The sequence below is a fragment of the Lathamus discolor genome, chromosome 2 (genome assembly GCF_037157495.1).
Source record: "Lathamus discolor isolate bLatDis1 chromosome 2, bLatDis1.hap1, whole genome shotgun sequence".
NCBI lineage: Eukaryota > Metazoa > Chordata > Aves > Psittaciformes > Psittacidae > Lathamus > Lathamus discolor.
The window spans coordinates 107,652,526-108,224,065 of NC_088885.1; the positions used below are offsets into that span (position 1 = coordinate 107,652,526).

The window sequence follows — 571,540 nt, forward strand, 5'->3', positions numbered from 1 at the left end:
TTGTAACACAGGATTTCAGGAGACGGTGAAAACATTCAGGGGACTTAGATATAAAACTGGAGGGGAAGGAGTAATCAGGACTCTTGCAATGATAGGACTGAACCCACTATATTCCCCATGTGTTATAGAACATTACTTGTCTTGAAATCTAGTCTACTGATCCCCACCATACTGTGGTAAAATGAGTGGAAGGATCATGCAACCTCTTTCTATGTGCCATGGCTGTCAGAGTGTGTCTGGTGAGTCTAGTATCAGCCTGTTATTCAGTAATGGAACACTAAGGGGAAAAGAGCTCCATACATGTCTGGGAGATGGAAAACCCCCAGAAAAAAATCTATGCAAGTTTACAAAGAACAAATCATACCACCCAAGTTAGATTATTTTTTGATAGGATTACTAAATTAATGGATGATGGGAATGAAATCGATTAAGCAGTTCTGAGCTTAAGGTATTTGATATAGTGTGTCACAAAATCTGGTGTGAAAAATGAGTAGCCATCTGAGCTGCAAAGAAACTGCAGTGAGAGCTCAGGATTGAATCAAGGACTTAAGGGGAGGGAAAGAAAGTTCGAAAATTAATGACAATGACAAACCAGAATTAGGTATTTGCTCTGGGCTCTCTGAAATCCGGTGTTCATTTCACTGGTATTTCATGCCCTGTTAGGGAGCTGTTAGGAGAGGTGGAGGTGACAGTAAATTAGAAGATTCGACTGAGTTAGAAATATGAGCAGGAATTTGAAGGAAGATGAAATTCCCCTCAGCCTCAGATTAATTCAGCAACAACATCCTCTGTCCCTCTGGAACCCCTGACACCCCGTAAAAACCCAACCCAAACCTAATACACTCTGAAATGTGTGCCTGGAAGGAGTGGCATGGGGAGGCTGGCACAGACCTTGGTGCAGAGAATGAGAGGAGACCTCTTGACTGGCTGACTGCTGGTCCAACCCATCTTACTGTCCAGCTGGGGACCCTTCAGGCTGTGGGTGTTGCTCTTCTCTCACAGCTTGCTTTGACAGCTGTGCTCTGCTTGGGAGGCTGAGAAGCCAGCAGAGGCAGACCTGTGGAAATGGGAATTGAAGGGAAGAAAAAATAGCAATCTGACTCACATAGGACAGAAAAAGGGTATTCTAAGGAGTATGCAGAAATGTTTTATATCGTGTCACAGGAAGGTCCTGTCTGCAGAGTGCTGGTGAAATTGAGCTTCAAATACAGCATTGCTGTACTGACTTTTACTCCCATTTCTATGCCTCTTCAATAATACATAGCATCTTCTTCCCACCTCTCAGGTAAGCTACAGCTTTTGAAAGGGTTACTTTTTGAAAATAAGCAGACAGGTAACCCACATCCTCAGATGAGCCAGGCAGGGTAGCAGCACCCTGCTTGCTGCCAGGGGATGGGAGCAAGTAACAGTTTCTATGCCACACCACATGAAAGGTTGCTTTGCTTTGCCTTCTCCTATGTTCACTGCTGTTGAATTAAAGATATCTCATGGCTGTGCACATGACACCTGTACTAGCAGCTTCCAAGGAATTAATAAATAATAGGGTAGGTATGGTCTTCTTTTTCTTTGTGTCCCACAACTGGAGAAATGGGAGGTGACACAACCAAGCTGAAGGACCAGCGTGAGTCTGTGTCATAGCCCAGAACAGAGCCCTGAGCCCTTGAGGCCTTACAACTGAGTGCCAACATCAATATTTTTCTCACTTCTTATAACTACTTAATTCCCTCCCTCCCCTATAATATTTACATTTCCTCCCAAATGTGGTTGGCTGAAACCACCTGTAGACCTGGAAAATGCCTTTTATTCCTTTATACGCGTTGTAGCAATTTTTATCTTGAAGGTCCTGGACATTCAATGATTCATTTTTTCAGGTGATTTTAGATTTTTGAGCAAGTGCCGTAGCAACTGTGAGCAATAGTAAAACCTTGCCACACAGAGAGACTAATTTTCTTCTGTTACAGAGATTAATGTTATTCTTTTTGGAAACAAAAGAAATCTTCTGCCTGATGAACTTTGCTGTGACGCTGGGCGGGAATGGTTCCAGACTGTTATTCTCTCTCTTTCTCCAGAACTGCTTTGCTCAGCAGCTATTTGTAGGATACTGAATAAGCCAAGGAGCTGTGCCAGTTCCTGCTGAGAATCAGCTCTTGTGCTGGGGGAAGAGGCCTTAGGAGCTGAGCCTTTCTGAGGAAAAACTGCCTTGTTAAAGACCTGTCAGCAGCTGCCAAAACCAACAAGGCAAACAGCTTTCGTAGGCAGCCATGAACCCATGAGGTTTGGAGGTCTCTGCTGGTGCCACAGTCCACTGGGTGGAAACACCTGGGGTTTAAAGGAGCCAGTGGTCCTTTTTGAGTAACAGCCTCCTACAAAACACATTTTCATCTAATTTACCTCTTTTGGCTTTCAGATAAGCGAGCAACATCACACCTGCTAAGCAGCTAGAATTATGCAGGATCATAAATTAAAGTTTTTAATTTGCCAAGATTCTTGGCATACACCGTTTATCATTCAGAGCCATCCTTCAGAGAGGCAGATCTGTTTCCTGTATGGCTGCACACAAGAGGGGAATCTTTTCCCCTTGGCCCGCAGCACAGGATGAGGCACAGGTGGCAGTGGGCAATAGGTGCCAGCCAGCACCAGAAGCTCTCCAGGAAGATGCATCATTAGTGAAGTCATTAACCCGAGGACACTTGTGTGACAGTGCTGTGTTTTGCACCATGTACCCACTGCAGCTGCTTTAGGCTGAGCGGCTGGCGATGTCCTGATGTTTGGGTCCCCATGGCAGGAACCAAAGCCCCCTGCTGCACAGATGCTCCTGGGAAATGGGGTGGCATGGAGGAGCCAGTTGCTTTGCTGCTGTCAGATACTCTGGCGAGTTCTTACAAATGAGAGCATGATGCTCACATGAGTGATGCTGTTCGAGCTGAGTAGGCTGGCATCAACTACAAACACTGCCATACAGTGAGGGAAAGTGTCCTTATGAAGTTGGGTAGTTTTAACCTCCCTCTTCCTCTACCTTGACTCAGGGCTCAAAGCTACTTAACCCACAAGACAGCGAATCAGAGAAGAGGATACTTCTATAAATACATTTCACTGATGGAAGCTGGGCTTTGAAGATTGGTATCTCTTGAAAACTGTTTAGTACAGTGAATATCTTTTAGAAACAAATTGATGAGACCGGCTTTTGCATACAAGGTGGTGCTGCTGCTTAGCACAAACTTCCCGGAAGAGAAATCAGAAATGTAAGTTTGTCCCAGGTCTGGTAATTGCATTTTAAATGGGTTTTACCCCACTGCCTTTGCTTTCAGGCTAAATGCTGAGCCCTTCTCATTGTCTGGAGAGTGGTGGTGAGTTCTCCAAAAAGAGAAATAAAAACTTGTTCATGGTCTAGAATAGTTTGGGGTGGGACATGTAGAGTGGAAACATTATAGTGAAAAAATAGTTTCTTTTTGAAGAAAAATGAAATCACCACAACTTGTTTTTTGAACAAATCTATGAAGAGTCACCTAGGCAGGAAGTAATACAAACTACCCATAGGCAGTTGCCCTTTTCCATAAGCAAAAAATCCATATCTAAACAGATATAGCTATATGTGGATGAACTCGGGGTAAAAGATCTGCCTTTGAAGAACATAACCCCCACACAGTAGCACCACACAGTCTAATGTAACTGAGAAGATGAGGGCGATTTTGGGTAACTTTCAGAAAGAGACAGAATTTAATTTGTATGCTACCCCTCCTTTCTGCATAGCTGCTGGGAAAGTAAGTTAGGAAGGAGGCAAGAAGAACAGCAGTGATGGCATGAACCCCACAAAGGGAAAACAATGTCCAACACTGCATGCAGCGCAGCTTGGCTTTACCTCTCTGCTTTCCCTAGGCGAGAAGCGCAGCCTCGGGTCAGCAGGCAGAAAGTGGGTTTCATGTGCTGGCCTGGCTGCTAGAAGCGTACTCCTGTTAATATCTAACAGCCTCCAGAGGACCTGCAGCTTCTCTTGGCTTTTTGCTGCCCGTTTTATAGCACTGCTTTGCTGGCAGGCAACTGTGCCAGGGCAGCGACCCCAAGGCTTAGAGGAAATGCGTGTGGAGCAGCACACCATGTCCTCTGCGTGCTGTGTCTGAGCCTGCGGTGCAGGGCTGGCTGGTGCAAGGTCTGTCCTGTAATAAACTAACTCATAGCCAGATCTGTCTGCAAAGAGATCCTAAAAAGGCTGTGGTTCTTAATACTCCAGACAGCAACTTCAGCAAGACTGGAGGCATTGGTGAATTGCTGTTTCTACTGGCTTGCCTCTGTGTGTCCTGGACAGCCTTCTCCTAGTGGGAAACCGGGCTTGTCAAGGGGAGAGCAAAGGAGCCTTGAAGGCTCAGAGGTGCATGCACTTAACTCAAGGCACCAAAACTGCTCTTCAATCTCAAGCAAGCAATCAGGACAATGGAGGTTTTATCCTGTGGTCATTCCTAAGAGAACACTATCTCTTTAACGAAGTTAAACATCAGGGGGCTGGAGCACGTCCCTTATGAGGACACGCTGAGAAAGTTGGGGCTGTTCAGCCTGGAAAAGAGAAGGCTGCATGGAGACCTCATAGCAGCCTTCCAGTATCTGAAGGGGGCCTATAGGGATGCTGGGGAGGGACTCTTCCTCAGGGACTGTAGTGACAGGACAAGGGGTAACGGGTTAAAACTTAAACAGGGGACGTTTAGATTGGATATAAGGAGGAAATTCTTTACTGCGAGGGTGGTGAGGCACTGGAATGGGTTGCCCAGGAAAGTTGTGAATGCTCCATCCCTGGCGGTGTTCAAGGCTGGGCTGTATAGAGCTTTGGGTGACATGGTTGAGTGTGAGGCGTCCCTGCCCATAGCAGGGGCATAGAGCTAGATGATATTAAGGTCCTTTCCAACCCTAACTATTCTATGATTCTATGATTTTATGCACATTGCCCATGTGATACTGATAAAGGATCTTTTACTCTACATCCCTGCTGTTAGGGATATAAAAAGCCTTTGTTTAAATTAAAACTACATTATTGCTGTTCACATCTAAATTAAATTGTGGAGACCAAGTCTGGAGTCGTTATACATCTCTTGTCCTAAGGGACTTTTTGCTGTATTTATTCAGTGTAGGCATGAATGCAGGAGCGTTGAGGTCTGTAGGCATATTCATGGCTTGGATGTGTTTGCACTGCCATGCTTCTCTCAGTAATGAGGATGCACCACATGGGCAGCAGTGCTCAGTTTGATTCAGCCTTTTGCCAGGCCTGGAACAGCAATGCCACTAATTCCAAGTCCAGTGGTGGAACAATCTCATCTCCCTGGGTTGGTACTGTTAAACACCTTCTTGAAGCCAAATCAAATTGGATGCACATACCTCATCACCATGTGAAGTGTATTTAGAGCTTCACACCTGTGAGTTACAGTAAAAAATATGCTAACATATACAGCAATAAGGTGTGATTTGTGATGTTAATGACTTTCCCATCTATACATTTACTGACAAAATATATTGCATAATTTATGAAATTGCTTTAGCGCTTAGAGCATGAACAGTGCCTCCTGATTGGCTCAGTTCAGTGCCATATGTTGTATAGAAAATGTATTTATACTCCATGAAGATGTAAATTGTAAGGAGGCCTTGAGAACAATGATAAAATTATAAACACATTTTCTGCCTGTTGAACATAGAATTTATATTTGTAATCTTATCTTGGTTGTGTTGCAACAGTCAGCTTGGCTTTTGTTTTTGCCCCTGAAGGCTTTCTTCAAATATTCCCTTGCTAGAAGTGTTTTTTGGAGCTCTACAACCAGACAATTAAGTAGTGTACAAAGAGCACAATCTTACTTCACACAGCCAGTAGAGTGTCATGTGTGGCAAATCTTTCTTCCTTTTTATTTATTTGATCTAGTGATATGCTACACTGATAGATTGGTTTCCAAGTCCATATTCAACTTAGTTACCATCAGTTTTAAGAGAACATTACTGTTCAAAAAATACATTAAATAAACGTGAAAGCTGGAAAGAATTACATTGATTCAGGGATTTTTTTATTCTCATTTACTGATAAGAGCATTTCAAATTTAAACTCTCCTGCTATAATCATATATATACATAAACCTCAATTTCTCCAGTTGTTTATTATCATATAGCAAATTTGTTTAAATCTAACCAGCAGGTTCATTCTTCCCGAAAGGATTTAGGTGTAAAATATACAAGAGGAGAGGAGAGGTGATGGCGGCCCCTTGTTACCTGTACACCATCTACATCGGCCTGTGGAAACAGATGGACCCCTTCAAGGATGACTTACCCCATGGCCATCTCCGTCTTCATGGGAAAACAGTCTTGGGGTAGGCACACTCCTAGCAGGGTCCTTGGTCAGGGGGCCATGATTTAATGACTGAGTCAGAGCCTTGGCACGTGAGTTTCATTTGAAATACAGCTTTCTGACAATCCTGGTAGACGTTGGCCAAATTGGCTAAGTCAGCCAAGTCATTTTTTTCTTCCCCCATCCCCTTTTCCAGAGAGAAATGAAGATCTGCTTAACTGCTGCCAACTTTGTTAGGTGATGGATGGGTTTGCTGGCCTGGCCGAGCACTGCTCTGAAGGTTATGTTTCCTGTTAGCAGAAGGAAAATCCCCCCATGACCACTCTGGCACTTGTAGAACAAGCAGTTTGTCTGACTGGCTGCTGAATGTATTAATATTTGAAGTTAATTTGTCTGCTTGAATAATCTGGTGCCAAATCATGCAGCCATTTATCTGTTGTAATGGGAAGATGCTGCTCTTGCCTGACTGCCTCTGGAAGGTAACCACCATAACCTCGGTACATTTGACACAGCTGATTGTGGAAAATTGCATTGCAATATTGTTCTGTCTGCTTGGTTACAAAAAGTGTTTAGTGGCTTTATTTGCAAGGTTGGACTAAATTATATCTCTGTAGTCCAGATGAAGTGTAACAAATAAATTTGCAGTTGTACCAGCAGTATCAGTTAGGGAGGTTGTCTAATTCTTCCTAAGAGTCTCAGCTAAATGGAAACTTCATGCAACAAGTGCATGTATTGAAAGAGAGTGTTCTGAACAGGGGTTTTGGGATGGGGGGAGAAGGCTCTAAATAGTTAAAAACATGGAAAGTAAACAACACCCAAGACAATAAAACTCTGCCCACCTTCAGCAGACAATGCTCTGCCCCAGGCTGTGTGCTGACAGATGTGGTGGGATGGCAGACAGGAGCGCAATGCTGTCAGCATGAATGAGATCCTTCACTGGAGAAAATGCGTTTGGCAATGCCGCCTGTCAAAACAGACGCAGAATGACCACAAACTAATCCTTGAAGTGTAGTCAGAGATTCAGAATGTGGGTCAGTGTGATTTGGCAAGAGGGGATGTTGGCAGAGGGGAGGGAGGAGGGAAGGGAGGAGTGCCAACAGGAGAGGAAAGCTTGATTTGACCAGCAGGCTTTGTCATCTGATAGAAAGACAGTGCAGTTTAATATAGCAAAAGCTTTTATTCAAATCCATTACAACAGCACTGACTTACCGACCCTTTTGGCTGCCAGACTGAGGTGTAGCTCCACACTAGGCAGCCTAAGAAAGGCAGAAGGCAGGCTGATAGCAGTTGATTAATTTCTTGCCATTGAAAAAGGCAGAGATTTGTGCATGTGCTGTCTTCTTGCTAGGTATTGACAGGGACTAGTACAGGCAGGCTGGAAGTGCACAATAGGAAGAATGTCATGTTTGGGGGATAGCTTGTATTTTGCTCATACCCTACCAAGAGAAAGCCAACGCATACATGACTGAATATAATGAAGCAAGAATTGCAAGCCATCAGCAGATGTTTTTTTCAGCAGTGCTATCTCTGTGGATTTGCTCAGAAGCTGGTGTTTTCAGATGGAGACTGTCACCGTTCCAAAATACAAGGCCCCAGCCCACCAGCATGGCTGAATCTGTGCTGACCCCCTTTAACAGCAAAGCTACATTTTGTTATATGTGGCGTGTGTAATATTGATTAAATTCCTGTACATGACCAGCTAAGGTTACTCTCCTTAAGCCTGGCTGCATGAGAGTGTCACAGGCATTCCCAGTCAAACTACGTAAACTGGAGAACACAAAGACAGACAGATAATGAAGTCTTCAAGGACCAACATCAAATTTCATCACACTTTTCATGTGGCAAGGCAGTAACTATATTTCATTCTGACGACTTTTCATCCCCCAAACTCTCTATATTATAGGCTGATTTTTTATATACCATATAAATCAGAATTTCAAGGGGATGCAACAGCAGACGAATTCTCTGGGCATTCAGCTCAGCTTCTAAAGGTTACAAACACAGAGGGCTACAAGACTCGGTGCATCCCAGAGTCTTTTCAGAGGCTGCAATCTTTAACTTGATGTGTATGTAATATGAGCATTAAGTATGTGATCCAGCATGGTGCTCTGCCTTCTGAGGGAGCAACTCATCAGGGTGAAATGCCACCTCCTTGTAGAGCAACTACAGTTGTGCAGGTCTGGAAGCTCTCAGGCAGGGCTCTGCTGCTCCTGTAGCGTTCATTCGTGGCATAGCAAAAACAATTGCAGAATTTTGAGCTTTTTGGGTGTAGTATTTGCTGCTTATAGACAACACTTAAAACTGATTGAATTCAGATACAGAGAAGGCCAAGTATCTGCCCAAAATTTCCTGCAACACAGAATTCTGTGTTTTTATCAGTTTGAGTGAGTCAATCTGGCTGTGTCTATTAATTTTTTTATTATATTTATTTAAGCACCTAAGCAATCCTATTTATTTTATGACAAGTAAGCTCATATTTAAAATGTTTTGTTGAAGCATATTGTATATTGACAGCTGTAGACCTTAGGCTTCCAAACACTTCTATGCCATCTGTGGTGGACTGACCCCAGCCAGCAGCTAAATCTCAACACAGTGACTTACACACTCCCTCCACCTCCAGTAGGAAGGGAAGAGAATAGGAAGAACAAAAGCATGGAAATTTGTGTGTCAAGATAAAGACAGTTTAATCAATGAAGGAAAGAAGAAGAAGAGCGGAGGGGAAGAAAACCAACCAAACCACTAATGCAAAGGCATTCACCTGTCACCTCCCACAAGCAGACCAATGCTCAGCCAGTCTCCTAGACCTTCTTCCTCCTGCTCCACTCCCATTTTTCTGCTGAATATGCTATTGTATGGTATGGAATACCCCTTCTTGTTCAGTTGAGCTTAGCTGTCCCAGCTGTATCCTTTCACAACTTCTTGACCACCCCCAGCCTACTTGTTAGGGCAGAGGCAGAATGAGAAACAGAGAAGGCCTTGATTCAAACACTTGTCAGCAATAGCCAAATTGTTGTTGTACGATTGATCAGCACTGTTTTAGTCACAAATCCCCAAACTAGCACCCTATGAGCTGCTACGAAGAATATTCATTTCATCCCATTCTGACCAAATACTGCATCATGACATGTAGAAGGACTGATGAGCTCAGATGCAAAACGTGTGAATTGCATTGATTTTTTTTTTTGGTGCAAGTGGGAATAGACAAGAGGATATGAACGTAAATGTTTGTAGGGCTAGGAGTTCTGACTGCATTTACTTAGGCCTGACAGCAGTATTAACATATGTCTAGCATGAATGAGACTTATGCTTTAATTGTGGCACCTGAGCATATCTTCACAAAAAAACCCAATTACTACAAATATCACAACAGTAGAGACACAATTAGAAGTCTTCTAAGGTGCTACTGAAAACACATCAATAGAAGAGCTCCAGGAGTAAAAATACCATTGCTTTGAAAGACTGTCAGTGAACATGAGATATTAATCTTCTCCTGGTACATTCCCTCAGACAAGCTACAGCAAGCATTGCTTTCACTCTTCATTGTCAAAGCCCACTTCTTCTGTGCTTTTGTGCATTGAGTACTATCAACAATATTAAACAAAATCATGGCAGGGTATTTACAGACCCCAACCTCTTCCAGCCTCACATCTCCTTTGCATCTACCTCAAGTCATATTCCCAGAAAGAACATCATGGGCTGCATGAGATTTTGTTGGTTCCAAGTTGATAAAATAAGTGTAAACCAAATAATAAATGTAAAACAATTTGATGACAACTCCTTCTGTTACAGTGATCTGCACTACATAGCTTGCTGTTTCTGAAGGCAGATAGATGTGCAACTGCTTGGAGAAGTTATTCTGGGAAGCAGAACAACTGAATTACCTTTGAATCAGGAAACTAATGAGGCTGTAAAACCTCAAGTAAACAACTTTCACATCACTTACTTTCTTTAGTCGTCCTTGATTTGTGGGGGAAGACAGAATTACCACAAGCAAAAGGAGGCTTAGCAGCTGATCCTGCCATGAGTGATTTGGACTGTGCAATGCCAAGGGGCTTTAGGTTTGCTACTACCACTACACCCTCTCCAGGCTTCCCCAAGGGAAGCGGTCTGGAATAGCTGCCGCCGAAAGGGTTGATTTGTCTTCACTGCCACACCTCAAAGAAGGAAAACCTATCTATGTCTCTGCTACGTGTTATTAAAGAGCCAGTGGTGAGAAGGGGCATAGAGTTAGACCTGGGGGAGCACCCATATACAGTGAAACAAGAAGCAAATATTTCAGAGATATTAAAGATGAGCCCCAAGGCTCTGAAGGAGAAATCCGAAAGGATGGTGGTCTTGATGCTGCACAGCACTTCAGATTAAGTCTTTGTGGCACAGAGACCCTTTTGAGCCACACTGCAAACAGGTGGGTAGAAAATGTTCTATGGTTAATTTTTTTTTAGTCTTACTATATGTAGTACTTAAGCTTTGCATTAGTACTCTGTGAAGCTACCCTGCCAGTGACAGGCTCATTTTGCTGACAAAGAAGCCCAGGAAGCTGTCAGGAGCATTGCTGTTAAAAAGATAGAGATCACCTGCATGTGATCATGTCTCTCACCATCCCCATTCCTGTTATTGCAGAATAGCTTAGCAAAAATAATCTTCCTCAAGTCCCAGGGAGATGATGAGTTGGGTGATACATATGGCCTACTGTTTAAAGTATCTCTTTAATCATTTATGTACCTCTTGTATACTGGGGATTGAAGAAAACATCCCTTCCTCTCTTCCTCTTGAACTAGGACTGATGTCTCCATTAAGTTCTGCAGCTGTGCTGGGCTTGTAATTGTGTAACATTCTTCTGCAAAGGGAATTTAGTTTATGAACACTTAGAATGGCTGTCACTGCTGTTTTCTTTCTGTTGTGTCCTGTAAAATGCTGCACTCCAGGGCAACTTTCATAAGCTCAGTGCTGCTTCTTGAATACCTGCCCCCCACATTCATCTCTTCCTTCTGCTCCTGTCTTGATTTCTTACGCTTACTCTGAAGTCCTCATCTGTTTTTACTTCCTGCCAAAATATTGTTTTACCTAAGCCTGGATTTCTCTATCATTTGTATGGATTGATAGCTGTAGTATGAGAGTGAGGACACAGCTTCTTACTGTGCTTTCTTTAGCTGGCTCCAGTTGTAAGGCATTGTAGTTCACAGAATGCCTTTTGGGACAACATCACATGGACCCTGTAACACAGGTTTGACTGTGCCTGTGTTAGAAGAACAACAAACAAAAAGGTAGTATCAGTAAAACAACACGAAACACTGGAGAACTGTCTCCTTCTCATCTCCTTCTCCCCTTCATCCCTCAAGACCTACCTATGTAAAGTATGTCTGCAAGAGCACAGCAGCTGAAACAATGCCTGCCAGACACTGGCAATCTCTGTCCTTGGGGAGAGCGCCGTGATTCTTGCTGCATTTCAATAAATCTCATTCACGTTTGGGATCACATGGCCTTCATTACCTCCTGTGCTCGGGTTCCTTCAGCACTCTTGTCCGTCTTACTTACACCTCTTGAAAACATCAGAAAATATTGGACACATACATGCATATTTCAATAAATAGATCACGGAGCTCAACTTTTACAATTATTACAAAGAAGCGTGCCTGGGTGGCATTCCTGCTCTGTCAAACTGGTTGTGAGGAATAGGAGGTTTGGATTTTATTTCCTAACAGCAGTGTTTCCAATGTACAAGAGCATATTCTGCAACAGGCTGAAGTGCTAAAGGGTTTATCAAAGGACCATAATTCTCAGAACTGGGGTTGTTTTTCATCAGTTTTTGTGTACACCTGTGCAATTTATAGCAATGACTGATACTTGCCAGCTACATTTTAAAGCAGCTTTAAAAGAGATGCTTTCTAGCTGCAGAGGGAGCCTATCCTCATGTCTTCAGATCTGAAGCGGTTTTGAACTGGGAGTTGACAAACTGTGAGTCATTCTGTCCAAGCTGGATCTCTTTAGCGATTTAGAGGTTCTTGAAACATTTTGACTGATACATCTATATAGATACTGCCTCCATTCCAGATGGCTAGCACATGAAAGAATCTTTTTAAGAGCTGAGATACTCTGCAGTCTGCCTCTTCCTTGCACTAGGTTTCCCATATAGCTTTGGAAGGCTGCAGTATCACGCAGTTATGTCTGTTGTATCTCCTTGCCACTTCTGGGTGAGAGAAAGATCTGCAGCTCCAGTGTGATGGCTCATTCCCCCTTCTTCCTACTTTATTGCTGTGCTTCCTGCATCCGTGAACATGAGGCAATCCCAGCCTGTTCTGGCAATGTAAGTGCTTGGGAGAACTATCCAAACCACCATGGAAGTGCAGTACAGCCATTAGAAGGACAGGCAAGAGCTTTAATGGTATAAACCTGCCCACTGGCAGTACTGAGAACAGCACTAGTAACAGAGCAGTAGTTTTACTCACTTTTTAACACCCTCCCAGTCATTTCAGTATTGGTATTTTTACCACAAGGAATTACTTTCTCCTCACAGCAGTCATTCTTCCCCAGAACCAATGCACCATCATCCCTTTTGTAGCAGCAGATACAGAGTGAATGGCAGGGCATGCCCAGGGCTGCAGAGGAATGCTGTGGCAAGACTTGAGTACTGCAAGCCCAACATCACCTCTTCTTCATACAGCAGGGAAGTTTTCAGGTTCTGCATTTGTACATGTGCATTTTTAAACATACAATTCACCTCTTTTTATGTATTGGCATGGCACATCTTGCTATTGGCTGGATCAACACTGGCTCACACAATTAAATGTGCTATTGAGGTAGCTCAGTATTTACAAGAATTAATTTGAAAAGAGGCTTAGTTGAAGGCACTCAGATGCCAAGAGATATTAAATTAAACGAGATCTTATCATGTATGTAATTATTTATTGAGCTGAGAATCCATACAAGGTAAACAAATGTTTACACTATTGTACAGTAAGCATTTCCAGGGCTTAATAAAAATGATTGTCACTCACTGTGCTTCACAAAAAAATTCATTTTAATGAATAAATAATTTGATGAAATCAAAAAATATTTACAATATAAACAAATGAGAAAGCTTTGGATATATTAATCTGAGCATCCTGTATTTTGCATTTTCTAACTGTATTTCTATCAAGATTCTCTCTCTCTGAAATGGTACAAAGTGGATAGAAATTACAACTCAACAAAGTTAACATGATTTGGTACATGTCTTTCCATTAGTTCAGATAAGCTACATATGATTCATTTATTATGCACGTGTTAGAATACAAATATAACTAAAATCATATATTATCAAAATGCCAGACAGCATTCTCCACAGAACAGAAATATACACTAGGCTGTGACAATAACTGAGAATCACAGGCAACGAAATATAACAGAAAAGTACAAATTCCTTCATAAGAATATAATTGTGCTCTCTTATTTACCAGAGGACTATGCTGCTTCACCACATCAATGGCTAGGTATGAATACAGTGTTCAACAACTGCCACGTGGTTTGGTGTATGTTGGTATGGGTGTCAGGCAGCGGCATTATAGTGGAAAACGGGCAGTGCAAGCAGTTTTATAAACATCTTTCAGGGCTCTTAAAAAGAGCCAATTATACAAAGCAGTACAAGCATAACACTGAGAAGTCTTCATCTCATTTACACAGGTATCATGAAGCGACTTGCTTTGTTTGTGGTGCTGAAAGGAGGAACTTTGTGCTGTTTATGCAGTCAGCCAGAATTCAAGTATTCCAAAGCCACTTCATAGCAGAATTTGTATTGATCCTGAAAAATCAAAAGAAAACCACAAAGTGAGTTATCGAAGGGACTTAATTAAGGGAATCAATATTTCTCTTCTGTTAAAATTATTTACTATCAGTTGTTGTCAATGGGAACCAGTTTGCAAATTCGATTTATATTCAGATAAGAAAATCTTTATTTGAACCGGACAACAGACATTACACACAGTAACTTATGCTACTGCTCATATTAGATATGTATTTAGATGCTCTAATATACTTGTATGAGGAAAACTGACTGCACATAAGCAAATTGACTTGCACCCCTTCTGTTGCCTGTCAAAATACGTAGCACTTCACCAGAATCGAAGATATTGAAATTCCTCCCTGGAAGTGTTTATTTTAAAACAGACCCAGTGTCTACTACTTCCCAAATAGTAACTTTTAGTTTAATGTCATTCATACACTTGCTACCTTTCAGGGTAAGAGCTGGTTACTGTTCCTCCTCTACATGCAGCCCAAACCCATGCTGAAATACTGTTCTCTCCCAGTGTAACATGCCTGTGGGATCAGGCCTGAGCTAAATAAATTGGGTTCATTACGATTAGTTTTCAGCAATTAATGGTGATGGTTAGGTTACACTCTTAACAGCTCTTAAATGAAACAAAAAAGCTGAAAGAAATAATAGCTGTGGGTTCCCCAAATCCAAGAGCTCTGGCTACTGAAAATGCAGCTTGGAAATACCTGCCAGTTTTATGACTATGTCTGTCACTGAAATGCCTCCTTCTCTAAGGCACATTAGTCAATTAATAAAAGATCGCTAAGCATGTACTATCATATAGGAACAACAACAGACTTAGCTAGCAGACAGCACTCAGCCTTCACCTTCCCAGCATCACAAGTAGGAAGATTACAATTAAACTCATTTTCACCAAAGCAAGCATTTTAAAGGATTAACTCTTTTGGCCTGTACTTGTGGTTTTGGGTCACATTTTAGCTGAGAAGAGAGTCACATATAAGAGACAAAGTAATATTACAACCATCAAAAAGCCGTTAACATGGATGGACAATTTCCAAGTTTTTTTTTGTGGAGGGTGGTCACTTGAAAACAAAACAAACCTTAGGAGCATGTACCACCTAAGCTATGAATGAGTTGTATGTGAGGTTTAAATACCCTGCAGGGTTTCACAAACTGTGCCTTCTTTGGAATGGGAAAAGAATAAAAAAGAAAGGATAGAAAGGAGTATTATGTAAATTATTCCTTTTCCGCTTTATTGCCTATGTTTCTAAGTAAGTGAAAATCATGCTATAACTAAATAACAGATCAAAACAAGAGATCAGCCACTCATCCATTTCCATTTTTCCCATGCTCATTTTATGCTGATTTACTGATCCAGCAGAATAAGTCATTTTAGTAAACTGAATACCTGTCTTAAAAAGCAGTCATATATTATTTCCCACTGTGTTCACTCATGTATGCCCTTCATATGTATTTATTATTCACTTGGCGGTGGATATTAAAAGTCTCTTTATGTTAGCTAGCTTCAGAGAGGTATATGTATTTTTTTTGTCTGGGACACCTATTGGGAGGTCCAACAGCATTTATCACAAAATGCTTTGGGCACTCTGTAATAGACATTTTGTAATACCACGTCTTACTTTCCTACAATGGTTGAAGAATTTCACAGATGATAACCATACTGCATGGATGTGGCATTCTGATTTTCACACTTGCAGGAAAACCAAAAGTTTCAATGAAATTAAGGGATGAATCTCTAAGTATGGACTGTAAACACTGCCCTTCATCTAGTCAGAAAGCGCATAACAGGTATTGATAAAGCAGTCTTGAAACTGTTTTTGTGAAATACTCATAATTCTGAGTATTTCATCTTTTACCACAGAGTTTTACAAAGGTAGATGAATATTACTGTTCTCACTTTTCAGATAGGGAAACTGAGGAAAAGACATGTTAATATACGAAAGGTCATAAAGGATAAAGTCAGTAACAGATCAGGAAAAGAACTCAAGTGTCCTGATTCCCTTTCACCATGAAACAATCTACACGGAAATTGAAACCTTGCTAATTCAAATATTTGTTCTTACAAAGTAGCAGACCAAGACTGAAGAGATGTGGTTCTGACTCTGCTTTGTCAATGAATTACGTGCTAATGGTAAAAATCCTGATTATCCCCTACCATCTTTCCTCTGTCTGAAAAACAAGGAAAAAAATACCGATCTCCTTCACAAGTGCTTTGAAATCTTCCAACGAAAAGGCCTTATATGGCCTCTCAATGCCATCCAGACATTCTCAATACCATCCTTACTTTACTAAAAGCTATTTTTATATTCTAAAATAATACATTTAGCTTTTGATTAAAAAAATTCTCTGTTGAAAAATGGAGACTGCTGCCTGACAGATCTATACCTGGAGAACTGTCACAAATGGGAATTTATGGAGAGCATTTTTCTTCCACTGTACAGCTTCACACTGGTAATTTTCTTTTTATTTCTATAAAATAAATGAATAAGGGATCAGTGAGTTATGTGGACTTAAGCTCTGGGAGAAGGGAGAACAGCAGGCCTGCCAAGTCTCTATCCAAACTATACTATCTGAATGAAGAAGTAGGACATTTTTCTTAATATCTAGGAAGTGGAAATGTATGGTTCTCAGCATGATGATTCTCCTCCTAAGAATATAAACTAGAGGAAGAAGAGGAGCCAACTAAGCTGCTCCCTCCCACCATGGTGAAAGCTTGGTAGTTTCTCACTGATACAGTGTTCACAATTCCATATTGCTGGCTCATGGCCCTGACTGTAAACTCCCTCCTGGCTTTGCACAGCTGGCAACATCTGGGTCTTTTCATGAGCAGGACCTAGGGGAGGGTCTGGGACTTCACGTATGGGAGCACATCAATGGAAGATGTGGCAGGAGCTGTTCTTTGATGGTACAGATGAGGTGCAGTGATATGTGTGGTGGCAAAGTGGATATCTCTGCCCATCTACACATGAGCCTGAAAGCTTCATTCTTCCCAACAGAAATTCCTGCTTTCGGCCCATTTTCCAGTGTGCTTCACACCCAGATCTTAGTAGCTCATCTGAGAGAGAGGGATCTCTCCCAAAATTACGTGAGGTTGGACCAGCTGCGAGACACTTCCTGCCTCACCCTCGGCACCCTGTAATGTTCAAATATGACCCAAATTTGTTTAACCAGAGCTTGCCAAAGCAGCTCAAATTTGGTTAGCATCCCTGAAGCAGTGCAGATGCTGCCTCCTCCTGACTATGATGCCAAAGCAAATAAAGCTGCTTCCTAAGCAGTCACCTCTGCAGCAGGATGTTGTAAACCTGTGTCTTTTATAGCCCCCACTTCAGAATCAGGTATCATGCTCCACCCGCCTGCAAGTACAGAACTCCATGCTGGAGTGTAAGAACCTGCTGGTTTAAGCTGGTTCTGCAGCTTTTCTGGCATAGCAGCTGGCACTTGAGCAATGCTCCATTAAAAGAAAAAAAAAAAAACCCAGCTCATAAAACAACTCTCTAGGAAAATAATTGCACGTGGCCCCTTGTTCCTGAACTCCTTTAATCTTTCTGTGAGATAGAGCAACCATAATTAAATGCAATATTCTGGATGTCAAACTGAAATTCATAGCTTTGATAAATATTAGGTGATTAAGCTATTTATAAAATATATAATTTGAAAATCTGGCATTTCATTTTACATAACTATTATTTCTACCATGCAAGGGCTGCTCTCCACTTGGCTCAGCCTGCTAGAAAAGAAAATTAATAAGGATGTTCGGCTGAAAGTTTAAAACTCTTAAAAAATTCAAATGAACAGAGACAAAGTCTCCTTGGGAAGAAAGCAGTGTAAAAATACTCTTACAAGTGAAGTGACTTCATTATCCCCTTTGAAAATGACATGCTTGCTTTGTGAACAACTCCCACTGCAAATCCTGGAAATCTTACTGAGTCTTCTGAGAAAAAGGAACATCTTCTATTTAGCGATGCAGTTAAAAAGCTCATACCAGAAGGTCCACCATGTTAGGCTTATTATTCCTTAGTGTCTTCACAGCGTGGAATACGTCAACAGCCCTCTGATGTCGAAGCATTTCACAAACAATACTGATTGCACAAAATGTCCCACTGCGGCCACCTCCATTCCTACAATAAGAGAGATAAAACAGCTCAGTTACAATTGACTCCATATTACAAGTTTGTACATCACCACGGATGGCTAAAGAAGGCATGAGTTCTAGTAGGAAGAAAAAACAGAACATTCCTGTCCCTGAAAGCTACCAAACTCTGGGCAAAACACAATTTTTAATTGGAATTAATGGACTGAAAGACCTCAAAGCTATGATTCAGAATTCAACAGGCTGAAAGCCTAGTGGGAATACAATGGCTGAGTTTTGCACCAGCCTTCAGTGAACATTTGAGACAGCACAAAGAGGATGCTGAAATGATGACAAGGTACTTTTAGATTCAACGCCCCTTTGCACTGTAAACACACAAGGTTGCAATAAGCATCAGGCCTAGAAATATTAGAGATAAAGTGGATATTTGAGTTCTTTTACTCCAGATCCTTGTGCTTTCCTCCTGGACCAAAAGGCGTATTGAAGGCACAGCAGAAGTTCCAAAAGCCTCATTTGTAACCCCTCTTGTGGCTGCACATTTGGTAGGGTATCACGTGGTGCTGCCACCTTTCCCAGGCAGCAGGCAGAGTGGCCTGCTGCCTGGCAGTAACTGCTTTTAAAAGTGTATGCATTCCTCCTTTACCCACAGTATCAGAGGATGAGAACCTGAAGTGACTTGCTAACAAAGAAGCCAGGCAGAAATGTTCATATGCATGATCAAATACAGCATTTAATAATACTTTATCCCCAGTTATTTTTAATCTTCAAGAGAATCTTTTTCTTCCTGGAAACCCTATTATTTCTAAAGCTATTCGAGGCTTTAGGCTACAATCTTTAGGCTGTGCTTCACCGAAAAGAATAAACCTTAATAATTACCAGAGTGCAGACTAGTTAGGTAGCAGGTCTTTCAAACCAGCTTCGCAAATGGTTGATTTTCAAAGGAAGATACAACGTCGCACATCTGTCACATCCAGGCAGTATGAAAAGAATGCTCTCTGCTGCCAAAACATTGCCTGATATTGTGGGACTCTTTGAGAATTTTAATTAAAATAAAGTAATTTAAAAGGATTATATTAAAGCTTTTTCTTTCTTTACTGCCTGGAAGTGACGCATGTGTGATGTTGTACAACTATTTAATATCATCAGCCACCTCAGAGATAACAGTAATTTGCACTTCAAAAGGGTCTTTTCAGCTGAAGATCTCAAAACATTAATTAATCACACTGCACAATGCTTCTTTGATGAAAGTATTATTATCCCCATTCTACAGATGGGGAAACTGAAGAGCAATGACTTGTTCAAGGTCAGTGATAGTGGGAATTATTAATACACTCTTAGATTTTCCTCCATCTATCTAACATTGGGTCCCAACTTTAGAAAGTGTGTTAGCGTGTGCTTTTGCTGTCAGCATGCCCCTTTTCTAAAAGATAGTTAGAGGAAGAGAGATACAACTTCAAGCACTGAAGTCTCAATCTCAAAAGACTGGCTACTGCTGAAGGCAAACAGCACATACAAGTATTAAGCCGTATCAAAAGAAGGATGCTGGCAGAGTGGATGAGAGCCGGTGCCAGTGGAGCACAAAAGTCACAGGAGGACAAAAATGTACGCCATTATTATAGAATCATAAAATCAACTAGGCTGGAAAAGACCTTTAAGATCATCAAGTCCAACCGTTACCCCATGACTGCCAAGACCACCACTAAGCTATATCACTGAGGGCCTCATCTACACAGTTTTTGTATGCTTTCAGGGACAGTGATTCCATCACTTCCCTTGGAAGCCTGTTCCAATACTTAATTATCCTCTTTGTGAAGAATTTTTCCCTAATATCTAATCTAAACCTCCCCTGGTGCAAAATGTAAGGCAGTTACAGGATCATCATAACTGGTCAATCATGCCACATTTACTGCTGTACTTTACGTCTGGAAGAGGAATCACCCTTCTGTTTCCAGTACTTACAAGCAATGTACAACTGTGCGCCCCTCTCCCCCATTATATTCTTCTTGCCACTTCTCTACTTGGCGGATGAGCTTCAGGAAGGAGCGTTTAGAAACTGGAGTGTCTCTGTACATGGGCCATCCAAGGAACTGGAACTGCTGCACCATCCGATAGCCATCTTGGGGCTGCAGAGATTCAGGCAACAAGCAGGAAAAAGAAAAGCATTTTTTGGGTACATAATTGAGATATTTGCATCAGTGAGGGAGGTTGTTCAAGAAGATCACTGCTGACAAACTACTGATGTAATTTCAACTGCCCCTGAGGAGCTATAACTTTGAATTTCCAACAGAGTTATTAGAACAAGAGATTTTAAACAGAGTGCTACACAAATAGACTAGACTAGCACAATGTTACAGCTGCAGGATAAAGCAAGTAATTAATTAATATCATAGCAGAAACTTGGTAGTAAAGAGGAAGCTGCAACACAACTTCAATTATAGACTTTTTTTTTTATATGCTTCAGCATTTTGAAGAATGCTTGTGTGCTTCTGTCTTTTTATATAAGAAAGGTCAAAACTTCTCAAGATATTCTGAAGCAGGAAACATTTAAAATCCCAAATAAAACCTTCAGATGTTTCTGCTTATAAAAAATCTAACTACATTTTATTTTATTGTGTGCTGCTGCAGCAGTCAGAACCCCTCTGGTGAAATGCTACTGAACAGTTGCTTTATGGTGATTTAAAATAAGAAAGGAGCATAGAACAAGTGTCAGTGGCAGAAAATTACAGTCCCTTGAAAAGGGCATAATAAATACACACACGAAAACTGTTTTTTGTAGTCTAGGATTTGCCACTTTCACTTCTGTGCAAAGTGAGGGCATTTTAGTTCCACTTTAAAAATGAGCAACACACAGAAATGTTGACATTACAATGTTTTCTCTAGAGTGAGAGGCAATAGAGAGGATGCAATATTAACGAGATAAGGGAATAAACTAAAGTGGATGCAGCATTAGATATGTTTTTCAATGTGTTTTGTCTGCTTTATGTCAAAATTTGGAATCTACTGATTTCCTGTCCAGTTTCTTTCGGCTGACAGCCCCTCTTCCCAAAGCACATCAGCCAGACCCAGCTCCCGCTAAACTTCACATTAACACTGCTGGAGATCGTGTTTTTACATTGCCACAATTACTGTGAATGCCAGGCCTTCACAGTATTAAAGAAGTATCTTGAGGCTTACAGTCTGTTTCCCTGTTTGGATATTAGCATGGTTTTGGGTGTGGTTTTGGGGCCTTTCACTGTCCTGGGAGCTGCTGGATCTAGGGCAGTGCCGACTCTTTTCAGCCGGAAGTGCTGCTAATTCCTAGCTCTGGTTCTTTGGTGACTGATATCAGTCCATTGCAAAGGCTCCCTCCATCTGGATGGGAAGAGATGCCTGGTCTGTGGTGGAATCTTTTTTCCACTCAGCTTGGAAGACATGCCTTGTCTAGTCTTCCATCAATTTTGTGGGAGTGGTAAAGCTGGACATGAGAACATATTCGTCCCTCTGAAGTGCTCACATGTATTGCGAAGTGCGATTAGTGGGACAAAGTCTTTGCTAAAAGCCTGGGATTAGTACTGACAAAGATGCCTAGTATCGGTGCACAGCTTTCTTTGCATGGCACAGGATACAAATATGCAAGATGGCTAATTCCACACTGTTGAAAACAGCACTGATTTCGGCATTTCTTGGCTACCATACAATCTGAATACTGCATTTATTTCATTTGCATTTAGCACACTTGAGATATGCATTAAAATATTTTTTACTTTAATTGCACACAGAAGGCTTTTTTTTTCTCATTGATTACGGCGTGACTCAGTATTGCGCCATTGCTTCCAAATAAATATGCTATGAAATGAGAATGGTTTTATCTGAGTTTAACTTCCACTTTTGTGAGTTGAGTACGGTCAAGTCATCTACTGAGAGACAACTGTTTTGCAATTAATATCCTTACTCTGGCTGCATTATATATTCGGAATATCCGGCTGATTATGTCTTCTTCTAAATCAGCTGATACGAACTCCACCTGAATAGGACCGTGTCGGTGTACCCCATTTTCTGGCCAGTACTGAGGACACAGCTATAGAAGACCACAAACACAAAAGAACACAGTTAATCACTTTGAATTTCTCGCTGCCTCAATATACTTTTCTAGATTTTAATTTGCGCTACATTTATTACTGAAATTGTCACACAGTATCTTTATAAAATACACAGTGTACCATCTTCCACCACTTCAGAGCACTCTGCTTTTACTCGTGTGGAGCAAGTTTAATAAAATGCCTTTTCACTTAACTGAACATGCTACTGCTTGCCGCTATACTTGCCATTCTCTGGTATTTGGAGTAACACATCTGACACTCAACATCAATTCTTCAACACATTATGACAAGACAGGGGGGTGCTGTCAAATATTACTGTATCTCGAAGACAGTATGAAGCTGAAGGCTGGTATCGCCTTTCTGAAAAGTTGGTAATAAACACACATCAGAATGTGTGCTTTATACTATGAAGGGGGCAGCAGTTCTCAAATCTCAGGAGTTAACTTTCGCATCTGTTTCACCTGTGACTGGTGATACTGGCTAATACCAGAATTGCTTCAAATTCTGCAACAATAACTGCTCAGTATCATCTTACGAGTGCTACCTGAAAATAGTAATTAGGCTTTCTTTAGTGCTCAGAAGACATTACTTCTAGATATCTAAAGATCACAAAGTAATATTAACATTATCTTGCACAGTTTTAGTCTAATAATATCACGATGCCTTAATCCAGGAACCAATTATCATCTGTGTTAATACTTTAAAGACTAAATCACCACTTTGCAAGGAGGATTTTGAAGCCAGACTCTGCTTGTCTGTTTTTTAACACAAAAATCCTAATGATTTTTTTTTTTTTCCCAGGGATATTTAGAGCAGTTCAAGCATGGAGCTTTTGCAAACATTCACTAAAATTAAGTATGAACTCGTGAAATTTTGTTTGCTTGCAGAAGCATTGATGTCATATTTGGAACTTTATTTTATTGAATAAAACAGCTGTGGTTTTCATTCTGCTGCATTGCTGTTGGTGATCCAGAGCTGAGTTGACAAATCACATTTACTCCAGATGTTGTTTTGCATTTCTTCTAACACTTAGTCCTCAATAAAGATGTTTAGAAATGACTACATTTTAGGAAAACATAACCACTTACTACATCAGTTAAAAAGAGAACAGGGTCTGATTTGCAGGAGTTCACTTTAACAAGTAAAAGCCAGAAATTTTGAATAAGAAAATCTTTTTTCCTTTATTTTACCTGTCCTCCCCACCTCCTCCCCCCCTCCCTCCTTCCCCCCCCCAATTTGGTCTGCTGAGAAATTTATTTTCAAATATTGTCAAATATTACATACATTTTTATTATGAAATATGCTTGTGTATAGGGTAGCAACATGCAATGCATACAACTAATGCAAATGCCAGTGCTCAGATCATTTAATATGTGCACAATTTAGTACCCGTCTTTCAAATATATCGAAATACTGTTCAAACAGATCTTTGGAAAATGCTTAAAAGATAATAAGCAGAGCTGTTTGCTGGAGCTGGTTTAGGAAGCCACAATTTCAGGTTCTAAAGAAACTAAAAGCATTTAGGTCTGCGCATTTTGCATGCATGTGATGCTAGCGACACTCTTTAAGTCAGAGGCACTGTGAAGGGTTGAATTTAATTTCCCAAAAGAGCATAACAATCCACATAAATTGTAATACCTAAACAGAACTATAAACACTCCACATATACATAAATAATAATGATAATACCAATTATTAATAAATACGAACGTAAAGCGTGTTTTTAATAAGCTCTGCCCTCTCTCCGCTTCTGTTTGCTCTGAGGGTTTTGAGATTTATTCCTAATGAAAAGATTGTTACTCACATTAGAGGAAAAAGGTTTAACATACTGCGGAGGCAGGTGCATTAACTGCATATCCCAATAGCTTTTAAACCCCATGAGGCTAATAAATGCTTGAAATAGCCATGCACTATTGTCAATTCAAAACACAGCCCACAAATTAAAAAAAACTCCGTTCAGCAGTCCTTAACAGTCTGACTCCCTGGAGTCTTTCCTTATTCACTCAGAAAATAATCTGAGGCTCATGAATAGAAGTTTTGTCTTTCATTTATATATTTTTTTTTTTCCCTGTAGACAGTTAAGGGCTTGGAATCACAAATTCGGTCTTTAAAATAGTGTGTGGAATTCTTACGTATTCCTTTGAAAGACAAAATGGAAGATTACTGTGTTTTAAAAACAAATTCATGTTAAAAAGAAGTAAGAGGAAGCATTTTCCTAAGCGTATGCAATAATCAACAAAGCTAAAAAGATTGTTGATCATGTCAAAGAATAAAAAAGACATGTGGTCTGCTATAAAAAAATAACAATTGCTCTTAAACCAATAATTAGCAAATATTTACCTATTAAGACTCCAGATTACCACTGTGTTATTCCAGCAGATGGCTGGTGCAGTTTGTTGGAACCAAGGAAATTATATTTGTGTAAGAACTTAGAATTGCGCAGTTGTGAGCCAGGCTCTAGGACTCTCCGTGATTAATGCTAGCGATTAAATTGCCAAACCAGTAGGTACGGTTTTTCAATTTTCTAAAGAACATGTACAGCATGCACAACTCTTTTGTAAGGTAATTACATCCCCCCATACATTTCATTGCCCTGTTTTCTTTTCTGAAGGATTCAGTCCCCAGTCTTGTTTAGTTCCTATCTCCCTGCTAACAATATAATTTTCTGCCAAACATAACCGATTTTTACACTGGGAATACATATTCCCTGGTAAGCAGACCAAGGTCATTGACCTGTTTGAGGTGGGCTAATGAATTGGCTTCTGTTTACAATGTTTGGCTATTGTTAGTGTGTTTCAGACTTGGGTCAAAATTCCACAACCATCATTTCTGTTTTTTAACAGCTCTTCCTAAAGCATGTTCACTTATCAGAATGGATGATGGGTACATGCACTTAAGTGTGTGTGTGTTAACATTTTGGTAGAGAAGCTGCTGATTGTCTGATTTATTCCTCTTTCCTTATACGTATCCAGAAGCTACGAATCAACCTTTTAGTGTGTTAGTATTTAATGCTGTTTTATAAAACTAACTACATCCTAAAGCTGTTCTGAAATGCCAAGGCACTAGCACTCTTCTTTTGAATGGACCAGTTTTCTTGACTTACTTGTGCAGGATCCACATCATTAAGCATAACGAGTGAAGTGCAGTGATAATCTAGGACCAGTCTCCAGAAATCTTTGACAGTATTTGGTAAGGGATGCTGTGTAACTATAAAAGCTGACGGTTGCTTGTAGCTCTGCAAAGAAACATCGAGTTAGTGAGAGGAATGGTAAGAGGTAAAAACCCATTTATCCTGTCATAGCCCCAAAACTTTGGGACTGAAAGCATTATTTCTATTTTCTATGTAATTAATGCATTGTTTTCAGCTCTTTCCTGAGATTTTCTATGCTTCAAAGTTAATAAACTGTGTTTGGGCAGAATACAACTTCTGCAGATGTTATATTTCTGAAATTCATTTTATGCCACAGGCATAGAGTAAAATAATCATAAGTTTTTGCCTCCAATGCAACTCCTACAAATATCTGAGCAACAGTTTTATTTTGAGCTGTTAATGGACTGATTAATCTTGGCAGTCTGCATTTAGCTGTTAATTTGAATGATGCCTGTGAAAGGAAATATCTAGTTATTTTTCAGAAATACTGTTAAAATTCTGCTATGACAGCCATGAAGGTACCCAGGGGATAAATTTCAGTGCTCTTTGTTTTATTTAGTACCAGACTATGTTGTTGACTGAGGTGTTTGGTGAAACAATTCCATTGCGGATCTCATACTAGCATTTTCACTTACATTCTCCTGAGTGTTGAAGGCCAGTGTGGCTGTATTGGGGTAATTGCTGGAAGGGTTACTGTTGCCTCCGTTACGGAAGGCAGGGAAGCCTTCACATTCCTGGGACTGAAATATTTGGTACCACAACCAGAGGTAAAATCTCATCAGCTATTTGCATCTTTCTTTCAGAGACAGTCACTGTAGATACCACAGAAAATTAATCCAATGTGTTTTGGGGTACAGGTGAAGACTTGCAAGATTTCAGTTCTTTGTTTTGGTTTCAGCAAACTGCAACCAGCAGGTATCGATGCTGCTGGTACAGCAGTCAGCTGCTTTCTCTTACAGGTCTTTTCTTCCTGGAAGTTGCATGCAGATGACAGATGCTTGAAGGGCTCTCCATAACTTCCTTAGTTAGAAGCCCTCGCAGTTTTTTTTAGGGCTAACCATTCTCAAATTCATTCTGATACTGAATAATGAACATTATGCTTGCTACCCCTTTTGCTTGAAGTGTGCTGTAAAGGCTTACATGAGTTGAACAGACTGCATCTCAACTGATGCAAGTGAAGGTAAAATGCAACATCTTGCCTGCTGGAGAAGGAGTGCTGAGTTTTTAGAGAGAGGGACAAATGTCTGCTTCTGTTTGTCAGGGCAGGGACATTGCAGGAGCCTCGCTAGGGTGCTTCAGGTGGAAAGAAAACCAAACCACCTCCTCCCTCAGTGCCTTGTGCCAAGACACACTTTTAGATGCAGCTCATCGTTTCAATAGTGAAGAAGGGAAGCACTTTCAAAGCAAGTATTGAGGCACTATTCTTTCTGAGCAGTACTTAATTTACAGAACAAAACAGTACTGAACTCTCCAGGAAAGAAGACAATGTAATGGCAAAGTTGAAAAACTGCAGATCAAGGGAGCTCTGTTCTAATATGAAATGTTGTTGACCTACCGTGAGAACCTAGAGAGGTTGCTTAAACTTTTGTTCTCACTTTCTCTACATGGATAAACACAAAGATAATACAGCTACCTTTTCAGAGGAGTGTTTTGAACTTAGGCTTATTTTAGGAAAATGCTTTGAGAACTCGAAAGGAAAGAAATGAAAAAACTGCCATAAACTGTTATTACTCTAGCTTCACTTTTCAAAAAGGCCATTTGCAATGTGTTCATTCTTTGCTAACCTCAGGTTTCTTCTTGTTTATGTGTTTGACAACAGTAATTACTATAACTCTAAACTGTCAAAGATAGGCTATAAATATCTACAGACTGTAAAGGTGGTTTAAGTGTCTTTTTACTGATATTCTATTAGAAGGATTAGAATTACTACAGATGCATTAGAAACAATAATCCACATACACATGAAGAGGAATCATTCATTCAAACAGAAATAAATCGAAAGATTGAAGTAATGGCTTGTGTACTATCTTGTGCTGACAGAAAATAATTTTTTTTGTTAATTACTGTTTAAATTAGAAACAAAGGGAACTGAAATATCGCTGCAAACCTTATTATCCTATTTAACTGCCTTAGTATCTTAATAGGTAACTCTATTTTTCCTAGGCCAGATGGTTAAAAATTCAAGCACTAGGGAGAAATCCAGACACATATAATTTATCAAAACTCCCTGATTTGCTCTCAGAGCATGGCTTTGTACCTTGGCTATGACATAACTTATGTGGGATCCTAAATGTACTTGGGAGTTTAAAGATTTTGTGCCATGTTTTTGGAAAACAAGCTAGAAGGATTTCAGCTTTCTTATGCTGACTCCACTTTCTGGCATTGCTCAGTTTGGAGGGCTGCTTATTCCCTTTTTATTATTAATGATGTAGTAGAGACTTACATCCATCAGTGCAGCATTAATGTAGTTACTGCTCTCCCCATCTATCGTTATGAGGAAAGGCAGGCATCTGTCTGGAGGCAGAACATCCATACAGCGATTCTTTTCATGATTTCGTGGTAAAAGTGCTATGCTGCAGTCTTCTACACGCAGTGTCGGAGTCACCATATTTAAAGTCTTTCAGAAAGAGTAAACAATACAACAGAAAAATTAACACAGCAGTGAAAGCATCCCAAAATATTTAAGAATAGATCAGCTCAGCATTCAGTTTCAGTGGGAATCAATAAGCAAAGAAATGAAAACATCACAGTCAGCAGGGTTTAGAACCAAAAAATCCTGGAAGCATACAGATCTGAAAAATAACCTCAAAGACAGCTGCAGAATAACCTGCCTTCTGAAGAAAGAACAGTGGAAGGATCTGACATCCCTTGAGTAGAAAGAAGGTTTTACTACTTCCTCATTGCATTATTTTATGATTTAGCATAATTCAATAACAATTAGTGACATGTTATTTTCCCTTTTTTGCAGTCTTTCCCTCCCAGGCCTAGTCCAAAAATCATATGGTTATAAGCAAGCACTTAAGCAGAAGTCTTTAGTATACCTGAACTGCAGAGCTTCTAGGTAAGGCTAGCCACAACTTACCCTAAATTCCTCTTTGATTTGGCTGGAGTTAGTTTGAGGATCCAGTTTATTCATTTCATAGTAAGCAGACCTAACTTGAGAAGCTGGAATAGATGTGTCCCCACAAAGACAGGCTTCCAGGATAGCATCGTGGATGAATACATACTGTTCCTGGTAAAGCAATTCAAATACTTACTGACATAGAGTGCATATGATATCAGTATTTTGGTAAATAAACAATAACAACTATTATGGTTGCCACTAATTCTCTCTAACTTTAGCAGCGTGGAAGCAAGACCAGAAGGAACAGCAGTTCATAAAACTTTATTCCGCTCACTTATAACTAGTTTGAGTCAATCCCTCTATATTAATTTCTAAGTACAAACAGAAGTGCAGTAAAACTCCATAATAAAACTCAGAATGTTTCTGGTTTCTCCATTCCTCCGCACAGTTTTTTAGGTGCTATCGCATAACTGGGACTCAACAAGATGTACCCCAGAAAGAAAACACTCACGATTTTCCTTTATTTTTTAAAAAACCCCATTGTGAACCTTAAGTGCAGCATAACCGTGCACTTATTTGGCAGTGGCTCTTCAGGTCTGTGTGTGGATTTTTCTTCTGCATATGACTGAATAAACTACGTTCTGGGTGGTGGCAACCACAGAGGGGCTCCAGTTTTATGGGCCAGAAGAATACTTTTTCTTGCAAAGCATAAGGCACTATTCCAGTTGATTAACAATACCTCAGTCTGCACCATGTTAACTCTTCGAGATCGAAGCTCCCTCACGCAATTGTATATGTCTACAACACCTTCTCTTTCTGCCATATCTAGCATGATGTCAATAACAATGAAGCATCCAGTTCTGCCAGCACCCGCACTAAAGTAAAAGAAGAGCACAGTTAATGTTCAGCAGTGTACTGGAAAGTTTAAAGTGTAAGGATTCATGTTGCAGGTACTTGATCAGTGGGATGATTACTAAAATTGAGCCTTGCATTTGGGCATTTTCAGGACTTCAGACTCAGTTTTTCCATTCTTGTTTATATTTTAGGTATTAAGTTATTTTGCGTAGAGCTCCAGTGGCTTCAGCAACCTGTGTGGCGATTACACAGTACAGAAGAAGCAAAAATACATCTGGAGTTTAGTGAACAATATGATGGAGGGATTTCTGTTCTACCTACCTGCAGTGAACAACCAGAGGGCCAGCGTTTGGTGGGCTCTTGGATTTGACCTGCCGTACAAATCCCAGCAGGCCTGTCGCATGGTACGGTACACCGTGGTCTGGCCAGCCAGTGAAGTGAAACTGCCGAATTTCGCGAATCTCATGAGCACCTCTCTGTTGAAAAGACAAGGGTTGAAAAACAAATTGGAATGTGAAAGAAACTGGTGAGTGACTTTGTAAGAATGCAACTTCAAAAGCCTGAATCTTGCTGAAAAGCATCCACCCCCTACCAATACAATCTGTACAGACTGTTGGAGAGCTTTCTCAAAGCAGAAGAGCAAGTTCAAAGGTTACATATCAACTGGTTTCAAAGCCTTACAACAAAAATGAGTAATTTAGCACTAGATTGCTTAGAAACTTTTAGCAACAAGATAGATCTATGTCTCTACATTTAAGCACTAGGCTGCTTTGAAAACTGTGGCCTTAAGATGCAAGCCATGTTCACAGAACAGGTCAGCAGCAAGGCCATGAGCATACAGCACAGATGACATTTTTTCCCCACTGCTCTCCATGGGAGTTTTGCTGCTGACTTCAAGGAAGTACAGCTTCAGCATAATTCTCCTTATCATTTGTCTCCTCCATTGGTCTGAAAGAAATAGCAGAATAGGAAGAAAACCTCCAATCATAGTGTCTGTCTTTGTAGCCCTCCACATACTCTTCAAGTGATGTGCCACAGTCTAGAAGGATGTGGATATGGTGAGACAGGTAATTGAAAAGCTGATTAAGTAATTTCCGATATGACTTTCTGGAGCAGGCTGAATATTAGAGGTGTGTATGCCAAATCTGGGTTTCTTAATGTTTGTATTTCCTCTTCCCTGTCTAAAAAATGTAGCTGCCAATATTTTATTCTCATTAGAAATCCACAGACCAGAGTCCATCATACATACCTTGTACACAAACAGCAAAATTATGACATATCATGTCGAGGCTTGACTAAATGTCAGTGATATTAATAACTGCTGGTTTACAGGTTTCTTCTTAAAGATGTATTACCTGTCTTGAGCTAGTTTGCATATAAAAGGTCTAATTCTCTCTGCATAATGAAGCAATATAAACTTCCTAATTTATTGCTACTATGCAAGCTAAAAGAGTCTGGGATTTTCAACGGCTGTGAAGTTCTGGCCATGCTACATGACTGGAGTGGGCGTGATTTATCTTGGAGTCCTGATGTTCTGATAGCTCAGGCTGTGGGTCTGTGGAATCTGGGTATCTGCTCAGAGGAATACTCATCTCCCTTAGAAACTGTGATACAAAAAGGCAGGCAAGGGAGAAGATAAACAGTAGATGTGACACTGATGTGGACTGAGATCACACCCTTGCAACAGGAATGACCTTATGCTCTAAAATCCAATTTTAAAACATATTGAAACGCAGGAATAGGAAGAAGTAATTTGCATTTTAAGACAGTCTAGCAAACAACATTCAAATACAATTTGGTCTCTGTACTCTGGGGATTTCAGAGTGTGTTAGTTAACATGTCTTTTTGCTACTGAAAGCAAGGCCTCCAACTCCACAAATAACTGTGCGTAGGTGGGGTATCCATGTCCCAAACACTTTTATATTGCTCATAACAACTGCCCACAATTTCCCAAGAAACAAAGATCCCATGAAAAAAACCAATGTTGTGACTATACAAACTGAGGACTGAAACGAGTACCCCACACAAATTCTTCATGCTGTACACAGACTTGATTTTCAAGTGATTTACAAAAATCAAAGTGCCCCTCCAAAATAATGTGCCCCGCTGTTGCACGATATGTACACAGGATATGTCCTATATATCTTGTGCATTAGGTTTGAAAATGCTGTCATGCTGACTGCATTTTTGTCTATTGTTGGCAACACTCAGCTGCTTAGAAAAGTTATTGCATATAGGGTACTTTTATAATGATTTTGCTTATTATGCCTACAGAAGAATGATTTTCATGTCTGTAGCTTGCCTGCTGGTTTTGAGACCCAAAATAGCAACACAACTGCATGAATCATAAAAGCATATGCTCAGCTTGGAGACTGTATTTTTTACTTTTTCTTTCAGCTGAAACAAACAGAAAGCGGTATACAGTGCTAACAAACCCTAGGATGTTAATAAATACTACAAATACTTATGGTGCTGCTGTATCTAACTATCTGAGTAATTCATCTAAGTTAACTGTTGCACTGTAAAGGAACTGCTCCAAAGCAACTGCTTATGTACACAACATGAAGTGCATCTAGGAAGTGGCCTTCAGAATCAGAGTGTAATTTTGGGTTCAATTTTCTTAGCATTATCCCCCTACTCCTCTATAATTACCAAATAGCCATTAAAAAAAAAAAAAAAAAGTGATCAATTTCTCTCCAAATCAACTTCTAAATTGTACCTGAGGAGTAGGCATGAGATGTTCATCCACAAATAGAAAAGACGTTCAAAAGGGACTTCTGGAGGTCAATAGTCCAACCTCACACTCACAGTGGGTCTATGGCCAACATGAGATTTGCCTAGCTAAGCCTTGATGACCTCCAAAAATCACAAGTTGTGCAGATTCCACAACTTTTTCTGGGTAACCTGCTCCAGCACTGCACTACCCTCCTCCTGAAGGAATTTTCCATTGCAGGCCTTCCACGCTGCAACTTCTTGGCTGTTGCCACTTGTTTTGCTATCTACTACCATTGAGAAGAATGAGGAGACGAATTTGGTGCCCCTGATTTTCTAAACACCTTTGCAATAGTTGCAGATGAAATCAGATCTTCCTTACCTCTCCTCCTCATCTCTACCACACTGAAAAAGGCCAGTTCTTTTAATCTCCCTTTCAGTTTATATGTCCTACGTTCTTAATAATCTTGGATGTCACAGCCTGTAATGACACGTGGGGCTAGTCCACCAAAGGCACAGAACTTAGCATTTTCCCTTGTTGAATCACTGAAGTTTTTGTTGGCCAAATCTTCAAGTCCAAAGGAACTGAGGCTCCAATCTTCAGTGTTTCAACGCCATCTTTCACTTAGTATTATCTGCAGATTTGGTTAGGGTGCATTCTGTCTCATCATTCAGCTTGTCTTAGGCTGAAAAGCGTTAAGTTCCAGTAAATCAGAAACATAAAGTTAGGAGAATTATGGTGGAAGAGATGTAGAGACTTGACCTTCCAGTACCATTGTAAGAGTTAAAAAATATGGAAAATAAGGTAAAAACAACAGTACTCTACTTAAACTACACTGATGCTGCTTTTAGAGGCTTACTGAAAAAACTACCAACTATTAAAAAGCAGTGTCTAAATGAAATCTTTTCAGATGGAGATTTTTTTTAAGAAATAAAATGTTTAGTGCCTTTTATCTTTATCTGTTCTAATGCACTTATTCAAGACAGTTTGGTTATGCTTAACTGTAAAATCCTCTAGGTCTTTTTTTTTCCAGTCCCAGTTAAGGAGCAAAAAGCTAACATCAAAGAATGGGCTTAAAATTTGCAGAATAGAAATCAACCAATGTTTCATCTACTTCAAAGTGTAGCTACCATTTCTCATCTGTTTATTAAAAATATCTAAATGCATAGAAACAACAGGCTTGAATGAAACTGATGTACTGTATGTATAGTGGTAAACGTGATACAATATTTCTGTTCATTCAAACCACATAATTCTATTATCAGTACCCTTAGGTTGCTATACTGATGCATATTTTAGTATTAGATTGAAGAATAAAACAGGAAAAAAACCCCAATTCCTTTGTTACTGTGGATGTATGTACAGAGACCCTGTTGGGTTGTCTTCTTTTGGCAGTTTCATCTACCTGGGTGTAGGATGCTTTGATGCTAAAGATTATGTTCTTCAAACCTGCAACTGAATACTATTTCATCATTTGACAGAACCAGTATATCATAGGTACTGCACTTAAATCAAAAGGAGTTTTTTTCTTGGCTAATTAGTTGAAAATCTAATGTGATACTGAAAGAACAGCACTTCAGTGCTCCGTTAGGAATATGAAGTCTTCCAAAGCGTCTCTTTCCTTGTTGTTCTGAAACGTAAATGAGTCTTGATACATACAATTGAAACATTTCTGTCATTTAATGAAGTCTGAGTAAAAGCCATGAACTGACACAAAATGCACAACACACTTCAGCACTGACTGACCCTGCTTGTTCTTGCTTTCAGTAAGTACCTTATTTGTTAATTGCATGTTGTCCATATATAGTTAGCTGTTCTGGGAGAGCTATAAGATCTAGTAAGCATAGAACAAATTAATGTAATTATTCTAACTGTCAGTAATACAACGTGCTGATTTGAATTCTCCATATGAAGATGAGTCCACATGAAAAGTGAAATTGCATTGAGAAGAAAATTAGTCAGTTACAGCTTTGTCACTGCAGACCAGGAACACACTGTCCCAACAGATAACAGTATTCTCCAGCACAGACTTCTAAATAATGGTGCATGCAGCCCCTGGTACAGACAGAAATGATAGTAGGGAACATAAGATGGGAAAAGAACACGAATGTGTTTCTCAATTGATTGCTGGGAGGGAGGCTTCGATTTCTCCCAGGCAAGGAACATCACTTTTTCTAACTCAGGCAGGGGCCAACAGTGATGGAAAGCACAGAAAAGTTGATGCATTGAAAGAAAAAAGTTTACCATAAGAGGGCGGTAGTCGTATACCCAAAAAATAGCTATGAAACCAGGCTATCAGTCAGAAGATTAAAGTTTTCCATGTTGAATTCGTATATAAGTAACTTAGACAGATACCACTGTATTTAAGAAAACTGAATTTAGAATCTTACCTTTTCTACTGCAAATGTTCGAATCACATATTCAGCCAGGAGCTCTGTTTCTATTAGGGTAACTTTAATGTCTTTATATATCTCTGTGTCATCTGGCCAGTATTTGCAGCACTTGACCTTTAAAAAATACAAAAGAAATTAAGGGTCATTTATTTTAGAAGGTTCATGCTGAATCTATTCTGTTTTCTGTGAAATGATTTCGGTTTTAAAATTCAATCAGAGGCAAAGCAGTCACATTTTCTGCATGTGGAAATGATTAATGTTTAAGGGACATTGCCTCTTCTGTTCTTAAGACAGCTTTCAGAGTTGCAGGTGAGATTTGTGTTGCGGCTGGTGAAGTAAGGCAAATTTGTATGGAGCACAAGGGATATTTATACCCTGCACAACTCAGACTATCTACTCATTCCCTGTGCTTTCCAACGTAGGGTGTGCCCAGAGGGACAACTACCACCAGAAGGCTTTTCCCCCAACCTCTACTTGGTGACTCATCTCAAAAATATCTTCCTATCTTAAAAAATGAAAATGTGTTTTTCAGGCAGCAAGGATCTTCTCTACTGTTAGGAAGGCATGTTTTCTCAGATTAACTTTGCAAAGGAACTGATGAGAGGTCAAATGGCAAAACTCAACACTTGAAGTCAAGAGATGTGTTTTATGTCTGAGCTTTAACATCAGTTCACTAGATGACCCCAAACACTATGGGTAGGACTCATCTCACTTAGCTCAAACCAAGATGAGTAGCATTAATGCCTTCTAAAGGTGCCTTTATTTTTGTTAACTACGAAAAGAGTTCAGATGACTGCCTTTGCCTAGGTGTTTGGCTTCTTGATGGCTAAAGTTAGGTGAATTTGAACTCCCCTTTCCCTCCTAACTCATTTCAGTAAGCTTCTGGAGCTCTGCTCTTTTGGCAGATTTGTCCTGGGATATGGAGACAGAAAGAAGGTGGGTTTTGTGAACTGTATTTCAGATTTTCTGCGCCCTGATGTGGTCTAGATGGGACAGACTTTACACTATTTAATGCATTCAAACACACACTATTATTCTGTTATTTTTAAAGTAGGTGGTTGTGCGCTCTGTATATGATGATGTAGATAGCTGTCAGACTTAAGAACTTTCTCCTCCTTCCCATTTACGTGGACAAGGTGGTAGGTGGGGAACCTAACACATTACTTCTATACCTCTCTTTTATTCTGCTCTATCATGGTAATAGCTATGCTATCACCACTGCATCTGGCCATTGTCCAGTAGTGCAGTATGTGCTAGGAGTAACATCTGTTATACATCCGCTGCATGGAATGGTCTCTCTTTTTCCCTCACCAAAGGGAAAACTTAAAATGGGTATTTTAATATATGCAAATCTAGTGGTTTACTTAAATATACACTTAAGTGGGTTGGGTAAAAAACCCAAACATGTAAAATATTCAATGGAAAACTGATAGGAAAATAAAAAAATTAAACTTCACAATATGCAGAGTGTTTCACAAACCGATTTTCATGCCAAAATATTAGGATTATTATCATGTCTAGTTCTGAGCAAAAGGTAGAATTGCTGAATGTGTGTGTAAGCATACAGTGAAAACTGTAATGCATGATTCCAACGATATATTTATACAAACTCCAGGCTCAGTTTATAAAGGATTACACAGAGAGTAAAACCTTGTCCTGTCAGGCAGAAGAAAATACTTTCCTTCAAAATTTGTTTCAAGTAACATAGCTGATAATCATGTACAAGCCCTCTTTAGTGTCCGGACAGAACAGAGGTCTTGACACATCAAAGTAGTAACATGAGCTGATAAAATGTTTTTCCAGGCAGGGTCAGTAGCCCTTTCCCTTTCTCTGGGTTTAGCAGGCTAAATTTAAATCTGAACAGAACTGAGTTGAAGGGCTAGAAAAACACAGCCCGACACCAGGATCCTCTTCAGAGGAAAAAAAAGTAGCCTAGTTGTAAGCCCTGGCTCCCAGCCACAAAATTATACAAGCATCCTAACAGCTTATTCCTGCTTACACAGCTGATGGAAAGCTCCTAGAGCAGAGCTGAAGTTCAGGTATCCATAAGCAGGTTTTTATTTATTTCTTTGTTTGTCTTCAGACCTAGTAACTGCATTAGTACCGGCAAGGAAAAATTCTCTATCTTCTTCACATTTCATCTGGTAATAGGCATGTTTTTAGGACAACTGGCAGGTCATACGGCTCCCTTCCATAGTGAGAGGCTTGGAGCTGGGACACTGAATAGCCCTCACAGTGCTTAGCACTCCTGTAACAGGGGCAAGGGTGGAAAGATTTATCTCCCCAGCCATGTTCACCAGCCAGCAAGCTGACAGGGTGTCAGTGTGGATGAGGTTTCCACTAGCCAAGGGCCAAGCCAAGCGCCAGTCCCAGGGTACCTAAATGACAGGATCTCTGGCAAATGCGTATTCATCTCTAAAGTGTATCTATCAGCTGTTAGCAAAGAACAACCATTTCAAAAGCATTAAACGTTGCTGCAAGCAGTTTGGTAGTTGGTGCTGGTATCTACTGTTGCATCTGATTGGTATTTATTCCCATTTTATCTTTGGATGTACGTCCAAAAGTCCTCTGATAGGAGCTAAGAGAAAAACATTGAATGCTTATTGTTTTGCCTGTGTTGTTAAAATAACCCAGAATATTCATTTTGTTCAAATCCTTTAGACTAGCAAATTGACCCTTTTATTGTCATTGCTGGGAACCCTCTGAAACAGAGTTTTCCTTCCTATGGCTAGGATAATTTCTTGACTCTCCATGCAGAATAAGGGAATTCACACTGCCTCTAGACTGGAGCAGCACACTGACAACCCCACCTCCGGAGGTGATTCTCTTTTCCTGCCTGTTCATTCATCCTTTCCATAGGTGGAACCTGAACCACACGAAGTCAGTCAATGCATGTAGGAAGGGAGCTGCTGCAGCAGTGATCCTAGCCACAGCACTACCGATTAACATGTCTCTTTGTTGCTAACTTTAGCCTTGTTTCTTTCTGCTGGGTGCCTACCATCCTCAAAACAGCTTTAGTTTGGTAAAATAAACAATCAGGGGTAAAAAAAAAAAAAAAGAAACCTGGTTGAATTAAATTGCTTAGGCTTGAAGGAAAACATGCCTGTTTCTAACTTGGTAAGTCTAGACAGTCTGTATTATGACTAAGAACTAGGGACATTTGGAAAGACCAATTTAGAAGTGCACAGTACTATCTTCTTATGCCTCAACTGTTGGATGTGTTTCCATCCTTTTTTTAAACCTTATTTAAGATGATCCAGCGGAATAATTAGGGAAGCATCGGGGAATGCTGCACAGAAGTTAAAGCCTTTTGTGCCTCATGAAGCTCATGCTCACCGGAGATTTCTTACTCTGCTGCACAGGGGATTTTGGGCACGGAGCAGATTGGAGCTGAGCAGAAGGATCCATGACAACACAATTTCCTGAAAACCCTCCCAAGTGGAATAAGGGGCTGTAACAGCCATCGGAATGATGCCAGAGCCGCAGTCAGAGCCACAGACCAACACTAAATGATTCACTCACTGGGAGTGGAGGGGGGGGGGGGTATAAACTTCTCTTTTTTTTTTTTTTTTCTAAAATGAGTCTTTTTTCCTGCTTTTGACTCTTGTTCTGCAGTGCTGCTGCATGTGCTGAGCTCTAGACACGGGAACTCTGTGGATTCCTGATGAGCCAAAAGTTAAGTAAATGCTTCAAGACCAGTCTCCCATCTCCCCCAGGACCTCTAAAATAAATGCTAAGGTGTTTTAAAGAACAAACAGATTAAATAGTGAAAATCAAAATCACACTTAGAAATGTTTATTGGATCAGGGCCTTTATTTGCACAAGGAAAGACAATTGCAACAAAATAGAATATGGTTTCACTCATCAAAGATGAGAAACACTGCTGGTAACATATGTTCATTTCTTCTTTTTAGCACAGCTTTAGCTACTGCAACTTGACGAATCTCTTTCCTTTTTTATAAACATTTGGTACGTGTTTTACAAAAAACCCTGCTAACAGAAGGTTTAGCTAAATAATTGATACATGAATCCAGAACTGAATATTAAATGCATTAGGGTTTTGTGTTTTTTTCACGCAGTTGCTACCATAACAGTAAATATCGTCCACAAAGTAGAAAACATAATTTTGAAATCTCATCTGAGCGGAACTATAATTGAGAGTTTGTTCAGATACACCCCACATTTATATCCTAACAATGTGCCAAAAAATACAGATGTTCATCACAAGATGAGATGAAAGGGTGATTGCCAGAGACATAATGAAAATGCTCTGGTTTAATCTATTCATCCCAAGGTACACTGTCCAGTTGTTCCAAACATGTTTATTGTACCAATAATTGCAGAAATTTGGAGAATATGATTATCTACTTCCACCCCTTAGCTTCATCCCCCAGCAAAATAGTCTAATGTGAGAAACTAAGAATTAGAAATGAATGTGGAAAGTTGTTCCTACTTCTAAATATAACAAACAATGTAGGCAGTGGACAGCTAATGAACACAAATTGTGACTTCCGAAGCTGTGTATTTAGCCATTTGGCAATGTGACACATCTAGCTAAAGGCAGTATGAAAGCCAAGACAGTAACTCATCTACTTAGAGGTTTGGAATAGGAGGAATATTACAGAATTAATATGTGAGCTGGCTGTGAAATATACTTTGCAGTTCGTACAGAACAGTTTAAATAACACTTATTATTTAAAGTTTCCAATTCCCTTTGATTCTGAAATATTCTTATCTAAAAGGTGATATAACTTGCTATGCACTGCATGGATTGTGGTTAGTGAAGAGCAGTATTATACATTCTAATTTAAAATTAATCCTGAACTAAGTAATGACGATAAGTCAGGCATAAATTCTGAAGTGAAACCTCTATGATATAAAATGAAATAGCCAACCAAGCTCACCAGTGAAAATTTTTAACAGATTTCACAGATGTAGCTAGGATAACATCATATACTTTTATTTGGCTGACTTGAAGTAAAAGGACATCCAATAATTGAAACTATTTTTATTTAAATACTTTTCAAATAAAAAATGTATTGTGATTTAAGAACATTTTATAAGTTATAAACCAACCTTTGACAGATGATAAAAAAGTCTTTATTTTTTTTCATTTTCTTTGTTTGCTTTTGAGCAAATCAGTTAATTGATTTATACCTCATTTTACAGTTTTCTAAAGGAGATATGGAAGAGAAATACAACATTGAAGATACTGTTTGGCACCATTAGATTAATGGATCTGTATAAAGGCAGCCAGAAGTCTTTATATTGTTCACAGCTCCCAGAGGGGGAGAGATGTCTCCATGAATTTTACTAGCTCAGTCTAACTTCTTACAGTGACTCAGAGCTGACATAGTTCTTCACCTTTTGCTGCCTTATATTGCCCCAGCAGCACAATCGTAGGTTGCTTGGTGGATACACTCTCATTCAATTTCTGGCCAGAATAGCTGGTTTTCTGGACATTCCAGTTGTAGCCACACACACTGCTTTCTGAGGGAATGAGCATGATTTTTTTTCTTAAGAATACAGTATACTGGTAGCATGCCACCACCCCAGTGGCTTGGGTTAGATGAAATTAAGCTGATGGGCCAAACCCATGGTGTGGTGTTCCTTTGACCATAAAACTGAATCAAGTCTACAGGAATTGCTTTAGGGTAAAGGTAACCCAAGGTAAAACTGTTGTAGTGTTCCTGCCTCCATTGCTAATACGAACAGAAGAATATGGATTACCTCTATTTAATTTCTTATGTTTAGACAGTTTGGGTTCCCACTGGCCACTAAAATAGGCTGTAAATTACTTCACCTTAATCAAGCCCTGGAGAAAGAAAGGATGAGCACAGAAATGATAAGAAGGATAGTTCTATGCAAAGGTGAAGGATGGTTACAGGATTAGCTGGAGCTCCTCAAAGCTTGTCTTAATCCCTTACACAACTCTGAAAGTATGGGCATATTGCTTAGATCCTGTGCTCTGAGGACCTAATGTGCCTACATGGAGCAGAACAGCCTGTGCTCTGTTCCAAGACCAGAATCATTACATTAGTTGAGTTACAAAGCATCACCAGGCTAGCAGATTGCCTTCTGGCTCTAAACCTGATCATCTGATGTTAGGTTTGAAAGCTCTATATGTTACTCTACTGGGTAAGGTAAAACTGTGCCAGTGCCTCCAGGATATTTTTTGCTATAGGGAAAGACTGAGAGATTAATGAGACTGCTGAGGTGAGGAGACTTGCAGTGATGAAGCCATTTTGCTAGCCCCAATATTTCAAAGAAGAACTTGAAGCCCTCTTTGCAAGCTGCACTTACACTTGCAGCACTTCAGTGGCCAGTGCAAGAAGGGGGTCAAGGCATTCGTGTATCCTTAAACCTCTTTTATTTATTCCTCAAAGTGAATTATCTCAATTGGATTAGTGAGCATTAAGATATTAATCTCTGTTGATTAGAATTCTTTGAAACATAGCTTTTGCTGGCAACAAGAATGCATCAAAACACTAAGGACTGCAACTATGTCTGCTTTGAGTGACATGGGACACTTCTGAGCACTTGTAAATTGATGTCGTGTTTGATGATGATAACATTGCTAATCTGGGGACAACTTTATTAAACGATTGCAGAGTCCTTCCTTCTCTTTGCTGAAGAACTGCCAATTTCTTTTCCCTAAGGGCTCCTCCCCTGCTACACATAATAGAGTAATGTTAACTTGCTATTTCTTATTAGACGTCTAGAAAGCTGAAATCTGTTTTGCTGACTAGAAGGGTTCAGATTTGAATGACTAGCAGTAGTTTTAAGTTATAATGGTTTTCTTTTTTTCTCACTGATACTCTTGAAAGTATAAACTCTATCCAACAAGTGAAACTGGAATGACAGTGAAACCAAAAGTGTAATAGCAGAATACATAGTAACATATACGTACCATAAGCACAGGTCCCAGGTTTTCTGGGTAAATATGATTGAGAAAAAAATCTTCTCTAGCTGGTGAAGGACACTATACAGATAGGTTTTAAGAAGCTGAGATTAGAATTACCTAGAGGAAGGGAAGGGTTTCATATAGCAACCTTCTTCTCATTTATAAAATGTGGTTTCTTTCTTTCAGTAGAAAAGTTAAAATGAAATCTTAGTTACCAGTAAGCTTAGAAACTCTTTGGCACATCTAAGGAGCATTAATGACAGTATCCTGAATTAAAACCAATGTAAGTGATTTGGCTTATTATGTTTAGAGGCAGTTTCAATTAGATAGTGTTCTATTTATGCCAAATGCAAAAGTATTGTTTGTGTGACCTGTTAAAGAGTTACTGTGTTTCATCTCTGCAATATCTCTGTAATAGCTGATCTGAATCTTAAATACAATTTGAATTTACCTTTGTTTATTAGGCAGTTCTTCCACATGGAAGATTCTCAAAACTTGTAAATGCGTAAGTTCAAGCTTCATAACAGCTTTGTGTTGAAAAATCCCTTTATATTCTAAGAATAGCTGGCAAGTCCATTTGCAATTTTTCAGGTTTTATGTTGCTGGAATTTCATACAAAGTTTTCACTTAGTTCTTGCAACATACTTTCAGTTAGAAGTCTTTCAACAGGGCCTGAATTGGCAGCTTTTCTTGGATGTCTGTCTGTCTATAGCAGAAACAGACCATCAGGTGGATCTGAAGATGACCTGGTTCAACATAAAGACATCTGGGTTTTGTTTGTTTTGTTTGTTAAGGAAACATATTTGCATATGGTTTAGAAATGTCTCTTGAATTATGACCAAGACTGCACATCGTGAGCACCTAAGGCCCCAGAACATATGACTGTTTAGAGCAGGGTCTATATGGTCTATCCTGAGAAGAGCAACTCAGTTTTCTGACAGATGTTACAACAGGGAATGCTTTTAAGCCAGCTGACATCAAGGAGATATTCCCTCTCTGTCAGAAGACCACTGTACGGGTCTCTTCACTCTCCTGTGGACCCCAATACTCTTAAGCACGAGGAGTCAAACCCTCAACATTTCTGCAGCAAGGCAGATAAGAGTGCCATGTATGTAACATGTCAACCTCAGGTCCAGTAAAAAAGGCAATGGAAAAGCTAGGCCACCGTGTTCTTTCTTTTTCCCTATGCGGACACAGCCCTGTTGGCTCCAGGAAAAGTCACTTGGGAGGAGTATAAGATAGCTCTCAGGAAAGCACAACACAGTTGAGAGATCATACAGCAGTGAGAAGCTGTTTTGGTGACGCTAAGGCATGTGTTTAGGCATAGGGACTATTTACCAGTCTACAGCTGACCTTCATTTTCCTGTGTGTGTCACATCCATTCTGTTGTCATCAACCTTGCCTCCTTTCAAAAAAAGGGTCTTTTGTGTGCTTATTAACACTATTAGCACTGGCAGTTTTCTAATTCTGGATAATAATTGAGAAATTCTAATTACCGTAATTACTATGCTCCCGGGGTGAGGTTTTAGTTTTTGTAATTATTTCTAGTGATTTTGTTTGTAAATACTTTGTTATATTAAAAGCATGCTAGACAACCACGAGTCCTTGCAGCACATTTATGTATTAACCACCTCCACTGAATTTCATCAGTGCATTTCACCACTGATGAATCAGATATTAGGAAACTTCTCCTGCCTTAAGGAGAAAAAAAAGAGAAAAAAAAAAAGAAAAAAAAAAAAGAGTGGGAGAGACAGTGCCTACTGACAAATAACAAATGATGTGACATGCCAAGTTTGATTCTGCCAACCAAGTATTAGCACCAGCCCAACAAGAGCAAAGACGGAGGTGACAGCTAGCTGGCAAATTGAATACATTCTAAATCTTCCCAAAATAACTTTAAGGAGAAAAGAAATGTTCCAATGTGTGCAAACATTGAAACACTTCAAGAAGCAACCAGAGACTTTGGCCAGTACATAAAGACCTTGATCTAGTTCCCACTGCTTTTCACAGAAGGATCCAGGTCTGTCTTTTGAAGCCTGTACTCCAGAACAGACTCTTGGAGTAAGCAAGATGTTCTTTTGTGTCCATTTTATGATCACATCTACTCTGCTGGGATGAACAGTTTTGTCTAGAATAACCCAACAGAGAATGCTAAATCTCTCAGGAAGAGATTTTGTCTGAAATTACACTTCCATCTTCAGTTGCTTTACCACTTGCAAACCTTTTGCAATAATATAATCCCAAATATATTGCTTTGAAATAGCTTGGGGTCATACTGATATATTTTTATGAGTCTTGGTTTTGCTTTTTCACTCGTTAGGGTATGGTTTGGAGAATTACGATTCTTGCACTAAAATGTAGCTATATTATTCCATTAATTACTTGTCATTCCCTTATTGTGAACTTCATTGTCAGTGGAAAGTTGTTGATTCCAGCATGAAGATGACAGAGACTCTTTCTTTCAAAGGCTGCTTTGAGGTTTGCTTATTTGCTTGGTTTTTCCTGTAAAAGTTCTTATGTCAACCTAGGCCAATCTTAACTAAAAAACCATCATCACCCATTATCAAAGAACTGTTCATGCAACCCAGCAATGATTTTTCTAAATGACTGTGAGACCTCATTTAGATTTTTAATAAACAGTCACATTCTAATGAGGTCTTCCTAAAACTGACTAAATATGTTTAGAAATCATTAGCTTAAATTACCAGTACAAAAGTCTCCTGTGGGAGCCCTGCAGATTTTGTGATAAGACTTTTGGCAGATGGATTAGTATAACAGCACAAGTGAGCTCTGAATTTCCATACAAGCAGTGTAAATATGAGTGACTGGGTAACAGGCTACTAGATAAAGAGCTAAATGTCCCTCAGGTGAATTCATTAAAGAGAGAAAACAATAATAACACATTTCTGTGCCATTTAAATACCAGGTGCACAGCAGTCTGCAGGTGCCAGAAACTCTGACAAGGGTCCCTTGCTGGAACACACAAGAGCTTAAAGGGATGCATGGTTTTGACAAGCGTGCCTCAGATAATGACAGATATTGGCAGATGTACCCAGACCCTGCTGGAGGGTAATGTGGGGACTGAGTCATTTGCAGCAGGTGCTTGTATTAGGGACAGCCTCATGGTGATTCCTCCATCCGCAATTAGAACAGTCCTGATGCTTAATGCTCCAGGGCAAGAAGCAAGTTCCTAGCACTGATTTAATGACTATCCAGCCAGTGCTGGTAAACAAATACACATACACCCCCTTAATGATTAATTCATGAAGGATGTACGCTGTATGGCAAACATGTTAAATAGAAATTCCACTTCCCTGCAAATATAAAGAATTTTTTCCTCCTAAGCTTACAGTGGGCCAAGAGGGTTAAAAAATATGAATTATAAACCTCTATAAATCTTATACCAGCAATAGCAATTGAAATAGAAAACCTCAAGGTTGGGAAGGTTACAAGGTTTGCCCTGCAGGAATGCTACCAAAAGGTCCATTAAAATCATTACTAACCAAGGTGGCACAGAGTTTGTGTTAGGGGTTGCGGGACAGATGGTGTGTTTGTAATATGCCTCCCTGTTGCTGGTGTTTCCAGCTCTAGGAGCGGGAGAGAAGCACCGATGGAGGACTGGCTGCATTTTTCTGTGGCTCACATGATCTCATTTCCATTAAAAGCTCATTTCAATTTCTGCTCTCTGATCTCACCTGTGTTGGCCTCCAGAGAAAGTGAGAACAAAGTCGTTTTTACCACTGCCAGAAAAAACAAAACTGCAGACCTGTATCCCAATAGGATGCCTGCACCCTGAAGAAATCTCCATGGTGGCACAAACTGTTGCTTGCTGCTAAAGGAATGTGCTGCATACCTAAATGTTCTGGCTGCCAACACCGGCACCAAGACTGGTGTCTCCCTCGCTGATACCTGACAGTTCACTCTAATTGATGCTTTCTAATACTGACTTTAGGAAAACAATTTGTGGTTTCATGCAGTATACTATTTTTGTTCTAAGGCTCGTTTATCCATACCCTGGAAACATCCCTTTTTAAGTTGTATGCTTAGATACTTATGAATGCGTATGAAGCTTCAGCAAAGAGGTTTGCCTGAGAGCTTTTTATTCTTACAAATCAGTTTTGAATCAATATGTTACCATCCAACTATTTCTATCTTCCTCTTCATTCAAGGGACTGTACTTTTAAGACAGCTTCCATGACCCTTTTTTGTCTATGCAATTAGGTGTGTATATGCTTCTGCAGCAGCTGTTAACTGCAGTCACAAATCCCGTCTCTTTTATATCTAAAAATAATACATGCACCTGATCTGTTGTCAGGCTTGGGCACACAGTATCTAAAAACATCAGGATTTATATTAACAATTGACCAAGGACATAAGGAAGAATAAATTGAGATTGTTGAAACTGGACTTGCTAGGAAGCAGACAAGATCCATCACTTTGACTCACATCACATGAACAGTGCTCTTTCCTCATGCAAATGCCACAGGGCAGAGGGGTATCAGCCACTCCACCAGTGTGAAATTAAAAACATCTCTTAAAAACACGTGGCTCACACGTGTGCACTTGACTTCTTATCTCTACACTTATCTGATGTACAATAATTGCAGTAGTTGCAATAGAAGCAGTGGTTAGTTTTTTGGTGGTTTTTTTTTTTCATTCCAAATGAAAGCTTTATGCTCTGTTCCCAAGCAAACTTCCTTGAAAAATACCCATCCCAGATGAGGACTAAGACACCAGTGCATAGACAAAGCAGTAAATTAAAAGAATCAGTTACTGACAGTTATGAGGAACAAAACAGATCCTTTCAATACATGTTGAAAACAAAATTAGCCATAATGACTTGAGTAGGAGGCCTACTTTAGAAGTTTAGAAAGAAAAGTACACAGTATCAACACCAGGTAACTCAAGCTTTCCTTACTACTCAGCTCCCAAAGAAGACCTCCTGGTCCACAAATTTAGTGTACAAATAAGCAAAGCTAATTTTTTTCTGGTTTAGTCCAGGTGGCTTATAGGACCAAAACCCCAAATAAATCAGATTAATTTGGACTAATATACCATGGAGAAGGTGTGATTTCATAGTTTAACTACTTTCCTCAGAAATCTGTTTTCTCCCCCTCAGCCTCCCTTAAAAAAATGATGACCCCATACCTCATTGTGTAACTAGTTCCCTGGTTTCCTTTCATAGAAATGGTATGTCTGAGATATATACAAAGATATGACGCTTTCCCTGTTTGGCAGTCTTTGCAGGCTATGCTTTACAGAATGCAGCTTTATCAGTTACTTTTTCATTGTGCTAATGTTATCAAAGCCAAGCATCCCAGGAATGTTTAAAAATAATTGATAATGAACCTCTTAGCACAGGCAGTCATAAATATTTTACATGCTATTCTCAGAATATAAGCATCTTGTTGGTCTGCTATTTAATTTCCAAAAGCAAACACCTTGGAAGTCTTTCATATTTTTAAGTACAAAAATCACTTACCCTTCCCACTTCTACGAGATTAGTAACCATGATTATGCTGGCTGTGTTTTCATGCCATACCATTCTCCAAAAGTCATATATTGTCTCCTGCATTGGTCCTGAAACAATAAATCAAATGAAAGGTTACTATCTGAAAGTCTTATGATTGGAAGCTTGTCTCTGGGGAACTTTGAGAAACCGTGACTATACACATATATTCATATCACTATAATCATATTTTTTGTTTAGGGTCAATTTCTTTTCTGTCATCGCACCTATCTGCATTAAAGTCTTTTCCCCCTGAAACAGTGCTCTGAAAGAAAGTTAGTTCTCCAGCATTTAGGTATTTATCTCCGTAATACCCAGAGGTGGAATTATAAAAAATGGATAACATTACTCTTTCTCTTAACAACTGGATGATAACCTAGGGAAGGGGTGTTCGGAATGAAACGAGCCTCAAGAGACGATGTGGCTTCCTGGTTTCTAATATTTTTCTTAGTACATGCTATCCATCAAATTACCCCAGTTCCCAAATCGCACTTCCTGAAGCGAGGCAGAAGTTACAGTTTTTTGCAGCAGTATGTCACTGTGCAAAATCAGGGGGAAACTGGTATGCCATGGCAGCCATGTCCTCTGCAGTGCTTTCCCCAACAACCTGTGCCTTTGTAGACAAACACACAGGGCTTCCTCTAGCGCCATGCTCAAGCTGGGTACCAGCCCACAGGAAATGTTACAGAAACTTAAAATGTTGAGAACCACCACACCACTTTATGTATGCCTCATCCCATCCACTTCTACATGTCTTATTCATGGCATTCAATGTGCTACCCCAGTCTTAAACCACTACTTTAAAAACACTGAGCCAATAAAAACAAACAAGTGCAAAATACTATGAAGTACTATAAACTTAACTTCCATACTCAATCCACTACTGTACTGCCACACTGCAGTAAGCAATTAGTGGCTTACCTAGAGGAATGTCTTCAATCAGCTAACTGAAGGACAAATGGACAATGTATTGGCCTAAATGTTTTTCTAGTGAAGAAACCAACACTCTTAAAACATTACAAAACTACACATTGAAGATTTGGGCAGTTTGTCACCCACGTTTTGGTACTTTAAGCTCACTTCGAAAACAAAACTTTCATTCTAAAAGTCAAGTACTTAGTGAAAAATGTAGTAATATATTGTTACTATATTATCATGGCAGGGGGTTGGATAAGATGATCTTCAAAGGTCTCTTACAACCTAAATAATTCTGTGATTTTATGACTGTGATTCTATGGTATTACAGGCAAGTCAAAACCAACTCACTAGGCAAGTAACATTACAGTTACGACCTAACTTACTTGGAACTCAAGTGTAAGAAAAAGGATGGTAAGAGTCTAAAACTTCTGAATTTTCAGCAATTTCAAAGGATAATTTTATCATCCATAATTTGCATATACCAAAGATGTTATGTATTCTCTCCCTTATTTTCTCTGCTTTTAAGAATTCTGCATAAATAGCTAGTTTCACAGGTTTCCCTATAGTCTCACAACTTGTCTTTTTCTGGCTTTGGTTGTTCATGTAACAGGAGAAAAAGCCATTTAAAACAACAGGAACCTATGACTGTTAGAACACAAGAAACATCAGAAGGTCTCAGAGTAGAAATAACAGCAGAATCTAAACCTACAGTATTTGAAGTTACCAAATTCAAGATGATGTGGATGCAAAACTGGACACCTTTTTAATTATTTTTTTTCTTTTAATTTACAGCACAGAGCAGGTCATACTTTTGTGAGATTTCATTCTGAAGTGTGACAATTCCTAAATCACTCTCCACCATATGGAAATTTACAGTAACTATTTTACTTATAAGTGTCCTAGATACACAATACATGCATGGTCCAAGTGCCATATTGAATGTCACAGTAAGATAATTAATGTACATTATAGTGCAAGTTTAGCTTGCTTGTGTTTTAATATTGCAGGATTCAACATAGCTTTTTTTGGTAATTAAAGTACTTTAGAAAGGTTTTGGGTCAACCTCTCCTACTGGCAAAAGGAAGGATACTATTTTAGTCATTGTAGAAAAATACTAGTTCTCTCAAATCTTAAACAAATATTCAGCAAAATTGCTATTGCTACCATCTTTTAAGGAGCGTAGCTAAAAATAAGATTGTGGAAAGGCAGATTTTCACAGAGTAGTGACCTGGAAAGATTCTGCAAGTTCATGACACATTATTAAGATTATTTAAGCTTGATCAAGTACAAAAAATAACCACGCTATTGCTTCGAGAATTCTGATTCACAACTTAGTTTAATGGAGAAAATCTAAATGGCTCCACTGCATTCTGTCAGCACAGGATTATGTGATGTTTTGAGACTGTTCATCTGAATATGTTTTGGGTAAAGCTGCAGGAAAGGTGAGAAAAGATCCTCTGTCTATACAGCCCTCTTCCCCTTGTAAGATGCCACAATCTTTGAGAAACTGAGGGGCAATGTAGCCAGTTTCTTTATGTGTTATTTCACTTTTCTTACAGATACACTTGAGCTACAAGATGATTGGGCTCTGCTTTGTAACAGTCATTTCTTTTTGACAGCCCTGGGATAGCCTGTGACAATTTATTCCTGATTTTCTTTTTTTCTACAGACAGCACAATTCGTCTCATGATTTAAAGATTCCTACATCACAAAGTACAACTGGGGATAGATCCTAAACACTAATTTCTTCCTAAAGATTTTTAATTTGTCATTCTTTATAAAGAAAAAAAAAATATGAGAAAAATAAATCTTTAGAAAAAGTAATAGCACTTTTCAGGCCAGAGAAAGAGCTAAGCTCTGACAAGTCCTTCAAGCTTGATTCCAAATGTTCTCTTAGACAAAATGTCCTGTTCTTCAGTGCTGAGTACGCTTTTCCCAATCTTGCTATCCAAATGATAAGACAATCTAATTAAAAGTGCTTGACAGGATTTCCTGCTCTCCTCAAGTATTCTGAAGTGTTTTCTTGCTTTTCCCCTCCAGCCCTTACATGCAGACTCCAAACTGTTTTCACGTTCAGGACACTGAAAGGAAAAAAACCCAACCTAAAACCCTACCTTAAATTCTCAGAAAGTAATTCTTTTCTACTCCATTTTTCTTTTCTTCTTGACATTTTTCAAATTATTTTCTGACATATGAATAAATTATTACTTGTCTCCAGCTAGAATTGAAAAGCGTTAGAGGCTAGGTAGGGTTGAGGATTTATTGTCATGAAGAACTGAACAATTTGATTCCAGAGACCTGTGATAGGGAAAGAGCCTGCAATTGTTCTAAGCATCAACTTAACAGATGTGTGCACAATAGGCAGGAAGGTTATTCTCAGCAGTTGCCCCCTTGCAGGAGAAGAACGTCTGAAGAGAAGGAACTGTGCTACCTAACAGCAAGCCTGTGGCGTACCCCATTAGCGACACAATATAGTAGTTGGTATCAAAGATTTCTGCTGTGAAAAAAACAGATCAACAACATACTGACACCAGAAGATGAAAAGGGAAATCAACCCTCCAAACCCCAATCTAATTAAATGCATTACTGAAAAAACTCAACAGAAATGATCGGTTGTATATATCACAAGCATTAGTTGTATTACCAGTGTTGTTAGTTGCTGCTCTAGGAATGCAACCTTATTAGGAAATGGAAAATCACACAGCTTTTAAGGATGGTTTAAACTCTTAAGAAGCTGCTTCTATACACCAAGTTCTTTAGAGCCTTTATTTCTGCTTGTTATTGTGAGACCCAATTCTAACAACTGGTATTGCAAATAGGGTATGTGATCAATACAAATGTGATAAACTAGCCCACAATATAGGAAAAAAGTGTTCAGATGTAGGAAAGAAAGCAAATGCACCAAGAAACAAGTAAAACTGAATCCTGAAATGTCCCTGGCACTTACTGAGATGAACTTGTAAATCTATGGGTAATTTTTCAATTTCTAGAAAAGCTGGTGGCTTAAACAAGGAACAAATAGCTTTTTAAACCTTTTTTTAGTGTAGAATATCAAATCCAAAAGCTGATGTTTGGTCCACCTGAAATCAAATTCAATGACAGATATTAAAACTAGAACTGTGCAGAAAATCAACAGATGCCCTTAAGCTCCAAAGGCTCCCCAGGGACAGTGCATAGGTAGTTGTAGCCATTAGGGCTACATTAGGCATGTCTCGATAGCAGCAGTGGACTGACAAGATGCAAGACTTATATCTGCAGCAGTTAAATTCCATCTTGAAAAGAGTGCAATAAACCTTCTTCCAGTGAGCAGATGTGTCCACCCTGTGTGAGGAGGTGGTTATAAAATGGTGCCCTTGACTAACACCTACTCCAGTTTCTAGTAGCAATGATAACTGTCTTCACCTTTTACGGAAGTATTTTTGCTTTTGCTGCTTGCTGCTGTGGCTACCTATCACTTGACCATTCAAGGACAACTAGCTAATATACTTGCATAGAGGGAGTGGTGTTCTCAACTATGCATGATCCATCCAACATGAACTTAAGACATGGTAAATGCTTTCTTTCTTAACAGATACATGGCAAAAAAAGCCAAAAGCAATGATTCCCTTTGCAATTACACTGTCAAACCCTGTCCCGCCCCCCCCCCCCCCAACCCATTATGTAGCAGAAATTGCTTAAAATACACATGAAAGCATAAAACCAGAGATTAAATAAATAAATAAATAACCGGGAGAACAGGCTACGAGCTAACAGATTGAAAAGTTCAAGAATTCTCCTCTTTCTAATAAACCTCTTAAATGGGACAAGCTAGCTGTTAATAGGGTAATGAAAAGAGAATTTCACAGATGGCCATAGAAGCTGTGTCTGCTCCATCCCTGGCAGTGTCCAAGGCCAGGCTGGATGGGGCTTTGAGCAACCTGGTCTAGTGGAAGATGTCCCTGCCTGTGGAACTAGATGATCTTTAAGGTCTCTTCCAAGCCAAACCATTTGATTCTATGAAAACTACAGGGTGACTAATGCTCTCCCAGTCCAGTGATCTGATAATCCATAAATGCATGCTACTTGCTCTTTTAACCGTGCTAGAATTTGGAAGTAAGAATAAAATGCCCTTTCAAAAGTTATGTAAAAAACTGCAGTTAAATGCTGCTTTAAACTATAAATATCACTGACTGTAGGCAAGGGAACATCTCCCTTAACTGAAATACATTTTTTCCCTACTCAATAAGGCAATGGGCTCAGGATTTTAGCAACAGGAACCTGCAGGCGCATCATTAGGTGATCAGGTTTCCATGAATGTTCAGTTCCGTCAGCCTCCCAGAAATCTCATGGGAAGCTCACCAGTGGTCAGCAGCTCTGCAATCCTGGACACCTCTTTGCATGTTCAGATGTAGACTAAGGAGTTTAAGATTAGGTTCTGTTTTTTCATAGCAAAGTAAACAAAATTAAATGTCTTGATCTTTCTATCTAAAATAGTCACCATACTTAATGAAAAGTGACAGATCCCAGTTGTGCTGATGCAGTCAAATAGCAAGATTAACTGCTAGTTCATTGTTTTTTGTAATTGCATTGCCACTGCCCCAGAGCAGTAGAGCTGTATGCTGGCTCATCCCCGCCATCTCCAAATGAGGGGGTTTCTGAGTGGAAGACACTGTGAAGATCTGATCAGTTGCTGATAATCTGATTTCTGAAAAGCAGCCTTTACCATATGCTTGTTGAGTAGATATGGTAGCATACATTTAACTTTCACTCACATTTCCAGGAGTTCTTAAGGCTTTAGTGCCTCCATGGAGGCCAGTGAAGTGCAGAACAAAGCTTTGCTATAAAAGCTTAAAAAACTCGGGCAGTGATCATGCAGTCTTTCAGCTATAACTTCTCTCAAAATAGGTTTAGACATTTGTTTTCTACCACAACATATATACTTAAATTAACTTTAAAACTTGTACAAGAGTATGTTTTCATAGGCACAGTATGTATGCTCCTATAAATAATGTGAATAATTTTTAAGTCTGAGATAAAGCTGGTCAAGATATCACTAAACCATATGGGCCCTCCACTCACCAACAGCTATCCAAATGCATACAGATCAATCTTTTGTATTTTAAGGCATCAAGAAAATAATGATGAAAAAGAATCAGGTCATATAACCTGGATGCTTCTAATACTTTAATTGAAGTCCTCTCAAGACTGTTCCAGAAACTCAACCAGCATCAAGGGGAAAATGTACCCCAGTGCCATGCATCTGTTCACTTTTACTGGTCTCCTATAGCATTATCATTGTAAAAATTAGCATACCTAAAAGGCAAAAGATGTTTCCACTGCCAAAACTTGGCCATGAATACTTCAGTGTTATTTATTAATTGCTGGTTTCTAGCTGCCATACTTCAGTATTAATTATTATTTGTTGCTTCTGTATATCCCAGCCCCAGATATTCTGTGCATTAAGGAATCTCAATGAAATTAAACAAAACCCCTGTAATGAGCTGAAAACCCACATTCTTGCTTTTATCACTCTATTTCATTTGACTTATAGTGTTGACTGTGATGGCATTTGAAAAGCACTTTCTAATTTTAGCCTTACAAATATTAATTATTATGTAGACTTTAGCAGAGCTATACTGTAATTATAGAGCTATGCTGGCTATCCTGATAAGACTTCCTTGAAAATCTCTCTTGCCTTGGAAAAATGCAAACAAAGCAAGCTCTGGATAAAGTTCTGTTGAAGTTGGCTCCCTGTAAGTATGTTAAGCCAGGAGGCAGCCCAAGCAAGAAAGCCTGAGGCTATGGCTACTCTTGTGTGAGGTACGGAAAAAACTTCCCCCTGAGTTTTAAACGTTATTTTAACTGACTCCTCCATGGTAGTAGATTCACAGATGGCACAGAGAGGAGCCACTTCTTTGAAGAAGCAGTAATTAATTCAGAGTCAGGTAAGAAATGTCACCATTTTGTAAGCAAGAAGTCTACCACAACTTCATTCAGAAACAAATAAAAAATGTTTCTCCTAACATTAGTTTAAACCCAGGCTCCAGAATATATCACACATATCAATTATATGCAGAATCTGTATTTGAGTTGTAGCCAGTCCAGCATTTCTTTTCTGTCCTTTTTCAATGATACCACCTTACAATGCAAAAAGACAGAAAACAGTATGCAGCAACACTATTCCACAGCAAGTCATCTCAGCTACACTCAAGTGAGTTAATCAGAACTGAGCTATGAATTTAAAATGTGTTTTTCATTATTTCCTCATCTTAGATGGATTGTCAATAAGACACAGATCGGACTGAATCTTGTTAGCTTGACATCTCAGGAAAACACTGCTTATAAAGCAAGCTGAAATGCTTTATTGGGACAAATCCTGCCCAGTGCAGCTACTAGCACATAGAGGCTCTCTACTGTATCCTTTGCCCAGAGAAAAACAGAACTTTCTCTCATTATCAGCCAAGAGACAGCACAGTGAATTGTAATCAGCTGATTTTCAAGCACAAACTATATCCTACCTTCTCTGAGCTAGCCAGTCAGCAAGCCCTGCTGCCTGTGCACTGCTCTATGTGAAAACTGGCTTTCATAAAATGAAATTTTCAAAGTGCTTTCAAGTCCCATTAGCTTTCAATAAGGCTTAGATTACTAAGTGACTGAGGTGCATATAGAAATTTTATCTACAGCTCCCATGAGACTGACCCGTGCTTTGGCTGGCTTCCTATACCACCTCCTCCTATATTTAGAAAAGTCAGCAGAAGGCATTTCACAGGATGAAGCAAAGGAGGAGATTGACCTCGAAATTCTTCATCTCTTTCCAAATGTAAAATAATATAAAAACATTTGGCCTGTGACATGCTATTTAAAATGTACAGTAGTGATGAGCTACAGTCATATTGTTTTATGAAATATACACAAGCGTCTCACAGCTAGCTAAAAAGACCCCAAACCCTCCATTCTAAATTCCCAGTTTAATATAGAGATGCCTAAAACTGATATCCTTTGAGTAATGAGAAAACTGATTATTTCAATGATTTTTTTTCTCTGAAATTGTTCATTTCACAAAACAAGATAATCAGTTTGAAAACACTTATTCTATAAGTGTGTATACGCACACATCAACTATTGGCTAGAGCTGGATCATTTCTCTTGGTGGCATTTTCTCTGATCCTATTCTTTGGTGATTCTGTGGGTCGCCAGAAAGTTTCATAGGGATGTGGTATTTATTCTCTGGAATATCATACAGCATTTTCTTTTCTTTATTGATACAGATCTAACTAGGCTGGAACAGTGCACATCTTCATGCATTATTTTGTCTTCATTATGGTACCATCTAGAAATCCCAGTCTGAGACTGAAGCTCCACTGTTGCGGGAACTGTATTACATATTAAATGCCCATGAATACAAAAAAGTTGTTCATGCCCCTCACAGTCACAATCCAAACATACCCTGAGAGGCAACAGGAGGCAAGGTAGGGTCTGAATGAAATGAACAGGCTTGGTGTAATATAGAGCAGCTGTAATATGCCAGTTCCCCAGTAATTTCTGAATAATTTTACCTGTCCCTACTACATATTAGTATTTCCACCATGTTCACAAACAAGTCACTGTGGCACTTAAATATATTTGTAAGTCTGAGACCAGACTTTATTTGTGCAGTCTTGGCAGCTGCTATTTAAGGCATTTTTATAACACTACAGCTAATGCTACCAGTTAAGCTTCCATCTAATAAAGTGTTACGCACTTATTGATTGACATTTCTCCATGGCTAGATTTCCAATACTAGCTCAGTTTGTTCTGTATCAATAAAATGAAAATGCCATATGATTTCCCAAAGAATAAATAGCACATTCCCATAACACCTTTTGACTGCTCCCAGAAGTACTGCAGACTAGCAACAAAGGAACTGGCAGCAAAAGAAATGCTCCAAATTTAGCCAGTTAGCCTGAGATTAGGCCAAGCTGAAAGCAATAAAACCTGCATACATAGTACCACTATGCTATGCAAGAAAACTACTTTTTCTGATCTTAATGGCAGGAAATTAAAAAAACCTAATAAAACGATGTAGTTGTAGTGTGATGTAGATAACCTGGCATAACTGAAGAACTCTTACTTTCATAATGATTTGTTTGCCTCACGGTAGGGGTGTTAAATGGTCTGTTCCTCTCATTAACATTTCCTTACACTGGATAAATCATGTATCTTCCTAATTTTGCATTACATGTAGCACTCCCAGGAGTCAGAGATCCCCTAGTGAGGGTTATGTGGGATACTTGAACAAGGCCAAAGGCTTGAATATTTACCTCACACAGCTTTTAAGAGAGTACTGCTAGGCAATGGCTTGCAGCGACTGTGTTTCAGTTTTTTCTGCTACCCAACAGGAATACTTTGAATAACTGTAATTGTAACTAGAGGCCTTTATGTATTTTGCAATGGAGTGTACTAGCTACAGAGAAACAGAGTTGGTCTCACTTGCACATGGCCTCTCTTTCTCTCTATGCCCTACAGACATTTAATTGTTTAATTACAGTCAGGCATGTTGGGAGAACAATGGGTAACTCATTTGGGAAACTGAGATACAGGTCCAAATTAATGCAGATCAAATAGCAACATGAAGTACTGGCTCTCCCTGAGGTCACAGCTCTGACTGAAGGCTTATTCCAGGAGCCTTGAGACCACAGTTGGAACCTGAACTGTCTTTGTCAAAGCAGTCCAACAGAAAGTTTCAGTTCAGCTGAATCAATGTTTCCCAGTAAGAAAGCTGGTTTAGTTTTCAGTTTGTGCATTCTTCTTAGTAAGGGTGATTTGCACCATGGTAATATGAGTACCTACTAATCACTCATTCTAAATAACCTAGCTGAGCTTGGGAAGACTAACAAATACAGAATTTATTTTGCAAATCATGCTGCCTGTAGCATCTCCAACAAAAAAAAAAAAAAATCTCAGGTAGTTGACTTCTTGGACTGGATTCTTCTTATCAACTGGTAATGCAGAACCAATTTTGATGATGGATAAGAAGTTTAAGATCATTTCATCCCCTTCAGTAAAAGGCTCCTTAGGGAATAGACAAAAGAACCTAATTAGTCTTTCCCACTTCTACTTTCTATTTTCATGTTGAGTCAATCGTAAGCATCAGAATGTAATAAAATCATCACCATTCACAAACTTAAAAATATGAGTTCATTTTGGCTACTAGTTTCTTTTATTTTTCCCCAAGGACCTTACTGTGAAGGAATGTTGCTCATGCATGTGAGTAAGATATTCAGATACTGTATGTTTTAAACTTATGATGGGAGTTTAAGTGCATTAACACGAACTCTTTACCCAGATGAACAAAAAAGGCAATTTAGTCTACATTAAAGCATAAGTAAAAATGCTAGAAAAAACAAATTTGTCATAATTTATGAGTGAGCTGTATCTCTCACAATGTATTTTTCTATTTAAGGCTGGAGAACTTTGGTACATTTGTTTCTTCCTCAGTCATAGAAATAGAATGAAACAAACCTTAGATCAAGATACATGTGAAGGTATTAACAAATAAATGTGTGCTGGATGTTTTTCCTTTTGACTTCAAGACAACTATGATTAAAATCTGCATGACAACAAATTTTCTCGGCTCTATTATTTATTGTTATTTTTGGGAGCACATAGGTTATTTTCACTGTTTCAAGTAGGAAAGCGAAACACTAACCTTTTCAGTCCATTTTTTTGTTATATTTTCATGGGAGACTGCAGTATTCTATGTACAGTGTAAACAAGGAAAGCCACTCCGACATGCTGAGTGTATTTGTGCTTGGTACAGACACAGTAACAGGAGCATGCTTGCAACAGAATCAGATTTAGCAGCAGCACAGGGACTCTCCACAAAGTCTGCATCAGACTATGCAACTGTATGGAATAATACAGATGGGTAGGGAAAGAAATTAATCCGATAAGCCTGTATCTTTCTTTTTTTCAAAGGCAGTGCTTCAAAATCACCCAGACTGTTGTGTGCATTGGTGGCCATACCAATATAGAGATTTAAGTTACTACAAAAGGATAGAGAATAGAGAAAAGATGACACGTTTCAAATGTTTGGATACGGCGATAATACCAAAAAAAAAACCCAAACAAAAACCTGCCTTATTTGTTTCTTGTTACATGTGTTTCTGAAATATATCCAGTTCGCCAAATTGCTATACTCATTTTTATCAGCAAATGAGAAAACAAAAAGCCTTCTTACACATGGTACCAAGCTTCCTCCATGCTTCTGAAGTCCAGGTGGAAAATAAACTCCACAGAAAACCAAGATGCCTCCACTATGCAATTTTCCTGACAACCTGCATTTCTTTGCTCCTTCTGCTTTAGCATCAGGATTCACTAGAAGGCATGCTAACGGTACTCCATCAAAAGTACCACGTACCTTCCTCATGAAGTCCAATTTATGGCTGATTCTTTATCGAGGATGGACAACCTATCATCAAGCATCAGCTTTTAATAATTTGCATCCCCCAAAACCAGACATGTGAGATACATTTGTAATGCTGATGTATACACCTTCCTTGGACAAAAAAGTGAATTCTAGTGCATAATCTAGGTAACTAGGAGTCAGCAGCAAATATGCTAATAGATGGCCACCTCCATAATGTTCTTTTCTGAAAGCGTGTTTGGTTTATAAGGACAGTTTGCTCAGCTCTTGAGTTCCAGGAAGATCATAACTTCCTTGTCTGCACGACATATTACATAGTCACATTTTTGAAAGGAGAACAGCTACATTACTTTTCACACAATCTTCTATTTTTTTTCAATACGACCTTGAAACATTTCCTTGTACCTGATTCACCTCTGTCTACTTAATTATTGTAGTCTCTCATTTCTCTTGCTTCTTAATTCTGATATGCAGAAGTCTGTTGTAGCTATTCTAGATTGACTTCACAACAGACAAATCAAACCAGTATCTTGCCTTTGAGGCAGAGATCTGTATATGCTCTGAAGACCTTTATGTCTGATTTCCTGTTCAATCTTTGCAGGAAAGAGGACAGAAGGATTGCTTTTCTTCCTCTGTGGCTTTGACAATGGACTACAGAAAAATCATCAGTTTCTCAAACTTTTGTTTCACAAGCCACATTAACAAGTGAAAAAACAGCCTTCTCCTGGGTTCAGCAGTAGCAGTTAATGCAGTCCTGCTAAACCCAGGACAAGCCTGCATGGCATGTCAGGATTCATATTAGCAAATAAATATCAAATAATTATTTAACATAAATTCTAGAACTTGTTTGTTCTTACAAAGAATTTCCAAAGGTTTATTAAAGGCAGGCATGTATTTTATGCAAAATGTAGCTGCACATATGTAAAGAAGAATGTAAGTGGTTCTACCTAGCAATGGATTTGTCATCAGTTTTCCAACAATGCTCCTTTTTCTCTTGGTCTACACACAAAGATTCAGAGAAGTGACACACTTCAACAGAGCCTAAGCCAACTTTGTATTTTTTTATAAAACTATGCTAGCTCTGCATTTGCAGCTTTCTACAGGGGCATCTCGTTCCCTGTACAGACAAAACTAACACACAGCTGATTAAGACAGACAGAAAAATAATGGAATCATGAAAATGGTCGAACTGTTCTAATACAGTTATTGATAAAATGTCCTATTATAAACGAAGAGGCAGAGAGAAACTCTGGTATGCTCATGTACCATAATGTGGCAACTGTCAAAAAAAAAATAACTTTTATAGTTACCGTTTGTCATACACACTTTTTGTCCTCAAAACTAGTAAAAGTAACAATTTTCAAGAGGTGCTCAAATGTTGTAATTGTTATCATCAGCCTTTGGTGGGAAACAGTCATAAGAGAGCTCTCGTGAATTTGCCATATGGCTTCACAGTATAACCTGGAGATAACACAAAGGGTCTAGTACTTCTGTATGCATTTGGGTGTGGGAAGTAACTTTGCCATTTGTCACCAGTATTGCAATACAGGTGAAGGACATGTTTCAGAAAGCCTCAATATAGTGCTTAAGAATGGGTTTATCTCCTTCACTGAAGACAGACTGCTTCAACCACCTTTTTAAAGTTTTGATAATTAAAAAGTAAAGAATAGAATAAAACACAGTTGAATCTTTAGCATTAATACAGGTATATAGAATTCAATCTCTTTGTGTGCTATATATCAGGAAATCAGCCTGACTACCCTACATCATGCAAAAATGACAGCATATGTAACTCCGGAAAGTTGTGCAGAACTACCTTGCTTTGTTGTTTTTCAATTCTTCCTGAAGTAATTTCAAACATTAATTTTCATCTGGAGGCTAAAACCATGGCAGCAAAAGTTTCTTTGCAAAGAGAAGTGTGGGGCTTCCACACTGCTGTAGTTCTGATAACTTTTTGTAACATAAAACCAAAAAAACATGCCACGGAAGTTGAGTATTACTATTCAAAGCAGTACTTCTGCTTCAGATGTCTGAAAGGGAACTTTCAGTTTGAAAGAAAATGCATTTTTGTTTCTGAAAACCCTTATTAAAATGTTCACACAACATACACAGTTGTGTGTGGAAGACATATTTTGCAGAAAAGGGAAGGAATATGAATGGGGTTATTACAGTGGCAAGTTTATGCTGCTGCAGTGAAGAATGCAAACATTTTCACTGTAAATACTTTTTATCAGAAGTTTTTAAATCATACCCAAAGAACTCCTCCTGACTGAAACTTGATGTCTGTCTCCATATTCAGTGATACACAAAGTGAAATGGTTTAGCATCTGCTTTACAACTGGACACAGACAAAAAGGAATTTTAAAGGCTATGCTGCACTATTATATCTGAAGCTGCTTTATTCTCAAGAGCTTTTTACAGTCACTAAGAAATGCTCTGAAGTACTTCCACAAAATGTCTTAGATCTGGTTCATCTGCAAGCTGCAGCAAGCTGAGACCATCTGAACCATGAGGAATATTCAAAAGTGTGAGATGCACACCTGAATGCACTTCATATATAAAGACATGCAGCTTGCATGTGAGTGTTTGCTCTTTCACACATGATTGGTCTGCTCAAAAAACAGCCCTGGTGGAAATGGAAATGAGCAACACCGTAGAAATATGTTAACATTTGTTTGTCACTCACAATTTACAGTGTCTGGTGCAGTGGTAAAGGAAAAAGCATTACAAAACCTTTGACAGAGACTTGCTAAAAGAAGCTAAGTCTCATCTAAGCTAACTCTATGAACTCCAGGGGACAGAGAACAAGTAAATACAAAAAAGATTAATTTTTCCTGCTTAGTGATCATCTGAGACACACAAGATTAACAACAGTCATCCAATAGTAAGAACATCCAGTACTGTGTGTGAGAATAAGTACTGTAGAGATATTCAACCCAATGCTCTTACTAAAGGACCTGTTTAAAATTCATTGATTATCTAACTCCTGGAAAAAAACACAACCCTAGCAGCCAGTAAATTGAACAGATCATACAAGAGCTCAATATCCTGCTATAAAAAGAATCTAAAGAATTATATCCATGGGAACAAGCAATACATAAAACAAAATAGCGAGTTTTAAATTGCATCAGCTTTCTGGTTCTTCATGGCCCAATATGCTGGCTTGTGATATGGGATTTTTTTTAATCACAGTGACTCAGGTGCGGATCCCATCTGTTGATGCCAATTACAGCAGATCACCAGAAGTCTTTATTAGCTGTAAAGTCAGTATACCACTCACATTATAGCTATCACATAAAGAAAAATTGATATTAATTTTATAATTGAAATTGCACCCTCTGAATGTATTACTCTTAAAAATAGAAGCAAAATCTTTTTTTATTATTAGTTGAGAAAGCCTCCATTAGACAAGCCTGTTAAAGAATGTTTCTCCCCCTAACTCAAATTAGCAACAGGAAGCTACACATGCCAAGGTGGAAAGATACCAGTCTGTGTGTTAAACTCTGCTTAGTACAGAAGACAGTAACACTTTAATAAACGGGTGATTATGCAACTCCCAGCTCTGTTAAAAGCAGATTGGTAATCTATTACAAACTGATTAAATTTGCCACTTCTTCACTTCAAACAATTATATTTGCTTATTAACACTTGATATGTTGAATGCAGCCTAAGAATAACATAGGAAAATTAAGTATCAATCATTCTAACTCCTCAGAGATGTTAAACTGACTCACGTAATGATATTTTCCTTCAAAGAACAATAGGCATGTGCACCTGTGAAAGTTGCAGTGGAGGAGAAAAGGGAGAATGGGAAAAGTTATTTAAAGACTGATGTAAAGTAGACATCAAGGGAATTAAACACGCAGCTTAACTGTTGTACTGCAGTGATGTGTTTATACATATCTATATGAAAGCGTGTTCTGAAACAGTATAAACATCATCAGCTATATTGAAAGCCTTGCCTTGTGACAGGCTAACTACTACTAAGGAAGGCATACGAAGGCATAGTCTGTTTGACAAGTGAAACAAATGTCTTTCTTTTCTTAGTGAATATAGAGCCTTAAAGAAGTCCTATAGATTATATCCAGTAATCTTATCACCTTTGCAAAAGACAGAGACTGCATCTTACTGGAAGTGTTACTATTGTGCAAAGGCTTTGTCAGGAAACTGTCATACTGGGGAATCACACTAAACAGCCTTTACACAGCTGCATCTATCAGGACATTGCAGAAAACTATAAAAAGCAGGTGAGTGTTTTTAATTGTATTCTGCAGACAGGAAAGCTGAGACAGAGGAAGGAAAAGAAACTTTCTCATGATTCTTCATCAGGCCAGGGACAGAGCCAGAGCGAATTCATCAACCTCCTGAGATGAGTGGTATCAATGATCTTCATTCCTCCAAACTGGAGATACAAATCTGCTTCCCAACTGGCCTTAAAAATTAAGATGTTACAGATGTGATGCACCAAAAACTGACGGCCAGATTATTCTGAATTTGCTGTAAATTGTATGCCCATTTAAAAATGAATTTTGTATTCTTCAGAGAGCCAGTTTCTCACTCATTGCTTTGCAGGAAGGGTTAGACATCCCTGTGTCCACATAGCTGCACCTACACAGAAGAAACTGATGGGACCCGCCCCAAAGAATAACAGCTGAAACAGACATATCCTTTACATCTTGGAAGACGAATTGTTTCTATTTCTCTTATTATCCTTCTTGACACCATATCAGGAAACAAGTGTGGCAAAGAAACTATTGGGACTTGTTGGCAGATCTGGTACAGAGACTTTAAGTACATTATTCATACATTATTACATGGCTTTAAAAGCTGTAAGTACAAAAACCTCAAGCTTAACATTTGCTATTCAAGTATTATGATGAGTGATAAAGCTGCATTTAAACTTGCTTCAGGTAGGGATCTAATATGTCTATCAGAAAGCTGTCAGGGGGATCTCCCAGTGAACCTCCTGATGGAAACAAATGTATTACAAACTGAAAGAAAATGCCAACTGTGTAACTTCTTATTTTAAGGATAGAATTAAGGGTGAAAAGCAACAGCTTCATTAGCTAAAGGTTAAATGAAACAATCCATGTATTCTCAGAAGAGGAGGGTTCAAAAGCCCAAACAGAATTAAGCAAATGTTGTATTTTTGTCCTAGTTTTCCTGTCTGTCTCCTCTGTAGAAAGACTGCAGATTGAGGAATGCGGTGGGTGGCTAGCAGAAGTGGAAGAAGCATCACATTTAAATGGCTCATATTCTAAGATCACAAATTCTAATTATGGTCTAAAGTGTAATACTGACAGTAGTGAGGCGGTTCTAGAAATAAGACCAGTGTCTTGCCCCACCGTCATCTCACACAAAGTAGCACAAAGGGACTTTCGAGAGCTGGAGTACAGAAAGGCAGAGATATGAATCCTCCCACTGGCAGAAGTGGGGACTGGAGGCTGCGGACTGGGTTACTTAAGGGACAACTGAAATCACAGTAAGAGCTCTTATTTGACATGGCCAACATTTTCTCTGCTTTGATAAAAAGTCATTAAAAAGTATGCATAACCTTTAAATCCAACACATGGTAAGATTATTCTGAGTATTATACTCAGTAATCCATCTGGCTCTCTTAAAAGGTTGGGCATGTGTTGAAATAACGTATGTGGGCGTAGCTCAGCTTCTTCAGATCCATGGGCAAATGCAGGAAGCTTTGTCACAGAACACCTATTACAGAGAAGATTCCCTCCAAGCAGTGGAGGAACTATCAAATTTTCACCTGTATGCTATCCAAGCATAGGCAGGCGATTGGCATATTGTTCAATATTACGATGAAGCCGTCACAGAAGACTCATCCTTCCCACTTGTTCCAGCTCTAAACTTGACCAAAAATTAATTAAGAACTGCATCAGAATGAGCAAATTATGTCTTTGAAGACAAGTACAAATTGAAAATTAATTTGTGTGTTGTCAAAGGAATGCGCTCCTGTCCACAAGCAAGCTTTTAAATGATGGCCTGTAAAATTGTCTTTTAGATCCCTTTGAAGAATCCCCTTGCAAGCATAATATGTCTTTGGGTTCTCTAGTAAAACTTGCTAAGTGAAGTGCTTTCTATGACCTGAGGCCTAGTTATCATTGAACAATTAAGAGAACTTTCATTTTTATGACACCACTGTCTCTCTCAAAAGCTTACTGAATAGAATCATAGAATAGTTAGGGTTGGAAAGGGCCTTAAGATCATCTAGTTCCAACCCCCCTGCCATGGGCAGGGACACCTCACACTAAACCATGTCACCCAATGCTCTGTTCAACCTGGCCTTGAACACTGTCAGGGATGGAGTATTCACAACTTCCTTGGGCAACCCATTCCAGTGCCTCACCACCCTCACAGTATAGAGCTTTTTCCTTATATCCAATTAAACTAGCCCTGTTTAAGTTTTAACCCGTTACCCTTTGTCCTACCACTATACTCCCTAATGAAGAGTCCCTCCCCAGCATCCTTATAGGCCCCCCTTCAGATAAGGAAGGCTGCTATGAATATTTATACCATGACTTATGTCTTTTTTCACGAGTAACAACATGATGAGTAACTTCTACCCAAATGGGTTAATTTTGCTTTTCTACTCAAAACGTATTTGAACACAAAAGTAAAGGGTTGCTTACTTGACATACCTGAAAATTAGAAAATTAGGTAATAATTCAGTTTGCTAGCTTCTGCCTAAGTGATCGAGCCTACCCTGTCCTGGATATTGACTGTGGCAAGAATGCATGTTACAGCATAAACTGTAATCCAAATACCAAAACCTCTTAGTCTCACATGACCAACAAGAAAGGGTGATAAACTTACCTTGTGTAGCAATGTAGTGGTTTGGTCTATGATAACCCTAAAATAAATAGGGAAAAAAGAATAAGCAATATGCTCCGCTATGTTGCTGTGAGTGAAAATTCATTTAGAGTAGTATTCAGTAAAAGTCACAATACAGATAATGCATTAGATGCAAAAGTTCTTTCCAGTGGGGGAAGGGCAAGGGAGAATGTGTTTTCTGTAGGATACTTAAGTTGCAGCCTTGTACATTAAGGGACAGAAGTAATATGTTCTTTCAGTCCCCTGTTGACTTTGCTGAAAATAAGCAGCATGAAATCCTCTCTAGCACTTGCAGTTAATGGCATCAGATGCTCATGGAGGCTGAGATATACCTCCAAGCTATTGCTATTGAGTGCAAAGCCTATTCCTTTTTAACAGCTAAAGAACACTAGATTTGCATTTGGCCTGAGGAATGGTGGGGGGATGTTCACTCTGTCCACTGTGATTTGTTCATTTTCAGTCAACAGAAGGAAGAACTTAAAACTGTAGCTTGCATGCCACTGCAATTTCTTTGTAAAGAGCAAGGGGCATTGTGGTGATGCAAGGTGGGAAAGAACTCAAAACAGCTGAAGATACCTTGAATATGAGAGAACGAATAGCATGAATTACAGAATTGATTCCTTTACATGCCACTGAAGCAAAATCTGGAAGTCTGTGAACTGAGAAATGTTCAGACAGCTACAGAGGTGATTTTTTTTCTGCTATGTGTTATCTAATATCCCTAGTGGCTGGGATCAAACAATTCCATTTCCCAGTAAAAAAACCCATAGGAAAAAACACAGCATAACCATTGCCCCTCTCTTTTATCCAAGAAAATTTCATAGTGTCTGTGACAGTGCCATTCCCTTATTAGCATGTTTATTTTAACAACATGACAACTGTACTGACAAGCACATGCAAGAATAAAATTGCAGCTGCTTCTGTAGTAGAAAACCAAGCATTTCTAATGGAAACCTGCCTTACAAGATTATAAACAAAAAATGCTGTGTTTTGTGCTAGAGTTCTCTTTGGAAGATGTCTGCAGTCCTCCAAGCTCTGCAATGAAGCCATCTGCTGAAGATGAGGGAGATAATTTCTCGGTTCTCACCCACTGCTTCTTTTAGGGCCACGTTCTCTCTTGTGCTTCCATAAACAAAAAAAGTTGCTGTGCAGCTATCTTACCAGCATTTTAAATGAGACTGTATGGTCCAATTCCTCACATCTTTTAATATTTTTGAGTCAGATCAAAATCTGACACAAGAACATTCTAGTAGCCTAAAACGAGAACAATCCTGAATGTTATAGAAAGTGTATTCAGTTGAAATTGAATTCAGAGGTAGGCCCCCAATGTGAACTCTTTTCCTTTCAGGACAGAAAATTACTCCCTTCAGAGTTTAGTGAGATGTCTAACTAAATATATTACCATATGTGCCTTTAATTCTTGGTGTCTGTGCTATTCTTCTAAGCAGCAACGGACTGTGCAGAAATCTAAGCTGAAATTAATGGTTCTTGAACATTCTAATAACCATCACTAGAAAGAGGCATCTTCAGAAAGTTACAGTTTGAGGCTTCAAATTGTTAAAACTGAAGTACCTACTTTTCTGGTATAGCTCTAGTTTCTCCACTCTGAGAAAAACATCTGTTACATTTCTGTTTCATACTGGTGATGGGATTTGAACTGCAGGCTGTGACACCATTTTTCAAAGATGCCACTGCTGAACAAGACATCTTTAGCAGACAGTTTCCCATGAAGCAACACTTGTTTTACTTAGCGTAACATGCAGTACTCCATGTAAACAATAAAATTATTATCTTTGCTATCCATAGATTTATGTCTTTAGATACTATTGACTTTCTAATGATTTTCAATTCTACTCTTGAGTTCATTCTTTCAACTAAAACCACCTTGACTCTTAAAGAATTTATTCTAATGTAAAACATTAAGTTAACATGATGCAGAATAAACAAAGAAGCCACCTTCAATAATTAAACAGCCTACATATTTAATGAAATGTCTTGCTTGCATTAGAAGCACTGGTTAACAGCTGCAGAATATACTTTGAAGGCGACTTAAAAGTGCAGAAATGACAAGAGATTGCAAATCTCTGCATTAGGCATTACAGAGTTTTGTCACATTAATATGCAAACAGCTTTCTTTTAAATGTGGAATGATGCCAAGCTGTTGACAGGAAGTGAAAATAACATTTTGTTAGCCTCTATAAGCACCAGCAGGGTAAATAGCCATACAGTGTTTCTGGCAAGGTTTCAGTCTTGTGGCAGTTGGAGGAAATTACTCCTTTCATTTGATTATTGACAAAACCTTTGAGGCCTTTTTTTCCCCTTCAGTGTACACCTAGCTTCCAAAGATAGTACTTTGCAACAATGTTTAGCAGCTGTGATATCTATTACAAATTATGAATAACATGAGAATAATAAGAGCTCCCTCTTTGACTGAACACAACATTAAGTTTGTTGACTACATCAGTATACGCACATCAATATAATTTCCATTGATGTAATCAGAACTTGTTTCTCCTTCAATGGGCTGCAGTCTCACTCGAGAATGATCATCTGAAATGTGAACAATAGAGAGAGAGAAAAAAGTAATTAAAGACACATTCAGTAACAAACCCTTCATCAAAACTCCTTTAAAGTTAAACTAAAACCTCAGCATTTGCAAGTTCATGCTTGTTTTGTTGTCCATGAAAACTCACATCAGTCATTTATAAGGTTTTACAAATCCCCTCTGATTTTGAGTCTAAATGTCTTACACTGTGAAACCTGCTGCAATTATGTTTTTTCTTGCCTTGACAGCCACTCCTTTTGTCAATAAAATAAATAACATTAAGTTGACAAAGGTCTAGTAATTTCAAAATGCGTCTGCCAGTACTCAACATAAGCTAAAGTCATTCTACAAGACATACTGCCACCTCACAGTTTCTGAAGGAAACTCATTATGTTTTCAGTAAGGGAGAAAGCAAAATAAAGTAATGACACAAACCCCAAGCAGTCAGATAATGGCTTTGTCACTGGATTTTGCTCCACTGTGGCCATTTGTGTCTATTCAGAAATGTGCAAACAATTCCAACTCTATTTTCCATATTCCAGTCCAAAACACCATGGAATGAATTTGCTTCTTGTCAGCTGTCTCATTTTCCTTATGACACCACAGTAGTGACTAAGAAGTGCTAGACGCTAGATTCCCCCCTGCAAAAGGATCTTTGCATGCTGATATGGCTTTTTCTTCTCTGAGACTTCATATGCTCCTCTTGATTCTTTTGGTTCAAAAGCAACCAAACACAATCTCTTTTCTAAAATGCTGTGTGGCTTGATTATAAAACAATTTGAGGGTATGATCTCAAGAATGGAGAGATACTAAATAGCCACTTTCCTGATGCATTGTTTTCAAGTTACTCTTGCTAATTAGATACCTGTGTATAATTGTTTTGAATGCTGCTTGCTAGCTGAGCTGGTATTACTTGCAGCTGATGACAGACCTTCCTGTCATTATTTTGTTGTAAATGTACATAAGCATTAGAGCACCTGAAACTTGCCACTCATGTTCCGAACAGCTATTTTTTCAGCTTTAAAAATCCTAAAAGTTAACAAATGAATGAATGAAAGAACATGAAGTGGGTTAAAAATCCAGCTTCTTCATAAGTAGCATAATACTGGCTCACATTATGGGGGAGGAAGGAGAAGGCAATATTGTTCTTAAAATAACAGTGTGTTAGAATTACAAGTCAAAGAAATTTTCAAATGAATGAGTAGGAAAAGAAGAGGCAAATTCTTTATTTCATCTGCTTTTATGCTCTGAGTCTTTGGGACTAAAGATCTCAGAGCCTCATTTGCTTCTCTGGGACTCCCTTGGGAGAGAGAAAAGGCACAGTTTTAAACCAAATATTGGAAATCAGAATGAATTAAAATTCTAGCTCCAGGTTCTACACAGCTCTTATTTTGTTCTTTTATCGTGTTTATTTCACCCAGCAGCCTTCAAGAATGAGTTTTTCCAAACATGTTGTAATATTTAAAGCAGTTATGTTCATCAGGTCAGCCTTTTCAGCCTTATTCACTTTTCCATGACTAAAAATTTATAGAAATATGACTCTCTATTACATAACCCATGGTTGGTCTGGCTCTACCACGCCGCACATATTCAAATGTTGTGCTATTCTCTGCTTAATTAAGCTATTTATCAGCTTCTTCAGAACAGCTCTTCTTCTGTTCTACTTACAGGCCTGTAATTCTAAAAATCCATCTTACTTAAGAAAGATACTACATTAGGAATTACCTAAGCTCCAGACATGGCTGCTGCTTCTACAGTTTGGAGACCTCATTCATCTTCTGCTGAAGTCAGCAGACTCCAGAAGTTAAGACTCATGGTATGTTTTCATCCACATTTTCATAATTTCCTTCACCACTGCCTTAAAAGCATTCTCACCAGGACAAATCAGGCTCGTAAAAATCTACACTTTTGTAGTTCTTGAAGTACTTAGGGCACAGTCCAGTTGTCTAAGCAGAAGCACCTTCTGCCACTCTATATACCCAAGGATATACTGCCTAGCCTTCAGCTGCCACTATGGAATAACACTGTGTCACATTTGCTGGTCCTGCACAGACTAGTTGTCTGTGTTTAAGCCACTGAATCCCATCTTTGATGACACGCACACTAATGAATTCCATATTGGGCTAAACAAGCTCAAATTTCCCACTAAGGAACATCTTAAAAAAATAACTTCCTGTTATTTCTTTCAGACCGATTTATACGACTGAAAAAGAAGCAGTGCTACCTTCTTTGCACCTTTCCTGTTATTTTTTACTTTCCTTTATGTACTCCATTCTTTCCTTGCAATAACTCTTGCTTTGGATTGGCCAATACTAAGTAGTCATTTCATAACATCTTTGTACCATCGTTTTTTTTGCCTTTTTGCTTTTCAAGTGCATCCTTTCTAGTACTGCATTCTCAGTTAAGTTTCTGGGAATCCTGAGGTACTGGACTGTTCAATACCCATTTATTCGCAGTGGAGCTGGAGTGACTTGTTTTTTATTGCTCTGAAAACTCTAGTTAACTAGTTACTGCATGGCAACACTCCTTAATTTGAAAAAAAAAATCTTCAGTCAACAAAAAGAAATGTTACTGTGTCTCTGCCTGTGCTTATGTCTAGCAGATTTAAACCTAAGAGGTACCCAAGCCATACATTATTCCATCGTGTGTGCTGACTCTTAAATAGCCTCTAGCTTAACTGTGTAGATTTTTCAGAGTATTTTTTTTTCTTTAGACTTCACATACTCTTGACAATTTTTGTAGCTTTTAAATGTTCTCTTTTCCAGCTTATTGTTATTTTGATACCCTTCTATTAGGAGATCAAACTTGCATTGATCACTTAATCTTTCAAAATCATTTAAGTTAGAATCTATTTGACTTTGTAGAAAATGGTAATAGATAATGAATATTATTCTTGCTCCCCTCATGTTACCTACAACGTGTATATGCCAGGCTGCAGACTGTGACCTCTAACAAGCCCCTGGAGTAGCTGGCTGATTAGCATGTCTAGCCAATGACCCTTGCTTGGGACGTGCCTTGCTGATTCTTTGCAAGTCAAGCCTTTTATAAATGTCTCCCCTAAAATCTTTAGCTGCTTTTAAAAGCTGTGATCAATATTTTCTTCTCATTTAGTCAATATTGAGTTGGGTAAAAATAAATACAGAAGCCCTACCATGCCAAAATCACCTCAGGATCTCTCCTGAGGAAAAACCAGTAGATTTTACCAAAATCCATGCATAACCTACACAATTACAGCAGCAACCAAATTTTTCTTAGGTAAAAAAAAGTTTTATTTGGCAGATTCATGTCAGTTTTAGTCCCTAACGAGAAAACACAAAGCTTTTTGTGATCAGGAAAGAAGCAGCATGTTTTCTGTGAGTGACTGGACGGTGATCATGATTTAGCTTTTGATACAGTGGCTCACAAGGTGTACTCACTTTCATACAGTGTGTAGGATGTGATTGTAACCAATTAAATGCACATCACTTGGGCAATGTAAAGCATATTGCCATTTTGACAAGCTCCTGCAATGCTGGCTGCTTGATGCTATTGTTTTAACTCTCTCAGGGAACAATAATGATTATAAGCAATAATATGACAGTAGTATCTTGGGGAAAATTTAAACAAAGAGGATAAATGGATAAAAAACCCCCACCATTAAATACTTAACAGAAAAAAAAAATAATTATAATTATGTACCCATAGTCAATGGCATCTGAACCGATGTATTTTTAGCTCTTTAAACATAACACAAAAGGACAGTTTAGTAAAATGTTTTTCAGCTCAAGCAAATACTTTATACAACTATCTGGGAGAAATTTTAAAGAGTGGACTGCCAAAACTGTACTCGCAGACTCTGAGAATAGTGATCATTTACTCAGCAGAAAACCAGACAAAATAATTAAACAGTTAACTACCCCATTTGCATACATGTGTTTAACAAATGACTAACTGTGGACAGTTTCAGCCTCTCTTTTAAGATACTGCCTTTAACGCTAATGGATCTGAATTTTAACTTGTGTTATCTGTGTTTTCACAGCCACATAAATAGGAAGCATTATTGATAAAAACTCCATCCATTTCTTTCCCCTTGCTAAATACTGAGGACATTAAAGCTAAATTGAGATCTAAATGATCTGAGTTATACTTGCCCTCTCAGAAAGCCTTCAGTATCACTTGCAATTGCCATTGATTTGTGCATCTAATATCTTTTACTTGTTTTCCCTTGGCTACTCATCACTTCATTACCTCAGACATAGAGCACTAATAGTCTTCTGGTTTCTTCTGCCAAAGGGTGTCAGTCTGTAAGGTGATGCCTGACATGACATTAAAGAGGGGACTGACAACACTAAACTTGACTAAAAGAGAAGATCTATTGTCATAGGCTTGGACTGGAAATGAAAATTTCACAAAGGGAGGATAAGCATAAAACTTTTTGGTATTCTTTATGCCTTCAGTGTTTTTACTTAAATTATAAGTCATCTTATGTATTGCTACATTCTCCCAAAATAACAAGTTTGTTACACATTAAAGAGTGTTTGGGGGAAACACAAAAAACCACATCTAGCTAACTTAACTTCTTTTGCATATGCTGTAGCACATCATGATATTCACATTTCCCTAGAGGACTTCATTTCCTTTTTCAGTAAGTAGCACAGTATACACCCAAACCACACAGCAATACCATCAAGTCCATTCAAATTGATGTGGCATAGTAACTCTTGCTTAATTTGCCTCTGCCTCCACAAGCATTTCCTGTGGGTTCTCCTTCCACAGCAAGTTACAGAGCTGTTTTCTCTTTATAGACTGCTGCAGCCCACCTGCACCACAGTGCTATAACAGCTTATTCATACCACGTACTGTAGGTTACTGTCTTAGGAGCTGGTCTCTCTAGATTTGTCACTGCAGAGAGACCACCTGAGGAGGTGATACAGAGACATTCAAGAGGGCTTTTTGAATAGTTTCTCTAGAAGAGCTGCTCCTCTCTCTGTCAGGTCCCTACGGTTCACTGATAAGGAAACCTATATACATCTGTACCTAGACAAGCACCTAGATTAGATGTTGAAGTTAGTCAGTGTAAATATGCACTACATATTCCTACCATAGGACCTCCTAATGTTCAGAGAATCAGCACTATCTGTTCGTCTATGCTCTCCCATGTAGCCAGGGTTATACATGATTTCTAAACTCCAGCTGTATCATTAAATGATCTGTCCCTAAGGGCCATTATTTATTTTCATGCTTCCAAACCTTCTGATGTGCTGTGTCTGGTACTTCTCTGTTTATACCAGCTTCATGGTTATCTGTCTGGCTGGTAGTAGAAACACATCCACTACATATCTTCAACTTAGATTTTGAACAATCAGGGAAGGGATCATCTCCTACAAGGTCACTGGAAGTTACCCTTTAAGTGTAATACCACTTGTGTGTTCTTATCAAAACTGATATATTTTCTGTTCCCATGTTCATGTGCAGCATCTCTTTCCATAACATTTCTGATAATGCAAGGTTATGGGGTTGTTCACCAAAACATGCTATAATCTCCTCAAGTTATTTTGTTATTATAATATCTAATCTTTATCAAGCTTGGCATTTTTAAGTAAAACATACAGATTCTGGGTTTTTTTCTTAGTCTGTCTAGAATTAAGAGGGTAAGTCAGGATAGCTGTCACTGTTATTAAGGAATACTTAAGCAGCAGTATTGTCCACTCCTACAATATCCAGAACCCAATATCAAGATACCAATGCAATCATAGGTACTCCTTCACTAAGCTGCCAGGAGCAATTTAAGAGCTGTTAAGAGTTGAATACTGGTTAAAGGTGTCATTCTCCATTAGCCAAATGTTGATCACAGGAGGCTAGTTGACAAAATGCATTAAATCTGACAGCTTTCTTTAAACAAAATCAAAAATTCGAACAAAACCAACAAAAAGCCAACAATAAAACCAAGCAAAAAACATCTTCCCTCACTCTTCTCTCCTTAATTAGAGAAGATGAATATAAGCCTGATGTGAGCATGAGGCTGGTTGTCATTCTTATCCAGTTCTGAAGGGAAGTTAACACAGTGCACAACTGTAGTGTCAATACTTACATGCAATAATATTTCCGTATCTATTTTTCATTCTGTTCTCATCTTTCTTAGCTGAGTCCCAAGGCGCGGACTGTCCTTCAAAGAAACTCTAAAAAAGGAAAGAAAGTGACATTAAGGATAGTACGCAGCAACATTTACCTTACAGATAAACCAAGGAGAAAGGCAAACAGTACTTGTGGGTATTGCTCTTAAAGTGTCATTTAACTGATTCTTTTATTGAGCAAAAATAAGAGTCTCCTGATTAGGTGGTATTTACGCAAAGCTCCAGATGTTACCTAAAATTTTACACGAGATTCGATGCATAAAAGCAAGAAGAATTATTTGCACGTGAAGTGCTATTAAACCTTTCCAAAGTTGTACACTTGCAACATTAAGGGTTCTTCATCTGTGCTATCCAGATTCTCTGCACAGGTCTCGTACAAACACACAAAGCTGAAGGAGCTTCATCATCAGTGTTGGAGTTGCTCTAGTAGTTGCATGCAGAATTACACACTGTACTAACATGTCTTATTTTTTGACATATTTTAATGTTTTAGTTACTTCTAGTAAGTTTTAGTTACTTCTTGGCAGATGACCTCATGGATCAGAGGTCAGATATAGGCATTTAAAAAGTTTGGATTCAACTCGTATGTATGTATCTTTTTGTTTAAACACAATTTAGGACACCACTAAAATGATTATTTTGTCAGAGAATAAAAATAATGGGATTCTTTTAAGGACATAATGACATATTCACACAACCTCTGTGCTCTTGTTAATAAATATAATGTAAATAAGAAAGTTGAAGGTGCTAAAAAAGTATTTTACATTAAGAAAACACACAGGCTGCCGAAAGGGCAGCAAAGAAGTTATGTGCGTTCTGTGTTCCTAAAGGGCATTTGCACGATTTCTTAACTTACGCGCTGTAAGTCATATAATGTAGATGCATTTTATAATTTTTTATTGGAATAGTAATCTTGTATTAAAAATATTTAATTGCCAAGCAAACCAGTGGAATTCAGGACAATGGCCAGTCTTAAGTCATGTTATGATCTATTCATGGGAATGATAAGGAGATTAAATCAAGAGGGTCATCAAGGTACATGATTTACTTTTCTTGTAACAGCAGCCAAAAAGGGCTAAGTCCCAAACTAAACAGGGAAAACCTCTGGAAGCCTGTACCTCTCACAAGACCTCAACATGTTCTGAGCGATTTAAAATAGATAATGCCCATTAAAGGGACTACTGTTAGTGTCCTCTGCCCTCATACTTTAGATGCACTGTTGTTCAAATCCCAATGATTTCTGTTAGTAAAAAGTGTGAGAGTCAAACCCTTGACCTCTTGCTAAATTCAATGGAACACAAGCATTCATTGTCTGAAATGAGCTTTAATAAGTTCACTAGAATGCTGTTTTTGAACTTATTATATGGAAATTCCTGGAGATACATGGATTATTTCTGAAAAGTTTGTAAATAATAACTGAAGTAAAACAGAAGCCTTGTCAAAAGGCTTCAACTTGCTTGTCCTTCATCTTCCCTATAAAATTCTTAAAGCTTTGCAAGCTGAAATTATTAAAACCTACTAATACAAATAAATTTCTCCTTAATAATGGCATACCATCATTGGGTACAGCTCTGAGAAATGCTGACTGCTGCCAGAATAGAGAAGCGAAACCCTGTAAATCCTAAAATGTTTTACAGCTTTATGGCTGTTTGCAAAAAAGTTGCCAATCGCTACCCAATGGCATCTGAAACAAGCAAGCCCTCCCACTCCAGAGCACTCTCAAGTCGGGCTGGATGGAAAATACTTTTGTAATAAGCCAGACCAAACAGCATAAAGAATCGCTCTCCATGGGCAAAAACCTGTGTTGCAATTTCTTGCAAAGGTCACACTCTCAGACGTCTAACACTGGATGAAAGTTCCAAAAGCAGAAGAAACTAATCATTCATCCAGTCTAAAACTTGACCTGGTATCTTCCTCACGATTTTGCATTTCAGACAGCTAGACAGACTACAAAGAATTCTAGTTTTCTTACAGTCCTTCTGCTTGAGACTAGTTCATAGAACTGACCTGTAAGACACTACCCAGCAAGTGGTCTTGGGTTTAGTTCACTAAGCATTATGTGTGCTTTTACAGAGAAAGAGCCCTGCTGATAAGGTTCCAAGCCTACACCTTGAAATACAGAGGACCCAGATAGACTCCTAAGGAAACTTCGCTTCTCCCTGTCCCACTAATGAACTTCTACAGAATTGTTTTAAATCATTCAATGAAAGTAAATCTCTGGAGACAACTGGGAAAGATTTGTATGGTACTGAATTCAGGTAAGATATACAATAAGCAATGCACTTGTTTGGGCAGCTTGTCTGCATCTCATCTGCTGACATACAGGTTCGATTTCTTCCACCTGTTTGGAACTTTTGAAAACAATGATAAGCTTGATCAGCCTTACAGATAAAATATTTCCTAATAATGCATCTGCAACATAGATAATTCTATAATTTAGAATACATATATATCAAATCTCACACAATAACAAAACCAGGAGACAGATTTATGTTTCCAGCTACTTCACTTTCTTTATTAAAAATGTATTCTAGAAAAAGAATTCCAGATTCTTTTTACTTTGTGTTTTTATCAATAAATTAGTGAATGAAATAAACCCCATCACATAAGGAAAATAAATAGACGTAATTTATGTAGACCCATTGTTCTTTTTAATTCATTTTGGGATACACACAGGTATTTCAGTGAGAAGTGTACAGAAAAGATAACGTGAAGGAAGAGGTATTACAGTGAAAAAGCATAAAAAGAAACAGTTATTGTAAAAGACAGCTGGAGTGTCATTTCCTAAATTCCCGATGTGCTGCCATTACACAAACTGCACAGAACGATAATCCGCAATGAATTATAAGGAGAAATCCCATTTGTCCCAGAAGTAAAGAACAGAGCACCTACCTCATAACAGATGATCTGTCAAGATCTTTCCTTACTTGTGAGAAATATACATTTCATTACAGAAATTTTTTAATCTCTTTCCTGACATATCACTCTCCAGGGAGACTGCTGCACAGCAGCCCACACATTATCTTAGTGGCTATTCATTCTAATTCATCCTTAAAAGTTACTTAAAAATGTGGACTATTAGAAAGATATACGCCTCTGAACAGCTTCATTCCACCAAATGCTTGGCAAGGGCAATGGAGAACCGAAAATGAGTGTAGGACATTCTCAAATAATTTAAAATACGTATTTCTTTAACTCAAATCAGAGAAAACCTTGCCTACCCAGCCTCCACGATCTACTTGAAAAATGAAACACTTTTCAAGCCAGCTGTTGGTACAGCAGACATTTCAGTATGCAATGTCAACTGTCATTCGTTGTTAGAAAATATTTCAATAATCAGGATAAAACAGTTTCTGAAAAAAACACCCCAAACCTCAGAATTATACATAACTGCTGTATATGCAATATGGAACGGGTCAGTGATGCAGCAGTAGGATCATCTGAGTATGAATCACAGAATCATAGAATAGTTAGGGTTGGAAAGGACCTCAAGATCATCTAGTTCCAACCCCCCTGCCATAGGCAGGGACACCTCACACTAAACCATGCCACCCAAGGCCAACCTGGCCTTGAACACTGCCAGGGATGGAGCATTCACAGCTTCCTTGGGTAACCCATTCCAGTGCCTCACCACCCTTACAGTAAAGAACTTCTTCCTTATATCCAATCTAAACTTCCCCTGTTTAATATGAAGCTTTTGCTTGCTTTAAATCAATGCTGCAGTGGTCTCTATTAAAAATTAAATATTTGCTAAGGGCTAATTCACTGTGACCAGAAAATAACTGCAATATCTCAAATGAGAGGGGGAGATAATCATTGCAAATACAGAGTTTTTAAATTATCCCCTTTCCTCATTTAAAATTAATAAACCCAGAAAATATTGAAAGGGACCTATATAAAAGTACAATCTGAAGAGGCTGGAATGCACAGATCTTCAGGATACAATTTGCAGGTCTGTTGATTGTAATTTTTAGCAACACTTTCCATCCTAGATTTTCCTGCTTCCAATTAAGGACAGTAAAGATAATGCATCTTTCTAAGTACTTTAAGATCCACAAATGTAGTGTTGAGTGGAATTACTGTTTTTATTATTAAGCAGCAACTTTTTCAGAAAAATACTTCACAGTTGCTAGGTGACAACAGCGTAGTTTCCTAGGATGTTATTTACAAAATGCCAGCTCTTACAAGGGAAAAAAAGAGAAGTTAAGGACATCATAAACCTACTTTGCCTACTTAATAAGGAAGAATATTATTCACAGATACAAGGAAATATTTCACTGTATAACCATCTTACATTTGATCTGTGTATTTGCTTTCAAATGTATGACTCTATGATACCTGATTTTCCTGCTTGACCCTAGTTTCTCCACTGATAACATCAATTTCTCCATGCTATTTCTAGATAACCAGATTAAGACGCACTTTAGCAAAATGAGTAATTTGACCTATTCAGTTATGAATGCCTCTGAGGGGTTTTTTTAAGCTACATGCAGAGAGTTACGCACATTGTCTACCTTAGGCCAGACCAGACAACTAATGGTGGTCCTAATGGAAGTCCTTGTCTAAACTTAGGGAAGAAACTTATATTTCTACCATAGGTCCTGAGTTGCAGCTAAAATAGATACCTAAAATGCCCTGAATTAGATAGCGAAGAATCATCACTGTTTTACCTAAATATATCACCCTTTACTATTGCTATGTCTGCTTTATATGTGGAGATCGCAAACAGAAGAAAATGCATCCATTAAACTCTGAGTTAAATCCTAGTGTCACATTAGACTTGTATTTGTATTTACAAACCCTAGTAAACACACATTTTATTTTAAGCAAGTCCATAAACGTTTGGAGGACAAGGACCTTCAGGCTCACTTAATGAACAGTGCAAGATTTATGATTATAGAAAATTTGTCAGTTCATTGGTTGTTCAGTATTCAGAATCTGCAGAATATCAGGCATGTGAGGATGTTCTTGTTACTTAACAACATCTGTTTTTTAAATAGAAAACTGATATAATCTTATTCAGTTTGTTGAGGAATTAAGAAGGAAGAGTCATTGACAGTTATATTAAAGAAATCTGCAGAGAAGTCCAAGCTATGAAACAACACTGTTAATCTTCTAGTCACTTTGAGGAAAGATTTTGTCATTGAAAATGTATCACCTGCAAGTAATAGATCACCCCAAGTGCTTCAGAGCAGTGGTGAATGATTTCACTGATGGCAACCCAGCCTACGCAAGTAGCCCTTCATACTTCAATCACTGCTTTGGTCACTGAAAGCATTTGTGGATGACAGCGTGCCACTAGGGAATATATTCACCATCAGCTTTTTCTTTTCTGTCAGCTTCAATCACAGAGAATTATGTCCAGTTTTCAAATAATGGAATTTAAAAAAACATTTTACTATGCCTGCCCTTGAAAACTGTCTGTTGCAAGAGCCAATGTGAAAATCTATCTAATCAATGTAAACTGCCTTCAGCAGTTATAAAGCACTTACCAGTGTGTTATTGTAACCTAGGTCTGAACATGGAAGGAAAAAAACCAATAAAGACTTGCAAATAGTATATACTGATGTTATCACCCAAACCCCCTAGTTCTGCTTGGAATTTTCTCACAAAAATAGGCTTAAAGCTATTAAGCTTAAACTATATTAAACTTAATTTAAACTTAAACTATTAAACTTAATAGCTATTAAGCTTAAAAGCTTAAACTCTTAAAGCAGTTACAGTTCGACATACAGCAGCTCTCTAATATTGTTCCTGCTGCTCCTTTTTGTGCTTATGCCTCCTTTAATGATGCAGAAAACCCCACCAAAACATCTATTCAAGAAGGCTTGCATAGCCAGAGGCAGGAAACAGAGTTTTTTCTTTCTCAGGTGCATTTAGGTTAGTCTACATTACACATGAGAAGAAAAGTAGGAAAGCAAAGGTCCTCCTGGTCTTTTGAGACACTAAACATCATAGTCAGTGCCTACATTAAATGCTGAAATGGAACGGGAACCACTACCTCCTCCACTGACTAACTGCCACATGACTTGCCATTTGGAATTCAAAAAAAAGGGCTAAAACCACATGGTAAGACAAAATCTGGGACTAATACTGTCATTGGATTGGTGTGCTCATTTTTTTCAGCAGCAAGATGCTTTCAATTAGTGTATTTTCTAACACATTTGTATTTTTAAAGTCACAGACTTTGGTATTTCCTAGACACTCAGCCAGACTAGTCAAGCTATTGCTGCATAATGAAAATATATTAAAAGGACTGGACTGCTTTGGTGTGGTATCTTTAATGACATAAATACTTGTAGCAGTTAGCATGAGATAGCTCTAGTTGACCACAGGGTTAGCAGATGCCTATGAAATTTAGTTAACGCTACAGGATAACAGAGTAGCTCAGGTATAAGAATAGAGAAACGACTTGCCAGACACTGTGAAAGTTGTGAAGATGTTGCATGCCTTCAGAAATAGCAGATCATGAGTGGCAGCTATGGTGAAACCTAGTTTTCAGGTGCCAAGTGCATGTGCACAACATAACTGAGAATTAGGTATTCCTTTCTACCCAGCCCTACATCTGACAGTGGCCAGGGCCTCTCAGGGAGAGGACCCAGAGGACAGGGGAGGATGTTCCCTGAGAGACACTGTAGGAAATACACAGCACGGCTGGAACCAGCATGCAGACCCAGCCAACTTCACTCCTGGACCATGTCCTCTCTCCTGTGGAATAGGAAAGCATTGCAATTTATAAAATTGCATATATCTGTGATTGAAATATTTTGGTAGGTGAGTACATTTAGTCTCAAATGACCAATTGTCATTTGGTCTTAAACCATGACAATACCACAAAAGAGTGTCATGGAGTATTTCTAAGATAACTAACAAAGAATCACTTTCCATATATGCCAACCTGTTCATGCCATCTGTTAATGGCATTTATTATCTTGGTACCTAAAACTGCCATACCTGAAGGTCACTTGTAAGATTCAACAGCAGGAATAGAAATCATTGTGGATTCTGCAGAATGGTCTAAAAATTTGATAGATAACCTAGTTTCTACAGCCTTTCAGAGCCATTTCCATTTTACCCACTTAAGTTTTAAAAACTCCATTACTTTAATTTCTTTAAGATTCTTTAAGTCTTCTGTATAAGGAAAGATTTTAGAAATATGGTGAAATGTGAATTAGTAAGAGGACTGCAATAGAACATACAATTAAAATTCTAATTTAGAAACTTATTCCCTGGCATGCTAGACAGCAATAACTTAACCTCATTAATCTTCCTGATTTATCTCCAGCAGAAAAATATAGTACATTGATGGGATTTTATGATCCTTTTTTTATAGACAGAACCCTCTGGGTACAATATGCACACTTGCACTATAACTAATGTGCAGGATACGTTATTTTTAACTTGTGTGTAAAAAAAATTATCATTGGTCTCATGCAGTGCTTATTTCCTATTATGAAAATAGATTTTCTGCTTTTGGAGGATTTAAACAAATAGTTTTCATGGACAGCATGTGGGATTTTCATATCTCCCTATTCCTTTCCCACTTTTATCTCAGTATGTAATTAAAAAGTTTTGTCCTCAACTATTACACCTTGTGCATTTTCAAGAAGGCAGTGAATTTAAGCAACACACAACTATAATGTTTGTAAACATAAAGTGAATACGCATAGGCTACAGTGAATATAAACTACTTCTGTGTGTTGACAGGAAACCTCTTCTAAGGAAATACAGAAAGACACTGATCATCACACAGCCACTATCCATACTTTTGTAAACAAAATTATCCACTTCATTATTTAGTAACTCTGTTATCTCCTTGCTTCCTAACTATGTTGTTCCAAAGGATCCAATTATATGTGTTAATTGCATTGTTAAACACTACATGAGTAAAGGATGGTGCAGAGTTGTTTATTTCTTAATGAGAATTCCTACTAATAAAGACAAAGGTATTTCTTTTCTACAAGGGTGGTGAAGTGCTGGAATAGGTTGTCCAGACAAGCTGTGGCTGCCCTGTCCCTGTCAGTGTTCAAGGTCAGGTGGGATGGGGCTCTGAGCAATCTGGTCTAGTGGAAGGTGTCCATGGCAGGGAGGTTGGAACTGGACGATCGTTAAGGTCTCTTCCGATCCAAATTATTCTGTGATTCCATGATTCTATGATATTCTCTATGGATACAGATATTCTATGCATAGATATTCTACGCTCTAAAGGAGCAGGAATCAAGGTTGCGTACAATGCACTGAATGTGTGCATTTAGGATAAATTCCAAATTCACTCTTTTATACCATCTTTAGAAGGCTAACATGTATATACCTCAAATGATTTAGACAGAAGGAAAATATTCAGCCTGATAACTATGACATGGTTTGAATGTCATAGGCCAAAAAAGAGAGATAAGAATTGGACTGAAGGCAGAAACATCAACTCTGAGCTAATGCTGGTATCCAAGATACTGTTACAACCCTGGCAGTGTTCAAGGCCAGGCTGGAAAGAGCCTTGGGCAACATGGTTTAGGGTGAGGCATCCCTGCCCATGGCAGTGGTGTTGGAACTAGATTATCTTAAGGTCCTTTTCAACCCAAACCATTTTATGATTCTACGATTACAACCATCTTAACTGTGTGTCCTAACTATGACTTAATACAGGGAAGTTAACGTTATTATTATTATTATTATTATTATTACAAGTAGCCACAATGATAGACCTCTAGAAGTTCCAGACTGAGCAAACTGTAATATTGCTGATGTCTCTTCTTGGATTTTGTGTCCAATTTTTAATTAATAGACTCTTTTTCAAGTGCCTTTCTAACAAACAGAAGATTACTTCCACAATACTACTTAGAACTCAGAAGTACATCACTCCTAGACTTTCTCTGTTGAACTCAGAATATTAGCAGGCAGATGGATTCTACAAGGTGTTTTTAGTTACTTCAGAGCTTCCAGAATATTATTGGGGATTTTTTTGTGCACTTTAAATTTTAATTCAAAAAAATAACAGAAAACTTTTATTCTTCTGAGTCTGGCCCATTTTTCCTCCTAAATGTAAGCACTATGATATTTGATTTACTTTACAAATAATAAAAGCTTACCCCAGGGAATGGTTTGAATGAGCTAATGAAATGTTATTAAAGCAGAGCATAATGATACAATGTGCTATGGAAAAAGTAGGCAGGAACTACAGAATTTTTCCTATAGCAAGGAGAAGAGTTTACCATTGGTTTAAAATGTAACAAAAAAGGGAAAGAAAGAAAAAAAAAGAGAAATTGAAAAAATACAGAGAGAAAAAGAGAGAAGGGAGAAGATGACACTTTTTTTTTTTTTTTAAACATCAGAGGAAAAACAATGGTGTGCATTTTACTGAAGTAATAAGCTTTGTGTTGTAGTCATTAAAATATTCTGTTCACTCTTGTTTTATGTAGTGGTCAATGACAGCTATTCCACTCATTGCTTACATATACTAGGTAATGCACAAACTAAGGCTTAAGGATTCTAAGACAATGAAGTGGGAAATACTTTCCATAGAAAAATACTTTCTTTCCATGACTTGATTGACACTATAGGCTGGGATACTACTTTTTGAACAACTATATTATTTGAAGAGGTACTATTTATTTAATACTCATGCACTTTTTTTATCTGCTTGCTGAAGATTATTTCTATGAAAGTGATCAACATTGCACTGGTTGACACACACACACTCATAAGGAAGGTGAATTCTGACACATTTATAACTAATCTAGTAATAGTTTTGCCTGATTTTATCCGAATAAATTACTGTAATTGAGACAGGGCACCGAGCTCAGAATTCATAAGAACTGCCTGACTCCAAATTATCAGCTGACCTAAGCATAGAAAACCTGATAACATCTTCAAAGAACCTGTAAAAATTACCTATTTCTGGATGTAGAATCACACAGCTTGAAAAAACCTTGAATGTAATAAAGTTTACTGACGCAACAGAAAACAGCATGTGGAGAAATGAGACAAAGCAAACAAATGTTGAATCTGAGAAGTGAACAAAACCCCTCCTATCTTCATCCAAGCTGCAATGTACACACAGCTGATCTAACCTTTCAGGAGCGAAAAAGCACCTCTCAGATTTTGCTCACTAAATAAGCCTCAAGGGTTTTCATGAGTGTATCTAGGCCACTCTAGTTAATACAGTTCAGATAGAAGATAAGAAAGAAACAAAGCTCACATAATAAGATTTTAATTCTGCTACAGGACAACATTGACATTATATTAAACTGCGAGATAAAAGCCAGAGCACATTGGCGTGCACAGACGGAACGCAAATATTTTGCACAGTGTTGTTTTTCCCAGTGGATAAGGTAGTACTTTTCAAGGGAAGCAAGAGCAGTAGGGTAGCCTAAAATAGATAAGGGTCTACACGCAGTGCCCTTTCAAAGAAAGGATAGCACTTCATTCTGCTGGTTCATTACATTTTTTGATCTTCACAGGAAACTTTGGTGCCTCGATGTCTGCTTTGCTTGTTTGCAAATACACTATTTGCTAGCATATATAAAGACAATTATTCATTCTTCTTGGCTTGACTTTTAGTCCAGGATTTTCCTTGTTCTAAAGAAAAAGATCTCCTTCTATCTAAAGCTTCGTGTCTACTAACTCCTTTTCTTGGCTGGCATCCAGTCCCCAGGCCTATCATCTGCTACACTGTTCTGCTCAGGGGAAAGCAGTAATGGGTCACCACAGAGCTGCTGAGTGCTTCCACAGCAATGGGAGCTCCTGCTACTTCACTATTTAGAACTCCTGGCTCTGGCTTTTCAAAGTTATGCTTCCTTTTCCCAGACATACCTCTGCAGGCTCTCACTCTATAATTGCTTCCTGCCAATCATCTTCCCTTTGGACAACTACACACTTACTGGAAAAGAGTGGGCGGGTAAAATCTTTGAAAGAATATGTTGTTGGTCCTAGACAATCCTACAGCTCTCTGGGAAACTACTGAAAGAATAATACAAAGTATTTAAGAGCACATAGAGACAATCAGCGTCAAAATAGCAGTGATAGTAATGGGATTGACAATGATGACAAGTATTGCTGTCAGTTGTTACCTAATCATTTTTAGCAGGCTCATTGTATACTTACAGACAGCAGTGCTTCAATACAGCCCCAAGACTATTTGTTAGACCAAAGAGCATCTGGTTACGTGCACTAACAAAGAGCAGCAGCTCATGAACCTCAGTTGTCCTATTTTGATGTCTGAAATGTATACTCAGCACTTTCTGATTCCAAGAGAGGTAACCCTGCAGCAACTGATCAACCAGGCTTAAAACTAGACTTAAAACTATCTTATTCAAACATATAATACATGGGATCACAGGCTACGCAAATGATCCAGACTCAGCTAATGAATGAAGTGGAGTGGAAGTACTCTAGATTAAGAATAAGGGAGGGGCAAGAGGGGTTCCTGTCTCTAAACACTGTCACTTGAGGCCCAATTCCGTGTTATTAATTTAACATCAGATGTACAGTGCTAGTATTTTGTCAATGGGAAAGTACAAACGCAACATACACAACAGACTATGGCATATACCCACAGAAGCTTATCAATGGACATTTGGATTATCCTGCTCTGTTTCTATGTAATCAGCTAGTATATCCCTGATGTCTGGGAAAGAAACTTTCAAAAAGGTTTGAGAAGTCTTTTAAACTTCTACTGACCTTATGCAATACAGTGGAGATCTCTGAATGCCTCAGTGCAAATGTCTCTTCCTTCTGATTTATCACTCACAGGGCATACATTCAGGGAATATATTGTGCAAGTGAAATAAATATTGGACTAACTAACAGAAAATATCAGTCTCCAGCAATAACGATGGAGATGACAATTTGAGTGCCATCAGCTATTTACTAGGCAGATGTACAACAAGGATGCTTTTTCTACTCGAGTTTGGTAGTGCCTTACACTACAGCACAGTTTAGCAAAATAATAAAACTGGATGCAATACAGAAAACGGACCTTGTCAAAAAAAAAAAAAAAAGGAAGAAAAGTGCTATTTTTTGACAGGACAGTCTTTTTACAAAGGACAATACAGTGATGACATGAAAGTTAGTTGTTTACGGAGTAAGGGAGCTAACCAAAAAGTTACAAGGCCCATGTAACACAAATAGATTATGAAATAAGAAACTTAACAAACAAACAAAGGGTTAGTCAGAGAAAAAATAGCACAAAATACCATTTACATTCAGAGCTTTAAGGATAGAAAAGGAGTAATCATGGTTCTGCAGTTAGATCACACCCATGTCATTATTCTGTGGGTTTTTTCCTGATGTGCAGGACCCTTGTGAACATGTCACCTAGCTACTCCTTTGTTCGGATTCTGATCTTCCTGAGTATCAAAACAATTCTTCAGTAATGAAGACTGAGGTTTAACGACTTGATGTATAATTTTGTTTTTTTGCAATCTGCTTCTTCATTTTCTCTTTTGAATAAACTGAGCAAAATACAGCAATTTATCAGCTCTCCGTGGACATTTCAAGATTTATATACATTGCAGCTCTACATTTTTATTCTACTTTTCCTTTCACTAGAACACTGCACTCAAGCTAGATTAATTGAGGCAAGCCAACATTATAAAAGCTCTGTTGAATAGCAGCAGATGCCTTTATTCTCTGCATCCCTCCATAAAACAAAACTTTAAAAAAATTGTGGCTCTATATAAATATTTCCCTTACAAGACAATACAAAGATTCCAGGCATCTGTCTCTCATTAAACCAATTACTAGTTGTTTAAAATAATCCAATAAAGTCCACATTCATCAGATTTCTTATTAAAAGTTATTTCTTATTAGATTCTATGTACCAAATTCTGCCAAGGGAACCATATAAAATGATGAGTGAGCTAGATGGACAAGGGTGACTTGGCACTGAAGTGCTCCAGTCTTGACATTTAGTGAAAGTTCCAACTTTGAGACAAACATCCATTTAAACAACAGGGGAAGACTTATTGCAATGAAATTCGGAGACACAGCTCAGCAGGGACTAGGCTTTCCCACTGGAATACTACAGAAGACATATACTAGTATACAGCTGGAGTGTTAGGGAATTGAATCCTGTTTAACACCTTCGTTAATGACCTGGATGATGGGGCAGAGTGCACCCTCATGAATCATAGAGTTGTTTAGGTTGGAAAAGACTTTTAAGGTCATTGAGTCCAAATGTTAACCCAGCACTGCCAAGTCCACCACTAAACCATGTTCCTAAGTGTCAGATCTACACATCACTCAAATATCACCAGGCATGGCAACTTGTCCTGGGTTCAGCTGTAACATTTTTCTCCTTCTTAGTAGCTGGTGCACTGCTGTGTTTTTGACTTTCAGCCTGGGAACAATGCTGATAAAACCGATGTTTTAGTTGTTGTTCAATAATGCTTATTCTGATCAAGGACTTTTCAGTCTCTGCCACTGAGGAGGGGCATAAGAAGCTGTGAGGGAGCAGAGACAGGACACCTGAACCAAACTAGCCAAAGGGGTATTCCATACCAGAGCACATCATGCCTAGTATATAAACTGGGGGGAGTTACCTGGAAGGCCCAGATCACTGCTCGGGTCAGGCTGGGTTTAAACCATGACACAACTCCACCACTTCCCTGGGCAGGGCAGCCTGTTCCCATGTTTGACAACCTTTCTGGTGAAGAAATTTTTCCTAATATCCAATCTCAACCTCTCCTGGCACAACCTGGGCTGTTTCCTCTCATTACGTGCTACTTGGGAGAAGAGACTGATATGCACCTTGCTACAGGCTCCTTTCAGGTAGCTCTAGACAGAAGTAAGGTCTCCCCTGAGCATTCTCTTCAGCAGACTAAGCAACCCTAGTTGCTTCAGCTGAAGAGAAAGAAATGTCTCAATTTCTTTTAATGCTGGATACCAGAGTAATTTGACTGTGGTACTAAAATTTTACCTGACAGCTCAATGATTAGGATATGTTCCTAATACTTGCAATTTGCTGGACATGGGACATAATGTTCTTTAAAAGATTAGGTTTCAGCCAAAATTGCATTGCAAGTAGAAATATCCTGGAATTACCTAACAAGGTACAAGAAAAGATTTGTCTTCCAAAAAATAAAATAGGCTCCTGGGACATGGGGATGGTAAAAATAGTCAAGTTAGTAAAAGACAGTAAGATACTAAAAGACAGTAAAACTGACTCAGGCTCAGTGAACCTTAAATTATGGTTTTCTTCCACATGTGCAGTATTCTACTGCCAACCACATTTAAGGTTCCAGGAGAAACCTTTTGGTATCGGTAAGCTGCTTGGATTTAGTGCAAATCTGCCAATGTAACATGGTGGTCCCATGTCCCACTCTGGCACCCTGCTTAGCCCTGTGTCAGCCTATGTAAGATGAATCTTAGTTCCATGAGAATATATGTAAAAGTATATCTGAGACAACACCCTCCAGAAAAGTATGGTTTGCTTTTATTATTCTCAGTAACTTCACTATAGTCATAATAGCTGGTATCTAAACCTGACATATCAGTTAAAATGCAAACATGTGTATTAGTGTCATTAAAATTAGCCCTTTCTACAGGACTTTTTCTCCATGGAAATAGAGAGGAAAGAAGCCTTTTTTGCTTTTTTATGTTACTGCACTATGAAGCTTGAGCTCTCCAACACAGAGCTCCTCCATGCTAAAACTGTCATAGGGGTAGCACCGTTCAAATCTTTCACGACACCAAAAAAATCATGTTACTATTAAACTTCTAGATTAATCAGTCAGGTTTCCAGGGACTCTGGCTCTTCCTATTTTGCAAAACTGGGGAAATAAGTCACACAAACAGGTAACCTTTTCCTCCCTCAATCCCAGAGATGCAGAATCACTACCCTAGTACAACTCCTTCCTGCAGATGTTTCCACACTTTGGCCTCCCAGTCAGCATATCTTCTCCATGTTTTTTTTCTGTGTGAAAAAGAGGAGTGCTGCTAGCTGAAAGGAATAAATCAGGAATATAATCCACCTCCTGTTCCTCACTTTTCCTGGTGTTAGGGAGGAGGACCACCACCCATTGCCGTACCTGCTGGACTCAGGAGAAGAGGATGGCAATGGCAGGACCTGGGTGAGAGGTGCATGGTAGGTCTGGAATGGACCAAGTAGTGAAACACATAGCATAACTTACATATTGTTCAGCATCATTTCCACTGAAGGCAGAATCACTGTCCTACATTATTTCTATGCTTCAAATATCCCTCAATGGCTATGTGACTGTGACTGTTTCCACCTTGCCCTCCTGTGGCAGCTGGCAGGTGAGTTGTGAGGTCCCCACTTCTAGGGGAGAAGGTAGTGAAACGTAAAGCTTTATGTATGGGGAAGGGTCCTGGTAGCAGAAGGAGCACCTCTGGGGAATGAGTGTAAATATTGAGTAAGCACCAGCAGACCTCTGTGTCAGTGTGTAGCTAGACAGAAGTTTAGTAGTTCCACTCATTTCTTGGAACAAGGCTATTTTAAAAAGATCCAACCTGATACCTTATAAGGTATTCAAGGCAATTCCATTGTAGCATACTTGAGCTAAAGGAAAACATACTCTATGTTATGTCAACAGGAAAGACATTTGCTTCCCAACTAGGCTGTCCTTCTACCTCAGCAATGTTTAAAATCAATTGATGGCAGAATCATAGAGTTTAGAAAAAAAAGGAATCATAGAGTTTAGAATAAAATGTCAGCAAAAGAGCAACCAACATACAGTCTCAGTAACAAGAAATAAAAAGCAACCCACAAAACAGTTAAACTTTATAGAAGCTCTAAATGCTGGAGACAGCATGGCCTTTTTTTGCTTTCTTTGTGTGCCAGATACATGTGCTTAGTAAATATCAGTAAAATAAACACAAATGCTGTGCAAAGAACTGACAAAGGGAGGGAAAATATGTCAATCTCTAATCAGATCTACAATTAAACACATAAAAAGCATGAGCAATTTATGTGATTTTCCTTGGATTCAAACATTCTTGTATGTTCTAGCTACTGTCAGCTCTATAGACTTGATTCACAGTGCATCCATCAAAATGCAAGAATCAAGCTGGTGATGTAAAAGAAGAGCCAATTACAAAGTCAGTGATAAAACCGAAATGTGTATATAAATACTAAGAAAGCAGCAAGACACCAAATTTGTTTAGATTTGAAATGTTTTACCCAGTGCAAAACCAAAGCAGATGCTTTGGTGTGGTTTGGAAGCTCAATTTGTTTAATTTCAGAATTCATATAACTGTCCCCCTTTTGCTCTCCAAAAGGCAAGAAGTGGTTTACTTCCCATACTAGTTCCCATACTAGTTTAATTCCACTACTTCTACCTACTGTAAGTAGCATGACTCTCTTTAAAGGGCCTAATGAATGTAAATAGGGGGCTTTGCAGAATAACACTATCTAAAAGAAAGGCTCGAGGATTAGGCTTTAGCATAGCAGCTACATACGTTTTAAATAAGAACATTTTACAACCTTATTTCTTTTTTTTCTTCTTCCATTTACAGCATTTCACAGACCCACAGCAAGACAGTGGACCAGGAGGCCAGCTACTAAAATAAAAGAAGTAGAAACCATACAGAATGCTAGCTAACTTAAAGGGCTCTTTGTGTTCATTCTGAGGTGATGTTAGCTCTATAAAATTGACTACCAGTATGTAAAGAAAAAATAAAAGATTGTAATCTCACATCACATTGTTTGCTTTGTATATACAGAAGGACTGATTTATTTTCTTCTTCTTTATGTGTGTTAACAGACATACTGGGTCAAACCAGAGGTCCATACAACCCATTATTTTTTCTACAAAAGTACCAGTAGCAGATGTTTACAAAAGTGTATGAAGAATAGAGCAAATAAAGAGTGACTCTTTCCCCAGCATACCATCTTAACTTCTAGCAGTCAATGGCTTTCCTGAACAATCTCTTTCTCAGCCAGACAGTGCATATAACCATTGTGTTTAATAATGAATTTGTCTAGCCCATTTTTGAACCCACTTATAATTTTGGCTTCACAGTATCTTGAGGCAGTGACCTCCACGATGTAATTATGTGCTGTGTAAAAAATATTTCCTTTTGTTCATTTTAAACCTGCTGCTTAATAGATTTGTTGGGTGCTTCTGATTCCCTAGATTATAAGCAATAATGAATAATTGGTGTTAGCACTGCAGAAGTAACACTGTTCTCTGGCACAGCTGAGAATATCCTAAGGGAGTATTACAGCAGCCAGGAATGAGTGATATTTCACTATCCTGGAAACAAAGTAAAGACTTGATGGACTTAGTAGAGTCTGGAGCTGATAAAGTGGCTCTGTTCCACTTCAAGGATTCCCTTACTCCTAGGATCTTTGCGTTTTATTATGCCAGCCTTACAGAAGCTATGTCCAGCAGTGTTACACAGAGCATAAAAGCTGAAGTATGAATGTGTGCATGAGGAAATCTAGTAACTGAAAATACAGAGTTTTAATGTAGTTATTTCTCCAGCTTAACCAGAGGCACCTATAACAAATAAAAACAGGCATGGATAAAAATCAAGGCTAAGTGAACAAAAGCTCAGCTGATATCAGAGCCTAATGCAGAGGACAGTGCTGGGAAATACTCTTCAATCAAACCATACACTAAAGCATTCTGGTAATGGGTAATGGTACACAGAACTTGGAAGAGCAATACTCAATACAAAAGACTGAAAAATTGTTATATGCATCTTTCTCAAGATTAAAAACCGTATGTTTCAACTTGAGAGTCATGCTCACATTCAGAGGGTCATGGAATGACCTGAAAATCTAAAAAGAGCTTTGAACTATAAGCATTTCCCCATCTATTTAAGTAACCACATTTCTATCCTAACTATTCATGTAGGGTTGGAGATGGCTGCATTTACTGATCTTTCCTGAGTAGAGGATAGGATCTGGCCTACTTTTTTAACATTTGTTCTGTCATACTGTTGCTTTGTTATCATTCTTGGTAAGGAAAAGCACAGTGATTGCTCACATGTAGGTATTTACTGTAAACAGTCTGAAAGCTAATATTTTCTCATGTCAAAACTGTAAACTCTGTGATACAGCCAAGTATTTAAGCATCAAAGGCAAAGGAGTCCTGTTGCCTTCTCCCAGATTAATCAGACACTATAGCTTTATGAACTTTAGGTTTACTTCAGGAACCAGCACTTCACTGCATGGATGTTCCCACCATCCCAGAGCAAGCAGCAGCAGGCATTCCATACAGGAAGGAATCCTGTTGCTGTTTGGATAGGACAGAGACAAAAAATCTATGATCTTGCACCTTTACTACAGGCTACCTTTTTTAGCAGAAGGCAGCTACAGCTGTGTCTGCTTCCAAACAGCCCCAGCCTTACATCAAAGAAGGTCCTCACTTCTTTTGTCTTCCTCTGGTGTGCTGTGTATGAGTGGAGATAGACCACTCTCTTGTAGATATAAGAGCTTCTTTTCTACTATATATCAAGAGCAGTTATTGTTGCACAGGCAAGCACCTTAGACAGATAATAACTGAACTAAGCCAGTAGATGAATTTTAGCCTCACATAAACACATGCTAGCTATTTTTTCCACAGACCAAAGCAAAGCATTGTCAGTCTTGACTCTTTTAAAGAACTTAAAGGGAAGAAACTGCGCCAGTTGGGTTGACAAATATTCAAGGTTTTTCACCATTACATGAACATGTCTAAACTATTATGTGTCTGATGGCCCTGGTGTTTCTTCCACTTATGTGAATGGTAAAATGTAAAACAGGAAAGAATATGTATTAAAAGCAACTTTAAAAAAGTCCCTTACATCCCTTCAAAACTAAATTGTTTAAAACACATGCTTGAGGACTCCAAATCATGCTGTAAACCCAAATCTTTCAGCTCCTGTGTGTGGGTTTGTAGCGAGTGACTGGTCTGCAGCTTGTGTCTTATGAAGAAGAGTTATTATTACGAATTTTCATCAGTCCTGAACTGAGCTGCAAATCCAGTAACCCCAGCAATTTTACATAGCTGATGTCACCATTATGTAATTTCTGAAATACTGTCTCTTGCTGACATTATTTCACAAGTCCCAGAAGCCAGCCTGCTTTTCCTACTGCCCACCTCCTGGGCTGCTTTGTTTCCATGGGTACTCCAGTCTTCCCCTCAGTTTTGCCCTGGGGGTGCAATTTTATACCATAGTTGCCCTGCTCATCTTTGCCTGACTGAGATGCCTGGTATCTCCTCATGGCTGTTTGAAAGGCTATGTCCTCTTCACCTCCCAGATGACTTGCTGAGGACCCAGAGAGACCTAACTGCTAATTAATAAGACAGATACAGAGCCAAGCACTTAGAGAACAGCAGTAGCCCTATAAGAGTGTAGGCAGTGGCATCACTGAAGATTCCACATGATGGGTAACTGAGGGAACAGCTGTCACACAGAGACAGAGGCGATGGCAGGAAACCAGCAGGAGAGAAAAAAGGCTTGCCAACCCCCTGGTCTGCCCACTGGCAGTCCACAAGATTTTCAGTGGACTTCACGTTTCCCACAGACTCTTTTGTATGTTGTAACAGAAAGATCATTCCAGCTGGAAAATGATGATCATCTGTTCCATTGACAGAACAATTACTAAAGCACTATAGGAAATATGTAAGAAGTCTCATATTCCAGTTAAAAAACTTCCTAAAAGATACACTGAGCCACACGCTACATAAGAATACAAATTTTCATTTCTTGAAAAATTTATAATGGCTATTTTAACTTATTTAAAACAAACGCATTATAGAAAATAATGCATATTTTAGGTACGCTGTGGATAAATGTGCTGCTAAATGAAAACTCCTAATAGCTAAATTATGCTAATTTTATTAGAAAAGTGTTCCTCTCACTTTACAGCCAGTAAAAGTGCTCTGGTCATGAAATCAGCAATGGACTACAATCCTAATTATTTGTAGTGAATAAATACACTCGATAGGAAACACATAGGGTGTATACCTAATTACTGAAGAATAGATTATAATTGCATTTAACATCATTTGCATAATTTAAAATGGAATAACTACATGACTGATTTTTTATGTCTTTTTAAAGGGCACTAATAAAATATGAAGGAGGTATGGAGGCTTATAAGAGTAAGAAGTAATGAATAATGTCTTTCACATTAAAGAACAATATATTATTCTGTGCACATAAATTGGACTAACTCATTTTTGCAGGTGCAATGGGAAAAGTATGGTACATCAGCAGTTTTAAAAAGTAAAGAATTTGCTAACTGGAGAAGGGATTAGGGATTCTGATCAAATATTCAATGTCTTATTTGAATAATTAATAAGTAAGTCTGGTGCAAATATGCAGCATATAGCCTGCAATGATTCAAAAACTTTCTTTTCTTTCAGATCATACTTGTCACTAACATTTAGAAAGTTTAACCTATCACCTTATCGCTGTGAGCATTAAAGCCATTTTTGCAGATTTCCCCCTGGAAGCTCACGTTATGAGTGAAATTAAGTTCAGTGGCCTCATTTAGTTTCCTACCGTGGTGTTCGATAGCCCATAATGATGCACAAATTGGCTAAATCTGAAACGAAACCCTAATTTCAATGGATACAGAAAGCATAAATTTGATACTAGCCAAAGCATAGTAGCAAGATCCCTCAGCAAAAATGACTTGCCTAATGGATAATGAGAATGAAATATAATCTGAGAAGTCTGCTTAGTACAGTTTGACTGTTTCCCAACCTGTGGATGCTAAAAGGAAGAAAAAACAGACTGAAGAATAATAGTGCAACAGATTTCACATGCTAAAACAGTGGAGTGATGTATGAGTGTTAGTTACCAAAAGAGTAAGCATATACCTCTGTGTACATCCAACCATGAGGAAGCAGTAAGATGGAAAAAGTTAATTCTTCCCATTAAAATTATGTAACCCCTGTGTTAATTACTTGGACTTACCAGATGTGGATACTGGATTTCCAAAGGCCTGCTCAGTGCCAACTTGACAATAATCAGTGAAACTTGGAAGCTATTTCCTTTATTGCTCCAATTTGTCATTGCACATGCCCAAAAATCTTTCCAGCATAAATAGCAAAAGATTTTGCAATACCTTCAGAGAATAAAAGATCCTAATGAGGGAGTCATAGGTTAGGATCAAAATTAAAACAAGTTTTGAAAGATTGCTGTGGCAGCTGGACCTAAGATGGGGGAAAGCCCAGAACTTTCTAAAGCAGATTGAAACTTCATTGCTATGGATAATGAAGGACAAGACGCACAACCACACAACTGCATTCACAGCTAAAATGATTCCATTTTCAATGCTTAAATACACTCACTCAATAAGGATCAGGTATAACATCAGAGGTGCTTATCATGCTTTACATTACTTTTGGATTTTCAGTCCAGCTTTGCTGAAATATGAAATGAATGTCTGCTAAATATCTGAACATGGAAAAGATCATCAGGACCATGACAACTGAGAGGTTACAGCACTTTTTTAATTGCTGCTAGATTTTGCATTCATTCATATGTTTGCCACCACATAAACCAGGACTACCAGATTCAGTAGAGTCAGGGAATGGTTAGAATAGTTTCTACAGCTCCTACATCAGAACAATCTGCATTCAGTTCATCCATCCGATTGATCAGCTTATGCATCTATATCTCACAACTTTCAAGTGCACCAACACTGTTCTGAACGGATCAGTAACACCAGCCTCTGTTTTAACTGCTTAGAGGGATACAGTGGTCATGAAAGATGCACTTAAAAGCTACAAGGCTTTCCTTAGGACAGAGTCTAAACTTTACATACAGGACTGAGTCTGGCAAGCTCACATAGAGAGTGAGTTAGTGACAGTAAGTGGGGCTGAATAAGGCATCCTTGTCCTTGTTAGGCATCTTTGCTGCCTTAGATCTTATACAGTTCAGACTGTTCAGGTTACTAAGAAGAAGAAAACAGAAGGTTCACACCCAAATAAATCACAAGCTGATCAGTACCAAAAATAGCCGCGCCACAGCATGAGCAAACAGCTGCCTACACCCTACTGAGATCCTAAGGATATCGGAAGCTTTTTAATCTATACACCTCTGCAATTTTATTATTTAAATGGATAAACCTCAAAGCCTTTCTAATAAAGCTATAGTCTCCCTAAATCTATAATCTCTGAAAAGAATAAATTCTAATGAAACCTGCTTAGACAAAAACAAATTAACAAATTAGAAAGCTGTTTCTGCATATACATGCACTTTTATTTAAATTGTTCGAGAGGGCGTTTAGGAAGAGTGGAGAAGGAAACTGTGAGATTTATAAAGTCCCGGGACACCTTGATCACCAGGCAGTTATCCACACTGCAGCAATAGGGCAGTGTCATGTGAATGATATTAGGCACTGTGACAGCTTTTTTCATACATTTGAAATCTGTAAGAACAGAAATTCACAGCTATTAAGGAGAGCTTCAGAACTGCACAAAACTGGCTCACGCACCGACAGACATTCAGCAAACTAAGTGCCTCTCCTCTGAACTGAAAAAAAACCCAAACAAGCTCTTGTTAACTGCCAGCCAGCTAAAACTGTTGACAACTGATTCTTGCTGATCAACAACTGGAAGTCACCCATCTTGCTACAAGACTTATTTAAGAATTAAAGGCATATTGCATGCTCCGGGAGTTCTGTCACTAATAACATAGGCTGTTCAGTAGTGAATACACTTTCTGGTTTGGGATTACTTTATTTGAACAATTTGGTATTGATCTGGAGTACCTTAGGATTTCCAAACCAAAACATGCTTCATAGACATGGTAGCTGTTAATTTTTACTACTGCTTTTGACCTCCCTAGATATGATCTCTCCAGTGCTGAGGCTTCCAAGAATCTGGGATAACCCCAAAAAGGAACAAGTTACCTGGGAATGATGAAAGGCTGCTGCAGATCTCACAGCAATCTGAAGAAACTGGGTTTTTCTGAACACAGTCCTTTGATAAATGAGAAATACCTGTCTCATATAAAGGACGTTTATATCACCATTAGTTGTGGTTATCCTTTATGCATGGGAGAGAACGCTTACATAATATATGCCTATAATCAGATCACTCTATTAAAGTGGTATTTCCAGTATTAAAGATTAAAGATTCAACCAGGCATTCAGGTGATTGTTCTGAGCCACATCTGAACAGATGAAACTTCACAGAAAATAATAGCAATGATTTCTACAGATTAATATTTCCAACAATTTTCCACACCACTTTCCCAGGACAAATTCCTATTTTACTTCTGGTTTTATTTCTGTCATGTTCACAATGTCTAATAAGTTTTCTTATTATTACTGAAATAGAGACAACAGCTACCCGTTCTCAGTTCTGAAGGACGCAGATGCTGCCCTTAGTGTATTTACACTGTCGACTAATGCCCCCACTCCCACCCAGTGTTCCTGAATCTTTCTGCTTCTTTGTAATTTGTGTCTTGTGGGATAGAAAATAACCTGCACTGATTGTGGTATTGACTGTCTCAGCTGGTGCAGAATAGCAAATAAAATCAGAGAAAAAAGCATGATAAAAATGTACAGGTTGTAGGTGAGACAGACCGGTTGCAGTCACAAGGAATACATGCATCAACTGGGTCCTGCCAGTAGCTATATCAACATAACATCAATAAAATACTTCTTTTTTCTACTATACTCAAGGTATCAGAACAGGGGCCCAGAAGCACATGGCTTAGAAGGGTCATGTAGCAGCAGATTTGTCTTCCAGCTGGAACCAAAGAGAAAGAAAAGCTACAACTGGAGGACTGGGTTGGAGTGACAGGATTCTAGTCAGTTATGCCTTTTACGCCTTTGCAAGACAGCAGAAAATGGAAACTATATCAGACTTTTGCCCTAGGTCAGACATTTATCTAGCAGCAGTCTGGAGAAAACAAAACCTTAAGTGGGCATCTATGTGGTAAACTTCCTCTATAAAAAATTTCCTGCTTGCCTGCAATACTTTCTGCTCCCAAGAATCTGTATTTCTACTGTTTTTTTCCAGCGTTGTTTCTTCAAACCATTTTCTGTGTACCCCAGATATTTCACTGGCTAATAGTACATTGCATGAAAACCTTTGTTTTTCTCGGCTATCAGCACCTCTACCTGCATATCTTCTGAAGTTCCATTTCAAAAAATATATTGCTATGAAGACAGGATTTCTTTCTTACCTCAATTATTTTCAACACTCACCTCCAAATACTCTTGAATTATCAATTTTTTTATGATCTTCTTTGACCATAATCCCACAAGGTATAACTGAACCGTGACCACGACCAAATAACCTATTTTAAAATCCTTCTACCAATCTATAATAGGTGCTAAGAAATGCTAAACTGAAATGAATTGTTTAACATACATTAGATAATATATTTCATGTTCCTGACCTTGATAGGCCCTCTGAGCTTGTACCCATCTATTTAACTATGGTGATTTAGGGATTAATACAGCTACACTCGTGCAACCCCTCAGAGTGGAGACCATACAGCATAAAAGGGGCATAATCAGTACAGTTTATCTTGACAGTATATATAACTTCAGAGTGATAGGAATAGTATTGGTTTAATGATATTAATATAGAATCATTTCCTGACTAAACCAGTTGACTGCCACAACACCTTGAGAAGGTTCCTGTTCGACAGGAGGGGTGAAGAGGGAACACAAGAGAGACAGCTTGGGGAAAGGCCTTAAAGTTAAAGCTACATGGAGGAACTTTTTTTAAACTCTGCTATTGACACGGTCCTGTTACTGACAGTACGTGAGGCTGATCTGAGCAGGCTACCTTTTGCAAATCCTGGCTTTTCAAAGGAACCTCTGGTTCTGAGATAATAGAAGCTCACAACTCCCTGTCATGGAACATAATGTGAAATTGATTTTGTAAGGCTTTATCTACACGAAGTTGCACTGTTTTAATTAAAGGTGTGCTTTTAAATCAACTCTGTTAAACCAGTCCAAGCTCCTGTGTGGACACTCAGAAATCAATTTGAAACTGTCTTATGTCAACTAACCTTAATTTGGCAAAGAACCAATTTACACTGAACAGGCACCAATTTTTGCTGATCCAAAAACAGGATTAAAAATAAAATCTTATTTTAAATTATAAGATTTTGATGAATGTCTCTGTTTCTGCCCTAGCTATGCCAACCTATGCTGGCCTCCAGTAACCTAGTCCATCTGCATAGGAAGGAGATGAACTTCTTTCCACCTATGTATTTATGGCCTTTTGATAGACACGTCCTTGTGAAAGGAGAAAGTGCAAAGCACTGTTGAACTAGGGAGTCTAAAACCAAAAGAGGGCAGGTGTAAGGAGAAAGAAATTATGAATTGCAGAGACCATTTTCACCCTCCTTTTCTATTTATTTTGTTTCTGTAATGCAGAAAGGTGATAAGCAATGAGCCTCCTTCATGATCAGTAAAAGCACTCTCATGCTGTAGTATTGGGGAGCAGCTTAAATAACTCACAATTAGTGTAGGAGTGCATGTGGAATCATGCCAATGTTATCCTGTCAGTCTAACGTTGCTAGAACCAAGCTCAAATCTCTCCTTTTTTAAGGGTCTGGCAGGGGATAGAAGGGATTTTAAAGATCCACTGCAGACTAGCTGTGTGGAGATTTCCCCGAGTTTACGGATTTCTGTTCAATCCCTTCCAATCATTCACACTCCACTAGGCTGCAAATGAAGGTCTGCATTTGAGTCCACAGCTTACCAAAATCTGTCCATGTTATTTCCACACCTGAGAAACTCATGGGAAAATGGACAGTGAACTTGTTACCCATGTGCCACTAAGGACACAGTTGTATTTGCTCTCATTCCACAGGCACAGCTAGACAGAAAACCAGAACTGCACCACTGCATCCAAGAGGTAGGGCCTAATCCTGCTGTAGGGAATGGAAGCCTCTGCATATGTCATCACAGGAACAGGGCCAGGCTGTGAGATACTCCCCGGCTGACACTCAACCAAAGCATTTTCAGTGATGAGAGACAAAGTATCTCAGTTCATCACAGAAGGAGAACAAAAGGGCACAATCACGAAAAGTACAGCGGTCCTCCCAGCACCCGTATATTTGGAGCTAAAGATACTCAGGAACTGAAGTGGGTAATCCTAATGCAGAGTTGACCAATGAGTGACTAAGTACCAGCCTGACACTGCTTAAAGATAATTTTTCAACTTCTATCCTTTGAGTTAGTTATGGTATTCGAAAAACTCATGCATGAAACCAGTAGGACTTAAAAGTACGTAGATGTACTTACATTGTGAACTACAGCCCTAATTATTGAGAATAGTGGTCTAATATATTAAGCTTTATTTTAAAGCACTTAAAACTATGCATGACAGTAAGTATTCTGTACCCTTGCACTCCTCTGAAATGGTGTTAATGGGTAATATGCTCCTTTTCTTTCTGTTCAGTTCAACAGATTTATTTTCAGAGTGAATCCTGTGTGAATTTCTCCTGAATCAAACTCTTTCCCTGGTGAGACTACATAATCCTGCTGTCTTGTTAAAGCAAAAATCATCTATGAGACTTCATTCAAAACAAATCCCCTGCCAAACTATTTCTTCCTTTTCATTTAGACAGTTATCCTTCTGATAATTTATAAAGAAAAAGATTCTTGCGTTGTCTTGTTAAACTTTGTAAAGAGGACTGTATCAGTCTGACAGCAGCATAAACAGAGTTTTGCAGTCTCAGCAGTGCTGGAATATATTGGGCAGCTGGTTGTTGCATATGGAGGAAAACCAGCAACACTGCAGTAGTTCAGTGGAAAAAAAATAAATCAAAGATAAAGCTAGTTATGTTCATTCTGATTATAAACAATTTCCATATATAAGAGGACTTTCTCAAATGCAGATACAGTATTTTAAGTCTCCCATCCGTGCCACTATTTATAAACAGCACTCTAGTATATTGCATCTACTGGTATTAGTCATGACTGCACCTACTGTCTGTAATGGGATGCCATTCATCAGCATGGTAAGCTCAAAATCAAGTGATTTTCCTGGAAACTGTTTCTCAGCACCATGTGATCCACTGTAGTTAAAAAGCCATGTCATTGGTTGCATTATAAATTCCATTTTACAGTCTTTTTTTTTAATATAAATTAATTGTAGCTTTCCTCTAGGCTTAATGCTGGTATAAAAGGTTTTGGCTGATGAACAAATCTTTTCCAAAGACAGGAGTTTTCAATTCTATCATTTTTAAATAACGGTGGCATAAAAAACCACATAGGAACAAACTTGTTTAAGTCAGCTATACAAATGAAAGTTGACAAGTGATTAGCCCCTTCTGGGAATTAACTGTTTTCTACATTTTAGAGGAAAAAATGTCATCAGTGACTATGAAAGTGGCCTGAAGCATGGGCTTTGGAAGTCTAATACTATAAATACCAGTTTAAACAATTAAATATTTCAGCAATTTTTGTAACTCGGAGCTGGCATGACAAAGCACAAACTTCAAAAACCCCACCGTCTCTTGTAAAATGCAAACAGTATGCACATAATTGTATGAGTCATCCTGAAAGGTCTGCAACAGTGACTACACTAGTTCCTACCTTTAAAATTTAAGCATGGTATATTGAACCTCTAGGGCAGTGCATACTTGTGCATGCCCAGAAGATAAATTGTTGCTCGCCCTACGGGTGGAAGTAATTTAAATTACTTTTGCTGGGTGTCCTTCTCATTTCTCTTTCTATCAGATGAAAGAATGAGAAGGGATCTGTTTTTTGCTGGCTTCTGCTTTGAGAAGACAGAGCTAAAATTGAATTTGTTTCATTCTGCTTCTCACCAGCTATGTCAGAGTCACATTACAGTAAGACCCATTTACACCTGTTCCTCTGATTCTAGTTTCACATTCTAGTTTCCAAGAAAAAGAAATTTAGGACTGTGCACTGGGTTGGAGTCGCAGTGCAATTTGGACAGACTCCTCAAATGGACAAATGGATGGGACAGGTTCCTCAACTGGATAAAGGGACACTTTCACATACAGAGGCAGATACAGGCTTTGTTAGTGTAACCCACTCCTGGAAATGGTCGGGATGGGCTGCTGCTGATCATTTGCTTTCTAGACCACAAGGCAGGAAATATTTTTTTGGTAAATCTAATTACATCTTGGATCATAGTCCATATAACATACTAAAAGTCAACAGAGTCTTTCAGAGGTGACAGCTTCAAGTCTGCCTACAGATCAACAGATCAGTCCCTGCAAACTCTTACAAGTGAATCTTCCCGTTCAATAAAAATTATCTCATGAATTCTCATACACACCTATGTCAATTTTGACAATTTACAGGCCGACTCTGTGGATCAACTTAAGTATGTTTCCTTTGTGAAGTAATATATTCATACTACTTGTTTTTCAGGTTTAAACCCACTGAATTGTAATCTTGTGGGAAAATACTCACTGTAGACATGTTATCAGTCCATATTAGAGTGTTCCCATGAGAATAATCCAGAAGAATAAACCCCTTAAAATCTGAGCTAAAAGGCAAAAAAAAGTGGACAAAGGACATTTATTCTTACACCTTAACAATTAAAATACTTGTCCTAAAGTGACTTTAAAGGGCCTTGAATCCTCCCTCACATTAGACATGGAACCAAGGTTGATAAGGCTCTGCTCATTCAAATACACGATATGGATGAGGAGTAGTGCATTCTTGAAACTCTTCAGCAAAACTAAGCTTTTGAAGTCAGGAACAGTATTCCCTTTAATTTTGGGCATGAGAGCAAGTTCTGCTTGCTTTGCACTTTTTTCACTTAGAAAACTCATCTCACAAGGAAGACAGGATCTGCAGTACAAGGTGCTGCATTCCTACAGTATTTGCCAGGATGCAGTGGTCATGACATTTAAAATTCAGATGACAACAGGGAGGAACAGGTCACTCTAGCATGAAATAAAGAAACAGAAGTTGAATCAACAAAAAAGGAAAAAAAGAGAGGCTGTAAGTTCACATGAAAAATAACAAGGCTTAGAGGTAGCCTCCAGCTAGTGGCAACCATTTCGGGCACCGCAGAATAAATTTTATAGCCCTAGGGGGCACTCTGAAGATTTGCACACTTCTTCTCCATGACAAATACTATTACTCCAAGAAATACTGCTTGTAGAAGTTGATTACTAAGATAATATTGTGTTACAGGGCAACTGTGATTAGACAATCCGTGATGCAGAACTTTGGAAAAAGCCCTATTCTTCAGTAATAAAAGAACAACATGGGAAGTACTAGGATACTAGTGGATCCATTTCTTTGAATACAGAGCTTCATGCAATTATCAATCTCTTGTTTCACTTGTGGGAAAGGATAGCTTTTTAGACCCTGTCCCGCAGGGGAAAAAGGGTACTAGGACTGGCTCCCTGAAATGCCTGTACACCAATGCACGCAGCATGGGGAATAAACAGGAGGAGTTAGAAGTCTGTGTGCGGGCTAAAGGTTATGATCTAGTGGCGATTACAGAGACATGGTGGGACAGTTCACATGACTGGAATGTGGTCATGGATGGCTATGTCCTTTTTAGGAAAGATAGGTCAGCAAAGCGAGGTGGTGGAGTTGCTCTTTACGTGAGAGAGCAACTAGAATGTACTGAGTTCTGTCCGGGGTCGGATGAGGAGCAAGTGGAATGTCTGTGGGTACGAATCAAGGGGCTGACTGGCACGGGTGATACAGTTGTGGGGGTCTATTACAGACCTCCTGATCAGGACGAAGGAGTTGATGAGGCTTTCTACAGGCAACTGGAAGTAGCCTCGCGACTACATGCCTTAGTCGTCGTGGGGGACTTTAACTACCCCGATATTTGCTGTCATACAGCCAGTCATTCACAGTCTAGGAGGTTCCTCGAGTGCATTGATGATAATTTCTTAATGCAAATGGTGGACGTACCAACTAGGGGAGCAGCGCTGCTAGATTTAGTACTCGCCAACAAGGAGGGTTTGGTCGAAGTGGTGACGGTCAATGGCAGCCTTGGCTGCAGTGACCATGAGATGGTGGAGTTTAGGATCCTGTGTGGGAGGAATAGAATACCTAGCAAAGCCACAGTTCTGGATTTCCGAAGGGCCAACTTTGGCCTCTTCAGTCAACTGCTAAGGGAAGTCTCATGGGAAAGTGTACTAGGCGGTAAAGGGGCTCAAGATAGTTGGTTAGCATTCAAGGACCGCTTCTTCCAAGCTCAGGATCGGAGCGTCCCAATGAGTAGGAAGTCAAGTAAGGGATCTAGGAGACCGGCGTGGTTAAACAAGGAGCTGCTGGGCAAACTCAAGTGGAAAAGGAGAATCTATGGATTATGGAAGGAGGGGCTGGCCGCTTGGGAGGAATATCGGACAGTTGTTAGAGGATGTAGGGAGGCAATTAGGACAGCTAAGGCCTCCTTGGAACTCAATCTTGCTAGTCGGGTTAAAGACAATAGAAAGGGCTTCTTCAAACACATAGCAAATAAAACTAAAACAAGAGGCAATATAGGCCCACTGCTAAACGAAGTGGGTACCCTGGAGACAGAGGATATAAAGAAGGCAGAGGTGCTAAATGCCTTCTTTGCCTCTGTCTTTACTCCTGCAGACTCTCCCCGAGGGCCCCGGATTTCTATAGCCCCAGAAGGAGTCAGGACAAAGGAGGAGTTTGCTTTGGTAGATGAGGATTGGGTTAGGGATCAGCTATGCAAACTGGACATCTGTAAATCGATGGGTCCGGATGGAATGCACCCACGGGTGCTGAGGGAGCTGGCGGAGGTCATTGCTAGGCCACTTTCCATCATCTTTGGTAAGTCGTGGGAAACGGGCGAGGTGCCTGAGGATTGGCGGATGGCAAAGGTCACACCAGTCTATAAGAAGGGCAAGAAGGAGGACCCGGGTAATTATAGACCGGTCAGCCTTACCTCCATCCCTGGAAAGATGATGGAACAACTTATTCTTGACTCCATCACTAGGCATATCAAGGATGAGGGGGTCATTAAGAACAGCCAACATGGTTTTATGAGGGGGAAGTCATGTATGACCAACCTTATAGCCTTCTATGAGGAAGTGACTAGGTGGAGGGATGATGGTAGAGCGGTAGATGTAGTTTTTCTTGATTTCAGTAAGGCATTTGATACTGTCTCCCACAGCATCCTCATAGATAAGCTGAGGAAGTGTGGGCTTGACGATCAAGTAGTGAGGTGGATCGAGAACTGGTTGAAAGGAAGAAGGCAGAGAGTTGTGGTCAATGGCGCAGAATCTAGCTGGAGGTCTGTGACTAGTGGAGTCCCTCAGGGGTCGGTGCTGGGACCGGTGCTGTTTAATATTTTCATCAATGACCTGGATGAGGGAACTGAGTGCACCCTCAGCAAGTTTGCTGATGACACAAAACTGGGAGGAGTGGCTGACACACCAGAGGACTGTGCTGCCATTCAGCGAGACCTGGACAGGCTGGAGAGTTGGGCGGGGAGAAACTTGATGAAATTTAACAAGGGCAAGTGTAGAGTCTTGCATCTGGGGAAGAACAACCCCATGTACCAGTACAGGTTGGGGGTTGACCTGCTGGAAAGTAGTGAAGGGGAAAGGGACCTGGGGGTCCTGGTGGATAGGAGGATGACCATGAGCCAGCAACGTGCTCTTGTGGCCAAGAAGGCAAATGGCATCTTAGGGTGCATTAGAAAGGGAGTGGTTAGTAGGTCAAGAGAGGTTCTCCTCCCCCTCTACTCAGCCTTGGTGAGGCCGCATCTGGAATATTGCGTCCAGTTCTGGGCCCCTCTGTTCAAGAAGGACAGGGAATTGCTTGAAGGAGTCCAGCGCAGAGCCACAAAGATGATTAAGGGAGTGGAACATCTCCCTTATGAGGAGAGGCTGAGGGAGCTGGGTCTCTTTAGCTTGCAAAAGAGGAGACTGAGGGGTGACCTCATCAATGTTTACAAATATGTAAAGGGTAGGTGTCAGGATGATGGAGCTAGGCTTTTTTCAGTGATATCCAGTGATAGGACAAGGGGCAATGGGTGTAAACTGGAACATAGGAAGTTCCACGTTAACATCAGGAAGAACTTCTTTACTGTAAGAGTGACAGAGCACTGGAACAGGTTGCCCAGGGGGGTTGTGGAGTCTCCTACACTGGAGATATTCAAGGCCCGCCTGGACAAGTTCCTGTGTGATGTACTGTAGGTTACCCTGCTCTTGCAGGGGGGTTGGACTAGATGATCTTTTGAGGTCCCTTCCAACCCTTGGGATTCTGTGATTCTGTGATTCTGTGATTAGAATTAGGCAGAGATTTCCGAGAAAGGTTTTTATGTCTCACTCCTCATTCTGGCTGGTTACAATCAGAAGATTTCCTCACTACAGAGATGATCTTTCCCATCAGTATCTTCCCTCACACAGCAGCTGGATTACTTGGCTGAGTAATTATTTTTCCTGTTCTGTGGTGCAGGTAGCAGACAGAAAAGCCAACAGTGCAGAAGACACAATAATCAGATCATTAGACCTGACACTTACCTCATACTCCTCTTTGAATCCGTAGCCTTCTGCACATTTCATTTGGGTGATGTGCTGTAGCAAGTCAGCTACACGGATGGCTGGATGAAGCTGTCCAGTCTGGTAGGGAACATCCACTGGATCTCGCTTCTTGTAGGTATGGGACTGGACCAGGCTGCTTGTGTCACTGACCATCGTATGGGTTTCATCTAGAACAAGAGTAACTCATCATGTACTGGCTCATTTTCACTTATTAATAGATATATAACTTACACAGATTTCTAGAGGAATGACAGAAATCTGACACCATCAGTATTGTTTTTGTCTGTGAAGGCTACACCAGAAGAACAGTAAATCCATGGAGCAGTTTACACAGGGAAAATCGCAAGACTAATTGTAATGATGCAAAGTCCATTGAGCATTGCAGAGCAGTCCGAACTCTAATATTGTTTTAAATATCACTAGCTTATTACAAGCAGGTTTTAAATCAGGCATTTGGTTCTAAACTGCATAGAAGTTTCATTCTGAAACTTCAACAAGTCCCCATGAAATGAAATTGGACTTGTATTCTTTAATTACTGAAGTGCTATATTTCACACTGCGAATTTAGAGCAAATGTTTGGAGTGAGCAAAATAAAAAGATGCACAAAATGGTTTATGGTTTTATCAAGCTAGGACTGCAATGGAAATGTAGAACTGAGACAACATTTGGAGATGAACTGCAAGAGGACAAATGCAAAGGATCATCTGATAAGGAAAAATGTCTTGACTGGCTGCTGAACATGCTTTGGGACCATGGTATATCATGAGCTTTCACATTAGGCACGGAATGTTATATGTCAACTGACATGCAAGCCAACAAACAGGAGAACCCAGTGGGCTGGTTAAAATTTTTATGAGACACATACTCTCCCAACCCTCCACATCTCTTCCATGGGGCAAATGGGCAACTTACCATTGATTGGCACTTTTAAGAAGATACATATCAGGAGAAAAAAAGAGGAGGAGAAAAAGGAAACAGGGCATAAGCAACAGTACTACATTAGTAATTACAGGTAATTTTATGTTTGTAATTTAGTCTTTACAGAGTGGTTTCCTAAATGAGTCAGATTCTGATCTCAGTTTCACAGTATAAAATAAATCTAATGAAACCAAGTTATCTTACTATGGGTGAATTCACATAGATGCTACTGAGATCAAAATGTATACTTAGCAGTAAATAGACAGATGTGAAAGTGCACGCTACCAAAGGAAGCAATATGACTTTCTTCCTGCTTAGGTGGAACTTAAAAAAATTTGTTCAGACCCGACAAGAGAAAAAAAACAACCCCAATTCTAAGGTCCAAATATCATCATAAATATATTTTCTGTTTACCCAAATAATAATTTTATATATCTCAATGAATTTTTGATTTTTAGCTGAAATTTGAAAAGTGGTGCTTTGACTTATCCAAGCTATTCCTCAATGGCTGCACATTAAACACCGCAAGGGGTTTATTAAAATACTATACTTATTTAAAAATTAATACTCTGTAAAATATGCTGTATGGAAGGGAAGTATTAAAATACTATTTCTACATTCATAAGTTAGGCATTATAGCGGAAAGTTCTGCAGATACTCAGTATGAAAAGGTCCCAGGTTCTCATGTACATACAAAAAATACTACCTCACCTCATTAAAGGTACCTTTCTGGTCTTAGATAAACCACTGAAAATGGATGTTAAAGCCACAGAGCTCAAGAAAGCGTATTTCAAGGATGATTTTAGGCTCTCTCAATTCCCACTTATACTAAGACATATAAAAACTGTTCCTCGGTGAGCATACAGTCAATATGAACTATGCATTTAAAACCTAAACCAAAAATTACAAAGAAAAATTTATGGGTATTAGTATGGGAATTTCACTACCTTTCCTGTCAAGTTTGCTAACCTGATCGAATGCAGAGGAAAGTGATTCATCTTTTGCTGAAAGTTTGACAACTTTTTCTAATGTGTGATTAAATTTTACTGCAAAGCACCTTGGGATGCATGGTATGAAGCGTGGTATACAAGTGTAGGTACAATATGTTGCTGTTGAAATGGCACCTGAAAACTACAAGGTGGCTAAGACACAAAAGACAAAAAAAGTATAGGAAGTTGATAATGATTTTTTATGTGGCTTATTTCAAATTTAGAAACAGGCTAGAAAACTTGGGGATTTTTTTTGCAACCTACAGAATTCCTTGTAACACAGACTGTTAGTAACTAAGATGAAGGCATTTAACAGGGTCTTGTACTACGAAAACAGCAGTTTAATCTTTATGAATCTCTTTCCTATGAGCTCCTTTGTTTTAGACTGATTTTTCTCTCTCTATTACTTTACCTCCATTAATACTATTTTTTTTTCTCTTTGGGAGTGATGTTTTAAGATGTTTTAAATAAAGTGCTTTCAATCCTTGTTTTATATCATACATTAGGAGCCCCATAATTTTTGCTTTGCCTTTGAGCACTGTAGCGTGAGCCTTTCAGGCATAACAGTCCACTGTTTTTCACAGGGTGACCTCTTTCAGATGCAGCGATCAGATGCAACAGGAATTTTGTCCAGCTTAAATACTCCTACAGCTACAGTTGTTCTACTCTCCACTTACTCATTCTCATAGAGCTGTACAACACTTAGTAAATAATATATTTATTTACTAGTTATATGAACACATGGCATGGAAGGTAGCTGGAAACCCAGCCCAATATCTTTTCAGGGCTGAGACGCTCTCCAGTTTCTAGTTGATACTAGACAAATATGATCTACACTCATCTATAAATTCAGCCACCATTATCCAAAGCGTTTAAAGCTCCTTTAGTTTTAACTACAGCCTTGATTCCGTAGTCTAACACAATTTCTCTGGAGTTTGGAAGATAGCAAGAGCAGGTATTATTTGCAATTAAAACACAGCATATCTTGTTAATTTCTATATTCCTCTACTGACTCAAGCATAGCTAATTCGATTTACCTCAGATAAAACACTATTCCTATACAAGCAGTCATAAAAACATTCTGGGAGAATGGAACACCACTGGTCTGAATAGAACACCAGTTATAAAAGGGTACTAATTTTTTTACATGTAAGCTTACAAAAACATTAATTTTCCACGGTGAAATTATTGGCTGATTTTCTGAGATGAGTATGGACAGATTGCCGTAGCAGACCATAAAATACATATTTAACTAATCCCAGATTTTAAAGACCTAGTAAAAGCAAAGAATTTTATTTCTCAGTGTGTGTTTGTGTGATATTTGAATTACTCGCTTAGAGATTATTTCTTGTGGAGAAAAAAAAAAAAAAAAGCTAACAAATACGTTTACCATCTCTATTAAATTGCAAAGGATCACAAAAAAAATTTAAATCAGAGAAACCATTAACTAAAACCTAGTAATTGAGATAGGAAATCTCAGAGTTTTTCTCCTGATAATAGTACTTTTCTCCTTGCCCACGCACAAGGTCAGAAAGAACATCTACTGGATGAAGTGCTGAATGAATGCTAAAGCACACACGCAAAACCCCTAAAATCTCAGGCAGTTAAAAGTCACTGCAAATTTCATTTGCATGCAGATTATTACATTGTTACAGTCACTACCATTACCTTCTTCCAGATTTACATAATGTATAAAAACGCATAAGTTCCTTCTCCAAGTTATCACGCTGAAATGCACTGTGCTAAATATTATTTTGCAATAACAAATTTTCAAGATCACCTTCCTAAACTTCTTATATGCTTCATTCTACTTAAGCCTGTTTAACTTGCAATTTAAGAGCAGGAATCAGTTAAGAGGTCTAACATTTTTTACACTGATTTGAAGAAAAAGGAGGAGAAAGAAAAATATTTGTTGTAACCACATCAGCCGTTGTAAAAAGAGTAAAGAGGCTTAACATTGGAGTGTGAATTCTTGCTACAGTGCACTGTTACATTTTGACTTCTTACTTAAAAAAACCAAAATATCTCTCTGTTTAGTTTGAAGTTAGCATGGGAAGGAGGTGTAAATGAAGACAAGCCACAAAGCAGTTAAGAGTTATTTAAGCATTGGAAATGCAATAGCGCCTCATGCTTATTGTTTTATCACTGTGCAGAAACCTCTCTTTCTGACATTGGACAATTGCTGGTTTCCCTAGATTCCCCAGGTTTTCCTAGATTTCGTTCCCGTGACACCTGATGCATAATAAACTATATACTCTAAGTCTCATGTTATTTAGCTGTTCAAAATACCATCTCTCCTCTGAAACTTCATTTTGACAAGCATGTCAGAAACTGTGCGGTATTGTGAGAAGAAATGATAGCTGCTGGATGGACAAAAAGGTATTTTGTCTGATTTTCTGTATCATGAATAGTCTAATTAGGAAAAAATGTTATATTTAAGAAGTGACATCTTCAGTTCTGAGATAAAATGGAAAAAGAAAAAAAGAGGGAAACTGTATCAATTGCTGCAATAATCAAATTCTTTTGTATCACTCCAAATACATGCATAAACATTTCCTCGCAAATCCACTTGTTAGAAGTATTTCTCGTCTCCCCTGACTTGCACTACAACAGTAGTAATCAAGCCTGATAGTGTCCTTAGCATTCTCAGTGTAGCCAAGCCTACCACATCTCCCCTTAGTATAAAACTCCAGCTTTTTACATACTATTGTCTGTACCCCGAGAACTGTGACTTTCTAAATAACTTCAGCAATAAACTTGGATAAAGGGAAATGTTCTCACCTAAAATTGCAGTTGGCACAAATGGATCTGTCATACATCATAAGCAGGTCAATGCAGAAAAGGTAAAAAGAGAGAGAACAGTAAATGGTTGATAAGTGTTCCTGAGTTTTCTTTCAGAAAGCTACTGTAAGCAATCAGTATGTTGCTTATGTATGTATTAAATTTCTATGTCAAGAAGTATAAGAACATAATTGTATGTGCTTCTATTATGAAAAGGTCTATATGGGGTGGAAACCAAGAAAAAAATCAGTTACCTGGGTAATAAGAATTAGGCACTGTTGTGCTCAATGTGTTAGTTTTCATTGTAAATGAAGATGGTGAAGATACAGCTGCAAAGAGAAACAAAGGTGGTTAGTGGCAGCAAAGTGATACAGGGCTATTTAAGCTGAGTGATGCAGTGCATGTGATTGACTTGGTTGTTTAGAGTCTGTCCTGTTGTGTTTGTCGGGCTGGAATCAGGACCTGGGGAAAACCAGGTATGCCTAGTGAATAAAAAAGCTCACTGAATTTGATCAATTCTCTAAAAAGAAATGTCATCAGGGAAAGCATTTTGATCAGTGATAACAAATCTACTGCTTAAATCACAAGATGAGACTGAATAGCGATGCTACTGATACTACTGATACTATGATGACAGGTGTTTTTGACAGACGCTTTGATCTAATAAGTTTAATTAATAATAGGGTAAATACTATAAATACTGCAAATATTCCACTATCGTTCATTTTTTCTTCTCCCTTCTTTTTTTATTTGCTCAGACAGATGGATAATGTGTACACAGCTACTATTATGCTCTGAATATGCCTCTTTGTTTAACAATCACTTTCAAAGTTATACATAGATCAATGCTCACATTGGTATTTAATCATTTAACCATTTGTAAAACCTATGGGAAAGCTCAATGCAACAAATTAAGTTCAGTTTGTTCCCTGGCATGCAAAGACCATGTGAATTACTTTTGTAAAAACAGATACATTTAACAGGTGGGAGTTAATCACAACATTTTACAGGATGTTCAGCCAAAGAGTCAATAAAGGCTTTTAAGCAAAACTCATTGCAAATTCAGCCTCAGTTGCTTGTCTACACAGCTCAAAATCAGTGAATGTAAGCACATTCTGGATACCGATAAACAGACAAACAGTAATTTGTAAAACAAAACTTGAATTAAGGAAGACAGGATCTGCTGGATAAGGAGTGAGGTTACTCCTGCTGGCTTTCATCCGTTTTTTTTCCAGTTGATCTTCTATGGCATACAGTTGCCAGCCCTTGTTAAGATGGAGCTATCTGAAAAGCCGCTTAAATAATGCTGGCAGTTATCACTTGTCATATAAATGAATATATCTGAGACTACTTTCCTTTAATTATGTCTCCTGAATCACTGGATGGAAAAAATAGAGTGGGACTCCATTTGGGTCTGAATGCAGAGATCAGTTGAGGTCAGGGCTGCTGCAGCTAATAAGACTGGCTAGATTTGCAGAATGCAGCCAGACTGATAAACCTTACTAGGAAGCAGGAATGTTCTAAATCTCTTGAGTACAAGGCCTTACACAAAGTATTTCTAAAGACTGTCAGACTGCTTCTTCTGGTGACCACTTATCTTATGGGAAGTCTAACCCTCATGTGATACAAAATACTTATGCCAATAATTTCAAACTGGTTTAAGGTGGTTTATATAACTTGATTTACTCTCAGGAACTCTGCAGCTTGTTTGGTTGCTGGTGCTTATTCAGTAACACTACAGAAAAACTACGTCATGATGATGGAAGATGAAGTCAAACCTCTTGATATCTTCACAGAAGTAATCTCATTAACTGCAATGCTATATTCTCACTAGAAAGGCAAGCCAGATTTTAAAAGATCTCTTTCAAAGCAATTTCAAAAGTACAAATTTCAAACACAAATTAACATTGCAAATTCTAAGCCTAATGCTGCTGAGAGAAGTCTCACTGTATAAATCTCACAGTTTTTGTTCAATTGAGCTTGTCAAAGGTAAGTTCTTAAGCATATTATTAAAGAGTGAGATTTGGGCCTCATATACTGTTAGTACTTGAAACAAAATTCAATCTTTGAAAAATTCTGAAGATGTTCAAAACCAAAAGAAAAACTGAGGTTCCTTAAGAACTACAAAACCAACAGAGTTTTTCAAACATAGACATTCTTTCTTTTATTCTTTTTAACTATTATAAAAAACTACTGGTTTTCCTGGTCTTATCTTAGTGGTAACCCCAAGACATGAGTGAGTCCTTGACTAAAATTTAATACAGGAAATTTTATATCCCAAATTTTATTTCTTTTCAGGGTAGATCCAGGAATACCCAGGACATACAGAATTTCTTACGAAATTTCAGAACAGATAATTCCATTGAGTTCAGCCTTTGTGCAAGCAACAGAAAAAGCATCATCTAGAATTGGACATAATGAGACAATCAGATCACCATTATTAAGTTATGGCATTCAAAAATAAATTTCACCTACAAAAAAAAAAAAAAAAGAAGAAGAAGACGTGAGCAGGAGAAGCATTTGAAGGGCTTGGGACAGCAGGAATGATACAAAATTTTGAACATAATAGAGAATGGAGAAAGGAAAAAACAACAGCTGTTTCAGTAATGTCTTTGCTCTTCTGCAGAAGAAAAGGATGGACAGAAAAAAAGCTCAATTATCCCTGTTATTTTTAAAGGAGTCTGTTCTTGATGTCTGACTGTCTTGCTCATTCGAATACACACTGTTATGTGCTGCACAGTGGGAAACGCTGGGTCCCATGGATTTTCCATGACTGGGAAATGAGGAATATTTTAAAAACCATTTGCACCTTTCTTCTACCTTCCAAAAAAAAAAAAAAAAAAAAAAGAAAAAAGGACAAGAAAAGAAAAAACTTACATCTCCCATTTAAATTGTGTGTGTCCATGAAAGAGAAAGCTTCGTCACAGTTGGTGCCTTGCTCATTGTAGCTTTTATCCATTGAATTCACCATCACTGTCATTTCCTGCCGTGTACTACTCAATGTCTCTTTCCGCTTTTTAGCCAATTTTCTTGAGAAATGAATGTTGAGGAAAAAAAGAAAAGAAAACATTCAGTGAGCAGACATAATCTTCATGTTTCTCAGATCAGTACTGTAGTTTGTAACCATATTATTAAGTAACATTTAAAATTATTGCTGCATTTCTAGAAACTTAAATTGATTTCGCACTCACGTCTTTTGATGGCATCTGATAATCAAGCGATAGTCGCCAATGCCCTGACTTACGGTGAACAGCACTTTAATCCTCTGGGATGACCACTGAATTAAAGGGGACTACTTGGATACAAAGGTGGTGTGAGCTACTCTATCAGAGGCTATCTCAGTTCATATCCATAAATAAAAATCAGAGAAGATTTTGTTGGAATTGACAAATCAGTAATGATTTTCACTTCATGTGTAGAATTGTCTGGAGCTGTTTCATTGAGACATCATATAATACAGCTAACTGGCTTATAGCATACTGTACAGTTTGATTTCTCAACACACTTTCTACAAGTAAGTGGCATTTTAAATTGAATTGCATTTCCGAAGACTATTTTCTGTCACTCTTCATTTCAGGAGAATTAGTCACAATAGTTGTTTCTCAGCAGGCGTGGTCTGTCTGAGACAAGGTCTTGATTCTGATACTGTAATAGTGATTCATTAAGCTATAGAACTGCTTTAGATGCATGTATCTCTTTTTTCCACATCTATTTCTGTCTAAACTAAAATCTCACTCTGTCTCCCCCAGAGTTATGCTTAGCTACCATCACAAAATAACATGTTCAAAACTTGATTTTTATTTCGACATCTGTGAGATGCCTGTGATTCTGATGATGGTGGATCCCATGCCTATTTGTCTTGTATTCCTGACCTGTGGTTTTGTCTTAGACCAAGCCCTTCTCCTTGCTTGGTTTTGCAAGCAGCCTTCATTTTCCAGATTCCATCTGTATAGTATTTTCAAGGTATAGTTTCTATACAGAAGTAACAGCTCCATAGACTTTGATCTTCTCATATATGTTCATTCAATGACTTTTCCTCTGTGGAAAACATAATGAGCCAGCTCATATCCATCTGGCAAAGAGATGTTTTAGCTATCTTCAACTAGAACCTACAGGAGCTTATTATCTTGCGTTTCCTCCTTCTTCTAGAGGCCTACTGCATCAAGCATAACCAACTTTTGCTAACTCTCAAAGCCTTTCTCTTTGTTAACTAGATTTTCAAGCAGGCACATGCTTGAAATTCCCTCACATTGCATGGGAGAAGCTTTTCGTAAACCTTCTTACCAATAATTCACTGTTCTGTTTCAAATCTCTGCCTGCAGACGCACTTTGCAAAGTATTGATATTATTGCTCACTAAGCTGATCAGTATTGCCTTGAGTCTCCCCATGTTCCCCCTCTACCTGGCTGTTGTCTCTTATCTCATACTCACTAAGCCAGGAGACTGCAGTACACAGTGGTCTTCCCCTGCCCATCACTGGACTTGTGAGTACTATCTCTATTCACAAAACCTTTAATCGCTGTCAATGTCACAAGCTCAGCACTTTATCTAAGAACTCTTGCATGTCAACAATGTACTAATGAAGAGGTAACAAATCTTCCTAAACAGCTTTTTAAAGAAAAGTTACTAGGTGAATTGACCTGGGTAAAATTGTAGTGATACTGATCCATATCTGAAAATCCATGACATGGTAGAATATATGATACCAGTCCCTCAATGAGATTGCAGAAAAGACCCATGCTCTGTAAGGTGCACATCTCAAACATCTGCTGTTACATGTTTTATTTTACAGTAAAAATGGTATCCTTCGCAAAGAAAGCCAGAGTTCTTGCTTATTACATCAACAACACGAAGCTTGAATTTTATAAAAAGACAGCTAATTTTCTTAAAGAAATTACACTAACATTTTCTCATTTCCTTAATTTTGGGGTTTGGTCCCATAGTACAGCTATAGCAGATTGTTTTTATGACAGTAACAACTGTACAGTACTTCTCAATCTGAATCTAATTCCAGAAATAGGTCTTGTGGGAAAAGTTCAAACCTGAAACAACTGTTACAGGAAGAGAGCGATAGCAGCCAGACTTTCGTACTGTGAACAAAAACACCCAGTGGACTCAGTCAAGTAAATTTTAGCTGAATATAAAATTTTTTGCATCTGCAGTTTTCAGATATTGCTGGAAGTGTTGCAGTGCTGCAGTCTCTGAAAGTCATCCGTTCCTTGGATCTCTCAATCCCTGGGAGACTCCAAGCTATACAAGATTTAAGAAACGTGTAAAACCATAGTACTTCACATCACCATAACCCCTCATGCTCTTAGATTTGAAGTAAATTTGGAGGAAAAAAAGACTTAAATATTTGATCATCTTCACTCAGAGAAAAGACTGCTAGCTACTCTCTGATGTTTCCACCTTCTTAAAGGAAAAGAGATCTACAACCAGAGTTAAAAATAAAACAGATGGAAGCTCCCAGATGATTACCTAGGATGAAATTCTTTACGGAGGGAAAGCAAAATGCTTATCACCCAAATGCTGTTACCATCACTATCTGAAAAAAGAGAATATACTGTATTAGTCTCAGAAAAGAGAAGCCTGATATTCAGAACTATCTCGAGACTGGCTAGGAACTGTTGGTAGTTTAAGGCACAAGAAATGTCGAGAAGTGAGCTGGTCTAATGGTAAAAATACAGGAAAATACAGGGCAGAAAAACATATAGACTCCCCTCAAAAATGGCGTGAGATTTTGGGTATTGTTTACTCTGTTTTGTTACAAATATTAATAAAATCAGCCTAAGAAAATAGTAAGCTAGAGGCTTCATCACAATCTTTCCCCAGTTTTGTCTGCCAACATGAGACTCTTAAATGCTGCATCTTCGCCTGTGCAGTCCCTTCTAGTTGAAAGCATCACCTTATAAAGCTATTTCACACCTGACTCAATAACTTCATAAAAATCATCTTTCTCTGTGATTTCTCCCTCAAACTCTCCAACAGAACAAAGCCAATAACTAAGCTGCTGCTACATTATCAGCCTCTATTTGGTTCATTTCCCATCTGCTTACCTGTATACATTTTCTCTCTCCTGTCTTGACTTTAATAACAACCTCTTTGGGACCTAGCTTGCCTTTTACCTTCGTGTTTGTAAAGCACTAGGAATAAAGCACAAGGCACAATGGGATACTATCATAGTTAGAGGATGTAAATAGTAAAAATAAAAATAAAAAATAATAAATGGTGACTAGACTGATACCTGGAACCAACTAAGCTCTGAAAGGAATATGCCTTCCATTTTAATTTAGAAACAGTTAAGTAAAGCATAATTAGGAATTTGGTGAGAAAAGCATATTTATTTGAATCAGGCAAAAGCACTCACTTCCTTTTTCACAATTCCAAAATGAGTGGTACTTTCCTTTTTGTATCAGTATGCCTCCTTTCTTCCAAGCAAAGAAAGGAAAAACAAGATGCTGTTACTTTGCACAGCTCCTGAAACACATTAGCAGTGTGATATATAAACACAGTGAGATGAAATTTGTAATAGTATGGCTAAAGGGATTTCACTATTTTTTTCCTTTAATTAATTCTATGAACTATTTCACTTACTGTAACTTTAAATAAAATATCTTCTTCTTTCCTACATACATATTGTTTCAAATTTTACTTCTCTGTTTGTGAACACTTTCAGACGAAGAAAGGATTAGGGGCTTTAATGCAAGCCTCTGGTGTGGTACAGCTGTAGTTATGAAAGCTTTTAATATTTTGATCACCACATCCCTGAAAGAATATAAACTACAGTCACAATGATCCTTCATAAAATAATAGCTATTTAAAAAGATAAAAACCACCAAGGGTAGAACTAAATGATCCTCAACAGAGATACATTACTAGTGGGCATTCTACAAAAGTGCATGTTGGGATGTGTATTATTCGCCATGCACTGATCTAGGAAATGGCTGAACAACATTGCTGTCCACAATGTTTTTGTACAACAATTTTTAATTTATAGTAAAAAAAAAATAGAGTAAAAAAGTTACAAATTTATCTCATGACATAGAGTGACTGACGTGGAGTCTCTGTCTCTCTGATGACATTCAAAACCTACCTGGATGCATTCCTGTGTGACCTGCTCTGGATGGCCTGCCTTGGCAGGGGGTTGGACTGGATGATCTCCAGAGGTCCCTTCCAACCCTGATGATGATGTGATGATGTGATGTGATGTGACTGTATATTCACTTAAGAAGGAAAATCAGTGTTGACAGATATGAAGTAATGCATATGGGAAAAAGAAATTCTAACTATATGCACACAATACTAGGTCTATATGACTTTATAAACAATTAAGGAAAGAAATCTGGTAGTACTGTGTGCAGTTCTGGTGTCCTCAAGATAAGAAGGAAATGCAGCAGCTGGAGCAAGTCCAGAGGAGGGCCACGAGGATGATCAGGGGACCAGAGCACCTCCCGTATGAAGACAGGCTGAGAAAGTTGGGGCTGTTCAGCCTGGAGAAGAGAAGGCTGTGTGGAGACCTCATAGCAGCCTTCCAGTATCTGAAGAGGGCCCATAGGGATGCTGGAGAAGGGACTTCATAAGGGACTGTAGTGATAGGACAAGCGGTAATGGGTTCAAACTTGAACAGGGGAAGTTCAGGCTGGATATAAGGAAGAAGTTCTTTACTGTGAGGGCAGTGAGGCACTGCAACAGGTTGCCCAAAGAAGTGGTAAGTGCTCCATCCCTGGCAATGTTCAAGGCCAGGCTGGACAGAGCCTTGGGCAGCATGGTCTAGTGTGAGGCGTCCCTGCCCATGGCAGCAGGGGTGGAACTAGAAGATCTCAAGGTCCTTTCCAACCCAAACCATTCTGTGATTCTATCTGTATATCCAAAAAATGGTTTTCTGAAAGTAGAGAACATACACAGAGAGGTGACAGGAAGATCTAAGGAAAAGATCCTACAGAACAGTAGTAGTGCTCAATACAGATAAGGAGTTCCCAGTTTTAAAAAGAGGCAGTTGAACTGGGAATATAAAAAAGAAGCATGGGGAAAAGTAAGAAATTAAGAAAGAAGTACTATTTCTCAGCAATATAAGAACAAGAACCAGAAGGTATACAGAACTTTTTTAAATATGAAGGTAAATGCTTCCACACAAGCCAGATAATTACAGAACACATCACCACAGGACCCTACAGATACCAAAAGTAAATATCAGCAAAAGAATAATTGATTAAGGGTTGAGCAGAGGACAGTGAATACATTAACTTATCTTTGCTCTGTTCCTGTATTTATTTACAGGTTTGTCCCTGGCCGCAGTCAAAGACATGATGTTAAGTCTGGTGGACTTTTAATTCAAAATTTGATATAATTTTTTTATTATATTAACAATCCCTGCATAGATTATACAAGAAACAGGTAGTAAATACTTTATTTGCTTTTCTAACACTTAGAATTACTCACCATTATGCATTGCTTAGGCTACTATTGATATACCAGGCAGGATTAATTAATTTATTAATTAATTACTTTGGTGAAAATGCTATTGTCACCATTTTTTGGTGAAAATTATTTTGGTGAAAGTGCTTTTGTCTGAAATTATTTAATGAATATCACTGATTCAGTGACAATTAGTCTGAAGATGTAGCTTAATAAAAGCTCTCCACAAGAAGCACGTAAGAACATCTGTAACTAACTTAATCCCTGTTTATTGTGGTTTTATACGTTTTTCATACCTATGTTGTAATTATTTTGTCTTTAACAACATGCCACTCCTCGTCAATAACTGTGATTGTTTCAGTCTTCAGCAATGAGCCCTCTAGTCCAGGTTTCATCTACCACCTCTCTTTTGCAATAAGACACATTTGGTAACATTGGGTATTATTCTAGTTTGCATTAGAAAATTCAAAACACTGCTTTCTGGTTTTTAGGATATCCTTTTAGGGCATACCTTGAATCTGCAATGCCTCATCTGCATTATTCATTTTACTTTTCATTGATAAATAGTCTTCATATTAAACAAGTTTTAAACAAGTTTTAGGAACCTGAATATCAAATCCAATTGAACCAAAATGGGAAATTTCTTCAGGTGATATTAAATAACTATCATTATAATTAATTAATACTTTTATTATACTTTATATTTCTTATCAAAACAGCAACAGACTGCACTGAACCCTTTCTATCTTCCCTGAATGGAACGAGACACAAATATGAAGCAATTGAAATCAAGTGGGGAAGTGAAATAAACAAGGTATGGCATTAGTGATAGCAAACTTGTCATTCAATTTCATATTTATATGATTTATATTGAAATGTAATATGCTCAAGAATGCAATTTCACAGTGACACTAAACTGTGTACTGTCAACACTCTATCAGACAGAAATAAAGTTAGGAGAAGCATTTTTAAAGGCACTACATTTTGCAGCAAGGACTAGCAAACACTCAATAAAATGCTTTACAAGTTGTCCCTACTTCAGGAACTAGCAGTTCTAGAGAACAACAGGGAAAAGTAATTATCAAGAGAATTAAAAAAGAAAAATCTAGGCAGGATCCCACTGAATTGTGCTGTTCCTTGCTTAGGATCTCTTAGTATGTGAACCTGTATTAGATTATAAAACTACTCTTTGTCCTAAGATGTCCAACATGTATTTCATATTGACATCCCAACAAAGTAAAGCTACAACAGTATGGAAGAGCTTATGAATATTTGACTATCGCTAAGGGTGAGTACACCCTTTTACCTGACTTTATAAAGTGTTGGTTTATTGTTATTTCTTTTAGATGCCTTCTCTTTGTTTTAATTACGAACTGCCTGCTTCAGAGCAAGTACTCTTATTAATTTCATTTTTATCGTGCTCTTGGATTCTTTGATAAAGACAAAAGAATGAATTTAAAAAAAATGCTGTGATGCTGCTTGAATTTGAAAACAGTGTTCCTGATACCACAGGATTTCATTTCCCTGCTTTCATTCACTGTGTCTTTCATTTCTGCCACAGAGACTTTACAAGCACTTTCAGTAACACCAAAAGCAGTACTGGAGGACCAAGAAGGCATCCCACTGCTAGCAGGACTGGATAGAAAGGGAGAAGGAGAAAGGAATAAGAGTAAAAGGGGGAAAGGAAGATTCACTTAACACAATTACAAGAATTGACTTTAAAATCAGTAAAAACTTTTTAAATGAATGTGAAGGTTAATGAAAAATGGTTTTGATTTATATCAGCATAAACAAAACTAGCTTTGCTTTTCTGTGCTTTTTACTTGCCTTTTTACTCACTGCATATTAGAACTTCAATGGTCTTTTTTTGCACTTTATTGTTATTTATAGTAGGTTGATTCATTAGCATCACATGAGATGAAAGCAAAAAAAAAGTTATTTGGCTCCATCCTGTTCTCAAAATATCAGAAATAGCTCACAGTTAAAGTATAGCATAACTTAAGATAGAGTAGATCAGGAAAGAGATAGAAAATATGGAGGGAAATGGGAAATAAGGAAAGGATGATGGAGAAATACAGCATAGCTGCCATTACAGACACAGCTCACCTACCCTTACTGCTAAGTGTTATTTCTTGAATTTAGGTATTCGACACATGCTTTGAGGTTTGGTTATAGTGACACCATTTAAAACTCTGCCTATTTGTTTCTCAGCTTCTGCTTTACATGGACTCCATCAGGTTATCTGAGTTTCTGCAAGTGAGGCTTATAGCACCAAACACAAGAACATTCTAGGTCAAAAGAGGCATCACACTGAGAGATTTTCTTTGCTGATGCAAAGTGGCTGATGACTGACTGTCAGTGTGAAAAAAAAGGGAGCTACATGGTGTGTCAGATTGATGTAACAACGTTTATTTGAAACGGGCTGACTCTTGTCTTAAATTTGTGGTTACAGTTTAGTTCTTGTTTGTCCACCTGGGAAGGCCTCGGTGCATTTTACTATGATTGACAGGATCTTCAGGGAAGGCTTTAGGCTATGGCAGTAAAAAGGAATTTGAGAAGCTTTGGCAAAACTGTGTGTCTGCAAAGCTCCTGGCTGAGCTATTTCCGGCTCTTCAGAAAAATGCACTCACACACTTTAAAAAATAAAATCTAACATCCCCCTGCCTCTCCAACAGAAGAATAAACCAGTAACAAGATGTGAACAGCAATATTTTGCAAAATTTACTATTATCTAATCTTGACCACGACCTTGATTATAGTGAGTTAAGAAACAGGCAATAAAATGTCCCATGGTACTCAACTGAATTAAGAAAGGGAAAATTAAAAGCCACAAATTTTCTGAATTTGCTTCAAAAAAACTTCGCAATATTAATTTAAATTTGTGTTTTGATTCTTATGATCCCTAAATTAATCAAGAAATAATGAATGCAATCTTTAATTGACCTAGAGGTCCTCTGAATTGTAAGGGTGTATAGGAAAAATACACAGAATATTAACACTTTTTTTTTTCACCCCCAAATGAATTAAAAGGCAAATGCTTAAGAATCTGTTCAGTTCACTAAAGACTTAGCCAACTGATTTACTTAGATTAGAGCAGCCATGTGGAAGAAACTACTTGCAGGATGAGGATCAGGGTGGCACTTAGAACACAGGAGAGGCCAAAGTATGACAAAACCTTTACAAGAACTGGGAGGAACTCAGTAGCCTGCGTGGAACGCTTGAAGGCCAAAGATCACAGAGTGACAATAAACTGCCATGTGCTTGTCCTCTCTTTCAAGAAATAAAAGAGGACAGCTGGACAGTTAAGAGGTCTGTTATAGTGAGAACTGCAGGGATCCAGAACAGCTGGGAGTAGCGAAAACAGCATAGGGAGATGAGGGATGAAATGACTGCATTATACAAAAAAAATATCCCTAAAGTCCTTGACATAGGAGCAGACCAGCACCCAGGTCTCTCTCTCTCAGCTGACTAAACCAGAAAGTCAAACTCTGATCCGATCAGTCTTGAATTACTCTCTCCAAAACAGTGTATTTTTAAAAGCTTTGGAAAGTTCTTCCTATGAAAAACCACGTATGACCAACCAAGAGATTAAGACCTTCTGATAGGAAAGGAAATAGAATTTTAAATATTACCTGACTAAACAGGAAATTGAACCTGGATCTCTCTTGATTGACAGTCCTGACTGAGGAGATACTGAGAGAGCTGGGCTTGTTCAGCCTGGAGAAGAGGAGGCCATCAGAGGATCTTACTGCAGTTTTTAATTATCTAATGGAAAACTATAGAGACAGAACTAGACTCTACACACATGGTGAAAGGCTAAGACACGCTAGACACAAGTTGAAACTCAGGAAATCCCTATTAGATCTAAGTAAAATTTTGTCATCATCCGGGTAGTCAAAACAGTGGAGCAGGTGCTAAGAGAAGTGGGATCTCCATCTTCAGAGGTTCTCAAAACCCTGCTGAACAATGTCCTGAGTAACTTGATTTAGTTTAAATCTCCTTTATAGTGGGAGGTTAGAAAAGAAGATCTCTAATGGTCCCTTCTGATACAAATTATTCTAGGATTCCCATTAAATGTCCTGGTAATAGGTTTGTTGGTTTTGGGTTTGTTGGCTTTGTGATTTGGCTTTGGTTTGGGTTTTGGTTGGTTGTTTTTTCTTTTATAAAAGGAAGCTGCAGGGATTTAAAGGATTACAGATTTAGAACAAAATTCTCAACTGCGCCCCTTCTTTGGAATAGTAATGCATCTGAGAGGCACATTCAGAATCAATATAGTATAATACTAGCAAAATTACATACAGTCAAATAATTAAATACAATGAAAGATATAGATTCTTTTTATTTATTTATTTCATTTTTTAACCACCTTTTTCTGCCACGTGTACTAAACCACCTTTCTAACTTCAGGAGCAAAGCTTGCATATATATTTTTATCAATAAAGCTTTTTCACTACAGAGCTATTTATATTTAAGTTATATTCATACTGAAATGCATAATGAGAATGTGATAATTTTTAATGAAAAAAGGCAAATTCTATTTCATTTTTCTAATATGGTATTAATAATATACACATTCTCATTTTAATGAAGATGAAATGTTCCATTTGCCATTGTGTTTGATTTGTATTAATTTGTGGCACATTAATTGTACATAAACATAAAATGACATTACACTACTTTACATGCTTTCTATTGCCCTATTTCAACGTTATTGAAATGAAGCATTTGAAGTGTCTGAAGTGATCCTTTTCTGAAATGTATGGTCACAGGAAAATTCCACACCTGACCTTTCCTTTTGCCTGAGGATACTATTTTCCCCATAAAAAGAAATTTCATTTTCTCAGCTAACTCTATTAAGAACAGTAAATGAAATTTTATACAGAACTTCGATTTCTCTTTTGTTAGCATATATGCCATTTTACTTATCTATAGTTAACAAGAATATCGAGGTTCTTTTGTATGCAAATGAATATGCATACATGACTTCATTTTAAGCGATAAGACTTAAAAGAAACAATTCAGATGAATGAAAGATGTGTATGTCATATTGAGCTCACAGAGATATATATTCCCTTCATAGTATTGTCTAGATGGGTATTACAGTCTCTGCATATGGTACAAGAACACCGTATTTATAACATATTGTTTAAAAGATATATTTTGCATTTGACTTTGCAAGTCTTCTTCTCTGTCTCAACATCTTTTCTTTTTCTTTTCCCCCATTATATTATCATATGATCTGAATAAAGAATTAAACAGACAACACTGGGGCCTACTCAGGAGGAGGTAGCTGTGTGATGTGCAGTGCCAGACAACATGAATACGAAAGCTTTTCACAGGAATACATTCACAACAGATTTTGAAATTCTCTTCCTGAAACTAATTAACATTTTAGAAAAGGCTGGCTAATGATGAAAGAAAACACCTTCTTATCCCATAGCTGTCAGTTTTAAATAAAGCCTCAAACTCCAATGGGTGGTGTGCACCACAGGTGCCCAGAATCCCTCTGCTTTCACAAACCGAGACAAGAGGCAGTGTTAAATTGATGTAAATTTGTTCTGGGATGATTTCCCCACACCAAATTTTCCCCACATTTTCAGAGGTGTTCTCAGCATGAGAAATTACAGAACTGTATGGCAGATGTACCTATTATGTGGTAGTTTCATCCTCCTCTCTGCCCATTAGCCTCTCTCTGTGAGATTCACTATAATATTCTAAAGTCCTTAAGCCTGGCCAGGGAAATGTCTTTCCTTAAAAGTAAATCTGCCACATAAGCATTTCCTTCCACAAATAGAAAATCCCTAGCCCCACAGTGCATCAGTACCTGAGGTATGGGACAGGTATTTCCTGCATGAAATAACTTGTCACTTTCATTGAAAGTTTGTCTTGCAAGTCTCAGTGGAGGAAACAAACTCCCAGGTTTCTAATGAGTCTAACAGTTACTTATAGGATTGCATGGGCTCAAGTTAATAGAAAGCAATAGTAACCGTGGCAGTTTTAAATACAGGAAATATCTTCCCCTCAAGCCATTTAGGTCTTTGCATACATCTCTTTCTCACCGGACACAAACTAAGGCATTTGGCTTTATCAGTATAAGGGCATACAATACAGTAAAAATAAATTGTTTAAAGTTCTCCAAAATATTCCTTAAAGGAATCTTTAGCATATTTGCTATTTAAATATATGTAAATATGTTGTATGTATTGTATATATTATATACATACATGCATATATGTAAATACATAACTAAGTATATATAGTGGTGTAGTGCAGAACCAAAAGCAAAGGTTTTGTTAGGCTTAATCTAACACAACTCACCCATTGGCTTGCTGCTCCGCAGTAATAGAACACAGAACAGCAAAAGGCTTTTTGCTGTTGAAAAGTTCCACTGCATTGGTACAGATGTTTTGGTAGATGGATTAAGTATCTTGACCTATCTCCTGCAGAAGAGTCCTGCAGAAGAGTCCTGCAGTGGGAGGTACTTCTTCACAAGACAGCATTCCTTGCTCAAACTGACTTTCAAACCACAGTCCTACACTTTGTACTTAAATAGATAATTTTTGACTTTCTGCATCCCAGTACAGGCAGCAGCCTGTACAACATATTTCCTAGTGTTGGTACTGAGCATTCACAAACTCATATACAATTTTTTCTGCACTCCCTACACACCATCATGTGTCTTTCACTTTTTTGAGCAATTTTCTCCTTCAAGACACTTTGTAATATTCAATATACCTCAGCAGTTCAAAACAACTGCACAGGGTTTTTAATCAGCTTTTTAGAGGAGTCTATCTTCTTTTTCTTCCACAAGAACAACTCTGTCTCAACAAAAGTCACTGACTAAAAACTCAGAATAGGCAATACTCAGTCATGTAAGAAAGAAACTAATGTTTTCCTAAGGGGCTGCTGAAATTGGGCCATCCCCTTAAGGCAGATAGATAGAATAACTAGTGGGATGCACGAAGATACACCCGGAGCATAGTGTTCTTGGTAGCACACTAATTTAATAGCGTTCTGTGATCACTGAGGGAAGGAAGGCACTAAGCAGTGGTTCTTTAGCAGCATGCAGCTTGTAAACCATTCAAGTGCTCTCCCAAGCCCTGGGTATATCATCTAATTGGCAGTGGAAGTGCAGTGGCAGATGGGCTGCTGATAATCCAAAGCTGTGACTACAGGAGGATGCAGCCCAGCTGGGATCTTGTGAGGCTGATACTGTTTGGTCAGTTTAAGATGCAGCTGCACCCTCAATCCAATCTTATCCCACACAGAGGAATGCGGCTTCTGGGAGAAACTGTTATCTGTCCCCTTTATAAACAGAAGTTGTCCAGTCCCTACTTCTCTCTTAGCAGGTATGTGTATTGGGGTCTTATGTCCTATATTCAATGGCTCATTATGAACATGATAATATGAGACTTGTCTAGCAAGGGCTTATCTACTTAAGGGGCTCTTTACACCACTGTGGGAAGGGCAGCTGATACAGCTGCACACCATGTTGGCTTTAGATGAGAACATTTCAAATATATGTATTTAGATCCTTTCAATTCTAATTCTGACAAATTTGAACCTATTAACACCAAAGGCTTTCTTAGTTAAAAGATGTAGGAGAGGTGTGAAGGAAAGCTTCTCTAAATCTTTCTAATACAGTTTCATCTGGAAAAAAAATTAAAAAAAATCAGTGTTATAGCCACAATAACTTTAACATTTGAGAAGAATGTTAATTACTAATTGCACATAATATGGGATTTTCATCAAACTTTGGAATAAAAAGTTTTGCATGGAACCATGCTACCTTTGAGTCTACATCTCTCTCACAGAAAAACAAAGAGAAAATGAATGCCTTGCACTTTTTCCCAAATCTAATTTTAAATTTTGTGAAAATATTTTTTTAAAGACAGAAAGACACCATTTATCCTTGCAAAAGGAAAAATCTAAAACTTCTGAAGAGAGCTTGCATGACATAATTCTTTTTCAGAATACAAGCCACAAATGATGTCATAGTCCTTCCCCAGTGAAATCATCTATTATAAGAATGCTATATGTATTAACATGAGTTGCTAGACACTGTGTTGTTCTTCAGAAGGCAAGAACCTCAAAACACTAAAATACTACTACATCATTAAAAATGTCAGTCAGCTGAAATTTGCAATTTAACACAGATAATAACAGCTGCTGTTCTTAACAGTGCATAGTGCAGTACTTCAAATATATTGGAATATTACAGTTTGCAGTAGTGATGCAACACAGGAAGTATGCTGAGCTTTATAGAGATACACAGACCCATCTGAAATGTTGCAGGGAGATGGCAGTGCAGTCAGAAACAAAACTAACAGGCTCTTGCATTGAAAATAACAAACTATTTCTTTTAGTCAACAAAGAGTTTGTGGGTCAGCGTTAAAGGGAGAACAGCGATGGGAGACATTACTGTGGGGATCTGTTACAGACCGCCTGATCAAGAGGAATCTGTGGATGAAGCACCCTACAGATAGGAACAGCCTCACGCTTGTAGGCCCTTGTTCTCATGGGGGACTTCAACCACCCTGACATCTGTTGGAGGGACGGTACGGCCTGGCACAAGCAATCCAGGAGGTTCTTCAATTGTGTGGAAGACAACCTCCTTCTGCAAGTAATAGAGGAGCTGACAAGGAGAGGTGCCATGCTCGACCTCATGCTCACCAACAGGGAAGGGCTCTTTGGAAGTGTGATGCTCCAGGGCAGCCTTGGTTACAGCGATCATGAGATGGTCGAGTTTGAGATCCCCAGGACAGTGAGAAGAGCGTGCAGCAAGCTCACTGCCCTGGACTTCAAGAGAGCAGACTTTGGCTGAACGCGCACAAGTCCGTGGGACCTGATGGAATCCATCCGCGGGTCCTGAAGGAGCTGGTGAATGAAGTTGCTAAGCCACTGGCCATCGTATTTGAAAAATCATGGCAGTCAGGTGAAGTTCCTGACGACTGGAAAAAAGGAAATATAACCCCCATTTTTAAGAAGGGGAAAATGGAAGACCCGGGGAATTACAGACCAGTCAGTCTCACCTCTGTGCCTGGCAAAATCTTGGAGCACATTCTCCTGGAAGGCATGCTAAGGCACATGAAAAACAACAAGGTGCTTGGTGACAGCCAGCATGGTTTCACTAAAGGGAAATCCTGCCTGACCAATTTGGTGGCCTTCTATGATGGGGCTACGGAACTGATGGACAGGGGTAGAGCAGTTGATGTTAGCTACCTGCACATGTGCAAAGTGTTCGACGCCGTCCCACATGACATCCTTCTCTCTAAATTGGAGAGATATCAATTTGATGGATGGACCACTCGGTGGATAAAGAACTGGCTGGACGGCCGCACACAAAGAGTTGCGGTCAATGGCTCGATGTCTGGCTGGAGACCGGTAACGAGTGGTGTCCCTCAGGGATCGGTATTGGAACCGGTCTTCTTTAACATCTTTGTCAGTGACATGGACAGTGGGATTGAGTGCGCCCTCAGCAAGTTTGCCGATGACACCAAGCTGTGTGGTTCGGTTTATACGCTGGAGGGAAGGAATGCCATCCAGAGGGACCTTGACACGCTTGTGAGGTGGGCTGATGCCAACCTTATGAAGTTCAACCATGCCAAGTGCAAGGTCCTACACCTGGGTTGGAGCAATCCCAGGCACAGCTACAGGCTGGGCAGAGAAGAGATTCAGAGTGGCCCTGCAGAGAAGGACTTGGGGGTGCTGGTCAGTGAGAAAATGAACGTGAGCCAGGAGTGTGCGCTTGCAGCCCAGAAAGCCAACCATATCCTGGGCTGCATCAAAAGGAGCGTGACCAGCAGGTGGAAGGAGGTGATCCTGCCCCTCTAATCTGCTCTTGTGAGACCTCACTTGGAGTATTGTGTGCAGTTCTGGTGTCCTCAACATAAAAAGGACATGGAACTGTTGGAACAAGTCCAGAGGAGGGCCACGAGGATGATCAGGGGACTGGAGCACCTCCCGTGTGAAGACAGGCTGAGGAAGTTGGGGCTGTTCAGCCTGAAGAAGAGAAGGCTGCGTGGGGACCTCATAGCAGCCTTCCAGTATCTGAAGGGGGCCTATAGGGATGCTGGGGACGGGCTTTTCATTAGGGACTGCAGTGACAGGACAATGGGTAATGGGTTAAACAAGGGAAGTTTAGATTGGGTATAAGGAAGAAATTCTTTACTGTAAGGGTGGTGAGGCACTGGAATCGGTTGCCCAGGGAGGTTGTGAATACTCCATCCCTGGCAGTGTTCAAGGCCAGGTTGGAATGGGCCTTGGGTGGCATGATTTAGTGTGAGGCGTCCCTGCCCATGGCAGGGGGGTTGGAACTAGATAATCTTAAGGTCCTTTCCAACCCTAACTATTCTATGATTCTATGATTCTGCAGCCCTGAATAATTAAATGGTTAATAATACCCTTTCTATGAGTTTACTGAATAGTATAGCTAGGACAGGATTCTCTGTTAAACCTTTACAAAACCTGGGAGATGGTACTTGAGAAGGAGCATCTTAATGCCCGTAAGAAACTGCAGGTTAGGTCAGGAGATAGGTGTTGGTAGGAGTCCAGTTAACAGAAATTAGAGGGAGAGGTTAGCAGGATATTAACTTACAAGACATCACCACCAGGCAGTAACATTTGGGAATATGTGGAATATATTGAATACATATGAAAATAATGCTGAAACATTTTTCTGAACTTAAAAAAAAAATGCAGTGAGTAGAAACACTTCTGAAACGGTATTTACTGTGGAACAGGTTCTTTTAATGTTGTGGTATAAGTGTTGGCATATTTTCTACTGGATCAGGGTAAATAATCCATGATATATTAATTATAGCTATTTAACTGTACAAAACCACCTGAAAATACCTATGGTGCTGTGATTGTTTTCTAAAGCTATACATCACTTTCAGGAACTAGAACATGGCAGTTTCTTTTTAACATTCTGTTTGATTCTAGTTATAATAAATTTAAGATCAGATGTCAAATATTTTGATATTTCCTAGCCTATCTAGACAACTTGTTAAAAAGGTTTATCTTTCAAATGAAATTACAAGACTCCTTATAGTTGTCTTCAGTGGAGAATTAAATGAATGAGAACTTCAGAATGGTGCATTCCACTTCTGACCTTGGAGAAAGGAGTGCTGCCTCTTTCAAGGTGCTACTGTTTCCTAACATTTACTTGTGCAAGGCCCACTGTAAACCAGCAGCTTTAGTACATCCATTAAATTTGGTCTTTTAATAAACTTGGTAATGCAATCCTCTTAATGAAAAGATGACTCAAGTGCTGCACCACGGGTACTTACAAAGGCTTTATACTGAACCATAAGTCACTGCATGGAATGACATTATCCTTCATTATGGGGTAATTTTTAACAGCTGCTAGTAACCTTTAAGCTTACAAACGCTAGATAAAACCCAGTATTTTGCTAGTTTCTTCCATAGCAAGGAAACAAATAACTTGAAAACAGATGAGTTGACATCTGTGCAGTTCATTAAGGACATAAACAGTGTCTTCAAAAAACTGTAACACTATAAAAAAAATCCTGCAACTAAATACCAGTGGACAATGACATTGTAATCATATTTTGACATAGACCAGTTACAGGTAAGGAGACTCTAATTGACTTTAGATGAGATGTTATGATAACAAGAAGCTAGATAAAGAAGAGTTTTTCTCAAATCCAGACTCAGAAATGAAGGCTGAAGGAGATAACACACACCTGCTTTGGACACTTAGACACAGAAGTGGTTTGGGGCACAGAGATATAGGCAGACATATTAATTACATTTTTATTTTGGCACTCATCACAACACTTTTCCTTTAACTGCCAAATAAATTACCACGACTGGCTTAGGTGCACATGCCATACTATTGCTTCCCACCTACTGAAACAGGTCCTAAGAATCCAGTGGAGTAACTGCTGGTAATTGTATTCAAAGAACTATTTTGTGTGCATAGCCACATCTGAAATATTTTGATCTACTTCTTGGAAATAATGTGTTTTTTTACTTGCAGGTACTGCCAACACCACACAAGCCAAGCCATTAAGAAGCAGGAGGCAAAAATAAAAAAGAAGAAACTGTTCAGCTTCTTCTTCACTGTGTGCCATCAGCACACTGTCTTTCTACTGGTTTCAGAAAGAAAAAGAAGGGGTGTAATGGTTAATTTACTGTTTATTCAAAACCACCAACAGAAGTTAATAGACAGTTATAAACTAATTGAGTGCGTCTGTAGTGCTATCTCCTCATTCATCTCGCTTATTCGATTTAGCTCTGTTAGTGTTCCATATGGTACAGTGCCCCTGCTGCTAGGAACAGTCATTCATTGCAAAGAAACCCCTGTAACAACAGGAAGCTAATAGTTTAACTGTTCCTCTAAATTTGTTTGACAAAACTGACATTTAGTACGTCACGTCACGTTGTCAGTAATCTGCAATTTACCCTTAGGCAGGCAGTGGATGCTCATTTTATTTACCTCTCGTAGTTAAAAGCATAATTAATATTCCACTCTGAAACAAAGATTAGAGATTTGACAAACACTGCAATTTAAATTCTCCATTATAGCAAACATTAAAATCAAACATCTTTCACACACCCCATTGCATAAAGGACACGTGTAGCTGTAATTTAACTTTTTAGTTTTTAATACCACAAACTAATTTCTGCTGTCAGTTTAATGAGGTGGAAAACACAAATCTTGTTGCTCTCTGTGTGTGCAGGCTGGGACACAGACTGCAGAGAGTGTGAAGCAGTTTGCTTCCTGATGTTTCAGCCAAAATCCCCAGATTATTGTGCGTCTAAAAAATAACAACTCTAAAAAAAGAAAAGTCTTGGAGACTTTGTTTAACAAAAGGCTTCAATAAACAAAATGCTTCAGGAACAAAAACACTGTAATATCACAGTAGTTTTCTGAATCGCTGTGGCATTGCTGAAAAACTCCACAGCACTACCCATAACACAAAGCCCGGCTAAACTCCCCACAGATTGTGTAAGCAGGCCATGTTCCCCTTTTCAGTGTTTGACCTTCTTCATCCTGCTTTACACCCAGTCTAAGTTAGGCAGTCATTCAAATCATTTAATCATGGGCTTAAAGCAGAACCAATTTACAGGGATTCCTCACCTGGGTCAGCTGCCAGGCTGGAGGCAGGGGTTTGGCTGGCATTCTGTCTGCCACTTTCCCAGTCCCTTCAAGGCCAGGCTGGCATACTCCTCCTTCTCCTCATGCTCCTTCAACTTCCACTCAGTGCCCACAAATTTTACACATGTAGCAAACGCAGAAACAATTGCAGTGCTTTCTACTCAGAATAGCTAGGCTCTGTATAAACGTCCCATGGCAGGCTGCCCAGTGGCGTCTGTGTTGCAACTGATTTACTGTGCCAGATTCTGTGACAACAGGACATATTATCAAACTGGCAAAGTAGGGGGAGCTCTCAGAGAAATAAATGACTGCGGCTTTTACTCATGCTAATTTCAGTTGGAATTCTAGCTCCATAAATTCTGTGCGACTGATTAAAATTATTAACATGTAGAACACCTTTAGGCAGCCAGGCTGGCTCATTAAACATGGAAGCCCAGAATTATCTCCACTGTAACAAATGTGTGTGTGAATGTGTGTGTTTCAGAGACATACAGGAATTTTTAATTTTTTGGGTTTTTTTCTTAAATTTTCTTCACAGCAGCAGTGGTAATGCCAAAACAACCCCAAAACAAAACAGCATAAACTCAACAAAGAGGCTGCTGTTACTCTCTTCTCAATCCATCCTATGTAGTAACGCACTGACTCCTGACTCCTTCACAAGACTTCATTAGTCACTGCCAACTTCAATCTGCTTCAGTTATTTTGCATTCAGTTCCCAAAGGAAAAGCACTCTCCCCACTGATCACTGGCTAAACTAAAGATAAACTGGCTCATTTTATAACACATCAAGCTAACATGTTCTGAATCATACTAGCACCACAAACCAGGCTTCTCTGAATATATCTAACCCAATCACAATACTAAATAAGAGAGATGCATATTTCTAAAACTGGGTCTTCAAAGCAGGAGTTCAGGTTCTAGATGCAGGGAGGTTACTGTAAGTACATTATTTCTCTCCTAAATGTCAGAGGATACTTTTTCTTTAGTAATGAATGTCTGCATATAAAAGAATCTTACTAGCAGTATTATACTTTAAAAGAGTATTGTTGATGCACAACCTGAAATACTGCGAACAAATGATTTGAATGTCCCTGTTCAGAGCAAACATCTGAAAAGGTTATTTAGATTTTTGTTTTATTTAAAATGAGATGCAGGTTATGAAGATGTATAAATCAGGAGATAAGCAGCAGAACCATAAAGGTCAGAGTCTCATCTGTTGATAAGGGAAATCTCATTAATTATAAAATAAGAACTGCCATATTGGATTAGACCTGAACCCAACTGGTCTTATATCCTGTTTCTGTTAAGTTTTGGATGTTTTATATAAAGTATGAGATACCACAAAATGCAGATGTGGAAAAAACAGTTTCAAATTCTCTAATGGCAAGAAACTGCTCGAAGTTTTGAACTGTCAAGTTTTACATGCCTTCCAAAACACTTTTAAGCAGTATTTGCAACTGAAATTTAACTGAAATTTTACCTCTTAATTTTCTTCAAATCCACAGATACGTCCAGTTCACTTTTGAGTCTTACTATAACCTTAGCCCAAGCAGCATCTGGCGACTTTCATAATGTAATCATACAATCTATTAAAGATTTTGTTTATATTTTAAATGCAGGTGACCTTAAAAACCTGGTCCCTTTATGCTTGTATTAACTGACTTACGGAGAATAAAAATTCCTGGTATGATATCCAGTTTATTAATTTCTGTGCCTATTTTTATTGCTTTCCTTAAACGGTCAATGCCCAATCTTTCAGTCCCTGCTCATGTACCTTCTTCTGTGCCTGATTCTGACATTTCTCTCACCCTTCAATATTCTTTTTCAGATGAAGACTGACCAAAGTAAGAGTAGTTTAGAGTTATACAACACTAATGCACATATGCCCTTCTGGGTTAAACTATTTCACTACTTTATTCTATCTTGAACTCTTCCACTTTGTTATGATATTGATTGCAGTGCAGACTCTTAAGAAGCTGGCTGAAAGCCTTTCGTATTTCTGAACTGGTCTAACAACAAGGGCTGCATTTTGTAAGAGCAAATAATGAGACAAACTTGCACAACACGAGAATATATTCCTTTCCAAATTTTAAATAGCAATGCTTGACTCAACACTGTTAACTTTTCCTATTCCTGGTAAATGGAAAGTCAAGAAGGCCTTCAAGGAAAATCAAAAGGGCACAAGCACAGGCTGGTAGTCCTCGCATGTAATTAGTGTGCTCCACTGGCTCACCATGACCAGAGCAAGAAGAGGGAGTGAATTCTTCCCTTGGGAGGTTTAGAATGACATACAATCCATTCCATCCCTGGGGCACCAAATTGTTCATAGACAGAGGAAAATGCAAAAGCCAGACCTTCATTTGAAAAGGTAATAAACATAAAGGGAATGCTCATGATCTTCTTGTGTCAAAAGTGAGGTCCCTAAGTATAAGGGGCTTGTAAAAACCTGTTTTGTATCTGGTGTGGACATGGAGATCACATCATTTTCTGTAAACTAGTCAGAGCTGTTTTTATGTCATCTGAATCTGCCCCCAGGGTCAGTCTAGCAGACTTCAAACAAGAAGACTAACAATGTTCTCATTAGGGTCTTTGGAAATTTTGTTGTGAGGTTTGCTCTGTGATCGCAAAAATCACCTGCAATTATTTTGCATGGGCTTTGTATGGCTCCCCCTCTCCATAAACTTCCTCCTTTTGATCATGGTACAACAAGCTAGAGAAACTAACACTGGTTGTTTTATTCAGTCAGGACTTTTATGTATCTTCATGAGAAGAGGAGAAAAAACACAGATGCATGTACCAGATGTTTTTTTCTTCTTGTCCTACTTCTAAGAGAGAAACTAAATATACAATTGCTGTGGCAACGGAACAGCAATAATTAAATCCTTGGCATTTTCATGCTCTTCTAACTGACATGCTCTAATCGAGAGACCTTTAACTTCTGTGAGAATGGTCTTCAGAAGAGACAAAGGCAACTGTGAATAAAACATCCAGTTTGAAGGTTCCACTTGAAATGCTCCTATCCTTGAATGATGGCGAAGATTTATTCACTATGTGTGAACATTTGCACCCTAAATGATGAGATGAAATTTATGCGGAACAGTCTGGTGGATATTAACACAAATGTCTTTCTTTTTCCTTTTCTATTCTTTTTTTTTTTTTCTTTGCCTAATTTAAACAGCAACAACAAAAGTATGTCTTTTTTCCTGAGGCATTCAAGAAGTGCCACTCTTCTGAAGTACAATCAACAGAAATCACAGGAGTTCAAGAAATTATAGAATTCTTGGTGTCTTTTTAGCCTGGTCCTGGGAATCTACCATTAAGTCATTCAGCTTACCTTCTAGCTGTGATCCACTGCAAACGTTTTGCTAAAACTGACAAAACTAACCTAGATCTCTCATCTTTTTCTGTAAAGCTTCTTCTCAAAGAAATGCAATTTTCTCAACAAGGAAGATGTCACCTAATATAAACTCCACTTAGGAAACTGAAATTCATTATACACCTAAAATGAGACTGTATCATATTATGCAGAGTATGCCAACATTATGTCCACAGATGACTAGGTAGGCAATTAAGTATGAAAGTTAACTGAATAAACAAAGGAACTCATTTTTGGCAGTCTAGATCACAGCTAAAAATGCCCTTTTCTGATATGTCAAATTATTTTTGTATGTATGTATATCATACATCAGCATACATGCATCTTTCTGCATTACCAGGCTAAGGCTACATGGCGATACAATATAACAAGACTTTCTGTATTTATGTTATATGTCCTCTTAAAGAACCTTTTCCAACTATAAACTTACATTATATGCACATAGTTAACTGACTGTACCGTTATATATTTAATTTGAAGATGCTTAGGGCTTCTTTTTAAAATCTTTCCCACTAAACTAACTCATTCCATAAATGTGCTGGAATATTACTGTATACTAAATTTGGTTTTTTCCTTCAAAAAAGTCTATTAAGAAATTGTGAATCTGCTCTGCCATTGACATTTGGGCATAATGAGTGAAAATCTTGCATTGGTAACTGACTACATGAGTAGAAACGTGTGTAAATGCTTGACACATCCTGGGAGTCTGTACCTCAAATCCTTTATGAGAAAATTTGCCTTTATAATAGCTATAGTTTCTTGAACTTCCCTTACAATACTGAATTATTCATTCAGCCCACTTATCAATTCTTTTAGAATTTTCAGGAATTGAACAAAACTTTCCATACACTCTCTCATGCTCCTTTTAGAACAGATGATTTACAAACCTAAAATCTTGGTGTGGAATGCATAGAAAGCTCTGAAGGGAATGTTCATATTCCAGCAAGGCTAATTTAAACATTTATCACTGTAAGAGATAAGTTACAAGTACTTATTTGTTGTTTAGAAATGCTGGAAGCCCTATGATTTAATAGGTTGTATCTCAAAAGAATGGCAGAATCAGAGCCATGGCATTATTTTAACACTTTCAGGGCCGATTGTGCCAGTAGAGATGTAAACAAAAAATTCCTTTTGATTTGTTGTGAGTGTGCACTTGCACTGTACAGCCGTTCACTGCTTTATCCCAAGAATGATGTGGACTGAAGCTGTGCTGATTGTATCGGATATAGATCTGCTGTACAGAGTGACACACATGCAGTTTTTCATCAGAAGCATCCAGTGCGAACACATTTTTCTTTAATCTCTAGGTGTTTCTAAAGTTCCTGGGATTTTGTAGTTTTCTAAGGAGCCTGGTACTAAGTTGAAACCTGGAAAATTTGCAAAAAAAAAGCTCTTACCAGTAAAGCCCTATTCACTTGTGCAGCCTGCCGTGTATACACCGCGTGAATGCTTGTGTGTCTGTGACGGATGAATTGCCAGGTAGATAAAACTAATTGAACAGTATAGAGCACAATATAGTTGTGTTGGAAAATTTAATTTTGCCTGTTTCAGATAGTACCAAAACGTATTTCCTTGACAAATGACTATGACTGTGATGGTTTGGTACATAAAGCTCTTGCCACATTTCAGTCTTTCGTGGATGCTGTATAGCAGTTCTTGAATGCTACAACACTCTCAGCATCTGAAAACAGTCATTATATTATGCTCTTCTGGCTAGAATCCTTATCTAATTGACAAGCAAATTCAATAAACTGTAACATTTAACTGGGCAATATTTGGGTCAATAACAGCAGAGAAGCCACTCCATAAAAGCAGGAGTAAAGTTACAAACAGTACAGGTACAAGCAACCTCAAAACTTTATTATCTTTTGAAGTTTTCATATAATCTTTTTGAATACTGTGGCTATCTCCATTACTAGACCTGAGCATTACAGATCACAAAGGAAATTCAAACGAATAAAAGTAAGTTAGGATGAAACAATGTTGAAAAGAATAAATCAGCATACATGGAATAACAGATTGAAGATGATGCACAGGTATGGAACTTCTAATCCAATCACTGCTCCGAATCTGGTGCAAATACAGCTTTAGATGAGTTTTAAGGGAGCTACAGAAGTCTGACACTTCTTACCACAACACCTTCCATTTGTTGCACTTCAGTGGTGCAGATACTATGCTGCAAGCCATCTCCTTTCATTTCTGAATCTTCCTCTCCCTTCTTTCCTCCCTCCCCCACCCCTAGAAAATTTACTGACATCAAGGTATGCACATCCCTTTTTTCTACTGTTTTGTAGTCTGTAAGCAGCCATTGTGCTTTCAAAACTAATCTTCTTTCTATTTATATATCAATGGGAAAAAAAAAAAAAAAAAGGCCTAGACTGCAGCATTTCACTAAACAACTTCAGGGATTTGAAAAAGAAACAAGCCTATTTCACTTCAAAATGTCAAGATACAATTCACCCTACCACGCTATTCAGCATACACAAAGAAGGGATAAAATATATCCCAAAGTGTAGTGAGTGACTACCAATCAAAAAATGTTACATTTAGGTAGACAGCTAGTGATTGTGGGTACTAACAGCAATAATTTTACACTTACACACCCTGAAAGGGGGAGAAAAAAATGTGATAATTAAGACTGTAATCTGTGTATCTAGAAGAAATATTCACTGACACTAAAGCAACAGAAATGAGTTCAGTATTGTCCCTGTTAGGCATCCGCAACACAGCGACAGCATTTGTCTGTGTTCTGTTCCTACAAAAATAGCAATGGCAGTTTAAGTAAATAGAGAGACTTTTTGAAGATTTGTGAAGGGCTTTCTCCCCCCCCCTTTTCTTCCATCTTGGAAGAGTGTCTCTGTTCTAAAGAGATGATTGCAAAATAATCTGAGGAGGATACTTTCAACTTCAGTAGCAGCCGCTAGAATTCCTCTGTGTCTTTCTTTTTTTCTTCAATTTTCATGACAGCATGTTTACTAAAAACAAATTCATAGACATAAGCCAAGAAAGAACAAATCACTCATAGATATATAATGAAGGTTGGGCTTGAAAGCACAATTTTTAACAGTCTGCAAGGAACTAAATACGGAAGGAATGCTTTTCAGCCATTAAAGGTATGTTATACATAATTTGGAATATTTAATTAGCTGATTATTTGTCACATCAACAATGCTAGCAGCAACCTCCACTGCTTTAATGCAAAGATATTTTTTGATCACGCAACATGTTTTCAGTACACATACTGTGCCACTCAGGAACCTATTCTATTCTTGCTTGCATTGTGCTGTAATGACTTCAGGCGGTTCAAAGGGGTAATCCAAATACTGCAAATCATACACAGAGATGAACGATTATTTTCTGCTGTCAAAATATTGCCTTTTATTTAACTTCAGATTAGCACAAGATTGTATGTACAGCCAGGAGAAACAGAAGCGACTATCTGGAGGAATACTGACTGTCAGCTAAATTAACAAAGATGGCATCAGTGCGACCTGGTTCAGTGAACCAGTTATGCCTTATTTTCCTCATCACTATGAAATCTTGTCCAAGTAAAGACCCACAGCTGCATGATTATAGCCCCATGAGAAGCCAGGGATCAAAGGACAACACCTCCAACCAGCATACCATGCCACCTCTTGGTCTCCTAGCTAGCAGTTAACATGCATGCTATGCATTGCTTAAAGGGCACTGATTGTAACAGTGTTCTTTCTACTGTTAAACTCCACCATCACCTTTCCAGTGCTTTTCAAAGTCCCCATTTCACCCTCATTTCCCAGTCCTCAAACATATTTATAATGCTTGCTAACTCATCAGTAAACTTCATTAGCACACTTCTGTGTTTTTGTGACATGATGAGCAATGGCAAATGAGGAAAAAAAATCAGTCTTTAGACCAACACTTAAGAAGCTCCTAGGTCAAAAAAGAAGTTTTGCCATTAATATAACCAAGCATTGCCAGCTCTCCTTTGATCGCTTTCTTACATGTCCTACAATTTCTGTAGTAATTGCCATCTTACTTACCTTAACTAATACATATCCAAATGGCACTGCATTGTCCTACTAATTCCAGGCAGACTGACAAATGATGCCTGCTGTGTAGAAGAGCACTGATATTATACAAAAATATCTTCCTAATTTGGCAGTACCTACCTTGGTAAATCTATTTTCATATGAACCTATTGACATTTAATTTCATTTCAAGTTATTTTCTTCAAAAAATCTTCTAAAGCCTTGAATTAATGCAAGATTATCTGAGACAATAGTTGCCTGCCTAGATTTTTTTCTGAAAATGGGCAATACAGTAGATATTTTCAGTCATACAAAACCACTCTGACTCAACAGCTCTAGTAAAGATTTTTGCTAGTGGACCTCTCATTTCATCTGACAGTTCTTTTGGAATTTAAGAAGGTCCATCATTTGCTTTCTCCAGCTTGGGTGTATAGTTGAGTTTTGCTTCCACCTTACAGAGGAATTTCCATTTCTATGCCTTTATTCATGTCAGTCATTCTTCCTGACAAGCATTTACCCCACATTAACCATGATCATAGTATAAAACATTGTCTTAGTTCAAGAAACACCTTTCAGTATGGAGACAGGGAAGAAACAGCATTAGAAGCATAAATCAAGAACAGAGAACAGATAATAATGTCAATGGTTCAAATGATTAGCCTCACACCTTTGATGATTTGCTTGGTGAGTTGTATAATAACTGAACCTTATGGTATTACCCAGAGCTAACTCAGAGCTAAAGGAAGTTATTTTTGAAGAATACTAATTGTGTTGATTTTGTGGTTTCAAACATCCCTTGCAGTTTCAATCATACTGCTAAGAATAAAGAAAATATATTTCCAGTGGTGCTCTGATATAAAATACCATACTGTCATGTTCCAGAGAGGCACAGAAAACCTGACTTGTACCAGATCATGAAGAAAATCTTTGGCAGAACCAGAAATTTTAACACAGCCTTGGAATCCAATTTGAAAATAATCCTTCCTTCTTATTCTATGTTCTATAATTTGGTACAAAGTTACATACTTATTCCTAATGTTAGGAGTATCTAATAAAAGCTGAGAGCACATTAAATCTAAATGACACAGGAGGTAAAAGACCTGGGTGTATTATTTATCACAATATTGTTATAAGCCATCAATATAATGCAGCCTTAAAAAGGAAAATCCAATTTTCAGCTGTAAGAAGACAGAAATTTCCAGAGATATGGAAGTACTGATGCCAGGGCATGAGGCACTGGCATGACCTCATCTGGACTCTAGCTTGTGACTTAACATTTTATTCATTGTCAACAAGTCTTACAGCTGAATTAAATTAAAACTAGAAACTAAGTGAAGAATGTTTGGGTTAAATGGAGCTGTCCATCTTGATTAAGGGGAGTATCTTCATGAAGCAAGGGCAGATGCCACGCACAGTTCTACCCTGTTACTTGCCTTGTCTGATTTATTTCAAAAGTAAGACTTGCGATAAGGACTTAGTACAACCCTTTGGGAGAGATTTTAGCAGAAACATAGCCGATTTGTAGACAGACATGCAGTGCTAAACACAGTAGCGGGCATAAACAAGGTATGAGTGGAGCAATGCCAATCACAGAATCACAGAATCAATCCCATGTCAGGTTTGAATTTATTGCTTTTGTACAAAAAATCTTTCCCCTTCATTAAGTGCATAAGGCTGAGAACTGCAGATTTAGAATAATTTCAAACTTTCACTTAGTGAGAGTCATATGCCCTCAGCTCTCTTGCAATGCTGCTGCCTGAGATAGTGAGTGAAAGGAGTTTGGCGATTTAATAATACTGTAAAACGGAAAGCCAAAACTGAATCCAGCTGTAAAGGAACAGAGAGAAGCTCAAAAATGTGCTTACTAAAGCTGAATCTTTGGTGTTTGGTTCTACTTTCAGAGTGTTGTGTCTGTATTGAAGAGCTAAAGTGGATTTGGGATGTATACAAAGACGTGATTTAAGCATGCTATTTTTTTTTTCTTCCAGAAATCAAGGAGAAAGTTCTCTTCCTACATGTCAGGAGTAGACTGGGAGGATATCAGACACAGAACAGACTTGTATTTCCATTGCCTTTGCAGTGGACCAAGAGAACCACAACTAAGACTGCTTGTAAAGGCCTTACGCCCAAGATATCTCACTTAGAACAGCTGGATCAGTAGATTCTGACTGCATTTTTCTGATTTAGCAGTGAAAAATGGACATAAAATTGACTGAACTGGGTAGTTAAGTCTGGTTAATGGCTTATTTTTATCTCTAAAATATCCCAAAGCAGGTGGAGTGTGCTGGTGAATATGATCTTTGCAGTTATGTCTTTAATAGCAACATTCTGAGATTCTCCTAAGTTTAAAATATATTAATTTATTACCTCAAGCCTGTCTTAAAGTATTTTTTGGGAAATTTATGATGTTAAATTGGATTTTGAGATTAAAAAAAAACACAACAAAACCAAATAAAATTAAATTTATCCTATGAAGCCTGTTTCCACCAGTGAAGTCCAAATCTTAAACAGTTAATGTGTACACAAGGTATTTCAGTTTTTCAATTTATTGTTTTCATGTTTTCACCCCTTTACACCAACTGCAGTAGCAAGCAGCTATTTTTTCCACATTCCACAATTATACCAAGTTCTGGATTATGAAGTTTGGGGGCTCAGATATAAAACAGAAAATGGGTTCTCATATGTGTAATTAAAGAGGTGGTCAAAAATAACTCTCAACAGATTATTTATTTAAAAAGTTAGTTATGCATTTTATTTTAAATACTGCAGTTTTTAAAGGTCAGTGCACATTGGTCTTTAATATTATTGGTCTTTAAGCAACTAGGGGCAAACTGCTGAGGCAGGTCAAGATGCAGGAAATCTGCAGCATAGCCTGGTTGATGTGCTCTGAAAACATCTTGTGAGATTTCTGCTTACACAGTGTATTGCCATGCAAGGATCGTTTGAAAATTATAAGTATGAAAATGCTGATGCTACTCAAAACTCTATGAGCAGAATCACAAGACAGCATGCGGCCTGATTAATCTCATGGACTTGGCATTAACACATTACTAGATCACAATGTAGATTACACTTTTATGAGCACATCAATGTTCAATGCAGAGTAAAATATGCCCTGGAGCACCTTTGAGTGTAATTTTCATTTACAAATAAAAACAAGGGTTTCAGAGCAATAGCCACTAGCATCGTCAGGCGCAATAAGAAGTAGCGTAGTCATATTATTATCAATTGCCACAAATGGCTGCTTCAAAATTCTATCTCTGGTTAGTTTCAGATTAAGTCTGTTATTATGAAGTTTAAAAAAGAGAATGAATATACAAGGGCTTTTTTTGTTATATAATCCCCTCTTAAGACATATGGAATTCAACACCTATCATGTACAAGTGTTGCTACTGGAAGCAAGAATGAACACCCAGCTTTTATTTCTCTGTGCTGGTGGTATGCAGTTAAACACTGAAGGAAAGCATGCCAGTATCTACATATACTACTTAAACGGCTGTTATGCTTTAAAATAACCAAACAGTAAAACCATCCTGCCTCCATGGTTGAATTGTGTGATTTCTAATACTGCCTATGGGATTGTTACTGCCCAATATAATTTACTGACTTTACTGTGGGTGTAACTGAAATTTTCAAAAGATGGGTAACAGTATCAAATCAAAGTCTGATCAGGAACAGAATTTATGAGTCTGAGATCTCAGATCAATCTTGATATAATCTTAATGCAATGTTCCCTATACATCTCAATAAATGCAATAGATACAATAAATCTTTCTTGCTTCATTAATTCTGATAAAAGGATTTTCACTGTTTTCTGATTCAAAGAGACAGCCTCTGCGCACAACATATCTACTTTGGGAGTGGGTCACCGAAAAGTCAGCATTCAGCCTAACTCTGAGCATAGACCCACTTGAGCAGTTTTCATGCCCACAGCTACGAAAGGCTCTGAGATTTACCAGCAACATACAACAAGTCTGACAATGAACATGCCAAAGACACTGTGCCTTGCGTGCACAAACTAACTGTGATGCAGTAGACTTACTGGGTTGGGAACAATCACGCTCAGCACCTAGGCAGCCCAACTAACCATGAGATAAATTCACCAGTATCAGAGGGTTTGACACAGTGTAGAACTAGAAAGTTTTGTCTTGTCCTTACTTTAGTTTCTAGATGCATGTACAGTATTTATTAGGCACTTCCATCTAGACCTGACACCAACTACATACAGAAAAGGAGACTTGGAAACAGGTTCTGAGTCCCTACTCCTTGTGCATAGCTTGAAACTACACTGATTGCATCACTCTAATTCCTTTCAGCCTTTATGACCTTGTTTTCACGGAAAGGAAAACATGGAATGATCTGGGTCCAGGGCCCCACAGTGCATGCGTTTTCAAATCATTTTACATATTGCCAGTGTGGTTCATCCCGGAGGAGAGCACTGACTCAGGATACAGTCAGCCCAGAACTGTGGGAATGCAAAGGTGCTCTTTCCAGCACACTTTCATGACACCTTACCTGAACACCTACAGAGGGCTTGCTGCATAATCGCAACACAAATGATGATAGATTTTTCACATCTGATGTAGTGAAAAAGCTTCATGTAACTCAGCTGTAAGCTGATGAGACAGCTCACCAGCTAACAAACTAAACAGAAAAAGTAAAGGTTGAAGGTACTGCTTAGGGTGAAGTGGAGAGCTTAAAAAAAAAAAAAAAAAAAAAAAAAAAAAATTAAGGTAATTCAGAATGACAAAAAGTTGCTGAGGTTATTTTCTGCTTGCTTTATTTCCAAATATCTCAGGATTTTCTGCTTAGAAACTACATATTACAGCTGCTCCTACCTTCTGTATTCATGATTTACTGAGCGAGATTCTAAATGCTGTTGATATCAAAGGCATTGCTGAGCATACAGGACATTTTGCTAGAACAGACCCAGTGACTTGAATATGATGATCTGATGGGGGTCATCAGACCAGCTGCCCTCATGAGGTCCTTCAAACCTAAATTATTCTGTAAGTCTGTGTCTGCTTACCTACTGCTACTTCTGATGCCTGGAACAGAATCATAGACTCATAGAATATCAAATTTATGAAAGAAATGGATATAGGTAAATGAATTATAAAAAGGCTTATCAGGAGTTCCGTTGCTCCTCTCTAGAGGTCTGAATATATGGCAGGAATTTGTATATAGATGTATCTCAGTCCTGAGGCAGAAAGATACTCAGAAAAATATCAACTCACCTTTCTATTAACTACAAATACTGTATGAAGAAACTCTCTCTTGTTCTGACTGTGCTCAAGCCAAATATTCTTAATGTAACCAAAACCCAGCAAGAATTTTACTAAGGATTTCTTTTTTTATCTAATAAAATCAGGATCTTTGTCTACCAAGGTTGATAATGAACTCAAATACATGCAATACAAAAAACACAGACTTGGCAGAAAGAAGTAAACTGACTCTTGCTTTTAGCACCTTTGTCAAAATGAAATGCAGACTTGAAGAGAAGTAACAGCATGACCAGCCTGGAATCCTTTGTTGCTCAAATATTATAAATAACAAAAAACAAGTTGATTATAGTCACATTCTGCACTGTATCACTGGAAGTACATGCCATTAACACAGTGGAATGTAGGAAGAGACCTGTTTCTACAAAATAAACATTTTAAATAAACTACCCCAAGGTTCTGCCATGGTCTGAATCTCCACATTGACTCTCATCAGATAGAAGAGGTGGGTAGGTTTCAGCTGCAGCAGTCCTTCTTTCTTATACTATTTTCAGACTGTGTAGGCAAGAAACAACTCCTTGGCTACAATCACAGCAAATAAGCAAGGCCTAATAAATAACTACTGCTATTTTAGACAAGTCAAAGAGTTCTTGTTAGTAAAGCAGCTTCTGTACATTTTTTCCACCATATATGTCCTTGTAGTTCATAATAGAACAGATGGAAAGTATCCTGCTCTTTGCTTTTTACTTGCTAATAGGACAGGTGTTCACTGTGGTACTACATACATTTATGAAACATTGTAAATTGATTTATTTTGGAGTTCTCGTCTTTTTGTTATACATCTGCTGACATTCAACCCCACAATAAAATACTGTCTTAAAAATTCAGCCTCCACTTGGCTGATATAAAAATGCAAACATATTTGACGTGAAAATACCATTTGCACAATTGGTCTTCAAACAATTAAATGTTTTTCAAGCAACAGAAAAAATAACCTCTGTGAAAACATACTGCAGCCTTACCACATCGCCAAGTATTGTAAATGTCTGCAAAGTAAAGTAAGGCATTTAGCAAACAAAAGGGATATGAAATGAGGGCTAAGTATAGCTGGGAGATACAGCCACCTGACTTTGGAAATAGCCTTTTAAGTGCCAACTGTATAATAAAAGTAAATATCAGGTGAACATGAATTCACTGACAGTTACAGAGAGAAAAACAGTTGGTGTCAAAACAAACAGTCCTACAAAATTGCCATGGTAGGCTGCTTTTCTTAATAACTTGTTCTAGCTGGATTCAGCTTTTCTGCAATTTAACATGTCTCTTCAGAAAGAGGGTCTGTTTCTTTGCTAAAAGTAACCTACTGAATGCGAGGTTCGTTTGCAGTTCTGATTTGTTTGTCTTAGATCTGTTTGGCATAATTGCATATTGAGAGTAATCATTAAATGCCTGAAATAGTGCTTCATCCATTTGAATAGAGCAAAAAAGAAGAACCTTCATAAATAATAGTGAGGTACAGTATTGATAGTCAAGAATTCTCTGTCCCTGGAGTCAATACACTTATATTTGGATGAAGATTGAATATTGAATATAAGAACTGCAGCATGTGCAAGCCACACATACATTAAAAATGAACAGCTGAAGGCCGAGGGACACATTTGGCTCAAACACTTTTTTATGTGAATAGCAGACTGAGATGCAGAATGCTGCTTCTAGCTTTGCCTCTGATGTTCTTTGTGAAACGCCATTCTTTTTAAAATCCTCAATGGAATTTGTTCCGGAAATGCAAACTTTTATACTGCTACATCAAATTCTGGAAGCTGATTCATCTATCACACTTTTAACCTTATTACTATGTGTAACTAAGTAATGATATGAAAAATGCATTTTCTGAAAATGAACATCATCTTCAACTGCAGGATCACTGAAAGGACTACAGTACAGTGCTCTTTGCTTTCTTATGGCTGTACTGTTACTTATTTGGGAACTACTCATCCTTCTTGCTCCTCATTAAGTCATTTGCCACCTGAAAATGTCACAAGATGATTTTATACCATTACTGTTCCACGTCAACATGAAAATGTCATTTCCTTTAGCAGTCTCATACTGCCCAGAAATAAGAAAAAAGATTTAGAGGCCTGGTTCATATAGAGTATCAGTATTCACTGGCACATTTCTGGCAGAATTTGCTGCAAAATTATGGGTTGGTTTAATGCTATGGAATAGAAAAATGGCAGCTGCTGCTGCTACAATAAAGGGTAGCAAAAATTCCAGCTGTGGATATGCAGTCCCTCTTTCAATGTAATACAAAAAGTGATATTTCCTATGACTAAATGCAATGTGCAACTTTGGCTTGTTTCTCTCTAATCTCGTGTTTTCAGCTACTTAACTTTCTTCAGGATTGAAAAAACCAGATGCTCAATGCACCACTCCCACAAACAAAAGTATCCATGGAATAATTAATGAAAGCTGTGTAATTTCTTTTTTCTATTTGTGAATCAACCCATAATTTCAATCTCTTCTGATTTCTGTATAAACATTTATTTTTAGCTTCAGAGATGAAGAGCTGACAGGCTTGGTAAAGACACATTCAAAAGAAATAAGGCACAGGAAAATTTTAATAGCTATTAGATATAAGCGTAAAAATGCCATCTGTATATAAACTCCAAGATGCATATAGGAAATAAAAAATGCAGCTGACATGTTGAAATGTCTATATTTCACTGGCAAATTAGCTACTGTAGGGAATTTTCCAATATTCGTAATAAAAGCTGTGACACTGTCTTGTAGTGCAGTTGACTGGATGGTGTAGGAAACATGACATTGTCCCATTTCCTTAAGATATATAAAGGCAGAATGTAGTAACAGAATGACTTGTTGCATTATATTATGGACTAAACCACTGAGATCTGCAACTTCAAATTTGGGTCATCCTGAAGCTTCTGTGGACCTCTGCTTGCTGTGATACTTGCAGTAGCAAGCCACAACAGTGACAGTTCTCAAGTTCCTGCTGTTCCCACCTCCACTTCAGCAATAGAAGGGTGACTGCCTGGCACAGTGTTGTGACAAGCTGCATGGGTACCGGGTCAAAGAGAAGGATCCCAGTTACTTTTCTTCCCATAGCATACTTTTGCTGCTGTGTCACCGGCAATTTACAGTCCATGTGGTACCAGCTAATTATTTCTCTGGTCCAATGATACTTGTGGATGTTCCGTGAGGGAAATTTGTCAGCACTTGAAGCACCGTAGCTGAGGATTTTCAATGTTTTTCCTTATGCTGAAAGTACTGCCTCAGTCTCACAGCTGTTTTCCTTCTCTGTACTGACTTCCAGTATATTTGTTTTCCTTAGCTGTTCCTTTTTGGGGCACATTTCTTCCTTGATAAAGAATATAGCTGTCTCCCAGCTCATAGCCCAGGAGTGCTCATTAACCCTAGCAGCCAGGTGTACTCCAACTTCATCCTGACTCTCAGGAGACACCGAGAATGATCATCCCCATGCACAGGGGTTTGGTTTTCTAGCAGATCCAAGTTAACCAACATACTCAAGAAACTGGCACGTATGGTAGTGTCCACCTGTCCTGCAACGGAGTTCCTGCAGGAGGATGCACCAGCCTTCCAGGAGGTGTCAGGATGTCAGCAGGATGACATGGCCCATTGACTGTTACCAGTTCATAGCCACTTGCCTCATTACTTCCATCTGGTGCCTATGGCTGCTTTAGTTGTCTCCTGCAGTAAAGCTAGTAAGCTGTAAATGCCTTATGTCTTAAGACTTATAACAAGCAGAATTAAACCCTCTGATGCATCCCAGTCCAGGCTTCCAAATTATTTTTTTCTCAAAAAGTTGTGTTGCATTACAAGACAGCAATGTGAAGAGCTGAATGGCTTGCTTTGCTTTTTAAAGACCACCCATGCAGACACTGCCTGATCTAAAAGGAGTATGAACAAGAGGAAGGGGAAAGCTTGCTCAAAGATGAGGTCATAGCAAGCCATGTGCCCTTTTGCAGTAAAACTTTATAGCTTAAACCCACAAAAAGCCCATTTCACAATGGGAGAGTGAACATAACCCGCACAGCATTACTTCTGCAATAACCTGCAATAATGATGTTACTAGAGAAAGTCAGAAGACTATATTAACCCCCTTGATTTTGAAAGGTGGTGCACACAGATTATCCTCAAAATGTGGGCAACTAGATATTAGTCAGACTTCACACAAAAAAAATCTCAAATTCCCTTCTTCAAATCTTGATAAAAAGCCACAGCTCAAAATCAACAAAAGTAAAAGACTCAGAGGAGTCACTTACTTATTTACTAGTTCTTGGGACAATAAACTGAGGAGGTTTATTGTGTGGTGCACACGTACATGCACACCCACAGAGCTTCAGATTACAGCTAGCATAGAGGAAAGAGGTATGAAATACCTGACATTATTACTCTGGCACTTCATTTCCTTCACTTCAGATACATCCTCAGATGATATAAAAATAGGCTAGCATTACTTTCTGACATGACTAAGGATCTTCAGTTTTGATCTACATACAACTGCATTAATAATAGATTAAGGGTTGCTATCAAAGCATGATCACATGCTCCAGAAGGAAGAAACTACAAAGTACAGCTGTCAAATCACTCTTGCTAGCTAAAGCAAGGGCAAACTAAATGTATCCGAAGTTCTAGGGCATTTGCTTGTCTATCTTCAACATTTCATTCCGGAGTACTGACTTCCATGCCAATGAGACAAACTAGCATTCATTCCCCTTCTTACTGACCCTGGGCAGACAAGGAAAGAAAAGACTTTTTTCTTTAAAGGTGACAGTATCATTGTAGTACATAATGCAATAAAACAACAGCCTGCAGAGAGTATGAGGAACCATGGCATTAACATTTTATTAGTTGATACCTAAGAAGTAGTATGGGACATAGATTTATTATTTCAATCTGGTTTATCAAGGATTACTCAATACTGACTGGATGATGCCACTCCAAAATGGTGTAACTCTGAGGAAGGATTTAACTGTTTCTTGTTTCCTTGTAACTATAATATCCTCTTAAATATGCAGCCTAGTCTGTTTGGCCTGTAAATGCTTTTGTCCTGTAGCTATTTTGGTTTACTGTCTGGTAACCATCTGGCAGCAGAACAAGCAACAAAAAAAATCAAAACAAAACAAAACATCCCATCACCATCTTTCCTCAGAAAGACAAAGACATTCTACCACAGCATAGCGTAACATCCGCAAAGAAGACATTCCTCAACACCAAACAGAAACCAAAACACAGAAGTTACTAAAATGACAATTAATGGCTAATATGCATGGAAATCCTTTTTGTCAGAAACAGACAAGATCTGCAAGAGTATTTATGGAGAAGATCCCAAAAGGAAAATCCTAGATCACAGGTACTGAAATATGAAATACAGGAAAGATGAAGACAGGCCAATTTAGGTTTTAGCTTTTGGTGACTAATGCGTAGTATGAACCAGGACAGTGAACTTTCCTGCTGTGTTTTCACTCCTGGTTAGTCACTCCAATATATAAACCTTTCTGGGCTCCCAGGCAATGAAAGGCAGGGCAATTTTTCATTCACAGCAAATTCACAAGTACCAAATAACACCATTAACTTCTTACGGGATTTTACAACTTTTTGGACCACCATACTTCCTCACCCATATTAAAAGACTTTGAGAAAGAGAACTGATTTGACTGTAAAAGTCTAGATTCTCCATGATTAATCAAATGCAAGAAATATATTATGAAAATCCAACACTATAGATTTAGCACAGATTTTCATTAGACCCTGAGTCTGGCAAGATGCAGCAGGAAAAAACAGGCTCCCAAGAACATCCACAAAAGGAAAATAAACCCAATATTAAAAAGGAAGAATCATGTGACCTAAACTTTAACCTGTTGTCAATATTTTTAACCCAAGAGGCAATAATGTAGTGATTGGAAACACCTACAAGAGATTAAGCGATGCTCAAACAGCACTGCTCAGATGAACCTGTTTACAACAAAATATGAAAATACCGACAAATTTGATGGGATATTAATGGATGAGCACCTGAGGACTAGGACCACACTAGGCATTTCTTGTATTGCTAAAAAGCACTGTAAGTTAGAAAGAAAGGGAAAGTAAGTTTTAATATTTGGATCCCATATTAAGGATGTGCATTCCTCTCTAAATAATCAGAATGGCAGTTATATGCATAGCTGGAAGTGAAAGATGTGATTAACCAAGAGTAGCATATCTTGCAGTGCTCACAGTGGACAGTAACCTTTCATTTGTCGTTGAGGTTAATTTCCCTTTCTAAGGGTCACTAACCTGATCTTATTTGCTTGATTTAACTGTTGATCTTCTTTAATCACAGCAAAAAAACATTTCAAGTAACGCCTGTCTGAATGCAGCTAATTAAATCATATGACCTTTTCCATCTTATTTTCACCCTATGGCTACCTGACTTCTAATCAGACAGCAAAAGATTAGACTCTTAAGTGGTATAGTATGCTCAGTTATTTTATTTATGCATTTCTGAGAATGAAGAGATGCTAAATAATTGTATTATTCTGATTCACTGTTTCCATACCTTTATCCAGGGAACCTACTACTGCAGTATCTGGACTTTAACTAATGTCTTTGCTTTGTTTTATTTTGTTTTATTTGTTTTGTCAAAAGAGTAATTCACATGCCCAGGAGTTCAAGCAGTAAAGCTCTGATGCTGATTATTCCTACTGTGGGAAAGGAGGCGCAGCTCTGCAGCCACTGAAGTGTCAAAGCAGCTAGTGTCAGAGAAAACACTTTACACCTCCCCTGGTGCTTTTGCAGGGGCTACTCATAAGACAACATGTGTTTCTGCAAGTATATGTATGTGGCTAATTCTGCCTTAGCTGGTGATATCTCAGTCTCTGATTTTAAGGTACTAGTATTCCAACAACATGCATTTTCAGGCAGTGGTGGCTTTCTATTTAGAAACACAAAGATCAAATTTTCTCAAATACAAGTGATGATAAAGGAAGCATGAAGAACTCTGCCTCTGATTATCAGACTTCCAGCAGCCCTGAAACCACTGCTCTGTAGCAGTTAATGGCAATCAAAATTTAACTAATGTGAAGAATATGGCACCCAAAGGTTTAAGAACTTTCATCAGAAAGCTAGTGGCAGAAACCAGACCTCTTCATTCACACACTCTTGCCAGAACCTATTTGGAAGCTTACTTAAAAACCAATTCCTATTATTAGATTTTTATGCTAGGAAGATCCTACAAAAAAGAAGTGAACACAGGATTTCTGAAAGGATTATTTCAAAGAACTGTAAAGTTACTGTCCATTCTGGTATGAAAGGTTTCGGAGATGTATTAAAATTAAAAAACCTCCAGAAACTGTGGGGAAATTGTACCCATACAAAGACAGACTTTCACTGAATGGCCAAGTTTTTATCTGCCACCACAGCTCCATCACTCAGCAGCTAATTTCTCTTCTATTGCATAGCAATATTTAGAAGTAATTAAAACCTGCTTTAATCAGCTATTATTGAGATCTGAGAGAGGGTAATAACATTGCCTTGCCAGAACTATATCTCTCTTCAATAGCAAAATGTACAACTGGGCTACAGATAATTGTCAGAAGTCAGTATGCAGGACAAAAAAAATGACCCTTATGAAATCAAATCCACATTCTACACATGTCTGTCTTGCAGCTTTACATATTTACATGAAACACAGTAAACCAGCTAATTCATTACACAACACACGACAGTGATTTATTAATTGTGCTGTGAGAAGATCTGGAGACTCAAATTTTAGTCTCACGTAGTTAGGTTTTGCAGCATCCTAGCAATTCTGTCTAGTTGAAAACAGCATCTGACTCCATGCAGAACACATTCCTCTATTCATCAGGCAGAGAAAAGATGGATCCCTATTCTTTAACCTTTAATTAGTACTTAGCTACATTATGCACGCTGAGGGCAAGATTAGCCATAAATGCTTCCAGGGGTACTGTACACTTACTAGTAACCTTTGCACGTAGAAAGTATGTATTTCACCCAGAGTCAGCAAGTGGAAAAATATGTAGCAGAGGGGGTTGGACAGCATATAATTAAACTCACTTTGCATACTAGGTGAGCGACTGAAGTAGAAACCATTACTCTCTGTCTGCAAAGCAACTCCCAAGGTTGTTGCAGGCAGAACCACAGAGTACATGTCCTGCAATACCAGGTATACGCTGCACACGACAAGTGAAAAACAGGCTTTTTGTTATGGCAGGGTGAAGACATCCAAACACAGGACCAGATTCTGCGAGGTGCTGAAGTCAATGGGAATTGAGGGCATTCAGCACTTAAACGAATTCACACAGCAGGGTATCAGAATGGTCTTTGTTTTAGATGTTTTACACAATCAGATTTAAGTGTTTATGCTGTTTGTTTTACTCATTTGATGTTGGCATCATCATTCCAAGACGTTAAAGCACTGAAGTTTTCCACTATCTAGTCAAATTACCAGATGTACATATGACATTTTCTTTAAGGATATGATTTTAGGGAGCATACTGATTTCATTACATTATATGGTGAGAGAAAAATATATTTATAATCTTAAAAATCTCAAATTATACAAAGCAATCACCCCCCAAACAACTAAAGCAGTACGTTCTACTGAATCTTTCTGTGTTTTTTTTCATGGATATGTCAGCACTTTGTAAATCTGAATACATCTATGGACTCATACTATCTTGAGTTACAAATGTTTTTTGTGAACAGTGCTTTCTTCTTCTGGACTCCATGTAATTGAAGAGTCAGCTAATAACAATGCTTAGAAATTAATTTATTCCAGGTATGCTATAAAAACCATAATCAGCTATAAATCCTTTTGCCCTATTTGCATTTACCGAATTTGCCTTAATTATACTTCTGCCTAATTATGAATCTCAGACTAGAGGGGAACTTACAAGAAGCAGTGATGCAGAAAGCACAGGACAGTTTATTCCACTTCATGGATTTACAACTTTCTACTACTGCAAACTGTTTGGAACAGACTCTATTTGTGAGGTCATTAACATGTAAACAGTGTCACACTGAAGACGCATGACCATGACCTACCATGCTAATGAAAAGTGATATTGAGTTTACTAATTCAGATAAGGGTACACAGATTGCCTTTTCTCTAAAGCGCAAAGTCCTGTCACAGAAATAAATGCACAGTCCTTGTTGCAATTAATTTGAATCTTGTTCTTTTAAAGCTTTACTTGTAGATTTAATTAAAGCTTTCATGCAGCACACACTTTCAGAAAGTATCTATGTTTAATGGCTTTTTCTCCTAAATTAAAGAAGCAAGTGAAGGTTATGATTCAAAGAACAACAGGCAATCATAAAATGAAAAGCTATTCTTAATACAGTAAGCATTACCTTGTTTTGACATAAGTAAATACGCAGTTCTGTGGCTATTGAAGTACACTTCTTATGATTAATGTTATATAGCAACTTCCATGACGACATCATTTTCAGTCGCTTAAGATAAATTTTTTCTTCTTTGAATGTAAAATATTGCAGGCTAAATTTCAACATGGAGGTGAATATTTTTAAAGCCAAAATTTTTTATTAAAATTCTCTTTTTATAAGAAAAAATGAGAAAACCAGCAATCCCCTATGCAAAAAATTCTCATGCAGACATATAACTCAGTCTTTTCTTAATTTTACTGTGTTAAATGTTCCCACAGAGTAAGTCTATCTAAGAAATATCACTTTAGCAAATATCAAGAATAAAAAGAATTAGAAAAACAAAGGTTGTAGAGTAACACAAGGATATTGTGATGATCTCAGATTTGCCCTTCCTTCTCTTCTACAGGTTCTGAGGATAGAGATGGTAGAACGTGGAACAGAATCAATGGCTGGGCAGCCTGCCTAGTCCCAGGTGAAAAAGCAAAGTATAGAGAATGAAAATAGAGCAATTTTAAGGAAGTTGTTTTCAGGACAGGACAGACATATAGTAGCTGGGGGGGGGGGGGGGGGGTGGTGGGGTTGGGGGAGAAGGGGAGAAAAAGAGAAAAAGGGGCTAAAGGAAAGGAGAAGTAAGTAAAAGGAGGCGCAGAGCAAGAGCAAGGAAAAAGGAAATGGTCAGTAGGATAACAAGGCAGGCTTAAGAGCTGGACACACACATTACTGCTGAAAGAGAAAAAGAAACTAGAAGGAAGACATTAACAGCAGGATCAAAGTTGTAAGATAAAACCCTTTGTGGACCAAGAACTGCACAAGACACTTCTATGAATGTACAGTACTCCTGACTCAAAATAGGTTTACAGGGCTTTGGGTTCCAGCAAAGGGCAGCTGAAACTGCATTAACCTACTGAGCAAAATGAATAGATCAGCTTTTGCTGAGAGTCTGTATTAGGACTCAACATGCAAACAATGTACCTCATTTTTTAATGATTTTTTTAAAGCATACAGTCTACTAACATCCTTATGTGTTTCTCTTTTTTTCTTAGTTTAAAATATCTTCTCTAATCTTAATTCGGAAAATATAAAAATGCAGACATGACTCTTCCCTATTTGGTAAGCAGAAACTAAAGTTCTACTGCAAGTAACAACTGGATGTTACAGCTAAGGATCAGGGCCTTATACTATCATGTATCATGAACATTACAATCTTACCACAAAAACCTCAGTGAATTCAAAACCGTTGATATTTCATCTGCTTTTGTAAATACACTGTAAGCCATGAATCTAGTAGTCCCTTTGAACTGACACTTCCATAGGCAGTTACCAAATAGAACCATAAGCTTCAAGATATATTCCACTATGCCTCAAGCACAATCCAATACACGTCTTTAAGCAAACTATCTACCTAACACACCTAAATCAGTATTTGCTGCAGTCAACAGACACGCATTATCATACTCAATATGAACATGTTGGCCAATTCCATACTGGAAGACCTACTTTTCACTTCTGACATCACCATGCAGGAGGAAAGTACACTATCACTATACAATGGGCGATAAAGGAGTGGCATAATTGCTCTAAACCAGCTAATCCTCTAATTCATATACAACTGTGAAATGGTTAAGTGGATGCTTTGCTTTCCTTTTGCTTCAGACAAGCCAGAGATGCCCCTGGTAGCTCTTATATCTTCATGATCAGGGAATGAGAAAGGAGGAGAGAACCAGGTGAACTGAGCACAATTTAGTTACCCCTAGACATTTTGTTCAGTGTCTCACCAACGGATCTCAGATCAAATGGGTAAGTGGTCCTGTGCTCCAGCTGCTAGAAGACAAAAAACACATGTGCTTCTTTGTGTTCACCAGCTCAGTACTCACAGGAGCAAACAGTTCATGACACAAGCTCTACAAACTCTGCTCTGCTTCAACTTCTACCTCTTCATTTGGATCACTGCTGCTCTCTGGTTGGCACAGCAACTGACTTCTGACAGTCCACCAGATTTCTCTCTGTAGCATACACTAAAAGCTACAGCCTAATAATAATAACAACAATAATAAAATCTTTCTTGTACACTTGTAAGTGAAATAAACCCATGATTTTAATACCTATGATAAGCCTTCTAAAAGATTTTCTTCTGCAACAGGGTCTAATAAACAACAGGGCTAATAAAATGCCAGGCTTTGCAGGATTTATAAGCACACAACACTGTCTATTCTTCCGTTTCCTTGCTTGATTAGTTTTTGTGAGGCTCAATTTCACAGCTGATGCAATCTTCCTACCTACATTTTACATGTGGGCTATTGCTCTGAATTTTGGAGGAACCCTGATCAGATAGAATCCTTTCACAGACTCTCACAATGGAGGCAGAGGGCTTGAGTGACCGGGAGGGGCAGAAGAAAGCAACTGAGGAATGGTTCCTTATGCTCCCATGACAGAGTTAGATAATTAATAGCAGCAAAACAATGACCAAGAAAAATGACAGAAAGAAAATTTGGAAATGAATGATGATTTAGGTCAGCTAGACAATACAGAAAACAAATGGCCATTGTTCTTCTCTCCCGGGATCTGGCAGTCTAGACTTTAAGGGAGCTCAAGGAAAACTGCAGATAAGAACGGAAATGAAAAGGAGCTGAAAGAAAAGGAGCCAAGATTAGAACATTTTCATTGTGAAATTAAGAGTGAACACTGACAGATGTTACCTCGAGATGGATTATCATTAACCTGGCCATAAACCCTGCAGATAGGCTCAGCAAAAGCATTTCAGCTGATGCATCTCCCATGGGATTCAGGGGTCAGAGAAAAGATTACAGATAAGAAGCTCAAGCAAAACCATAATCAGTCAATAGAAGTTATTGCAATACTACTGACTACAACTCCTCAGTGCCCTCTCCTGACATCACTCAAGGGACACAAACATCTCTTTACAGTTCTTATCTGTATCACAGAAGTCATTAAGCCTGTGGTTTACTGGAGCAAAGACGTCTGGCTAAATTCTACCCATTTTTCTTCAAGAATTTTTTCTACTGCTTGTCCTCCTTGAGTCCAGGTGAAATACAATGCAACATTCACCTTATTCTTTGCAGTCCCAACTTTTACAGACATCTTCTGTCGATCAGTTCAATATTTCATTAAGCCATTTTGAAAACTATCACTTCAATCTTGTAGAAAAAATACAGGCCTTTACCAACATAAATTCTGAAGTGAGTTTTAGTCTTAATATGCAATATAAGTTCTTTACTGTTAACACAACTACAGTCACACGAAGTGTGATAGCAAGTCTGGGGTTTAGAGAAAATAAATTTCCAACACCATTACTCCTCCTGTACAATAAATACTAATACTAAAATAAGGAAAGGTTCTGTTTTCTATTTGAAGATTTAAAATCATAGAATCTGAAGTCAGTTTTCACCTATCCATGTATACAGAAATGCAACTTCAGAGTAAAAAACACATGAATTGCACCTTTTTCCTAAGGTAAAAGTCTTAAACAAAGTGACTGAAAATTATTACCTTACACCCTCTTTGAAACTATAATTCAACAATGATGGTAGATAACGGCAAAATCTCAGTGCCTAGAATGACTACTCTTGACAGTAAGCATGACTTATTTGGGAACAAAATTTTTTAGGAAGCTACAATGTCACAGGCTAACTGAGGAATAATTCAATTCACAATTTTATAGAGAAGACAGTCCACCCTGGTAAACTGCTAACATTAACTGAACACGACTCAATATAGGACAGAAATACTCAAATACAAAGGTAACTTCTTTTATACACATAACTACCCCTATGCTCTCTTCCCATCCCAAATGTATCTATTATGTCTTAGTGCTATATATAATAAAGGTAGGCTATCAGGCTTATCCTACAAGAGTATATGGAATCCATAATTTCTAAAAGCAATTTCAGTATCCAATTCAAATCCCTGAATATTAGTTTAGAAAAGCAAGACAAAGCTTTTATTAACATGGAAGGAATGAAGACCCCTCTAGATTGAATAAGTATTTATTTTTCCTACATTTACATTGGTTCCCACACAAAATGTCTGGTACCTTCACAAAACAAGCAGTGTAAACTGAAACTACCCCTTTAAGGACAGAAAAATCTCCAAATCCCAGCTCATTTGCAAACTTATTGCCTGACACTGAGGGACCAAGGACAGTAACTGAGTGTGATTGTGGGACCAGCATAGCAATCAACCACTTCTGATACTTCACCTCACTCTCACTGTAGTACCCATTTACTTTAAAAAGCCCAAACTTGTAGCACGTTACAGATTATGGTTTCTCACTCAACACACTGGGCTAATGTGGTTTTAAAAAGTCTGGGTAACTTCAGAAATTACCATGGGTCTTCTACATGTAGGTATTGTAAAAGTAACTTGGAGTGAGTAACTAAACATGCCCAGGAAAGATGAACTAAAGCAGAGCTATTTCTCCACATGAATGACCTGATCTCTGCTGCGCCTCAAGAAAGCTATTTCACAGAGTCAGATCACTGCCTTGGGGGACTCACACATGTCAGAAAGAGATAGTATAATAAAAATAATAATGAAATAATAATAAAAAAGTATTTATTTACTGGTGGTCTGAGTGTTCAGGATTATATACAGGTTTTTTTCCAACAGAGTAATGGGAATGTAAGTCTTAGCTGTAAAACAATGCAATCAGATCCAAAAGAATCAGAAGATCCAAAAGGAATCAGTGTATCAATGACTTCAGACATATTTTTTAAAATTACGTGGTGTATTTTAATTAAAAATAACATTCTAATTCTGAGATTGCTTTGTATCTCCACATGAAAGCTAGCTATTGTACCTCTGTACTAAAAGCATAAAGTACACAGCCCACAAATGCATTTTTCAGTCATGGCAATTTTGTAAAATACCCTCCTTGCTATTTTCAGCACTGCATATTATCCAAAGATTTCAATGTTGGCATTCTAGACTTTGCCAGATGCAACAAAACTCACGGGATAGCCCCAAATAATTTAAGTCTAGCTTACAAGACAATTACAGAAATTCACGTTTATTTTGTGTTACATGATTCTATGATACAAATCTATGTATCTATGCATATTTAAAGATTCGGAAGAGATCACAGGCATAGTCTAACAGATCAAACACATCAAACAGTTCAAACACACTCATGTTTTTCTGTTCAGTGCTCTCCTCCACCTGTAAGATGAAAACCAATGAGCTTTTTCTAGTTCCAGGGGCAGCTGCAGTTGAGCATACAAGATTGTTTTTCAGCTCTCTCACTGTTTTGAAATTAATACAGAAGTTTTAAACACAACGACCGTGTATTTCCTAGAATTATCCAGACATCACTGTTCAGAGTTTCGACACCAATGATGTTTTGGAAATTCTACTGACTTTGATTATTTGGGTCATTTTGCAGATTTGCTAACGTCTGCCTTCTGCCGTAAGTACTTGATCAGTCACAATGACACTGGAGAAATGAACCACAAATTAAGTTTCTGTACAGAGCTCTGGAAGCCAGCATCGAAAATCTGTTAGCAAAGCAACAGACACATAGATAACTAAACTGAGAACAGGCTCCCAGGCTCCTGAGCTCAAGTCAGATACAAAAGAGAAGTGTACTTCAACTGGGCCCCAAACTATCAAATTCTCATGAAAAAAGGGTACGTTTTTAATCACTTTTATATGAAAAAGCTTGATGTTTGTGGAATTAATTTTGTTATAGGAGGGATTTTTTCCACTTTTGAAGCATATGCAAAATACCAGGCAACAGGATCTCTAACCCTATACAGTCCATTTTAGTAATGTTTCAACATTGTATTAGGCTTCTGAATTGAGATTTCCATATTGACAACAAACCTGTGATGCACTTCTGTCATAAATCACCTAATTAGATAATTAGTATGGGACAGACAATATCAGATTTCATCTGATCTGTTAAGATCTCAACATCATTACTATTTTATCAGAATACTGGCAATATTTGTCTCCTATTTCCCCACTTCTGCTTTCACAAGTTGAAGTGACTTGTGAAAAGGCACAGAAATAGAATAACATTATGCACCTAACTGCTGCGCAGTACTATTGTTGCATAAGTATTTAATTTCAATAATAATCAGAACATACCATTTCAATATCAAGTTCAAATTGAGGGACAATATCGAAAGCTACCTTCACAACTTTGTATTTTAATTGGGTGTACACCCTACTCATAGCAATGTATTGTAGCCTTTTCTTCAAAGCAATATCTAATAGCTACAGTCTGTAACTATCTTCCCTAGAATTTGGGGTAAATTTAATTCCCCAAATTCTCCATCAGGTGCCAGTGTCTTGAGTAAACTCAGATGGTGCAAGCACTCATTTCGCTTCTCTGATGCTTGAATGTGCATGAATCTACCTGTTAGGTCCTGACTAATGACTGATGATTTCCAAGGGCAGAACCTTTCTCAAAATGAAAATCTCAAATACAAAAGTTAATGACCATCAGTCAGCATGGTGGTGCTCATTGTCACCTGAACAACAAGCTTATCTAGTTCATTTAACCATAATTACACAATAAACTAATAATGTACTTTTCCTTCTCTGGTCTTTGTCGAATGGGTTTTGCCCATCAGAAAACATGTCAGCAGAAAGCACTCATACCAGTGCTGGCTGCCATGCTGAGAACACCAGTCATCACAAGTGTCGCTAATGACACCATCTCTATTCTTAATTTTTCTCACCTGAAATTGACTGCAAAGTCAAAGGACCTGCTGCAGAGTTAATGAGCACTATTGCATTTGCTCTAATCTTAAGAACAAAAGAACTCACAGAGGACTAACTATGGCCAGACAGAAAAAAACCCCATAAAATCTGCTGCCTGACTGAGGTGAAAGGTAAAAAATGCGCCGGTTCTCAGGAAAGTAAGAGTGGGAGGAAAGATGCTGGCAAAGGCACTTAAGCTGATTAAAAAGAAGTATAATTCTCAACAGCAATGCTCAACTCCTTTTCTGTAATGTCTCTTGACTGGCTAACTGGTAAGCACAAGATAAAATGGAAATAAGTCTCTGCCAAATCTGCACAGCTGTAGGCTCACCTCTGGTGATTCATCAGCAGCTCTAGGAACTGCCAACTTTTTCTTTTTTAATTTTAATTTAGGATGGATCTAGAAGTGGCAGAGATAGCAGTCTACTAGGGAAAAGGAGCCCACAGCACGTAAGGAAAGCAGCACACAAGACAATAGTAACTATTTCAGTGCATAGATGCTTGCTTGGATGTTACAGCTTGCATTTACAATGACTAATCAGCAAATTTGAATATGATACTCAATATAGAAGTGGTAAATTAGCAGTGGCAGAGTACTTCAAATTATGTTTCTCAAAATATAGAACATTTTATAACTGGTACCAACTTCCTCAGCTAAAAATAAAACTGTAACAAATTCTGCATTCATCTAACATTTCCACCAATTTCAGTGAAATTGTGTGGTGCATAAACAGGTGGAGAATTTGGTCCAAAATATTTCCTCCTTGGGAGGGGGTGGGGGTGGCAACCTTGTCTGCTCTTTCCAGGGCTTGTTCTTCCCTTCTTTTGTCAGACAGGGAGCAAAACAATACAGAGTTAAGATCACACAATTTCTTTTGGAAGAGTTAATGTACCCAAACTACAAAGTCACACAATTTGCATCACAGTAACAAAAAGACAGATCTTTTCTTGAAGTCACTGTGAAAGTATCTCAAGTAATCAAGAGAAGCCCTACCCCATCAACTATTAACAGTCTCTATGGTTGCAAAACTCAAGACAAAACCTGTCTATAAAAACATTTCAAATCACGTATTTTCCATAGTGGGCGAAAATGAAAAAAAAAGATAGAATCCAATTTCTTTAAATAATGAAACAGTGTTTCATTTAATGTTCGGGGTTTTTTTAGCATTTTAATATTTTTAATATTAATTTAAGTATATTTCTTATTACAACTTACTACATTATACTCTTCTGACATTATAAAGAACTACATTTAAATGGTCCCAAATGGGTTATTTTTTTCCTTTTTAAGGCCTATTTCATGGAAATATGGTCTTTCCATCCTGGGAACATAAACACATTTTTGAAATACTGTATCTGTGGAAAAGAGAATATTTTTCTGACCTTCACATTAATACAGTGCTTTAAAGAACACTTAAAAAATTGCACTATAAGTGTCAAATAATGTAATATGAAATCTGAATTACTAAGTAAATGAGTAGTTTTAATGTATTCAGAAATCTTAGGGAATTTCAGCATAGAGGTTTAAATTTTAGTTGCTCTAATTCATTTCAAGCATGGCTCTGCTTACCAAGTTTTCAAGTTATAAAACATCTACTAATTTTCCATAAATTCTATAAATTAATGCTTGATGCTTTTCCAAAATATTAACTGAAAAATATTTTAAAGGTTTGAAGGGCAACTAGAAAGGAATAAAAAATTTACTGAAATTTGTTCAAGAGTATGGCATTACCATATATACCTGAAAACTTGTACTACAATTCATCTCATGCAAGTAACACCCCATCTTCTTTAAGTATATAAAAATATCTCCTAGTTTTCCACCACTTTTAAATCTGAGCTTTAAAAAACATAGGTATCTACTGGACGGCTGATTTTTCTAGTTGCCAACAAGACTAAGCTTAAATGAATCACATTTTGTGACTAAGACCCCTAATATTTTGCTAATCCAAAGCTATCATGTAGTTCCTTGTACCTGGAAAGTGAGAAAAGCCTCAGAAAGGGAATTGCTAAATTCACAGAAGAACCTGTCTCATTCATCACCTGCTGACAGCATGGAATGAAACAAAGGCTGTGGATAAATAAAGAATCATGTAACGGTATTACTAAGGACTGTATCAAAATGAATCGTTATTACTTACTGAAAGTTATGCTTCATCTTGCCCTCATTTTTTTAGTGCTCTCTCCTTTGAAATTCACTCCAGTAATGGCAACTCATAATGTTTATGAATGATCATTATTCATGAACAAGTAATAATATGTACACAGCAACAAATGGAAATGCTTGTACATGTCTAACCAGGGCTATATTTTTCACAGAACAGTTGAGAAAGAAAGCACTAAATATATTCTAAATATAGTTACTTAGGCATGAAAATTTCTCACAGACATGGTAGTGATATTTATACTTACTATGTTTTGATAAGGAAAAATAATTAAATAATGATATTCAAAGGACTCTAATGCACAGCAAGAGGCACAAAAAACTGCTATAAAGCTTAATATTTCATTACAATACTGACCATGTTGTTTTTGGTTTTGCTAAAACTTTTACGAAGTTTGTTTTTATAAAGGAACTTTCAAGATTTGCATTCACTACTTATGCATGAAACAACATGGCAGAAAGTGTGCGTCTGATGACAAAGAAATTACTTACAGGTAGTAAGTGTAGGAGTGATAGCTTCTTCTGCCATGATGGTGGAAGGATTAGGCAGTGGTGGGAAAGATGAAATGGAAGGAAAGAAAAGCCAAATATTAATGTATGAAAAATCAAGATGAAACTGAGACCAGAACTGGCGACACAAATGAAAGGTAGCAAGAATGCACATCTGAGCATATCATGCAGCGTCTGGAACAGACAGATGACATATCCAATCTCCATAAAACATTAAGCAATACAATACATAATGCATGTTCAAATCAAACCAATTTAAAGTAAACCTACTGTCTAAGTAATGTGATGTATTTAATGCTCATTTATCTCTGCATACAAACACTCCCAACTGAAGTGATAAAACACTTCCAGTTACATCTCAACAGGACCCCACCTGCAGTACTGTGATCAGCTCTGGGGCCTGCAGCACAAGGAGGTGGACCTGCTCAAGCGAGTACAGAGAAGGGCCACAAAGATGATCAGAGGGCTGGAGCACCTCTCGGTGCTGAGAGAGTTGGGCTTGTTCAGCCTGGAGAAGAGAAGACTCTGGGGACACCTAGCACCACATCTTGAAAAGTATGGACCCAGCCAGTCTCTCCTGCATCACCTCTTGCACAGCCTGATCCTCCACTCAGACCTGTTCTGTGTAAGCACAAAGTACAGAAGCTCTCAAGCTACACTATTCTGCTTTACCTCTCTCTCTCACTTACAAGCCCACTACAAGCAGAACTGCAACCCTCCAAAAGGGGCAAGTTCCAACCCAAATGAATTCCATATATTGACTGCAATTAAAAAGAGGCTGGAGATTTTAAAACATATCTGAGCATAATGTCAAGTAGCATTCACATGTTGGTAAGATAAAAGACTGAAAGTAATTTTGTAATTATTACAGCACATACACACCGCCCTTTGACTACAGAGGAAACATGTAAACAGGCCTTGCAAAGGACTATAACTAACGTTAACTTGCCTCTAGCTACATGCTTCAGGCATCTCTTTGAAAACTAGGCTTTCATCAAATTTTCTCTCTCATCTTCTTTGTGTGAAGATGCTGTTAGAAATATTTCCCAGTTTTTATTCCCATTTTTCTGGTGCAAACAGTATTGTTCAAACACAAGAGGCTAGATACTCAGTATTTAATCATGTGGCATATCTGCAAAAAGGCACACCTGTTAGGGTTGAGTTTTAAAAGATATCTAAGAACAGAGTAATGGGAAAGATGCAAAACAGTTATATGCTTCTTCTGCCAGCACATATATCCTATTGTCTTCAGTAAGGAGCAAAGAATCAGGTCCTATCAAAGCAGATCAACTTACCTGCTCTATTAGCAAGGGGTTGTTTTCTGGTTCAGTCATAATTATATCCCCCCTGCCATTCTTCTCAAAATAACTTGTTTTCTCACTTTCATTTATTATCTCATAACACTGCCAACATTGTTTCTTGCCATATGTTGAAATGACAGAGATTTAATGTAATTAGTACAAATGTTCTCATACTTCTAGAAGACGTGTAATAATTTGAGAAACAACAATAAATACAATTTATCAGTGGAGCACTGCTGGTACTTATATGCAGAATTCTGCCAAATATGTTATAGAGATAAACTATTCCTTATGAAAAAAAATGCTGAAAATCCAGGAGCTTTAATTTGTGTAAATGCCCCATTAAAAATTCGTATGCAATGAGTAAAATTAAGTCTCAAGATCCAGTTATTTTTATATTGTTACAGTTGTGAGATTTTCCATATGAAAGTCCTTGAAAAAGAGCACTGTGTTTTTGGACTCTCAAGAATACCTGACACCAAATAAAAAACAGGTAAAAAGAATAAATTAAAATCCTACAGAAACAGTAGGTTTCAGACTTCCAAGTCCTCAGGCCACATGCAAAAAGCACCATTCATAACTGAAAAAGATCTAACTTTTTTAAGAAATATGGACAAGTTCCATTTTACTTAATCCATAATGTATACAAACTTTCTCTCTATGTATGAAATGTCTTTTTCTCTTAAAGAGAGTGACCCAAAAATTCTGGACAATCTTTGCCAAATTTTCTTCTGTGCGTGGCTCTTCAGACACATCCCACTAGAAAGGTTGTCTTATGCCAATGAACTCTTTCTGTGTATAGGGATAATATAAAGCACTTTCATATCCTTCAGGATTGAAGACATAAATAAATTTCACAGCTATCATTTGTACAACAAGGCCCCACCATGAAATTTATCAAAACCAACCCAACTGGCTGCAGGAGGACTGTACCACTCAAAGCATAAACTTCCGGAACTGTGTAATTACTGCAGTGATTTCTTGCATTCTCTCTCTTTTGCAGTTAGACTAGAGGGAACAAGAGGTTCATAGGTAGCACTGGGAGAAGACTGTAGCTTTCCTTTAGCCCTGTTATCTCCAATTTCTATCCTAACTGCTTTAAATTGTTGGCAAAGGTGTATAACTGAACAGCTTGATTTGCAATCAGGGAATGGGACCAGTGTATTCCCAGACCAGCTCCACTGAGTGCAAAAGCCTACCTTATCCTTCTGAGAACTAGGGTCCCGGAGTTAAACAGATGCCACAATTACACATATTAGAATCTGGAAGGCTCAGACACAGAGACGGCTGAAAACAGAAACTAAAGATAGATAGGCAAAAGAAGAGAACCTTTTCTCATGGAGAAATGCAGTGATCAGAAGAGCTCTAGTCTACAACTGAAGCAGAAGCCAATATAATTAAATTTTAATAACTGCTTCCTTACTTCACTCCCACTGCAGCAGCAAGATGGTAGCCCTGAAAGGAACAGCTGCCTCAAAACAATAAATACTATTAAGCAAACCTTGGACCAACAAATCTAATTTCTCTAATTTCTGCACCACGGGCTGCAGGAGAATCTCTGCTCTAGCACCTGGAGCACCTCCTCCCCTCCTTCTTCACTGGCCTTGGTGTCTGCAGGGCTGTTTCTCTCACATATTCTCAATCCCCTCTCCTGGCTGCAGTTGCACAGGTTTTTTCCTCCTCCTTCGTAACTGTTATCACAGAGGTGCTGCCACCGTTACTGATGGGCTCACCCTTGCCAAGAAATCTAATTTCTCGACTTCTGCATATTTTTTAAATTTACCTGAAATAGAATATATGTATATAAAAAAAAAAAAAAAAAAGAGAGAGAGAAAAGTGTAAAGTAGTAAGGTTCTGATTTTTTCCAAGTCTTGATTTAATTGCTATTGCTTTTCCAAAGGTTTTGGGAACATTTTCACCCCTCTACTTTAAGTTGACCAAAAGGTGAACTTACTTGCTGTGTTTCATTTTTTTTTTTTATGCTTTATAAAGTCCTCTGCAGGTATATCAAAGACTGGCAGAGACCAAGGACCTTGCCTGACATTTAATATTCAGGATCAGATTTAAAATCCACTTTATCACGGAGCAATATTGTGGCAACACATGCATTGGTTTCCACTGATTTTGTGTGATCTCCTATGGGAGAGATTCAATATACGGCTGAGGAGAGGAAAGCCTACTGGCATTATTCTGACCACACAGAGAAGAATCACCTCATTGATATGACCATACTGGTATCAGGAATAGCTTGCAGGTTCCTAGTCTACATTACATGACATCTTTATGCAGGAATATGGCTGAATGGATAAAGAAAAGATAGAACAGAACAGATAAAGAACTCTGAACAACCAAGTGGTGAGAAAACTAGGAAAGCACTAATTACTAACAGTCTTCCACTAGCCTTCCACTGACCCAGGTGACAAGCATACAAATCTACTTTACTTTAGTCAAAGACTGAGTGTCCACACACAAAATGTTTTAGTGTACATTATGTTCCTACCCTCACTAGTGATTCCATACCATATACTGAGGCCACCTCTCTTTGTGACCCAACTTATAACTATTTCAGAATACCATTACATAGTGAAATTAATAACAATAATGACTATTGATTTGCAGAACTTCTCTACCCACTGCTCTGATAGTTGACCATATCCAAAGCATGTCCGTACTGCACTGAAAGCTCTGCTTTGAATGTTGGTCTTGTCTATTTGGCTACTGACTTAAAAGAGGCTAATCTGTGCAAACCTATGGTGCCTGGCATCAACCCTGCAAAGAGTGGCTGCTGGATGAAATGAGGTGCCTATTAAAGGATTATATTGGACAAAGTCATGGTTATCACATACAGCAAACCTGCTTTCCAAATCTCTTGACAACAGAAAGCAATGGTTTGAAATTAAGAATTAAGCACTGTGAAGCCCCAGAGACAGAATAAATTTAATCTACTGGTGAGATCTGGAGATCAGGTCTACAATTTCCATGAAAGAATGAGTAACAGACAGTATATGCCTTGGGATACGTCTTGGGATAGAGGAGTGTGAATGGTATATTATTGTAGCCAACTCCAAGCAAGAAAAGTTTCAGAACATGTAGACCCAGCACAGTGAAACCTTGCACCGCAGCCCAGGGAGTCTGCACATAATAATGGAGAGAGTAAAGTGGCTCCCAGGGGAAAGGTGCCACTGAATTATAAGGTGCTATTTTATTTTTCACTCTGATCTTTACTCCAGTAAAATGCCTGATAAAGTAAATGAAATAAAATGATCAAGTACAGTAGTCAAATGACACGCTAGCTTGATAAGACTGTTTCACAAAGTAGCACTTAAAGTACCATAAAACTGCAAAACCACTACAGTTATAATAAGCTTGGAGAATGATTTATACATTTTCTTCAAATCCATAATGTATACACTGTAACTGAACCAAGGTGAAACCATAGGGGCTCTCAGCAGCATAGTGAATAAATGCACCAATAACAAATGATTGAATAATTGGTTCATCTTTTGCTTAAGTCATGAGTATAATTGTATTCAGGACCTTCTATGCTACAGCATCTGCTTTAGAGGTCTGGGACACAATATAGCAACCTCCTGAAACACTCATTAAAGCCTAGTCACATCCTGTTACACAGATGAACCATCTTACTTTTTAATATTCATTTCAACTCATTTCAGTTTGTTTTGTTCAAGGCTGCAGCATCATTCTGGGATATGTTTAAGTTATTGGCACCATTCTTTTTGTACTATGCAATGAAAATGTTTGCATTTGGTAACAGAGTTCCTGGGCTTGTACTTTTAATAGTTTTATCTCCGTCAAAAGCAGATTATTTCAAACCTCAAAGAAGCTCACATAATGCACTTTTCTTCTAACAACAGAAATACTATGAATAATAATTACTGTGCTGTGTTAGACAGAAGGAATCAAGTATTCTTCAGCATTAACATTCAAACACGTAGGATGTGAGCCTTCCTGTGTCTAACAATTAGATTATCAAAGAGCTATTCCCTAGAGAATGAAGCAGGAGCTGGTATAGCATCCATTTAGCCAGAGACCCTGACACCTTATTAATTGTGAAACTTTTTGGATCATTTTACAATGCTTTCCCTTCAAAATTAAGAACTTGTTTCCCTCAGGTAAATACATTCTACCTCTGGTGCAAACACTTAGGGAGAGGCTCAGAGCTGGAAGAGAGAGAGGGATGAGTGCTGGCCAGGAATTATGAGAAGGATTGGGCAGACAATGTGAGAAGACTTCCTTCCTCCCTCCCTGCACGACAAATGCTGTGTCTGGCCCTAAGGAGGAGTCTGGGAGTTCAACTGTTAAAATTGAAGGTATGAATGACACAAGAAATCAGAAGTGGGAAGAAAAAAGTACTGCAAAGTCAGAACAGATTTTAACCCGGCTACACTGTACTTTATTGAGAAGATTTGGTTACCGGGTCAATTTCATTACCGCAGCCAGACTAACCCTGGGGCTTAAGACTCAATCTCTTCTGTATGGTAGCTTTTGACTGTTTTACCTGCCTCTTGTCATGACCTATCCCTCAGCCCTGGCCACAGCTCACCTTTCTCTGCAAAGAGCCCTTCTATCTCATGGCCCAGCTTCTTTCTTCAAGGAGAGTGAAAAGCAGCTACTTTTGTTGCCTGCCCGGAGGCACTGTCAGGCAGCTGCCTCCTTAGCTGTGCACCTCCTCTGTTCAAACTCTGGAAGAATTTCAGGCATCTCAGGGGTTTGGACTATCTCAGACCTGCCAAACTAGTTAACATACAGTTAAATCACATTTTGTTGGGATGAGCAAAATCAGACTGAGATTGCTAACAAAGGAAGAATAGGGGATAATACAGAGTGCATAGCAAAGAGGTGAGGGGTTAAGGGACACTAAGGCAGACATGGAAGGAGAATTTGTGACTCAGCCCCTTTAAACAGCCCTCACACATTCCCAAAACCTATCCCTACAGCTGCTCGGGAAACAACCAAAAAACTTAATTCTATTTGCTAATTAATTTCTTCCAATCTAGACTTAGCTCCTATGATCACATGGATTTTCTTCTTACCCAGGCCACCTTCCTAGCTATGAGGTATTTTTCCCTTTATTATTTTTCCTTTTACAGTGTTGAGGAAGGCAATCAGGTTTAGAAGCCTTACACTTCTAATGTACTAGTTTTCAAATGTTATTCAAAACAAAACAATCTCAGTCCATGTGTGTGTTGAGCAGCCTTGTAATGCTTTCATATTTTTTTCAGGGAATGACATTGATGCAGGAAATAGAGACCCCATTCTTAGCACAAATTACCTTGGAACTAGTTCCGGTTTGATTGAGGATTTCTTTTACATTCAAGAATGAAACTATATCTAATATTCTGTTGAACAGAGTGGAGACTCACATCTTCAGGATAGAGATACTGTTCTATTATTAGAGTCCATCATGCAGTACTAATGCATAAAGTGCTAGAACCATTAACCTTTGGCTGGTTTTCTTCTATAACAAAGCCACAAACATTAATTCACAGAAAATGCGGTGGGATGAAACAGATACTGTGGTTTTGTGAAAACTCAACAGAGCTTTGGGGTGGGAGGGAGCAGTACTTCCTAAACTCTGTGGCAAAGGGCATGAAGGTGGCTGGACACTTTTGCCGATATCAAACTGAGAACTGCTGCAGGAGATGCTGTGATATGAATACATACATAGAAAACATCTACTAATTGCTCACCTCTTCTTCATTACCAGCACGACCCCCAGAAAAATAATGACAAACAGCAAGATGCCTGCAATCACTCCAGCAATTTTAACGGTATGGTCAGTCTGCTTCTCAGGCTCTGGGTCCGGTTTTCGAGTGGCAGCCCCTATGGAATCAGTCAAAGGAAAAAGGAGATAGAAAAAGAATAAGGATGTTATTCTTTTGATGTTTATCATTTAACCTAACAATGTCATTAGTCTTATCCAGGGCCAACAGATATCAGTGTCTGGTCTTTTAATAAAAAAATGCTGCTTCCATATGTGTTTATAAGAATACCATTCTTCATATTGTTCCATTACATTTTGCAAGAGCACAACACAGGTGGGATACCTCTGCCAGCCCTGAATCTTTTATAAGAGCCTCTTCACAGATTCACAAATTTCTGTATTTTTATTATCTCTGCTGGCTCCCCTTTCTTTCTGCCATTTAGAAACTTGCTAACGACACAATAACCAGCCAAAGCCTTTATCCAAATTTGATTTGCTGGAACATTTTCCTCAATTATTTTTCATAAATGAAGCTGTAATTCCATAACATATTAGCTTAAACACCTGGAAAAGTGAGATAAGCTCATTTTCCACGCGCTTTACCCACAATTGTTTTTTACACAATAGACTTTTTTTTTTTTTGCCTTTGGAAATCTAAATCTAGGTCACATCTGGTAGGCAAAATGACTCCTTCTAAGCAATTTATTCACAAAGTGGGAAGCAGCTGATGATCACACCACTGGCACCTACATTTAATATCTGTTTAAATGCGATAACCAGTGCCTTACAGCAGCTACTGTCTTAGCTCTTCCAGCTTCTCCATTTTAAAAAAATAACATCGTTTGTACTGTTTACTGTATAATGTGATGGAACGTCAAAGCCACGTCTGATGAAACATCCATTTCCTTCTCTAAATGAGTTCAGGATGAAAAATGTTAAGGAAGCAACATTCAATTCACGAAACTGATTTTATTTTTTTATGGACTTCCATTTATTTTTTGTAATCAAAATGTGACAGCATTCATTATTTGAGGCACCATGTCATAAAGTGGACATAGGGATTATGGATCACTTTCCTGTTACACCTTTTTTGGAAAAGGAGAAGGAAGAGTAAAGCCTAAGTGAAGTGTAATATTTCAAGAACACATTCTACTCTCATTGTCTGGGTTTCACAGATGACTTTGATACCACCAATTATATTTCACTTGTTTCTTCACTTCCTTTTCTTGGAAAGTGTATTGGGTTTGCATGGCAAGGTTTTGTTAGTGGGAGGGAATACAGGGATGGCTTCTGTGAGGAGCTCCCGGATGCTTCCCCTGCGTCTGACAGAGCTAATGCCAGACGGCTCCAAGATGGACCTGCCGCTGGCAAGGATGAGCCCATCACTAATGGTGGCAGCACTTCTGTGATAACAGAGTTAAGAAGGAGGAGGAAAAAACCTGTGCAACTGCATCCAGGAGAGCGGATTGAGAATATGTGAGAGAAACAGCCCAGCAGACACAAAGGCCAGTGAAGAAGGAGGGGAGGAGGTGCTCCAGGTGCTGGAGCAGAAATTCCCCTGCAGCCCGTGGTGCAGCCCGTGGTGAGGGAGGCTGTGCCCCTGGAGCCCATGGAGGTCTGCAGTGGAGCAGATCTCCACCTGCAGCCTGTGGAGGACCCCACACCAGAGCAGGGGGACGCCTGAAGGAGGCTGTGGCTCTGTGGGAAGCCGCACTGGGGCAGGGTCCTGGCAGGATCTGTGGCCCTGTGGACAGAGGAGCCCACACCGGAGCAGGTTTGTTGCAGGACTTGTGACCCCACAGCGGACCCACGCTGGCGCAGTCTGCTCCTGAAGGGCTGCACCCCACAGAAGGGACCCCATACTGGAGCAAGGGAAGAGTGTGAGAAGTCCTCCCCTGAAAAGGAAGGTGTGACAGAGACAAGTGATGAACTGACCACAACCCTCATTCCCCATCCCTTTGCATCACTGGAGGTGAGGAGGGTTGAACTTGAGAGTGAAGAAGTATTTTTTAAGATTTGGTTTTATTTCTCATTATTTTACTCCAATTTGATTAGTAATGAGTTAATTTCTCCAAGTAAAGTCTGTTTTGCCCGTGACAGTAACTGGTGAGTGATCTCTCCCTGCCCTCATCTTGACCCACAAGCTTTTTGTTACTTTTTTTTCTCCCCTGTCCGTCTGAGGAGGGGAGTGATAGACCAGCTTTGCTGGGCACCTGAGGTCCAGCCAGGGTCAACCCATTACAGAGGGAAAGCAAATCAGTGATCAGTTTACATGCAGAGATATTTTCTGAAGAGTCCAATGAAAGCATTTCCAATGTTCCAATCTCAGTTGTAACCAGTTCTGTGATGTACTTCTGAGTACCCACAGTTACACTTTTGTGTAACTACATCTTCAAAACTCCTTACAAGGAGGAATGCCAGGAAAACCTGGCAATTCGTCTTGCTGCCAGGAAAGGTGATAACCTTAAATCGAAATATATCTAGAGCTAACTGCAGGAACCAGGTTCTTTGGAAAATTCTGGCCATGGTATTTTGTGTGAGTGCTAAGTCAGAGAAGATGATCGGCTGCTGGTCTCTGTACCTAGTCCCACCAGAATATTAGCTCAACAGCAATACACTGTATTGTTAATATACAACACAATTGTGAATTAGTAAAATTCTCACTTTGTACAAGTAAAGGTAACGGAGTCTATCTCCATTTTCTTCAATGCAGACGCATAAAATCCTGTTATAAACAGTTCTATTTTTATTTTCCTTGTGTCATATAAAAATAATTTCGTTAAACTGTACTGCTGTAATCTGCATGGCAAATTGTAGCAGATATTTAGAAGACATATAGAGTATCTTCGTGCTAAAGGCAGCTGTTGAATTAAACTTGGCAAACAGGAAACAGTGAATCAAGTATGTTACAAATAGCAAGACACCACAAGAACTTCACAGTCCTCTTTTTTATCTAAAATCCAGGCAAGGAAAAATGCAAAGTCAACAACAGGCAGTATCTTTCTAGATGTAATTTCTAAGACTGGTTCCTTCCAAAGTCTAGTCTTCATTATTTCTCTCAGGCTACCTCACCTTCCTGGAATACTCATTGGCAATTCTTTCTTTAAATCAAATTCTGCCTCATGGTTTTATTCCTTTCATTAAGACTCCTAATGCTAGTTTTGGGATCATGAATACTAAACATTAACAGTAAGTGAAGGCAGCCTTGCTACATTTTCACGCACAACTCTCAACTACCCAATGTGTTTTATCTGTGTCAAGTCTCTCTTTGACAGCACAGGGTCCTCACTTCAGTGGAACCACTCAGACTTACGCTAGGTAGAGGAGACAATATTGAAATCATTATCAGAGCACACACACTTTCTCTGTATCATGGAGCACAACTTTAATGAAATGCTTTCAATGGCACAAAGTATTACTCTCTTGGGAGTCAGGGACAAGCTGGGGAACCCACCACTACAGCAAATTCTCCAAAGAAAGCCTACACAAGAAGAGATATAAAGCCTAACATCAGGACTCTGAACTCACCATATTGCATTATCTATTGATTATTGAAGTAAGGGATCATCTCAAATTGTCTAAGAAAAGTGCATGTAATGCCACTCTGATTTAAAAATAGAATAAGGCTTCCCACTATGATGGACTCAGCCTAACTCGTAACAGATTGTCTTAAACTGGAAATGTGATGTTTGACATGCCTTTTATAAACTATCATTAATTATTTTTAAAAACCCAAGACTGGCATTACCTCAGTTCTCTTTTGGTTCCATTCAGCATCTCATTCATTCCCTGACTGACTGGTGCACCCTTCTTGGTATCAGTGGGCTCAAAAATCCATTTGGGTAAATTAACTAAATTTGCCACCTTTCACCTTTCTTGAGCAACCCTTGAGCCTTTCAGCGTTATAAATTCTGGATCAACTTTCTTAATTGTATTGAATACTGTTTATTCCTTTAACATACTTCAGTTTTGTACAACAGGATTTGTAAAAATTGTTGTGTTCCACCCCTTTCCTTATACCCATTTGCATTCTGTTTGGTTTTCTTTTGACATCATATGAACAGTGAACCAGTCACTGGTGTGCTGTTTACAGTGAAACCTGCATCCCTTTCTTCAGTGCAGTGTTCAATTTTGAAACCTGTATGAGTTAAAAGTAATTCAAATTTAAAGTAATTCAAACTTACCTCTGCTGAACATTACATAGCATTTATCAAGACTGAAATTTGAGTTGGCACTACCTCTTTATTCAGTTTGCTTTTTGTTCTGCTGAAATCCTTCAGCGTCCAGTTTGAGTTCTGGTAACCCACATCACTTAGCATCATACTCAAGAGTTGCTGCTTCAACACTCACTCTTCCATGTTACTTAACAAGCATACTGTACAGCATGTAATATTAAACTCTGAAGTGCATTTGCTATGACAAAAGCTGGCAGTTTACTTTTCTGTAGTTTCTGTCTAGAAGGTAGATTTTGGTCCAGAGTAATATTTGACTCTCACACCATAATTACTTCTTAACTCACTTTTAACCTATAGCTACACAGGCAATTGCACTGGCACCATGGAGAGAAAGGTGAACCATGTGCAAGGGGATTGAAGCAGCTAGGGCAGTAGTTCCGAAATTTGTTTTGTCACTTGATAAACTTCAATGTCAATCTGTGCTTTTAGTGTTGTTTGTATGTCTTCAAGGAAGATTTTAAAAAATTATACCTCGAATGTCTACAGAAACGATGCCGTGGTTTCACTTTTACTCTGCTGCATTGACACAACTGAAACAGTTAAGTGAACTGTAATCTTTATTTACAGAAATAATGTTAACTATACACTATTATTTTGAGTAATAATATTAACATACATATATTTGTATATATACGAATATATATGTATATATATGTACATATATATATGTACATATATATGTATATACTTCTATAGTTAACATAAATGATGCTAACTGTACAAGGCACAAGGCCACATGGGCTGAGGCTTTGAGCAACCTGGTCTAGTGAAAGGTGTCCCTGCCTATGGCACAGGGGTTGGAACTAGATTATCTTTAAGGATCCATCCAAACCAAACCATTCCATGATTCTGTGATCCTATTGTATCATGATATTATAGTCCTGGTGTTTTGTTCTCTTTATTATTGTTTCAACAAGTGTGTCTGACATAGCAATTTTTTATTTCCTTGATCACCCTAGTGCCTTGAAGAATATATAACTGCAAGACTAGTGGAGTTCTGTATCTCCATTAAAATACCTGGTTTTAATTAGAACAATGCATATTGTTGCCAGCAGCCAAGCCAAGTCCACTGTCCTTGTAACACTGGACGTAATGACTTACTTTGGGGGGGTTTGGTTCTGTCCTTGCACACAAGAAACCTGGCTTCAAACTTTGCACAATAACCTCACTTCTATTTTCTTACAGAGACTGTCAGGGCTAGTGTAGTTAGAAGAGTCAGTGTCAAACTGACACATACACTGTGGTCCAACTCTAGAAAGACAATAGGTCAGCAAACAGCAGTGAGCACTGGACAGATCAAGGCTGCTACTTAGAAAACGAAAGGACAAGGAAATGCTTCCTGCCAGTTTAAAAAGGATTAAGGTGCTGACTTTGAAAAGTCCTTACTTGAAGCAAACTAGAGTGCTTCCTGCCAGAAGTGAAAAACAGAGATACACTTATAGGTAAACCCCAAGGTGGCACAAAACCCAGTGAAGTATTTCCACAGTCTTTCTAAGCTGAATAGAGTGGAAGACAGTAACATTGTTTGGCTCCATTCCCTTAGTTATTTACTTTTCTAATTAATCTCTGTGATTTCAATTTCCCTCTTTCTTATTTATTGCCCATTCTTTGTGGCCTTCCCTACAGCAGCATTTTATATCTGAAGTTTTTTGTTGTTTTCCTTCACTTTGAAAAAAAATGGTATTCAGCTGGCCTGATTAATGACCTTCCCTCATGGTCCCATTTTGTTCAGTACTTTGCAAGATCCAGAGATAATATTTTTAAGTACTATCCATGAAACACCTAAGGATTTTATTTCACTTTTTTCCAACTCTCAGACCTAACCTATTACCTTTTTCTTAATATTAGAACCTCCTTTTCTGAAGTTTAGTGATTACTCAGCCACTTCTTGGCATCTTAAGTCCTCTTCAGATTGAGAACTGAATTATATTCTAGTTGCAAATATTTAGTGTCTGCCATACTGTGAATTCTTAAATTACTTCATGCAATGGAATTTATATTACTGTAACAAGGGTTAGAAGACCAGGTAAAAATTTTCCTGTCTCTGAAGAATTTCTAGTTCTCATTAGAGAATAAGGGTCTGGCATTAGTATTATAGGAATAATACTTTTCAGAAAAGGGTTCTGCCACTTTCTTGGCTGGAAAATTTGCCTTCTCTTTCTCACTCAGAAGGCACAAGTGTCGTATTATTGATCAACCCCAAAACTTCATAAGCAATAATCTCCTGTAGGTAGCTTATGGATAGAAAAGTTTGAGCTGAACTATTCCTCATTAAAATGGAAACTAAGATTAATCACTGAATGAAGTGCCAAGCAAAATATCATTCTTTTAACATAAATGCAAGGGTTACTTTGTTTTTCAAAACCAACAAAAATGTTCTTCCCTAAAAGAAATGGACTTCAACTAAATTGAACAAAACTTCTCCTTCTCTCTTTGTAAATGAAAAAGTTTGGACTTGCTTTTCAATGTTTATTAACCCCTTAAAAAAGTGTACTTAGAAATGACTGAGCATTTTACAGTAAAGAATGACCAATAAGGTAATCCTGGTTTAATAATCTAGGAGCTGGTAGTTATCCTTTTGAAAAAAAGGATTAAGATCAAAGCTGTTTGTTAGTACTAAAAACTAGCTATAGGTTGTTTTATCCAAAGTCATCTTTAAAAGATCCAGACATTTCTTCTAGTTGAGTCAACAAATAATCCCTTCCTTTAATTAACTAGACTGGTGTAATTTTATTTGTCTCACTCAGGGCTGACCATATCTGCCACCTTTTATACTTCCTTTCTGTAGCTTAAAAGGTTACTTGCTTGGTAAGTCACTTTTAAGACTTTACAACTGTATTTCATTCACAGGTGTTTTAGCGACTGATGTAATGCCTAACTTTACAAGGCCTTAAAGTAAGAATGAAGTTAGTTCCAATCATCCTTCTTTCCAGTCAAACTCAAAACTAACTTGTGTTAGTAACTAGACCATGATATTTTTATTGCCAGCAGTGTGATTCAACTCTCTCAGCTCCTACTTCTAATATACTTCGCAGAGTGAGTAGAAAAATGAAACATTATACCCCGTGTGACAGCTACACTGTGATTAGGTGGCAGAAATCATGCAAAATGTTACAAGGCAGAAAGGAGGAAGAGAGGTGTGATGCTTCTTTGGAATACCCATCACTAGGATCCTATTGTCCCTACCACAAAGTAAAAAGACTGAAAATATCAGAGAACTCGTTTTTAAAGTCTCTGCCCATGCTCTACAGAGACAACACAAATTACAAAGGCCATTATAATTATTACTCTCTACTATTTGTATGATAGTAGAATCTGGAAACTCCAAATCAGACTGGGAGGCCCACTGTGCTAAGAACAGTGCAAGCACACAGCTGAACAATCTTTGCCACTAAAAGCACCATCTAGCTGAGCTAGGCTGTAACAGGCAAGCACAGCAATCATAAGGGGGAGGGAAAGGCAAATATCCCTAAGAAAATGCATTTACAATACTCAAATAAATGAACACTTCTACCCTTCCTGCTCCTTTAGCTAGCTGGCATCACTTAGTATTTTCCAATTAGTAACACAGTAGAAACAGATCTTCAACAACGATTGAGGGACAGAATTTTTATGGATGATGATTGTTAGGGTGCTACAAGGCAGGAAGGAATGTAAAGGTAGGAAAAGCAGAGGTGCCAAAAGTACAGGACTGGGATAAAAGGCAGTATGACAAAAGAAGGTACACAAATATGTCTGTGCTACTGATATGAAAAGAGGTGCTCCACAGAGAAAGGTCCTTCTCATAAATGTCAAATGATCAACAGGAATTACAATCCTATGTCACAGACTGCAAAATACACCTGAATGGGGCAGTAGTGTAAAATATCCAGTTTCCTCCAGAAGTTTCCACAGCATTTCTATCCCCAAATTCCCTGCGACTGCAGGAAACTGTACCCCCATTTTTAAGTAGCAGCACTACTGGTGTTATGAAAAGGCAAGCCAATCCAACATGTTTTTTATTTGAGTTTCAAGTTCTTTCCAGATGCCAGGATTTGTGGCTGTCCTGGACAAGACCCAAAACACATACAGATTTGTAGATGAAATGAATTACCATGCTGGCTAGTCTGTTTATACTGTAAGTGACTGGCATTCAGTCCTCATCTGCTAGCCAGCATGTATTCCGCTAACAAAGTCTTTGTTTTACTCCTGGTAGAACTCCAACTTAGGGAGAAAGTTCTCCCTCCCCTTCCTCATTGTTAGCTTTCAAATCAGTGTTCCTAGTTCTCCTTCGAAACAGCACTGCTTTTTTGTCCAAATGGTAGAAGTTACAAGGTGGTGTTGGGCAGGGTATAATTTGTGACAGAAGGTGATTTTGATCAGTATTTTTTTCAGTTTTCTCTCCCTACTCCATGCCTTGAATATATTGGCTTTGTAAATGCCTTAAAGTAAGGTCTGCTTTACTTCACTTTTTACAGTATTTTTCCCTTTCTGTTCTTGGATTCTTTTGGAAATGTCCATGTATAAACTGCTTTTCCATGGGGTAGGGATTATGTTTTCTTTCTGTTTTGCTGAGCACAGGAGCCATTTAAATTGAAATTGATGTATCCTGATTCTCCCTCCTAAGACGTGTTAGTGCTCCTAAATTTATTTCTTGAATGTCTGGGAAAGATGGCAAATAGCATTTATATTTTAGCAGAAAAGTACCTTCTATGTAATTTATTATCACGTGTACAATACATATTGCTGTGTACAGATCTTCCTTGCCTAAAAAAGATATCTGTACTTCCATAAGACACCCATGCTGATTTTGTACATTGTTTATTTGGTGTTTAAATGCAGGAAAAAAACTAGCTTTGTTAAAAGATCTGTGCTAAGAAGGGACTATCAAAATAAGGCTCCACTGTGTAACAATAATTATGAATTATTAATTTTGTTTTTTATATTCTTTACAAAAATGTAAATATAAGCTACGAAGAACTACATGAAAAGAAATGCAAAGAACTACTCACTGATAAATATGACTCATTTAACTGACTATCAAATGAACTCTATCTCTCACTGGTAGATGATTCATGTTGGTGCATGAGAGCGAAAAGATTTTGGCTAAACATCTGTGTTTCTGGTTGTCAAGTATAATAACATTCTTTACAAAACATACCTAAACCAAATAAAGTTCCCAGTTTGACATCTTTTCATCTCATCACAATCTATTTTCTAAGAGGATTTTAATCCAGGCTCCTTAGACTGGATATTTCTGGCAACTGTGTTTTTTGAAAAAAGGACAGACAAGAAAACAAGCAAGCAAGCCTTGACAAACAGCTCATTTTCTCCTTTGCAACAAACCCACCAACCTTCCTGCTAGTTCCTTTTTTTTTCTCTTTTTTCTTACTCAAGGAAATTTAAATAATTAAAATACATAAAAATTTTCCTCTCCAGTGGGCACCCAAGGGCTTGGAAGCCCTCACTCATACTGGAAGAAAGAAAGTGTAAGTTCCTGCAGTTTAATAGCACTGAGATCATTAAGGGATGTTTAAAGCAGGCTCAACAGCCATGCCACTACCACTCTAGAATATACAGGCATGCTGGATATCCTTCTTGGAAATAAATAATTTCCTAAGTAAAAAGATATAAAGTTTTTGGTTACACATTTGTAAGTACTGGCCAAAGAAGCAGACACAATGGTGCACATCAGAGACCTCGGTGTCAACAAAGGGAAAAGTCATGGCAGTGTATTTGAAAGACAGTACCTGCCACTGAAATAAAAGATAAAATTCTCCTGACTGCTATAGAAAGAAGAAACCGGGCTTTTTTACCAAACTGGTCTCCGACTAACCAAACACAGCTAAGGTCAATATGACTTCATGAGATGCAAATTTCTGAACAAGAGGGTAGACCAAGGAGCAACAGGAACATACCTGGACCAAATTAACTTTATACATGTAGGTCTCATACTGAATAAGGAGGCCTAAGAAAGAGGCACCAACAAGGGCTGGAACTGCAGGTGTCTTAGTACTTTGAAATATAGGGCTCGCTACCAGCTGATGCTGTGTGGAAAAGGTACCACCTGCAACCATTAGAAGTGCAACATCATCTTATAAATCTGACTTCTGTGAACAAGAAGTCCTAAAGGTACAATGTGCAACAACGGGAGCTTTTAGCCCTGAAACATTTGATTTTGTGGTTCTCTAGATAACCTCAAGTCAACAGAACTCAGGGTAGAAGAGTGATGCAAATTAGTTCTAAGAAAATGAAAGCAGTCAGCCCAACTGATCATGTCCATATATACATTTTCTAAGCAACTTTCTAGCCACTCCATTAGCAAGACTGGATAATTTATCACCCTCACCAAAGACATTTATATTTCACCTATCACCAAAGGAGACCTCTGGTTGACTCTCATGCTTTCATCACCAGATCTACTACTGAAAGTATTCTGAAAAGTGTCAAGAAGTATCAGACATCCCTGAAAGTTTAGTATTTCAGCTATCTTCTGCAAACAGGAAAGGTGTGGATTTGTAGCCTGAAGATGACTCTGCCCCTCTTCAGGAGATGTAAAATGTGTTTTTCTAGTACTCAGTTGGCCTCCATCAGGCAAGGAAGATGTGAAGTCAGATCAGAGTAATGTTTCTGGAGCTGACCTACTCAGGCTGAAGTGTTCTTAGCATGTAAAAACACAACTGTTTTATTTTCCATCCATGAATACAAGGGATCACATCCAGCATGGGAACTGGGTAACCTGAAGCTAAGGGTAGGAAATAGTAGAGTAAGGTACTGCCTTCTGAACTTGCTGCCACCGAGGACTTATTTACAGGAACACTCATAAACGGTTCCAAATTGAAAGTCAGTGAAGACGTGATTACTTTGCCAGTGTGTGGGCAGAAGGACCATGTAGTATAGGAATCCCATTGCTAGGACTGCACATCCGTGCATTTTTTTGGTCTGTGCTGCCACTGGCTCTTAGATGAGGCTGACAGTCCTGTTGATTTCCACTACTAGCCTCCCTCTGCATTGTATCCCCTATGAAGGGCTCTTCGTAAATCCTTCACAATCACGCTCAGAATTTACTTATCATTACTCACTATCTACATATTTTCTTGGAGGAGAGCACAACATAGCTCATTCTACTCAAAGATAAATGGAACTATACATGCAATGATGCACGAAGAAATTAAAATATATATTTTTGATAAATTCATAAAAAGCAGGAAAAAACATATAAAACTGTTTTTTTAAAGCATTTCCAGAATCAACACTGTTTTGGGGTAGGAAGGATGGCTACAAGACCTGGAAAGAAGAATCAGCAGAAGGAAGGAAAAATAATTCCACAGAATTTTAACTCTGTGCCAATACAGTGTAGCAATTCTTTTGTTCACATTTGAGAAGCAATTACAGTATTGCCAAGAAAAAGCCTGTCCAAACCAAAGTAATGTTAGATGCACCAAATCTATTACAGGGAGAAGAATAGACTAGGCCTCCTCTGAATGGTCATCTCTGATCTACATTTCATTTATCATGTTTCCTGTAGGTTTTAGGGGTCACAGAAAAATCTCCATTTGCCCTATTTGATTAAGAATGCCTTAAATAGCCATTTTTCTCATCAGTTCTTTTCATATCACTTTTAATTATGAACACACATATAACCCGAAGCTAATTCCATTGAAGCATACTAAAACGTATAATATAATAATTTTGCCTAAAAAAGGTTTCATGAATATGTTGTTTGCTTCTGACCAGTGACAATTTACTATTTTTCCTGTTTCCCTTTGTATTTCTGATGTGCACTCAAAAGATGAAAACAACCTGAATCTGCTGTATTTCCTCCCTTGTCAGCTTGAAACCATGTAAGACAGCAACTTCCATTCACTTTTATGCAAAACTGTGATTCAACTTTCATTTGTATGGAAGTTTTCTACTTGCACCAAAACTTCTTAGTGGTCGGCAATAACAGAAAATCAGATTAAGAGAAGGAAATGAAAGTTCAAAGGTTTAGAAAATAAAGACTTGAAAATGCACACATATACTTGAATGTTTTTTTCCAGAGCTCTAAAATTATTTGCTTTGGCAGTCTAATTCCCATTAGAGCAGAAAAGGACATTTTGGTATAATGACTGGAGAAGCGAGTGTTAAAAACCCATCAGTAACTACAGTCACAGCTTGAACAGTGTTTTGAGTTTTTACTCGAAGCAGACAAATGCAGCTTAGATATTTATTAAGATTTCAGTTATTTCAAGGAATTCCTGAAACATGAGTTTGCCCAAGGTAGTATGCTCTGTGTCTTTTGATTAAAGCCAACAGTACTACTCTCCTCTTCACTGTACTACTCTATTTAACTGTAACACATTTTAATGTTCACCTATACATGAACAGAGGCAATCTATGTAATACTGCATTACACATTTGTTAACCTCTCCAGTGATACAAACACCAGATTTGCAGTTCCTAAGAACTACAGGATGTTTTACCCACAACTGATCCCACATTTTCTTTCAAATTAGAATTCTAATTGCTTAGCATTTTATGAATACAGTTCATAACTACAGATGGGAAACACTGAAATTCACAGGGTTTTTTTAGTCACTAATTATATCTCTGAATTTCTCTCTCTTCCCTTGTCTCCTTAATTTTTCATTGTGGTACATGCAAAATACGTTCTGCTTTGAATCTAAAAATCAGAGGCATATTTTCTTTTATACAAAAATGAAATAGCACACTATATGATGTGCTCTAAAATTTACCTGCATTTTCTGCTTCTCTGTGGATTGCTGCTGCTGAAGTATTTTGCATTAGACATGGCACTGATCAGTACTACACAGATGGCAGAGATTCCTTCAGTTCATTAAGAATTTATCCTGGTCAGTTCACTCATATTGACATTTCCATGACTGGGTTTTATGTTTCCATTCTCTGTAATGAGATTAAGGAGAGTGCCCTCCCCCAGTCCAAACTCAAACAATCTCAGAGATATCCTCATATTAAGATTACATATTACTGTGCAAATAGATTATTTTTTCAAGCTAGGATGAATTGAACAGACTCATCGTTAGTGATCTAAGTTATATTTTGTTTCACTTTCCTCATGAAAGGGGTATTTGACACTGACACTTGGAATTATATTCTTCTCTCAGTTATGGACTGGAACACTCAAGTCTCCACATCAGTTACGCACTTGAGGGATGTAACACAGCTCCTGCAACGACTGACTATTAACTCCGTGGCAAACAACTTTTTAACACCTCTGAATAAAAGCCAAACAGTTTCGACAATGCAAAACATATCTAATTAGGCCTCTTCTCCTTCCTAAAGGGTAGAGGAAGATTGATACTTTCTTTTAGGTCCTGGGATCTTCTCCAGCTGTTCCTGTCCCAGGTCTGTAAAACCACTGGCTATGGAGATACAGTGCCAGGGTGGTGATGAACCCATACATCCTTGGCCAACCCTTGGTCAGCACCCATGGCTGGAGCAGAACTGCTGATATAACCCTCTGCAGTTAATCCTCCCTAGTCTCCTACTTACGCAGGAGAGTTGCAAAGGTCCCACTGTCCCCAGCCCAACAGGTTCAGGGTGGGAGGAGCTGAGTGGAAGGAGTCCTGCCTCTAGCTTTTCTGTGATGATTTGAACACATTCAAAACTAAGGTTTCATTTTCAGAAAACCTTGTAGTAATCCTTATTATTGTAAAACATAACTGGAACATTTAGTATCTCTAAGAGAACCTAATTGGTAACTGACCTCATCAGCTCAGGTTCTCTACTGTCTACAGCTGAAAAGGGCTTGTATTTATATTATGGGTTATTTCAGCATTTGTGAATTGTTACCAGTATTATTTTTAGGTCCTCTTTGTCTAATTGTTTAGCTTCAGGTTTTTTTCTGGTTGGAAAATGTACTTCAGTTCAAAATCCTGGATGCTTTGGCAGCACTGTCTTAAAAACAGAAAACCTGACATTTGACTCTGTAATGTACTAGGAAAAAAAAAAAAAAATTGGAGAAAAGGCAACAGCAGTTCCCATGGCACTCCTGTATCCTCTTAACATTTTCTTGTAACTATACTGTTTTATAGATGAAACTGTCACTGCAAAAATGACAAATATAACACATGAAAGGACAAAAATGGGCAATAAATCACAAGTGACACTCCAGCCCACTGGAATGCATTCAACTGGTGCTGCAGAAAGTAGGAAGATTTCCTCTTGCTTTGCATTTTGCCCAGCTGAGCAAGAGGACTAGAATCCTCGAACAATCAGTGCAACAATTTCTGGAACCATCATGTAAAAAACAGGCTTAGAATTTCACTTTGGAGAGTCAGATCCATTCTCACTCTGCTTTTCTCATCACTTCGCCATGCAAAAGCATCATAATATGGCTTTGATATGACACCACCGTGGTGTCATATCAAAGGTGCTTGCTTTCCCCTGGATAACTATTGACAGCTTCCACTGATATAAATGCTGTACAGAAGAATCGAGAGAAGAATAAACTCATAAAATGCATTCAACCAGCAGACAAACAAATCGGCATATAGTTCTGTTACAGAAAGAACTGTAGTCTCAACTAGGAAATCATGACTTCTCCATTACACAAAATAGCACTTCAAGTTTCAACATGTCAGAACACATCTAAATCAGTGTTACATGGCTCAGGATGGAGACGAATGTGAATGTCTGTCCAGCCCATGCTGCTATACCTCAAATGCATCGTAAAGGACAAGAAACTAGGTAAACAGGAAAACATTCCTTCTCAAATTCTTGCTGTTCCTTTTTGTGTTAATAAACAAACTGTATTTTCAGTAATGCAGTATTAATCTGGAATAAATCCCTTGACATAAAGAAAATCCAATGAGGTTGCGATTTAATCAATCAATGATTTCAGCTGCTTTTTTCCCCTTTTACAGTGGAATGGCTAAGAGCGGAATCTGACCCAGACTACAGCAATAAATTTTGCTCTGTATTAAATATACTGTGTATTTTATTATGCTGCTATCTTCATAAGGGAGAAGACGATTTTAGATTATTTTATGTCACTTTTAACATGATTATAAAATATGCTGCTCATCTAGACCTTAATGTAGGTTAGGCAAAAAGAATTTAAGCTTTAAGATTGCCACTATCTTTTTTAAAAAAATAATTCTTCCCAATTCTTTAGTATCAGTCATTCTGCAAAATTTCTGACATATCTTGCTGTATCTGATTTGTACCAAGAATTTAATCTACAAAGAGTGTACATTACAGAACTCTCTCTTCCAGCTGCATGTGTAATTAACAATGGGTGGTAAAAAAGGGCATTCTATGGAAATCAGTCTTAATAATATCCAGTAAAGTAGTGGCTGCTCCACTAAATCACAAATGGAAATACTTTAATTTAAATATAAGTAGCTCAGACGTATTTCAACAATTAAGAAAATGCCTGAAAGAATGAACACCCTAATCATAATTCCAAGCATGCTATTTTATCAGAATGCAGACAGAACAAAACAGATGAGGGCCAAGTGAATACCAAATACGGACAATTTAAATCTAATACATGAAATGTCTCTTACAAAATAGTGAAGCACACTGCAAATGCTTTCAGGCTTTCTCAAAAACATGGATTTGTTACTAAACTTTAACGTCAAGATCATACAGTCACTTATGCATGTGCTAAGGTTTTTGTTAACCTTTACATGATTTCAACCACCCTGTTAAAGTGTATTTGTTTATGAAAACATGGAGATGGTATCATGAGGACTACTGTGCTTCATGTACAGTCTTTTCTCCTGGCTGACAGATGGTAGATAGATATTCTCCCTATATATTTGAGGATGGAGTCAACTGAGTGAATTTCAGATTAGTTACCTTTTGTAAGGTTAACACTGAAAGCTAAACACTATTCCCCGAAATTACCCAAATTTCAATTCCTTAGTTATTAAGTTAGTACATCAGTGATAACTTGCCTATTTTGTCTTGTAAGAATTAAAATCACACAGTTGCCTTTACAGCATGTTGTATTATACTAGAACTTAAGGACAACTGCATTGTAGGTATTTAAGTGCAACTGCAAGGAAAAGTTCCCTTTGCCATAGGCTGCAAAGGAGTATTGAAGGACTGGTTGTCAAGATACTTAAGGCAAACAGCAGGTAATCCTATAAAGGGAAATCATCTTATTTTTGTATGAAAAGGAAGGAGAAAATAAAAACAAATATGAACTAATAATGCACTGTTTGTAAACTGCACCCGTAAAGGCCAGGATGCGTTGATGACAAGGGTGGAGGAAATGAATGCCAGTAGAGTTGTTTTGAAAGCTGAGCTGTATTCTCATGATCTTTCTGAAGAAGATCTTTCAAAATTGGTAACAATATTTAGGAATGCAGCCATGCTTCCCCATGTCCAGTCCAGATCCTGTATAACTCCATTAGGAAAATCTCTGGGTTCCTCATGCATACTGCCAATACCTTTATTGCTATTGCTGTACTGCAATATTGTAGAAAAGCCTGCCTAATGTACCCTACACAGTATGTCACTGTAGAAAAACAATGAATTGCTGTTGCTGTCATTGGACCAACCATGTGGGCTGGGTGAGGTTTTTTCACTCCCTATTGCATTTGTGGCAACTTGAGGAAGAGTCTTTCAAGCATGAAAAGGTGTTGTGAAAATGATGAAAGGATTTCAGAGGCTTTTTAAATACATTTCACAGAGAGCCATAAATGCTGTTTGCACGTATCATTTGATACTTTTCTTTTTCAGTATAAAATTAGTTTCTGCTAGAACAGATTTATTTTCATTTGTATTTTTTTTTTTTTTTAAAGGAAACTAAAGTCACATATCTGACAGACAGCCACACAGTGCCAATGCTATGAGCCACTAGTGGCAAAGCAAACAAATACTTTGCTGGCTATCTTGTGCTAGCTGTATGTCTGTAAACTTATTTGAATCTTTCAATGAAGAAATCAAAACTCGTTGAAGTTCAAGGCTATGGAAGAGATGTTCTTTCTCTCTTCAAAGATTTATTTGTATTCTGAAGTAAAAAATAATCAAGCTATAAAAATGTATGTGGACTGAGCATTAAGAAGAACAAGCTAGCACTTCCTGGCATCATTTAAATATGTTATTTTGGTTAGAACACAAATATACATGCAACAATTATGTCTTGCCTGACGTGGCAACTTGACCATTATGGATCACTCAGCTTTGTTATTATAACACATAGCCCAGAATTAAAAGCTGTAGCAGACATGTCACTAATCCTGTTATTATATACTAAATCATTTAACTGTTTCTTATTGACTATGCCAGTATCCAGATTCTAAGCATCTGAACTCCTCTTTGACCCTTAGACATCCTGGTAGCAACATTTACATGCTTCTCAAGTAACTATGCCAGTGTTCCTGATAAAAGGTGATGATTTTATCATATGCTAAATGCTGATGGACTAGGTCTTAACTTCCTCTGTTACATACTCCATCAAACTCACCTCAGATTCTAGAGATTTAATGCTCTTTATGTTTGAAAATAAAGATTTCCAAATCTCTTAAAATGTTTATTCACATATTTTCTGATTAAATGAGTACTTTCCCCAAGTTCATAAAGATTTGCTGATACATTCTGAACCAGCCTTCAAGCCACACACAGACTAATAGCTGTCTCGCATACTGAGTTTATGTTGACAATTAGATTTAAAAACCTTACAGTCTCATTCATTCTCCTATGTGACCTGAAGGTTATTTTGTTTTAGTCCCAGAACTCATGTATGACATAATTAAAAGGGAATTAATTTTATTTCTTTATTTTGATTTTCTGCACATTGAAATGTTGCCAGAAAATATGATCTTCCCAACATTCTGCAGTAAAAAACCCCAACCCGTTAATGCAAGATCTTTGTCCTAACTTACACATGCAAATTTTGAGCCTAAATGATTTAGAAATTCTAGTGTCTGGATCTATTAAAAGAGAAAAAAATAAACAGGTGCACAGATATATATCTATATTTAAAATGTCATTTAATTTATGGATGGAGCAAGACTAGATTGCTTTACAACATCAGGCTTGAAGGAACATTCCACGGATCACACACACAATGGGCACATGCAGCGGAGTTGTAGATAGAGGGATGTGTGTGTAAGTTTTGGTGCCAACCACACCACTTAACTTAATGGAGCTGAAGAAAAACGTAAAAACAAAAAGAAACTTTTAACATTGGAAACTATTCATGAGCAGAGAATGAAGAAACCGTCAGGGAAAAGGAGCCAAAGAAAATGAGACAAAATGGGCATGATGACTTGTCTATACTTGAACATCTGACCTGTTAGTTGGTCGTCGCCTGCAGCAGGGGCGATGCGAATGTATGGTGTTGTAAGCTGAGTCACGATTATCGCAGCTAAGGCAAAGGAAGATTTCCAGGTCAGCATGCATGAGGGAAAAAAAAGCCAGACTGAAGCTAGGCCAGCACAAAGAATCTTGGACAATAGTTTATTGTCTGAACTTCTTACAAAGAAACTGAAAAAACTCCCACAAGTTCCTTTTTTATCTTCAGTTGTTAGTTTGGTTATTCTGCAAATTAATAAGCTTTCGTATGTGACTTTCATTCAGGAAGAGGACTAAGGCACATTACTTACATACAATGCATTTAAGGAACTGGAGACTCTTTGGCTCTGCTAGTCACAGCACTGGTCTTTCTAAATGAAATCTAAGTGCTTATTCATCTTACTCTAAGTATTAAGTTTTCCAAGTAATTTGAACTAGTTTCACTTCGTTTTTCTAGTTTGTAATAATACATTTTTCATAGAATTATTTTTAAGGCAATTTTCATGTAAAGTATTTTTGAGCTAGGTAACATTCATTTTTCTTGTACCCACTTGGGTCTTTGTTTTGAAAATGCACACACTGCATGTATACTTAACCTTCAGCATACAGAGAATAACCACTGAGAGTTGGCACGTTTTTAGCTAGGTATGTATGTAACTCTTTGGGGTCTGAATTTCAAGTTCATGTTTTGCCAACTAAGACAAGAAAACAGCTGAAAAACGTGAATTGTTTGTGTGCCTGAAGTATTCAGACTTTTCTGTCAGAGCTGTAACAATCATTAACTGGTATAGATTACTCTTACCATGGCTGACATTAACAAATTCTTGTATTCCTTTGTTTGCCAGCAGTTCTATGATTGCCTCTATGGTTAAGCACACTATGATACATATATATTAAGGAATATAAAAAAAATTAAAAGGTCAGATCCAACATGATGCAGCTGGAGAATGATGCAAAGAAAAAATATTGGAAAATTAAGGACAAAATTATATGAAAGATCACTCATTTACATAGAACAGCCTGGGTGCTATTAGAAATGTGGCAACGAGTGAGGAAAATAGATCATCTACCATCTGCAGACAATTAAATGCAAAACTGCTGCTGCATAATATTTTGAAATATCCCTCTGCAACACTGAAATGCAGTGTTGATAATAGCTGCTAGAGTACCGTTGCTATTGAATTTAAAATATCATAATATCCTTTTCTCTCTAATAATTAATAAAAGCCTTCCAATACTGCAAAATTAGAATAATGATGTCTCCCTCGAGAACTGGATTCCTTGGAGGTAACCAAGATGCTTCTATCCAGTGTTGTAAATCACATCAGGAAATATACCCTTAATATAAATCACAAACCACCACAAAGTTGATAGCAGTAGACTTGGAGTGGTTTTGGAATGTTTTCAACTTTGTCTGCTGAGATTTTACAGTCATTTAGCTTGAAGAAAGAGTAGGTATATGAAAGCCATATTTCAAGCAAAACACAACCTTTATTACCACTGGTACAAAAAATATCTTCCTGATTTTTGTTTGTTTGTTTGTTTAATTATCTTATATAATGTCAATGGAAACCCTGCAGTTTTCACATATATACACAAAATAGTCACAGAGGTCCTGGAAGCCTATGATCAGAAGACTCCGCAACACAAGAATATGCTGTCTGATCCTTCCCCTAGCAATGTTAGTGGCAAAGGTTCCCACTGACTTCAGCAGAAGCAAGAAGAGAACTTTAAGTTCTACAAACCCCAATATTCTGATCCTAAATTACACTTGCAATCATTGCAATCAGGATTTTTATATGATCTCTAAAAGAACCCATTTAACAGAGGTTTGATTTGTAAAAATGTCATGGTCATAAACCAAGAGCATTTTACAAAATGTTACATACTTGATGGAATTAAAAAGTATTATCCAGCTACACATGCATTTGACTCAGTAGAGTTAGGATGTGCTATTCTAACACAAAGCCTGTCAATATGGTAACATGCTATCTGGCACACTTTGGCTCTGATCCAACAACACAGTTTATTTTGTGCCAGTTGAGCACATACTTAACAGTAATCACGTGCATTATTCCTGTTGGCATCAACTGGAGTGAAAAGTGAAGTACATACTCAAGGGTTCTGCTGGACCAGGTAAAAAACTCTCTGATCTTTATATTACACTTATTCATTTTTAGTTTAACAAAAATATAGAAAAGCCACTGAATGGACACTTCAAAACTTGGAAATAAAACAGACTCTCTATGACGTTCAGAAGGTCTCAAGGGCACCAACAACTTGCAGATAATCTGGAGTTGGGATAATTAAAGAAAAGAGTTATCAAATGATACAGCTACACTCAGGTTCTGAACTCCCATATTGGTCCTGAGAACAGACTGCAAACAGGCTAAACACACATCATTAATACAGACAACCAAGCTCAGCTGGCTCAGTTGAGCAGTCTGAAGGTTGCCTTGGGTCACCTGGATCCCATGAAGGGCTGCGGATACTTTGGCAGGATTCCTTGGTGCAACCCTTAAATTCTACAGAAATGGAACATGCAAAAGCTTTTGAGAAACAAGCAGACAGTTGGCTGCATTGTCATGTTCTGTTTTACAGGGTATACTTTATGGCATAGGCCCTTTATCCAGTAAAATACATATATTTCTACTTTAAGACAGAATAGTTGCAATTATGATGAGATTATCCTTTGAGCTCAAAATTAGGTACATAGCTGACTTGATTAGAGCCTAAATTTCCCACATCCATATTAAATTCTAGAGTACCTCTGCAACTCCAGTGGCCTAAACAAGGCTGCAGTTATTTTCAGGATCAGACCTTAATTTAAATAAATGATTGTACCAGTTTTTTACACGAATGGCCTGAAGCACTCCCTTTTAGCTTTAAAACCCAGCAAACTTGAACTTTTAAATATGACAGATGCCCAGAATACAAAAATTTCAGAAATGTTATTAGTATATGAAAACTAGATGTTGCACTGGAGAGTGTTCGCTACCTTATTTGTTAAGAAGCACTGTAATAAATAGATGGACCCCTGATTGAATATTGTTACTAAGCTGTTAGGGGGGTGTGTACAAAAGGGGGAGCGTGAACAAGACAGAACAATTCTCTCACACCTACAGAGGTCACCGTTGTAGGCGTGGTGACTTCTGACCCACAGACATTCAGCATTTTCGCTGTTTCTTCTAGTCCTCATGTGGGAAGTCCAAAAGGGGCACAGAACTCTACTTTTCTCTCAAGTATCTGTTGTCTAAAGGAAAAAAAATCTGTACAGACAGCTATGATAATATCATACTGTGATATGCCATGGCCACCATTTTATTTTTTAAAATTAATATAATTTAAAATATAATACAGACATTCAGTGCTTTACAGAAGCCCCCCAAGAAAGTTTTGCAAGGGGGGACTACAAATGCCATAGAGGACACCTCCAGTTTCCAAGTCCTCAAAACAACCCCTCATATAATTTTACAGGCTTCATAAAGCTATTACAAAGTATTCTGAAACATGCTTCCAAAGCAGAAATGTATGGAGATTTGTTTAAAATAAAAGCTGCATTTCTCACATATCTATTGCCAAATGGGTGAGCTCAAAGTAGGTTGTTGCTATGGGAGCTATTCCAATCTATAAAGTTACCCTTGCTTCTCAAATGAGATAGTTAAGGTTTTCAGTCAGTCATGTTACTGAAATAGTTGAACATCTATTGGTGATTAGGAATGCAATACTCAAAATAATTTAAAACCCATTCATCTAATCACCTACTACAATTTCTAAGGTAATGTGTCCCACTCATAGTACCAGTGATCTACTGGAAAACAACAGCAAGGATTCCACTTGAATCTGTAATTAATCTCTCATCTATATTTTACTAGGTTTTAGTTTAGGTATTTGAAAGTTTTCTACGGTTTAATAAGCAATCAGTTAGTTAAATTAAAAGTAAAATTACTTCCTTTGGCTTGGAAAAACTACCAAACCAGGAACCATTTCAAAGAGCCATAAAAAAAAAAAATTTGTCACATTAGGGAGGATCCTGCCTTTCAACAGAGGCAACTGTATGCTAAGATTTCTGTTAAGCAATGTGATTCTCATCCATCCAATTAAGATTTAGTGATGGTGGTGGAACTGTGAAGTCTACATATAAAGGAAATCGTGCTGGCATCAATTACGTTAGGAATAGTCACTATGAGACATGCATGATCTCCCGCAAGGAACAGTGGTACGGGGTGAAGTAGTTTTTGCTTCATATTCTTACCAGGTGCCCAAATCACAGGGTGGTAGTACCTGTTCCTACTCCCAACAGAACTTTCTTTCCTTTTTCTCTATCACAAACTCCGAATAATCATATAATCATACTACCCCATCACTTTCTCAGGCTTTGTAGTTGCTACCAGCTAGATGTACTAAAAAAGTGACAATGCAAAGATAATCACTGGCAGATCGTAGCCTCCAAAGTTCAATATATCAGCAACATGTTTATCTTTCCCTGTTTGCTGATCAAACCTACAGTTAGCACTGTCTCAGTTCCACAAACTTGTCTCACAAATGGTAATATCATGTTGCTGACAGTTCGACAAATAGAGCTAATCTGCACCATGAAAATGAAGAACATGATTTCTCCACTTTTCTTTTATAAAACAATTAAGATAATTGCTTATGAGTAAAGGGTAATTTTTCAGTACAGATGTATAAGCAGCTAGTATGCACTCTGAAATTTGCAATTTTACAACTCCATTATATATAGAAAAGTCTACAATATTTATTGTGAGATCATATAAAAACCCACAGGATATATTTTAAAAACCTTGTGTTCAAGTAGACAACTAAAAGTGAGTAATAAGTTAATTATTAAAAACAAACAAACAAACAAACTTCCTAAATCTCAACAAGAGATGCAAATGAATCACTTAAAATTCTGTAATGGTTTCAGTGATGCCTTTTATGAAATAAACACTTCTGGAAGTTTGCAAAGACAGTGTGAAGGGAAGGTCAGCAAGCTGAAATATAGAATACATGACATAGTATGAACATACCTTTTGTGGCTACCCTCACACAGTCGATTTTGGTTTCCTGTGTCAAATAAAGAGGAAAAAAGGTCACATCATGTGTTTCTAAGAAAAGAAAGTAATCCATGATTCTATTCTTAAAAGTACTGATAAAATGTCAGAGGGCTGTTTATTTAATGTGCCTCATTATATATATAACTGCTTTTAAAGCAACTTCAATGTGCTTTCACGCTATGGACAAACACTGCCTGGGTATGGTACGTAAACGTTTCACTTAAGAATCCCTTAAGAATGAAACCTGTATAGTAGAATACATGAAAGATATTCACAAGAGCACAAGCAAGACTTCAGCTTTTTTACTTTGGCAACACAATGACCTTGGGAGATCTTTCTTTTTCTTACAGATAGTACAGTTTAAGGCATCATGCTGGACAATTTTAGAAAGAAAAAGTAATCAACGGTGTTTCACATTTCTGCACTGTCAGTACACTGTGAAAGAGGGACCATTATGGTTTCTGGCAGAAAACATTTCCAGGCTGTCAGCACAGACAGCCAAAGCTTATCAAGAATTGAAAGGCTCTGGGTGGGTCTGTCCAGGAAATAAAAAACAATTCCAGGAAGAATTAGTCTGATGAAACATGATCTGCAAAGCCCTTTTTACACACTTTTCATTTCAGTCCCATCTACTTATTTTCTTTTACTGTCTGAAGAAAGGGGCCAAAAGAGAGGCTTCTAATTCAGTCAAGGAACCAAATGAGAAAATGGGTGTTCAAGATGTTACAAACTAAGGTAATGGGACAGGATGCGCCAAGACAGATGTGCTAAAATTTACAATCAAGTCTGGCTTAAATTTCACAAAAGACACCACCACAACACTCTTCTCTTCAAAGCAATAGAACAAAAGGGAAAAAGAAAGAAAAACAACCTAACACAGTCATTGGATAGCTTTTAAATACTAAGATAGAATGGTAGTGCACTACTTTGCCTATTCACTACTGACAAAATCGGCTGTTTTCCCCTCCTCCTTCCTGTAACCTTTAATCATTAAGCAATATCGCGTTAGGAAAACTCATTTTTTTAAACTCAGTGTGTTAAATTTCATGGTTACTTCATTTTCTCATTAGCAACTAAAAAGGGTGTCTTAGTAGTTCACGCCAATCATCTGTTTACACACTGTGTAGAAAAGAACACCTGTCATAAGACTTACCCCATTGGCTCTGCTAGCAGCTTGAAAATAGATGCTGTAGCTTTTATGAGGAAGAAGAGGGGTGTTCCAGAAACCACTGTAGGTTTTGTTATCACCAATAGTAAAAGGCTGAGCAGCTTGTAAACCATTGGCTGGAAACTCTGCAGCAAAGTAGTACTGGGAATTCAAAAGTGAGGCATTCTGGAAATGAATGGGCACTGGGTAGCACTTCAGGATTTCAGTTGTCTTTTTGGTCCTCCGTGGGCGTTCTTCTTCAACAACTATTTGATAGACACTAAGAGTGTATAAAGGAACAAACAAAATAAACACCCAGGTTATTTTAAGTCTTGGGCAGTCGACTCATTCTCAAACCATATTAGCACACCGGTAGTTACGGAAAAAAAGAACGGTTAAAAGCAAAGGACACAGGAAGAAAATTTCATTTTGATATTCATAAATTTGTGGAATAGATTCATGCTTTCAAATAAATTAATTTTGTTTTGGAAAAACAAATCTAGCCACACACACTACAGCTTTTCATTCCAGCAAATGCACAGAACACTTTCTTATCCTAACTATTGCACAGAAAAAGCCTTCCTGGATTAGTGCTAAAATGTGAATTATATATTGTTTTGTTCACAGAAGTAAGTATAAAGCTATAGATTCCATTCTTTAACCTGTTTATCTTGTTTAAAGAAAATTGAGTTAGTAGTTAGTCAAAAATGAAGAAATAAATTACAGAGACAGGGAATAGTATTTGCTTAACTGTTGACACTATAATTACTTACAAAAGCACACAAAAGTACAGTTTTTTTAAATTTCAGTGGCATACTGATTGTTGCTGAGCAAGAATAAAACACTCTGATGGAAGTTATTTTCACTCAGCAAAGAACTTTTACACATCTGAAAGATAACCATATTTTTAAGTGTTTCTGCATTCTGCAAAGCAGTTTCCACTTGCATTCTTTGCTAGACTGGGACCTAAAGGGAGCAGTCCATCCTTCTTCATTGTAAAGGTGCTATGGACATTCAAGCAAGAACAAAGAAATTGTGATTTCTGCTGTATATGCAAACAGTGTAATCATTATACCCTTGCCGTTGCTGTAAAACCTGAGTCAGTGCTTTCAAATTTGTGAAGTGGGAAGTCCATGTCTCTAAAGAGGACTGGCTTGCAAGTTTATTGCTTCACTGGGGACCAGTGATTCTTAATCATTATTTGTCTCCTGGAATCTCGAAAAGCAAGTCAGCATAGGTAACTGACGTTAAAGTGGCAATGTGTCCACATTTTTTCACATCATCTATATCTAACAACTATTTCTGATGTTTCAGGCTGATAATTCACAAAAAGCAGAATTCTCTGCATATGGTATGTTTTTTAAAGTTGAAATATCCACACAGTCTCTGACATGTTGTTCCCACGCCATCATATGTAGGTACATGATTATGTTTATAGAAGGCTCTGCCCAAAGTACAGGGACATGTGGCAGGGGCCCCTGCAGGTCTCAGTCTGGACCTAACAGGGGTTACTGGCTTAGTCATACCACTGCACAGCTATGGCTATTCCCCTTCTGAAGGCAAATCTGGTTTAGAAATAAAAGGGATGACTTTTTGCAGTCACCAATCTGGCTCATAGCAAGTGAACTACACCTTCTGGGGCTTTTGTTAGACTCAAGCTGCTTTGAGTGCTGGCATACAGCTCTCTAGCTCTTGCACCCTCTGGAGCCTTACTGACTCAGTGCACAACCAGACTAACACACTGCACCTAGACTCAAGCTGCCTTTGCATGTTTAGATAATGCTGAGAGATTGAATAATGGCCTATCAGTGGAACTGCTCAAAGTCAGGCTGGAGAGGGCTTTCAGAAACCTGGTCTAGTGAAAGATGTCCCTGCCCACAGCGGTGCGTGTGTGTGTGTGGGGGGGGGGGGGGGGTGTTGCCTCGATTATCTTAAAAGGTCCCTTCCAACTGCAAACATTCTATGACTCTATCACAGCATGATGCTAGGTCTGCACAGCCTTCACAGCTAAGTATCAGCAAGAGGCAGAAGAAAGCCTATTCTCTTGGTCATCTTACTGCTTTTTTTTACCAGACCTACTGACCATGAGCAATAGTCCCTGTTCGCTATGTTTTTAAGATCTAGCATCTCCACTAGGAGATGCTGCACTTCCCATGTTCACAAAAAATGCCCAGAAAGTTAACACTGAGAATTCTTAATATCTCTTCTGTCTGATTTAGACTTTCACTATGGTGGCAATTTAGCCTAAAGTTAAGACACTTAAATTTTAGTGTCTTCATGAACATGTTTATACATCTGTAAACTCTTACTACAGTCACTGGAGACCTACTCAGCCCAGGCAACAGATCTTCAAGACCTGACCAGAGAGGATCTACTTTTGGGTTCAATTCATTGCTTTCTAAGCTCTACTTGACTATATTTAATAACTAAATACTCAGCCCACATGTAGACATCTACAAGTGGCCTATGTAAATTTAGAAGTTTAATCTATGCTGAACCCCAGGAAGAAATTTAACCATATTTATGTCTGGTATAGCCAGGAAGACAAACAAATGTCTCTAAGATCCACTTGAAGGCCACCCTCTGTATATTTTGCAGCTCTGTCAAACAAAGTCTACTCATCTAGCAGAAGGATTTTTATTAGTTGATTAATTTCATGCTGAGTAGTAAATGAAGGTCAATATATGGCAACTTTTCTTTGATCCTGTGAGAATTGATCTGTAAAAACTAGCCCTGAAATAACTACATTAAAATCTTATTTTTTGCTTTCCCAAATCAATGTTTGACACAATTTCAGCAATTAATTTTTTAGCCCAAAACACAGTTGCTTAGAATTGGGATTCTGAGCTACTTTGAGGACAGCGTGTTGCCTCCTCCAACAACTAATTTACAGTGAAACTACAATAAATACCATTTGCAAATTTAAAGGGAGTACTGGAAAAAAAGTAGGGTGCAGTGTTAACATCTCGAAAGGTAATGAAGTTGGATACACTTGCTAGTAGCACAGCAAACATAAGAATCCCTCAGTTTCACCAAAGTATGATGGATAGTGAACTAAGTTGTTTGGCTGTCACCTTCAGGGGAGTACTGTTACCATTTTTTTGCAACAGGACCAAATCTACGAGGGACCTCAGACCAGACAATGTATTTCACTATGTGTTGAAATGAGGATTCTTTTGATTTTTCACTCAGTGATTAAAGGTAAAGATTGTAGATATTTTAGAAACATTAAAATGCTACTTTTCCCCTGGGAAATTCATGTTAGTTATACTACATGCACTTCTCCTTGTATATTGCATTTTAAATGCCTACCATCTATTCATCTTCAGATACATTAAAGAAAGAACTAAGTTGACTGGAGCAATTTCAAACTCAAAATGTCTTTTCATCCTTACTCCATAAGCCAAATTAGATTTGCAAGCATCTAGACCTCAAATCTATTTGCTCTTTAATAATTTAAGCACTGAAAGGTCAAGCAGCTCTTTTCTGTTCCCCTCTATCAAAGTCCAAGTGCTAATGAAAAATAACTAAATCCTACCTGCTGCCCAATTTCCGCACACTGCTGTTTCTCTGATGTAAATTAACACATTATAAGTACCTGGGTCAATGGTAACCTGACAAAACTTTATATGTGATACGTTTTACATTTGTACAAATGAGACGATCTTCCTAATGAATCTTACAAAATTACCCCTATTACAATTATAATCCAAAAGCTTCCTCTAATTCTTACTATTAAATTTGCTTTCTTTAATACATAACAGCCGAATTGTCTACTTTGAAAAGAATTCAGGCTTAGTGAATTGAGCTAGCACTGCTCCAGGACTATATTACTCCTCTTAGGATTTTCTGCTTGCTTGAGGTTGTATTATCCCTTTTCCACACCTCTACATTTTAGAGAAAAAATTCCTCCTACCTGTAATCCAAACAATAAAAGCTGCACTACACTGAAAGGTGCCAAAAGCATTATTGGGTATTGGCAGAACTTAGATTGATCTTTCTGAAGGAAAGAAATGTAATTTAAGTTTAATTCATGTTACACAGCTCTCCTGTAGAATTCCAATGCCCCGAAAATTGAACACAAAATCAACTTTTATATAGACTGAAACTTACGTTGCATCACAAAAGGAACACATGGGAATTACTTTTAACCCAGGATTCAAATATTTCAAATTTGGGGATTAAAAAGATGCCTGGGAAAAAATTGATGTAATTTTAAAGTTAAATTTTATTTTAACAATTCTAAACCAATTCCTAATTTAAATGATTATGCAGAGATACAGATCTGAAAATAATTACTGTAATTTTCATTAGAAATTAGACATACAAGCCTTCTCAGATATTTACTGAAATCCCATTGCTTATATTAAAATAGCTGGTCAGTGTCTGCTAAATATACCAATTTTTTTCAGAGTGGAACAAGAGACGTGAAAGAAGAAAGAAAACACGTTGACACAGTAATCAAAGACGCTAAGAATATTTTGCAAATGAACCAGACAGTTCAAACAATTCTAAAGACTTAAGTGTATATGTATTCTTAAGTACATGAACTGATGAGCTTTAGTAACCAGATGAATCAAGACGCTAGTCCATATTACTGGAACACAGTAAATCAAATTTTAATTAATCAAAGTCTTATTCAAAGTTATAAAATAATTTTTCAATAAGGGCCTATTGGATACCAGCATGGACTCTCAGATTCCTAATTAAGAAGTCCTTAACATGAATGATCTAGGCATTTATTACATGAAACTTAAGAATTTATAATTATACCTCCACCAAAAGTAATTTTAAATCAAAAACAAAGGCAAGACAAGCTTGATGACTTCATTATTGAAATGCCAGTTTTACTTTTTCTCTCTTAAACAGTCTCGATGCTTCACTTACTGGAAGCCATAAAGAATTTTGTAAAAATTATTTTGCAGAGGAAAGATGGGCTAAGGACCTGAATATAGACTAAGATTATCTGAATTTATTTACTAATCTTAATACAATTGTTGTGTGTGATTCTAGGCAAGTCAATTATTTTGTGCCACAGTTCTCCTGCTGTGAAATGAGAATAGGAAAGTGTCTTACTCCCTCTAGCCTGCTTCAACTGTTCAAAACTGAAACCTCTTCAATATCTGCTTTTTGAATTATCCTTGAAAAATTAATTGGAACAAAGGCTGCAAAGTTGTTAAACTGCACTAACAGTGCCCTGATCAGCTGTGTAAACTCTTGGGTTATCTTTGCTGACTGTTATGGTGACACTATGAAGACTAATTTTAAGTTTTCTACTCATTCTAATAAGTCTGTTCTTAGTCTCATACTTTATTATAAACATATAAAACTGGTACTTACAGATCTGTTTCTGTATCATCTTGACTTGCCTGCTTGCTTTGTTTAAATGCTAAAACATCAAACAATAGAATAACCCTGAATCTGCATACTGAGCATTATTTCAGTTACTTATTCCCACGGCCCTAGTTTATGTATATGCTAGAATCAGTTTACTGCAATCTTCTGATAAAATACTCAAGTTCCAATAAAGGGTAAAATTAAGAGACCCCCAAACCACCTTGTTATCCCAGTTTTATATCCATTAATAACTTGATTGCCCAAATCTAGCAATCTATAGGGTTCCCACAATTTCACCAATGGTTATGTAGACAGTGAAAGTCCTATCACAGAATCATAGAATCACCTAGGTTGGAAAAGATCTTTAAGATCATCATCATACTGCCATTTAATTGTGTTTTAAAAATATCAGTTATTTCCTTCATGTTTTGCACCCACAGCTTCATATATCTTTGCTCATTGTATGTTATGTAACAAGATTATCATTTAACACTGCTTCTTTTAAAAAAGACAATCTTTGGATAATTTTTAATCTAATCTTCAACGCAACTTCCTCTTCATCTCTTCATGTCATTAGTTGTCTCTGACATGTTCACAACACATCTATATGGATTAAAATTGAAGATTTTGATCTATTTTTTCCTGCCCTTATATTGCACTATATTCTTGTAATTAACTTATAACTTATGATTTTATAGTACTGGGAATAATATGTAAACCATATCATGAAATGGAAGAGGGTAATTACTCTTTAAAGGACAGGAATTAATAATCCACAGATAGCAGGCAAATAGAAGAAGGCTACAAGAAACTGACACTAACTCGCCTGCTACTGAGCAAGAGTCTGTATATTTATTATAGGCGGCAGTAAAAAAATGTGATAATGACAATCCCCGATTTATCAGATGTCTCACCATCATAGGCTTTGCCACTACTTCTGGAGTTGTGGCAAAACATAATATATACTGAACAAAATATGTTCAGTGTTTTTCAATACAGATGTGAAGCCAGAGAACCTTGCAGGAACATAAGATTCAGATATGAGAATACAGAACTTACAGTAAACAAAACCAGACCAAACCAACCCTCTGAGTTAAGACTGCTGTACCAATGCCAGCAATGAGGCAAGCATTGTTAAAGTAATATACTAAGATGTAATTTATAAATGGGAAAAAAGGAGAAGTAGGCAACGTTACAAATAGTAGTGGCAACACAGAAGCAGACAGGATTCTTGCAAGTGTTCACATTTAAGTGCTTGACATGCCAGCATTAAAGGTTTATTGCTTTTTCTTTTTGTGAGTAAAGGGTTTTAAAATCCTGTAACATTCTGTTTGCATCTTTACTTGAAGTCAGGAGGTTTTATGCAAACAAAAGTTCTATAGTCTAGCAGATTTCTATGTCTGTAGGGCAGTTGGCGCTTCCAAAGTGTAAGAAAGGGACTAGGAAGTCCCTTTGTGAAAACAAAAATACTTTGTGCTGGTAGCTTGTTGAAACTTGAATGGAGTGATTCTTTCATACCTGGCTTTATTTACCGGCTTTGCAAGTCAAGAGATAAGTCTGGTTAGATCCTCCAAGGCATGGTCTGTCTTTGTTCTTGGGAAAAACTATAACTGGCACTCGAAATTTTCAGCCCATGGGAAAAATCGGACTGGAGAAAGACACAAATCTTTCTCAATCAGACCTGAAGTGAACATAAGAGGGTCAGATATTATACAGCACCTCCATTGTCATGCAAGGGCCCCTATTTCTCAATTAAATCAAAGCAGACATTCCTAAACAGCTGTAAAGGAGGAGATAAGACAGCTTAGGTTCAGCCCCTTGAGATACTGCCAAATGTAAACTCTCAGGTGTCCTAATAGGCTTTATCTTCACAGACCCAAGTCCATTGGGGAATGGTTTCTTGTTTTTCATATAAAATTCCTAAGCTGCTTTGTGACTGCCCAATTCTTTTGTATGGACAGTCTCCAAGACTTAAAAGTCAGTATTTACAAAGGGGATTTTCTGGCAAAAATACATCCAATCAAACCTCTCCTTAGCACTCCTATGGATTTATATAGGAAATCCTGAAGGTTCTTGTATGGGGATCATTATGTCACTGGAGGTTAAAGATACTTTGCCTGCTCTTTCCTTCAAGGACAGTCACCAGGGAAGGATATGACAATGAATTCAGTTCCCTCAAGCGGGAAACACTTACTACACAACATCATAATTGCAGAGGAGTCAGGTGAGCTCTGAAAGTGGTAAAGCAATGGCCACCATAAGTTCATCATGGATTTAAATACGTTTTCCAAACACAGAAGAACTGATAAGTCCCTCTTTTACATGTATAAACAAGGATTTAAAGGAGACATCAGAGTCTGGGCTCCAAAAATTCTTACAAGAAAAACTGCAAGAAAGGAAAAGGAGACAATGAGGCACACTTCTTCCACCTTCCATTGGCCAGTGGGTGCCACTTAGTCCTGATGACACAGTGTATTTAATTTTTTGCCTTATTTCCTGGTATATGGATTCACTGGTTTAGAGAATCTAAGCCCAGGGCCAGAGAATGTCCAGCAGATCTTCAGCTTTGTCATTGCAGGAAACCATGTACTATTCATGAAATGTTTCTGCCTTTGGATTCAATCATCATAAATGATGACTCAAAATATAACTTTGTTTTGTTAGTAAATAAATCAGAGAATGAGGGAGGACTAAAAAAATCTTTTAAGGATTTCAGTTTGTAGTATTTTTGCTTTAGCAGGATAATAAAAGATTATCAACATGTAAGAGGCAGTAGATAATCTGTATTCTGTTTGACAACATACAGTGTGCTGCTGGACTGCAGTTTTAACTTTGTCCCATCCATCCTTTGCAAAAATCAATAAATTCAATACACATGCTAATCTAGCCTTATTCAAAGCAAGTATTAGTTTACTACTAAAACAGCATGTTAAAATTGATAAGAACTACTTGATTAACATATTTGTAAGTGATGGTTAGACATAAAGCCAACAATAACAGTGGAACAAGAGACTGCTCTGCTATTAACTGAGGTTCTCTGACTGGCAAGGAATCAAGACTGTTCTCTTAACCCTCCCAACCCCCAAATCCTTGATAAATACTGATGTGGGGTTTTTTTGTTTTGGTTGGTTGGGTTTTTTTTGTGTTTGTTTGTTGGTTGGTTTTGTTGGGGGCTTTTTTTGTTTTTCTCCCTGGCTATACAGCCCCACCTGGTTAATTATTTCTAATTATTTAAATAGTAATGCCCCAAAAGGACATGGGATTGATACTATCATACTGGTATGCAAGTGTAAGAGACTGTCAGAAACAGTACAAACAGGAAGAAAAGGACACAACTATATCTCCACATATCTTTCTACACCTGAAATTCCTTAATCTTGAAATAAAGTTTCCCTACCCCCATTTTTCAAGGGGCTGACTATATTCTGTACTGATACAATCACTTCGATGAGGCACAATGTATTAGCAGCTCCATACTTCAAAATAACCACATAATTCTTCCCTTTCCTTTTCTTCTTTTATAAAGATAAGCATATATGTCCCTTTGTCATTTTGAAGATAAAGTTTTTCATTATTATTTCTTCTACAGGAAAAAAAAAAAAGCAGCTCTAAAATATTGAAGGCTACAAAATTCTATGATCAGAAATACCCTTCTTCTGAACCACTTAACAACTTCTCTGTGGCTTGTGTTTTCCATACTTTATATGGATTTATGCATTTGGCTTCTTTCTCTGCAAACTCACAAATGCCAAGAAAATACATAGTTTCTGTACATATTCTGTAGTCTTGCACAGAATAAAGTGAACGTAATAAAATTTAACCTGTTTATAATGGTACTGTTTCACACTGACTTCTACATCATTTTCTACAGGTGTAATTACTAAAAGGCAAGAGAATATTTGGCTCTTTAGAATTAAGAGACTGTAAGGAGACATTTAAATGGTTTTAATTTGTAGATAAGTAAATGTGTATGTGAAAAAAGAAATAAAAACTGAGAAAAATAATCCAAATAAAAATATTGAAATATTTAATGCAGAAGACTACACAGGGTAGGAATGCAGAGAAGGAGAGAAGAAGAAAATAACAGGAAAACAAAAGAACAGAAAATATACTGGAAACAGGTTGAGATGTACCTTTACCTTTGATAAACAAGAAGTGAAAGAAAAAGTAGTAGGAAGAAAGGTAAAATAAAAATGTAATTCTGTCTAATACAGATATACTTTAAATAAAACATGTTTTAACAGCTTACAGTCAGCTACTTTTTCATAAATAACATGAAATATGCTTGTAAAGGTGTTTGATTTCATAATTATATTATGAAACACCTTTTACAAAGGTACACATTAATAAAATTACTATATTTCTTATTTTAATTATGAAATCATATATACTCTCTTAAGATTCGGGGGTTGTTTATTCAAGAATGACTGCTACAAGATCTCTTTACACTCATGTTGATCTACTATTGTTTTATTTGTTCTATAAACTGATACTTGGCTGCTCCTATAACTAACTCCGGTATAGAAAAGCTGGCAGTCTTTCTAATAGGTATGTCACCATTATATTTTTGGCAAACATAAAACTTCTTCGCTGATATCTCTTCAACGTATATGTGATAAGAGCATCCCATTTATATTGATTCAGTACTGGGTTCTTTAAATGCCATTTGGAACAGAAGATACTTCAAAGCCTTATAAATAGACTAAGACGGTATGAATTTTACAGTAAGAAGTTGAGAATGCATGCCCAAGAACATGCTGTAGTCTTATCTATATTCCACACGCCGCCTGTGATACCCAGCTCCTACCCTCAATATGCTAAGCTCCTTTTAGTATCTCCCAAATATTGGCTGGAAAAGAGGCAACACATGCCGTGGCTGCTTCTGAGCTACATACGGGGTTGCTGGTACGTGAATTGCTGCTCTCTACTGATGGACCAAATGAAATGAACTAACTAGTTCATACCGTAACACAGCCTATCCTTCAGCAGATGTTAAAACTGCTAATGTCGGTCTTTCCTCTGTATCCAGAGATTCCAAAGTGTTGGAGAAACTTAATATTCATGCAACTTTTAATCTATTTCATACATGTCTGAAAACTTCTGAGAGGTCCAAAATTAATGAGGGAAGAAAGGAACATACAAGGTGAACAACATGATAAACAAGACTAATTTTATTGGTTTGCTTTTTGTGTTTTTTTGGTTTTTTTTTTGAAACCAGGATAAAATCAGGTATAAACTTTGTTACATTCCAGAAAGTTTAATTCTTATCTTGGATACGCTACATAGCGCACACAAGCCAAGAAGTACTTCTTTTCTTCATTTTAACAGTGAACAAGTTTTTATTCCTACTGAGTATAAGGGCTCAGTCCCTCCAGACACCAGATACTATTGATCTCACTCCACAAGGCTTTATGCTCTTAATTTACAGCCCAAGCAGCAGTATCACTCACTTAAATGATGCTGGTCTAAAGTGAACTAACCTGAGGCTTCAGATTCTCCAGGGCTTTTAGACTGACTTCACTACAGAGCAATATAAAATAGTGATGCATTCTACTTCTTTTGTAGTCTGCTCACAACACGGCTTTAAAATAAGTGGAAACCAGGAGTGGATTTTGAGGATAATTCCACAAAACACTGCACAAAGCCACTATTCTGAGATCTTCTGGTGGGCATCAGAGAATCATGGAATGGTTTGGGTTGGAAGGGACCTTAAAGGTCATCCAGTTCCAACCACCTTACCGTGGGCAGGACTTTCCACTAGGCTAGGTTGCATCATGGAAGAGGTGAGTAAAAAAAGTTTCTCTCCAGACAGTTAGCTACACATACAGCTGCTTATTATGATAGTCCTCACCATTGCCAAGCTGTTCAGAACCATACATACATTCTTCTCTTTTCCTTTACAGAGGAAAATGCTATTTCCATTTACTTTAATTTTAGAGATAGGAATGGAGAGAGTGTGGTATGTTGATTTGCAGAGCACTGCACAAGTTGTCCCTATGTGCACCAGAAATAAAAGAATGTTCAATCTGCATTGAGCTCCAGCACTGTATCTTCCAGACCACACTTTCTACCACAGTAAGGCTAAGGTTTTCAGTAACTGGAAACAGTTATTCCTCTCCTGGCCATCTGAAAAGGCTTAGCTCTTCTTCATCTCCATAACCCACCTGAGATGAGTTACTTATTACCTGGGTGACTTTGTTGTGTACAAACAAATAAAAATAATTAAAAAAAAAAAAATGCTGCAGAGATACATTTCAAGAGGCTATTTCTATTGATATCAAAGAATGAAAAAAGATTTCAAGTAAAGAGCTTCTTCTACACCATCCGGATGGTGACCTCTGTCTTGAGTATTTCTTTTTTCAGCAATCACCTGCTCCAAGCAGGGGTGGGAAAGAGGAGCAGGGTGAGAGGGACACAAGGGAAAAGAGGGAGAGCCACAGAGGGAGAGTCAGAGGGAGATTTCTGTAGAATTGGGCCAGGAACTGGAATGCCAGTTAGTCCCAAATTATGTGTGAGGCTTTTATAACGAAAACCACTAATCATCAGTTATCCAGGTGTAGCAAACATTTCTCTCCAATCTTGTTTACAGTTATTTATATGGTAGGACTGCCTCCATCTTTCAAAACTTGTATTAAAACCACCTTCTTTCCATCTGAATAGCTTAGAGTAACAAAGACCCCCCCAGTATGCAGTGCAGTGAAAGGAAGGCATTTTGGTTTACTCCAGTTTAAAGAACAAATAGTTTATCTTCAGTGCTCAGATTTTTACATCTGTCATGCTGTGGAGCTGTTCTTGCTTACAAAGCTCAGAAAACAATGTGTAACTCTTAGCACAAAAAGCGTATGACCTCAACAGCTCTTGCTCATTAAGTATAATAATGAAAACAGATAATAGCTGGTCTTGCACAGACAATTTTTGTTAGGTGCTATATGTTTGCTATAATAACACACTGTTGAATATTTCATTCTTGTAAGTTTAATTTCCCTTTGTCCTGGTGTGAAAAAGATAAGATCAGTCCTAAATTGCTTTCGAATATTAGGTGGGTACCATGAATAAATACATTCATGGTATTCTCTCAACCATAACTCACTACATGGAACTTGCCTGGCATCACTAAGTCACTATCACTTTTGTGTGTGTACGTGTGTGTGGGAGCATGTGTGTGGCTCAATACCCTGCTGCTCGGTTATTCAGTGATAAAATCTGATATAATAAAATATTAATTACATCTGAAAGGCTGGGTGAGAAATATGAACTCAATTACAGCCCCATCTTGTGAACAAAGGGCAGGGTGAAAAAATCCTTTAGTTATAGAGGTTTGGGATAATAAAAGAACAACCAGAACATTAAACTAAAGCTCCCTAAAAGGCCACCTGTTATTAATCTTCACGTCAGGCATAGAATTTCAAGTAAATTAGGCCAAGATGAAAGATTTTTGCTGTGTTTTTTTTTTACTTAACCAATTTAAGGATTTCTTTATCTGAGCAATTTTTTTTCTTTGATGTCATTGCAATTTAGTAATTAGAAATTTGTAACAAGGACAAGGACACAGCACTTATAATAAAAGGCTAGATAGCACACACAGTATGCAAAATGATCACCTTATTTGGTATAAAAAATTGAGAAGAACTAGCAGGTGATTCTAAAAGTGTTCGTTTCAGTCAGATTGGCAGTTTCTCAGCACCAAACTGTAGCAGATGTGGTCCTACCATCTTAGGAAGCCAAGGCTTTTTTAAAACAAAATACCAGCAATGAAATATAAATAATTCTAAGACTTCTTAATGAATACATTTCTCTTCATGTGCTCAATTTACCTGAGTGTAAGGTCAAGTGAAGTACCAAAGTCTTACTAGAACAAGACCAGATTGGGAAAAAGCACAACTGTAAGTTAGCCCAAAGCAAATAATATGACCTTGAAATCCTTTGTGTAGTAGTGAATCATAAGAACTGAGCAATCTTATCTATTATTGCAGGCTAAAATGCGCCATTATATCATAAAATAAGATTTTCATTGTCTGAAGAACTGTTTTTTATTAACAGTATTTTCTACTTCAACAAAATTTGCTCAGACTATGGCAATATATTTTGGTACCAAGCCAGAAAACATACTTTCAATGAATTTACATTTATGACATTTGGAACAATCCAAAGACCATTTCAAAGCTTCTTAATCAGCTTTATGTTCTTTACTTAATTTCTTTTTAAAAGGAACAGGAAAAAAAAAAAGCTAAGTTCATAAATACAAGATAAGAATATCTTGGTACAGCAAGCGAGGTACTTTATAAGCCAATATTACACCATTTAACTCACTATTTTTCAGGTTGCCAAGGCCAATTTATGAAACAACTAGAAAGAATGAAGAAAGGAGTAAAGGCTTGTCACAGATTAAAAGAAATTAAAGAAAGCAAAACTGTCTAAAATAATTTAGTCCAAAAAAGAATGAAGTTAGAGGGGATCTGAAGCAAATATTCAAAACTAAAAGCCATGGCAGAGCTGATTGATCCTTTCCTTTCAATCTGTCACAGAGAAAGAAAGTATTGATGCACAATGGCACTGACGTACAGAAATTCCAGAATTCTGAACATATGCAAACCGATACGCAACAACACGTGAGATCACACAGCCCATCCTATTGGAATCAGTAGTAGCCTTTCTGAAAATGTAAGCCTGACTCTGACATTCAAAGAAAGCTCATTACTGCATGCAAATTGTAGCTCTGCTTCTGACTAGAATGGAAAGATTGATTACAACACACTTCCAGCTCCACCAAAGTCACTGGCAGTAGCTGAACCATTAGATTCCACCTGGTTCCTTCCTGCTATATTAGTCAGGGTGCAAGGAAGAAACAAACTAATTATTTTTGTTACTACAGACATGACACAATGCTATCACCCAGTCTTCACAAAGTAGGTAGAGAACAGATCTAGCCAAGTCTAAATGACCGGCTCACCTGGAATCCCAAGAAAGCAAGGCGGCAGATTCCCACCTAACCAGGACATTCCTAGCTCTTTAAATCTACAGGTGCTGTGTGTGTCATGTCATCTTCACTAAACAATTTTGAGAATCAAATATTTTTTTAAGAAATACTATACTATGCTGTTATCATTCCACAGTGTTCAGACTTGCTGGATATGAGAAAATGCTGTGCTGGAATTAAAAGGAATGGAGTAACTGAAAAAGAGGCAAAATGCAAAAGCCTGCCTGCAGAATTTCTACTTTTAAAGGAATCCAGGGCCACTTGCAGATGCCAGGTCTCTTCCTCAGTGGCACTGAAGATCAGTAGCTGCACAAAAATGGAGTATAAGTGTAATGAAAAAAAAAATACTTTGAGAAATAGTGATTTTCTTAAAGAATAGAAAGATGACAAGATACACTATTGCTCATTCTCTTGTATTCAACTCCCAATTTATGTTTATTATATGAGATGCTGCATCCTGGGACAGTGGATTAAATTCTGTTCTCTGCAAATTCCTAGAGATACACAGTGTGCAAAAGGTAAGAAAAACAAACCTACAGCTTATATATTTAAAATAACAACAAAATTAGAAACAAATTAGAAACAAATCACTTCCACTAAGAAAAACTGATTACAAGTAAGCAATATTCTACGGCAAATCTTTCTAATAAACCATATACTCCTGCAATGCTGCGCCCTGCCTGTGACTGTGCCCTGGAGAATGTCCATGAGGTGTGGACACTATGCAAATGTAATAACTTTCGCGTGTGTAACCATGACAAGTTGCACTGCTCTTATGTATGAATTCAAAATAACATACACATATAAATTGATCAAGGAAATTGTATATTACATAGAAATGAAGAAGTAGGATGTAGAACAGGAGATCGGCTAATGGATTAATGACAATATTAACACTAAAATAAAGAGAACTTTCCATATTCTACAAAGCTGTGCACTGGAAACTCACTACTGAATTGGGCTGGGGACTTAAACAAAAAGACGTATTAAAATGAGCAATTTATAAGTAGAGGGAGAATGTTTATTTTCTCCCTTTTTCCAGGATGCTCTGCAACCTGCTGGTTTGTATGCAGCACAGAAAGAAAAATATTTGCTGAGGAAGCTGAATGAATACACAAGCCAATTTCAACAGGTTTTGGATTCAAAGCTTGAAAACTGTTTACTGCTCATTAAAGCACTCACAGAGGATATGAAGTTTTTAATCTATTCAGCTAGGGGATACAACATGGAGCACAGAGAGACTAGCTCCAGCACATCCCCTGCGGTGGTTTAAGATGTTGTCTCATTCGTCCATTTTCTCCTTCTGCCAGATGCTATGCTTTCACAGGAGACTTGGTGGAAAGCAGCACATGCCTGTGCTGTTGGAACAGAAAAGCCTAGCGTTATCACTTAAGCAGCCCAAGGCACAGATACATTTTCTCCTGCCAACTCTGCTGTGGGAGAGCAGGACCACAGCAAGAATATCCACAACAAAATTCTCAATGCTATCACTTCTTTCCACAACTTAAAACACAGTGGGGCCTGGTCCAGCAATTTGGAAATGGAGATTACTGTCTATGTTCATTTTCATCCTTTCTTCCCTACAAAAAGACTCCACAGGGCACTCTAATCAGCAGTGCAGAATGATGCAGGCAGATAAAGAAAACCAGTCAGCTTTTGTGGCATCATCCCCAGTTTCTCAGGACTTCTGTGGCTAAATAGAAAGCTGACCTTTTGTCAGTGAAGGTATAACTCTTCCTCTTTCCTGCTCTGGGAACAACTCTGGTAGGATTAGATGGCATAGAAACCTTGGCAGCATGATATTGTACAGCTCTTCCCACAGGAAATCTGGCTGTAGATAAAAGATTCTGCACAGTTCAGGATTAGCACAACTGTTTAATACAGATGAGATTTTGGTCTTGTGCTTCTACTACCCTATGAGACTAATCTTGAAAACAGCTTCAACTCTAGATGGGAGAACACAGTTAATTCACTCGCCCTCATCTGATTTCCCCATGGCAATTTCTCCCTAAATTTAACATTTTTATAATGCCTTAGACATCTATGCTACTGCTCTCTGTGACTGTTTCAGGCTGAGGCATTTATAGTGCTCCTGACTAAGAGCTGCTGCTTTCAGTTGCTGAGCCCAGTAAGTGACTCTAATGTTTCTTTATGTCACTTAATGTAATCCAGTTGAGCAGATTAGCTTTTACTTAGCAATGCTTTAGAGTCATGATTCTTGTTGTAAATGCCAGTGATTTCCTTTCCTACTTAAATGAACAGTGTAGCAGAAAGAAAGTTTTCATGTTAATGTTCAGTAAAATTAATACTCTTTCAGCATCCAGTACAGGAAAAGACAGTGCTGCACTCAGAGCACATCTATAGCTTTCCTTCCCTTTCCATGTAGCATTCCTCTTTATTCTGTGGTCTCCTTTAATAACACTTAACACCAAATAAAGTATTCACTTGTTTGTTTGCAATGCATGATCAAAATACTTTAGTACACACAGAATATGTCAGTCAAGTATTATTTATACTGAGTCAGGAATTCCCCCAAATTACTTTGTCTTGGAAACCACAATCCTCCTGCCATACATTCATATATTATTAACAGAATCTTTTTTAATGCATCTATTTAGTGTTTGCTGGTGAATAAAGGGCTCATACAAACTTATTCAAAAAACACAATACTGGAAGAAAAGCAGGGCCTTGGCACTGGAAGAAAAAATGCTAAGGTCAACAGCAGTATGAAAATGCACAATTGCCAAAAGATCTATGGAAAAGGCAATTAAAATGGTACAGCTTACTTCTGTGTTGTAACTGATGAGAAAAAGCCCTCTGCTGACAGTTGGCTCCTTGATGAACACAATCCTAGTTTGTGTGAGCTTCTTGACAAAAGCTTGTGCTTTTTGTGGTGTGTCATATACAGAAAACTGAAAAGGGACTTTTGGCACCGCAGTGCCATGTGACTAACTCTCACACAATACCGCACCTCATCATCACTTCTAGAAATTTAATCTAGCGCCACCTTCCTGACATTTATACCTGTACCTGTTACAGTGCTTCAATTCACCACTGGGAAGAGGCTATATATTTGAGGTGTTCATGCACATGCTTTCTAAACTGGAATTGTTCTTTTTCCACTCTGAAGTTTAGTCCTCTGATCTCTTTTTAGAAAACAACCGTGTCTTCTCTCGGCCTTAACTGGCTAGCTGAAACAAGTCCAGCTCTCCTGGTCCCTCCACACGTAACACAGGTTTGCCAGTTCCCTGATCATTTATGCTGTAATGCTCTGCTGCTGTGGTGGTGGTGAATTAGTACTTCTTGGTAGATCAGATTCAGGCACAGGAGTTCACATGAGGTCCTGCCAGTGTCTTGTACAATGGCTTTTATAGTTTGTCACCTTTGCTGGAAACCCCACCTGCTGTGTAAAGTCTATTTGACTGTTTCATAGTCATGACATGTTTTGATGATTCAATCATACCACAAGTCATCAATACACACTTTCTTTGTTATTTCCAGATATGAGGCTGTATCTTACAACATGCATCCCTGCTATTAGTTCATAAAAAAGCAAACTTTGCATCTCATCCTATTTGTAGGAGGTTAATCCTGAAGATTCTTTAGTATTTTTTGTGCAGCATTCCAATCCAGTGCTGCAGGCAGGATCTACTTTTGCTGCCAAATGGATTATAATGCATTGCATTTATGTTTGATATCTATAAACAAAACATTCAGAATGTTATCAGGTCACCTCTCAGTTGATAATTCAGTACTTCACAATACAGCACACTGAACATTTACTTACATAACGGCTGCTGGTTTAGAGCTCATGTGAGCCTCTTCAAAATACATAGTTAATTTAAATACTTATCAAAGAAAAGCAACTGAATCTCAAGAACAAAAAAAATTCAAGTATATGACACAGCTAAAGCATAGAAAGACTGTCTGCAACATTACCAAGGCTTCAGAACTAGAAGAACCCAAGCAGCTACGTTTTCCAGTATGACCTGCAAGACTGACTTTTGAGTGCATATTTAGCCAAATGGGTGAACAATCATTAAATGCAACTCCATTCTTTGCAGTAGCAACATCTCACACTGGGATCCAGCACTTGAGAGCAAAAATATCAATGAGATTCTAACCTCCATGAAAACAAAAGAACTGTAGTGAGATGATAAGCTAGAGTGGAAAATCTAATTTCACATTGACATTAAGGATATGAGAAGTGCACATGCATAATATACAGTAAGATCAACAGTGAAAGCTCCCAAAGACAGTAATGGGCTATATGTGCCCGGCAATTCCTAACAGTTTTACAGGAATTCAGAATGGGTCACTCACCACTATGGCTACAAACTAACATACAGCTACTGTGATACACATTGTCAGAAAATGACTTTAAAATGTTTCCAGAAAGTACATCCCCACACAATCCTGTACAACAGCCATTCAGGGAAATGTAGCTGACTCACATACTCCCCCTTCAATCCTCCCACAGCACACAGTAAAATGAAAACAAATCTCTGGCATACTTCGGTGAAAACAGGGCAACAGCATCGCTTTCTTACGTTTTCAAGGAGTGCTCTGGTTGTTCTGTGTTTGCACTCAGGTATGTATAAACCAAATACACTTTTAAAATCATGCAATGCAGTAATTACCAGCCATTTTTACTAATTTTTCATTATGGTCCCTAAGTTAACAGCTCTCTCTCTCCCTCTCTCAAGGCAACTGCCCAGAAATACACTTCAGTCCCCTACACACTCTGTGGGAGATAGAAACACGTCTCTTTACAACTACAGAGGCTACTTCTGAGATGAACGTGGTATTGTACCTCTCACACTGTCTCTAAGGGTGATCAATGTGCCCATAACTGAGGAACTACCTAAACACAGCCAGAAGAGGATGCTTACATTTAAAGACCCGAAACACACTTTATTTGTGGCTTTACTGTGTAGGTCTACACCTGCTTAGGATAAATGGCTGAGCTGTCTTAAGAGAGATGTGACAGTCATGCCAGCTTTTTCCACAATAACCTAACAACTTAAGCATGTTATCAGAAACTGGAGGCCAGGGTTCAATACTGTTTTCAGCCTGAGAGTCTTTCACCAAACTGCTCTCACCCCACAGCCATCTGAGCAGCATTACTGTGGTCTCCTGCTGAGGCTGGCCTCGTATGCAGAGAGAAATACAAGAATCACAGAAGTAGCAGAGCATTCATGAAGGAAACTGTCTAATCAAATGGAGACTCCCCTTACTCTCCTTGTCCATTATTTCCCTTTTAATTCAATGACCATCTAAAATATAACACATTTAAGGTCCCATGAGAAAGGAGCAAGAACTTCAGGTCTCTTGCTTGCCCAGGAGAAGCTTCAGAAACTATGCTCCTAGTTAGAGGTTTCTACTGGTTTACTGAGATACTCAAGTGGTAATTCAGAACGGGCTGGTGGCTCACTCTTGCTAACACTGGGCTGCCTTAAATGCATCTAAGCTATATGTCTAACAAGAGATTGAACACAGAAATGCAACACTGTCCTCCCTGTTAAATGGTTTGAAAGGTTCCCAGCACGGCTGTGGCACCAGCCAGCTACCAGAACCCCAAAATTTCTAGACATGATCAGGGCCCATTCTCAACTGGCAATCTAGAGGTGATCCTTGGGCCTGTGAGCTCTGCAGTATGTACACGGACTGTTTTTAGCCAGCTGGCCTCATGACCAGAGAATGGTACAGGGCATACAAAATTCACTAGTACATACGCACACCTAAAGTCTGAACTCAAGCAGGCTAAACTGAGTACTAAGTAGCCGTTCCATGGAAAGCAATCATTAAGAAATGACACTGTTTTGTTCCTTGCATACTGAGAGTCTGAGCTGTTCATTTCAGTAAGCACATTTAAGAAAAACATGTTTTATCAATTCTGACTGAAGCTGGCGGTCCAGAGACAGCAAAACAGGGTATGAGTTCCAAGAGTTTACGATTCACCAGTTGAATTGCTGATGGATCCAGTGGTCCAAAGGATGCTAGCAGAGAACTAGCCCAGCTGAACTGGACTATCATACTGCTAGCATGAGAGGTGAGCAACTCAGAGATGACTATCATTAGGAATTATGCAATGATATGGTCTCCTCTGCATCCTACTTAAGACCAACATGTAGAAGGACAGTAAAAAAACCACAACCAAATACCCAAAACTAAATAAAAAAGCAGAGCCTCATAACAGTCCAGCAAGTGTTTCAGTTGTTAATTATAACCGTAACCCACAAGAAATTATTGGTGAGATATGAAACTGAGAAATAATCTCTTCGGAGATATGGAATAATCTAGTCTCTCTTTTATTCTGGAATCACTATACCTTGCTTTATTTATAATAGATTCATTTTTATTAGTCATATTGCTAAATGACAGATAGCATTACATGCTAGGCCCTCAGTGACACGAATAATTACATGAAGAAATCAAGAACTGATGCTCCTTTTACCAAGGGACTATGTGAGAAATCACAGTAAAAGGATCATAGAAATTTCTGAATAAGCCAGCAGGACATGTGAAGCTGCACCAGGCATGCCCAGACAACATACACCATGAATTCTAACTCAAGTCCCAGTAACAACCCAAGGACAAGTTCTACTGCATAACAAAAAAGAATTACAGCATTTTTACAGCATAAGCAATTACTGTACTGTTCCCTCAATGAAACTGAAATTGACCCTTCTGCTGTAAATAATTACACTTGTTGCTATAAAGACGGACAATTATGGGTATTAATAAAACCCCATCCCTTCTGGATCACAGACATCCTCAAACAAGTTTACTGGCTGCCTTACAGGTTGTAAAACTATGATTTGAAAATACAATTTGCAGGCAAGAGCTGACCCTACAGCATACAATTCAAACCTTTATGTTTACAGACCCTTAAACAATAGAAAGGATGCTTGTGGCAAGCAAATTGAAGAATGGACAGTAAGTTCCCTCATGCTTTTGAGACCTGGTGGTCTCACACTATTTCTAAAGGCTATATTTTGAACATGACATTTCAGAATACTACTGAGTTAGTAATGCTACTTGAACATGTACAATAACATTATTTCAACATAACCATTCCTTTATCATAAATCCACCAAATATCTAGACTGTTTTATCAGTGAGCTCCTGAAAGGCCAAAGTTAATTTTTCATTTTACTGGGGAGCTTTCCAAGCTCCCGGTTAACGTACAGTCTTGATGTTTCTCTCCTCATCTGCATCTACATGAGGTTTTCTTTTTTTCCCATTACCCTATTATCATGCAATGTTACTGGGAATAGAAGGAAATTAAAATAACATGCTAGCACACTACATAATGTGCCAGGTAGGAACTGTGAGAGGATGGAGCTAAAAATACATATGTCACAATGCTTTTATTTGCATGTGCTGTTGCCATGTTTTTTTCCCCACACAGAACACTAACTAATCTCTTATTGTGCAAATCAGCATTCTCTCATTTCAAGACTCGTTTGTTCACTTACCCTGAACTTATAATCGTACTCAAGATGTCTGCCTCTATAATTCATGCATGGGAATTGATGCTGCACTCTATGCAACATATAAACTCAAGACTGAGATACCAGTACCTCTTCTCTGAGAAGTGGATTACAACATTAAGGCCCAGCCCTTTGACTGTCATGTACTTACAACAGCAATAAAAATGCCCCTTTGGTCTCTTCAAGGTTATAGAAAATATCCTGAAATTTTTGTATACAGAATGCTTGAAGCCCTGCTGCTTTTTTAGTTTCAGTGATACCTGCCATGGGTTTCTAAACAGCCTGGCTAGCTTGCTGGCTTTTGTTTGGACTTCTTGATTGCCAGCAAAACAATTTAATCCACTGATCTGCCAACCAGGTGAGTGTTTTTGTGAAGACAGCAGGTTTCAAGAATAAAGGTAGGTAATGACTTCTCTGGAAGGCTATCTGTAGGATTGGAGGGTCCTGCAAAAGCTCTGGGGCTTCAGATGACCCCATTTCTTTGCGTGGAAATGTCCAAACAGTATTGCATGCCCTAACTGATGTAGAACTAGGAGTAGAGTCCTGCTCTCAGACTATGAGAAAGAGAGCAGTCACAGTGACAAAACAGTCACTGAAAGCTGATTCTTATGGTACCTGTCATGCTGAAGGAAAGAGATGAGGCCCTTAGACATGACCTCCTACCTTGCAATGTGTGTGTGGCAGGGCTGGGAAGGCAGCTGTGACCTCTGCTTAGTGTGGAGAGTGTGGTGGTTCAAGTAGGGAACTGTTTTGTCACATACGAGTCTTTGCATCTCAGAGGTGACTGCCTCAGTTTAATTTACTCCTTCCTACCACTAGACAGTGTGTAGGAATTGGGTGTTCTCTGTCATTCATTTAAGAATCATTATACTATGAGTGTTGAAACGCCTAAGCCATCTACAGAATTAAGCCCTGGACTTGAGCTGACAAGGGTTTCTTTTCACCATACATCTTCCTTTAAATCATGCCGTTCCTATCCTAGGGACCGTGTGCAGATGGCCTTAATTCCACCTATGACAATGAATCCAAAATTTACCCGGTGCCTTTAAAGGTCTGCATTAGGCCAGTAAGAAATGTAAATCATCTATGGAATTCAAACAATCTGAACGGATCGTGAAGTGTTTATCTGATGAAGTAGTAGAAATGAGTGCTTATCACTTTAGATAACATGCAGTTTGAAATTTCTATTGTAGTTTTCAGCTGCACTTCAAAATACTTAATAACTTCATAAGGCCTTTTGGGATGAAATATAGTCTACATTACTTCTTCAGAAGAGAAGAGAGATTAAAAGTATGATTCAAAACTAAGCACTTCAAGTAAAGAGATGTTTGCTTTATTTTCCCAGTAGAGTTATTCTTATTTATGTATGTTGAAGATGGTTGGGCACATTGATGATAAAGGGCATGCATTGAAAGTACACAGACTGTCTTAACTCTAGCATGCTCTCAGCTTTCAACTCACATAATTTGAAGTTTATTTGCTTCCTTCTGCATATTTTCCTTAAGTTACTTTTAAATTATAGTACTTGGAAACTGCTGCAGTTCTCTCTCTCTTGTCTGGACTTTGCAGCCCCAGGAGGCACTGTGGTATCCTTAGTGTCAAGTATTGTATCCACAGGGCGTTGCTAACTGACACACTTGGCCCTCCTATTCTCTCACTTCAGATTGCAACAGAAGAGTACCAAGTGTCTATAGTGCCTATAAGAGCAGAAAGGATGTCTGAATGAGCCATTACCTCATTAGAAGGGGCAAATCCAGCTGAGCCAGTCAGTAATGTGAGAAAGACCAGCAGGCAGAGTAGAGCCTGGATGGTCTTGCCTTCTTTCTTATCCTTGCTCCTTTCCCCTGTCTGCTGCTCCCAGAGTGTCTGCCATGTCCAGGTCGTTCTGGTGTTATATGGGCAAAAGTCTATGGGATGTTTACTACTAAGGTTTTTTGAGGATGTAGCACAGAACAGCAGGAAGAGGATGGTGTGGCAACAGTATTTCGCTGATTATATAAGAGAGATAAAGGAAGTGGAAACACTCAACCTTTATTATGGCAAGACTAATTGGAAAACTATGTGACAAAGAAAACTTGCTTCTCCCTGCTGAAGCTAAAAGCTTGGAGGAAAACTTTTCCAGAGAAGGTCACAAGAACCTCTTATGGAATGTGGCAAACAAGTTAAAGCTCTTTCTAACATAGATAAATATATAAATAACATTAAATACATGCAGTCATCGAGCACCACATTTTTAATTTCTGTGTATGAGCCAGATCTTTGCGATAAATTAGTGTTCCTTAGCTGAAGTATAAGGACCTGACCATTCTACGAACCTGCAGACAATTCGGCCTCAGGGTCTTTCAAACTTTAGCCTAACTTGCCCTGAAGAAGTAAAAGATACAAATGACACTGCCTTAGAAAAGTTGAGTTCCTCAACAGATACTGAAGAATCTTCATAGAAAAAATACTTGCATTTCCATGCTTTTAATGAAAATTCTTTAGAACTTTACTGTAATATACACATCTTTGAAAAGAAGACAGAATATCCACAATAGAATCATAGAATCATAGAACAGTTAGGGTTGGAAAGGACCTTAAGATAATCAACTTCCAGCCCCCCTCCCATAGGCAGGGACACCTCACACTAAACCATCCCACCCAAGGCTTTGTCCAACCTGGCCTTGAACACTGCCAGGGATGGAGCATTCACAACTTCCCTGGGCAACCCATTCCAGTGCCTCACCACCATCACAGTAAAGAGCTCCTTTCTTATATCCAATCTAAACTTCCCCTGTTTAAGTTTGAACCCACTACCCCTTGTCCTATCACCACAGTCCCTAACGAAAAGTGCCACCCCCAGCATCCTTATAGGCCCCCTTCAGATACAGGAAGACATGCAATTCTACAGAGCCATCATCTTAGATATAAAAAAAAGCCTTGCAAATTACAATAATTCTAAAAATCAAAATAGCTTAGCCAGCTGTTAAAGAAGCACATAGACTCATCATTACTGAATGCCTTACTGCTTTAAACATATATAATTCCAAAATAATCTCCTTGAAATAAATACAACAGTCATAAAACATGATGGAAATTGAAGACAGAGCAAGCAGTATTTTTTGTATTAAAACTCTGACAAAATACATTTTAATCTTGTCCAGTCTTATGAATTCTAAAACAACCTGGAATGCTATTTGGCCTTCGTGATTAATGTGTACTTTATCATTGCAAACAGGGTTTCCTGAACATTCTATAAAGTCAGGTTTTTGAATCAACATCTAAACAATCAGCATTGCCCGTTCTCTCCTTTAATGTTGTAGTGGTTGTGTGCAGATTCTAAATAAGTTGTAAGATACCAGTATGTTTCATACCAAGTAGAGAAGAAGAATTTAATCACAGAAAAAAAGGCTGGAATTCTGAATAACCTCAGGTATTGCCTTTGTTGACTTGAACAGCAGAGTTTGTGCTCTCCTTATCCATCTCAGGAATTTAAAAGTTTTATGTGACATGGCTGATGTGTTGATCAATAAAACAACAACAATCATTTACACTGCAAGGTTAGTGCTGTTTCAAAAATCTGCATTAACCAAGCTGGTAGTTGTAGCAGAATCAATAGACAAGGCATCTTGCTTAGTGGTGTGCATAAATGAAGTATGACGAAACTTTTAACACCCAATGAATACAGATTAAGATGATAAAATCCATATGCAGGATGTGTTCTACAAGCTGTGCAATGACAGTGTGCTTGAGAATGTAATGCACGATAAAATGTTGTAGGTATTAAGAAATTCTTTAATTTTCACACTGCTTCATTCAGTATTTACATTGTAAGTTTGCAGTCAGCATTCATTTTAAGACCTATTGCAAAGGACCTTGGTAAATTTGCCACTCTGTGTTCATCTGTCAGTTCTACAGCTTCATGTTATATTAAATCTTCACTCCTGTTTTCCTAACCACTCAGCCCCTCATTTAGCATACTTTAATCTCCTAACTAGCTCCTTTCTACTGTCAGAAGTTTCTGATGTGTCACTACTGCTGTAGAAGTCAATCATCTTTATTTAAGGATGCAGATAAAAGGAATGAATCTTTTTTTATTATTATTATTATTAATGGTCTAATACGTTCGTGTTTAAACAACAACTTCAGCTGGTATTATTTTAATCCAGATGCTTGAATTTAGAATGACTACATTATAGCTTTGTGAAATAAAGTGAGACAAGTATCGTATCATTCTGTTTCTAATCTAACTTGCTAAATCAGTTTCATTAAACCTGCTTTAAATGCTTTCTGTTTTTTTTTTTTTTTTTTTTTTTGCTTTTTTTTTTTTTTTTTTTTTTTTTTTTGTTTCTCAGCTGGTAGTTACCCAAAGTCTCACATGTTCCTTTAAAAAAGTTTCCTTAATGACCAACAGAATGGCATTTCCTACATACCTAAGCCTACATACCCATAATACATAAGGCAGCAATAAATATGTTGCGTAGTAAAAAAAAGACCAAACCATTAATTACATGGAACATTGAATATTCTGAAGAAACCCAAAACACATTTATTTTCATTCATGCATATATGTATCTACCAGATCTATATTTCCCAAAGAGAAATTACCAAAGACCTTAGCATCACAATAAAAATAATTGACAATCATGCACTACAGATGGAGACTTCCTCCAGTAATAAAATCACCATTTTTGATGATACATGTTTAGCCAAAGGGAAACATCCTAAACCTCTGAAAAATCTATATTTCTCTTATCTGTATTTTCATATATTCACGGGACTGAGCTCATTACTGGTTCACATTCAAAATAATCTTATCATTCCTTTGCTTTCTTCAGCTAAAAGTAGGCATCTTTTATTCCAATCAATGAAGGACTTAGACAGTACTATGTTTCTGGCAGTGAAATAAACCTCTGCAAATTGGAAATTCATTAACAGGTACTATATAACACTAAAGAACATGAGCTACTGGTTTTCCAGGCTGTTTTTTTTTTCCCTATTTCTGCTATCATGGTCAATTAAATGTAAATCCTTTCTGAATGTTACAGCACATATTGTTTAAATGGGCTAACTTACTAAGAGTTTATCTTAAATCTGTGAAGTAAACAAGAAGACTGAATATTAAAGACAGTAGCTCAGCATAAAATATGTGATAGGCCCTTGAACTTATAACATTGCAGTAAGCAATTACCTTAAAGAAGCCACCCACACACCAGAACTATGGCTTTGTTCCTTATCTTCAAAGAACAAGCCACTTGCATCTGGATCAAATCCTTTAAACAATACACAAACACTCAACATCAAAGCACTTCATTTTCTTCAGTTATTTAATTTAATTAGAGCTAATAAAGACATGAATTTAGACACTGATTGCTGTGTAGAAAATCCCCAAAAAGCATGTTCAAGAAATTAATCAATTTGGTTTTAATTTCATGAAGATTTTCCCCCCAGTACCTGACAGGAGCGCCTCTACTCTGTGCAGGTTTCAGCAAGACTGTCACAGTGCTGTCAGTTTGATTCAAAGGTGTTTCAAGTTCATATGGCGGCATAGAGGGTGCTAGAATAAGAAAAGAGGCAGAAATGATAATTATTCCTGTATTTCTTCTTTCAAGAGCTGTATCTTTATTTGAATAGGTAATTTTAAAGACTTCTTCAAATATGAAGACCATATTATACGTCTAAGATGCTTTCCATTTACAACACACGTGTGAGAACATTGTTAAATAACTTCGGGGAGGTGGGGGAGAGAAAAAAAGAAAAAACAAACAAATTTCGTTTCGCTGCCAAGTTCAAGACAGGAAACAGACACTAGTAGGAGTAAGTTCACAGAAGGTATTGAGAATCCATGACTAGGATACAGAAAACTTATCTCAAGAAGAGCATCTGCGAATGCGCATGCTGAAGTGACTGTAGCTTTTGAAACTGAGCCCAGCTTTCTCAGTATGTCAGTTGTATTGGGATGCACTCTCAGAATTTGTCGTTCCTGGAATTTTAACTAGTGCTGCAACTGTCCTGGGCCCATTATCCACCACAGACATAATTTATAATAATGAATCAGGATTATCACCATAAGAGAGTATCTTCATTTGAAGCCATACTCAATGGCAGTTTTGCAAACTATGTCATCATTAAGGAACTACAGTTAGGATAAAACCAAACGATGCCTCAGTTATTGTCCTTTACTGTTGCTGCTTTTTCAGTGCTATCATCTAGTCACATTTTATCATTATATTGGATGGAAGGCTGCCTGCTTAATTGGTTGTTTAGCAGCCTGTTGTATCCTTAGACTCCAGTTGTTAATGATGATACACTATTAGCAGATTAAAAGACTACAGAAGCAAAAATCTGTCATTACAATGATCTTTTCTGACCGCAAGAATAATGCTGGGCAGAACTTCCCTAAACTAATTCATGCTGAAAAAGAAAACACATTTAGCAGGGGACAAGATCCTTTTTTTTTATCAGGTTCTTCTAATGGTTAATTATACTTCATATTGCATATATGGAGACCTATTTGGCATCTCAGTTTGCTTAGCCTAAACTTCCAGCTGCTGGACACTTCGTGTACCATGCTGAAGAAGTTACTCATAGTATGCTCCACATACACATAGCAACCTGTGGGCCCCTCTAGCAAATTAAATAGCTGCAACAACATGAGTCTTTCTTTCAAGTGTATTTTCCAGTCTTTTTCACCTTCCCAGTAGCAGCTGCATCTACTTGAAAGGCATATGAACTCTCTCCATTATTCATATTGCCTTACACATCCAAGTAAAGATTGCATTAACACTTTCATTCACAAGTCGTCAGTCTGCTGTGAAAACATTAACACTTTCATTGCTTTTCACTGATATTCACCAGTCTTGAAATGCTTTATAAATGTAAAAAATAGTGTTCAAAAACCTCCTTGTAAGGTGAGAAGGTTTTATTCTGTTTACAATCCTGGATATAAGGTACAAACATTTAAACTAATAATTTTAAGTAAATTGGGTACCCACTTTGAAAAGTCTAAAGGCATATTACAGTACTTTAAAGATTCAGACACAATTTTCACATATTTTAGTTTTGCGGTTTTGAATATCCAGAATTTGTTCACATAATGCCCTATTTTCAAGTTGTCCATCCTGAAGAAAACAAGGGAAGCACAGAGTAAGTTCATCTCCAAAAAGCTGTATGGACTTTCAATGTTTTTGGAACACTGCAAGTGTCATTTCTTGCCCTTGGTCTCCTGCCCACATTTTAACACGTCTTGTAATCTTCCTAACTTATGTGTCCTAGGTCCCTATGTGCACTCTAAACTAATCTTAGTGCCTCTCCACTACAACTGTCTTCCTGACCAGAGTATGAGTTGTGGTTCTACAAGTCCCACTTTCTAGTCCTGGCTATGTTTTTTCTTTTCACCACAGATACTTGGATATTATCTACTCTTCCATTTTTCTCCTGCCTAGGTTAGGAGTATTTCTCCTCCACACTGCTCACACGTAAAGAAGAAGATTATCAGTAAGCAGAGAACACAGGAGATATTTTTCCTCTCCACAGTTTTTGCAACTGCATGCGATTATGGAAGCAGAAAGCTCAGATGCACTAAAAGGTAATGCCCTTAGAGATTCTCTGTGGTGGGCCACACTGAGTTGATGAACACACAAGCAAGGCTCTCAAAGCCCAGAGAACTTAAATCTGTTCAGTAAGTATGGTATCTATGGTATTATTTGCTGCCCAATTCTGTCCACTTTCCATCATTTATGTGCAAACTGTAAAAATTACAAATTGCCCAAATCTGGACAGATTTTCAGAGTGATGGTCCAGGTTGATGTCTCTCTTCCTGCTAAATATTTAAATCCCAGTTTGGAAACACTTCAGTAATGTATCAGTCAGCAGAATTTTTCACAATGTCAGCCACGTTCCTCAGATGGATGAAATTCTTCTTAGTATGAAAGGCAGCATACAAAATTTCATCCCACACAGCTGACTTTTCACAAAGCTATATGGAGTAGAAAACAGTCTTCTAATAGAGTGCCCATCATCTCTGATAGCATGCACTGCTACCAGCTCTGCTTTTGGTAATACATATTTACATACAGATCACTTCATCTATCAGTGCCAATCACACTACTGTAGAATGAAACATACCAACTATTTACAGTACAGAACAGTACTCAAACACTTTAGACAGGAAATTTGAGTATCTTATTCAAATGAAAATGCAGTCTAGAGTTAGACAAAGTAAAATGCAATGACTCAATCCAGAAAATGGTCAGAACACACTGTTGCCACCTCATCTGTTCTAAAAACCAAAACCCTTTCATTCATAAATGTTCAGTGGTTTTGTTTCATGTATCTCCAAAATGGAGAGCACTGGCCACATCAAGAGCCTCAAAGCTTTACAGGAAGACAATGAGATCACAGGCCAACAGCACTGCAGAGGATACCATATTCAAAAGCTAAACTTTCAGTTGTGATTTTTCAACAAGACTAAGAAATATATGCCTTCTGCTTCTATTTTAAATTCTCAGGAGATTAAAGCTTGTCCATGGCTTTAACTACCCATGGACAAGTCATAAGCATTCCTTGTTAGTGCAGTAATTAACACAATGTAATGAGAGAGTGGGGTACAGACAAGATAGCTAGCAAAGCCTCATCACATGGTAGCCTGGAGGTTATTCTCATTCCCAAACATGCCTGAAATGCTTGTTCACATCACTGAGTTTTAGTTGGGGACATACCAAATTTAGAAAAGAAAATAATTTAAGATCCAGCACTATTCTCAGATGTCTGAATTCTCTTACATTCTCAATAGTCTTCTTCCTTCCTTCCTCATTCTAATAAGGGCTGATTCTGCTATCTTAAGTCCTATAGAGTCTTGATGTGTCAGAAATTGATTTCTGACAGAGAAAGATTTTGCTCAGTATAGAAAATGGGATGAAAAATGAATCCCATCTTTACTGATCACTGTTAATTATGTTAAGACTTCCTGTAAGGAATCATTTTGTAACTTGAAAATTGTCAACTAACTTCTGTATTGGCAATAATTTCCACCATGCAATAACCGCCCTTTCCTGTAATAACAAAAAAGAAATTGGTCTATTTATCTCTGATTAACACTTATTACTTGTTTTCATTCCAGTGAGGACAGAAAATGAGTGATGAGGACAATACATGGAATGAGAGCAAAAGAGAAACAAGATGTTGTACCCAAATGCATTCCTTTATCTTTTCTGAAAAACACAGTTGACCACAAATAGATAAGGCAATTTCCTATAAATATTACTAAGGGGCTATAGTTCAACTGTCAGTTTAATTCCCAAGAAGATTGCAGAGAACTGAAGAGTAAAGGGATTCCAACTGTAACTTTGCAAAACATTTTGTCATCAATTACATAGGCATTTTAGGGGATGCAATTGTATTGCATCCCATCAGCTAGAGAAATGAAGTGTTTCTTTGCCTCTGGGAGGGCTTTAAAACATTGTTCATGGATTTGCAGAAGTGACAAAGGCATGCTGCTGCTATTTGAAAACCACTAGTCCTGATGATCTTGTCTAATACAGTTTCATATCCACTTCAGTCCACATGCCTGCTAGGAACATACTCAGGCTGGCAGTTAGCTACACTTTCTAAGCGACTGCTAGACATACAGTATTTCTGCTCTACTCTCAATTGTTCATGGCTCATTGAAGAGATTTTCCAGCACCGTTACTGTACTAATTTAGAACCACGTCAAGGCTGACTAAGCTCTGAATGAAACCTTCATCCTCATGTCCAAAAAACCCTATGCTAAATGTTGCAACAGCAGCTGGCACTGACTGCAGGCACATAATTCATAGGGTTTCTTGGGTCATAAGTTACAGTTGTGAAGAGGAATTTCAAAGTACTAGCTGGTATTTAAGCACTTGGAAGTTTTTCAAATATGTTAATATATATCACTTTGACATTTTCAGGGATGAACATGTAGTTTATTTCTTCAATTTGCTGCTTGTTAAATCCTAAGGAGGAAGTAAACAACAAAAGAATTATGCATTATCATAAGCAAATTATAATCTTTAATCAAGTACCTGATATTTTAGTGGTGAACTGATTTGTAATTGGAGGTCCAAAGCCTTTAGCTGTGCTGGCTCTAATGGTGAAAGAGTAGGTAGTGCCAGGATACAGTCCAAAAAAGAGATAGTGCGTTTCATTTCCTAGCTTTGAGACTCGTCCGCTTTGATTGGATAAATCTATTTCTGGGTCAAAGGAACTGACTGCTTTGTAGGTGATCTGCAAAAGAATAAGAAAGTTATAAACTGCCTTGAACAGATGGACAGAGATTGCATCTTTATCCAGTAAACCCTCTGGATGTATGCACTGTCAGACATTTTATGATAAGCTATCTTACTCTCTTGTACTCTTCAAATATCAAATCCCATGAAGGGACACAGAAACTCAGCTGTAACTGGTATGAGTTATTACTTTTATAGATACAGAGACTTAGAGGCAGCTGGATTACAACTCTAAAGGATGGGCTAAGGCTTACATTAATTCTTTCAAGATGCTGGCTTTAACAGTGTCATTTTTTTTTAATTCATCTCACTGTTGGTTTCGATCAATAACAACAGGAAAACCAAAACAACCAGGTAAACAGATAAGCAAATAACAGAAGGTATAGCATCCAGTTCCAGCTGACTTCATTATAATTACACTTTGCTCTGAATAAGATTATCCATAAAAGATGATACGGGCAGCTTAAGGCAAATTTTTCAGGAAGTGGGTAAAGCTTCTATTTTAGTCTGAAGCTTAGCTATCGTAATTGCTAATTTGGACTTTTTCAGGTTATTATATTGTACCTACATCAGACTCGTTGGAGGAAAACAGAGATAAAATGTTAAGTAATATATGCAGAGTGTATATTGTATCCTCAGCTCTTTCTTTGATTTGAACAGTATTTTCAGTTTTCATTAGAAATGTTAATATAAGTTCACTGTAAAACTTGATCCAGATTTCTTCTATGAATTACTAATTTCTACGCTCTGTAATGAGAATTTAAAACTAAGAAATCCATTAAAAAAGTAAAAATGATTCATCCCTCCTTTTTAAAGTTTCATTTTTATGCAAATAATTCCAAACACTCTTATTATACAAAGTGATAACTGACACTCTTTTAACTATATTTATTCCATATCATTATACTTAATAAGACAGTACATAGAAACATCTAAGTGTTGGCATTACACACCTTAAACACTTGCAATTTCCTAGAACCTCTGACTTAACGAAAATTTTTATATGACCCATCTAACATAACACCAATAAAGTGCAGAAAATTGGTAATAAAAACTTTGATACCGCCTAGATAAACCCTGACATTATTTCAGTAGATACAGGCAGATCCTCTACAACTCCTCATCCATAAACTGAACTGGAAGTGCCCTAAAAATGGCTCAACTCACTCCCGTACTTATGACAGAAGAATATTGCATTACCAAATATCTGAACTTTTATCAGTAAAGAAATAAAGGTTACATATTGCCCAAAATAATCTCCCTTTCTGATGGTAACTGTTATGTCTGCTTGTGAGAGAGTGGGTCAGAACTTTTTTTGGATATTTTAAAAGACAGGCTGAACAACTGCATTACAATTACATTTTATACACAGTTGATCCTGTTTTGATGCAGATACGTGAACTAAATGATGTCTTGCTGCTCCCTTTAAACTCTGTTTTCTACATTTCTATGATTCTTAACTGGATTTTCCAAAATCTCATTCAAGTTCTATTCGAAATAATGCCAGGATATTGGAGACTCCACGTCTATATCAGATTTTTACAATTTTTTTGCAGCATTTAGTTATTAGATAGCTAAGAGCGGATGTTCCAGAATGATGGATGAAAAAAAAGGGCATGAGGGTCATTTTCTTACTGGATCCTGACTATTTTTATCAAATTTAGGCAGAACTTTGCCCAAAGGACTAATCCCTTTATTCCTCCAACTGTAGATCTGTACTGGTGATAGCGAAGCAAAATAGTATAATTCGTCATTATGTCATTTTTTTCATCTAAAAGCTTTTTTCTTTAAATATTGGTAAAATAATTGGATTTGCATGCAATTTCACAATAGCAATGAATAGTTTAATACTTGATACTTCAACACACTTCTAATATATGTGATATCCACACCTATTAAAAGACTCTCTCCTTCAGGCACTAAAAGCAAATGCCTGTCCCTGGGAAACAGGCTAAGTTATGGGATTTTTAACAACATGCAAAGTTAGGTACTCAGAGTAAGAAATGCTAGATGCAGAGGTGAGAAGATTGAGCTTCCTCACTGGCTGAAGGGATGCAGACTTAGGACTGCACATTAAGTTCATGTGTCTGCTGGGATCAAGACCCTGGGACCTGTTGCTGAAAGAATCACAGAATCATAGAATAGTTAGGGTTGGAAAGGACCTTAAGATCATCTAGTTCCAACCCCCCTGCCATGGGCAGGGACACCTCACACTAAACCATCCCACCCAAGGCTCTGTCCAACCTGGCCTTGAACACCGCCAGGGATGGAGCATTCACAACTTCCTTGGGCAACCCATTCCAGTGCCTACTGGTGTAGTTTTAAGGCTACCCCTATAAAAAACAGCTACCAGCTAACGAGCTTGCCCTGGAAAGAGCAACTTTATTTGTAGGTCTGACTCAGGCTTACATATTTGTAGTTTTGCCTCACCCAAGCTATGCCTCTTCAACTCCAGACTTAAGTATCCGGCACTCTCATAATTGCTTTCCTCCTGGCACTACAATTCTTTTACCCTTGGTTGTGTACAGCCCAGTGGCAGGTGACAGCTAAATGGAAGGACCATTTGCCCCTTGCTGCATGCCTCAGTCACTCCGCTGCAAGCATGTTATAATGAACTGGGGAATCCCTCAATCTGAAATGTCCCCTACCCTGGCCTTCTCCTTACTAGGTTAGTGCTCATCTGACAGACCATTCTCTGAATGATGAATGCCAAGGGTACCATAGTTTTCATGAACTTACCAAATACAGCACATGTTTGTGTAAGAGCAACTTTAATGGCTGTGCTTTTCATTATCAGAATATTTGATGTACACACAGCCAGGGCTTAGATGCCTCTTTTTCTAAGCCTTGGCTTGCAACAAGTTGTAGGCAGGAGTTAGACACCTCACTTCTCAAGCTTGGGTTGTTTGGAACTGTGCTGGATCCACTACCTTGACAGCACAATGATCAGCCAGAGAGGTGCCTACTGAGACATCATGAATAGTTTAAATCAATCTATAAACCATAGGTACATAAATTTCATCTAACTTGTCTGGATCTTACCCTGTGACCTGCTTCAGTTAGATAAAATATGCCTGAAGTATACTTTTATATTTCACCTCAAGTATAATTTTCAAATAGATGAAATGTCCCCATGATTCACTGTGTGTATCTGCTTGCCTCTGGGTAGTTTAGCAGTCATATTTATAAAAACTTTGTGATACATTTTAGGCTTATAAGCAAACATCAGGGCAGAAAAAGCATTGACAAATAAACCTTCGGCAACTAGGTGTCTGTACACATTTAGCTACCTGACTGGACTGAGTTGGCATCTTTAAAACCAGGGACAGTTTTTGTTGGTATCTTTTACTTAAAAAGTAACTAAATCAAGTTTATGACTTAACTGTTTGCCTTGCTCCCTCAGAGTCTGCTTTGAGGTGCGTTAGATAAACAGTATAAGGAGATACCAGCATTTACCTTTCAATATTGTGTTCACTGTTGGAATACTAGTTTCTTTTGACTTGCACAGTCCTGACTACCTTAGAAAGTCTGGCCATGCTATTCTTTTCCATCTCTGAATACATCTGCACATCTCCCATTGCAGACGATGGAGTTCTGTATGCATATACATTACAGAATGAACTGCATGTATACAGTGCATATACTCCTCAGCAATGTAATTAGACGCGCATGCGTGTTTGTAAGTAGAAAGATGGCTCATCATAGTGTGTGTCTATGTACATAAAGCCTAACATCAGTAAGAACATTAACATATTACCTAAAACATTCTGATCCCTGAAGATAGGCAACTGTTGAACTAACTGGAAAGTAGTTAGTTTAATAAAAAAAAATCAATTCATACTTTTTCATAACATTTTATCCTCTTACAATAGAGTAGTTTTCAAAACAGTATCAATAGGTTACCACTCAATTCAACTTTTCTTTTACACAGTATCTCATTTAGGTGGGTATTTTTTTAAACAAAGCATTTCAATACCAATTTTGTCGTAAGGTCAGGTAAGAAGCTTAACAGTGATTACTGTCTGACAGCTTAATCTGTGCAGTCTTTTGTCAATTTTTCTAAAAGGTATTCAGGCAAAGGTTCTACAAGAGGAAAAGCAGTGATTTTTAGACACCTAACAACATACAATTTTGGTTAATTTGCATTTAAAAAATGTTAGGGGATTTTTTTTTTTTTAATTATGCCTGCTTGTTTCTATTACAATAGGCTCCCTGCAATGAGTCTTATCTAAATGTGATGTTGACTGTCACCACTGAGTAATGCCTCCTATTTTTTAAAAAGTTCACTAAGATCTCTCTTTCAATCTTTGTAATATTTGATCCACATTAGTAGGTAGAATGCTGTATCACATGGTTCTAAAAATATCAGGTTTCTTAGAGCTGATAACCCAGGGACAGTTTGTTTCCTGCATAATTCACTCCTACATTATGTATGTGATTTTATTACTTTGTAACCGGTACTACCTTCAAAAAGAAGATTAATTTTACATACACTGTAAAAAATAAAAATATTTGTTACAAGTTATGCATTGCAAAAATCAAAACTAGACATAAAAATTTAAACATGGCAAAATGCTAGGTACCTCATACAGAGTGATTACACCATATGTTTGCGCTGGCTCTCTCCACTGAAGAAAAATCTTCTCTTCAAAGGTGCTCCCTTGAATGGATTCAAGTGGCACAGCACTCGGGACTAATGGATAAAAAGAGGAAAAAATGATCTTTTGAGAAAAATTTCAGAAGGAGACACTCTGCTTAATATTTGGGCTGTTGAGGCATAAAACCCGTCCCACTATTAATTCCCTAAGACTGAAGCAAAGGCCAGGGCAGTTCAGGAGAAGAATGATTAATTTAACAAAACTGTGCCATAAAGGAAACATGTCACCTTCAGTGTAAGAAGGAATTAGTGAGCATAACACTTATCCCATAAATACTACTAATGAAAGAAAAGGACAAGCCAGCATCTTATAAGGAATTAGGCAATATCTCAAATATAAATTCCTGCAAATAAGATCTACTTGAGGTACCTACTGATCAATAGTGTTAGTGTCCCACAGTGAAAAACATAGTAAACATTCATACACGAAAATGGACAAGTATTGAAGTAACAAGGTACAGCTTCAGCAGACTGAACTAGAATGGTTAGCTTGGAAAGATGAGCCACATGTTGAACAGAACAGCAATGCTCACTGGCATTAGACCTGAAGACCTACAACAGGGTGAATGTAAGGAAATTATGAAGCAGCCAAACCAAATATATAACATTATTAATTTTTCTTAAAAGTCTCTTAATTTATGAGAATGAGCTCTGAAGAGTCAGGGATGTCAGACCACTGTCAGACATCTATTTCTGTTTACTGCTTGTTCTGCAACAAATTTCCTTATCCCTCAGCCAATCTCAATGCAGTTTTCAGAGAAGAATATGTGTAAACAGCACATGAACATATATTTGCAATTTTATTTTTGGAACACTTGCAATGGAATGAGAAAAGAAAATCCTGAGAAATCCACACAGGACTGCCGTGAGGCAACAGGCATTGACGGGTCAGCACTTTTCCACAAACGGTATGTGAAAATACAGTAGAAAACGCTCTGAGCAAAAGGTTGGACTAAATGAGATCTGGCGGTCCCCTGCAATCTACATGATTGTGTGATTTGAAAAATTATGAGGGTTATTTGGGTCAGTATATTCTGTTGTGTTATATCCAGATTTATGTACCTTATTGGAGGTGTACAGTATACTAAAAAGTTGTAATTTTTGTTCAAGGTATTCTCTCAACTAGTGATGCTGGTTTTTAATAGGTCTTGGAATAATATAAAGTTCTAGAGGGCCAGGAATAAGAACATATTATGCAAAATTCTACAGAAAATACATGAAAAGACCAGATAACAATAAGGTCTTTAGCTTTGTCATCCTACAGTTGAACTGAATCAAAATTAGAGGATGACAGCAGAATTAATTCTAATTAAGCAATGCTTTGTTAGCTGTGCTTTGTCAGATCTTTTGCAATAGCAACTATACATTCCTAAATTGCTTAATACATTCCCTCATATATTTTGATTAGAAATTGGTAGTACACAAAACCAAGACAGCAGATGGTAAATGATTTAATAGGTTTAAATGACAGACTCCAAGTATTTGTTATAAGAGGAACTCATCATTGTTGATTTTCTTTTTCTAGAAATCTCTCCAACATGTTTGCTGTAAATCTATCACTGGTCTGGAAGAAAATGCAAAGCCATTCCTGTTCAGATCACAGATGATAAAACTGGGAGGAGGACAGATCTGTTATACAAAGCAATGCCAGTCATTTGATAAGGTTTCTTTGAACAGTATGCATTTTAAAACAGTTAAAAGCAAGGTCGAAAGACTCAGGTGCACTTGTAGAGTGCATCAAGGGGCTATATCTCAGTACAGAACGCTGTGGGAAGGTGAAACTGATTCTTGATGCATGACCAATTCAACAAGGAATCACATTTTAGTATCACAGCTAACAGAGTTCCAGTGAGCTCTCTGCAAGTATAATCACAGTATCACAATAATATCACAAAGGACTTAGGAGGACAGCATAACCTTTCCATGTAATATTATTAGAACATTACAGAGCCACATTAGCTAATTCTGTTGTCATGCTTTTTTGAAAAAACATTCATAAATTACATTATTGCTCAGAATTTAAAAAATGAGATCTGAAAACCCTCCTGTTAGCTGAAAATACTGAAAAGGAAGGGAATATATATATATTTCAATGTCAGTATATGGAATTTACTGATATTGTCTGAATAAGCAACTAACAGTGTCCAGCAGTTGGAAAGCCAAAGCTAGAGGAAAAAATTAAACCACAAATCAAGAACAAATATTTAATGCTGAGCACATCGTTCTATAGGAAAGCTTACACAAAGATACCGTGGACAATCACCTGAAATTTCTTCAAAATGATAACAGAACTTTTAATAGTCAGAACATAGCTCAAGCATAAGTTATTAGTTTAATGAAGAAATTATTAAATGATGTGTGATGTTTTAGGTTATGTAAAAACTCATTTTAACACTTCCAATGAAGTTTTTAATACCTTAAAATTGGTGAATTTGGTGGAAATTTGTTACAGATTTGAGGGAAAGTAGAACATGCATTCATACAGAAGTGTATTGACTATAAGAGAGTATGCATGTATAAGTATTTGTAAATATAAAACTCACCATCTTCATCAGTTTGTACGACAAGTTCCTGGCTTTCTTTTCGTCCTTCAGGATTCATTAGTACTAATTTGATGCTGACATTTGTATATGGTGATAAATTAGTAATTGTGTGCTGGGGATGTGAACTTTCTGTATCCCAGCTTACTTCTTCTCTCACTTGCTCTTGTCCTCCAGCCTGGTAACGGTAATGGACTGTGAGGTTGTATCGATGGCAGCGCGTGACATTATATCCAAATGGTTCCCAGCAAATGGTGATTTGTCTAGATTTGATCTCCACAACCTCTAGTTTTCGTGGCCCACGCATTGGATCTGCAAAATCACCAACATAATTCTAGTATGATTAATGTTACAGTAGTAAGTAACAGGAGTAGCAAGTTGTACATTTCCATGAATATGACGTATAAGCAGAAACAGAAATTCACTGCTCTATCTCTAATAGTGCAAATGACAATGAAATGAAAGCACAGATCTGAAAAATTAGGGAAAAAAAAACCCAAACAAAATGTGAGAAAGGGACAGAAAAGTCTTTGATGAAAAATGAAGAGCAAACAAAGTACCAGAAAGTTTTACATTTTAACTCAAAGTGCATGATACAGTTTAAATGATGCTTATCATTTTACCTATCTGCTGCCTGCAAAAAATAAATGCATACATTTTTTTTACAAATTAATCTGCGTTAACACTTTTAGAGCAAAAACCTTAACAAAACCAGCATCTAACAAGAAAAGTTAATTTAAGGGAAAACTTGCAAATACATGGTGATTTTCTCACAGGACTATTTATACAAAGAAAAAGTGTTAAGTGGTTCTTCAGCTATTTCTTATTCATTTGTTTTTAAGTTAGACTGAATGCAATTGCTCTATCTCTATTTGGCCAGGACATTTAGTTAATATTTCAATTCCTTTAAAATAGTCCATAGGGTTCTTTTCCCCTAAACATTATCTGGTAATAGTGTTGTTGTGTGTGTGTGTGTGTCCCCATCTAAAATAAACAGTACAAATACCTCAGTTTGTCATAGTCGTTTAGCAAAGAATAAAAAGAAACAGACGAGGCACATCAGCTGATATGCTAATGCACCTGTGTTTTCCTGGTGATCTCTCAGTTGATAACCAGCCATAGATCACATCTAACAGAATCATACCCAAGAACATGGCTACTTATACACAAGAACCAAAGATTGTCACTGATGTAGTTAAATTTTCATCATAGAATCACAGAATCAGCTAGGTTGTAAAAGACCTTTAAGATCATTCAAATCCAGCCTTAATCCCAGGACTGCCAAGTCCACCATAAACCATGCCACCAAGGGCCTTGTCTACATTCAGTCCTACTGGTCCCAGCGACTGAGACAGAAAAGTGAATCCAGACTTCCACTATATTACAACGAAACCACTGAGTTGACACCCCCCCTCCCTGCAAACATTTTCAAAACACTGTCATTAATAAAGCTATTATACATATTTAGCAATAATCTGGGTTTTTTTAATATTGGAGACCTCAACAAGATTAAAGACAATGTCTGGTTTTATCTACTGCTTCACTAGTTAAATACTTAGAAGAGTTTTAATGAGCTAGAAGCCTCTTACACATAAACAAATTAATATGCATCTTCCCTCTTTTATGTTTATTAATCAACATGTCTTCACCAAGAATGTTCTAAACAATTTACACAGGATTTCATCTTTTTACTTTTTAATAAAATCCCTGCATGCTTGAAATATTTGTTCAAAGATGCGATTCATCTTAACTCCTTGAAGAAAAGGTGTTAAGAAATTGCTTGTTCTCTCTAACATCTACAAAGCCCGGTATTTTTTACCCCTTTCAAATTCTCCAGATTCTTTTTTTTTCTCTCTTTTTCTTTTTTTTTTTTTTTTTTTAATTGCCACTACCCAACAGTGTTGATCACCAACACAGAATATTTGACAGTGGGTGACAAAATAGCAAAGTACAACAAATTCAATAAGAGATCTAATCCTGGTCTTCTTTCTAGTGACTGACTGGTAAAAATACACTCACCAAGGATAAACCACGATAGAGCCATTTACCTGCTTCCCCACACAGGTACCCCAGTTAAGAATACTGGTGTTTGGGACATTTTCTACAGCTACAACAATTTAGATTAATGAGGGCAAAGCTCAAAGATTAGTAAGTCCTAGAAGTTTAATGTCTTTAAGCATTTACTTCTGCATAAATCAGACAAAAATGTAATGAAAAAGTAGTTTTCTTCTATTTTTTATTTCTTTTTGTTTCCTATTAAGCATTTCTTCATGTAGGTGAGACTGTGAATAGCAAAGGATATTTGGTGGGTATTGTGTAAATGTACTGCTACCTGAATGGGCTTAACAGGACTAGAAAATCAACAAAATTGGGGTGACCCTGACATACAACAAAGCTCCTAGCTGCAAGAATATGGAACAGCCTGCTTAGCTCCATAGTAGGCACATCAGAGAATTCACACGGGAGCTGAGACATCATTTTATTAGAGATATAAAACTAATTCATAGCATTTTGAAACTGAAACTGTTTCAAAAAAAAAAAAAAAAAAAAAAAAAGTAAATGGATCAAAACCTATCCAAGATTTCTGCCCAGGAGGAAAATATTCTTATGTCATGTTACCTTAATAAAAAGTACGAGTTAGCCCTCTAGTTAAATCCTGAAGTCATTGCTATGAGAATGACAGATACATTTTCACTCCTAACAAAACAGAGCAGGGTAAAAAGAAATCTGATTGTAAAGATGGAGACAATACAGTTTTTGTTGATATTCACAGGATAAAGCTCATCGGATAAGGCAAACACCCTGGTTGCTTTGGTTCCTGTCATACTTCTGTAATCTGTAGTATCAGACAGCTACACAGCTCATACCTGTTTTATTTACCATTCATTAAGAGATTATGGAAATGATAGGGCCCTAATGATCCCTTCATGGGTAAGTGTAGAGTGTCAACAACTCAGTGACAGCATGTAGTGGAAAGAAAGGAAGAGTTATAATATAAAAAGAACCCTCTGGGACACAGCACAGGAAGACAGTAATGCAACATCTTGTATGAAGCACCAAGTGGTATAAATGCTGGTTTTGGGGGATGCCCACTGAGAAAGTGAGGTTGAATATTCCAAAGAGGTTTGTCCATGAAAAGGCCTCTGAAGATACAGGGCTGTACAATGAATTTACTCGCTTTGTGTCCTCAACATCACTTTTAAATTCTCAAAATGGACATGGTTAGCGGAAAAGATGATACTTTATTATTTCTTTTGTCAAATAAACCTAATTCCTGATGTACCACTATTTTATTCCATTGACTTTATTTTTCTTTCCAATACCATGCTTCTTTGATTTATCAGACGTGACTTCATTACAGATCTGAGGATATCAGTTCTCATCTGCTCTATATATTTGAGTTTTTAGTCAAATATAATTTTTGGTTAAGAACAGTTAATTAATACAATAAGCAGGAAAGAGATGAAGTGGAACATTTCTACTTTTAACCAGAAATAAAAGCTAATGTAACAATGGAATTTTTTGATTAAAACCCCACATGGCTCAAAACAGCCATGAAAAATAGCAGTTATTGCAACAAAAGATAGAAAAATAAGTTTCCATTTGATCAAGTTAGCACTGAACTTCTCTGGAGGTATCACTGTATACCCCAGAGAAAATATTTAATGTGACATGCTTCTGAGAGCATAGTAGATCACTTCCAATACCTGGAAAGTATATGTTCTTAATTAGAAAGGATGCAGGATACTTGGGGAAAGAAAAATACTACGCAACACAAAATGAATGACAGCTAATGAGTATGTTTTAAAAGTGGAAGCTGAATTAATTACCACAGCATACTGACTTAAATGATCTTATTTTATTCCCAAATTTAAGTGAAAAAATAAGCATTCGATAGAGATGCTGCTGTTGTGCTCAAGAGACTTGCCCTACCTATTCATGTGGTACTTGAAGACTGTCGTTCTAGCAAGGGACAGCTGTTGCTACCTTGCATCAAGTAAGGTAAGGAATAGCTACATAGACAATTGCAATTTCACAGCATTAATCACAGCTGAAATCACATTTTTAAGCACAGAAAATGGTAAGGAGATTAATATGCCACACCGTTTGTTATGCAACACATATACCTCATGCCACAACAGCTATTTGCCGAACCTTTGTTTCTTCCTCATTTGGGAAAGGCCCACCTTGCAGAGAGGTTATGCAGCCACACTTCTCAAATCACTTGGGAGTTCTATAGATGAACTGAGCCTCTGTCATTCCTCAGCATCCCAGCTATTTTCTTATGGCTCACTGGTAAAATCATGAGGCAAACGGGGAGAATAAGGCCTAACAATTCATAAGAGACGAGGCTTTCCTCCCAAAGGAGTGTACTGCCTGTCATGCCTGAAGCTTAGCCAGATAGTTCTTACTAATTCCCCTGCTGGCACCTGCAGCATTTTTCATACTGCTTGCCTTCTGCCAGTTTCAGCAGGGTATCCAGAGTGAATGCTGACAGTTGCAGCTCTGACCTGAGGGACCAGCAAGCCTGGTTCTAGCCCCTGGCACTTCAGCATCCCATTTAATTGGTGATCTTGCCTCCTTCTCTGCTCCACTCTGTTTTCCTGAGAATATGGAGCAGAGGCTGACAGACAGGATCAATTTCCATTGCAGCTGCAATTCACAGCTCATTTCTCTGGAACTTCACACTTTACCTCTTGCCACAAGTACAGTGCTTTTTCAGAAAGTCAATTTCAGAATCACAGAGATATTTAGGTGTATTTTTAGGATCCTGTCATTGATCATCAAAACTTGGGTTTCGAATGAAAACTCAGTCTGAGAAGTTTTGTCTTTTCACCACAGACTGCACAGACCTACTGAAATAAGAGATAAGAAAAGAACAGTGGTGTGGTGACTTTCTGACACTCCGTGCTACTCCAGTAGCTGCAAACATCTGGTGTGTGCTAGATACTATTCAAAGACATCTGAATACGAATGAAGAATTTATTTCTTGTCAAGGCAAACTATTAGTGTGGTTAGCTCTGTAACAGCTCTCATGATTTAAATTCCAGATTGGACTTGCGGTCCTTCCACAGTAAGTAAAGTATGAACAGAACAAGAAAATATACACATTTCAGATTAAAACTGAATCATTTGAGATTTAAGAAATTATCCACTACAGCTTTTTTAAACACAGAAGTTAACTTACTTTAATTGTATTAAACTACAATTAAATGTATCGACTTTGTCATAGATTGCCTTAGCAGTCTTGTTCAAATTGCTAAACATTTTTTCACATCAAGTACTCTGGGTAAAGTAATCTGAAGGCAGAGTACTCTAGCATCAGTATCAGAGGGTGCCGCAAGCAATTTCATGAATGCCTGCAACTTGCATACTACAGTGATTGAGACCAGAAGCACATACACACTTTAGATTTGATTCTACATACTAAATCAGGGCTACATCTGATTCAGGAGACAATTTAAGACATATGCTTTGTTTCAAAAAAGACTACTTGTGTTTTAAGTCAAACACATGCTTTAAGAGCTCACCAGCACAGGTAAAAGTTATCAGGCGGACAGTGCACTTTACTGAATCAGGAGTACCGTCCATGGAAGAACAAAACAGAACAGCTAAGGAGGTGACACAGAAAGTTCAATTCTCCATGCAGGAAAAATAAAACATTAAACAATTAACCAAAAATTAAAGAGATCACAACTTTAAATATATTTATGCACACCATACTTCATCCGTATTTTTCTTTACTTGGTAAAACTCCACTCTGCAGAGGTTTTAAAGCCAGACCTCTCTACTCACCCTACAGTTCTCCAGATAAACAAGATACTCTGCTGTTCCTCAGTAGTCCAGATATTATGTTATGCCTCAGGGGCACAGTTCATGAGGTAATGAAATAGAATTTCATCTATAGGGGAAGAGACTATATTCCTTCTAAGTCAGCTGCTATCAAAGTAACAATGTTTGGTTTGTTTTTAGAAAACAGATCTCAAGATTTGTATACATCTGTAGTTGACAACAAACAAGAAAGTAAGCAAAATATGTTAGTTGTTCGGCTTGTCCTTATTTGATTTGATATACATGAGTGCAAACAATCTGAAGCTGCCTGCAAACTTGGTCAGACAGTTTTGTAAAAGATCACATTAAACTGTGATGGAATGATTTTTATACTGTAATTATTCTTCGTCTGCATTCTTCAACAACAGATTGAAGTTCAACAAGAGCTCCTCTTTACTCAAAATACCACGTGATTTATCAGATCTGGTAACAGACCTGGGTTTTTCGAATTTCAATTTCAAAAAACCTGAAGGATGCTGTGAGGAAATATTCAATGGGCAAGGTTTCAGGTGGTGTAATTTTATTGTTTTTTAACACATTTTTAACACATTTTTATTTTGGTCAACAGAAGTTTTTATGCAGCTGCATCTCAAAGCCGAAGGAACGGTCAAATTTGTTACTATGAAGAACTGCTTTATAGTTAGGATTAAAAGAAGAAAAGGGCCACTTTACCCTTGTGATTTTTCATGCCACCCATTATTTGGGTTATAAAAGAAAGGAATCAAACAAAGAGAAACCAAGAAACAAAGGGACAAATGACTCGTGACCAAAATCAAAATCCTAGTATGATGTTGCTGATGTCATTGTCCTGCTGAGTCCCATCATTTTAAAGTTAAACCAGACTAAACTACCAGTGTGCACAAAGCTGCTGAAGATCCCAAAGTGAAGCGAAGAGAGGCACATTAGAGAGTGGTCATCTTCCTTATCTAAGAGCACAGCTTGTTTGGGCAGAAAGGAAACATATTAAAAGCACTAAAGATCAGTTATAAATTTGTAAAAAACTTGAAACATTGGTTTCATCTGGGGTATCTCTACTTCCTGGCATGGAGCAGCCATGGAAATTGATAGCAATAGTTACTAAGATTGCTCCGGTAAGAGTAACAGAAGATACAGAAGATGGCCAGACAGGCCACAAAAGATAGCCAGCATCTTCTGGAAAGGTTTCAAGCTATGGTATTTAAAATTCTCACGAATCTTTCACTGTTACTTCCGAATAGCATTTCCAAAAGAACGTGTGTCTTCTGCAAAAATAGATGCCTCCCACAGAAAAGCAGCACTTCCATAAGTCTTCTAAACATACTCTGTGACACTTTAAAAAATGCTGGGATGCAAGACCTGCAGAGCTTCAGTGCTAATGAGAAAGAACTATGAGACAGCAGAACTGAAATGATAGACATCTGCATCCCAAAAGAGGAATGACCAGGTTTATATATATATATATATATATATATATATATATATATATATATAAAAAGTACAATGAAAACTGGACTATGGACTATGCCTTGCTTTCTTTGAGCAAATTCTGCGGGGGAGGAGGGGGGAAGAGAAATTAGTTCTTTTTAATTAAAGTCATAAAAAAAATAATTATCTTCTTTTGAATTACATTCATCTTCCACAGTCAAAATGCCAGTGAAGGAAGATGAACACAAGGGTGCATGTACCCTAGAGTTATCAGGATGCTAACTTTGAGCAGTAGCCTGTGGGGATCCCTTCTGCACCCTTCAAAATGACTGCAGACTTTAGAGCATTAGAAGCGGACGTTTCCTGCACATTTTGCGCAGCGCCTTTACTAGGTTATCAGCATCCATTCTGTCACAGGGGAGGGGTGTCCATGACAAGACTTAAGTATAAAAAAACCTATCTCAGGGCAACCCAGCACAGGTAGTTTTGTATCTCTCAATAACCCACTTCAAGCATCTGAAAACTGCAAGATTCACGCTTACAGCATGTGGTTATACTCAGCCTTATTTTCCTGCCAGAGATGCCAGCAGGCTAATGGGCAAAAATGAAAAGCTAGCATCTTCCAAGGTATAATGCTGTTAGTCAGATTATAGCTAACATCACTCTTCTTCAGCAAGGAACTAGACACAAGACTGTGTTTCCACTGATTTTGTTCTAGCATATACTTCCAAAGTATTGCGTTATTAAAACTTACGCATCTGTATGAGGTACAATAATAGCATTTCTCCTAGTTTATAAACAAAGAAACTGAAGCTCAAAAGAAATTAATTATCTGCTAAAGTTTACAAGTCATCAGCAAAAGCTGTGGAATCCTAGTTCTCAGTCTTATTTCTAACTCACTACAGCACATCACAGCTCTCCACAGGTTTTTCTGTACTTTGTGGCCAGAATTGGTCAGTTCCACAATGTCTGAGCTCAGAAAACAACAAAACACATACTCACCACTCACAGCACTAAAATGAGCAGGCTAAGTTCTTAAAATGAGCCAGCTTGAATCTTCACTCCTCCACAAATTCAAATGTGAAACGCAGCAGCAGTCTACTTTTTTTCAGGAAGGATCATAAGTACTAATATTACCTTATGACTGGGAGATTTTTTTAATGGTATTTCTAGCTGAAACACAACCTAGAAGTATAGGAATTCTTGGAAGAGAATGATATTTCACCAATTATGGAAGATTTACTGAAAACAAATGCTAACAAGCATCTGAGACGTCACTGCTTACAAAAAATAAGTGTAGCTGTTGCTTGAAACCAGATGAGGTATTGGATTTAAGCTTTTAGTAATGTATTATTACAAGCACTGGATACCGAAACATGAATGATGTAATCCTACCTGAGATGGTTTCCTTAACTTTTTCATCTTTTATTCTCCATTCCATGGCTACACATATCCCATAAGGCCTACGCCTTCAGGCTGACATTCACAGTTGTGAAATATATTGGTCTAATCATCAACAACCTTTTAATCATCAAAAACACCCCTTTAAAGGTAGCATTTTTTATGTGTTAGTTTCTATACAGTATTCTCTTTTATGAGAGGTGATACTCAAACATTTCACTTTATTGTAAAATTTGAATCTCAACCAATGCAAATTGAATCTAATATTTCTTTATGTTGTCATTTTATAGGTATAGTCTGAATGGTGAGTCATTTAAATTCTAATACATTTAAATAACGAATGAAAGAAAAACATCAGTCGATATATTTTTGTCAAATTACCTACATTACATGATTACTCCTCCACAATCAAAATCGGATTTTAAGTATGAATGATACAAACAAGATTACATTCCGAATCTGCAACCAAGATTTTAGTTGCTTGTTTAAAATGACATACCTAGCTATTCAGTAATCACTTTATAATAACCCCTTTCATTTCTAAATCTACTTAGCCATCAGCCACCAGTGAGGAAAATGCTGGCAGTGGTTTTTACAACTACACATTAGTTTTACATTTCATGACAAGCTAATTCTAGAGACTTCGAAAGACAGACAAGCATGTGTTCTTAAGGTTTTCTTTCTTTTGCATGAAAGGAGTACACATCTAACTGAGAAATGAAAAATAAAGACCGCAGACATATACTTTTCACTTCACAGATATGGCAGTGACAATTTATCCCCACTTCACCCCAGGAACCTCCATGAATATGTAAATCAACAAGAAATAAAAGGTTGTGACAAATAATTCTCAGGAGAATTACTATGGTAATATGGCAAAAAAAAAGTGCCTATTTCTGGTAGATGCTACCTTTGCTAGAACCACCTTTTGTAGATTTGTGGATCAGAATGACCTTTGAGGAAAACTGAAGTCAAATGACCTATACTGTCCCTCCCGATTGAATCTATCAATCACAGGTGTTTAACCCTTTTTCTGAGTTGATCACATGGCTGGTTTACAGTATCGTTACTGTCCCTTCCTATCATGTCCATTGTATGCTAACGAAGCAGATGTAATTATCTCCTGATCTGACACAGAGCCACATTTAACCAGTTATGTACTCCACATCTGTGGCACCCTTCAGAAGCTGGTACAAGTAGCAGAGTTATTTATACAGTTTATACAGCGTGCAGCCCAGATGCTGCTCATACTGGAGAAGCTGCAAGCAACACAAAGGAACGTGAAGGCCTGAGGAATTGCTCGTGTGGCCACTAGACATAATTCCTTTACACAGTTACCACGCAACAGTATTGTCTTCACTGAACATGAAACCACCTGGTAATACAGGGTCACTTCAGAAACTTCCAGATATATAAAAGTTGGTGCAGGTGGCTGGCTCACAATCATACAGATGTAATTTGTCCAGACACCATAAACAGTGGAAACAGCGTTAATGTAACACACACTCTTCTTCTCAGTGGTCAAAAAATGGGAACCCAGGAGAGGAGTGTAAGTACTAGTGTGAGGGAAAAAACTTTTTTTTCTAGCCCATTTTCCTGGAAATGGCTAGAATACATCTATGACACTGTAGTATGGCAAACTGTTCTCTTTATACACCAAGACAGTACATGTATTTTTGTACAATAAGTGCCCCAATCACCTTCTAGTTGTGACTAATATTAATGGCAAAACATGTACCATTTGCCCTGTTGTGTGACAAATTAGCATGTTTGAACTCATTAAGTTTTACGGCGCAGCTGCTTGAGTTGGCCCTGAAGTCAGCTGAAGGAAAGATAAACTACTGTGCAAATTAGTGATTGTTTCAGCTGCTCAATATTTGCCCTGAAAGTAGAAACCCAGTGACTGTTTATTATGTTGTGCAAAAAAATAAATGGGCAATGCTGTTTCATAGGTCAGTCAGAATAAGATGTAGCAGTATGTTCAGATTATCACTGTGGCCTATTGCTACTGACAAATCACATTAATTCAGAGCTGTTATGTACAGTGGTGTTAGCTACATTGGGGATTGAAAACAGGTCTTTATTGAACCTAGATGACAGGACAACATGGTCTTATAAATCCACGTGAAAGAGAAAATGCCACCAATCGATGTTACTTGTCCAAAAAGAATATTTACCATTCTTTCTAATCTGACATGTGCAGTCAACCTTGACCAAATGATGTAGAATGAGATCAGTTTTGACAAGTAACTCTCAAATGCATAAACCTGATAAATGAATCAGATTCTCTGTAACAGCTGGTAAAAGAAACTTTGAACTTACATACATACATGTCAAAAGGGAAGAGAATATGTTGTCTTCCTACTACATTACTATGTGCTAACTACTATTAACGCATAAGCACAATATTAAATGAGAGGTAATTACTGTAAAGCTGAGAAGATCACCTGTTTAATATCTGACAAGACCCTTTACACAAGAGAACCTTCTACATAATTCCCAGTCAGTCTAGATACAGCCTTTAACTTTCCTCAGGTTAGGCCCATCCTCAGGACTTTTCCAGGAGCTTCACACAAGCCTGAGGAGTTACTAGCTACTGATGCTTCTTCACCCACCAATCTGAACTCCCATCTTTGCCTTTGTATACCTTCTGTCACTAATAACTTGGGCCTCAATATCAGTTTAACATTGAACTCTGATTCCTTTCTCAAGCTAGTAGAAACAAAACCAACGGTTTACTCAGGCTTTCTTAAAACTAAGGAAGTGTGGGCTTGACGATCAAGTAGTGAGGTGGATCGAGAACTGGTTGAAAGGAAGAAGGCAGAGAGTTGTGGTCAATGGCGCAGAATCTAGCTGGAGGTCTGTGACTAGTGGAGTTCCTCAGGGGTCGGTGCTGGGACCGGTGCTGTTTAATATTTTCATCAATGACCTGGATGAGGGAACTGAGTGCACCCTCAGCAAGTTTGCTGATGACACAAAACTGGGAGGAGTGGCTGACACACCAGAGGACTGTGCTGCCATTCAGCGAGACCTGGACAGGCTGGAGAGTTGGGCGGGGAGAAACTTGATGAAATTTAACAAGGGCAAGTGTAGAGTCTTGCATCTGGGGAAGAACAACCCCATGTACCAGTACAGGTTGGGGGTTGACCTGCTGGAAAGTAGTGAAGGGGAAAGGGACCTGGGGGTCCTGGTGGATAGGAGGATGACCATGAGCCAGCAATGTGCTCTTGTGGCCAAGAAGGCAAATGGCATCTTAGGGTGCATTAGAAAGGGAGTGGTTAGTAGGTCAAGAGAGGTTCTCCTCCCCCTCTACTCAGCCTTGGTGAGGCCGCATCTGGAATATTGTGTCCAGTTCTGGGCCCCTCAATTCAAGAAGGACAGGGAATTGCTTGAAGGAGTCCAGCGCAGAGCCACAAAGATGATTAAGGGAGTGGAACATCTCCCTTATGAGGAGAGGCTGAGGGAGCTGGGTCTCTTTAGCTTGGAGAAGAGGAGACTGAGGGGTGACCTCATCAATGTTTACAAATATGTAAAGGGTAGGTGTCAGGATGATGGAGCTAGGCTTTTTTCAGTGATATCCAGTGATAGGACAAGGGGCAATGGGTGTAAACTGGAGCATAGGAAGTTCCACGTTAACATCAGGAAGAACTTCTTTACTGTAAGAGTGACAGAGCACTGGAACAGGTTGCCCAGGGGGGTTGTGGAGTCTCCTACACTGGAGATATTCAAGGCCCGCCTGGACAAGTTCCTGTGTGATGTACTGTAGGTTACCCTGCTCTTGCAGGGGGGTTGGACTAGATGATCTTTTTAGGTCCCTTCCAACCCTTGGGATTCTGTGATTCTGTGATTCTGTGATTCCCCTACGCTATCTGGGTAACTTCAAGTTTGGGATGTTTTAATTTAGAATTATATAAGAACTTACATAAATTATGTAGGTAAAGTAATTTTTGTTTGCCTGTGTATCAGGCCACCTTGTATGAAAGGAACTTCTTGCTGATTATCTTCCTCACTCAGTAACTGTATATAGTGTCTTTATACATTGAAGTATTTGGAAAATACCTATAATACGAGCATACACTCTTGAATTTGCTGGTGGAACATAGTCAGCTTTTTTTCCTGGTACATCACAATATCTAGAAAATTTATTGAAGAACTCCCCCGGATTGCTCCCTTTCTGGCAGATTTGCTTGAATTTTCCTGTGACAGCTGAATTGCCACCAGCATTCTCTGCTATACCATTCCCTGTAAAAAGCAAACGTAAAAAAACATGCTTGCTCATGAAGGGAATTTATACTGTTAAACTATACTATTAAATACAGAATAAATCAGCCCATCCTTGCTTCTGACACATTTGTAACAACAAAATAAAATTCCAGCGGAGGAGGAAGGAAAAGAGCTGGGGAAAACAGGTGTAGTTGATAGTAAAGTGCTTCGAAGTTAATTCTCTTTTTCCTCATAAGATTTATCAGGATTCTAAGATTCCCACAAAAATGCATATAGCTGGGACTTTGATGGTGTGCCTCAGGTACAGAAATATATGATACTACCGACAAAAAGAGTAAACAAAGGAATACAGGCACAGAATAAAGAAGAAAATATGCTTTTGTGTAATTTGTTCCATAGGTTAGTGCTGTTTATTTCTTTTAAGCCATGCTTTATTTCCACACTTCATCTTGAGCCTGTGCCATTTCCTTTCTCTAGTCATAGAAATTAATCATTTATCAGGACTACACTTTCCTCTTTTGCCTGCAGCATCCCTGGCTTTAATTGCTACAGGTCACTTTGCATTTGGTTATGTCCTTTTGCTTCCTTCTCTCTTCTAAATTTGGTCCTGTCAAATGGATTAAAGAATGTGTGCATTTATGCCAGAACCATAACTGACATGGAAGAACACAAAGCAGCCATCAAATATTCAGGAAAGTGCAGGTTATGGGAGGTTGGTTGCTAAAGTACCTGCAAACCTGACCAAAGGAGAGAGCCCAGGGCTAGATTACAGTTTCACTGGTCCTAGACAGACAGTTGCTATCTGTTGAGTCACAGGCCAGCTCCACAGGTCACTAAGGAGCCCTGGATTGCAGTTTTACCACACACCTCATGGAAAACACATAAAAGATGACCGGTAAATGTCCACCAGAACTTAAGCTGGTATAAGAAATTATGGAACGGCATATGACAGCAATTGCATAAACTTGAAAACTATCTCTCACCAGTGACTCAGGATTCAAAGTCCATTAAGCATTTTTTTTTCCCCAATCAAACTGAACTAATGGAAAATAATTGCTACTCTGAAAAAGGTCATACACAATGCAGTAAAAAAGCAAGGGCTATACAGCCACTATTTATATTTGACTCTAACCTGAATTTATAAATTACTGACATATATTATAAATCATGCCATTTTCTTCCAAGCACTGAAGTATCTCATCGCAGGTTTTCCCCTGTCTCTATCATGATGATGAAACAAAAAAAAAAAAAAAGAAGATAACAGGTGTCCTGGTTTTGAGCAGCAGCAGTCATTTTTCTCCTTCTTAGGAGCTAGTACAGTGCTGTGTTTTGATCTTTTGGCCTTGGAGCAGTGGTGATAACGCCGATGTTTTCAGTTGCTGCTCGAATGTTTGGTGTGGCCAAGGACTTTCTGAGCCTCATGCTCTGCCAGGGAGGAGGGGAGGCTGGGAAGGAGCAGAGACAGGACACCTGACCCAAACTGACCAAAGAGGTATTCCATACCACAGCACGTCATGCCCAGGATGTAACTTAGAGGGACCCGGAAGGGGTAGGGGGACTGGAGGGTTGGAGAAGGTATCGGTCGGTGCTCGGCTGGGGGGAGTGGGGTGAGTTATTGGTCGGCTGGTGTTGAGGTGTTGTATTCTTTCCTCTTGTTATTTCCTTTAGCACTATTATTATTGGTGGTAGCAGTAGTGATTTGTGTTATACCTTAGTTACTAAACTGTTCTTATCTCAACCCGTGGGAGTTGCATTCTTTTTGATTCTCCTCTCCGTCCCTCCAGAAGCAGGGGGAGGGCAAGAAGGGGGGAAGTGAGCAAAAGAGGTTTGTGGTTGGGTTCAAACCACGACAACAGGTTACACAGTTTGTGAAGTCCTCAACAGGAGAGGCAGACAAAATAAGATGGAAAAGCTCATGGGTCAAGGTGAAGAGAGGAAGGTCACTTAACAGTTACTGTCACAGGCAGAACAGACTCAATTTGGGGAAAATAATTTATTACCAGTTGAAATAGATTTAAGTAGCGAGAAACAAAGGCAAACTGAAACAAGCAGATTCCCCCTCTTCACAGCTGTGCCCTGCAGTGAGTTGGCTGGAGCCCAGCACGCGGCAGACCTGGCCTCTCCTCACAGAGACCATGCTGCAGCCCGCGTTATTCTGCAGCATAACTAACTAAATGTTTAGTAGCGGTAAAAATGTCTGTGTCTTTAGTTATCACAAGAAAGGTGTTCTTTCTTGGGTATTTCCCTTTTATATATCTTGAGTGTTCTATTGTAATTTTTAAAATAATACTGTTTTAATTACCATGGCTACATGCTCCTAGCGATGATATATCTAAAGCTGCTTTCTGCTCCAGTACTTGATACATTATGAATTCATCAAAAATTAAACAAAAACATTTGTATAGTGCAAAATTTCTTGTCTATTTTAGTCTGCTAGTTACTGAGATCTTGTTACAGTATTCTTCATTCACGGAACACTCTCTTGTAACTGAATCTGACCTAAATATTCAAAATACCAAACCCATCTGTGGTGGGTTGACCTCCACTGGTTTTGGCTACTAGACACTTACCCAGTTACTCTCTCAAAAAAACAGAAACAAACAAACAAAAAAAAACCACCACCACCACCACCCAAAAAAACCCCAAATCAACCCAAACAAAAAACCAAACACAAAACCAAAACCAACCAACCAAACCAAAAAGAAAATAAAAAAGAAAACCAAAAGCAAAAAACAAAACAAAAAAAAAAAAAACCAAAGAAAAACAAAAACAAAACAAAACAAAGCAGCAAACCCATTAAAAAACCAGGCCAAATCAGAATCCATATCTGAAAGTACTGCCCAAGAATTTACATAAAATAAGGCAATATTTCTATCTACAGTTTCCAATGACATGAACAAATGACTCAAGATACAAACCTGTTGTTTATGACGTTGCTAGAATCTCTTGATAAAATCCAAGCCTAATGTTCATAACCATAGACACATTATTCTTTTCAGGATGTTGAGCAGACCATAGGATGGTCTGTACACATGACTTATGTTGTTGAAACAACTGTACTCTCAGCACAACCAAAAAGCTATTTAAAACTACAATGAATACAACTATTCGTTTCAGAAGAATCTCCAACTCATTTAAAATCTTAAAAAAAGAAATAGCTTTCCTGATCTTAATATAGCACCATCTCTTAAGTCAAGGGGGAAACACATGGACAACAAAACAAATATAGGAATGCTATGGAGACAAAAGAAACATGTGCATGAAGGCTGTCCTATATACACATGAAGATACTTTATTCTTGCCTAAGGCACGGATTGGAATGTCATGGAAGAAAATTACTAATAGTTGGTTTGAGCTTTCTTCATTTCCTTAACAAAAAATGAAGAAGAGCATTGGAAACATTATGAAGGCAAACTACCAAAACCACTGATTAATACAAAGCACCCGTAACACCCAATAATAGTTACAAAAATACTGTATATACGAAAATGCTATTATGAAAACATTATAAACAGGTGGGAAAAAGGCCAGACAGTATCACAAATATCACTGAAAATCCCGAGTTCCTTCACTTGGTTACAAAAATTAAAGAATTCTATTATGTCTCAAAAAAAGCTACAGAAATGCACAAATAATCCTGGTATCAATCTGAGTGATCTTGTGGTTATCTTGTGCATGCCTTTAGCATTACATTTAGAGGTAGGTATAGCTGTTTGTCTTATCAGGAGAGGAATTTAGCCGTGGCCTGCAGATATCTCACTCCCATGTAAATTTATTTTTACATGCATTTAAGTCTGGCAGTCCATATGGCAATACTAGTGATTGCTGTTTCAATTTAAAATACATTTACATATCCAAAACCTAAGTAACACAATGTCAGGACATTAATTTTCATCTTGAACTCTAATGCTAACTAATATAAACAGCCATATTTAAAAATTTAGTATCATTGACTACTTTCTTGAAAATAGAGAAAACAGCTCTTGAGAAAGAGAACTGGATCATTCTAGAAGTTATGTAAAGAAAGTAAAGAAAAATCACAAACTGCATGAAGATACAAACTGAAGAAGAGCAAAGAAGGAGTACTATCAGGACTTAGGTTAACCCAGCAAAACTTTCTTTTTATTAAAAGGAGAATTTCGCAAAGTAAAGGATTTGGGTTCCTGACTCCCATCAAGTCTATAGCTGCAATGTCATATGAGATACTTATTGATAAGCATGATTGTTGAAAAAAAATGGGCTATTCATGTGACATCTGATCTTCGGAACTGTCCTATGCCACTGCAGACTGCAGATCGCTGCCAGCTTGGTGGTCTAGGTATGATTGTTCAAATTAGCTGCAACGGCAGGAAGAGACATTCCCAAACACTGGGGAGCAAAGGGTGGCTTATACCACATTGAGCACTTACAGGTGAGCACCCTTGAACAGAATTTTACACTGGAGATATTCAAGGCCCGCCTGGACAAGTTCCTGTGTGATGTACTGTAGGTTACCCTGCTCTTGCAGGGGGGTTGGACTAGATGATCTTTTTAGGTCCCTTCCAACCCTTGGGATTCTGTGATTCTGTGATTCTGTGAAACTAAAGGAACAGAAGCTGCTGGCCAGATTGCAGAGGAGAAAAAAGCAACATCATCTATACAGGACAATTGAAAAGAAGAAACAGGATAGAAAAAAGCCCTCCAACTTTAATTACCAATTTTATTTAGCAATTATTCCAATTAGGGAAGTATATGTATACCACAATCTGTATACTTGTTATGCTGTGAATAGTCAACTGCTTTTTTGAGTTTATTTCTGTAAATATTTTTTTTAGTAATATTGTAGAAATAACTTTTATAATATAATATCTGAGGTTGAAGAAGAAAAGAAGTCCTTCATATAAATCAAACATTTATAGCTGGAGGTATATGGTAAAGCTGATAATTCATAAGGTTATCTCCTTTTTCAACTTCCATTTCCTTTTGGAACTGACTCTACTTTCTAAAATGTGTTTGTCTCACTTGCATCTAAAATAAAACCAACTTCATCAGATGGCAAATAGCTCACCTTGTGACCACAGGCTAACATCTCAATCTTGTACTATAGTAAAACACTGCCCATAGGAAAACACACTCTGTCATTTTGGTTCAGGCAACCTGATACCTAATGTACACACCCAGGGGCAGAATTTGGCCATGTGAGTGCAAAGAAATAAATCTATCCTTTCAACAAAAAGACAAATTACAACATTACAAAGCTAAGCCAACCATATTGCCTACAGTATCTGCAAAGTGCCTACAAACTGTTCACCTACTAGTTGTAAAGTAAGAAGGCAAAAGACTAGAGTCCCTTCTATCTATAGCTGACCTGAGGCCCTTGAATCTTCAAAAAAGCAGTACATTTAAAACATTTTTCAACTCATTTCTCTTTTTTGTTAAGTGCACATTTTCACGTAATGGTTTTCCCTTACTCTATATGATGGTTCTTTAATCTTTCATACCAATTTCTAGCATGATTAAACACAGTCAGCATCCACTTTCATTAAATATTTGATGATTACTTAGTTCTCACAAGGTGAAACATTTCTATGATTTTTATTGTAGGTTTTGGATGTTCTGCAGAATCCTGAAAGTACACCAAGAAGTGTTTATGCCTTAAAACCTAGCTAGGTATACACTGTGATACAGCACAGTCTGCATTTTAAGTGAGAAATTCTTTCATTCACAATAATGCATAAACATTTAACAGGGGGTGACCAAAAACTTGAGCATGCACTTTTGTTTTTATCCATTCATTTCAATGTCTTCAGGAGTAACACAAATTGTCTAAGCTATTACACATCATTGGTTTATTTTATTAACAGAATTTATGAAGGTATTGCCTAACAAATGAAAGCATTTACAATATCTAGGAATATGGCAATATGGAATAGCTAGGAGTAGTGAGAAGCCTCCATCAATCTACTTTCCCATTACTTATAGAATAATGTTGGCAATTGATTTTGTCTGTAAACTCAATCTGGAGACATCTTGTGCTTGGAAAACATTCTCTCCAGTCTTCGCAAGCTTTGCTGTCTTTGCTTCATTCGCAACATAGCCCTGCAAGTTTGTAATTGCTAGCAAATGGATTTGTAATTAGGCTTGGTGCTAATAATATTTCTGTTTTGTATATGCTTTCATATACAAAATGTATGTAATGTTTTGATAAGTTCTTCAAGAAAGCACTGTATCCCTAGGCTTTGGAATGGGTGCAGCACACACCTCAAAAGTCCATGTGACAACTAGATTGTTGTGATCGTCAAGCGATAAGGCTGTCCTACCGGACTGATTACAAATTTAGTCTTGCAATCTGTCAGGACATTTTCCTAGAGCAACCCAATTTCTGTGAACAAGCCAGTTTTGCTTGGTCATTTTCCTGCAAGGTAGAGGGCTGGCAACTCATGAGCACATTTGTTCAGCTCTTAATATCCAATCTGAGATGAAATATCAGATCCGTATTTATCCACTGGGCAAAAGATTTAATCTACCTGATTCATATGGCTTCCACATGTGATAAAAGACAAGACATTAAGTTAACAGATCACCCTACTGGAAAATGAAACAGCAATGAACAAAGACTGTTGAAGCCTGAGATTTCATGATGAAAGTCAATGTTCTCTAGGGAGTCTAAGACCCTAACGAAAGTATCGAAAGCACATTATTACTGCTTGAAGCTAATACCATAAAGCCACAATAAATGCTGTATTCATTTCCTATATGCAATCTTTGCTTTGCAGGCCTACAGATATATCAGGAAAACACCATTTCTGGAACACACTGATTTCTCTTACTAAAAGGCATGGAAATAGAAGCATGTTCCCTCTTCTCAATTCACTGTAAAGTTTCTTTCAGCAGTCCACTGACTAGCTGATGATACCTACAAATATAAGGTGAGAATTGCTTAAAAGCCTCATGGCTCTGTTTTCAGATGTTGAAGGTACTATTGTGAAATCAGGTGAACTGGGTATCTAACTGGAGGCGGGTACCAAGGATATGGCATCTTTAGCAAAAGCTCCTCATTTATTAGCAGCTTTGATAAGGAAGGCAGGAAATTGTTTAAGGTTTATTTAAAAGACAGGCATACTGTAACTCTTTGTCCCATGCCATGTCTTCTTCTCAGGTGATGTGGTGTCTCAGCGAGAAAGCAGCTCTGCACATGCTTCATGTCTTGCTTTGCTTTTGCAAAGAAGAATTGTGCTAGAATATCCAGACTTTGTGATTTATGCAGTACAAAAGTATAATTAGAATTAAAGGTCAAGTACATCTCCTGCAGAGCACTGCAAATGTACAGATGTCAGCTGGGAGCCACCAAGGGAGCCCCAAGTCCTCATCAGGACTTGCCCAGGATAGGGCAGCTCTGCTGACGCAAGTAAATGACTCAATGGGTGGCACTAACCCTGAACACTGTCCTTGGGAGCGCAAGTCACCAGGAGCATGGTGTGGCAGTCTGCACGGGCAGGGTGAGTGCAAAGGGCCCAGTAGCCCGGTAGGCGTCAGAGGTGGGCTCCGCTGGCGGTCATTGAGAAGGTGCTCAAGGATGGCATCCTCTTGACAGAAAGCAAAGAAAACTAAGTCCCTTCTGCTGGCCAGGAAGGACATGTCAGCGTCAGAATTTGGGGGGTTTTGACCATGGGTCAGTCTATACAACACCAGGGCTGCTGGTGGCAGTTGGGGCACACCTGTCCTAAAGGGGGAAAAGGATTCTAGCCCAGGAGCTAGCAGGGCTTATACAGAAAGCTTTAAACAAGGTTTGAAGGGGGAAGGGGATAACACTAGGCCCACTAGACATTAGCCATGGGGTAGTGTGCCACTGTTGGAGTCCAGATCCACAGGGCAACTTAAATGCATCTATGCCAGTGCCTGCAGCATGGGCAACAAACAGGAGGACCTGGAAGCCACTGCGTAGAAGGGAAATCATGACATAATCACTATCACAGAAACGTGGTGGAATGATTCGCATGATTGGAGTGCTGCAGTGGATGGCTACAGGCTCTTCAGAAGGGAAAAAGAGGTAGCAGGGTTGCACTGTATGTCAGGGTGTACATCGACTGCCTTGAACTCAATGTTGTGAGTGAGAAGGCTGAACATTTGTGGGTGAAGATCAGAGGGAAGGCCAATCAAGCTGATATTCTGGTAGGAGTCTGTTACAGATCACTGAGCCAAGCTGAAGCTATAGATGGAGTGTTCTTCAAACAAGTGGGAGAAGTTTCATGACTGCATGCCCTTGTTCTCATGGGGGACTTCAATCTAAAGAGATGTCTGCTGGAAGTACAACACAGCAGAGAAGAAACAATTCAGGAGGTTCTTGGAGGGTGTGGAAGATAATTTCCCAACCCAGTTGGCTAGTGAGCCAGTTAGGGGAGATGCCTGCCTGGATTTGCTGTTGTTCTCAAACAGAGAAGGACTTGAGGCAGTGTGACGGTTGGAGGTCGTCTTGGGCAAAGTGATCATGAAATGACTGAATTTTCAATCCTTGGAGAAGTCAGGAAGAAGGTCAGCAAAACCTCCCCCTTAGATTTCTGTAGGGCTGACTTTGGCCTGTTTAGGATGCTGGTTGGCAGAATATCTTGGGAAAGAAGGACAAAAGGGTCCAGGAAGGGCGGACACTTTCCAAGAATGAAATCCTTAAGGCGCAGGAACAGGCGGTCCCTATGTGCCAAAAATCAAACCGATGGGGAAAAGACCAGCCTGGCTGAACAGGGAGATACTGCTTGAACTCAGGGAAAAAACACAGAATCTATCACCTGTGGAAGAAGGGACAGTCACCCCACGAAGTACAAGGATGTTGCTATGTTACGTAGAGAGAAAGTTAGAAAGGCAAAGGCACAGATGGAACTAAATTTGGCCACTGCCATAGAAGATAATAAAAAAGTACTTTTTCAAATATATTAACAGTAAAAGAAGGGTCATGGAGAACCTCCATCCTCTGCTGGATACTAGGAGAAAGCTAGTGACTGAGGGTGAGGAGAAAGACTGAGGTACTTAATGCTGCTTTTGCCTCAGTCTTTAATAGTCACACCCGCCATCTTCTGGGTACTCAGTTCCTTGAGTCGGATGGCAGAAATGGAGAGCTGATTGAAGTTCGCATAATTCAGGAAGAAATGGTTAGAGACCTCCTGCTCCACTTACACATACACAAGGTCTGTGGGTTACAACGAAGAGTGCTGAAGGAGCTGGCAGAGGAGCTCACTAAGCAACTCTCCATCATCCATCAGCAGTTCTGATCCAGTGGGCAGGTCCCTGGCGACTGGAGATTGGCCAATGTGACACCTTTCTACAGAAAGGGCAGGAAGGAAGAACCTGGTAATTACAAGCCTGTCAGCCTGAGCTCAGTGCTGGGGAAGGTCATGGAGCAGATGATCCTCAGTGACATCATAAAGCACGTGTGGGCAAGGGGAGGGATTAGGCTCAGTCAGCATGGGGTCATGAAGGGCAGGTCCTCCTTGACCATCCTCATCTCCTTCTATGGTATGGTGACCAGCCTGGCTGATGAAGGAAAGGCTGTGGACATTGTGTATTTGGATTTAAGTAAAGCATTTGACACTGTCTCCACAGCATACTCCTGGAGAAATTGACTGCTCACAGCCTGGATAGGTGGGTTCTTCGACAGGTTGGAAACTGTCTGGATTGCCAAGCCTAAAGAGTGGTGGTAAATGGCATCACATCTAGTTGACAACCAGTCACTAGTGGTGTCCCACAGGGCTCGGTGTTAGGGCCAGTGTTGTTTAATATGAAGATATTAAACTGATGATCTGGATGAGGGGATTGAGTTACCCTCAGTAAATTTGTGGACACCACCAGGTTGGCTGGGAGTGTTGATCTGCTGAAGGATAGGAAAGCTCTGCAGAGGGACCTGGACAGACTGGATCAATGGGCTGTGGACAGTGGTAGGAGGATCAACAAGGCTCACTGCTAGTTCCTGCACTTGGGCCACGGCAACTCCATGCAATGCTCCAGGCTTGGGGAAGAGTGGCTGGAAAGCTGCCAGTGGAAAAGGACCTCGGGGTGCTGATTGCTGGCTGGCTGAACATGAGCAGATTGTGCCCAGGCAGCCAAGAAGGCCAGCGGCATCCTGGCTTGTATCAGAAATAGCATAGCCAGCAGGGCCAAAGCAGTGATTATACCCCTGTACTCAGCACTGGTGAGGCTGCACCTTGAATCCTGTGTTCAGTTCTGGGTCCCTCACTACAAGAGAGACATTGAGGTGCTGGAGCAGGTTCAGAGAAGGACAATGAAGCTGGTGAAGGGTCTGAAGAATAAGTCTTATGAGGAACAGCTGAGGTTGTTTAGCCTGGAGAAGAGAAGGCACAGGGGGGACGTTATTGCTCTCTGCAACTACCTGAGAGGTGGTTGTGGTGAGGTGGTGGTTGTTCTCTCCTCCTAAGTAACAAGTCATAGGACAAGAGGTAATGCAAGCTGCATGAGGGGAGGTTTAGACTGAATATTAGGAAACATTTCTTCACAGAGAGGGTGCTCAGGCATTGGAACAGGCTGCCCAGGGAAGTGGTGGAATCACTATCCCTGGAACTGTTCAAAAACCGTGTAGATGAGGCCCTTAGTGATACGGTTTAGTGGTGGACTTGGCAGACCTGGGGTAACGGTTGGACTTGATCTTAAAGGTCTTTTCTAACCTAGTTAATTCTATGATTCTATGTCTGACATTTTCTTAATGTTCATAAAGAAAGAGCACAGTATCATACTTGTTGATATTTCTCACAATTTGTAAATGAGAGTTTTAGCAGCTGATGATGCATTTGGCAATACTGGGAGTTGATAGTGATAGAGTGGCTAGGATACCTCCTGTTATCATAAGAGGAGTGAGGAAGCAGGACTTGTCAAGTGATGAAAAGATAGTTCCAAAGATGAGCAACTCCCAGCATAACGACAGCAGCTTATCTAAAATTATCACTATTCCCTGATGCCAGACCTGAACTCTCTGCACTACTAGAGCTGCAAAGTCCTACAGAGTTTGGAGACACCCCGTTCCTGAATAATGCCATTACTTCTTTGTTAGCATAACTATGAACAGTATTTTTCATCAAAAAAATAAAACCAGTGTGTACTCAGCACATCATCTGAAGTGTTTCCTAAGATTATAAAGTGTAACTAATAGCAAAGACATGTTCTATTCAGTCTCTTCTGTTAAAATGCTTCCTGATAGATGGGTAAAACTGAACTACTATAAGAAAACAGACTGCAAAATCAGAGCTTTCTGACACAATGGAGAAAAGCTCCTATTTTTAGTTTTAATACAGCACTTGGTTTTATCTTTCATCACAAATCACATTTTTTTAATTTTTATTTTTGTGTAAGCATTTGTGGATGTGATGAAGAAATGTGTTTACATTTACCATCTCTAAGTTCTCTTTCTCTGGCCTCAATGTTTTTTTAATCTTTTAACATCTGCTTAGAGTTTGCATGACCACATAGAGTCACGCACACAGAGATATGCATAGAGTTTGCATGTTCCACTCTTCTGAGCAGGAACTGTTAGAAACGCTGACATACACTGCACCTCTTTCCTCATGCCATAATTGAACAAAACCAGGCAGAGAACATATATTTTGTATTATGAATTTCAACTTGAAAGAAAAGAGAGCTAGAAGTGATGTGTCCTGGGTTTACCAGGAGCCGTTTTGCTCCTTCTTAGTAACTGGTGCAAGCTCTGTGTTTTGACTTCCAGCCTGGGCAGAGAGCTGATAATACCGATTGTTTTTAATTGTTGCTAGGTAATGTTTATTCTGGCCAAGGACTCTGTGAGTCTCATGCTCTGCTGGGGACGAGGGAGGCCGGGAGGAAGCAGAGACAGGACACCTGACCCGAACTAGCCAAGGAGGTATTCCATACCATAGCACGTCATGCCTGGAGGGGGAACTGGAAGTTACCCGGTAGGGGCAGGCTCTGGCTCTTCGGGGGGGGGTCGAACTCGTTCGGCGGTGGTATCGTATTCTCTTGTTATTTTCTCTTATCAATATTATCATTTGTGGTAGCAGCAGTGGTTTGTGTTATACCTTAGTTACTGGGCTGTTCTTATCTCAACCCGTGGGAGTTACATTCTCCTGATTTTCCTCCCCATCCCTCCGGGAGTGGGGAGGGTCGGGGGGGGGAGTGAGTGGACGAGGTTTGTGTTTGGGTTTAAACCACGACATGATGTAAGATAAAACCACGAAGAACATATTAGTGAAGAACTCAAGCTCACAAATGAGAACCAGAGTTTCTAATTTTGCCATTAATTCCTCACATACTGCTATGAATTACTGCTATGCTTGCTGACACAATTCACTGGCCTCCAGAGATCATGACAGTAATGCCCCTGCCAAACCTGACACCTGTTTTTCATTTGCAGACATTGATTCTACCTTATAACCAATGTATTTCACAAGAATAAACTGATATCATTACCAGCAAAATATTGATTAGAATGAAATCCCTACCTGTAAATTTATAGCCTTAATTTTCAGTAGGCTTCACCAGTTATCTTCAAGCAGATGAAGATGTAAGGGAGTCATTAACATGTGTCAAGCAAAATGTTAGCTAGTCTCTCATGTATTTATTAAAGTTTAACGAAAACAGTGAATAAATAATTGCTTCTATGCAATTGGAGAGAAAAAAAAAAAAATGAAGCACCTGTTCAGTGTCAGACAGCAGAAACTCAGAATTACAAGCCTGTTAACTGAGTAATAACATGGGCAGAAGCCTACAAGGAAGGGGCATTACTCTTCTAATTTCAGAGCAAGAAAGAAGTCAAAGCTTCCCCACCTCAACCCCTTCTAAGCCCCTCTACATTCAGCCTATTGCCAAGGCCAGTTCTCTCTTGTGATATTATCAAAAAACAGCTTTTAGTTCCTGGGTTCCTGAAACCCCCCATACCTGAATTATCTTGGATAAATGAAATCCTCCCTGTCCTCCACATTTCTTGAATTCCACCTGTAACAGCAGAATCACCTTCTGCCATATGTCACTTTACCCTGGTACATGCTGTTTTCAGTTTGCCATTCATGGCTTTATTGTATTTGACCTCCTCATCACAGGGAGATATTCATTTTCACTACATATTTCCACAGTCAAGATCCTCCTAATTTCCTCCTCATTCACGAAGCTACCACGAATTATTTTCTTTGCCTCAGTTCCTCATCCTTGGCCTTTGACCGTTCTTTGTGTTCTGTCTTCTCTGGGTCTTTTTTGCCACCATTTTCATGTTCTGCCCCCAACAATTTTTCCTGTTATTCTTCAGGTACATGATGCTAGTTAGCTACTGTAGAAACACTTCACGACACTCTCAAGAACCATTGTGCTTTATCATTTCAGTGGGTGCCTTATTTTACATGTGCAAATTGAAAATTGAATATGAAACTTATGATCATTGAAGACCAGGGTCACAATTAGCTTCTTAAAATGCAGTGCGATCTGCCAAAGCAGCCTATGAATAAAAGCTCTTCTGAGCCTTAGACACATACAAGGACACCTTCCACCATACAGTGCACCTCTGAGATGAACAAGACCTCTGGGAGATCAAGGGTACTCGTTTTCTCACTACCAGTAAAAAAAAATTAGATAGATTTTCTCCTTCAGTTACAGATCATCACCATCACCCCACCGAACATATGAAGAACAAATGGGGCATTTTCAGAGGAAATAAAAAGTAAACTGTATTTCTAGAAATTTCACAGTTTAATTGATCCAAAATGCATTTAAGCAACTAAACTAAGGATCAGAAGTTTGACTTTTCCATCACCACAAACCTCTGTTTTTGTTAATTACAGCTGAACAAATAAATGCATATGAAGACTGGTCAGGTTATTTTCATGAAACATATTCCAGAAGAATCTGAAGTGGCAATACATCAATGCCAGGGGTTCCATAATATATGGTTCTGATAATATATGATTTGTGACCTGCTTAGAGGATGATGGGAAGGTTGTGTATACTGTCTGCCTAAGGTAATAGACTCAAGTTGCACCAGGGGAAGATAAGAATGGATATTAAGAAAAATTTCTTCATAGAATGATTGTCAAGCATTGGAACAGGCTACCCAGGGCAGTCACCATCCCAGAAGGTATTTAAAAGATGTGTAGATTAGGGACATGGTTTAGTGGTCAAATTGGCAGTGCTGGGTTTACTGTTGGATTTGATGATCTTAAAAGGTTTTTTCTAACCTAAACAATTCTATAATTCTATGATTCTGTGTAATCCCAGAAACATCTGTCTCCTCCCTACAACATGTAATTCCTCTATTTCTCCTTGTTTATCACTTGAGAAGCTATTTTACTTACTCAAAAGAAGTGTTGAAAATATCAATCTAAAAGTTATTTAACAAACGTTGTTTTCAGCTGCACTGATAATTCTACAGCTAGGAATGAAAACCTATATATTCATTGCACTTTTCATATTGTAAGTAGAAGAACCTACCTTTCATTCATTAACCATATACTATGATTCACAAATGTGAAAGAGACAAAGTAACTGTAAGAAAAATGCTAAATCTTTGGCTGTTCATTTTGTCTAGCTCTGCAATATTCTTGAGATCTTTTATATGGACAGACTCAAAATTCTCTGGAAATAAACAGATAATAGCTAGACGAGATTTACGTGCTGAAACAGCATAAAACTCAGGAACCATACAGGTTCCTAAGGAAACAAATATACATGTATTTTTCAAATTACATGCAAGTCATTCACACTGCTAACGTTGATATGCATTTCAGCGAAAGAAAAATGCACAGTTTTTGTTGCAACTGACAGTTGTGTCTAAAACCAGAGAGGCACTTTTCAACTTCAAAACTTCAATTGAAAACTCCTTCAATTTACAATACATAATACAAATTTTGCAACCTGTACAAACATTGTGTTCTGTTCTATTCTGCTGTGCTGGTTGGTTGGACTGACATTTTTTCTTTTGAATAACACAGAGATTCAATATACTTACAGAGAAGGGTACATACAGCTGTGGACTTGCAGAAAAACTGTACTTGGATTTTGTATATTAAACAACACCCAAGAATCCACAGAGTAATACAGCTACCTAAGCAACAAGGTCCAAATCCTCTATAAACTTTTCTATGCAGAGAATGGAAGGCTTTCTGCATTTCTTTCTTTTATAACCTATGAAATTCACATAGGCCTCTAAGTCTTGAAAAGATTTTGTCTTCTTTGGAGCCAAAATAATGATGGCTCATGAGTTATCCAAGTTGTTGGGTGAATATTAATTTTATCCAACAAAAAATTCAGAAATTCAAGTGGAAAATGCTCTTTATTTTCAAACCTTACATACCAGAAGCCAATGACAAGTCAGCCAAACACAAAGTACAGATGCCTGGCCACAAAGAGAGAATCAGTAGGGTGCAGCAAAACTGTATAATGGATTCAGAAACTATGGTAAAAAAGAATACCAAAGAGAACACTGGCTTGCTATTGAAGAAAAAGGAAAAATATTCAGCATGGACACTAAGGTAACTGAAGTATGTAACGTCCTTTTTGTATTAGTCTGCACTAAAAAACTCAACTATGACTTACTGATTATCAAAAACACAGATTCAAGGGATTAAGATCTTAGCCTGCAGTAGAGAAGAAAGATGTTATGCTGAAGGGCACTCAAATACCTTAGATCTCAAAAAGGCAAAAGTAATGCTGTTCAGGTAGGGTTTTTTAAGGCTATTTCTAAGACTAAAGGAAGATACATGAAGAATTATAAGCCTATAGAACAACTAACCAGACTACTTGCATCCCTGCCAAACTAGTAGAAGACAACACAGACTTGCTAAGAAAACATCACATAGAAAATTACAATATTTTCTTTCTGTGAAAAAGCAACAGGCCATGAGTTTGGAAACTGTAGAAGAAAGTCTTGTAGTTAGTATGAAGTTTGCAGTGTTAGAGTCAAAGAGATAGGAAATGTGCCCTTACTAAGTACATATGAGACTGCACTAGCAGTAGGTGAAGGAAAATGACTGTTCCTCTGTATACGGCACTACTGAGGTTGCATGTATGTGCAAATGTTTAGGATGCTTAGTACCTGACATTTGACAACAAACCAGAATGGCCCAGAGGGTGAATAAAGGGGCTGGAATGCATCAAATAATGAGGAGAAGCTGGGTGAACTGTGCAAGTGGGCATGCTCAGTCAAAGAGACATTTCTAATTACTGTATTCCTGCACATGAAGGAGAATTGCTGATAAAAACACATCCGGCTCTCCAATGTGCAAAACAAAACGATGAGAGCCAACTCTCATCTTGGAAACTTCAACTCACTATGAAGAAAAAAAAAATCCTTCACAGTGGTCAAGCAGTGCATCAGGCTGTCCAGAGAGGCTGTGGAACTTCAGTCTTTGGAAATATTCAAAACATGACTGAAAAAGCTCTGAACAAGCTAAGACAGCCTTTTAAGGATTGCTTGTAAATGGAGATTGGACTGCCTGACCTCCCAAGACAAAACCCTGTCACGATTCTTTGATTTTATGATTTAGCAATATCACATGTGAATAAAACAACACTGCAGGGACTGCTTAGGACTCAACCAGAATGTTCAGGAAGGGAATTACCTTTTCTCTGTGTCTACAGCTGAAAAATAACAGGTTTGTACTGCAGCAAAGAAGACTGAGCTTCAAGATTAGGAAAACTTTCAACCGCATGAACTGCTGGTATTGGTAGGATGAAGAAATTACAAGATCTAATTCCTTTGAGAAAGCTGGACAAAAAAGATGTCACAAACACGAAAAGAAAAGAAAAAGAAGAAATCTGGCTGACATGCTACATGGCGTATTTCAGAAGAGGCAGAGCCCTACCACTGAAAAGCAAACCATGGTGATACACAGAAATCGAAAATAATACTGAAATATTTAGGCTTTTACTAAGAAATATTCAAATACTACTATTCAGTTACTAATGTGGTTTGCTTTGGGCAAGCGCCTAGAAAACTCAATTCAACATCATTTCCTTGAAAACAGATTCTTAGTAAAAAACACGAGAAATCCAAAACCAAAGCCAGAGACAGCTGCTTTCTTTCTAAGTTTGCCATTAATTGTTCCCTCCCATGCTTACCTTTTGAAATGCAGTGCTATGTGTGGACTAAGAATGCAGAGCTTCCAAAAATCTAACCAAAGGAAAATGTAGCTTGCCCACTGGCAACAGTTGACATCAGCATTAGAAAGAAAATGTTATGGGTTTCTTTGAGACTGAAGTATGTGATGAATAAACAGAGCTGTAGGCTGACAGGTGGAATGCAGCAATCTTTTGTATATTTTGTGATTGTAGCTTCAGAAATCTACCCATAGTTCTATACTCCAGAAACTAAGATTTAATTTTAGCTTAAAAAAACCCACACACCCAACCAACCAGAAAAAAACCACAAAACACAAAAAACCCACAAAACCAACAACAACAAAAAACACAAAAAATGGAAACCATTTTGCATTTGAGGTTTTGAAAACAAATCACAGTGATTACAATAGCCTGTGTACTACACACTCTTCCTTAATCTGCCAGCCATTTAAAAATAGCTTCGGGAGACTTAAAATCCAACCCTGATGTCAATAAATCCCAAAACCTGTCTACACATCAACATCATTAACTCCTTGCTCTTGCTGACTGGTTATTTTCCTTTCTTTCCGAGGTGAGGCTGATGGCCATTCTGATGTAAAAAATTTGGAATATAATCGTTCCAAGGGCTTGTGTGTGAGCAGGAGAATACACACAGTGTATGAACTTGAGTGATCATTTACGAATTAGCACTTCTCTCTGTTAAAAGTAGGTAGTTCATCCAGATATTAAATGGCACCCTAGATACCTCAAGTTGGTATTTTCTTCATCTTTTAAAGAAGCTTAAATGTAATGATGTCATGTCAATAAAAGTTTCATTTCTTTTGATAAGTAGGCGAAAGTAGCAGATGTCTACTTTAGCCTAGGGGAAAAGATGTTTAATGGTGTGTGACAAATAAGAAGAAATAGAAATAACAAGTGCCATTTTTTCAATACTACACACTTTAAAAATGTTGCTTTACTCTATTAACTTACATTAATTAATTAATTAACTTTATCCAACTTGCATTAGAATGACAATAATAACTTCCCATTCAAGAATGGATATTAAAAATCACCACAACGACCTTCAATATACTTAACAGCTCTCCATTTTATTAAAGTCTTGACCCCCTACTTATCTCTTGAATGGCCATCTACCAAAAGTGAAGTAATGAATCAGTTGTGCCATTTTTTTCAAGCCCTTCACATGTGTACACTGCCAAATCCAGTCAACACACCTGACTGGTTTAAAAAGCAACACCAGTTTCCAAGAGAGGATAAAGGACTAATGTATAAACAGAGATTTAAAAGTAAGTAAGTAAATACAATCAAAAAGGTAACCCAAATGATAGAAATCTTTTCTATTGAAAGAGAACAGATGCTTTATATACTATATGAATATAGTTCTCAACAGCAGCCTACTAACAATAACATGACCCTTTAAATATTTTAAAATTAATAACTTGTTATATCATTAAATGATCAACAAAGCAGGCAATACTCTTCTAGTAGTGCCTAATCTAACACCAATAATACTAATCACTTATAATACCATTGGGACTAGTTTATATAGTTATTCAGTATTCCATTGATCTAAGAGATAAATACATACAAAATTAAATGACAGCACCTTTCTCTGTTGACAAGCTCAGTAAAATGGAAGACAAAATCAGAGACTACAGAACAGATTCAGATGCAAGGATTCCAGAGAACCAGTGAAACATCAGATAATATTAGATACACACACAGCATGTACTTTATGCCAGGGAGGAAAAATTTCTACAGTATGTATTTTAAAACTGTGAAGAAATATATCTTTATATATCTCTGACAAATCTCTTTGATAACTGTATCTTATCTAGAACTCATTTCTTTTCACATAATGAATAAACGATGTTACAGATTTAGATATGGAGAGATTCTCATCATCTTGTTTTTCGTTCTGGATAGCCCATTAAAAATACTTAAGTGTTATACAGAATGCCATTAATTTTTTTTTGCCTCACATACCATTGTTTTTGGAATAAAAAGTCCTTAGTGTGGCAGTCTAGAGTCTTTAATTCACCTAGATCCAAAAGATTCTCTACAGTACTTATGCATATGCTATGATCTCAGAGCAACACAAGGGTATTGGACTCAATGGGCCTGGAAGGAACAACCCTCAGCACTAAACTCTGTCCTCCAGTCTGTATGTAGGCTACATTCCTACCTTTCCCTTCTCACAAGGTATAACATTTTACAAACCTCTTATTTTTCACCAGAAGACATGGACACAGAAACAAAATCTGTCTTTCACTGTTCAACTGCATGTTTTTACATTTCACAAAAGTTCATTTTCTGCACTCTAAAAGTCCCTTTGGAGAGCAAGGTGGAAAAGGCAAGATCTTAATTTAGGATGCTCCAGAAGAAGATTTAAGAAGTGTGCTTACTCTTTTTTTATTGTTAAGATTGAAATAAGGAAAATAGTAGCAGGAGTTGTGAATAACCCTACTTTCTTTAGTCTAGTATGTGTTGCCAATGTTGTGTAAGGCATTCTTTCAAAGCAGTGATCAGGGTCAAGGCAGAAAGAACTGTACACATTGTACTTGCTATTACATACACATTTTATGCCCTTTCATACTGTGATTTAGTTTGCACTGGATGCTCTAAAATAACATGTGTAATTGTAGATTTATTGAAATGAGACAATTTCAGCAGTTCAGTGAGCTTATCAGAATGAGTTTTGCAGAAGAAACTGTACAACATTCATAGAGATGAAATGTGAAGGACAGAGATGAGCAAAGCCCTTTTCTTCAAGGCTCTGGCTGGCTACCAGAGCATGCAAGTGGATATTTGTAATTGACAATTTTTCTCTGGATTCATAGCAATATACTACTAGGTTGCCACATAAATGATGAACAGTCACAGGGAATGGCACATATTTTCCACAGTAGAAGGTTTTTTTTGATAAGATCTGCAGACTTGCCTGACTGTAGACTCATGCTCTTCATACATAAGAAGAGTTCCTCACTCAGAACATACAAGCAAGGAATAAATTCCCTTCTGTCAAGCTCTCGCCTTCATTATTGCCTGCTTTGGTATCAGCTTTTCACATTTCACTTAGCAGTAAACAACTGAGGCATAATGCACCCATAAGAGGCAATTATCCTCACAATTCTAATTGCCATGTAATACTTCTGCACTTTAGAGTAATAGAATACAAATGTCTGCCTTCCACAGAAGCAGTATGAGGATGAAGATGCTACAGCACTAATCTATCAAGATTTCACCCACACAAGTAAATATCAAAATCTGAAAATATAAATGAACGAACAACAAATTCATCCACACAGTTTATTTGAGCATGACTCAATAAAGTGTGTTTGGGCACAGTTTAGTTGGCTAAACATGGGTGCCTACTGTTGAAATGTTCCAGCATATCTCACCTGTACAAGGATTTCAGACAAGACAAATAATGTGGGAGAGCATCTGCTCTTCTGGATTGTCAGAGGCCAGGGGAGACACTACAAGGAATCTCCAAAGATACTCACTAGTTACTTCTGTTTAGGGACCTGAACTGAGCCTTAAAGTAAACAGAGTAAACACGATTAGTTAGTAGTTTTTAAATACACTTTTATCATCCTCAAGGACCCAGACTATCAGAATCATTCATGAAAAGAAGGAAAAGAAATAAGAAAAATATTCAATTACGTGTTTGACTGCCCCAGACGGCTGTTTCTATTATAAGCCAATCTATTTTCTTCTTCAGTATTACATGTATAATGGGAACAAAATATAAAAATAGGCAATTATACCAACTGCACACACCAATCTAACGCATTGTCATTTGAGTAACATTACTTTTACTTAAGCAGATATACCACAGGTCTAGCTTGACTAAGTGGACTGAAAGGAGTAGGAGAAAATAAAGCAAGAGAATAAGGGAAGCAACTCAGACAAAGGAACAAGAGAATCCAGATTTCTTCCTAGGTTTATGATTTCCTTACATATCCACTGCTGCTTTATTTCTTTTTTGTGTTCCCTATGAAGGCATAAAGGTAAACAAAACTAACTCCACAGTTCCAATACACTAACTACAAAATTCTTTTACGTGCTAGTTTTGCTTCAGCCATGTACAATGTTATATACCTGGCGCTACAAAAAAATCAAGATGTGACATGAATGCACACGAGCGGAGGCACACACTAACAAAAGTTAGCTTTATATTTCACAAAAAGGCAGCAAACTAAGACAAGGGAAATACTTAGAAGTAAATAAATTACTCAGTACTTTGTCTTTTGTGCAATTCTACAGTGTTATCAATATTAAGCTTTGTAAGCAAAGAATAATTTTGATTCCAATCACAATATGCAATTCCACACTGCTGGAGGAAATGTATTAGGGAACATACATACTGCCCTTTGTAGGTTATTAATGTTCTTGACTGCTTGAAAAGTAGTGCTAGAATGAATTATCAACACATGCCTTGCTGCCCTAGCTGTGTTTTTTTCTATCATCATCCCTTTAGCTATTTCCAACAGTATTTAAAAAGAATCAGTCACCTTTCAATTTTGTTTTTGGATGGTCACGTTAATATGATATGAGGCCACATGACAAAAATCTACTCTCAACTTTCCATGGTGGAGCTTAGAAATGCTGCTGTAGTTGGTTGTGTGGGATTCGTAGATGTTCCTCTTTCAGCTCCATGCGTCCGGGTAACAGAAGCAAAATCAAGCTCTACAAGCTCAGCCTGAGAACACCATCTGCTTTCAGAGCCACGTCCCTTTATGCAGGTAAAATTAACGTCTACATTCAAGTTTTTCAAGCTTTTGCACAACACAGGGCCATGTGCAGGTGCATTAGTAGTTTTGTGCAGTGGAACAAGTAGAGGCGTTCCTTGTTTGTTTTATGGTAACACCCATTTCCAAAGAAAGGAGTGAAGCTATTGAAGAACCAGAAGCTATTTCTGTTACTATGACTCCATGGAAAATACAACCATCCACTTTGGAAAAGTAAATCATGTGCTTTCTTAAACACTTCCTAAAAGCATAGTTAGAAAAGTATTTGTTTCTTAACACATTCACAGTGCAAAATGAAGAGGATTTGCCCTTTTTTTACAGATCAGCTCTAAAAACAATATATTCAGACAAAAAGATGTTTCTTTTTTTCCCAAAAAAATTATTTTAAGCTTAACAATGACACATTTCACCACCTGTTTTCCTCACCCATTAATTTTCCCATAGTGTGTCAGCAGCTGTTTATTGATTTTTCTTGACATCTATTTTGCATTGTACAGGACTTCACTGACAACCTCCTACTGTACACATCTGATAGTCTGCAATTTCCATGCTATGTAGGAGGACGATCTGATACTGGTAGTTAACGTGGCAGCAATATTAGCACCTTGCTAAGACGGTGAAGACCTTTTATGTAATGTTCCTCTGCTAATTTACGACATACTCGAATTGTAACTATTCACCTACATTTTACAGTTCATCTCCATACCAAAATACTTGCTGATCCTCTGAGGAGACCTGTCAGGGCATATGCCATCTAAAAATTTTGCAATCTGCATAACCAGGCATGGATGGTAGATAATTTTTCAGAAGTATTCCAGAACAGTACTGAAAATCTGTCTCTTTTCTGAACATTACAAAGATATCTGACAGCATTAAAAATTAGAATGCATTATTTTCTTACAAAATTTGCATCAGACTTGAGTTAGTATTAAAGAGGTTCATCCAAGTAAGGATTTTAGTTTGTTAATATGCCCCACAGTCACAGCATGCCCCTATTCATTCAGAAGCTATAAAAGTTAAAATGCTTTGGGGCATTATCTGACTTTGCCCTTCAACATAACTACTGTAGTTTGTGTATGCAGGACATAATCATTACATAAATCAGTCTTGTTTTAATTTTGCACCTTTCTTGTTTTGCTAACCAAGTACCTCCAGACTGGAGGTAAATCTGACTGCACGACGGAAGAGGTACTGAACAGCGATTCAGTTAAATAGTACATGCCTGGTTCTATAGTACATCACCAAGTCTGGCAATCCAAAAGCTTCTGCTCAGACCTTTACAGCACAAGCTATAATCCCAATACATACTTCCAGCCACCACTTAGAGCCTATTGCTCAGGAGAGATTTGCCAAAGCTTTATTTTAAGTAAAGAAGCCATTTCTGAGAATGGAAAATGTGTGAATATGGCTTTTCTTCAGCATAACAAGCTTTTAAAAATTTAAAGATCCCTAGGGACTTGTTCCTTCTTTGCAGGACTAAATTCAAACTGACAAGTGGGAGTACACAGCTCACATGAAACCACATAAAACCACAGATTTTGTAGATCATGCCTCAAAAACCAGTCTAAGGCCAGAACTCCAATTAAACTAGTACAGTCTTACACACATATCATAAGATATAGCGCCAGTCAAATCTATACAGCTGTGAGCAACCCAAAATAAGATAAAATCAATTATCTATTGTTCAGATAGTGCTAAGATGAGATAACCAAGACAGAACAAAAACTCTCTAGGTGATACAAAACACTTTGTATAAATTAGGCCACTACCGAGTTGAAATGGGAGTGTGCAATGGGTCTAAGGCAGAAAAGAGAATGTGGAGAAGCCTCAAGAAGCAATGTCAATTCAGCCTGAGGGCTCCAATGGACAACCTTTCACAAACATAGCCATGTGGCTTCCAGACCCCAGCTAAGGTCACTGGCAGCCAGCTCAGGTCTCTGCACTGGTGGCCCAGCCTACTGTAAAGTTGGATAATTTACCACCAGATAACCACGGGCTGTGGCTCAGCTTCCTGGCAATGTACTCTGTGAGGACAAATCATTATAACCGGATTGCTATTGCAAGAGAAATACTAGCTGCAAAATAAGCAACCAAGCCAGTAAATGTAAAATAAACAGTTAGTATTGTGGGCTTCAAGTGGAATTTCTTCCTAGTCTACATGTCACATATGTTTCCTTCAATGTACACAACTACTCATTTTATGTGATACAATTACAATATGTAGCTAAAAGTATAATATTAGGTAATAATACAGCTGAAATATTATAGCAGATACTATATTTTATATAATATAGCTACCACTTTTACAACCCATATAATTACTGCTAAAGGATAACAGTACCTTTAGAAACTTGTTTACTTCCTCAGCTTTTGCAGTGAGTTACTGGCTAATGAGATATATATGGACTTTGGTTTTGAAGGGTAAAGAGGAAAAAAAAAAGAAAAATCCAAAAAACAAAAAAGAGAAGGATAAGGAAGTCACCACATACCATTTTCTTTACCTGTATTTCTGAAATTGTACTGTATCTGTAAAGTGTACAAACTCAAGAGGGTTCTGCTGGCATAAAAGAATCTCAACCCTTCTAGCACAGGCTTGATTTTTATTGAAAAACTAGAACAGAATACTGCATCCCTAATTAGAAAACTTCTTTTCAACTGTAAATGATTTGTCTAGAAAGAACAAATTAACATGGTAAGACGCTGGTGCACACACGCATAAACAAAGCTTTACCTATGTTCATTATTCAGGAAGTATTTTAGAAAGAGTTATACAAGTTTGTAGGATGACTAAATTTTCAGAAGTCTAATGTCTAAGGGAATTGTGCAAGTAGGGACTATTTTCGGGATCTGTTCCTTCTACTACAGAAACATAACCCAGCTGGTAAACTTTCTGAAGCACAAACACAGTAAAAGTGCATTTTCCAAATTCTTGCCTGTTTTTCACTGGTAGTTTCTCTTTTTCCTTGACTAAATATCTTACATTTTTCTTTTCTTTTGTTAATGTCATTCATAGTTATCTGATATTCCTTACTGACACCTAGAAACAAGACATATATACATAATATTTAATCTTTGAAAACTTCTCTTTCTACTGATGCTAAAATAAAACTAGCTTAAAACTGCAAATAAATAAAGCACATCAACAATAATGACATTTCCTTATTCTCTGGACAATGCAACCTCTGCTTTGGTATGGAACAAAATTGCAGGAATAATCATAAAACTTCATGATGCGAGTGTATCTGGTTGCTCCTTGTTAATCAAGCTGTACCATATGGAACATCTTTTTTGTGTGCTGAACAATAAGTATCAATTATGACCAGCAATTACGGCATACACTGTTTATTCAAAGTTTAGAAAACCTCTACCACATTCAGGTAAGGTAGCTTATATGTTGAGTTATTTTAGGTACAATAAATTTAGTGTTATAAATGTTTTATGGTAAATACAGCAAATATGGCCTAACTTTTGTATTGCTATTACTGCAGATCTCTGATCTTATCACAGGGTATCGAAACTGAGGCCATCAGATGAAACCCCTGGTCCCTTGCTTTGTGTTTCCCATTAATGGGTGTGAGGCATTATCATGGTTTAAACCCAGCCACGCAGCTCGTTCACGCACTCTCTCCTTTCCTCCCCTCCCACTCCCACAGGAATGGGGAGGAGAATCGAAAGAATGTAACTCCCACAGGTTGAGACAAGAACAGTCCAGTAACTAAGGTATAACACAAACCACTGCTGCTACCACCAATGATAATGATGATAAAGGAAATAACAAAGGAAGAGAATACAACACCTCACGACCCACTGATACCTTGTCCCCACCCAGCAGTGCCCTAACCCTTCCAGGTAACTGCCCCCAGTTTTTATAGTGAGCACGACGTTCTGTGGTATGGAGTATCTCTTTGTCTAGTTTGGGTCAGGTGTCCTGTCTCTGCTTCTTCCCGGCTTCCCCTCCTCCCTGACAGAGCATGAGGCTCAGGAAGTCCTTAGTCAGACTAAACAGTTGAGCAGTAACTAAAAACATCGGTGTTATCAGTGCTGTTCCCAGGCCGAAAGTCAAAACCACAGCACTGCACCAGCTACGAAGAAGGAGAAAAAGTGACTGCTACTGCTGAACCCAGGACAGCCATCAGCTGGTCTGTCTGAGCTTTGAGACCTACACTTCACCTGAGGTGCTACTATGAGAGTGCAATACAGCACTGACAAAGCAGTTCCAAAGAACACACTGTCTTTTCTAGCCAAGGCAAACAGGACTTTCAGCCCAGCTCACAGCCTACAAGCATTCCTCTCTTAGGAACGCTTAACACAGACCTAATTTGGGTTAACAGAAATCTTATCTTTCCCCTCTACTCCTGGAATAATGTAATTCAATTTTTTCTGTTTCCCATTATTCCTTAGTCAGCACGTGCCTTTAACCCATGCAGTTCTGAACTGAGCATTCAGAGATGATCAAATGAAAAGGCCTAAGAAGTCTTGTGTTGTACTAAGAAGCTACAGGCATGGAGATGGATCAGTATTGCTTCCTTTTTATGCAAAATTTAGCCCATGTCTAAACCATTTGCTAGGAAACACACACTAAGCATGGGAGTAACAGTCATGTGGACTTACAAAATTTGTAATTCCCAAAGTGTTACTATCCAGTTTAGTTTAGATGACAGAGTTTACCATAAACCCTTCTATAAAACACCATGATTGGTATTTTTCAGCTCAGATTTCTGTGGCTCCACCAATTACTTCTGTATAACCCTCAGCAGGTAACTGAGCAGACCTCTGTTCAATAGGCTTATATGCGTTATACAGCATGCTGTAAGCAGTAATGTCACAGCTGTATGGCTGTTAAAATTTGTATGGAGGTCTGGAAATGAAAAATGGGGGGAAAAAAATCCTCAACTGTGCTTCACCTAAACAAACTAATGAATCATTAAACTTTTTGCCTTTTCACATTACTTAATCATTCTAAAGCTATCGGATCTACCAACACCATGAAAGTATAAATTAAGAGCTCTAACTTCCACCTTGTCTCAAAGTCTAATTCTTAAATTAAAGAATACATGAAGTTACTAGCCAATGCTGGGGGAAATATCAATTAAACTAGTGAAATTACCACTTTGCCAGCAATGTTATACATATACAAGAGATGATTGTTACCACTGTCTGCACCCGAGACCAGGCAGTTTTGCCATACACTGAACATCAGGGCCTGAGACTTCTCACATTCACAGCGATGCTAGTTACGCTAGTGACAGCTAAGATCCTGTGTAGAAGGCAAGGCCCCTAGACCTGGACTTCTTGTCTGCAGTCTAGTAAAGGCAGCTGAGCACTAACCCAGCATAGTCATGAAAAATGAAATGCTAACAGTTAAAAGGAAATCACTAACTGGTAAGGGAACCAAGCTCAATAAAATAAAAGCAAGAAAAATAGATGAAAAAGATCCACAACCACAATAAGATTGATTCTACATGAGTTATTACAGTGAAAGTCATATGGTGTAATTAGTTTGTAGATCATTAGCACTATATGTTTTGGAACCACACTTAACTACAGGTACCATTATAGTTAAGGAATTGCCTTTTTTTATGAGGAGAGAAACACTTGCAACTCTGCAAACCGCAGACTAGCCACCAGGGAAAACACGCTAACATCTGAATTTAATAATATGTTCCTTCCATCTCAACAAATGAATTTCAGAAAAGTCTAGTATCTATGCAGTAGTACCAGTCCAAGATGTGGAAAATATTCTTGTGGTTAAAATACACTTGGATGAAATATTTCCGGTATTTTTGTAGTTGGAACTGCCATTTTCATATGCCAAGCTTCCTCCAAGTGAGTTTATAGAGAAAACAAAAATACTTTTTCCATCTACTTTTCTACATCCATTTTTTTATTTGCCGCATGTATGCACATAAAAGAAAGTGAAATATTATAACCTGCAGATTGTTAAAAGGATCATTACGTATCTCCTCTAATTCTTTTCCTTTTGCTATTAACACATTTCCAAGCAACACCTATATTCTGTATAACTATTTTGACGGGAGATCATTACACGTCACCATTTATGACATAATCCATGACATTTAAGATTTGCAAGTGCTGCTCCTACCTGATGGTGATCCTGCTACTTATTATAGCACAATCTGGTTCTGTAAAATGTGCCTGAATAAATTTGCTAACTTTTCCAAGAAAGGATAAGGTATCAACTTCTGTATTTTCAAAAGATCTTTCAATCCATGACGTAAGAGAAATTTCACTATATATTTGCATCGTAATAGGATTTATACAGGCTGTAAATCTCTTTTCATCCCCTTTTAAAATACCGATTTCATGATCCTTTCTTAGAAGACTAGGCACCAAAAATAGCTTTCTTTGAATATCTGAGTTCTGTCAAAATTTGACTTTCAAAAGCAAAGCAGTAAGACTGAAAGAAACTGGTCTATGAAAAAGGAAAAGGCCTCCAAGCAAGTATTTTGTCTTGGGTCTATCTGATGAAAAAATCTATAGCTAACTCCACTTGGATGCTTAGTTAGCTGCATGATAGTTTTCAGTTCTACATTTCTAGAGAAACCATGGAACTGGCAAAAAAAATATAGTAAAACATATGTGCTGGGGCTGGAATCCAACCCTTTGGGAAGCCAATACTCCTCCTTATGTTTTTCTGCAAAAATACTAGTTGAAACTAGTCCAGGAACTATTTCCTAAGAGACTTCTCATTACTAGGGACTTTCCTCGCCAATTTAACACTCCCATATTCCAAGATGCTGAGGCTGTGCTGCCTTCTAGCTAACGTTCAAATTCCTAAGCTTACTCCTTTTTTCAATGTGCTCTGAATTCCAGAATGATGCTATCTGCCAGTGGACCCCCCCTGTACACTGGGTCACACAGGTCAACAAGATTATTATTAAGTGGATCCCAGCTACTCCTTTGCATCCAGGAATGGTTCCATGCTGAGGTTAGCACTGTTTGAACAGGTGCAATATCTCTGTGGGGAAAAAAATCATTAACTCTGAATAATCCAAAACTTGATGTATCTCTGGAAATCTGTGCAGAAATACAGCTTTCATTTTTCTAAATCTAATTTCTGAAAGAACAGCTCTGTCTCTTTTTGGTGTTTATCTGAATCCCTGGAGGAGTCAGTGCTCTACTGAAGATGAGATTGCTATAGTCTAGATTCATTGCAAATCAATGTGTGCTGAGTTCACAATTCACCCTGGTTATATTCTAAATGACTTTGCTCTTGGATGATAGCTTGATGAAAGTGTCATCCAAATAAAGAAAAAGTTCACCACCCACAGGTTTCAAAAACTCTTTACAAATTCTTGGGATCACAGAAGCCAAATGGCACATATGTATCAACAACAGACGTCCTTTTAATGCTGAAACTATAGGTTTAAAAAAAAAAAAAAACACCTCACTGGTTTGAAAAATCATCAAAGAAACTGTTAAGAGTTTCTTGGATCAAATTCAACTCTGAAGTAGCTCTCTATTTTACAAGGAAGATTAACCAGATGATGCAGGACATTCACATTTCTTTGATTCTTTGACAGTATTCCCTTTGGGTTCTTCTGACCTGTTTCACAGGCCAATCCTGCTTGAAGCACCTGAGGACAGCCTATGCCAAATATAATTCCTCCACAGGACAGAAAAGAGCTGCTTCTCCTTTATTTGTTGGCATTCCCTTTGGAGACTCCAGCAGACCTTGGCTGGCCAAGGACAATGGATCACAAGTGAAAAAATTCACTTAGCCAAAGTTTCAGAGAAGTTTCTAGCCCCAGAAGTGGAGCCCATAAGAAATGGACATGCCCACAGCATAACCTATAAAATCCCAGCTCAACTGCCAGGTGTCTAAGCCTGGGATCATTTTTATGGCCATTACTATGGCCAAACCTCTTCCATCATGTGATAATTCATACTGCTTTCTGAAAACATTGCAAGGAAGTTTCATCACTGAATTCAAAGAAAGCAATACAATGTGTTATTTTAAATAATGCCTCAGTCACCTGTATTTTTAAAGAATTCTTTCAAACATTTCTAGTTTTGAAAATTTTGAAATCCCATAGGTATTGTAATTTTTTTTCGTTAAACTATTTCCTATACAAAGGGAGGAAAAAGAAATAAAGATACCGCCCCTTAGGTCATCATCTTTGAGTTGCTTTATTTCTAGCATTTCCGTTTTCTAGAGGACAGGATAGTAAGAGTAAAGCAAACATACAATCTGCATCTTAAAACAAGGTATGTTTTAATATTTTCACTCTTACCATACCAAATACAGTAAAATGGAAAAGCATAAACAGGATAGTAAGAGTAAAGCAAACATACAATCTGCATCTTAAAACAAGGTATGTTTTAATATTTTCACTCTTACCATACCAAATACAGTAAAATGGAAAAGCATAAAATTTACTACACTCTTTCAGGTGTGCATATTTACTTTAGTGAGACTTAAGTGCAATGGGATCCTAAATGCCATGCTACAGAGGGAAGGGCTGTCTAAAGCAAAAGAAAAATATGCAGTAGAGGAAGGAGAGTAAAAAAAGTAAAGAAGTTTCTAGAAAAAAAAAAAAGCACTCACAAGAAATGAAGAAGCAGCCAGCACAGAACTTTGAGGAAAATTAGTAACATGTTTTTAAAAAATCAAACATCTCAGATTTGAACCTACCGAACTCAGTACATATTTTGGTAGGGAAGGGGGAGGTCTGTCATGCCTATGTTTCTTTTTCCATTGTGCCACCCTTTTTTCAGTCACCTACAGTCTTAAGAACCTTCTCCTGTCTCTCATCAGACTTGGAGGGGATGTTGCTAAAATCAGAGATTTGTTCTTCCAGCTGCCAAGTATGTATAAAAGAAGTCTTGTTTTGAACTATCAAAATGTGAGACTGTAAATGTAACCTATCTCAGTCCAGGTACTGCACTTTCTAGAGTATCTTGACTAGCACAAGTATGGACTTGAAATGTTTTTTACCATTCAGCTGTTTACAAAACCCCTATACTCAAAACATACACTGGTATTTGTTCATTGTTTTATAAAATTTTTTTTTTTAAAAAGCGGACATATAAGCAAACTATTGGCACAGAGCAATCTGGCAACTGATTTAGCTTCAGCAGTATATTACATATATACTCCTTGAAACAGTCTTTGAGAGCAAGCAAAGTGTTATACTTTAACCCTGGCAATGACCCACCTAAAAATGAATTAACAAAGTCTGGAAGATTAAGGAGACATTTGTCTTCTCTTCAGAGTAAGAACACATTCTGCTCAGATTCAGACAGTCAAAGCACCATCTCACGTATTGTAACACAGAACTTAATCAACAAAGACCTAAAAGCAAGGCTTTAAACAAGGTGTTCCTGACCTTATTTTTGAATTTGGCCCCTCCTCCGTAGATATGACAGACACTATCACTGTGCCAATAGCCTGGGCAGGTCTTTACGTATTTTATAATAGCAGCAAATCTCACCTTCATCCTAGTATGGTTTTATCTTTATCCCCAAAGAGACATGTGGGTATTTACAAAGATGCAGGAGGTAGTCTCCCTTACAAGCATTTTCTCATCAGTGAAAAGATAATTAAATTTAAAAGATTAATTTAAAAGCTGCATTAAGAAAAAAAACCCCACCAAAAATTCATTTATAAGATGAATAAGAACACATTGTTTGGATCCTGCTCTGAATCAGCCTCTTGCAAAGCCTTTCTCTCCATGTTGACTACACTGAGCAGTCAAAAGCAGTTTCTGATAGCATATGTAAAAGCTGGAGGTAATTCTCAATTATCAACTCATACCTTTGCTAAATCTTAAAAACTGCGTTTATGGGAGTAACATTTATTGTTTCCATAGACACTAAGCTGTCTAAGAAACTACAGTGTTCCCTCAAATTACAGCAATTCTTTGGAAAAGTCAGCGGAAAATTTACTGTGAAAATATTGACTAAACCTTTCCAAGTTTGATTGCGGAAGGCAAAATTAGTCTAGCGTTACTGCCTATATTTACTTTCCCCAAAATAAAATCACTTGAAATAACAGCATGATGGCAATACAATTATACAGCATAATCAGATTACTTATTAGTACCTTGAAAACAAACATTTCTTTGCTACTCTGATTACTCCTGATAAATACCACAGACTTGCCTTGGAATTTCTTTTTCTGCAATAGATCATTATTAGTGAAAAAAAAATCTAGTATTACTTGAATTCATGCTTTATCAACTGTGTTTTTCAGGATTACACCTACATAACCTATTTTGCAATACAGCTTATACGTGAAATGCTACCTAAAACTAGTGTCACACGTGATGAATAAAATGGGAAAGTTAAGGAGGAAAAAGGTTCTCTCCATGGATATAAGCAAAAGAAAATGCTGGCAATCAGCAAAAAAATGCAACCCGAGGTTGAACTGGATTAATGAGCTTCAGCCAAAGCAATGGACTCAAGGGTCTCCTGATCCTCATCTAGAATGCTTCCGTCTGAAATGAGCCTTCAGCTACCCAAGTGTCAACTTTCACAAGTCTTAAGCTCTAAGCAGGTAATGGGTTAGTGATCCATAACAGCTTCTGTATCTTCCTTCAGGCTGTCTCATTCTAGAGCAGTCTTGAGTTGCAGCACATTTCAGCTTCCTTTTTTCATGTGCCCTGTGCTTTTAACACAGCATGACAAAATTCTGATTTGAATTCACTGTCATTTTTGTACAATCCAATAAAAATGGCATCACATTAAGTTTCTTTAGAAAGAGTATTTGAGTAGCATATATTCTTTAACATTTCATACCAAATAAAATCAAAGCTATTCACTACTACTTTAAATGACACTCAATGTATTTTATTGTAGGCAGGCATCAGACAGTGCATGTTAAAATAAAGCAATTAATTATCTCCTGAATTGCTTTGGTAACCTTAAATGTAGTGTTTTCTCTGAGAACTAGCACAGTAATAGGAAGTACAGTCCTGCAGATACAAGTACATATACTTGTCACATATATTTCATTATCAGTCTCTTACCAACTCTTTGTGTTAATTTTGCTGAATATTAACAATTTAGACTGAAACAACTACTCTTCCACTTTTATCATGCTGGAAAATTGTAGCAAATATAGCCCATGTTTTTCTGAGAATGAGTTAAAAATTATTTTACCCAATATTACATGTCTTTTCACCATCATTTGATAGCTCCAGTATTCCTTTAAGGCCAGAAATAATCTTGTGCAAAAAAATTACAAAAAAAAGAAATTGGTTACCTGGGCTCATAAAAATAAACCTAGATTTAAGAGTTGTAAATCTGAGCTGTAACTCACCATTTATATACAATGTAAGAATTTTTATAAAGATTTGCTTTAATCTGTTGCTGAGCTCTACTAGATGTGTCCATTTTTTATCTAGATTATAAGCTACTCCCTATGAAGAAATAATTCAATGTTTATGTGTATCTATGATGTACTCATGTTCACTAAATTCCATGCGGGATGCCTTTTTCTTCTTCATGCATCTTTAAGACATTGCAAAGGCAGAATATTGTGTCACCCTGCCATTTCAGTATTTCAACTTGTCAAGTCAACTGATATTAGACTACAGTTGTTACAGAAGACATGTAGGGCCATGCCACTTAAAACTTCTCAATAACAGAAGACAGCTCAAACCTTTAAATTTTAAGGAAAAAAAACCCCTCTATTCTGATCCACTGAAGAACTGTCCATCTATAAAGTTCCAGATGCAGAATAAACCCTAAGATGTTATCTAATTGCAAATTGTATAGTTTTAGCAATCAGCGTGTGTATCAGTTTGCAGTTTAAAGCCTGTTGTCTGAATGAAGAGAAAGAGACTACAAACTGGCCTCCAGTACCATTCAGAAAGCAGCTATGACACAGTGTGAAAATGAATACAGAACAGTAATTTTCTGACAGATTTTAAGATATTAACACTGACTGTTTCATAAGCAATGGTCTATAAGTCAAAAGACTAACAGTAAAGTCGTAGTACACACAGAAGTAAATGATCACTTTGAACTTTAGTAGACAGTCTCTGAAAATTGTTGTTATGAAAATCACCGATTTTCAAGTCAGTTGTTTCAGGAACTCAGTACAATATTGTACATTAACTGCTTAGCAGACAGTGTGTCACTGTAATACATAATAAAATAAATTAGCTTAGGAAGATTCATGCCAAACTATTCTGTCGTGTTAATCGAGCAGAAATAGATTCATTTATTTAACAGATTCACTGGTAAAATGAAAGGCAGTTTTACTTAGTCAAGACTCTAACTTTTCTGTATATGCAAGTATCACATTTTGAGATTAATGGCATATACATTTCAAGTAACGAAGAGATAGTATAGTAAGAGGAATCACTATACAATTAGACTTGTGTCTAATTAACAGTGATAACAAAAGCACACAAAATAATTCTGTAAATACGGAGCACAAATGAGCATATGGAAGAAGTGTCACCCATTTGTTAGTTAAATGAGAGTGATTCTGAGCTTTGCAGTTGCCTTTGAAAATCTGGTACCAAAACTTTTTAAAATACTGATCTTTGATAGAGCTCTCTTTGAAAGATTATGTGAAAAATGAACAGGGTAGCTTCATAATGTTTTAATTAATTTTCTTTGAGACCTCAGTATTGGAAAGCAAAGGGTCCGTTTCAGTCAATAATTGGAAAGTTTGAAAACCAGAATATGTTATCACTCTTCTACTGGTAACAACTCTGTTCTAGATTAAACGTAAGTTCGTAGGATGACCTTTAGGAAGATCCTGCTTATACATGAACAGTCTTAGATATAGACTGAGGCGAAGTTAATGTTAATTAAGAGAAAAACAGACTGAGCACCCTATCTGCATGATACTGCTCTGAATTACTGCAAGCCTTGATTCAACCACCAAAATTTTTCATCTCCTTTTACAGTAAGTGAAAATAATGAGAAGACATTTTCATTTCTTTTTAAAACAACAATGCAATGCTATTTGTCAGTGAAAGGTTTTTTGACAAAAGAAATGCTTTCATTGATTATCCTGAATTATAAATTATAGCTCTCTAATTCTTCCTCTTATAAATGAATACTCTTCACAATCCAGCCTTACATGTCAGACAAAAAAGATGAAACTTTTATAATGGAAATTTAATTATAGTACAATTTTTGCCAGTTGTCATTCCAAAGCCATCTATAATTATGCTCAGGTCATTAAAAGTTATTTTTTTTAATTTACTTGGCCAAACATACCAGTTACACATTGGTTCATCCTCTCAAACTCAATGCTGTAGAACAGTAATGAAGTAAACTATTGAATTTTATTTTTTTTTAGCTAATTGCAAACAAATTATCTGCAGAAACAGTCAAAACATAAAGTAACTGACAATTTGATTTTTGTAATCCAAAGAATTTAACTTTTTTAGAAATGAAAAGGCGCTTCTGCATGTCAAGAGTAAACACTTACTACTGCCTTTTTGCTTTACATGCATTTTTCCCATATGTATAATACTAAAAGATACCAGTCCACTATAAACATTGTTTTCTACTGCAAAATTTCTGAACCAAAACACTTTCAGAGGGCCCTGAATCATGAATTAATGGATAAAACCGAACTCTACCTTTCCCAAAAGAAAACCTTTTTTTCTTACCAGGAACAGGATCAATCTGAACAGAATGAATAATTATGAACTAAATGCACAGATAATTGTTAATGCATTTAAAATAATAAAAAGAGTACTCAAAGCATGGTATATATTGAAAGACAAATGCAGACATCAGAAGTATAAATTTGAAAACACAATTGTTAAAAGTATTTTAGATGGTTGGTCATAATTCTCATTCTAAAAAAGATCATTCTATGGATGAAAAAAGCATACTGAAAGGCAAGACCCTTAAATCAACTTCATTGGCAGTCTTATTTGCTCTCCATTTTCTTCTTTTAATACAGTACTTCACAATAATGCTATGCACAGCATCTCCAATTTTATTCATTTCCTTTTAGATATTTAAGTATTTGTCTGCTCAGTGTCTTCATAGTCAAATGTTCTATTTTCTTTGGGTCAGAATCCATCTAGCCATGTAGATACAGTGTAGCAGAAAAGAATATAGAGCAACTTTTCTGTCTGGAATGTTTGCTGCCTGCAATAGTCGGGAAGCATCTCACTTACACAGGGATGCCCATCTCTGCGTAACCAACACCATCAGCAGTAATTAGGTGGATTACCAAACAGAAATACTCTTTTAAATCTATCAGAACAGAGGTCTAGTGCTCTCTGAACTGTATGTACTTTGTTATTCTCTAGGTAGAAACGTGATGTACACTTGCTGACCAGAAGAGATACTTGAACTGTAGGATGGCATTACCTATTTTCAGCACTGCAGTGACCAAGCACTCTGAAGAGATTTTTTTTCTTCCAAAGTCAAAAAATAACTTCATCAGCATCTGTCCTGATTTCAGCTTTAAAACTAGACACCTCATCTACAGTCCACGCTATAAATATGTACTTGTATTTTATGGCAAAAAAGCAGTACCAGAAAAGCCACAACTCACAGCACAGGCTCTTCTTCCCGGGAACTTTCAGAAGGTTGGACTACATTCAGTGTACAATTCTACATTTGTAAAACAAACAGCTTTGCAAAGCCAAAATGCCTCCCAAGCACTGAAAAAAAGAACGGAAGCACCTGAGTGGTGTCACTGTTCATTTTCCTTTGAAGTGAGGCAGAATTAATGTACCATTCATTCTGCAAACCTGTGATTCTACTTTTTTGTAAAGTATTAAAAAAAAAAAAAGAAAAAAAAAAAAAGAAAGAAAACTAAGAGATTTCAGTGCTTCTACATAAGTCCTGGATGTTTCATCCTTCACAGGTGCTCCAATAGAATTGTGCAGTTCTGTGTTTTTACAACTGGCCAAAGATGCTATGCAAGCTAGCACATGGTCTAACAGTCTCAAACAAAACAGTGAGCCTTAAAATAATAAAACAGAGGAGCATGCCTGTCCATGCATCCATTCATCTCTCAATGATTCATCTTAAAACCAATGGCATATTTTATCCAAATCGACTTGGATCAAATTTAAATTTGATTCAGACATGCTAGAATTTAATTCCAGAAGACGAGAGAGAGCCAAGATAGTGCACTCATTCAAGGAGGCTCAGGGTAGAGAAGCAGAAGTCTTAACATCAAATACTCCATTTGACAGCAGACTCCTGGTTAACTGAGTGCTGCCTCCTGCCTTGCAGGTCTGTCATAAGGGAAAACGGGATTACCATCAAAAGGTGATGATATTTAGTTGACAAATTTTTCAGAAATTAGGCTTCCATTGTCTTACTTCCTTGGTTCCTAAAACAGAAGGCTCAGAATTTCACTCAACTGTTTGTGGTTTTTTTTTATTACAAAACCTGTTCTTTAGAGCCTAAATCCCCTTTGGTCATAGGGGTAATATATTCATACACGTGTATGAAGGAAAAAGAGAACTGGATTGATGGGAACACACATGTGTGTATGTATATAGACATATACACACTCTCAGGCACGCATAATTATTCTTTTAGGCATAAATTAAATAAGCAAATACACTTTACCCACTCCAAATGCATAAAAGATTTTGCTTTGCTTTTGGATAAAACCCTCTCCAGTGACTAAAGCCATCTTTGCCTGTATCATTTGCTAAAGTGAAGTTTGCCTATAACTGGAAGGCAGTATGCACAACTGGATGTGAAAACTGGAATTACTGACGTGAAAACTGCCCTCAGAAGAGGGGAGAAAGTGCTCATCAGAAAGTTTTTAAGGATAAATTCAAGGTACCCATGGAACTTCACAGGGAAGGCACCTATACTCAAAGCATTCTTTTTTCTGTATTGCTAATTCCTTTTAAAAATAGAGAACTGTGTGCATATAAATCTTCACTATTAATACTCCTGAAACCAGAGGTTCAATGCATCCACAAAACAGTTCACGTTCAATTTGTTCAGAACAGAATAATCCTAAGTAATGCACTATCAATATTTACCACAAATATACCTAATCTACCATTACTATGAAAGGTGCTCACGTACCAGTCTTTTGTTTATAACAAGCACACTCCCAGCTTGCCATGTTTTTTTCAGTCCATAATGAGAAATTCTTCACAAATCCAAAGCTGGGTAAAATTGGGTTTTTGAGTAGGGTTTTTTTTTTGAGATTATCCCTAGAATTGTCCTTAGAATTACTAAGAGACTGCAACAAACGTGGAGATGGAAATATGTCATAAGGGAAATCATATTATCTACTTTTTCTCAAGGGTCATTATGTTTTCTTCATGTTCCCTCTACCTGGCAGATATGAAATTAATAGTTTTGCCCCTCAGGTTTGCTATAAGATGGTGAAGGTTCATTTGTCTCAAAGAGCAGGTTAATTTCTTCCTCTGTAAATGTTCTGAAATGGGAATCTAATAAAGCAAAGAACTAAGTCTCCATTTATACAACTGCTTTTCACATGACCAAAGACAGTCCTACCTGGCAGTTCTTTATACAAACACAGTATTCACCCCTATAATAACCCAAACATTATTGTCAGAAAAGAATCCTAAATGCTTCTCCTCATTGTAATGAGAGGTTCCTCAAAATAAACCAATATCTGACATTCAGGTTTAATACTCTTGTGTCCTTATCATCACTAGAATGTGTCTATATTCCTTATACACTCCAGCCATCCGTAGGCCAGAGAGGGCCAACAGACCTTCACAGTAGTTTCCCTGTCCTCTTCCTGCTCTCCCCTTCAGGTGATGGAGAGGGAAAATGTTCTTTCTCCAGTGAGACCTATGGATGCTGTAACTAAACCAAAAATATGTATTTAGGGACTAAAGACAACACAAAAGTGCAGGGATTAGTAATTTCTACATAACACCAGCTTGCTTGGCTGCTGCTGTTAGGAAAAGTGTTTGTATTCACAGGCTGAAGAATCACAGAATGGAGAACCGACCTGCAGTTTCCCCTGTGAGTACCATGTCCGGACAGCTTTTGAGTATCTCCACTGTTTTCCCCTCACCTACCAAACCATTTCATTGCAGAAGGCTATCGGGTTCATCAACCATGACTTCTCCTTTGTGGATGCATCCTGATCATGTTTTTGTCCTTTGTGTGTTTGCAAGTGGTTTCTAGGATTGTTGTTCCATCACTTTCCCAAGAATTAGGGTCAGGCTGACCAGCCTGTACTTTCTTGGGTCTTCCTTCTTGCCCCTCTTGAAGATAGGAGTGGCAGTTGTTGCAGCTGCATTTACTTTCATGAACTTACCAGACTCACAGAGGAGAATTTTGTACTGTGAGATGAAAAGGAGACATGGATTGAAAAAAAAAAAAGTATTTTTTTATGGGAGAAATTTATGTTATTTTGTTTTTTTTCCTGACTCAAGATCTCCAATAACACCAAGGAAGGCTGTTTTGTAAGACACCATCAGAGAAATCTGGTCAGTAAGGAACAATGGGGGTCCTAGTTTCCAGGCAAGTGGCTGCCAAGGAAGGACTTTCCAATAGTAGTTACAGCTGGACATCATTTGTATTTTCAGTAGGGCCCTTTCCAAGAAGAAATTTTTCTTGTTTGTTTCCAAATCAGAGGGAAGTGACAACTGACAGAGAGACATGGACATACATCCTACTAGGTAACATTTCCTTGGAATTCTATTAAAAACTAAGAGCTTACTTTCTGCACATCCAAAAGCTGTGATTCAACTGCTACACTGCAAAAAATCCAATACTAGCCTTCACCCTTATGAGAAAGTGAGCCTTATATGGGAACGATCTGTATATTGGAAAGTTATTAGGAAAAGGATGGTATACGATACAGCAGGGATTCTCAATTTCAATTTTCTATTAAAACTGTAATTTATTTTCACAATAAAACACATACATGAAACGTAAGTTCACTGTGGACTTCCTGTTCTGATAAATCAATCCAACTTCCTGCTAAAGTTTATTACATCTTCAGGTTTTGAATGGTGACTTTAGAAATACCATTGAACTTTTCCATGGAATATAAAATGCTGCAGTACCTGCAACTCTCCTCCTCAGGGTTCAGGTGTCTGTGATCTGTCTGTGATCTGAGGTCTAGCTCTGACACAAAACAGCTGCACAACCTTGTTTCAAACTCCTGAGATAAAATTGCAAAGTTCTGAGAAACAGCTGTAGCAAAGAATCTGCAGTACGGCTTCAAGCTGACTTTTCCTTACGATCGCAAAACTAAGCCATGCTAAGACTTTGTTACATGCCTGAAAAAACTTGAACATGTTCACAGGCAGTCCCCCAAGGTACAGCAACAAGAAGGAAGAACTTAATTCCCAGTGACACAAAGATTCTCCCTCCTTTCTTGAGACAGAAGGGTCAAAAGATCCAAAGAAGCCTGCAAGGACAGAGAAAGGCAGCCACCATTTCAACCTACAGAAGTTCCTAGGAGGAAACTCATTTCCTAATGGTGATATAGAACGGGGAAGAGCATGGAAATAAGCAGTACCACTGAGATTGAAGACATGCTAGGGCATGAACACTGACAAAGGGAGAGACTAACTACAGAATTGATGACAAGAGGGTGGAAAATAGGGAAAACCAACTACAAAGATGACTGAGCATTCAGAATGTCATACAGTAGGGGCTGCAAACAGTCCACGATGCAGGACTTGGCAAAATGCTCCACGTCATGGGGCAGGAGTGAAGTGGTGGCATAGTGTAACCTTTGGTGTGTTGGAAGCACACTGACTTTGCATTCAGGGTTCAAGACAGTTGCTGTCCCGTACCACCTGCTTTAAGATACTTTTGTCTCTTGCAACCTGATGCAGTTAGAGAGTGTATGAAAATACAGTACTGTATAATTTTAGGGAGTATTTAAAAAGTCCCTACAGTTTTTCAAATGGCTATAGGTCTTACATGCTTGTAAATTATGCCCCCTTTTAATCAATGAAAAAGAGGAAACAGGCAACTTAAGTTAACATTCCATAGTCAAAATAGGGTTGTTGCTGTGGTCCACATCTGGTAATTTTCACGAACTAGTAATAGCAGGTCTTAACTGATCAGAGGGAAGAGGATGTTCATTCCATCCCTGTTCATTCACTGTTCATTCCAGTGAGCATTTTGGCACATGAAGATTTTTTTCACAGTGTGAGTAGACGCCAGCACAGAACTAGCTATTTTGACACCTTGGAAAATTACCCAGCTGAAGCCAAAGCAGTGATCAAAATGAATAAAATTAAAAAGAATAATCTTAAAGAGTGGGGATTTGAAGAGTTCCTTTCCTCTGTTCTTCCAGATTGCAACAAGCCTTCTAGGAGTAACAGACAGTTTACAACTAACCTGCAGCAGTGAATCAAGAGCTCAGTTGTACTGTGAGTAACAGCTTTCCTCCTGACAATCTCTGGTGATGGGGTAGAAGAGATAGCAAAATGAACTATGTTAATTACGACATTCCTGTTACTTCCTTGTACAAGGAATGTGTGAATTCTCTGCCTGGAAAATTATCGGTTACATTGTCAGGGATTTTTTTTTGCAAATATCCTAAGGCAATAATTGCGTTTTAGTTCTGACTGTTAAAAAAACCCCACAGATTGGGGATAGTGCATCAGAAGTTTCTTTCATGGCAGTCTTTTACTTCTTGTTAAATTTCTTAAATTACAGTAGAGTTTTCTGGTTCAGGAAAGGAAAATATGCTGATTATCTAGAATTATTCAACATGTCACAGTGAAAAAAGAAACATGATGAGGAAAGTTAATGATTTTCCCTAGAAGACCTTAAAAATCCCCTCCCTTAGCAAGAGAAATGATTTTATTTTCTTTTTTCTCCCTCCAGTAGCCTGCTTTATGCTGTTTCTGTTCACCAGCGGATTCAACGAATGACATTGTTAAAAAATAAAGTTTCCTAATAGAGGGGCCATAGCAGTTCTGGATCTTCTGGGAGACTCTTTTAATTGGGGCACTGTCTCACCATCAGAGTGCAGGTACATACACTGGACCAAGATTGGTATCATGCAATTCATGTCAAAGACAAAACATGCTGCAAAACACTGAAAGAATTCTACCCACGGAAATACTGATACGGATAAGGAGAAACTACAAAACATACACTGCTGGCTCATGTTCATTTTCTCATCGACCAGCACCCCCAAGTCCTTCTCTGCAGGGCCGCTCTGAATCTCTTCTTTGCCCAGTCTGTAGCTGTGCCTGGGATTGCTCCGACCCAGGTGTAGGACCTTGCATTTGGCATGGTTGAACTTCATAAGGTTGGCATCAGCCCACCTCACAAGCGTGTCAAGGTCCCTCTGGATGGCATCCCTTCCCTCCAGCGTATCAACCGGACCACACAGCTTGGTGTCATCGGCAAACTTGCTGAGGGAACACTCAATCCCACTGTCCATGTCAGTGATGAAGATGTTAAACAAGACCGGACCCAACACTGATCCCTGAGGGACACCACTCATTACCGGTCTCCAGCCAGACATTGAGCCATTGACCACAACTCTTTGTGTGCGGCCGTCCAGCCAGTTCTCAGCCCAGAAAGCCAACCGTATCCTGGGCTGCATCAAAAGGAGTGTGACCAGCAGGTGGAAGGAGGTGATCCTGCCCCTCTACTCTGCTCTTGTGAGACCTCAACTGGAGTATTGCGTGCAGTTCTGGTGTCCTCAACATAAAAAGGACATGGAACTGCTGGAACAAGTCCAGAGGAGGGCCACGAGGATGATCAGGGGACTGGAGCACCTCCCGTATGAAGACAGGCTGAGGAAGTTGGGGCTGTTCAGCCTGGAGAAGAGAAGGCTGCGTGGGCACCTCATAGCAGCCTTCCAGTACCTGAAGGGGGCCTATAGGGATGCTGGGGAGGGACTCTTCGTCAGGGACTGTAGTGACAGGACAAGGGGTAACGGGTTAAAACTTAAACAGGGGAAGTTTAAATTGGATATAAGGAGGAAATTCTTTTCTGTTAGGGTGGTGAGGCACTGGAATGGGTTGCCCAGGGAGGTTGTGAGTGCTCCATCCCTGGCGGTGTTCAAGGCCAGGTTGGATGAAGCCTTGGGTGGGATGGATTAGTGTGAGGTGTCCCTGTCCATGGCAGGGGGGTTGGAACTAGATGATCTTGAGGTCCTTTCCAACCCTAACTATTCTACGATTCTATAGTCTACCTTATTAATCCTTCAACATTCCTACCTAGGTTTTACTATGGGCAGTTCTACTGGGTTTGGGTCAGATTTAGAGATTTGATTCTGGATTTTTTCAGGCACAAGAGGATTCCCAATCTACTTCAATAAAGGTTAAGAGCGGTTTTTTTTATAACTATTGATTCTCAGATCCTCAAACTTTCTATATCCCATATGGCAGAGCCACTGTTGGTTCTGTGTTCACATACAAGGTGACTTCTTCTGTTCAAATATTTGTGCAGCTATTTAACTGCTAGCAGTGGCTGACTGGTTGAGGTCTCTATAGCAGTAGTTGACACTGTGAGCATCACACCAAGCTAAGAGTCTTACTTCTCAAATAACAGTGTCTTTAGTGTGCAGCATTCCCGTATCCTGCCCCTAAATAGTGCTAATTGTGTTTGACTACTTTGGAATCCTTATTTTACAACTGTGCCAGAGTGGAAATGTACCTCAGAGTAATTTGAGATATGCTGTATGATGGAAATGTTCTGCCATGCATCTCCTGACGGATATTCTTCCCCTCTCCCCCCTTTTAAAGTGGCAGCGCTCTTCTAGGATCGTAACACCATATGAGACAGCTGTAGGAAGAGGAAGCTTTGAGCACAGCAACTGGTGATTCAAATTCCAGACAATCAGGTGAGGTCTTGATCTCAGATCTTGAAATGAGAAACATTTCTTTTTCTAAGTCTGACTCTAATGTGGCTCCACAAACCAAAATCCACAACGGCCAAAATCCATTAAACTCCTCTTTTTCAAACCCGAACTCCACGGTCTAGGTTTAATCTAATCCAGACCCGAACGTAATTCCTTGGCCTTCCTGAACATTACACTGGAAAAGCACTTACATTTGTATTACATTTCATCAAAAGGAAGCAAAGCACTTTAGAGAGCATGTAACTGCTCCACTGAGGCTGATGCAACCAAGTCTGGAGAGATTTTTTTCCTTTGCATTCTAATTATAGATGCTTGTATTTACTAAAGTTGCAGATAAGACTTGTCTATTACAAGCCTCTGAAATCTCATTTTGCTAAAATGAAAACATATTTCAAATGCTTTGGAGAAATATTAAGATTATTGAATATCTAGCATACTGCTTCAAGCCTCCAAGTGGTTCACTAGACCCCTAGGGAACAGGCAAGCAGCATACAATTATCACAGTAATTAAAAAGGTGCAATGACTCTCCTCTTTAAGACTCCTGCTTTATTAATTCCATGGTATGCTTTGGAGACTGGCATTATTCTACTCCTACCCAGCTTAATTATACTGTCATTAGTTTATCAACATCTCTTTTTAAGCCCTTGGGCCACTTATTAGCATGTCACTTGCTAATAGTTAACCAATAACCACTACACCTTCAAAGCAGGATCTTCTGCTATAAAAAAAGACAATTTATAGAGATGGATTTAATATCATCACACAATTTACATTTTTCAGTCAGGCATCACTTTCTGCTTTTAATTGAAAAGAGTTACCATTTAGCTTAATGAAAACACAAATAATGCTGATGTATTAAAAGGCATTACCAGATAATAAAATGCTTCCAGTACAAAATGGTTTATGAGACTGAAACCATGTTTTAACACTTAACAGTATGTACCACCAAAAATTCCAAAAGGATATGATGCTCATAAATATACCTAAACCTGTGGGCTTCTCTCTCCACTGAGTCTGTCTGGGGTGGAGACAATTTCCTTCATAGTAGCCTGTATGGTGTTGTGTTTTGGATTTGTGACTACAAGAAGATTGATAACACACCGGTGTTTTGAATGTTGCTAAGCAGTGGTTGCAGGCTTTCTCTTTTTCCCACTATCCCTGCAGTGAGTAGACTGAGGGCAGACAAGAGTCTGGGAGAGGACACAGTGGGAACACCTGACTCCACCTGACCAAAAGGATATTCCATACCATATGGCGTAATGGTCAGCAATCAAAGCACAAGGAAAGGAGAGGAAGAGGGGAAGTTCATTCTTATGGCATTTGTCTTTTCAAGCAACCATTATGTGTGCCAAGGGCCTGCTTCCCAAGAAGCAGCTAAACATCTGCCTGCTGATGGGAAATGCTGAATAAATTTATTTCACTTTGCCTGCAATTGCAGCTTTTGCTTCACCTATTACACTGTCTTCATTTCAAACCATAAGGCTTCTTGCCTTTCTTCTATTTTCTCCCTGTCCTGCAGCAGAAGTGACTGAGTGAAGTGGCTGTGTGGGTACTTGGTTGTTGGCTATCAGCCCACCACGCTCTAAGCCTTCAGCACAGACAGGCTCACTTACACAGCACCCTATGTTATATTATGATCAAGCCACGAGAAAAGCTGTTTTAATTAAAAAAAAACCCTGAAATATTTGTGTATTAAATACACATTTACCTTGACTAGATAGATAATTTTATATTATTATGAAAGGCACAGTCACCTAGAAAGCGTCCTGAAAGGAACTCTAATTTTTTTATGCCTCACTTTTGACTCAGCTGAAATTATCTTGGTCTAGTAAATAAAAATCTTACAAATACTAAAAACTGTTATGATAACAGTACTGCTTTTTGGTATTTTTCATTAAATACTTCTTTCCAGTAATGACAGTAAGAAAACAAATAGAAATAAAAGGGTTAGTACTTGTATAAGCTTGCATCTTCAAAACATAACACTGGGATTCTGACAACAACTATATTTCATTCTGTGTTTGATATTTCAGCCATCAGTTCACCTAAAATGCCATTTAGCCACTGACAGGTGGCCAGGTGACTTTACAAAGAGTAACTTTACTTTCATATCCAATGGAAATACATAGAATCACAGAACCATAGAATGGTTTGGGTTGAAAGGGACCTTCAAGCTCATATAGCTCCAACCCCATGCCACTGGCAGAGACATCTTCCACTAGACCAGGTTGCCCAAAGCCCTGTCCAGCCTGGCCTTGAACACTTCTAGAAATTGGGCAGTGACAACTTCTCTGGGCAACCTGTTCCAGTGCCTTGCCACCCTCACAGTAAAGAACTGAAGTATATAAGTTTTCCTGTTAAAAAGACAAATAACACCAAGTCATTCTTTAAAAGATTAGGATCAATAAGCTAACACCATTTGCTTACTCGTATTTCCTCTACAGTTGAATCCCAAATTAATATCACTGCCAGTCTTCCTGAAAATTACTGTACAATTGCTTTTGTATAATAGGTCTACTCTGAATTCTTTTTACAGAGGTCAGCACTATTAATTGTAACATCCAAAACAGGAGCCAAGACTGCTACACAGCAAAATAAATCACACTACCTCACTTAAAGAAAAGACATGCTCTCAGTCACTCAAGAAAGCAGTCCTTTGCTAAACCTCATCTGCTAATTGAGACTTAACAGTGCACAGTTTTGCTGTTTGATGGGATCTCTTTCCACTTTGTCTGCAAGTTCAGTACATCTGACATTGAAAAAAAGAAAAAAAGGAACTTTACCCAAAAGAAAGAGAATTTTTATCAAGCTTGGGATACTAGGAAAAAAAAAAAAAAAAAGAGAGAGAGAAGAAAAAAACAACCTGGAATTCAAACATAAACTGGCAAGGGAGGGGTACAATGAAATGGAGAGATCTCAGCGCGTACCTGACAGTAAAGAATGCACAGGCATGATTTCTCTAGTGGCACTGAAGGTTGGTTTCAAGGTCACTGTAGCTGGCATACACCAATTGCTTATATTTAAAGGCATTCAGTCTTAATTCCTGCAGCCTGATGGTTTAAGGTACACAGTAAAAACTGCTAGTGAAATAATTTACATTTTCAACCCTAGAAAGATGCTTGCAAATTACAGGTCGCTTTTGAGTACTCACCAGCACATTTTGTCCTTGTTCTGAGAGCTGGGCCAGGAGAGCCGGTTCCTCCTTCACCTGGTCTTGTAAGTAATACGCTGATTTCGTATTCTGTGTCAGGATCCAGGTGCCCAATCTTATAGCTTGTGGAATCCACAGGTTGTATGTCATACCAGCTTCCACTTGAAGTTCGATACTCAACTTCCCTTTGAATAATGGGTCCATCCCCATTGATAGAATTGGCATTCAACTGTATCCACAGGTAAGTTGCACCAACAGAGGACAGCTGAGGTGGAGCAATGGGAACTGGTGGCTCTGAAGCACAGTAGTTACAAAAAGCAGCAATGATTATACTGGAATTCTTTTCTGCTTCTAAAACATTCAAATAAGCAATGGGTTTTGCACTATATTAGAGCTGAAGAATCCATAAAACTAGGGTTATGAAGAAAAAATCACTATGATAACCTTATTGCCAATAAAATCCAATACACAAACTCTGTTGCTTATGCACTTGGAGATTCTAATATGAAGTTTGTTTTATTCTGAGTAACTTCAAACCAGGTACAACTGGTACCCTAGTCACCAGACACTACATGGCAAATTATAACTTACAGTTTAAAAATGAAGATGACGTCAGGTTTTCTCATCAAAATATCGTTCTTACTGGATGTAAATATAAATCCTACACAAAAAAATACTTTTTAAGCTAAAATTGCTATTGTAGTCTATCCTTAGACATAACCAGAACAGTGAGTTCTGCATGAAAACAAAATGAATTTTTTATTCATTATTTCTCATGGACTGTGCTACTCAGCCTTCATATTTTCATAGACTTCTGTGTAAGCAGAATAAATATAGCATTTTTCCAAGTCCTGTATCCTGGTTAAACAGAAAGTGCTTCTAAATGAGAGCTGGGGGAATTCTTTAGTCTCTAATAGGAGTCTGAAGCTACGGCTTATTTTTGCTGCCACACAGAAGCAGTACCTTGTATCACAGAGCAAGCATTTTTTGATAGTTGGCATTCTAAAGATTTCAAAAGTTTAAATGTTAAAACAACTTTTCTTTACCACATGATGGACACCTTATTTAAAATTAGACTGCAGAAATAATTTGCAGACCTCATCTCCTTTTAAAGGAAAATATTTTTTTTTCCTATTGATTAACCAGGAAATTATTCTGCTGCTTCATGCATCACAGCTGCACAAAATACCCCTTCCATTGGTTAAATATATTGAAGTGGAATGAAATCAGGCTGCTGTAATAAGGCACTGTTTTATCCAGTATTCTGAACATATCTATCAGCAAACACTGCCACCTTCTTAAGGCTACCCAGAATATGTAATGAATGTAGAACATGTGTCTTCCCTAAGCTGTAGATTCAGATCTATCCTCTTCTCCTAACCATTTTCCAGCGTGCTGAGATATAGGTAAGTCAAACAGAAAAGACACTGAATTTATGTATTTCATACTCTTTTCAAAGACTTCAAAGTCAAGAGTTGGAGCAAAAAACATAAAGGAATGACGCACAGGGGACAAAGGAACTCTGGAAATAGGTATTACTATTTCCTGAGAAATAGTAGATTTGCTATTTTAACAAACATGGAATTATCATGCATTATGATACCTTTCTTCATTTACAGAAAGAGTACTCAACCCACAGAGCACAAAGTACATTGAAGATTAGCTATGCTTCAGATAGATAGTCTCTAATTAGCACTGCACACTTGTATGTAAGCTTCGATCTGTGTGACCTGTTAGTAATTGCTGAAATATGCCATCACAAAATGGCAAACATAGGCACCAGCAGTATATATTTTTACCTTAACAGAACAAATTGATTATTATAATAAAGTACATGATACAGTGAGCAACAATCCAGAATGCCTTTGAAGACATCTAAATAATTATCACTGATTGGAATAGACATAAAAATTGCTTATTATATTATGGCAGATTCCAATACATAAAGAAAATAATATTATTTACATTTTCAAATCAGTAAGGAAAACAGGGTTATATGTCAGTCACAATACATGGCAAACTGATGTCATCTTTTGGTTAGAATCATACTGCAGTTTTATTGAAATTATTGCTCCTAAAGTATATAAACTCAGGCTTCATACAGCAATAACATGTCTGGAAACAGCTCTGACTTGCCTCAAAATGATTTAGCATCAATTTGAATCATTAGGCTGTTTTGTGAACCAAGACATGAAATGGAACTTTTATAGAGCATCCTAAAGCATTTACTTAGCCATGCTGAAAGAACAGTTAATTACTTTCAAGTTTCAAATGCTACTAAAGGCTGTTGAAGTGCCATTCAAAATGCGAACTCAGGAGTTAGGTCACTAAGGTTAGTGGTTACAACAATTCATTCCAAGTATTACAAGTACTTGAAACAGACAGTATTTTATTGTCTTTTTATCCCTCAGGGCATATTTTTCATTCCTTTGCGACCACAGTGCAAAAGGTTAATGCAAGCTGCATTATTTTATCGAAGCCTACATATACTGCAGTTTAATTCTAGTAACGCAGTTTAATACTAAAAGTAGTCTTCTTACCAGAGATTGAGGTTACATAAAATGCACCTTTCATTACAAATATTATGCTCATTATTAAGTGACTGGTTAAAAACACGAGATCCAGAGTTAAGCAGACACTTCAATACAGTGTACTACCAAATATAATGAGCCAGTTTCATGACTGAAATATGAAAGTTGTTCTTCTGACTTTTTATTTGTTTATGTTATTTTTTATTGTTATTTTTTGTTCTTTAGACACAATGGTTTAATTGTTTTTAGGATACTGAGAAATTTCAATCACTTAATCAGGTAAGTATCAGGCTGCAGCACCACCACCTTTCACTAAAAGCTGTTTTGCTGTTGGCCACTAGGGTACTCTGAAATACGTACCATGCAAATTACTTTGCGATTAATACCCTTACAAAAATGGTACAATAACCTGCCTTTTTACAGCTCGGGATATTCAGAAAAAGAATTTCAACTGATTGTAGAAACGAGTTTGTAGCACTGGCTGTTTAATACAATTGGTTAGCTTAAAGAGGAGCTCCTTGTAGATCTCTCTTGAAACAACTAAAAAAAAGCTGTCCAGTACTGGGAAACCCTTTAAAAATGCTTTTAAAATACAACATTAAAAAAAAATAAATAAATGAAGAAGGTAAATTCATCCATAATTTCAAATTCAGTGCTTTAAATTCTGTCACAAATGGTGATAAGCATAATCTCTTATGGAAAGGAAACTGTGGCCACCCTACTAAACTAGAGATCTGTAGATGTCAGAAGGCTTTAGGCAGATGCTCTAATGTTACCCTACATAAATAGATCATTTACAGTAAATATGAGAAAAAGACAAAGCCTTTATGATAAGGAGCAACCCTTCTCATAGGCAGAGGATAAAAACAAATTTAACCGTACATGCATAGAAACTTTATTCATAGAAACTATTCATTCTTATGCCTTCTATATTAACTGGAAACTTGAAATGTCGACTCCTTTATTTACACTGCTTTGTATTTTAAATTATACAGAATAATACAGAATTTCCAGATATTTTCTATAAGATCCTCAGATCTTTATGTTTTGCAGTTCTTTTGAAATTTTAATAGAGAGAGGAAAGGCATCACACAGAGATGCCAATGGAGGTAATGTAAATCTCTGAGATTTAAGTGAGTTCTAGAACACAAAAAGTACACGTTTCTTCTTGGTGGCTCCGAAAAGCTAACTTAAAAAATGGGGGGGGGGGGGAAAATCTACTTCAATAATACCAATAATATTTTCCGATTTTTCTTCTGAGGTGAGTGAGTGGGAGAATGGAGCCAGGCTTCACTTTCAGGGGAACAGGGAAAAAACATTAATCCTGCAATCTGATTTTTTTTTTTTAATTAAATAGTAACTGTTAGAAAGTCAATACCATGGTATTCCCATGTGATGATGTTCAGCACATCATGTGCTGGTGAAGTGATAAAAATAAAGTATCAATCATCTCTGATGCTATGTCCATGCTAATAAGGTCTTAATAATTATAAAACTAATCACATCACTATAACTGTAGAGTCTTGAAATCAACTAAACAGCTTTAAGACTATTTTCTTCCATTTTCCTATTTTTTTTTATATAGATACACATATACATATATACATATTATTGCGCTCCTCTTTTGAGCATGCAAATGATTCCATGCCATTGGGAATGATGGAGAGCAGTGTCATTTTTACAGCATTTAATTGTGGATGAAGGGCAACAAATATCACCGCTGATAACAAAAGACATGGAATTGACTGAAAGACCACAGTTCTTCATGCAATTTTGTTTGGTTTCTGTTTTTCTGTGTTTTTTTTTTTCCAAAAAAAGCCTTTAAATAATTCCTGCCAAAACATGTAATTATTTAATTAAACAATACCTCTAAACAGTATGATGAATAACACATGAGATAATTTTACACTATTCCTTTACTGAGATTGTTTAGGATGAAAACTTGACCTGGCCCAGTACCCTAATGTTCTTGAAATTACTTTTAAAGTCTTTATTTATAAAAAAAAAGTAACTGTTGCATTTTATACCCATTATTAAACTTTACAGAAAAACAAGTGTCCTTGTACTATACACTGGTAAGCCTATGCAGGCATAATCTAATCAGCTGGCATTCCTGCTAAACCCCATAATAGTAGCAGTTGTACTTCTACCACCCATGCACTAACAGTTCTCTTCCCCCAAACATGATTTCTTCCAAACTCAAATATTCTGTATTGTCCACTGCTGACTTGCCAACTCTCTTTTTAAGACAGTGGTGCCTCAGTCTGCACTACTCTTACTCCATCCACATCTGTTTACCTAAGTGTTCTAAATTCATCTACCCTAAATTCCCGCTCCATGTTTGGGTTTTATTCAGTTGCTTTTAAATTGACTTTCATGGGAACAGACAAACAGCGGTTTTCACCTAACTATTATCCTCCTGAAAAAAAGTTCCTGCTTCAAAGGCCAGTCTTCAGCACTTTCTTAAGGCAAGTTTGCTAAGATGGCTGAACTATCTCATCTGTTTTGGCTGGAGGTTTTCTCAAAACCTTCAGGCTGTCTCACACACACACAAAAGACAATATCAGCCTGAAGTCAGCTTGTCAAAGTAACAGCATCTGAAAGCAGGACTTCATGACAGGGTTTGTCAAGCAACCATAAAAACAGAGTACTCATACCAGCAGTTTGTAAAAAAAGGGGTACAGACAGCATGATGGATCCAGCATAAAAGGGTAGTCGCCAGAGAGAGAAAAGAGATGTTAAGTACCCGTGTATACTTAATTTATAAGAACAACTGATACTAAAGATAAGCAACCACTAATATTTTCTTACTGTCTCTTGCTCTCAAAATGATTTTGTTCTCCAGAATAAATTGCTTGCTGTAGATATCCAAATAGGTTTGTTTCTGTTCTTGGTGTTAAATCTTCCATTTGGAAAGATGCAGACATTTAAGCTGCCTGCATTACAGATGGCTACCTTTCTATGTCCTTGCTTAAAAACCTAACAAAACTCCTTTCAGCCAATCTGACACCTAGGTTTACCTTATTTGAACTCAATAAGCAGTCTGAACTCTGTAATAATCTGATGTCTGCTCAGACGGACTCATTCTGCTCTTCTAAACCTAATCAGTGCTGGATCTGCCCACTTTTAGAAGAATTTAACCTAGGGACTGCATGTAGAAGTCTAATTTACTTCACCAAATACATTTAATCAATTCCACCCTACTATTTTCCTTTTGCTCAATGTTTGATTACTTTTATGTCACCTGTTAGATATGAACTGCTGTTTTTTACAATAAGTGGGTGATCTGACAAGGCAAGGGAGACAAGAATTTCATGTCCCCAATTAGATAAAGTGACATTTCAATCCAATTCTCCGACAAACTTAGATGAGGGTAGTGTGTGGTTTGAGCACACACAATGACAAGGCACTTGTCTTTTCAGCCTCTCCTATCAGAACAAATACTTGAGTAAATTGAAAACCTCCCCTTCAGGATTTATTTAAATAGATCAATCAATACTTTATTTCCCCATCCTCTAAAAGGCAAATAACACAAGTTTTCAAAAAATACCCCCCCCCCTTTTTTTTTTCCTTCTTGTTTAAGGCCAGATTAATTGTTCACTGGCAGGCTTTCTCATATTATCTAGACAATATTCATGTTTACAGTTCTTTAATGAGATAACACGGGATTAAGTGACAGCTCTTTAATTGCCGCCCCCTTTTTTTTTTGTCCTCCATACAGATTAAACCTCTCTATGACAGTATCTGCTCAGGTAAAGAAGCAAAAGAGAGGAAAAAAAGAACATCAGGCAGTTTCTTACATATCTCTTATCTTCAAAATTGCATTCCTATTCCTTTGTGATTTCAGGTTTATTTTTCGGCACCTGCTACTAGCCTTTCTGCTGATTTCAAAAGTTCTGGTACTTGGTGTCCAGTGCTACACATCACCATGCTACAGCAACACTACAAACCTTCAAGAGGTTTACGTAAGTAATTGGAATTTACTCAGAATAAGTTCCTGCTTAGTGAAACTATGTCTACAATGAAGTAGAATGAATGTTGTGCAGAGCTGTAACATGAATTTACTTATTTCCAACTGGAGTTACAAATTCAGCAACCAGAATGAAACAGAGCACAGTGAAGAACTGATTCTGTTTAATTTACAAAAGCTAGGTTTGATTGACCCGTCATCCTAGCAATGTAATTCCAGGACAATTGCTACTAAGCCAGTTCAGTTACACCAGTGTAAATGAGAAGAGAATTAGATTCATTGTTTCGAACAAAGAGTGGGGAGTAATTACACCACTGTTTCTACACATACTATTATTAAACCATCAGTAATTCCCAAGTATACTAAGCATTACATGCAATATGGGTAAATGTACATTTTCCATGATTTATTGATGGCAATGGATTAAAAAAAGATATAGCTGCACCAAAATCGATCCATTATTTTTGAATTCTGCTAACTAACACTGCAGAAAGGCTGCTGAAAAAAAAGAAGAAATACAATTTCTTAATTACATGCCATCAATGTAAAAGCATATTTACTAATTAGCCCCTAATGCTGCTATTTCAGTATAGTCATCTAAGGTTTTACAGCACAATGTTTAAAATGGGTCTTTTTAGGTCAGAAGGAATGACCTGCAGGTGGTCTCATAAAAGCTCCAATACAGGCAAAGGGGATTACCATAATTACTTTGCCACTCTACAAGTAGTTAATGGGATTACACCCTAAGGCTATCCATTTGTCCACTGTGCCCAGTGCAAATTTTCTGAGAGAATCTGAGTAAGCACAAATGCTGTAATGATACACTTCATAATTTCAACTACTACACCTCAAAAGGAGCATTAATTAATTAAAACTCCCTAAATTAAAGAAATTGGAAAAATCTAAGTTCTTCAGCTTTTGTACCTCCTGTCACTGTTGTAGTCAGTCTTCCATCTGCCTCCTTCAGGCAGTCTCCATTCTTCCTCATTTTCACTGCTGTTAGGTGTGAAAAAGATGCTATTCCTATTGGGACTTATAGTGCACAATTTCTTTCCTTGCTGACATTCCCATTTTTGGCCACCCCTTTTATTTCCCTTTTATTTCTTTTTATTTCTCATGCTTGAACTGAGATAACCTAATTTCTTCCACCATGCCTTATAATTATATTCTCATCTCAGCCACTGTTTTGTTCTCCATCTGTCCCTTCAAATAGTTCATCTCAGTTTTAATGCTACAATTTGTTTCGTCTTGTTATCTTCACACACTGGCTATTTGCAACCTGCTTCTCTTTGTCTTGTCCTGTTTCTGTCCATTTTTCCTAACCCACATCCATTAAAACCATATTCCTGCTTTTGGAAAATTGTTTCTTCATTATGATTCTCTTAAGTCTTCTACTGGTAACCTATTATTCCCCAGTCTAACCCATAGCTCAAGTTTCTTCCTTTCCAATCAACACCTGCTCATCTCACAGACAAACAAGCAAAATGGAATTTAAACATAATGAATGTTAAAAATTGGTTTAGCACAGTTTTCTATAATGAGGATGTACAAACCTGTATGCATTCTATTTAAGTGTTTCCTGCTGTTTTTAAAAACAGCCCTGCATATGTTGGAGTATATATATTTTATGTGCTCAATTTAGTGTAAATCTCTTATATTTTGCAGTAAGTATGTTTTTAGAAAGCAATCTCCACAAAGGAGGTAAACAGCCAGTATTATGCTCATACTTTAAAAAATCTTGAAAGATATATAGTTCTAAACAGTGCATTTGGGGAAAATATTTAAAACAGCAATCAACGAGTAACTGGTTAATTAGCCCTGGCTTCTTCTGTCATTCCATTGTTACAGCTGGATAGACTCTTTTAAGATTTACATAAACAGAGTCTATTTATTGAACCTCTTATCGACTTTAACAGGCTATGGGTGATACTCTTACTGAATTAGCAATTGCAGGTCCTTATTCCATGCACCAAGCATGCAAATAATGAATTTTATTTTGACGTACCTTTGACTATCAGTTCTGCATAGTTTGATACACCAACTCCTCCTTCCGTCCGAATCATGCAGCGATAGTTGCCAGCATCCCGCTTTGTGGCATTTACCACACTGAAAAGAGCTACAAATCGGCGAAAGTTGAACACTTTGATGTCCTTCAGAGGTGCATCCCTTACATAAATACCCTAGGTAAAGAAACAAAAATAAAAATATTGTTAGTCATACTTAAGCAAAAAAATACTGACAACCAATTTTATTTATCTCAAGTTCCCCAAGAGGGGAGGCAAGATAAAAGCAGAAGTCTGTATGTTACTTTTACAGATGTTTATTCTGTGAGACTTTACTGCCTTCCCATGTGAGTTAAACCATTTATCATCAGTGGGCAACCACTCATCTGGAACAGCTGTTTTCAACTCTTTATAGATTAACTAATAGAAAGATTTAGGAGCAATGTAACATTTACTTGCTTGGCTTGCTTTACACAAATATTTAAAGTTATTTCTTTTAAAGAAACATGAAACCCAGCATACTCAGTGTCTGCTTTCTCTTCCTGCTCTGCATCTGCTACTTGGTGTATGCATCTTGCACAGCTTGCACAGAAATGTCAGTGGGTGGCTCGCATATAGCAGCACCTACAGGTGGGGATATCAGTGACTCAGGAGAGAAACTAGGCACAGATTTACCAGGCGAATGACCACAAGGCTGAAGCTGTCTCCATCTCTCACTTTCTCACTGTGATAATGGGAACTGGGCAGTTTCTGCTCTTGTGCAGTGTCTCACCTTCAGTTCAACATATTGTGCACCTTGTGTAGGCAGGGCACAAGAAAACAAGCTGCATAACAGCTGAGGAGCACAAAGCCCAGCATAAGTCCTATGCTACCATCCTGCTCCTTCATGTGATCTGGCACATGGCTGGAGGATTGAAAAAGTGAGGGTAGCAAGCATAAGAGGGCTGAGATGACATCTTGTCATGTTCTCTGACACAAAGATGAAGGCATTGAGACTTGGCTCGCAGATTGTCATCAGAAAGTGTGTTCCGCCTGCCCATGAAACAGGCTCTGTGCCCTATGAACACTAGCAAACCCTCAGAAAATATATCATCATCAAATTACTAGATTACTAGAATTACTAGAATTACAAGAGCTGGCTGAAAAAAAAACCAAACACATATACAAATCTAGTGAAAACATTCACTCAAATGAGCAAACAAGAAAGATACACTTTTCATGGAAACACATATATTTCAACAAACTGAAGGCTATAGCCATCATCAAAACACCAAAAGAAACTGGAGAATGCCAATAAGCACCTACCAAAAGGCACTCTTCAGGAAGGTATATGCCCAGTCTGATGCTACATAATGATACCAGATCTTTTTAGTAGAATTTCCTGACTTCAGAAGCTTCAAGGAGGGCAAGGCTCCTGAACTACCAAGATTCTTTAAACCATCAACACAGCTGGTGATTTCTGTTTTTCTGCCCTAAAGTCTGTAGTTTGTCCAGCAGAATTTAAGATCTACATAGGAAGTAGTAAACTCATTTTGTTAGAGCATATATTGAGAGTACCCTTAAAATACTAGTTATAACCCAGCCAGTTTCAAATACAAGGTACATAAAATTAAACTCATCCGTAAATCAAAACCACATCAAAATTCATCATGCCATTAAATGCTAAAGAAGCAGCACAAGTAACAGTAAATAGGATTACTCTACAGTAAGGCAGTTATTTCCTCTTCAAAAATAAACACGGGTGATGCACAGCTTATTTAAAAGGGGGAAAAAAAAGGCTTGTAAGATGCCCAAAGAAGAATGTACTATTATTAATTCAAAATTACTCAGTCTTAAATTATTACTTGGGAAGTACTTCAGGCAATTACCAGCTCCTTAAAATTCCTAGAATTGTGAGTTGCTGATAAACTGGCTTCTCTGACATGGCATGACAGTTACCAAAAACAACACTTGGAAAGAAACATTTCACACTACTATTTCTAAACTACTGTTTTTACCAATGTAATATCCTTCTAGCAAGAATGGCTGCCGACAGCAGGAAGCAAGCAGAGTGGGTTAGTTATGATTTTGGAGAATTAGTATTTCTTAAAAGCAACATTATATTTTACCTAAGATAATAACCGATTGATCCTAATTATCAGAGATGCTGACCAGTCACAAACCACATTTTAAGAGTTTCATTTTAAAGTATGTTTCTTCAGCTTTCAGACTCCTTAAGGACTCTATGTATAGCCAAGTCATGTGCTTACATTACATCCGCCCACACTAGTTTTTCCTTTTTACTAGTCACAACATCAGGAAGCTTTACACAGGCTACTTTATCCTGCCAAGAAACAGGGTAAGTTATTCCCTAGAGAACAACATACTGCCACACACTGATTAGAATACCTAAACTAGCTCAGCTCATTTAGAGTGCTAACAAGCCCCTCTGCACTCCTGTCTGCAAAGTACACCCACCCTTCCACGCAGGGCAACTGCATCCAGACTTTACCAGGACACTCATGAGTTGCAACACAACTGAAGAACCACGTGAATATTTTAAGAATTATTTCTTGCTGTTGCCACCCAACGAAAGCTACAGGAGGATGCTAAAAGGACAAAAAAGTGAAGGGAAAGGACCAGGCAATGCCATGAAGCAGTATAATTTCTGCCTTAGCTGCAGCTCCTGAAGAGAGAAGACCATGGAAAGGTATGATGCATGCACGCACCCCACTGGCCCCAGACACAGAGGGGACTGTCTCTAACCTCACAGGTCCCCATCAGGTCTCTCAGCAGCCAAAAGAAGCCCTGAACAACACAACCCGAGTTGTCATATAAATGAACAGCAGACCAGAAAGGCAACTGCTCAAATACCTGGCCCCATAGTAAATATTTCCCTTTTTTTTTTTGTGCCTATGTATATGAAAATTGGAACTATTCAATGTTTTGCAGCTTTTGTAGTAAATTATCATTTCATTGGGGTCCCATAATCTTTTTCACCTGCTGATTCTTCGAAACACCAATCTCACCTGGTTTCAACTCTTTTAACTGCTGTTCTAAAACAAGAAATCTGAGTTTGACCAAATAATTTATTTATATGGCCATGCAACACATGCTATGCATTCACATCAATAATTTTGACTAAAAAAGAAAGAAGCCAAAGCACATTTTAGAAGCACATATAATTTTGCTAAAATTAACAAACTACATGAGCCTTAAATGTAACTCAGCTTGGGCCTACAGAGAATTTGAGCATTTTTGCCCCCCCCCCCCCCCCGCCCCTCCCCCCAATCCAGATGCGAAATGGTTATGAATGGTGGATACAAAATTCTGGAAGGAGCTCCAGAACAAAAAGCCTTAATTATTATTATAATACACTTATAAAATATATGTGAGATTATTACTCATAAAGATTATCTTGATTGACTTCTCTTAAACATTACAAACTCAACGAGACAAAGTGTAGAGTGTCTAATTATAAGTTAGAACTTAAATTGATCCACAGAAACCAACAGCATGATATTTCCTACTAGAAGTCATAGGTGAAAAAAAAAAACCAAATAAACAAACCCTAAACAAAAACCCCCAAACCCACAGATTTTCTTTCTTTAGTCTTTTTGGGAAAAAATATTTTCTTGGAAAACATAGTGTCTGCAATTGACAAAGACTAAGAAATTTAACTGATTTATTTTCCACAAGAAAAAAAAGAACCACCTCAAGAGAACAAATCTTCTCTCTCTTCTGGGACTATAGCAAATGAATAGGAGAGTTGCCTAATTGATTTAAACCTGAACATAAAGGAATGGTAATGAAGGTAATGAATTCAAGTATAAGAAAATTTCAACCCACAGGCATTGGAGAGAAAAGAGCTAAAAAGGCTTCACAGAAAAAAAAATAAATTAAAAAATCCTACATCTAAAACCTCTCCCAGACTCTTATTTTAGTAAGGGGAAAATGGCAGAAGACTATTTTTAGTCTGAAAAATGCTATTTATAATTTGATATGTATATTTGATATATAAGTACCGAATGGCTTCTGTTTTAACTATACAGATATGGCCAGCTTCGCTCCCTTCATTTGTGATTCACGTTTGCCTTCAGGAAGCTGCACAGGTATGACAGTGGTCACTTTTATGGTTTTCACTCTCCGAAATTTGGAGGAGAGAGTCAATAATATTTCCTTTTCCATATTTAACAGGCAAGTTTTGGTGCGAAAAATGACAAATGGCATGGTGCGAAAAATGACAAGCTCTCAGTACTGACTGTCAATAGATACTCATTTATAATGGCTAGAAATAACTTACTGGTATCAAAGTAACATTCATTTATTGAATGTATTAGTTCACCCCACTACACTATTTTTTACAAATTATTATTTTTAGTAGTATTCACAAGAATTACTGAAAATTAAACAAAAAAATATGTCTGTAATTTACTAATCCCATTCCACAGACGAATATAAAACTCATGACCTACAATGCAGCACTGTGGCACTCTATATTAGAACTCATTAAAACAGTTAATTGGAGCAAATCTGTAGTATGCTTCTCTTCTCTGGATGGGCTTTACTTGTTTACTTTAAATTCAGTTCAAAGATAAACAGGGTTTTTTTACTTTTTTAACTTCAGCCCTGCTTTGCCATGTAAAAGACTGACTGAGGCTTTACCATAGACTAAGCCTGTAAGCTTTTCCTGCCTCTGGGACTCAGAGAACTGTGTGAACAGGACTCTTCAGACTTTGGAAAGAGGAAACTGCCGTTATCATTTAACGTTAGACCTGCTTGGACTATAAAGGCCACGTCCCCAGGGCAGAGCTATCTAACCTTCTTAGAGCACAAAACAAAAGACTGCAAGATGTTAAGACCCAAAACTGAAAATAACAGATTCTACTGGCTGCTGAGCAACCCATAATGTTTTCAAATGCTCAGAGAAAGCTTTTCAAACAAACAAATGCACATCTTTAAAAATACTATTTAAGACAACTAATGAAAATATGTAAGTGGTAAATCGCTTGTAAGAATAAATTTTCTGTTAAACAACATGTTACTTAATACATACGGATATGGAAAAAAAATCTTAATTTAACCTCAGGATATACACAGCTTGAAAATCCACATTCTGAGTACGATCATATTAAAATGCATGCAGAGACAGCTTAAAGCAGTCTAAAATGTGTATTATTTTTCCATTTTAGGCAAGCTAGAATGAAAATAAATAAGCTGATGGCTATTTAAATGAGACGTAAAGTCTCTTTTACGCAATGAACTAACTCTTAGTTTTCTAAATGAACAGCAATTTAACAGCAAGATAGATATTAAACCTTTCAGAAATACTTTTAACAAAAATGCAGCAGTAATTCAAAGGGACTGAAGTTCTGGGATGTTACATCCAGCAATACCACTGCATTAATCACTCTCAGGGTATATTTCAACAATTCTGACAGAAGAGACTTAAAAGGAACCATCAGTCAATCAGTCACCCCCTGTCCATACAGGTAGACTAAGGAGCTTTTCATATATTTAATAAAAGAAAGGGTCAGCATAATCCCAATTTCAAATATGCACATTTATAAAATTGTGATTAGAGCCATACCAGTGGGATCTCAAATAACATCAGCAGTGCCTAAAGTAATTTCGTTTAAAATATGTATAAAATCTAAATCAAATAGTAATTAATACCTCAACAAAATTGCTTTGCAGGGTTCATATCATTCCAATAATTAAGACAGTTGGCTCTACTTCTGAATTTCTAGAACTGCTTTCATAACCAAGACAACTGTTTGTCAGTCTAGATCAGAACCACCACATATCCTGTGATTATCCTGTATTACACATCTGTGTAAGTTAACAAGTGTATTTCATTTAAGTAATGAGGCTGTGCTGGAAGAAGATTATTATTGTCCTATTTGGAATTATTCTGATATGAGCCAGAATTGCACTCTGCATGTGTAGCTAATGAGCATTCAAGCAAAACATTATTATTTCACCTTTCAAAAAATGTTTCAGCTTTCAATATTTTAATGTTCGGTAAGTGAGCATTTTCTTTAAATCACATAGCTCTCCATAAATCTCTGTTTATTATGACTAAACCTAAACGCTGGCTGGAGCTGCCAGGTAATAATGTAAAATATCACTAAAGTTACACATCGAGTAGTCACATTCTCAAATATTAAGCAATGACATCTTTTTGAAGATACAATTAAACACACAGAAAGTACACAAAGATTTTATTTAATTTCCTGCAGTCATTAAAATCAGTGTAATTTACTCAGAGCAGTTACTCTGCACGTACAGAAATTGTTTTCCATCTTTCTGACAGGAACAAATCTGTTATTACTACACAGAGATTTTAAGATTTTAAAAAAGAAAAAAAACAAACCCCAAAACACCCCCCCAATTAATTTTTTTTAGTTTTCCAGTAAATTCCAGAGATTTTGAGAAGTTTTTATTATCTAAGAATTTGTCAGTGCTCAAAAAATACGTAAAAATTCCAAATCTTCTTTCCATTCATCTTTAACAGCATGCAATAGAATACAAAACTACTTGTAGGAAGCTATAGCCTGACAAACATCTGGAGAAAACAGAGCACTGTGAAATCACTCTGTAATGGAGAGTTTTATACTTTGGACAGAAATTGTGTCAATGATCCATGTAGCTCCTACGAATTCTGCTAACTCACAGCCCTACTTATAAAATCATTTAATCTAATACTGTATCTTAATTCTTGAAATACACAACACTAAGTACTTCTCATTATCCTCTTATTTGTATTAATAGAGAAGAGATCCAGAGCAGCCCTGTGGAGAAGGACTTGGGGGTGCTAGTTGATGAGAAAATGAACATGAGCTGGCTTCAGTGTTCACTCTCAGCCCAGAAAGCCAACCGTATCCTGGGCTGCATCAAAAGGAACGTGACCAGCAGGTCAAAGGAGGTGATCCTGCCCCTCTACTCTGCTCTTGTGAGACCTCACCTGGAGCATTGTGTGCAGTTCTGGTGTCCTCAACATAAAAAGGACATGGAACTGCTGGAACAAGTCCAGAGGAGGGCCACAAAGATGATCAGGGGACTGGAGCACCTCCCGTATGAAGACGGGCTGAGAAAGTTGGGGCTGTTCAGCCTGGAGAAGAGAAGGCTGTGTGGAGACCTCATAGCAGCCTTCCAGTATCTGAAGGGGGACTATAATGATGCTGGGGAGGGACTCTGCATTAGGGACTGTAGTGACAGGACAAGGAGTAACGGGTTAAAACTTAAACAGGGGAAGTTTAGATTGGATATAAGGAGGAAATTATTTCCTGTTAGGGTGGTGAGGCACTGGAATGGGTTGCCCAGGGAGGCTGTGAATGCTCCATCCCTGGCAGTGTTCTAGGCCAGGCTGGACAGAGCCTTGGGTGGCATGGTTTAGTGTGAGGTGTCCCTGCCCATGGCAGAGGCATTGGAACTAGATGATCTTAAGGTCCTTTCCAACCCTAACTATTCTATGATTCTATGATTAAAAATTTCAAGAATTAGGATGAACACCTTGCTAAGAAGATGAAGATAACATACTTTTTTATTTTTTTATTTATTGATTTTAAATACTCTGGCTTGATATTCTGCAAACACCAGGCTTTATGGAGGGGCTGGGAAGGAGCAAAGTAATGAGGAGAAAATGAGAAAGTAAAGATCATTAGCATAGTTTTCATCTGTATACACAATGCAAAATATACTAATGCAGGCATTTGTCTGCCTTTTCTATCCAAGCACATAACAGGAGAGTTGAAAAACAGTGCGCTCAAGTCCCACATTCTCTTCATTGGAAAAGTGTTACTTTGTTGGGAAGAAAAGCAACATGGGATGCAGGAAGACCAACATGTCTTCTGGGGGCAACGACGGTTTCAAACAACCAGAATAGCAGGCAAAACCAAAGAGATACTTAGTCCTATAAAGCAAGTAAGAAGAAGTAGCCAAGAAAGTAGCACATACATTTCAGGACAAGAAACCATGGCCTGTTAAGTGTGAGGCAATGGCCTACTGAAAAGATACTTCTAAATGGAAGGAATGAATGGTAAGAAGAGACACATGCCTATAGTTAAAGGGAACTGTAGTAAACTCCTCAACAGTGAGAATGCAATTGGTGAATAAATGCAACCATAGCAATAATAAGCTAAATAAATAAGGTATACATTAGTTCATGTAAGAGGGAAGCTAACGTAGAGGGGTTTGGCTGGAGGTGTTTTGGTCTTATTAAGTCACTTTAACAGCTCCCACCCCCAATACACAGCTTCCCCAGTGCTCTGTTTTTCCTTCCTGTCATTTTCCCTTTGCGTTTAATTTAATTTAATCTTCCTTTTGATTCTCTCATCTCAAAGAAGTTTCGACAGCCCTTGGTTTTAAAAAAGAACCCCCCATGCAACTCCCATTTAGAACATGATACCCTCCAACAGTAAGTTTGTACATTTTAAGTACAGTATTCATTGTAAAAGTCACTCTTTTTTTTTTTTTCCTTCCAAAGGTCCAAGACCATAGCACAGAAAGCTTATTGAATTTACTTCATCAATTGCCTAACTTATATGTGTCCTTAAGTGACTCTGCTGCTCCTGAACTTTGCTTCATCTCAAGGCAGTCTTCAGAGTCCAGAAACAGGCATACCTAACACGCTCTTAAAACACAAGCTGAATTTAACCAGCTGTCCATGGCATAGGTCAATTGCTCCATTATCTCAAGTTTGCTAATCACCATGTACTATGTTATTTAACACTCCAAAATAACCATTAGATTAACACATTACACTGAGTTTCCTGAAAAGAGAATGCTACTTTCATCGCTTCACTTTCAAATTCAGACAAGAATGTCAAAAAGGTTAGACTAATAAAGGCAGTACCAGCACAACTTTTCTTATGGGTCATTTCATCAAATGAGATTATCCATGGGAAAGGATAAGGTTGGAGGAAAGGGATAAATTTAATTGCATCTCCTCTAACTTGCAGATTTTCTGCAAATCAGTGTGGTATGTAGTCAGTTCATTAGTATCTGGTAATTTCTGAATACTTGAGACACATTACTAAAATAGGGAAAAAGGAAGAAGAAAAAAGAACAACTACCTGTTACCATAAGATTTTTGTCAGAAGTCCAAGTGTCATATCATCCTTGTTAAATAAAAATAATAATGCCTCTCTTAAGTGGCACTTTTGACACTATAGATATAAGATGTAAGAAGGCATCTTCAGCAAATGAGGAGGATCAAAAGCTACTGACCTTTCAGATTACTTACAAACAAACTTTGTCAAGCTGCCACCTGACACTCCCACAGTACACAAAAGCACCTACTGATCAAACCCATAGCATTTTTTTAATATTCAAAGGAACATCTTCTTTAGGCCTACCTCATTGTACAGTTTACATTAATAGTTCCACCTGTTTGTGTTAGTAAATTGTTACATATGCATATGATTTAATTTTAACAGGTAAAATACTGCTTCATTATCTTAGCACTCAAGAACGGCTGAAACATTTTTTCCTCAAGTGCTTCCAGATGTAGCAATGAAAATTGTAATTATATGAAAGCCTCAGAGTTTACAGCATAACAAAAAATTCTTACAAAACTCTTGGACTTTATGGTATACTTCATGTGATTCACATAAAGAAGCATATGTGCACACAAACAAACATACATACTTTGTATATCCTATAAATATACTTTATTTTCATAATTTGCCAGGTGTCATTACACTGGTTCTACACTCTCACAAGGATGTTTTTGATACCTGTCGTCTGTGTGTGTGTGCATTCCTACAGAAAGTAATTTGCTTTCCAGAACTCCCTGTGACACAGGATTAGATCTCTACCTTTGACTAACAATAAATAATGCATACAGGTTTTACAGTTTTGCACGTTGAGGAATAAAACCTTTCATACTCTTCATACCTTCAGCAAAAGATTACTGAAGATACACAAAAATGTACATTGAATAAGGGGAAAGGCAGCTTTCAGGAAAGGCAAGAAGCGAAATCTGTTATAAATTGTTTACATAGGGTAGAGAAGAGTGGCCATGAGAGTGATATTATTCAGTTTGTTGGCTGCAATGAAGTAGCATGTGTTCAGCATGCACAAACCATTAGGTATGAAAGACTTCACCCTCCGCTTCTATCAGAGAATACCCATTAACCTCTTGCTACTGGCAAGTCTGATGATGCCATTTATTACAGCTGTCAGATACATCCAGAGATCCTACTGTTATTTGCTTACCTTCAACAAATGACTACACTTATGTCTGTATTTCTGCAATAGATGTTATGTGCCTGAGAATTAAATTTATAAATAATTATTTGAATTTCAACCACGTTTTAGAATGAGGCTAGGAAAAACACAGTACTTCACTGAAACGATGACCTCTCTTTCTCATCAACTGTAGCTTTCCACTGTTTGAGGAACCTCTCCCAAAGAAAGGCTACCCACAGAGTCAAGGTACAAGTCCCTGAAAAGGTAACTGTCACAGGTTTAGTGATGCTATAACAAATCTTTAGAAATTATTATCAAAAGATTCAGTTTTATATTAAAACTATGCCTCTGTACTGTCACTTAAAGTGCTTCAAGGACTGTTCTGCTTACTGATATTCTCAAAGCCTTTGAAAAAAAGTCTTTGAAAAGGTCAATTCCCCAAAGTACTGTCCGCTCATAGTTGCAACTAACATCAGTGGACACACAATCAGTGCCTTACATGCAGAGAATCAGGCCCAGATGTCTCAGAGGCTGTTTCCAAACGCAAGGAATACATGTTGATTTTTTTTATTAGTGTCTATGACCCTCAACTATTAAATGAAGATCATATCAATCCATCCCACAGAAACAACTTAATATTGTAAAGCATTAAGATTATAGTAAACCATTAGAAAATTAATAAACCTGGTTTCAGAACTCATTTGTATAGTATCTAGTAGGCAAAGTGAAGCCCTAAATATACTTGTGTGAAGGAACCCACATACTAAGGAGTTACTCATCAACTGAGGATGTCTCCTGTACTGAATGGGATGGGAATTTTGCAAGTAAAAGAAAAAAACCCAAAACATTAGTATGTAGCTTAAAAAAGGTAGGCTCAGAAAGTTCAAACTTCTATTGCAGACACACGACTTTTCCCAAGTATTGCCTTGGAAACATTTATTTTAATATTTAAGCACTTTTCACTTGATAACAATTTTTATTTTGGTTACTATTTAATATAATATTTTGTACATATAAATATTCAATACATGCCAGTTCAAACTTCATACACTTCCAGAGAAAAAAAAAAAATCTATGCATGTGTATATCTCGGGCTTGCAGTGCAAGAAATCTACCCGGTTTTAAATAAATCTTTATTTTTCTAAACTTCATTCTAACTTGCAAGCTACAATTAAGATTCCTGGCTCAAAGATGTTTGTTGAAAGTGAAATATTTGCTTTTTCAGTCTTATAGGCTGCACCAAAACAAGGTTATTTCCAAATAAGAATTCTGCTCTCTTTCTCCTATAATACAGATTTGTGTTTCTTGTGCCAATCTACTAGATACTAATAATAGAACAAGCTTTTCAGAAGATGTTGTCTCAGCTGCTTTCACTTAACTATTAATTGTTCTGTGTTCCACATGTTAATTTCTTTCCAAATGCTAACTTTGGCTCCCACCTACAAATGTTTTGGGTCTGTTTGCTTGCTCCTTCTGAAAAGTATTTTCATTCCTTGGGAGTCCTGGCTTCTTTAGTGCCTAGTGCTTTATCTTATTTTTTTGTGTCAACTTCTGGAGCTTGTAGTATCAAGAAGGAATTTGTTTAATTAAAATAAATAAAACAAAATAAATAATATAGCAACTGCTGTAATTCCCCCTGTAAGGGCTATATTGTATCCTTACAGTGGAAACACAGGAAAGAGCACAGGAATGCCATTTTTAATCCATCATTCAATAAAAAAAGAAAGTCATCCCATCCTGACAAATAACCTGTGTTGGCCACAGATGTGTTAAAGCAAATGTAAGCAGAGGGGACACATCTATTAATTACAAATATTCCTAGTGTTATCAGATTTATTTTTAAAGTATGTTTGTGTTTAGAACATAACCTAATTGGGACGTGAATTCATAGACATACAATCTAGCCAATGACCTTATTGGACACTAGTTACAAAAACAAAACCAGAGTTGTATAATGCAGAGTGGTGTTCTTGGGTCCTTTTGCTTGACTTTAAATGATATCACTGAAAATACCCACAATTTGTTGTCAAATTTTCTGACAAGCTTGCAATCCTAGCTCATGCACTAGTGTTCTCAGCTGCCTAGCAGGATCAGGAAAAATGTTTCTCTTGAAAAACACTGCACTGTGGAATAGGAAAACAGCTTTCTGTCTTCCCTCTCCTCAAAGAGTAAATATGGATCACGGCATCATGAAACAAATTTCATGGCTCAGTGGTCTAATTTGGACAGCTAACCTGTACATTGTGGTTCCCTATCACATTTTTAATTGCAAAAAAATTCCATAATATTCCATAAATTAATAGACTTCATATTCCATAGGAAATAAAAATGGGATAAGCTTGAAAATAAAAATAAAAAAAAATAAAAAAAAAAAAAAAAACAAAAAAAAGGACTACAGATTTCACTTAAGACTGCTTCAAAGCCTGGACATTATTACACTATTAAACTATGCTGTTTCCAACAACTCATCAGCCAAGAGGAGACTAAAATAACCAACCAAGTTAGAATGATTTATTTGTTTTAAGGAACATCTATCCCTTGCACTCTCTAAAAGACTGCAAAAAGTAAAATATTTCTTTGCCCGAAAAATTCTGTACTAGTAAACTTAAAGTCTTCTGCTACATACAAGGTGAGAGGTACAAGATAAAAGAGACAGACGTACGGGAGTAAAATCCTGCCAGTGCTGAAGACAGTCAGAAATGTCATTGAACTCAGTGGGTTTGTAATTTCACTCTGTCAATTTACCTGTACTTCAGACTAACAACGTGAATCTGAAAACAAATGACAGGTACTGGAAATCACTTGGGAGCAAATTATCTCATGATATTTTGGAACTGTATATTCCAAACAGATTAGGCATCCTCATATGACTTACATGGCAGGAATGCTCAGAAGGACCTGATAAAAATCACACAACCATTATTTATTTATGTATTTACTGCAGCTCGCCCTCAAGGTTTTATAAATCTAAAGGGAAAAAAAACCCTAAAAATAATAAAAAAACCCCAAACCAACCAATAAAACAAAACAAACAAACAAAAAAATCCACCCAAAATAACCCAACCAACAAACAAACAAAACCCAAACAAACAAAACAACACAAAAAATCCCTACAACGTCAAAATAATTCTAGAAAGGGCTTAGCATTACTGGTGGACAAAGCAGGCATATCAGAGAGATTACATGACCCATCTGTAATACCACTAAAACCTATTACCTGCATGCTAGAATAAAAGTCTCCAGATAATGGTGCTCATTTTATTCTGTCTCTAGTGTACATAAGAACATCTTTCATTAAGATGTTTTGTAGTTGAATATTGTTTCTATCTGGGCAGGAAAGGATCTTTAACATCCATTTAATGAGTCATATGACATAGAAGATACCATGTTTCCTGACAGCTATTACAGATAGCTCCATTGTACTCATGGTCCTGTGGCCATATCATGAGATTTTATAAGTAGGCATATACAAAATTCCTATCACACCATGAAACCAGATGGTCTCAAGTGATTGATGGAGAACTGCAAGGCCTAGGGATCTGTTACCAGACAGTGACTTAGTACAGTAAAATACAGCTAATCCTGTTGGGAACTGTATCTCATAGCCTTGATTTGCAGTGTTCTACAAATGGAGCTGTCTGATCAACCTTACAGTAAAGTTGCAGCAGACATCTGTGGAAACTGGCAAACAAGTACAAAAATAAATCAAAGCTATCCAGGAGATCCTGTCAACTTTTAAAATGTTCTTACACAAAGGCACACCTGGAATTTGCACAACCTTGGACTGATTACCAGAGGGACCTGTATGTTGAATGGGCAGGATAAGTAAATAGTGGCCCTGTCGGAAGATAAAATTCCTCGAGCAGTCAATCTGTCTCTACTTTCTCATTCTTCATATATAGGAAAAAGAAAAAAAATCTCATAATCATGTACATGATTATACATTCCATGCAAAAAAGTTCAAGCTGAATTTATACTGTCCTGAAATATATGGAAAAACTGAATGGAATCAGGATTTCCCTATACTGAATTCTACCTTCAATTTTACAAAAGAGCATTATGCAAAGGTTCAAAGGCTCTACAAAGGTTATCATTGATGAAATAACAACCCACTATTTTCCCATACATGTTAAACTCTTTTCATGACTGGAAAAAATCATTCTTTCAAAAAATCTCAATGGCTTAGGAAAGACGGGAGTCTAATTTTACCAATTCAACACTGTAATACTGGCTTTAAAGGACTGGAGAGATATATCATTAGAGAAATTAGAGAAATATCAGCCTTAAATCAGCACAGAGATTAAAAACACCCTACAAAAAGAAAATAACAGAGATTTCCATTGTCCTCTGCTGTACTTGATTAGGCTCTTTCTGGATAGAAATAACAGTTCATCATTCATATATGGATAAATATGTCTTCACTTTTGAAGTGGTTTTACTTATTTGCTTGTGCACTGGTTTTCTTTTAACTATTCATCTGTTTAACCTGTCATATTTAAAATGAATCATTTCTGAAATGCTTGATGAAATTTTGCATCAAGTGCAATGTCAAAGGAAGACTATAGTAAAAGCCTGAAGTTGTTTAAACAACAAAACCAGAGAATTTAATCTCTAAGTCCCACCTGTTACTACTGCTTCAATATTCCTATTCCATCTTCTCCTTATACTGCACTTTCACCTGACTGATCTCCTTAGGCATTATTTTAGGCATCCTTATTTACTTCTCACAGACAATGTCTTGGTTCTAGCACACTGTTTTTCACGTATGGAAAGTATGGGGAACTGGAGGTTACTATATCCTAAAGCTAAGTCCAAATACAGACTACTGTTTGCTGTAGAGGACAGACAGCTCTGGAATGATGTCAGTAAGACAAGGCAGCAGTTAAACTTGCATGCCCATTACTAAAAGAGATCAAGTAAGATGCATGGTTTCAATACAAGATTACATATATGGATAAGGGGGGACTGCCTTTACTGAAAGAAAAGACAAAGAGTTGGAGAGAGTCTTTAAATCAAGATCTGACACCTATCTAGAAGTTACATTACTGAATAAGTAAAATATTACAGACAATGAATATAGGCAAGATCCTTTGGTTCTATAATACAAAAGGTCAGATCTGATTGTCATACTGGTCTTCTCCATACTTAAAAAGCAACAATGCAATTCTAGCTGAAAATACTAAACAGAAATAGAGGTAAACAGAGAAAATCATTGTCTGTAATGTTGCAGTGAGCCAGCATAGACATGAGAAAGTCATGCGCTCTTCAATGGCCTTTCTCTTGGCCAACAGGAAAAGCCTTCCTTGGCTCTTCCTCTTAGCCTTTATTCATGGTCGCCACAAGTAACAAAACCAGTATCTTTATTTTTAATAAGGCACCTCATTGGAACAAGAGAAGAAAATCTTCCCAGTATAATTTTCTACAGTAGAACATCTACTATGCAGCAGTGCAAAGGGGCTATAAAATCTAATATTGACAAAATGGACAGCCCTATCATTTTCATGTTTTACATTCCTTTTACAGTGACAAACTCTCCTCTCAGCAGATCATTGCATTAGTAAAGAAATTACCTGTAACCAGAGTCTGTCACCTGAGTCTGTTCCACCATTGGCAGTGCATTGAAAAGTAGCAAATTGTCCTGCATTGACTTCCACACTCTGAAGACGCAAGAAGTGGGGAGTTTTTGCTGTTGGAAGAAGATAAGAGTACTGGAGTTATACAACATGGAAGTACTGGCTACGTACAACACACTGAGCAAATTAAACAGCCTTACTTTAAAAGGTTTAAATTACCGACTACGCATTAGATTTTACATTGGTTTACTTCTGTACCTGGGAAACAGCAGAAGGGAAGGGTGCTCTTTAATTGTTCTTGCTGAGTAAATTATCTTAGCTCAGCACCCCTCTCGTAATAACACTCTATTAATAAAAATCACATTAGAAACTAATTATGTTTTGAAAAAAACCCCCAAACTATTAGATATTTACACTACCAACTAGCCAAAACAGTAAGAAGTTGACTGATGTTGTCAGGGAAATAAGTTTTTTGTTTTAACCAGGTACAGTGTCTATAGAGGAGATGCTTTAGAAATGTAGCACATAAAACAGCTAAAATGCTAACACAGCACTTCTCACCAACTACAGCTGTATTCTTTAAATAAAATTATTTTCAACAACACTGCAGGGAGAAAAAAACCAAACCCAAAACACAATGCATTCTCCTTACCAATTCTCATTTTTCATTCAGAAAAAGAAAACATTTCCAGTAAAAATTTAAGCATTAAAGCTACAAATAACCTAATAAATGAAACAAATGTTCAAACAAGAACTATGTCCACTGAAGGAGGAAAGACAGTATGTATATTTTTGTTTTACTGGAAAGAGTCAACCACATGACACAGAAAAACATAGAAATTTGATAAGGAAACTTATCCTTCAAAAGGCAGCATTCCCAACCATTCAAATCCTAGGGCAGGTAAGGTGTTTTTTTGCACTGACTAATACTAGCAAATAAGCCAGGCTCTGATCATTACTTTCAGACATGGAAATGTTAGTGCTAGCAATAAGCTGGCAAAATAAACATACATTTTCCAGCAGAGCACCACAACCATTTACAGTGTTGGTGACATTTTCTTAAAAGATCTTATCACCAGGAGAAATTGTAATTGTTTGTTAGGAATTATAAGTAACCAGCTATCAATATTCAAGAAAAAGTGTTTAAGATCCAGTGCAAAGCAGTATAAGAAGGAGAAGATGACAGAATAAAATAGCTCAAATTAGTATCTAACTACAGAACAAAATTTTTCCATTATAACTGTCCTTATAGCAAATGGTTAGACATACTGCTTCTTTTTTTTTATTTCTTTTGAACACCTCCCAATTAGGACAGACAGACTTATCGAACCGTAGAATGGTGAGGGTCTGAAAGAACCTTAAGATCATCTACTTCCAAACCCCCTGCCATCATCTGGGATGCCTCACCATAGACCATGTTGCCCAAGACTCTGTCCAACCTGGTCTTGAACACTGCCAGGGATGGAGCCAAAGTCACATTTTTCTTTGCCTATCTAGCTATTAATGTCTAACTAACCAGTAAATTCTTCAGCAAGTTCCCCATTTCTCAGTCATTTCTTTTTTACATCTGCTTTTACCTCACTTAGTGGAGAGGGTGAAGAGGGGCATTAGGTTTTAAAAACAAACACACACACAAGAAAAACCTCACCCACCCACTACAATCTATCCCTTTCAGTTCCATGTGCCTAGAGCTTGTGTTCTGTTTGGTCTTCATTCATCCTACCCAGAAAACCGCCTAGCAAATATTTTTCCTATTTCAACTTGTGTTTAAAGAGTTAATAATTCCAAAAAGTATTTTTTCTGGCAATACACAGAAATAATAGCATTATGAGTCTTACAAAGTTTTAGACACACAGTAGCTCTGTCCCAATTTTCACACAATTTTCAATTTTCCTGTAGACAGTATAACTGGTTTGATGTCTTAATTTCTAACATTTTAATTACTTGATCAAAGAACTTTTCATTAAAGCTTTTGCATTCCAGCACTGCCACTTTAGAACTCTACACACCATGGGCTATAACTCAGTCTCCAAACTAACAAGAGCTATTTGGGGGTTTTGAGAATTGATTGGTACAAATGCACAGACCAAACCTCTCAAAATCTGTGTAAGAAAAATTATTAAGCTGATAAAATGCTGCATTAGACTTACCCTTTCTGAACCAAAGATAAAAATTCAAAATGCAGAAGCACAAATACTGTCTAACAACGTGAGAGCCTGCTGTGTTTATTAGAACTAAGTGATTCAGAAATAATGGTTGCTGATTCTGCATAACTGTCTCTGTATTTGAAGAAATGTCTGTATCTTCTTGCCACTAACAATAAAGCCATTTTTATGAGGTGCTCTGTTAGTAACAGATAATCACTTTTTATTTTAAATCACAGCTCTTACAAGCGATAAAGAACTCATGCAAGCACAATATGTTGAACAATTACACAGAAGTTAGGTATCTTTTTTCACACTCTGTCATTTGGTCAGTAAGTTAACAACCTACAATTCCATCTATCGTCTTAACACACATAACAAATAGCAGATACGTGAAATTATCATTTATCTAAGTAGTCTGTTCAAGTACATCTGGATTACCATATTAAAGCATTAATTTACAATGTCTTGTTTTGACATCAGTTTTAAAGGAACTTAGGATAGTTAAGTATTACATATCCTTAATAATGGGATACAGAAACCTACCTGAAACATCAGGAAGTAAAACAGTGCAGAAATTAAGCCATTAACCTCATGAAGCACCCTAAGTAACCTTGCTTAGCAAAGCCTCAGCCCTCAGCCAGCTGAGTTTTCTTCCTTCTAAGCCTTGGAAAGAAAAATCATATATATTCAGCTCTTGTATATTTCATCTGCTCTCACTAATGTCTCAGCTTGTGGCTGCACAGATGTTTTCATGCAGACAGAAAACTGGTCAACATATCTTGGTGACTTTTGTTCTGAAGGAGTCGTTAGATGGCTCTGGGGCTCATGCCAAGTGCTGTACACGAGGTGCATGACAGAGATGTCTTTAAAGCCAGTAAGGTGCAGTGCTCAAATGCTAGGAACACCTTGTAGGTACTCAGCCTATATGTACAGCAGTTACATTGTTTTCTGTTATTCTCCTTATCTTTTGCTCCACGTGTGTTGACGCATAGTGGCTTATTAATTTTAGGGGGCTAGCTTTAAAATAGTGGATAGGTACTTACTACATGGATGTCCTAAAACTTTCACTTCATCAATAGCCACGTATCCTGGATGACCTGAAGTGACCACTTCAAAAACAACCTGAGAAGCAAAAAGAGAATTTCAGTTACCAGCTTTGTAACACAGGGAATATAAAAATACTCTGTTACAGAGAATACATCTAATTTTTTAATATGTTGAGAACTCTTTGAAAACAAAATACAATTAAAAAAACCCCAAAATGTGTTGTTCTTATCAGTAACATTAGCGAGAACATAAAACACATTTTTTCATGTTTATACTATTTTTGGAGATTTAGAAGTGTGATCACAACACGGAATAACCAAATCCTCCCAGTATTTGGTCTGCTAAAGTAGTTACCAAGTAATCATCTTAAGATTCATACTTTATTTTCAATTCTTTGTCTTGCAGAGTAAACTCCTACTTTACTTTAAAAAAATACAGTTCTGCATTATACAGAGATTTGCACAGTATCAGAAACAAACATACCTATTTTCATGAATGTATTTTCCATGCTCTTAATCTTCCACCGAATGTAGCGAATTAAGTAAAGCAGATCCATTTGCCATGGTTTGTTTAATGGCTATAAATAGGTCACAAAATAAATGGACCGCTCTTGTCATTAGAATTAAGTACACTCAAAAGTAAACCTCTCCAAACTTTGGCAGCCTTAGCTTTGACTATCCCAAGAATGTTTATGCGGAAAAGAAGAAAATATGCCAGTAACATTAATAGGTATATTTCCAAGCCAATGCTCATGAACTTCATGATCAAATCCAGGCTGTGATTTTTTAATTATTTATCCTTTTGCTTGGAAAGTTAATTCTAACTGCCTCTTGTAACTAGTCTCAGGAAATACACTGAGGAAGAAAGTTTAGAAACTATTTTCATGCATATGCTTTACTTGACCTTGGAACAGATGCAGAAGGACACTACGCATCGTATCCTTTACTGCAATTATTTCAGCAGAAAGAGAACGATGCAGAATGGAAACATGTCACAAAGATAACATACAGCTCGTAATATTATATCATCGTTTCCTGGTGACGGATAAACACTGGTTCTGATTTTAAAACAAGCCTTGAGGTGAGCAAATTCTTCACTGTCTCTTGCCTCTGCCTTCTCCCATCTTTCTCATTGCTATATCCACGGACACCATCCTGTTCTTCTCCCTCAGACATCGTCTTCCTAAACACTGTCCATTTCTCCCTCCCAATTTCACTTGAATGAAATATAGCTTTAACTCCACATGGCTGAGCAGGAAAAAAATCTACTTTTCATTCTAGTTCTGCCTCCTGCCTACACAGGATTTTCAACCGACAGTGCTTATGTTGCTCCTGGATAACCAGGCAGTAACAAAAAAACACAAGACAGCAATGAGGAAAATTCAAAAGCCACCAAATAAACTTTGCAGAAACAATTTCTACAAGAAAAGAATTGCTAAGTCACAAGCCCCAGCCTGTGGCCTTTTAAATGCCCAATAGCACTCCGATGGGACTTAAAAGTTGGTATCACTGATCCGCATAGGGCATGGATTTGGCTTTCACATTCAAGCATTCAGAGCAAGACCATTCAAAAATTCACAACATCTTTTTCTACAAAGAAGAAAATCTCCTGGTGGAACAAATCTTAGGAACTGTCTTGGGAAGCAGAAGTTCTTGAACTAAAAAAGCAGAAGCTCTTAAATAATAACTTGCATTCAAAGACCTGAAAGAGCTTTTCCAACCATGATCATTCTTATGCTCACCTTAACGGCATTACAACGGAAATACAGAGAGAGAGATGACTTGCACAGAGTAGCTGTAAGTTTTGACAGCAGTGCAAGATGCAGAATGCAGCTCCTGACTTCACTCACTGAACTTTGGCAAAAGAACAATCTCAATTAACAAATGTGACAAACAGTTGTATGTTTGTGTTATGCTACCTGATATAAAATGGCTATGCTGGTGCCCTTGGAAGGAGGAGGAGACTGCTCCACTTCCTGAACAGCTACCAAGCCTATTCAAATTGGAGATCATCTGAAAGACTGTAGGGCACGAAAACCATGGCATAGTCCCAGGAACCTGCAGTTAATGCAAGGATATTACAACACAGCAGTGAAGAACAGCCAGCAGACAGCCTGGTCTCAGAAATGGTGGAAAAGTTTCATGGGGAAATATACTGCCATTAGGAAAATCATTATGTTAACTGAATCTAAGTGGAGGCAAAGACCTGCCTATAAAAACACAGTGGGTTTGGAACAGTTACTGATTTCTCTCCTGTATGCTGTCATGAAGAGGAAAAAACCAAAATATTAACTTTCTAATTTTCATTGAAATACAGCCTATAAAAAAAAAACAACCCACAAAAAAACAAAACAACCAAAAAAAACAAAACAAAATGAAACACCTCTCTTTTTGAGCACTTAACTATAAGAAGCATATCTGCGCAAAGCCACCTGAAAAATCTACTTGATCCATGATCCCACCACTGCAGAGCAGAGGAGGTTTTATCTGGTTCTTCGCTTTCAGGTATGCTAAATTCTAGAAAACTCTGGAGGAACTGGCACATGCCTATCTCTGAAGCAGCCAAAGCAGTCAGAAATTTTCTGTTAAAAATATTACTACCAGATAATAGGGTTTTAACTATTTTTAAAAAACGTTGCATAGAAGTGTCTTTTCCAAAGAATTACCTGATTTCCAGCAAAACCAAATACCTGAGGCTTTAGAAAAGATACACAATACCTGAGTTGAAGTTCTCAAAATAATTTCTATAATTCATAACAGGGGAGCTTAGCTACAGGCTCTCCAAGAGTTTTCAGGTACTTCACTATTGCAATATACTTGCAGACAAATAAAACTTGAAGATTTTAAATCAGTTCTTTCGGCTCACAGGCAGAAATGGCAACCTTGAAATAACTGAATCGGACCTGTTTATGACAACAGAGAAAGACTCAATGAGTGATCTAAAATAACTTGCCATATCTCTGGACAACGTATCAAAAATATTACCACAATTAAGCAAGGCAATGTATCATGAAAGTGCCAGCTGGACACGCCATTCAGTTACAATTAATGGCATTAAAGAGGACATGTTCCAAAGAAAAGTAATATAAATTCAAATACTGATAGTTCATTCATGCTTCTATTGAAAGCAATGGCCATCCTGGTATCAACTTTAATAACTGTAAGTATTAATCTCTTCTAAGAAAAAAATTGCAATTTATAGTAAATGGAAAGAGACACTATAGCCAGTAGTGTCATACCAGTGTCAGAGACATCACTAATGTGCCTTTTACTTCATATGTAAAAGAACATGACACCTAATCCAAATTTAGTAACATAATTTCTGTTCCGTTCACACGCTGTGAAATACTGTCAAGTGCTGTATCCAAATCCAGTATTTTGTTTTATTTAAAGTAATAAATGAAAATTATTGACCAAAATATCTGTTTAACTAAGCATTTTCCCTTTTACACTAAAAAATGAATTTGATTCTATGCATGACACGTTTCTGAAAGTCCTAGTAAGTGTGCTGCACACTGTTAGAGGGGTTAGAAGTTGCTCAGAAATCGACCTAGAAATATTTGTTGCCTCATTTATTCACTGAAAAGCATGTATTAAGGTTGTCAAGACTATTCACAAATCTGGATCAGTTTTGCTAGTAATTTCACTGGAAATGAAACCTAGAAACTTACTTCACATCCATTTTTTCCCATCGCTTCACAGCTGAAAAGTAGCTTGTCTTGTAACATTTTGACTTCCTTGGATTTTCCTTTTTTTTTTTCCTATTATTCCTCCCCCTTATCAGTCCGGAAACAACTGGTTAAAACACTCAATTCACTTGCTCAGGAAGAACTCTGCCGAATGTCAGCCTGCGAGCTGTTTTACACCGCTCACCCCCTCACAGGCCTGCCAAACAGGAACCAGGGAAGCGGCTTAGCACTGCACTGTCCCTGATCCTCCCTGCTTCAGTGAAGAGCAAAATTAGCTTTTCATTCCTGTCACTTCCCCTTGCTACATATGAACAAAGAAAGGGGGTCTGCTCACTAACATAAATGCTTACTGCTGAAAATGTGTGACTCAAGATAACTTGCCTGTTCCAAAGAACAATAGAAATAAACAGGTTCGGTTGCCACATAACCTCACTCCGTAAATTCCTGCTTTTGTTGTACAGAAATTAGGCCTTCAGTCAAAACGTGGATTGTACTTAATATAAACACACTGTACTTCACAGGACTTAAAATAGCACTTTGCAAAAACAATAAAGAGAAAGGTGTATTCATAAAGCTACTTTACGTCAAGGCTGCACTCCTGCTTCCCTGAACCCTCAGTAAGGGGACAGTGATGTATTACATGCTGCTTACAGCCTTTCCTTGACTATATTTTGCAAGGTGTTGGGAACAGTTTCTCTCCAGAAAATTGGCATTGTCTTGTATACATGTGGGTTGAGTTCTTCTGGCCCCTTTTGACTCGTCCTAGGACTACCCGCTTTACCAACAGTACACGATCACAGCAACTGGTGCCTCAGAGACATGGGAGGTTCCTGGCATTCCCAGGCCCCGCAGAAACCCATCCCAGGTTATTGACTTGGGCTGTCTAACATGTGTTCAGGCCTCCGTAGCTGGGAGTTTGCTTTATGCCATTTCCCTCCCCAACCCTCACTCCTGCACAATTACCATTCACCATTCACACAAGCACTCAAGCCCATTAAATACTTCGGTGGTTGCTGCCAGCCTGAGTGAGACTCCAAAGAAACATCTTACAACTGAGCAACACAGAAAACTGAGCTCTCGACATTAAGACTTATTAAATCTTACTTGTCTGTATTTGTTTCTAAATCAGTTGCCATTTTACATTTCTCTGAATACCCAGAAGCTTTCTTGGTTTAGAAACCACAGACTGAAGCAAATAAGAGCCTTGTGTATATGACAAAAAGCTCACACCTGCTTACTCTTGGCCATTTTTAGACTGCTGGGGTTTTTAAATTTAGTATGAGGTTTGACATGGTCACATCTTTCTCAAAATAACTACTGCCAAATCACCCAACTCAGCGACGAAGAACTATTTAAGATGCCTGACACAGGGTGGTGATTCAAAATGCAATATGCATTTCAAAGTTTCTTTTGAGTTCAAAGCACAGTTTAGGAACTGCATGCGCACAGCTGAATGCAACACACACAACACACGAGAATGTGAGCCTGACCTTTACTTCACAAGAAGCTTAATTCTCAGTCCTACCCGATGACTTAAGTACAATGCCTGAGCCAAACTCCAAGCAAAGCATGTAAAAAGCAGGTTATGGAACAAATGAAAGTTTAAGACCAGATTTGAAAAGGTAGGTTAGATCTACTGCTTCTTATTCCCTAAACTCCTAATTTACAAGAGAAAAGTGTCAGAATGGTAAAGGATAAATCTCATCTCGGTGTGAAGTGATACTGTAACTCCTTTGTGTCCTCACTGAAAAAGATCAGGAATTACTGCCAGCCTCTTACCCTATTTTCTCATTCCATTTTCATAGGAATTTATGTTTAAAGAAGATGCAGTGGCATAGAGAGTAGTATTACTTCACTGGAAGCTATTTTTAATCCTTTCAATTCCATTTCTGCATTTTAAAACTGCAGCATTTGTTGTTCTATTTAATCAAGATTTGTTTCAGCTCACTGCTGCCATACCTGGCTCCCAGAAAAGTACAAAGTACAAAGCAAATAATACAAAATATAAAAACTGATAGGGGGAAGGTGTGTAACTTGCAATAGCGCTGTTCCAAATTGCTTGCTTAGGACTAGGGAATGCAAGCACTCAGCAGACTCGATCCAGTAGTGACATTTTGCATCTTACAAAGTTCCAAAACTGCAATGCTTTAAAACCATAAAATATATTTTAAATACTACTAATTGTTCTGACAATCATTATCTAACCTGGGGGGGGAGGGGGGGAGAGGGAGGGAAGAAAAAGAAAGAAAAAAGAGAAAAAAAGCAACCTCACCCCAAAGACACAAGCAAGAAACAAGCCTGAAATCAACCGGGTTTTGTCCTGCTAAAACATCCAAATGAGGGAAAAAAAAATTTAATAAAACAACAACAAACCCCCCAAAACTTCCAACCCTTTCCTCACTAGGGAGCAGACTTTTCAGGACTTGTATCTCAAGCATCAATTTTAATGCTTCTTAACCTACTGAGACTGCTCCTCAAGAATGTAAAAACCAGCTCACCATTACCCATAGAAATCTACATAGTATTTATTTAATCCTCTTTTTCTGGTGTACATCCTAATTCTATTCAAGTACAGAAGGTGAAGGTCTCAGTAATTATGTGAAGCCTTGTTTTGTTTGAGGCTGTCTCTAATGGCATGATAAACTCCTTGATTCTCTTGCTTAAGATGCACCAAGTAGACAATAGCTCAGCAAAACAAACTTCTCCTGTGACCAATGATAAAAAGAAGAAGGCAATGCGCTCTCTGGGGAGCACTCCTAAAAGGATTTTATAATACAGAAATAAGACTAGCTCCTGTAGAAATATTCCAGCTACTTAGAAACAAATAGCTCAGAGACCAGGAGGCCCAGCAGAAAAAAACAAGCTGTACTGATTTCTTTAACCCTCAGAAGGTGTTTGGCAGCTAGAACCTATGTTACTACAGCTATGCTGTAATCAGTAACTGGACTGCAACGCAGATGTACCCTAAAGTCAAATGTAGATGTTAAGCAGTAGCACTTAGAGGACCATTAATTATAGAATGAAACATATCCTTAATCACAAGAATACTTGACAATTTAAGTTTAAATAAGTAATTAAACTACAATTACTGTTGTTACGTGCCAGTTATCATTGTGATTTATATATGTAGTACAGCTTTCATATGGGGTGAAACCTACACAAATAATTACCTACCAAAAGGAAAAGTGCACATTAAAAGAAATCAATTACTTTGTTCAGAGACTGTACTTCCAAATAGTCAATTCTAAATGGAAACCCAACCTGAAAGGTATTAACAAGCTTGGGTAACTGGTGCTACAATAATAAAATACTGTTAATTATTAAATCTTTTGAATGCTTTGCACTTACGCGTTAATAATACACAGTTTGAAGAAATAAATCTTTACAAGTTGGTTTAAAATTCACTCCACATTTCACAATCTTAATTCACTTTTTCACAATCTAATTTATAGTCAGCTACCTAGTGGGAGTTGCCTATGTTTTCCATGAATCAACAGCAAAACAGACCAGCACTGCGTTTTTAAACATCCCAAATTGTACAAACACTGTAACTCTGAAATGTTATCACATGTAATTTGTTTTCAGATTTTTGTAGTACATTTTGCTTTCATTTGCAGCTAGACACCTTGTATGTGTCTTACTAATGGAACAAAATTATAAGGCATTCACAAACATGCAGATGCCTACATGGATATGTGATACAAAAGCAATAAAGATTTTACATTGCTTTGTCCCTTCACATACTAACACCGAGTGTGTTCCTGAAGGCTACTCATTGGGAAACTACCAACTTTCATATATGAATTTAACATGGCCCTATCATTCCTTAAATTTTTTTCTTAGACTTTTCTTAATTCTGTTTAATAAGGACAGCAGCCTCAGAAAATCCCTGGGAGGAAGTCTTGTATGTTTTGGAGGTTATGTGATAAACATGTGGATTTGTGCCAAAAGAGGTCAGTTTGGAATCAAATTAATAGCAGCTCAGGAAAGAGACCTGGGTGCTAGACACCTGTCAGATGGGCCCTCTGCTTTCTCCTACCATACATGCAGTCATCCGAGTTCTCACCTAATTTAGACACACATTCTCACAAACCCCACATACACCCTTTCTCCTTTCCCTGCCCTTCTCCCAGCTGCATGCAGCAAACTTCCTGCCTCCCCCCAAAATAGACCCTACGAAGAAGGAAAATCATGAAAACAGATAAAAAGAATTCAGAAACAATGAGAAATTGCAAGTGTCACTGGGCAAGGGAGGAAATTGCATCACAGATTTCTGAGAGGATGGAGAAAACAAAATGAAGATGATTGACCACAGCCTGTCAAAATGGAGACAGAGCTTCCTCAAGAATAAATGAGCTTATCTACAGTGAAACCAGTGAAGTTACACTATTTTACACCGATTCCTTGGACTGCCATGGATTTACTATAGCATACGACATTCTGGCACATCAGCTAAATTGTGATACCCAAGGAGGTATTATTTCAGACTATATGCAGCAAATGCAAAGAAAATTACTTACAATATTCCTCAGAAAGAGAAAGACTATGTAAAAAAATCTGTATTTCCAGAGGCAAAGAGAGAACATAGAATCCACTACAGACGGACTCAGGTGTTTATTACATATCAGTTGATACATGGTAATTTGCTAAACTACAGTACCCCATCCAAGAATATAAGGGTTCACCTGTGAAAAAGGGTGAATCTGTCCAGATGGCAGGTCTTGAGAAGAAAGCAGACTAGAAAGGTTATCTTTCTATTTCTATGGACAAATATCCATATTATTCAGACATCAGTTAGATGTATCATATTGTTAGAAATCTGACACAGATTATTACTAATATCAGTAACACTTAAAACTGTCAGAGCTTGCCTAGATTTTTATTAACATATTAATTTAGCTTACGTTTACTAGTCAGAGTCAAGTCTTCTTGTATTAAGATTCCCCTATCCACATTAGCATTTTGTTTCAGAGCTAGAGTGAGGCTACGAAGCACAATCTTCATCTTCACCAGTGCATTGTGCAAACACTCCTTGAACTCTGACAGACAACAAAACACACATTGACCTTTCACGCTGACACATTTTAATATGTCGTCACCCCCTGGAACAACGCTATGGAACGACAATACTGTACTTCGTAGGGAGGTCTGCAGTCAAAGAACCCCCATCTTTGGGACAGCTTTTCTTCAGAAAACTTCAAACCATACGAAGACAGGCTGAGAAAGCTGGGGCTGTTCAGCCTGGAGAAGAGAAGGCTGCGTGGAGACCTCATAGCAGCCTTCCAGTATCTGAAGGGGGCCTATAGGGATGCTGGGAATGGACTCTTCATTAGGGACTGTAGTGTCAGGACAAGGAGTAACAGGCTCAAACTTAAACAGCGGAAGTTTAGACTGGATATAAGGAAGAAATTCTTTACTGTGCGGGTGGTGAGGCACTGGAATGGGTTGCCCAGGGAGGCTGTGAATGCACCATCCCTGGCGGTGGTCAAGGCCAGGTTGGACAGAGCCTTGGGTAGCATGGTTTAGTGGGAGGTCTCCCTGCCCATGGCAGGGGGGTTGGAACTAGATGATCTTAAGGTCTTTTCCAACCCTAACTATTCTATGATTGTATGGTGCACAGGACCAAATAAAATCCAACCCAAACTTTCCAAACTGCAAGTGAAGATGAGAGGAGCCCCAATAACATCTCTGATCGACTGGTCTGCTTTTATTACACCAAATTACTTGCTTGTGGAGACAGACTGTATTTTCATGGGAAGGAGAAAACTGTTGAACTATTATTCAACAATAAATAACTGTATCATCTGTAAACTTTCCTACAGAAAAGCAGCACCCTTAGGAACTGTCAAGAGAACTTCTAAATCTTTAGGATGCAATCAGAAGACTATTCCTACAATAGTGTCGTGGTTTAAGCTACTGCTATATTTATGTCTACTACTGGCCAAACCAAATGGATATTGCATTCAAACTGAAGACTTAAACTGAGGTTTCAAAGGATTATGCTGGTTCTAAAGCAACAACTATTGGTGATCTAAATCAAACTTGAAGATTCTACTGTAATCAAATCTACTAGCATTCAATTCCAGCATCCCTAATGAAACAAATTCAACTGACTGACATCAGTGGTATAATTTCTACATTGTTTCAATATAATTGTTTCATCCACCTTTAGAACATGTTTGTGCATACACTTCATACTCTTCTAAAAATAGATGTAAACATATAAACACAACCATGTATATGTAAAGGTAATCAGCATTATCTACAAAAAATAATTTAGATAAAGACAAAAAATAAACATACACACACAACCACATATATGTAAAAGCAATCAGCATTATCTACAAAAAAATAATTAAGATAAAGATAAAAAAATACAGAAAGTATTTTGATATAAAGTCAGCATTATGATTAAGAACCAGGTAACTACTACGAGAAACAAAATCTCATAAAAAGTAAAACGTACCTGATAAAAATTGGGCCAGAAAGTACTAATTGCCAGTTCTGCTCTGTTCCAAGTAGCAGTGATAGATGTGTTCCAGATCGGGCTACCAATAGGACCATCATTAACTTTCACATATATATTCAAAGTGCCAGGGCTAGATCCAGTCTTGCTTGAAACATAATAGTGGAAATCAATACAATGTGTATCATTTTCTTTCAGATGGGGCAGCAGGAGGTGAGCTTTCTGTCCCGCATATCTCCCAGATGTATTCACCAACATGAAAGAACCTGCAAAACAAAGTCACTCATTCAATTTATTTTCCTCCCCCTAATATGGTGATCTGTAATTAAAGGGTCACTAAAAAAAAACCACGTCAAAAACATTTTGCTTTGCTTCTACTAACATAACAGTAATTGTATTCAGTAGGTATTTAAATCTCAAATTATATTAGAGAATCTCAAGATACTTTTTCAAATCTTGTTAAGTATTAGAATCCTTGTTTATAGTTGGACAAAGAAAGAGACAAACGCTAAAGTGATCTGCACTGCGCTGAATCTACGTGTTAAAAGAGAATCTACTGCAGGTCTCAACTATATGAGCATTTCTATATGAAGGCCCTGTATTGAGTTTTGTTTGGCAAGGTTTGGTAGTGGAGAAAACACAGGGGTGGTTTCTGTGAGAAGCTACTAGAAGTTTCCCCTGTGACTGACAGAGCCAATGACAGCCAGCTCCAAAGCAGACCTGTTACTGGCTAAGGCTGAGCCCATCAACGATAGTGGTAGCGCCTCTGGGATGATAGATTTAAGAAGTTCCGAAAAAAGCCAACAGCAATTGCAGCTGTGCTCAGATGGTGGAATGCTGTATATGAGGTAGACAGAGTCTAAAATGTTCTTAATTCTTTAGCCTTACTCTAACTGATCACCAGCACTGATTGTGACAATTGTGTCCTCCCCTAAAGAGCTGAGAAAAAAAAGGAACAAATGAAAATACTCAGCAAACTGATAAACTTTGTAGGGGAGGGTAAAAAAAAGGGGGGGTGAATGTTACACTATGGTCCCAACTTCAGCATCAAACAAGAAATGTGAAGGCAGAGTTCAAAGACTTACATTCAAACAACCCTCACATGAACAGCTAATCAATTCATGCCCTATTTTTCAGTGTTATTAATGTGTTTCATTGATGTTTACCTTCAAAATAATCATGTTACAGAACACGTGCAAATAAAGAATTTGAATGACTGCACAGATATCACGTTAAAAAATACAACATAATTTTCAAGACATTAATATTTCTGGGTTGAACAAATCACAAGGAAATAATTCTATTAATACGTATACTATGATATCACAGAAGGAAATAAAATTCAACACAATGTCTACTTTGGAAAGAAAAAGCATCAATAAAATGCATGAGGTAATTTAAACCCTACATTTTTCATAAAAGTCAAGAAATGGATTTGTTGCAATTGCATGCTATAAATGCATAGCTAACTGCTCTCATAAATATATAAACACACACATTTCTCAAACAGTTATTAAAAAACAATTTTTAAGCCGTTTAGTTGGTTTTCTTTATTATTATTATTTTACTTTGATGGGTGACGATACCTTGGAATTTTAATGAGATACAGCCTCCTCAGCCATTTCTCAAAATGGAATGTGTTTAGAGAACCTTGGTCCAGACTGCACCTTTATCTGAAATAGGTTTACCTATTCAATAGTACAGTTTTGCAGTTACTTTAAATTATTTATCAAGCATAACTTCTCATTAATTTTCATTCTAGAGGAAATAACTGAGTTTGTAAAGTTGAAAAAAAAAAAAAGGAAATTAACTGTGAAATTTGAGTATTTTACTTCCTAAAAGGCATTACTCTGTACTAAATTTATAGACTGCTATTATAACATAATGGGAGATATCCTTAATCATAGGTAACACAAATAGAAGTCATTGAACGAGTATCCATTTTTTTCCTAGGGAAAACTTATAATTTTTAGTTTAGCTGAAGGAAAGAAGGCAAGAAGGCAAGATCCATGAGCTTTTCCCTGCAATCACTGTTTTCTAAAAGTTTCTGATTACATTATATTCAAATCTGTAGCACATACATCTGCAACATTCTATTTCTCACTATGTTTCAGTAATTTAAAATGTAAGAAGGCCATAATCAGCAGAAACACACTCTGGGCCAGATGAACATGAAACATTCACACAAGAAGTCGCAGGTATACACAACCACGAGCATATGGGTAAATCTAAAATCCAGAGGTAAGCCATTGAATTTCTGTGGGTTTGACCAAGGTCAAACAAAAAGAAAACACAGTTGGTGACAGCCAGCATGGCTTCACCAAGGGGAAATCCTCCCTGACCAATTTGGTGGCCTTCTATGATGGGGCTATGGAGCCGATGGAAAGGGGTAGAGCAGTTGATGTCATCTACCTGGAATTGTGCAAAGCATTCAACACTGTCCCGCACAACATCCTTGTCTCTAAATTGGAGAGACATCAATTTGATAGATGGACAACCCAGCTGATAAAGAACTGGCTGGATGGCCACATGCAAAGAGTTGTGGTCAATGGCTCAATGTCCGGCTGGAGACCAGTAACAAGTGGCATCCCTCGGGGAACAGTGTTGGGACCGGTCTTGTTCAACATCTTTGTCCGTGACATGCACAGGGGGACTGAGTGCACCCTCAGAAAGTCTGCTGATGACCAACCTGTGTGGTTTGATTGATACACTGGATGGAAGGAATGCCATCCAGAGGGACCTTGACACGCTTGTGAGGTGGGCTGATGCCAACCTGATGAAGTTTAACCAAGCCCAGTGCAAGGTCCTACACCTGGGCTGGGGCAACCCCAGGCACAGCTACAGGTTGGGCAGAGAAAAGATTCAGAGCAGCCCTGTGGAGAAAGACTTGGGGGTGTTGGTTGATGAGAAAATGAACATGAGCCGGCTTCAGTGTGCACCTGCAGCCCAGAAAGCCAACCGTATCCTGGGCTGCATCAAAAGGAGTGTGACCAGCAGGTCGAAGGAGGTGATCCTGCCCCTTTGCTCTTGTGAGACCTCACCTGGAGCATTGTGTGCAGTTCTGGTGTCCTCAACATAAAAAGGACATGGAACTGTTGGAACAAGTCCAGAGGAGGGCCACGAGGATGATCAGGGGACTGGAGCACCTCCTGTATGAAGACAGGCTGAGGAAGTTGGGGCTGTTCAGCCTGGAGAAGAGAAGGCTGCGTGGAGACCTCATAGCAGCCTTCCAGTACCTGAAGGGGGCCTATAAGGATGCTGAAGAGGAACTCTTTGTTAGGGACTGTAGTGATAGGACAAGGGGTAACAGGTTCATATTAAAACAGGGGAAGTTTAGACTGGATATAAGGAAGAAGCTCTTTACTGTGGTGGTGGTGAGGCATTGGAACAAGTTACCCAAAGAAACGGTAAATGCTCCATCCCTGGCAGTGTTCATGGCCAGGTTGGACGGAGTCTTGGATAACATAGTTTAGTGTGAGGTGTCCCTGCCCATGGCAGGGGGGTTGGAACTAGATAATCTTAAGGTCGTTTCCAACCCAAAGCATTCTATGATTCTATAATAAATTTCATGGAAGCCCCCAGTAAGTGCCTTAATCCTTTACTAGCCCTTGTCTTCGAAAGGCTGCCATCTCATATAGGAATTCAGTATTTTGTTTTACAGTATCTGTTTTACCAGACATAGGAATTCTGATAAAGATCAGCTCAGCTTCTACATCTAAATGTGGCTCTCCAAACAAGAAAAAAGAAAAAATAAAAGTAATACAATGACGTGGCATAATCATTATACAGAAATCATCACATATGTTTTACTTAAAGCTATACTGTCTGCATACAGAAAAAAAGTGAATTGAATGCATTGAAGTCTGTCTCACAATGTTGGTTTTTTTTTTTAATCTAGTCAACTTATCTTCAGTGTTAAGTCATGTAGAAATTTCCTCTTTCAGCTTTCACTATTGTCATCTGTTAAAAGGATCGCTGAATAATGAATGCTATTCCAGATGGTTATATAAATCTAAAGCATGTGGATAAAATAAATACACAAATAAACACTTTATATTGACCAAAAAAAAAGGGTGTGATGGGGCTGGGGTGGGAAAGTACGTCAACTTTGCAAATGGAAAAACAAAACACCAAAACAAAACAAAAAGCCCATGGCATACTTTCCTATGGTGATCATTTCCCCAGAATCATTTATAACATATTTGAGAACATAAATACATATAAAATATAACTGCATCTATTCACTGGTATATCTACTAGGAAACAAGTTATCTCCCAGGAAAAAATGATTCAACAAGAAAACATAAAATTATAATCAATTCAGTACTCATTCATGAGAGATAGCAAGTGCACATATTACTACAAACATATTCCTTCTAAAATGTCTAATTTCCCTAGATGTACTTTCATGTTTGAACACATGGATGATGATATTTCCTCAGTCAAAAAGTTTAAATGTGATGTAGTAGGTTCAGTGGTTAGGTCTATATTTAGGCACTACATGCAATTTAATAGTTTGAAAGTACACACTGAAATCAAGCTGAGAATAAAATACAAGGTAGCTGATGGTACTCAGCATCCTTTAAATTTAGGCTTTTTTAATCCACAAACTTGCTAAATCATCCATATTTCATCATTTTACCCAGAGGGTTTAAATCAACAAACTGATGAATTTGCTACAGTTGCTGTTGTTGTTTCCATTTCCTTACCACAAAAATGTTTCAGCAGTAATTCAGCAAACATTTAGTTCATTAAAATATTAATTCTAAGGAGGTGCAATACTTGCAAAAGAAAATACAGACTAGAGTTGCTCCAGAGTAAATGGGCAATCAAACATCCTGGTGATTCTCATTAGCATCAATGGCAATTTTCTGTGAAGTAAGCACAAAGGAAAATAGAATTTTGCACACAAAAAGATGCACAAAAGATAAAGTGACACCAGAAGTGGGGGGGGAAAAAGAAATATTTGTTTAAATAAAAAACCCAAAACTGACAACTGGAAAAGCAATGTATTGTCCTATGAAAATGATGGAAATCGCACAAGCGAAAATATTCACTCACTTCTGCAGGTTTTCACCATGTCACATCACCTTGTTAAGAGATGATACTTTTTATATGTGGAATGTCAAATGCAATGACATTGAATGCAATATCATTTTTCATGCATGAAAAAAATGTGGCTAGTGAGTAAAGAAAGCTACTTTATTCATTTTTCACCAGTCTTATTCATGGTTGAGGACAAACGATTAGTTTTCTTTCCAGACTGTGAAAACAGATATGACCTTATTGCAAAGTTTCAGTTCTTACAAGGGGCCTATAAGAAAGATGAGGAAAGACTTTCTAGTACAGCCTACTGTGATAGGACGAGAAGTAATGGTTTTAAATTAAAAAAGGGGAGATATAGGCTGGATGTGAGGAGGGATGGTAAAATACTTGCACAGGTTGCCCAGAGAGGCGGTAGGTGCATCATCCTTGGAGACATTTAAAGCTAGGCTAGATGTGTTTCTGGGCAACCTGATCTAGCTGAAGAGGTCCCTGCTCATCACACACAGGTTGGACTAAATGACCTTTGATGGTCCCTTCCAACCCAAGCTATTCTAGCATTCCATGACCTATATAGGTTACAGACACAATCCTGTTGTGATTTCATTGAGAATTATATTTATTATTGTGTCAATATAGTGGCATTTAGGCCTCAGTATTGGTAGATTCTGACTTTCAATATATGAAAAATGTGGAAAGCAGAAAGTCTGATTTTAAGAAAAGATATTCTATGTAGTACCTTATTAACAAAACACCCTTCTGGTGCAGAAACACCTCTGTAAGGCTGAAAGGTACCAAAAATGCTGTGATTAGGTGGATATAAAGGGCTACTTTTCATTAACAAATGAGGATTCCCTAAATGCCAGCTAATACTACTGCCAACACAAACAGGGACAGATGCCTTTTACCAATAAAATACCACTGAGTGTGACTACTTTGAATGCCCAAGACTAAGTATGTCACTGTCCAAGACACTGGAACTGCTGTGCATATGCGGATGAATCACAAGGCTCAAGTGCCCACTTCCAGGCAAGGCAAAGTCTCTCTCTATCTCTCCGCCTATATGCATTTATATATATAACATTTAAATATATGTTATTTATTTACTACACTTTATAAACATGTGTATGGACTGTCTTGGAAGTATTGCAAAAAGCAGAAGACCTGAATTTAGTAACAGCCAGCCTTGGATCTTAATTCCCAAAGCTAGTAAACAGAACAGGTTTTGTCTTCAGTATTTCTTCCTACTATTTACTAATGTTACACATAAAGGAATACAGATTTTCAAGTAGCATTTGAAAATTATGGAGCTCCTGTAATTTGGAAGATCTCTCAAAGCATGACTAGCAGTACCTAAAGAAGCTCGAACTTCTGATCAGGCACATCACTTCCAGATACCAAGCACTTGGCACCTGTACATAAACATCAGTGCTGCTTGCACATTCTTGTTTTAATTTGTGTAAGATCTCTCATCCTATGTTTGGCCGAACATGAAATGCTCTGGCAGCTCCACCAGTAGCTCCTACAGCCAGTGAGAACTGTGCTATAAACTGTTAAACCAGTAAACTGATCAGTAAAAATCACAAAAGAATCTTCCCACAAACAGTACACAAAGTTTTTTCCAAGTTTTCTCAAGAGTGTTTATGATGCAGTCAGCTGGATTTTTTAAAGGTGGCTAATTCCTTTTAACAGCTGGATTTTTTTAAGTTTTATGCTATGACTTGATCTCAAATATGAGACAGACCTGTCTGCACCTTTTCTTTAAAGTGAACACACGAAAAAGTACAGAAGGGGCTTTGAAGAAGCTATGTTTTATTAGAACATGAACAAACTCTCTTCTGTCTGACAACCCATATTCTTTTGGGTTAGAGAGATAAAATACAGCTGTTTGAAAATAAATACCTTTTCTGCCCAACTGTGTCTTTGCAACAAGGGCCCTTTCCCTTCAGAGCTGCTTCTCATACTAGCAATTTTCACTAGGCTCTATGGGTTCAATGAACATTATTTGTTCTCCTCTGGGTCAAGAGAAAAATCTCCCCTCTTTTCATCACCTCTGGCCTGGTTTTGTATCTCTTCCCCATCACTCCAAGAAAACTCCCAAAGTGTGAGCTCCCCATTCAGCACATCTGTTACTGCTTGCCCTCTTCTTCCCTGGAAAAGCTTCCCCTACAGCCAGGCGCTCTCAAAGAAGAAATCCTCTCTTCTCCTTTCAAAGAACTGTCCCTGAGCAAAAAGCACACTGTTACCAACCATAGACTTATCAGAGCATATAACATGCATACAAAAATAATTTTAAAAGACTCCTTGAATCACTACCTCATTTGTCACACACAAATTGACAACATGAGCATGAAGAATTTTTTTGCATGTTCCTTCTGTTTTCAGAAAAATAAGATGAAGTTTCCAATCTCACGAACAGAATAAAACTTGTTTAGCAAAAAGGCTCCCTTCCCTCCCTCCAAGGGCTACACTCAGATCTTCCTAGCCTTGTCTGTTCCTAATAGGACACAGCTCTACCAGTTCACTCTTTAGTCTGTGTACTTGCAGTGAGATTGGAAGAGGCTTGCTAGACACATCTGCTAGATCTATCCTAAACAAAAGAAGCAAAGTCAAAATACAGGATTCAGTAAATACTGGAATAAAGGATAGGAACAGAAATAGTAACAATCAACATGGCAACTGACAAACAGGTCTTGCTAAAAATAGCCTGCGTTTACAGATAGAGGGGATTCCAAATATTGGTGAAAAAGCAGCTAAAGATATAAAAGACTTCTGTAAAGTATTTAACATAGTAAACAAAATTATTAGAGCAGCACAACAGAGCACATCAAGTGTATTAAAGCCTGAATCACTGAAGCAACTGTTAATGAAGAAATCCCAGTAAACAAGGGAAGAGGTTCTGCTAGTGAGATTCTCTTTGGATCAGCATTAAACTAGATGCTATTTAACTTCTTTAACAAGGATGTTACAACAGATGTCAAATAGTTTCTAGGAATAATTGTAATGATACAACAAACTCTGGCAAAACAACACAAAGTGTCAGAGTACCCAGTCTAGACTCCTCTCAGGACCCAGGGTGAATCCTCCTCTCCCAGCCTGACAAAGACAGGACTGCTGCAGTTCTCTGTCCCCAGATCCAGCTGGTGGTGAGGTTTCCCAATGCAGACAGGCATGGATACACACAGAGATGACCTCAAAATCAAATACAGACAAAAATGATGCCTCTACAAGGACCCCTATAAACACACAAAGCACTCACATGAACAGCATGGGCAGCCCTATGCTGTTCTTCCTCTCCAGCTAATGTGAATTTCAGTCTGCTAAAGGAACCCACACCCTGCTCCTCCCCAGATGCTCAGGCCCCCAGACACAAGAGTCCCTGACTTTCATGGTCCCACATCAGCTGCTGGCACTCAAATCTTTTTGACTACTCTCTGGTTAGCCTACTTTGGAGTTCACGAGCATTCACACACACACTGAAGATGAGAGTGCACCTACACGCAAGATGGTTAGAAATGGGACTTAAGAACACAGGACAGTCTGTGGTGATTGAGCATCAGGCAGAGTCACATCAGTACACTGAGTGGTCAGGTATTTTACACTTGATGAACCTCTTGAATCCCTTTATCCCTCTATTTTTCCCATGCTGGCTCCTTCCCAATCCAACTTTACTTCGTTGTGTGTTGCACACACAGTGAGGACAAGCAAGCAAAATTGCAAGCTGTTTTCAAATGAGTTGCTTACCTATCAACATGCGTTTTATTACAACTTTGCATTCAAAGCATGAGACAGTTGTTTTGTCACCAAAGATAAATAGCTGTAAAACTAACCAGCACATGCTAACAGTTAATGCTGTAACCCTGAAATTCTTAGTTCTTTTCTAAGCACATTCTTTTTGTTGAACCACTAGTAACATTAGTTGTTATTTTTGTAAACCATTCAACCATGCAATTCAGCATTTAAGAAACAATGCTCAGGAGATAAGCAGAAATCAGCTTTAACATGTTTCAGGGGAGCTCCTGGGGTAAACCAGTTACTCTTCAGCTAACAGCTTTGGGGATGTAAAGATAATAAGGGCTATCTCCAAGAACAGGGTTAAGTGCTGCTAGTGCTCCTCTCCCTTCCTGATGACTGGCTGAAAGGTTTGTTAAACAGAGAGGTTAAAACAAAAAGCTTTTGAAGACCCCAAGACTGTGATCTGTACAACTTTTATAGAAACTCAATTTTGTTTCAGCTTGAGGTTGCTAGGTTAATGTTTGACTAATGATCATACCTTGGTATACTCTTCCAAACTTCAAGATCACCCCAGCAATAAGTTACATTTCATTTAAAAGCAGACTGTCTTTCTGCATACAATATTCTCTGGAAGGTATACTGCCACCTGGCCCATTACCAATTTCCTAACCACTAATAAAGGCAAACTATCATCATAATATTATCAGGTGTGTAAACTACTACTAAGTTGTTACACAGATTAGTATCTGCAGTAATGCAGCACAAGCAAGTGAAATCCATTTTTTGAATTTTACCTAAAAGTCTGGTAACTTGTCACAGACCTGTAAGACAGAAAACAAAACATTATTGTATTGCCTATGGTGCCAAACCCCACAATATGGAGTCTTCTGCAATCTTGTTTGACATACCAGTAATTTTAGAAGCATATTAGCCTCGAGGGCCATTCTGTTACTGGAGTAATTTACTCCTGGTTTAATGAGTGTGAATAAAGACAACTCAACAAGAAATCTACCTTATCTAAAGAACAGGGCAGAATAAAACCGTAAACAACCTCACAGATCTGTAGTAGATGACAGTGTAACGCTTAACCTACTCTTTTGAATCTTTTTCTCATCTGCTTAATACACTCATATGAAAGCTCCCTTAGCAGGAACCATACACAGCTTCAATTCTTTCACTTCCATATAAACAATCCTACTCAGAAATTAGCAGCTTACCCTTGTAAATAAAATCAGAGATGCTTCCCTAGAAGATATTTCCATATTTTGTTTGTTCGCTTGGTTTTGTGAACCAAATCACTCATTGAAACTACAAAACACAAGTAGTGAGCTTCTTCCCCAATTATACTACAAATTAATTTAGATTAGCATTCACAGTATTTTTCTTCCATAGAAACACTTCTGAGACCTTAAGGCTTGCTGAGTAAAATTTTAAGCACATCAGAGCCTGTGTTTAGAACAACAGGATGGTGCAGAACCTTTACTCTTGAGCCCACGTACCCACAGGAAAGCACGTTCTATCAGCATGGAAGCACTCATGTGCCCCGTGGCAACTACACAACAGTTAAAAAAACCCAAACCAAACTTCAAAAAACTTTAAGGGGGGGGGGGGGGGGGGGGGGCAAAAACCACCACCAACCACCCCCCAAAAAAAATTAAACAAAACCAACCAACCAACCGAAACCCCACCACCATGAATTCAAAATCTGCTTTTGAAATGGAATTTAACTATGGTCTACACCAAGAGTTATATTTGTGTGTGTGTATATCAGCTTGGAATAGTGCATTAGTTGGACTGACTCTGTATGGGAATTAGAGACCCATTACATCTCCATTCCAGAACATTTTTCGCTCTTTTTTAACGCACTTTTACCCTTGCCGAAGAAGCTGCTGGCAGCATTTTCTACAAACTGGTATAGAAAGCCATATTTCACTTAGGTTTTCTTCTTTTATGGATCCTGTCACACTTAGCAATGGCAGAGAGAAGAGTGACATATCTTAAGAGTTCACATTTCTTTTTTCCTACCTGATTTCTGAATGCTAAAGCACGTAAAAAGAACAGATGTATTTGTTATCGAAGGCCCAAGTTTTATGACAGGGTTACATGATAGGGTTTCAGTACATGACAAATGAAAAAATAAAAAATAATTTAAGGCATAAGGATCATATTTGTGTCAAGAACATATTTAACTTAATCCCACAATTTTGAAATCTCGCCTCTAAAATAAAACTCTTTTGCCAAAAAAACAAAAACAAAAACAACAACAACAAACCTAACCAACCAAACAAACAAACAAACAAAAAAAAAAAACAACCAACCAACCAATCAGAAAAAAAAAAAAAAACACTAAACCAAAAACCTTCTTGGCATTCCAGGAAGGAAAAAAAAAGACCCAACTATTTTATTCTAGGCATGTGAATCACTACAGTGCAATCTGTCTTTAAAAGCTCTTATCTAGATGAGATTACATCACAGACCACATCATAAGTAATGAATACTGTGCAGGTTGCCAGTTTATCAGTGTTTATTCACACAATTTCCTTCACTGTGGCAACAGGCAGACTTTCCAAAGCCATATCCACACTGATAAAGTAGGAATTTTCTTTCTCATTCTTTTAAGGAGTCTTTTTCCAAGCCTGAGATGGAACTGGTTTAAAGTCTTGTACTACTACAGCTATTTGCTATGTCCTAGCTAGTCTCAACTTATCTCCACCTTAAATATAGTGGAAAACATCCCTAAATTATTCAACCAATGTACATAATGAAGTTAACATACCCCATGGAACTACATATCTTTTTTTCCTGTGCAGTCCCATGGAGGATACTGTTTGTATTTTCAAGTTCTAGTCTGCTATAAATGCATTAAAGGTATTAATTTGGGCCCGATTCATCACTGAAATAAGCCTTCCAGTTGCCATGACTCACAATCCTGGCAACTAGACTGTCACTCAAAAGAACAACAGGGTTGGGGTTTTTCCCAAGAAGGAAAGCTTAAGACTCTAATTAACACAAGAGTTTAATCATGTGCTTAAGTATTGTTCAGGAAAGCACTTAGATACTTACTTAATTTGGCTTCAATAGGATTAAAAATTGAGAAGGTACATGCATAATGCTTCTGCATGGTATTTTCTGTAGTTCTGAATTCCTGCTGCTGAAAGAACCTGACATTTCCCAGCTTATTTAAAAACTGTTAATCGAAATACCGATGTATTCACGCAGACAAATTTTCAAAAATACCTGAAGCGATACAGAAATCCTAGAGTTGATTTCAAAAGAGTTAATTTGTCAACAAAGTACAGTAGCTAAAGAGCAATTTAGGAGCTAGGAGCTGTAAAATGCTGGTAGCACGTATATATATATTATGCATATTAGTAGAGCATCCGAGTTGACCCTTGCCGTGAGAAGGAAGTGCGAATTTATTCAGTAAACTCAGACTCCTAAGTCCTGAAAATAGTTTTTCTAACAATATTTAGGCACTTCTTGGTAGACCTGTAATTCCGAAATTAACAAAAGTAAATGAACCATGCAGAACCATATTTAGCACTATTCCGTATGGTGTTTTCAGTTACATTTTACATTAAGGTTTGCTGGTGGTCTATAAAAAAAGTTAAGGCTTGCTAGCAATGCTTAAGCCAAAAAAGTTTGGACAACACTTACTTATACTCTTGAAAATGTTTTCAAGCCAGAATTTAACCCAGATGTTAAATATTCATGAGTGATTCCGAAGGGGGAATAGGGATAAATAAGTGCTTTAACTGCTGTGAAAGAGGAACATGTATTTACATGTATTTAAAATATGCTGCAGGATAAAGCAGAATCCACCAGAAACCAAACCAAAAGATAGCAGGGCAGAGGTATTTTTTCCTAATATCTAGATTTAGATTTAAATCTACCCTCTCTTTATCTTAAAGCCATTGCCCCTTGTCTCATCCCTACAGGCCCTTGTAAAAAGTCCCTCCCCAGCTTTATTGTAAGCCCTCTTTAGGTATCAGAAGGAGAGGAATTTCAACTGTTTCTTTCAATTAATGGTTACTGAAATGCTGCTGTGTGGCATGAAGTGTTCCTTAGCAACCCACCACTAGAGCAACCCATCCCTATTGCAATGCAGGGAAGGTGAAGGCTGACCATGGTAATGATAGCTACAGCCGGGTTTTACTACAAATACACCTTACTGCTTCTGTCTGTTACGCATCATTAACGTTTTTTACAGTAACAGTTTCTTATTTCTGTCAACCTAATATTAAGAGCAAATTGCTGCGTACAAGCAGGCAGCCTTAAGCTGAGCCTCATATCTAGGTAACCATAAAAACAAGCAGTGTAGGCAACAGTTTAGGTCCAGGTATGTCAAACTACTCATGAAGTAATGGTTCTGTATTTATAACGATTAAAAAAAACCAAACACAAACCAGTTTCCAAACTGACTTAATTGCGTCTGACTGTAGTTTGGTTTAATTTCAATTAAAGATATGATTTAAAGTCTCAGTTCCTTTAAACTTCCCTTCCTTGTCTGCAAATGTGAACCATTTTAATGTATCTTCTGAAGTATTTTCAAAGCCTGTTTCACATAACCAAGTAAGTCATACTTCCAACAGCATTTTATAAGCAATTTGTAAGTCTTCAGAAATATTATAAAACACTATAATAAACCAGATTATATTAAAATTTTAAGGAAAAATTAAATCCTACAATAAATAATTGCTAGAGTCAGTTATCCTTTACAGTATAATAAAAACTTTCTGTTTCATTCAGACTACAACTTGTTGTCAAAAGCAGGAATGCAAAACATAGTGACATAAATTCATTTTTAGGCAAACAACTTGGCTTTACTTGAACCACTGTTGCATTTGTCTTCTCTTCTCTCATTTGCTGCCTTCTCATTTTGTCTAATAAGATGATTTTACCTAATATGACTTTGTTTTGATTTACCAAAACCAGACTTGCAACACCACAGTTCCTTCTCCTGGAATTTTTGCTGTGATCATTTGAAGGCTGGCTACCTTACATTTGCAAATATGTTCAACTGGTTTAGTGGTGAAGTTTCAAATAAATGAAATGTGCACCAATTTCAAAGACTTATCTGCAATCATCCCAGGAATAATTTGGGCAGAATAAAAGTGGCAGAACATTCTCAAACTAAAAATTTCATTTATAGCCTTGGTATTTTTTTTCTCGGCTCCTTATTACAAGCAATACCTACAACTCTAGTACTTAGCCAAGCTAAAAATAATACAGTCCCTATCTTTCCAGTGTACTTTGTGCATTTTAGACAGTATATAGAACATTCAGACTCCCACCTATTTATTAAAACCAAAATGGAGATGGAACTGAAAAAAAACAGGTGTGTGGGGGGGAAACTGGTCATAGGTATGGTACCATAAATACACCTTTTAAAGTTAGTTTGGAAGTTGACTTGTTTTGAAATAGATGGCTGCTACTTCAGCTTAAGAGTCCTAGGTGCCTTCTTCAGAAAAGCTAGAAAATAAACTATAAATAAAATAACCCCTTAGAAAACACCAGCTCTCTGAAGCACAGTGAAAAGCTCACCTCCACAGGCAAACCAGATTGTTTACTAAATCTGTTGGATTAATCTGAACACTGAACATTGTTAACTCGCTCACTCCGTATTACACTTGTAATTTGTCCTCTATTTCTTCTTATTACCTGCTGAACACAGGAAAGTCAAGAATAATCTGCTGAAAACCAAATGTACATTTAGTTATCAGACGTCAGCAATCTTTTTAATTTGTTGCACAATTATGAATTCACAAAATCAGAGATTAAGACTTTGGAACACATTGAAAACATTTTAAATATAATTCCTGTAAACATATCTCTTGAGGTAGGGGGATATTTTAAACAAATACTCTGAAATGCCTGCTGAGACACGCATGTTGCTATGCGAAGCACAACAGACAGCTATGTACTGAACGCCATTTATGCACAGAATGAACTGTCATGCCAAAGATACTGAGCACTGCTGTTCACACCTTGTTTAAAGTTTGCACTAACTTTTGTAACTAAAAAACTCTTTTTACTCTTATGTAAGCCTCTCAAGAGAGAGTTCTTTTAATAATTTGCAATGTACTTGCTTTAAAAAGAAAGATTTCTTTTTACTTAAGCAGCAATATCACCCATTTCATAAGATTCAAACTTAATTTTTTGTGCAAACTGAAACTCCATAGATTTTGCCATATGATGAAAAATTAATAGACAAATGCATGTAGGCTATTCCTAGCCTTTGCTCATCATTTTGATAAGGCTTGTCATGCTATAAGAGGTAAAACTCACCGAGTTTTAACAGAGTGTAAGTTAATTTCCTGAAAGAATAATGTAAGAGAGATTTTTATTAAACCTTAATTACTTCTACTTCATTATCACTTCAGTAGGTGGATTGGCTGATATCATTATTGTAATGGAGGTCAGTGAAAATTAATCAGTCCAGCCTTACAAATATACTGCTTCCTCCCATCTTTTTATAATAGTCTGTCACCTTTTCATGTATTTCAGTAATAAAATCCACAAAAGTCACACTGCAAAACTGGAAAAGCAATGAATGAAAGGAGCCAATGGTACACACAAGCTCCTGCTGCCTTTTCTTAAAAAAGAGAAACCTCCAGCCAGAACTTCCTCTAGTTGTAGGGGCTGGCAATATTGCTAATACGAAATAATTTAATTTTCAGCCTAGTTTGGCAGATGAGGAGAATGTGTTATGAATTTCCTTGTTTTGTCAAAAGTCAGGGACAAAAATGCTGGAATATATTCTGACAATGGCTACTCCAGGAAGGACCTACAGCTTTGCAAGTCTAGTTCAAGCAAGTAAACAGGAATAATCTTGAACTTCTGTTTTCCCTAGAATCCTCATTTTTCCATATTTTAAAACAAACCAAGATCAGCACTAGAACTTACTTAAATTATTACAATTTATATGCCTGTTTCACTGATTTAAAAGTCATTACACTTTATTAGAAAACTTGCTGTCTTGATACCTGCTGTGTAAACTTTTCAGCAGTAATACATAACCACTCTTTCTGGATCCTTCAGAATAAAAAGCAAAGGAGGAAGCAAAGACCTGGGAGATGAATAAAATCCTATTAAACCTAATTCCCTTAAGAACTAGAGTCTGTAAAGACTATTTATTTCTGTGAAAATCTAGGATTCCTAAAAAAGGATGTGTTTTTTGAGTATAGCTAGTTCATTATTTGTAATTATTAACAAGTACTGATGCTTATTTCACACCTACAAAAATTTAAGACTCACAGTTTATCTGCATAACTCTTTCTTTACATTTCTGGAGTTTCTTGTACTGCCACATTCTACCTAACTTCTTTGCTCCATTAGGAGCAAACCTCTTCAGTCAATGGTTTCCTCAATCATGACCCTGTGTACCTTCCCTCTCAGCGTTCAACAAGTCACCCTCTTTCTTCAACTAAATCAGTTTGAAAGGGCATTCAATATATTAACAGACTAAAGAACTTAATTGTTGAACTTGCTTTTGCTTCTGTCTTGAATCCCAATTCCTTAATTTCTGTTAATGGGGGTGACAGCTATCATAATTTCTAAAACCGTAGGTGGATCATATACAGAACCATTTACACTATATGGTTTGACCTGACCTCATGCATACCAGGAAGATTGCTACAACATAGATTGAGCCTTTAAACTTAATTCGAAGTGACACTATGCAAATAGTAACATAGACCTGATCTAAGCACACAGTCAGGGTCTGAAAGCTATGGAAAGCACTGACAACCTTACTGCATTCATCAGTTACCTACCGATTACATGTGCTAATGTACATATAAAAAGCATTCTTTAGATGAATTAATTTTAATCAGGCATTAAACAACAAAAATAGTATTTCATACCTTTAAAATGCCGAATGATTTTCTAACAGATGGAAAGGCAGTGGTTGAGCCAAAATAACAGCATCAGCTATTCTCTGTAGCATTCTTTATGTTTCATGGCATCTAAAAAGATATTTTTCTCTTTTTTCTTTAAAGAATAATACACTAGTTCAGTCCATTAAAAGAAAAGAAAACGGAGTGAAGAAAAAAACCTTACAAAAAATGTTGCTTAAGGATTTTCAGATGCCCAAGAAAATCATTGCCAGGAAATTACTTTTTAATCAAGCATGAGGAGAAAAGCAGTGAGTATTTTATTCCCTACAACAGTGTAAGAACATGCTTAAACAGTTAGAAAAGACTGTTTGCACTTCAAGACAGACCATATCCCCAGAAATAACTAAAATTCTCTAATACTTAGCTTATATCCACAAAGAGATTTAAACTTGTATTTTCCCATGGCTTACGCTTCCTTACAAATTTTTAGCACAAACATGTAGTCATTCTACTACTAATTACGATTTTTTATCTGTCTCAGCTAAGACAGCAATTATAGACTAGCTACTTCTCCTTTTACACTTTTGAACTTTGGTTAATAAGGTTACTAAGCCCAAGACAGAAACCTGCAATCCTCCACAGAAAGTAATCTTTAGTTTTATTTCTTTTTTTTAATTGTCTGAGAACAAGGAGTATTAATACTTAGTACTGTAATTATTTAACAATGGCTTAATGCTTAGGTAGCATAGGCAAGTGGTATTTTAGGGTTGGGTTCTGTCATGAAAGCTTAGCTAATATGATAATAGAGTAATATAAACATTCACTATTTTTTAAAAATAGTTGTAATTTTAACAGAAAATCCAGTGGAAATAATTCTGCTGCACAGTCTACTGAAAGCCCTGCAATGTTTTTATCCTTCTGCTTTGTTCTCCCATAGACCTTCATGCATTTTGCAGCTGTTAGCCTCAAAATGGTCTAATTGACCCCAGGCAAGAAGAGATTCCCAAGACTTTCAAATCATCACCAAAAATGCTGAAACGCATGACTAGTGCCCATGTACATCTGCACAGTGACTCCCATCTTTAAAATCAAAGACTTGGAAACAGAGACTTAAAAATTTCAACTGCCAAAGAAAATCTCTAGCCCTTCAAAAGCAATCTGTATCACAAAGCTGTATCATATGATCAGACTTAGAAATTAAAAAAATTACATTTAGTACTGTTGGCAAGTAATATCAGAATATTTATGTTTATAAATGATTGCAAAGTAAAATGAACCTCGACAGAAACCCTCGAATTTCAAGCACTCGACACAATCCTCTCTCTTTGGGTAAATGCTGAAGAGGTATAGCTCAGGCTTTCTGCAACAAAATTCCCTAAAGATTGACAAGGACTTTTGCCAGCCTCGCACTAATATAAAGAGAAATGTCAGCTGAGTCAACTGCAAGCTGGAGCTCACTGGAGTGAGCAAGATACGCAATACAGGAAAAAACATCAACAGGGATACCTGCACTGCTTCTAGGACATTCCTTTAGAATAATTGCCCAGTGCTGAGTTCAAACATCCCTTATAAGAAGTTTATATTTTAATAATGGCTTTTTGATTAGGGTTGTTTTTAACTTAAAAACTTTCACTGAAATAAAGGGTGGACTACCAACCTTGAGGTAGCATTGGTGTTTTAGAATGGAAAGCAATATAGGTGTCCTGTTAGGAATCATGAACTAGTCTAAAGTACCTCTCAGCTTTATTCCACACTCTGCCACTGACTCATTATCTCAAGTGAGTCACTTAACCTGCGTAGGTCAATAAGATTGTCTGTAAATTATGCAGGATACCACAGGGCCTCATGGTTGTTATGAGCTGTTACTCATTCCTGGAAAAACAGTTGACATTCTTGGATAAATAAGAGTGCAAATTTTATTACTGCCAGTTAACAAGAAATCAGCTTATGAGGGCCAGTCTATGTGCATTTGCAGTTATTTTGCATGATAAATGGTTCTCCCAAATAGTCATCACTGGTGAATGTCACTTTTCTCAGTCCCTGCCCTGGTTTTCATATTGACAAGCTTTTTTGCACTAGGTATGCAAGACAGGCATGAAACAATGACAGTAATCGTCAGTTCATACAGAATTGAAACAAAAATTGTGACAATGGCATCCACAAAAATAAGACAGTTCATTTTGTTCTGGAGAGTAAAACAGACAGTAACCTTTTAGTCATTATTATTATGTCTGTGATTAATTTTCTGGTTTAGTAAAAAGTAGAACCATACTCCCTACGTAATATTGAGTCCAAATAATTACTTTACAGCATACCATTATTCATTTGACAGCTATGTTAAAACCAAGCCCATTCGAGCTGTTTATATGTAGTTTGATATTTTATTATTATTACCTGAAACCAGAAGCAGAAGACTGTTTACTACACAGTACATATGCCTGCTAATGCCAAATATTGCTTAAGAGATAAAAGAGATCATCAACTTGTGGTGAGGGAATGCACATTTATTGGTCGACTCACAGGAAACATCTTACTAACACCATCTTCTGAGCTTTTTCTCTTTTTTCCCCTTGTCTTAATTGAAACAGGAATAAACTATTTTCCAGTTTTGCTACACAAACAGAAAAAAAGATCATGCTGATAGAAGGAAGAAAAGGCCTTTTCTCAGGAGACATTTGTTAATGCATAACCTTCAAAAAACTTTAGTTTCCCTAGGTATAACATGAAATTTTTTTAGAGTCAAATGTAATTGTTTTTTGAAATGGGCAAAGAATTGTTTCAACTATTATTGATGAACCATCTGTTAAGCAGCGTATCAGGTGGAATGCAGAAGCTAGGCTAGGAAGCATTTCAATGCCTACCTCTGTAGCCAAAATTACTCTTTAAGCCATTACAGACTAGTACTGCTACAGAAAGCAGTCCACACCTTTCTACTATGTACTTCTATTTCTGCCCTATGAGGCCACGCAGTAAACCAAATCAAGGACCCAACTGATCTGCTGTTCTTCGTGGCAATGAGGGAAGAGTGCCCATCCCCAGCCCTGTCTCCACGCTCTTCTTCAGCTCCTACCCCAGGTCTCTGGACCCTGGACCTGGGGCTTTCCTTGGATCCCACTACCAGGATATTAGTCCTCTTAGTAGCTCTGTCAGCTGTGTTTAGATGTTGCGAGGGTACAGCTGGTGCTGGAGTCACCCTTGGCTTCCAAATCCCCTTTTCCTAAGAAGCAGCCAGCCCTTGCTGCACCAGCCCTTGCTGCTCCCTAACAGGGGAAGGAAAGTGTTGGTCAAGTTCATATAAGCATGTGTAAAATGACTGAAACCCAGGCTTCATCTCAGCTCATCCACAGGAAAAAATAATATATGTACTTCCTCTCCAGTTGTACAAACCTCAGTAAGAAATGAAATCCTAAGCAACACTGACATTTAAAATACCACATTTGTTACATGAGGTAGCGCTTACTAAAGAAACCAAGAATTATTGATTCAGGTCTTCTGCAAAAGCAGTTACAGCAGAGTTAAACACTTCCATCACATTTTAAAAGTTTGCAATATAATAGCTAAAAAGGCACTTCATTGATAACAGTGAGAAAACTGATGCAGAAAATCTAACCCTACCCAGACAACTGCTTATTGTTGGTAGATCCATTGTCTATCTTAAGCAAAACCATTACAGCCCTCCTAGACTTCATGCTAATGTTAAACAACAAAAAAAAAAAACCCTGTAAAAAAATCACAAGGATAAACTGATACGACCTACCTCTAAACCAGAAAGTAACAGCAGTGTGGCCCATCACATTTCTTTCAAAGGATGATCTTGTAGTACAGGAAAATAGAAGCTGAAAGCATAGCATAATCTTGAAAGGCTTCTAAAAGCAGGAACTGTTCCACTCCATTTCAAAATGCTTAAGAAAGGTGTTTCAGGATTAGAAAGGTGGATTCATTTGACAGAACCCAGAAAGGCCTCATTCCAACTTTAAATTGCTCCAGTAAAAGAGAAACTACTGGAAAACACCTAAAAGAACTGCTCTGTGAATTTTATTATCCATTAGACTTGAATGTTAACATAGAATCACAGAATCATAGAATGGTTAGGGTTGGAAGGGACCTTAAAGATGATCTAGTTCTTCCAGGATCTCATTGGATGGTCTATTTTTGAAACATCTCTTGCCCTCCAAATTCTGTTCCAGCCGCCACCAATGCTATTGACCACAGAGCATGATTTATCAACTTGCCCCACTCAGACTACGATATGTTCCTCATCTACTTATCTAGCACTGTTTGTCCTGACTCCCATCCCAAGATAAAAAGGGACAATATTTATTAATTGGAAGGTGTCTTGAACTAGACTTTAAGACTAATTGTTGATGGACAGAGTACTCAGCAAAACAGAAAATTAAGGAAAACTAAGACATTTTTTCTGACACCAACAAAACCAACCCAGTTTGGTTTTTTTTTTTGGTCTGACACCAACCAACTAATCAATCACTAGACCATAAAATGAGCACATACTTTTTCTACTCTTTTCCAAGCACCCTTTTCCAGATGTCTCTCTTGTATTTGTTCTTTCCCCAGCCAATCCATGTGTGTGCTGAAGTGTCTTATTTCTGATCTAATTTCTTATACTTAGAGAAAGGTTTCACAAAATGCTGACTTGGTCATTTAAAAGTTTCCTGCATCCTTAAACAAATGTGTTGTTTTGCATACGATGTAGCTAATTAAGAAGGCTTAAACTCCAACAGGAACTCACCTTTAAGCACTAAGTCTAAGCAACATTTCAGCTCCTCTCCTCTCTCTACTGAGATGTATGGCAAAATAAAGACGGGAAATGCAGGAACCTCAACTGTGGCAATACTAGGTTGCATCTACTGTCAGCTTATTCCAGCAGCAGCCATCCTGCCTGTGGTAAAAGCAAGTGCTTTAGAGACTAGGACACCCCTTAAGCAGGCCGGCATGAGACATATTAGTCTTTTTCTGACCTTTAATAGTCAAAAAAAACCCCAAAATTTTAGAGAGGCAGAGAAACTCCAAGCTTAGAGACAAAGCCTACTACAACATTATGCAACCGTATTGTGCACACAACTTTACTGCCTTTTTTCTTTTAGTAAATTGAGTAGCAACATTTAGTATCTCATATATATATTTAGCACATCAATATTTAAATATTATGCTACTTCACTACACAACTGTTTATATGAAAGTGGCTGATTTATATTTTCAAAACTGAAATGGTTTTGGTTTAATGGGGTTTGGGTTTTTTTGTTGTCATTTTGTAAAGAAACTTAATATTCCACTTGCATTGACGAGAGCTAATACACATATTTGGAAAGTGCAGTTGTCTGAGTGCGTAGAATATTAAGGCACGTGGTGCGTTCCTTGTAAAAGGACAGCTCCCCCCAAAAAAACTCTCTTTTCCCCTAAGGGAACTCCAGTAAAAGAAGTACACTCCCATCCAAGTCTCAAAGTAAAAATATTTCAGGCATCCTTACAAGCAATCTGGAACTGCAAAGTAAAACTACACTTATGTTTCCTTAGTGTAACAGAGTTGTAAATATAATCCCCCAAATTAAGGTAAAGTAACTACATAAAACAGCAACTTCTTTGCTGTTACTGAAAAAGGATGTGAAGGCAGAGGAAGGAGTAGAAAAAGCGCAGGAGAGGAAAGAATAACACAGAAAAGTTATTTGATTGTTTTCTTTTCCCAGAAGTTTATCCTTGTTTTGAATTACAAGCAATTCATACTCACAAAATAAAGTCCACTGCAATTTTAGTTTTGAGCATTTGCATGTCTCTAGCCTAGCATAAGTAAATGAGGCCCAGGTGAAGTCAGGATGGACAGAATAACTGTAATTCAGCTTCTGTCCCTGGCTGGGACACAATGCGTTACTAAAAAACAACATGTTGTTCAAGTATGCTGTCCTCACAACTTCCATCAGGAAATTTTGTCTTCTTATAATAAAACATTTCTATTCCAAAAAGACACTTCAAAATTTACCTAGGAATTTCATTTTCAACGAGATTTGTCTCTTTTAAAAGACAGTTAAAATTTTTGAGGCAAAATGCTTTTTGATAGCATAACAAAGAATGCACTGGACAAAGAAAAACAGTGATTATACTTTTAATTACTATGCTATAATTAACATGTCTTGTATAACAAAATTCTGAATTGTAGACAAAGAACACCAGAGGAGGGCAAAACTTGGTGTCATCTGCTACTATTTGCACTTAAATAGCAATCCCAAAATCGCAGACAAATTGTATCAATTTCTAGAAACATGCATTCTCACAACTTCATTCTTACATAAAAAGAAGCATGCATTATGAAGCTTTGTATTAAGTATTGAAGGATGCCTTGGAAGAAAAAGCAGCCTGAAACATTATTTATCTTGAATTTAAGTAATGCATCTGTGTATGTGAAAGCTAAGTTAAACTGAATCTCTTCATGTGTTCATTTCAAAGTAACGGCAACTACTTTGCTCAGAATATCCTGTGGCTCAGCAGATGTATTGAAAATCATCAACGTGGTTACATCCAGTTCTGGAGTTGGAATAAATGCAACCATAAATATTAATACATGTGATTTTTTAGACTTATCTTCAAATGTTCCATCAAATTTTCTTTATATTAGGAAAACCATCAAGGAACACATTTTAATAGGCAAAGCAAAGCTCAGATGGCTATTGAATAAAAAAGGATATCCCTGAATCCTTTAGGGAATTTGACAGTTTGTGGTTGCCTAGACGCCACATCATTGATATGCTAAAATGCAGTGCACCAACAAAGCTTTCTTAGGAAATGAATCCTTGAAAAATAATAATGCTTACAAAAAGCATCTCAAGTTAGAGGTGGCAAAGAGAGAAATTTGGTGCACAATAACAAACACAACAGACAATGCAAAACATCAAGTCTGTGGCTACTGGATTCAGCAGACTTCAGAAAGGTGCTATGAAGACTTCCTGACCACAGAAATCTTACGCACATACTGAGCTTAAAGCAGAAGTAAGAGACAATTAACTTCTTGCAAATATATATATTCTCTCAAGATGCATCATAGTAGATAAACTGTACAGAATTGGAACAAGAACAGAATCTTGGAAGTAACAGAACCTCATAGTCAAAAAGTAACAAAAATGAATAAATCTTTTGGCAATTAATGTTTGCTTTCATTACAAAGATCTGTCATTTAACAAATGTAGTACAAAAATTACGACTTCTGTTAGGCTTCACCCTAACAGCCATTGAAAAGCTCTTAAAATGCACTTCATCATAAAAGCCACCTTCCTATTAGCATGTAAAATAGAGGCCTCAGGATACATAATTTCAAATACTTTTCTTGCAATATGAGTAAAATTTACCAGTGAAAGAAACTAGACAACTTAAGATTATACCAGAGGATTTTCTATATTCCCTTACTAGATGATCTAGAGCTAGATGATCTTTAAGGTCCTTTCCAACCCTAACCATTTTATGATTATACTATAGACTCTATTTGCCAAACACAAAAGATAAATAGCAGCACTCTGAAGCATCATTGCAGTATCAATTTTTATTTCGTCTTTACAGGTAGAGAGAGCTAGCTTCTCCAAAAGTGTACTTTCATTTAAAGACAGTGCTACAGGTAAAGAAAAGATCTCAGAGGAGCTCTTTCCTGGAAAAGAAATTCATTAATGGGAAACAAACTCACTAAACTTTTCATTTATGTCTGGACAATTTCACATGTCATTGCTAAATATCTTTCAGTAGATCACAGCAATTACAGATTTCAGACTCCAGAAATAATCCACTTTTGAGAACATTTTAATGACTCATTTGCTACCAAGTTAAGAGATCACTGCTGTTCAGGGAAAATGATCTCTAACAGCTATAAAGGGGAATAACTTCATAGAAAAGGATGCATGTAATCTGAACCTTAATGCTACAGAGAACATCAAATCAGCTTGAAGAGGAGGAACAGAAAATAAAGATGAAACTAAAGGGGAGGCTGGACAAGGTTAATTGGCATGGATTTGTAACATAAGAGAAGTACTGTCATACTGCTGGTGTTGTGCAGATGTGAACACTACACCTAATATAAATCCATTTTATACATGTAGAAATCCTAATGATTGACTTCACTTGTGAATACACACCATACCTGCATTCCAAGGGCTATTTCTTTTTTCCTTCTTCATTTTTTTTAATGAACCTTATTTCTTTATTGACTTGCACAGGAGGTAAACTGACCTGTTTTAACACTTCACATTAACTTACAAGTACAACCGGATGTAGACATACTACAACAGTTAGCACGGGTAATTTAAATTCAACCGGCGCTATAATATATCCTTGCAAAATATAGCTTTTCCTTGCTGTAACTAAAATAATAATTAGCTTCTTACTAATTACATAATTGTTGTTACTGCTACACTAAAAAAGCAGGGGGAGGGTGTGGAGGGGAACGACGACAGAGTGGGGGAAAAGCTGCCATGCACTCAGTAAATCTGCTTATGTTTTTCAAGCCATGCAAGTAAAATGCCTGAATTGACATTTTTCCAAACAACTTTCTGCCTTCACAAACATGCCTCATGCCAAAATGAAGCATCACAAGAAAAGCACCACAGCATGGTAACATCTAAGTAACACTGCTGAAACATACCACATCTCTTTATGCAGGTAAACTGTACACTCACGAAGAGAACGTGATGCTGCCGCTGCCCAACTCCAGTCTAGAATACGGTAAATTTTTGTTTCAGGTACTGAAACAAAATCACTGTTAGTGCTGCTAGGCAATGAGCTTCCAGAACTCAGGACCCTCATCAACCCAGCCCGGACCTTTCAAAGGCATTTCATTTAATATGTGGCTGCATAATAAGGAAACCTCATGAGGAAATACCAAAGGAAATAGTAAGTTTTATACCCCTTTCTTCAGGTACCCTGCTAGACTCTAGAAAAGCACCCTTCCCTACCTGGGATACAGAAAGCCCAGAATCCTCCTCTGAAAGCCTGTTCTTTCAGTTCCTTCTGGGGGTACTATGTGTAAGAGACCTCAACACCACCCTTTCAAGTAGCAGTAGAGTAGAAGGATCCCTTTCCTAAGATGTGAGAACCACAGGGTCAGTGCTGTCTACCACTCGAACAGTAATTAGCTTTGATTCCTATTCACCAAAAACTGCTAAAATACTGTAGAGGTAAAAGACTGGGCCAGGGACATGCTTCTCTTCACCTGCTGTTTTCCTTTCAGAGCCTTCTCAAGTCCCTGACAAATCTTGACTTCTCTTCTACATACCAATTTCTCATGTTGATTTCTTTTCTACAATAGCTCATGTGCAAAAGGAGAGCTAATGACCAGCTTAGGTTTTCATCTTGGAGACAGGGCCATTTCCTTGCAACCGTAAGATGTGAATTTAAAGAAGCTTCAGAAAGGAGCATCTCTAGCTCCTTTGAACAGTGTTCTGATCACACAGGTCTTACGTAAAAGAGCGAGCTACTTTAGCAAATTCCCAGTTCCCCTCCCTTCTTTTTTGATGGCTTGTAACACATGAGAAGTGAGAGAATATATTAAGGATCATCCCATTGTCACTACATCTGATGTATTTCTTGTGCAATTGCAGGAGATGGACACCCTGGGAAGAACAACATCTGACTACTGAGTTCAGGCTGGCACCACAATGCCCAGCAACTAGTGAAATGCATTCCACCAAGTCATGCTCCAGCAGAAACCAGAATGACTCAAGAGTTAATTGGCACGAGTTGTGACACCAAGGAGAGGTGAAGACTGCAAGAATATGGGGAAATCAGGAGCTCGAATTTGGCAGAAGGACATTCCTCCCCTCGAAGGTAAGGGGGAAAATGAAACAGTAAGATTTTAAGTAACAATATAATCACATTTAAACTCATTGCAAAATCATAGTATATAAAGTTAGGGGTGAGAAGAGTACATCTGTAGCATCCATGTTCTAATATGAATATGTATGTATTGAAAAGTGCTTTTCAAATCTGTATCATGTGAGAAGCACAGAACTGTGATCAATTGCTTGCATGCAATTATCAAATATTTGATGCTATTAGCTGCTGCAGCATTATGACTTGGATAATTACCTGCACCTGTTTCCTCATAATTAAATGGCTGTGTACATCATTACATTTTCAATGAGGTCCAGACTGGGTAGTTTTTTTCCTTTGTGCTACTGAAATGCAGTTGATTAGAAATGTTGTGACTCCTAGATGAAGAATGCATTATTTCAGCTAGTGAGGGAAATAACTATATAGCTTTAACACCGAAAACAAAGAAGTACTGAGCTCTTTAATTCAGCTCATGGAATTCATGAAAGCCTTTTAATTTCTTCTTCTCTGACTCCAGGTTCTGCGAATATATACAAGGGAATTAAGACTCTGTGTTGATATGCTGGGAAATCTGATTGCCTCGAATACAAGAAGACTTCAATACAATAGCAAATACGATCCATCCATTTTGTTTGTGTACTAACCTAGCTCTGCAGACACATTTGCCACCTGACATTCTGCCAACGTGACTGTCCTCAGCTTGGGAGAAGAAGCCAAAAATCACAGATATCTGGAGATACTTGCAGCTGCACAGCAAGCAGAACTTCTAGGTGGCTATACGTAGTCTGCGCAATGTGCTGTTTTTGGCTGAACCAGTTCCTTTCAACAGAAAAATGTTGTTTATGCATATTATCCAGGACACTTCTACTGTGCATCAGATTTTAAAATATTACACAGAGTATTTCCTACAAGGCTTGATTAAGGTTAATAGAGTAATTTAAACCACATAATTCTCTGGTGAAAGGAGGAAGACAAAAGGAGATGCTAAAAATACATTGTTCTTAAATTGTGATCAAAAGATGGGTTTGGTCAGAACATGGGCCTCATTTTAGACACTAATGAGGAAGAAGCTTTCTTTATCACTATCTTGTACTTCAGAGCAATTTCAAATTCAACCCAAAGAACAAGTACTCCGTGAATGACAGGTTTGCCAAATAGCTTTCTGATGCAGCATTTAATGACCTCTACCTCAAATCACTCAAATCAATGACTTTTTGGCTGCTCTAACTATAGTCACAGCTCGAGTCATTAACATACTATCAGTCATCAATGCCTGCCAACAAATTAAGTGCTGTAAGAAGGGATGAAAAAAAAAATCTCCCATAAATCTAATTGAGACAAGAATTCCCTCTTTAATTTCAGCAAAAATCCTTAAAATAATATGCCAAGAAAATGGTTCCCTGAGGAATCATAACGTTTTTGCTCCTAAAGAGGAATGATAGAGTCCATCTGCCGCTCACTGGCATTTTAACTGTGACTATGATCTTGTCCTATAAAAGAACTGTCTTAAAAGATAAACTTCTTACTCAGGAAATAACTGACTTAGGCCCTCAAATGGAGGCAGTCACGTTACATACTTTAAAGCCTATAATGCAAGGAAAGGTTTTGATCCACTCTTTATTAGTTTCTAAAGGGCAGGATGGATGAGAAGAAATCTAATGGGATAACCATGAGACTGAAAGAAAAGCCCTGAAGACTGCAAGAAATTAAGAGGCTTTTTTTTTTCCAATAGATTAATTACTAAACAAGAAAAAGCTTTTTTAATAATACTCTGATTGTTTCTCTTCCTCCTGATCCTGTAACGCAGTGAGTGCAGCTCCTACAGGCACATCTTCAAACTCAGTGTTTACTCACAGTCTCCACAGGCTTTTTACTGGTCACAACTTTTCCTCAAACTGGCTAAGTATCTTCATTCTCCGACAGAAGAAAATAGGTAGGCAAACAAGCACAAAAAATCGTACTGTTACTTAAGACAAGTCTGCTGAAACTGGAGCAGAAACTGCAGTGCTTTTACCCATGGCAGGGAATGTACAGTAACAGTCTTCAGCACTGAGTACCTAGGGACTACAGAAAGTGCTATTTCATTTATATTACTATGAGACCCCTAACTGCCCAGATTAAAGCTTCCTGGGGTACATTTACATGTCTCGGGCATAAACCCAGGAAAGAAAATTTACATTCTGTGTGGTCTTTTCTGAACCAAGAGTCTACACAAGAAGTAACTGATTTTTTCTTTTCCAGGCAAATATTCCAGTTTAGAAATGCCAGTTCACCAGAAGGTAATGCAAAGGTAGCTGTCCTGAGTCCCTGATAAAATACTTTAGCCATTATTTACTGGCTGCACAACACAAAGCACTTTCCCTCCCTCTTGCTGGGATTTGCATACCTCACTTTCCCTTTCTCCAACTGGGATAACCCTACCTTATCCAAAATAAATCCTCATGAACACCCCAAAAACATTAAAAAACAAAAAAACCACACACACACACACACACAAAATCCCAGTTATTCAGTGCACTTTACTTTTAATTTAGCAGGGAAATTTGAAACAAGATTCTGATGCACTTAACCAGCAAGACAGTGTCTGGCACTATGGGTGGAAGAAGCGAGGAAGACTGAGTTTCCAATGCGTAATAGTAAAACTTTGCAATCCTAAATATTTTTGTTATCAAGAAATCCACTTGAAACCCAGCTCCAGTGCCTAGCTTATTATGTTAACTTCTTCAGCATATACACTGGCAGGTGTTATATATGTCAGCAGGAAATATGTAATCACAGCAAGTTAAATGAGTTAGGCTAGAGGGCCTGCTTAGCACTGTGTAGCACTACATGGTGTTACACAGAAACACCCTCTCAGCAGTAAATTTTATCTTCCAGGTTGCTTTGAGAATACTTTGGGTTAATGAAATGTGAATTCCCAGACCTCTCACAGACTCCGTCTTCTACATGAGAGTTCCTCAAACATAATTTATCATAGAATTTTCCAGTCAAACATCTTTAACAAATCTTTATCAACTACTGATAGATTCTCATGTGCAACATGTTCTGCACTTTTGCAAGCATCAGAGGGCTGCTGGGATGTGTAAGAAAACAGGACAACTGTTCTCTTCCTGTTAAGTTACAGTTATAAATGCTAAAGAAAGCCCACTGCTTCAAATGCAAATCTGAAAGTCAGTCATCTACACTGGGCATTACTTCATAAATCACACTGCTTATATTCAAAATATTTTTCCTACAAAAGAAGAAAAAAGTGTAAAAAAAATCATATGTAGAGAACATCTACAACAAAAGATTAGGTAATTCATTACCATATCAACCCAACTATTATGTCTGAAACTACTAGGTTTGTAGACAAAATACAAATAACTTGTCTAGCTGGCCTATTAAGCAAGCTGGGATTATTGTCCATCATTGATTCAGATTAATCTTCTACTTCCCTTTGCAAGAATACTGGAGCCTCAACATTTGTAGTAAGCCCAGTATTTGTGTCAGGTGCTGAAATACGTAAGTCAGGTCAGAAGTTACAAAAAAGACCTCAGGATTCCCATAAGTTATCACAACAAGCAGTACTTCAGACATAGCTGGTGGCATTACTTTGGTACTTGAACAAATCCATTACGCGCACTATTCACTAAAGTCTTCAGGTACGTTTTTAAAGTAGCTAACGCCTTTAGTGCTTGGACTGTAGCCACGGCAGCACAAAACTAGCTGGGTCCATACTCAGGTGGTTTGCTCAGGCTGACCTTCACGTTGCTCCGTATTAGCAGCAACCGATATTAGCTTAGGCAGTTAATTGGAAACTGGCTTGAATATGTCAACACAAGCTGGAGCTGCTTGCAAAACAGGCATGTCCTTAATGTCTGCAGCTATTACCTGGATGTGCAATAAAATGCTAAACATGCCAGTGTTCTAGGTCTAGAAAATTCTTTGAAAAAATGTAACTTGAACCCAGTGACACAGTGAACAACACCCAAAGCCTGGCAGTACTTTACTTTATCTCTTAAGGGTATTCTCATGAATTAAAAATGTAGCTACTTAATCTCGGAGAAACAGCATTGAATAAGAAACATTTAATTCTCTTCTGTCTGAATCTAAACAGAAGAAAACATCCCTGCTAACACAGGATAAACACATAGTGCCGTGCTAAAATATACTTAAAGAGAAAATACTCATCACAATGGAAAGTGACAGCACTATAACTTCACATGGTGAGACATCGTAGTTGGCTTTAACATAGACTTGCCAACTGATTGCTTTATCTGTCTTTAAAACGGATCACAACTCTTCCATGCACAATAAAACAACAAGGTACATTTTTCACACAACTACTTCACAGCCTATAATATTAAATACTCCTTTAAATCAGTAGCTTGGTCTATGAAATATCTCCTAGCTACACTTCTGCTACCTAGGTATCAAAAGGCCATTTTAAACAATAATTAATATAAGCATTATATGCATTTTCTGCAGACACTGCACAGATATTACTAAATATTTAAAGCACCACTAGATATTCAGGATACAAATAACGATAGTAGGCCCTTCAAAAAATTACATATAGCCATGAAAATCACATATTATCACCTTGAATACCACAAACAGAATCTTCATCTTGGCTTTGATCAGCACCACATCAAACACAGAAGTCTTCATTGCTGAAAACACCCTTTCAATGCACTGAATGGCAGCCTGTGCAGATTTGATTTGTAATTGGTTTTGAACAATTCTAAAATGAATGTAAAGCTGATGTCAGTGACTCATTGCAAATGCAGTAACATCCCTTCAGTGCTATCAAACCAACCTCTGCATCGAAGAAAAATGATGCTACTGTCCTTTAGAAATCAAGTGGAACTGTGAAACATTGCAGAAAGATTTTACACAACTGAACACAGTGTTTAGTAAAAAAATACATGGACAGGAACAGAAAATATATCTAGCAAATGACAAATTCAGCAGGCACGTTACAATATTTTAATTTTTTACTGTAAGCTCTAAAATTCTAATTGCATTGCTGTGACGACTCACTGTGGCAGTAACTGACACCATGCACTCAAATATCTCAAAAATTCTGTAGTTGGTTTGTTTTGGTTTTTTCATCATCTGAGTTTTCTCAACTCTCAGCCTACTCATCCTTCAGACTACTTCAGATCCTACCAAACTCACTGTTACAGAGCTCTGACCCTGCATTCTCTTCACTGCTGTTTGTATGCCAGCTGCTCTCAAACAGTGAACTGGCATCCATATGTACACATGCATGTGCCCATATACATATTTTTACACACTTCTTCATCTTGTACCTCCCTCCTCTCCCTCCTTTAATCCAACCAACAACTCTGTTGCTCTCAGTAATTCTGTTCTTCTCTTCTAGGACACACTGCCAGGTGTCAGAGAGATGGCTTTGCTACTGCAGTGTCACACAGCCTGCATTCCTTCCTATAAACGTCTAAGAATAAGCAATAGTTTTGAGGTTTAATGTGAAGTACCAGAGTACTCTGTGGAAACAGCACACCACCAAAATGGGGACAGGCCACAACGAGCTGGATGGGACATGAACATAAACAGGCCACAAGGAGCTGGATGGGACATGAGCATAAATGGGACTATGGAGGCAGGGTAAAGCTGGCATAGGCCAGAGGAAGAAAAAGAGCAACGAATCTTTTATTTTGGAGATCAAGTGAAAATCAGATTAGAAATGCAGGAAGCTCCAGAAGACTGTTTATGCTTATTTGCGGTATCACAGGACCTTAGAGCACTAAACAAGAACTGCTAGGCAAACACAAAATGGAACAAATTAATGAGAAAACAGTACTGATCAGAACAGTGCAAAAGGACTTAAGCACAGCATTTTTTTTCCCCTCATAGACATAACAACAAAAGGAAGTTTTAAAAACAATGAGAAAGCATCATATGTATTTACAGGGAGCAGCTTTCAGTGGTGAAGCAACATGAAGGAAATCATAGAGGTCTCTCCCTGAGTTTACCAATTAGATGATGAAGACTGCTGTCATGGTACAGCAGAAAGCAAAACTGGTATAACACCACTTATGCTAATATGCGATAACTAAGGAGGCAGCAGACAACTGAGATAAATAGCTCATATTTGATGCAGTACAGGAGGGGAAATTAAAAAAAATAATAATGTAAAAGCAGCTGGTTTGGAACAGGATCTTTGCAATTACATTTCAAATGCGAAGTGGTTTGCAGATACCCATGGGACATAAATCTGCAGCTTGGCATAAATTGTTATGTCCTAAATTTGCTGTTTTTTAAAAGGAAGCCAAAACTGAAGATGCCATCAATGTGATGTAAACAAGGAATGGTGCTACAGTCCACACTCATCAAAAATGTCATTAAAAAAAACAACCATGGCATCCAAGTGATTAATTGGATTGCGTAAGCCTTTACTGGTGGGCTGACCTTGCCTTGACAGGACACTCACCACTTCTGCCAGGAGCCTGCTCCAGTCTGGGCTCTCCATAGGCTGCAGCCTCCTTCAGGGCATGTCCACCTGCTGCAGGATGGGGTCCTCCCTGGGCTCTGGGTGGAGATCTGTTCCACCATGGACCAACATGGGCTGCAGGGGCACTGCATTATATATGCCCCAGTATATAAACTGGGGTGAGTTACCCAGAAGGGCTAGACTGCTGCTCAGGTCGGGCCGGGTATCATCAGGTGTGTACTAACCGGTTGTATTCTCTTCCCTTGTTATTTCCCTTATTATTATTGGTGGTAGCAGCAGTGATTTATGTTATACCTTAGTTACTGGACTGTTCTTATCTCAGCCCGTGGCAGTTACATTCTTTCCATTCTCCTCCCCACCCCTTTGGGAGCAGGGAGGAGAAGAAGAGCTGGGAGTGAGCTAGCGGCTGTGTGGTTCTGAGTTACCAGCTAGGCTTAAACCACGTCACTGCTTCCCAATGGTCTGCATCACAGGCTGCAGGGGAACCTCTGCTCTGGTACCTGGAGCACCTCCTTCCCTCCTTCTGCACTGACCTGGGTGTCTGCAGGGCTGTTCCTCTCACCTTTTTCTCTGTGCTCTCTCCCAGAGCTGCTGCCCAGCATTTTCTAGCCTTTCTTAAACATGCTATCCCAGAGGTGCCAAGGCTCAGCTGTGCCGTGAGGCTGGCCTGCTGGAGACAGCTGGAACTGGATGTGTCCAACATGGGGCAGCCCCTGGTCTCCTCTCACAAAAGCCACCAATGCAGCCCCCACGCCTACCAGTTGCCAATAGAGTAATCTAATGTTTGGGCATATTTTCCTGAAAACACCTGCATTAGGCTAAAGCTAGAGGGTCTACAGCTGTAGCTGTAAACGTGTATGATATATATACATCATTATCAAAGTGCTCTAACTGTTCTATAGAACAATGCAAGATGGCATTAATATGACTGTTTCTATAATTATAGTTTAGAACTCTATTATAAACATACATTCTTGGAAAAGAAAAACAAGGAGAAAGAGGCTGAGAAAAGGGAAGAGCCACTCTTCCTACAGCGTTTACTCCATCTGTCTCACAGGTCACTTGAAACAGAAGAAAAGTGCATTAACCACTCTCATTTTAGCCACACAAATACACACAGAAATACACGTCATTGCTTTTTGGGTGTGTTTAACACAGTTTTAGATTAGTACTGACTCATTGAAAGTGATGCTTATATTTATAAAGAAAATTAGAGTGCTATAACCCTACTTACTTTAATAGCACTAAATTTCTATTTCTCTACTAAGGTAACAATTCAACAAAGATTAAAGTCCACTGTAAGAAACACTTCTAGAAACCTTTTGTTATCATCTTTGATACAACTTACCAATTTTCATCTGAAGCTAGATCTCACAAAAAAAACTATTAATTCTCACTAACATTAAAAATATAGTGTGCACATGAACGCATGCACACACATGCATAAATGTTATATGACATTTCTTTTGTCCCCCTGAAATAACACATCAAGCCAAAATATTTATCTATCTGAAGTACAGCTACGCTCTCAACAGTCTCACGTGGATTAAAAGAAATCAAATGCCATAACTAGTGTGCTTCCCCCTGACTGCCACCAAATTATACAAAATATTACATATTGACATCAACTCACTCACTGAAGCATACTGCCTGAAATTAGGAATGTTATGTGCATTAATGTTTTCTACTGACAAGGGACTACTGAACTGGGAATTCTTGTTTCAGTCTAGTATTACAACATGATTGCATAAAGCATTTTGCTTTCAAGCCAAGAATTCCCCACAAACCATTAATCTAAGATCTTCTATTCATTATCATCTGAATTTACTTCTTCTAAAATATGTAGCTCAGAAACTGCTGAGAAAATACTTGCAATCATTTTTTAAGTGTATCACATAACCCTCTGGCTAAGGCTAACTGAAAACTAATTAAAATCATTAAGATGATTTGAACAAGAACAGGAAAAAACTGTCTAGATGAAATTATGAGGAAAAATTAGATACCACTTGACTGAATCGTGCCTTTAGACACAGCACTTCTCATTTGCAAAAAATGAGCATTTCTTTCCCTCTCAAAGGGGTTTTTGACCTTTTAAGGCACCAATATCCAAACCATCCTCAGACTAACTCGTTCATCTTCTGACCCAAGACTCCCAAAGCATATTTCACTTCCTTTATGGGCAGAAATAAAACTCCCTAAACTCTGAATATAATTTGTTACCAAATTTAATATCTTCTTAGTTGACCATCAGAACATTATTTTAGTCTTCTGACAAAAAGGCAGGAAGACAAGTAACAAACAAGTTGTATGACATCGGATAAATGAAATTACAACTATATCATTCTCCCTCCATAAAAACACCAGTCCCTAGTCTAGACTCTTGCCCCTGGTAAAACAAACCAAACCAAAAACTCTTCAAGCCTATGCTCACACCACAGTAAAGAACACAGATTTGAACCTTTTCTATCTGCCAAGAAGACTGAACAACATATACCAAGAATAGCTTTCACAAAACACAAGTGAGGAGAGTAATGAATGAAGTTTGTAATAGAAAATGAATTTCCAGTGGCGTGACTGAGAAAAAGAATGTATAACTCGTACTGCAAGCCAAAATGTCTGATAAACTATGTGTATTAGCTCCAACTTGAGAAACAATATTAAGCACTAATGAAATAGTCCAGAATTTTTTTAGCAGTGTATGCCAAGACCACTGGACAAGATCCAATTTAAAAAGGAATTTGCAAGAACCTCCTTTATCTGGAATGATGAACTCAATCAAGCACAACAATCCAAGCGCCAAGACTCAGGCAAACTGAACATTCATCTTGAATCTGGGATTCCTACCTTTGCCAGGGGAAATGAAGTGCTGAAGGAAAAGGCACTTCTCTTCAGCCATCAACCTCAAATGTGATATTGTTCACAACACACAGCAACACTGATAAATCTATAGTGAGCATTTTCAAAAGTGAATGATATCTAGGGCTGATTAATGCATATTGTACTTTAGTGCATTTATTAGTCTATTAGTGATGACTGCACACATTCTGGTTTTGTTTATACAGTCACTTCTGAAGATTCACACTGTTCATCTCCTAATTTCCTTATACAAAAATAACAGGAACACTTACTTGAGAAGGATAACTGTTAAAGAGATTGTACAAAATTACCAAAGTACATTATGGATGCTTTAAAAATATAATTTAAATGGATCTGAAACACCAGGATATTCATCTGCAATGCTTTTAAGTGATCTGGATATATTTATACTAAATTATGAGGCTAATGTAGAAGTCATCCTGTGATGCTAAAACCAGTGATTTTATAAAGTGGTCTTTTTGTTTTGGCTACTTTTAGGTTACAAGTTACGGGAGGCTGTTTTTAAAGGCCAAAGAAGATGCTGCTTTCCCCAGGAGATGGAGATCAGTACACATGGGGAACTCTTAACATGCCTGGGTAAAAATACGAGAAAAGAATAATTGATATATTTTAAGCTAGTGAACATTTTACAACCAATGGTCAGATTTTACATATTTGTGTGGGTGAAAGGGTAAACGAATGACAGTATTACCAGAGTAAGGTTATAGCTCAGCAGGATACAAGGGTTGTTGCTATGAAATTAGGTCCATCTGCATGCAGTTCATCAAGAGCATTAAATAATAGTTTCACAACTGCATTTTAAGCACAACAAGCATATTATCATTGAGGGCATTTGTTTCAGGATATCTCTCTTCTTTTTCATAACTCTTTTTCACTCTCCATTTCTTTTCAGAACAGATTTTGATTAGTATCTTTTTCAATGAAAATGCCTAAGGCCATCTTTGTTTTATCTCTTACTCTTTCTCCTTCCTTTGAGTCTTATTGAGTAGTCCTGTTTGCCTCTTTTTAGTACTGCTTCATACTCACTTTCATGCCATTGTTCTGTTTTCTTTCTGCCTTCCCTGATGACATCAAGGTTCTATTTCTACTTTCTAACCTTTACGTTCCCCACACCACAAAAGAAAAGCTTTGATTTGCAAAATACACCTCATAAAATCACTTGGAAGATCTGAGTATTGCAATTAAACAGAATGTTACTTTGTCTAAATCTAACAGTAACTGTCAAGAAAGGCTGAATAAACACATATGATAAGGAGAAATAAAGCAAAATAAATGACCAACCAGATGGCATCCCTTGACCTGATGAGGGCTTTAGTGGTGCGTTCACCTGATCCCAGTTAAGATCATCATCATCTGACTGACTATAGCCACAGGAACTGAGAGGCTCATCGAAAGTACAGCATCCTGTAAAATAAACACAAAGATAAAAACTAAACAAGGCATGCAGATAGCAGTCTGTGTAACTTAGATGTCTCAATGCAAATTATTATATATTGATTAATCATCTATTTTGGAGAGGGTGTAAGACCTTCTTGTCATGAAAACAAAATCTCAAGGGTAAAGGAGCAGATTTAGAACTGCAGACAATTTTTCTCCTATGACACAATCATCAGGTATCAAAAACAAACCAGCAAAATAAAAAGCAGCAGAACTCAGAACAACATAAGATTGAATGATTAGCACTCTTCAGGGGAAAAAAACAAACCTATCCCACGCCTGAGAACATTTTAGAGGAAAATTGTGAGGATGCATCCCAGCTGATACATCTTGGTTTCTGAGTAAGGGGAGGTCTACATGCTTCCAGGCGCACTGTGCTGCAAACAGGTACCAGCCTGGGTGTTAGTGGGGTCAGTGCCTGTGGTACAATACAGCACATCTACCTCAAAATGCCAATCTACACGTAACCTCAAACTCTCTGAAAGAAAGCAGTATTATATCCTCGCTTTTTCCTACTTTCTCCTAAATAATTTAGAAAAGAGTAACGCTATAAAAGCTCGCACTATCCAAAGCTGGGACAGGGACTTAGAAGAATGGAATTTAACATTATCCACAAGAAAATGGAAAAGCTTTGCTTTGTTCCTGTGGTACAGAGGAAACTTCCAGCTTTTTTACACTGTTCTTTTCTAACAGGAGACTAACACAGGGTTACAAAACTCTGTTTTCTTTGATGTTTGATGTTTCATTCCAGTGAAGAATGACATCTTTCCTATCCAGGAAAACAAATATAACCCTAGTCACAGATATTTCTATCCATACTAAAGTAAATGCTGCAGCTGTTCAAACAAAACTAAACCTTACTGCTATTATCGTCTTTGCTATCTGTCCATAGGCACAGCAGGCTTAGCCTTGCCAAGCTGTATTAAAATAGGAAACAGACAAAATCTAGCTTTAAAAAAGACTTTAAAAAAGTCTTTTCTATTTTCCCTAGAAGTTTATAAATGGCAATACAGAATACCTCATAAATATGCGGAAGACAAAATTTGCCTAGTGATCATCCTATACTCTTCTTCCTGAAATATCTTTCTATAGGAAGTTTTCATTAGCTCTAAGTTTATCAGAGAAATTGGCACTTCTGGATGCTGCATCTTTCTGTACAATTTCAGGTGCACAAGATTCAATTAGATAATCTAATGGGAACAGAAACCTATTAAGGAACTTACAACTCCAAACTCTAACATTTCACCTCAATGATAACAACGCATATAAATTCTCTCTCTCCTAAAGTTAAACCATTTCACAAATTCAAGAGATTTGTATAATGTATACCAAACAGCATCTGCAACATTTCCAGTGGGAAGGCTTAGAAAATTAGGCAGCCATTTACACATTTGTTCTAGTACTTGCGTAAATACTATTTCAAACTTCATAAAATATGCCACAAGCTAAGTCTCAGACACAAAAGCAAACCATCAACTTTCACAGACCTATTTGTCCCTTTTAAAGCCCAAACCACAGGTAAAGCAACAGGTAGTTCCCTTGCAAATGATACTAGGAAATAAATTTTAATATCAAGCTGTGCCATGTGCAGTGTAGTCAAGCCTGGCAAAAAATATATACCAAAATAAAACCTGGCATAAATAAGAGTTTATATTCAAGCACAGGACAAATACATGTATGGAATGGCTCCCATACCTCATTATATCATACATATCTCTAACAATAAGATAACATAAAAGAATTTTCTTGCTCAAACACAGAAGCTCAGCTAAATACTTCAAAATGTCCAATACTGGAAAAAAGGGAAGAGTTTGTGATTCTACATGGTTAATAAAGGGTTATCCCTTTCTTACTAGTTAGGAAGATGTCAAAAACATGGATAAATAGAATGACAGTTCTACTTGTCTAGACCATTTTTCTGTCAAAGCAGGACTGTTTCTCACTGCTTGTTTTTCTTCATTTCTGTTGCAAGTCTATAGCTAAATCACTGTCAGGATTTATTTTTTCTTTTCTTTTATCTTTGCCATTGACATCCTTCAAACCTCTGTGAATTTACTATAACTTCTCCAAAGTGGGTATCTAACCTTTACATCTGCTACAAAAGGAACTTTCAAATTCCTTCCATTCTTAAGTCATTTCCATCCACAATTAATAACCAAACTGTACCAAGTGTTAAGCAGTTCACAGATGATCTCTAACAGAACAGTTGCCAAGCCATTTTTCTTTCTATAGCCAGCCACTAAGATGAATACTAATGAAGGCTTTGCCCAGCCATGGCTTTCTGGCAAGTCTTTCGTAGATTAAAATAGCATACATGGCATATATAAGTGTTAGAAGTCTAGGCGAGTTTATAGACCAGACAAATAACACAGAACATCTTACTGGGACAAAAAAAAAGATGAGTCATCAACCGTCCTAATGGCTTATGCCTGCTCCCCAGACTTCAGACTCTCACATCTGACCGTATCACAAATAAGATGAAGGTCTCTAGAAACGGGTCATGACATTTGATAAAGCCCTACATTCACATCTACTCAAGCCCTCCTGCCCTCTTCCACAGCACTTCTCCAAGATAGGCAGCTGTTTATAACCAACTAGTACACTTGCTGAAATTCTGCCCATTTTTGCTATTAGAATTTATAAATTACAATCAAAATACACACTGTCTGCTATGCAGTTTAATCAAGCAAAGAAATTTCCCTGCTATTATACATGCATTACAGTTTGGATAGCCAAAATGTATTTTAAAGGATGAATTCTGTGCTGACTGAAATATTTATAAGTAAAACAGGAGATATGTATCCCATTAAGATTCTTTGGTTTATGCTGCATTTTGTAGATATTTTTGGATTCCTAAGAGGAATCGAATTGACAAATGTACAAGATACACCACAGTCTATTACAGCCTATCGCTCTTTCAAGTGCAATTATCCATTTAACCATCATGAATCCAGTTCAATATAATATGCCATCATCCAAACATAGTCCTTTTTGCGTGTTTCTATTTTTATTTGGTTAAATTACCTTAGATCTTGAAAAAATTATGAGCTTAAATGAGGAATATAATTTAAGATGAAAGCAACCAATTAAAGTAAATGGGATAAAGAATACACTACATTTTTCCTAATGTGAATAAAGTCTTTTTCAGAAAAAGTATTCTGTCTTACAGATTATGACACCTGTTACGAAGTATTGTCGAAGAACATCTTATAAAAAAGTAGGATAATAGAAGCCAAAGACTGGTTAAGTCACAAAAAATGACATAAAACAAGGTTCAAATTAAGCTGGACACACCACTTCCTGAAAAGATCTCAGATCAGCATGTACTTTCCAGAAAAAACATGCTGCCAAATGTACAAGAGCTAAAACTTCTAATGCTTATGAGTATCAATGCTAGCATTGGCAGAGAACATACATACATACTAGAACTGATACAAGGGCCCTATCTAGACGCTTTCATGACAATTAAAAACTAATCCAAGAAACAAAGCATTAGGAAGACAGGATCCTGAGCCCCTAAGCTGACAAACCATCAAATCAGAGAATAAACTACTCCCCTGTGGGCAAATAAGAAGTTATAATGTAGAAAATAAAATGCCATTCTCAATTATAAACTGGCTAACAAAGAAAGCAAAAGTGGGAATCAATGGACAATTTTTGATGTAAAAAAAAAAAAATGAAAATGCTATCTCTAAACCTGTATAATGAGTCTGGTCTGCTGTACAACCTTCATTAAACATAGGGTGGTAACAGAAATCACCTAATAAGAGATTGTTGAAATCAATAAATGAGCCAATAAAACTTCAAGTAAACTAACTACAGCTACATAAATGGACAGTTTAAGGAACAGATTAGAAACTGGATATAATGGCCTGCCTGGATTCTGCTTTGCATTTGGGATCTCAGGAAAAAAGGCTCTGTCTGCCTGTTCAAAGGTGTTACAGCATCACATGTTAAAAGGACTTTGCAGATATGCTAGCTCAGAGATAGCTATTGAAAGGAACACTTCTCTGTGTGCCTCCAAAGTGCATGCAGAGCAGCCACGTATCTGCTGTGACACACACACCAACAATTCTTATCCAGGCTTACAAGTGAGCTTTCAACAGCGGGTAGTCTGTTTTAAAGTAAGTGGAACATTTATTTTCTCTCAAAATATACCAAGTTTTTGATATATTAGAGGTAAGTGTCCACAGCTGTAAAATAATACTGTAATCCAGATTACTGGTCAGGGAGTCTGAAAAACCATGTGCTGAATAAAGGTGATCTAATTTAAAACAGAGTCTACGTTTTGTCAAGTCTGCATATATGTAGGGGTGAGGGAGGCAAGCAAGATGAAACTGATTTTACAATTAAAGAACTTCTCTGATCACAGCTGTGCTCAGGAAGGGTTTTAGAAAGGTAGAGGATGAAAAAGCTATCTGGAAAAAACCTATGAGCCAGAGCAAAGATGCTAAGGTAGAAGGATGTGTTTTGCAACTAAGAAAGGACAGATATTAATTCTGGCTGTAAGGAAAAGTAAGAGATGGAAAATGATATGAAACTGTGCTAAGGTAAGTGGAAAAGGTGGTATGAGAATGTTAGTTCTGAATTCATGGACCCAAATCAGTGGGATTGGTGATGACAGTATACAGAGAAAAAAAAATGTTTTGGATAAACATTAAAAGCTGTTATTTATGAGACTTCAAAAGCTCACTACCTGTTCATAAAACATTTACAATTGTTCTGTCTGTTCTCCCTCCGCTCATCAGACAGAAGTGAATCAACACATATGTCTCCAAAATGTTTCAATTTTGGTGACACAGGATACTGTAAGCAAAGTTGCATTTATGGAAAACATACCTGCTTAGTTGTAAGTCCCCCTGCCCACATTTAGGCAAATAGAATGTTTTTTAAAAAATTACACTTGCCTAATTGATGGATAAGGGTAAAGCAGTTAATGTCATCTACCTGGACTTGTGCAAAGCGTTTGACACTGTCCCACATGACATCCTTCTCTCTAAATTGGAGAGATATCAATTTGATGGATGGACCACTCGGTGGATAAAGAACTGGCTGGCTGGCCGCACACAAAGAGTTGTGGTCAATGGCTCGATGTCCGGCTGGAGACCAGTAGCGAGTGGTGTCCCTCAGGGATTGGTGTTGGGACCGGTCTTGTTTAACATCTTCGTCACTGACATGGACAGTGGGATTGAGTGCGCCCTCAGCAAGTTTGCCGATGACACCAAGCTGTGTGGTCCAGTTGATATGCTGGAGGGAAGGGATGCCATCCAGAGGGACCCTGACACGCTTGTGAGGTGGGCTGATGCCAACCTGATGAAGTTCAACCACGACAAGTGCAAGGTCCTACACCTGGGTCGGAGCAATCCCAGGCACAGCTACAGATTGGGCAAAGAAGAGATTCAGAGCAGCCCTGTGGAGAAGGACTTGGGGGTGCTGGTCGATGAGAAAATGAGCCGGCAGTGTGCGCTCGCAGCCCAGAAAGCCAACCGTATCCTGGGCTGCATCAAAAGGAGTGTGACCAGCAGGTGGAAGGAGGTGATCCTGCCCCTCTAATCTGCTCTTGTGAGACCTCACGTGGAGTACTGTGTGCAGTTCTGGTGTCCTCAACATAAGAAGGGCATGGAACTGCTGGAACAAGTCCAGAGGAGGGCCACGAGGATGATCAGGGGACTGGAGCACCTCCCGTACGAAGACAGGCTGAGAAAGTTGGGGCTGTTCAGCCTGGAGAAGAGAAGGCTGCATGGAGACCTCATAGCAGCCTTCCAGTACCTGAAGGAGACCTATAGGGATGCTGGGGAGGGACTCTTCGTCAGGGACTGTAGTGACAGGACAAGGGGTAATGGGTTAAAACTTAAACAGGGGAAGTTTAAATTGGATATAAGGAGGAGGGTGGTGAGGCACTGGAATTGGTTGCCCAGGGAGGTTGTGAGTGCTCCATCCCTGGCGGTGTTCAAGGCCAGGTTGGATGAAGCCTTGGGTTGGATGGTTTAGTGTGAGGTGTCCCTGTCCATGGCAGGGGGGTTGGAACTAGATGATCTTGAGGTCCTTTCCAACCCCAACTATTCTATGATTCTATGATTCTATGATTCTATGATTCTAATAGGTACTGAGAATGCTTCAAAGGTTCCTGGACTCTTCGTGAAAAGCTCTGAAAACAAGGAACAGTTTCCTCAGAAAATGTGTATTTAAACTTCTTTTAGATACCAGAATATAGGAACAGATACCACTCACCAAGGATAAAAGATATTAATAAAGGTTCCTAAAATAAATATCATTCATCTCATGTAAGCAAATAATATCCATACATTTGTGTCAATTTTATATCAGTGAATATTTATGAGGAAAAATGAGTGCACTTTACTATTATGTGAGCAAACCTATTCCTGGCATTTTTTAATGCCAGGGTGCTTGATTTTACAATATTAGTGATAGCTTTTCTTAATTTATAGTATGGCTTATATGGGCAAGTGTGCATATATGCTCATGTACACAAATTACATCCCTACTACAGTTATCATTAATTAGAAAAAATCTACAAAAAGAAATATTTGAGAGTGTTAAATCCAGTAAAGAAAGTAGAGGATTATGCAGAAACATATTCAGGAAACTCTATTTTGAGAGGTATTATTAAAACAAGCATATTTGCAGAAATCAGAGTTTATGCTTTAGTAATAATGAAAGATACCATGACGGGTGTTAAAAGTACTAGCTGGTCTTCCGGTCCTAGTTAATACTGAAGAGAAATTCCCTGTACAAATAGCTGTTATGGATAAATATTAGTGGTTGAAGGGGTTTTGGTGGTTTGTGTGGGGCTTTGGTTTGGGTTGTTTTGTTGGGGCTTGGTTTTTTTTTTTTTCCAGTTATCATATTTTCGTATCCATACCACTGTTCCTTATTAATTTAGTGCTTAAACTGAGCTCCAGATCAGGCAATTCACAAAAGTAATACATATCGTTATGACAGATCTTTTGAAAGAAAGCCTTATAACAAAAATAAATAAATAAAAATAATCTCCATATGATAAGTACTTTGGAATGACTTTTCAGGAACAACCAGAAGTCCAGACTGCAACATATATTTAACTTACAGATGTATATAGCGTATTAAAAAAAATTACATCAGGCATACCAGTTGCAAAAGGAAGGCAGGCGATACACATGTGTTTTGAAGCTGTTTCAACCTGCCCGAATTCTGGACTGTGGTCAAAACCACTACAAAAATAAATAAGGCAGATTTCCTATATGTTTTTTATCTTGTTTATCACAAATACATGACAAAACCATGCCTCAAAGTGCAGAAATCTCTTGTGTAAACTGCCTGAAACATTTTGACATTAAGCTTTGACCCACGCATAACTAACAAAAGGAACCTTCTCTTCACATACTTAAAAAAGAAGTAAAAATTCAAAAGATACTCTGGCAGCGGAATAAGCCCCCTGAGAAAAACAAAAACTCTTTCATATAGTTTATATCGCAGGATTCACTTAGTTTATTTTTATAAATACCACCCAGGAGCGCACAAACCCCCTTTATTAAACATGTGAAAGCATTCAATCACCTTGGTTGGTTGGTAAAGAAATATGATACAAAACAGAGATGTGCGAGAGGTATTTTTTTCCTATTTACCTGAAATGCAGACTAATAGAGACACATTGGAAGGGTGGGAAACATATACATACTGCAGTAATACATATAGAAGGCAACAACTGGACATTATTTCTTTTGACATATTAATATGCAGTAGCTCTAAAGGATCTGAAATGACACCTCTATTTTGAAGAACTACAGTAAAACACAAGACAGTGTTTTCTTTACCTTTTCCTAGGGAAGAAACTAAAGAAGGTAATTTTCAGGATAGCTCAGGGACCTTACATTAGCCAGTTTTGACTTTGAAGCAGTAGTCTGCAGCACTTCACCCTTCTGACAGCCGAGGGACAAAATGCATACCATAGGTTCCTCTTTTCCACTCAACATCTATTTACAATTTCTTACACTGGTAACAGAAACTGCCTGTATCAATTTAAGTATTATGAAGAATGCCCCCATCCTTCCCTCACTTGGATTTTATTGCAGTTCTATCTTCACTTCTTTCAGTTCACTGAGGAGAGCTATCACCAAAACACAGAATCATAGAATAGTTAGGGTTGGAAAGGACCTTAAGATCAGTTAGTTCCAATACCCCTGCCCAAGCACATGTAGTTGGAATTAGAGAAAACATCTAAACATATTAAGAAATGATTAATTTGATTTCTTTTTTCCTTGTTTCATTTGCGCCTATAGAGCTACTGAGGCCTAAATTGTTTCCTTATGTGAAGTGCTGCCCTGACAAAGGGTAAGCTCAAGAATCACTCACCATTAATTTCTCAATATAGTACTTACAAAGGATCTAAGTAGTTGTGCTGATCTGTTGGAGATGAGCAAATTTCAACAAAAGACAACAGAAAGCAGACAGCTGTCTGCTTTTAGTACTTTATATTAATCCTACTTTTTAAAATGCTTATCGTAAAAACTGCTTACTCCTTCCCATTTCACCTCACCTGAGTACCCCAGCATCATGTATCACTAGAAATCACATGTATCACAGTAGAGCTGCTCCAGAAGCAGCTAGGTAATGGGAGAGGAGAGCAGAGGAAGGCATTTTGGAAACAATACAACTGTACAAGTGGGAAATAATTCAAAATTGCACAGATGACATGAAAGAAAAAAACGTAGGGGGAAAATCTGAGATGAAATAAAATGCAATTCAGAAGGAAGGAAAAAGCAGGGTGGGGATATTTAGTCTTTTTTTTCACCCCAGCTGAGAGGAGGGGATTGAAACACATGCCTCGCAGCCAAAATCCATCATAACAAAGGGTCTGCTCACCCCAACACTTTATTTAAATCAGCTTAACCTAAGAAACATACAGGCATCAAGACTGTAGCCATGAGATCACAACAGATCATTTCTCTAACATCCGTTCAGGAAAACTGTATTAGATTTTTAGTTTGTCATGAGGACAAACCTTTTCATGATACATCCATCCTAGGGCTCTGGGGACATACAGCCTAACAAAAGACAGTCAAACCCCATTTTCCACAACCACCACTGCAAGTCATTAAACTCACAAGGCCATTAAGCCCCTGATCTCAGTGTAATATGACTTTCACTAAGGTACTTTTTAATAACTTTGAGAAATAGCACCTGTGACTTAAAGTTACTAAAATCCAACATCTTCATTAGGCATTGTACTCTACAATTATCTCCCCCATGTTGTAATAAGGATGCATGAATTAATGGATATGAATGAAGACAAGAATAAGCAACACAGTAAGCAGTCACTGTTCTTACATCTGTGGTTGTGCCAAGTCATTCAAGTTTTCATAAAACAAGTAAGATTTCAGCTGCATTACATTCTATGAGAAAAAGACTATGTTGCTTCAACACATTCAGCACATAAATTTACAGTTCAGATTGAGGTAAGGAACACGTGCTCTGACTGTACAAACCAATGGTCAAAGGTTTATTATAGGTCAAAGTCACTGCTCACTCCTTGCCTTAACAGCATTAGGTAAATGGGCAGTCATCAACAAATCCGCATGCTGTCACAGAATAATCAAAACCTGTGATATTTAAAAAAAAATTTTCCTGTGTACTTGTTAGCAGCACAGATTACATCAGTGTAAGAAGCAAATAAAGTTCTGATTTTGAAGTTCAGGATCATTATGTTTTTCTAAGGTCAATAAATACAATAGCGCAAAATAGTTCAGTCTTGGAGTAGGTAAAAGCCAGCTCTAAGACAACAGGCCCACAGCAAACTTTAATATACCAGGGCTGGACTGCTAGTAAAGTGTAGGATATCCTCAAAATAAGCCCCAAGGCTCAATTCTTCCCCAGCTTCCACAACTTTCACAGACAGTTAATATTGCCCCTGAATTCATCAGAAAGCAAGACTGAAGCCAACCTGTTTTAGCAAATCCAGTTTTGATAGCTGAGAGATTAACTATAATTTCATCCAACTATCACGATATTCTGAGCTGAGGAAGTTTGAGTTTTGGTGGGTTTCTTTGCTGTTGTCAAAAAACAACAGTAATATCCTGTTTATCCATCTATAAAAGGATTTCATTGAGAAACCTGACAGCATTCTTCTCATCTGCCAGTTGAGTTGTTAAAATGTATCTTCACCTTTAAACTCTTCAAGCTAAAGAACACAAGTGTACTTCAAGCTAGATCATTCTTCCGGTGTTGCTCATTTTTAATGAGCCTCTTGTCTTTACATCTCCCAGGTGACAGACTCCACAAAGCAATCTCAGGTGATGTGAAACCAATGCTTGATACTTCTCGAAAACCCCTGTCTTTTTGAGCCTGAAATCTTCCTGTTAAACCTTTCTGGGACTGATGGGCCATTTCAGTCAAACCCAATTTCACTTGTTTATCACAGGCCCTACTTAGAAACTCTACTGTGGATTGCTTGTACACACAATCTGTTTCCAGCTTTGAACTTTAAAAAGGATTTAAGCAGTCAATCTCAATATCATTATAAATCCAGCATGCACTACTTGCCTATTGACTGTGAGAAAATAAAAGTTTGAAGCATGATTTCAGGGCTAATCTTTCCATTTGCTTGATGAGTTCTGCAGTTGTTACACAGCACTTAATGCATCCTGTTAGATAACAGCATATTAAGCTTGGATGAGAAATCCAGACTATTTACAACACACTTCCAGCTTTAAGAACAAAAAGCAGCGTCAGTTTTACTAGTCTCATGAGGCTTTTCAGCTATACCACTATTAAAAACCCCAAAATATTAACCATTCCTGCATAAAGGATTCTGCAATATTACAATATTTTTATAAAACTAATAATGTTAAGATGGATTTTATATTTGCTCTGCCCAATATATCAAAGGCCTAAATTTGGACAGAATATGCTGAGGTTTATATTATACTTCATGAATGGATAGAGCAAATGAAAAATCAGACAGGACACATTGGTATTCATTCCATTTGCTATTAGCCTATCTTACAAATGGTATTTTTCCCTATAAATTTTAAGTGAAATAGTTTATCATCTAATTAAACAGGCTGTTTATGTTCTGAATTGTAATGTGTGTACTGAGATATTTGAGAACAAATGCATTAAGACAATTTTATACACAGAAAGAATACAGACACTTCCCTGCAGCACCCTCCTTCCCTGCCTGCTTATCAAAAAGTTTGGGTTTTTTTAAATCTACAGGTTTTCTGCTGTACTTTTCCTCATTTAATCGGAGGGCTGTTTTTCAGCTAAGAAAGGCTGTTAATCATTCTGTTTTGCCTTTTAAAGTTACTGTGTATGTGTTTTCCCATGCAGTGAACATGAACTGCTACAGATGCATCCCAAACCATTTGGTTCCATGATACAGCTCCAGCTATTCGATCAATAATTCAAGAAAATGCTCATCTCGATTTAGTTACTGCTGTCAGTACAACTCTTTGTGCCTGGATGACAAGAGAGCAAGACCTCCATCTGGAGGTTTTACCTGTGTTGCTCAGTGAATTAACCTGTAGGAGGTGCCACAGTGATGAAGCAGTCAAAAACTTCCAATAGGCAACTTCATCACACGCATAATTAGTTTACTACATCAATAACGCCTCCAGTCATTAGAAGCACCAAGGCTGAATCCCAGGTCCGCTTGTTAAATTCAGTCAGCACAACAGGCTTTCACTGTGCTACAGGTATAAATAACTTTGTTTTTAAATGTAGTTAGCTACTGCTTTTTTTTACTAATTTTTAGTCATTATCTCTTGCAATAAATCATACTTTATTTCATTCACAACATCTATAACCTTCCAGAAAGAGAAGAAATAATTAATTTTAAAAACTTCTGACATTTTCACAAGGTCTGATCAACTATAAGAGAGACACATATTTGACAGCATTAAAAACACTACTGCTGGAATATTGACATGCCACATCTTCTATGACCCAAGGAGCAAACTCCTGAATTTCCCACATAGCAGAGTAGCGCACTATCACTACACTACCCAGATAAAATAATTACTTCCAATTCTTGCCTATAAGAGGATTAAGTCATTAGTAAACTCATTTAAACCTTGTACCACAACTAAAAGACAAATCAAGGCCAGAGAGAGCGTCTCACTTTCTAACCTTGCAGAAACTATTTCAAGTCTCTGTGTGAGTGACTGCAATGTCTAAGCACCAACAAATCCAAAGACTGTCAGGTTGATTCAAATTATTTTTTGCTTTATACTAATTCCTGATCCATGCCTGATGAAAGCGATGTTTGGTCCAGGTCATCACACTGGGCTAAACAACTCCAATACCTTGTGAAAAGGGTCTGCTATTCCTGGGACCTCAGAACATTACGAAACTGGGAAGGTCTTGCCCTCTGTTGCCAAAGTTCACTTCAGGACAGGATAACGTAAGAAAAGCTAAATGTATGCTCATGTCTCCAAACAGTATAGGCTAGGACAGTCACTGGTTTATAACAGATTAGACTAGCTCAGAGGTTTTTTTAATTCAATTACTTTAAAATATTATAATTAGAAGTGCAATTTTCATAAACTTTAACTGTTATTATAGTGTATACAAATATATATTTTACTTGTATTTTGAAGTATCTTTCTTAGTTTACTTTTAATTACTTACAGAGAAAACAATAAACAATCGAGCTCTTGAAGCAATTTTCTTCTTATGTAAATGTATATTACTTAATGTTTGACCTCTATTTTTGAGGTTGCCAAAAGGTCCCAAGGCTTCAGTGGGTGCAAATTGTGTGTCAAGTGTCAATGCCGTCCAAATACAGGGATAGCTCAAGTGGATGCAAGGCAGTGGTACAGTAATCTGTCATCACCAGTCTAAGCCAACACACAGCACAGACCTCAGGACATAAAGTAATTAATTCCTAACTGAAGCAGAGCCTATCTTTTATTGACACGCACAAACACAGATTTTAAACATTTTAAATTATAGAGATGTCAGTTACTACCCTCACTGTGTTCTCTTCTTTCATATTCTATTTGAGCACCATTACAGGCCTTAGCTCTCAACTCTTTTCACAGGTACAATTCAATATTTCTCCTCCTATCATGTTAAATTATAGACTGCAGTCCCCCATCCTACTCTCAGCCAGCCCAACCTATTCACACCTAAAGTTCCTCTGCTCCTTTTGGAGCCAAGGATGATAGCGCACAACATTTTGTAAATGAATAATAGTATTTGTTCAAGTTAAAACCATACTACAACAGTTTAACACAGTAAGTCAATATGTTTTGCATGGTTTTTTTTTCCCCCATAATGTTTAAAATTTTTAGGACTTGGAAGTATAGTCTTTAAAAAAAACAAACAAACAAACCAAAAAACACCCTGCCTTCACAAAAAGCCTCTCCCTTTCTCTCCCTCAGCCTCCCTCTCTATTAGTGCTGTACAGATCCTTATGAGTAGTTCCACCTTTCTCACATCAGCAAACATTCCTAACTGCTTACAGCCCTCCAAAATACTATTCCCATGAACTAACAACACAGTCCTTTTTTCATCTTCAGGTGTGGAAGCATGATGCTCTCCTACAACTGTCTCCTGATATTAATTTGGCAATTATGCATCTAGCTATTGAGTTCTCTTCTTGTTTGTCAGCCTCCCCGGAAAAAGAGTTCGGGCAGAATAATCCAGTTATCACAACAACACCATCTCAAACATATCACTTGAATGTATTTGCAGTATTACTTCTCAGCATTTTTAGATTCTTGAATCAAAGAAGGGTTGAGGTTGGAAAGGATCTGGGGAGGTTACCTCGCATTCCCTACCCCAAACATGGACAACCTAGAACAGGAGACTCCAAAGTGGGGTATGTGCTAGACAATCCACTGCGTTGGGGAAAGAAAATATTAGAACTTTTACTTCCTTTTTCCTTTTTTTTTTTTTTTTACATAAAAATAAGAAATAAATTAAGCTTTACTAATATTTGATAAACAACTAGACAGTAGTACTCTCACTTGTTCTGTATGTCAGACAGTCATGTCTTCCACAAAGCAGGTGACAATGACAACCTTACTTGACCATTGGCCTCAAATAAACTGCAATGCACTGCAGTTCAGTTGTCCCTGGATTTATGGATATTATCTAGTTTTAGAAGCAACCCTCACCAAATGGACAAGCAGCTTAAAAAAATCCCTGCAAGAAACTCAAGTCTGAAGATGATACTAATAATGCAAGCACAAGTGAACAAGCAAAGGTCAGGGCTGACATTTCGCCTTAGTAAGAGTCAGTCACATTACAAGGTAACAACAGTGACAACCTAATGAGCTCTCAGAATAACCTGTCCCCCAAAAATGTGATATTGGTACTGAAATAGACTGAACTTAAAGGCAGACCATCAAATTGTTGCTCTCTGTCTGCTGAGAACCCAGCATGTATTGATGCGTGGGGTTGTTCCTCCACAGGTGCAGAACTTTGCACTTCCCTTTGTTGAACAACCCCTAATGTAACAGTCACCCCACCCAGATGTCTTCCACAAACTTGCTGAGTGTACACTCTGCCCCTTCATCCAGATCATTAATGAAGATGCTTAATAGGACTGGACCCTCTATAAAGACCCCACAGGTATTTCACCAGTCACTGAGTCACAATGGGACTTTGCATCAGTGACCACCACCCTCTGGGCCTGGTTGTTCAGATAGTTTTCTGCCCGTCCCACCATCTGTTCATCCAGCCCATGCTTCATCAAGCTTCTCTGAGAGGATATTGTAGGAGACAGTGTCAAAAGCCTTACTGTAGTCAAGGTAGACAATATCCAGTGCTCTCACCTCACCTACCAAGCCAGTAATTTAATCATAGAAGGTTATTAAGTTGGTCACGAAGGTTATCAAATCAGTCACTTCCCCTTGGTGAGTTCACGCTCACCGCTCCTTCATATGCCTGGAAATGGTTAACAGAATTAGTTGCTCTATCACCTTCCTAGGGATTGAGGTGAGGCTGACCTGCATGCAGCTGCCTGGATTATCTGTTTTGCCCATTCTGAAGATAGGAATGATGTTTGCTTTCCTCCAGTTCTGGGGCACCTCTCCCAGTCGCCAAGCTTTCAAAGGTTATGAACAGTGGCCTCACAGCGACATCACAGAATCACAGAATAGTTAGGGTTAGAAAGGGCCTTAACATAAGCCAGCTCCCCTTCAGCACTCATGGGTGCATCCCATCTAGACTGCAGGTACCAAAGGAATGTCCACTTCAACTCTTATTTTTTTTTCCAAAACTTAATTCACCTAACTCTCAGCCTAAATTTGTTCAGTCATTCAGGTTTGTTTTACTAGCTGCCTGTTACCCTGTGGGTTGCCTCAAGTATCAAACAACGATTTTCTACAGCATGCTTGCAAACCCAGATCAAATGTAGTAGATTTGATTTATTGGATAGATTGTATTTGGCAGATTTAAGGAACTTCAAAGGTATGCTTCCAAACACTTAATGGTTCAACATAGTTCTTCTGAGCTCCCTTGAGTTTGTCGTCCTTCAGGAGTTGTGATGGTGCATGAGCTAGATGAAGTATTCTGATGACATTATAATAATGCCAAGTATTCCTCCTGTTTCAGATACTTCTGATCAGACATGAAAAAACATGGCTTCCAAGTCTTTTTCAATTACTGTTTGCTTGATAGTGTTTCTTGAGGCCAGAGGCATGTCTTCGTTTCTGTGTCAAAATGTGAAGTGCTTTCTTGCACTCCAGCTTGCAAGATCACTCAGCTCCCCTCTGCTCACTACTTAGCAGGGCACTAACCCTGTTGTCATAGCATGCTTTTATCTGTATTTATCTGCATGGAATATCTGTATTTCTTCCTTATCACTAATAAAAAGGTTAAACACTGCTGAATCTAAAATTAATCCTCAGAGGACCGTTACATACTCCACATTGATTACCAGCTACAATTATGTTATTGAGACCTACTAACCATTTTTAAAAAAACACATTTGATTTATGCTGATAGCTCTGTATTATTCCAACTTCTAGACATCAAACGGCCCCAAATAAAATATTTTACAAATAGTAAATGTCACATACCTTTGAAAAGTTAATCTTGTCTCAAAACATCACATTCTCTTGAGAAAAGATCTAATTCACATAACCTCATGTTGATTGAAATTAATTATTGAAGAATTACAAATACCTAACACAGGTAACTCCCAGGCAGCCATTCTATTATTTTGCACTGCTTTTACAGATGATTACTTGGTCATCCCCATTCACCCTTTTAATGCTTTCTCATACCAGTTTTAAACAATTCCTAACTTTTTTTAATGCACATCCATTTCTCCTTTACCTCTTTCCTCCACTTCCTCTCCAGTTTTATAACCTGTTACTTTTCCCCTTTACTTAACAAGTATAAACCAAACCTATTATTGCTATTAGTAATATTCTGCATATAAATTTGACTACCTCATTCTCTACTACTTCCAAATCCACATTACTTCTGGAAGCACAAATAAGCACCTATGAATTGTTAGAAAGAAATGCTCTTGCGATAAACAACCCTACCAATGTAGTTATGTGGGTTTATGATTCTAGTAAGTAAATTGATAATCGTACTAGTAAGGACAGTATGGAACATTTCCTAAAATAAAATAAAATAAAATAAAATAAAATAAAATAAAATAAAATAAAATAAAATAAAATAAAATAAAATAAAATAAAATAAAATAAAATAAAATAAAATAAAATAAAATAAAAATAAAGCCCCAAAAAACCCAGAGACTTAAACATAAAACTAGTCATACATATATTTTTATATAGACCCTACCAGTCCAAAAGGCTTCATGAAAATAACATACGTAGCTCAAGAGCAATGATGTAAAACAATCAGCTATAACAGAAATCATCATCGCTATCAGTGTAGTCACTGCCCTTTCAAATATCTCCACTAAGCTGGATTGAGGCTTTTAGGAACACAAACACACGCCTTTTCACACACTTTGTTTTATTCGCAAGGGAAAGAAAAATTGTGATATAACTCACCTGTGACATGAAATGATTAGCAGTGTTCTGGGAAATGTGGCATTTTATTTAGAAACACATTGATTTGCGAACAATGGGACTACAGAAACAGCTCAACAAAAGTAAATAAAGGACTAAACAAACATTCATGGAGGCAGGAAATTCTGTGCATGAGAACTTTCTGGAGAAAAATTTATAATGAGCTTTTGTTCTTTTAAAATGGAGACTAGTAGTTACAAGATGAACAGCCAGTTTCGTGGTGTTTAATAGTTTCTATTCCTTAGAAAGTTATTCTATCAATGCAAAATTTAAAATACAGTTGACAAAATGCACCCCTGCTTCTCCGCAGCTGGGAAAGTACTACAAAATAATGGATCTCCTTTCCAAGGAAATTGCCTCATTTACAAGCCAAGTGTCCCACATTTTATGCACACGTTACATTCAGCCATATTTTCCCATGTTCTTATACAGTTTTTATTTTTTTTTCCCCTAACCTCAGGTAAGCCCAAGAACAACCGAGAATTAAACATAAAATTTGTGTTTCTTATTTTTCTTAGTGTTGTTTTTTTACAAAAGTATTTTAGTCTAGCTTCAAATTCACGCATATTGGAAGCTTATTTAAGGTAAATGCAATACTAATACTATTGCTAAAGTAATTTTCCTCTGCTGATTTTCAGCAGTAGATCAATTCTTCAGTCCCAAAGGAGTAGTGGCATTCACCCATACCCCACCTCCTACACCTCTTTTTCTGGTTGTTTTTTGTTTTATTTTCCCAAAAGAAGCCTATTAAAACAGAAGAAATGGCCTACTTACAGTCTGTACTTTTAAACAGCTATACTTCAGACCCAGGTAGACACAGGACAGGAGGGAAATGGGGATGATGCACATGCACTCAGCTGCCCTCTGATGCTATTCTTCCTTGCAAAGCAATGGTGTTAGAGCCTTCTTACCTGCTTGCTTGCTGTTGACTTTATAGCTTATATATGGTAATGTCCCAGTTCTGGCATTTTCTTTGCAGGGAACTAATCCCTGCATTACAATAGCCTGAGCACTGTGTGGAGCCATCTGACATGCACAAAACCTGACAAGAATGGAATTGGTTTTGAGGTCTTTTTTTGACACAGCTAACAGTAGTCCCTGTGAAGGCCCACCATAAACAGACAAGCAAAAAAAATGAAGCAACAAAGATGGCTTCACTATTTTAAAAAGGGCACACCACTACCCCACAGAGTTACTCATGAAGACAACCTCAAGATAAAATCTCAAATTAACACCCTGCTGTAGTTCTCACAGATGGTGAATCAACAACAGCTTCTGTACTGTAAATCCTTTACTAAAAACTGTAAATCCTTGCCTTTAAGGCCCATCTCTCTGTAATCATCTTTGTTCATTTTTCACATTGCCAAAAGCCCCTAATTAGTATCATCTTAGGCTGCCTTTCACTGCTCTCCATCCTAATCAGTTGACTAATTACTTGCACATAATCTCAGTGTCAGGTTTGAAGATGTTTTTTGAATTCAGATAAGCATGTGGAAGAAGTCACTTGGCTAAGGGGCATGAAAGATAGCTTGTAGACAGCTACAAGAAGACCGCAAGTAGCAGGTAGGTAAAGCTAACTAGCCTTGCTTAAGGGAAGGGAGAAGAAAGATGCAGTTACAGCCAACAGCAAATTTACAAACATGATAATCCATAAAAGCCGACAGCAGGAAGCTTTTAGTGAAGAAGGCAAGTCAAGCGAAAGCCTGCAGTATTAACACTCATTCTAGCACAACAGCAGGGAATGCAGTTTTGGATTTCTAATGGGCTATAGAAAGGAACGCCAGCAGATGCTGCAGTAACTGATGGAGGAGGCAAGGAAGGCATATACAACATTTTTCCCAGAAAAGAACACATCTGATTTTAGAATTATGTAATATTTGAAGACAATATGCATGTATCAAAGAAAACAAAGCACTAGAGCTGTAGCCCCAATAAAACACCAAGATTCATTAAATTAAGAAGCATGGGAAAGAGTAGAAAGAAGTGTAAAGAGCATCATCTAAGATAAGTGCCCCCCTACTTTCTCAGCGTAAGGATGGTGCATTCAAGAGTAGAGGAGATAAGCCAGGAAAGATGAAAAGGACTGGATTAAGAATAGACTATTATTCAGACTCTTCTGCAAAGAACAGGGCTAGTGTTATTTAGTATCTTCACTGATGATCTGGATGAGGGGATTGAGTTACCCTCAGTAAATCTGTGGATGACACCAAGATGCCTGGGAGTACTGATCTGATGAAGGACAGGAAAGCTCTGCAAAGGGATCTGGAAAGGCTGGATCGATGGGCTGTGGCCAATGGCATGAGGCCAGTGGCAAGAAGGCAAAGTGCTGGATCCTGCATTTGGGCGACAACAACCCTATGCAACCTGCTTGGGGAACAGTGGCTGGAAAGCTGCTTGGCAGAAAAGAACCTGGGAGTGTTGACTGATGGCTGGCTGAACATGAGCCTGCAGTGTGCCCAAGTAACAAGTGATTCAACAAGAGTTAATAGCCTCAAGCCTGCACCAGGGAAGATTTAGATTGGATATTAGTAAAAATTTCTTCACAGAGAGGGTGATCAGGTCTTAGAATAGGCTTCCCAGGGATGTGGTGGAATCACCATCCCTTGAAGTGCTCAGGAACTGTGTAGATGAGGGCCTCGGTGATACAGTTTAGTGTTGGTCTTGGCAGCCCTGGGGTAATGGTTGGACTTGATGATCTTGGAGGTCTTTCCCAACCTAATTGTTTCTATGGTATCATATTATTACACTTCAGAAGAGATGGGATACAATACAAGCTTTTTTAAATAAATGTTATGGTGACTTAACAAAAACTCCACCAGGTAGAAATATCTTAAGGGTTTCTCTGGATATTTTAAAAGCAGCACTAAACCTGTGAAGAATGAAGAAGAGCATTTCACAGGCATGTTTTTATGATGTTGCTAATTCAGTAGTTATTTATCAACAGAGTAAGAACTGCAAAGACCCTAAGCTGAAACCAAGGAAAATCTGGAGAGAAGACTTTCTGCTATTAAGATGAAACAAAACTATGTTAATTTGAGTTTATGAACTTTACATTAGTATATCAAGAAACACTAGAAATTCAAATCCACAAGTTATGGTTCTATGTCCCGTCCTTCTATTAGGCTTTTTTTTCCTTAACTAAAATGCATGCAGAGATACTTCAATTTTGTGCTTAAGTGCAACAAGAGTACTACATTCAAAATTCAGAACTCATCTGAAAACACAACTGCAACATTCCAGAAACAACATCTGTGCTCAGCACAGCTTCTTAGCAGAATTCCCCATGGCAGGAACAGTGGTATTTTGCCTGATGGTCTGCTCCATTTAGCATTTCTAGGGGCAGGTCCCAAGTTTCCTCAAGCCAAGTCATACAGCGCAGCGTAATGCTGCTCAATCACACCCATGCCGTTACACTGACCAGCAGCCAAGTGCATTTATAATACAGCCAGAATCTCCAAGCTGATGACCTGGGTCTGATGGCAGCTACATTCCAAAGGCTTGAAGAAGAAAGCCTGACAGTTAAATTTGTCATATTTCAGATCCTCTTAAGATGGGCAGAGGAAGATTTTTTTGGCAACAGTGGTGCAACATGTCAAATATTAAGTTGCAGACCCTGGCTATGTTCAACAGCTAGTGCAGCCTGCCCTGCACTACGAGCATTTCTCTTACTGTATCCTCTCAATAATTTCTTCCTATCTTTGCTAGTCTCTTTCAGAGTCAGTGATGTGGTCCAGAAGCTAACACTCACTCTAAATCACCATGTGCCAAGAAATCCAACATTAGCACACCATAATTCCTTTTCTGTGAAAGTCCCCTGTGGAATAGCAGAACTCAGAAAAAATATGCTAGGTTTTTCTTACCTAACCCATGTAAATCTGATATAACAGCTAATTGTCACATGTAGCAAAGTACAAAGGAACTACCTGGTTAACTGGATTTTCCTCTTTATTTAGCTTGCCTCTTATTAATGGGGAGAAAGTTTAGTTTGGCTAAGCTGTCATACAAGCAACATACAATAATCAAATCAAGGTAAGAAAACTGGGGCACATGCTGAATCTAAGGGCTGAAGAGTCTCAGGACTGCTAAAGGATTTACCTCTCCTTGACTTTGGACACAACTGCCTAAGCCAGAAAAATCAGCTCCCTTAAGGCCCTGGCCCCCCACCATCTAACCCAGGAAACAAGCAGATACCTCTGAAACAGTTCAGATTTACAGCAGTATTGCTTACAAATTTGGTTGCAGCTATTTATGTGCTAGACACATATAATGTTTTACCTATGCAAGTTTGTTTTTTAAAGAGCTTTGAAAAATATCTAATTCAAATTAAATGTTTTGTAACAAATGTCAAAATTGTAAATCACTGAACAGTAGCAGTAAGCTGATAGAGAAGATGCAACTTGCTCAATACAATCTCCAAATCTGTTAAGCCAAAAGTTGTTTAATACAATTTAACTCACCCTGGAGTGTAGTTAAATAATCGTGATGGATGGCAGCTTGTCTTAGTCTTTTCCATTTGTTAAATTATGATAGATGAATTATGCATATTACTGAATTTCAATGCATTCTTTCTGTTCACCACCCCTGTTTCATGAAAAAACATCCAGTCAATAAATAGTCTAAATCCATCTCCATCAGAACAGTACAATGTTCTGTAATTATGATAAAGAAGCTGAAGGCCAAAAATGTTGCAGAATAAGTTCTTTGACATTAACAGCAACAATAAATGTATGTGTCTCATTTAACTAACACTTGCTACTATCTCTGCTTTAAATATAGTAAATGAACCCATATCTGATAAAAATGTTTCTTATTAGCCCATTATGAAAACTTTGGGGAATGGAAGAGTATAGTGAATCATTCCCCCCCCCAAAAGACATAGGCTTTTGCCCCCACACCTACTTGAGCAATTAACTAACATGGCACTGAAGTCACATATTCAAAATTACATAAAAATAGTTCTTTCATAAAAGAAGAAAAACAAAAAATACATTGATAATATAATATTTTCTAAGAAAACTTCAAGTGAGCAGCCATTTGGTAATTATTAGCAAGTCCAGAGGAGGGCCACGAGGATGACCAGGGGGCTGGAGCACCTCCCCTATGAAGACAGGCTAAGAAAGTTGGGGCTGTTCAGCCTGGAGAAGAGAAGGTTCCCTGGAGACCTCATAGCAGCTTTCCAGTATCTGAAGGGGGCCTACAACGACGCTGGAGAGGGACTTTTCATCAGGGACTGTAGTGATAGGACAAAGGGTTATGAGTTTAAACTTAAAGAGGGGAAGTTCAGGTTAGATATAAGGAAGTTCTTTACTGTGAGGGTAGTGAGGAACTGGAATAGGTTGCACCAAGAAGTGGTAAATGCTCCATCCCTGGTAGTGGTCGAGGTCAGGTTGGACCAGAGTCTTGGGTGTCATGGTTTAGCGCGAGATGGCAGGGGGGTTGGAACTAGATTCTGTGTAATTACCTGCTCTTTGACAACACCTGCACAGAGACTCCCAGAATGTACATTTTGTCACTTTAACACATTCCACAAAATCCCAGAGCACTAAGCTTTAGAAAAGAAAATCCATACTCTCTATTTTTTTAAAGGGTTTTTATCTTGCAGTAATTGTTGCATGTGACTGCATCTGAGTTCTAGCCATTTCAGTATCCATGCTCAAACAGCGTGCATTTCAGGAGAATGTATTTTTACTATGAATTATGTCCTTCAACTGGATTGCTCTTCATTTAACCACAGATGGACAGTGTCTGGAGTTCCTCAGTTTGGAAGAAATTATAAAGTGAGAATGGCTGATACAGAGATTTTCTTTAGAAAAAGACAGTGTATGTCTCCATGTGTAACATATGTACTCATACTACCGTAACTCAAAATATCTGGAGAGATAATAACTGGAAGATTAACAGAAACCACTTCTGATTTCAGATGTGCTGATATGCACCAGGAGAAAGTCTGTGAAACCTGTGGGGGCACATCAAGGAAAGACAAGTCTACAAGAAAATCCAGTCAGGCTTTAAGTGTCCCTTAAGACTTAAAAAAGGAAACAAAATGAAGAAAACAAAAGGAATTGATTTGCCAAAGTACCACACATTTAAAAGATTACAGGGTATTTACTTTAGCTGTTGGTGAGGTATAATTTAACACAGCTGAAGAACAGCATTATGTACACAATTCACACTACAAAGTGAGGTACCTTCCACAGCAGGTTTCTGTCAAACAGATAGAAGGACTCAACCTAGGCCAGCTTCAAAAAAGGTAAAGGGATAAAAAAAAAATAGTAATAATAATAATAATAAAAGCTAGACTATTAACTTCACTAGCAAGTTTCTCCATCTTTGATGAAAAGACTTATGAAAAGTTTATGGAAATACAGACACGAGGCAGTAGCTCTGTCAAATCTCACTGATGTGGTCTGACTGACAGGTATACAGCTTCATAAATGCATCCTGACAGTTACACACACTGCAGCACAAGGAATCTTATTTTAAGTAAGCTTTGCGAAAACTCAAATGTGACATTTACAAGATTTACAAGATTTCTGAGTAAAAAAGCTCAGGGACAAATTCAATTTGTATTACCTTCATTTCATCCTAGCTTTCCTTAAATATATTGTCCCAGGTTGTTCCGATGTTTCCCATCCTGCTATAGACCTAATACATAGGAGCTACCTTGTCACTTTGAGTCTGCCAGGAGCTTTCAAAAACCGTTTTATCTTAAATATGAAGTGTTTTCCTGCTGGTGAAATGGCATTACATCTTGCAGAATTCTTCATTCATCCCTAGTGATACCACCTACTGTGGAAGGTTAGATCTGAATCATCTTCCTTTAAGGAAGCTTGACAGTTCATTTCAGAGGTGCCTTTTTGTCTCAAATTTCTGAGCAGAAAGTAGTGTACATTCAGAAATTTCAAGCACCTGTGCACCACTCCAAGTGCCACAGAACTAAAATAACATTTCTTAGAATTAGTCTGTCATAGTTTAAAGCATCAAAATTGTTAAGCAATTCTCAAGTGACATTGTAATTACAGACTGCAGCCGCAGCAATGCTATACTTAAGGTTGAAAGAGCTATTCCTATCTAGATCACCATTTTTGGTTTCTTGCAACTTTCCCAGCATACCTGACACAGGGCACATAGAAGCAGACTTTTATGATATGGGCCTCCTTCATAATTCTTATTTTTCTTTGGAGAGATTAATATTCAAAGAGCAGACAGAAGAAATTGCTATACTTCAGTGTTACAGAAAAACACTTAAGTAAAATCATACATTCTTGTCCCACTGGGTCCTACTTGGACAACAAAAGCTATGTGTGTAGTTGAAAGCAGATTATAATACCAGTGCAGACACTATGGTAAAGGAAACATCAAAAAACCCTCAATTGGGTGTCGTACTATTTGGAGAAAATTTTAACATGAAAATCAGTTGGTATTTGTTGTTCCTATTTAGCTGTCCCCCAAACCCAAACCACCTAAACTCATTAAGTGACAGAATTTCAGCTCTGCATTCCCTAGAGCTAAGGCTATGATGAGCCTAAACAGGCTATATGAAATGCTTGCATTTGACTCCTTGCAGCAGTCTGATTATTTTGAAATATGAACTATGAGGTTTGAGCTGAGCCCTGCCACTCTTTCTCCACAAGCCTGACTTGTGGCAGGTGCTATGAGCCCTACCGAGATCCCAAAGCGAGGTGCTATTTGCAACAGAGACCATGCCTAGCATATACCCTAGGGACGAAACACCACACAACATAGCAATAGACAAATTTTCAAAAAGCAGCAGAGGGGGCTAGCAATGTTCCTGGTTTTAAATCAACAGATTTGATCTCAGTTTACTGGCCAACATAAGCCTTAAATTCTCTTGAGGGAAGATACCCTCTGTTCTGGGTTTGGCTCGCTAAAATGTACTGCTGTACAGAAAAGGATGCAAGACTCACCAGTCCAAAGACAAGAAAACAGAAGGATGGCTGATGACACTACAATCTCACAATAAAAGAACTCACCCTGAAGGTGAACAACTTTAAGCTACTATACAGTAAAAGACAAGAGAAAAAAGCAGCAACTGTATAAAGAGCAAGTCCTGGACTGTCAGGAAGATGCATTTGCCAGAAGACCCACTGAAAGCTTTTGGGCATTCTGTTTTCTTCAGTGTTTTACTGATGGTTAATTCTAAGCAGAATTGGCAAGATGAGCTGGTGAAGCTGCCTGCCTACTCTGCCAACCATCGTGGAATGCTTAGCTTTCTTCTTGTCCAACAGAGAATGTCCCAAATGTATCAGGAAGACCATGCATGCCCAACAAGAGTCCAGCATTCACTGCAATACCCAAAAAAGCTCCACGGCAGGACACCTAAGGTCTTTAAAGTATTTTTACAGGATTTGAAACTAACACTTCTCACTTCAGGCCCTGAAAATCAGAACGACGATGGCCCATTGACAAATTGCATTCACTGCTTGTTCTGTCTGGTTTCAGTAGATTTGTGGTAATAGTCAAGACAAAGACTAAACCATGTTTATCCGTCCCTTTTTGCACTAGCCTACACTAGAGGAATACAGAGAGAAGTTTTCTCCTTTTCTTTCTCCTGACCTTTTCATCACTTCTTATTATTCAACAACTTCTTGCAATTCTGTAGCGGCTTCTGGGCTTTCTTAGGTATTTATTATTTTACGGAGCTTCCCAGCACAGGAATTTGTCAGGTTTTATATGAAGGATAGCTTTTTTTTCCCCCACTAACACTCATCTTCAGTAAAAAGTCAATAAGCAAAAAATGTCTATTTACGCATATTAAAATCCTTCCCAGAAACACAGTAACGGTTTCCTTATGAAGAATGCCTTTCTAGTTGTCAAGGCTGATTGAAGAATGTCTGTCATTTTTTTCCATCCTACTGCGTCTACACTGTTTTAATCCAACACAGATTAAATGTTGGAGACATGGCACTGTCTCATACAACACATGTGCAAGATCATGAACATGTAGATTTTTGTGGATTTTGATTCCGTATTTCAGCAGACATAGTTACTGAGATCAGTCCCTGGACTGCACATTACAAGTGAATAAGCTGAATTTTCATTGAGATAAGAACAGTAAATTCTCTTGGACTTATTTACATATCTGGGGATTGGGCAATACTGGCATACCAGAAGTGATCTTAAACGAGCTCATTTCAAGACTGCTAAATAACAGAACTCTTGCTAGAGCACAGACAACCAACACTTAAAAAACAATACTGGCTATAAAAATAAGAATAAAGGTTAAGTCCTCAGGTCCATCCTTTCTTAGGAGAAAAACTAAGAAAGCAAAGAGGGATCAAAAGAGCCAAGCATGAAAACTCATTATACAGCAAGTCTTGAAATAAAATAATAAAAAAAACCCAACAGCCAAACAAAATATTTTCTCAGAAATTGTGAGAGAAATGAGGGAATTTGTGAAACACTGAGCACATGAAGGCAGATAAAATCATCATTATGATTAGAATGAATAAAAAAAATTAAATTTGTTCCTTTCCAACTTCCAATCACATAGTTCTAGCTAAATTTATGTTAAGTAGCTTTGAAATAGAGCTATTGAAAGAAGATGATAGAATAAAACCAGCAAGTACCTTTTCCATCTGCAATGGCCAATCACTGAAATGCACCAACATCAACTAAGCACTCCATCATTTTACACTTGAACTAAACCTAAAATTAACATATTATCAACAATAAAATGCATTATGTGAATTTTATTAAGACTTAATAAAAATTCTTCCTCCTTTGTATGTCCAATGTAACATTTTTCCTTCCTCTCAAAAGCAGGAGACATAAGAATTTTCACCCCATTTTGAATAATCTAGACCTATTTCAATACTTATTATATTTCACTGCAATAATTTTTAGGCTGAACACTTGCAGTGACAAACACTAGGCCAGAACTTTTCAGTAAAATGATGGAAAGAGCACTGTAAGTAAATAACTAAGTGTTTTTACCAAATAAATTGCTCTCTTAAAAATGTAATCCCTAGTAAATTCTTCAAAAGAAGCCTGATTATAATTGGCAGTCCTTTGGAACAAGTTAATATAAAGAAACTCGAGGCCAATTTGTTTCACAAATACTGCTAGTTATGTTTCACATAAATTGTGGTCGTAAGATATGTATCAAATTTAGCCTAGAAAGCTATAGCCTGTCTTAGGTTCAGCTACTTTTTCCCCACCCACAAAATCATGTAGAAGTATCTATGACATAGACCAATGTAGAAATTTCATACACGTTCCTGACAAAGGCAATCAGAAAGTCAGAATCAGTCCTTTCAAAGATGAGTATTTCAAGCTGAGGAACAGAGATGCCCCTCCAGGCCTTCTGCCTGCTGTCAGTGATGACAGTAAGAATGGTCCAGGAAGAGGCATTTACAGTCCTTCTGCATAGGTATTTCCCCAGTAATTTTAGTCACTGAAGAGAACTACAAGATGTATAGTTTTCCATACAAGAATAATCTATGATTTGATGCTTAAAAAAAGTTGTTGGACTTCACTCACTCTATTCTGAGACAACTTCTACAAAGACTACACTCTGTTTTTAACACATAAAACAAATACAGGGATTTGCAGCTTATTCAATGACACTTGGACGTTACTCGTAACTACAGTCTAATTAACAAAAATATAACCCACACATTATGTTTAAAATAACTACAACTGCATAAATACCTTAAAGATTTGTCTTGAATAAAGATCAGAATACTGACATCAATGTGAATGTTGTAAACAGAAACTTTCTGTATAGCAATCAAGCTTTTAAGGAAATTAGCCAAAACATTAGAAAATTAATTTTCCATCAATCACTAATAAAGTTTGGAAATAACAAGACTGGACCTTCAGCCTTCAAAGTTAAAAATGCAACACTCGATTTATACATCTTTTTCATTGTAACAATGTCATTTATTCCTCCTGTCTTGGCAATTTGCAAAAGGTCAGCTTGTTATACACTAAGGGAAGAATTCTTAGACCATAAATTAATAAAGTGAGTTACATGACATTCCTTATCAACCTTCAAGTTATTACCCATTAAGGAGTTTTGTGGAAAAACACTCAATTGCAAGATTTTTATAACTACACCTCCAAACTGTAAATGCCTTTCAAATACATTATTAGAAGCAGAGAGAAGGAAAAAACTTGTTACACCTAAAAGGGAAAGCAGTGACAGAAAGCAATGGTTTTTAAAAAATTCTTAATGCTCCCTGTGCACTACAGAACATCAGAAATCCATTCTTTTGATGATACTGTAATGAAAGAAAGTTGCTCTGGTAATATATACAAAGCCCCAGATAAAAGCTTACAGGATTAAAGGATTACATGAAGGTTATTAAAGGGGTTCGGGAGGGAGGGAGGAGGATGCACACTCTTTTAAAGAGTGATCATCATTCTGTTTGGAAATGTGATAAGTTTGTTTTTAAGTTGTGTTTCAGCTTTACTTCCTTTCTTTTGAGCAAAACCAAACCAGTAATATGTGAGGAAATATGTGTTTAACTTGATCTTCAAATGCACAAGAAAGATTTGTTTGCAACATAAATCTGTTGCAGTGGCACAGCTTCATTAAACAGAGGCTTTAGTTCTGCACTGGCACATTATATATTGCATTTTTACCCATAAGACTGTCAAATGCCACATTTTCAGTATTTCTATTTCTGGTAACACACATCTAAAAGAAAAATTAACATATCAGTGTAATTCATTACACCGTTTATTACATCTAAAATAAATAAATATTGTTAATTTACGCATGTCATCCGTATACATTATACATGAGTTTCACAAAGCTGACCCAGATTAAATCCTCTGTGGCCTCTTATTTTCACTTATTGTTGAAAGTAAATACAAACCAACATTTAAGTAAATGTCTTTTTAAAAAAAAAAATGATTTTTCTCACACGTCTCAAGTCATCAGGTTTCAGCTCAACCCCAAAAGAAAATTCCAAACTTAAGTATATGTAACTGCCTCCCAAGAGGGAAATCATCAATATGAAATGGAGTTTACTATAATTATTTACAAACACTGGTTGCACCATACCCACTATGGTTTTATTGACTTTCAGTGTTGTTAAACTGATTTTACTAAATATAAAATACTACCCTCAGACATGTAAGTTATTAGAGTAATGGGTTATGACCTTCTAATGCAGGTGTACATTTTACAATTAAAGCTTCCTTGTGAATTGCCTGGTTTCTTAAAACTGTTGAAAATGAGGAAGAAAAAGAAAAACTCAAACATTATTTGATTCTGAACAAAATCCTGATGTTCCCAGTGTATGAGGTATAATTGGCATATGAAGAAACTAGTAAAGTAATTAGAACAGCACTCCAGCTCTTTTCAGATATAATGAAATACATGACATCTCCTTGGGGACTCATTTGTTCTTAATAATTAAGCATGAATTGAAACTCTTGCTGAGGGCAGATCTGTAAACAAGTATTTACTGCAGCTATCTAAGTAAACAGGACACTGCTTGTTCCACAACCAGCAACTACTAGCAACTTTTAATGCAATACATGGGTTTAAAGTCAAATATTTGGTTTGTACTCACTAAACATATTTAATTTTACACATGTCAAATTATCTTATTAATATTATTTTAAATTAATTATATGGTATTAATATTTCATTGAAAAATTAACTGAGGTAGTTTTATCACTTTCCAAAAGCAGGTTATTTTTCAAGTTCACATAAACAAGCATTTTATAATAAAGTATTTTTTCTACACCATATAGTACCTACCAAAACTGGTATGGGAACTAGCTGAATAATTTGTGACTGGCTTTTTTTTACAAACTTTTAAAGTTATCCATGTGAAGCACATTCACAAATTATGTAATAACTGAAAACGTCCAGAAATCAATAACACAGATATTGATGTCCTACTTAAGAGGCATTTTACATCAACATTTTAAGTCTTTTTGCCAATCATCAAGTCATGCAACAAAAAATAAGAGGGAAAAAGGCCAGAAAGTGAATATGCACAACAATAGGATGTGTAAGAAAGTATGATAAAATAAAAGCTTTACAATTAACACTGAGAGAGCATGGGAAAATTGTTTAAAATATCAATTTTATCCCTCCAATACTCTTGACTTTTAACCTATTATCCTAATACACATGCTAGAAAGAGATACTGCTAAGTAAACACTGGATGGGTACAGAGGATTTACAGCAATAATCATATTAACATTATTGCATGCTACTAGTGTAAATCATAACCAGAAAAAAACAACCACTGTAAAACTCCCAGCACAGATGCCACATGTACTTACTTTTGCTTGCAACTATAACACAAGAATCCACTATTAAAGCCTTATGTTGCAGTGACTGCACAAACTCCCATCCTGTACTGGAATCCTCATGTAGAAAATGTTAAAGTGGTGGTGGGAAATTTCCAAGTGATTGAGATCATTTCTCAATTTCTATGAGACTATTTCATTTCTCATTATTTCCTATGTACCTTAGATTCATCAAGATAGTTGGTAGGCTTTATGCCTGTCTGTAAGTATCAGATACTTAAAGGTCATTGGCCCCCATTCTACCAGCAGGGAGAGACTATGAAAAGACACAGTCTGGAGAATATGGATAGTTATGCTTTTTCCAAACCATTTTCTCAAGCTCCTGACAGGGGAAGAACCAGTATCAAGACTCTCAGCACTCCAAAACTGTCTCCTAATAGAGCTAACAAGTGGCCTGATAAAAGGGTACAAAATCTAACCACTCATTCTGTGACACTGCCTCGGACCTTTTCTCTGCTGAAGAGTCCCACATTTCACTTTACCCTATATTTAACTGTAAGATCAAAAACTCTATCCCATGGCTTTTGCCAAAATCTCCTATAGCTGGGCAGTACACGTTACCTTGGAAACATTCAAGATACAGCTTCTTTGAGTAGTTTACTCAAACACATTAGCACAGTAGGCACATTCATAAATTATCTTTGCTGTGCTTTATACTTTTCACTTGCATTACTTGCCCAACTTGCTCCAGTTATAAAGCTTCATACATATGGATAATGCACCATTGTATGTGCTAACAATCCTGGCAGGTTTTCCTTCAATAAACCACTCCAGATGTTAGTCTTGGTAATTATGTCTGACATATTTCAGCTTTGGTAATGAAATACTGCTGATACAATTCCTTGTTTGTATTTCTATGGATCATCTTCAGACATAAAAACTACAGAGTTGAAACAGCCAAATCAACAGGCACAGAATGAAAATCTGCAAATATGAATATACAGCAATTGCATGATTAGCATAAACAGGATAAATACGGAAATACAGGACTCTATGAGAAAACTATCAGTTACACAGTATATTTGACACTTCTGTTTGATAAAGATGCCCTGTCAAATAGTATACATATGGATGTATAACTACATAAAAGACAAAATTACCAGTGTTATCAAGTAACACCATATAAGATAGAACCACTTTCTTGTTTCAAAGAATCAAAACTCAACTTTATGCAATAGGACTGTTGCCAACTAGGTATGAGAAGAAAGATGCACAATGGAATTTCTAACCCAAGAAGCCAAGATTCAATGCTTACATTACCTATTATTATCACATCAACTAAACTGAATATTAGAAGTGCTTAGGCAAGAAGTGTGGTTAAATAATTTGCATCCAAAAAGCCTGAATTTTGCAGATGCGACCTTAGAGAACACGGACTCTGGAAGGTATAAGATGTGTACAGTTCCTACATTGATAAATAAGCCTGCTCTAGAAGTTGTCACTGGCTAATACTACTCTCTTGGGGGTTTTAAATTATTATGTTAAATGTTGACATTAACACTAAAGTGATTACAACAGTACACAACTTCTATTGATGCCTGAAATTTCAAGTATTGGTACTGCCAGTGTTGTATTGGGCGCACAAAGGAATTGAAGCATGACCAGATTTTGTATTAATCATAAGCATTCCTTACGGTCTTGAGCTGTAATAGGCGCCATGCCAATATTTCTGCCAACATCATTTTATTTCAGATGAATTATCAGATAGTGGTCTTGGTGATAACAGCTTTCCTATGTATTATACAAAAATATTAGACTTATTACCCAGAAATATTAATTATTATGACTGCCTAGCAACACTATAGCCTATCACTACGAAGCAACTTGTGCCCATCAGCACAAGTCAACTTTCATCTTTTAAAAAAGTAAGAATAACGTAAAAGTCACTTTATTGACTTCTAAAGGACTGAAATTAAGCCAAGTCTCTTAGATCAGCAGGAAGTAAGTGACTGCTAATTTGGAAGTCTACTTATGTGAAATTCAGGAAGCTATTCGTATTTACTGTAATATGCAACACCACCATTTTCATCACATAAAACAGCAGCTTCAGCAGGACAAAGAACTTCCCTACAGACTATGTCAAGAATGTGAAATGGGCTGTTTCCCAAATAGTATTGTGACTGCTCATACTGTTGTTCTGTAACTTAATGCCATAACTGAAAATAATTTATAAAAAAACACAACTGCAAGAATGATGTCTTATAACTGAACATCTTATTTATATAAGCATGAGCAAATGTTTTGAACAGAAATATGTGGACATGCTTACAGCTGCCCATCCCCATGGCAAAACCCCCAGACTTAACAAAAGCATACTCAGCACACTGGATGTGCTTTTGTAAACTCAAGGTCATCCAGAACAGTTAATGGTATTGAACTTCACCAAGTATTTTTAGGCATTTTATTCAGCAAAATGTTTGTCTAACTACAACATTCAGTTAATGATCAAACAAGAAAACCAGTACTAACTGGCTACCCATGGCAAAATCTCATGACTATAGTTTACTAATGAAGCGATAATTATGTTTTGTAAGAAACAAGGAAGTATAAGTTTCAAAGCGATTCACATATTACAAAAACCACTTTAATAACTCAGATGAATGCACTAGAGCTTGTCCCATCAAATAAGAGAAGAAAGGTGAAAAGAAGTCAGAGGATCATTATCTGCAATTCTGAACATCTCAGTTTGCTCATCGCATGAACTCTGTTAACAAGACCACAGCATTTAAGTGAAAGAAGCAAATCAATGCCAATGCTGTCATTTATAACAAGGTATATGAAATGTCCTGATGATAAGGTGATTTTATTTAACCTATACAGGCTAATTAGTTGGCAGGTTATCTTTTTCCTGGTAGGATGAAAGGATACAAAGAAAAGGACTAAGAAAAACTCAAGAGACTTGGAAGGGAACAGTTTCAGCAAAATCTGAACAGTGTATTTTGGTAGAGGAGATGTTAGGGGAAATGTATCAAATGCTCCTGATGATTCAGAAAGTTCAAGTAGGTAGGTGTTACAGACACTGTGTATTTTAAGACACCACTGATATATCTGGCTAAACAGAGAACTGTCAAGCTCAGAAATAAAAACACAGTTTTGCACATTTAAGCCACAATTTTAATTCTGCAGATTCATTAAACTCTCTGTGTTTTCTTCTAGAGAAGTCTGGTGAAGCCTAGAACCAGTCAGTAGGAAAGAGCTAACACTGGAGATTAAAGTCTGTATGAGTATGTCTGAACTTACAAAGGCAGTCACTCCTTACAGACAGGAAAGAAAGCCCAGCACAGTACTGGCAAGGCCTTTTCTAAGCCTCAGCTAAATGACTCCATGACCTGGGTCAAAGCTGACATGTTGGTAAATGAAATTCAAAGGCAAACTTTTTCCCTTTGTCCATGCTAACCCTCATGACCCACCTTCAAGGTATACCATGAAGAGGGATAAACTGATCCTCCTAGAAGAAGCAGTGAAAAGTGACACATCAGAGGCACAGACAGAGGTTTTTGTTTCCATAGACTGGGCCATCAACCTGTATTTTGAAATATTCACACCACACAAAATAAAAATGTTAAATCTTTTATGTTGACTATACGAAAAGGAGAGAAGAGCCTGAGAAAGAGAAAACAGTAACAACCACTCTTTGTGAAAAAGCAATCAACTATGCATTAGGAATACCTGATTATGCAGAGTGGTTAAAACCATTTTAAACAGCTCTACAGTATTATTTTCTGTGTCTTCTCTGAGGGGAGATTCACCTCCAGCTGAAGAACTACCCCTTGATCTGTTTCTGTTCTTCACCTTCCACATTATTAAGACATAAACATGTGCTTAGGATCTAAAGAGCATCATTATTTTGACAGGACTGCCTACATAACAATATGCTTGTGCTAGGCTACTTTGCTTAATTGAGATCTAAATGCTGAAGTAATGAGAGAAAAAACATGAACCCTGACGCATTCTCTGAAGGTAAATTGACTGAATGTTATGCAAGACACCAATCTGAAGAGCCGGAACTTTGTTAAGAACTTTTGTTCTGCAATTCCCTTTGAGACTGCTTAACAGCAGAGCTTGAACATCTCAGTTTAAGAGGACTCTCCGGAGAGAAAACACTCACCACCCTGAAATCTATCAGAAAGAAATAGTAGCTCATGCCATGCCTGGAAATATTCCCCAAACAAGGTTTCCCACAGGATCAAGGCACTATGAATTCAGGTATCAGTTTTAGTTTTTTGTCATGCAACATTCACCAAATAGATACTTTCACCTATTCCCCAATAAAAGATATTCCGAATTTTCTAAAACACAGACCACAACAATCTTCCATTACCGGATATAATTACTGTAACTAAGTCAGTATGAGGCTCAAGTAAGCTAGCATTAAAAGTCTGTAAGTGGTACTAATGAATTCTTCAAAAGCAACATCACCACCTTTTGCCTTTTGAACAGTGTAGGAAGGCGTGCATAAAACAAAGCCACAGCTTTCTCCTTCCTGGCCTATGTGGCAAAAAAACAGTCAGCCATTCTTAAAAAGGCAGATTCCCTATTTGTGCTACTTAATCCCAAGGCTAAGCTAGCTGCATCCAGACAATAATAACTGTTTTTATTACTTTGTTTCTAAGATAAGAGGATTCTATCATTAAAGTATTCTCTTATGCAGTGCTTATTCCTGCTCTAATATACTGGCTCAGAAAGTGGGAAAGCTTGGAATTGATAACTTCCATTTGTTTTAATAAACTGCCCTACTTAACTCTCAAGACTGTATCAGCTTCATTCTTCAAGTGGTTTCAATGCTGCTGATTACTTATGTAATTTTTAGATAATTTCTACCTCTTTCTTCAAAAGCAGCATTAATTTATGATGCATTTTCTAGGAAGCTGCAGTACACAGATACCCCATGTAAATTATGAAGATGTAAAAGCCTTGTTTATGTTCTCAATAGAATAAATAGTAATTTGGACAAAGTTCCTGTACCCTCAGTGCCATGTGATGCAAAGAATTATTAGCAGACTTGATGAAAGTGTTTTTCTTTCTGTATGTGAAAATATCGTGACAGTTGCATTGCTTGAATATTGTTATGTGTTCACCTCATCATATGGTTCCAGTAGGTTTTGTGTACATTTTCCAAATGAATTTGTTTACCTTATTTTTACCCTAGCAGTACTGTACCCATGCAAGCTGAATACCACTACTATGTACTTGTACTGTGCCTTAAGGAACAACTATAGTTTATTCTCATTATTTCTCCCCACATTAAGTGTGCAGAACACAATAAACCCAACTTCAGAGGATCACAGAGGAATGGGTACACAGCAACACCACACCACTGAGACTGCATCCTCAAGTATAGACAAAGGTGCGCATCTTCTGTAAAGAAGCAGCCTCCTGCGGCACTGATACACAGCACAAGTGAAAGTTGAATACAAAGATCCAGGCACAAGCAACTGTAAAAACTCCTGAATCTTCCCAGAAGTAAAGAATTGAGCTGGGACAGAAGGAAGGTCTCATAAACTCAGACTCTCTACCCTTGGCTTTCAGTGTTACTACACCACCAACAGGCTGGAAATCGCTGTTTTCCCCTCTATCTCCAATCATTCCCACCAGACCATGCCCATTTCTAAGCTCTCTAATACAAGGGAGACATAGACATATGGGATAGAGTCCAGCAAATGGCCACAAAGATGAAGGGACTGGAGCATCTCTCCTATAAGAAAAATACTATAGCTACAACTGTTCAGATTGGAAAGGAGAAGGCTCAGGGGGATCCAATCACTTTCTATAAGTACATAAGGAAGGGTGCAAGGAGGATGGAGCCAGGCTCTTTTCAGTGGTGCCCAGTGACAGGACCAGAGCCAATGGGCACAACCTTAAACATACAGGAGGCTTCCTCTGGCAATAGGAAACACTTTTCTACTGTGGCGGTGCCTGAGCACTGGCACAGGTTGCCCAGGGTGATTGTGGAGTCTTCATCCTCCTCAGAGTATTCAAAAGCCATCCGGATACAGGCCTGGGCAATCGGCTCTGCGTGTCCCTGCCTGAGCAGTGGCATTGGACCAAATGACCTCCAGAGGTCCCTTCTCATCTCAGCCATTCTGGGACTTCGTGAATTATGGAGAGGTGGAATACAGGCCAACAATAGTGCCTGGTCCAGCATTTGCCAAAAGAAGAGAACACTTACTTTAAAATGTCCATTATACACCTGACCAATTCTTTTACATCTTGACTTCTAACAGATGCATACAGTATTTTATATTGCCCCAATCAAATGAAATTAAATGATCTTAGGAAGAAATTAATCTTTGCAAGACAGCTGTGAATCCCCACCTGACTCCACCATTAACGTCTGGCACATTCTGAGGCATCACATCAATTTTTAGAAACTCACTGAGACTTATACATAACTAAAGCACCTGATGAAACAGCACTGAAAACAATTGCTAAGTACGTCAGAGAATATTTACTATGTTTCTTTAAGAACAAGGTTAAAGTCATGAAAACCGTAATATTTTTTGAACTTTAATAACATGGCATCTTTTTCTGTGTTTCAGCAGCAAATAAGATTTCTTTATTTTCCCATTAAAGAAATTACCTTTCTATTTGACTATCTCATAATACGAAATAGAAACTTTAAGTCTGATTGGTATAATGAATTTTATATTACACAGCATTGCCATTTAAATTCTAAAGTCAAATAGCTAGCCAGTATCATCCAAACATAACCCATGTAACTTATTTCCTGCATGTTCACAGGAATATGAGTTTAAGAATCTGTTTACCAGAAAATGTGGTTTTGTGTAGACACAGAAAATACACTTCTCTTTGCAACAGTTATTTGCCATAAAGCAAATACTGCAGCCTGTTTTGTAAGCTGCTACTCTCCTACTCAAATTATATCTTTCGGGTTTCTGTAGCTGTCATTAACTTTGGCCTCTTCTTTATCTTCAATCTGAAGTTAATTCTCTGGCCAGCATGTTGCTTGCCGCTTTGAGGGATTAAATATAAGGGTTTATAAAGAAAAGAAGCTTTTCATACAATGCTATTACACCATGATAGCTTTCACAGAAATTGTTGATTTTTAAAAAATGCATGTTAAACATACGTGTTGTTCATTTAAAAGGAATATTATCATATTGCAAAATAATAAAAAAGGATTATTTTAAAGCATTCACGAAACATAAATGCAATCCTATTATAAGAAGCAGATGGTAACATACCTGTATTCTCAGTACAGCACACAGCCATTAGAAATGCTACCTGTTGTTTATATACAACGTACAATTATTCTAAGACATATTCAAAACAATACCTATTTTTTCACTTCTAGAGGAAATTCTTTTAAGAAAATGGTAAATCTAGAGAAGCATTCTACTGTTGCAGAGTTAAAAGTCAGTGTTCCTGTTGTTCCAGCCTTTCATTTTATCTTACTTTAGCTGCTGATGAAGAAAGGCATTCATCTACAGACCAATTTGGAAAATATAGGACAGTAATTAAATGGTTTATGCTAACCACACTGTAGTGTGTCTGTGCTAATGTCAAACACCTGTCTAATCAATGGATGCAATAATAGAGGAGAAATGTTGTGTATTTCTGGGATGTTGTGTATTTTTGGAGCACATTTCCTTTCATACGTGCTTCAAAACACAAACTCCCAGTGATAAAAAAAATAAATACATACTTCCATTTAGAAAAATGAGCAACTTCAGCTGACCCTGCCAATCTACCTGAGCACCAGTACGGTATCTCAGGCTTTGCAAGTACAAGCAACTGGGAAAAATCTTAGAAATACAACATACATGTGAGATGCTGGCCAGGCTTCACAGAATCACAGCATCCTTACGGTTGGGAGGGACTTCTGGAGATCATTTAGTCCAACCCCCCTCCCAAGGAAGGGCCACCTCGAGCAGGTTCCACATGAATGTGTCCAGGCAGGTTTTGAATGTCTCTAAAGAAGGAGCTTCCACAACCCTCCTGAGCAGCCTGTGACTTCACCTGGATCAGGTCACCAGTTTGAAATAATGGCAGTTTGAATCTTATTTCCCTTCCCAACATGTTTTCTATCCCACAAAGTGGTGAATGGCGTAGGAAGCTACTAAAAGTCTCCACAGCTGAGGTAATTTTCCATAGCAGTAAGTGAGAGCCTAAACATCATCTATCACTACATAATACTATACATTTAAAACCCCAAATTCTGCATCACAAAAAAATTACAGCAAGCCACCAAGGAACACTTCAGTCAATGTGCCAGCAAGCCCACCTCTATGGCAAGAGCATGTTGCAACATGATTTTGTTTCACTAAAAATCATACTGTATGCAAAAAGGATGTACCTATCAGTATCTTTTACAAGCAATAATCAGATGTGTTCTTTTGCCTGAAGTGCTCTCAAATGATAAAGACTATTTCTAATTTCAGTTAATTTGCACTGGATTATAGCTGAGTGACTTAAGTAAAAAAAATATATACCTATTATTAATATTACATCTGTTACAGATGGAATAAGCATGGATAAGCATAATCTTTTCATTGTTTTATGGAACCACAATCCAACAACAAGTCTACAAATCCGCATGATATCCCTGAGTGCTGGATTTAAATTTGGGTCCCAGAGACAGACGAAAGATGTGCAAGAACTTAAGTATACAAAGAATCCTTAGCTGACTAAACATATAAGCCAGCTTCTGCAACTCATTCTCAGGGATAAAGCACATCTTTATTTCATCATAATCAACATGACTTCTCACTTGTTCCTGATTTTCCAGGAAGTACAGAGAATAAACACCAAATGGGTGTGACTGGGAACTCGGGAACCTGCAGCTCAGTATGGCACCTAACAGTATGCTTCCTGCACGCCCTCCAGGAAAACCACAGATTAAAGTTTTGCTGGGGCAGCTCTGCAGGCAAAAGCCCTGCTATGTACTTATATACCCATTCAGCAAGGGAAACAACTGTTAACAAAATCATCTTCATTCCAATATAACTGCATCTACACTGGACTTCAGCAGTTAAGCACTGCAGAACAAGCAGCCTATTAATTCATAATCCGCATATTTCAAAGACCTGTATCTCACTTTTCTAGATGACACCTTTGAAAATATTTTGAGTTTAGCACTTTAGACCTTAGCTTCTGATTAAAAAAACCCTAATAGTACAAGCACTTCTGAAAGGGCTCCAGAGGACTGATACATTTGATTATGAAAGATGCCAGATAATCAGACAATGAATAGTAGATAGCCTTACAGTCAGACACCTAAAGTATCCATTATGTACATAGTTTATGCACATATTTATGTACAAAGTATTTCTCTCCTTCCCCTAATTGTCCACCACTGATAATGACAGTAACTTTCCAAACAGCTCTTCAGCTCACCTTCCATTTTTAAATATGCTGAATATGCAAGCACAAAATTGCCATTATGACCATCCACAAGAGATTTGATTTGGCAGAGTACTGTTCACCTACTTCACATGCATGGGCCAAAGGGGAAGATGGTGTGCTGTCCATCATTTTTACAAACCTTCTTTCCTAAATACTTCAGGCAATTCATTCTGAACATCTCTTTAAAATTTAAGTTACATAAAATTCACCGTTCTCCCTGATGACTAGTTATATATTAGACCAGTCTTTATACCATGTGTTCAAGAGATGATGGACAGCATATTTACAGTGTGGCTCACAATGAATCAAGCTGCCACTCCGGAAACTGGCACTAATGACCAAGGCAGAGAACTGAATAAGCAACATACTATGACATAACCTAAGAAGGTTAGCAAAGTAACATGTCCCAACAATGCTCACCAATTATTAGCCACTGGAAGTTGGGGAATAGCCCCTCCCCTTCCACTTCTAAATGCAACCATGACCCCTGCACATGTGGCCAACTATCTCCACCATCCAGGAAAGAGGGTTTTAGTACTTCAGCATCTGCTCCTCAACAGGCAGCCTGCTGAAAGCCAAGGAGAGGCCTTTAACATATGGAACTCTATGGAAGGGAAAATAAATGGTGTTTCCTTTTTAAACTAAGTTGCTTAGTGAAGACCTCTTTATTGTGGGTGGGTGGGCAGTTTTAACTGAAAAGGGCAAGTTAGTTATGAGGTTCAAAGTGAAATCTAACAACATGTACTCAGTCACGTTGCTTAATCAAGCAACATTCAAGACAGCACTAGTCTCTTAGAACAGTACACTGTCTGAACATTGGCTCAGCCTGTATGTTAAATCCAAACCTGATTTACTTAATTATGATTTTAAACTAGGCATGAAGCAAGTGAAACTCAAGAATACAGGTATAGGAATGGACTGTAAACAAACTCTTTACAGAAAACACCAGCACAAGAATCTACAGGAGAGATACTCTATAGAGTGTTTCACAAATAGCAAATGAATTATTATCTAATTAAGTTTGCCTTGCAAGTGTATCCAAGGAAGCTCTGAGCATCTGCTTCTTACATCAAAGAGCTGAAAAAACAGTAAATTTGAAAGTTGATTATATACCAAATTTTGTCTCTATAATGCTGACTACCCAACTGACAAATACACGACAACTTAAAATTCCTGTCATCATCCCTCTTGGCTGACTACTAACTCCATCTGAGTAGTAACAACGGAGACTTGTAAAAGCTGTTCAATGGCTCGAAATAGGAATTTAAAAATAATTTCATAGTCCCAGATACTAAAGAAACTAAATGCATTCTGGAGAATTTCAAAGTTGAAGTGCCTTACCCAGAAAGTTTTTGGACACCATGAAATCCATACTGTAGTCTTCAAATCATAAGAAAGGGTTGCCCTTTAGAATCACTTGATTTGGACAGGAATATTTCTTTCTTCCCTCTCCCCACCACCAGCTGGGTCACAAACCATTTGTGGCTGAAGCTAAGCCCAACACATAGATCTCGAAGATATTTTACAGAGAATTAAATAACCAATGGTCAAAAAAAACCCAGCCAATATCAAGGAACATAATGTATCACATTGTACAATCTTTTTCAAATTAAGAACTGAATTCAGTTCAGAACTTCCAGCCCAATAATGTGAATACAGAACCTCAGAAGTATCCTGCCCTCTGCAAAGGCCATCCAGTGGTTGGAAGCCTTTCGCCTAATGGCAACCTGAACTCAGCTGAGAGAGTAAGATGAACCAACTTTAAAGTACAGCTTCACATTCCTAAAATTAAAAGTCTACCAAAATATTAAATCAGTTGAAATAATCTTGTGAGCAGAGAAGTTCCAATTAAAATCTTAGTGGAAAAGACAGCAGAAACATGAACATGACACATCAGGTCAGCTAAGCCTGCTCTTGACAGTATGCAAGAGAAGTGCCCCAGTATATCCCAGCATGTGCTCAGTACTCTGAGCCAATAGTGAACCTGAAGCTTGCACAGGATGCTGCAGCTGGTTAACAAGCAAAGCTTCTTGACATAAAATTCAGATTGTTAGGTTTTCAGCTAAAATTTGGATTATTCTTATTTTATAAAAACCTCATATGGTCCAGTTACCTTATAGATCACCTGTCCTCCTCATCCCAGGTTCCTCTAAGAGAACAGATGCATGCTAGTAAGAATTCCCCTCTCAGAGGTGAGAGAATTCATATGACTAAGTTTACTGTAAAAGGCTGATAATGCTGGTACTTTTTCCTTCATTTCCATTTCCCACTAGAGCTTTCTTCTTGCAGCTTTACGGATTGTATGTAAGATCCGATTCCCTCTCCACCACCTCGCCTCAGCTTCACTCTGTGGGCTGAAATCCTACTTACCATATTTACAGAAGACACTCATTCAGTAAAACTAAGGGAAAAATCCTTTGTTATGCATTTCTTTGTGTATTCGTTCTTTTATTCACAGGGAAAAAGCCTAGAGCATTGAGTCTAGAGTAAAATCTAGAGCACTGAGTCAATGTCTTGAGAAAACTACACAATTTGGAATCAAAATCATTTGGCTTCAGAACAAACTCACCTAGTTTCTCCCCAAAAGTGAATATGCAGTTAGTTTTGTTTGAACGGAAGAAAACCAGGAAATTGTTAGATAAAGGAAGTCAATCTAAATCTCAACTGTTCATGAAGCAGAGAATGGCTCAGTGCTGTGTGTCAGGATGATAACCAGTTTCAAGTTTGTCGAGTGTAGTTTCTCTGACAAGGGCTGGTAACAAGCCCACTTTTATTCTTTTACCCCAAGGCCAAGAAAATAAGGAAATTCTTGAAGGAACATTTAACTGACCTCATAGTACTAACTTAGTCCACTTTAAAGTGATAAATGACCAGCTCCACAGGGGTCCACTTAGAAGAACTTTAAATAGCACAGCTGACCACTAACACTAAAAGGTTTTGCAGTTTTGACCTATACTTTTCCAGTACAGATGCAGGAAAAGGGAGAGGGGAAGATTTTTTTTCCTGAGGAGAGGGAAGAAACACTGAGATTTTACATGACACTTCCACTCTAAGACATTAGAGAGTATACTTTTTTCATGTTATTGAGAGGAATAAATACGCTTACTACATGTTTAACCTTGACTACTGAAGTTTTTCTGAAACCACGTGAGACAGAAGTATGGTAATACATAGGCAATATTTTTTTCCTGGTATATAACTGCTCAAAGGTTTCTAATTGCATTAAAATTGTTGTTAATTTATTGTCAGTTCCACTTGGCTCCACTTTAAGTCTGTACCATTGATTATTTTAAGGAGAAATTTGGTGGGGTTTGAGGTTTTTGGGGGATTAGGATTTTTGTTGTTTCAAGGGATATTTTTAAACAACAATTCATATGATTATCATCAACAGTAGTTGTGTAAGTCACCAATTTTGCTTATACCCTTGCAAGTATGCACTCCTCTTTAGTAAAATGAGTGTTTCCTGCTGACATCAGAATCCAGTGAGACTATATGTATTTTCAGAAGGTTAAAAAGTATATTTAAGAATATTTGTTTTACATATCACAGCTACATAGCAGTATGGCATGCCAGCTATGATTCTATGCAAATTCTAAACTGCCTGTTGGCAGGTATTCCTAAGAAAATACTTTTATAAGATTAATATATTTATTAAAGATTTCCAAATAATTCCCTTATTGTTCCTATTCCCACAACAACTGTAGATAGTAATTCACCTATGCATACAGAAACTTGGGCTATGACTACATAAAATACAATCAGATGTAAATAACAAACGTATTAAGGAGAGTTACTGATATTTCGTATATTCCACACACTATGTGATGCTTCAGAAGACACTGGAGCATTTTTTCCTCCATGAATAAAATTTAACATGCCCCCCTCTACTTAAAAAAAAAAAAAAAAAAAAAAAGTGCTTTTATTAAAAAAAAAAAAAAAAAAAAAAACGAAAAACCACAACTACATACAAAAGAAAAGTAATCGGGAAGGTGCAGTGATAAGTTACTCTGTCAATGTTCTGCTGGACTCAAAGTGTCGAAGTGAATAATTGATCGACTGCAACACCACAATAGCTGGCACTGTATAGCAAAGGAGAGAGAAAGATCCCTAAGGACCAAAGTGCACATCTTTGTAATGGGAGCAGCTGTAATAAATCTAAGCTGACAAGTATTCAGAGACTGAAGCAATGTTCCATCAAATATTTTTAAAGTCAGTTCCACAAAAGTCAACCCAGCTTTGCCTGGAGATTTATCAGACATTTAGCTGGTGCACACGTGATCACTTATTAAAGTGAAGAGGAAAGCAACAGAAGTGGACAAATGGGAGATACCAGGCAAGGCACAAGAAGATTTTAATGCCTAAGGATGAACATTCACATTTTATAAACATCGAAGAAACTGTTCTCATACCTTGAGTCTTTAAAATATCTTTTGTTTTCCACTAAAGATTTATATTTAAGGAAAACAATTATTTCTTTCTTTTCCTAAACTTAACAATGTGTTTCAATCAAAGCTCTTGAATAATTTTTTTTTTTTAATCTGCGCACTTAAGTTGTTCTTTATGTCCTAACACATTTGTACGTATTTAAATTTTGAAGTATTAGAGAGGGTTATAAAATTCTGGGGAAAAACCTGACCAACTCACAGAGAACTAAGACACTTGAGTAAAATGGACTTTGAAAACAGTACTAGAGGAAATTCTTTCCTGTTAGGGTGGTGAGACACTGGAATCGGTTGCCCGGGGAGGTTGTGAGTGCTCCATCCCTGGCGGTGTTCAAGGCCAGGTTGGATGAAGCCTTGGGTGGGATGGTTTAGTGTGAGGTGTCCCTGCCCATGGCAGGGGGGTTGGAACTAGATGATCTTGAGGTCCTTTCCAACCCTAACTATTCTATGATTCTATTCTATGATTCTATGATATCATTCACTCAAGAAAAATTGGTTTGCTTTAACTATCAGCTTAAGCAAAAGAATAAGATCAGTCACGGAGTCCGTTCAAGAACCACCATCCTTAATAGCAGACCAAGCCTGCTTAATACTGGGAATTCTTCAAAGTACTTATCAAAAAGAACAACTTTATAAATCTTGACGTCAGCAAAACCCCCAGCATTTGGCAACAAAAATAGATATATTAAGTACCTGACTAAATGCCAGGCCAATTCTGTATCTTGCTTCCATCTACACCCACATGAGAAATGTGAACTGAACAGCTTTCAAATGCTGTAACTCAACACAGTTCGAACACAGACACTGCTAGCAAAATTCTGCCAAGATCAAACCTTCCCCAAAATTTAGAAATATGGAAAATGAGAAAGGAGGGAGTGGAAGGAGGAGATGGGTAAGGGAGTAGAGCAATAAGGAGAGGAGGAAGAAAGTTCAGCAGAAGTTCATGAAATTAAACAAGAAGACAGAAACCTGTGCCATTTCACGCAGACCATTCAGGGACAGTGGAGCTAAGAAAGTATCAGACACTCTCTGATGTGAGCCCTGGATCCACATTCCTTCTGTGCATATCTCTGGTAATACCACACAGTCCAAACATGACCTTGTTTGTGGTGTTAATGCTTATTTTTGGTTTTATACAAATGAAAGTTTAAAAATTATGTGGAATGTCTTTGGGTATTCCAGGCTGGAACAGCCTGTCTGTCCCCAAGAACTTCACGGATCTGAGTCAACTGATTTAGAGATCTAGGAGTTTGAAGATATTTCTACAGAAAGTCTCTGAGTCCCACTGCCAGCAGGAAATTCTGTGATTCTTCTATTTATTTACATTCACATTTTCATATCCAAGTTTGATGACAGCCATCTACTGACAATTAGGTTTATGGAGTGAACAGAGATGGATAAACTGTCACACAAACTGACATCCACAGTTGTACTCATCTGATGATGGAAGCTGGCACCAGCCTGTCTGTGTGAATGAGAGAAGACAGCACAGGGTAGAGATGCATTGTAAGAGGCTGTTGAGGTCCCTGAACACAAACACAAGCAGTTCATAATTGATGAGGTAAAGATGTAAGAGCCAGATGGATTTCTATTACCCAGACTTCTTTTTTGATCCTCGTTTATGTTCTCTTCTGTTAAAGTATGTGGGATGTTGCTGGTTTCAGTGAGGCAGCACTACTGTACCTAATACTCACTGTGGCAGGAAGACACCATTACATCTGACAGTTCTCCTATTGCAACTGCCATAGAAAGCTAAGCACAATCTCTCCCCAGGAGAGGTAATTCTACCTCTGCTAAACTGAGATTATCTCAGTTTAAAAAAGAAACAAGGACTACAGCAAGGTGACCCGTTCCACTTTGAAATATCAATCCGTTGGGTCTTTTTCTTTTGAAACTCTTGATTAAAATTACTGAATAGTTTCAGAATTTTGAAACTATTAACATACATCAACTACAAACTGATCAATGAAACCTACTTATGAGAAGACTTCAGTACAAAACCACATTTTCCCAAGACCATTATATATCCTTATTAATTTAGTATTTTTGTTACTGGGACTCTCCAGAGTTACTGAATTATTTACTAGTCTGTTTAGACAGTAATACATAAAGGATGACTTTTTTTTCTTCAAAAGTTCCTAATACAGAATTACATTATAACCACATTTTAATTCAAGCTATCGAAGGATCAGGGACAGATCAAGAAAAAGCAAAGAGCACCTATTTATTTCTGCATTCCAACAATGACAGTGATGACAGCATTGATGGTGACACTATGCACCTGCAGCACCATATCTGAAGAGGATTCCCAATGGCTTCAGTTGCAAAAATACTAATATAACCACTCACTGGTTTTCAGCTCTTGGAAAGTCATTATTTATTTTAAGATGGTCATTCACATTCTCCCTATAACAAAGAGGAGACAGCCACTTTCTAAGTTAATTCATCCCAAACTAATAAAGGTGAGACCCAGTAAGATGTGTCCTGCCACCAACAAGTGGAGAAGCCTGAACAACCAGATTACACAGGATGTCTGACTTCAACACACTAAGTCAAAAGAAACAAATTGGTCCCCTATTTTCTAGACTGAGCTGAGGGGAGGGGGAGCTTGATTTTATTTTAAGTGAAGAACTTGCTTTTCATGACTTGCTCTACCTACAAATGGATGACAATGCTTCAAAAGAAGCAGAGAACACACAATGAAATTGATTTTAAAATTAGTTCCAGCTCTTTGTTGTACTTAGAAAAATATAATGACACCTGAAGGCTCTTGTCATTCACAGAAATGATATAAAATCACACAAGAAAGAGGCCAAAATTAATTAAAAAGAAAATATGCATTATCTTGCTGTTTTTCTGTTTTTCACAACAGCTGAGAGGCAACATGGACACTGCCTCTACCAGCTATTGCAAAGCACAGAAAGAGCTCTAATAAATTTTGCACTTGTTTTGGAGAGGCTGGAGTACTGAGTCCTTATCTTAAAACACCAAACATGATTAATTTTATTCAATGGGACTACTCGCATTAGCAAAAACATTTGTATATATGGCTGTTTGAAGAATGAGACCTAAAGCAATTTTGTTCTTCTTGACATTCTGTTTCATGCAGAGGCCTTTTATTTTCCATATACAACACTCATATTTTACAGATGGCAGCTTGGAGAGCCCCACTTTCATCAACCTCGGAACCTTTTTGAAATCCTCTGATGCATTACAGCTAGTCTCAGAATATGGCAAGTCTGTATTCTGCAGCTGAGATAAAGGACGGAGTTGCTTAAAAACACAACATGCAAGAGTGAAATAAAATACATAATGTGCTGCAGAAACATTAACACGTATTATTCATGCATCTTTCATGATTTCTGGCTCACAAAGAAAATGCATACACAGTATATGTACATTATATGAGCTGGACGCAGACAATTTAGAATTAAAAACTGAATCAAAGTAAGTAAAATAATTATCTGAATAAGCAAGCATTAATAGGAAATAATTTTCTTCATTTTCACTTCTCTGAATAATTATACCTGTGGGCTATGGTGAATAATTTATAAGATGGCATGCAGTTTACATGTAGCCCTGAAAGTCTCTGCATTTATAATACAACCATTCCAAATAATTCTGGGGCAAACCATGCCTGGTGACTTCTGCACAAGCAGTCTTTCAGCCTTAGGATAATTTAAGCTTCTGTTAACAAAGCAAGGCACTCCATTAAAAAAAAAAAAATAAAATATATATATATATAAAATTTTTAGTTTATTTAAATCTCTCTCCCGCAAGTAGCATTCAATAATTCATTAAAATCTTGTAACTCCAAACTTAAGCTTTGCAAAATATTGAATACTTTATATATTGATCTTTACAGTGATTAAATTTTTACGTCACTTGAGACTAAATTCTGGTAAAAGCAATATCCTCTTTTTCCCAGCAGCATACAAATTATGTCGCGCAGCCCAAACCCAAAACACTCCAAGTACCCCGTGTTAAGTTTTAAAAATACAACATTGTTTCAAAAACAAAAATGTGACTCATAATTCCAATATTCTATTTTCTGACTCAGTGGAATGTATGGGGACCATTTAAAACAATTGCATATTGTTTCTTTACTGAAAGTCCTGTTTGCCAAGAAATAGTTTATTGTACACATGCTAAAAAAATCCAAGAATATGCAAATCCCTTTGTTTTCTTTTTAGGTCTATTTCAGTGAATTTCAGTCTCAACCAAAGATGAAAAAGGCACTTGCAAGAGTACAATAGGACTACACATTCTTTTCGCTCAAGATCATTGTGCAGATTTGTAAACATACAGAACTTTGTCTTCCAGCATAAGTAAACTGTATTTAATAACTAGAGCAGTATTGTATAAAGAGATAAACTAGAACAAAAGACATTCTGCAAAACACAATTCAGTCTTTATGCATAAATTATGCATTCACAATACTGGCGCCTTTTAATAAATTTTGGCCTTTAAAGTAAAATTTTCTTAGCTGTGTTTCCAACACATTTACTGCCTTTTTAGCACATTTTACTCCATCCTCTTCAAGATGCAACTAAAAAACAACCACCAATAGAAACTGTATTTTCAAAGCCTTTAAGTTTATTGATGAATTCTTTTCTGCTCAAACTGTGTATCTCAAAAGCACATCTATTGTGTTCCTGTGCACTTTCAGTTCACAGACCGAGTGTCTTTTCATCCACATTTCACCTGTATATCTGAACCAATCTTTACAGTACACTACAATGTTACTTAAAAAGAAAAAAAAAAAAAAACAAACCCCAAAAAAAGAAAAAAAGCAGAAAACAAACAAACAAACAAACAAAAAAAACCCAAACCAAGAAACATGTTCCTGACAACCAGCAACCAACCAAAGCACTGACATAGCTCCATTTCCACCCACTACATTTTGCTAATTATATCTCAATAGCTCAGCTCTCTCAAGACGAAGAAGGAAGCAGATGACACTGTCGGTACGCTGGGGGAAGAGTAAGCTAAGCACGAGAACCCCAGGAGGGAGGAGAAATGAGAGTTGCTAAATTTTGTAGCAACCACCTAAACCCAGCCCAATTGCATGTAACAATTACATGTGCTTGAAATCTGCACTGAAGCCATTGTGTGCCAAGATCTACCAGCACGTACTCCTTCTGCACAGAAAAAGGGTGGTTTGGACACAAAATTTTATGTCAGAGGAAAAGGTGTAAGAAGAAAAGAAAAACTGCACGATCAAAATAAGAAAAAAAAAAATGACTCAAAGTTCTCCCCTTAAAATAACTTTCCTTGATCCAACACTCTCCATCTCCTCCTAGCATATACTTTTACTTCTCTCCAACAAAAACACTGTCTTTTGATATTGGACTACTCTATCTTTTACATCTTCTCCCTTTCAAGATCTTTCACTAAGCATCTTGCCTACTTTCACCCAGAGCCACTCTCTGCGTACTAGCACTTTAAATTACTGAACAGGTACTAAAAATGCTAAGTTTTATAAACAAAGCTGGCACTGGACGGATGACAAAACTTAGTAACCATTACCCCTGCCAGGAAAGGGTGGTGACCCTACTTGGAAGCTCTTGATGTATTTGAATAGTACATCCACTTCCTTCATAAAAAAGTAAAGGTCATTGGCCAGAGAACAGGATTCCAGATGTCCTTTCTTGACTTTACTATTTGCTACTTTCCTGCAAGAGTGATTACTCATAAAATTCTTCTTCCATAAACATATGCTACATCATATCCAAGCATATGCTTAAGTTGCTTATAACTTTATAAAGTACACTAGCAAGTTTCATAATCAAAGCTCTAGCATCCTCTCCATTATAAATGAAACAAACGTTTCATATTCTTAATTTAGAGACTCATTCATGGAAGGGAGAGAAGAAACACCACAGCAGTGCAGCACTCACTTGCGAAATAAATGAGAATAAATGAGCTAACTTTGAATGAGGGGAGAGAGGCAGCAAAAACAAACATTCTAATTCTGAATTGTGAGTACAAGCATCCACATTTCAAATTAACCCACCCTTCTCTGGTATCTATTGTCAATGCACATCACAAGAAAACTTCATCAAGATTGGTAATATGCATATAGTAACTACAACAAATTTCTATGGGCAAGATATCCCTGCATATTACTTTTAATGCATGAGAAAGAGAGAAAGAGATGATGTTCCATGTAACAACTCCCTTGACAGTATATCTTAGCTGATTTCATACCCTTCTAGTAGAAAGGGCATGTCAAGAGGAGAGATGACAAGACCAAAAAACAACATGTTCAGCCACATCCTAGCAAATGCCAGTATAAAAAGAGCATGAAATGCAACAATGATTCAGAGGAATTCGTCTTAACTTCATGTGAATGCCAATTCTGCTATATAGTAAAAAAAGCAACACACTCTGTTCCTCTGCTATCACCTTAGAATGGCAACTGAAATGTGAAACACAACATATGATGCCAAACATTTTCTGTATTACAGGAGACACAGATGGCACCAAACAGTGTGTAATTTCTTAGAGAAATACAGAAAGGACTTTTCATCTTTACCAAATAAGTGGCCATTCAAGAAATTAATCTTAAAACAACCATCATTGTTTGAAAACCAGTTAGCAAGAATACTCTAACAGAACAGCCTTTTACCTTAGCATAGTTTGGAAAACTTAAAATGTCTCAGCAGAAGAGTAGCAGACTTAGGAGGTGGCCCGGATATCACATGCCAGATGCTGACAAGCCATTATTTCTATGCAATTTCTATAAAAACAAATCACAGCAGCATTCTGGTCTGTCCCAGAACCAGCTGAGCTATTTCCCAACAAGCAAATGGGTAATTTTCATCTGCTTCTTAGAAAAAAATGGCCTCTATTACCTACACCAAACCACACTTCCTCATCTTTAACAGCAAGGAGACACTAGGAGAAGCCGAGTTAGTACTCCTTGCTCCTGAGTTCTACCTGAGAGGAAACTGAGACATTGGATTCCACCCATCCAATGGAAGAAACGTCCGGCACATCACTGGTGTTTAAGTGTAGCATTTTAAGTAAGAGCAGTCTGAATTTCATTCATGTGGCTATTCAACATAAAAACTCCATCACATTGGATCTTCATTTAATGTTTTCTTCTTCCCCGAGAAACGCATTATCCTTCAACCAGCTATTGCAAGAATCATATGGGAGCAGACAGATTTCAGAAAGCACAGAGGTCCACTGAATAGTGAAGATCCAGTGAAGTGCCAGTTATCAGTCGAGCATACTCAGGAAAGACAACAGTCAGCTCTCCAAATGAGACACACAGGGGCAAACAATCTCCAACATGTTTTTTGATCTGAAGATGGTAATAGCAAGCAGAAAAGATGATGGAAGCTACTTTAATAACTGCATGTAACTCTTGTACTCCAAATACGGAACTATGTATGAAGGCAGTTGCAGAGTAAATCAATTCAGCAAACTCTTGATAACTAAAGAGTTCCCAGAAGTTTTCTTGTCATGGGGTACTGATATTCATATGTTCACAGAAAAATACTATAGTTGTAACTTTCTCACCAGTATTTGCTACCTCCTTAAGAATTCAGAATTATCATTTATTTTATAGACTGGGTTTGCCTTTCCGTCCAATATTATTCATCTAATAAAAAGGTATTAAAAAAAAAACCCAAACTTTGTATTCTGGAAGTAACCATATGTGCATCATATATAGAGAAGCATGCATGTCTGATTAGAGTATTTATGATTAAGCAAATTTTATGCCCTCATTTTCTGCAGATACTCCATATGGGAATGTGGTGTTTTATTATCACACGTTAAGTCTAAATCCTGTCATGTACTCCTCCTCAGAGTACAAATGTCTGGAATAATACAACCTGAAATAAGTAATTATTTTAATGCAATCAGAAATATTATCTGCAAAACTCTTGCTAGGCACCCTGTACTTTAAATGGTTTATTAAAAAGGAAAGATGGCTTATCTCTAGAGATCAGTCTTTCAAATTAATATCTTTTATGTTCTAAATAATGTATTGTAGCTAAGTAGAAGAAAAATTGGAAAATTTATGAGTAACATTAGAAATGGTTATAAAAAATTAACCTTTCAATTTTTTCTTGAAGGAATCCACAAACTATTCTCTTTAAACTCACAGTAAAGCATCTGCAAATATTCATGATATTTCTTTTTATATATTTAACTACCAGCTCTTCTGCAGTAATGCTAAATATGCAGTGGCAGCATTCTTTTGAGACCATATATGACTTTACATGCAGTTTCTAGCCATAAAATAAATTTGGACAACCAAATCAGTCACAGTGGCCTGCAAAGCTTCCTAACCCAGTGTAATGAATTTCTCCATGAGAAGTTATGAGAATTTTTGTATTTTCAAGAAAGAGGGATTAGAAATGAGAGATGCACATGACTGCAATATCTATATAATGCCCAAACTTTTCTCTGTCTTCATAATCTGTCCCATAGCAGCTCAATGTGCAAGAGGATTAAATAGCATATTTATCATCACATTATTTCTGGAGATAATGTCCATGTTGTCAGGAGGCTATAAAGATAGAAGGCAAGAGAGACATAGCAAAGCTATTATAGCTCTTCATGACCCTTGGATAAGTGAGTATATATTGCTAAGCTCTTCAGCAGTCAAAATCCACAGCTGATCAGCTTTCACTTTCCATTATTATAAACCACATAAAACAATACGAATACTCACTTCACAACTGACCAGGCTACAGTTTTTCTGCCCACCTGCAGGTGAGACTCTCAGTTTAAGTAATCCCATAGAACTTGATTTAAATAAAGTTTTTTAATTTAAATCACAGCCCCACAAACTGTTCTATACAATGCACTGAAGCATCTGAAAGGAGAAGCAGCTGAACACTGGAAGCCCCTTTTTTCTGTTAATTCACCCTTAACAGTGCCATTTGTACTTTCTTTTCAGTGGGTTTGAGTAGGTAATTATTTCCTATTACAAAAGACTACCTTTCTTGCCTTTTGTGATTAAGATAAAACCATGCTCACAGGTTCTGAGATAGAACACTTGACCATAGATTTCTGATGAGTTCAGTATTTCCTTCTTAATGGAAATAAACCTCAGAAATAGAAATTAAAACATAAACCTCAATCCAAGTGATCAATGGACAGTGATCTGAATTACTGAAGATCTCTAGTATCTCCTTCCCAGTTTAGGGTCTCCCCATGGAAGAACAGCTTTCAAAATGAAATCTCTGCACAGTATCAGTGCTGTTAATCAGAAATCTACATTAACATATACTAGTATCATCATCTAGAATTATGCCTATTTTAATCCAGCCTTATTTCAGAGCATGAGAAGTATCAGCAATAAGTTTCTGAAGATATCTGCAGAAGAGCCACCTCCATCACCTTACCATAAAATGTCTGGAAGAAATGCAGGGGAAGGCTGGATGACCTTATAGCTCTCTACCTGAAAGGAAGCTGTAGTAAGGTGGGGATCGGTCTCTTCTTCCAAGTAACAGGCGACAGGACAAGAGGTAATGGCCCCAAGCTGCACCAGGGGAGGTTTAGATTGGATATTAGGAAAAATTTCATCACAGAAAGAATAATCAGGTCTTGGAACAGGCTTCTGAGGGAAGTGATGGAATCACTGTCCCTGGAACTGTTCAAAAACCATGCAGATGACGCCCTCAGCGATGTGGTTTAGTGTGGTCTTGGCAGTCCTGGGGTAATGGTTGGACTTGATGATCTTAAAGGTCTTTTCCAACCTAGCTGATCCTTTGATTGTATGCCAACAGTACAGCTATGGAAAGGCATGTTTTGCTTACTGGTATCGAAGATGAAAGCTGAGATTTTTGGTGAAGACACCAACTAGGAATCATCTCCTGCAGTGGTTTACACAGTTGCTGTGGTTCTTCTGAGAACTTTCTCACACTGCTATGAAGAACCTGGGCCTGGGCCCCTATCAGAGACCAGAATCAAAATTATTATTAAGGCATTTCTCCTTCTCCACTTACCAACCAAGTTGGTCAAGATTCTAACTCCTCGTCATCTCTCAGTTATAAGAATATGCATGAAATTGAGATAAATTCTCCCTAAAGACTCTTTCCTCTGCAACGTGAGCTTGTATCTTGTAACACTGAATTGGAAAGTATGTGCATGCTCACATATGTAGTCTATAAAGGAATCTGTTTTGCGCTACAGTTTCTCACTTCTGTATTACGATTCCACCTGAGCAAAACACAGTAACAAGACAAGAAGATTATTTTATATGCAAAGCGTATTTTGATAGTGGTACTGTGATAGTAGTAAACTCAGGAAAGTTTTATAGAGCACGAAATGAATACCTGCACATTCATGGGTATCAATGCTTCATTAAAAACAAACAAAAAAACCCCAAAAAACCACCAAAAAACCAAAACAGAAGCAAAAAAAAATCCAAACAACTTTTTCCTCAATGACAGTCATGTAAGGTCAGAGTCAATTAAATCTTAAGTGTTCCTTTCATGGTTCAGCTGGTGAGGCTTCCTATATAATCTTATATTTTGCTAGAATATACAGCATATAAAATGAGTAATGGAGCTTGTATTTGTATTCTGTCATTCTCTATTAGTGTTGTGTACAGAAAACAAGACCCAAACAGTTAGTGATGAGCGAGGTGAAGAAGGGAAACGAAAATGTCAGATGCAGGAAGAAACTGTTAAATGGCACCAAGTGCCTGGGTGAGGTGTTTGTCTAGCCATGTGCTGCTTGTCTTTCTCAATCTATCATCAGAAAGGACAAGGAACCTCAGGAGGGATGAATGTCCTAAGTCAGAAGGATGGAGTGGTCTACATCCTTGACTGCCTCAGGCAATAGCATGCTTGCCCTAAACTGTCAGTTTATGGTCTTCACTGCAATCTGCCTCCTGTCAGTGTAAAACTCAGAATTGAATCCAATGTGACTTGTAGCCTTCAACAATAAAGACTATAATTTTTTTTTTTTAATGATAAGAGCAATGATTACAGACATTTTCGGGGGGGGGGGGGGGGGAGAGGAGGAATAACAACATGGGTGGGGACACACATTTCAGTGTACCAACTTGCCCCAGCCTCATTTTTCACTCAGACTTATGCTGAGAGGTAAGAGACTGACTGGAAGCAGTTGGCCCAAATGACCATCTGACCATGAAAGAGAAATATGGGCTAGAATTTGAAAGGAAGTCCTAATGGAAATGTAAACCAGAGAGAAGCAGCACTGCCATTACCATCAGTAAGAAAGGACTGGAAAAACAGAATGAAGTTGATAAAAATAGTTAAAAACTAGAGAGACAGAGAAACATGCTTAAGTTTCTACATATCAGTTCATCGATCCTGTTTCATAAAAAGCAAAGAGACAATAAACAGGAGGCAAGCTAATCATTGCTCTCAGAGATCAGTAACACTTTACTGAAAGACCAAAGGCCATCTACAGATGATGCCATCATGAACATATTACTTACATTCTAGTTTATCTTTTGTCTCATTGTAAAATATTTTTATTTTCACATGTGACACTGAGTGTTTGACACATGGCAAACAGAAGAGGTCTGTATGAGCATTCAATTCAGGAACAGCCATTTCCCTTTTACAGCATGAAAACTCACTGAGAGGATTATACCCTATTTCATCACAACATAGTGATTTAGATTTTGTTTAATCTTTCTTATACCTGAGGATTTTAAGGAGTTACATATACATTTGCTAAGAATAGTTGATAAACTAAGGCACATTAATATTAAATATTCTGGAATGTTTACAACAGTACCACGAACCACAGATGTCATTCCTCAGTCATCCACAGACACAAAGTCAAAGCATGTATCTGACAGTATCTTAACAAGGGACCCTAAAACTCACAACCATTTAATGAAGTGTAGACCACACTGGAGTCTTGCACTGAAAATTTTCATTATAAACATTTCTTATTAATTTACCATGTAGCCAATTAAACCAGCTGCATTTTGTTTAAGACTTTCACTTACAGTCAGCTAACAACTTATAAAATTATTTTAAACAAGTTCTACAGTCATAAAAATCAACAGCATGAAACTTCACATATTTTATATTCAGAAGCATCCTAAATCTACTTTGTTTTCAAATGAACTCCACAGTCAGGGTACCATTGAGTTGAATGGCAGCATGGTTTAAAGCATCTGAGATCCAAACTCTACACCCATGTGACAAAGATGAATGTTGGAATCTTTTTGGTTTTACATGTAACAGATTTAGGACTGAAGACTGTGCTGCAACAGAGCCTATTGGCACTCTCAAGCAAAATGGGAGGTGTCCTCATGACGAATCACCAAAGCCCAGCCAAACATATGCTGGTAATTTAAGAACAGACAGAACAGGCAAGAAGGGTGTTGAAAACACAGGCATGAACACACTAGCTCTGGCTATTTGTACGCAATTTGCCAGATGCTTTAAGCAGGAATCCAGGCAACCTGCACTCACTGCAGTTACAGTCTTTAGAGCAACTGCATCATAATCAACAAGAACAATCTCCAGAACTTTATGTAGTTGCTGGACAGGTTATAGCTTGGTAAAGGTGGATGCCTTAAATCCAATACAGTCCTCAGAAGCTGTGTATTTCTGATAAGGTTCTGTGCCACACCAGACCATACTTTCACCTTCTACCCTACAAAGTGAGCACTGCTTCCAATCGAATATCCCTACATAAACAGGAAAAAAAAACAGTTAGTAGAAGATTGTCACACAGCATGAATATCTGTTCTACATTCTTCTAATGGTGGTGCTTATGAAAAAACAGTACAGTTTTTACCAACATATGTATTAATGCAAGAATTACCAAACTATTTTTAGGTGTTGAGACATAAGAACTGTTTAGCTGTAGCATAACTCAAAGCAAGGGCTATTTACACACTGGTTTTGGTTTTGCAGTGTTAATCCTATTATTTGATCCCATCAGGAGAAAGCAGCGGAAAATGCAGACTCTGAAATTCTATCATTTCTTCACTGTTCGTGTTTTTAAATGCAAAATTATCTAGTTATCTCAAATAGTAGCCTTTTCCACTTACAGACACACAAATATATATATATGTATATCCAGTGCATGTATGTGTGTGTGTGTGTGTGTGTGTGTGTGTGTGTGTCTGTTTCTATCTACATCGTCACTCATCAATAATTCGGTGTGTTGTCAAATACAAGCACCATAACACCTTTTCCCCCTCCCACTCTTCCACCCTCCAAAAAAGTTAAAAATTAACTTATCCACCTAACACCCCCATTCCTTGGAAAACAAGCCCCAGCAGAAGACCAGCCACTTTACTGAAGACCCTCCACTCACCTTCTCTCCTTGCTGACTCCCGCCTTGCTCTCCCCAGGCTCTGACCCTTCACAGGCTGGTTTTCCTGCCTCTCAGCAGCCCCTCTACACATCACTGTCTCTTCCTAACTCCTCCTAGGTCTCTGCTTTTGTACAAGCACATATGGCAAAATATGCTCTGTAAGGCCCACTGATAACATCTGGGGAGTAGGGCACAAGAAGACAAAATTATTTTTCTGAAGAAATAATTATTTTTAAGGAACCCCCACAAGAGCTTCTCAATATTCACTTTTGCAAAACAAGAGTAACACAGCTACGATTGCCATTCTCCCTCCATTGGCACAATATTCTCTGTAAGGAAGAAGCGAGAGAAACAGGGCAGGGGGGCATGGAGGGAGAAAAAGAAATAAGCAGCCTCGATGACTTATAACACAAAATTTCTCTCCTAGCAGGACTAATCTCCATTAACTCTCCTAAAATGGAGCTTCTTTATGGAACATTTCATATACAGCAGGAGATTATTGATTCACCATCCATCAGAGGAAGATTTCCTTTTTTTTTTAAGCCTGATAGCTTTATAGAGTAAGTTCTACTGGATATGTGTAATAAGATTGTTTCTTATTTAGTGGGTTAGTCCCAGGTGCAGAAATAGCATCCCGAATTCAAAAATAATTCAGTTTTACCCTCATGCCACCATAACTGTATACCTGTCTTAACAGTACTATCATCACTGACCGCAGATCAGATTGTGTCAGGTCAGATGAACGTGCAATGATGTCATGATGTTAAAATAGTTTAATGTGAAGGGAAGAGAAAGCCCCAGAAGATACAAGTAAATGTTGAATTGCTCAGTTGTTCCTTCTAACTGCAACAACCATGGAAAGAGCGGCTCACACTCAGCCACAGTTTTCCAAATGAAAATGGGCTATCACCCCTGCCCCCAAATGCCCATCAGTGAAGCCAAGCAAGGCTCCCAAACAGCCAGAGGAGGAAATGCAACTTTTTTATACAGCCCAGTGGAAAACAATCCTGATCAATTTTCCAGTATATGCAGGTTATATATTATTACATATTATTAGTCAACTGGATAATCTCTCCAAAGCTTTAGGTAAAGGCTCCTATTAAGAAAATTTCAGCCAGCCAGTGCATAAGGGAAGGCAGTAACAGACAGAAAACTGAAAATGTAACTGTACCAATTTTAAATTTGAATACACTATAGTGTTGCTTTTACCCCAGCAGCTCTGACAAGTTGCATAAGGTTTCTAGTTAATAAAAGGTCATTCTGTTGAAGTTTTTTCCTTTATTTTTTAATGTCAGAGAAATCCCCAGGGCTGTTGCAAAGAATTCTGCAAATGCCATAACATGGAATGGAAGAGAACAGCTTTTGGGATAGGGGCAGATATCTGTGAGATCCCAAACCTTCTTGGTCCCCAAGGAGACAACAAAGATGAGTCCACTGTACAGACTCATGCAGACTGACACAGCTACTGAGAGCTACAATGGTCTGCATTCAGTATCTTTACTGAATGTCTGAAGAATGAACATCACCTTTCCACAAATTTCTACCTGCTTGTAGCATATACTAATCATCTAGGGTTTCACCAGTTCAGGAAAGATGAAATATCTAGAGAGGACAAGGACTGAAAGCACATACGATTCAACCAGAATCATTCAAACAGAATTACTTGGAAGACCATCAGTTCAGAACAATAAACTAAGCATTTCCAAACAGAAAGGTCTCACTGAATTAAACAACTAGAGAACTACATGAAAACATTGCACATCTTCTTAGCATATCTAGGTTCTGCTGACTCAACATGACCTAAAGGATTGTTATTTATTTCCTGTAAGTACACCTCTTATTCACAATATAACCTAGGCATATATATCTTACTTTTAAATGGCGGTGGCAGAAGGAATGAGTTATAAAATCCTAAGCTTTGAAGTCTTCTTTATCTGATATTTTACATTTCAGCAAGTATTTGTTCATTATTCACTGATCTCCTTATAACATAAGGTGCAGCTACAATCTCAGACTTGACTAGCTCATACAGTGCCTATACATCAGGATGTTATTTGGCTACTTTAGAAATGCGGAGATACTCTCCATCAGTCAACAAAAACAAAGTAAAAGTGCAAGGGCTAGAATGAGATTGTAGCCACCCAAATTAAGGGTGCCAACATTACCAACTTAAGCTATAATAAGCATTTTTATTGTATTTTATTGTAGTCTACTTTTAAAATCAGTTCTCTTGAAATAAAAGTAGTAATTAGGCATTGAGCAGTTAAGTGGCAAACACATTTGCAAAAAATTAAAAAAGTTTCCATGTATTTTTCATGCTATTTTTATTCCTGCAACCTGCATCAGTATACAGAATAGTAAAGCAGCTTTCCTTGCCAGAAACTATGACTTTCTTACTCTTTCTTGACTCCTCTCTCATTTACCTGTGGACTTGAAGATTCTGCTAAACACTGTAATTACCTTCCATAGAAATTACAGAAGGAAATTACAACAAACAAAAAAAGAATTAGAAGGTAAAGTCCACAAGTTTAAGAATTAAAATCAGTATTCCAAAGCTACTATACTTTCGTCTTTATACATAATACTGGTAACAGGAGGTGGCCATTCAAAAATATGGAAACCATGAAACCAGGCATCATAGCTAGCAAATTTCTAATCCATTCCAGTTTACGCTGACTTGTATTTCTTCCTATGCCCTTCCACCAAAATAAAACAAACACAACAGAATATAAAGAAGCTGTGAAGACATGAAACATTTCAGACCAAAGTTAGAAAGGCAACATAGGAACTCAACAGATAACAGAATCTAAAAGCAAAAGGTTTGTTCAAGCAGTTGTTGCTAATTTCAAATTAAGAATATCAGGTACATAAGAAGCCAGTGCACTGAATTAAACAAAATTCTACCTGGCATTGCAGGGTAGTTATACCTTCACATCAGCTGATACATTTCAAGATAAGAAAGAAAAGCAAAGAGGTTCACTTCTCTCCCACCCACCTCCATACTGAGTACAAGCAGGGATCTGCTTGGCTTTAGAAAGGACTGGGATAGGATTGTCCTCAACTAGGTCCCCCCCATAATGCTTGCAGTAACAGGAGATAAGGCAAGAGTACACTTCGGCAAACTGATTTATATATAGGTCATGACTGACCTCGAGGCTGTGTTATTTTGGCAGCAGAACCAGGAGGAAGCCCTTAGCTACTTACTTTCTGTGGAGCAGAGCCATCAGCACAACCTGTGCTATGGGCAGTGGAGCCAGTCTGCAGCCAGAAGGCTCAGGAAAATGTTTTCCATGTTGGGACAGACCGCACATTGGCTGTGGCTCCCTCACAGTCCTCTTCCTGACACAACAGGGAAAGGAAGACAGGCTGCAAGTGCCAATTTTCATTTGATGTAACTTAGTTCATCCTGGAGAAAAGAAGACTACAAGGAGACCTTACCACAGCTCTTCAGTACTTAAAAGAGGCCTATAAGAAAGATGGGGAGAGACTTTTTAACAGGGCCTGTTGTGACAGGACAAGGGGTAATAGTTTTAAACTAAAAGAGATTGAGGCTGTACATGAGGAAGAAATTCTTTACAATGAGGGTGGTAAAATACAGGCACAGGTTGCCCAGAGAGGAGGGGTCAATGCACCATCCCTAGAGACATTCAAGGCCAGGCTGGATGTGGTTATGGGCAACCTGAAGATGTCCTTGCCCATTGCAACGGTTTGGACTAGTCGACCTTTGAAAGTCCCTTCCAGCCCAAACTATTCTATGATATGATCTTACAGGTGAGGTTTGAGGGAGTTTGGAAGCCAGTGAAGTGACCTAAGAGCAAAAGATATGAACGAGAATAGTGGCTCTGGTGTCAAAGCCAGTGTCTGATTTACAACAAGAAGTAGCCTGATAGTCTTTCAGCATTAGTAATAGCAACAGGTTAAAACTATCTGCCCACAGCGGAAAACCTCTCCTAACTCTGTGCAGCACAACCCTTACATGGGACTTTCACATTTCCTGATAACAGACCTGATACTGGTAATACAGATGAACTAGAGCTCATTTATGCCTTGTTGTGACTGCACTGTAGACAAGTCGCTATCTGCCATTCAGTCCTGTAGGATCTCTCTCTGTTTCTGCATATGAGCCAAATAGGATTGCAAGGTTCATCACTTCAGCCATTGCGCACTTACAGTGTTCTTGTGACAGTACCATGCAATCAAAAGGAGAAAGCACCTATAAATCTTCTTTTATCTCTCTAATGGCACAATAATTTGCAAGTTCAATATACTGCGTAATTTACAAATTAAATCAACTGCGAGCATTTTGCAGAGTTCTTACTTTTAAAAGCTAGTGCTTCAGCACAGAAATCAAGTATCTCCTTATAAAAGCTTACAAGGAATATAAAAACTCCTCTGGTTTCATACAACCGCTGTGTTGTATAAGAAAACATCTCAAATGCATTTCGCATTAATAATAATCTAGATGCATTTAACAACGAAAAACAAAACTGAGCTCCTTTCAGTATGAATTTGGTGTCAGATGTGCTAATGGCACAATGAAAATAACTGCCCATGATGTTTCATGCTTATGTATGCATATAAAGCTGTTCAGAATTAAGACCTATAGGGACTTACCAACATGAATGCTGGCAAGTATTCTGAAAGTTCAGAGTCTGTTGATATATATGGATCTTATAAAGTTACTTTGTGGAGTTACATTTATTTTAACATGGTAAAACAAATATTTTGGAAATACAACCTACTAAGTGATTCATACAACAAGGAAATATAAACACACAGCTATTACTCAAAATTCTGTAAGCTGCAATACCTGTTTACCACCTTAAAGGTACAAAGACAGCACAGAAGTCATTTGACCTTAGACTACCAACCACAGGCCATTTATCTGCTTTAGTTTACCGTTCTACCACCATTGCTGTTAATGACACACTGCAGCCTGATGCATCAGAGGCTAATCCCGAGGTTTAAACAAATGATTCCCTATTATCTCTTGGTCTTAGAATGTGCTGCATCAGAAATCTGATGGATTAATGAAACACTGCTACTGCTAATTGCTGACACAGGAGTATTCAGGGCACTGAGGCAATCACAGGAACAAAAATAATCATTAAAAAAAAAGGAAAGAAAGAGAGAGGTTTCCAGTTTTCCTCTGCAGTACATTAATCAGTCAATGTCCTGTTGTGAGAGATCGCTAAACATAGGCTTTATCATAGAAGAACTAAGCATGTTTTTCTGTGTTAAGTGTTTGGTTTAGTAACTGTACAGCTAACAACCAAAGATATTAAATCACTGACACAAAGCAAACTCTCAAACTATACAGAACTTGGGGCTTGATCCCTAGAAAAAAGTGCTGAAGAATTTGCAAGGGTACGCTGCTTTTATTGACATAAAAATCTAAGTTTGATTTTGTTATTAAACAAAAAGACAGGTAGACAGAGAATTTAACTCAGCAGAAATCACAGCTTCTTTTGCTGAACAGTGTTGGTTCACTGTAAAAAGACCTGTAAAAGTGGTGGAGGTGTTATGTTTTTTCCGAGTGAATGACACTAAGTCTCTAAATACAGACACCTGAACTGTTGATGATCAGCATACTGAGCTCGTCCACACTCTCACCAATTTAACCAGTAACAACGTGTTTAGTAAGTTCTGTAAATTTGAATCAAGCTTGCTCTAAAGTCCCTTTAAACGTCCACATACACACCACCTACCCCAAAAAAGACATCGAAAGAAATTAAACATACAACGGAAGTACACAGATTACAGAGACGTATACAATAGATTTTCTTTATACTTCATGAAAAAATACCAGTCATTCTTTGTGATCCAGCAAACAGCAATAGCGATTTTCATTTGCGACATCACAACTGATAGAAACAAAAGCATAAACCCAATCTAAAAAAAAAATACAAAAATAAAAAACCCCAAACCAAACAAGAACACACACACACAAAACTCATCTGCCTTGCTTCTAAATTCAAGACAATCACCAATTCATGAAATACACATATCAAGTAAGTCTTCCTGATTTTTTGATTTTTCGCACAATGAACATCCGAACATCCGAATTTCGCTAATGAAAAGCTAACCTAACAGTGGTTTCCCAGTAGCATGTGCAGTTTAGGATTTCCAAAATTCAGAAACTTCTCCAGCTGCCAGTATCTGCAAGTCAAATGACCAAGCAGCACCTAGGGACAGCATTTCCAAAGAAAACAAAGGCATGTGCAGCCTCATACTGCGGGTTGTGCTGCACCACTCCAGCCTCCAATAGCTGAGGTGCAGAACTGACCTGGATTTTTAACTTCACTGCAAAACCTGTTCCACATATTCAAACTGAAGTAACCACAGATACCACAGCATTTAACGCCTGGGTATCCCACAGCCATTATCAGTGCCTTTCCTGTGGTTTTTAAAGAAACTCCAGAGGCTTTTCGTGACCAAAAGTGGTTGAAGAAATTAGCTCCCATTACCAGAAGATTAATGTCCATAAAACTCATTCCCATGCATGTAAGAACTTGAATTTAGCAACAGAAGTCCTGAGAGAGCAATTCTATTTTATCTCAAAGAGTGTCTAAAAGCACTAAACAAAAATCCAAGTGTTAAAACTCTAGAAAAAGTGACATTAAAGAGATCTGCCTCCTCTTACTGATATTACGAAGTAAACGGTAGTTGTTGCTGCACCTTGTCTGTGTTTTGAGTAACTTTTCTAAATGGAATGGGCAGAAAAAATATTTGCTAACTTAGCTGATCCACAAATTAAAACCAAGAAACCAAAGAACACATGGAACAGAAATATGTTGAAATTCTAAGTTATTTCTCTTACCACACACACCTCTACTAAAATGTCATTCACACGCTCTTACACGTTACTTTCCAGATTTTTTGTTATTCAAAGATAAACTGCATCCATCTTAGAAATCAATGTGAAATGTCACTAAAATTACCTATTGCAAGATCAGGTGCTAACTGAAGATTTAAAAAAAAAAAAAAAAAAAGATTAAGAAGCTTATAATGAATGTTAAGTTTCACATAATTAAATATATTGCGTTTGGTTTTTTTAAATTAGGTATTTATAAAAATTTTAGCACTTAGACTAATGCAGTAGAGGGAACCTCCAGGTATCAAGATTCCCAGAAATATTACAGCGTGTACTCTATTAACAGAGGTGAATAACATCCAAGTAACACAACTTCTTGCTGTCACCTCCAAACACAAGCGTTAGAAGTGAAAAGGACTGTTACAAGATACAAGACTACTGAAGGCAAGACTGGAAAATACTGAAGTACACTGAATTTACACCTAAAAAATGATTTTGAACTTTAAAGTAGTCATAAATATTTTTAATAATATTTTTATTTTAATAATATTTTTATTTTAATAAATAATCACCTGAAATTGCTCCCTTCATAACTTGTGGAACTATTCGAGTATCGAAAAAACAGCCAACAGACTTCAGCACATACTGCAACTCTGTTATGTCACAGGAACTGCTGCACTTCAGCAGCTTGTTTATCCCAGGAGCAGAAATCAGGATGATCACATATGTTTTGTTAAGTGAAAGTGAAATGTGTTTTGATTCAGAGCATAAGCTAATTCAGTACTCTTAAATATACATTGCTCTTTTTGATTTACAGTTACCTTTTAGCTTTAGTTATGTTAACAATGGAATAGATATCTCATACCTTTGCTTTAATGACTACTCTGAAGTTTTCCTGAGATATAGATATAAGAGCCAGCAGGTGTTGGAGTATCTGAGATAGGCTATTATTACATGTACATACAGCACAGAACTGGAGAAAACACTGAATTACAGAATGGTTTTGATTGGAAGGGATCTTAAAGATGATGTGTCACAGGCAGGGACACCTTCCACTAGACCAGGTTGCTCAAAAAACCAGCCAACCTGGCCCTGAACACTTCCACAGATGGGGCAGCCAGTTTCTCTGGGTAACCTGCTCCAGCGTCTCACCACCCTCATAGTAAAGAACTTCCTTATATCTAAGCAAGTCAGAAGCATCAGCCACTGCAGCCAGTATGTGATTCCAGCAGATCACCTACAAGCCAGCAACCACAACCATTCACAAGTATAACAATGCACTATGTGCTTGGGAAGTATCTAGAATAGAAAACTGAAATATTGGAAATTGTAGTTGTACAAGCTACGGAAGTGGTTTCATCGTATTATGATATTCTCAACCAGATCTAAGACATTTAGGATTCTAAAATAATGGCATTTTCATCTTTGTACCATAATGAACTTTTGACAGATGCATAATTTTGATAACTGAAGAGACAGGAACAGAAAACAATAGGAAGATATTTTAGCTGTATCGATTTTTTAAAGATAGCAATAGATAACCTAATCACATGTGGTGTTAAAAAATTGCAGAAACTTTAGCAATATGCTAATTCACATTTATCTTATGTCCAAATGTTACCAACTACCTAAATAAATGCTTACAATGAATTAGAACTTTTTTTCTCACACTACATTTCAACTGATTTTAGTAGCAATTATTTTCTATGCCTGTTGCTGTAGAAATAGTGGTATAAACAACTACAACAGTGAATGAGTTGGTAGACATTGATAGATGGGAGTAAAACTTACGGTCATATAAAAATCTGCAGGACAAATTAAAAAGGGAGAGGAGAAACCTAGAAAAAGTGACATTCTGCAATGTCATTTAAACTGTTAAAAAGGCCTTAAATCAGAAATCTTGTCATTTACAATCCTTAAATAAGACAATGTATTTTACTGCCTAAAAAAATTCATCCTCTTTTTATTCAAAAGATAAATTAATAGACTACTCATAATATGTCATTGCATTTTGGCTATCTTTCCATCTAATAAAGCTCGAATGGTAATTTTAACTAAAATTATCATCAAAAAAATGGCAAATCTGTCATTCTGCAAAGATCAGATTTACAAGGGTTTTTTTCCAAGACTAATTTGCTATGATTCTCTTTCAGTCTTTTTCAGATCACACCATGATGGAAATACCTTTTCTATTGGGAAACATTTATTAGTGAAACTCCTACTGTGTCCTACCAAAAAGATATTATTCCTTCTTATTTTACTACTGTTCTGACAGAGCAACCACATCACCTACTAATATTTAGAGTAATTACTGGTAGTATTATATCTACTCCTGACTAGAATGGTTACATTTTGATTTTAAAAGCTTGTGGGTGGAATATAACCAACTCACTATTATTCAGCAAAACTAAACCACAAAATACGTAGATTACCCACCCCACCCCCCCACCCCCCCCCAGGGCCAGTAAAAGCTGTTTAATTATTTAAAAAGTCGTTTTATTTTTGAGGACATATACACAGGGTGAATCTTCAGAGACAATGGTAATGTCTCCTCTGCTTAATTTAGTTATTTAAATTAGTATTGCAGTCCTAATGTTTTCATTATTTGGACTTTAATCTGCTGATTACTTTGTTGATGTACATTTATTAATGGATGGGCTTAGTGCCTCTACTTACTGCCTTTAATTATTGGTTCCTTGCTGGATTTTGTCTTCATTTTGTAGTTGTTAGGCAGCCTGTAATTGTTTGGGTTTTTTCTTTAGTTTCTTCTGCTGTTTTTCTTTAAAGATAGGGCATTTGCCTCCATACAAGTACATTCATAACAGCAGTGAGCATTCAACAACACTTTCATAACTGGCATTCTTACCAAGGTCATTGTATTTAATTTTGGGTTTGTTCCCTTGTTCTTTTTCATCTTTGTGACTCATGTTCTCATGGCCAGAACCTCATTCACATGTTTTAGATCCACTTGCCTCTTCTCTATGTTATAATGCAGCTCTTGTAAAAGTCATGATGTTATACTGGCCACAAAGTGACACATCTGTTTACTGAGATTGTCTCTGATCTTCGCTATGCGACAGCTGATTTCCAAGGGTTCAGTGAGTTATTTGTTAGGGAGAGAGGTGTGGAGGCACAGGATTGGTAACACTGACATTAATTTTGAGTCAGCTACTTAGGAAAACACTTTTCTTTTTGTATTATGCTCTGGCAGGGCTTTTCAGCAGGGGTGCCCAACTCTGAAATCAGTTGATTCTGCAAAACTACACAATGCTGACCTTCACGAAAAGATGCAAAATGTTCCAGTTCTCTCAGGATTTTTCAAGGAGAGGAAGGCTATTAAGGAACAAGCAGACCAGGAAGGCCTGTAAGCTTTTCTGAAGACAGCTGTTCTTAATATAATATTTTTGTTCCTTACACAAAGTTAATTGTGTATTTCCACCACTGGTCTGGTAAATATTTTGGGATAGTATTTTATTTTAGCTAACTTAAATTGCCTTTCGTCTTTGTGAGAAACTGCCTTCAAAGCTCCTTGTATTTTTGAGCTTTTTTTTTTTTTTTCAGTTCAGGGATGCACTCAAACAAGCTCAAACAACATAATTCAACTTCTAAACAGAACGCCCACTAGCTGCCATTCAGTCCACAAGCAAAAATTATAAGCCAGCATCTTGGTCACAAGGTGCATCAGGACAAAGGTCTTAGATGGTACTGTCCCTGATAACATGCAATTCAACTCTTCCTCTTCATGTCATTCACAATAAAAGGTGAACAACCTACTAAAGTCTAGTTGGGCAACTGTAACTAGCAGTGTCCCCCAAGGTTCAGCACTGGGTTGAGTATTATTTAACTTACTCATCAACGACTTAGATGAAGACTGCCCCTCCTCATCAGGTTTGCTGACAATACAAAACTAGGAGAAGTGGCTATTGCCCAGAGTGCTGTGCTGTCACTGAAGAGGAGAGATGGGTAGAGAGGAACTACTTGAAATTTAGCAAACACAGGTGCTGGGTCTTGCATCTGAGGAGGAATAACCCCACAGCCCTGTACAAGTTAGGGCTGACCTGCTGGAAAGCAGCTCTGCAGAGAGGGACCTGGAGGTCCTGGTGGACAACAGTTAACCATGAGCCAGCAACATGCCCTTGTGGCCATGGCGGCCAATGGTATCCTGGGGTGCATCAGGAATAGTGTGGCCAGCAGCTGGAGAGAGAGGTGATCCTCCTGCTCTACTCTGGCCTGTTGAAGCCTCGCTTGGAATGCTATGTCCAGATCTGAGCTCTCCAGTTCAAGAGAGACATGGAGCTCCTGGAGCAAGTCCAGCAGAGGGCTACTAGAATGATTACGGGTCAAGAGCATCCCTGCTATGAGGAAAGGCTGACGGAGCTAGGCCTGTTCAGCCTTGAAAAGACACAGGTTATATATCTGCAGTTACTTAAAGTAGCACTTACAAAGAAATGCAGCTTTACAGGAACGCAAGCAGCCTTCATATTTCTTCTTCTACCCTTTATCTTTTTTAAAAGAAATTATTTTTTAACTACCATGGAAATATATAATCCATGCTTTGTCATGCAGATGTCCTATTTGTGTTTAGGCCAAGACTTAAAGTCATGACAGACCAATCAGCTAATTATATTCCTCAGATTAGAACCTCAGGCAAACGAACTTAAACACTACAAAACCTAATCTTCATCAAGTCCATATAACAGTAATAATTAATTCAGTAATGTGAACATACAGAAGCTTAAGAACTACCCTCAGGACACAACAGAATGTTAAATATACTAAAAACTCTGAGAGAAAATGCAGCAATGAAGAGTCAAAATATCTTTCTCTGAAGTCCTCTCCACTGCATGCCTCTTGAAAGCAAATTTTAAACTTGTGTATCTGAGCTTTATCAAAGTTCAAGGAAGAAAATCAGCTCTTTGGCTTCTTCCACAACGGAACAATGCTCTAGGAAACAGCCCAAGATTTCCTTCCGCAAATTATAACAGCTTATCACAACTTCCACAAACTGGTATCTTCACGTTTCCCTCAATACCCTGATGCTCCCTCCTGCCTCCCATCAGCCGTAACAGAGCATCCCACAGCACCAGCTCCAAGTTTGCAAGCATCCAGCCACACTACAGCTGAGCTTCTACGGCAGCCATTTCCCCTGGTGCACACTAACTTGAATCTGTCTCCTTTACTCAGTCACCAATTTTCACACAACTAACAGGAACTAATTAACTCTGAGGGCTTTTTCAGCTGTTAAATGCGGAGAAGCAAGTTCCCGTGTTGCAATGTGGGACTGACAGAGCAACAAGCAGTGCAGTCACATACACCTCACCACTTAGGACAGTTAACTGCAGATACAATGCATCTGGCAAAGCTAAAGCTTTCGTTTCTGACTCAAGGTTTACATAAAAAGGGTGTACAGCCAAGATAAACTACCCTTAATTTTGCCTGAGACTTCCTGTCCTTTGTATTCAAATAGCACACTTGGTGACAATAGGGTACAAGATTACAAACCAGCTTTCGATACAGTTACATTAGTGTTAATCTCACAACTATAATCCCATGCACCTTCCCTTGCTTCCAATGCATTTCCCCAGTCCAGTTCCAGATGAAGTTGGTTAAAATTACCCGGCTGTATTACACTAAGCACAGCCTTATGAACCTGATGAAGTTACTGACAACTTTTGATCATTTACTAGGGCTTAGGAACTCAAACCCAGAAAATATGTCAAGTTACATCAAGTTAGACAGTTCATTAAATGAAGATATAACTAAACTTTAGGTTTACAGACTTGCTTTAGACCCTATTTAAGAGCAGCACTACGAAAAGCATCCAAAGCTGCAGATATATTACCTGCATTATGAGACAGGGGAGGGATCCTTCTCATACAACGCAGCCTCTAATATTACTTTTGTTTTAGCGAAGGAGAATGTTAATCAATGACTAAGATCCCACAGGCAGCTCTACTGAGATCATATAGTTTAGACTTTCTGAAAGAGATGACTTAAGCAATTTCTTAGTCATGCATTGTTATTTCAGGAAATAATTACGCAAGAATTTAAGTCCTGGAACACCAGCAAATTTCAGAAAATAAAGTTGCAATCAGAAGATAAAGCTACAATGGCACACACACACACAAAAAATAAGAATAAAAAGACAAGAACAAGAAACCTCTCCGTATCTCCCTGAAATCCGGAACAACCCCCAGTGAGAAAACAGCTGCTACAAAGTTCAATTACATCAAACTACCCTAAATTTGCACCAGTTTATAGTGAATACCTTGAAAAACTGAAATATATAGTTAAAAGCAAATTTATCAAAAGGTAACAGTTCTGAGGTACTTTTTTCATGAGGACTTTAAAACACTGTACAAAGAAAATCAGAACACTAAATTAAATTTCCAACATTTCTTCAATTAACTAAAACCTAGGAGAAAACCTAGTACCTGAAACACATCCCAAGTGGTAACTATTCAGGGGGAAAAAGACCAAAACAAACCAAAACTAACTACGTGTACAGTGGAAGGTCTTAACAAAAATGTCAAATAGGACAGCATTAGTGACCTTTAAGAAAGCTGCATCAACCCCAAATTCAGTTTGAAGATGTCAAAAAGACTGAGAAAAACATTAAGTAATATAGAGTGTTACACAGCAACCTCAGCTACATTCAGTAAGTCAGAGACTAGTAAATAATCATTTGGACAAGCACATACAAAACTTTTTGTTCAGAGGTAAAGGATAAGTATGGAGAACAAGGGCTTCCACGCCAGGAAGGAAGGATCAAAGCTTTAGTATTTAAAAACAAACACACACACACCTCTCCTCCCCCCTCATCCCCCAAAAGAACCCAATAAACCCAGACAATCAACCAAGTATGGGTTCTTCACAGAATGGTGGGGCCAAAGAAACACGTATGAACAGCAGGTGGAAGTTAACTATCTGGACATTAAATGCTGGGGTACAAGGAGGATTTAACTGCGGAAACTGCTACAGCCTGGTGTTCACAGGCAGACAGACCCACTCGTACCCACCCACCCCCAGATTAGCTTCCTTTGCAAGGAAAAAGAAACGAAAGACGGAAACTGCCCTTTAACAGGCAGTTAATAATCTCTTCATCTTTCATTTCTTAGTTAAAAAATACCTTTCAATTTATTATTAAGCCCAAAACAGGGGGAAAAGTTCTTCCCCAGTAAAATCAACCTTTCACAACAGCGAATTCTGTTGATTTTTTAAATAAAAAAGATCTCCACAAGATTGCCATAGCAAAGGACACAGACTACTAAAGCAAAATTTCTGTACAGAATTTCAGTAGAGCTCTGACACAGGATGTAGAGGTCAAATGTGTGTATACTATTAAAGCAACAAAACATAGGAAAACAAAAAGCTGTAAGAAAGGGCAATCCTGGAGGTTATACATATTCCACTGACAGAAATATAACTGGTATCCTCTGGATTTTTTCATGAGCTCTAGCAGCTTCCAACATTGTGTATGCCACTCTGCTGTAGGGAAACGAAACACTATGTGTTTTCGTATGTATGCACACACAGATTTCTGCTTCACCAAACAGTAGCTGTGTACATATTTATCTCATGACCATACATTTCAAAGGCAAATAGGTATGGAAATTCACTATTTCTCTAGTGAAGGACTAACGGCTGTTAAGAGTATAGGTGTGAGAAAGCAACACCTACTTCTGAGTTTCTGAGCATTGTTAATATCCATAACATGACCAGCAATACCAACATAGACCTTTTAAAAATTGGCAGCTAGGGGGAATCCTAATTTTTAAGCTATGGGCTTTACTCAAGTAGTGTTAAAATGATGGGCAACAAATGAGACAGGTAACACTGATGTGCAGAAACCACAAATAAAAGACATCCCTGAAACATTCTTCTCTTACACACTTTGAACAAAATAAACATATGCAAAATACTAACAGAAAAAAAACAGCAAAATAAAGAAGGCTGGGTTCTCTCAAATGTGAACATTTATTTCTCAAATCCCCATCAGTGAAGCCAAGCTTCAAAAGACTATAAAATGATAATAGAAAAAAAACCCAACACAAAAAAACCCACAAACCCCAAAACCCAGTTATGAGCTCATCTAGCTGGGCTGCCTCTTAGCTTGCGTGACCCTGAGCTCTAAATTTCCTGTTACATACTCATAATGCAGAAGGCCTGGAAGACTATCTCAAGACCCATAAACAAAGATTTCACCCTAATTGGTGATTACCAGCAGAAACAGAACTTTATTATCGTATTTGAGAGAAACCAAGAGTCATCAAGCCCAGTATTTGCAAGCACATGCATATAACCTGCACGTACTAGCAATTTACTTTTCCAGAGTAAAGAGCAATTCATTTGTTTTAATTCATTTAATACCCGTTCTTTTGTAAATTAGTTAACACTGCAGAGCATTCATCTATCCAATTTCTCTAAAGAGCTATTATATTTGAATTAATGGAGTTTCTTTCATCACTGTTAGTTGCCATGATTTGCTTGTGGAAAACTTCAATCCCCACTACAATGACCTCTGCACATACAGCTGGAATTTCAACACAGGATTTCTGATATCCCCCCCCTCCTTTTACAAGTATACTGTGAAGTGCTAGATATTAAACATCAGAGATTTGTAATGATCAGATCACTAAACTGCCCAATCTAATACAAGGACACGGAGTGTTGTGCTTGTAAGATTAAGACTTCAGAAGTCAGTGTTTTTTTAAGAAAATAAATTCTCTACCATGCGGACACTCTCACAGCAGTTAAACATCATCCTTTTGCCAGTGTCGTCTTAGCATTAACCCAGTTATTTCACTAGCACCAACAATCTGAGTGTTTATCCCTCTGCAAGTCCAGACAACTGAATTGCTAAAATTGTATCTAATTTGCCTATGAGCTTACAGGTGAAAATCATCCACCAGAGCAACTACTTCCGGGTTGACGCCAAGATTCACTAAACCTCCAAATCCACAAGGAATTCATCCCAAACACCTTGCAAGCATACTGGTAAATAGTTACAAAACGCCTTACTGCATTGGTTCCCAAAAGATTCGAGCAGAACAAACCTGTCCCATTTCATATTCTTGATTTCAGAAGTCATGTGCCTCATTGCACAGCTGAGGAAAAAGAGCACTTGACCTGGAAAATGGCCTTGCCTTTCTTTTAAATGAGAAAAGAAGCTTGTAGAAGTTGGCTATGCCTGAAAATGAGCAGAGTTTTTAAGTATGCTATTTCTCGGATAACAGGAGGTGACCAGTCTTTAGGTTCCCAAGAACACGTCAGAGTTTAGCCAAGTAAGTCCTTGAAGAGATACTCATTTTTTAGAAGGCAAGTAATGTAACAATACCTCAGGATGAGGTCTGCTGACCTAAACAAAAGTGCCCTTATTTTCCACAGCAAGAAGCCACTAAATGGAGTGTTACTCGAAGGAAGCCCTGACCAGGAAAAAAACAAAACAAAACAAAAGAAGGCTCACCACCAGCAACCCCCACCCCCCCACCCCCCACCCAATAATACAAAAAGCACTCCCCCCAAAAAAAAAACTAGCAACAAAATACCCCAGGAGAGTGACTGAAACCTACCAATAGGTCATAAGTTTTTCAAAGACTGTGGGAGACAGACATCATTTTTCCATTCTTCCATAGAAACTGTGACTTCATCTACCATTTTGACAGAACCCGTACAGCACAGAGCACATGTCCAGCTGGACATTTGAGACATTATCTGAAAGCGTTTTGGTTTTAATTTGAGGTGCCCCTTATCAATATGGCTCTTTCCTAGAAACAGCAAAATGTTTTCAACCACTATACATCTTTGGATTCAGCCTCCTTGGAGCAAGTTCTGCACAAGATAGTAGTATCCTCTTATCCTGGCAATAAACTTCAAAATGCCTTCTACTTGTCATTACATTCCACCAACAATTTCTTGCAGAAGACAGCAAAAACAGACCAGATCAGAGTGAATGTTCTTTTTACCTGTAAGGGAACCTAATCAGAGTGATTCTCGCTCTACTGCAGACTAAAAGCAATGTATTAGGTGAGACAGTATGTATCAACTTCATGAAGGGACCAATGGAAGATATTGGCTTTCATGCTGTCATCAGTAGCAGTCATAACAGTTGAGATTTTTCATTAGACAGGAACTTTAGTTTCTGTCTCAGATGTTAACTTTTAACGGGCTGGGTAGATGGTGTAAGAGGGAATCTAAAGAGAAGTAACCTAAAGGATTAAGAGCATGAAGCCAAGCAGCCTTCTACTGCTGATACTGCAATCAAAATATTCGTTAATAAAATACAGTATCAGTTATTTTAGCTGGATGAATTAGCCAGCTTCAGTGTACAGCAGACACTTTTGGCAGAAGAAGGTCGAAGGAGGTGATCCTGCCCCTCTACTCTACTCTTGTGAGACCTCACCTGGAGTATTGTGTGCAGTTCTGGTGTCCTCAACATAAAAAGGACATGGAACTGCTGGAACAAGACCAGAGGAGGGCCATGAGATGATCAGGGGACTGGAGCACCTCCTGTATGAAGATAGGCTGAGGAAGGTGGGGCTGTTCAGCCTGGAGAAGAGAAGGCTGCGTGGAGACCTCATAGCAGCCTTCCAGTACCTGAAGGGGGCCTATAGGGATGCTGGGGAGGGACTCTTCGTCAGGGACTGTAGTGACAGGACAAGGGGTAACGGGTTCAAACTTAAACAGGGGAAGTTTAGATTGGATATAAGGAGGAAATTCTTCCCTGTTAGGGTGGTGAGACACTGGAATCGGTTGCCCAGGGAAGTTGTGAATGCTCCATCCCTGGCAGTGTTCTAGGCCAGGTTGGATGAAGCCTTGTGTGGGATGGTTTAGTGTGAGGTGTCCCTGCCCACGGCAGGGGGGTTGGAACTAGATGATCTTGAGGTCCTTTCCAACCCTAACTATTCTATGATTCTAAGAAAACAAAGAATTATTAAAAAAGAACTGCAAGCATTAATGAAGTTATGGGAAATCTGTCATTTGATGAGAGACCTATAAAGTCCAAATAATTAATAATTTCAGAAACGTTTAAGAGGTGATTTGCTCATGGTCTAAAGAATTTAAAGAACAAGGAGATTTCCGAGAACAGGCAACTTCCTTACCTAGTGAAAAAAAAATGCATAATGAGATACAACAGAGCAGAAACTCAGACAAATTCAAATTAGGAACAAGCATTCATTTATATTCTCTAAGTGACAGTAATTTACCACTGAAACCACTTAGGTCAGGATATGGCTTGTTATCTATCAGATAGACTTTCTGTATCAAAACCTTTGCAGATACAGGTCCAAAGAAGGTGCTAAATTTAATGGGAAAGCCATTTCATAATGGGAAGGCAACAGAGAAGATCAAAATCTACAAATCTATAAATTAATCTATTTGCTCTTGGACCTTCTTACAAATGAGTCATGCAGAGACTTGATAGCCTTCAGAGGAAAGATTAGAGAAGGTGAAATCTAAGACATCAGTACAAACTCAGCAATTAGCGTGGGAAGAACTGAGTAGGCAAGGATCTTTTCAAAGCACTGAAAATTAGCCCAAGTTTGTGGGTATTCAACCAGAATAGTTTCTCACATTACATTTTGAACCCTGTAGTAAAGCTTCTAAATAGTAAATATCTCATTGTCAGGTTAGTAAGAAATTTAAAGTGGGAAGGGGAGAGAATGGGTGGGAATGTTTTGTACGTCTTAAAACCATAAATAATGTTGTCCCACTTGGCAGAAAACAAAGGTAATATGTAAACCTAACATTCTTCCAGTGCTAGTAGCCTTTCTGTTGCCTCCTCCTTTCAAAGAAAAGATCTACTCTGCATACCTAGTAAATCTTGAACAACATTCAAAAAAACCTCAAGGTAAAAACAAAACTGAAAATCTGATTTATAGGTAGGATTGAGCATGAATCAGAGTCGTGGATTGTCTAAATACATTTCCTAAATGTTTTGGTAAAGATCTTATTAAACACTATTTGTTTATTAAAAAGTCATCACACAGTAAGGGAATTTAACAGCAAACATCTCAAACCCTGAAAACTCTCAACTTTTTCATATTAAAAATTATGAAAAATTCAGTAATTGTAAGCCATTCCACAAAGATAGCATATGCCTTTTTATGAAGAAAATTTTGGAATCTTAAATCGCTCTGTACAAACCTCAACGCCAAGCGACTGGGTTTTGTTTTTCAATTATTATTATTTTATTTTTGTATCATCAGTAAATGTTCCCTGGGGTAAAGCTCACAAAAACTATAGAATGTCTCCTAGTACTAAATCTTATGTGAATCAAGCTTTTAGATACTTGCAATGTTCTGCCATCAAGACGTTCCTACAACTCTGAATTATTTATTCACCAATCTTTGTGCAACTTTGCAAACACCAATGGAGACCAAGACAATTTCAGCTATTTGATGTTATATCTTCTCAAGTGGCTAAAGAGGCTATAAAGCACCCCATTGCTTAAGCCTGCCATCTCAGTTCCATTAGCAGTAAAGACCTCTCTATTCAAACTGCTAAGTAAATCCTCTGAGAGCCCAGGGACTGTTTCATGCTTGAAAGCAACTGTTAAGAATTTGACAACAACCAAACTGTTCCTATTTAATCCTTCTCCCAAGGTAAAAAGAATTATAGGTAAACATATGCCTTCATTATTTGCTTTGCTGCATTTCAATACTCAATCCCACACAAAATTGCCAGCCAAGGATTTAATGCAACCTCTTCTGTATTTCAGAGCTATTGCTTTTACAGAATGGAAAAAGCTTAATAAGGGCTATAGAGTTGGTTAGCAAACAACTCTATTTTCTATAACACACACTAGAGATTTTGCAAAGGTAACTTTAATAATGCAAAGAATTTGGGAACATTTTTTCAAGTTAGGATTTTCAGGTAAACCGAAATAGTTGTTAATCCATACAGTCTGCCAGCAAGTATTTTTCTTTTTAATTAAAAGAAACAAAATTCAGCTATTACAGAGTACCATAAGTCTAGTTTTACTATGTACACAGATTTACATAAGCTTTATTTTGGGTTAGTAACATGTATGTTAATCAAATACTAGAATATCAAGGAAAGCTTCTTAGATACACCCCGGTATGTATTAAAATGAACATTTCAAGCCTTTGAAATTCTTTCTTTTCAGAATTAACCTGACCAAAGTTTTTCAAAGAGCCCAACCCTTTGTTACTCTCTTAACAACGTACAGTATCCTCACCCATGCAGACAGAGGATTCGTTGTCCAATCCCCATTTTTTTTTATGGAGAACGTGAGCCAACACAAACATAGAATAATGAGGGAATGAAAATAAACGCACAGTTATGTTCTGTTGCAACAATCACTAACTGACAAAAGGCACATGGGCATCACAAAGCAGCAATGCCTCCAAAAATCTGCCATGGTCCTGGCTGCAGCATCGTCATACCCATAAGGGTTTCAAAACGAAATGGTGCTGCGTGGTGGGAGGGCCCTGCAGAGCAGAACAGCTGAGCAGGGCCATCGTCCACACTGGACTTGACTTTAGAGTAATGGCAGTGCATTCTTAAAGACTGGACACCCAGTAGGTTCAGGAGGTGATACAACTCCTGCTTTAGTTTCATCCAAAAAGAATCCAAACCTGTCTCCTCCAGGAGGGCCTGGCAATATGAACTGAGGTGCACAAACCCAGCCAATTCCAAAACTCATGTCAGAGGTACACGCCCAGCTGAAACTAAAACATGAACCTCAGTGCTCCCTAAGAATGTAAGCAAGGCACAGATATAAAGGACAGAAAATAAGCGTATTAACCCACTTAGTCTAAATTAAATTTAAAAAAACCCAAATCATTAAAAAAATAAAACCTCCAAAAACCAGACCACCTTTCAAGCACAAAAGCCTTTACTCCGAATGTAGTTTTATGCAGTGCTGGAGACAAAACTAGGCCTCCTATTAAATTTGGGAATTTCTTTAAGCAGACAGAAGAAATTCCCAACTTAAAATGAAGGCTGTGAACAACTCATTAGACATTAGAAACCAAAGGTTAAATCCAGATCTCTCATTAAATTTCATGGATTTCAACTGAATGTACAGTACAGCACAACAAATACATCCAAAACAATCTATCCAGTTAAGTAACATTCATACCACATCAGAGGAGTTGTTTTACAATTATCCTTGCTTTACCAAGAATCAAAAAGAGCAAGAAACATATTATGGTTTATCTAATAGACACAGGACAACTTATGACTAGAAAAGTTAGATCCAAAAAACAGAACCTTAAACCTTAATCCTTATGATGGAATTTAAAACCAAAATCCCCAAACTATTTATCATACTGTGCATCATTTATCGTACCCCACTTCTTAGTATGTTTCCCACACACACCTTACTGAGCAAAGCCTGTCAATTATTTTAATAATACTTCTTACAAATAAACAAGCAGGTCATGAAAACAAACACGAGACTTCAAGACACACAGTTACTGTAGGGGTAATTATGCTATTTAGTGGAAAAGAAAGCCTTCTTCCTAGCTTAATTTAAGAAGCAAGAAAAAGCCACCGCTAGCTTTCAAAGCTGCAGCTTTCCCCACCATTCAATTACGCTTTCTTCTTTTTTCTGCACTTTCACACATTAAAACTTCTTGTTCTTTTCATAAACATTTAAATAATAAATTCCCTTTTCCGCTCTGTACTCCTTACGGAAACCACTGTATTACTTCTAAGCTTTTTTGCCATGTCAAGTCACTACAGATGTCTTGGTTGTACTTAACACTCTACTAAAGCAGTACTGAACACATTATGTCTGGAGCAGCAGATTAAAAGGTAGTATCTTAACAGCCATTACTTCTCCTTTACTTCAACTCCTTAGAAACTTCTAAAGCTGATTTTGTATGAAAAACATCATTCTTTTTCCTAACTCATGACATCTGTTTTAACCTGTGTTTCTTCTACAAAATGACATTTGAGTACTGTAGTGCACAAAATTGGTACCTTTTGAAGGAAACAAAATATAACTAATAATATGCCATCCAATCCATGTGCATAAAAAAGCTGAAATGAGGACTTGTGTGAACAGATGCTTAAATAAATATACTGAGACTTCTTCAACATATTTAGTGTATTTCAAGTTTCTTATTCTTCCTGAGAAGACCTGCTCTGCCGAGGAGCCTGCTTGTTAACAAAGCTCTGTTCTTACGGAAGAACAGGGATAAATACAGTGTGACAATAAGTAAAATAAATGTGAACAGCAAAATCCTTCATTCAAATGGAGACGGAAAAGGAAGGTGATGATGGAGAGTGAATGATCTTCCTTAGATGTATATTTGCAAGGCTTTGTATATTTGTTCCATACTGTATCATAGAATAGAATCATAGAATAGTTAGGGTTGGAAAGGACCTCAAGATCATCTAGTTCCAACCCCCCTGCCATGGGCAGGGACACCTCACACTAAACCATGTCACCCAAGGCTCTGTCCAGCCTGGCCTAGAACACTGCCAGGGATGGAGCATTCACAACTTCCCTGGGCAACCGATTCCAGTGCCTCACCACCCTAACAGGAAAGAATTTCCTCCTTATATCCAATCTAAACTTCACCTGTTTAAGTTTGAACCCATTACACCTTGTCCTGTCACTACAGTCCCGAATGAAGAGTCCCTCCCCAGCATCCCTATAGGCCCCTCTTCAGATACTGGAAGGCTGCTATGAGGTCTCCACGCAGCCTTCTCTTCTCCAGGCTCAACAGCCCCAACTTCCTCAGCCTGTCTTCATACGGGAGGTGTTCCAGTCCCCTGATCATCCTCGTGCCCTCCTCTGGACTTGTTCCAACAGTTCCATGCCCTTCTTATGTTGAGGACACCAGAACTGCACACAATACTCCAGGTGAGGTCTCACAAGAGCAGAGTAGAGGGGCAGGATCACCTCCTTCGACCTGCTGGTCACGCTCCTTTTGATGCAGCCCAGGATACGGTTGGCTTTCTGAGCTGCGAGCGCACACTGAAGCCGGCCCATGTTCATTTTCTCATCGACCAACACCCCCAAGTCCTTCTCCGCAGGGCTGCTCTGAATCTCTTCTCTGCCCAACCTGCATCATCTGTATTTAGCAACAATCATTAAGAACAGTGCACAGTATAATAAAATATTTCACTCACAGAGTCAAGTACAGAGTAAGGAAACAAACTAAAAGTATCTTTGTAAACAGATGTAAAAAAACAGCCACTTAAAATGTCAGGTGTGTCAAGAATGACACTATTATGAAGGCTACTGCTAGACAGAGATTTCTGCTACATAATAAATAAGAAACCATAGAATCATAGAATGATTTACATTGTAAAAAGGGACACCTTCCATAGACCAGGTTGCTCAAAGCCCCATCCAGACACAAACTAACCAGAATCTTGTAATTTTTTTTTCTTTTAGTTAGTTTGTTTGCTTATATGTGGGGTTCGCTTGTTGAGGAGGGGGGTTTGTTTGGGTTTTCTTTTGCACAAGTTACTCTAATAAAGCTGCTGTGATCAATGTTTTATTCTCTGCATTTCTGAGTATGTCCTTTATCTTCAGCTGTAGGCTTCTCCTTGGCCAAAAGCATCTACTGCTCTGCTTACAGTGTGTCAGCCATGATACCAGTCTAGGTCTGAAGGACTGTCCTGCTTTTCACAATGAGTATACAATGGCTTTCTTGCTTTCTATCTGCTTCCATGATCCTTTTTCCTATGTTGCAGTATAGTAGTCCTAAACAATAACTAACTGTTCCCTTACACTATGGACAACACTGGGGGACAAGAAACTTGAGAGCTAGACACACACACACGTTGTGTATATCCCTCCTAAAAAATCCAAGACTGTATGAGGCACAACTTATTTATATTCAAGCCCCCTACATCTGTACATTTCTTTCTATAATTATGATATTGTATAGCCCACAAACAGCCTAAGCACTAAATGATACACTCCAGCTGTTGCTAAGGCAGCAGCAGATTTACATGGGTGAAATCTAGCCAGTGTACCACCCTTGTAAATTTTCAGTAATTAAGCTGCTTCTCCATTAAGGCTGCCGCAACTAAAAAAATCTTTATTTGTTATGAAAACTTCACATAAAATGAAATAAAGGTCCATACAGTAAAGACAGAAAATATTTTTCAGATTTTAGAGCATTTATGACAACTGTTTTTTGGAGGCGCAGCAGCAACTGAACTGGAGGTCTATGCACCCAGTCATACAAACTACCTCGCAAAAGAGAAAATACAAACCCAAAACGAGTTATGCCAAAACTGTTTCATAACCAGTTTCACTGTGAACCACCATACTTTATTTAGGTTAACTGCATTGCGGGTATTCCCATCTTTGGGTACTTTCAATAAGCTCCTATTTCTGTCTCTTTTTAAGTCAATAAAAATAAAACAGCAAGAATTTTAAAGACTTTGCTGCAGATAAAGACATGTTCAGAGGAAACAGTGGTTTGTTCACTGTTTTTTTCCTAGCTTAAATACTTTTAGAACAAAAAGTAAAAATAACAAAAATATTTTATTCTGAAGCAGATCAGGGATAAAGCCTTTCTAAAACACATTACTATTCTAGCATGGAAATCTCTACATACAATCCAATTCTAATTAAGATGAACTGCAAGTAGTTCAACTATACTTTTCCAGAACTTAGCTCCAAAGAAGCATCTGGGTTTGTCTGTACATAGCTTGTAGAAAATGGGAAACATACTCTCAGCAAGTTTTATACCAGGAAATGAGCACAACAAACTGTATATGCTCTAACCCAGAGTACCAAATCCATAGCAAATTGTTAATATCAGCCAGACTGATTTTATTAAAACTTCCAGTGATTATGTTAATAAAGAATTAGTGGCAAATTAGTAAGTCACAGTAGTTGCGTTACAAGGCAGTGATATCAAACATGATAGTTTAAATGAGACTGGTAAAAATATACTTAAGCAGATTATTTGCACAAGGAGCTTCATAACTGATATAAGTCTTGTTTAATTAAAACAAAAATTAAGCTAATTTTTTTGCTATCTTCCCAGATCACTCCAATCTACACATAGCAGATAAGCATTCTAATCTAGGCTATTCATTATTTGTTGAAAGGATTTTTTTTAATTCTAGAAATTTCAAATAGAAATTGCTTAGAGAAAGTTTACATTGCATAACTTTCCCCTTGCCAAATGTGTTGGTGAACATGGAAAAACTGTAAAAATAAGACTATTACAAATGCCTGCCTTCAGTTTTGGAGATAGATGTAAGTATTTGTGCGGATACACATATGTGCAACCACACACCTCCCCACTCGTATTTGACTTGTTTCCTAGCCATTAAGAAGAGTTATCCAGATATTTCTGGACACACATATTTTTATAAAGTTCAGTAGAACATAATAGGGATATCAACTAGAAAAACTATGCTGAGCATACTGGAAAAGTATATATTACGTTCTTCTACAGTATCTTCCAAATTAAGTAATTCTTATAGTAAACAATACAATAGAATTAGATGGCAGGGATAGTTTCCTTTCAAACTCTACAGGCCTTTGCCACAAGGAAAACCAGAAGTCCAATCCTCTTCTTCTGCAGTACAGTAGCCACCTGCCAACTGCATCCTCTTTTGCTGCAGAATGAAGTTGAAATATTGGAAAATAGAAAACAATAAACAAGCTTGAAGTAGTATGTACTACTGCTGAACTGGACATCAAGGCTGCTTCAGAAAGGAACACTTAAAATCGCCCTGCTGTTAACATCTTGGTTGTCTCATTGCATCCTCAAACTGCCCTTCAAGTCGCACCTGTGCCTACAGGGTGTACCATAACCTGCTTCCATCCTCACCAACCACTTCCCAACTCTGGCTAAGGCAAAACTTTAGATGTGTACAAACATTAATAGTCCATGCTATGTGTTGGCAATCGGTCCCTCACTACCAATTATGATCCAAACTAAAGATGGCTCTGTATGATCACAGCCTGTCAATCACACTTCAAATGCCATAATACAAGTGTTATTTTGAGGCCATTAGCCATAACTACATCTGATCATTTGGCCTCCTAAGAAGACTCCCAAGAGCATACAGAAACCTAAAGCTAATCCTGTAAACACAAAGGCAGAGATGAAGTCTCATCTCCAAAACCCACCACAACATATATTCGAGAGGATTTCCTCATGCAGTCTGTGAGACTACTACACCGTGAGATTTTGTGAAAGTTTGCTGCTGCTAACCTTAAAGTGTCACTGACCCCTGTAACTGAGCTAACACTATCCTCTATCTTCCAAGGACCAGGTAGGTCTCAAGAAATTCCTAAATGATCCTGCAATCAATGCCTTCCATATTTTTCACACAAAAAGTGTAACAGCCATCTGATAAGAAAGTATGGGAGCTTACCTCTCTTTATCAAATAAAACACCTAACAAAACGTGGAAATGGAACAGTCAAAATGCAATCCAAACTTTTTTGGAAGGGAGCTCTGGGACATTTGATAGACCCACAAAAAAAAAAAAAGCCAAAAAACAACAAACCAAAATGCATCAGACCTAGAATTTTGAATGTTATAACCAATGTAAGTGGTCAACACCGTGACTTTCATAATCCTGTGGGACACACATCTTTCTACAGTTCCTCTATTACAGCACTGTCAAGCTATTCCAGTCACAGAAGAAGCAAGCTGAAATAAGCCTTTTATGTTCCCTTAAATTTATGACTGAAAAATGCTACATTAGAAACCAAGTGTTACATCCATGGAGGTTTATTCAGCTCAGATGTCTGAACTTTTGTAAATGCAGTACTGACGAAACGTGAAATACCTTCTTTGTCCTTTGCTGCATTGGGTAAGGAGAAGGGACAGTTCTATAGCAGGGCCAAATCTTATCACATACATACGCATTGCACCGGAATGCTTGTGAAAGACAAGGAAATCTCATCATTTCTTACAGCCTTCAAGAGCTCTTGAAGCAGAGTTGTTATGACATACTCAGAAAAAAGTACTGCATCGATCAGTAAGGCAGAGGGTCAAAATCGCCTTCATAAAATGAGGAAACATATCTTCCTCTGTAATGTGCTCTGAGATCTGCTGAGAAGAGACAGCTACAGATGATGAGTGTGGAGGGAATAAACAACTGGAACTATTTTACTGTCATTATCTGAGAACTTCTCAGCTTAGCACATGTGCTTGATGTTTTTTAAGCTTTAAATCATGTGACAGATTTATATTTCTTATCTAAGATGTATTTTTACATATGCACCATTTCAACAATATTTAAAAAAATAAAAATAACTCCAGCTTTAAATGACAATATTCTTTTAATATGCTTACTGAAAAGTTAAAATATTTTAAAATCAGCCCTGCTAAACTTGTTGTTAGACTGAATTAAGAGCTCACAATTAACACACTGAGAAATAGCAACATACGTTTTATTTATTCCAAGGTTGTACTATTATTAAGTTGTAAACATTTTGCACATGCATATAGTATTCTGTCTTACCTAGAACAATATGATTTATGACTAAATCTTTTGAGAACTGGAAAAGCACCGAGACATCACCAATCTCTTATTCGATTACTGCCAACATTTAAGAAGTATTCAGAAAACAGCAGTACAGATGCTAATATTAGCTAAGCCAAGATAATTAAAAGCTGTTTCTCTAGACATCAGGAACTGTTACTTGCAGTGACACCTAAGGGGGTTCTGTTTCACCCACATCAGCCTGACAGAGAACTTGTTTTCCCACTGCGTCCAGCATAACTTTAAAAAGAACAGACTAAAGAAATATTTCCCTTGTACAAAAAAAAAAAGGACGCCTTCTTTAACAGCAAAGCAGCATACAACAAGCACTATGCCCATGAAGAAGCAGCTACATGAGAGAAAATGATGGGAGATCTAATTAACACAAATTTTGAAAGTGTCTGGAAAAAAAAAAAGGGGGGGGAATGTTATTTTTATAGCGCCCATTCAAAATATACACACTCAAAACCATATGAATCAATACTAGGCTAGTACTGGGGAACAAAAAGTCTGGTCTCTATTTACAATTTAGGCACAAACTTGAAGGGGAGGTAGATGACGTGGTATAGAGATCTTCTGAAAAAGGAAACAAAGGACATTGCCTAGCTTCTGGTTTACTCATCAGTTCACAGCTCAGAATTGTATTGTTGCAAAGGAAGAATAAATCAGTGTAAGAATGCCTATTACAGCCCTAAGCAGCAGCATTTGAATTCGAGAGATAAGAACTGGACTGTATAATACCACAAAGAGGGGAAAAGAGTCACTTGATGGTTAAACATTGAAAAAACAGAATATATTAAACAGTCAAAATAAATGTCATATTTATGCATGCTCATCTAACTCTGAACAGCTGTGGCAATGTCATTTGCACCAACAGCAATAAATTCCTGTCTTTGTGTACATCTTTCACACTGTCTCTTGGTTTTTTTTGTTGTTGTTTCTTCAAGTTCGTAAGATGCCAGCATCAGGCACAGCTAGTGCAAGCCACCCAATGACAGATGCAGGGGAGGGGGTGGGAAATCTGTTATAATAATCATAATCTTTTGACTAACTCAAAAGATTCCCTTGAATCTACTGCAGAAGATAGTAACACAGTATAATGACATTAGAACTTTAAATCCTTTTAAAATAAGACATGAAATAAAGCAAAGAAAAAAATTATCCCAAGAAAATGATAAAATACCACAAAGATTACATAGATACTTTCTACGGTGCAGTTTGAATACCTTCAAGCTGGGCTGTTTCCAAGCACTGGTGGTTCACACAGCTATTTCACACGCTCTTCAGGAACCTCCCCTTGTAAGCTCGTACAGAATTGCCAGTACAATGTAAATTCACACCTTAGTCTAGTGTGCAGTAAATTTATTTGTACACAAATCCTAAAAGCAAGATAATTTACTGTATTTTTTCAAACAGTTATCCCCATTGTCAGTGTGTATTCAAAAGGGAATTAGTGCCATCTGAATTCACACACTAACTCCTGAGCACTCCTCTCCTGGTGCTCCTAAGTGCAGCTTTACTTGTTCTTCATTCAGCAGTGATACTTGATCTATGCCCCAGAGATCAGAAGAGATCATGATCTAATGGGCCTCCAAGCCCTAAATTACATTATATTATACATTTGCAGCAAAAACAATTAGCCACTGGAATGCCATTATATAGTTAATATTTAAAGTCAAAATATAATGTAGTCATAATATATAGGGCATTTTCTATAAAAGGCAGAATTATATTTTAAATAACTCATTCTGTATAAATGTACTCATAAAAGAATATATGCAACACCGACTCACATTAAACATGCCAGTTCAATCACAAATTCTCTTACTGAACGGGTGTACAAACACCCAGATAAGATCCAAAATCATGTTTCAATCACTAAATTTACATACATCAAAGAAGTATCTTTCACTGATGAAGTGACAGTAGCGAGGACCAAAGCTTTTTTCTACATTTGCCTGAAGAACTCAGACACATGAAGCAAATATATAGATCTTTCATAGCTGTAGCAATTCAGTTTAATAATGTAAATACATGTTATATTTCATTAAAATAATTAACAGAATATATTAGCGTAAGTTCAGTAGTATATAATTTTCTACAATGACTGTGACAACCCATATAGTCCTACATACAGATCTATGACACTCCTTCAAAACATCCATTATTTGCTTTGTACATTCAGCCTGCTTGAGAAGGGGATTTAGCATCAATTAGTATATTTTTTTTAACCTTACTGTGTGAGGTTTCTTTGTTCATTTGTTTTTTGTTTGCTTTGTTTTTTAGGTTATAAGTGGAAAGAAGAGCAACATATTAGCCTCAAACTTTGCCCCAGTGCAGTTTTGCCAGTATCGGCAGGCTGGATAACACCGACTAAATGAGTAGACAAATCTAATTCATTTTCATGGTCAACTGAAAACACAGTGGGTTGCCCAGACTGAGAAGAGTGTAGAAAATGGGGGGGGGGGGGGGGGGGGGGGGGGAGAGAGGGAAGGGGAAGGAATATCCTAATTAAGATTTTTTTTAAGGGCAAACTATCATTGTAAAGAAAGAGACAATGCAATACCTACTCATGTCTGATATGCACACAAGAAGTTGAAAATTTAACTTGATGTCCATTACAGCAGCAAATCCACCTGATACCTAGACTGGAAAATGTATGCATCATCAGGTGCCCAAAAAAATAAAACAGCTCTTCAGACATCATGCAATTCATTTAGTTGAAATATACTGTAACTAGTTTTTATTAAATACACTGAAAACACTGAGCTCGTTGCTGCCTCTCATTTCATTTTTCCTTTTCTTACACATAATAAATGAGATAAATACCTATGTTCCACATCCACACATATTTTTTCTTTCGCTTCTGCCTGGCTATGTTCTCAACAATTTTTTGCTCTTCTGCTTTGCAGGGTTTTCCACCCTGTCTTTTCTATTCCCTTTCTTTTCCCAGTTCTGTCAATATCCTCTCTCTCTTCACAATTCCCTAGGTCTCCTTTCTCATTATCCCTGCAAGCTCTCTAACACAACTAGGATTCTCTCACAAAACTTCACGTTTCACAACTAGGACATTTTAAATACCTTCTGAAGAACTAATGCTAATATGAAAAACTAAGAATAGAGGCCTTATGTAATGATGTGCTGGAAAGCAGATCTGTAGGTTCTAATCTATGAAGAGAAAGGAAAGGGAAAGTCACTGGAAATCTAAGAAAAAGAACAGAGAAATGCAAAAAAAACCCCACCACCTTACTTTTATTGTCCCGTTCCTACAACCCTCTGGTACTTGATTGATGTGCACTGCAAGTGTGGGGACTTGCACACTTGCAGCCTCCCTGCAACAGCCTGCCAGTATTGTTTTTTGTCTTCTCCACAGTAAACTACTGCAGTGTCTGCTTCTGCATTTATAGTTAGAAAGCAAAACTGACCTGACAATTTACAGCTGTACTGGTACCCACAATGTTACACTAAAATCAGCATCCATATAAGAAAGAGTATCTATAAGCCAAGCATCACTGCAGCAGTTAGCATAGAGTCCATGGTTTCAAGCTGTTCTTTCCAACTATGCCACTTAAAAACACTCCTTTACTCCTGTTAGCTTAAATTATAAAGATGCTGGCCTAGCAAAAGGCTGGGACTGTATTCTGTTCATCAGAATCAGGTGGGTTTCCAACCATGCAATGAAACATCAAAGTTCTCAATTGTGTAACTTCTGCTTGCTGGTTTCATCAATGTCCCCTCCTACATTACCTTCTCACAATCCTGATGCTTCCTTTTCTCCCAAGTACCAAAAAACCCGAGGCCATTACCACACACACAACCCACTGCACCACCATTTCTGTGAAGACATTGTCATTGTCAACTACTGAAATGAAGACAGAGATAGTAAAATGGAAATGCAGAACACCATACATTGCCTACTCTATTTCTCTAACTTCACTCTTACAAGTAACAGTCCATGGCATAAAACAGCCACTGTAAAACTAGACAGAATTTGAAGCTTCAAGTTGTAGAACCATTAGCTGCTGTTCAAAATGCCCTCCTGCCTATAGAAAGCAACAATCCAAACAGCCACAATTACTACGTCAGTGAGGAGTATGGTAAAAAGAATGTTAACGCTGAAAAAAAAATAAAGGCTAAAAGTAGCATGTTGATATCTGTTAGTGTCAAATAATGAGACTGCAAATGAAAAAAGAGGATCTACACTTAGGAGGCTTCACTTTATTTCCCTGATGGCCTGAGTCAAATAGGCTACCTCTGGGAAAATGCTCACAGACACCTTTTATGTACACCAACTCCAATATTCACAATTCTATTGATCTGCAAGTATAAGGTGGGTTTTTTTAAAACTACTTATTTTTGTCTTGCTTTGAACTGACAGTTCTTAAAATTGGCACTTATGTGCCAATATGCATGTGCACACAGATTCGAATTATAATAGCAGCTACATGACTACATGCAGAAGCATGCTACTTAGTCTTCTGCATTTTATCCTCTAAGACAAAAATCAGCACAGTTGGCCACACCAGCAGTAATAAAAAATAAAAAGAACCCCTTTGCACTGTCCTACAGAGCTAAAAAAAACCCCAACAACCACACACAAAAAAACAACACCCCCCCCCAAACCCAAAACAAACAAACAAAAAAAAAAAAACACAAAACCCCTAAACATCAAACCATCAAAAAAGCCACAAACAAGCAACAAAAAAAACCCCACTATGCACCTAGATTCTCCGGTGTCACTTTTACAGAGCCTGTTGAGATTTCTGAAACATGGAAAGAAATACAGGTTTTAGTCATTCATGAAATCTCAGCTATAATACACCAACTCCTAATTAGAAGTCTGACATGGCAATTAATTTAAACACGGAATAACCCATAACCTTTTCACTGTTCAGTGATTACCAGCAAGATGTTTTTACTGTGACTATAAACTCTGGAATTCTCTGAAAACATGAACTTTAATCCCCTGGAAATGACCAGCATATGTCATCTCATTACTTAGCACATTTCTGGCAAGAACAAAATTTATTGCAAGAAGGATAAATAAGGAAAGCAGACAGCAATGGAGACTTACGTTAAATAAGTCTCAAATGAACAAATAGCCCTGTGAACACCAGCCTGCCTGGGATCCAAAGCATGTCAAAAGTTGGGCCCATTTCTCTGAGTCTTTCTTAATTTGGTCTCCAAACAAAAAGAAAGGCTTAGGTTTCTACAGCACTTGGAAGGAGTAAAACTCAACTGAGAGTCAACAACAGTTAGATAAATTAGGGGGTGGGAGGGAAGCAGAGGAGCACAGGAAATCAGACTTTGATGGAAAGGAACGTAATGAAGCTCACCAAAGACAAGCGCAGGGTCCTGCACCTAGGGAGAAATAACCCCACAGCCCAGTACAGGTTAGGGGTTGACCTGTTGGAAAGCAGTTCTGTGGAGAAGGACATGGGGGTCCTGATGAACAAGCCATTTGCCATCAGTGTGCCCTTGAAGTCAAGAAGGCCAATGGTAACCTGGGGTGCGCATCAGGAAGAGTGTGGTCAGCAGGTCAAGTGATGTGATCCTCCCCATCTACTCTGTCCTGGTGAGGCCTCGCCTGGTGTACTGCGTCCAGATCTGAGCTCCCCAGTTCAAGAAACACAAGGAACTACTGGTGAGGGTCAAGAGGAAGGGTACAAAGATGATTAGGGAACTGGAGCATCTCTCCTATGAGAAAAGGCTGAGAGAGCTGGACCTGTTGAGAGAGGATCTTACCAATGCATACAAATAAGTATCTTAAGGTTGGGTGTCAAGAGTATGGGGCAAGACTCTCTGGAGTGCTGTCCAGTAACAAGATAAGGGGCAATGGGCACAAATCGAAACACAGGACATCCCATCTGAATATGAAATAAAACTTTATGTTGAGGGTGACAGAACACTGGAACAAGGTCCCCAGAGAGCCTGTGCAGTCTCCTTTCCTGGAGATACTCAAAACCCGCCTGGACGTGATCTTGTGCAACCTGCTCTAGGTGAACCTGCTTTAGCAAGGGGGGTGGACTGGGAGATTTCCAGAGGTTCCTTCCAACCCCAGCCATTCTGTGATTCTGTGAAAAAAAATCTTTTAACACAGCAGAATAGCCTCTAATTCCCCTGCAAGAGGAAAACATGTTTGTGCTTGTTGTTCCTTTCCACAAACTACTCTAGAGGCACCACTTCTCCTCCCATCCAAATCCCCACTGAGTCTCAATACTAACAACATTTCTTTTGCTGCCAGTGTTATCTGGGACAAAACTGTAGTTCTTATCCTTCAACTACTAATTTCCCTCCACAGGGATTTTTTTAAATACATTTTTCTCATTTTAGTGGTTCTACAATTTGTTTTCTGTTTAGTATCAGTGTGTATTTTCTTTTTTATGAAGTTTTTTAATTGAAAAAAAAAAAAACATCTTCATTAAGGAGAGCTCCAGTATTCTCTGTCATTAGACAAGAATGCTGGTATCATACAATGACAATTACTGCTATGAAAGTAGTTAAGCTTATGCCTTTAAGCTATGTGAATTTGAAAACCAAATGAAAATGTTTTCTGCAACAACTAGCTCCTACTTGATATAGGTCATCATCTTATTTGAAAATAACACAATCAGAAGCAGTCACTGGTACAACTGTATTCATTCGGAACAAAACTAAAGAGAAAGCTGTAGGATTTTACATTACTGGCACACTCAGAATTATTTGTCAACACTAGGAAAAAATATTTAGAAAGACCTTCCTGACAAATGTATTTCAAAAATGGTGTATTCCGAAACCTAAAATATCCTTTAGCTTTTACCTTCTATGTTTTAACACACTCTGGAATATCTTCAGTTTTTTTCTCTTGTATAAAAATATTGCACTAACATGCAGAAAAAAAAATAAATTTTACAAGTTCATATTAAGCAGAGAGGTTGTGGAACTTCCCACCATCCTTTAAGATATTCAAAATTCAAACAGACAAGGCCCTGAGCAACATGACATAGCTTTGAAGTCAGCATACTCTGCACTGAGCAGCGGGCTGGGCTGTACAGTCTACAGAAGTTTCTTTCTACTTTAATTGTTCTGTGACTCTAATCCCTTCCAAAAGCAACTGAAAAAAAACCCTGCAGAACATTGATGCAAAGCTTTACAACCAGTCTCAAAATCTGCTGGTTTTACCTACATGGGATACTGTGAAGGAAAACCTTTCTCTAACTCCACATCTATGTTTCAAAGTCTCTTAAAGATTTAGAAACCAATATTCACTCTCTGAGGTGGAAAAAATTAGTAAGTACGGACCAAAGCTGTGTTACTGCTCCTCCTTTAGGTTTCTGGTTCTGCTTCTTGAAGGGAAAGTCTGTCAAGAATTATCCATGGAAAAGCTAAGAGAAGAACCTCATAGTTGAGAATAATTTAGCAAGTAGTGGTATTTCATGGCTCCATCTTCTACCTCCACCTGGTGAGGCTGCCTTTCAAGATTACAGTATGACAATCAACCCAAGCACCAACACAACAAAGCGTGAAAGCCACCATCACCAGAAGTCAATCATGAGTATGCTAATGCCTTTGGTACCTTACTCTACCTGTCACTATTCAAAAGCAGGTGACATGTGAAGAAGCCATCTACTCAGTACAGTGCTCATCATAATGAGAACTTTTCTCATAATTTTTGCCTATTATTGTCAGCTTACATCCTAATAATCCATAAAAAACCTGGCATAAACATCAAACTTATACATGCATTTTGCATAGAATAGAGTTGGAAAGGACCTTAAGATCATCTAGTTCCAACCCCCCCTGCCATGGGCAGGGACACCTCACACTAAACCATCCCACCCAGGGCTCTGTCCAACCTGGCCTTGAACACTGCCAGGGATGGAGCATTCACAACTTCCTGGGCAGCCCATTCCAGTGCCTCACCACCCTCACAGCAAAGAATTTCTTCCTTATACCCTACCTAAACTTCGCCTGTTTAAGTTTTAACCCATTACACCTTGTCCTGTCACTACAGTCTCTGACGAAGAGTCCATCCCCAGCATCCCTATAGGCCCCCTTCAGATACTGGAAGGCTGCTATGAGGTCTCCACGCAGCCTTCTCTTCTCCAGGCTGAACAGCCCCAACTTTCTCAGCCTGTCTTCATACGGGAGGTGCTCCAGTCCCCTGATCATCCTCGTGCCCTCCTCTGGACTTGTTCCAACAGTTCCATGCCCTTCTTATGTTGAGGACACCAGAACTGCACACAATACTCCAGGTGAGGTCTCACAAGAGCAGAGTAGAGGGGCAGGATCACCTCCTTCCACCTGCTGGTCACGCTCCTTCTGATGCAGCCCAGGATACGGTTGGCTTTCTGGGCTGCGAGCACACACTGAAGCCGGCTCATGTTCATTTTCTCATCAACCAACACCCCCAAGTCCTTCTCCGCAGGGCTGCTCTGAATCTCTTCTCTGCCCAACCTGTAGCTGTGCCTGGGACTGCTCCGACCCAGGTGTAGGACCTTGCACTTGGCACGGTTGAACTTCATAAGGTTGGGATCAGCCCACCTCACAAGCGTGTCAAGGTCCCTCTGGATGGCATTCGTTCCCTCCAGCGTAGCAACTGAAACACAGAGTTTAGTGTCATCGGCAAACTTGCTGAGGGTGCACTCAATCCCACTGTCCATGTCACTGACAAAGATCTTGAACAAGACCAGTCCCACCACCGATCCCTGAGGGACACCACTCGTTACTGGTCTCCAGCCGGATATTGAGCCATTGACCACAACTCTTTGCATGTGGCCATCCAGCCAGTTCTTTATCCCCTGAATGGTCCATCTATCAAATTGATGTCTCTCCAATTTAGAGACAAGGATGTCGTGTGGGACAGTGTCGAACGCTTTGCACAAGTCCAGGTAGGTGACATCAACTGCTCTGCCCCTTTCCATCAGTTCTGTAGCCCCATCATAGAAGGCCACCAAATTGGTCAGTCAGGATTTCCCCTTAGTGAAGCCATGCTGGCTGTCACCAAGCACCTTGTTGTTTTTCATGCCTTCCAGGAGAATCTGCTCCAAGATTTTGCCAGGCACAGAGGTGAGACTGACTGCTCTGTAATTCCCTGTGTCTTCCATTTTCCCCTTCTTGAAAATGGGGGTTACATTTCCCTTTTTCCAGTTGTCAGGAACTTCACCTGACTGCCATGATTTTTCAAATATGATGGCCAGTGGCTTAGCAACTTCATTCGCCAGCTCCTTCAGGACCCGCAGATGGATTTCATCAGGTCCCATGGACTTGTGCACGTTTAGGATCTTAAGATGGTCTCGAACCAGATCCTCTCCTACAGTGGGCCCAGGGTGTTCATTCTCACAGTCCCTGCAGCTGCCTTCCAAGACTTGCATGGTGGGGTCAGAGCATTTGCCAGTGAAGACTGAGGCAAAGAAGTCATTAAGAACATCAGCCTTCTCCAAACCCAGGGTAGCCAGTTCTCCCGATAGCTTCCGGAGAGGGCCCAAGTTGTCCCTAGTCTGTCTTTTATTTGCAATGTACCTGTAAAATCCCTTCCTGTTATCCTTAACATCCTTAGCCAAGTTTAATTCTAACTGGGCCTTAGCTTTCCTAACCTGGTCCCTAACTTCCCGGACAACATCCCTGTATTCTTCCCAGGCCACCTGTCCTTGCTTCCACCTTTTATAAGCCTCTTTTTTCCCCCTCATATTTTCCTCAGCAGCTCCTTATCCATCCAAGGAGGTCCTGGCCCTCCTGCTGCACTTCCTTCTAGTCGGGACGTGACACACTCCTGAGCTTGTAGGAGGTGATCCTTGAATATGAACCAGCAGTCTTGGGCCCCCCTGCCCTCCAGGGCTATAACCATGGAACCTTACTAAGCAGGTTCCTGAAGAGGCCAAAGTCTGCTCTCTTGAAGTCCAGGGCAGTGAGCTTGCTGCACGCTCTTCTCACTGTCCTGAGGATCTCAAACTCGACCATCTCGTGATCACTGCAACAGAGGCTGCCCTGGAGCCTCACATTTCCAAACAGCCCCTCCTTGTTGGTGAGCACAAGGTCAAGCATGGCACCTCTCCTTGTCGGCTCCTCTATTACTTGCAGAAGGAAGCTGTCTTCCACACAGTCGAGGAAACTCCTGGATTGCTTGTGCCAAGCTTTTTGTTTGATCTTGTACACTATTTTTTTTAGGATTCTTCAGCAGCTTTAACAAATTACTTACGGAATGGACTGCTACGCAGCTATATCTAGGAACTGCTGTAAACCACTTGTTCCAAACAGCATCCAGCCCCTTCTTTATGCAGAATACAGAGGAAAACAATTTCACTCACACCTGCAAAACTGCTATGTAGTAGACTGACACTAGAAACAGAAGTTTGAAACTTTTTTTTTAAATACATATTAGAAAAATAAACTCAGACATTCTTCACCAGTGATGATTTTACTTTTTGCATTTAGTCAGTAAAAAAAAAAATAAAAAATTTTCCTATTACTTTTTGACTACATAAGCAAATATTTATTTCCCAACGCCACAGGATTTTACATGTAAACACTATAGTGAAATATTTTCACATATAGACTATGTTCATAATGAGATGTTTTTCAGTTTGTTAACTTTCTTTTAGTTACAAAACTGCTTAAGTTTATCACTATTTTATTTTTAAGAACAAGCAGAGTTTAGACCCAAGTTCTTTTTAAGTGTTTGTACTACCAAAGTATGTAAAAATACACCGGAGTTACACAGGCTTTAGCGCACAAGGTCAAACAACCACATTTTCAAGTGCTGCACACTGCCTCTGGCAGAAACCATTAACTAGAATTTCAGAAAATAAAATACCCATAATGCTCCTGACTAGTTTTGTAGAGTTTTTCTGTGCACTTTAGAAAAACAATCCTGCCATCAACAAGTCTAAACTACTACAGGTAATACAGTTAGGCATTATTAAATGTTCTTAGTCTTTAACAAGAACACCCTTAATCAATAAAAATGTCAAAGCCAAATCGGTTTTGCTTCTTTCTTCTACTTGATCATACGAACTCAGAAATTCCCTATGCTACAAATTACTACTTCTGATCCTTCTCCTAGCGTCCCTCTTCCTTTACAGGGAGGGTCAAGGTGAAACGCTTATGATGTAGAGCTGAAGCCTGCCGCTTCCCTATTTACCGAGCCCTCCAGACAAGAAAACTGGTGCATATGAATCAAACAGGAGCAACACTAATGCATTAATGACTGACATGTGGCAGAGACACAGACACACAGATGCAGCTTGACATTAATGGAGAGATTTGCCTGTGGTCATGCACATAGAGTAAGGGGGGGAAACAGACCCACCTGCCTCATGTTTTAACCTGAGTATGAAATCAAATGTCAGGCAAGATTAATTAGATGCCTAGAGTTTTATTCTTTTCTGTTGATAGAAAAAGCACATTTCCATAATGTGAGAAAGCATTTATGTGGATAGCAAATCAGGTTGACATTGAGGGAAGGTTTACTTTATTGTGAATGCTAGCTGTGTGGTGCTTGTCAGTGCAATTACTTTCTACTCAAGTGGTTTGCTTTTTAACATTTTATTATCTTAACAATAAAAACCCTAGAAGCCATAATTATTTATTATGCTAATTCTTCAGCTTTTTTATTATTAATTTCTGCTAGACTATTAAAACTTGCTGTTTTCCACATTTATTAATATTCAGGCAATTTAAAAAAAAAAGAAGGCAAAACCAATCTTTGTACTGGTAATTACTTACTAACCAGTAAATTTGTACACTTATAAGCTTCCCCATAAGTTCTATTTTCATTTATTCAATACCCAACATTTCTAGCATAATTCTTGCTGAAAAGAACTTCAAAACACTAAGTAAGTCCACTGCAGCATTTTTTATAAATAATGATTTAAGCAGTCTGAGAGGCAGCAGGGTTTTAGACCACTCTGAAAATGCACTATACTCAAGGACTGCATTTTAATTATGGAAACCTTTTAGAACATCCCTGTTTTATTAACAGTAAGTGAAAGACTATAAACAAGGCTTCAGTATGCACCACTTCTTCTCAATCCTGCCTAAAGCCCTCAAGGGGAAACAGCTTCAATGTGCTTTCATTTCTCCCCCCAAGCATTCTCATCTCTGAATGCCTCTTCTCACCAGCTTTAAAATTCATTTAACATAACAACCACACAGTTATGCTTTTTTCTTCCCCCCCCCCCCCCCCCCCCCCCCGCCATTTTTTTTTTCTTTTTTTCTAATATACAAGTGTTCCCTTCTTTAGGAATAAACACCAAGGCCACAGCTCTCAAACTCCCACAGCGTAAATGCAATATAGGAGAGCATAAGCAAGTCTAAGCAGAAAAGCACTGCAACTAACTGTACCTTGAAAAGCTCTTAGTTTGCAATGCTTTTGTAAAGCTTCATGTCCATTCACAAACTGTCCCTACATTTCATGCAGTGACAGTGGTAGTAATCCCTGGAAAACTTCTAGAACAAATTTCCTAGCTCAAAGCGCAGTTCTCTCCTGAGTCAGTACAGCACTAGCTTCTTCTGTGGCAAAGATGCAACACTTACAAGGTTTTCGTCAGCCCTCCCAGCTCCAACAAACAATACCAATTCCCATGCTGCCATGCACAAGAGCAGAGCCAGGTTTCTCCATCACTCTCTGCTTCTGAAACAGCTTTCTCCAGCTTTCTCCTGTACCTCCCACTGGGAAGTTCTGCCCATGGCAACAGAAGGTTCCTTGTTAACATGTAACATATACCGTAATTAGCAAGAAAAACACAAACAAACAAAAAACCCTCACCACAACTTACTCAAAATCACAAGTATTGTTTCCTGACTTGAATCACTGGTATGCCATTGCCCACTGGATGGGCACAACAGGGTACAGATAATTTGCTTTTTAAGTTGTATAAGCCTCCCTCTTCCCAAATACTTCCCAATCCAAACCAGACAACTGTGCTGCTCCCACAGACAGGTGTAGAAAGGAGGCAGGCATCAAAAGTGGGAAGAAAAGGACATAAAGTAAACTCTTGCTACAGAGCAGCAGTAGGAAGAAGTATGCTTTGCTGCAGTGGACTCTCTGTAAGAACAGATTGTGGAGGGGGCAACTTTTGCCCAGTATAAGACCTCAAAACTTAAGTCCAGGCTCTACCAAGGTGGGTCCATCCTGACCAGTACTAATGACATGAACCAGCTGCAGACTAGCGTGTAAGCCAGATGGGCACATAGTTACTGAGTTCAGGACAAATTTTGTTAAAACTATGACTCCTTGATATGGAAGTGCCCTACCTTTCATGTACTCTCCCAACATTATGAGCCACTTGTGTTTGGGGTTCAAAGGGCGTATTTACTAAAACCAATATTCTTAAATTTAATTTCTCAGTTAATTAAGTAGATAAGGTCATCACACGGAACATAGATGTAGAAACATTCAGTGACACTTATGGTAACCACACTCCCCAGCCACTCCATACCTGTAACTCTTGTAGCACCCTGTTATTTACTGGAAGCAACTTCCCTCCCAGCCTCAGGAAGCTGAAAAATAGCAGCAAAAGCTTCAGTGGAGGTAGTTTTTGCACCTAGTTATCTGATTATCATCAGATGAGGCACTATGTCTGTGCAATGCTTTCTTCAAAGCACCAAAGAGAATGTAAAAATTCAAAATGCTGCTATTTGAAGACATGAAATCCATATTCCATTCTCCAACTACAAGAATATTATAACAATATATTCAAGGATCAAGCATAGAAGTTCTCAAAAAATCAATTAACAGGCCACTTAATTATTGGTTTAAATCAGTAGCTGCAGTTGAAAATTAAGCTGTTACACCCAGTGACACCAGCCCTGAAAGATATAAAGCATGGCAATGCTCTTTTCTGTTGTACTACCTCCAGTACAAGACAGTTGTACTTAATACTGAAGGGAAAGAACACTGACCCTTCTAATTTGCTCTTGCCATTTTCTATGGGAACCTGGCCTCTTGTACAAAAAGAGAACACAAAGAAAACCACCACAGGAAAGCTACCGATGCTCAATCACCACTTCTCATCCTAAGGGGAAAGAAAAAAAACAAAACAAAAAACCAAAAACCTAAACAAAACCCAAACCTCATAAAAATAAATAAAACCAATCAAGGCTAGACTAAGAAAATTACCAAGACTATTTAACAAAGATCAGGGTAGAAGGACACTGTACATTTTTAGGCACAGAGTCTAGAAAAGAAGGAAAAGACAGCAAGTGGGCAGGAACGTGGATACAGAGGGTCTCAGCAACCTACTCTGTCCTTTCCTCCTAACACATACCCGTGTCAGTCAGAAACAACATCTGCCTGGTTAACCTACAAACAACCAGCTTCCTGGATAACATCCACCTTTGCTTTTCCTGACAGAAAGCAAGACCAGGAGCGAGGTGGTGACCTGGTGGATAGGAGGATGACCATGAGCCAGCAGTGTGCTCTTGCGGCCAAGAAGGCAAATGGCATCTTGGGGTGCATTAGAAAGGGAGTGGTTAGTAGGTCAAGAGAGGTTCTCCTCCCCCTCTACTCAGCCTTGGTGAGGCCGCATCTGGAATATTGCGTCCAGTTCTGGGCCCCTCTGTTCAAGAAGGACAGGGAATTGCTGGAAGGAGTCCAGCGCAGAGCCACAAAGATGATTAAGGGAGTGGAACATCTCCCTTATGAGGAGAGGCTGAGGGAGCTGGGTCTCTTTAGCTTGGAGAAGAGGAGACTGAGGGGTGACCTCATCAATGTTTACAAATATGTAAAGGGTAGGTGTCAGGATGATGGAGCTAGGCTTTTTTCAGTGATATCCAGTGATAGGACAAGGGGCAATGGGTGTAAACTGGAGCATAGGAAGTTCCACGTTAACATCAGGAAGAACTTCTTTACTGTAAGAGTGACAGAGCACTGGAACAGGTTGCCCAGGGGGGTTGTGGAGTCTCCTACACTGGAGATATTCAAGGCCCGCCTGGACAAGTTCCTGTGTGATGTACTGTAGGTTACCCTGCTCTTGCAGGGGGGTTGGACTAGATGATCTTTTGAGGTCCCTTCCAACCCTTGGGATTCTGTGATTCTGTGAAATCCCTCCCTGTAAGGGACTTGAGGTCTCAAGGTGGGCACACAGTAACCCACTTGCCTTTCTCAATACATATAGATTGCTTTAATCCCTCCCAGAACATCAGGATAGGCCATTAAGGTTTGTAAGCTTAGTTCTGCCTTTCTAACAAAGTATGAGCCCCAGTGACCTGCATTATTCTCTTCTATGGAAGTGGCAGCTTGATTTGGTCCAATCATTACATTCCTAGCCACACCTCTGACAAAGTATGCTAAAAGCTCTGAAGTTCATCATCCCTGGATCCCAAAATTATTTCATCTGCAAATCTAAGCCAAAGTGAGTTGTGTCTGTTACCAAAAGGTAGATAAGGTAAATTGCGAGTTTCAACATGACTGCCCTCCTGTCAGCAGAAATTTAGTATGTAGTGCTCTTAAGCTTTTGTCTCAAGAGTGGCTGCATCTGAATATGGACTATTTTTCATAAAATGGACAAACAAAAACTCTCTCAAAAACCATTCACCTACCAAAATACTTTAATAAGCATGATAATCAATTTGGGAGCTACACAGAAATACAGGCTTCTACAGACACACCTGAAGACAATTAGTTCTTGGCAATGTCCTGTGGCTGCTTTACTCAACAGTAACATAATAAATATACAGGGTTTAGATTGAGAAAACCAATGCACATGAAACAGAACAATGCAGAAGCCTCTGAATTTTCCTTTCTCAGAACAGACACCGTATTTTTATTAACATAATCTACAAAGTATATTACAAAATGCAATGTAGAAATATAAAAAAGCTCTTTAAAAATACAAGGTGATATATCCTATTATTTTCATTTATTGCCCATGCATTTCAAATAGCATTAATCTACAACAATAAAAAGCAAAGCCATTAAATACATACAGGGCCCTGATAGCTTCAGGTGTAAAATAAGAGTAGCTTCTCACAACAGATTAAAGTACTGTTGTGTATAAAGTGTGTAAATTAAAACTTGATAACTACTGCAACTCTATCTCATGTGCACACAGGAAAATGTATGGAGTAGCTGTGAATATTTTCTCTTAAAGAAAATTAGTTACTATGGGTACAATATTGTTGTATCAAAGGTGCAACAGTTCACAGCCATCTTCCACATCAGCATAAAAATTTATTGCAAGTGATGTCAAAATCCATTAAGTCCCACTTTGTTTATTACCAAGATGCCGCTGGAGGCAATCAGCTCTGTCTCCAACCCGGCTGCATTAGCAGGCTGACTCCAGTGCAAAGTCAGAATGGGGAGCATGAACCACCTCTGAAAATAGTTTCAGTTGACCCAGATAGATTTGCACATAAACAGATGAGGAGTGCTATGAAATCTAGCAGCGCAGGTGAGTGATAAGGGGAGTATCCTCCATCTCTAGGTAGGTAGTGAGCATATTTGGAAATGAGAATCCAACTCCAGTGATCTGTTGAAGTTAAGAGTTTATCTACCTGAACTCTTACAGGAATATACTTCTAACAGACTCATTATCCTGTTATGTAACTGTGGCCATTTTAAAGCTTTCGCAAAAAAGTCCTCCATAGCTGAACCTCCACACACTGTGTATACAGAAGATCAGAGTAAGCCTTCTATATTCCAAATCATGGCCTCACCTCAGCTAACACAGAATCTTAGTCCTCACATGTAACTGAGACCCTGCTTGAAAATCTTCATCTACTCTAAAAGTCACTCTGCTTTCCAAACTTATGATTCTGCCAGTACTGTAGAAGGCAGCAAGAGAAATCAGCTGAAAGTCTCAGAGCTATGCAGCTCTGAAGACGTCAGTGAAACTTGCTCCCATCATTTAAGAAAAGAGACAGAACCCAACTAGGATTCAGCTTCCCAAAGCTCTGTGATCTAATTCTACACAAAAGGCTTAATAAGGTTTAGACTCATAATACAATTAGTAATTTAGCTCACAAATTAGCCTATCTATTAACACTCCAGCAGAGACACCAGCCATATGAGGATTAAGAAGAAATCTGCCCTCAATATGGCGTGAGAACTTGAATCCTTTAATAGACCACTTCAGCTGCTGCACAGAATATATACTGCATTGTACGCAATGATGTGAGCATGGCCTGCATCCTGCTTATATATTGAACTTTCCTCAATAGGAACCACATTAATAATTTGCACAAAGTACAGTGGAAACTTTCAAACTCATTATAAAGCACAATTTTCACTGGTAAAAATATGCACTGATAGCACAGAATACACTATGCATACGCATTCATATGCATTAAAAGCACATAAAAACAAAGGCCAAAACAGCATGGACAGAACATAGGTTAACCCAAGCTGTATTTCCAGAAACTATACATGTAACTACATTTCTATAAAATGCTGATATTAGCGAGTTCATGCTGACTTTTGTTAACACCTGATTCACTTGCAATTATTGGATCAACAGGAACTTTCTGTAATTACTTTCACAGTACACCCAAAAATGGCATTATTCATCTTTAGGTTTTGAGTTTGTGTTTGTGTAAATAGTGCCAGTAGTACTAATTCATTTCAGCTTGGAAAACAAACAAAAAGATCTTCATCAGTTTACTTCACACTCTAGTAAAACCCTTTCACACTCAAATAATATTACAAATAATGTCCATCTGGTCTGAAAGCTAGATCTGGCCAACAGTATCTCATTTTCCACTAGCAGCGCCTGCTGTTCCTATCAAGCATTCGGTGTGAATGTACTCAGTGCAAAGACCTGAGCTTCACTCACTTACTGTACTTACTAATAAAAGCACATGCTTTGCTGCCATGTGTGTTAGCACATGCACAGGATCATTTTGATCTCATCTGTCTCGGGGAAAAAAAAAAAAGACAAAAAAACCCCAACCAACCAAAAAATAAAAAAAAAAACCCAAACAAACCCAAACCACTTTATTACAAATAATACTGAGGCACTGAGGAATTGTACTCCCAAGTATCTGTCACAGCCCCCCTGCCAGAGCCTCTGGGGCTCTCTCAAAATGCACATGTAGCTCTCCAAACCACAGGGGCAACAGCGTGGCCCATGGCACGACAGGATATCCTAATGGGACCTACCATCCTCCAGTCTTCGCTGTCTTCTCAGCTCAGTCACAGATGCCCAAAGGATTGAGGTGGCAGAGGAAGGCACAAACAATTTGCAATTCATGGCATACAGCAATGAGGAACAGACATGAACAGAAAAAAGTAGGGGGAGAGAGCACAGGAAGTGGCAGGTAAGCAGTATGTTCTTAACGGAGGCCTGGTGGTTGCAGCTTTGGTAATTATGTATGTTATTTGCTGTAGGATAGCTGGTACTAAAGTGCAATTGTAGATGGAACTGAGAGTAGGTAAGAACCCTCCCTCTTCTTCTGCACAGAATTCCACAGTACACAGCTCTGGCAGATTACTATAATTGGCCAATTCTTTCTTTTATTGCTAGACCACTGTGTAGAGTCAAAGCACTGAAATCATGTGAATGGGGCTGCTGGTGAATGCCACGTATTTGCTCAATGCCAGCTTCAAGCATACAGATCTCTTTTTTTTTTTTTTTTTCCAGTTCTGCTCCCAAAAGTCCAGAAACACATGCCAGCCAACTCTGGCATACAAGCCAGAATTAATTTTTCACTGCTGCAAGCCTAGAATTCTGCAGCTTGCAAAGACTTTAACATAGCAAGTTTTGGAAAAGTGCAATTTCTCACTTAGAGTGAGTGAGTGGTTCACAAACTGTGGTTTGAAAAACTCCTGTGATCCACCCACTATAAGCATTGATTTGAAGCAAACAAGCTTGTCATATACTACTTTACTGAGGAGATTTACTGCGGTCCAATTCAGGAAGCTACAAGTTTATATTCATTTTGAAATTGAGATCTTCAAAAATATTGACAGTTTTCATTACAAAGTGTTGGAGTTTGTGCTACACATCAGAAACTGACTCAATTTCTGCAATGAATGCAACAGAAGTGACAGGCAAGCAGTAACTTTCAAAATACAAGCTTTCATGCTGCAGCCTAAACTGCAACCCATGTAAGCAAAACCTCCAAAAGAAGTTCCTGACTGATGAGTCCTGCTTTCTATTTCTGTTCATCACTGAATCATAGAAGGTACCTTCCAAATAAAAATTTAGACATCCAAAGATTGTATCTGTTTTCTCTGCAGAAATCAGAGAAATAATTTCAAAAGCAGCAGACAACACATGCACAATTTATGCTCCCTAATTCCCCTCGAAGTAACTTTGGCAATACAGCTAGACCAAACTCATACTGCCTTCATTTGAACTTCTCAGCCTGAACATATGCAATACCTAAGGCTTTACTCCCAATTTGAAAATCACTACCTGTACTTCTAGACTCTAAGTCCACTGTATGACAAAGGAAGGTACAGGTGAATAAGGCTGAAGTGCACTTTGATCAATGGATTTGCCAGTGAATCAACCCACAAGCACAACACTATTTTTGTCTGTGGCTGAAAACAGAACAGAAGTAGCTGAGTAACATTATTCTTAAGGGGCTATTTCCACATCATTTCTTGGCATGGATAATCTGATCCTAGACACTACAACTTTAAGAACATTTTAAGGCTTCTTATGTTCACACCTTTTTGTGGTTGTGTCAAGCTTTTTTACATGGGTAATATTTAACTCCCAATACTCAGGATGCAAAGTACCAGATCCTAGTGGACAAACTGACTTTCTGTCAAGCAATTGTACACGTAAAAACGCTGAAGTTTCTGCAAGACTCATTTGCAAAACTCAAGAAAACCCCAATCCATGTCTGCTGTTGCTGAATGACTGCTGCAGAAGCCAGGCCTTTACTTGTCTTGGTCTCCTGAGCCCTAGGCAGTTTCAATGCATATTCAGTCTAACGGGTGTGCGCTAGTCTCAAACACTCTTAGACAAATAAGTCAAACCCCAGTGTTTTCCAAACCTCTGAATGAAAATGCTAGGCTAATTCACATAAATTCCTTACTAGCCTAGATTTATGTAGGCAATTCTAAGAGCAATTCTTAAAGTAAAAATAAATAAAACACACCTCATGGGCTTCACATGTGCTCTTCAATCCACGTGCTTTGCTGTCACTATAAACAGAGGGTAGTAATGTTGGGCAATATACAAGCTTCCACTTCCAATTTTCAACCTCTAACATTTTAACTAAATATTAACTTTAATTGTGTTTTGGTTTTGTTGGTTTCTCGTGACTCTCACAGACCTAACCAAAAGGTTGCCTTCATACTTAGAAAGTTGCTTGCAAAGGTTTTCTTCCAAGCTAGGACCTAGTCAAGTTGATATCTTTCAGACACAGTAAAGAGGGCATCAACTGCAGTGTCTTAAAATTATCACTGGGACAACAATTTACCTTACATAACTGAGAAATTACTTCAGTAACAGCTGTCTTTGCAGAAGTTAAAAGAAAAACAGCTAAAGTGGTGTGTTATGTAAAGTGCTTATGTTAAAGTGTTGAATGCAGCGCTTTGTAAAATAATCTTCATCTACTCTGCAGAATTCAGAAAAGGTAACATTAAAGGAAAAAATGCTATAGCAATTCTCAGTCATTAACAAAAGAACTACCCCACCGAGAACTATGGTTCCTGAAAATGCCCACAATTGTCTCTATCTCCTAAACATGTGACATTATTTAAGCACATTGCTAAGGTGTGAGGGAAAACTGAAGTTACAGGTGGTGACAAATGGCTGCTCTAGATTTTCTCTAAATACACTGAGGGATTGGAACTGCCACCTTCCCTTTTCTTTTAATATGAAAGTTTAGCAGATTTCTCAACCATGTGGAAAAAAAAAAAATAATTAAAACAACCTTACCGATCAAAACTAAACAAAAATCCACAGAAAGAACAGAAAAGCTTGGCTATGAAAATCCTCACCCATAACACAAATGCCAGAGCACAGACTTAAATCCTGGTCTCCCACACCTCTGTAGGAGTTCTGATCGCTAAGCAACTGACTATTACAACTGGAGTTAAAATATATATCTGCCTTTTTCATTCTGTGCGCCGGTGATATGATTCATGTTAGGCTATGTCAACCCAATGTGCAACCAGAAAAACCACCAGGCTCAGAAAGTTCCACTGAGAGAAAATAATTTCCTGGTTAAGATTATATGACACATCTTTAAACAATTAAGTAAGAGATCTTCCACTATCAAAATAGTAACTACTTCCCAAAATTGTAGTCGTCAGAACTCTGTTGATCCTGAATTATACTGGTTGACATAAACATCACAGTAATTACAACAGATTATATATAGCCCCATACAGATATGCAGTGTTAACCTTGAAACAAATATATTTCCTCACAAGTTTCTACCAACCCTGTGAGCATACTCTGAACAGGCTGTACAGTTCTTAGGAATCACTGGACTTCTCACAGCAATTTTATTTACTGGAAGGATGGAAGAGGAAATAGGTAATAATGGAATTTTTATTTTCAAAGAAAAATAAAACAAATAAATATACAAATCACATAAGAAGAAAGAGCAACTGTAAAAACAAAATACAGAGAAAACAGTTACATCTGCTCTGGGGCCTAACACAGTTCATTGAGATAGCAATTGACTTTCATGTTTGTTTCCAACTTTTACCTGAACTCTTTGTTAAAACAGTAAAAAGCCATGAACCTGAGAACATAAGAAGTGAGACAAACAAGAGTTTCTGTGTAGGCAGAGGACAACATGAACTCCTTTAGGAAGATCATAGCTTCTTCTTGAGATATACAATCTGGTAATATCCCTTTTTCAAACCTGGAGATCCTTATTCTCTACAGAAACTATGTAAACTTGGTAACCAAAACTTTAAAATGTGCATGTAGATGACAATTTTTTGATCATAAATTATTGTTACAGCTATGAAAGAATTACTAAGCATCAGCTCCCAAAATAAGGAATTGTTTGACCTTAGAGGGAGAAGAAAAAGAAAAGGAAAAAATACCAAACCAACCCAAAACCACAAAACCAAAGTAACTCCCCGGCAACCACCACTGCTGCAAGTACACCATCAAAAAATGCAAAAGTCTGCTAAAGGGTAACAATTCATCAACTTTTTCAGACGCAGACATACAAACTAGTGCATAGATTACAAGCATGTGTACAAGTACCGAAATGCACGTTATGGATGGAAATTATTTACTCAGGCTAGCCTATATTCACTAGAAAAGTAAATGTGAAAAGCCCCTCTATTCATTTACCTATACAACTCCATTATGAAAACCCCAAGACAGTAGAGGTCTACTATATGTTCACCTGAAAGTGCACAGAAACTGCTGTAATATCTTCAATCTTACGTTACAATCTTCCAGCACAACTAAACAGTTCTGTTACCTAATCAGCCTACCTTTACCCACTACAGAATTAAAACAAAAGGCCGCAGGCAAAAGTATTCTATCCAGTATATTACTTTCAAAAATAGAATCTAAACAGTATTTGGTTTTAGAGTTAAGGACAAAAGTGGCAATATGATTCAAGGTAATAAAGCATGATCTTTCTGAAAACTTCCCCAAAATAATTGTGCCATAAACCTCAAAGAGCAAAACAAACTCCAAACAACCCTGCTCTTATACAGCCATAAGATGCTCTATTTCCTTTTCCTAGAAGATGAAGAGCTAAAGTGATGAAAGAGGCAATTAGCTGTTATTCCAGAGCAAAACCACATTTCTCGTGATTAACAGAACAGTGCTGTATGAGATATTTATAAAAGCTGAACACTGAAGATTAAAAAAAAGGGGGGGGGGGGGGGGGGGGTGTTGTGGCTAGGGAAGAGCCAAGCCAACCTAAACCCTACTGTAACCAAAACTTATTGCAGATTACACATTGGGGGGGGGGGGGGGGCGAACAAATACACTCATAAGCAAAATGTTGGTTTTATACCATTCCACAGAAAAAAATTAAAGACTCATTAACATTATTACAGCTAATCATATGTGTAAAGATAATCAACTGCTGTTATGTAACACTGCCAGAAGACATGTTCAAGCCTTGAATATATTAAAGACAAACATGTTCAAAACTAAGATGACAAAAATAAGACGTGAATAATTACAAATGAATTTCTGTTTTCCAGATGTAATTTAGCTACCTTTAGGACTTCAGATTTTTCCTAGAACGTCTTCTCTTTCAGCAAGTTTCATCTCTTACGCTCTTCCAGAAAATACTTTCCTTCCCACCTTTCCCCCTCAGACACCCTAATTCTCAACCAGTTTCAGTACGCCTTCCTGCCAATGCTGCTGTGGTTTTGCCTGAACAAATGTGGTCACTATATTGTTTCCTACCCTCGCTCCTCAGGTGGCAAAGGGTCTCTGTGGAGTCAGACACTTCTGACTGAGACACTTCTTTCCTATTATCTGGAGCTACTGAACATAAGTATGTGTTAGAGGCATAAATACACCTTTATTTTTACTATGATTAAACTCAGAAACTACTATTATTACATTCAATCACCGTAATTTATGACTAAATGTCTTTCCTTCATTTTTTAAGAGTATGTGGGGACTTACCCTCTGTACCTTCTTGTAACCCTAATGGAAGTTACATGGCTTAAAAACCAACACACCACCTTCCAACAGCAGAACAGAACTCCACTGACATCAACATCATTTCTGAAAAGAATTCTTTTGCATGAAAGAGAAAGCTTGGTAGGTTGTGAGAAGAGATACATACACAACACTTAAGTTTTTCCTTCAGACAAGGATCAATCAAGATGGTTAAGATATACCCTTATTAGATCTCTATAACAATAAAGCTTGCATTTAAAACCACTGGGAAACTACTGACAATTTCTTTGTAATTTCATGCATTTTACTGTGTACTTTTATTATATTATTCATTCATCCTTCTGTCGTATGCTAACAATGATACCGAAAGTAGCCTTTTTACAAGTAATTAACAATTCATTTGTATTATAATCAAACTGGTGCAAACAAGCCACCAATGGACTAAAACTCTCTAGCTCAAAAAATCCATCAAATATTTTCACACCTACCCAGCTCCAGATATACCTACATTCTCATAAAGCCCAGTTTACAGCCCTTCCTCTTTCTGTGCTTCAGAAAGTGGATTTAGAGATGCAGCTACACCTAGTGATCAGCAGCAGATCACAGCAGGCAAAACTCAGACACTACAAAAAACAGAAAGGAGTATTTATTCACTCAACTATGTTCACATAAAGTGACAATAAAATTTCTTATACTTCTCCTCCTTCCCTCTCTCTCCCCCTTTCCTCCCCCTCCAAATATACAACCATATGCTCCAAACTGGTTTGGGTTTTTTAAAATGCTTATTAATACATTGATAACATTACACATTGAAACAGAAATACAGATCTAGAAGTTATCAGCAATATCAAACAAAATAAACAGGACTCTCAATTTTTCCTAAAGAAACTGAGCTAATAACTCAGCTGCATTCACATACCAACAAAGAATTTGTTTCCTGGAAAATCTTCATAACTACTTTATACAACAGTTGTAAATGTGAGCTGAAAGGTTGATAAATGCATGTCATTTTCTGGGGAAACATCTTTAAAACTTAGTGATGTAGCTACCTCACGTAAGTTTTTGACAGTGATACTAATGAGCTTTAAACACAAGAGAGATCCCTCTCAAACAGCATTTCCTTCAGCACAGAGTTGCAACATGTGAAATGCAGGATCAGCTCACAGGTCCTGACCCCAGAACATCACTGGACTTTGCTCTGTCAAGTCTACACCTATTATCTTCCTCTAGCTGAATCTAATGATGCGAACTGAACTGACTGTCTCAGCAATAATGTGTAAAACTGACCTGGCCACTGGCAACGAGGTTGTTTGACACATTTGCTGACCATTTCAGTGCATGAATACGCACACATGAAAACTAAACATCTCCACATTTCTTCAGGTCAGACTCAAATGACATTAGTTAGATGGAGTTCAGAAGCTTACTCGCTCTATCCTAACATGTTCTGTGATTTGCCTGAGGATTTGCTCTCTCTAGCTGTCTATCTAGCAACTCCTTAGAGCACTAAATACATTATTTTTTTCGTAAATTATATGCTCCTATATTGTTTCAGGACACTGTGATTCATTTTCTTTGCAGATTCTGACAAACTTTACATCGAGAGACCAAATAAACATCACAGGATTTTTTCCTCTCCCTGTGTTGTTACATCCTTATATTTTGTATGATTTATTTTTTAATTTCTGATGAGGATTAATCACTAACTTTTGCAACCAGAACAAGACCCGAATAGCTAAATAATAAATAAACCCAATCCACATACCCACTACAGTTTCTTTTTTGACAAACTGTGCCACTTCCAAAGCCCAGACCCATTCTTTTCCTGAAACATTCTAAAGTACATCCCAGTTTATAGAGAAAAAAAACAGTTCCTCTGTTTCTGTCAAAGGCTGGATTTATTTATTTATTCTTTTTTTTTTTTTTTAAGGCAAAATTCAGAAGCAAACTCTTCAACATGCTTCTATTAATTTGCTGGACTACTTTAAAGATGAATACCTTTAGGTGTAAAACACAAATCAAGTAATTCACCTATTCACATAACAGCTGTAACAGCAGTAGCAAAAACCTCTGACAGAGGGAAGTTTGGTTTAAGAATCTTCCCCCACAACTCTCACCATTTAGCAAGGCCAAGTCCACACTATGAACTTCAACTGGAAGAGTTTTCTTGGTGAGCTAGCTCTGTCAGCCACTAATAAAGCTGCATTTTCAGTAGTATATGTTACTTCCCTTAGGAAGTGCAGGAATACAGACTTGATGGATGGGTAGAGAGGAAGGAAAGCAGGTGGAATAAGCAATGCAAGCGACAGCAGAACTTGTTAAAATGAGATATAACCACACTTGGAGCTATTTGCTGCTAGAGTGATCAGAATATCTATTCAGGACTTCCAAACAGAGATCCTAAACAATCTGAGAAATCTCTTTAACCATGGTCAATTATAAGAGAAACTTTTTATTTTCTATACGTTGCTCCAATTGCCAAAAGTTTCATTTCAGCTGGGATAGGAGCTATAAAGACTTAACCTATATTCTTTCTTTTCATCTTCCCTCTCTGCAATCACTAAGCATCAACTTCATCACAATAAGTTTCAACTTCAGCACATCAAACTTCTTCCTTACTTCTGTTTTTGGAAAAATGCAATTCTTGTTTGAGAGCGCCCATACCCAGAAATGAAACAGATTAATATAAGGCACAACACCCATCCAGAATGCAAGTTTTTGTATTTTTAATCCATAAAATAGCTTGAGGACTATTGTTCTCTATGTAAGGCCTTTACTAGTCACTATGAAATGTAATTTCCAATTTTGTACAGCACTTTTCCTCCTATTGTTCTAATAATTGCCACTAGTCCTGGTGCAAAGTTCATTATGAATGTCCTCTGACAAGCACTTTTAGTCAGTCAGTCCACCCATCCAGATCTCTCTCTCAATAGCCCTCCCTTGGTCAGACTCAGGTCACAAGCAAGAAGCGCCAATTTCAGTATTCAGCTGTGTGCAAATTTGCATCTATCTGCACACAATACCTAATAAAAACCACCATTTCCAAGTTCTATTACACATCTCCTTGCCTTCGATTTCAGCTCCCCATTTTGCTATTTGACATAGATTTCCTCATTCAGACCTTTTATTTTATACAAGGCCCGACATCTAGGCTTACAGTGCCCCTTCTAACTTCCCACATCTCTGTGTTTGACCTAAATCTCTTACAGGAGTAGATTGCTTTCCCTAGCCTGAATAATCTAGCAAGAAGATGGAAGAAGAAACACAGTGGAGTCAGGTGGCATTACATATAAGAAGAATGCCATGTTTCAGGAACTTTTGTAATATTAGCATTTAGTCTTTGCATGGGACCACTTAATAATATATTTATGTTAAAATTATAAACAAAAGCAGCTAAACCAGGTGTGCTATGGTTTCTCAGAAAAAAAAAAAAAAGCTAAAACAACCACATAAAAACCCCCACCCAAACCTACTCTCGCAGAAAGACCCCAGCTACTTTTAAGATAAGCAGCATTGTCCATTTAAGATACTGTTTTCAGTAACATCTCATTAATTCAAATTCTTGAGACCATTTGCTTCTTGAACTGATGAATCCATAATTTTAAATTCTTTAGTTAAGGACTCAGAGAAGATCTCATTGTTATTAACTGTTAAGCTGCTTTCAAAAGATTACTCGAAAGCTTCCAGGCCTTAAAAAGCCAAGATCTGATCTTTCAGTAAGATTATTTTCTAAATAAGAAACTTAAATGAAACAATAGCCGAATGCAAAGTTAGAACCAAGCTCTGTGAAACAAATCAGTCATTTTAGAAAAGGGTAAAAATAAAAATGGAAGTAGAAATGCCAGAGATTATTTAGCTCACCACTGCTATTCTTTGTTTAGAACAAGTATCAAACTAGTTTTGTTTCTTTTTCCTTTGTTTTTAAACTTTTTATACATTAGTCATATAACCCATCTGCAACAAGGGATAGCTATTACAAAAGACAGTTACCCAACTCAAGGACGGATTTTTCTGTAATTTAATTTCTATGACACTGATACATCAAGCTTTTAACAAAAGCAACAGCAATTTTTTCCCCCCAAGCAAAAATAACTCCCAGGCACACACTTCAAATGGTAAAGTACAAAAACGGAAATTTCATCAGTTTTGTTCTGACCTTAGTATAGTATCAGCATGTCGCATACACAAGTCATTTAAATATCCAGAAGAATTGCCCCCGCTTATCTTTAAACAAGAAGTAAAGGCAGTTCATACAGGTCAGCAATGACTTATGGATTTATCTTCATAAAGCAAGAGCTTTCACTGAAGTCTGGACACATGACTTACAATATTAATGAGTTATAGGGCTAACATACATGAGTTCAGTTCCATAATTCACTACAGAGCATAGTTTCTTCCTAACATGACTGTTTGGAAAAGATTTCATCATTGTTATATATCACCACGGTACAAAACATTTTCCTGCTCAGGGATCTTCTGTCTCATCTGCAGTAAAAATGCTGGAGAAAAATTACGGGAAATGCAGCTACGTATACAAAAGGTCCCTGGAACGTAACATAAACCCAGAAATGTTTATTTTTTAAAGCAAGTTTTGAAACAGACCACCAATTCCTAGCCATGACACTTGATGTAGCTACAGTGTTGCATAGAAGCAACATATAATATACAAAACATAAACTGTTCTGCAGCGCGAACAGGGACAGTCAAACGTAGTGCTTCCCACCACCAGATCAAAGCACACTTCGCATGAACCGAAGACCAGATGTCTTCAATTTAACGTGCTTTTCAGTTGCACTAACTTCATGTTAGGAACAAAACAAACAAACAAAATCTGAAGTTACTCTTCGCAGTGAAGGACACAGAACTATTTCACAATCCCAGTTTCTGTCTAAAATTATGGGTTTCTTCAACACATAAATAGGGCAGAGGTGCAGGCAGAGGACTCGAGACCAAGATAACCATCTGCAGGTCTAGAACTTCAGGGACCAGATAAAACGCTGTCGATGGAGCACTTTGCCGGGCTCCTCGCTGGATGTGAATCCTGACACCCCGCAGACGCGGGCAGCTTCTACCCTGCCCTCAGACGCGACGATCCCGGGGGGCTGCAGAACACGAGGGGCCAAGGCTTTACCTCCGGCTCTGCGACGTTCCACAGCCGTAACTGGGGGCAGCGCGAAAGGCGGGGAGCTCCGCGAGAGAGCGCTGGGAGGCCGCCGGGGTCGGGTGGGCGGTGGAGCACCCGCCGGGCAGCACCCCAAGTTCCCGTTCCCCCGCCGTCAGCCCCGCGGCTGGGCGGCGGCTCACCTCGCCCCTCCGCCGCCCGAGCCGGGACACCGGGAAACTTTCGGGAAGTCGGCGGCCGGGGTGAGCCCGAGTCCCGCCCGTTCCTCTCCAGCCCTGCCCTCGAGCTGCCCGAGCCCCGCCGGCCTCTCTCCTGCCCTCCTTAGCGCCCTTCCCCTTAGCCCGCAGGGGCATCCCGGCACCACCGCCGCCTCCTCCGGGCACTTTTTCCCCCCGCTATGTACGCAGCGGTTCCGAAGTGTCAGCCCCGGCACGAGACAGAGAAGGGAAATTAAAAAAAAAAAAAAAAAAAAAAAAAAACCAGATAAAAAGCAAATAAAAGAAAACCCCAAAGCAAAACCCAGCCAGCTCCGAAAGCGCTGCGCTTCCCCCCTCGCACCTCTGCTGCCCCCGCCCGCGGCAGCGCTACCGAGCTCCGGGGCAAGCGAGACGGCTTCTTACCTGTGAACGTCTGCGCTCCCGCCGCCAGTAAAAGTCCGGCCAAAGTAACCAGGCAAGTTCCAACTTTCCCCATATTTCCACCCCTTCCTGCTCGGGATCCAGCAAAGTGCCAAAGTGTTTGCCAAAGTAGGAGGCGCCCCTCTCGCCCCCCTCCAGGCAGCGGTGCAGGCGGGGAGGGGGCAGCCGGACTCCCCCACTAGGTACCCCGCGGGCTGTATTCCCCTCCTCGCCCTCTCTTCGCTTTTAAGGGCAGGGAAGAGGAGTGCGAGGGGCCGGAGGCTGCCCGCTTTCCTCCGACCGCGCCGCTGCCCTCACCCCAGGGGCCGCTCGCCTGCCCCGGTGCCCGGTGGGGGGGCACCGTTAATCCCGGAGTCTCCTCGCCCGGCGCCGCCGTTAGTCCCGGTTTAGCTCGGCTCCCTGACTGACTCGCGGTCCCCCCCGGCAGGCAGGCAGGCTAAAGGGAGCGCGGGAAGTCACGCCCAGCCGCCGGCTCCGCCGCTCTCTCCCGCTAGAGGGCGAGGCTCGCAGCGGCGGGGCGCCGCGGGCGGGATGGCGGTTACGGCCGGCGCGGCCGTCGCCTGTGGAGGCGAAGTGCCCAAACCTCCCTCCCGCCCCTTTCGCTGCCCCGAGAGTGGCTTTGTTTGCAGAGGAGGCGGCTTCATGCCTGGCAGGACGAGGTCGAAAGTTCCTGGGTAGCGGAGGAGAGAAGAACCGGGGGGGAGGAGGAGGAAGAGGGAGGAATAACAATAACGAAATAAAACCTCAACCCAGCGACTCGGTAACTTTGCCGCGGGCCGGCCTCGGCGAGAGCCGGAGGCGTTGAAGTTGGGGCCGCCGTGTCTACCTGTCCCGGCCCTGAAGGAACGGCTACCCCTGCCGCGGGGCAGCGGCCCCGCTCTCCCCGCCCCACCGCTCTGGCGCTGTGCCGGGGCAACGGGACAAGGGGAGGATGGATCAGTGAGAGATGGGGAACGAGCTGGCTCCTCGTAACCGTTTTGTTTTTACAGGCTGCCTGGAGTCTGTCGGGAGAACTAGTTCGAGGCCACTACTCAGCCTTCCGCAGGAATCACCAGCATAAGTGCCCAGCCTTCGCAGCGAAAGGCTGATGCTGAAAGGAAATTGAGATGTAAATGGGTTTCTCCGGGCTGGCGGCGAGCGGCACTGCGTTGTAAATAAATTGCTTCTCATTCGTGTGCCGCTAATAAAACTTAAGCCGCTGGCGCAGCCCCCCAGTCCTAGCCGCTCCGCGTCCCTCCGCAGCGCTTTGGGGCGGCTGGGGAGGGCGGGCGGTGGGAAGGAACCTCTGGAGCTCGTCCAGTCCGTCCCCCCGCTCGAAGCAGGGGCGCAGCTTTCAGCCCTGCGAGTGAAGAATGACGTCATAAATTGACAGGGTTAGGTAGTAAATGATGGAAATAAAATCGCGTTAAAATGGCAGTTACCTTTCATTATTTGCACTCTGCGACTTCTGGCATTTATCTCTACATCGCGAATGAAATACAGCTGCTTGACAATCTTTTCCGCTTTGGGGCTTTGTTTCCTTGGGTCCAAGGCACTGCAGGGATGTGTTTGTTGGGTTTAAACCAGTTGCTAAATTGGTCTTCTAAAGGTGGACATATTTTTGTTGGCTATCGCTTTCAGTGCAAGCTTTATTTCAAGAGCACGTGTGGCCAAAATTAATGCCATTTATTATTCCCTGTGGGTTACAAATAAAAAGGTAAAACCAAGATTCTAGATAATTAAGGGCCTGAGCTGGCAAAAACAAATGGGAGAGCTTAAGCACTAGATTCTCTTTTTTTCTCCAGTACAGGTCTTCTGTTTTCTGTGCTACTCATATACAGTTAGCTGTCTTCACTCCCGTTTCGTTTGAAGTCTTAACTCTACCCATCCCCCACATGGTAGTGCAAGTTACAACATATTAATGATTTGTGCATATTTTGCATTAGGTTTACATATAATACGCCATCTTCAAACCTAGGCACGCAGCTGTATCATTTCTAGTGGTCGCCCAGCCATGCTGTTGTCAGGACACTGCTCTATTATGTTTTCGCTAACGCGTTTGTTATGTGATGCAGTCTTCACGAAGGGACGTGAACTTTTGAGATGCGTGGGGGTAAGGCAGCTACCTCAGAAGTTAACGCAAGGGGGCAGAATAGCATTAATTGTTGTGTTTCCTGACGTCAGACTTCGTTTGAACTGTGAGCATCCTTTTCGTTTCTTACTTGCCTGAAACTTCCCAGTCTTCTCCCAGAAAAAAAAAAAAAAGTTACCTTGATCCCCCAAAGCCTTGGTAACCTAGGGGTGTGTTGCAATAGAAATTCCATTTATTTTTATTTTTTATTTTTATTTTACAGTTTTTCCTAGTTCCGTAATTTATGCAAATTTTATGTTCTTTAAAAGCTGCAGTTGTGGCTTCTAAACTTAGAAGATATAGCTAGTCTTGAAAGTGCAAAACTGTTAAAAACCTTCAAGAAGTCTCATAAGTAAATCAATTTAAGGCATGTTTAACTTTAAAATGTGTGTTCTAGTAGATCTGTCACTAAGAATCCAGAAATGGGCAGTTAAAACCAATTCTTATTCTAACAATGACTTTTGTCTAAGTTCACAGTGTCCAAACACATGTAAAATTTTATCTCTGGTCAGGCAATGTCAATCCTAACACAGTGTGGTGAGGTATCATGTTCAGACCTAAAACCATAACTTTCACCCCCATATTTGTTGCAGGGAATCAAAAACCCCATGCCTATAGCCACAGCAATCTAGCATTAGCTTAGTGAAGATGGAATTGAAAGTCACTGAGTTCTGTGGATTACAGAAGAGTATCTAAGACTGGTCACAGTTATAGTAGGAGTAAGGGTAAAATGCTTGACCTTCGGAGACATAACCATTCTGCTTTAATTACAGTAAATCTAAGAAACAGTTAAGCTCCAGGGAATAGCTAAATCAGTGAAAACAATAGAAAACACAGGTCATGCATGGCTGATCAGGAATTGTTAGCTCTGTTTTGCTGTGGTTTAGTACTGGAGCATGTATGAAAAGAGTCCAGAAACACTACTAAAACAAAAATAAAATAACTAGAGCATCGAGAAAACACTAGAGCAAAAAACATTGGTTCACTAGTGGTGTGATTCCAAGAATGCTTTCAAGAGAGTTCATTAAGAGCTGGACTGTGTCTGGAAAGGGGATTGGAATCATTGGGGGGAAAAAAAAATAAAAAAAACGTTGCTGATTGTTTCTTACTGACAAACAGATACTTTGCATCTTTTCTTGAACAAGTTCACCTCAAAGAAATACGTTTTTACATTCCCTACTTATACTTCAGCTTAGGAACATAGATCACAGGTATCACAAACAGAATTACTCCTGCTTGAAAGGAGTCAAAAGAATGAGTAAAATATGTGGAATAAAGAGAAAAATATAATCTGGACATTGCTGTAATTATCTCCTAGATTTTAATGTACATCAATAGGAAATGCCCGCAACCAACCTTCATTGCAAAGTTTTTGTTTAATTTTTTAAATATGGAATCTGTGCATATTCCACTGGGGAAAAATGAAACAACCTAATGATAAATTACCAATAATTACATGGTTTATTACACAAACTTCACTGGCTCAGCTGCCCTCTCCCTGCTGATCATTCTCTTGCAGATCTGTTTCCGATATTCCAGATCTCTGAGCTACTTCTAACAAATACTTTTTAAAAACTGCAAACTGAGAAAGAACCGTGTTGGAGAGGTGTGAGGTGCAAATACTTATTGTAATGTGAAAACAGAGTACTTGACCATTGTCAAGGAAAAGTTCTTAGGATATGCATACATATATGCTGAACAATTACATATATATTGTTTATTTAGCTGTTGCCTTTCCTGTAAGGTATTAATGATATTCACAGTGCTATTCATTCTATATTACTGGCACAAGAACAAGTAAACATATCTTAAGTTCTGTAACACATCAAGGCCATCCTGCATAATCCGTAGCATGAAGTCACCTTTCCTATAATGATATGAAGCAGGAACACGCTCTTGCTCTTATAACAGCACAAATAGAAAAGTGAGTAGTCAAACATCCTGCCTTTTTCTGACCTGTGACAATGCTGATTAAGTGGCCAAGAATGCAGGCTACACAGCTGTAACCTGATCTTTTGGATCCGTAGCAGATAACATCACTCACAGCTCGAAGCTATTTTTTGCACTATAAAGTGGTTGGACTAGAATGATTTTCGGTAGCCCACTCCATCTTGTTATAAAGCTCAGACAGACAAGCTTCATGAATCTTTCAATGACACGACTGTTTACATATGAAAAAGTAATTCTCTTCACAGGACAGGGACACATTTTCTTAGTTAAGTACAGCTAATATGCAAGAATAAGATATTCTTTCTTAGAAGGAATACAGACAACGATTCAGATTCTCTTTTGATTGAAACTACTTCTCTGCTGCAGTAAAATTGCACAGTAAATCCTTGGCCAGGAGGACCATGCAGGACAAATCCCACTGTCTCTGCAGGCTGAGGGAGAATATGCCAAACATAAAAGGTTTTGGGATTCTTATCCGTTTGTTACTCTTTCTTCTTAAATACAGAGCAACATCATCTCCTTTGCCAATGTTCGCTTACCACTTAGCTTTATCTTATCACCCGGATTTTTATTTATATTCTTCTCCTTTCACTGCTGATTTTTTGTTGAAAGCTTTAAAAATAAAGAAGTGTTTCTGTATGTACCAGGATTTATTGATTGTATTACACTCAATTATATTCTATTTCATGATGTTTAATATATCTGTATCTTTAGTTGCTGTAAAAGCTTCATTTGTTACTGAAGAGCTATTTCAGTGATAAATGCAGTGTTCTGATTAAATCTAGTGTTTATTCAAAAAGTCAGGTGTCCCCTTTTTTATTTTTGGGGGGTAAAGTGAGGACATAATAGTGTTCTTAAAAGATCACATCCATCACATACCCCGTCTTTGCCTGCCTCCGAGGAACAACAGAGAACTCCTTGGAATCTAAGGTCAATATAAACCATCTGCGAAAGTTGCTGCATACAAAATGTTCCATCTTCAGTAGAGGCTCATCATCTTTCCTGCTTATTGCTGCTGGGGCTTGCTGGCACTGGAATTGATCCCTGATTATTCATTTGGCACTGAGATGTGCTAATCACAACTGTGGCTGCTCCCTATCAGATATTGTCATGTGTAATATGACTGCCTGCTTCTTTCTCTCTCTCTTTTTTTTTTTTTTTTTTTTTTTTTTTTTTGGTACTAATGATTTGTGCAAGCAATGATAATGATCCATTTTGTACCAAGGACACCTTGCCTTATTCACTTGCTCACATTGAAGCTTGGTGGTATTAAAAACCGAAGTCCTCTTTGTTTCCAACTGTTAAAAAATAACATTTTTTATGATAGCTGAGGAAATTCTACATGTCCACTCTTGGCCTTTATATGAAACCATAGGTAGGACTTGAGAGAGAAAACACATCTAGATCTGTGGAAAGAAATTATTTAAAAGACCAGAGAGAAGCAATCTTTAATGAGCAATTGCTGAAATAGAGGTGAGAGGTCTGAAACAGCCAAGGAATCCGTGGGGGACCTTTAGGATCTGAAAGTCAGGGAAGGAGCAAAGAGCAACAGATGGCATTGTAGCAAGATGGTTACTGCTACTTCAAGCCCAAGAACAAATAGCTACAATGTGGAATAGTATCTATTTTATAATGTCAGACTTTGCTATAATAAGGTGGATAAGATAGAGGTTTGCCTAGGCAGGTAGAAGCTTGTAAACTTGTAAAAAAATTATATGCAATGCTGTCCCTTCTGCTGGAAGCAAAGAGCAAGGTTGGAGGGGGGTTTTGATCATTAATCAACATAGTCGCCTATCCACGTGTGATTTGTACAGACAAGGAAGAACATGTACCTCATTCTGGTTGTGTTTGATGCATTTTGATGTCTGCAAGCCAAATACTGTCTTGTCTTCTGGTTATCGGCATCTTATTAGAAATCTATTGTGTTTAACTATCTACAAAGGTTTCAAACCATTGTGGCTTTTAACCCTAAGAAATAGTTAATCACTGTATAGTATACATGAGAAGCGGGGCTCTTCAAAGTTGACCTTCCTGTCAGGGAACTGAAGGGGTCAGCTGGTCCTTAATGGATGGGGAACCAGGAACTGAGAGCAGTAACACCTCCCAGCAGTAGAGGGGCCAGGGGTCTAATCCACCAGCCCCAGCAAGCTAAGTAGGGCACGCTGAGAGAGCATGGCCAGATTCAACCAAGACTCCAGATCATCAGTCAAGTTCATGTTGATGAGGCAGGTCTGAGATGAAGGCAGGAAGACAATCTAGAAGTCAGAATTAGGATCATGCTTGGTGATCACCAAGCAGGTCCACAGTGACAAGACAGGTCCAAGATCAAGCCCAGAAGTCAACCCAAAGGCCAGGGTCTGGGTAAACAGGGTCTGTGACCAGACACATGGAGACCAGTATTCCTACAGCATAGCACCAGTAGACACTAAAGGCCCCAGCATGATCTGAAATGGGGCTCCTGGGAAAACTAGGCAGAGACTAGCTCCAGGTGAGGCTGATCAGGACCATTAAGGCTTGCTACTGCACTCAGAGCCATCTCACTTTCTACCTTTGCATCTTCAAATATATTACATGGCTTTCAATATTTTTTCTAGCTCCTTATACTTCCCATACTTCTTTAGTTTTCCCATACAATGAAAATATTTTACTTTGTAAAGAAAAGCATCTTCACTGTTCTTCTTTTCCCACTTCTTCCTAGCTTCTCCTAAAAAGTGTATGTCCTTAGCTGTGTCTCTATCAACATTATGAGGAGGTACGTATAGAAGAGGTGAGCAAGATGGTTCAAATACCTAATACTGTTAAACAAACACCTACTTATGCCAACTGGGAGCAGTATAACCTTCAGATTTGTCTGTGGCTGAATAAGATTGGTCAGGAGCAGAAAGAAACAGAAACACAGGATTGATCAAATGCAAATACTTGCAAATATTCATATATTCAGTCTTCAAAGTCTGTACAAATACAGACTGTAATATCATCTTTGTCACTCGTTGCTTTGATCTTGTCACTCATCTGGGTTAACATCCTTTCCTATTACAAATTTAGGCTTAATTTCATTGTCTTCAAAGTTCTGCACTGCTCTACCTCTCCTTACTCATTTGAACTTCAAGTTGCCATTCTTTCTATTCAGTGCTTTTATAATCAACTGTGTCAAAGAGCGAGACCAGAAGAATCGAAATTTAAGAGATAAGCAGTGTGAAGTCAGCTAACTTCTCAGTCTTTCAAGACAAAGTTATTGTTCCAAAACAAATTAACATTTACTACATAATAGAAGAAACACACACTGAATTATACCAGCAGAGCTATAGCATTGTATTTTTTTTTTTTTTTTTTTTTTTTGCTAAAAATTAGCCCATTCCTCTCCATAGATAAACCCATTTCTAAAGTGTGTTTTCCTGCAGGCTGGCATCAGATGGAATATGTCCTTTAGTAGCAATCTCTAGAAATACTTGACAAAAGTTTGTTTTTCAGTTGTCTTCATATAAGGCAGAGGACGGAAGCAGACAACTGGAATAGTAATGTCTGTAGTAGTGCTAGCATTGATCACGTCTGTGAGAGCCCTTCTGATGGTATCTCCAGTTAGGAGAACTGACATCTTGGATTCATTCCACCAAAAATTAACCCAAAAGCCAGCTGAAAAAATGAAAAGAAGCAAAAAGCAGCTGAAAATCCATCTTCAATATAAGGTTAGTTTTCTTTCTGCCTGTTGACTTCCCTTGAGCTTGTTCACTCGTGTATTTTTCTTATTTTTCTTCAATAATTCTGAATTAGCATCAGATAATGGTAGCTGTGCATTGGCATAAGATTAAGTTTTTACAGAAGTTCATTTACAGCTAATTAGGAGTTTGTGAAACAGAAGTGAAATATGCAGCCTCTTTTTTCTCTTCGTGGGTCTTAAAAACAGTTGCGAATGGATAGAATTAGAGTTTCTTCTGCCTCTTCATTACTAACTCCTATTCAGCAATGTAGCATTCATGTCAACAGCACCTCTAGACAACTTCCTACTATTACTTCAATGCGATTGTCATTTGAGATTCATGAGATGTTATAAAATTCGATCCAATCGGCACATAAAGTGAAGATCTTTTTCCTACAGTTGTAGTTGAAGGAAAGGAAACACACTTTTTATCTTGTCTTTCAACAGAAAAAAAAAGAAAAGATTTTTTTCCATGAAGTCTACTTTAACAGCAATTTATACAGTTGCAAAACACTGAGATACCATCTCATCAGAGGCAGTTCTTAGCCCACAGTAGTGAGTGATGCTGAATCCATCAGAGGCAGCATATGAATGTAGGTGTAAGTACAACCTCTCACACCACCACCTGTGCTGACTGCAGGTTTTTACCTTAATATGTTAAAAAGTTGATAAGTAAATTATATGTTCTACTGATGACAAGTCTAAATTATGCAGTTTGTGTTAGTTATTTGTAGAATTTATTTCATATTTGTGTATTTGGAAGTTTGGTGGTTTTTTTTTTTTTAATAATGGTAGTAATGGATCAAGGGAGGTACTACAAAGTTGAAAGGTTCACACGTAAAATTGACTTATCTTTAGCATTTTTTCTGATTATTTTATATTTTTATATTTCTGCTTTTTTAGAAAGAGGAGGAATATATTTCGACATATTTATGATTGAATTTTTGTTGGTGTTCGCTTGTGCAGAATGATGAAGAGGCGTGAAAGTTAAATGTGCTTCATACCATCATTTTTTCCTCTTGATTGCTTTCATACTAACAGCAGATGTCCACTGAAGGGACACAAATATTTCCCTTTAGCAAGTCATCCTACTGAAAATAATGGGAGCTTATTCAAATAGTGTGGCCCCGGGAAGGCAAAGAGGGGAGGAAGCGCAGGAGAGAATAAGAGCAGAAATGTACTTAATCAGTGAACGACTTTTTTGCATACAGCGAAATTTTTTAGCAAGCTACACATAATAAAATTAGTTGGAATTCAACTACCCATTGATTTGTCAAAGGCATCAGGAATGATAACTTGAAATTCTTTGTAGCCATGAATGCTATTGATTCTCCTGCTCCGTGTACTATTGTGCTAAAAAAATCAATTATTTAATAATTGATTTTATACTGTTAAATTATTTTATTAAGCCTAAATTAAGAATTATGATGGATACAAATGTATGTGCTAAAGCATAATGCTGAAATGGATTCCTCTCACAAGTTTAAATAACCATTCTAATGAGACAAGAATGATTACCAAAATAAAAGCATGATAAATAAAAGTCAGGAAGGCATTGCACATGTGGCGAATCATTACGTACTACTTTGCTTTTCAAAATGAGTGCTGATCCTGCTGTTGCTTGTTGTGCAGAACTTAGATTAAAGTTAATGGGAATTCTATGCACGGGAAAGCTTCAGTGTGGTAGAATTGTTTTTGTTATACTCGCATCGGTATTAATGGGAATTACAGGTGTGTTTGGGGTGAAACCATTACCGATATAAAAACAAAAAGAAAAAAAGGTCTACTCACCATCAAAGGGTGGTAGACTTCAAAGGGCTACACAGTAGTATTAGTTAAAGCTCTCAGAAAGGTGAATCTATGTGGCAAACAATACAATGTTGCTTTCTCCTTTCTCCTATGCAGTGATCAGATGTGAGCATTGCTAAGGAAAATTTTCTCATGTTGAGGAACTGACCAGTCATGAAGGTATAAACTAAGTATATGCTGTTTCCAGAAAGACATGCTAAATCAGGGGCAATAAGTTTTAATCACAAAACTTTATTTTTATTATAGTCCAAACAAAACATATTAAAAAAATACTACTAAAATCAAGCACTAGCAAGTTTTAAAACACCTAGATTGAAACGTTTCTATAACATCAGAGTTACCTCTGCCAAATTCAAAGGTTCAAGTGCAAACAGTGAATTGAAAGAGCTTTTCAGAATATAATTGAATGAATTATGTACAATAACCTTTGTGGTCACAAGCACTGCAGATATGAGTTAAAAGTTTCCTAGATTAGAATTTCTTCCATCTAAGCACCAAACACTTTGTAATAATCCATAGCATAAATGGATGTAACTGCTTCTGTCTATCTCTGAAATGCCTCAAAACCAGGGATACACAGCTTCTGGAATGGAATAACTGGGGGAAAACTGAAAAGGAGAAATCAAAATATTTTTGCTTTTTCATAATCACACAAGTAGAAGAACAAGACTGTGCCTGATTTTCCTGCCTTAACACTTTCACCAGTAGTGCTGTTCCTATTTAATCAAGTCCTGTTTCCAGTTAAATCAATAGTAAAACCACAGCTCCCTCAGCACTTAACAGTGGATTTCAGGATACTAAGCTTTCTTACGTAGGCATAACTTTGTATTTTTGCATGCTAGCTTGAAAATACAAGGATATAGCACTGAGGCTTTACACTGGCTTTCTGCTTGGTAGAAAGAGGATTGAGGAGAAGGCATAGACACGAGCACAGCAGTGGAGACTGCCTTGGACCACTGGTCCACAGATAAGGCTGGCTGGAAGCATCCTGGGCTTAAATGCAAGAGATCAAAAGGCAGACTCACAAGATAAATGTCAGGTGACCCCAGACTCATTCTGCTGCTGCTTTAAGCAGAAAATGATTTTGTAAAATGCGATTTCCAGCAATGGCCAGGGTCAAAGTTGAAGTATGGATGTTAGCTAGTATGTATGCTAGTACAGCAGTTCCTGTACCTTCTTATCTCTGCTTTTTCCTGTCTTGCTTCTTCCTCAGAGTTGTGAAGCTGAACCTCTGGATACTGTGCTATGGTCTATTCTGGATGGTTTGGAATTAGGAACCTCAGAAATACATTCACTGGGTCTTGTTTTCCACCCTTTATCAACATCTGTGAGGGTCTGGAGAAGAGGTCCACTGAAAGAGTTTTTCTCTTATTCATTTGTATCTGATAGAAAGCAATGTATAGCTAAAGGCATGCCCCTAACTAGTCTGACAAAGAGTACGTCCTTTGTATGGAAGGACTGGGGCTACTGGTGGCTCCGTGTAATGATACAAGGACAGGTTGTGTAAACATTGACCTAAGGAGGATGTCTAGGGAAACTTGGATCAATGCAGAGTGTAGGGTATTCCTGCAGCTGCAGCAGAGTGGATTTATGGTAATGTGGATTATGCTTCCCGTTGTCTGGGATGATCTGGAAGCTTTTTGCACTAGTCTCTCACCAGTTTGGGAAATAATAGCCTGAAAATGATTGTGAGTGTCAGCATGAGTGGTCTGTAGTGCATTTGGCCTTAAGACTCTCTCTGAAGATACTTTTACAGATAGCGCAGTGGTAGTTGTTAAAGATACAAAAAGGAAGTAGCTGGCTTTATTCTCATCTTTTTCTAGGTCCAGTTTTGAACTTTGTGTGTTTGGTTCTGAAACAGTCACCAAGTGCACTGGTAAAATAACAAATTTGATTTAAAATAAAATCTGACAGGAATTGGGAGGGATTTGAATAGTAAAGATAATTAACTTTTTAAATTAATCTAACTTCTATAGGCATGTCAATATTTTTGTTAATATTAAAAATGGTGATTCCACAAGAAGATAATGTAAACAATGTTACAATTTTGTATTGTTCATAATACCTAGCATATGATTGTTAGAAGGAAGTCACTCTGCACATTGCAAAAGAGAAAAAAAGAACCAAGAATTACATATAATTCCTCCTGTCCTAACTTAACACGCTTTTTTGTCCACTTAAGGTTACTATTTCCAAAACCAGTGCTTAAATCTTCAGTCCCTGTTATATTTTGACCTTTATAAATACCATTTTGACATAAATGTGCTGCAGCTTCTTTAATCTGTTGCAGCTCACATGGCCGCAAGACTTTCTTCACTATTAGCAGCACATCAGCTGTATTAGCTATATCTATTTTAGATAAATGTAAGTGAAAATGTCCCTCATATTCACTGAACATTTTATGTTTTACTGAGAAGCAAACATTTCTGCACTGCTCCTAATGCCCTTGAGAACAATTTTTCTCATTTTTCTTAATTCTCTGTGATTCAGTTTCTATGAAGGGGATGAAGATTCCAGGAAAAAAATAGAAAAGGCAGGGGAAGAAAAGGAAGGGAAGGCTAGCAAAGAAACAAAGAAAGGAAAGGTGCAGTTAAGAAAGAAAACAGCATGTAACAGGAGCACTAATGAAGTGGGAAGGCAGGAAGGGGAAAAGGAATCAGAGACCCAGAATAAAGGGACCCAGATAATACTGAAATCATTGTGACTGACAAAGAAAAGTGGAACTTACAAATACCTAACATGAAAGGGTTATTTGGAATAAAAATGGTCCACTTAGATTTCATGGTCATTTCGGTCCAGCACAACTGAGAAAATATTACTGGAGGAGAACACTCTACCAGGCACAATGAAAGACACAGAAAGTCACGATTGAAAATATATATGTTATGTGATAGCTGATCTCAATTGATGACATTTATCTCTCTGAATTCACTGAGTTCTTTAGGTGAGGGAAATCAGAAAACATATCAGTGGCATTCTCTTGGCTCTGCTCAGAGTGAAACAAAATGTCAGTGTCATCGTAAAGATGAGCTTTCATTTGTAATACATGTGTAAGAATGGGTTTATGATGAATTACAGTCTATAAAACGCAAACTATTTTAAAGACTTTAAGAAATTAATGTTATGGATATCACTCATGTACCAATAAAAGAGTTTGCAGAAGACTTATCCAGTATTAAAATATAAGTTTTCATGCATGGAATGTTACAATGTTTTAGAATGCTGCAAACTGTAGGAAGAGGGTGTTTTTGTTAAGATATTGCAACAAAGTGAAATGTAACTTAACCAAATTAAGAGGTCTGCTTTGTACCATGCACTTAGGGGATTCTCTGAATGTATGTTATGTCATCCTCAGTAGCTGGCTTGCTTGAAAAAGACATTTAATGTTCATCATCATTGAACAGTGAGAGGTCAGAGCGGGATTCAGCTGTACAGAAGAGAGTAGGACATTGTTGCATAAAGAGAACTGAAGGAGGAAAGAAGAGAGTGATCAGCTTCAGCTGCCGACAAAAAAAATACAGATGTAGAGATCAGTTTAGATTACCAGAAAGTGTGCCAGAGCACCTGTAGATGTTGAGAACTTGCAAGTTAAACTAAAGGCATTTCTTTCTGAACTTGAATTCCTTGTTTTTCTGGCACATGGAGCCTGAAGGTTATACACTTAATCTGCAAACCACTCTGTCACAGTACATGACTGGAGGGCTTGGCAGTGTAAGGAAGGCTGGGGGACTATCAGGGTTTGTTTGGTTTTTGTTTCTTTGTTTGGTTTTGTTTGTTTGTTTTGTTTGGGTTTTTTGTTGGGTTTTTGTTGGTTTGTTTTTTTTTTTGTGTGGTTTTTTTTTTAATTTTAAAGGATGTTAGACTGCTAGTCAAGAAATCTTAAGTTCAAGGGTCTTAGTTTCGAACTGGTAACTCGAGAAAGTGCGAGGACTCAAGGCAGAGGCACTTTGCCTGAAAGCATATGAAAGTGAACAAATTATTCTGTTTATACCAGTTTAATGGATAATGAGATTAATTTGTAACTGGATAACTTACTCCATATTCCTGTATATGTGCTTATGTACAGCTAAAGAGCACAAGCATATTTATAGGGGAATAATTAAAACATATACATGCATACATGACCTGCATAGACATTCTTGGCAAGATCATTTGCTCTGAAGATTATATTCCTGCCGGCAGAATGTAGATCAGATTTCATTTAGACAAACCTTTCACTGCTTTTTAATAACAAATGAGAGACAAACCTATATATTAAGTATATGGCTAAGATGTCACACATGCTGAGAGAAAATCGTCAAAGCAAATGAGCATTTGGATGATACAATGATAAGAATAATGTAATTAAATTCATTTTCATACCACTGATTTTTATCACCCCATTTTCCACACTGTTCCTTCTAGCCATATGCTTTGTTTCCATCCAAATTTGCTCATTAAGGAACAGTGACTAAAATTTGTTAACAGACAATGCTGAAGATCAGGTCCCGGGATTGTTGGAATAAGGTTTAATTCATCTGAAGAAATAGGAACCTAGTAAGAAGGAAGAGAGGGAGAAGCTGATATAAAATGGAAAAGCCCATGAATGCAGTTGAGTAAAGAACTCTGGGTCTGAGGAGACAAATGATCAAAAGGATTTGGAAAAGAATTGAAGTAAGGGGAAATGAAAAAGACACAAACAAGGATGAAAGGGAAAGAAGGAAAAAGGATAAGAAGGGGAGACTGAAAAGGAGTCTGTTAATGGTAGCTGGAGATAAAAGTGGAGAGCGAGGATAAGGCGTAAAATGAGGCAGAATTTAATTATGCATACTTTTCTCTAAGTGGCCATCTAGCCTTCAGGCCCATGGGCCAAGTGTCTGTTTCAGTTCAGTTGCTGAATGTCGTGGTTTAAACAAAGTCAGCCATAAATCACACAGTGGATCTCTCACTCCTCCCCTTCTTGCCCTCGCCCTACTCCTGGAGGGACGGAGAGGAGAATCGAAAAGAATGCAACACCTCAGCACCAGCCGACCGATAACTCGCCCCACCCCACCCAACCGAGCACCAACAGATTCCTAGTCTAACCCCACAGTCCACTTGCCCTTCCGGGTAACTCTCCGTTACCTCCCTGGGCATGACGTGCTGTGGTATGGAATAGCTCTTTGGTCAGTTTGGGTCAGGTGTCCTGTCTCTGCCTCCTCCTGGCTTTCCCTCCTCCCTGGCAGAGCGTGAGACTCAGAAAGTCCTTGGTCAGACTAAAACATTTGTGTTATCAGCTCTGTTTCCAGGCTGAAAATCAAAACACAGTGCTGCAGCAGCTACTAAGAAGGAGAAAAATGCTACTGCTGAACCCAGGACGCTGAACAAGCACGTTGTGTATCACAGCTAAAATATTCAGCAACAGTGATACACTGAATAGAGTGCGGTTTCGAGAGAGGGGCTAGGCAGGGTTTGATGCTGGGGAGCCGGCTGCTGAAGGAGCAGGAACTCCAGCAGCATGACTCATCCATAGGACCTGGCTAGCAGGATTTCACATGCACCCCTCTGCCAGTGTGAAAGTGACTTATGAAATCGAAGGCTCCTTTACTCTTTCCAGAGTGGAGACACAGATTTAATTGTTTTGCTTATTAGGGCCCACAGAGCCAAGGTAGTTGGACCATTTGTGATTTGCTAAAGCTCTGGGTACCTCTTTGATTGTAGCACTCTGCCAAACTGTCTTGACTGCTGCAGCCCTTCCTCTCACGTCCCCACCTCCAAGAGCATTCTTTGTTCTAGGTGTTAAGAGGGAAACCAAGGAGTTAGAAACAGGCTGGGTTTTGTCAGACATAGTTATTATTGCTCAGTGTATTTACATAATCAAAGGAGCAGAACAAGAGCTAGGATAAGCCTTTTGCTGTTTGCCATTTTTAGGACTGCAGTCTTGGTGTTACATTTAACCTATCGATATACAAATGGTTTTCTAATGGCTATATTTCTAAAAACTTTATATTCCAAATTTGGGAAGTCCAATGCACAGATTAAATGTTTAGCTCCATCTTTAGATAAAGAGATCTATCTTTATCCTCTTTGTGTGGTATGCTGGTACTTGAAAGGAGCTTCAAGTTGGTCAGGGATGGAACCACTACCACTCTAGGAGAGGACTGACCTCTCCAACTGAGGCCTTTTCTGGGAACAAACCTCAAAAGAGACTCTGAGATGCCTCTTCTTTTTGTCCCAGATATTCTCAGGTCAGAGACTAAAAATAGCTTATTTTCTCCTCTCCCTGCTCTCTCGGAGACAAAACACCATTGTCAGAAATGTTAAAAGGATTGCTCTAGAGTCATGATGACTCACAGCGTTGAACCACTCTTCATGATATGGATAATAAGACTTTACATTTTGAGGCCTGTTTTCCAGTTCAATCAACATCAACAGTTTTTGGATCTATTTTTCTTTTAGTATCTGTGGTACTGTTACAGTTACATTAATGTTACAGTACATTTTATTTCTTTTTTTTTTTTTTTTTGTATACTTTGTGGGCATCTTGCTGTCTAATGCTACCATGTAAATAACATGCATAGGAATGTGCACTACCTTTCATCTCTCCAGGAGTGTATGATTTATAATAGGACTATCCTGCTAAACAGTGAGGTCATGGCACGCTCTGGCCTCTTGGTCCCTCAGCAGAAAACCAGGGTGCGATCTAACACCATTTCTGCCATACAAGCTTTCCCTGTTTTGAAAGGGAAGTGCAGAGAAGCTAGTGGATGATTACGGCAGGGATTCACATGACAGTACAGGACGATGCACATGATCCTGAGACCAGCAGTTTAGACATAACCAGAAAGACCAGTTTCCATCTTTTTCTACAAAAGACCACTTTCTGTAAAGCTATATTATCTTTCCTTAAGGCTACAAGGCTATAGCTCTGAGGCTATATTAACTTTGCTTTTTCATTAGCCTTCTTTCCCCCTTGCCCTGTCATCTCATTTTTCTCTCTCCTTTCTTCACCTTGTACCTATGATTCTGTCTTCTGTAAGAAAAAGTTTCTAATAACATCCCACTATTCACTAAACAAGCTCATCTCTGGCTTAGAACTGAAGTACCAGCAGGCCGTTGCTGACTTTTTTAACACTATTTCAGGTTTGTCACCTGTGAAACTCTTCAAAACACACTTGCAACGTGCGAGTTTAAAAGTCACTAAGGCCTGATGCTGACAGAATATTGACATTCTGTTGGTACACAGTATGTACTATACTACCCATTCCGCAGCAGGTTGGTTATGGTTTGGAACTCGGAGAAAGCCACAGCAAAAAGATGGAAGTCACCTATTGTCCTGAACATCAAGAGATCCATGACAGTATTTTTTCCTACACTTTTGTGAAAGTGTCATAATTTACTTAAGTCTATATACGTAGTATTCTCTTATATAGGTAAGAGAGGTATATAATTATACCATCTGACTTGGCATGTGCCTCTTTTGATGTATATTTTGGAAAAATAAGTATATCACTGCAGGTCGGAGAAAATCCAGTTTAACCACTGAAAAGCCAGGTTGAGTTCTTTTAGCTATTAGAAAAATAATTAGCAGAGGAATTTGTTCTTTTTTCTGCTACTGAGAGGAAAAATAGTAAAAGCATGATCATAGCACATATAACAAGCCAGTTAGATGTCTGCATTTAAGAAACTCTGCATCTAAAGCACTTTTATGGACATTACGGCTATCACACCAATCAGTTCTCTGTTTCATTTTTAAAATAACAAAGAAAAAACTAAGAGGACACAGAATGTTAAATTGTTCTCAAGTCTAATCTTTGGATTTAAACACAGTCTCTCAAGGGACTTCATAAAAGGCTTTACACTGTCAACTGGGGAAACAATTGAGCCACAAAAAGGGAATTCTCACATCTGGAATTCCTTTATTTATCAGTATTTCATCCTTAGACATTTTGTGGAGCAAGGCTTGGAACCCAAATTTGCTTCTGGGTAAAAGGATACCCTAACAAACAAGTAACCTACAAAATGATCCATTTCTCTTTCTGCTTGTTTGGTTGTTGCTGTTGTTGTTTCGGAGGGGTGGTTGGTTTTGGGTTTGGAGGTTGGGTTTTTTTTTTTTGCCTAATGGATAGTTTAGTATTCCAGGCAAAACTGAAAAAAGTTTACCTGAGGGATTTAGGGAGTTTGCTGTTATTCTAGAAGATGTTGAAAGTAGACATTTCAGCATGGCTACATAGTTGTATATTTAAGATCAGAAACATGCATTGCTCTTCAAGAAGCAGAGGAGAAAACTACTGTTTCTACTTCAGTCAATAAAATAATGTTCAAAATTACTCACACATTTCAAATTCAGATTTATGGGGGCTTACATTTGTTTTGTAGGGAGTGGAAAACAAACTTTAATAGACTTAAAGAATGTGACAAAAGAGTTCAGACCTGTCACTAAATCATATTTTATGGTGAGAGAAAATGGTAAAAATGTTATATGGTAAAGAAATTATGTAAAGAAAATATAGGTTGTCTTGTCCCCTAAAATTTTCAGAAATGCGAGGACTAAACTGTCAAGATTCCAATATTTTCATATTTTAAAAGACTATACAGAAATATTCGCTTCAATATGGACAAGGCAATGTGAGTGGTTTGCACATTCTGAGTGGTTTGCACAGGGAATAGTAAGATTTGAAATGTTGCCCAGTCTCTGTGGTGGAGCTGTAGAGGAGAAGTGCACCTCTTAATTTCGCCCCTGAAGCAGCAAGATCTATAATCAGATCATGAAATATTTTTGTGAATCAAAACTAGTGTATTTCATTCAAAGTATATTATAACATAAAGCTATCTGAAAACTGGTTCCACTATAACGAATATGCTTTATGTTCAAAGCAGAGAGAGTAGGGCTGCATTTCAATCAGCACTGAAGTTAAGTGAAGGTATTGTTTCTCCAAATGTAGATATTTCAAAAAACTAAGCACTAGCTTTGTTACGTTTTAAAGGAAAGCCACCTTGGCAATACAATTTTTTTCCCATACAAATATAGGAAAAGGCAGTAGATGTGCAAAGGAATATATTAGATTGAAGCAGTAACATATTTTAGTACCTACGGATATATGAATTAATTTTCTTTTCGTTTGTTTGTTTTTCTTACTATACCTTTCCTTAAGTAGCTTGAGGATATATCTGAAGCAGTTATTCCATATTTCATCTGTTCTCACCAATGAATTCTGTAGCAGACATCGGTTTCTGCAGCTATAATGATTAAATAAATTCACGGGCTGTGCTGACAAAGAATCGAAATAAGTCCAGTGTCTGTCTTTACCACAATTTACATACTGCAGGCATTAATTTCAGAAAAGAAACCATTAAAATACAGTCCCAAGTAAAATATTAAAAATATGTTAAGAAATTGGATTGAAGTGGTTAAAATATTTCACAGAATTGCAAGAAGAATATGAATTGTGTTTTGTTTTGGGTTTGGTTTTTTTTTAGACTGTAGGGAAGACATTATCCACAAAATCATAAGAAATAGAGCAAATATAACCTAGATTTATTCCTAACAGAAGACTATGTTAGGAAATTACAAGATAATAAAATCTCCACTGTAAACAAATAGGAACATTCTAGGCACATTTTTCTAAACAACCAAGGGGCAATATTGACAGCATGAGGTTTTACTGGGAAAATGAAAACTAACCTCTAGAGGACTAGAAGAATTCAATGTTAACTGCTGTGAACAGTGAAAGTTTTCCTTAGAGAGAAAACACCAGCAAAAAATTATGATGATCTGCTTCCAACTGTAAGTTTGAAAAAAATAAATGCAGAAAGCAAAAGGAATTAGTTTGGTAGAAGAAGGCTTCTTGAATGACTTATTGTCCAATTTTAAAGCACTGACAGAAATTAGTAGAGAATTCATATTCAGTATTGCCTACCTCTGTTGTTTATTGCATATTTTTATAGCTACTTCCTCTCCTTCCTCAAGTAGAGGAATTTATACACTTCTAGCATTTATAGATTTACGTTCTCCCATTCCCATTATTAATTCTTCAGAGACTGAAAATCCAGTAGGCATTGTGAGCAGTCTCACCGTTGTATCAGGCACAATTGCATTAAGTGTTATTGTGAAGTAGGATCTACAGCTTGGGAGTGAGGACAGAGCTTATTTGTGTCCTGTCTGCAAAATAAATATGTTTATACCATACAGGTGGCTAAAACAGGCATTGCAACTGTTGTCTGGTAAATGCAGAGGGAGTCAGGGTCTGGCAACCTTGACTATTTGTTAGGCAGCTTGGAGTGCATATTGCTGTGTTGAACTTCAGTGCCCACAGTAAAGCTGTAGAAAAAATATGGTCTCTCCCAGTGCATCAGGACTGCAGTTCAAATACTTGATTCGGATGGTGGAGTCTATACTCTGAATCTGCACCAGAGGAGAGAGTATTTATGGTTGATGGCCCTGCTATTAATTGATCCAAGCACAAGTTTGATGACCTTCAGGCATACACGAAGCTTGTTCGCTTACCCTGACTTTTATACTGTAGTGACTGTGGGATTCCTGGAGGCAAGATTTTGAGGAAAATTCCTTTGGGTTGATGTTTATTGACATTTGCTGTGAAATATAACACAAACACGGTTTGATAGACACATTTTTATAGAACTTGAGTTAAAACCAAAAATTACTTTAAAATGCAGTATTATGCTTGTTATCCTATCTAGTAAGCAGTTAGATATATTAAATATGCATATTCAGGTTTGGGGTTGTGGGCCCAATGTGCTATCCAAAATCCTGCAATATTAACTGGTATTCAACCATACGTGCCAACAGTGTTTTTATTTAGAGCTAATTAACTGAGTTGTTCTCTGTTCACTTATTATTAAAGCAAAAGTTCTAGTGAGCCATATTTGCTCTGTCTGAAGTCAACAGGAGCTGTGTGGAACAAGTCTGTGTGGAACTCTGTAGAACAGTACTTAAAAAGCACGATTTGCTAATGTAATACCAATGGTAAGTAAGTTAATCAAAATGTTTGCATTACGAGAGCTGTCAAATGCAACATTTACTTTCAGTCCATCTTTAAATTGTTTTTCTTGTAACTGAATTTTTTTGCACCAATGTTAGATAAACATAAGCAAAATATTCCTTTTCCTTCATTATTTTGAGTTTAGAGGAGTATAATGACTGCTAACCATCAACTACATGTTTATATAAAAAAAGTAATTTAATAAGATGATTATATTTTAAGTGCTTTTCGAGATACATCCTCATCACATGATAACAGATGAGACTTTTCAAAGGAAGCCAGATTTCTACAAAACTGTAAGTACTTGATTTTTAAATGATGATACTTTCATTATTCCCTACTCAAATCAATCAAAACAAAATAATCCAGTTGATTAAATTTGCAAGATGATAGATTGATCAATATATTTTAGTATATTACACTTAATGATCGCGTAATGACTTTCAAGGCAAGCTAAAAAATCCTGATTTCAGAATGTCAGCACTAGTGAAACACCACAACTCATAGAAAGCTTTTCTTATGAATTTATAGAAACTATGTCTATTTCAAGATTTTATCTGTCAAAAGAATCTCTAAAATTATCAAGTTTAATTTTATTTGTAGGATATATGCTATACTTTTCATATCACTTTAAGAATCCTAATTTTCCTACTAATCAGCACTGAATGGTCTAACGAGGCATTCACATTATTTACTTCATGCAGCAAAGAGAATATTGAGTAAAGCAGTAAAGCCTCTCTATATAGTACAGATGTCGCCAGACAGTGATTCAGGTCACCTGCAGCTAAAAATACACAGTGTGACTCTATTGCTGGAGGTCTTAAAAATATTCAGACTTAAGTTGTAAATTAGTTGTCTTCCAAAGGGCCTTTTCCATCACCAGTATTTGGTTCACAGTTCAGAAAGGAATTGCCTCTGCACCCTCAAGCACAGGTAACAGCACTGAAAAGTGACAAAACACATGTGGATAGCTAAAGCAAATCCTCTTGGCTGTTGCAGCTGCTGTTGTATACATGTATGCCTGGAAATGCTTGCTGTGCTGTCAAACATGAAGCCTTTCTCTCAATCATATTAGCAAATCAAATGTCATTTGAATAATGTATTACTTCAAATACCTAATTTCTATTCAAATGAGTAATGTTATGCATTAAAATGCTTTTTATCTTTTTCTGTTGCGTTTCTAGCTTGGCCATGCAAGTGAGATCATCCTAAAACAGATAAAATGTAATTTCATTTTACTCTCTATAAATTGATTATGAGATCAGTTTTTGATCAGCAACTGGCAAAAATCTAATGAACCTCCATGAGAAGGCATAGTTCTTTGAATATTATGTAAGCTAATATTAAGAGGCTTTGATCTTAATAGAGATCCCTCTTGGACCTTGCTCTTCTGTAAATGCTAAGGGTTTCATAATTTCAACCATTTGCTTTCTTCTTCCCAGATGTTCTATTTTATTTTATTTTATTTTATTTTATTTTATTTTATTTTATTTTATTTTATTTTATTTTATTTTATTACCTGTCCTATATTTGAAAAGATCATGTCACAATAATCCATCATATATAAAGTTGACTACAGGTTTATGCAAATACAAATATGTTAAATCTGCTGGCTATATCTATATGAATAGTTATTTCATTAAGTACTATGATTTCTCTGAGACGATTTACCTTTCAGAAATCCACAATGACTCATGCTTATTAAATTGTTCTCTTCCAAACTGAACCAATATTTAAGATAGCCAAAAATAGCATTATCAAAAGTTCTGTTACTGTTGGCTCAGGCTTTGACACACTTAAACAGACAGCACACTATCTTTCTTCACTAATTTCCAGTTGGGATTTCTTTTCCAAGCTATTATTAAGCCTGCATAAAGGTGGCAGAATCTTTCTCATGGATGTTTTTCTTAAGATTTAATATTTTGTTAATAACTACAGCTTCTGAAAATGATTAATTTCTCATCTAGGTTACTTTCTTTTCAGCTGGTGAGACATCTGTAAATGCTTATTCATGGTATTTTAAAGGTATAGCTATCTAGGATATTATTTTTGTTCACAAAGACAAGGCATTAGAGATACTTTTCTACTTACCTATGGAGGGGAGAGAGAAGCCTTAAAGCACTGGGAAGAGCAGCAGTAATAAAGTATTTGAAACTCTTTGAAGAGTATTTATTTTACCATCTCCCTTCATGAGTACAAAATGTACCTCTTTGTAAAACTACCATAATTTATTTTACCATGACTATACTAAGAAGACTTTTTAAAAATTTATTTTACTTGTCACACACTTTTAATATGCCTTTCATGTGCTGTCCAAGTTAGGGAAAAGTTAGTAATGCTTGTGAAATCAGTGCAAGACTTTTATTGCAGTTGTTGTTTAGGCCTTTCTATATTGTGTTTTCTTCTTCCCCTGCTGTATTTGGTAACTTAAGGACTCTTATTTAGTGCAGTCAATTTTATGTAAGCCATACAAGAATAAGAAGGCAGAGCTGGAGTGGAAAGTGAGCCAGTTAGTCCCCAGGACAATGAAAATCAATGTCTTACAAAGAAAATAAGTAATTTTGGAAGAATGAATCAGAGGATCAAGGGAACAAAAACAAAGAGCAGGAAGGTGAGGCGAAGGTGAGGTGACCACAGTACAAATGAAATCTTAATGATATGAATTATTTTTTTGTTATTCCCACCATGCTGCACTGTTCTAATGATGAATTTGCCAAAAAATCTGGAATTGTCTCCAAGACCCCAGGAAGCAGCTCTTATTTGTGCACTGAAACGTAAAAGAGTCAGTCACTGGCACATGCAGAGACTGGAGACTTTGACTTACAATGAGTTTCCCATATTTATGAATATATCTTCTAAAAACTTGGAATTTTCTCCATTAATTTCCTTGTCAACATTATTCAGTAGTTCACTGAATTTGACTAGGAAACCCAACGCAACTTCTGCTTCCTCCTCCCCTAACATTCTCAAGCCATTTTTTTCTTGCGCAACTCATTACTGTAGAAACAATCTTTCCTAAGGTATTTCAGCTTCAGAAAGCAATGCTATATTAAAACCATTCTGCTTATAGAACATTTTGTATCTTACTGAAAATGTCTCAGGTGAAATACTCCATGACAATAAATGTTTCCAGGAAACAATTTCCCCAGACATAAATGAAATGAGCATTTACTGCTATGGTGGTATTATCACAGTTTCCACAATAACACCAATGAAGGTCACATAAACTTTCATATTACCCATTTCATGTTTCATCTAGTTCTAGACATATGTGTTTGTAAGTTTGATATATTGTAGAAATAGAGGCCTGGGAAGATTCATTTCATATAATTGCTTTCACAGAGTGATCAAGCACCACCTTAAACAAAGGTGGTGGCTTCACCTCAGAGTTCCCACAAAGCCTAATTGTTAGGAAATCTCCTTAGAATTAGAAATCCAGTTTCTACTCTGATTTTATCCTGAGGTAATGGTTGGACTTGATGATCTTAAAGGTCTTTTCCAACCTCACTGATTTTATGATTCTACAGTTAAGTTTCTTCCTTTTAGCTAAGTTCAGTCCTTTAGTTTAAGAAATTCTCTGCTCTCCCTGGAATGTATCCTTAGAAAGAAATTACAGACATCAACAAGATCCACACAGTCTTCATTTGGCTAAGCTGTGCATGCCACATGCATGCCACATGCATGCCACACCTTCTATACATTCTTCATAAGAATAGATCTCCTTTTACAGTGCATTTTCAAATTTTTCTGGTTCCTTGTTCCTCTTTCATTTATGTCACATAGATACCTCTATATTCTTGTCTGTCACCCCCCTTCAACTCACCTCTGCATTCCCTGCCTCTTCAGTTTTCTGTCTCACAACCTCATTTGAAAGCTATCTGTACATTCACTTTCTTCTGTCCCTGCCATTACATTAGGCTTCAGGTAGCAGCTGGCAGCCTGTTCCTCAGCTTAATTAAAGCCTACTCTTGAACTTCACAGGAAATACATATATTTGTGACCTTAGGACTCTAGTGGTACTTGGAACAGTGAAAGAAATTTTTTAAATGATTCTGGTGCTAAGACTTCCGAAGTGTCTTCCAGAATCCATACAAAACAAACCCCCAGAAAAACAGAATATTTTTTTCCATGAAATATAAGAAGTTCAAGGTACACTCTGTGGAACAGAAAAAAAAAAGAAAAAGAAAACCAAACAAAAAAACCCAATGCTGATATTTCAGTATGTGAAACCAAGTCTTAATCAGTAATTGCTGTGTTTCTGTTTTCATGTGCTAAACTTAGTTTTGCACCAGTGGCTCACAAACGCCGATGCCAAGTAAGATGTTCTGAGAATTAACAAGGAAGGAAAGAAGTCTGTGGTTTGGGAGGAGAAGCAAATCTATTCTCTTTCAAAGGCATCTAAGAAATAAAAGATTCACCATCTCCTGTTTAAAATCACTCTCCAGCTGGATCAGCTCTAAGTGTCACACATTACCAAATCTGTGTCATATATTTGGACAGAAGTGCTTTAATGTCATGAGTCCTTCTGAATCATCTCTTCCAGTAGTACATCCAGGACTGTCTTCCCCAGCAGGCTAAGAGCAGCCTGGTCTGGGTTTGGATTGCCCCAGTAGACACATGCACTTAACAGTGCACTGTACAGAGAGGAAAATTTCTGCTGAGAACATAAATGACAGGAAAATCCCGTCCAGCATTTAGCATCACAAACAGCAAATTAAGAGATGCTCACACATATAATGTCTGTGAGCCAAAGAGAGGAAATTGTAGTAATCACCTATTGTGTTTGAGTAGTACTTTGTGCTGTGAAAAAGCTTAGCATGAATATAGTATATAACTACATTGCGTCAGGCCTGTCATTTGGAAAGTGGGAGGGAAAGAGTTTACCCTCTTCTCCACCCCATCCCTCATTTGAGTTTCTCCTTGCAAAGTCATGTCAATGGCAAACAAAAGCTCACAGTGCAGTAAGTATGAAGTTTATCACCTTTCAATGCCCCCTCTCCCACTGGATTTTAAGTAACAGTATTCCCTGAGCATAACATGGTTTTATCAGAGTGCTTTGTTAAAATGGGGGCTCTGCTGTTGATGTTCAAAAGCATCACTACCCTGCAGGTATATACATCATCTACAAGATCCCCTGGGCATGTCAGTCCTTGTAAAGAGGGGTCTTGCACATGTATGAGAAAGCCCAGGACAGATCCGCCATACCCTTGTGGGGACTGATGACATGCTTGCAAGTGGAAGCTGAGCGGTGTTCACTAAGTACAAGCAGCTGCCACTATCCTTCACTCCCAGCACAGAACTAGAGCTAATAACCCAGGGAGTCTGCCTCCATAGATGCAAAGTTTCATTTGCATTCATCTTTCATGTAAATGTTCTAATATAAGAGGTATTAAAAGTAAAGGGCAACAATCGGAAGCTCCAGAAATAGTTTATATAAAAAAGCTATTTCCTATTATGTGGAGAAAGCTTGTGCTAGATTTCAATTGCCAAAGAGTATATGAGCTGCCCGTGAAAGGTCCAACATTTTCATCTGGAAAAACTTTTGGATTTTATTCCTTTATTTGGCTTGAAAGAGAGCTTTTTTGCTTTTGTTAAATCTTTAACTGAGGTCTGGGACACAGGAAAAGTAAAATGCAACATGCTGGCTAGAGGCCATCATTTTACATTTTAGAAAGAGGATTTGGAGTGAAAACAGATGAAAGCTATGGGGGCCCTGGTCAGATGGCAGTCAAAAGATCTGCAGGAGCCAGAATGAACAGAGTCCATATTTGAATCCTGGCTCAGAAGAAATCAATGATCGGCTGAAATTGGGGAAGATGCAAGGAAAAATAAAAGAAAACAACATTCCTTGAGGTATTGCTTCAGCGCTTTGTATAGTGAATAATGGAAAAATACCATCAAGAGATTTTCATAATTCTGGCATCAAGAAATTCTGTGAAGTGTTTATGTTAACCACTGCCACTCCCATGGTATTTCTAAAAAGAACAGAAGCTGCAGAAGCACAGAAAGCAGCGAATGGCACAGAACAAACAAGAAAACCAGAAGAGAGCAGACTAAAGAGTTGTATAGAAACCTAGGCTGTGTTCAGCACCAAATGGGAATTAGAGAAGTAATAAGGGAGGAAGCAGTCACACACACACTGAGTGAGGTAACCCATCAGGGCAGAGGAAGAATTTAGTTTCAAGAGAGCCAGGTTAGAGAAGATGTTAGTAAAGGTCATTGTTTTTGTGAAAGCTAATGAGTCAGTTAACATATAGCAACTCCAAACTTGCTGCCTCTGAAACTTCCCTTGCCCTTGTTTAGAAAAGTCATGGAGGTCACAAATTGCAAAGGAACCTTTTAGCTTCACTGTGCAATCTTAAAGAGGTGCAGCCAATGCACGAAACACTTGCAAGGAACAGGGCAATGCTGGAGGTTTATCTGGAAACAAAGCTAACAGCATTTCTGTTCTCAGATTGTGAAGAAAAGCAATTGCAAGCATTTTTATTAGAATAGTTGAAGTGGCAAAAAAAAAAAAGCTCACAAGAAATGTTTTACTGCTTTTGAAACTAAAACCTAAGGTGAGCATACAACACACTAAACACTGCACTCGGGCGGTTCTCAAGTGGATCAGGTTCTCAGGTAGATTTCCTGTTTGGAAAATCCTTCACTCCTAACGGTATCAAAACTTTGCTTGATATGATATTATAGATATTTACATTTCTATTGTTACTAGCTGTGCCATTTCAGTCAAATCATGTTTCCTTTGTCATCCATGTATGGTTAGTGGAAGTAGGATATCCTCTTCATGCTCTAGGGCACTGTTTTGCTTTCCTTTCTCAGTGTTGTTTTCAGTGGCAGTTTGTGTAACCATGAAAAAGCAGAACTGAGCCCCTGCATCACTTCTATGCAGTGGGTATGAGCCAAGAAAACTATTACTAGCTTCAGCTTTTACTGCAGTAGTGCAGATTCACTTTGAGGTACTGGGGAAAAAAAAAAAAAAAAAGAAATAAAAAACTTAAAACAACCAACAAAGATGTCTTTCTGTCACCTAACTATAACCACATACAAAATTAACTTTGGTGTTGTAAAGAAGCCAACTGAGCTTATATAGTCACTGAGGTGGTGGTGAGAGAGACAAAAAGGTGTCCATCCTTCACATAGAACAGGCTGAATTACCCTCAGAAATACCTCCCTCTGCTGACTGTACTTGAAGACTTAGTTCTTCAGGTGTTCTCCTTGCTCTGAAGAACTTAGGTACCAAGAAGAGGCACACACTAGAGACTTATCTTCCTCAACTGGTTTGTACCAGTAAAAAAAATGTTTTTAAGTGAAACAAAATGCCTAACCTTCCCCCAAAACTTTCCTGCTCCTATTGATGCTCAATGCATCGGGTACCCAATTTATTTTATAAATGCTGAACTTTCAGCTATAATATAAAAATCTCGCCTACATTTACTGGGGGGGAGGGTGTGCGGAGCAGGGAGGGAGAAGGCTGAAGGAAGTTAGATCTGGAGATTCATTGTTTCAGAAATTCATCCCTGACTATTAAAAAAAACAAAATCACTTAAACGCTTTTCCACATACGCTATTGTTAAAGCCCCTGCATGTCACACAGGAAGACGCCTTGTACTGCTGCACTGGGCCCTTGAAAGGAAATGGAGTCAGTCATTCAGCATCACTTTTTTCAGTTTCTATCATTGTGCCAAGGTTAAGGTTTGTTTTCCTTAAGGATACCAAGTGTAAACAAGCACGCACTAACACTGACAGTCTCAAAAAAAAAAAAATGTGTTTTGTCTTTTAACAGAAGTTAAAACATCTGTTAGTCTTTAAGATTGGAGTTATAATGCACGCTTCAGCGTAGCAGCACTTAGCATCGAATTTAAAGGACATTTCCTGCATTAGAAAGTTTCACTGCAAGGAGCAAAAAACATAAATGAAGTCTCTCTAGAGACATTTTGCTTTTAATTGGTACTCGCAACTGCCTTACACCACCAGTCCCCTCACAACAAACGCTCCCCCCACCTTATTACATGCCTCCGTTTATCTCGACTTTCTCCCTAAAGAGGAACTGAATAATCTTTATCTGTAGAAGCAGGGTTTGTTAGCAGAAATAAATTACAAAATGCATATTCACAAATATGTAACCACTGGCTAAAATTTTGGGAAGTACAAAAATAAATATTGACTACAACTTGTTTGGCAATCAGGTTTCTTTAGCCCATGCTGACCTGTAACAACAAAGGAGATTAACATATTTATAACACTTGTACATTTCACAAATAGAAACAAAACAAACTGTATTATTATAATGTATCTGTATTTAATAGTTACAAAATGGTGAATAAATTTTAGTCTCTTTTTGTTTTGCCTTTCAGTATCATTTTCCTTGGAAAAAGGAAACTGCTTTATAAACCTAAAATTAATACAGAGAATTTCTCTCTCCCATTTTTTCCACCATCATAGGTAGAATCCTCACAGGAAAACCCTTTGAGGAATATTACATTCTAAAACCCGTTGATTGTTAAACTGTATTACATTCTTTTTCTATCATCTTCCTGCACTGAACAGTGCAAAGACACAAATTGTTATTGCTAACATTATTGAACCATCTCGCATTGTTTCCAGTGGCTCATCAAGTCTGTATATCATCATATCCTTTTCCTATGACTTTACATTAGCAGTGTAAAAGCCCAGAATACAGATTACTATTTTGGACTTAATTTTCTTCTTTTTTGGATTACTTTCCTGAATAACTTTTTCCTTTACATGAAATGTATGTCAGATGAACAGCATATTATTAAATAGCATGTAATCTTTACAGATATAGCCCAACCCCTCTTGAGCTGCTCTAGTACAGAGTTGCTCTAGAAGAGGCACAGCACCTTTTTGCCACACTTATGTTCAAAGTCTTTTCCTAAGCCATCTCTGATAGTTTCAGCTGCTGCAAGGAAAATCCTTGGAACCAGAACCAAGAATTTGACATTGGCCTGGGTTCACAGAGAGCACTGAAGAAAAGATCAGGAGCTAAAACCAGGATTTTAAATCATTTTCACTGTTAACCATTTCAGTGCTGATGAAAAAAGCAGCAGGCATGAAAGTACTGGGAACATCTGCCGGATGGCTAAGAGCTTTACCTTGCAGCTTGTATGCTCAGATGGACAGGGCTTCAAGTGCCACCTTCTCTCCCAATCCAGGTTAAATATTGACTGCGCTGAGCTTAAGGCCACTTGTTATTTGTGAGCCAAGATCATTATTAATGTAACAGCTCGCAGGGTCCAAAATGTGCTAAATACTTTACAGAAATAAAGGGCAAGCCAGGACTCAATCCCACAAAGCACACATGTCAGTATCAATTTTAAATACAACAACCAAACCTGCCACTCCTCCCTCTCCCTCCTTCCCTTCCATGCCCATTTCCCTGGGCTGAATTGCCTCTCTGGTCATTTGGGAAATCAGAACATGCATTTAGCTTTAGGAAACTAAAATCTGCCTCAGTGTCCGAGTTCTGAAAACATTTACCCAAATCCAGGTATTTTTGCAAAAGGAATCAAAAGCAGACTGTGGGATCAGTCACCTCTAGTTGCATGGTGAGTAGAAAACCTCTTCAGCCATATCAAGAACTAAACAGGTATCTGGAATCAGCACTGCCTAGATCTAGCCATGGCTTCTTTGAGTAAAGGCTCCTGCACTTTGTGGCAAAGGGGGTGGGGAAATGGCAGGCTCCATCACTTATAAATCCATCATTAAATTATCTTTTTTCAAAGAAGAAATATTGCAATGGTACAAATATTTATTTTAAGCAGCTTGCGATAGACTAGTTCTAACTTGCCCGTGAGATACTGGCAAGATCATAGCATTTTCAGAAAACAGGTTTTTGCTTCTCACATCTTCTGTCTCTTAGTCAATTCAGTGGAAATGACAGTTCAGGGCGAACTGGCAAAAAGTTATTTAGTCTAGATCAAAGGTTAAATTTTCAGCTCCTCTCTCTAATCATAAATAAAGTTTTGAAAACATGTTTTGGAAATGGTATTTTGTGAAATGAATTTCAAGGTAGCCTTTTAGGTAGCCAGTGTTACAAAAGCCAATATGACACACATTGTGTAAGAGAGGGAAAGAAAGAGCTCATGTATAAGGGATTTAAGTAAGCTTATCAAAACTGCTCTTGTTGAGTTGCATTTTTCTCCAGCTGAATTCCTGCTCAGTAGCGGTTTGGTTTACCAACTGGGTCCTCCTCAAATTAAATCCACAGTTTTCTCTGTAAGGGAAGGGAAAAATAATAAATCAAAACTAATGAGGTATTCTTTATAGTATTGACATCTTCATTTTTTCTTTCTTAGTCACTGTTAGATTTGAAAGGAGAAAACAAGGAGTGATATTGAATGTAAAAAATGAAAACTGCCCACCCGGTGAAAAGAAGAGGAAAAGGAAATCAGGAGCGTGAGTTAGCAATTCCTTAAGCATATGAAATATCTATAATTTTCAAGCTTGGCAATTGCACTGAGACACAGAGGGGGAAGAGAACTGATTGGGAGAGTGTTTGCTCTTTCACAAACAGCCTTGCGAGAGAAGTACATCAGTCATTTTGTCCAGGCTCGGTGTAGCACATGCACATCTCAACACAGGCACAGAATGGCAGCCACAGGAGGGAGAAGGGTTCTCACCTGTTTTTCCTCCCCTGCTTGCTCTGCCTTCCCTGCAGTGAGAAAATTGACACAGCCTTCCTTTCTCCAAGAGGAGCTGTTAGCTCAAAATCCAGTCAATTAAAACACTTTCCTTATCCTTCTCTAGATGCATCCACAAACACCTGTGTTATTTTTTTTCCCCAGATTTTAAAATCATATTATGCTATTTGTTTTTTAATTTCTTTTCTTGTTGCTATGTGATGCTTTCCTCTCTCTCCTTCCCCATCCCCTCCCTTAGCTCCCTTCCTCCAGGATAACAGAGTGACTAAACTGAAACAGGCAAGGTACAGACTGCTTTCAAATGCACACACACACACACCCCCCACCCCACCCCAGCAAAACACACTCCCTCCCCAAACAAACAGGAGGAAAGAAATAAAAATCCATAGGTTTCTTTTTCCTCTTTTTAATCATAGGTGTTAGTATAACGATATAGGTAAAATATTTTCCAGCAGAGGTGTGATTTTTAAATTGATAATGGCTGTAAGTTCAGACAGTGTTTGAGAAGTTGGAACTCATCAGCTTCTGTGTGCTGGAGCACTGGCATGCTAGGCAAGATAAAGGGTGCTGCACTGAGCTGTGCTTGCCCATATCATCACACATGATTGAGATCACACGTGACCTTCTTGCAGTTCTGTAGGAAGATATATAGAGAGTTTGACTGTCAGTAGACTGTACTAAATTTAGGAGGCCTTTTTTGTTGCACTCATCTTACATCTTGATTTTCCTGTCTGGCTGCTCCTGATTGTTATCCAGAGAGCCATTCCAATGTCTTATAAATTAAATGATGCTATAGTCTTGCTAAGGTTTGTTTTCATCTGTACACTTAAATAATTATTTGTCTGAAGGCTGTTCTTCAGATACAGAAATTTGAATAAGATTAACAGTGAAACCAGAACATTTTCTCACAAGTAAACATTTATAGTGAACAGACATTAAAAATTATATATAGCATTCTACGCAGTTACCAAACTTGTTTTTAATGCAGGCATGTATATCTAAGAGTCTTATTCTTACTTCAAGATGCTGTATACTCACAACTCTGCCTTCAGTAGGGGCTGCAGGACTCCTTTTCTCCACAAACAGCCAACTTGCAGAAAGATAACTAACATTTAATCCATCTCCTCTACAAGACCAGGTATGTGACTATATTTCCTCATGACAAGAAATCTTCCATTATCTCCTGGTTTAGGATATTTGAATGCTGTCCCTGTGCATATATCATCTCAACAATTAGCTCACACTCTGTAAAAGCCATCAGTTGTTTTGCCTCAGATATGTGCCTATGTGCACAGTACAGGACATTGGTATACATAACACATAAGAACTGAAACATCAACCTGTATTTTTGATGAGGCAGTGCAGAAGGTTTGGATATAGGTCTAGGTCCAAGAACAAATAGAATGTGTAAGTAGTTTGGGTGAAAGAAAACTCTTTTCCTTGCACTTTCTGTTATTTTCTTTGAGGACTCAAAGGATCACTGTCTGTAGCAATCAAAAATTCCTCCTTCATACGACAAACTAGAACTAGGAACAGCACCTCTGTTGCTAGACTGATCCACCTGTCTTTCCCAAACAAGAACAATATGTATCTTTACAGCCCCTCTCACTTCATACTGGCTGGATCCTGTGACCGGTTTGTTAATACAACGTGCTTTGCCTTGATGTCTTTCAGACTTTCCAGGAGACATAGACAACCAGTGCTAAAATACACTCTGTCCTAGGACGTCTTTGGCTTTCACCTTCAGGAGAATACCTGCACGAGCTTCAGAAAGAGAGCATTCCTTTGTATGAATTCATCATAAGTTGTGGGCAGCAGCATGTTTTCTTCTATTAGCCATTGGATCTCAGCACCTTTTACAAGGGTAACACATTATACATTGCAGGACAGAGAGAAAGAATACGATGCAGAAACTAGCAACAAGAGCCAACCCTTCCATCAGAAAAAAACTGATTATCAGTCAATTTTTTATTTGTCTGTGTAACACTCAAGACACCAATTAACTACCTGTCTTTCCCCTATTAGGAATATCTACACTGTGCTATGAAGAAAAGTGTCTTAGTCAAAATTAACAAGCACAAAGCACTAGTTGGATAGCAATTAGCAGACAGTGTCATTGCTGTACCTTGCTAATAAGATAAAACAATAGAGAAGGAAATGTATTCTGTGTGTCTAATGGATGCTGTAGATCAAACAATGTCAGAGATTTCTGAAGTGGTGAAAACAGAACGATTCCCTGTTGTGATAAGTCATCTTGGATCAGTGGTGGAAGTGGAATAATCACTGGCATGTAACTGATGTGGAGAAGGAAAAAATATACTGAATTTTATGCTATCCGATGAATGGCTTCATTTGAGTCTCCAAGAGTGTTTGGCCAACTCTGTACTAGCTAGGAGACAGACACTAATGGGTCTGGTTTGTTTTTGCAGACAGATGTATACCATTCCACCCTGTCTCCCTCTTGTTGCCCAACCTCAGCCCAAGATCAACATGATTCAAAAGCAGGTTTCACTTATCTGACATCCACATGTGCTCCTTTAGGGGATAGAGGCTTAGATAAATGGTCTGGGTTTTAAGGTCATATCTGTAACAGGATTAAAAATATTAACTGGCTCATAAATTTGTTTTAGCAGAGTAGCGTTGCTTGACTGAGCCTGTATCATTTTTATTGCTAGCTACAGTTATGTTTATTGACAGACAAGGATTATAAAATGATGGCACAAAGCAGTAGTTATTCTGGATTCCAGCAGGAACAATAAATCCTCTGCTTCCAGTTCTGGAAATGTTTCAAGGCTTTTTCTTCATGAATAGTTACTCTATAAAGCCACAGTGTTTTCTTGAATAACATTACTCATTTAGTTCACCTGTGTTGCTCCAATTAGTAAAACAGAGATGCAGAAGAAAGTTGTATAATACTATAAAATTTACAAAGCCCTAAGCACACAGATCTGAAATTATTTTTTTTCTGTAAACCTTAGTTGCCAACATCAAGAGCAGATTTTCATCTGTTTAGGGATATTTCTAAACAAAAAAAGACAAACCACCAAAAAAGGCAAAGAAGAAAACTTGATAAACATTAGGGGATTCAACTGGAAAAAAAGAAATAAAGTACTTGTACACTTCTGAATATACAACAAAGTGACACAAAATCAAGAAGTTATTTCAGATGTTAGGATTTTCAAGCCTCTATCATTTATTTTCTTTTTGCCCTTTTAATATTGGTTTACATCTTTCCTGTAGTCTGAAGCCTGAATCTGCAGTCTAACTGAGGTATCAGTGGTCTCAAGAATAGCTAGATTTATGTAGAAACAGAGAAGGATTGAGGTTGGAAGGGACATCTGGAAGTCATCTTGTCCAACTCCCCTGCTCAAGCAGGGTCACCTAGACCCACCTTGAACCTCTTGCCCTTTACAAATGAAGATTAATATATCCAAGAATAAGAAGAATCGTTTTTAACATAGTATCACACTGTTGCCACTGTCTGTCCCCCAAACTTCTAACTCATTTTCTGCCTGTCCACTGTCACTTCCTAATTGTTTTTTTTTTTGCCCATTTCATGTATGCAAAGCACTTCTATAATAATTGCATATGCTTGTATTAAATTTCCACCAGATGATTTCAGAACAACTTTCCAGTTCCTCGAACTCCCTCTGAATTTTAAAGCATCCTCATCATTTTATCATCCAGATCATTGATCAGCAAAGGATTGAACAGAACTGGGCTCAGAAACACCCCATTTTAAATATCCTCCCAGTTTGACAACAAACCATTGATAGTTTCTCGTTGATTTTGTTTTCTCAAACAGCTGTGAGCCTTCTCTGCAGTGATTTAATCATATGCTTTAATTTGCTTATGAGACTGCTATGTAGGAGACTCGAGAGCCTTACTGAAGTCAAGATATATCACATCTACTGCTGCCCCCTTATTCACTTATCCTGTCAAAGAAAGAAATTAGATTAGTTTGATACAATTCGTCCTTGACAAATTCGCATTCACTAGGCTGTTATTACCCTCGAGGTGCTTATAAATTGATTGATTGATCCTCCATCATACATCTTCAGTTCAAGGAAAAGCACTTCACCAGCATCTACTCTGATATGCAGCTAATTTGGCTTGGTTCTGTGATTTCAGATCTGCTTCTGCTAGTTTGGTGTTGTCTTCCTAAAAGAGGCCTTCTAAATATCCTGAGCATGTGTTATCTTGAGTCCCAAAGCTAAGCAGGTTATATGACCTTTACTTTCCATTCTCATGAGCACCAGACCTATGAACATTATCCGTGCTCATAAAAAGTCTATGCACCCTCTAACTGATCTTTTTCTACTCTACTGTCAAACATGACTACCTGTTGATGAGAATGACTGACCAGTTCTTGGGGGCATGCTGCTAGGGTGCATGAGCAATAATCTTTCATCATTTATGCAGAAAGATTCCAGATGAAGAGCAGAACTCAGTAGATGGAATTATTGGTAAACAGTATTTGTCATTTATGTAAATGAAGCTGTCTGGAACTGTCTCCTTTTCCCCTACAAAGGGAGTGGAGAGTTTCAGTTTTCTAAGCCATTTGACCCTGAGGCTTACATTTGGAATTCCATGCTAATAGGCGCGACATAATTATTGTTTTAATTAGAAAAAGCGCAGAAATATTCTACTGAGTCTCTTAATTCAAATGGTGTAACTGCCACATAGGGCTTAGTCCTACAATGGTTTCAGCACAGTTATACTGAGAACAGTTGGTTTGCTGCTCAAAACAAGCTCAGTATCTTGGCATGACATCCTCATAATGCAGAATTAGGTTACTGAAAGGGTATTTGGATTTAAGCAGACCACAAGTAAATACTGCACTATTGAATACTGCAGATTTGACTTTTATATTTATGACTTAGAAGTAAAGGATTTTATTAAAAATGTTAACATGTATAGAGACCTAACTTTATAGTATTACGTGGGCAAAACTCCTGCTGCAACTAAGGAAGGATAGTTCAAGCTCAGTGTGAGGTGATCTAGCTTCAGTCACAATCCTGTCCTCATTCCTGTTTGATCTTTGTCCTCTGTTGACTCTGCCATTGCAAAAGTTACGTGCAGAATTTCACCAGGACCTCTCCCACCAGTAAATAAGATATTTAGGATCACAATACCTCAGTTTCCTATTTGTGAAACAGAAATAAATGTTACTTTTCTACATCAATGTTTGAAGAGCTGAGACACATTTTTAGTTGCCAAAGAAGTACTGAAATAATAGACGATTTGTTTCAAAGATAATGCAAAACACTGAATAGGTCATTATAGAATAATTTGATTTGAAGAAACATTACCACAAAGCAAAATGAATAGATTAATGGTATAATTTCTCTATTTCTTTCCTTTCTCTGTTTGCAAACATATAGCATTTGCAGAATGATAACATTTTTTCTTATATTCCATCATCTGGCAGTGCAAGTATATCAATTTCCTTCATTTTATAAGCTGTTAAATTACTCTGACTCCCTATACACCTCCATGAAAAAGGATGTTTACCTTAAAGTTTACACCCACCCCCCCATTCATCACTAAGTGTTTGTGTTTTGCAAAGGCATACAGCATGATGCCTGCAATAGCTTTCATCAGAGCTTTTATGTCCACACATTACTATATACAGAGGTCTGCTACTAACCTAAAGTGGAAGCAATGGTGGTTCTAAAACACAGCACTGTACCTCCAACAGTAGAGTAGAACCTCATCTCTCAGCAACAGGACTGGGACTCAAGCTGTGATGGGGCTGGTCTGCTTCCTGCTCTTTTCAGCATGCAGTCATGCTCTAAGAACAGTCCCATCCCTGCTTTTATGTTTCTGCTACAGGTCTTTCAGAAAGATATGGAAGCTGAGATTATACAACAGGAAAACAAGCATATTCTCAAATGTTCCATAAAAATTAAAGAGCTTCATAAAAACAGGGAAGTAAGTTCAAAGATGCATTTCACCTTAATTACCTATTAATTTTAATATGAGACTTGGACTGTACCTTAGTTCTCCGCCATAGCTTTTTCTACCTAAGCAACAGCAACAACATGAGCATGCTTTGTGACTCTCTAAGTGCAGCTGGCTAAGAACATTGTTCCCAGGGCTGTGTGTGCCCCTCCTGACTGCCAAGGTTACTTCTGAATAAGAATCAAGTTTGCTTCTGCTACATCAGAAAACAATTAATCTTCATTGTTTACCAACCAGGAGTAATCAAAAGCAGTAGGGAAATAAACTCTATTTTCAGGTACCTATGAAGATATTACAAAAGCAAAGGCAAAAATGCAAACTAAAGCTGAGGAAAGCTCCTAGAATGTCTTTTAGAGGAAAATTAAGATTTAGGTATCTTACAGATAATTTTTTCACATTTCTGTGAAGACATATTTGATGGAGCAAACTCCAGATGAGAGATTCACAATAGCTTATCCACTCTGGAAGGAGCAAAAGTTGAAGCACATATAAAAAAGCTTTTTTACTACCTTTTTACCTTTTTTTTACCTTTTTATTGAAGTAGAGGTTAAAAATGTTGTTCTGAGTAACCAGGAGTGCACGTGTCAGGTACTGACACACTGCTCACCATTGTAATTACAGGGATAGATAATTATCTAGTTTTGAACAGAGTGCAGAAATTAGAAGAGTTGAACTGCTGACTCTATATTAAACTGAGGGCTAGAAGCAATAAAGGATTTATAAGTCTACAAATCAGACACTGCTTTGCCTGAAACAGAAAACACACAGTTCACTGAGCAGAAACTAAAATCCAGCTGGTCCGGAGAACCCTGAACAGGTACCTGCTTTCAGCTAGTTAGCAGGAAAGATTAAACTTCAGACTGTGTGCCAAACCATCCAAAGCTGTGAAGGCCCTTCCATGTGGCGGGGACCTAGAGCCTGGTACCTCAGGTGAGGAGCTGAGTTTCTTCCTGAGAAGACCAAAGGAGATGCTCTCTCCATGCATCTTTTCTGCAACAGCATGTGCTCAAGAATCGGACTCAGGCCTGCCTAGCCTGGGGGAAGAGGAGAGGGGGAGGATATGGAGAGGGACATTTCAGAAGAAAGCAAGAGCTCTTCTGTTTCAGATGTACTGGCCCCTCAGAGGAAACAGACTGTCCCTTGATTAGCTTTTGAGTATCAGTAGAAAATGAAGAAGAGCTGGGCCAAACTTCATGGCCAAAAAAAGCCCAGCAAGTTTAGATACTGCTGGCTAGCTTCTGTGTGGGTTTAAAAAACAAACAAACAAGCAACAAACTAAAATCACAGCAGTTTCAGATTTATATACCTAAACACTGCAAATGCAACTGTTCTGAAGAACAGAAATGAAGATTCTAAAGAACTCTGTTGGGTTCAGCATCACATACTTCGTACTGTACTTCCAGACTACAATCCCCTACACTACAGCAGACCACTACAGTACCCTGCACTGCAGCCCATGTGAGGTTTCTTCTCCTGCGTGCCTCACATGTTTGTGACAGGGACTCAGTATCACTAACTCAGTCATAGCTTCCTTTAACAGAGAACATTCAGCTACAGACTGGCTTACTGAAGAAAGATCACAGACTTGGAAAGGTAAATCTTCTATCAATTTTAAGCTGTAAGCTCACCATAGCAGAATGTCATTTGGGAAAAAAACCCAAACATGCTGACAGTCAAATAAAAAGTGATTCAGCTTGTAGTAAACACCAGCAGCAAAACAGGCTGCTTTCTTAGATTTAAAACCTAGGCTAGTGTTATGCACATTGTTAAAACTTCTTTCTATGTTTAAGTCTTTCTACAGAATTTATCCTTGTACAGCTGCTCCCTCACCACTCTCTGATTATCTGAGAAGCCAGTTGCAAGCTCAGTTTTAGGTTTCTCCTTTTTCATGCAGTATTGCTTTACTGCAGTTATTTGATGAAATGCTGTGTGTGACAGAGACGTGTTCCAGAAGATAAACAGAAATACCACTGTAAAAGTATTTAAAACCTCAGGCCTGTCATTAAACTGCTCATCAATGGTTGTGGTCTCCATTGATGTTGCTCCCATGGTGCCAGAATGGTGCAGAGCTTCTTCCCTGGGCACAATGTAGGATTTGAAATGGGAAACAAAGCCATAAAAAATTAGGAGAGAAACATTAGTAGTTAGGGTGGTTATTTTAGATGAGTTAGAGACAGGGTATGTGAAGAGAAAGACAGCAGGCAGGTGTGCAGCAGCAGTCCTTTTCAAAACAGTAGACTGTACAGAGACATAGTGGTCTTCTACTGAGGTGCTGTCAGCTGAGACATGGGCATGGTAAATTATCATGTGCTAACAGATATCTGATATGCTAATCATAAACTTGTCCAGCAGACTCAAACAGGAGCCAGTATCTCCCTGTGTCTAAGGGAGCTAACACAGTGAAAAGCTAAGAAAAGGGGGGAAACTCTGAGAAGCTTTAGAAATAATTAGGTCTGGAAATGAAAGCAACTCAAAGTCCTGTCCTGCTGCCAAAGTATAACTCTACCAGGAAGCTTTGTACTGTTTACCTAACATGCTGCATGGTAAAATTTCTTCTAGGTGACCACTTAAGGGGCTGAAAATACATTGTTTTAGGAAACACTGTCTTCAAATAAAGTGAAGCACAACTAGTCAACAGGCTGGGAGTGCTTTGGGACAGTCTGTTAGGACAGATGGCTGCTTAACAAGAATGGTCTCTTGACCAGGTTTCTGTCGCCATTCCAGGTGCCTGCACGTAAGGCAGCAGATCGCATGTGCTGTTTCAAATGTTATCGATTTGTCAGTGGAGAGAGAGAAAACTCCATCTTTGATAGAGAATTTGATTTGATGATCATTTACAGACCACACCACATGAAGTCTTGATGCTGTTTCTTCACCCTAATTACTTTGTGAGCCATATGGTGCACCTGCTGTTGCAGTGAGGCACGAATAACAGTTTTACACCCTCCCTCCCTTTTCTTTTCCTTTTTCTCACACTGAGATGGATCTTTTAAGTGAACATCCACCTGACATGGCCAGACAGTACAGATGTAGACGCAGGTGCAAACTCGGTCAACCATGCCTCCAGATGGCTCTTACTTATTAAGACAGCCAAAGTAATAACCCCAGACAAAGGGCCTCCAAGAAAAAAACCAAGACCATTCTGCAGGAAAGCCTTGGAGTTTATGAGGATCCCAAAGAGGTAATCAGCTTTGTATCTGTGTCGAAAACAGGTCTGGTCAAGCCCCCTTGAAATTTTGATGAAATGACAGATTGATAATTGAGCAATCAGGAAAATGGTTAAAATTCAGTCTCTCCTAAAGGCTGATAACATAAGCATAAGTGCCAGTAGCTAGAAGCCAAGATGAAAGCCATAGCTTCCTTTTCTCCTGCTGAGTAATACGGTCTGTCACTGAGAAAGCCAAGAGACAAAAGCGATAGGATATTTTGTAGTCTGGTTTCTTCTAAACATCAGAGGAATCTACACCTCCAATGGCTCAACTCCAAACAAGCAAACAGGTGAGCAAAATGCAGCAATTGTGCCCTCCCTCAAATTTTCCTTTTATTATCTTTAATTACTGGCCCACAAAGTGTGAAAGTTCAAAGGAATGAGTTGCAGGCTTGGGAAGCTTCCTCACTAGACAAGTTCATTTGGGCATAGAGGCTCATAGGAGTCCAGAGGCCACCTCTACTTCTACAACAGAACAAGCTTCTCTTTGTTAACCTGAATATTTTATAGGATAAAGGCATCAGAAAGAAAAACATCTGTTTCACCCAGCTATTCCAACATACCTTCTTCGGGACTATCACAGGTCGCTTGGGGCTTGAGGGAGAGCATTTAAAAGTACCCTCCTCTCTGGTGATCATCCCAGCAACCATGCTGCCTAAATGACTGTGCTACTGATCAGTATCAATAGCTGCTTTTCACCTGTATTCTCTTGAGAGAGGTTTTGTGGCACAGTGCTTGGCAGACGATGTGCACTCAGGACAGCAGGTCCAAAAACTCAGCATGTAAAAGTGATGGGAGGTGCAGATCCGCAGGCAGGACTCTCTTGGCCCTGCCATTCTGATGGTAACACACAAATGTCTTTAGTCTTGCCTGTGGAGCAGAATCTGCCCTGCCCCAGGCCCTCTGCAAAGTGGGAAGCAAATGCAGGGTGGGGGAACTTCACAATATCAAATCTTAATGAGAGGTGGGCTTGCAATACACGCAGGTCATGCCAAGCTCCCCAGTTTTAGTCCACAATGACCATGAAAGTAGCCTAGAATGTATGTCTCTTCTGACAGGTGCTCCTCTGGATTCTCCTGCCTACAGGGATCCTCAGAGCCTGGGGTCTCATCTGACTCCATCTCTCTGACTTTCATCACCATGAAGGTGATGAAATCCCAAAGCTGTCTCATAATTCCTGAAACACCCTAGAGAATCATATCAGTTCCAGATCTCTCATGTGTCTGGAAAACATCTTCATCCAGCTTGTTTTCTTCCTCAATGGCTTACTCCCATTTTTCTGGAGCAGAAAAAGTTACAGTTTTGACTTTCTCTAAGCCATGTTTGACATTCTGAAAGATATTTCCTCCCCTCTTCCTGCCCCCCATCCTTCCCCTCCCCTCCTGTACCCTCCCTTCCTCTCCTCTCCTCTCCTCTCCTCTCCTCTCCTCTCCTCTCCTCTCCTCTCCTCTCCTCTCCTCTCCTCTCCTCTCCTCTCCTCTCCTCTCCTCTCCTCTCCTCTCCTCTCCTCTCCTCTCCTCTCCTCTCCTCTCCTCTCCTCTCCTCTCCTCTCCTCTCCTCTCCTCTCCTCTCCTCTCTCCTCTGCCAGTGGGGTCCATGAACAAAGCATTTGCAAGCAAAGAGAAAGGCAAGAGGAGGCTGAGAGAGTTGTGTCTTGGCTCTTTGTGTGAAGGTGTCTGTCACTGCCATAAATACCACTTTGCCGACACAGTTGAGAAACCTTGAAAATTATTATTATTTCTAGAAGTTAGAACTAAGAGTTTTATCCTTGTACCAGTACCTCCCACATAAACATACAACAGTGAGACATCTCCCTACCACAAGAGCTTCAAATGGTGTATATTAGGCAGCAGATGGAGATGGGGAATATAAGGAAGCAGAAAAACCTTCTCCACCAACCTGGTTGATAGATGCTGTTCTTAGCCCAGCAAAACCTAACTGTTGCCAAGGTTTTGTAGGTATACTGAAAAAGGAGAGTTTTACTGGGGTTTTGGAAGAGGATAATGCAAACAAGAAAAGAAAGGATTATCATGCTTTTTCAAGAATTCTTTGTAACAAAACACACAGGCACAGCAAAGCTACTTCTTAAGTCGTGGTCTCCATACTGTGTTTTGAGAACAAAGCTTTCCCCAGAAACCCTGTTTTATTTATTGCCCATTCATTTTGCTAGCCATATGTAAAGCTAAACCTTTGCTAGTCTTCCTGGAAACTAAGCCAGCCAAACCACTGAAGAGATATATTTAGGATGGAGGAGATGTAGTGGACAGCTGGAGCATACCTCTTTTACTTTACTGCGGCACTATTTAGTCTTGTCGCTAGGCCCAGAGTAAAATAGCTGATACTCATATTTTAATGAATGACAGCCAAGCAGATTCAAGCGATGAAGTGATCTGCTTTTCCACGGTAAAATAAGAATTTGACTAAATCCGTATTTGATTTGGCCTACAAATATATTGTCCCATTAACAATCTCACCCAAAGGCAGCTTTAAAACTGGAGCAGTATATTTTTTCTGAAATCAGGGCTTTGATTTGGATGTAAAACCCAAGGCCAATGCATTTTTTTTTTGATACCAGAGATTCACTGAGTGATTTCTGAGTTCACTAAGGGGAAGTTATCACAAATACCAGGATCTGCATGGCAAGACTGTGCTATATAGATGGATTTGTTTTACACTGTTGTCTCTCTTTTGCGCTCACTGTGATCTACAGCACATGTATATCAGTTTACATCCTGCATTCTGAGTGGCCTACATTGGCAGCAACACAAATTTTAGATAACTTATTATGATATTTATTATGATTATGTGATATAAATAAAGCATTCCAGCATTTCATTATGGTTAATTTGAGGTCCCTAACCAGAAAAAAGAAAATCATGATCTTCCTTTTATGACAATGGGGTGATTCTTTCAGCAGCTTGTCTCTAACTCCAACCTTTTTTTTCTGTTTTTTTTTCAGCTTTTGAATTCCCATTTGTTAAAGAAAAGTGACAGGTCTGAGAGCCTTTACAATACACTGCAGTATGCAAGAAGCAGAAGGAAGACTTTACAGCCTGGCTAAAGCAACCCAGCTCTGTAAGAGGGCAGCGTAAGAAGTGAGCACTGCAAATTACCCAGAAACCTTTTTCAGTAGCACTGAAGTTACAGTTTCCATAGAAGCAAGGTATTCACTGGTTTTGGGTAGCTGGGGGACAGGATTTCCACTGGACAAGGTTTCAGGGAGTCTGAAAGACTGAAGTCTGAGGGATTACTGCATACAAGAATTTGTCCTTTGATTCTCCACTCACATTTGATTTTCTGCCTAAACCCATGATTTTATTTCAGTGAATCCTGATTTATACCACCATGAATAAAAGGGAGCTGAGGCCATCAGTAGTATAAATAAAGTCTCAGTGGCAGTATTGCCTGTGTGAGAACTGCAGGATCAGGCTGCATAGTACTTGTGGCTCTTTGGAATTTGATGAGCAAGTTACCTTTATTTATAACATGGTACAGCAGGACGTGTCGTTGCGATTGACTTACAACAGCTGCAAGGTCAGAAGTTTGATACGCTGAGGGAAAAGTGTCCTGGCAATGGATATCTGGAGATTGTGTTGAATCAGGGATATGTAAAAGGTTAAATAGGGTAAGTCTAGAAGCTTGGGGCTTTTTTATATCTCAGACTAGCTGTTTAGAAACATCCTTGGAGGATGCTAAAGAGCGCCTTCTATGGCAGAATGCTGAATTCACCCTTTTTGCAGCCTCCTTCGTTGTGCTTTGTGAAACAAGAACCACTGAAACAGCCCTGTCATTAAATCCATGGCATCTATTTCTTCATTGATTCTTGAGAGGCAATAATAAGCTCAGCTGGGAACATATTTCAATAATTATATAGCTATAATTATAATTTTGGCTTTGCTAGGATTTTTGAAAGATAAACTGTACAATCTATTTATAAACTTGATAAACAGGAGGACCTAGTGCCCTTTCCTTCTAGGAAATCAATGGGAAGTCTCATATGCAGAGTGAAATAATCTAAAAGAGCATCAAATAAAACAATGAGGCTTCCAATTAAGCATAATCTTGCAGTAAGCGGGTGCAATAAATACCTCACCAGTGAAGGGAAAGAAAGCATTGTATTTTACACAGAAATACAACTATTTCAGTAAATACTTAGAAAGTGGTAATCTTCCATGAGTAGTCCAATCCATTCTAACACTTATCCCAGGACAAATAGTGAGGGCAAAAAGCTATTCCAGGAATATATTTGGTGTATACCATGAGGATATATTTTGAAGGAGAGCTCCATTTTGCACAGCTGGTTAGTTACATGATATGTATCTGCTCATTTGCAAAATTGGATTTTGTAAGCAAAAACAAATGGAGAAAAATAGCAGGAAAGACAATGAAAAATGGAAACACAATTTCAAGCATGTCAGAGCAGGGGCTTTGGGTAAAGTATGAAAGCAGTCCCAAAGACAAGGCTTGTGGGGTCCTAATAACTGTTTCCTAGCAACAGGAATACTATTAAGGGGGATGCTGAAGTCTGGTTTAATACGTTTATCCAGTACTCTAAAGGACAAGTAAGTAACATCAAATTCCTCATTTTATACAGGGCTACTCAGTCAGATTTTGTAACTGTCTTTACAAGAAGAGTTTCTACAGAAACCAGTCCTGCATACGTACCTATATGTGTGTCTGTTATATATATGTTAGTCGTTTCCCAGCAGAACAGGGAAACAATGTTACTGATTGGCATATTTGCTTTGGGTTATTCAATTAGACACAAGACTGCAAACGAGTTAAACACGATTATGTGAGAGTAAATAACTGGGATATTTAGACCGCAAGGCTCACAAAAAAACCCAAACCTGTAATAGTATTTACAACTGACTATCATAAGAGTTAGTTCATGGCACAGCTTTAATATAATTGAGTATAGACCAACCTGGTCTAGTGGAAGGTGTCCCTGCTTATGGCAGTGGGGGTGAAACTAGATGACCTTCAAGGTCTCTTCCAATCCAAACCATTCTGTGAGTCTGTGAATAACTATTTTCATGAAACAACTGCTATGTTATCCCATTTTATCATATTTTTCCTAGTAATGCTAATCTAGACTACATCTGTAGTTCTCTGTTAGGTTTTTCTTGTTAAAGAGAGTTCAGTATAAGACTGCAAAAGTTATAGATTGAACGCTGAAGTCCATGTGGTATTAGAAATTTGTTTTAAAGGTCTGAGCAAACTTTCCACAGAATAGCCATCAAAAGGAGAGGCTAACACCATGTAAACTTTTGGGAAGGAATTTGATAACTTTCTTGAAAACATTACATAATAGAGCAGAATGCCTTAAAATCACAGCTCAACAGCAATTTTTATATATACACTGAAGTGACTAAGACAAATGCAAAAATTGAATCAAAATGTTGGAAAGCATGGAGAAAATTATCTAGGAGCCAAGCACTGAAAAAGCTGGTTGCTGCACGTCATCATGCTTATGTCAGTGCAATCTTACTCTAGTAAGCTTCAAACGTAGGTAATCAATGATGACCGTAGCCTGGGTAACCTCCCAAGCCAACCCTCAGAGGACTGCTGTCTAATTTGCACGGCAGATGACCTTTGAAATTGATTCTTCATGGTTTGTTTTTTTTGGGTGGGGAAGAGAGGGAAGGGTGGGGGGGGGGGTGGGGGGGAAACATAAAATAGGACTTTTTACTCTATGCTTTCACTGCTTAGACTGAGGTTCTAGTTAGTAACTGATATTTGTGGATTTTCCAGAACTCTTTCAGGGGTCTGATTCTCTTCTTCAGCATTTGGCAGATACCTAGACCTGAACAACAAATCCTAAGCTCCTTTCTTTTCACAGCCCAAAATAAACACAATGCAAATAAGCTCCAAGACCCAGAGCCATCCTCTGGGAAATTTTCAGAGTAAGCCTAGGTAGAGAACTGGTTTGTCATCTCTCATTTCCCATTTGGAGCAGGATTTTTTGTTAGCCAACAGATGTAGAAGGCTTGACAGCAGCACTGTTAGGCTAGAACTGGCAGACTTTCAGGGTTCTCTCATTAGAGCAAGACAGGTATTTTTGCTGCTTTCCCTTCATTTCCCTCAACATGAATTACTGGCCAAGTCTGCCCGCCTTTTAAGGCAGGGATCTCCAACGAAGCTGGTTGACCGATACATCCCTATCCCATCCCATTTGACAGGAGACCTCAGGAGCAGCCTGCAGATATGCCTACAGGTAGGCTCTCTAGCTGGGCCTGCTGGCGTAATAAGCTGCCTAATGGCATACTAAGCAGCCAAGCAGCTGGGGAGTGCTTGAGCCATCAATTCAGGTGACTCATATTGAAAGTACCTGTACTTTCAGAAGCTTGGGAGATCAGTCATGTCACTTTTTGGGCTTTCTGTCAGGAATGGGATAAGACAAAGCTGGCAACCGTGGCGGAAACATCATTTCCCACCTAATTTGGCAGGCTGAAAATCCTGCAACCATCTTTGCTTCTGAAAATGTCTCCATGCTCTCTCTGTATGCCTCTTTATGGAAGTCAGACTAGAAGCAGGCTTACATCATTTAAAGGATGGGACAGGCACCTTTACAGAAACAAGGCAGAAGACAGCTGCTTTCAGACTATGTAATTTCCAGAAGTCAAAGTGCAGTTTTAAGAAATTGTTTTGTCTTTATCCCTCTTGAAGAAGTTCTAGGTTTTACCTGAAATAAACAGATTATTTCTTTTAAAGGGAAGTTTAGGTACAATTAAGATACATATACAGAAAGAAACATTCAAGTAGTGCAATCACTTTGCCACCTTGAGCCCATCTGCAAAATACCTTTGTGTACTTCTATAACCTTCCCGCAATAAACAAAATCCCTATCCAAACACATCTCTATGTAGAGCTTTAGGCACTTGAAGTTTTTAGCGGAATTCTTGGGACACTTGCCTGTAGGCTCTACCATCACCTGCAATTAAGAGAAAGCCAAGTACAATTTCTGTAGTGAAATAGATTTCATACTTGCTACAGTCTGCAGCTTTAATTGCTGTTTCTCACTGCTTTCAGTGTCGAAAACGAGGGCCTGTTCTAGCTCTTTATCTTTATACCTGAGCACATGCTCACAAAATGGCTGTGTTTACAAAAATAAACCAAGGGAAGGAAACAGCTGAAGAAACAAACTGCATGAAGCACACACAGGGGTTTACACTTTTGCTGTTCTAGTTAAGACCTGGGGGAGGTTGTCATGATCTGTTCCTCCTTGTGGCCTTACGTTTGAAAAATGACAATGTTTTCTACAGCCTTCAGCTGCTTGAGCTGCTTTATTTGTGGCAGTAGAGGGAACCGATACTTGAGGAATCTAAAGGTGTCAGGTCTAACTTCCTGCTGAGTTGGATTCCTCGCAAGAGCACAAAGAAGAAATGCCAGATGAAGGGTTTTCTGTGTTTGACATTTTTACAGGTTGTTATGGAATGGTTTATAAAACCCGAAGTGATAAATAGGCTTTAATTTCCTCTGTTAGCTGCCTAATCCTTGTCTGCCTCCTTAAAAAACTAACTAGGAAATCTTGGCAGACCTAGCTTGCCTTTCGCACAGTCTTGCAGAAGATCATAGATGGGGATCTGTTTACATTTGATATGAAGATACAATTTTGCTGTCTCAATTTGATCACATTAAGTCTTGCCTGCCTGTATCTGAGGCTGAATGCCAGAATATATTAATTGTGGTGCCATTAGCACTTAAAGATTTTAAGAGACCCAGCAGTTGCACATCCATTTTGGTACCGTGTCTTACTCCAAGTGAACTTACTTACTCTCAGCTCCTGCTGATTTAGAAGCAAAAACTGAAGAAGGCTCCACATGGATTAGAGACCATGGAGCCCATTCTTTAGTGTGTAGTTGCTATTAAAAGGTTATTTAGGGGCTCTCTTATGGGGGTATCTCTGGATTAAGGATTTATGGAGACAGACCAAGGATTTCTTGGTGGGTATTTAATAGTCACATATGTACCATATGTTGCTGTTTTTGAAGTTTCCCTGTCTTTATTGGTATTACGTTTTTTGGATTTTCCTAAATATTATTTGCAGTTAAGTGAGAGGTCAATAATCCTAAACCCTGATGTGAAGGCACTGCAAATACAATGGTGTCCGAATACAGGTGTTTTCAGTAAGCCTATATGGATTAATAATCAACTACTGGGTGAACTTACCCCATAAACAGATGTGGATTGCAGGAGAGAGATGTGATAACTTCAAAAGAAGGGAATCATAGAATACAGCTTGTCAGAAAGCCCCTGAAAAGATATTAGGGACTTCATGAAACTCACAGTGAAACTACGTTTACTCAAATCAGCATGGGATCATGTAGAGAATTCAGAAGAGAAAAATCTCACCACTCCTCAGGCTGGAATGAAAACAATATTCAACTTAACAGTAAGCATTTCTATCACAACACCTGTTGAAATTCAGTTGGTTAATGACGGTCAGATAGGAGCACTTGGTATTTGCCTATTCACCTACAATGAAACAGATAAACACGTGTGCATATCCACAAATGCAGGCACCTATTTCATGTGCATTTGAGTATATCCCTCTTTGAATGCTAGCTTTCATTTCTCAATCATAACCTGAACTTATGATTAGTTTATAATTATGACCCTTGCATGTTCTAAAAGTAAGGGCTTACTTTCCACATGTTAGGTTGCATACAGAGTTTTGTGTGCAGGAGTGTTTCTCAACAGTAAAAAATGCTCATTCTGTCAAAAAGTGCCTTGGTTAGAGTAAGCAGGAGCTTGATTTTCACCTGTTTGCCTTTTCAGTCTGGGTAGAGCAGGTGTGAAACACACTGTAATTGAGCAAGTGGTTACATCTGCTATCAGAGTCCCAAATGAAATTATTAAGAAGAGTTAAAGATTGAATGAAATAAGGCAGAGTATCTTGCTCCCATGGAGGCTTGGGTTTTTTGATGCTGCTGCTGAGATCAGTTAATGTTCTTCTGTTGTTGGTCATGATCCCTGTCCATGAGTCCTTTTCGAACATAAACATTTCATTATTTTATTTTGGAAGTGATTTTTGAGAAGCAAATATCATTACAGATACTGTTATTGGCAAACCATGGCAGATCTTCCTATGGAGTTCTTTCAGAGAGTATCACTCTATCACCAGTATTACACTGTGTCAGCCTTGCTGCTGCTGCTATGACAAATTTTAAATTAAATTTTAAGAAGCACAGGAAGATAATGATTTCCAATAAATTCTGTGAAATTCACTTCCTATGGTAGTAAAAGACGCACACGTTACAACACACTAAAATTTATACATTTGCTGCAATTCACCTTTAAGGAACGCAAGAGGAAAGTTAGTAATTTTGAATAGATGATGTGGTTTATTTTATCGTTTGGAAGCATGCCCGTTATTCAGGATCGCAGAACTCATGAATTGATGATCCGAAGGGAGACTCTTTTACTGTTGCATCTCCTGTGTTGCCTCTATAAATATCTTTTTTATTATTATTATTATTCTGCAGTTTTTAGATTTGTTTTATGGTAGTGGTTATTAATGTTCTACCTCTGACTGTTGAGAGAATTCATAGCTCTGTTAGAAGTCTGACATGTCTGGGAGATTTGCCTGTGTATGTAGTTTTCTTGCAGTAAACCAATCTGCTGGACAGGGAGGGGAATATTCTGCCTTTCATAGCAAGTATATTTCTGATTAGTTAGTGGGACTATGTGGCTGCAAACAAAACCAGCAGCCCCGAAAGTTTAAATTACTGCAAGTGTGGAGTGTGTAAGCTGTTTGTATATGGTTGCATAGCCTAGGCAAAGAACAAGGAAATAGCTACGGCTATTTATTCCTGCTGGAGAGTGAGGATTTGGCATGAAAATCTCATGCTCCCAATTAACTTCTCTGGGAATTTAGAGGATTATCCAGACCTAGGACAGATAGTGTCATGAGCTCACCCTAATGCAACTAGAGGAGATCAGTGTTACTAACAGCATTGACCTTTTGTTGTTTTTAAACCCTCCATAGTTTCTCTCCTGAAAATGCTATTGTGACTATATCAAGGATCCCCTCCCCCTGGCTTTGGGGTGTTTCAGAGCCTGGAAGATACTAAAATCTTAGTAGATGTTATTTTGTATTTTTCTTGCATCTTTGGGGTGTAGTGAAATGACAAAACACAATGATGAAAAAGAGTCAACAAAACTATGGCAACAAAGACTTTAATTTCTCCAGCAAGACGGACTAACTGGGAGTCTGCAACCTACAGCAAATCATCTTTAACACACCAAATGATTCACAGACATTTAGTGAGTAATTGGATAGCTGCTGGTGCTGCAGCTTGACAGTGAGGTCGGTCAGGAGCTGATTTATCCGTGAAGGCTACAGTAAAAAAAAAAGAACAAAAGCATGGTTTTCTTCTTATTAAAGAATAATCAGCCAGGAGGTTAGATAGCTCCTCCCCTCCCGGCGTGACTTGCAGAATAAAATGAGTTTCTTTTAGGTTATTTCCTCTCTAAAAAATACTCACTGGAGAAAAGGCAGAGGGAGAAAATGTATGCACTGCTTCATACAGCGTGTTTTGTCATTATAAAGTGAGGGTGGGGAGACCTGGGGAAGCTTTGCACCTAGCAGCTACGTTTATAACACACCTTTCAAAGAAAAGAAAGACTGTCTTTAAAAGCCCTAACATCATGTTTAAGGTCCTCTTGACACTGGGCTTTTTTTGCTTGCCTTCCAGCCCTTTCTCTTCCACAAGGAGGGAATATCTTTCTTGACAGAAAGCCCCCCAGACAAGCAGGCATGAGAAGTCTGGTTCCTGTGGAAAAAGCTGACAGTATGGTCTGGACTCTGGCTGTCATGGGAGCTCTGCTATTCACTTTAGCTGAGCCAGGATTTCACCCGTCGCTTGTGTCAATTTTGGCAAGGATTACTGGCATGAGACTGATCCTGAGGGAAGAAATCGGACCACTTTTCTACCAAAATGCCCAAATGTCCAATGTGTATAAGAAAACTGGAAGGATCATAAAAAAGACTAATGTTTCAGATGTGCTTAGCAGACCTGATGATGCTCCCACTGAGGCTATGGAAGTTGACTTGAGGAGCAAGCACAGCACACTAACATAAGCACTTCCCCTCGGTCCCTTGTCAGTTTCCTTTACAACCATTGCAGGGCAGCTATTTCTTTGCTGTACAGCTCCAAATGAAAGAAGCTAGAGTGGCCCAGGAGAGATTTAAGCTGGTCACTGCAAATTGATTCACGCAAGTGTCTCTGGTGTGAGGATGTGCTACTTCTTAAGCAGCAAGGGAAGGGGAAATGAAATGAAGAGGTTGTATGGCTGCTCTCGGGAGAATGACAAGCTAACAAGAGCAGATTGGTGTTAATTTAGCTGAGAAAAGAAGCCTCTTCTCTTTTAGTGCGTGAGGATTTGAGATTCCAGCAACAGGTTGGTGAGGTAGGCAGGGGGAAGGAGTAGGAGGGATATCGCTCTTTCTTAAGCATTGCAGAAATGTGGAAGTAGGTTATAGCAGGTTAGGGAACAGGAAGAAAAAGGCATAAATGAAAGGGAAACACAAGAAAAAGGGAGAGCACAAATCTGGGAGAACAGCTGGCTCTCTGCTGTTTCAAAAGCGTCTCCTTTGGGAGAGCAGGGCAGGAAATTGCTGCTCTTCTCCACAATATTAAAACCCCAAAACTGAGCAGAACTACTTCCATTCTGCAGCAGGACAGATCCCATATCCTGTCTTTCAAGAGGGTAACTTTAATGTGGAAGCACGGTAAGGCTTTGGAACAGTGTTTATTCTTATCAGGTAAGACTAGAGCATGGCAGGAGCAAGCTGTAATTTTACTAAGTCAGCCCAAGAAAACATGTCCTGCAGCCATAATCAGATGTGCAGTTTGAGCAGTTAGCATTGCCAGTGAAAAAAAACAGTTCCCTGTCATGTGCTCCCTAGTTACAATACCTAGTTCAGTGCAAAACACCTAAATAGCTTTGCCAACATAGACTTGAAAGCGTGACAAGTGTAAATGAGTGACTGAGGGAAGGGACAGAAGGTTAAACCACTCTTTCAGAGTCTTGGAGTGTGTGCAAAACTATGGCTCAAGAAAGACTTTTTGTAAAGATAAGAGAATATACATCTAAGAAGTACTTTTTTTTCTGGACAGCCAGGAATTTCTAATTAAAAGCTGCATTTAAGAGCTGCTAAACATAACCTTGAAGAGAAGTACTGCTTCATATCTGATAACATGGCATAGCGTGTGGGATTTTTTAATACAATATATCATGCATATGAAGATAATAATAATAAAACATAGGTGATTTTGAGTCTTTCTGCATCCTAGGGTTATTGTTGTTTGGGTTTGTACTGTCAAGATAAAGCAGAAACAAATGGCAACCCAAGTGCTCAGTATCCTTGAGAGAGCTAAAGAGCAATTTTCTGAAGATGGAGAGAAGGATAGATTGGCATAAGGTAAATGAGACACCTGCTACAGTTCTTTTTGTTGATCCAAAGCTTCTGTTGATTCAAGTGATAAAAGAAGTCCCCTGATGCGATGTGCCAAGAGACACTCTTAATCTCTTTTTGCTGGTGTGCAAGGGGTTCTACTGCCAATGCTTGCAGTATGAATTTCATCCAGTGTTTATTGTGTGAAGAGACAAGGTGAAGGGGTAGCTTCCCCTGCACCCCTCTGACTTAAACAGAGACTAGAACCTAAACTCCACACACCCCCTGTAATATTTTAGGGGAAGGGTGGAGGAGACACTGGTCCAAATCCATAGGTTCAAATTAATGCCTACATCTTTGGATCTCAGAAGACCCTTATTTTTATTTTTAATGTGTCCAATCCTGTGGAAAATGATGGGTTTATTGAAGATTTAACTCGGTGTGGTGAAAAAGCGGCTTTCAGAACATCAGCTGATGAAACACTGAGTGAAGCAGAGGCCTGGGACAGCTTCATCCTAAATTCAGGGCAGAATGAGATCCAAACACACCATCTGGAAATTTTCATATCACCTGTCTGGTTACATAAGGGAGATTAATGGCTTCTTATGGCTCTCTTCTGTGGAGGACAGTAGTTGCATTTCCTTCCATTTCCAAAGAGGTTAACTTGCCTGCTGATCTGAACAGTCAACTGAAGTGCTGCCTGGTAGGAAGCAAAACTCACGCCGAAACCAGGTATCTGTTATGCATTCCAATTTATTTTCCCTGATTACAGCAGGAATCAAACAACAACTACAAAAAAAAAAAAAAGCACACAGCAGTGAGCAAAAAATCTCTTTGAGCTAGCACCCAACCCAAAAGCTCTCCAGGCTTTTTCTCTGAAGCTGTTCTACCTGTCCTTCTATACCTGATGGTTTCCTCTTTGTTAGTCTGTTGTTTGCTTCCTCCCTTTTTTCAGCTTCTCTGTCCTTGCAGCAGTTTTTTCCTGCAATACAGAAAATTTCCAACAGAACAAGGAGGGGTGAGGCAGCTCTGCTTCTGGGTGCCTGTGCTCCATCTTTGGAATGTGTAGATGAAGCTGTAATGGTATCAACTCCCCTATAGGTAAGAGAAATCAGAGCCACTCACTTGTATTCTTGCAACTATATTGAAGTGGTGAACTGTGATTAGACATTCCCCTAGCTACTGGTTTCAGAGAGGTTTAACCAAGAGTATAATTACACAGCTATTTCACCTTTACCACTTGGGGCTCAAATTGCCAACATTTCCGCAATGCAACCACTGGCAAAGCCTTACCGTGTTTTGTTTTGTCAAACCTCTTGAGTATTCTGTGGGATGCACTTAATCCCTTTGCATCTGAGAGAGTAATCAGGACACTTCAACAGAGAACAAAACAAAATTCAGTGACAAGAAAAAAACCAAATAATTCGAGACACTGAAGTCAATACATTCTTGAGTAGCTTTGCTATTAAAGGTGTACTCCTGGTTGACCAACTTAGTCACCTCTTGTGGCAGCAGCCTACTGAGAGACCTGGATACGCTGTTTTCTCCCTGATTTTTTTTTTTTTGTCCTGTAAAGCATTTGACCTATCCATTTTTGTACCAGACTCCTATGTAGACTTCTTTATGCTGTAACCTTAGAAATGGGCCCTTAAAGTTGATGAAAAGTTAAGCCCACTAAAATTTCTGTTCTCTCAGTATGCTTTGTATACTCCTATTCACAATGTACTGTTGGACCAGGGCTCTTGCAGTAATTTGGATTTGAATGTCCTATTTTCTGAGCTAGTTTTCTACATCTTGCCTGTATAACACCCAGTAGAATTTTCTCCCAACTTTGATAAAGGCTTTGCGGCCCCAAAATGTCCAGGAGTTTTACAATCATCTTGTTACTTATAACTTAATCTTCCCTACTCCTCATTTATCTGCTTTCTTGAAGCATGTCTCAGGCTATATCCTTCCAACTTTGGATGAGTGATCAACACTAAACATCAGAGAGAGGCAAACACTGTAATGCTTTTATGAATATTCATCTGTATTTTGAAAGGAACTCTGCATTTCCTTGGTTTTAATTTTCACACCATAAATTTACTGACAAGTAATATCTGTACAGAAATACTTGCTGAAACAGCATATACTATTAGAATAGCATCAAGTAGTACTAGAATGTTAAAATTCAAATGAATAATTGATATTCACATCAAAAAGCTGAATCAAAGAATTATCCAATTGAGGCAAGAAGACATGCCATGTGATCCTTGTGTTAAATTGGATCAGACTGAATTTCTTTTTTGAAAACCTGCAATAAGCTGCCTGTGAATGGGCCTGAACTTGAGTTTCACTCACTGTAAATCATTCAGAATGACAAACAGACTTGCAAAAACATGTTTATAGACAATTTTAAAATAGAAAAAGAGGCAAATACACTTAAAAAAGTATTTACCCTGAAATATTCTCCCCGCTGAGGTCTCAGATAAATTACTGTCAGGCAATCCAGGATGGTGCTTTCCCTTTGCATTCCCTCTCTCTTAAGTGATGCCAGCTTGAGGAGCAAAATATTGTGCTTTGACCCTAGCATGTCAATCTTCTGCTCATCTGTGCAGAAGACTACCTTGGAGTCAATGGGCTCTTCTAAATTTAAGTACCCTTCACTTCCTGGTGAAAGAGTGCCCATACAGGGAGTTTAATTATCCACAAGTATTCTTGCTTCACCCACTGACCTACATAGCTATGACCATTACCCAAGGAGATGCCTTACTGATATTTCTGCTCCAGTAAATGACCCTTCTCAGTGCTAAGATGCTCTTTATCAAAACATTACAAGGAAGCAGTAGAATGTACTAAACTGGTCACCCATGAGAAAAAAAAAAAGTCTTTTTCTATGGAAGGTGGTTTTCCAAAATATCCCCACTCAGTGGGATGAAAGGGCAGTCATCAGAGGAACCAGCACTCTTCCGTTCCTATCCTGGGAGAGTAGGGGAAAGGCCAATATGAAAGGAGGTCAAAGGAAAGGTCCCACATGATGTGGCACTGCCGGGCTTTTTCTGGCTAGTCTCTTCAGTCAGAGGAACAGAAGAGAAATCAGGGGAAGCCTTGCAGGTCTTTGAGTAGCTTGGTCATGCAGGTTAGGCCATTAGTATGCATTACAGACACCGTTTAATGAGGTAGGCTCACAGGAGAATGCAGTAATTGAAAGGGGTGCACTGTGGGAGGTCCTGGGAAGCACCCGTTCATCTGCCAGCTGCAGTGGGAGGGCTGGAGCACAGCCAGCTCATGTTTGGTCATCTTGGGGTATGCACAACACAGAAAAGTCCTCTTGGAGAAAAGGTGGCAATGGATGCAGCACTGCAGACCTGTTAGGGAAGGGATGCCAGGTTGCTCCAGGCAATCAGGCGAGCCATGTGCTTCCCTGGTCGGCAGTGTTGTCAAATTGGGTATAGTGGACAGGAAGCACAGTGAGGGCAGCAGAAAAGAGGTCAAAATGCCAGCAAACACGGGAAGAGGTGATATGACTCACAGGAAAAGACACTACCTATGCAAGGAGTGGTGGAGAAGGAGTTCAGAGTGGTGGGAAATGCATCCATTTGACAGCAAGAGGTTTATAGACATATCTGGATCACGTTTTTGGTTTTTTTTTCAAATAAGCCAACCAAGAAAACAAATCCCATGTTGTAGGACAGGAATAATACTTTGGGGGATTGTGGTACACTATCTTGTATGGCTGGACATATGCAAGCCAGGAGCCACCCAGCAGTAGGAGACAGGCTGGCTGATAGGCCTTGAGCTCCAAGAAATGCGGGTGAAACCTGGGACTCTTGGACCAGCTTTCCTGTGCTTTTTCTCACCATGAGCCCTAAGTGGATTAGGGAATCTTGGTATCCTTTGCTCACCCCATAACCTAGGAACTGTGTGCTGAGAATAAATGTAGGAATCCTGTTATATTCAATATCTTTTATTACATTATCCGAACCTTATGTGTGATAGTAGCCTTGTGTTGAAATTCAGATCCAGTGCTCATGTCTCCCTTTCTTTGTGTCTACCCATGAGCTGTATGATATCAGAATTTTTCATGAATCAATGTCGTAACACAAAAATCTGTCTTTGATGTCACTTCTCTTGCGTTTCCCGTCTCCTAAAATTTGAGCTAAGAGGAGAGTGGGAAAACACCAATGAAAACCAAGCCAGCAACAAAATCCTACACTGAAAACATGTAGCACCCTATTATTTGGAGAGAGACCTTTCAAACAACAGTCTTTGCTTGTTGCATCTTTACATGCGTAGAATTGTGAGCACTTCCTTTATTCCCAAATGAGGTAATCCAAGAGCCTGGTGGCAGTTTGCTGCAGTTTTTTAACACAATCCACTTGGAAGTATTCAATGCAGAAACACATTGTCGGGCAGCATATTCTGGGAATAATGTCATCTTCCTACACAAAAGAAAAGCTCAGATACATTCATTATCCTTTTCTATAAGACAATACCTTTCTGCCCAGATATTCCCTTCCAAAATTTTGGCAATATTGTATGAAACAATAAACATTGGAGATATCACTGAAAAGCATCTTTCCTGGCTCTGCCAGCAAAGCTTTTTTTCTGGGGAAATGTGTGCAGACAGGATGCTCCTCCTTTTCCTTTCCAATGACCTCCAAGCCAGCATCTGTCTGAGGACAAAGGGCTGCCTGAGTAATGTGACTGCTGTTCAGCTGGGCTTTAAAGGACATGATTAGTCCATCTAAGGGCAAGTAGGATATTGCATAATCTTTTGCCATCCATGTAAATTTTGGGTTATTTCCTCCTCTACACAAATATTAGAATTTAAAAACAAACCAACCAACCAAACAAGCAAAAACTAAAAAAAAAAAAAAAACAAAAACCAACCCAACCCACCACATAATAACAACAGAAAAAAAATCAAACCAACCAAAAAAAACAACCCAGAAAAACAAAACCCCTTCTTGCTAATTTGTTTACTCATTGACTGTCATGTAATACAGAAACTGGCAATTGGGGTCCCTGAGCTAGCTCTTCCAGTATCAGCACATCAGTATTCAGGAGTCCAACTGCTGCTGTTTGCAAATCTCTGCAGCTGAATGCAGTCCAAAACATACAAATTGGACCTAAACATTACACTCTATTTATTGTAGAATTAAAGGTAAGTCTTCAACCAACAAAAAATGAAAGATGCAGATCTGCAAATATGAGCAAATATAAAATTCTGTTTTTAATATGCTGGGGAAAAGGATTTTCATAGTTTCTATCTCTGAAATTCTCCTGGTTTACATACATTTCCTCTTAAGAGATGTGTCTGGACTTTGAAAAATAGATTTTGGAGGCTAGGACTCAAGTTGCAGTATGAGCAGTTGCTTACTTGAGTCCTTGTAAGTTGTGGCCAAAATTCAACGACGTTGATGCAGAAGATCATGCGCCTTCCCGCTGCCTAGTAAGGCACCTTAGCACATGCCAAACTTCATGCAAGTGGGTACACACACCAGTGCCCAAAAGGGTATTTATGATCCTGCTGTGCAGAGAGGTCTACAATGGCTTGTCATATGGAGGCCTTCAATAAAGCATTTTTTCGGACTTGCTGCGTATACCTATGTGAGATTTATATTACCTTTTTTATACATAGTAAACTTGCTTAACTTTGCATGAAAATCGTAGACTCATAGAATGGTTTGGGTTGGAAGGGACCGACCTTAAATATCATCTGGTTCCAACCCCTGCCATGGGGTTGGAACACCTTCTACTAGACCAGGCTGCTCAAAGCCCTGTAGCTTTTCTAATTGAACACAATCTAATATATTGGTGCACAAATGAAAGAGGAAGGCCATCAGAGGTATTTGTTTTTGCTACTAAAATGTTCCCTTGATCTGGATAGAGGAATTTTGAAAAGACATATTGTGTACTAGCATTAAAAATATCTCAACACCTGGAAGATTTGAATGCCAGCCCAGGGTAAAAGTGGGACCTCTAGACACTTGAACTTCACACTGATGGAACTTGAGAAGCATCTTGACAGTGATGGAAATGAACCCTAGACTGAAAGCTGAAGTAGAGAGGAGCAGTTAAATTTATGCAATAGCTAGCCAAAGTACCGAACATGACTGGAGCCAACTGCATAACAACTCAGATTGCTTGTGAAGGGAACACCAGCCTCAGAGGGGAAAATCACCAGCAGTGCCACTTCCTTTCTGTCAGATGCTTGGGGAAGAAACATGAATCCATGGAAACATGCATCCGTGGAAATACTCTCTTTGTCTGAAAGCTGATCTGTCTTCCCAGAATACACTTCATAGGGCATGAAGCTATCTGAAGCATGCAGAGGTTTGTGTGCAAGAAACCAACCTGTTTACCTCTACAAACAGGTACAAAACTGGTAAAAAAATGGAGTCTTAGGAGGAGATTTACCTACACATTGTGTCATATTCAGCAGAGTGAAAAAAAGAGTAAATACTGATTGTCAGTGTAGGATTTTGATGATAAGAGCCTTCCTGTGGGGAGGTACTGCATTGCTCGAGTACAGAAGTGAAGTCAGTCTGACCCTGATTGATAGGACGCCAGGACCAGACCCAACCAGTCTGTTAAATGCCTGTAACACTCCCTAGGTGCCAACCTACCAAGCTGATTCTGCCCTAGATGCCACACTGCAGCTGCTGGCCTTCTCCTCTGGATGTGGGTTGCACTTGGATCATTGCCTTCTGGCACACCACTAATGAATTCCTTCTTGCCTTAGATGGAAGTAAACAGTTTAGTTGCTCAAGAGCAATCTACAAACCTAACAACATTTGTTATTGTGTATCAGTCATTAACTGGCATTTGCATGTTTTGCCTAGTGTCCACAGTCCAAAAATACACATGCACACAATCAAATTTACATGAGTCTGTTTGTGCTTTCTTCTTCCAGTAACTAAAGAGAGCAAGGGAAGTAAATTCTCTTCAGATCACCCCAATTTGCCTGGCTGTATGCAAACTTTTGGGGGTGCCAGATCTATCAGTGGGCAGGTGGGCGTCCCTCTTTCTAATGTTTCTCAGAGGAGTGACCCTGGTCTTAATGTTTCTCTGCAAAGATGAAGCACTTCATCCATCTTAGTTCCTTTGTGACACAAACCTAGAGAAAGGGTAAGAGGAGATTGGCTAGGCATGGGTCTGACTTGCTTGTAAAGGTGATAAAATTAAGAAACAGTCAGAGCATCCAGTAAATGACTAAACAAGTACGACTGCAAATAACCCTGTGTGACTTACAGGCTCAGCCTAGGCTGTTATGAAATTTTAGCATCCAGCCAGGAAGAGTGGATGGACGCCCGGCTTTCTATAGATAGTAAGTGCTACTTTGGGTGCCTTTGGCTACAGTCTGGCCTGATGTTATGAAATCTAACTTTATAGATTCAGAAGTATTTTGCATTTGTTCAGGTCAAGTCTGAATTTAATCAGTAATTAAAAAAAAAAAAAAAAAAAAAGGAGGAAGAAGCAGGATGATTATTTAGGAAACTGAAAAAGCCAAGGGAGCTCTTGGACACTCTGCTTCTCTTCCATCTTACTGCATGCAAATAACAGCTTTCCTTACAATTTCCGACAGAAAGTATTTGGAGCACTCATTTTGACTCCCTGATTTGAGTGTGTGCTTGACTCTGTGCAAGTGGCTACAGTTACCAAAAGCGCTGAAACATAACGCTGTGCCTCAACATGAATATTCAAATTCTTTCAGGAGGACACCACTAAGATCATTACAATTGCTAATTATAAAAGTGGTAGCCAAAACTCCCGCTTCCTTCTATTATTCTTACATCCTGCAGATGTCCTGATTTAGCCAGTTAATCATCAGATTCTCTTGGGATTCATCTGGTTGTTCAGTTTTCTGTTTCTTTTTTTCTTTTCAAAAAAAGAAGTTGTTTTGAATTTTTAGCATGGTGTTTCTCATTTTCTCAAATGTTGTGTTTAATTGCTTAAATATTGTATGTGATGTTGCATTTCTTAAATTCTGTGCTTGGCATGTGTGCATGCCCTTTAAAGGTCCCCAAGCCACATTTTAGTTCCTGGCAAAACAGTACATATCCCTTCAGTCAAAACAGACATTTCATTTTGCCTTCAATCATTAAACCATCTGCTCACTGTCAGCCACAGCAGGTCTTCCCATAGCTCTGGCACGTGGCTTCTGTGAGTTTCACTCACATATGAAGGTACTGCTCAAGTGTAGCAGCTCTTCTGAGAACCGCATCAAAGACTGGTGTGTACTTGTGGGCTGGTGTGGTGCCCTCCTCTGCAACATCTTGTGAAGTGATGTTTAGGGGAATGATAAGCAGAGTGAATGGTTGGCCAGAGTCCCTTGGCTGTTCCAAGTACTTTTGTGCTACCTGTCAGCTGTAGGTATCTGAATGCTCCCTCATCTTTTCATATGCATTAATTTTCCCACAGCTAATGAGATAGCATGAGACTGTCACACCATGATCTGCAATGAAAAGGATTTGAAGGGAGGAAAGGTCACCCATTAGGAAACCATAACCCCAAGGCCTAGAAACACATAACTGTTGTGTTCCACCTACTGTTGCAAGAGGCTATATTTGTAAAGCATTTATGTTTGTAAAGCTGTATTATGTTTGTAACCTACTGATGGTGCGGTATTCACTGCATGGCATAGTCTGACACTGTGAAAACTCATATCCTTTGAAAAGGCCACTAATGGAGAATGGGAATGGAGATAATTACAAGACTTGGCAGAGCTAAACCATCAGACCACAATAGCAAATTTGGCCACCAAATTGATTAGCAGCATGAGAGACTCTTCTATACGAGAACAAGTTCTATTTTTGCCTCCTCCTCTCTTTCCAATAAGACAGCAGAGCCCAGCTTCATAGTTCCAACAGAGTCCACAGATTATTCTCTGTGCCCAACTTTTCTTTTTTTGTGTGGTTTTTTTTTTTCTTCTCTTTTTTCCCCCAGTAAATAGTGCAAAAGTTATGTGTTTATTCCTTCTGTGTGGGTTAGGACATCTGAAGATAAATCCTCTCCCCCTGCACATGTGTAACCCTCTGTGATGTATGTATCCTCTGTGCAAGGATTCAAGTCCCAAACTGTGTGTGTAGGGGTGCAAAGTGTAGGGGTGGAAAACACAAATCTTATCATGTTTGCATTATTTGCTGTTTTTTTTCAGTCAAGCCTAAAAATACCACAGGTCACCTTCCTGAAGCTCTGAAGCTCACTGCTCAGCAGCCAGCCCCAGGGACACACTACAGGCTCTTCAGAAGTGATAGCCAAAGCCACAGGAAGACAGGATACATGAAAATGGAAGAGGAATGTGAAAAGTGAGATAGGTGGGTAAAGTGGGTGATAAAAGGGATAGTAGGGGAGGGAAATAGGAAAGAGAAGTAGCTCTAATGGACCTAAGAAAAAATCTCACACAAAGAGAGTTTTAGGGAATGGAAATATGTCAATCCTTTATTTATCTATTTATTTTTCTGAGGATGGCATTACTCTGGAATTCACATTATCCGTTAAGACATTGTTTCCTCATTGCACCCCTATGTCTGTGTGATTTATTCCACCATTTTAGAGAGCAGATACTGAAGCCACAAAGGAACTGGGGCTTCCTCTCACTGCTGTCTTCCACTGCATCACTGACATTGGTGTGAAACACTGCCTGTGGGATTCAGTGGTGGGCAACATCTGCTTTGTGCAGGAGTACATACCTGCACAAAGAAGCGGAAGTCAGTTCCCTCAGTATCCTCCCTAAGGCCCTTCATCATGCTCATGTGCAAACTTTACCCAATCTTCCAAGCCTCGTTTACATGTCTGAACCTTAGGAGCAATCCTCCTTTCCCAGAGCCATGTGGGGCACTAAGTTGCATGTCCTTCTGTGAGCAGATGTTCTCCAGCACCAGAGTGAGCTGCTCTGCAAAGTCCTCCATGGGGAGTCAAAGGAAGTTTATCCGCCCATAGTTGCTTTTATTCATGAGTGCTGAGGGTTGAAAACATATGAATGGGCAAGAATGGGCACTTATGATGCCACATGAACTCCAGGCCACTAGTCAGTATATCAACAGGCGTTTGAGCTGTCTGCAGTTTTCCTGCTATGGGACGGAATAAGAGGTGGATACTGTGGATTTCATCTGGGATAGAGTTATTTTTCTTCCTAGTGGCTGGCACAGTGCTGTGTTTTGGCTTTAGTCTGAATCAATGTTCCAGTTGTTGCTAAGTAGTGCTTACCCTGATCAAGGACTTTTCGACACAAGAAGCCGGGAGGAGGGAGCACAGGCACGACAGCTGACCTGAACTAGCCAAAGGGGTATTCCATACCACAGCACATCATGCCCAGTATATGGGCTTGGCAGCCATACAGCATCCATCCCCTCATGCTGCACTATGTACTCCCGCATTGACTATCCTACACATATCTTTTAACCTTGCTTTTGTGCAGCATTTCACATCTATGCTGTGTAGAATCAAATCCTTAGATAGCTTTCTTAATCATGGTTGATTTTATTAGCCCAGATTATTTTCTTGGTTACTTGAGGCAAATCCAAATGTTCTCCCAGGTATATCTGAGGGGAAGACATTGTTGATGATGTTTTTGAACCTTTCCCTTTGATATAAACAAACACTGGCCTTGGATCAATTCATTCCTGCTTTGTGAACTTACTTTTCCCCATTTGGAAAAGTATAACAAATGAATAAACTGAACAGCTTGGAGGTACATTAAAGCATGTTTGAAACCACACACAATAGATTTTGTGCAGCTCAAATGCCAGAGAAATGTGTTCACATGTGATTGAACATAATAGTCCAAGATTAGAAAATCTAGCAAGAAGCAGGGGGGATTAAGAGCATGCTCTTGTGAAAACCTTTGTAACTTCAGATGAAAGTCAATGCAATGAGTTACCCAGAGGAGACTAGTTTGCTGAATCTTATCACTCTAGTACAAAATAAGTAGTGTAAGAAGGAAGATTGTACTCATTCCACCTCCACTGTTATCCTTCATCTAGGCATGAGTGAATATAAATTCTTAAAACCTTGCAGCATTAAAACTGTTTGTTTGTGTAAGAAAATCGTACATAACCTGTTTTGTAAATAGTAAGAGCTCAAAACCCTTGGGCCAAATTCTGTGATGAGATGCACGCATACAACTCTGCTAGTCTTCAGTTGAAGTTATGCATGAAACAGTAAGCATAATTTGACTGAGTCAAATGCATTCTCTTGGTCTGGAAAAATAAGTTGGGCTAAATTCTGATCTCAGATGCATTATTATAATTAAGGTAATAATACAGTCAGCTAAGTTATTGTCATTTAAAAATATGCTAGCAAAAATAAGAGCAGAAGTCTAGTTGGTTTGTTGTAGAGTCTTATAGAAAATTTCTCCTTGTTGAGATTCTGGGTCTTCAAAAAAAATAATAAAATCTATGTTAAAAAAAAAACCCTAAAACACTCTATGTCAAGAATTTGGTGCATTTAGACAGAATAGAACTGCAAAGCAGTAAGTTGTCAAACAGATCTTGTAAACTCTTATTTCCAGTTCAGTCCACCAGAAAGATGAATCTGTGAGATCAGCTACATTGATGTGTGGCTCAGTGTTGTTACGCCTCACTAGTGTGATTAATAAAAGAGATGAGAATTTTCATCCACCGCATCCTGAATAAACTAAAATGGTCTATTCCTCATCTAAAGACGTCCTATATTCAGAGTTAGCCTCCATCACTGTAATAGAGCTTGCTGTTATAGTGGTACATCTCTATTATAATAAAATTAAAACCCCCATGTTTTTGCATTATTTTAGAACCATCCCATACTCCTGTAATTCTCTAAACTTCTGATAAGGTACCAGTTCCAGAAAAAGAATAAAAGGGCTCAAGATGAAATTTATCAAACAAGCCATCTTGAATACATTTCCTTTGTTCTGCACTGTCACAGAGCCTTCTACTTGCCATTTCTTGAGCAATAAAACAAACTACGTAGCTCTATCTTAGGATGGCCCTGAACAGAAAAGTTTGGTCTTTGACACAGATTTAAAGGTGTAATTATTTAGATGTTTGGGTTTTTCTTAATTTTCATCTTCAAGGAGAAGTATTTCCTTGTTTATATTGTCTCATATTGTTTGCAAAATTAACATATGGATCTAGAACTGGATTTTGAAAACTGCAGTCTGTTTGACCAGGGCTGGGGAATTGGTTCATCTCCTTTTATCTCTGTGATTTGTAGTGTTTTGTCACAAGGACAATAAAGTGTTATTACAATCCAATGTGTGTTACTACTCTCTAAGGAAAGAGCAACCTATTAGGAAAAAGGCACAAACCCCAATGTAATTTGAAAATAACACGGTATAACTGGTATTTCATTAGAACAGGCTTATATAGAAGGGAACGAGAGGTTAATTGTGCAAAATAATATTGCTGCACATCCAAATGCCATTTCTAAATGTTATAGTACATTAAAGTATACTGCAGTGAATTAATAGTCCTAACAGTAATGATAAGCACGACTGGACTTAAGGAGGTATCTTGCAGCTGCTTTCTGTCAAATATCATAGAATCAGAAAATCATAGAATGATAGAAAGGTTTGGGCTGGAAGGGGTATTATAGATCGTCTAGTTCCAACCCCCTGCCATTGGCGGGGACACTTTCCACTAAGCCAGGTTGCTCAAAGCCCCATCCTACCTGGCCTTGAGCACTTCCAGGGACAGGCAACCGGAACTTCTCTGGGCAACCTGTTCCAGTGTCTCACCAACCTCACAGTAATGAAGTTCTTTCCAATATCTAATCTAAGTCTACTCCCAGTTTAAAAACTTATTATCTTTTAGCAAAATATTATCTTATAGCAAAATATTGCTAAACATATCTTCTGTAGTGACAGAGGTGAAATGACCTTACCTTACAGAGGAATTTGGCCAGCCTGTATAACATATGGGTTGCTTCACCATTTAAGGTGTCACTAGTACGCTATCCTCATGGCATGCCAGCCAGCCTCGCTTGGTGCAACCTGATGATTTTTCCACACTTTGAAATCACTGTCAATGGTGGATATTGGTGTAGTGTTCCCAGAATGTCTGGGCCAGTATTCAGCAACTGAGGCTGAACAAATAATTCTTGCCAATGACCCCATCAGACAGTGGCTTTCAATTGCTGAGTTGCTGTGAGACACAGCATAGGAAAGGGTGAGTGAGCGTCTGTCTTGAAAACCCTGTAGCTTTCAGTGTCATCTGCCTTGTAGTGGTAGGGGTCACCTTTAAAGGAAGTTACTTGGTGCTGTGGAAAGGTAAGTGGACTTTTACGAGAATTTTTCTAAGGTAACCAGAGGACTCGGGTGCCTTTTATCCATTTATTTTTGAAAGTGCGGGGCACACACTCTGCTTTTGAAAAGTCTCCCTGGAAATGCTCCAGAAATGTATTCAGAATTCTATTGCTCCACAACCTCTCCATGGCCCCAGCACTCATGGCTGCTGGGAAGATCTGAAGGAAACACAGAGGCAAAGGGCTGTTAATCATTGTGTAGTGTTTCAGGATACATGAGGTTGTGTTTATAAACTAGACTAGAGGGGTGACAGCAAAGGAAGCAGTGTTCCAGGTAGCTGACCTGCCCAGTCTCTGTATGAGAGAAATACAATTTGCTCTGCTGCTCAGTGCAGTCTGAATTTATGTGCTCTTAAATGTGGGTGAAGATTCCAGAGATACTGGATAGAAGAGGCACAGAACTATCTACTGCAGGAGTAACATGTTCTGTCAAAAGAAAAACTTCTCTGAAGGTTGGCATGCAAGTTACCATTGAATGATTGCATGGAGAAACTCAAATTTCTGTGAGTTTCACTTGCATCTATCTTAAGGAAAGTTCACTCATGTAATGAGGCATAACAATTTCCTTTGACTTTCAAATGTATGTACTGATGTATTATTGCCTTAAGCAAAAAGGTACAGCATAAATAACTGCATTACAATGCAATGCACACTCTGGAGTGTTGTAATCGTAGGCACAATTGTACCAGCAGGTCTATGTTGTCCAGCTAAATAGAGATCTGTAATTCAGACCATGCAGAATAGAGTGTGGTTTGCACCTCTCAGTATCATAAATCTAAGGTGGCAAATTTACTGTTATATTGCATCTTTATTCACTGTGCAGTATTGCCATCAACCACAACGATAAGCCCCTACAGCAGTTCAGTGCTAATAGGACTCCCTGGATAGCATCACCCAAGTGTCTGAGGCCAATTAAAGTTTTTAACTTTGTCAATCTGCCATAAATATTCTTTAATGCAAATTAACACAATCCAGTCATTAGTATGTTAGTTTTATAATTGTGCCAGCTTTTGCAGACCTTGGAATACATACAGTACAGAAAAAGCCCCACAGCCTGAATGAAACATCATCTTGTTATTGAAATAGAATCCCAATGTTTTTACATGTAATATGATATCAGAGAATGAATGAATGCTCCAGGATAGATGTTCAATTAAATCTCTTGTTTTCATTCCTGAAAGACTGCTGCCATACGTTGTAGATTGTTCTGCTGTACTATATTATTAGGAGTAGAATATATTATTAAAAAGGCATCTCTTCCCTTTAAGCAAGTTGTACTGGGAGGGCTTAGGGGTATTTTTTCATCTCCGGTTATATTACTTCCTCCAAACAAGATTGTAATTACAGTGTAAAGAAGAAAAAAACAGATTTACAGTTCGACGACAGTGAAGGCAATAATCCTAACAAATAGAGGACAGAGCCTAATAAAAAACAGTTATGATTTTTGCCTTGTCCCTGACTATGTAATTTCCTTGTTCTATCTGTGGGAGGACACACATTGCCTGAGCTACTACTGAGGCTCTCCAAAGTCATCTTTCACTCTCACATTTCAGCAGCAAGCACTTACAGCAAACTTTCATTCCGTCTAACAGCTGCATATTACCTAAGAAACCTCAGCTGCAAGATTGTTCAGTGTGATTCTTGGAACATAAAAATGATTGTTTTTCATTGAAATGTTCTGGTCCAATTTGACCCACCGAGACCAGCAAATAGCAAGTGCCTGAAATAAAGCATTTTCAGATGACAGGAGAAAAGGACTGGGAATTATGAGACTGAGGGTACTAGTTCTTGCTCTGCCACTGGCTGCCTACATGACTTTGGCCAAACTGGTGTTTTTTTTCATGTTCTTCTTCCCCTATTCTCTTCACTCTGATTGCAGGCTTTCTGTATTTTTTTGCACAGATGGTAGCACAGTGCAATTCCATCTAAGAAAGGACACATTTACAAAACCAGGCAGGCTTTCTCTCTCTCAGTAATTTCAACAGTTTCATGTTGTCACAGGGTTTGTTGGGGTTTCTTTAAGGATGACGATTCAGAACATCAGCTGCTGAAACCGTATATTTTTGGTTTGGGAGAAAGTAACTTTTCAGGTTTTGAGCCCACTCCCTCCTTCCTGCTGAGCCACAGGCTGAGAGATGCCTGTGGACAGGGGTGCTTGTAGCTCCTGCATAGGCAGCTAGGAAGGCCTGCTGGCAGCTGCTGGTGCCTCTTCCCCAAGTTGCCTCCCTGTCCCAGACCCATTTCACCATGGCCAAATGGGGAGTTCCTTCACCTGGCTTCAGGAAAACACTGGGTTTTAGCCTGCTTCAGTCATTCCCACATTTTGGGGTATTGGTTAATTTTCCTCCATCACCAGATTGATTGAGATGGGGTAAATCATTCTGCCTTTCCCAGGAACATGGCTGGGACCCTGGAGAGGATAAGTTCAGACCGGTCCATTTCAGCAAGTGACAGAAAGCCACCTTAGGCACTTATCCGATGAGGAATCTGATCCCTTGCTTGATAAAGACAAATCAGATGAGAGCACAGTGGAAAGCAGAGCTCCTACTATGTCCCTGAAAGGATACAATCTTTTCCCAGGCTTTTAGTCTTTGCAAGATCAGGGCACCCCAAAGTTAGGCTGGGGATTAGCCACGTAAAGGAGCAAAGGAGGAGATCTCCATAGGGCAGGGAGATGGCGGGGAGTGCAGTGACAGGGAAGGAGGAAGCAGCCTTCAAGGAGGTGAAAACAATTAGGGAAGAGACTGTGACCTACCCTGCACAAGTTATTAACAGCTGTTCCCAGATGATTTTTATTAATAAAATTATGACCTAATTATGCCATCTCACTTGAATTTTGTTTTACTTTCTGTGCTTCTGGGACAAGAAGTAAAATATGTTCAGGAGAAACGAGATGGTCCTGGAGACAAAAATTCCTGACATTTTTAAAGATATATTAACCAATATGCTAGCAGCTTTGCTCATGGGAAAGCAGACAATACAGCAAAAGCATAGAGATGGAGACTAGAAAAGAGACGAAATAGAGTAACAGGAAGAGCAGAACAATGTACAAGAAATGAAGGACATAGAACAGCTTCTTAAACTTATATGGGGAAAATATTATTATCAAATACCATGCATAACATGTATGAACAATGAATATTTGCTAAATCCTGTACAGAAGCATGAAGGGTATAGAAATGTCTGCCAACACATCCTTTCCTAAAAAGATTCACCCAGCCAGGGCAAAATCATGCAGGCAGCCTCACAAAAGCATGCTCTGAGGAGGCCTGTTATCTCCTTTTCTGTCTTCTGGTGTTACTAGAAGAAGACAACCTTGAAAAAAAAGCAGCTTTTTTGTTCTTAGCAATGTAGTACACAGATCTTAATTTATAAAGACTCACTCCAAATAGTCCAAGCCCCAATGGACCTGGTGAAGTTGAGAAAGTTCAAAAACACTGCAGGCTGAAGATGTCCTCTTGTTTTTATCATTTTAGTTATTTCTAGTTTGCAGCTTGGTTTTAAAAAGCCTTGTGTTACTCTGGTTATAACTGTGATGGTAAAAGCATGTGGGCAAGGTAAAATTTGCAGGTCTTTACTGGAAAAACTAATACAGTGGGAAAAAGGAGATAATCTTCCTGGTGTATGAACCCTTTCTGCATACATTTCCCAACTATAATGGTTGGTCTAATAAAAGAAGCTATTCCCACCCACAAACCTTATCTCACCTGCAAAGAGATTGTAATTCATTTACCTCTCTAAAGGCCTCATAATACTATTTTTTAAATGCTGGAACAATCTTGGACATTGTGCCGGTGTATTTGATAGCCTAGATTTGAAGCACTAACGGCGATTGGTGACATAACTCACTCAGGCTTTTATTTTCTTTTTTTTTTTTGGTCTCAAATGCATAGCTTAACTCACAAAATCAGAAGGTGGATTTACAGAAGCCATTGCAGCTTTAATAGCTGGGGAAGCATTAGCAATTTAGGGAAAGGTGGTAGATAAAAAGACTGGAAATTTTAGAAAATGCTAATCCTTTTCCTTACTGAGACACTCTTGCCTTGCCTGAGGCATCATTCCTAGGGAAAAAAAAAAAAAAAAAGCAAGCTGCATTAAGATTTAACTGCAGGGTTGAATTTAATTTTAGTTTATCACATTTGCACATTTGTACACAGGAAATGTATGTGAATAACTAGTTCTTCCTGCAAAAGGTATCATCAGAGCCTTGTCTGACATGTTTGTAATTGCTTATGCAAAGACTGGGGAATGTGATGTAGAATGTAATGTCCCAGCAGTGGTAAACTATGTTAAAATCTGGTATAAACTATTGCTAGTTGAAGTATATAAGCAGACCATCTTAAAACAGATTCATTGCTGCATGTGCAAGAGCAGCTCCTCTGAACAGAGAAGAGGCATTTTGCTCAGCTGTAGTATGTAATTACAAACTACATTTGGGGTGGAATCACATCCTGTTTTGTTTTTATGAGGGTATTAAGCATTTTTTTGATAGTGGATAAGTAGTGAAAACCAACAATATTAACGACACAGCAATACATCCTAGGTACCTACCGCTGCAGTAGACAAGCACCTTGGCAGATATGGATATGGAGACAGAGACTTTACAGAGTCAGCTGTCACTTTGTTGTACCAGCTTACCTTCTAAACCTGTCTGGAAGAGAAAGGGAATAAACTGCTGTTTGACATGCATGCAAGGGAATTTGTTCTGCTGCTTATATGCATGTAAGACTGAAGGATTTCTTTGGGGTTTATTATTAGCATAATCAGAAACATTATACTCCATCATTTTGTGATAGTAATCCTTGTTGTTGTTATAGGGACAAAATAGACAGCAGGATAAATCACTTACATTGGGGCAAAGCCAAAATAATCATATTCATAACAGTTTTACTCCGGAGTTTGCACTGGAGTAAGTGAAATCAGAAAACATTGCAAACATATGCATTATGGACAGTGATGGGTACCAAGTGTAGAAAATGCAGCATTAACCATTTGAACTCAGTTTTACCTTTCACAGCATTATTGGGCTCCTTTTTTGCTCATGTCAGCTGCTCATGAATCTAACATCTAGTAGAAAAAAAAAGTCAATTTTTCACAACCAGTATCTTTAAGTTCTTGGATTTCCAGATTTCATGCTTCATCCAATGTGATTTCTTCTGAGATCCAAAATTCCCCACCTTTTAAATTGACAATATTATACCCGAGGCAAAAGTTAAATAGAACTCGTAGGACTGGATTAGCTTTTTCTTTTTTTTCTTTTTTTTTTTTTTTTCCAAAGAGGTAAAAATACGCTAACAAAATTTGCCAATGACTCTGCTACGTGTACTTAGGGTGCAGGCAGTCTGAGAAGCAGTCAGTACCTTCATAGAAGTGATTCGTCATCCGCTGGGTGGTTCTAAATGTACCAGCTTGTTTAAATAGCAAATGATTTTAAATATGAAAGGAGGCTTCTTCCCAGAATTGTTATATTGAGCATCACAAAATTACCTTGGGAGCTTCTTTGATTTTTTTTCCCCCAGTGATCCAACCTCCATCTGCTCTGAAAGAGCTTAGTGCTCATGAAGTAGCAAATTATATTCCAGAGCATGGCTCTTTATCACTCTCCAGTTAAGGGGGCTAAGAAAAGATTTTAGAAGATTCTTCTGGCTGCAGAGGAAACAAAAGGAACTGCCTGGAGATGCTGTGAAGGCCTAGTTATTTTATTACAACTCAACGTCTAGCAATCAGAAAGCAACAGAAAGACACATGGCATTTAGGTCACTACAGAAAACCGCTGGCATTAGGCTGGTCACATTTCAATGGATTTCTGAAGTCTGAAATGCTACTAGACAGGCAACAGACTGGAAGGAATACAAAGAGAGAAAGCACTGAAAAATGCAAAAGACCAATAGCAAAGGACAACATATTTTAGAGAATACACAATTTTCAGTTCCCTCCTCTTGAAGTTGAGTAAAAGGAAGCAGCAATCATTTGGTACATCATTGACCAAGATATTTCAGGGACTCAGGATTCTCCTCTGTGTGCATCTGGAGGCGTTGGAGAATTTAACTTTGTATTAATCACTCAACTTTTTGCTGCCTCCAACAGGTTGCTGTTGCAATGTTGGTGGCTTGTTACTGTGTATTTGTGGCACATGTGGAAAAATTGGCCACCTTCCCCGTTACCCCATTGCCTCTGAGCAAACTAGTGCTTAACCAAGCCCTCCCCTGTCTTGCTAGGGTTGTTAGCAAATGTATTCCCTCATTTTCCTTTGGTTCCCTGTCTCAGTGAAGGCACTTGAAGGAAGGTCACCCAGTGGATAAATATGCAGTGCATGTTTCTCATCCAGCCCTGCAGTGGATAGTCCTATCTGTTGATTGGTCTGAAACTTAAATACTCAATAGAATTACTTTCTGAATAGAGTAACTTTTTAAAAAACTATTTTAACAAGGGCAAAGAAATATATTTTTTTCTTTATTCTCTTTGTCAATGGCTGAGCTTGGTAACAGAAATATTTGCTCCCTCCCATCCCCCAAATCAAGCTCCAGGCATTAAAAAGCCCATGAAAAGTTAAAAGCAACTGAAAATTTAGATCTGATAATAGATGATTCTCAGTGTGGCTGTCACTGCTGGTAATATGTTAATCCTTTTGTAAACACTCCCACACCCCTCCATAATGTACATAAATGAATACCACATATCACAAATGTTTTAACCATGACAGTTTTATTAGTGTTAATGATACTATTTTATGCACTTACAAAACATATGGGAAGCAAGTTAATACTTTTAAATTGGCTGACTCTCTCTCATTTGACAGTGCTATACTTGCCCTGAATTTCCAGAAGGATTTATTGCAGTTTTGGTCTCCCACCTTCAGGGCAACCACTTAGAAGTGCCCTAGAGGGGCTCAGTATTTAGCAGCAGATCAGCATTTCTAAGGGCAGCTCCTCCAAGGTAAATCACTTGGTAGAAGTCAATGCATAACACATACATAGCACTGCCGACAGCATAAGAACAGCTGTGGTACTATTCAGCTGAAACTGGGAGAAAGGATGCATTTAAGGAGACACAATACATTTCTGCGGTTGACTTGGCATAACCTGATGCGATTTTCCTTTCAATTTGCTGCAGTCCCACATGTAAGTCAAATGGAGCAGTAACACATGTATCTGCAGAGCTGTAACAGTAAACTTGCTTGCACATTCCTGGTTTGCTGAGGGGGGTTGTGTTTGAGGCTTGGTTGGTGGTTTTTTTTAATGTGCAGCTTTTGCTACGACTTCAGTATAGTGACATTATTTACTCCAGTTTTAATAGGGTATATATTGGCCTGCTGATGTGTTGCCCATATGGTTTAACTGATGTGTGATTACTAGAACAGCAGCAATGTTTCCCCATTCTTGGTAAACTGAGGGCAAATCAGACAAGAAGGTAGGATTTTGGAGGTCATAAAAACTTGTTGCTACATGCCATTTTCTTACTGCTAGCATTCCTGATGCCCATAAGCCCTCTGGCTGCCTACCCACAGTCAGTTAGAAGATAGAGTGGAAAGTCTCATCTTTCAGCCCAAAATAGCATCAATCTTTCCCATTGCAAAAGCAATATGGAGGACTAAAACCATTACAAAAATCAGTTCACTCTGAGTGAGTGTGACTCAGCTTTTAAATACCATGTTGTGAAATTCCCATAAATGATGGGAGGGTAGAAGGAGGAAGTTTCTTCTTTCTATGTTGCAAAAGCCATGTTCTTGCTCTAGAAATGAGCAGTCCAGTGGAAAGAGGCAGCTGCTGAGGATCTCTGAGATGGTCGTAGTCAGCAACCAGCAATCAAGAGCCGTTGCTGGAAATCCTTGCCTAGAAATCTTTCTGGCTTTACCAATTTGGTAAGGATTTCAAACCAGGAAACAAAGACCCCTTAAATCATTTATGTGCACAGACCGCCCCCCAAAAAAGGGGGGAAACAAAGCTTTGCATACTGTCCTGGCACGCTCAGCATGATCAGTGCACGAAATACGCAGCCTGCGCTGAGCAATTCTGTTTTTCTTTTGGGTATGGCAGAAGTGGTTGAAAGCTTCATCCTCCTCTTCCTCAGTGATCTCCATCTTTGGCATTTGCCAAACAAGAGTTTGTGTTGTTGCTAATGGTATATGATTTCTCATACCGTTTAGATATCCCACAGTGAGAATGGGGACAACCTCTAGAGACAGAAGGAAGTTTCAGAAATATGGATGATGAAGATACTGAAGCTTGCAGATGTAAATGGTTTTGAATGAGGGAAACTGAAAACAAGAACAATATCAGCTGAGGATACTTTTGGAGTTCTGCAATTTTTATCCTTTGTGAGGGAAAAGAAAGCAGAAAGTTTATTTTATGCAAAATCAGAAGAAAGCTTCAGCTTTTGATTTTTAGAAAGTAAATCTTATTACTATTGTATAGTTAAAAGCTGAAAATAACAGGTTGCAAGAAGCTTTTTTCCTCTAAAACAACAAAACCCTGAAAAATACCACCTAAACTTAATATCCTCCTGTATCCAATACCAAAAGGATTGAATAGACGAGTAAGACTAAACACAAAGTATCTTTGCAGTAAATGGGGAAAATGAATCATTTTACAATTCAGCATATATGATGGCAATTGAAAGAAACGAAAAATACAGGGGGAGAGAGGGAACAAGCTAAAATGTGCGCACACATGCACAGGTGTGGGTGTATGCATGTGTGTGTGCTTGCAGAATGAATTAAGAATACATAAAAAATGCAATATACAATTGACCCTACAGCTGTGACAGATAAGGCATTTGGATACAAGTTTTCAGATGTTATGGGAAAATGTTTCCTCTGGAATATTTTAGCTGCCTCTACTGAGTGTCTTCCCCTCCACAAATACCACCTCATGTTCCATTTTAGTAAGGAAGGAACTTTTGCATATTTTCTTAGAAAGCACTGAAATGTACTAAGACATATACTGTTTTAAGGCTTAGAGCTTAAAGAAAATGGTAACTACCTCATTCAGTAGTATTAGCACTGCTACTGTTATTGTGTTTCTGCTGAGTAGATGTTTAGGTCAAAAATGTTACAGAAGTAAGCTTGCTTTTCATAAATCATAAAGATGGCAGAAACATTTCCATGGATTTCCTGCTAGAACTGTAGGGATAAAAAAAAAAAAAAACAAACAACACCAAAACAAAGAAAAGAGAGCCCAAAGAAATTCAAATTTTGCTGCATTGTGCTGGCATGTGAAGAAGTCTACTGGGGTTAACACCTATTAACATACCCTGAATTATGTTCATTAACATCTTGATTGATGAATACCACCAGCAAGCTCATGCCTTGTGCTAACTTAGAGTGAGGCATCCATGCACTGAAGGGTACAGCTGACACTTACATGAGGCTCCACAAGCTGAATTAATAAGCTGACAGGAGCTTCTTGCTGTTCAAAGTCCTTCCCCCAAGACAGCGTAATCCTATACTGTTGCACAGGCTAGGTTCTAGAGGAAAGGCAGTTCTGCAGAAAAGGACTTAAGGCCCTGGTGAACAGCAGATTGCACAGAAGACAGCAGTGGAGGTGTACCTGTTGTTGGGCTGCTTTAGCACAAGCGTAGCTAGTAAACTGGGAAATGGGATTATTCCCCTCTACATGGTACTGAAGGGGATGCACATGAAATTCTGTATTTAGTCCAGGACCACTCAGTCCAAGAGAGACATGAACAAGCTGGACCAAGTTCATTGTAGAGCCATCAAAGTGTTTGTCAGCTGAGGACATGACACATGAGGAAAGGGAGCTGGGGTTGCTTTGTTTGCAGAAGAGAAAGTCAAGGGCAAAGCTAACTGCCTTCCACTGCCTAAAGACAAGTTACAGAGAAGGGAAACCAAATGCTTCTCAGAGGCAAAAAGTGAAATACAATAACAAGCTGCATCCAGGGAAATTTGAAGTGGATATAAAAAAAGTTTTTTCTTTACAGTAAAAGTGTTTAAGTCCTGGAGCCAAGAAAGTTTGTGGAAGCCACCACTTGGGATTTTAAAGCTCGAAAGGTAAAGGCACTGAGCAACCCTAATCTGACTTTGAAATCACTTCTGCTTTGTAGCAGGAGGTTGGACTAGTTGACCTCCAAAAGTCCCTTCCGATATAACCTTTCTATAATACTACTCTTTGAAATTATTTATTCACATGGGAAATGTAACTGTCCAGGATGAAAGAAAAGCAGAAGTTTACAAAATCCTATAAAACTGAGCAGAACTAATTAGAATTAGAAACCTGTTTCTATATCACTGCCCTAAATTTCTAGTTTATACCCATATAGCTAATTTAGCTGATGCAAGCACTCCAAAGACTCCAAATGATCCAGATCCTGAAAGGAAGTTTAATGCAATAGTATGGAGTGGGTCAGTCCAATCACCAGGAGGCAGAGGACATGTATGTTTTCTGCCCTGTCAGGCTCTGGAGATTGATTAAATGCAATGTCTGAGTGCAGGTTTGCATCCTGACAGCTTGTCTTAGGGCATGGAAAATTTGAACCCTTATTCTATTGTACTCTTTGAAATACAGCGAGGAGCTGCCTGTAGGCTTTCAGTGAAATAAGTGTGTGGATCTGGGATGTAAGAAGAGAGCTGCCTGTGCCAGGAGACAAAGCAGAGTTTTGTGAGCAAAGCTATGCCTTAGGTCTGCAGTCCTTGAGACAGACGTGGATGGAAAGCACTAATATTCCTCTTTTCTCACAAGGCTGACAGCCTGCCACCATCTGAAAGTGGGTATGGACATTCTTTCTTTCAGAAAGAGCTAGGCAAGTCAGAGGACAAACATCTTGTTTTCTCTTTGTACGTTAGCATAGAGGCTAGGCAGCTCTTTGTGGAAGCAGAAGATGTTTTCTAAAAAGCAATACTCTCCCTTCTACTCCCAAGCTTGAAGAGTGTTCCGGCATCTTAGGACATGTGCTAACTGTCAGTTTACAGCTTTGTGAGGGAAGGAGGAAGCAGGAAAGGGAGGCATTCCCAACTCTGCTGTGAGAGCTCTTCAACTGCTGAGAAAACAATTAATTTTTTTTTCTTTTTTGAAAGGGAGGCAGGGAGAGGAAATTTGGTTTGGTCACATCTCAGAGGTTTCTGTTTTCCAGTTAGATATACACACTTTTAATAATTGCTGGCTCTGTGATCCTTACCAATTTTTGACTGGGTAATTACTTACCTGAAGACATATATGCAAGCCAGAGAGCATTAGAGATGTGTTTTACTTAAAGCATGTTCACAGAAACCAGCACCCCCAAGCTTCACATATACAGGGAGCAGTATGCAGATCCAGCCACCCCATCCTTGCATGATCCCATGGCACCTTCTTCTTCTACATTTAGAGGAGAGGCAAGAGGAGGAAATCATTCATTTCAAGGTTATAGGCAATATTTTACTTCAGGGGTGTTTCTTCAGGTGTTTTTGCCAGTGCAGGACACAAGAGAAACTGCAGCACTAATTGAACATGTGAGTAGTGACTGTGCTACAGAAGATGGGTGGGAGTAATAGCTCCTGATATTCCCCAGTAAATACGTGCTTGAGTGTTTCTGCTGGTAAACTACTGTCTGTGCTAATGAGTAGTTCAGTGCTGTGTGGTTGTCCTATATTTTGGCAGTGGCAGCATAAACCAGAGTTACTTCCCTCTTCTGAGATGGGAGGTTTAGCTGTGTAAGTCTGTAGATAACTAGCTCCAGTGTGTTTTAGGTTTGAGTTTTTTTATATATGTTGAATAAATTATACTCTCATATCAATTTATCTACTAGACAGCATATTTACTTATGTAGCAAACTGCACAGAGAAACACTGTCTCTGTTACCATACACTTGCTCTACTAATGCCTTAGACCTCAATACTAAATTTTTTCAGGTATTTTATGCCAAATATACTCTTGCTCTGACTACACAAATAATATTGTATAAACTGTGTTGCCCCTTTGTGATGGCCTTGTGCAACGTTACCAAATATTCGCATGTTTGTTTGAGCAATCCCAGGCACAGCTACAGACTGGGCAAAGAAGAGATTCAGAGCTGCCCTGTGGAGAAGGACTTGGGGGTGCTGGTCAGTGAGAAAATGAACATGAGCCGGCAGTGTGCGCTTGCAGCCCAGAAAGCCAACCGTATCCTGGGCTGCATCAAAAGGAGCGTGACCAACAGGTCGAAGGAGGTGATCCTACCCCTCTACTCTGCTCTCGTGAGACCTCACCTGGAGTATTGTGTGCAGTTCTGGTGTCCTCAACATAAAAAGGACATGGAACTGCTGGAACAAGTCCAGAGGAGGGCCACGAGGATGATCAGGGGACTGGAGCACCTCCCATATGAAGATAGGTTGAGGAAGTTGGGGCTGTTCAGCCTGGAGAAGAGAAGGCTGTGTGGAGACCTCATAGCAGCCTTCCAGTACCTGAAGGGGCCCTATAGGGATGCTGGGGAGGGACTCTTCATTAGGGACTGTAGTGACAGGACAAGGTGTAACGGGTTCAAACTTAAACAGGGGAAGTTTAGATTGGATATAAGGAGGAAATTCTTTCCTGTTAGGGTGGTGAGGCACTGGAATCGGTTGCCCAGGGAAGTTGTGAATGCTCCATCCCTGGCAGTGTTCAAGGCCAGGTTGGATGAAACCTTGGGTGGGATGGTTTAGTGTGAGGTGTCCCTGCCCATGGCAGGGGGGTTAGAACTAGATGATCTTGAGGTCCTTTCCAACCCTAACTATTCCATGATTCTATTCTATGATAAATTCAGAAGTATTTATTGATTCAAGAAAACTCAGAACCCAAACTGATTGCAATGAACTTACTTGCAATGGCTTTTTTCAAAAGAATATGGTGCGAGATGGTTGCTCAAGAGGTAGGAGTGAAATCCATGCAGTCTTAAATTTACATTTTCATGAAAGTATGCTTGCTTCCAGACTTCTATCAAATCTGGTTATGTTCTTCAAAACATGATGTACCACATCTTTTCCTTCTCAGTGGTGAAGCCCTGAGCCTATCAAATGAGGCAGAATGTGAGTTAAGATAAGCAAGGATATATCTTAAAACCCATTTTGCCAACTGGCTTCAAGCTCTAACTTGCCACAGTTACTCTGACAGCTTCAATCAACCTGGAAGTTCATTATTTCTTTTCAGTTTCTGAAAGCTGCATTCACATTATAAAGCAGAAGATAATCCCTGTGAGTTAAGATAAATCCATAGACAGTGCTCACTTTAGTTCTAATTCTAATTAGAATCTGCACATTCATTATGGAACATGTAAGTTGTATGATGTAATCTCTCTTATTGCCAACACTGACCATATTATTTCTGTATTATAAGCTTGTTTTTCACATATATAGCAATATAAAAAGGATTATTAACTTAAATCCTGTATTACAAACACTGATCACCATAGTGAAGCAATTACATTACAGCAGTTAAATATATAGGGACATAGAGCTCTTCCCACCACAGTCAATAGCAATTTAGCCATTAACTTAAATGAAAGCAAGATTAGGTCTGTATTCTAAAAGAGGCAAAATGCATTGTTATAGCTACAGTTAATGGCAATGTCAAAGTAAAAATAATGAGTCAAATTATTCATTGTGTACAACTGCCACTGCTATCTATAAAAACCCACCCAAACCAAAAATCTTTATTGCTAATGGCGTTTATATCATCAATCAGAACATTTACAACATCTGGAGAAGGTAATAATTGCTTCATCTTGGATCTAAACTTCATCTTGGATTTAAGTCCAAATAGTAATTAGCAGGGGCTCACCTTCATCAGATCTCAGAGACATCAAATCTCTGCAAGCTGCTGGGACTTGTGCCTGCCAGCTCTCCATGCATGTGGAGGTCGATGTGATAGATAGGTTCTGAAAGTACCAGTTGTCATTGGCCAGAGCTGCCTGTCTACACAACCTAGAGTACTTTCTATTTCTCATTAGCTGCTCCTTTTCCATTTGTATACCTGAGACTGAAAACTCTCACCTTGAAAATTAGAAGCCAAGGTTCAATTCTCTCCTCTGCTGTGACTCTGATAAAGGAGTGATTTGCCTCGCTCATAGATGAGCTCATAAACTAATCTGGGGTGGAAGGTCCCTTTTCCCTTGCTGTTGAAGCAATACTGTCACACACAAAAATAAATGAGAAGATGAAAAGTGAGCACAAGAGAGGCCACCTGTACATGCAGAAGCACCTACATGGCCACCTAGAAGTGAAGTGAAGGAGGTTTCTTGTTAATGGCTCTCAAGGGTATGTGAAACTTGATGAAATGTCTTCACCAACAAGTGTTAAGGCTTTGCAGCTTTGCTTCTCCTTAGCTATTCTGTGCAATCAGCTTAAATTGAGCACGTAGCAGGATTCCCTGCAATATGAAAAATTAGAGTTTGATTTTCACAGGCTACAGCAGACAAATGAACTTGTGTTTCTCATAGCTGGTATTCTGACATGGTGTGGTACTTTCTGATCACGTCAAGGCTTTTGACAGTTCGAATACAGATTTCTGGTTCCATCTCTATGTGAAGTAAACTTGAGCAACTTCTCTCTTAAATTATTTGTAAAACCAGAGACTAAAACCTGATAGCTTCCTAGAATGGTGGCGGTAGGTCTAAAACAATGTCTGGGAACTACTAGGAAATATAACCAAGACTTGTCAGAACTGGAATTAAATGCTAGCTTCCAGCTCTGTGCTGATTCCCAGAGGCTGTTAGGCGTTTTGTATTTTTGCAGAACATTGCCTGTCTTTGCAGTGCTGGAGATGAGGCAGTCTACGGTGCCAATAAGAAGAAAATATGGCAAAATCTGGTGTACCTGAGAGGAATGAAACTATCAGTGTTTTCTGCCCCAAAGAAAAGCTTGAAATTAAATAAGAACCAAACCAACCTTTTCCTGTCTTTGAAACCAAACATTATCAAGAGGTTTTTGATGCTTGAAAATAACTCTTTTATTCTTTTCTTATGGACGCTGCTGAAGAAATGAGTGGGTGGTGATGCATTCAAAGCATGTCTTGTCAGGTCTAATTGGATGCATAAAGAAATCAAATAGCCTCCTTCTTCAAAAATATGTAGCACATTATAAAGAAATTAAAATTTTATTGATTGAGATGACTATTGGCTAGAAGAAAAAAAAATGTTCTTGAAACTAATGAAGACTCAGATATTCCAGAATGTTACAGAGAACGATTGTCATTCAGCTGTCTAAAGCATGCCTCCATCAACTGATTTAATAGAAACAATAATATTATAATAAAATATTGTCACAGAATATGTCTCATAGTTAGAAAAAAACATGCCTGTGACTCAATTTTACACCTGTTCATGGTTTGTCTTGGGTTTTTTTATGTCACAAATGGAGACCATTCTCTTATGATAAAGTTCTAGCCAATTGACATTATCTCTTAATTATTTTTGTAACATATCCATTGCAGAATTTGTTCAAGTAAGAAGTTATTGTTTAATTTCCATGATGGATGTGCTCATTTCATGAGTATTTGATTAGTGGAGAGTATGCAATTTGTATTAACATCCATATGTCATTAAAGAACACATTGTTTTCCAGCTGTCTTCAAACAAAAGCAAACCTATGAGATACTGATTTGCTTTTGCAATGTCTACTCATGTGAAGAGTTCCAGTTAATATTCATGTAAGGATTACATAATTCAGTCTACAGTTTTTGCATTTATTTTGCTTTGTTTTGCCTGATTTGTCTTTCATGTTCATTCTCCTAGAAAACATACAAACAATTTTTTTCTTGAGATTGCTTTCATAGTTGTGATGGTTTAAAGATTAATTTTTAGCTAAATGCAGACAGCAACAAACCAAAAGGGCAACGCTTCTTGCCTGAAGAGGATGAGCATTTCTGTGATGTAAGGAGCAATCTTGCACTTCCAGGAAAACTGAAGGGAAAACATAGACAGGTCTTTCATTCTCTAAATCCTTTCATGTCAATTTACTCCTGCAACAAAGGACTGAACATTTACAGGGTGACAAGAGGACACCACAGACTTTCAGAATTTCACACCAAATTAGTAGTTCCTATACTTTCAATTGTCCTAGCAGCCAGGAAGTTCCTGCACCCAGAGTCATACATGTTTCTGATTCAGCCAGTCCATTGCCCCCATGTGCATCCCCAAGGATTATGTTTTAACATTCTTGCCTCAAGGTTTATTTAGATTTTAAATTCTGGAAGATGTGTGGGCTTCAGAGGGACACAAAAATCTATCTATCTTAAATTGCTGTGGCTCAAATATGCTTCTACCTCAAATATACAAGGGAAAAGTGGTGAGGAAGGTAGTACTTTCAGTAATTCTTGTGCCTACACATTTAGACCGAATCTATGCTAAATTTCACTGCATCACCCTGTAGAAAACTCAGGGCACAAAGGGACTCTGCAAAAGTATGATGGACAGAAAGGTTTGCCTCAGAATGGCAGCAGCACGATTATGGTTTTCCTCAACAACAGAAGGTGGAAAGAACTCTTGACTTCCACAGTGTAGAAATAACTTCAGTTACCAAAGCAGGATTTAGTGCCTAGTTTAGGAAGGTACCCTACTTCTCAGACAAATACAATGTACATGCCAGAACCCATACGTCATGTTCCAGAGAAAACCAGTGATACATGTCCAGCTCAAGCACAAGAATAATGCAGGTCACTATCCTCAGACAAGCATCCTACCTGTCAGACCCAGGGGGACAGCAGATCTTGCCTGCAACTTTGGTTCAGTCAACAGGGCCTGTGCTGGTTGCTATGATTCAGACACTCCACTGTGCTCAGGGTTTCTTATTAACTGCAGTAGGTGGCTCCCATTCCCCCTGTGGGATGTTTACCCCCCTGACCTCAAACACCAGACTTTTCTTTTTTTCCGAAGTGGTGCCAAATGGTGGGGGTTGGTTTCCACACAGGTGGCCATGCACCTCAGAGGGTCACATCCGAGCACCAACCTGTGCTTTTTAACAGGGCAGAATCCTGTCTGGGTGAACATTTGCCAGGATAGACATAAAGCAGCTGCAATTCCTTGGTTATCTTTTTTTAACGACTAAATCTCCGGCAAGTTTCCAGTTGCCTTGATGCTGGTTGATTTTAATAGAAGCTTTCAGCAGCTTTCAGGATAGGAGTGCATTAAAAAGCCAGCTCATGCATATGCAGCTAGTGGTAAATAAACAAGTATTTAATTAAAACACATCTAGGAAAGTCTAAACTAATTTAACATCTAAATGACTGACAATAAAGGGGTAAGGGAAACCCAGAAATATTAGCCTCTTAAAAAACTCTTTGGCATAACAATTGTAAAACAAATGGAAATAAGCATCAAGGCATCTAAGCATGAAAAAAGAAAGAAAAATATCACTGAGACAAAGTTAGATAAAAGTCTGTGTGCACTGCAAGTGAAAAGACATGGCAAAAACGTGCTCAGCTTCCCCAACATGCTATTAATGTCTGAGAAAAACACCACTGAAATGTTACAAACTAATTAAATCGGGCATACAAGGGATCCAATGGGAATAAATTATTATGCAAATGTAAGATTTTCCCTACATAAAGCAACTGCCAGGAGTTAGCGTGGTCTTAAGGAGTGGGGTGGATGTAGGGCTGCCCAGGAGGAGATGCTCGCACCAAGGGGCCCTGGTGCTGCAGCATTGTGCTCAGGTGTGGATGGACCCGATCACAGAGAATGGGGTAAAATCCCGCAGAAGGAGGTAGGAAAAATTTACCTGGGGCTTCCTACAAAGGGAAAAAGAGAGACTGTTGCAGGACTGCTAAAGCAACAGTGCCATCTGCCGCATACTCCTCTGTGGAAGCAAGCTCTGCTCTGATGTGGAGATAGCAGCAAATCTGAAATCCCCAATGTAGCACTGAGCTGAGGAGGGCAGGATGAAACCCAGCCTTTCCTCTGGCCCAGCCTTTGTTCCCAAATGTGTATGCAGGCCTCCTGAAAAAACATTTCTGTTTCACAAGTGCCCATTAAACCAGGCTTTCTCTCTCTAGCCATAGCAGGATGCTGTGCTCAGGCAGTAGTGAAGGATCAGTCCACTATAAAGCAGTCCATCAGGGAGACATGTATCGTGAACGTGTAAGCAACCAAATGGCTGCTGTCCAATCTGTTTTCTATGAGGCATTTCTGCCACCTTGTAAAAGGGTTTTCTGTTACTCGTGGAAATTTGATGTCAGTTTTGATCCTTATTTTTATACACAGTTCTTTTCACAGTGTTCATTACATCTCTGAATACCTTTATACATTATATTATCTGAAGCAATTATAACAGAAAAGTCTAATCAATACTATGAATTTTTATATTGCCTTTCATCATAGCTCTAAAAACTCATTTCTAATGACTGAACCTGACAGAACCCATAAAATACATGTGTAGCCACTCCATGCATGATTCCGATGGATTTAAGTTTACAATCCACACATCCATGTTTATTCAGGTAATACTTTTTAGCCTTTACTCAAGCACACTTACTTTTTAAAAGAGTTTCCTACAGACATGTCCAGCGTAGGAATGGACTTTTGAAAAGTGATTTGCTGTCTTATGACATCCCTCTGGATGCTCAACTTACTCCCTAATGACAGTTTGCAGGATGGATAGTCTAACATCATGAGCCCAGGTGGTGTTGTATTTAGCAGGTCCCATTAAAAAAAAAAATCCCATACTACGATATCCCTCTTCTGAAACTTTGTAGGAAAAAGGCTGTTCTTGACATACTCCAGCATCTACTCATTTTCCTCATTAGACCATTGCTCAGGCACCTATTCATTTTGCATGTGCTACAGAATTCCTACAATTTGTCTGCTGTAGGTATTGAACCTCAGTTTCCCGTTAATTTGCAGACTTCCAAGCTCTCCTCTATGTCCTTTGCTACTGTTCCCAGGCTCATTAACAGTGCATGGAGGAGCAGTGCTTTTGGAACTAAGCGGTGTGGGATTCTGGGGCAACAGATGCTCTGTGGTAACTCAGAGATGCTTCATATTGCAGACCTTATCTTTGCAAGCAAGGGTCTAAGTTTGAATTTCAGAAAAGGGTAAAACTGGTGATGAGGTGTTTGCTTTGAAGAAAGACGAGTTCCAAGAGCTGAAGTCAGCTTCTGCATGGGTTCAAAATATGAATCCCAGTCGCTACTGGTAATGACCACACTCCACACGCTACACACTCCATGGCTAAAGTACCTGAATCTCTGCCTTAGGACACATAGGCTCCATTAAGGATGTATTTCTTGTGACTTTCTTCTTGCCTCTTTTTTGGCTTCTTGGAACTTTATATGATTACTTTAGTTTGGAATAGCTATAAGATCTGGAGGCTTCACATTAATTATTAACCTCAGTATCTGACTCCTATATTTTAAGATCTCCTCCTGCTGGCAGCTACCTTGGGAGTGTTAAAATTTATTATAAATCAAACTAATCCATACTGTCTCCTGCTCAGGAAATTGAATCCCGGGAGTTTGTAAGAGTCAACTCAGCGTTGACTGAGACTCCTAATTCACGTAGACGAGGGGCGTTTGCATCGAGATAAGAAAAATCTGTTGATTTTATTCTTGTTACAAATCAAATTTAGTCATTCTGGAATTCAATCTACCATATTTAAATGAGTTAGTGGGACCTTGAAAAACGGAGAGTGGAAACTTTGTTCTTTAAAAACAGATACAACAAGATTATCTGTTAAAAATAAGGGGTACTAGTTTTGTGCATATTTAGCCAACAGATACTTATAATCAAAGAGTGATAACAAGTTCCCATTATTTGGTTATGGGCCTCTGCTGGCTGAGGTCCCACAGTGGCAGTTTTTGAGAGAGTTCTTTGTACTCATGAGCTTAACCAAAAACAAGACTCAGCTCTGTATTTTCCTCCACAGTCAGTGGACTAAACTCATCAAAGTCGTGGGGTTAAATTTAGCTCAATGTGTCTTTGTTAAAATGTTTATAATGCAAATGGTGGCAGCTCACAAAGGAAGTAGCAGAGAGTCTGTAGACAGATTTGTTTCTTGTTACCTCACTGTACCTCCAGAAAGAAATATATGTCTTCTTGTGAGTCTGAGAAAACCCCAACCTCCTATTGTGCAAATTCTTGGCGACTCATTTTCAAGATGATGGCCATCTTTGCGCCGTGCTTATTAGCTACAGTTGAGAACAGTATTAAAAGCTCATAGGTGTGAGTTATTCTAGCCAGCACAATAAAAACTAAATAGAGTAATACATGTTCCTTCTGAAGCTGGAAGATTCAGCGTTTGCTTTGCCTTACACCTGCTGAGGGAAAGTAGCTGAACTTCAGTGAGATCTCTGCTGGAAAGGCAGCCGAGGGAGCTGCCTCAGGGAAATAAGGAATCACTGTAACCCCAGCCAGAGACCACCAGGCACTGTTTCAGGCGTCTTTGTTACAGCAAATGCCTGCAGAGATCCAGTTTGCCTAGAAACGGCTTTCTGCTGCCAGCAGTCTTCTACTTGGGATGAAGGCATGAACTGGCATTAGCGACAGTATCAACTGTTGAGACTGTCCAAGCAGACAGTGGAGGAACTCAGACAAGGGCTGGGGGGCTGTATGAAGCTGTTAGTAGTATCTCCATGCTCTGGCTAAACTTGTGTGAGTGCTGCTCCAGCTGTTCAAGCTGCTAATGTGCTTTGTCAGCAGTGGGTTAAATTCTTAGCACAGACAAAGCTGAAGACATCCACATATCCTGATTTCCAGCTTCGCAAACACCTTTGACCAGCATCTCAGAGCATGACAGACTGAGAGCATGTTAATGAGCAGCTACTTCCCAACGTGAACTGTTAGATCAGCACTTCTTCTCCCCATGTTGTTTCCTGCCGTTATCCTGAGTGGTGACACAAAGGCGTACGGGCAGCTCAAAGATGACCGCAGCACCATAGGTATCTAAAACAGCCAGGAGGGCTTGGGATACAGAAGCAAATATCCTAACCTTGGAATGACAGCTCTTTTTCATTTCTAGGTGGGGTTATGAATATAGCATTTACTTTTATACCATCAAATAGAAATGAAAACATAATGGAGTGGCAATTCTGTTGTTATTCCACAGCTACAAAAGCACATAAATTAAAAGGCCAGGGGAATGATTCTTTTGCAGTTAGTCTTAATTCCTCTGCAGATACAGAAGTAATACTGGAAGCCAGAAATGCACCTCTTACAATGCCCTGTTTAACCTATGGGAATCTTTCACTAGAAGAAGGGCTGGGCACACTATGTGGGGAGTTGTATACAGTGATAATGATATATTAGACAGGAGATAATAAGCCTTTCAGGTATTCCTAAATGTATTACTTGTTAATTTAGGAGGTACTCTGGGTGCAACTTATGAGGTGGTACTAATTTAGAAGGTATCATGAGTAACTCTCCTTGCTGGAGGGCTGAAATGTAAATCCCATTGTTCATTAGGGAAAACAAAAATGCTCTTTCCATTAAGTCTGTGTTCTGTCCTTCACTTGCCATGGGGAATAACATAATTTAGAAAGCTGCCTTCTAGGATGTTGAACAATCATGCCTCATCAGTGAGATCTCTAGATTAAAAATGTGAACATTTTCACTTTAACAGAGGGATTATTATATCCTGATTAATAATTCATATATTCAACACCGAATGACCATGTATAATATATTAAAATGCTCTTCTAGTCATAATATTTGCCTGCTTTTATGTCATAAGACTCTAACTGCATGTATTCAGTGATACTATACAGTGGTTTGATGTATATTTTGTAGTGTCAGGCTGAGAAACAACTTCTAAACTGGTATGGTTGGCTCAAATCTACCTCTGATTTTCAGGATCCTGAAACACGAGGTTGTCCTTGGAGGCAGAAGACTTTTTGTACCTTTCCCCTAAATGCAAAACTGATGCAGCACCACCTTCCATGGAGCTGGCTGCCCGTTCAAGCACCCAGCAGTAAGCAGCATCATCATTTTCAACCCTGACTGATTCTTTTCAGAATGTGGATAAATTACACTATTATGCTGTTACCACACCTTATACCGTAAGATCCTGTGTACGCCAGGTCTGTCCCTCTTCACTTTTGCATGACTACCATTCTGACTGTACTCAATAAAAGGTGAGGCTTGTAGGGGCAGTTCTCTTGATCCTCCTTTTCTGGGGTCAGTACCCCATTCAAGGAGAGCCCCAAACCCCTAATTGCCTGACAATCATGGCAAGGCAGTGCTGAGCATCACACCACATATGCACATCAGCTGAGTCAGTCCAAACTAGGCAAGCAAATCTGTGTTTCTGTACTGGATCCTGTTGTCTTCCTTTTCTTTATCCTACCTTTTTTCCTCCTCTTTCTGTGAACAATGTGATTGTCACCACTCTTTCTTTGTAAATCGTGGCTATGCATCCTTGCTCCAGCTTCAGGCTACAACTTTTAACAGACCAATACTAAAGAGTAGGAATGTATTACACACAGGTGAAAGGGAGTGAGGCAGGCAGGAGTATTTTTACAGGAGAAATGGAGAACTAGACATAAATCTCACCATCTACAGCACATGGCAAAATCTGGAGCTAGACAAGTGACTCTGTTCCTGCTTTTATGTGTTTCTAAATCATTCTGTAGCAATATGACAACCAGGGGGACCAAGAATTCCTCATTTCCAAAATACAGGTAACAGAGGCAGT

The 571,540-nt window shown here is 38.3% G+C and overlaps 1 protein-coding gene across 10 annotated transcripts; it reads right to left on the reverse strand.

Annotated features, from left to right (window-relative positions):
• Window positions 1-13,196: 13,196 nt before the first annotated feature.
• On the reverse strand, window positions 13,197-483,364 carry PTPRM (protein tyrosine phosphatase receptor type M). Of its 10 annotated transcripts, none has more exons than XM_065668013.1 (34): window positions 482,921-483,364; window positions 368,876-368,998; window positions 331,823-332,088; window positions 321,665-321,743; window positions 318,472-318,587; window positions 302,731-302,905; window positions 294,225-294,518; window positions 234,649-234,957; window positions 232,032-232,141; window positions 227,245-227,446; window positions 222,653-222,755; window positions 195,416-195,689; window positions 194,236-194,272; window positions 189,201-189,275; window positions 170,701-170,833; window positions 163,671-163,700; window positions 113,603-113,754; window positions 110,980-111,054; window positions 110,726-110,752; window positions 106,016-106,203; window positions 73,609-73,696; window positions 67,467-67,543; window positions 64,976-65,012; window positions 46,816-46,913; window positions 34,427-34,543; window positions 29,645-29,799; window positions 29,208-29,343; window positions 28,487-28,636; window positions 27,848-28,021; window positions 25,357-25,488; window positions 22,106-22,231; window positions 20,134-20,297; window positions 18,067-18,202; window positions 13,197-14,090 (listed from the first exon to the last, which is right to left on the reverse strand). In XM_065668013.1, the coding sequence occupies exons 1-34, from the start codon at window positions 482,991-482,993 to the stop codon at window positions 14,037-14,039; spliced, it is 4,485 nt and encodes a 1,494-aa protein (XP_065524085.1). In that variant the 5' UTR covers window positions 482,994-483,364; the 3' UTR covers window positions 13,197-14,036. The 10 variants fall into 10 exon arrangements, with proteins under 10 accessions (XP_065524085.1, XP_065524094.1, XP_065524090.1 ...); XM_065668022.1 differs by lacking the exon at window positions 482,921-483,364 and adding an exon at window positions 390,486-390,550; XM_065668018.1 differs by lacking the exon at window positions 189,201-189,275.
• Window positions 483,365-571,540: the final 88,176 nt, after the last annotated feature.

Excerpts from the sequence above, each read along its gene's own strand:
- PTPRM (XM_065668013.1), bottom strand. The coding sequence starts at position 482,993 with ATGGGGAAAGTTGGAACTTGCCTGGTTACTTTGGCCGGACTTTTACTG. Across the intron at positions 227,447-232,031 it reads GTGTAATCACTCTGTATGAG|ATCACCTACAAAGCAGTCAG; the intron begins GTACCTAGCATT and ends ATTCTTTTGCAG. Across the intron at positions 14,091-18,066 it reads CTAACATGGTGGACCTTCTG|GATCAATACAAATTCTGCTA; the intron begins GTATGAGCTTTT and ends TTGATTTTTCAG.